The sequence below is a fragment of the Homo sapiens genome, chromosome X (assembly GCF_000001405.40).
Source record: "Homo sapiens chromosome X, GRCh38.p14 Primary Assembly".
NCBI classification, from domain to species: domain Eukaryota; kingdom Metazoa; phylum Chordata; class Mammalia; order Primates; family Hominidae; genus Homo; species Homo sapiens.
This window is the reverse complement of record NC_000023.11, coordinates 44826199-45402914: the sequence shown is the minus strand read 5'-3', so window position 1 is coordinate 45402914 and position 576716 is coordinate 44826199. Positions and strand designations below refer to the sequence as shown.

At 39.4% G+C, this 576716-nt stretch overlaps 3 protein-coding genes, 2 long non-coding RNA genes and 1 pseudogene across 33 annotated transcripts, besides 12 other annotated features; 2 read left to right on the top strand and 4 right to left on the bottom strand.

Annotated features, from left to right (window-relative positions):
* On the top strand, window positions 20728-21589 carry PLLPP1 (PLLP pseudogene 1; annotated as a pseudogene).
* Window positions 21590-68997: 47408 nt separating this feature from the next.
* On the bottom strand, window positions 68998-77962 carry LOC105373191 (uncharacterized). 2 transcript variants are annotated; one of them, XR_002958824.2, is made up of 3 exons: window positions 77697-77962; window positions 77314-77422; window positions 68998-69641 (listed from the first exon to the last, which is right to left on the bottom strand). It is a non-coding gene; the product is annotated as an uncharacterized LOC105373191 (long non-coding RNA). The 2 variants fall into 2 exon arrangements; XR_002958825.1 differs by lacking the exon at window positions 68998-69641 and adding an exon at window positions 75950-75997.
* Window positions 202039-254542, top strand: DIPK2B (divergent protein kinase domain 2B). 4 transcript variants are annotated; one of them, NM_176819.4, is made up of 5 exons: window positions 202039-202321; window positions 210900-211164; window positions 245027-245200; window positions 248717-249005; window positions 250923-254542. In NM_176819.4, the coding sequence occupies exons 1-5, from the start codon at window positions 202089-202091 to the stop codon at window positions 251261-251263; spliced, it is 1302 nt and encodes a 433-aa protein (NP_789789.2). In that variant the 5' UTR covers window positions 202039-202088; the 3' UTR covers window positions 251264-254542. The 4 variants fall into 4 exon arrangements, with proteins under 4 accessions (NP_789789.2, XP_006724622.1, XP_005272727.1 ...); XM_006724559.1 differs by lacking the exon at window positions 245027-245200 and having other exon boundaries at window positions 248717-248927; XM_005272670.1 differs by lacking the exon at window positions 245027-245200.
* Window positions 290136-529727, bottom strand: KDM6A (lysine demethylase 6A). Of its 25 annotated transcripts, NM_001419809.1 has the most exons (31): window positions 529203-529727; window positions 528928-528991; window positions 441523-441631; window positions 428200-428249; window positions 391896-391954; window positions 382185-382305; window positions 367930-367984; window positions 365226-365260; window positions 351113-351206; window positions 348960-349086; window positions 343811-343909; window positions 343449-343668; window positions 342759-342893; window positions 342151-342306; window positions 341496-341591; window positions 340167-340268; window positions 339098-339493; window positions 332558-333336; window positions 326089-326218; window positions 324410-324515; window positions 323564-323769; window positions 320275-320339; window positions 320126-320200; window positions 319307-319455; window positions 316936-317050; window positions 312985-313172; window positions 312051-312192; window positions 296266-296373; window positions 295379-295505; window positions 292666-292836; window positions 290136-291533 (listed from the first exon to the last, which is right to left on the bottom strand). In NM_001419809.1, the coding sequence occupies exons 1-31, from the start codon at window positions 529361-529363 to the stop codon at window positions 291504-291506; spliced, it is 4470 nt and encodes a 1489-aa protein (NP_001406738.1). In that variant the 5' UTR covers window positions 529364-529727; the 3' UTR covers window positions 290136-291503. The 25 variants fall into 25 exon arrangements, 23 of the variants coding, with proteins under 23 accessions (NP_001406738.1, NP_001278344.1, NP_001406739.1 ...); NM_001291415.2 differs by lacking the exon at window positions 296266-296373; NM_001419810.1 differs by lacking the exon at window positions 340167-340268.
* Window positions 360491-361235: an enhancer, noted in NCBI's record as "H3K27ac hESC enhancer chrX:44900925-44901669 (GRCh37/hg19 assembly coordinates)". NCBI's record gives its function as "activates a minimal SCP1, AML or CMV promoter by ChIP-STARR-seq in naive H9 embryonic stem cells {active_cell/tissue: H9 hESC(naive)}" and the evidence as "EXISTENCE:reporter gene assay evidence [ECO:0000049][PMID:30033119]".
* Window positions 389398-389517: an enhancer, noted in NCBI's record as "active region_29568". NCBI's record gives its function as "activates an Ori minimal core promoter by ATAC-STARR-seq in GM12878 lymphoblastoid cells {active_cell/tissue: GM12878}" and the evidence as "EXISTENCE:reporter gene assay evidence [ECO:0000049][PMID:35858748]".
* Window positions 406521-406570: a silencer, noted in NCBI's record as "silent region_20788". NCBI's record gives its function as "represses an Ori minimal core promoter by ATAC-STARR-seq in GM12878 lymphoblastoid cells {active_cell/tissue: GM12878}" and the evidence as "EXISTENCE:reporter gene assay evidence [ECO:0000049][PMID:35858748]".
* Window positions 426464-427663: an enhancer, noted in NCBI's record as "MED14-independent group 3 enhancer chrX:44834497-44835696 (GRCh37/hg19 assembly coordinates)". NCBI's record gives its function as "activates an origin of replication core promoter dependent on BRD2, BRD4, P300/CBP and CDK7 cofactors, and independent of MED14, by STARR-seq in HCT116 cells {active_cell/tissue: HCT116}" and the evidence as "EXISTENCE:reporter gene assay evidence [ECO:0000049][PMID:35650434]".
* Window positions 430917-431211: an enhancer, noted in NCBI's record as "tiled region #12888; K562 Activating DNase matched - State 8:EnhW". NCBI's record gives its function as "activates a minimal TATA promoter and a strong SV40 promoter by Sharpr-MPRA in K562 cells {active_cell/tissue: K562}" and the evidence as "EXISTENCE:reporter gene assay evidence [ECO:0000049][PMID:27701403]".
* Window positions 449904-450429: an enhancer, noted in NCBI's record as "H3K27ac hESC enhancer chrX:44811731-44812256 (GRCh37/hg19 assembly coordinates)". NCBI's record gives its function as "activates a minimal SCP1, AML or CMV promoter by ChIP-STARR-seq in naive H9 embryonic stem cells {active_cell/tissue: H9 hESC(naive)}" and the evidence as "EXISTENCE:reporter gene assay evidence [ECO:0000049][PMID:30033119]".
* Window positions 523804-523945: a silencer, noted in NCBI's record as "fragment chrX:44738216-44738357 (GRCh37/hg19 assembly coordinates)". NCBI's record gives its function as "represses an EF-1alpha promoter that drives an FKBP-Casp9 reporter gene in an ReSE screen in K562 erythroleukemia cells {active_cell/tissue: K562}" and the evidence as "EXISTENCE:reporter gene assay evidence [ECO:0000049][PMID:32094911]".
* Window positions 528728-528827: a silencer, noted in NCBI's record as "silent region_20787". NCBI's record gives its function as "represses an Ori minimal core promoter by ATAC-STARR-seq in GM12878 lymphoblastoid cells {active_cell/tissue: GM12878}" and the evidence as "EXISTENCE:reporter gene assay evidence [ECO:0000049][PMID:35858748]".
* Window positions 528838-528917: a silencer, noted in NCBI's record as "silent region_20786". NCBI's record gives its function as "represses an Ori minimal core promoter by ATAC-STARR-seq in GM12878 lymphoblastoid cells {active_cell/tissue: GM12878}" and the evidence as "EXISTENCE:reporter gene assay evidence [ECO:0000049][PMID:35858748]".
* Window positions 528958-529217: a silencer, noted in NCBI's record as "silent region_20785". NCBI's record gives its function as "represses an Ori minimal core promoter by ATAC-STARR-seq in GM12878 lymphoblastoid cells {active_cell/tissue: GM12878}" and the evidence as "EXISTENCE:reporter gene assay evidence [ECO:0000049][PMID:35858748]".
* Window positions 529558-529787: a silencer, noted in NCBI's record as "silent region_20784". NCBI's record gives its function as "represses an Ori minimal core promoter by ATAC-STARR-seq in GM12878 lymphoblastoid cells {active_cell/tissue: GM12878}" and the evidence as "EXISTENCE:reporter gene assay evidence [ECO:0000049][PMID:35858748]".
* Window positions 530038-530537: a silencer, noted in NCBI's record as "silent region_20783". NCBI's record gives its function as "represses an Ori minimal core promoter by ATAC-STARR-seq in GM12878 lymphoblastoid cells {active_cell/tissue: GM12878}" and the evidence as "EXISTENCE:reporter gene assay evidence [ECO:0000049][PMID:35858748]".
* Window positions 532612-536052, bottom strand: LOC105373190 (uncharacterized). Its single transcript, XR_949040.2, has 3 exons — window positions 536034-536052; window positions 535398-535518; window positions 532612-532701 (listed from the first exon to the last, which is right to left on the bottom strand). It is a non-coding gene; the product is annotated as an uncharacterized LOC105373190 (long non-coding RNA).
* Window positions 558027-558894, bottom strand: DUSP21 (dual specificity phosphatase 21). The gene has a single exon (NM_022076.4). The coding sequence runs from the start codon at window positions 558780-558782 to the stop codon at window positions 558210-558212; it is 573 nt and encodes a 190-aa protein (NP_071359.3). The 5' UTR covers window positions 558783-558894; the 3' UTR covers window positions 558027-558209.

The window sequence follows — 576716 nt, the reverse complement described above, 5'->3', positions numbered from 1 at the left end:
CATATGAAAAGAAGCTCAACATCACTGACCATTAAAGAAATGCAAATCAAAACCTCAGTGAGACACCATCTCATGCCAGTCAGCATGGCGATTATTAAAAAGTCAGAAAACAACAGAGGCTGGTGAGGTTGTGGAGAAAAAGGAAAACTTTTACACTATTGTTGGGAGTATAAATTAGTTCAACCATTGTGGAAGACAGTGTGGTGATTCCTCAAAGATTTAGAGGCAGAAATAGCATTTGACTCAGCAATCCCATTACTGGGTATATACTCAAAGGAATATAAATCATTCTATTATAAAGATACATGCACACGTATGTTCATTGCAGCACTATTCACAATATTAATGACATGGAATCAACCCAAATGCCCAACAATGATAGACTGGATAAAGTAAATGTGATACATAAGTAGCCATGGAATACTATATAGCCATAAAACAAACAAACAAACAAGCAAAACACTAGATCATGTCCTTTGCAGTGACATGGGTGGAACCGGAAGCCGTTACCTTCAGCAAACTAATGTAGGAACAGAAAATCAAACATGGCATGTTCTCACTTATAAGTGGGAGCTGAACGATGAGAACACATGGACACATGGGGGAGATCAACACACACTTTGGCCTGTCAGAGGATGAGGGTGAGGGGAATGAGAGCATCAGGAAGAATAGCTAATTGATGCTGGGCTTAATACCTAGATGATGGGCTCATCTGTGTAGCAAGCCACCGTGGCACACGTCTACCTGTGTGACAGACCTGCACAGCCTGCACATATACCCTGGAACTTAAAATAAAACTTGAAGGAAGACAAAACTGAAACTGTCAACAGAAACCTCAGCTTCCTTAGAAGAACAAAGCCTTGAGAAGAACACAATTCACTGCTTTGTATTTAAAAGCTCATATATGTGTTCTTCTAAAACTCTTTGCATTTGTACAATGAAAAAAAAAAGAATCTCAGAAGCAATGAGGTATTGATATAAGATGGAGGGATTCGTCTTCCAATGTGTTAGGATAATGACACTGCCCATACTCAGGCTTCAAACTTTATCTAAGAAATTTTTGTCAACCTTTAGAGATATGTGTCAAAACTTAATCATTTGACTTCTCAAATAAAAAGTTACCAACAAATAAACTAAGTTTAAAAATATGAAAAACAAAAATAAAAATATGCCAAATAAATATATTTTGGGGTAAAATACTTCAATTTCTTTCAGGGCCTGCTATCTGTCATGTGATACTATACTAGAGTCAGGTTGGAATTTGGTGTCTTATTGCTACAAAGTTTCTTTTGTCACTTTTAAGATCTCTGTTTTAATGTTAATGCTGGTCAGTTACGCTTGAATTCCAGAAGGAGGAGAGTATAATGAGTCTTGCCTGACCCCTCCTTCCCATCATGATCTGAACTCGTTTTTTCTAGTTAAATGGTTAAAAGGAGGGATTAATTCAGTCAGTTGGGGAGCTTAGAATTTTATTTTTGCTTAATGTCAGGCCTCTGAGCCCAAGCTAAGCCATCATATCCCCTGTGACCTGCACTTATATATCCAGATGGCCTGAAGCAAGAGAAAAATCACAAAAGAAGTGAAAATGGCCAGTTCCTGCCTTAACTGATGACATTCCACCATTGTGATTTGTCTCTGCCCCACCTTAACTGAGCGATTAACCTTGTGACATTCCTTCTCCTGGCTCAGAAGCTCCCCCACTGAGCACCTTGTGACCCCCGCCCCTGCCCACAAGAGAACAACCTCCTTCTTTGACTGCAATTTTCCACTACCCACCCAAATCCTATAAAACTGCCCCACCTCTATCTTCCTTGTTGACTCTCTTTTCGGACTCAGCCCGCCTGCATCCAGGTGAAATAAACAGCCTTGTTGCTCACACAAAGCCTGTTTGGTGCTCTCTTCACACGGACACCCGTGACACTTACAGCACACAACAATCTTCTATGCAGATGGACTGAGTGAAGCCACTAGTGTCAGTCTGTATATTAACTGCGGATTATGCTTCATTTATTTCTTATATGCTAAAGAAAACTCCTAATATTTTCTTCCCACAACACAGTGGATCATTCCACATACTCCAACTCAGAAACTTCTAAGCTAAAAATTTAAGTGTCAAAAGGACCTGGTTATAAAGGAATTTCACCTCTCAGATGCTCCCATGGAGTTCACCCACAACAGACAAAACACACTGAGCCTGAAGTGAAACTTTGTAAAAAGTAGGTATGTATAAGGTTAAAATAATCCTTTGGAGAACACACTGCATTTTTGTTAAGTTGTCAAGCAGTAGGTCTCTATGCCTCCTTGTGTGTTGTGCTGTGACTATCTTCTAAATACCACATTCCACTGTCAGCTTGATATTTAAAACCAGCTGGCCTCACTCCACCACCATCCATTATGTAGCATTGTTTTACAAGAAATGTAACTTCTCTGGCAGCAGACATGTTGATCCCAAAGAAACTGTTTTTCACATTTTACTGTATGTATTTTTGAAATATATTTATACTAGACACAGAAGAAGTAACCTTGAAACAACTGAACTTATTCAAACAGTTCATAGATTTATACATACTGCTCCATTCTCTCAGGATAATTTTATTTTAAATTTTTTTAAAATAAAGCTTAAAACCCCATCTTTGTTGGCTCAGATGCTTACATGGGAGTTGGCTCATAATGCTTTCTCATTTGGAATAATCTTCTGTTGCTAAGAGATTTGCATATGCTTACGGATGACTTAAGACCATTGGTAGAAAATGTACTCAGAAACTAATCTATGAGAAGCCATTTTTATACAAAGAATTTTGGTCGGGTAGACTTTCAAAGAGAAAGTATTTTCCTTTTCTTTTAACAACAGTGGGAGCTCGAATCTGAAATATAAGCATAATGCATCCCTATCAAGGTCAATTTGATTCAGTATTCAAGGTGGCAGTGACCCTGTTAAAGTCAAATTTTCCTTCTAAATCCCAAATATTTGTTCTAAACAGAATGAATAGGAAAGTGGAAATACTTAATTGCACACATTTATTGTCTCATATTTTCTGTGGACCAGGAATCCAAGCATAGCTTAACTGTGTCTTCTGCTTCAGGGTGTTCTCCAAGGCTTCAAGCAAGGTGTCAGCCAGAACTGAGTCTCATCTAAAAACTCAACCAGTGTAAGATCCACTTATAAGCTCACTACATGATTGCAGAGAGGATTCTGTTCTTTTTCTTTTCTTTTCTTTTCTTTTAAAGACAGGGTCTCACTCTGAAGGGTAAAGTGCAGTGGCTTGACCACAGCTCATTGCAGCCTCGACATCAGGGTTCAAGTGATCCTACCACCCCAGCTTCTGAGTAACTTGCACTGCAGGCATGGACCACTATGCCTGGCTAATTTTTAAAATTGTTTATAGATACAAGGTCTTGCTATGCTGCCCAGGTTGTTCTTGAACTCCTGGCCTCAAGTGATTTTTCCTGCCTCGGCCTCCTGAAATGCTGGGATTACAGGCATGAGCCACTGCACCCAGCCAGGATTCAGTTCTTTTTGGATTACTGGACTGAGGATCTCAGTTAACTACTGGCTATTAGCCAGAGGTCCACCTCAGTTCTGTGCCACGTGTGTCTCCTAAATAAGACACTTTGCCTCACAAAGCTAGCAAAGGAGAAAGTCTGATAGCAAGACAAAGGCTACAATCTCTTATAAGCTAATGACAAAATTACATCTCTACAAAGTTGAGATAGTCTATTGTCTAGAAGCATGTTACTCAAGGTCATACGTATTAAGAGATAGGAGTATTTGAGGGCCATCTTAGAAGCTACCTATCACACTGAAACACAATATCCCTCTCCCTTTCCTTATGGCTACTTTTAGCTTTCTCATTTTTAATGACATATACAGGGAATGCAACAATTAAAAAATCTATTTTACTTACTAGCAATAATGTACCAGTGAATTTAGCCAGATTCAAGTTAAAAGAAAAAAGGCAGATGGAAATTTAGATCATGTGTTTTTCTTTTTTGACTCCTAATGTCAGTATACATTTTTCTTTCTGGATTTGTAATCTCTACCACTAGTAGGGTCTGAATATATTTTTTCTTAAAGTTAAAGAAATTGCCTGGCACAATGGCTTATGCCTATAATCCAACACTTTGGGAGGCTGAGGCAGGCGGATTATTTGAGGTCGGGAGTTCTAGACCAGCCTGGCTAACATGGTGAAACCCCGTCTCTACTAAAAATAGAAAAATTAGCTGGGCGTGGTGGCACATGCCTGTAGTCCCAGCTACTTGGGAGGCTGAGGCAGGAGAATCGCTTGAACCTGAAAGGTGAAGGTTGCAATGAGCCGAGATCTTGCCACTGTACTCCAGCCTGGGCAACAGAGCAGGACTTCGTCTCAAAAAAAAAAAAAAAAAACAACAGTTAAAGAAATTAAAAATGGAACAAAACATTTTGCAGCATGATAGTTGCAAGTCAAGAAAATGTCACTAGCTCCCATTCAGCAAACTTAATGACCAAATGTATTAGAATCACTGGCTTGATTTTGGGTTTCTCTGATAAGCAGCCCAAGTATTTGAGTGTAGGTTTTGGTTTCCTAAAATGGTTTTGTTTGATTGTTTGTTTTACTGAGAGGCAATACCAGGAAACACTGATAAGGTGTAAGGAAATGAGAATGAAAGTGAATGCAAAGAGTGTTTTTTTGTTTGTTTGCTTGTGTTTTTTTGTTTTTGTTTTTGTTTTTCTTTTTGTTTTTTGCTCACTGCAAGCTCCACCTCCCGGGTTCATGCCATTCTCCTGCCTCAGCCTCCCGAGTAGCTGGGACTACAGGTGCCTGCCACCATGCCCAGCTAATTTTTCGTATTTTTTTAGTAGAGATGGGGTTTCACTGTGTTAACCAGGATGATCTCGATCTCTTGACCTTGTGATCCGCCTGCCTCGGCCTCCCAAAGTGCTAGGATTACAGGTGTGAGCCACCGCGCCCGGCCAAGAGTGTGTTTTTAAGTTAGTTGTCGTTGTGGTTAACTGAAGTTCAGTTCCAGAGGGGAACAGTGAAAGACAATAAAGAACATACCTCAGCAATCTGGCAGAATAGGAGATCTCAGGCTTCACTAACCTCCACAAAAGTTCAACTGACAAATATCCACAACTAAGAACACCTTTGTGAAAACCTCAAAACTTGGAAATAAGCCTGATATACCTGTGTGGACCACAGAACCAAATAAAAACCACAAGAGAGGGTAAAAGAAATGATCTCACTGGTTGTGTCACCCCTCTTCCTTCCACAGTGTCACACAGAGAGAATTCTTCAGGAGTCATAGTTTCTACAGTGGGGAAAGAAAACCAGAGGTGGACATCCAGCTTCCCTAGCATTTTGAGATGCTTCCCAGGAAGCCCACTTTACTCTCACCTCACAGGGAACACAAGAGGTATTGGCATGACTAGACTACCTAGGGTCAGGTAGAAACAAAGCAAGAACACAGTGACCAGTATACAGATATTTGTGTTAGTTCTTTGTAATTGCCAGTAATGGCACATGATCAGAGACAACAGTCAACAGCATAGCTCATCTTCAAAGCTGAGCTGGCTGTTCCCAGAATTGGTGGGAAGTTCTGCCTGGCTTGAATCTCCAAACAGCCAGCCTCCAGGCCCAGCCTTAGACCCTACCCCAGGGCCCCATCAAGGGACAGCACAATTTGGCAAAAAGCAGGGGCTAGTTCTGCCACACACAGGAGTTTAAACAGTGTTTGGCATGGCTTCAAAGCCCACTTGAAGACCTTGTCCTGGAAAGGTATGATGGACTGCCACAGTGAATGTTGGCAAACAGCAGTGGCTAGTTCTGCCACAACCAAGAGTTTAAACAGCACCCAACTCAGCCTCAAACTCAGCCTGCCTAGGCACTGCCCAGGGAGAGAGATGCCCACCACAGTGCATTTTGGCAAAGTGCAGAGGCTACTTCTGCCACACCTAGGAGTTTAAACAGTGCTTGGCCCATCCTCAAAGCCCACCACAAGGCCCCATCTAGGCAGGGAGGCAAACCTCAACAGTGCATTTCTACTTAGCATAGCAGCTGGTCCCATCCATCCCAAGCAGTGATTCTGCCTAACCTGAAGACCCAGCCTACAGCCCTGTCCAAATACAAACTTCAAACAGTGGTGCTACCTGGCCATGGAATACACCTTGTGGTCAAGCCCAATAAAAGGCAATTGCAGTAACCTGCCAGCAGCTCTGACTTATTAAAGAGCTCAGCCAGTGGTCTTACCTGACAGTGGAGCTGAGTCAGCAGCCCCATCCCAAATCAGAGCTAAGGCAGTAGCCCAGCTATCTAGAGAATCCAAAAGCAAGCTCTTCCTGCCCAGGGTCATTATGAGTTGGCCCACAAAGAATCATAGGCCAGGCTAAATAGTGAAGGTTTATCCCTGACAAAGAACACTTGTAAAAGTCAGAAGAGGTGGCTGTCTCTCCAAATGCACAGACACAAATGCAAGGACACAAGGTTTACAAAGAATCACGAAATCATGACACCTCTAAAAGAAACTAACAAAGTTTCAACAGTGAACCCTTAAAAATGGAAGTCTATAAAATGACAAAGAATTCAGAATAATCATCTTGAGGAAGTTTAGTGAGCTACAAGAATGTATGAAGTAAAAAATTAAATGCAGTTTGGAAAACAGTGCATGAACAAAATGAAAAAGAGTAACAAAGAAATAGAAAAAATAAAAAGTAAAACTCCTAGAGATGAAAAATACAATGACTGAAATGGAAATGCAATAAAAAGCTTTAATAGTAGGCTCAATCAAGCAGAAGAAAGTATAAGAGAGCTTGAAGATGATTCTATACATAGAAATCCCTAATGACTCTGAAAAAGGATCCTAGAACTGATAAACAAATTCAGTAAAGTTTCAGGATACAAAATCAATGTACAAAAATCAGTAGCATTTTTACACACTAATAATGTCTAGCTAAGAACCAAATCAAGAACACAAACTCATTTATAATAGCAACAAAAAAAAATGAAATACATAAGAATTTATCTAACCAAGGAGGTGAAAGATCTCTACAAGGAGAACTACAAAACACTACTGAAAAAAATTAGATATGATACAAATAAATGGAAAAATATTCTATGCTCATGGACTAGAAGAAAATACATAGTTGAAATGGCCATATTGCCCAAAGCAATTTACAGGTTCAATGCTACTCCTATCAAAATACCAATATCATTTTTCACAGATTTAGAAAAATCTATTATAAAATTTATTTGGAACCAAAAAATAACCCGAATGGCCAAAGCAATCCCAAGCAAAAAGAACAAAGCCAGAGGCATCGCATTGCCCTGCTTCAAACATCTGAAATTGTCCAACGAACAAAGCAAAAATAAGAAGCAAACTAAAAAGAATGAAGAAAGCCTATGAGAACTCTGGGACACTATCAAGAGACCTAATTACCACATAACAGTAATTCCAGAAGGAAAAGTGAGAACAAAGGGACCAGAAGCATATTTTAAAAAATAATGGCTGAAAACCTCTCAAATCTTAGGAAAGATGCCAACATCCAGGTAGAGGTAGCAGAGAGGTCACCAACAATATTCAACCCAGAGTTCACCAATGCACAAAATAATGAAACTATCAAAAATTAAAGACAAAGAAAAAATTCTGAAAGCATCAAGAAATAAGAAATACATTATCTACAAGGGAGTTCCAATATGACTATCAGCATATTTCTCAGCAGAAACACTGCAGGACAGTGATATGGTTGGATATTTGTACCTGCCCAAATCTCATGTTGAAATGTAATCTCCAATCTTGGAGGTGGGGCCTGCTGGGAGTTGTTTGGATCATTGGGGCAGATCCCTCATGAGTGGCTTCAGTCATCCCTTTGGTGATAAGCGAACTCTTTGTTGAGTTCACATGAGATCAGATTGTTTAAAAGTGTGTGGCATCTCCCCCTGACTCTCTCTCTCACCTCTGCTTTCACCATATGACAAGCCTGCTCTCCCTTTACCTTCTGCCATGACTGTAAGCTTCCTGAGTCTTCTCCAGAAGCCAAGCAGATGTGGTCACATGCATCCTATAAAGCTTGCAAAACTATAAGCCAATTAAACATCTTTTCCTTATAAATTATGCAGGCTCAGGTATTTCTTTATAGCAATGCAAGAATAGACTAATGCAGAAAATTGGTAAAGAGTAGAGGATTGCTATAAAGATACCTTAAAATGTGGGAGCAGCTTTGTAACTGGGTAGCAGACAGAGGCTGGAAGAGTTTGGAGGACCCAGAAGAAGACAGGAAGATGAATGAGTGATTGGAACTTCTTAGAGACTGACTAAGTGGTTGTGACCAAAATGCCAATAGTGATATGGACAGTGAAGTCCAGGCTGCTGAGGTCTCAGAGGGAAATGAGGAACTTATTGGGAACTGGAGCAAAGGTCATGCATGTTATGCCTTAGCAAAGAGACTGGATGCATTCTGTTCATTTTCTAGGGAATCTGTGGATGTTTGAACTTAAGAGTCATGACCTATGGTATTGGCAGAAGAAATTTCTAAGGAGCAAAGCATTGAAGATTTGACCTGGCTGCTTCTAACAACCTATGCTCAGATGCAGGAGCAAAGAAATGATTTAAAGTGGGAACTTATATTTAGAAAGAAAGCAGAGCATAAAAGCTTGAAAAAATTGCAGGTGATGTGGCAGAGAAAGAAGAAACTTTTTCAGGAGAGGAATTCAAGTGGGCTGTGGAGCAATCATTTATTAGAGATATTTGCATAACGAAAAGGGAGCCATGTGCTAATAGCCACAATAGGGAGAACACCTTGAAGGCATTTCGGAGACTTTTGTGGCAGCTCCTCCCATCACAGGCCGAGGCCTAGGAATGAAGAATGGCTTTGTGGGCCAGGCCCAGGGCCCTGCTGCCCTGTGCAGCCTCAGAACACTTCTCCCCACATCCCAGTTGCTCTGTCTCCAGCCTTGGCTGAAAGGGCCCCAGATACAGTTCAGGCTACTGCTTCAGAAGATGCAAGCCATAAGCCTTGGTGGCTTCCATATGGTGTTAAGCCTGCAGGCATACAGGGCACAAGAGTGGAGAGTGGTGGATTCTTAGCAGCCTCTCCCTAGGTTTCAGAGGATGTATGGAGAAGCCTCAGTGTCCAGGCAGAAGCCTGCTGCAGAGGTGGAGGCCTCACAGAGAACCTCTACTAGGACAGTGCAGAGGGGAAATGTGGGGTTGGAGGCTCCATACAGAGTCCCCACTGGAGCACTGCCTAGTGGAGCTGTGGGAAGAGACCCATCATCCTCCAGACCCCAGAATGGTAGAACAAATGGCAGCTTGCATCCTTAGCTTGGAAAAGCCACAAATATTCAATGCCAACCTGTGAGATCAGCCCTGAGGCCTTAACCCTGCAAAGCCACAGAGGAAGAGCTTCCCAAGACCTTGGGAACCCACTTTTGCACCAGTGTGCTCTGGATGTGGAACATGGAATCAAAGAAGATTATTTTAGAGCTTTAAGATTTAATGACTGCCCTGCTGGGTTTTGAGCCTGTGTGGGGCCCATTGCCCCTTTCTTTTGGCCAATTTCTCCCTTTTGGAGTGGGAATGTTTATCCAATGGCTATACCCCTATTGTATCTGGGAAGTAACTAACTTGTTTTTTATTTTACAGGCTTCTAGGTGGAAGGGACTTGCCTTTTCTCAGATGAGACTTTGGACTTGGACCTGGGACTTTTGAGTTAATGGCGGAATTAGTTAAGAATTTGGGGGATGATTGGGAAGCATGACTGTATTTTGCAATGTGAGAAGGACAAGAGGTTTGGGGAGGAGTAGGGGGAGAATAATATAGTTGGATATTTGTTTCTGCCCAAATCTCATGTTGAAATGTAATCCCCAATCTTGGAGGTGGTACCTGGTGGGAGGCATTTGGATCATGGTGGTGAATCCCTCATGAATGGCTTCAGCCATCCCCTTGATGATAAGTGAGCACCATGCTTCCTATAAAACTTGCAGAACTATGAGCCAGTCAAAGCTCTTTTCTTTATAAATTTTCTTTATAAATACCCAGTCTCAGATATTCTTTATAGCAATGCAAGAACAAACTAATAGAGACAGGAAGGAGTAGAATGATATATTCAAAGTGCTCATAGAAAATAATTGCCAACAAAGAACACTTTACCTGACAAACCTGACTTTCAGAAGTGAGAAAGAAATGAAAACCTTCCCAAACGAACAAAAGCTGAGGGAGTTCATCCCCACTAGGCCTGCCTTACAGAAATTACTAAAGAGAGTTCTTTAAGCTTTACCTAAAGGCCAAGGCCTCTAATTAATAACATAAAACATACAAAAGTACAAAACTCAATAGTATAACTAATACAAAATCACATTCAGAATACTCTGGATTGGTGGTTTGTAAAGCAATTTTATCTCTAGTATAATAATTAATAGACAACTCTACTACAATAACTATAGCAAAAATTAATTGTCTTGGGATACCAATTACAAAATTGTGTATTTTTTGACATCAAAAACTTAAAATGTTGGGGGGAAGTAAAAGTATACAGCTATTTTGTGCTCTCAAAGTTAAGTTGTTATTAGCTTGGAATAACCTGTTATAAGTATAAGATATTTCATGTAAGCCTCTTGATAACCACAAAACAAGAATCTACAGTAGATGTACAAAACATAAATAGAAAGGATTCAAAGCATAACATTACAGAAAATTATCAAATCAGAAAGCAAGACAGCAAAAGAGAAAGAAACAAAGTATATACAAAACAACCAGAAAACAAATTACAAAATGGTAGTAGTAAATCCTTACCAACAAAGAATTACTTTTAATGTAAATGAATTAAATTTTTCAATAAGAAGACATGGAATGGCCAGAAAACCCAACTATATACTACCTATAAGAGACTCACCTTGCCTTGAAGAGCACATATAGACTAAAAGTAAGGGGATAGGAAATGATATTCCATGTAAATGAAAAACCAAAGGATAACAGGTGTAGTTATACTCGTATCAGACAAAATATACTTTAAGTGAAAAAGAGACAAAGATGGTCATTATATAATGATTAAGGGATCAATTCATCAAGAGGATATAACAATTGTAAATATATGCACACCCAACATTGGAGCACCTTAACATAGAAAAGAAATGTTAAAGGATCTGAAAGGAGAGATAATTGCAATACAGTAATAGTAGGGGGCTTCAGTACCCCACTGTCAACAATGGACAGATCATCTAGACAAAAGTTAATAAGGAGCCTGGGCGCAGTGGCTCACACACCTGTAATCCCAGCACTTTGGGAGGCCAAGGAGGGTGGATGACTTGAATTCAGGAGTTTGAGACCAGCCTGGCCAACATGGTGAAACCCCATCTCTACTAAAAATACAAAAAGTTAGCCAGGCGTGGTGGCATGCACCTGTAATACCAGCTACTTGGGAGGCTGAGGCAGGAGAATCACTTGAAGCCAGGAGGCAGAGGTTGCAGTTAGCCAAGATCACGCCATGGCACTCCAGCCTGGCTAATGAAAAAAAACTCTGTTTCAAGAAAAATTCATAAGGAAACATTTGACTTGAACTACACTTTAGACCAAATGAACCTAACAGATATATACAGAACATTCCATACAAAAGTAATAGAATGCCCATTTTTCTCAAGCACACACAGAACATTCTCCAGGATGGGTCATATGTTAGGCCACAAAACATGTCTGAACAAATTTAAGAGGATCAAAATCATATTAACTACCTTTTCTGACCACAACGGTATTAACCTAGAAACCAATAAGAGGAGAAATTTTGAAAATCCATAAGTATGTGGAAATTGAACAACATGCTCTTGAATAACCAATGGGTCAAAGAAGAAATCAAAATGCTTATACACTTCTGGTGGGAATATAAATTAGTTCAGCCATTGTGGAAAGCAGTTTCACAATTTCTGAAAGAAGTTAAAACAGTATTGCCATTTGTCCCAGAAATCCCATAATTGGGTATTTACCCTAAGGAACATAAACCATTGTACCATAAATGCACATGCACCCATATATTTATCACAGCACTATTCACAATAGCAAAGACATGGAATCAACCTGAATGCCCACCAGTGGTAGACTGGATTTTTTTTTTAAATTTGGTACATAGACACCATGGAATACTACACAGCCACAAAACAGAAGGAGATCATGTCCTTTGCAACAACATGGATAAAATTGGAAGCCATTACTCTAAGTGAACTAACACTAGAACAGAAAACCAAATACCACATGCTCTCACTTATAAGTGGGAGCTAAACACTGAGTACATATGGACACTAAGAAGGGAACAACAGACATCAGGGCCTACTTGAGGGTGGAAAATGGGAGGAGGGTGAGGATTGAAAACTACTTATTGGGTGCTATGCTTATTACCTGGTTGATGAAATAATCTGTACACCAAACTCCCATGACATGCAATTTACCTATATAACACACCTGCACATATATCCCTGAACCTAAAATAAAAGTTTACAAATAAAAATTAAAATTAAGAAAGGGAAATAAAAAAAATATCCTGAGACAAAAACAATAATGGAAACACAACATACAAAAACTTGTGGGATGCATCAAAAGCAGTTCTAAGAGGAAAATTTATAGCAATAAATGCCTAACAACATAATATTACACCTCAAGAAACTAAAAAAAGAACAAAAAACTAAGCCCAAAGTTAGCAGAAGGAAGGAAATAACAAAGATCAGAGTAGAAATAAATAAAATAGAGACTAGAAAAACAGCAGAGAATATCAATAAAGCTGAGTTGGTTTTTAGGAAAGATAAACAAAGTTGATAAACCTTTAGCTTAACTAAGAAAAAAAGAGAGAAGACACAATAAAATCAGAAGTAAAAGAAGGGAAATTACAACTGATACCACAAAAATATGAATGCCCATAAGAGATTACTATGAATACTTATGTGTCAACAAATTGAATAATGTAGAAATAATGGATAAATTCCTAGATACATACAATTTGCCAAGACTGAATTATACAGACATAAAAAATATGAAGAGACCAACATAAGTAAAGGATTGAATCAGTAATCAAATGCCTCCCATCAAAGAAAAGCCCAGGACCTCATAACTTCACTGCTGAATTCTACCAAACATTTAGGAAAGCTAATACCAATCATTCTCAAACTCTTCCAAAAAATACTAGAGGAGGGAATACTTCAAAACTCTTTTTATGAGGCCAAATTCAGACAAGGACATTATAAGAGAAGAAAATTACAGGACAATATCCCTGATGAACATAGATGCAAAAATCCTCAAAAATACTAGCAAACAAAATTCTACAGCATATAAAAAGAATTATTCACTATAATCAAATGGGATTTATTTCAGGGGTGCAATGATGTTTCAACATACCAAATCAATAAATGTGATACAACATATTAACAGAACAAAGAACAAAACCATACAATCATCTCATCAAATAAAAAAAAATCATTTGGCAAAATTCAACATTCTTTCATAGTAACAACTCTAAACAGATTAAGTATAGAAGGAATATTTTTCCACATAATAAAAGCTAACATGACAATCTGATAGCTGACATTATACTCAATAGTGAAAAGTTGAAAGCTTTTCCTCTAAGATCAAGAACAAAGATATCCATTCACATCACTTCTATTCAACATAGTACTGAAAATTCTTGCCAGAGCAATTAGGCAAGAGAAAGAAATAAAAGGCATACGAACAGGAAACGAAGAAGTGAAATTGTTGCTGATTGCTAATGACATGATCTCATGTATAGAAAGTCCTAAAGACTATAAAAAAAAACTGTTAGAACTAATAAACAAATACAGTAAAGCTGTAGGATATAACATCGAAAGTCAATAGCATTTCTATACTCCAACAGCACACTAGCTGAAAAAGAAATTAAGAAAGCAATCCCATTTATACTTGCTACAAAAATATAAAATATTTAGGAATAAATTTAAACAAGGAAGTGAAAGATCTGTACACTGAAAATTACTAAACTGAAATTGAAGAAGACATAAATAAATGAAAAGATATTCGATGCTCATGAATTGAAATAATTAATATTGTTAACATTTCCTTACCACCCATAGCTATCTACAGAGTCAATGCAATCTATTAAAATTCCAATGTAATTTTTCACAAAAATAGAAAAACAATTCTAAAATTCATATAGTACCACAAAAAAACACAAATAGTAAAGCTAATCTTGCACAGGAAAAAGCTAGAGGCATCCCACTGCCTGACTTCTAAGTATATTACAAAACAATAGTAATTAAAACAGCATGGTACTGGCATAAAAGTAGACACATCAATAAAGGGAACAGAATAAAAAGCCCAAAAGTGAACCCAGGCATTTACAGCAAATTGATTTTTCAACAAAAATGGCAAAAATACACAATGGCAGATGGACAGTCTCTTCAATGAAGGGTATTGGAAAAACTGGATATCTGCATGCAGAAGAATGAGATTGGACTCTTACCTCACACTATATGCAAAAATCAACAAAAAATGGATTAAATACTTAAACATATACCTGAAACTATAAAACTACTAAGAGAAAGCAGTGTGGGGGGGAGGAATTATATGATATTGGTCTGGACAATGATTTTTTGGATTTGACCCCCGAAGCTCAAACAACAAAAACAAAAATAGACAAATGGTATTACATCAAACCAAAAAGCTTCTGCACAGCAAAGGAAACAGTTAACAGACTGAGGAGACAACCTATGGAATGAGAGAATATATTTACAAGCCACTCATCTGATAAGACATTAATATCCAAAGTATATTTTTAAAAAGTTTAAAAAACTCAAACAACTCAATAGTAAGAAAACAAACAACCTGCTTAAAAGATGGGCAAAGGGTCCAAATATAAATTTCTCAAAAGAAGACATACAAATGGCCAACAGGTATTATGGAAAAAAAAAATGCTCAACATCACTAGGCATTAGGGAAATGCAAATTAAAATCACAATGAAATATCATTTGACACTTGTCAGAATGGCTACCATTAAAAAGACAAAAGATGACAACTGTTGGAAATATTGTGGAGAAAAGGGACTTCTAGTACACTGTTGGTGGGAATGTATATTAATACAGCCATTATGCAAAACAATGAAGTTTCCTCAAAAAACTAAAAAATGGAGTTACCATGTGAACCAACAATACCACTTCTAGGTACATATGCAAAGGATTTGAAATCAGTATGTCAGAGAGATATCTGCACTCACGTGTTTATTACAACATTATTCACAATGGCCAAGTCATGAAATCAACCTAAGTGTTCATCAACTGATGAATGAATAAAGAAAATGTGGTATATATAGACAATGGAATACTATTCAGCCTTAAAAACAGGGAAATTAGGTCATTTGTGATGACATGGATGAACCTGAAGCACCTTATGCTAAGTTAAATAACCCAGTCACAGAAAAACAAATACTGCATATTCTCACTTATATGTGGAAGCTAAAAAAAATTGAACACATAGAAGCAGAGAGGAGAATTGTAATTTCCATAGGCTGGGGCATGGGAGCAAAGGTCCAAGGGGACAATGTTTTAGTTAGGCAGGAGGAAAAAATAAGTATTTTAGGTAATTGCTATTTTATTTAGCTTGATTCAATTAATCCACAATATGTACATATATCACAGCATCACTGTACCCCATAAATATGTATAATTATAATTCATCAATATCCAATAAAAATAGATAAGTATATAAATAAAAGAACATTCTTTATAGTTATCCTAAGAATGAGAACTCACTGTCATTGGTTGAAGGCTGCTTCCAGAAGCATTAACTCTCTGGCATTTTATGCTTACTGTGTGTAAGGGCTGAGTATACCCTGTTAGCCAAAGGGGTAAGAAAGCCCTCTGACAGTGTCACAGGTGTTCCCTGTAACAACTTTCAGCAGGTAGAGATGAATGTGGAGAAAATACAGATGGAGTACCAATAGCATCTGCTAGTCATTGTAACTGAAGAGATGCCAAGAGGCCACTCAGTCATCTCTCTGCTTTTTAAAATGGCTGTACCTAAAACCACCCCTATGGAGACAAGCAACTCTTATTTCATGCCAACTTACCTCACACATTCCTGATTGCGGTAAACAAGTGGTGAGATACAACTAGAATGTGAAATGTACAGTGAGCTCTGAAACCCTCCCAAAAGAGCTTGTGCTTCAAAACAAAAGCAATGGTTCCAAGTAGCAACAACTCTAATGCTTCATCAATCCTTACATTGTACAGGCCCTGGAAGATAAATGACAGGCTACAAAGTAACCTGAGAAGTAATGATAGGCCACAGCAGCCCTAAGGTACCTTGGGAAGTTGGGACAAATCACAATAGCCCCCAAATATTCTGGGAAGTAGTAATGGGCCACATTAGCACCCCCAACACACCCTGGGAGGGAGTACTGGATTACATCAGCCCCAAGGTACCCTGGGTGTTTGGGATGGCCCACATCAGACCCAAGATAAAAGGAATCTCTGATTTTCTAATCCAAAGGTGTATTTCACATACAAAGCACACTGGAAAATATAATCAGCAATAGGCACTCTCTGACAGGCAAGCATTTCTCCAGGCATCTAAATAGCAGCTGACCTCAAGTTATAACTGAACTAAGATTCCTAAACAAAACTAAGCTTTTCCCTAACTTAAATGGAATAAACATACGAAGACACTGGTAAAATGATTAACAGCTCCCCAAAGCAGAGTCTTATTTTGTTTACCTTCGTATTTCTAGTCCAGTCACTGGTATAATAAATAGGTATCAAATGAATGGATGAAAGCCTTAGTCTAATTTTTTAAGACAGAAACTACCAATAATTATTTCTTTGGCATAAAAGGTGTGGAGTCTATTTTCAAATACATGCAGGAATCAATGAGTTAAGTAAAGTGAAACAGATTTCTTTACTTCACAAATTCTCAGAGCCTTTAATATGTTAAGCTATATTTTAAGTCACCAGGCCAGGGAGATGACACATGCATAATTCCCTGAACTTATTTAACCACTAAACTCATTTTTCCCTTATGAAGCATTTCAAAATCCCAAAGAATTTTGAGACTTTTTAACTCCAAAGACTGATTAAAAATTGCAAAGCATAAATAATAGCAAAATCGAATTGCTATGGGAGATTCCGGCAGTAGGGTGGGTGTAGGTAATATAAGAGAGGAGAAATGGGAGCATAATGATTTGGGATTCCACATTAACTGATTGTGGCTACTGGTAAAAATTAGACGTCTAAACACAAGACAAAGAGTACTGTAAGGGATCTGGTGTAGTTCCCACAATCATGACACGCCCTTGCTGACAAAATAATCTTCTCCATCTTTGGATTCCATAACCAGTATTACCCTTAGACCTGGGCAACCAGGGTCCTCACCTAGGCCCCTCATCTATGGAGAAGTCTACACTTATTTCATGCCATGTTACATCACACATTCCTGATCGTGGCAAACAAGTCAGACTCTAAAGTTTAGAAGGCCCTGCACTATATCTCCTCCAGTGTGCCCTTCACATGAGGCAAGAAATCCATAGGACCAAGGGCCACATCCACTCAAAGCCCACACCTCCCCTTCGAGGTCCAGCTCTGGATCTCAGGATCCTGCGATTCCCTGCCCAATGTTTCCAAGTCACTTCCAGTACCTATGCAGTTCTGTCTTTTGGGTCCATTATTCTGAGAGCAAACTGTGTGCTACGGGGTGACTGGTGGGTGAGGTGATAGGGGTGATGGAATTTAGTCACATGGTCTAGAATAGCCACCAAAGGCTCCTAGTGGTTCAGGATAGAGCCAGAGGTGGAAAGAAAAGGAGATAGGGGCTGCATGGCTTGGGGAGTGGGGCTCCACTGATCTTCTTGCCTCAGGCTCTGCAAATATTAAGGGCAGGCCTGCCCTTAGGAGTACAATCTTCCTGTTCAATGAGCACATGTGGGAAGTAAATGGCAATGCTGCAAAAACTGCTACTTATTCCAGTACAGTTACTTGTGAGTTCCTCATCCTTTGCACAATTATGAATTGTCAGATAACAGTGGCATTTCCAAGATTTATCTCTAGCATCTCATTGCACTTCTGAACTTCATACTTTGCAAGTATGTACAATAGATGCACCCATGTTCATGGCTATTTTAATTATATGTAACATAACCAAGAAGAAATTTTCAAAGGCTTCTAAATAGTCAATCTGTCACAGCCATGCACTTGCATTAATTCACAAAAAAATCATTAAAAAATTAAGCAGACTGCCTCATCCAATAGGCTACATTGTGATAATAGGAAATGCCATGGGTCTACCCAATGGATGACCTTCTTCTAGCTCATATTCAATCTGAAAACTGAAAAATGATGGTGTTGAGAGGACATGAAGCCAGGAAGTATTGGCAGCATTGAGAAGCAGTAGACAGAGATTCCTCAGAAAGGGAGACAGCTACTAAGCCAGGCAAACAGAGAAGCCATTCCTAAGCAATAGCTGGCTCAAATCGGCAAAGAACATTAGAGGAAATATCTTAATATAAGTCGGAGCTGGGAGCCTTAACTGCAGATTCAGTAATAGCAGCTCAGTGCTGGGTAAGGACTACAAAGAATGCAAAAAAGGATCAACAAATCCTAAATAGAGAGATTTGGACAGAATCTGAACAGAAGCAAGGTTTTCAGACATATCTGGCCAAGACAAACCACTTTTTGTTAAAAAAAATATATATAGACAGATTAATTTCAGAACTCTGCTGAATATCATTTAAACTTGATATGTGTAAGTTAACTGTAAAGTAAACTATATGTAATTCTTATTCCATGCCATGGGCTCAATTATTTTCAACAATTTGCTGTTTTTGTAGATTCCTCCACTAAAGACTTGCCCTAAGATGCCTTTAGCAATAAACTGTCGCATTCTGTGAACTTCAACTGACCATTTCAATAAGGAGGTTGAGCCCTGAATTTTCTGTCACCTGCAGTAGTGTTTGAAAAACTCATCCAATCATAAGACTCAGCTGAATCATCTGTTAAACTGGTGGTTCTCAAATTGTAGTGAGCATCAAAGTCAACTAGAGGGCTTGTTCAAACAGATTCTTAGAGAATCTTACACAGTGGGAATTAGGAGATTCCAATAATTTGCATTTCTAGTAAGTTTCCAGGTGATGCTGATGCTGCTGGTCCATGGACCACCCTTTGAGAACCACTGTATTAAACACTCTGGATTCCCAGAATTCCACCTCCAATCCACAGAATCAGAATCACAGACTCAGGATCCTATTTTTAACAAACATTCATGATGATTTTTCCGGTCTAAATATACCACATCTTTTATACGCACTAAATTTCATGTTCTTTCTCTGTTTAGGAGTTCCTCAAACTGTGATCAGAGTCCATTACCCTTATTCTACATAGTATTCTCAAACTCTTGATTATCTAATTCCCCAACTCAGAGCAGGTTCAAAGCTATCTACTATGTGGTGTGGAACTGGCTCTTTTTTGTTTGTTTGTTTGGTTGGTTGGTTTTTTATCTATAACATGAGATTTTTTGTTTGTTTGCAGAAAATGTTTTGCTCTCAGGTGAGGGGGTTTATAATAAGTGACTTATTTATTACAGATACAAATTCCAAACATAGTTTATTCTAAGCTTTTAAGTTCAACCTACAAATCGTATTATTCTATTTATAAATCTAGTAAAGTTTAATAATCACACAAATATTTTTTACTGATATTTGGTCCCATTTAATTAAGTACCCTTCTGCATTTTCAACTGCCCATAAGGGGATAGAATAATTCAATTTACTTTTTTTAGTTTACTTTTTTGAGATGGGATTTTGTTATGTTGCCCAGGCTGGTCTCAAACTCCCAGACTCAAGCAATCCTCCTACCTCAGCCTTCTTAATAGCTGGGATTACAGGCATAAACTCTCAATGTGCTTTTTAAGCCCCTTATATATCTGACTAACAAATAAAACCTCCCAAGCACTTAATTCCTACGCACATAACAAATTAAAAGTACAGTGAATCTTAAAGTTTTCTTACATGTCCAAGCATATTAATGGCCTTAAAATTATGGGCAAGCAGTCAGACAGGTTATGAGAAATTTATCCAGATATCATTTTAAAATTTGTAAGAATTGTGTTAAAAAGGATGGAAGATGGAAAATTGTGTCAAGTTTAAAGTATTTGAACCAAAACATGAAGACTTTCAAGAGTCTCAAGATATAAAAATTAAAACTTCCATTCTGGTAAAGGAACCAAGAACCTACATTGGGTAAAGGACGCCCTCTTCACTAAATAGTATTGGAAAAATTGGATATCCACATACAGAAGAATGAAACTCAATCCCCATCTCTCACCATATACAAAAATCAACTCAAGAGAAATTAAAGGCTTAAATATAAGACTGAAACTTTAAAAAATACTAGAAGAAAACAGGGAAAATACTTTAGGACATAGATCTAGGCAAAGATTTCACAGTTAAGACCTCAAAAGCACAGACAACAAAAATAATAACAGACAAATGTAACTATATTAAACTAAAAAGCTTCTGCACAGCAAAGGAAACAACAGAATGAAGAGACAACCTGTTAATGGGAGAAAATATTTGCGAACTATTCATCTGACAAGGGACCAATATCCAGAATATACAAGGAACTCAAACAACAGTTTACACAGACACACACACACACACACACACACACACACACACACACACACAATCCCATTAAAAAGTGGGCAAAGAACATAAATAGACATTTCTCAAAAGAAGACATACGGCCTCCTGGAGTGCTCTGGGCCGCAGCGGGATAGGGAGCCTCGGGGAAGAGCGGCGCGGGAGCTGGCACCCACCACTGGAGGGGCGGCGACGGCGGCCCGAGCGACCTAGGGAGGCGAGCGGATCCGCCATGGCCGAGTTCCCGTCAAAAGTGAGCACGCGGACCAGCAGTCCCGCGCAGGACGCTGGAGCCTTGGTGTAGGCGCTGCGCACGGACCTGGGCTTCGTGCGCTCCCGCCTCGGGCGTTCATGCTGCTGCAGCTGGTGCTGGGGCTGCTGGTGTGGGCCCTGATTGCAGACACCCCGTACCACCTGTACCCGGCCTATGGCTGGGTGATGTTCGTATCTGTCTTCCTCTGGCTGGTGACAATCGTCTTCTTCACCCTCTACCTGTTTCAGCTGCACATGAAGTTGTACATGGTGCCCTGGCCACTAGTGTTAATGATGTTTAACGTCAGTGCCACCGTTCTTTACGTCACCGCCTTCATCGCCCGCTCTGCGGCAGTTGACCTGACGTCCCTGAAGGGCACGCAGCCGTATAACCAGCGTGCGGCTACCTCGTTCTTTGCGTGTTTGGTGATGATCGCCTACGGAGTGAGCGACTTCTTCAGCTACCATGCCTGGCGAGGAGTAGGCAGCAATGCGCCACCAGTCAGATGGCTGGCGGCTATGCCTAAACCACCTGTGCCACGGCTCCCCCTGGGGCTGAAGCCGCCACTGGGTAGCAGAGCAGGGTCACCCCGCAAGCCCAAAGCTGGGGAGCCTTGAGCAGACTCAGCCCTGCAGGGACTACACTTGGTCCTCTCTGCCCACCAGACACAAGCTCTCACAGCGCTAAGGAAGCAGGCCCAGGCTGGCAGGCATCTGGGCTTGCAGGAGGCCAACCGCTGAGACCTCCTCCCCATCTCCCTTATTCAGTGGAAGTTGACGGGGATCTGAGGCTGTGTCTCTGCCTTCTCTTTAGAGGACTTCAGCGTCCAAGGCTGGGGCCCACCCTTCTCACCAGCACTAAATGCATTAACAAGGACTTCAGACCTGCAGCCCCAAACCCACTCTAGTATCAGCCTAACAAACAACATGTAGCACCTTCGTCTTTGTTCCAGGAGAGCTGAGCAAGCTCATGAAACCATTCTCCTTCCTTAAGACACAATTCCGACCCAACCCTCCCTGGAGCCAACCTGTAAAAAGCGGGTTATGATTGTTGACAGCATGGTCTTCCATCCCTGCATTTCAGACATACCAGTTATTGAAAGCAAATCCGTTTTAAGTGACTTCTCAATGCTGAAAAGCCTGTCCAGGTTTCCTTCCGTTTCCCAAGCCTCTCTTGTAATACTCCCTTTGGGCAAAGCTAACATCACTGCCGACTGCCTCCCTGACCCTGCTGACTAGGCACAGGGGACGCAAAGGAGGGAGGGAAGCAAGGCCTTTTCTGGCCAGTTGTCATGTGGTTGGTGGTGACTTTGTTTTTGTTTGTTTGTTTTTTAATAAAAATAAAGATGAGAGAAATTAAAAAAAGAAGACATACAAATGGCCAAGCCATATATGAAAAAATGCTCAACATCACTAATCAGCAGGAAAGTGCAAATCAAAACTACAGTGAGATATCACCTTACTCCAACTATAATGGCTATTACTAAAAAGACAAAAAAAAACATGCTGGTGAGGATGTGGAGAAAAGGGGAATTCTTATACATTATGCAGGAACGTAAATTAGTACAGTCACTGTGGAAAACAGTATGGAGATTTCTCAAAAAACTTAAAATAGAACTACCATATGATCCAGCAATCCCACTCCTGGGTATTTATCCAAAGGGAAAAAGATCAGTATATCAAAGGGATATCTGCACCCCAGTGTTTATTGCAGCACTATTCACAATCACAAAGATATGGAATCAACTTAAGTATCCATCAACAGCCAAATGGATAAAGAAAATGTGGAATACTATACAGCCATAAGAAAGAATGAAATCATGTTATTCACAGCAACATGAATGGAACTGGAGGTCACTACGTTAAGTGAAATAAGCCAGGCACAGAAAGACCAATGTTCTCACTCATATGTGGGAGCTAAAAAAGTTGATCTCATGGAGACAGAGAGTAGAATGATAGATACCAGAAGCTGGGAAGGGTGGTGTGGGGATAGGAGGGATGAAGAGAGGCTGGTTAATGGGTACAAATGTACAGTTAAATAGAAGGAATAAGTTCCAATGTTTGATAGCAAATTAGGGTTACTATACTTAGCAACAATGTATCGTGTATTTCAAAATAGCTAAAAGACTTGAAATATTACCAGCACATAGAAATGATAAATATTTGAGGTGATAGATACCCCAAATACTGATTTGATCATTACACATTCTATGTATGTAACAGAATATCACATGTGCCCCATAAATGTGTACACAAAAATTTAGAAAACAACTTTTGTCCCAGGAAGGAGCAGCCTGAAGTTGCAGGATTCCATGAGTAGATAGAAGAATTTGGTAATAATTAGGCTGATTTGGTAATTAGACACAAATCGGGGACATGGTCTACATGGTCATCCCGTCCTTAAGTTATGTAGTACAAGACATTATGAGTGTAAAAAGAGAGCTGGCTGGGCAGTCAAGATCAAGAGAAAAATTGCCATGTCTGTCTGAAGGTCTAGACTTCACATCCCAGCTGATATCTCTGGACACTATGTAGTATCAGCAGTCAAAACTTATTTGGGATGAGGTAATGGGGTGATTCAAAAACCTCCAAATCTCAGTGGCTTAGCACAATATGAATTTATTTCTCTCTCATAAGAAGTCCAATGCAGATTTTCCTGGCCTGTGGTTTTCCTCTGAGCAAAGACTTGGAGATCCAAGCTCATTTAGTCTTTTGGGGCTGTCATCATCAACACATGGCCTCTGAGGTTGCTATGGAATGAGAAGAGACAGAGGCTAGACAAAGCACACCAGCTTTTAATTACCAGATTTTGCTTTTTTACTGTTTTACTAATATTATTTTTATTTAATATTTTATAACTATTATATTTATGGGATACAATATGATGGTTTGATATATGTATGTAATGTGGAATGATTAAATCAACCTAATATATCCATCATTTCACTTATTTAACATTTTTTGTGGTGATACATTTGACATTTATTCTCAGTTATTTTGAAACATACATCATTATTGACTATAGTCACCCTGCTGTGCAATAGATATCAAAACTTATTCCTCCTGTCTAACTGAAACATTGTATCCTTTGACCCTCAACTGCCCATTCTCTCTGTCCCCCTTCCTCAGCCTCTGGTAGTCATCATTCTATCATCTACTTCTATGAATTTAACTATTTTTAGATTCCACACATGAATGAGATAATGCAGTATTTATCTTTCTAGACATCTAGGTTGATTCTATAACTTGGTTATTATGAATAATGCTGAAATGAACATGAAAGTGCAGATATCCCTTTGACATATTGATTTCAATTCCTTTGAATACATTCTCAGAAGTGGAATTGCTGGATCATATGGTAGTTGTGTTTTAAGTTTTTTGAGGAACCTCCACGTCATTTTCTATAACTGCTGTATTAATCTACATTCCCACCAAGAGTGTGTTAGGGTTCCCTTAACTTCACATTGTTGTCAACACTTATCTTTCATCTTTTTGATAAAAGCCATTATAAAAGGTGTGAGATGATATCTTATTGTGGTATTAATTTGAAAATGATTAGTGACATTGAACATTTTTTCATGAACCCGTTGGTCATTTATATGTCTTCTTTTGATAAATGTATATTCAGGTCCATGCCCATTTAAAAAATTGGTTACTTGTTTTCTTGCTATTGAGGTGTTATATACTTTGTTTGTTTTGTTTTTAATTTTAATGCTTAATTTTTGCGGGTACATAGTAGTTGTATATATTTATGGGTTACATGAGATATTTTAATACAGGCATGCAATGTGTAATAATCACATCAGGGTAAATGGAGTATCCATCACCTCAAGCATTTATCCTTTGTGTTACAAACAATCCAATTATACTCTTTTAGTTATTTCAAGATGTATAATTAAATTATTTTTGACTATAGTAACTCTGTTGAGCTAGAAAATACTAGGTCTTGTTCATTCTTTCTATTTTTTGTACCCATTAACTCTCCCCAATCCCTGTCCCTCAAACCCACAACTCTTGCTAACATCTGGTAACCATGTTTCTACTCTGTATCTCCATGAATTCAATTGTTTTAATTTTTAGCTAGCAAAAATAAGTAAGAACGGGTGAAGTTTGTCTTTCTGTGCCTGGCTTATTTTCACTTTACATAATGACCTCCAGTTTCATCCACGTTGTTGCAAATGACAGGATCTTGTTCTTTTTATGGATGAGTAGTATTCTGTTGTGTATGTGTACCAAATTTTCTGTACCCATTCATCTATTGATGGATGCTTAGATTGCTTCCAACTCTTGGTTATTGTGAATAGTGCTGCAATAAACATGGGAGTGCGGAAATCTCTTCAATATACTGATTTCCTTTCTTTCGGGTATATACCTAGGATTGGGATTGTATGGTATCTCTATTTTTAGATTTTTGAGGAACTTCCAAACAGGTTTCCATGCTAGTTATACTAATTAACATTCCCACTAACAATATATGAGGGCTCTCTTTTCTCCACATCCTTGCCAGCATTCGTTATTGCCTAACTTTTGGATTAAGGCCATTTTAACTGAGGTGAGATGATACCTCATAGTAGTTTTTGATATACAATTCTGTGATGTTCAATAATGTCGAGCACCTTTTCATATACCTGTTTGCCATTTCTATGTTTTCTTTTGAAAAACATCTATTCAGATCTGTTCCCCATTGTTAAATTGTATTATTAGCTTTTTCCTATAAAGTTGTTTGAGCTCCTTATGTATTCTGGTTATTAATCTCTTCTCAGATGGGTAGTTTGAAAATATTTTGTCTCATTCTGTGCGTTGTCTCTTAACTTTGTTGATTGTGTCTTTTCCCTTTGCCATGCAGAAACTTTTTAACTTAATGTGATCTCATTTCTCCATTTTTACTTTGGCTGCCTGTGCTTGTGGTGTATTACTGAAGAAATTTTCACACTGACCAATGTCCTGGAGATTTTCCTCAATGTTTTCTTGCAAGAGTTTCACAGTTTGAGATCTTGGATTTAAGTCTTTAATCTATTTTGATTTGATTTTTGTATATGGAGAGAGAGAGAGAGGTCTAGTTTCATTCTTTTGCATATGGATATCCAGTTTTCTCAGCACCATTTATTGAAGAGACTATCCTTTCCCCAGTGTATGTTCTTCGCGCCTTTATCAAAAATGAGTTCATTTTGAACTGTAGATTAATGGATTTCTGTCTGGGTTCTCTACTCTGTCCCACAGATTTATGTGTCTGTTTTTATACCCACGTCATGACATTTTAGTTCTATAGTTCTGTAGTGTAAATTAAAGTCAGATAATGTGATTTCTCCAATTTTTTCTTTGTGCTTAGGATACTTTTGACTATTCTGCATCTTTTGTGGTTCCGTATAAATTTTAGGACTGCTTTTTATATTTCTGGGAAGAATGTCATGGGTGTTTTGATAGGTATTGCATTAAATCTGTAGATTGCCTTGGATAGTATAGACATTTTTACAGTATTGATTTTTCCAATCCATGAAAGTAGAATATATTTCCATTTTATTGTGTCCTCTTCAATTTCTTGCATCAATTTTTTATAGTTTTTATTATAGAGATCTTTCACTTCTTTAGTTAATTCCTAGGTATTTTATTTGTAGATACTAAAAATGGGATTACTTTTTTATTACTATTTCAGATTGTTTAGTGTTGGCATATACGTATGCTACTGATTTTTGTATGTTGATTTTGTACCCTGCAACTGTCCTTATTTGTTTTTCAGTTCCAATAGGTTTGTTTTTTTTTTTTTTTTTTTTTTGGTAGAGTCTTCAGTTTTTCTCCACATCTAAGATTATACTGTCTGCAAACAAGGATAATTTGACCTCTTCCTTTCCGATTTGGATGCCCTTTCTTTCTTTCTCTTGTCTGCTCTAACTTGGACTTCCAATACTATGTTGAATAACAGTGGTGACAGTGGGGATCCTTCTCATGTTCCAGATTTCAGAGGAAAGGCTTTCAGTTTTTTTCCCATTCAGTATGATACTGGCTGTTGGTCTGTCATATTTGGCTTTTATTATGTTGACATATGTTCCTTCTATCCTCAGTGTTTTTTTAACGTTTTTATCTCATAAAGGGATGTTTAATTTTATCAAATACTTTTTTCAGCATCAACTGAAATGATCATGCGACTTTGATCATTCATTCCATTCATATGAGGTACCACATTGATGGATTTGTATATTTTGAACCATCCTTGCATAGGTGGGATAAATCTCACTTGGTCGTGATGAGTGATCTTTTTAATGTGTTCAACAACATTAAAGTACTCCATTTGCTAGTACTTTGCTAAGGATTCTTGCATCAATATTTATACATGATATTGGCCTGTAGTTTTCTTTCTTTCTTTTTTTTTTTTTTTTTTCTGATGTGTCTTTGTCTGGTTTTGATATCAGGCTAACAATGATCTCATAGAATCAGTTTGGAAGTATTCCCTCTTCTTTTATTTTTTTGGTTAGTCAGACTAGGATTGCTTTTTATTTTTCTTTAAATGTTTGGCAGAATTTAGCACTGAAGCCATTGGGTCCCAGACATTTCTTTGCTGGGAGACTTTTTATTACAGCTTTGATCTTGTTACTTATTATTGGTCTGTTTGGGTTTTGGATTTCTTCATGGTTCAATCTTGGTAGGTTGCATGTGTCTAGGAGTTTATCCATTTCCTCTAGATTTTCCAACTTATTGGCTTATAGTTGCTCATAGTATCCACTAGTGATCCTTTCTATTTCTGTGGTATCAGTTGTAATATCTCCTTTTTCACCTCTGATTTTATTTATTTGGATTTTTTCTCTTTTTTTCTTATTTGGTCTCATGAAGGGTGTGTCAATTTTGTTTTCTTTTCAAAAAAACCCAACTTTTTGTTTCCTTGACCTTTCGCATTATTTTCTTCATTTCAAATTCATTTATTTCTGCTCTGGTCTTTATTGTTTCTTTTCCTCTACTAATTTGGGGTTTGATTTACTCTCCTTTCCTAGTTTGTTATGATAGATTGTTACATTATTTGAGTTTTTCTTCTTTTTTTGATGTAGGTGCTTATAGCTATTAACTTCTCACTTAGTACTGTTTTTGCTATATCCCATAGATTTTGGTATGTTGTGTTTTCATAATAATTTGTTTCAAGAAATTTTTTTAGTTTTTTCTTAACTTTTTTATTGACCCACTGGTCATTCAGCAGCATATTGGTTGATTTCCATGTATTTGTATAGTTTCCAAAATTCCTCTTGTTATTGATTTCTAGTTTTATTCCATTGTAGTCAGAGAAGATGCTTGATAGTGTTTCAATTTTTTGGAATGTTTTTATACTTGTTTTGAGAGCTAACATATGGTCTCCCCATGAGAATGTTCCATGTGCTGAGGAAAAGAATGTGTATTCTGCAGCTCTTGGATGAAATGTTATGTAAATACCATTAGATTAATTTGGCCTATAGTGCAGATTAAGCCCATTGTTTCTTTGTTCATTTTGTGTCTGGAAGATATGTCCAATGCTGAAAGTGGGGTGTTGACATCTCCAGCTGTTATTGTATAGAGGCCTCTCTCTTTAACTCTGATAATATTTTCTTTGTATATCTGGGTGCTCCAGTGTTGAGTGCATGTATATTTACAATGTTATATCTCTTGCTGAATTTACCCCTTTATCATTAGTGACCTCCTCTGTCTCTTCTTATAGTTTTTGTCTTGAAATCTCTTTTGTCTAATATAAGTATAGGTACTCATGCTCTGTTTTTATTACCATTGGCATGAAATATTTTTTGAATCCCTTTATTTTCAATCTATGTGAGTCTTCAGAGTTGAAGTGTGTTTCTTGTAGGCAATAGATCATTGGGTTCCCTTTTTTTTTTATCACCCATTCAGCCATGGTATGTCTTGATTAGAAATTTTAGTCCATTTACATTTAATGTTATTATTGATAAGTAAGGACTTACTCCTGCCATTTTGTTATTTGTTTTCTGGTTGCTTTGTGATCTTCTTCTCCTTTCATTCTTTCCTGCCTTCCCTTTAGTGAAGGTGATTTCATCTGGTGGTATGCCATAATTTCTTGATTTCTTTGGTTCCTGTATCTGTTGTATATATTTTTTTTCATTTAAGGTTACCATGCGGCTTGCAAATACTATCTTATAACTCATTATTTTAAGCTGATAACAACTTAATACTGTTTCCATAAACAAACAAGCAAAAAGAAAACAAATAAATACTCTATGCCTTAACTTCATCCCCCTACTTTTTAACTTATGTTGTGACTATTTACATCTTATTGTACTATTTATGTCTTGAAAAGTTGTTGTAGTTATTATTTTTGATTGGTTCATCATTTAGTCTTTCTACTTAAGAGTACTTTACACAGCATAGTTACAGAGTTATAATACTGTGTTTTTCTGTGTACTTAATATTAGCAGAGTGTTCTCTACTTTCATATGATTTCTTATGCCCGTTAATGTGTTTTTCTTTCTGACTAAAGTATTCCCTTTAGCATTTCTTATAGGACAAGTCTGGTATTGATGATATCCCTCAGCTTTTGGTTCTCTGGGAAAGACTATTTCTCCTTCATGTTTGAAGGATATTTTCACTGGATATACTATTCTAGGGTAAAAGGTTTTTTTTTTTCCTTCAGCACTTTAAATATGTCATGTCACCCTCTCTTGGCCTGTAAGATTTCCACTGAACAGGCTGCTGCCAGACATGTTGGAAGTCCTCCATTGTATGTGATTTGTTTCTTTTGTCTTGCTGCTTTTAGGATCCTTTCTTTATCCTTGACCTTTGGCAGCTTAATAATTAAATGCCTTGAGGTAGTCTTCTTTGGGTTAATATGCTTAGTGTTCTGTAACCTCCTTGTACACAGATATTGATATATTTCTCTAGGTTTGGGAAATTATCTGTTATCATCCCTTTGAATAAACATTCTACCCCTATCTCTTTCTCTACCTCCTCTTTAAGGTCAATAACTCTTAGATTTGTCCTTTTGAGGCTATTTTCTAGATCCTGTAGGAATGCTTCATTATTTTTATTCTTTTTTCTTTTATCATCTCTGATTGTATATTTTCAAATAGGCTATCTTCAAGCACATTATTTTTTTCCTCTGCTTGATCAGTTCTGCTATTAAAAGAGTCTAATGCATTCTTCAGTATGTCATTTGCATTTTTCAGCCCCAGAATTGCTGCTTGATTCATTTTAATTATTTCCATCTCTTTGTTAAAGTCATCTCATGGAATTCTGAATTCTTTCTCTGTGTTGTCTTGAATATCTTTGAGTTTCCTTAAAACAGCCATCTTGAATTCTGTCTGAAAGGTCACATATCTGTTTCTTCATGACTGGTCCCTTCTACCTTGTTTAGTTGATTTGGTGATGTCATGGTTTCCAAGATAGTCTTGGTGCTGAGGGATATTTGTCTGTGTAAAGGCATTGAAGAGTTAGGTATTTATTGTAGTCTTCACAGGCTAAGCTTGTTTTACCTGCCCTTCTCAGGAAGACTTTCAAGGATTTGAAAGGACTTTGGTATTGTGTTCTAAGCCATATCTGCATTAGGGACACCCCAAGCCCAGTAACACTGTGGTTCTTGCAGACTCATAGAGGTACCATCTTGGTGGTCTTGGATAAGATCCAGAGGCATTCTCTGGATTACTAGGCAGGCACTTGTTCTCTGCCCTTACTTCCTCCCAAAAAAACAGTTTCTGTTTCTGTTCTGAGCCATCCAGAGCTGGTAATGTGGTTATACAAGCACCCCTGTGGCCACCATCACTGGGACTGTGCTGGGTGAGACCTAAGGCCAGCACAGCACTGGGTCTCACCCAAGTTCCACTGTAAACACTACCTGACTACCACCTATTTTCATTCAAGGCACAGGTACTCTATAATCAGAAGGTGTTGAAGCTTATCAGGCTTGTGTCCTTCCACTCAGGAAGGCAAGTTCCCTCAGGCCCCAGGGAGGTCCAGAGATGCCATCCAGGAGCCAGGAACTGGAGTCAACACCTTAGAAGTCTACCTGGTGTTCTATTATACTATAACTAAGCTGGCACTCATATCATGTGATGCAGTTCTTCCCAATCTTTTCTCCCCTTTTCATAGGCAGAGGAGCCTCATGCCATGGCTAGTACCACCACAAGCCTTCAGAGAGTACTGTCAGGCTACTGCCAATGTTCCCTTAAGACCCAAAGGCCCTTCAGTCAGCTTGTGGCATATGTTGCCTGGCCTGGAACTCATCCTTCATGACAAAGGGCTCCCCTCTGGCCCAGGGCAGTTCCAGAAATGCTGTCCAAGAGCCAAGTCCTGGAATTGGGGTTCCCAAGAACCCACTTTTTGCTCTAAACCCCTGAGGTTGAGCTGGCATGTAAAGTGCAAGAAAAAGTCTCCTTTACTTTTTCCTCTCCTTTTCTCAAGCAGAAGGAGTCTTGCCCCATAGACACCACAGCTGGGAATATGCTAAGTCTCACCTGAATCCAAGAAGTCTCAGAGTCTCACCCACGACACATGACATACTATCTGGGTATTACTCCTTGTTATTCAGGGCCCAAGGGCTCTTTAGTCAGCAGGTGAAGGGTCCTGCCAGGACTGGGTCTCTTCCTTCAAGGTAGTGGATTCCCTTTTGGCCCAGTATGTGTCTACAAATGTTGTCTGGGAGTTAGGTCCTGGAAAGGAAGCCTTACATCTTTGACTGGCTCTCTATCCTACTGTGGCTGAGCTGGTATCCCAGATGCAAGACAAAATCTTCTTTACTCTTCCCTCTCCTCTCCTCAAACAGAAGGAAGGGGTCCCTTTTGAATCCATAAGCTGTGCAGCTTGTGGCTGGGGGAAGGTTGTCACAAGCACTCCCTTAGCTGCCCCACCTGGTGTCTCAGTAGGTCTTGTGCCCCACCAGTCCACTGGCACTGAGTTGAGTTCAGCACTAGGACTTGCCTACAAATTTCAGTCCTTGTGGCCTAGACTGCTGTTCATTTAGGGACCCAGAGAACTTTAGCCTAGTGTGGCAAGGCTTGCCAGAACTCAAGTTCCAACTGCTGAGTTGGGTGATTTCCCTCTGGCTAGGGCTGGTCTAAATGCTCCCTCTGTGGGCAGCCGTTAGCTGAGTTAAGCCCAGTTTGCTTTCTGCTACCACATGGCAATTCTGAGTTCAATGCAATGTCTCACAATTGCTGTGCTGTCCCTCTCCCACCTTCACAGATTCTCTCTCTGTGCCACACGGCTACTGCCAGGGGATGGAGGATGGGTAGTGTCTGTGACTCAAGACTTTTTTTCTCCTCTTCATTGCCTCTTTCAGTGATATGAAGTTAAAGCCAGGTACTGTGAGTGCTCACCTAATTTTTGATTCTTATGAAGGTGCTTTTTTTTGTGTAGATAGCTGTTAAATTGGTGTCCTTCTTGGGGGGACAATTGGTGGAGACTTCTATTGAGACATCTTGCTCCCTTTACATATTTTGGATATTAACCAGCTATCAGATGTATGGTTTTCAAATAACTTTTCCCAATCTGTGGGTTGTCTCTTTACTTTGTTAATTGGAGTTTTTGTTGTTGTTCTTTTTTTTCTTTCTGTGCAGACACTGTTTAGTTTGATACTATCCCCATTTGTCTATTTTGGCTTTCATTGCCTGAGCTTTTGGGGTCATATCCAAAAAGTCCTTGTCCTGACCTATGTCATGAACCTCTCCCTCTCTGTTTTCTTCTGGTTCTTTTACAGTTTTAGGTCTTATGTTTAAGTCTTTAATCTTTTTTGAGTTGATTTCAGTATGTGATGCAAGGTTAGGGTCCAATTTCATTCTTCTGTATGTGGATAACCAGTTTTCCCCACACTATTTATTAATTAGGCTGTCCTCCCCGCATTGTATGCCTTTGGCATCTTTGTCAAAAAATCAATTTATCATAAATGCATGATGTATTATTTTGTTCTCACACTGCTATAAACAATGACAAGAGACTGGGTAATTTATGAAGAAAAGAGGTTTAATTTACTCACAGTTCTACAGGCTTAACAGGAAGCATGACTGGGAGGGCTCAGAAAACTTACAATCATGGCAGAAGGTGAAGGGGAAGCAGGCACATATTATCATGGCAAAGCAGGAGAGAGAGAGTAAGTAGGGAAGTGCCACACACTTTTAAAGAATCATATCTCATGAGAACTCACTCACTATCATGAGAAGAGCATGCAGGAAATCTGCTCCATGATCCAGTGACCTCCCACCAGGTACCTCCCCCAACATTGGGAATTACAATTTAACATGAGATTTGGGTGGGGACGCAGAGCTAAAACATATCATTCTGCCCCAGCCCCTCCCAAATCTCATGTCCTTCCCACATTCAAAACATAATTATGCCTTCCCTACATTCCCCCAAAGTCTTAATTCTTTCCAGCATTAACCCAATAATCCAAGTCTAAAGTCTCATCTGAGACTAGGAAAGTACCTTTCACCTAAGAGCCTGCAAAATCAAAAACAAGTAGTTACTTCCAAGATACAATGGGGGTACAGACATTGGGTGAATGCTCCCACCCTAAATGGGAGAAATCAGCCAAAACAAAGGGGCGACGGGTCCCATGCAAGTCCCAAACCCCCAGGGCAGTCATTAAATCTTAAAGCTCCAGAATAATATTCTTTGACTCTATTTCTCACATCCAGGCCACACTAATGCAAGGAGTGGGCTCCCAAGGCCTTGGGCAGCTCTGCCTCTGTGGATCTGCAGGGTACGGCCCCAACAGCTGGTTTCATGGGCTGGCATTGAGTACCTGCACTTTTCCAGGTGCATTGTGCAAGATGTCTGCAAGAATCTACCATTCTGGGGTCTGGAGGATGTTGGCCCTCTTCTCACAGCTCCACTAGGCAGTGCCCCATTGGGGACTCTGTATGGAGGCTCCAACCCCATATTTCCCCTCCACACTGCTCTAGTAGAAGTTCTCCATAAGGATTCTGCCCTTGCAACAAACTTCTGCCTGGACATCTAGGCATTTCCATACATCCTCTGAAATCTAGGCAGAAGTTCCCCAAATTCAAGTCTTGTCTTTTGTGCACCCACAGGCCCAAAACCACATGTAAGCCACCAAGGCTTGGGGCTTGTACCCTCTAAAGCCAAAGCCCAAGCTGTACCTGGGCCCCTTTTAGTCATAGCTGGAGCTGGAGCAGCCCGTATGCAGGGCACCATCTCCTGAGGCTGCACAGAGTAGCTGGGCAATGGGTATGGCCCATGGAACCATTTTTTCCTCCTAGGCCTCTGGGCCTGTGATGGGAGGGGCTGATGTGAAGATCTCTGAAATGCCCTGGAAACATTTTCCCCATTGTCTTGGCTATTAACATTCATCTCCTCTTTACTTATGCAAATTTTTGCAGCAGGCTTGAATTTCTCCCCGAAAATGGGCTTTCTTTTCTACTACATGGTCAGGCTACAAATTTTCCAAACTTTAACACTCTGCTTCCCTTTTAAATATAAGTTCCAATTTCAGACCATCTCTTTGTGAATGCATATGATCATATGCTTTTAGAAACAGCCAGTTCACATCTTGAATGCTTTGCTGCTTAGAAATTTCTTCTGCCGGATACCCTAAATTATCTCTCTCAAGTTAAATTTCCACAGATCTCTAGAGCAGGGGCAAAATGCTGCCAGTTTCTTTGCTAAAGCATAGAAAAAATGACCTTTACTCTAGTTCTGACTCTAGTTCTCAGCCTAGACTTCATTGTCCATATCACTATCAGCATTTTGGTCAAAACCATTTAACAAGTCTCTAGGAAGTTCCAAACTTTCCCACATCTTCCTCTCTTCTTCTGAGCCCTCCAAACTGTTCTAACCTCTGCCTGTTACCCAGTTCCAAAGTCACTTCCACATTTTCAGGTATCTTTATAGCAATGCCCCACTCCCAGTACCAATTTTCTGTTTTAGTCCATTCTCACACTGCTATAAAGAACTATCTGAGACTGGTTAATTTATGAAGAAAAGAGGTTTAATTGACTCACAGATCCACAGGCTTAACAGGAGGCTTGACTGGGAGGTCTCAGGAAACTTACAATCATAGTGGAAGGTGAAGGGGAAGCAGGTATGACTTACAATGGCAGAGCAGGAGAGAGAGAGAGAGCAAGTGTTGAAGTGCCATGCACATTTAAACCATCAGATCTTGTGGGAACTCACTCACTATCATGAGAACAGCATGGGGGAAATCTGTCCCCATGATCCAATGACCTCCCACCAGGTACCTCCCCAAAAATTGGAAATTACAATTCAACAGGAGATTTGGCTGGGGAAACAGAGTGAAATCATATCACATGGCTTTACTTCCAGGCTTTCTATCCTATTTCATTGGTTGATGAGTCTCTTTTTATGCCAGTACCATGTTGTTTTTATTACAATCTTTATATCTTGGAGTTGAGTAGGGTGATATCTCCAGTTTGTTATTTTACCTCAAGATTATTTTGGCTATTTGGGGTGTTTTGTTGTTCCATTGGAATTTAATGATTATTTTTGCCTATTTCCATGAAAAATGACATTGTAATTTTGATAGGGATTGCTTTGAATCTGTAAATTTCTTTTAATTCAGCCATTGAAGTGTTACAGCCCCTCTGTTTACAATCTATCAGCAGGAACTAGTCACATGGTCCTGCCACATAAAAGGTGGCTGGGAAATGTAGTCTAGCCATGTGCCTGGGAAGAGGATATGGGTTTGGTGAGAATCTAGCCAGTCTGTCAGGAGTACCATAGCATCTCTTCAGGGGGTGTATTAGTTTCCTAAAGCTTCTGTAACTGCAACTGGTTGGTGATAGGGTTTGGATCTCTGTCTCACCCAAACTTCATGTTGAAATGTAATCCACCATGCTGAAAGTAGGAGACAGTGGTGGGAGGTTATTGGATCATGGGGACAGTTTCTCATGGTTTAACACCATCCCCCCTTGGTGTTGCTGTCATTATAGTGAGTTCTTGTGAGATCTGATTGTTTAAAAGTGTGTGGCACATACCCCCTCTCTCCCACTCTCTCTCTTTCTTCTGCTCTGGCCATGTAAAGTGTTGGCTCTCCCTTTGCCTTCCACCATGATTGTAAGTTCCCTGAGGCCTCCCCAGAAGAAGATGCCACTATGCTTCCAGTACAGCCTGTACAGGAATTTATAACCTCTTTTCATTATAAATTATGCAGTTTCAGGTATTTCTTTATAGCAGTATGACAATAAACTAATACAGTTGTTTTACGACAGGAATTAATTCTCAAAGTTTTGGAGGGCAAAAGTCTGAAATCAAGGTGTTGCCAGGGCCATGCTTTCTATGAAGTCTCTAGAGGAGAAGAATCCTTCCTTGCCTCTTCCAGCTTTTGGTGGTTACTAGCAGCAATTCTTGTCATTTCTTGACTTGTAGCTACATCACTCCCATTTCTGCCTTCATCTTCACATGGCCATCTTGCTTCTATGTATATTTTGTGCCTTCAAATCTTCCTCACCTTATAAGGGCACCAGTAATTGGATTTAGGGTCCTTTCTAATCCAGTATAATTTTATGTTAACAGGATCACATCTGTAAGGTCTCTACTTCCAAATAATATCACATTCACAGGTACAAGGGGTTAGAACTTCAACATATATTTTGGGGAGACACAATTCAACCCACTATAAGGAGAATATTGGTTTCCTATTACACAGTACCTGTGGATCAGGAGTGTAGGCACAAGTTAACTGGTCCTCTGTTCAGGCTCTCCCAGGCTGAAATGAAGGTATCTGCCAGGGCTATGGTTCTCATGTGAACATCAAGCCCCTCTTCCAAGCTCACATAATTTAATTCTTTTAGGTTATAGAACTGAAGTCCCTGGTTTTTGCTGTTTGTTGATCAAGGGTCAGCTGCATCTTCAAAGTCAGCAGGAGCACATCTCTCTGACGCTTTGCCTTCTTTTAAAGGCTCACCTGATTAAGTCAGGCCCACCCAGGATAATATCTGTTTTGATTAGCTCAAAGTCAAGGGATGAGTCATATAATCCAGGAGTAATATCTCATCATAATCCCAGGTTCTAACCACACTGAAGAGGAAGGTATTATACAAGAGTGTGGGTCACTGTGGGTCATCTTAGAATTCTGCCTACCACAGGGGGTATATTTATTATAAACTCAAGTAGATTTAGAATTAAAATAATAAATCTGTAAAAGAATCCATTTTGTGGCCAGGTGTGGTGGCTTACACCTGTAATCCCAGCACTTTGGGAGGCCAAGGTAGGTGGATCACCTGAGGTCAGGAATTCGAGACCAGCCTGGCCAACATGGTGAAACCCTGTCTCTCCTAAAAATACAAAAATTAGCCATGCGTGGTGGCATATGCCTGTAATCCCAGCTACTCTGGAGGTTGAAGCAGGAGAATCTCTTGAACCCAGGAGGCAGAGGTTGCAGTGAGCTGAGATCATGCCATTGTGCTCCAGCCCAGGCAAAAAGAGAGAAACTCCATCTCAAAAAAACAAAAAGAAGAATCCATTTTGTGTTTAGATATATTTGCAGTAAGGAATCTTTGCATATTTGGTATTTATGTATTTATAATGTTTCAGAACATTTGTTTAATTAAACTAAGAAGTCAGCCTTATAACAGCATCTAAAATTATACTTGTACAATGAGTACAAGCAGGTTCACTATGTTGAAATCATTCTAGTATCTTCAAGTTTATGAGAGCTTAAGGCTGAGCCCTTTTCACAGTTACTATTATAGAATCCCGTGTCTGAGCTCTTCATACAGGTTGATCTTTTCTGAGTTCAAGGGGTGCCATTTTTTATTTCTTTCATCTGCTTGCAGTAATCTGTAATCCTCACTGATGTTCAAGCTAACTTCCTCAGTCTTGATTAAGTTCTGAATTTTTTAAGCTGTCTTCTTCCTAATGTCTGGTATCTATTTCCTGGCTCTATAAGATAAATGAGTCTCTATAGAGGTAATTTAATAAGACTATAACAAAAAGCCAAGCTGTATAACTGTAAAGTATTTTATTCTATCTTTCCTTGACCAACCCCACAAAGTTCCAACAAACACTTAAAGATGCCAACTGTATTAGTGTGTTTTCACACTGCGATAAAGAACTACCTGAGACTGGGTAATTTATAAAGAAAAAAGTTTTAATTGACTCACAATTCTGCATGGCTGAGGAGGCCTCAGGAAACTTACAATCATGGCGGAAGGTGAAGGGGAAGCAAAGCACATCTTACATGTCAGCAGGAGAGAGAGAGAATAAAAGGGGAAGTGCCACACATTTCCAAACAACCAGATCTCATGAGAACTCACTCACTGTCATGAGAACAGCAAAGGAGAAGTCCACCCCCGTGATTCAATCACCTCCCACCAGGCCCCTCCCCTGACATATGGTGATTACAATTCAAGAGATGAGATTTGGATGGGGACACAGAGCCAAACCATATCACCAACTATTATATAAAAACAAATGAAAAATAATTCTATACTATTGGTAATGAAGTTTAGATTTCCAAAAAGTAGAGAGAAGGATCCACCTCCCCGAGATCCATCCAACTATTGATTGTGGTGACCCGACTTGGCTCATTTCCGTGGGGTCAGTCAGTTAGGAGTTTCTTCTTGGCACCAGGACAGACTAGAGTGAGGCAAGTGAGGTCTCCAGGGTGCAAAGTGTAAGGCAGCACTCACTCTCAGGCATGTGCTGGAAAAGATGCCTGAACTTCTTCATAGGGTCAGTACCTGAGAATGACACCTCCATGCATTTTTCTCTCCAGGCACCTGGCTTGCCTAAGCCTATTCCCAGTCCTATTGAGCACCTGAAAATTCTTTTTAGAGTGATTCTGTTTACAAAGACTTTTCAAAAAATCAAGAAAAGGCTACTCCCATCCCTCATCTTTTGGTGAGAGTTCCTGCTGGAGCTGGCTTTTTTTCCAGGTGAGGCCATACCTGGAGGGTTCACCTTTTAACCTAGTAATTGTCCCATCTTTCAGAGCAGCTCCACCCGTTCAAACTCTCTTAGAAGTCTCACGTCTCCCATATTGAATCCATTACAAAGTCACTTAAGAATAACCTTTGCAGCATATTTACTTTTTAAGAAATCAGAAAATTCAGATCTGCAAAAAATAATAACACAAAACATCACTGTTAGTCCCTCCACCCACAAATAACTACCCTTCACATTTTGAAGGATGATTGTTTAGCTTTTTTATGCATAGACACACTTTAGTTTTAAATTTTTAGCTGCAAATTGTGTGTTATGATTGGCAGATTAAAAAGCTAGAATACCAATCTATTTCAGGAAATGAGGCTCCAGCTTTCGGTTTCACGCAAGAGGTGCTGACTGCCGCTTTTGGGATTCAAACTGCAGCTCAACTCTGCATCCATTCAACTCTGTGATGTGGGTGCTCATCTGGCAGGATGATCTGGGACTCATACACAAGGGCGAATATGTAAGACTCCATATGGAAAGGAAAGTCACCAAAACTGCTTCAACTTGAGCTTTCCCTATGTGAAGGTGATGCAACTGTACACAACCTAAAGATTCAAATGTCCCCACACAGCCCAAGACCTGAAAAGATGACCCCTTCAGATTCAAGAAACCTTTCATTGTTCTATTGAATGGGAGTCCCCATAACTCTGGCATGCCCTTAATTCTGCCTCCATCAAATAGACAGACTTAGTTTGCTTAAAGAGAAAATGAACACAGAACAGAAATTCCAACCACAGAAATAATAACAGCCAACGTTAACTAAGAGCTTACTATAAGTAGTCTACTAAGTGTTTTTTGTTTATAATTAACATTTCTCAAAAACTCAATGAGTAGCTGTGATTCTTGTCCCTATCTTACAAATGAGAAAACATGTTTAGAAAGGTCTGTGACTTGCTCAGGGTCTTGCTAGTAAGTGAAGAATAAAGAACCCTATGCCTTCTCTCTTAATACCTGCATTAAACTGCCACTCACATTTGCTTGTAGCAATTATAACTCACATCATTATTTACAACAAGAACATATAAAATACAACAAAAATTATACATAACAACCATAAAAGGTAATGTTGTATCTTTTAAAACCAAATCACATGCAGAAAGTACTAGAAGTTATACAAATGAAAAAAAAAATTGTGAAATACGATTCGGAAAGTTTCTAAGAACTCAAAGGGAAAATTCAAATATTCGATTCAAATCTGCTGAGGTGAGGTTTTTGCTTCCTTGAGTTGCCCATTGAGAAAACTGCATAATTCTTATTTTGGCAAGGTTTATGGGTTAAGGGACTGGTATTGTAACAAATTCTTACTGAGAGCCTCTTGCATGCCAGGAAGTTTACATGCACTCACTCTATATTTGCAGACTTTATAAATATGAGACAAAGTATTATTGTTTCAGTTTTACAGAAGAAGTCACTGAGGCTCAGAGAGGCTGATCTTGGATCTGGCACCAGTACTAGAAAAGAAGGCAGGCTTCAGACCACTTCTGTTTACTTCCAAAGTCTATAGAAGCTGTGCTCTACTCCCTTGGCCAAGGAAAGCAATTTTGAGGGTCATGACCTAGAAGCATTGGTGATGCCTATGTCTGTAGTTTTTTTTTTTCCTCCATGAGAAAAAGCTTCATTTATGGATGTATTTGCCATCAACTTCCTACCCTTTCTCCTATATTTCAAGGATTTTCACAGTCTTCTTCTTGTCCTCTCTCATTTTGTGTATTCCATATATCCATATTCTTTTTCTGAAGTATAAACCATACATCAGCTCTCTCTGAGATAAGGACCTCTGTTTTATTGTTAAATGTGGAAGCATGATATAAAAGCAAAGCAGAGAATCTCAGTAATCAAGATTTGGGAAATTGTGGAGGGAAGGATAGTGTTTCCTGATGAGTACTTTAAGGCTGAGACAGGCTTTAAGAAAGGACATAGAGACTCAAAGTATCAACTCAAAGACCACTTATTTATTACAAAGTGAAAGAGGAACTTTTACAATGGAAAGATCCAGAAAGTACCACTTTATCCAATGATCAAACCTTGGCCCTACCCATGATGGGGGAAACTGACATAAATTGCTTCCCAAGTGGAAGAAGCACTGATGTCACATATGTGGAAATCTTGCCCAGAATATTTTATCTAAATCAAATTAAGCAGAAACAATCATACAAATCTAGATTGTAGGACATTCTATAAGACAATTGTCCTGTAATATTTTAAAAAATTAATATTGGAGAAGAACTCTTCTATATTAAAGGAAGATAAAGAGACATGACAACTATATGCAAGGTGAGATTCTTAATTAGACCCTCCATCCAAAAAATAGCTATGCAAATATTAAATAAAGGTCATTATCTAAAATAGAAATTTGAACATTGTGTTAGTACATTTTGTGTTGCTATAAAGGAACACCTAAGGCTAGGTAATTTATAAGGAAAAAAGATTTATTTGGCTCATGACGCTGGATAGCTGGAAAGCTCAAGATTGAGCATCTGCATCTGGTGAGGGTCTCATACTGCTTCCACTCATAGAGAAAGTTGAAGGGAAGCCAACATGTGCCAAGATCACATGCCAAGAAAGGAAGCAGGAGACAGAGCAAGATGATGGCGTTGAAGGCTTTACCAATTATACCCCTGCAAAGACACCAATTTAACAACTATGTACATGATAAAAGCACCTTCATAAGAATGAAAAATCAGGAGAGCACGCATTGTACCTTGTTTTAACTTCATAGCACTGACAGAGGCGCTGAAGAGATCACAAAAAGAGTCTGGAATCACCACCAACACCCCTTCCCCATTCCTGAGCAGTGGTGGCATAGAGAAGAGAGTGATTCCATGTGCTGGGGAGAGGGAGAGTGCAGCAATTGTGTGGCAATGAGCTCAGTGCTGTTCTGTTATTGCAGAAAGTAAAACCAGCAGAAACTCAGCTGACACCTGTCCATGGAGGGAGCATTTAAACCAGTCCTAGCCAGAGGAAAATCACTGATGCCAGCTGTCAGAACTTGAGGTCCTACAGGTCTTGCCACCATGGGCTAAAGTGCTCTGGGGACCTAAACTTGAAAAGCTGTCTAGGCCACAAGGACTGCAAATCTTAGATGAGTCCTAGTACTGACCTGGGCCCAGAGCCAGTGGACTGAGGGGGCATGTGACCTCCTAAGACACAAATTGGAGCAGCTAAAGGAGTGCTGGACTCAACCCTCCCCTAACCCCGGGCTTCAAAGCTTGTGACTCCAAAAGAGACCCCTTCCTTCTGTGTGAGGATAGGAGAGGGAAGAGTTGGGAGGCCTTTGTCTTGTACCTTGAATACCAGTTCAGCCACAATAGGATAGGGCACCAATTGAGATCCATGTCATCTTTCTAGGCCCTAGTTCCTGGATGACACATCTAGACACACCCTTTGCCTTAAGGGAACCCACTAACTTGAAGGGAAGGACTCAGTCTTGAAGAATTCACCACCTGCTAACTGAAGAGCCCTTGGACCCTGAACAATCAGCAGTGATACCCAGGTAGTACAACACGGGCCTTGAGTGACACTCTGAGACTTGCTGGCATCAGGTGAAACTCAGCATATTCCCAGTTCTGGTGGCTATGGGGTAAGACTCCCTCTGCTTGAGAAAAGAGGAGGGAAAGATAAAGGGGACATTGTCTTGCACCTTAAGTACCAACTCAGCCACAGTGGGTAGACCATCAAGCAGGTACTTGGGGTCTCTGATTCTAGGACTTGGCTCTTGGATGGCATTTCTGAACCTGACCTGGGCCTGAGCAGAGCCCAATGCACTGAAGGGTGATTCCTAGGCCAGGCAGTATTCATCATGAGCTGGCTGAAGAGCCCTTGAGCCTTAAGAGAACATTAAAGGTAGTCTGGCAGTACTCTTCACAGGCCTGTGGTGGCATTGGCTGATGGGTGCAGCTCCTCTGCCTTTGGAAATGGGAAGGAAGAGTGGGAAAGACTGCATCTTGTAGTTTAAGCATCAGCTCAGCTGCCGTACAATAGAACACCAGATAGACGTTTTAGATTTTTGACTCTGGTCCCTGGTTACCAGATGGCACCTCTGGACCCATCCAGGATCTGATGAAACTTGCTTCCCTGAAAGGAAAAACACATGCCTGGCTGGCTTTAACACCAGCTAATTATAGAGCACCAAGGCCTTGAGAAAACATAGACAGTAGCCAGGGAGTGGTTACAGTGGGCCATGGGTGAGACCCAGTGCTATGCTGGCATCAGGTCTGACCCAGCACAGTACTAGTGATGGCGGCCACAAGTTTACCTGTGTCACTCCACCTCAGCTCCCAGTGGCTCAGAACAGAGAGACAGAATCCATTTGTTTTGTTTGGGAAAATGTAAAGGAAGAGAACAAGAGTCTTTGCCTGGTAATTCAGAGAATTGTTTTGAAATATTTTCAAGACTATCAAGGCAGTACCTCTACAAGTCTGCAAGAACCACAATGTTATTGGGCTTGGGGTGTGCCCTAAAGCAGGTAAGGCTTAGATCACAACACTGAAGTCCTTTAGAATATCTAGAAAGCTTTCCCAGGAATACTGGGGACAAAGAAGCCCAGAGGGCAAAGACTACAATAAATGCCTAACTCTTCAATGCAAAGACACAGATAAACATCTACAAATATCAAGACCATCCAGGAAAACATGACCTCAATAAATGAACTAAATAAGGTACCAGGGACCAATCCTGGAGAAACAGAGATATGTGGCATTTGAGACAGAGAATTTAAAATAGCTATTTTGAGGAAACTAAAAAAAAAAAAAATCAAGAAATCACACAGAAGGAATTCAGAATTCTGTTAGATAAATTCAACAAAGAGATCGAAACAAAAAGTATCAAGTAGAAATTATGGGGCTGAAAAATGCAATTGACAGAAAGGAGATGCATTGGAGTCTTTTAATAGCAAAATTGACCAAGTAGAAGAAAGAATTAGTGAGCTTGAAGTCAAGCTATTTGAAAATACAGAGAAGGAAGAGAAAAAAGAAGAAAAAAGAATGAAGTATGCCTATAAGATCTAGAAAACAGCCTCAAAAGAACAAATCTAAGAGTTATTTGCCTTAAAGAGGAGGTAGAGAAAGAGATAAGTGTAGAAAGTTTATTCAAAGGGATAATAACAGAATGTCAGAAACCTAGAGAAAGATATCAATATCCAAGTAAAAGAAGGTTATAGAATACCAAGCATATTTAACCCAAACAAGACTACTTCCAGGAATTTAATAATCAAACTGTCAAAAGTCAAGCATAAAGGAAGGATCCTAAAAGGAGGAAGAGAAAAGAAATAAATCACATACAATGGAGCTCCAATACATCTGGCAGCAGGCTTTTCAGTGGAAACCTTACAGGGCAGGAGAGAGTAGCAAGACACATTTAAAGTGCTGCAAGGGGGAAAAAAATTATCCTACTATTGTCCTACAATTGTATGTCCAGCAAAAATATCCTTCAAACATGAAGGAGAAATTAAAACTTTCCCAGACCAGAAAAAAAAATAGCTGAAGGATTTTAACACACCCAGTCCTGCAAGAAATGCTAAAAGGAGTACTTCAGTCAGGCAGATAAGAACGTTAATGAGCAATAAGAAATTATCTGAAGGTACAGAGTTCACTGGTAATAGTAAGTGCATGGAAAAACATAGAATATTATAATACTGTAACTGTCATGTGTAAACTATTCTTAAATAGAAAGACTAAATGATGACCCAACCAAACATATGACTATAACAACTTTTCAAGACATAAAGAGTACAACAAGATATAAATAGAAACAACAAAAAGTTGAAAAAAATCAGGGGGACAAAGCTAAGGTATAGAGTTTATATTAGTTTTCTTTTTCCTTTCTCATCTGTTGGTTTATGGAGACAGTGTTAAGCTGTTAAAACAATGGGTTATAAAATAGTATTTGCAAGCCTCATGTTAACCTCAAACCAAAAAACATACAGCAGGCACACAAAAAATAAAAAGGAAGAAACTAAATTAATCACCAGAGAAAATCACCTTCACTAAAAGTAAGACAGGGAGAAACAAAAGAGGAAGAAAAAGATCGCAAAGCAAACACAAAACAAATAACAAAATGGCAGGAATAAGTCTTTACTTATCAATTATAACAGTGAATGTAAATGGACTAAACTCTCCAATCAAAAGACATACTGTGGGTGAATGGGTGAAAAAAAAGGTATCCAGTGATCTGATCAGTTGCCTAAAAGGAACACTTATAAAGATACACAAAGACTGAAAATAAAGAGATGGAAAAAGATATGTCACGCCAATGAAAATCGAAACAGAGCATGAATACCTATACTTACATCAGACAAAATAGATTTCAAGGCAAAAACTGTAAGAAGAGGTAAAAAAGGTCACTATATGATGATAAAGGTGTCAATTCAGCAAAAAGATATAACAATTGTAAATATATATGCATCCAGACCTGGAGCACCCAGATATATAAAGCACATATTATTAGAGTGAAAAAGACAGATAGATACCAATATTATAACAGCTGGAGACCTCAACACCGGACTTTTTGAATTGGGCAGATCTTCCAGAGAGAAAATCAACAAATAAATATTAGATGTAATCTGCACTATAGGCCAAATGAATCTAATAGATATTTACAGACCATTTCATCCAACAGCTGCAGAATACATATTCTTTTCCTCATTCTTAAGGACATATCTATGTTAGCTCACAAAACAAGTCTTAACACATTCAACAAAATTGAAATAATATCAAGCATCTTCTCTGACTACAATGGAATAAAACTAGAACTCAGTAACAAGAGGAATTTTGCAAATTATACAAACACATGGAAATTAAGCAATATGCTCCTGAATGACAAGTGGGTCAATGAAGAAATTAAGAAGAAAACTGAAAAATTTCTTGAAGGAAATTATAATGGAAACACAATATACCCTATGGGACACAGGCAAAAGCAATACTATCAAGGAAGCCTATTGCTATAACTGTCTCCATCAAAAAAGGAGAAAAACATCAAATAAACAACCTAATAATGCATCTTAATGAACTAGATAAGCAATAGTAAACCAAATCCAACATTAATAGAAGAAAATAAGTAATAAAGATTGGAGCAGAAATAAGTAAAATTGAAATGAAGAAAACAACATAAAAAAATCAACGAAACAAAAAATTGGTTTTTTGAAAAATTAAACAAAATTCACAAACCTTTACCAGACTAAGAAAAAAAAAACAAGAAAATTCAAGTAAATAAAATCAGAGATGAAAAAGGAGATATTACAACCAATACTGCAGAAATTCAAAGGATTGTTAGTGGCTACCATGAACAACTATATGCCAATAAATTGGAAAATCTAGAGGAAATAGAAAAATTCCTAGACACATTCAACCTACCATGATTGAACCATGAGGAAATCCAAGGCCTGAATAGATCATAATCAAAAGACATAATCAAAAGGCTTCCAGCAAAGAAAAGCCTAGGTCCTGATGACTTTTCACTGAAAATATTTAAAGAACTAATAACAATTCTACTCAAACTATTCCAAAAAATAGAAGAGAAGGGAATGCTTTCAAACTCATTCTGTGAGGCCAGTGTTACCATGATACCCAAACCAGACAAAGATGCATAAAAAAATAAAATTACAGGCCAATATTACTTATGAGTATTGATGTGAAAATCCTCAGCAAAATACTAGCAAGCTGAATTCAACAACACATTAAAAAGGTTATTCATCGTGACCGAGTGGGATTTATCTCAGGAGTGCAAGGATGGTTCAACATACACAAATCAATCAGTGTGATATATCAACAGAATGAAAGACAAAGATCATATGATCATTTCAATTTATGCTGAAAAACACTTGATAAAGTTCAATATCCCTTCATGATAAAAACCCTCAAAAAAACTGGATATAGAAGGAACATATCTCAACATAATAAAAGCTATATATGAAAGACCCAAAGCTATTATCATACTGAATGGGGAAAAACTGAAAGCCTTTCCTGTAAGATCAGGAACATGACAAGGATGTCCACTTTCACCACTGTTGTGCAACATAGTACTGGAAGTCCTAGCTAGAGTGATCAAACAAGAGAAGGAAATAAAGGGCATTCAAATTGGAAAGGAGAAAGTCAAATTATCCTTGTTTGTAGAAGATATGATCTTATATTTGGAAAAACCTAGACTCCACAAGAAAACTATTAGAAATGATAAATTTGGTAAAGTTTCAGGATACAAAATCAACATACAAAAATCAGTGGCATTTTTACATGCCAACAGCAAACAATTTGAAAAAGATATTTTAAAAAGTGATCCTTTTTACTATAACTATAAATAACATAAAATACCTAGAAATTAAATTAATCAAAGAAGTGAAAGATTCCTACATTAAAAAGTATAAAACATTGATGCAAAAAATCAAAGAGGACACAAGAAAACTGGAATGATATTCCATGCTCATGTATTGGAAGACTCAATATTGTTAGACTGTCCATACTACCCAAAGGAATCTTGATTTAATGCAGTCCCTATCAAAATACCAATGACTTTCTTCACAAACAGAAAAAAAGTCCTAAAATTTATGTGGAACTACAAAAGACCTAGAATAGTCAAAGTTATCCTAAGCACAAAGAAAAAACTGGAAGAATCACGTTACCTGATTTCAAATTATAGTACAGAGCTATGGTAACCAAAGACAATCTCTTCAATAAATGGTGCTGGAAAAATTGGATATCCTTATGCAGATTAATGAAACTAGACCACTGTCTCTAACCATATACAAAAATCAAGTCAAGATAGATTAAAGACTTAAATCTAAGATGTCAAACTATGAAACTACTACAAGAAAACATTGGGGAAACCCTCCAGGACTTTGGACTGGGCAAAGATATGTTGAGCAATAACCCACAGGCATAGAAAACCAAAGCAAAAATGGACAAATTGGGATCACATCAAGCCAAAAGCCTTCTGCACAGCAAAGGATATAATCAACAAAGTGAAGGAACAACCCACAGAATGGTAGAAAATATTTGCAAACTACCCATCTGACAAGGGATTGATAATCAGAATATTTATGGAGTTCAAACAACTCTATAGGTAAAAAACTAATAATACAATTTAAAGGTGGGCCAAAGATTTGAATAGACATTTCTCAAAGGAAGACATACAGATGGCAATCAGGCATATGAAAAGGCACTCAACATCACTGATCATCAGAGAAATGCAGATTAAAACTACAATGAGATACCGTCTCACCCCAGTTAAAATGGCTTTTATCCAAAACACAGGCAAAAAAAATGGTGAGAACGCAGCAAAAAGGGAACCCTTGTACACTGTTGGTGGGAATGTAAATTAGTTCAACCACTATGGAGAGCAGTTTGGAGGTTCCTTAAAAAGCTAAGTATAGAGCTACCATATAATCCAGCACTCCTAGATATATATCCAAAAGAAAGGAAACCAGTATGTTGGAGAAATATCCGCACTGCCATGCTTATTGCAGCACTCTTCACAATAGACAAGATTTGGGAGCAAACTTAATGCCCATCAATAGATGAATGGATAATGCAAATGTGGCGGATATACACAATGTAGATTATTGAGCCATAAAAAGAATGAGATCCTGTCATTGGCAACAATATGGGTGGGACTGGAGTTCATTACGTTAAGTGAAATGAGCCAGGCACAGAAAGACAATCATTGCAGTTTCTCACTAATCTGTGGGAGCCAAAAATTAAAGCAATTGAACCCCTGGAGATAGAGAGTAGAAGGATGGCTACCAGAGGCTGAGAAGGATAGATGGGGGATGGGGGAGGGATGAAGGGTAGTTAATGGGTACAGAAAAATAGAAAAATAAATAAATCTAGTATTTGCTAAGACAATAGGGTGACTATAGTAAAAAATAATTTAATTGTATGTTTTAAAATATCTGAAAGTATATAATGGGATTGTTTCAAACACAAAAGATAAATGCTTCAGGTGATGGGTATCTTATTTGCCCTGATTTGATTATTATGCTTCGCATGCCTGTATCTAAATATCTCATATAACCCATAAATATATACACCTACTATGTACCCACAAAAATTTAAAAAAGTTTTAAAAAGGAGGGAGGGAGGAAGCAAGAGAGAGTGAGAGGATGTGTCAGGTTCTTGTTAACAACCAGCTCTCATTAGAACTAATAAAAGTGAGAACTCTCATTCCTCCAACCAAGTGCATTAATCCGTTCATGAGGATCCACCTCCATGACTCAAACAACTCCCATTAGGCCCCACTGCCAATATTGGTCATCAAATTTTACTCTGAGGTTTGCAGGGACAAACATACAAACTATGGCAATCATGGACTGTATTAGTTTCCTAGGACTGCTGTAAAAAAAAAAAATACTGTACCACAAACTGAGTGACTTAAAATGGCAAAAATTTCTCGTCTCCCAGTTCTGGTTGGAAGAAGTCCAAAATCAAGATGTTGGCAGGGCCATGTTCTCTTCTTTGAATTCTTCCTTACCTCTTCCTAGCCTCTGGTAGTTGGCCAGCAATCCTTGACATTCCTTGGCTTGCAGCTACATCACTCCAGTCTCTGCCTCCTTGGTCAGATGGCGTTCTCCCTGTGTGTCTCTGTCTTTATGTGGCTGTCTTCTTATAAGAAAACTAGTCATATTGGATTAGGGGCCCAGTATGACCTCATCCTAACTAATTCCATCTGCAGTGATCCCGTTTCCAAATAAGGTCTCATTCTGAGGGTTAGAACTCCAACATATCTTCTTTTGGGTGGGAGTAGGAGATGCAATTCAACCCATAGCATCAACTATGTATCTATATATATAACAGAATTGTATTAATGCTAATTTTTTTGAGTCTGATAATTGTGTACAGAGCATGTACGAAAATGTCCTTGTTCTTAGGTAATGCCATCTGAAGTATTTGCAAGAAAAGTGATACAATATCTCCAACTAACTTTCAGCAAATGTCACAAAATACTAACAATTGGTAAATCTAATTGAAGATGCCTATCTAATTGTTCATTATACTGCTTTTGTAACTTTTCTATTGATTTGTCGATCTTCCAGACAAAGTCTTGGGGATAAAGAGATACTTAAAAACCAAAGGAGGAGAAGGAGAAGACATTTGGGAAGGCTGTGGGTTCTCTCCCGTAGAAACTGTAACCCCAACTATAGCATGAGGGCCTTTGGAAAAGTGACTTTCCTCTGCACTCAGCTGCACCAGCTGCAGGAACTACTCATGTAGAATCTCCTCTATGCATTCTTCTCACAGGGCCCTTTCTGTATGTCTCTCTTATGATTTCATTTTCTGCAAGAAATCAACACCACACAGCCCCTCATCCTCTCTCCCTCACCAACATTGTCTGAGGCTTTTGGAATGTTAGCAAAGTGTCTTCTACTCCTCCCAAGCTCAAGTGCAAATGACAGAAACTATTGCTGCAACTGGGACTTTGCTCAGTGAAAACAAGAAAAGGGTTTCGAAAATTCTGTCCTCAGCCAACTCTATTCCTGCTGAATTTTCTCAAGTGAATTCCTTGATGTAACAATAAAGATCACACAGTTACTGTTTATCTTCCCTGAGTGCTTTTGAAACACGAGGACCCCCATAGCCAGGCCTTTCACATAGGCCCCAAGGCACACACTACCCACCCCAAGAGCGCAGCCTTAGGTGCTACCCTGCAAACTGTGGCAATCATCCAGATGCTACATTCCCTGGGCATCTGACCGGGGAATCCTTTTCAAGAATGTCGCTTGAGATCTTTGACTCTTAAACTACAGAGGAGCAAAAGAAACTTGTTTTTCACTGCATTCTGTGCAGGTCCATGCTGAGACCTAAACGACTGTCTCTAGATATAGGAGAGGGACAGACCAAGAGTCCCTGAGCCTCGAGGTCTGAACCGGGAAAATCCTACCTCCTGTTTCTACTCCAGCTATGTAAGGCCATATACAGTCTAAATCAGTGTCAAAGAGCAGTGACAAATTCAGCAGATCCATCTCTCTGGACCAAGCTTGAAGGGAGGAGAGAGGAAAAAAAGGAAGGTTTCTTTAAAATGGTGAGGACTACCTTGTGCAAAATCTTTAACAGCAAGGGAGGCCAGCACCTGAACACAAGCCAGCAGAGCTATCCACCAAGCAATGGAAAAGTCTTATCTCATGACAAGCTGGTAAGGGGACCTGTTGGAATGTGCTTTGAGGAAATGTTGCCACCAGCCTAGCACCAAGGAACCATGCTGACTGAGCAGCTGTCAAGCCTGCCCCACTGGTACCTGGGAGCCCAGTAACCAAACCGTGGGGCACACCATGGAACCAGAGTGACGTCCCCTCAGTGCAGAGGATTACCCTGCATTTATGGTGAAGTAGTGGCCCTGTTGCCAATTTGCATCACATTGATGCAGCCTAGGTCTTTGGAGACACTTAGGAGCAAAAAGCTAGTTTTTCAGCTGTTTCAGGGTGGCTATAGGCCCCTCTCCATCTGCTCATTTTAAAAGAGATATGCAGAGTGTTTTCCAAGCGCCTGGCATAGATGAGGCACTGCTCCTTTGAAACCACTTGGACAAATGCCTAATAGTTTACATTCCATCTGAGTGAGAGCCTTAGTATGCTGAAATTGGTCTATTTCCCCATGATAATTCTAATCATGTCCCCGTACTCAACATCAGTGATACTGGCTTTGGAGGCCAAGCAATAAAAAAAGAGAAGATGGTGGAATGAGGAGATAGGCAATGTTCTGAGAAGGAATGCTCAGCAACAATAACCATGAAGAGTAGAAACAGCAGGGACAGATAGAGGCAGACAACCTAAAATGGGAAAGAAGAATGTCCACAACTTCTTCATCTGGAGAAAATCAGCCACCTATAACCTCTAGCCCTTCAAATCATAGGCATTAAACCCCTCCATTATGTGCTTGATGGTGGAGGGAATAACTAACAACCAGCAGTAACTGAAAAAACTCTAAAGGAATACACATACAATTTAAAGAATATGTTAACTGATCATAGTCTATATGTAAATTAATTTATTTAAATAGCTTAAAGCTCCCATCTTAGGAAGCAGAGCCAGAAAGAAGAAGGAGTTGTTGTGTAAATGATTTGTTGGGGGAGTGCTCCTGGAAGAAGGGGAAGGAGGAAAGTAGAATTGAGCAGGAAGTCAGAGGAGTTAAACAAGGATGTGGTCTCAGCTAGAGACTAGTTTTGATCTGGTCACAAGGGGAAGCTCTGGAACAAGGTGGTACCACAGAATTAGTCCCACCTTGACTTATGGGGGCTGCCTTTTGTATCCCCTTGTTGGTCATTCATTGGCAGAGGTTTTCAGGGACAAATCTCCAGAGAAGGTGGCACCAGTGATTTGTCAACAGCTAAGGGGATAAGTTTGGAAGGAGTTCAAAGGAGATTTAGGTAGGGTACCAACTGCATCCACTACAGTTCTCCTCTACTTAATGTGATTAAAAAGGCAAAAGATAACATGGCATAGCCACCAAGAGGGCTATAAGTTTTTTAAAATAAAATGAAATAAAATAAAAATGGCAAATATTGTTAAGGATATGGGGAAATTGAAACCCTCATTCATGCTGATGGGAATGTAAAGTGGTGCACTCCCTTTGGAAAACAGTTTGGCAGTTATTCAAAAGGTTAAACACAGAGATAACATTTGATCCAGTAATTCCACTCCCAAGTATATACCTGAGAGAAATAAAAACATAAGTCCACACAGAAACACATACACAATTGTTCATAGCAGCATTATTCACAATAGCCAAAAGATGGAAACAATCTAAATGTCCATCCAGTGACGTATGGATAAACAAAATGTGGTATATCCATTCAATGAAATATTATTCAGCCATAAAAAGGAATGAAGTATTGATACATATTGATACATGCTACAACATTGGATGAACCATGAAAACATCATGGTAACTTAAAGAAACCAGACATAACAGGCACACATTGTAGGATTTCATTTATATAAAATGTCCACAGCAAGTTAATCCATAGACAGAAAGTAGATTAGTGGTTGCCAGGGCGTGGGGAAAGGGAGAATGGGGAGTGACTGCTAGTGGATACCAAGTTCTTTTGGGGGGTTGATGAAAATGCTCTAAAATTAGACAGTGGTGATGATTACACAACCCTGTGAACATAATAAAAACCACTGAATTATACAATTCAAAAGTGTGAATTTCATGGTATAGGAATTATGCCTAAGTAAATTACTTGTTTTTAAAAGATGGCACTGCCAATTTCCTGAGCTCTGCATTCCTCAGGTATATGGTGTTGATGTTTCACATATAGATGTCCTTAGAAAGCTATTTCAGCCTGTAGAAAGGTCTTCAAATTATTATTACAGAATATTTTTTGTGAATGCTACAGAATATCTGTTTCTGAGCATATTTTATCTTCTGGAGAGTTTTATAATGATGCTCAAAGTGGTTCTTTTTGGTTGTATCGGTCTACTTCTACCCTAGCTGGGTCCAGTGAATCCATGGTGCCAAGCTGTCAAAGACGAAAAGATATGTAGATTTAATGCTTCTGGTAAAACTGAAAGTTCTCATAAAATTGGAAGATTTTAATACCCTGGAACCCCAGTCATTGCACACTTACTTTGAGCCCTCAAAGTTTTTTAAGAGATAGGTAGGCTGCTTTTACAGCTATTTTGATCATTTTGGGGCACCTCAAAAACGTTTTCAGAAGTAGATTATTTCAGAATTATACATTTAAATGAGGTGCAAAGCTGCTTTGTTATCAGATGACAAGCTGTCTCACTGAGCTAACAAAACATGGGATACCAAGAACATGGGACTACAGGAAAAAGCTACCAAAAGAACTCTGAGATTTTGACAGATGAAATTAATACATCATGCTTTTTCAAAGGTTAATTTCCAAACAGGAAAAAAAATCTCAGTTATACTAGGGTTGGCAATAGCCAAAGGGGGTTGATTATGGAAACACAGAATCAAAAAGGAGGGTCAGGATCAAAATTGGCAGTGTCTACTCAGCATTGTCAAGGGAGAAAAGGGACCCTTGCACATGAACATAGCTTACCAGACCTTGCAGCAGGTAGTCTCTGGGCTGGAGGTTGCTGCATTTAGCTATAGAAACTGAAGCTAGTTGATATTAAAATCATTCAGCCACCTCCTCTCTGTTTCCTTGCCCATGAGCAGCCTTCTGGTCACACCAGGGCTTCTGCTGGAACTTCTCACCCAGATAGAATTTATTAACTAGTGAAAAAAGCAAAACCTAAGTTTCTCATTATAGATTTACATATTAGTGTTCTAGTTTGTGTACCAGCCTCCTGCAACTTGGGTTAATGGTAGTCAGTCTCATGGGGTTTGTTCAACTCTAGATCCAGCCATATACTCCTCTTCTCTAAGGATATCAAGTTAGAGACATGCTAAATAGGGGATTTCAGGAACATAAGCCAATTTATACATCCCTGGGCCTAAAGGCACAGAGTCTTGACTTGGAATGAGTTGACTCAACTGAGCCCAGCTCCCATCATATTCCCTCCAAAAGCCATTCAGTTGGCCCACCCAAGGTGACCCTTTAACCACAAAGAAAAAAAGAAAAGTCTCTTTAGCCTTGTGAGAATACTTTGAGAAAAGTTGCTTCAGTCTTTGGTATATTTCTTTAATTTGTAGACAAACTGTCATGTCACATTGCCTAGATGGTCATATAACTGGACATATTTTATTGAGTCATTCATTATGTGTAGAGAGCAAATGATCAAAACAAAAGCTGACTTCATTGACTTTCTTATGCAAGGCCATTGTGAGCCAAGTTAGAATCAACTCCCTCTTAGTCTCACCCAACAGTATATCTATCTACAGCCATATCTACTATGTTCAAAGTGCAGGAGAAGACAGGGGCTACATCTTCTGTATCTTTATATCCCCAGGGCTGAGCACAGTGCTTGGCATACAGGAGATGCCAAATTAATATTTGCTGGATAGATGAAAAAATGAATGAATGAATAAGTTTCATGGGTAAGAGAAAGTTTGGAAATGAGTATCATTGGCCCAAGAAAGTAGAGACAGGCATGTCATGTTTTGGAAAGATTTCCATTTCTCAAGTGATTCAAATACCAAAGTGCTTATGTTTAAAGGTTAAATATTTACTTATTCACCTCTCCACCCAAAATATGATTGATGAATCAGTTCTCTCTCTCTTTCTCTCTCATACACCATACACTCTCTCTTTCACTCTCAATCTCTTTCCCCTGGGATCTAAAATTTGCAGTTACACTTCAGTTATGCAGCACATTTCTTAGATTGTTCATGTATTAGTTTGCCTGGAAAAGAGGTAGTATTGAAGAAGCCAGAGAGAAATTGAGAATCAAGAGGCCATAATCTCAGAAGCAGAAATTTCTCACTGTTTATACCCTAGAGTGGTGATGGCATATTAACCGAATGGGAGTACCCAGCCCAATTCAATACCAGCATCTTTTCCTTCTTTTTAGAAATAGATAAGTCACTCAAAAAAGGGGTTGCTCCCTTTTTCTCTTCTACTTAGATATCCAGCTCCCTATTGAATAATAGATCAATGTAAAGTAAAAGATAAATTCAATCCCTATTCTAGGAGAATTTACAGTTCAAACACAAGCTAGAAAAGATTAATCTTTTCAGGAAGGGCCACATTTTTATTCACTCTTTCTAGAATATCCTGGATAAAGCTGTAATCATGAGTTGAAGCTTCATCTAAGATTAATATGGATGTAGATATTCTTGCCTCCTTCTATTTGCCTTTTGTCTTTTAATTCATGATCTATATTATAGACTCATAAGTTCTTTTAATAATATGTTCATTTATCTAAAGTTATAGACTCTTTGAAGAAATTTTTCTGTGCTAAGCAGACTTTGAAGGATTTCGAATGATTGAATAAACCGATGGACTTATAAAGGCTCTGGAAGTCCCAAGATTCAAATGGCTTCCCAGGACAGTGAAAATACATTTCTATTACTAAAAATATGGCAATGTAAAGATTAGCCCATCTCTCTTTATGCTTCTTTGTGCAGTGGAATCCATGTAGGTAAATTACTTCAAACCATCTAAGCCTCTAAAAGTGGCCTCCAATATGACTAGCCCTAGAAAAGATACACTTTAGCTCACAAACTTGAGGTAACCTATCAGCATTCTCAATCAACAGGTCCTTCTAGGCCAGTGCATCCCACTCTTGGCTGCACATGAGATTCACTCAGAGCTCTGGTGGATGTCCATTCAACAAATCAGAATGCAGAGGATGGGACCAAGGCATCAGTAATTTTTACCATTGTTTGGAGCAATGTAATATGCAGGCGAAGGTGAGAATCACTGCTTCAATATAATATTTCTCAAATTGTTCCCATGGACTACCAAAATAAAACTATCCGGGAGAACTGGTTAAAAGTGCATGTCTCTGGCTTCTACCATAGACCTAGTCAATGGGTGTTTTGGAAAATCTGTTAGTGTAACAAACCCTACACCGGTGATTCTTATGCATGTTTTAACATACTTTGCAGATTAGCTTTCTCAAATCTATTCCAAGTCCCTTAGATCAGTGGTTCTCAAAGTATGGTCTCTGACTAGCAACATCATCGTCACCTGGGAACTTGATAGAAATGCAAATTCTCTGGGGGCCCCCATCCAAGACCTACTGAATCACAAACTCTAAATGTGGGGCCCCAAAATTTATGTCTTAACATACCCCCAGGTGCTTCTGATGCAGGTTCAAGTTTGAGAACCAATGCCTTATAACATGACTTACTCAGAGCTAGAGGGTAGAAAGCTAAAGACTACCTTTCCTATTCTGTCTTAGAGCTCATGTTCTTCTTGTGACCTGCCTTCTGCCAACTAGATGAACCTCTGTGGGGTATGGAAGGTAGAAATAAAAGGGTGATTACACTTCTCTTGGAAAGTACAGCAGTAGAGGAAGTTGATCTTTCTGTGGTAGTGGTAGCAGAGGTTCCAGTGACTGACTCCTATTCTGGGGGTAGAGGCAGGGTACAGACCCTCCTTTTGTTGGCATGAATCACATATGAGGCACTGTGCCCTAAAGCCAAGAGTTATGGCAGTGGCTTTCTCATCCCCAGGAGGCAGCTGAGGTGGTGTGGTCCTGCAGTCAAGAGATAGGCCAATAGCGTCCTGATTCCCCAGCTTCTGATCATTCTCCAGTAAAGGCAGCACCTCCCTTGGTGGGCCAGTTATGTGGTATGCTGAGCATCATTCCTGGAAGTTCAGCTTAGAGTCTGCTCCTCCAACCCTTGCAAGTATTTTTTAAATTTCCTAAGTCCTTTTATTCTTAAACTAACTAGAATACTTTTCATGATCTGTAACTGGACCCAGACCAATGCTGCACTTTTATTTGAGGTCTGTTATTGTAATTGTTGATGCCAATATCTTTCCCAGAAGGCAGCAAGATCCTGGAAGGCATGTTTGTAGAATAGCTCCAAAGTGGTATTACTGAAATAGAGACCATCTCAATTATTTGCTTATTTTACTGGCTCCACTAAGGGGTAGTTTTGGCCAGGTGATGGGATCTGCCCTATCATTTCTATCAGTACCCACCAAAATCATCCCAAATTAACATAAAGCTTAAGTAAAATCTGTTACTAAGCAAACACAAATTCAAGGCAAGTTTCCTAACCTCCTCTCACCCCACTTCAGCTGCAACTAAACCTCCCTTCTATGCAAAAATTCTGAAATTGCCTTTAGCCAACTATGTATCTCATTCTTGCTTAGCTCTTAAAATTCGCAGATGATTAAGAAGAGAATTCTACCCTCCAACATTTTACACACCAGTGTAGGGAGTAGAAAAGGTTACTTAAATATATTTGCATTTATAGAAATACAAGCAAATGCCCACCAAATACTCCACTTCATTCAATTCAAGACATAAAGAAATGACTTCAATTGCCATTACTAAACTTTGATGCTTTCTTTAATTCAATAACTTTTCTTCTGGCCCAGAAATATTTTTACTTCTTTGCAGCTCAACAATGATACACACACGCGCGCACACACACACACACACACACACACACACACACAAACAGGTGTGGAGCACCTAGAATAGAGCAGATGTTTAAGAAGCAAAGAGCTAATGGATAAATCAGGTGGCTTGACCCCTTTGGACTGGGCTACTAAAACCTTCCCACACCACTTTCTTGGCGTTTGTATCCAAAAGTGATCATGATTCTGTCACAGCTCTTCATTGCATGAAGGACTAGCATGGCTTAAACTGGAAGAGAGTTGATATCAATAAGTCAGACCAATTACATCTATCAGAGACCAGCATGTGTGCAATAAACAGGCAAATCTGATCCCAGGAGAGTGGAGATGGTCATCAGTCAACTCTGTAATACGGTTTAAGAGTGAAGACCAGAAATGAGTCTTGACATCTCTGGCGCAGTCTGTAGCATTCCTAATTCCAACATTAAAGCTTTATCCCTTAGGATCAAGGTTTTGCTTCCCAGCCAGAATATGTGGAGCCCTGGAAGTAAGCCACAGCTGATGCAAAACCACAGAATAAGGTGACACATCTCCCTTGAGAATCTGTTTTACTTGAAGATTTGAGGAGAAACATATTCTCTGCATACTTAAACAAATCTGCATACATTTCAGAGTGGAATTCAACCTTGACATTCATTTTTAAGTCTCTACTGAGATATAGCATGCACACAGAAATGTACAGATATAAGAATACAGTTTGATGGATTTTTAAAAATACTTCGTACATCCATGTGTTACTGGCAAAAATCTGCAGTTGCTTCTGTGTTTAGGCGCTGCCCACCAAGGATCCCGAGTTGAAAAGGAAAAGAGAGAGAGAGTCCCCTGTATGGAGCAGAAAGGAAAAGGAGAAAGATGAAAAATAAATCCCAAGCTTTGGGCCTATCTTCTCCTAGAATTTCTCCTGGCTGGCTCTCCAAAATATGTTACTGATGGAGGGTGTCCAGGTTCTTGGCATCTTGAACAAAGAATTGGACAAAATGCACAAACAAAGCAAGGAAGGAATGAAGGGATTTATTGAAAATGAAAGTACACTCCACAGTGTGGGAGTGGGCCCAAGCATAGGGGCTCAAGGGCCCCATTACAGAATTTTGGGGAGTTTAAATACCCTCTAGAGAATTCCATTGTTTACTTGGTGTACACCCTATGTAAATAGAGAGCATTAAGTAAAGTTACAAAGTCATTTACTCAATGTACACCCTATATAGAGGATATTTCATGTCATAGCTGAAGTGTGAATTGGCCTTAGGTTCCCTGTCTCCAAAACCTATTTTCCTGCTTCACATGGAACCAACTCCCAGATCAAAAAGTACAGCATCACCAACATCCCAGAACCCACTCTTGTGCCTCTTCCAGATGCTACTCCTCTAGGGGTAACCATTCTCTCTTCATTTAACTTTATGTAAATGGAGCTATACAATGTGTTTAGTATTTGGCTTTTTCAGCTCAGTATTATCCTTGTAAAATCCACTTATTTGTTTATCCATTTATTGCTGTGTTCAGTTGAAGGTCATTCATTTTTGCTGCTGTCTAGTATTCCATTGTGAAAATATACCACAATTTATTCTGCTGTTGATAGCCATTTAAGCAGTTTCCAGTTTAAAGTTATTAATAATAGTGCTGTTGTAAATATTCTTTTACGTGCCTTTTGATAGAAGTAAGCAGTCATTTTTTTCAGAATGTATAACCAAGAATGGAATTGTAAGATCATAGGGTAGGCATATGTTCAGCTTCAGTAGACATCAAAACAACCTTCTTGGGCACTTATACCAAGTTCCATTTCTTTTTCATTTTAAATTTTTTTACTTTTTAAATATGTTTAGAGATGGGGGGGGAGTCTCAGTATGTTGGTAAGGCTGGTCTCGAACTCCTGGCCTCAAGCGATTTTCTTGCCTCAGTCTCCCAAAATGCTGGGATTACAGGTGTGAGCCACTGCACCCAACCATCAAGTTCCATGTATTTTTTAAAAAATTTTAAGTGGAGACTCCAGATAAATTTCATCATTGGGTTGATGTTTTCACTATGTCTTTGAAAGGTATCCATACTCTGACTTTTTTTCAAGATTTTGTACTGGGTGGCTGGGAAGGTGGTATTTATTTTTAGTCAAGTACCCTATAGTTACTAGGGCTAATATTCACAATTATTTCTTTAAGAAATTGTAATAAAAATTGTTGCAACCAGTATTAGTTCTCTATTGCTGCATAACAAATTACCACAAACTTAACAGCTTAAAGAACACACATTCTTTACCTCAAGTTTTCATAGATAAAAAGTCTAGGCACAGTTTAGCTGAGCACACTGCTTCATGTCTCTCACTGGCTGCATAAAGGTCTTGGCCAGGTATGAGTTCTCATCAGAGGCTCCACTGGAGAAAAATCCACTTCCAAAGTCCCTCAGATTTTGGGCAGAATTTATTTCCTTCTGGCTATAGGATTGAGGGCCTCTGCTTTTTAATGACTACTGGCTAGAGGCTGCCCTTGGGTCCTAGAGGCACACCCCTCTCCAAATTCCTGGCTACCTGTACTTCTCGTATGACCATTTACGTTATCAAACCAGCAAGGAAAATCCTACATAACATAATGTACTCATGGGAGTGACATTCCACCATCTTTGCCATAATCTATAGATTAGAAGCAAGTAATAGGTTCTGTTGGCACTCAAAAAAAGGTGACTACAAAAAGGCATGAATCCCAGGAGGTGGAAATCATTGGGGGTCACCATGAGGTCTGCCCACCACATTACTTAATGAGCTACTATTGAGATCTAGGCTTTATATAAGTACTTTATTCCCATTAGCTCACATAATCCTATTGGAAATCTTGCAGATAAGTATTTGGGCTTGTCAGGGCTCTTGGCCACAGATTATCAACAACAGTTGTGAGTAATCTTAGTAGAAACATTTTAAACTTTTAAAAAATTATACATATTTATGGGGTGCAATGTTATGTTTTGACATATGTATACACTGTGTAATGATCAAATCAGGGTAATTAACATATCCATCACCTAAAGCATTTATCACTTCTTTGTAATAAGAACATTCAAAAACTTCCTTCTAGCTATTTTGAAATATACATTTTTGTTAACTCTAACCATCCTGCTCTACAATAGAACACCAGAACTTATTCCTCCCCATTGACCAGCCTCACACCCTCCCCTTATTTTCCCCACCCTCTCCATTTTCTTGTAACTACTATTCTATTCTCTATTTCTATGAGAACAACTTTCTGGCTCCATATATGAGTGAGATTATTTTATCATTTTCTATGGCTGATTAGTATTCCATTCTATACATATACCACATTTTCTTTATCCATTTATTTACTGATGGACATTTAGTTTGATTCTACATCTTGGCTACTGACAATACTGCTACAATAAACATAGGAGCGAAGATATTTTTTGACATATTGATTTCATTTCCTTTGTATATATACACAGCAGTGGGATTACTAGATTATATGATAGTTGTATTTTTTAAAATTTTATTTTAAGTTCAAGGTTATAGGTGCACGTTTGTTATATAGGTAAACTTCTACCATGGAAGTTTGTTGTACAGATTATTTCATCACCTAAGTATTAAGCATATGAGGATTTTTCCTGATCCTCTCCCTCTTCCCATCCTCCACTTTCTGATAGGTTCCAATGTCTATTGTTCCTCTCTAGGTTTCTATGTGTTTTCATCATTCAGCTCCCACTTATAAGCAAGAGCATGCAATATTTGATTTTCTGTTTCTGTGTTAGTTTGCTGAGGATAGTGGTCTCCAGCTCCATTCATGTTCGTGTGAAGAACATGATCTCATTCTTTATGGCTGCATAGTATTCCATGGTGCATATGTGCCACATTTTCTTTACTCAGTCTACCATGGATGGGTGTTTAGGTTGATTCCATGTCTCTGCTATTGTGAATAGTGCTGCAATAAACATGTGAGCCTGTGTCTTTATGAGAGAGCAATTTGTATGCCTTTGGGTGCATACCCAGTAATGGGATTGCTGAGTTGAATGGTAGTTCTGTTTTTAGGCCTTCAAGGAATCACTACACTGTTTTCCACAATGGTTGAACTAATTTACACTTCCACCAACAGTGTTTAAGCACTCCCTTTTCTCCAAGATCTTGCCAGCATCTGTTATTTTTTGACTATTTAATAATAGCCATTCTGACTGGTGTGAGATGCTGTCTCATTGTGGTCTTGATTTGCATTTCTCTAATGATCAGTAATGTTGAGCTTTTTTCCATATGCTTGTTTTGGCCACATGTATGTCTTTTCAAAATTGTCTGTTCATCTCCTTTGCCCACTTTTTAATGGGGTTGTTTGTTTTCTTCTTGTAAATTTAAGTTCCTTATAGATGCTGGATATCAGACCTTTGTCAGATGCATAGCTTGCAAAAATTTTCTCCCATTCTGTAGGTTGTCTGTTTACTCTGTTAATTGTTTCTTTTGCTGTGCAGAAGCTCTTAAGTTTAATTAGATCCTATTTCTCAATTTTTCCTTTTGTTGCAATTGCTTTTGGCATCTTTGTCATGAAATCTTTGCCTGTTCCTATGTCCACAATGGTATTGCCTAGGTTGTCTTCTGGGGTTTTTATACTTTTGGGTGTTACGTGTAAGTTGTTAATCCATCTTGAGTTGATTTTTGCATATGGTGTAAGGAAGGGGTCCAGTTTCAATCTTTTGCATATGGCTAGGCACTTACACCAGCACCATTTATTGAATAGGGAATCCTTTCCCCATTACTTGTTTTTGTCCACTTTGTCAAAGGTCAGATGGTTGTAGATGTTGCGCAGCCTTATTTCTGGGCTCTCTATTCTGTTTCACTGCTCTGTCTGTTTTTGTACCAGTACCATACTCTTTCAGTTACTGTAACCCTGTGGTATTTGATGTTGGGTAGCGTAACACCTCCAGCTTTGTGTTTTTTTTTTCTTTTGCTTAGGATTGCCTTGGCTATTTGGGCTCTTTTTTGTTGTCATTCCATATATTTTTTCTAGTTCAGTGAAGAATGTTATTGGTAGTTTGATAGAAATAGCATTGAATCTATAAATTGCTTTGGGCAGTATGGCCATTTTAACAACATTGATTTTTGTGTGTTTTTTTGTTGTTGTTTGTTTGTTTTGTTTTGAGATGGAGTCTCACTCTCTCCCAGGTTGGAGTTCAATGGCGCAATCTCAGCTCACTGCAACCTCCGCCTCCCAGGTTCAAGCAATTCTCGTGCCTCAGCCTCCCAAGTAGCTGAGATTACAGACGTGTGCTACCATGCCCGGCTAATTTTTGTATTTTTAGTAGTGACGGGGTTTCACCATGTTGGCCAGGCTGGTATCGAACTCCCGACCTCAGGTGATCCACCCACCTTGGCCTCCCAAAGTGCTGGGATTACAGGCATGAGCCACTATGCCCAGCCCAATGTTGATGTTTCCTATCCATGAGCATGGAATGTTTTTTCATTTGTTTGTGTCATCTCTGATTTATTTCAGCAGTATTTTATTGTTCTCCTTGTAGAGATCTTTCGCTTCCCTGGTTAGCTGTATTCTTAGGCATTTTATTCTGTTTTCGGCAATTGAGAATTTTGTGAATGAGATTTCATTCCTGATTTGGCTCTCAGCTTGACTGCTGTTGGTGTATAGAAATGCTAGTGATTTTTGCACATTGATTTTGTATCCTAAGACTTTGCTGAAGTTATCAGTTTAAGGAACTTTGGAGCCAAAACAATGGGATTTCTTAGATACAGGATCATGTTGTCTGGAAACAGGGATAGTTTGACTTCCTCTCTTCCTATTTGGATGCCCTTTATTTCTTTCTCTTGGCTGATTGCTCTGGCCAGGACTTCCAATACTGTGTTGAATAGAGGTGGTGAGAGAGGGCATCCTTGTCTTGTGCAGGTTTCCAAAAGGAATGCTTCCAGCCTTCGCCCATTCAGTATGATGTTGGCTGTGGGTTTGTCATATGTGGGCTCTTATTATGTTGAGGTATGTTTCTTCAATACCTTGTTTATTGAGAGTTTTTCACATGAGGGGGCGTTGAACTTTTTCAAAAGCATTTTCTGTATCTATTGAGATAATCATGTGGTTTTTGTCTTTAATTGTGTTTATGTGATGAATTACATTTATTGATTTGTGTACATTAAACTAACCTTGCATCCCAAGGATAAAGCCTAATTGTTCATGGTGGATAAGCTTTTTGATGTGCTGCTGAATTCAGTTTGCCAGTATTTTGTTGAGGATTTTTGCATTGATGTTCATCAAGGAAATTGGCCTGATGTTTTCTTTTTCCATTGTGTCTCTGCCAGATTTTTGTAGTCAAATGATCCTGGCCTCAAAGAATGAATTAGAAAGGAGTCCCTCCTTCTCAGTCTTTTGGAATAGTTTCAGTAGAAATGGTACCAACTCTTCTTTGTACCTCTGGTAAAATTCAGCTGTCCTGGGCTGAATTGTCTGGCCCTGGGCTTTGATAGGCTATTTATTACTGATTCAATTTTGCAGCTTGTTATTGGTCTGTTCAGGGATTCAATTTCTTCCTGATTCAATCTTGGGAGGGTATATGTATTCAGGAATTTATTTATTTTTATTTATTTTTTATGTCTCATGGTTTTTGATGTGAGCCTTTAGTGCTATAAATTTCCCTCTTAACACTGACTTGGCTGTGTCCCAGAGATTCTGGTATGTTGTATCTTAGTTTTCATTAGTTTCAAATGACTTCTTGATTTCCACCTTGATTTCATTATTTACCCCAAAGTCATTCAGGAGCAGGTTATTCAATTTCCATGCAATTGTCTGGTTTTGAGCAATTCTTTATATTTAATTTCTAATTTTATTGTGTCGTGGTCCAAGTGGTTGGTATGATTTCAGTTCTTCTGCATGTGCTAAGGGTTGTTTTATGCCCAATTGTGTGGTCAATTTTAGAGTTACATGCCATGTGGATTGAGCAGAATGTATATTCTGTTGTTTCGGGGTGGAGGGTTCTGTAGATGTGTATCAGGTCCATTTGATCCAGTGCTGAGTTCAGGTCCTGAATACCTTTGTTAATTTTCTGCCTCAATGATCTGTCTTTCAGTGGGGTGTTGAAGACTCCCACTATTATTGTGTAGGAGTCTAAGTCTCTTTGAAGGTCTTTGAGAACTTGCTTTATGTATCTGGGTGCCCCTGTGTTGAGTGCATATATATTTATGATAGTTATATCTCCATGTTGCATTGAACCCTTTACCTTTATGTAATAACTTTCTTTGTCTTTTTTTAAAATCTTTGTTGATTTAAAGTCTTTTTTTGTCTGAAATTAGGATTGCAACCCCTGCTTCTGTTTTCCACTTGCTTGGTAGATTATTCTCCATCCCTTTATTTGGAGCCCATGGGTGTCATTGTATGTGAGATGGGTGTCTTGAAGGCAGCATACCAGTGGGTATTGGTTCTTTATCCAGCTTTCCACTCTGCCTTTTTATTGGGGCATTTAGCCCATTTACATTCAAGGTTAGTATTATTGATATGTGTGGATTTGACCCTGTCATCATGATGTTTGCTGGTTATTATGCAGACTTGTTTGTGTGGTTGATTTATAGTGTCACTGGTCTGGGTACTTCAGTGTGTTTTTTTAGTGGCTGGTAATGATCTTTCCTTTCCATATTTAGTGCTCCATCCAAATAGGAAAGAAAGAAGTCAAATTGTTCCTGATTGCAAATGACTTGATTTTGTATATAGAAAACCACCAAAAAACTGTTAGAACTAATAACTGAGTTCAGTAAAGTTAAAGGATGCAAAGTCAAAGTATAAAATTCAGTAGCATTTTTATACACCAATAACAAAGTATCTAAAAATGATATCAAGAAAGTAATTCCATTTATAATAGTTACAAAAAATAAAATATCTAGAAATAAATTTAACCAAGGAAGTGAAAGATCTCTACAATGAAAACTGTAAAACATTGATGGAAGGAACTGAAGAAGACACACACAAAATGGAAAGATATCTTGCTCATAGATTGGAAGAATTAATATTGTTAAAATGTGCATAGTAGTAAAGATATTTTTATTGGAAAGATATTGAGTAGTTCACAGAATCCACAAAAAAAGGCTGGAGAGCCCAGTTTGAAGAGTGAACAAAATCAAGTGGGGTGAGGGATTCAGCAGCCAGAAAGTGCCAAGTGAATGGCAGGAAAGATCTGGTTAATATGCCTCTCCTACTGCTCTGCTGCTGAGCATCATATTCCTACCACTATCTTCCTCCAAGAATGAAGTATAAACAACTGCCACTCACAGGTGGTATCTGAAATGTTACTATGTAACCAGCACAGAAATTGAAAATAAACATTTAGAAATTTTATAGTACTTTGACAGAGTAATTTTCTCTCTTGAGAACCCAATTGTATAAAATTGGGGTTTTTAGTTTTAGGACATTTTAATGTGTTATTTTTCTAATGATTTGTTTTTTATTGCCTATTATAAAAGTATATGTCTTCAGAAGATTGGAAATTTTTTAATCCTAGTCCTTCAGCACAGACAGTTTGTGAAACCCTGTCTAAGCTGTCATGGCTTCCACTTGTTACTGACTTCAGAGGTGAAGTCCCAGTTAGGAACACTTGAGTCTTGGGCCTGTATGGTATCTGCCACATAGAGTTTGAAAATCTATTGTTTTCTATGTCTGTGCATCTATGCTGGAGCAGATATCTACCTCTCTCAGAAGCTTCTCAAAGGTGGGCTCCCCAGATGTAGAAAGGGGTGTAGATGTGAACCAGCCAAAATTGTGACAGAGACCAAGATGAGGATTTCAAATTGTCCATAGTTTTTAGGAATATGATGGTTACTGGCAACTTTAACAAGAGAAGTTTCACTGGAATAGTTTTAAATGTGGATAGGAAGTATTCAGGAATGAATTTGAACATAAAGGACTGTACAATCGGCCCTCCATATCCATGGTTTCCACATCCATGGATTTAGCCAACTGTGGGTCAGAAAATACTTGAAAAAAAAGGATGGTTGCATCTGTAATGAACATGTACAATCTTTTCTTCTTGTCATTACTCTCTAAACAATACAGTATAACAATTATTATATAGAATTTATATTGTATTAGGTATAATATATAATCTAGAGATGATTTGGGGTATACTGGAGGATGTGCATAGATTATATGCAAATAGTATATCATTTTATATAAGGGACTTGAGCCTCCATGAATTTTAGCATTCTCCCATAGATACTGAGGGACAAGTGTTTTCAAGATGGTGACACATCTTGAACTGTGTTCAAGATGGTGTCATGAAACATATGGCACACTTAAATTAGGTAAATGAGAAGAGTTTAATAAACAGAATATTTACAAAGTTGTCGGCAAGGGATAGGAAAATCAACAAAGGATGTTGATGCAGCCCATGCTTAGCAACAACAAGAGAAACATTACTACCATTAGGCTCTAGGGGGTAAGGGGGGAACAGTTATCATTAATTACAGAGACTAGCTATAGGAAAGGGCTGCCTAATAGGTGATGTCAACTTCAGTTGAGAAAGTCAGCCAAAACACGAAAGACCATAAGATCCCCCTTAATATCTTGTTAGGGCCTCCCCTTGGTCTAATCCAACTCAAAGGCAGAGGGCCAGAAGGACCATTGACATAGTCTATTAAGATCAGCCCTTCCTGGGTATGGAGCACAGTGGAGAAGGATAGAGAATTGCTTTGGGACAAAGAGAAGATATCCAGCATGGAGAGAGATATCTTTGGATCATATTAAGTTTCTGGGAAAGTGAGAAGGGAGCTGATGCAGAAAGAAGTGGAGAGATTGTCCTTTCATTGAAAGAGAACTACCCTTCCCGCAACCATGGTAATAAGTGAGAAGGGGGAGGATTTAATGTGTTGCCGGTGAGCTTGTAAATATGACAGGAAGTTGATGGGATGGCTTCTATTTTCTCTGCAAAGTGCAAACTGTCATCTGTTAAAATAAAGGAGGTGAAGAACAGCAGAGATCTGAGAAGAGAGTTGAGAATGCATGAATTATTGAAAAGAACTGGAGGACAAATTGACCAGAGAAATAAAGTCAGTTGGCCAGTCACCCTCAAAGCCCAGATGAGCTTAGTCAACTTTAATTTAAAGTGAACACACATCCAATTAGTTGTATGATTTTAATGTATAAAAATATTATATTTTCCTAAAATATAATATTTTAAGAAATATTATATTTTAAAATTTAATATATTTATATTATATTTTGAAATATTATATTTTAAAACATAATATATTTATATTTTATTATATTTTGAAATATAATATATTTATATTTTATTATATTTTGAAATATATATTAAAATATAATATATTTATATTATATTATATTTTAAAATATTATATTTTAAAATATAATATATTTATATTATCTTATATTTTAAAATATATTTATATTATATTATATTTTGAAATATATTTTAAAATATAATATATTTATATTATATTATATTTTAAAATATAATATATTTATATTATATTATATTTTAAAATATAATATATTTATATTATATTTTAAAATATAATATATTTATATTATATTTATATATTAATATATATAAATATATATATTATAATATAATATAATTATATTATATTATATATAATATATAATATATATAATATAATATAATTATATATAATATAATATAAATATATTATATTATAAATATAAATATATTTATAATATATTTATATTATATTTTAAAATATAATATATTTATATTAATTATATTATATTTTAAAATATAATATTTTTAAATGCTTACAAATATCATTTTTAAAATACTTGCAACAATGTACATGGCAGATATTATCATCCATGTCTCACAAATAAGAACATCGCATTTAGAGACATTAAGTGATTTACCAAAGTTTACCCAGTTAATCAATGGTATGGTAGGATTTGATTCAACTGTTTCTACATGATGTTAGAATCACCTCACTCAGTAAATACTAGTATGAATGACTGCAAATTAGTTTTCTGACAAAGTACAAGCAAGAAAAGAAAACAGATAGAACCTTATAGTCAGAGAAGTTCAGAAAAACAGAAAGCAAGTATGCAAGAAGGAATGACAGACAAGGTAGATTCTGATCAAATAGCATACCCAGGGCAATGCTATTTCTTGCTCAATAGTACTCTGGGTCATCAAGTCAAATATAAAGCCATTCACGTGAATTTTTGATATCACACACACTTAAGTACACACAGAAGGAAACCTAGTTAGAAGATAGCACAGTGTCGCTGAGGGCATACGTATTTTTATGTGATTTGTGTTGCCTGGTTATGTAGGATGATTGTATAATTTCCAAACTGAAACATTTTGAAATGAAAACAATAAAGTTACATACTTTTAAAAGATATTTATTGATCAGAAAATTGGACTAATTGCATTGAAAATACTTAAAAATTATATATTCAAACTATTTTCAAATATGAAATTCTTTTAAAAATAACATTTCATGTAACAAACTTTTCAAAATGGTTTTCCAAAATTAAAATTACATAAGCAGAATAATTATTCTTGGTATATATTCATAAACTTTAATCTGTTTATCAGCTATATTTATTTCTAATACCATGTTACTGACATTTCTCTGTAGAACTTAATAAAATTGCCTGCAATATTTTTCAAAGTTGCAGTTTGTAGTTAATATATTTGAAATTTCTCATCACTTTAATTGATTCTTTTCTGAAGACTATAGTATTTTTAATTGAGAAAATATTCTCTTTAGGCTGGGTGCAGTGGCTCACACCTGTAATCCCAGCACTTCGGGAGGCCGAGGTGGGCAGATCACCTGAGGTCAGGAGTTTGAGACGAGCCTGGCCAACATGGAGAAACCCCGTCTCTATTAAAAATACAAAAATTAGCCAGGCATGATGGTGCGCACTTGTAATCCCAGCTGCTCAGGAGAAGGCTGAAGCAGAAGAATCGCTTGAACCCGGGAGGTGGAGGTTGTAGTGAGCCGAGATCACGCCGCTGCACTCCAGCCTGGGCAACAAAAAAAAAAAAAAAAAAAAAAAAGAAAATATTCTTTTTAGGTGGGCACAAACATTACAATAAGATAGAAAAGATAAATTCCATTCCATGTTTGATAGCAGAGTAGGATGACTATATTCAAAAAAAATGTATTGTGCTCAGGCAATGGATACCCTAAATATCCTGACTTGATCACTACACATTATATACTTGTAAAAAATTTTCATGTACCCCGTAAATGTGTACAAATACCAAAAAAGATTTAATTTGGGAACAAAAAGAAAAATATTCTCTTTACAGATGCTAAGGTATCTGGTCAATTTCAAGCAAATTCTGCTAATTAGAGAATATTCTCAATTCTAATTATTTAAATATTTTGGAATAAACATTTTGAAGGGTACTGTCTTTTTGCTTCCATTTTGGGTCCTTCAACAAATATTTTTACATGATAAAACTCATTAGCTGGGCATGGTGGTGCATGCCTGTAGTTTCAGCTACTAGGGAAGCTGGAGTTGGAGGATCATTAGAGGTTAGGAGTTCGAGGTTGTAGTGTGCTACTTGTGCACCGGTGAATAGCCACTGCACTCCAGCCTGGGCAACATAGCAAGACCCTGTCTCTAAAAGTAATTCCCTGTGTTTATGTTTTTTCTGAATGGTTCACCATATTTAAATGCTACAAAATCAAAGCCTTCTTAAGCTTATTCCATTCCAGTACAAACTATAAACTCTCTAGTTAAAAATAAGATGCATCGAGTTAAGATATCACAAAGTGCAGTTATAAAATGTCAAAATTAAACCTTGTACACAGTTTGGGCTCTCATCATGTAATCTGTTAAATGATACATTTCAATGTCTTCTTATATACAAGCTTTGTTTCCATAATTACAATTTGCTAAGAGCTTCAAAAGCTGAAAATTTTGGTACTTCATTCCTTGAGTACTTTAATTAAAGATTTCCAAATGATTTTAAACAAAATGCAACCTAAATTTAAAGGACCTGTTTACAATAATATTCAATACTCTCTAGAACACTTGAGTTAATTAACAAAGTACTTCTGTAAAGGCTCAAACATTTTAAAAATCTGAGTGATGACTGGAAACAAAAAGAGGATCACGTACTGCCATGCTAAAATTTTCTGTTCTATGCTCCACATCACATTTATCATAAAACTTTGCAATTCAATTATTCTAAATGTATATATGTATATACATTTGTAAATGTTGAAAACTATTGCTTCTATTTCAATTCATAGATTGTCACAGTGTAGATGAAATGATGAATTATATGTGCCCCACAACCAATTCCAAATACAGTTTTGCCTTATAGGTTTCTTAATTTAGTAAGAACATTGCTTTTACTAAGATAATTATATTCCATCTCAATTTGTATTTGGATTATCACAAAAAAATTATCTTCAATATTAGATTTTTAACTGAATTTACAAATCAGTATTACCATTAAATCCATATGTTTCACCTCTAACAAAATGAACTTCCCAAAATCATACTTTGCATAAATTGGATGAAAAAATTAAGTCATTACTGAAATTAACCAATTTTCTGTTTGAAGCATCTGATGTCGCTAATATCAGACTGGCATCATTTAACTGTTTGCAAAGATCTTTTTCTGCTAATGGAGTCAACCCTTTACCACCTATCACTTCACTCTTTGTGTATGCACAGGAAAACATGGAATTGAAAATGAATAGAATTAATTTGGAGGACCCATCATTTGATCTAATTGAAAAGCCATGCTTCACAGAATGCTATGTAAATCACCTTCTGCAGCTAACTTTTGAAATAGATGCTCCTGTTTTGTAAGCAGGTTTGAGTCTTCTGGTTTTCACATGGTCAGTGATATTACTAAGGCTTCCAGTTGGATGGTAAATGTTAACAAACATTTTGTTCAGTTTACACAATCACCATCTTTACTTTTGAGAAATAGAAATTTAGTACTTAATTATTTACAGAACATGTGTTCTTTTACCCATTGCTATTGAAATTCATTGCTATGGAGAGGGTACATTTGCAAAACACCGAGGTATAACCAAACAAAACAAGTAGATAGTTGTAGACTTATGCCTTAACATAAATAATAAAACAAATGCAGCAGGAGTGTTTACTTGGTTTTCTCTGTGCTCTGCAGTAGGACTATTAAGCTTCCATTTGTCACGTGCATCTCTCTTATAGCTAACCCAAAGTTTCTCACATTTCCTGATTCTTTAAACTATTAACCTGGCAGCTTTATGCATCTTGCTGGCTATGGCATGTGCCACAGCAGAAGTAACTGGTACACTAACTGACCAGCAGATGCAAAAGCGTCAAATATACCACGCAAGGCCAGGAGTTAGCAATCTCTAACTAATGGAGTCCAAGAGAACTTTGTTCTTCAAACAAGATCCTTGCAGGCTGTCCTTGTAACAGAAATGTTCATTACATTGCATCTGGATAGCGTTGTCATATTTCACATTTAACCATGTGTTATAGAGAGAACTCTGTACCCTGCCCATACATCTTACACACTACTACATGAAAATTACATTCTTTGAAATCTACTTTACCTGATATTAATATAGCCACTCCTGCTTTTGTTGTTTTTGTCATTTTTGTTAATATTTGCATGGTACATCTTCTTCCATCCTTTTACTTTCAACCTATGCTATTGTATTTAAAATGAGGTTCTTGTAGAGAGCATATAGCTGGATCATGGCTTTTTAAAATCCATTCTGCCAGTCTCTGTTTTTAATTGGGGTATTTAGACTATTTTCATGTAAGGTTAACTATTGATATGTTAGGGCTTTTACTGACATTTTATTATTTCTTTTTTAATTCTTTCTTATATATCTTATTCTTCCGTTTCTCTTTTCTAGCCTTCCAGTGGGTTGCTTGAACATTTTTTAGGTTTTTATCTTGATTTATTTATAGTCTTTTTGAATATTTCACTGTTTATAGCTTAGCAACAGCCAAGGACGTCCACTCTCACCACTCTTATTCAACATAGTGCTAGAAGGTCCAAGTTCTGTCCAATAAGGCAGGAAAAAGAAATGAAATGCACACAGATTGAAAAGGAAAAAATAAAACTGTCCCTATTTGCAGATGACATGTTTTCTATGTAGAAAATTCCAAAGAATCAACAAAATACAAAAGCTTAGAGATAGTAAGTGCACTTTTCAAAGCCCCAGGATTCAAAATCAACACACAAAAATTAATCTCAATTCTATATACTAGCAACAGACATGTGGAAACTGAAATTAAAAATTGAATACAATGTACAATTACTCCAAAGAAAATTAAATATGTAGATATAAATCTAACAGAACATGAACAGTATTTGTGTCCCGAAAATTACAAAATGCTAATAAAAGCAGTCAAAGGAAAACTAAATAAAAGAAGCACCATACCGTGTTCATGGACCAGAAGACTCAAAAAAGTAAAAATGTAAACTCTCCCTCAATTGACTTACAGACTAATGCAATATTTATCAAAGTCCCAGCAGGGATTTCTGTAGACATAAAGAAGTGTATTCAAAAATTGACATGGAACTACACAGAACCTAGAATAATTAAAATAACCTTTAAAGGGAAAATAAAGTGGATAGAACCACTCTACCATGTGCTAAGACTGACTACATGGCTATAGTGGTCAAGATAGTATAGTATTGGCAGAGGAATAGACACATGGATCAATGGAACAAAATAGAGAACCCAGGAATAGAACTACCCAAATATGCTTAACTGATCTTTGGCAAAGGTGCAAAAGCAACTTGTAATAAAGTGTCTATTTTTGATGTTTGACCACTAACAGCTTTCAGCCCCTACCTCTCTCCCTTCCGTTTTTCTTTGATATCTAGGTGAGCTGATAAGAAAGCCTGAGCACTCCTTCCCTTGGCACCACCAGGAAATGCCAAACCACAAAAATTTCTGCTCACACACAGGAATCCTCATCCCAGCCCCATCCCTGGACCATAATAAAATCCAAAGTTACTGGCCCTTTCCCTTACTCAAGCCATTTCAGACTGGTTTGGGTGTCTGCCCTGCTCTCCCCCAAAAGTCCAATTATGTGAATAATAAAACTTTTTAGACCCTCTTAATGTGTGTGTGTGTGAGATAGAGAGAGATCAGTCTCAATCAACATCTGAACCAATTTTGAGTAGGGGGTTGGTCCTGCTCTCCATGGGGCAACCACTAAACAATTGGTACTGGAAGTAGGATTGTGCATCATATCACTACGCACTTATCAGAATGTCTAAAATAAAAAAAAAAATAGTGATAACACCAAATGCTGGCAATGATGCCAAGAAATTAGAGCACTCATACATTGCCAGTGGGAATGTAAAATGGTACAACCAATGGAAAACAGTATGGTAGTTTCTTCTAAAAAAATAAACATGTGCTTACTGTGCAACCTAGCTATTGCATTCTTGGGCATTTAACCCAGAAAAAAGAAAACTTATATCCACACAAAGACTTGTAATAAAATAGCCATAGCACCTTTATTGATAATAGCCTCAAACTCGAAACAACCCAAATGTCCATCAACTGATGAATGGATAAACAAAATATGGTGTATCTATACCATGGAATGGTGTAAAAAGAACGAACTATCAATACCATGCAACAAGTTAAATGGATCTCAAGAAAATTATGCTGAGCTAAAATAAATAAATAAGGTAAACAAAAAGGTTACATCCTGTATGATTTTATTTATATAACATTTTTGAAATGACTCAATTATAGAGATGGAGAACAGATTACTGGTTGCCAAGGTTTGGGGTTGGGGTGGAGATGGGGCATGGAAGGGAGGTGAGTGTGGTTATAAAAGAGCAGTACAAGGGATCCTTGTTACAGAACTCTTCTGTATCTTGACTGTGGTGGTGGTCACACTATTCTACACATAATGATAAAATTGCAAAGAACAAAATACACACACACAACGACTGCCTGTAAAACTGGAGAAATATGAATAAGGTTAAATGGATTGTATAAATGTCAATTCGCTGGCTGTGATATTCTACTATAGTTATGCAAGATGTTACCACTGAGGGAAACTGGGTGATGGGTGTAAGGAATTTATCTGTATTATTTCTTAAAACTGCATGTGAATATACAGTTATCTCAAAATAAAAAGTAAAAACAAAATCTCTCCCAATGTCTAGGTTAAAGAGGAAAGAATGTGCTCCAGTTTCGAAAATAAATTACCCTATCATTTCCAGTACAAAACAGTTGTTAAAACTGCTGTTGCCAGGATCTACACACTGCTGTCAATGGGAGGAAGGAAGGATGGCACACTGCTCATGAGGAAAAATTTTGAAAGTTAGCACCAATCTTGAGTGACTGGTAAAGTGACTTGCTGAGAGCTGTCATCTGGTGCCTCTGGTAGGTTTTCTTGTTTCCTGGGGCAGAGTAGCAGAGAGAAACTGACTGGGGAAGAGAGCTTTCTATTTCATTGTTGTTTCTAGTTAACTTGAATTGTCTTGATATTCAGAAGAAGTGGAGACACTTGGTCTTTTGGTATGCTTCCCATTCAGTAGATAGAATGACGCATTTATATGAGAAAACGTAGTAGAATTTGAAGAAGAGAATAGGCAGGAAGGCTCAGACACCCTGGTAGAATTTCAGCCAGAATCCTTCACTGCAATCTGACCCTATGTTCCTAGGGGAGGAAGGTCCTGGAAAAGATATTTACACTGGGATGTCTGATCACTTTAGGCAGATCTAAGCGATTTTGAGTCCTGCTTTCCCATTTCTCCTTCCTTGTCAATTGTCTTTGGTTCCCACAAAAGAATGTTGCCCTGATACTGACAATAAGCAAATGATCCACTTCAAGCACAGACAATGGATGTGGAGCACGGATTTGAGCAAGATATCCTGGAACCTAGAGCTGTACCCACTCCAGGTCCTGCTAGTCATCATTCAAAGGTCAGTCCATACCAGCAGCCACATACCAGAGAGTTATGGAACCAACATGATGATCAAACTAATATATGCAAGTAATACTAACTCACACCTGTCCTTACATAAGATTGTAAAATCTTTGTGATCCAATAAAACCATTTGCTCAAAGAAAAAAAAGTATGGGAAACATGTCCATTTTTCTTGAGAGTATTTAACATTGTACAGATATTTGGGTAGGTACTCTTCTTATATACCTTACCACAGGCCTAATAGCATCTTTGTTTTACAGGAGTGACTGCTAAGTGGCAGAAGGCTGGGGAAGTATTTGCTACATAGAATTTCTTATGCAAACAAAATTGAAGATATCCACATTGATTCTTCAACACACATACAGGTTACTTACCCAGGTGTAGACATGGGATTCCACCCCACCCTGCCACTGTTCTTCCAAACTGAAATCTGAAAAATGGCAAGTCTAAAAGGGATAAAAGAGGTTCTTGCACTTCCATGAAAAAGTTCTATTGGAGGAGGTATTTATGAAGGTGAGTAAGATTCTCAACAATAGTTTACTCTAAAGTCTTTTAGAAATAACTTTCTCCAAAAGTCTCAGACCCTAAAGTTCCACTGTTAGCTGAGGAAGGGTTTCTCCATGCTGCTTTTTCTTTTCTTTTTTTAATTTATTTTTTATTTTTTTTTTAGACGGAGTTTCTCTCTGTCGCTGGGCTGGAGTGCAGTGGCGTGATCTCAGCTCACTGCAATCTCCACCTCCCGGGTTCAAGCGATTCTCCTGCCTCAGCCTCCCAAGTAACTGGGACTATAGGTGCACACCACCACGCCTGGCTAATTTTTTTCTATTTTAGTAGAGACGGGGTTTCACCATGTTGGCCAGGATGGTCTCGATCTCCTGACCTTGTGATCCGCCCGCCTCGGCCTCCCAAAGTGCTGGGATTACAGGCATGAGCCACCGTGCCCAGCCCACACTGCTATCTATACTCAGAAGGATTCACATGACACTGGCGTTTGCAATCATGATTAAACATACCTGATTCACTTAGACAACATGCCATGTTAGTAGACAGTTAAAAGGAGAAAACTGTAATTGTGTTGATAACAATAACTGAAGACAATTGTGAAAAGTCCTAAGATACAGCATTCTTCTTGGTGAAGCATGAATAATTCATCACTTGTAAATTTTAAGAAAATGTGCTCTATGGAACTTATAATTTTCCCTCATACCTGCTCCTCCCACTCCACTGTTCTCCAAGTCTCTTAACATCATTAGCCAGTCATCTTCTGCCTTCCTCAGCACTGTACAGTGTGAGCCCAGGATACCTTCACCCAGTCCTGACACACTGTCAGCTAGAGAGAAATGGGAATCTCTGCCACCAACAAGTGAGTCGAGAGTTACTGATGCAGCCATCAACCTAACATTCTGGGTGTCTCCAGCTGTAAAATTGAGCTCTCCCAGCACCTTCTGTTTTCACCCAACCCTTTTGGACTGGGTACATCAGATTTTTAACTGCCAGCCTAGGGACTAGTCTCTCAACCTGGTGAATTTCCACCTGCCCTTGCCTCTCCTACTCCTTGCTTTCTTCTCTTCTCAATAATTCCCCATCCCCATACACACACATGACTCACATGACACATATGCATCATCTGCATCACACACATACACACACACACACACACACACACACACACACACACCCTGGGTACAGCAAGGGTCGTGTGTTGTTCTCTTCAGCTCCTGTTTCCTTGGAACAGGATGTTACACAGAAATGCTCATAATACCTGTTAATTGAATTCATCGAAGAAAAGCCATTCCAAATAATGCCTAACAGAATGAAGAAAGGGGTAAATTGCTCTTGGAAATCTGATTCTTCTTATAAACTTGGAAGACCTAATTAGCAGAGAGAAGAAGAAAACAAATTAATTAGAAAACACTAAATTTGCACCAAGGGTACAAACAAAGCATAAGCACCATGACTAAAATTAAACCATAATATACTTCACAGGGCCATACTGATTCAATAAAATGGGCCCAGAGTTCAGACTTCTCAAATAAATTATTCCCCAAAATGGATAAATGGGATTATTTCCTCCCACGTTTATTTTTCACATGGAAAAAACCACCTTGAATCAAAAAGTTTGGACAAAGAAAATGACCTCCTTACCCTACTCTTCACAATAATAGATGTTAAGCTGAAGCTGACGAAAGCAGGAAGCTGTGGAAATCTACGGCTGTCCTGATAGACATTCCATTCTGCTCACTGCTCAGGCCCCAGCTGTAAGTTTGTACAGTCAAAACAGTCAGGTTTCCAAATGGCCAGAAAAGGACAAACTATGAAATGTGAAGGCTCCTGTCTTCACTTTGAGCAGGAAATTCATAGAGCAGGCAAAACCTGACCAATATCTATCTCCTCAATCTAGAAAACTCTTACCAGAGTCTTTAGCTCTAGTATTGAAACGCAACATTTTGCCTCAGTTCTCCACCTTACAATTTATCACACCAATTGCCGGCCCAAGCAGACAAGTCATCCTTTGGAGTTTGAATTTATATGGTCCAACCTCCAGCCAAAGGGCTTCTGGAGAACCCATGAATGGACTTCAGGATGTCTGTGGACTCCTTAACTTTGTAAGCAAAATCTTAAGCTCATGTGCATTCTTCTGAGAAGAGGATTCAAAAGTTTCAGCACACTCTCAAAGGAGACCCTGACATTCAAAAAAGGTCAAGACCATCAGGCTAGTCCTAAAGAGACTCTATGACTTCTCTGTAATTTCAAGCGGAAAAGAGCCATGAACTTTGATTTGAACCTGGGCTAGGTCTAAATTCTCAGCTCCAGTGCTACAGGGAATTTACACATTTTCTATAGACTAGATCCATGATGGCCACTTCTCTGGATTCCATTAGTCTTTGTTTTAAGGATTTGAAGTGAAATGGACATTTGCAGGACCTGGCTTGGACCAAATGGGCACCTAGCGCCCCCACCTTTGTGACTTTCCATCTACCAGAACTCTTTAACGCCAGTATCCCTGGGAGAAACTAAGCTATTGAATAAGGGAGGGAAAAATCGAGAAGGTGCTTGTGAGGGTGGAGGAGGAAATAAAACTGAATGAAAGAAAAAACTGAGTGGGAAGGAAAGCATAGAGAGAGGGGAAGGAATTGAACAAGAAAGAAGAAGAAACATGGAGAAGAGAAGAGCTATGGACTGAGAAGAGAAAACTGACATGAGGAATGAAGAGAAGATGGGGAAGGACAAAGTTATAAGAAAGACATAACCTCAGTAAGAAAGAAAAAAGGCAAAGAGGATTATTAGGGGAAAAAAGGAAAAAATGAAAGAAGATGAGAAGTAGAAAGAACACAAGGATAACAATATCTAAAAATTGTACAAAGCACTACTAAGTGTAATTAATTAATAGGATATCAGCAAACAAAAGTCTGTGCTATCGATAATGTGATAGACCCTGATGTCACTTAGCAGTAGCTAAGGTGGACAAGCTTACACAGCTGGGCCAGAAAAAGTGTGGCATATGGCCCTTTATGTGGCCGATGGTCCACTTGTAGAAGAGTGGGAAGGGTGGGGATGGGGTTAATGCTGGGAAGATTGCTACCATCCAGCTGAAAACTCCCCAAAGGCAGTTCCATGGATCATTCCTAAGCCATTGGCTAGAGCATGAAAGGCTTGTGAGGAACCAGGCAAAGACGCTGCACAGCCTGAGCTGTTATCCAAGAACCCCTGCTTACCTGCTTGCTTGAGTCATGCAGGCTCCTGGTAATAACAGCCTATTTACTGAACCTTCCCTGCCAAAGTGGGAGGGGTGACTGTATCAGATTTCTATTTGGGTCTGCAGGTGGGAGGGGCGAAAGAATAGGTATAGTCAGGGCAGGTAACAGCTTTGCAAACATGTGCAATAGTTCATGCCTGTCCACATGCTTGCCCCATAAGCACATGGCTGCATGGACCAGTGTGGGTCGATGTAAAGGGTGTTGCTCTGGGGCTCACCTGCATTGATATACATCATATGTCTAAAGTGTGAATGGCACCTCCATACATGTGATGTCTTGTTCAGTGCACAGCTTGAACATGTAGACATGGCTGCTCCAACAGTAACCAGTAGTAGGCACTTTATTCATAGGCACAAGCCTCAGGCACTTTAATGCATTATCTTCAATCCTTAAGATCTGGAAGTGTTATCATTAGGTTGAGAAGCCAGCCTGAGAGTACATAGCTAGGAAAGGACAGAGACAGACTCTAGCCTAGACATGGCAGATGCTGAGGCCCTAGCTCTTCTTCCTGCATTGAGCCACCTTCCTCTCTAGGCAGCAGGGAAACTGCCCTGCTGTGAGGAGCATCCCATTTACTTGGGTATTGCAGTAGCCTCCTACTTGATGCTTCCTTTGTGTGTCATTCCCTCATGTCTAAGGAAAGTACTTATATACCAGTAAGAACCTACTAGGGATCACAGAGGATTATTAAAATTTCAAGTAGTGATTTTACCATTTGAGATGGGCTTAAGAAGAGGGAAATATGTACTTTGTTAGAGAAATAAGTATATTTATTAATACAAGTAAAATTATTTATCCTGTTGATTTAACTTTATAACCCTGTGAGCTGTTGGAGCCCAAGTCTGAAAACTGCCATACCAGCCTGCCCCTCAGGTTTGCCTGGCCCTCGTGAAAGCTTTAGGGGATAGGGGATACCGCTTTCCCACACCTTCTGATTTCTACATGAGAAATGCCACCAGCTTTGACCAGCAGCTGCAACTTTGCCTGTGCCTGGCAAGTTTACAAAGTCACTGAATTTGCTTCTAAACTTTGTGGTTCAAGGGCTCCATCTTGAGGCACATTCTGTTTCTCTCAGTGCCTCTGAGTTGGGGAAGAGATGCAAAGCATTATTAGAATTTTTGCTGCATTGCATGGTTGACTTCAATTTGCTAAATGTTTTCTTTAGTGTTCACAGCAAAAATTCAGACTATAGGACAGTGACATGGGTTTGAGCAGATACAATGAACTCCTTTTTACATATGATGGTTCCTCCTAACAAAAAAATATTAAAAATCTTTTAACCATAACCACAGCATGGAAGTCATTGATTTGTTCGTGTTTACCATAAGCTATTTTCTCCCATTTTGGGAACAATTCTCAGAAGCCACATTATCTGAATTACTGGGTTCCACCAGAAAGCGCAGAGATCTGAGACCCTGCTTAAAGTCCTCTGAGTGTCCCTTAGCAATATTCTACTTCCAGTGGATCAACCAGAAATGTAAGCCATGATTCAGCTCCCCAGATGGATGTGGGCAAGCTTCGTGGCATCAAACCCCTGGACCAACTAAGCACTCTACTGCACCCCAGACCCCCCAACCCCACTAACAAAGCCCTTGTCCTACCAGCCAAATGCTCTGCCTGTCTGACTCATGAAAAAGAAAGTGGAAATTCAATACCAGAAACCTTCTCACCCAAGAAATATCCCAAGTCTTTCCAGTTGTGCCAGGGTTTTAGGAGACCCCGGTTTTACTCTCCTCTGAACAGACCCTGCATCTTCACATTTCCATACCTTTATCCATGATGTTTCTTCTGTGAGAATCCCACAACCCTACCCGTCCCACTTCCATCAACATTACAATTGGTTGATTAATCTGACTAATTTTGCAAGGCATATAGTTTAAGAAACCTTCTACCCACCCACCCAGCCACTCAGCAGGAATAACTACAAGCTTCTCCCTGTGTCTTTTCATAGAATTATGGTCAAACCTCCATTGTTACCTCCTTCACATGACATCATGGGACAATTTTTAATGTAGTTTTTCCCACACTAGAGTGTGGGCACTCTTGGGTACCACCATATCCATCTGTGTATCTCCAGGTACTGTGTCAGTGTTCAGCAGACTGTGGACACATAATATATGTCAGAAGACAATGCTGTCTTACCAACAAGAGAAAATAATAGTATTAGCACAATAACTAAATGATGTACATATGAAGCATCTGGTATAAGAATAGAAGGAGAAACAAAAAGGCAGGAAAAAAAAGTCAAAATATAAGGTACTGGGTTTTCTTAAGAGTCAACCTTCTTCTCCTCCCTGCCCCTGTCCCCCCACCCCCAAAAAAACTTCTAATAGCTATCCCACAGGAAGATAACCATTTTGTAATGAAGTTTGGTTTTGAGCTTTTGTAGCTACTTTTTTTAACAGGGTGGAAGATGAGGCCAAGAGAGGAGTAGGAGGACTCCCTCCCATGCCTAGAGTCTACTCAACATCTCTACCTGGATGTCTTCTATCCCCTTAAATGCAAGGAAACTCACTTCTTAACCAGGAAACTCACTTAAAATACAATAGGAAACTCACTTCTTAACCAGGGGTAGGCAAACTATGGCGCCTGGCCCACCAACTGTTTTTGAAAAGTTTTATTTGGACACAGCCATACCCACTTGTTTACATATTGTCTACATCTGTTTTCACACTAAAATGGCAGAGCTGAGTAGTTGCAACAGAGGCTCTTTGGCCCACCATGCTCAAAATATTTGCTATCTGACCCTTTACAGAAAATGTTTGCCCAGCCCTTGATTCGTAACCATCCAGATTGCCTCACTGACTGTGTTCTTCATTTTAACAGCCAGCACTGTTATCTATCCGGGACCCAAACGTAATCCTTCTCTCCTATTAACCCTACCCATATAGCCAATCAATCACCAATTAAAGCATTGCTGTTTCAACCTTCCAAGTATCTCTAGAACTTTTCTTCACCCTCATTCACTATACTGGTCCAGGGTAGCATCCTCTTTCACCTAGATAATGTCCTACCTGCTCTCCCAACCACCAGTCTGGAACGACCTTTCTAAACCATAAATCTGATTGTTATTTCCCTAGTTCAAACCTTTCAGCAACATCCTATCTCCTTTAGCATAAGGTCTAAACTCCAACACAGCCCACAAAGCCCTTTGTGACATCATCTAGCCTTCCTCCCCAGTTCCAATTCCAGCAACATCCCCTGCTTCTCCCCACAGCCATTGTTCTGTCTCAGCATTTCCTCTCTTCCCACTTCAAGCCACAATGTGCATGCTGTTCCTTGGTCTGAATTCATCTCCTCCCTTTCTTGTACTTTTCATTTTCTGCTTCCATCTCCCACTCATTCTTAATTATTTCCTCCAGGAAACCTTCTGATTGTCCCAGGAGATTAGGTCTCCCAACTATATGTTCCCATAGTGCCTTATCTATTATAAATACATAATAAATATTTTATATTATACATTACTATACCTATATAGTAGTCTAATATAAGTAATATATAATATACATTATTTTGTGTATATATATATAAGTTTATTATAGATTTTAATGGCCTGACTCTCCTGCTAGGCTATTAGCTTTCTAAGTGCAAGGGTTGTTCATTCTGTTTCCTGTCCCATCCATAGTGAACAGCATGTAAGTACTTGATTCTACAAAGAATGCAGCTCTCCTACCCAAGACATCTCTTATCTGTCAAACACCCACTTCTTCACCTTTGCTAATAACCTCTATGGCTGGAGTAGGCTCAACAAAGTGATTACCATTACTGTGTATTTGTTTTTCCAATCCACTCCCCATTTTTCCCTTGCTTTGCTCTGTATCATGGTGGTTTGAAGGGTGCAAATTATACTGCCCAGGCTTCTGGTTAGATTCAATTAGTGGGAGGCCCTGGTAAAAGACTAGAGATAAAAGAGGGGGAAACCAATGTATTTCTCCCATGCTCATTCATGCTTGCCAGCTCAATCTCCCGCCTATCCCCCAATCCTTCTTTAGGTGGTATCCCTCGCAATAATTGGTGATTGTGTCCCTCCATGGCCCCAGCTTTTGCTGGGAGGCTCCTGTCATGATTCTGTCCCCTCGAGGTGGCCTTGGCTCCTGTGTTCTGTTAACATTATCTTTTTCATAGTGCCTTCAGCCCTAGGGGTGCTTCTTTAATTTGCTCTTCAGGCTCTTCTAACACTTTTGCCATTTAATCACCACTATTAAATGCCTTCAATTAAACTACTTGGTGGAATTTCTTTTTCTTGACTAGATTTTGACTGATATAGTTACTGAAGCTATATTTTCTTACATTTAGGATTTTACCTGACATTCATATTATATTGATGAACAGCTATATTAAGCACATAACTTTGGTATAATCTCATTTAACAAAGACTAAAATAAAAGGGTATTCCCGAGAGGGAGTGTAAAATCCTAGCTTTATGGAAAGGCAGAAGAACCTTAAACATGTAATCAAAAGAACACCAAATTGTGATACAAAGTTTAAACTCCAAAGTCTGTTGTAACTGTCAGGCTCTAATCCACAAAGTAGAAATGCAGAAAGGGGACCTGGGTGAAAAGAGGAAGGAGAGAGTGGGTATTGGGAATGGTTTTTCTGGAAATATCAAATTCTTAAACCGATGACTTTAAGTTGAGAGGTAATTTTCAGCTTGGTACTGTGAAGCAAGACCCAGGCAGAAGTGAAAATGTCATCAACTAAACAGCAATTCTCAGCAAACTGCAGGAAACTGTTCCCACAGAGAATAATGCAGGAGAAATAACCTGTTCTTAGAACAGTGAGGAAACCATTTATAAGAGCCTGTAATAAAATAGAGCCTGACAGTCAAATGAACCTTTAAAAGCTAAAATTTAAGAAAAAGCAGATGTATAATAAAGAGGAAGAAAAAAATGCATGCACTTGGATCTAGGAAATTAGCCTATTTGCATTTTGATTTGAAAATACTATTTTGAAAATTTCATTCATTTGGGCCCCGGTAATGTGACTGTTATTTATTTTTATTTTTTAAAAAACCTCTTATTTTTAATGTTTCTGGGTACATAGTAGGTATATTTATTTAAGGGGTACATGAGCTGTTTTGATACAGGCATGCAATGCGTAATAATCATATCACGGGAAATATGATATCCATCCCTCAATATTTATCCTTTGTATTACAAACAATCCAATTATACTCTTTTAGTTATTTTAAAATGTACAGCTAAATTATTATTGACTATATTTACCCTGTTGTGATACCAAATACTAGATCTTATTCATTCTTTTGAACTAATTTTTTTGTTACCTATTAACCATCCCCACCTCCCCAACTCACCCACTATCCTTCCCAGCCTCTGGTAACCATCATTCTACTCTCTGTCTCCATTAGTTCAATTGCTTTGATTTATAGCTCCCACAAATAAGTGAGAACATGTGATGTTTGTCTTTCTGTGCCTGGCTCAATTCACTTAGCATAGTGACCTCCAGTCCCATCCATGTTGTCGCAAATTACAGGATCTCATTCTTTTTATGGCTGAATAGTACTCCATTCTGTGTAAGTATCATATTTTCTTTATTTATTCATCTCTTGATGAACACTTAGGTTGCTTCCAAATCTTGGCTATTGTGAATAGGGCTGCAATAAACATGGAGGTGCAGATACCTCTTCAATATCCTGATTTCCTTTCTTTGGGTATATACTAGGAATGGGATTGCTAAACTGTATGGTAGCTCAATTTACAGTTTTTCGAGAAACCTCCAAACTGTTTTCCACAGTGGTTGTACTAATTTACATTCCTACCAACGGTGTATGAGGGTTTCCTTTTTTCCACGTCCTTGCCAGCATTTGCTGTTGCCTATCTTTTGGATATAAGCTATTTTAACTGGGGTGAGATGACATCTCATTGCAGTTTTGATTTGCATTTCTGTGATGATCAATGATGTTGAGCACTGTTTCATATGCCTGTTTGTCATTTGTGTATCTTCTTTTGAGAAATGTCTGTTCAAATCTTCTGCCCATTTTTAACTGGATTATTAGTTTTTTCTTATAGAGTTGTTTGAGTTCCTTAAATATTCTGGTTATTAATACCTTGTCAGATGAGTAGTTTGCAAATATTTTCTCCTATTCTGTGGGTTATCTTTTCACTTTGTTGTTTCCTTTGCTGCACAGAAGCTTTTTAAATTTATGTGATTCCATTTGTCCATTTTTGCTTTGGTTGCCTGTTCTTATGTGATATTACTCGATAAATTGTTGCCCAGACAAATGTCCTAGAGAGTTTCTCCAATGTTTTCTTACAGTTGTTTCATAGTATGAGGTCTTATATTTAAATCTTTAATTCATTTTGATTTGATTTTTGTATATGGAAAGAGATAAGGGTCTAGTTACATTCTTCCACATATGTATATTCAGGTTTCCCAGTACCATTTATTGACGAGACTGTATTTCCCCAGTGTAGGTTCTTGGCACATTCGTTGAAAATGAGTTCACTCTAGATGTCTTGGTTTGTTTCTGGGTTCTCTATTCTGTTCCATTGGTCTATGTGTTTGTTATGCCAGTACCATGTTGTTTAGGTTACTATAGTTCTGTAGTATAATTTGAAGTCAGGTAATGTGATACCTCCAGTTTTGTTCCTTTTGCTTAGGACAGCTTTAGCTATTCTGGTTCTTTTGTGGTTCTACATAAATTTTAGGATTGTTTTTTCCATTTCTGTGAAGAATGACATTGGTATTTTGATAGGGATTACATTGAATCTGTAGATTGCTTTGGGTAGTACGAACATTTTAACAATATTGAATCTTCTAATCCATGAACATGGAATATTTTTCCATGTTTGGTGTCCTCCTCAATTTCTTTCATCAGTTTTTTATAGATTTCATTATAGAAAGATCTTTCACTTCTTTGGTTAAGTTTATTTCCAAGGTATTTAGTTTTATTCATGGTTATTATAAATGGGATTACCCTTTTATTTTTTTTTCAGATTATTCACTGTTGGCATATAGAAATGCTACTGATTTTTGGTATGATCCAAATAAGACTACCTCAAAAGATATAATCAAACTCTCAAAGGACAACGATAAAGAGAAGATCCTAAAAGCAGCAAGAGAAAATTAGCAAATAACCTAAAGGAGCTCCAATTCATTTGGTATTCTCAATGGAAACCATACAGGTCAGGAGGGAGTAGGTTGACATTTTCAAAGTCCTGAAAGAAAAAAAAAAGAACATCCAATAATACTGCATCCAGCAAAGCTAATCTGCAAATATTAAGGAAAGATAAATTATTTCCCAAACAAACAAAAACTGAAAAAATTTATCGCCACCAGACCCATCTTAGAAAAAATGCTAAAGGGAGTTCTTCAATTTGAAAGAAAAAAACACTAACATGCAAAAAAAAAAAAAAAAAAAAAAGGAAAGAAAATTTAAGGTATAAGAACCACTAACCACTAGTAAAATTTGGTACATGGACATACGCATAATTCTCTAACTCTGTAATTGTGATGTGCAATCCACAAATAACTCTAATATGGGCCCCAAATGATAAATCTATAGAAACCTGTTAAGAGATAGGCAAACTAAAAATATGAAAATTGAGAAAACATAAAGCCAAACTGTGTGTGGGTGGAGTTAAAGAGTAGAGCTAGTTTTTGCATTTTTTTTGTTCTATTCTTTGTGATCTAAGATAAGGTTTCATCTCTTTAAAATAACGTGTTATATCTATAAGATGTTTTCGTAAGCTTTTAAATATGAGTCAAATAGGAAGTCACAATGGAAATAAGGAAATATTTTGAATTAACACATCAAACTTGTAGGGTACAGCTAAAGCAATTCTTAGATGAAAATTTAGAATATTAAATGTTTATCTTTAAAAAGAAGAAAGGTCTCATATCAATAATCTACTCAAATCAAATAGCTAGGACATGTGGAGTCATTTTAAGAAGAGGAGAGAAAGAAGTGGATGTTAAAGAGGCACCCAATGAAAGTTAATTCCCTACATTTACAGGTATAGAGAGCTCACTACATCTCTAGAAATATCAATCTTGGTCATTCTGTTTTTCATTGTAAGGGGAAAGGAAATTGTACAAACACCCAGACATGAAAAACAAATTACAAAAGAAAAAAGAACAAAAACGAAGCTGGGTTTAGAATCCTTTTCTGCAATGTAAAATACTAGAAGACATATTTGAAGGAAAAAGAATATGATCTTTATTTTATATGATGCATAGTTGTTATATATGGATGCATAGGCAACAGAAAGTCAGCTCACATATGCAAAGGTTCAAAAGCTATATTCACTATATATGCACTTCTGAAAAATTTGGTTGAAAATAAACTCTATCCAATTGAGAAGTAAAGAAAATGAGTATGACAAGAATAGGCAAGTTGTATAACAAAAGGACTATTAGGAAACATCAAACCTATTAAACCAAAAACTAATGTAAATGATTCTTATGAATTTGGTTGCAAAACTATATGCAATAGTCAAAAGTCATTCTTAAAAGACAAAATATATAATATAAAATAATACTTCCATAGCAACCATTGAGGTATAAAGACTTCAGACTAAGAAGTAATTGGATCAAAGAAGAAGGTGGTAAATGCCTTTTGAAAAGTTTCTTATTTTTAAATGGAGGGAAACATTTAAAATGTCATCTTAGTCCCACCTGTTTGTTTTTGCCTTTGCTGCCTGTGCTTTCAATGTCATGTCCAAAAAAATTATTGTCAAGACTAATGTCTTGGAGCATTTCCCCTGTTTTCTTCTAGGAGTTTTACAATTTCAGGCCTTACATTTAAGGCTTTCACTCATTTTGAGTTGATTTTTGTGTATGGTTTGATGATACAATTTCATTTTTTTTAACATGTGGATATCTAGTTTGCCCAAAACCACTTATTGAAGAGACTATCTTTTCTCCACTGTGTATTCCTGGTGCCTTTGTGAAACATTAGTTGACCGTATGTGCATGGGTTTATTTCTGGGCTTTCTATGTTCCACTGTTCTCTGTGTCCGTTTTTATGCCAGTACCATGCTGTTTTGATTACTCTAGCTTTGTAATATAATTTTAATTTAGGAAGTGTGATTCCTCCATCTTTGTTCTTTTTGCTTAAAATTGGTTTAGCTACTTGGGGTCTTTTGCGATTTCATACAAATTTTAGATTTTTTTTCTATTTTTGTGAAAAATGTAATTACAGTTTTTATATGGATCACATTGAACTACTCGAAACTAAAATGTTTCTGCACAACAAAAGAAAAAAAATCAACAAAATTAAAAGGCAACACATGGAATGGGAAAAATATTTGCAAACCATATATTCAATAAGGGGTCAGTTAAAAATATGTAAGGAACTCATACAACTCAATAGTGAAAATAACAAATAACCTGATTACAAATGGGCAAAGGACCTGAGTAAACATTTTTTCAAAGAAGACATAAAATGGCCAAGAATTATATGACAAGATGCTCAATATCACTAATCATCAGAGAAATGAAAATTAAAACCACAATGAGATATAATCTCATACCCATTAGGGTGGCAATTATCCAAAAAGTTAAAAGGTAACAAGTGTCTAGTCTAACATATAGTTCAAGTCCAATATTTTCTTATTGATTTGCTGTCTAGATGATCTGTCCAGTGTAGAAAGGTGATTACTAGGGGCTTAGCGAGGAGGAGAAGGGATGGGGATAGGAAAGATGTTGATAAAAGGGTATAAAGTTTCAGTTAGACTTAAGGAAAAGGTTTTAGTGATCTAGTGCACTGCATGATGACAATACAATTAATGTATTGTATATTTCAAAATTGCTAACATAGATTTTTTAACATTCTCACCACAAAAAGATGATAAATCAGTGAGGTGATGGATATATTAATTAGGTTGACTGAATCTTTCCATAACATACATATAGATTAAAATATCACATTGTATCCCATAAATATACACAATTATTGTCAATTAAAAAGTAATTATAAAAAATAAAAATCAATAATAAAAATGTCAAATAAAAAAAGAAATGATGGTCGGGGGCGGAAAAAGGGAAATTTGTTCTCACTATTGTTGGGAATATAATTGGTACAGCCATAATGGAAAATAGTGTAGAACTTTCTCAAAAAATTTAAAATAGAACTACCATATGATTCAGCAATCTCTCTTCTGGGTGTATGTCCGAAGGATATAAAATCAGCATCTCGGAGAAATATCTGCACTCAAGTGTTCACTGCAGCATTATTCACAATAGCCAAGATATGGTAACAACCTAAATGTTTGCCAACATATGAATGAATAAAGAAAATGTGCTATGTATGTATGTATATACACACACAATGGAATATTATTTGCTTATTATAAAGAAGGAAATCCTATCATTTGTGACAACATGGATGAACCTGGAGGACATTATGTTAATGAAATAAGCCATTAAAATGAATAAATTGTGGAGAATGAATGCACAGTGTGGTAACTATAGTTAATAATATTGTATACCTGAAATTTGCTAATAGAGTAGATCTTAAATGTTCTCACCACACACATAAAAAGAAAGGTAACCATATGAGGTGAAGAATATATTAATTAGCTTGATAGTCATAATCATTTCACAATATATACATATATAAAAACATCATATTGTACACTTTGAATGTATACAATTTTTATTTGTCAATTATACCTTAAGAAAGCTAGAAAAATTAATTAAATAAAATGTCATTTTGTTTTTGACTCAATTAGAAAAATATGTTTTCCAAATCCTTTGAAAAAAATAAGGTAAAGACAAATAAAAATGGGACATACTGTATGTCATCTAACCTAAGGGTGACACCATTTTTGAGAAACATCTTTTTTCTGTACCGTTAAGAAAGAAAAACTGTTGCAAATTAAACTATGGCATATCCTAAATTATAAGATGTATTTTAATTCTAGAAATATTGAAATGTGAAAAATAAGAAGAATTTATAAAATATTCTGTGTTCCAAATTCCTGGAAAGGAAAAAGCAAAGAAACAAGTCTATGTAACAAAAGAAAAGTAAATTAAATAAAACAAAGGAACCATAAGAAAAAAATAGCAAAGGTAAGAGCAAACCCAGCAGACATAACAACAAATATTTACGAGTTAAGCACCTATATTTTAAAAGTAAAGATTCTTTCTAAAATTGGCCAGTAAGTATTGTATATATTTATGGTGTACAACATGTTTTGAAATATGCATACACTGTCAAATGGCCAAATTGAGCTAATTAACATATGAATTACCTCACATAGTCATTATTTAAACAAAAACAAAGATTCTTATATTGAAATAATATACGCCAAAAATCATACACTGTTGGCCGGGCGCAGTGGCTTACACCTGTAATCCCAGCACTTTGGGAGGCCAAGGTGGGCGGATCACCTGAGGTCAGGCTGGGAGATCAGCCTGACCAACATGATGAAACCCCATCTCCACTAAAAATACAAAATTAGCCGGGCTTGGTGGCACATGCCTGTAGTCCCAGCTACCCGAGAGGCTGAGGCAGGAGACTCGCTTGAACCTGGTAGACAGAGGTTGCAGTGAGCCGAGATTGCGCCATTGCACTCCAGCCCGGGCAACAAGAGTGAAACTCCGTCTCAGAAAACAACAACAACAACAACAAAACATACGCTATTTAAAAGAGATAAGCCTAAAACAAAATGATTAAAGCTATCAAAGTTTAAAAAAAAAGAACAGGCCCGGTGCAGTGGCTCATGCCTGTAATCCCAGTACTTTGGGAGGCCGAGGCGGGTGGATCACCTGAGGTCAGGAGATCGAGACCAGCCTGACCAACATGACGAAACCCCGTCTCTACTAAAAATACAAAAATTAGCTGGGCGTGGTGGTGGGTGTCTATAATCCCAACTACTCAGGAGGCTGAGGCAGGAGACTCACTTGAACCCAGGAGGCAGAGGTTGCAGTGAGCAGACATCGTGCCATTGCACTCCAGCCTAGGTGACAGAGTGGGACTCCATCTCAAAAGAAAAGAATAAACAAACAAACAAAAAAAACAAATGAAGGTAGAAAAATAGAAGATAAACAGGGTATTTTACAATAAATATGCAACTTCAAATGAAGATACAGTAGTTATAAAATATTTGTGCTAAATAACATTACATTAAAAAGCTGTACTTTTGAATGTAATGCATTTAAAATAGTTGTGCTATTTAATGTAATGTATTGTAAGCAAAAACTGTTTAAATATATAAGGATACAGTTACAAAACCAAATAACAGCAGGAGACTAACTGACCTATCTTGTATTTAGGAAAAAAAAATCTGATAATGTAAAGGTTCTGCATTTATAAGAAATATGATTGATTTGGTAGATGTGTACTACATAATTCACAAAAGAAAATACACCTTCTATCAATATCCATGGAAATATTTTTTAATTGATTATACATTAGACCACGAAGTAAACCTCAATAAATTCCAAAAAGTAGTTACTATACAGGTTACATTTCTAACCTCAGTGCAATAAAATTGAAAAGAAATAGCAACATTTCAAACAAAAAAATATCCCCAACTGCTTGGAAATATAGAACCACTCTCCTCAATAATTCTTGGGTCAAGTGGGATATCAAATGTTATTTATCAACCACTCAGAAAATAATGAGAGCTAGTCAAACAAAACAGAAAAAGATAAACAACCTAACAGAAAATTGAGCAAAGGCCAGGCGTGGTGGCTCACGCCTGTAATCCCAGCAGTTTGGGAGGCCAAGGTGGGTGGATCACGAGGTCAGCAGTTTGAGACCAGCCTGACCAACATGGTGAAACCCTGTCTTTACTAAAAATACAAAAAAATTAGCTGGGCGTGGTGGCAGGCGCCTGTAATCCCAGTGGCTTGGGAGGCTGAGGCAGGAGAATAGTTTGAAACTGGAAGGCGGAGGTTGCAGTGAGCCGAGATTTTGCCACTGCACTCCAGCCTGGGGAATAAGAGCAAAACTCTGTCTCAAAAAAAAAAGAAAAGAAAACTGAGCAAAGACTATGGAAAGCAATTTATAGAAGATATATTAGTGGCTAATAGGCAAATTAAATTACGTTAATCTCACTGGTAATCAAAGAAGTGTACATTAATATAAAAATAATAATATACCTTGTTACCTATCAATTTTGCCAAAATTAGAAAAGACCAATTCCCTGCAGTATTGGATAGCATATTGGAAAGCAAACCTCTTACAGCTAGTGTAAACTGGTAAAATATTATTAGAGGGCAACTGGAAATTAATATATATCTATGACATATTAAAAGAAATCAATTTATAGAATTACCTGTATAATGTGAACAATACTTATAATATGTAAGCTATATATGTGTATATACATGTGTAATGTATATAAATGTAAATGAACACATACACATACATTGATAAATGCATAAAAATGGATCTGGGAGGATAGACAAAGCAATAACAGTATCTCTGGATAAGGAAAGAAGTATTACGGAGAAGGAATGCAAAAAGAGATTAGAATATCACTTTTATCCTCCATATATGTGTGTGTGTGTTTACATTTTTATAGTGAACATGTTTTCACTTAAGGGAAAAATAATTACAATAAGTACACTACTTTAAAAATTAATGGCTGATTCCAATGTTCAGAGACAAATTTATAGCTTTAAATACCTTACTAAGCAAAAACAGGATAAAAATGAATTAAGCTAAGATTTAACACAAGTAGTCATGAAAATCACAAATAAATAACATATGAAAGGGAAAGGAATTAAGATTAAACAAAAACAGAAATCAGTGCATTGAATGAAGAAAACATAATTACTAAGTCAATCAAAGAACTGCTAAGTCAATTTAAAAAATGCTAATAAGGTAGACAAACTTCTGACCGGTTTTATCAGGGAAAAGACTTGAGAACACAAAAACATACAATTAAATATGGATGAAAATATAAAAACTGGCATAACATAAAATGGCAGATCTTAGAGTAGTTGATAAAAATACTAATGCATTTTTACTAATATTTTAAACCTACATATAGCATTTCATCTACAGTTTCTTAAGATTCTTGTACTCAATTTGCCATTTTTAGCCTCCTTAATACTTTAAAAGCTTTGATTGCAATATAGACTTTTTTAAAGCATAAAGTTATTTTATTAAATAAATGCTCAGAAATGCCTGTTATTCTTATCAACACTACTTTGCACAAATGGATATATTAATTACTCATTGTAGACACTGTAAGCTTAATTTCAGAGATGAAGTAAATAAATGTTCAAGAATACAGGCTTCTTAGAAGAGTCTAAGCAGTTTCTACCTTCCTGCCACTTACAAAGTTATGTTTATAAACTAGCAAGCCTGCTCATGAGTCACTAAAGCCATCATGGAAAAACCAAAGCCAGCTGTTTGTTGGGTAAAACACTTTACACAAAAAACTTATAAAATGATACACATTTTGATGCTAATGAGTTTGAAAACCACGATGACAGAGGTAATTTTCTATTTATATATATCGACTTAATGATCATACAGCACGCTGTTTAGGGAGCAAGTGACGTTCTCCCCATTTCTGGACCACATAGGGCTGCAGCATGGTTAGGACTGAAGAGCATCTACCTTCACTCCAGGGTGTGAGTCCCTAAGAACATCAGGAGGCAGTACCAGAGTAAGGTACGCAGCAGAGGTCATGCCTGGTGAAGTGGCACCCTCAGAAGTTTGAGAGATACAAATACCCTTCTCAACAAGGAGGCTGCGGAGCACAGGGAGTCCCAAAAATAACTTGGGGGACATGGGAGTGTGCAAAAACAAGGTAGAGACTGAGGTCCTCCAATTCAGTAGGTGGGAGCTACAAATAAAAAAACTGGAAGTGTTACGGTGATTGTGTTTGTACTCACAAACTAAAGAGGTCTGAGGACATTTGAGTTACTTAAGCATAAGCGAAAACTAAGAAATTATGAAGGAAATGATTGATAGAATTGATTACATAAAAATAAATTAAGCACTTTTCTATGCCAGGAAAATGACAAATGAAAAGATATTTGCAACATAAATGACAAAAAGTTAATATTCTTGGCTTTTATGTCAAAGATAAAAAGGCAAATATCCTCATATAAAAATTAGTAAAAACATAAATAAATAATGTGAAAAAGAAAACAGTGCAAAGTGCCAATAAACATATGAAAAAATGTTCCATCTCTGTAAAAATCAAAGAAATGCAAATGGAAGCAATGATAGCATATGACTTGTGGTCTATCACATACATTTAAAAATAGCCTTTTATTGAAGTATATACTATACATACAGAAAAGAGTACATATCAAAAGTATATAGCTAGATGGATTTTCACAAGCTAAAGCTATCCTTATAACTACTTAATAGTACTCAGATCAAGAAACAAAACATTACCTGCATCTGTGTGCTATGCAATGGACTGTAAGAATTTGAAGTTTGAGGAAAAAAGACTGACAATGTCAATTTGGAAATCATTCGCATATAAGCAGTTAAAACCATGAGAATGTATGAGCTCACTCAGTGAGTATCTAGAAAAGAGCACAGAACTGAGCACTGAAGTGGAGTAAATAACTACATTTGAGTAGTTCAGGGAGAAAGAAAAGTCTATAAATTTAACCAATAAATATCGGATTTGCCTTAGATGACAACACAATATTTGCACATATATAATTCTCTACCACCCTCTAAATTCTATAACCCACTGTAATCTGGCTTCGCTACTCAATAAACTGTTTTCTGTTTAAAAAAAAAAAAATTTACCTACATCCCAGAAGTCCCCTCATTTTCCCTGCCAGTCACAGCTTTCCACTCCTGACCAAGGGTAACCACTACTCTTAACTTCTAACAGCATGTTTTGCCCCTTTTAATCCTACATAAAAATGGAATCATATACTACGTACTCTTTTTCCTAGCTTCTTTCACCCAGATTACTTTTGTGAGATTCACTTATGTTATAGAGTGTAGTCAAGGATCATTTATTCTCATTGCTGTGTTAAATAATCCATTGTGGATATAATAAAATTTATTCATTTTACTGTTTATGATTATTGGATAGTTTCCACTTTGAGACTATTATGAAGAGTCTACCTTTGAATATTTAGTACATGTTGTAAACCAAAAAATACCTGAGATGGGTCTCAATCAATTTGGAAGTTTATTTTGCCAAGGTTAAGGACATGTCTGGGATGGAGGTCTGTGTCTTTCTCCAAAGATAATTTTGAGGGCTTCAGTATTTAAAGGGGAAGAGCAGGCTGGAGGGGAAAGAAGGAAGGTATGGTGGCATTACTGAATCCACAGGTTGCAAGACAAAAGGAGCAAATAGAGGAATAGTCAATTACGTATTAATCTCATACTCAGTAAATCGGCACTTTCCATAAGATAAGGTGAACATAGAGTAGCTACCTGTGGAGGTATTTAACCTTTTATTTGTAGCTATTGGCTTAGGAACAAAAGGAAAGGCCATTTCTTGCACGACTCAGCTTTCAGCTTAACTTTTTCCTTTTGGCATAGTGAATTGGAGATTTTATTTTCCTTTCTTGTTTCTCTCCCCTTATCTTTTAAAACATCTTTGGAGAAAACATTTTAGAAGGAAATTAGTCTCCGGTCTTGAGTTTTGTTTGATCTCACTTGGCTAGGATGGTTTATCCTAGACAGATATAGCCCACATTGTTAGGAGTAATCATTTTTAACAGGTTGTGAAGTCTCACATCCCACAAAGAAAAAATAAGGGGAGGAAGAGAGAATGAAAACAACACACAAAAAAAATGTGAAAACATTCCTGGAAAACCACACAGGCCATATTACTCTGAAGTCCATACATGGGTAGGCAGGTATGAAAGTGGTTTCTATATATAAATAGGTTGCTGTTATTTCTTCCAAAGTTTCAGTTGTCTAGCTTCAGTTTGCAGGGCTTTAAGAAAAGCACAGCTTAATTTTTAGTGATTTCAAATTAGGAAAAATGAATTAAAAAAGGAAAAGAAGGAAAAAATTTGAAAACATTATTTTGGAGACTTGTAGCCAAGAAAAATTTTAGAATTCAGCCCAAATTGTAGAAAATAACACAAATTGAAAAACATTAGGCAAGTCTAGAATCTAATAACAGATGTACGATAGTTTATTTTGAAACATAATTTTTCTCTCTCCAGTTCCTCAATTGTATTCAAGACAAAATAGTAGGACCAATTTATTTGTAAAACAAGTTTTAGTCCTATTATTCTCGGCTTGATTATTTGCATAATCAAATAATAAGTGAGAATAATCATTTGCTATTATAGGCTCTCTTTAAAAAAATTGGCTTTGCTAGAATCTTTTCCATAAGGAATCTAAGATTAGACCTTTTAAAAGCCTCAAACCTAGCCAAGAATTTATCTGTGTCTGCAGATACCTTTATGAATTGGGTGAATTCCCCTCTTTCAAGGTCCCAAGAAAACTTGGGGTCCCTGGGCCTGTCAGAAAGTGGCATTCTATACTTACCACAGGTCAGGACCCTGTAAAGGACAAAGTATGAGGCCAGTTTTTCCAAGGGGCTTTTATCGGCTCTATAGGTCACACTCATTTTTTTCAAGGAAATCTGAAAATGTTATTCCAGTCAAAGCCTTAGTAAAATAACTAGTGTCTCCAATTATGCCCTGTTATAAAAGGAAACAGGTTCTTATTGAACTTATGCAAATAACCATATTGCCACACATTAAGAATACTCACAAATAGCTTCCAAATTTTGGAGAAATTAGGTAGAGAGAAAGGAATTATGTCTTAAATTTTTCTCTCTAGAGTACACTTTACTCAATTATTAAAAGCTGTAAATAGCTTAAAAGAACAGAAAGTTGACCAGGCGTGGTGGCTTATGCCTATAATCTCAGCACTTTGAGAGGCCAAGGCAGGCAGATCACCTGAAGTCAGGAGTTCAAGACCAGCCTGGCCAACATGGTGAAATCTCATCTCTACTAAAAATACAAAAAATTAGCCAGGCATGGTAGTGGGTGCCTGTAGTCCCAGCTACTTGGGAGGCTGAGGTACCAGAATTGCTTGAACCCAGGAGGTAGAGGTTGCAGTGAACCAAGATCATGCCACTGCACTCCAGCCTGGGTGACAGAGTGACTCTGTCTCAAAAAAAAGAAAAAGAACAGAAAGTTTTCTTGACCCTGAAAAGCAAAACAAAAAGAATCAGCAAATGTTTTAAACAAAAGGTCATAAAAGATTATTTCAGTCTTCTGTCAGTTTTGTCCTTGCAACTAACTCCTGTTCTGTTTGATATTGGATCAACAATCCTCATTAATACATCACCTCTTCATGAGAGTCCTGGAAGTTATTATCTCTCTTCCAATGGCACAATTTCTAAAGTTATCAGAAACCTATATTTAAGAGTACTCCTCAGAGTTCTATAGCTGATTATATATCACCATATAAAAAGATCAAAGTAAAGCAACAATTGTGGATGACAAAGTTCTTAAAAGAGCCATGGTTAAAGACATGATTGACAAGGAAATTTTGTTATTTCTGTGGCGTACAACAATTCTACATAATAATCACAATAACTACTAATAACATATACTAAGACATATCAGAATCATAGAACTCTCGTATAATTTTGGAATACATACTAATAACACATTTATATAAATAAAATCCAAAGAAGGTTAAATATCATTTCACATTTGACAATGTTTACTGTCTGATTTTATTATACCAAATAAGTTAAATATGTCTCTTTTGGACTTCAGAGGACCTAATACCAAAACACAATTAATGAGGTCAAAAGGACTGGGAATTTGATTTTGGAAAGTTTGTCAAATATCAAAAGTTTCAAATATTTGATATCACAAAATAGAATCATAGATCATTATAAAATAAGTCATTCATTTAGCCAAAGTGATAACTCAAATATTTTTTAAAAGCAAAACCTTTATTCTTTGAGGGGGGAGACTTAATTTCTCAAATAATAAACTCTAATAAAGACAGCATGAAGCCAATTAAATTTGTCTCTCAAATTTTATAAATGAATCTATTAAATTTTAATCATCTTGACCATAAGATATAATTTCATAAAACTTTTTTAAACTTTTTTATTAAAGAATGGCTTAATGCTCCATGAAAATCTTGTTATTCTGACACAGGGGCCCACATGCTGGTCTCGCATCAGTGTGCCTTTGATATTGACGTCTAATTTATAGAAACTCTGAACTAATTTTCTGTCTCAAAGTCAGCCCTCACAATCTCATGTACCCATCTGTTCTGCAATAGTCCCTGGGCCGAGAGGGGTTGAATGATTTAATTTCTGGCCCTCTGTTTCATGAACACAGTTTCTTTTGCTTGTTATCCTCTCCTGTGTCTGAAAATGAGGTTTTAACTGCTGTTAGTGTTGAAGATTTAGCAGGACTTGGTGTCCTTTTTAGACCCAGGAGTCAAAGCCCTATAACTTAACGGTGCAAAAACATTAAAGGCAATACAGAAAGTTACACAAATGTAATAATCTTAGTCTTAAAAAAAATTTAATCTGTTTTCCTAAGTAAATCAAAACTTAATAACAATGACATAGGAATTATTTTGATAAAACATAAAATCTGTTTGCTAGGCCAGTTACCAAAAGGCAACAAAAAAAGACCTTCTGCAGTGTGATTGTTGTTCCCTGTGGGGAGTCCACTTAGATAAACTGCAAGTCAAAATTAATGAAAAGGGTATTTGAATTAATTAGACATAGGAAGGGTGTATCCTGGATCATAAGAGAAGGTTTTCCATTTCATAAAACAATCTAGACATATTAAGGAAAGCCAAGAGAACAGAATGTCATATTGGAAGAAAAACATTTCCTTTAGACCTTTAAGATAAAACATTTTTAGCATCAGGCCACGACAGCAGTTAGAATCTGAGGAAAAAAAACCTTAGAGGAGCTGATGAAAAAGTTGGAGTGAGTTATTATCTCAGGCTTTCTCAAAGGGGAGAGAAAGCTGAAAACAGTAAGATGCAATAAAAGATAAACTTCTAGGTTAAGAAAAATCAAAATCTCTTGCAATTTTATTAAGAGTAAATCAATACCATAAGAACATTTTGTCGTTCTAACCAATTCTTTAGTGTATTAGTGTATTTTTAATATCAAAGACCAATGTCTGGGAAGACTATTATAAATAATTTCCTTTTAATTATAGCCAACTTTATCACATAAAGTTTTTTTATAAATTCTCTTTTTACAAAGCTTATTATGATTTACACAAAACATTTATATAATTTCCTTTTAATTATAGCCAACTGGATCACATAAAGTTTTATTCATAAGTTTTCTTTTTACAAAGCTTATTATGATTTATGCAAAACATTTATGATATGCTTGGATTTCCTGCTTTATCTTAAACATCCTTGTTTCTTAAATAACCAGTCATTTTATCTTAGGATGGAAAACTTACCATATAAGATTCTATCGCATATAAAATTACTTTCTTTTAAACCTTTCTTACCAAAAATACATCTTTATTTCTATAACTTCCTTTACATCTCTCTTATTTACTGGTGCTTTTTATCTTGTTTCATAAATAACCTTTGAATTAGACAAAAATTATTTCCTTTTAATAAGAACACATTTTTTAGAAAAATGTTTTCCTGTAATATAATTAAAAAAAATGGAAGTGATCCAGACATTTAATGAATATCTATTTTTAATTTAATATAGCCTTAGATTCTAAATTATATGATGAATTTATATATAAGCATTTATTTCATTACATTTACTTAATTATTTTTTAAGAGTTTACCTAGATTACTTATGAAAACTGATAGTCATCATTTAAAGTTACTTTCCTGTTAACCATTTTTATAGCCTGTGAATTCCAAGTGTTCAACTAAGTAAGAATATAAGGTTAAATAAATGGTTCTTTTTGTTGGCTGATAATTCAGGATTTAGCTGTTTTTATTAAACCAACAATATTAAGTGCCTTATTTATGAAAAATTACACAAACAAAAATAATTCTCTTTTGGACTGCATTTATAGCTTTATAACCCTCATGCCAAATTTTGACACCTTATAATCTCCAGCAGAGATAAATATAAAACTGCTTGACCAGTAAATCCAAAAAGAGATATCATGGGACCAGGCCATGTAATGCTTTTACAGTGCACTTTGTTACAAAAACATTTCTCTCCCTTTAAACTGTGCCCATTCTTATCTTAAACACAGAATGGCCCCTGTAGTAACTATTTTAGTAAAAAAAAAATCAAGTAATACAATACAAAAAGCAAGCAGTTTCAGATATGAGAGGACCTTGTCTGTTTACACTCTTGGGGGTCCATAATGAAAAACAGAGGTTTCTCCCAAAAAGGAGTTTGGCACCTTCTCTGTTTTCTTTAAGCAATCCCAGGCTGTTAGAAATTGTCTTAGATTCCCTCATGCAGGAGAGGGTGGTAAGAGGAAGGAAAGACAGGCAGAAGTACATTGAGAAAACAGAATTCGGTCAACTGAGTAGAAAAAGAAACTTTTTATCAAAACACAAGATCCTAGGAAAGAAAAAAAAAAGCATAAAGACTCTCTCTCTCTCCCTCTCTCTCTCTCTCTCTCTCTATATATATATATACACATACCATTGAGCTCTTTACAAAAAATCCTTTTAAATCTCTTATTACCATATTTTAGCTGGGACAACCTGCTGATATTTCAAAAGTAACACAAATATCAAATCAGAAAGGACTTGATTTAGGATCAAAATCCATGCTGTCATGGTGAAAAAAATGGCAGAATCTTAGCTAATGAACAATAGCATAGGGAGGCTGCCATTGCTCTTTCAGTTTGTGCTTGGCTAGCAAATGGGGGTCTTGTTGTGTAAATAAAGCCCCTCAGGTAATCAGGATCTTTTTTTTCTTTTGCTTGCCAGGTTTTCCCCCCTTTTACTTTTTAGCTGCAGGAAATTTAGCCAATTCAGAGGCCTTCTTCCCCATAATTTGGAACTTTCCTTCGAATTTGACCAAGTCAGGTAGAGTTGGGAAAAAGACTGAAACCACAAAACAACAAAAACAGAAGAAAATAAAACTAAAGAAAAAAGTTAAGCAAAACAAACAAATGATCACACAATGTATATGATTACTTAGCGTCCTAATGGTAAGGAGGAATTAAGATCAGCTGGTTGTTTATCTTAACTTTTAGTCATTAAAGATAATTTCCCAGACAAAACTCCAATTCAACTACTTACCTAGGAATGGGGCCCAGGCAGAAAACTGCTCTCTATTATCTCAGAAGCTGGAAAAACTCAGACTTGCCTTCCATGTTGGAAGCAAGCTGAAAGTGAGCTGAAGCTCCAGATGGAGCAGCTCTCAATCGTCAGGGAAGCAGGAAAACTCACCTTCCTTGTTGGAAGTGAATAAAACTCCAGAAAGGGAGTTACACAGCAAAATAAGCCTTAGATCTCAACCAAATTTTGGGACATCAAGGATTCTCTGGAGAGGGGCACTCCCAGGCCTCAGCAAATTGTCTTGTTGGTTTGAACAACAGAGATAGCTCAAGCTGGTGATATAGGAGCTAAGAAGAAATTATTTAGGCAGATAGTGAGGGTAAGGAAGTCCTCAGTAATGCTTTCCTTTTAATGAAAAGAAGCCCCCAAATCATACTTTTCTAACAAAGTCCAGCCTGTAAAATCAAGCTGCAGACATAGACAAGCAAGCTGGAAGCTTGTACTGGTGAATGCCAGCAGCTGTGCCAATAGAAAAAGGCTACCTGGGACTAGGCATGTTCAAAATGGTGGTTCCATCTTCCCTTTTCCTTTTCAATCACATGCGCAGTCAGGAGCAGACAACATGGTATCAGCCAAGCAAAGACTCCTTTTGCATAATCAGATTAGGGTGGGGCAGCCAGCTTCCCTGCAGGCTATGTAAATGTCACACATGGTCCAACCAATCTTTGGGCCCTACATAAATCAGACACCACTTCCTCAAGCCTGTCTATAAAACCCTGTGCACTCCACCATGGGCCAGAAGTCCCATTTGGGTGCCCCTCTCTCTCGCAGGAGAGCTGTTCTCCTTTCTCTTTCTTTTGCCTATTAAACCACTGCTCCCAAACTCACTTACTGTGTGTGTCCATGTCCTCAATTCCCTTGGTGTGAGACAACAAACCTTGGGTATTTACCCCAGACAATGACACCACTTCACTGGTATCAAGCACTGATAAAAGATTCATCAGAGATCATGGCCACCTCCACTCAGAATCCCTTCTGTTGGTCACCAATTTGTAAACCAAAAATATCTGAGACAGGTCTTAATCAATTTAGAATTTTAGTTTGCCAAGTTTAAGAACATGCTTGGGAGGGAGATCTGTCCATTTCTCCAAAGGTGATTTTGAGGGCTTCAATATTTAAAGGGGAAGAGCAGACTGGAGGGGAAAGAGCGACAGTATGGTCATATTACTGAATTCACATGTTGGAAGAGAAAAGAAGCGGATAGGGGAATAGTCAATTATGTATTCATCTGGCACTCAGTAAATCCACACTTTACCTAGGATAAAGTGAACCAACCTCTGGAGATAGATAGACTTTTACCTGCAGCTATCTGCTTAGAAACAAAAGGAAAGGCAGTTTCTTGCATGACTCAGTTCTCAGCTTAACTTTTTCCTTTTGGCATAGTGATTTGGGGCCCTGACTTTTTATTTTCTTTTCACAATGTCTTTTGGTGCTCCAGCATACACCTAGAAATAATATTGCTCGGTCATAGGTGTGTACTTTTTCAGGGTTGTAGACACTGTCAAATAGTTGACCAAAATATTTGTTTCAACTTACACCACCAACAAAAATGTATGAGAGTTTCAAGTGCTCTAAATAGCCATTCTAGTGGGTTTGTAGTGCTGTTTCAGTTTGGATTTTATTTGCATTTCCTTGAAGATAATGAAAATAAGCACTTTTTCTTATGTTTATTGGCCATGGGTATACTTATTTATACAGCATCCATCCAAGTCTTTTGTCCATTTTCCTCTTAGGTTGTATGCCTTTTTCTTACTGATTAGTCAGAGTTCTTTATATATTCTGGATATGGGTCTATTGTCAGATATGTGTATTATAAGTATCGTCTCCTACTCTTTGGATTGCCTTTTCCCTTTTGCTAATGAACAGAAGTCTTTAATTTTAATATACAGCACTTTTAAAATATTTATTTTATGGTCAGCCCTTTATTAGCCTTGTTTAAACAATACAAGGTAATAAACATATTTGCCAATGTTTTTCTCTAAAAGTTTTATGGTCATATTATTGACAAAGATTTTTTAAATACAATTCAGTGTTGGCAACTGCCTAGACTAATGGACATATATAATGCTAATGGTCATATAAACTATTAGAAATTTTCTGAAGGTTAATTTAGCAAACAACAAATTTTTTAAAGTTCATATATTCAATCAAATAATTCAACAGCCAAGAATTCATCCAAGGAAGCAGTGAGGGTGACAAAAAAGGATTTATATAAAAATATGTTAAGTATTACATTTTTTAAGAACAGCAAAAAGTAAATAAAACTAAAAACAATCTAAATGACCTTCAATGAAGAAATGATTAAATTAACTGTGGAATAGTCACAATTTAGAACACTATACACTAGTTCAGAATGATACATAATTTTATATGTATTAACAAGAATGGATAACATATTGATGAGTTAAAAAATCAAATTGCAAAATGATAGAAATATGATATGATGTATAAGTAAAAGCACATGACCAAGTAATAAAAAACACTAATCATAAAGAAAAACATTCATAAATTTGATTATATTAAAATTAAAAAGTTATGTTTCTCAAAAGACACCACAGAGTGAAAATTTTAAGGTATATATACTTGCAACTCATATAAACTGATAAAGGACTGTATTCAAAATATGTAAAGAACTCCTACAAATCAGTAGGAAAAAGATGGGCAATCTAATAGAAAAAAATGATGTAAACAAGTACCTCTATAAAGTAGTAAATCCAAATGGCCAATACACATATTAAAAAACACTCAGCCTCATTAGTAATCAGAAAAATGTAAATTAAAATTACAAAAACTACTGCTACACACCCACCATATTGGCAAAACTCAAAAAATATGACAACGCCAAATGTTGGAGAGGATGTGGAACAACGGAACCTCTCACACGTTAGTGATGGGAGAGTAGATTGGCACAAACCTTTTGAAAAACACTTCAGCATTTTCTAATAGAGCTGGAGATATGCATACCCAATGATCCGGGAATTCTACTCCTATATTTATAACCTACAGAAACTTATTCACATATGTACCAAGCCACATGTAAAAAAAATAAAAATAAAGAAAAAGTTTATACCAGCATCATTTGTAATTGTCCAAAGCTGGAAACAATCCAAATACCCATCAATGGTAGAAGGGATAAACAAATGGTGCTGTATTCATGTAATGGAATACTACACTGTGAGGAAAATGAGCAAAGAATGCCTACAGGCAAAAATATAGATTAATCTCACAAAGAAGAAAGTGAAAGAATCATGGCGCAAAAAAAATATATATTATGCACAGCATAATTCTACCCGCATAAGGTTTAAAAACAGAAAAAAAAAACCTATAATGTTTAGGGATGTAAACCTAAATAATAAAATTACTTTTTAAAAAAGGCCAGACAGTGAGTATCATAACATTCAGGAAGAATTAGAAGAATGGTGTGATTGGTGAGGGACCCCAAGGAGGTTGGAGTGCTGGAAATATTCTATTCTTTGACCTGGGTGTGGTAATGTAGGTTCTCACTTCATAATAATTCATCATGTTGAACATTTACATTCCACAACTTTTCTTTGAGCTTATATAACAATAAAAATTGTAAAAGGATACACACATATAGACTTACACACAAAATTCCAATTGTGACATAAATGTACGCCATCTGTTTGAAAGGATGCCAGTCAAATTGACAATAGTGGTGACTTTGGTGGCTCCTGGGGAGGGAAGGCAGAGGACAGGGGCCAGGATTCGGAGAGGGAGTGGTCAAAGGGGATTTTGATCTTATCTATAATGTTTTTAATTTTAAAAGTATATTATTCCTGTATCCATGAGTAATCAATAGCAAATTTTGATGGAAGTATGAAAACAAAGAAAGATAAAAACAAAATGTATATTATATTCTAAAGTTGTAAAATTATTTATATATATAATATTAAAAAGTGCATATACATCTAAAAGGAAAACAAATCAAAATATTGACTTTTTTATCTCTGGTCATGGGATTGGGGATGGCTCAGTTTCTGAGCCTCCAAAGTATGGTGTTTTGATATGCTGAGCTAAAGAAACCTCAAGGGCTCTCTGATGTTCCTTCCCCTCCTGTCTTTCAATCCTTTGTCTTTCCCAAAACATAGGATGAAATTGTTCTCTGAAGTTTCCTTATCTGCTTAAAGAACAAACTCATCAAAGGAAAAACAATTACCTCTGCTCCCTTCCTGGAGTTTTCATTAACTAAGCTCATATCACAGGAAGAAAGACTGATGTCTGTCAATGCACCTGGAGAGACTTTTGTCACAAATCATTATCTGCTCTGCAGGCCAAACAAACTTTGTCGTGGGCCACTGTATGTTTTTCAAGCCCATTGAATTCCCCTAAAAATCATTTACTATCCCGCTAAAATCATCCACACTTTCCCATCTCCCTTTCCTCTAAGAAGGATATATAAGCATCTGTACCCCATTGTGTGGTGGAGTAATCACTCTGTGATTCTCCCGTGTTCACATTAATAAATTTGTGTGCCTTTTCTCCTATTAAATTACCTTTTGTCAGTTGATTTTCAGTAAGCCTTCAGAGAATGAAGAAGTTTTCCCTTATCCCCTACAGTATTTTTCTTTGTGTTTGTCCTGTAGTTTCTGAATATTTTATAATAAATACATATATACTTAAGTTAGGAAAAACTTACAAGAATCTATAAGAAAAATATATATTCCTCCAAAGAAAATGGCGAAAGGACAAAAACAGACATTGTACAGAAGAATAAATTCAAACGACCCATCAAAATGTGAAAAAAAAATCCACTCTGTAAGTGGAAATTTAAATTAGAATAAAAATGTCATTTTTTAACCCAGACAGGCAAAGATACAAATACTGAGAATTTCCAGTGTTATCTATGGTATTGAAACAATTTGATACACTTTTTAGTGGAAGTACAAATGGAAGCAGCCATTCAGGGGGTCGTATGACAATGGGCATAAACAGCCTTTTAAGTACCTACATTCTTTAACCCAGTAATTCCACTTCTAGAGAATCATCCTTAAAAAATATTCAAAGATGTACAAAATGGTGTACATACAAGAATGATCATAGCAATATTATTTAATACCAAATATTTGAGAACAGCATAAATGTATAAATAGAGGACTCGTAAAAAGGAATACACAGGTGCGCACATGCTACCCCTTTTCATGCTATTTGAATTAGAAATCATGTTCACAGACATTTAATAATATGGGAATATGCTAAAGAGAAAATGTTAAAAGTAAATAAGGCAGGACATGCAGTAGTATCCACAGTTTGATTGCAGCTTTAGGGAAAACGAAAAGACATATTTGTATAAGTATTAAAGTCCAAGTGAATGGGTACGTAGAAAAAAATCTAGAAGGAAATATAGTAGAATATTAACAGGAGTTTTCAATGGGTGATTTTTATTTTCCTCTATGATTTTCTATATCTCTAGATTTTCTTCAATGAACCCATCAGCAATATTTGAACACATATTTCTAAATGTTTAAAAAACTTCATAATAAAATAAAAAACTTCATAATAAAACTGACAGTGATGCAGTGGTCTGATGATTCCCTTTATAAAAATTACCTCTGACATGCTAACCACTTTCATGCCTCTCTCCAGCTGACCCTATAATTCACACTGGTCTCCCCTGGAGCCTCTTTCTTGCTCTGTAAATCTTGCACTGGCCTTTAGCCAAGAGCAATAAAACCTGACCTGACATGACCTGCAAGTGCAGTCAGTGGTAACAAAAGGAATTTATATCTTTGCTCTGCTAAACGCTCTCTTTCCTTCCTATCACAATCCCTGCTATTGTTGAACTGCTGTCTACATTACCAAATTATGTTGACCATCAGGGGTTAATGGGCCAATCGTTAAGATATCTATTGATCTTAATATGCCATTCCTGTTAGCATTAGCATACTATGAAAAAATATATATGTTGTACATAATAACTTCATATAAACAAAATGCCAGTCTTCATACATATTAGACACACACTCGGTATGGGTCAGCAGACTTCTACATGTCATTACTCATCTTTCCCTTGGGGTCCCAAAGCTGAGTTAATCAAGTATAGGTCAGAAACAGGTCACCAAATACCAGAGGCTTGTGAATAGCTGTAGAAAATAGAAATAATTATTAGAAATAATCAACACCTCTTGGTATCTCTCTTCTTTGGGATAGCAGTGAACATCAGAAACTAAAGACAAAGTTCATCTATTTTCAGCACTGACTTCTGACCATGTTTCATACTGCATTGATTATTAGCTAGAATTCACCAAACATCATTCATTTGCAAATATCAATTAACTGTCCACTAGTGCCAGGCACAGTTCTAGGCAGTCGTTATATGCTCATGAACAAATGATAGAAATATCTGCCCTCATGGACCCTACATTATCATCAAGAGAGATGGACTATAAACACAAAAGAGAGTAAATAAATGACATGGTTTGTTAAATCATGTTTAGTACTATCGAAAAACAGAATGAGGTAAGAGAGATCTAGAGGTGCAGGAAGTAGGATGCAGCTTGCAAGCAGACATAGAGTGGTCAAGATAAGACTTATTGAGAAGTTGACAATGATGGACACATTATGTCCAGATTCTCTTTTAAGGAGGAGTTGTGGCCCAGCTTCTGGAAATGCTGACTACCCTTCAGGGCTTGCCACAGCAGCAGAAAGCCACCTCACCTAGGGTCAGTCCCGATAGAAGGTTACATAAAGGGGTGGCACTTTTCAGCCCAATGGGGGACAACTCTGACAGGCAATTTTAGCTCTAGAGCTCCGTGTAGGATTGGGCAAGGCTGTTATTAAGCCTTGGTCACAGCTTGACTTCTCCTTCTGCCCACTCCTGCTTCCTTCTCTTCCCTTCCATACATGTTGATTCCAAGAGCTTTCTTAATAATATCTTGCATGCCAAACATCATCTCAGAGTCTGATTTCCATAGAACTCAACCCATAACAGTGACATTTGAGCAATGCTTGAAACAAAGGAGGGAATGGAGTGAGCCGCACATCTATCTGAAGGAAAAGTATCCCAGACAGGCACAGCCAATGCAAATGCCAAGTATGCCTGAAGTGGTGAAAGAATAGGAAGAAGGCCAGTGAGGCTGGGGTGGAGTGAGTTCAAAAGAATTAGTACGAAACAAGGTCTTTGGCTTTTACTCAACATGAGATGAAAAATCACAGGAGGGTTTTGACCAGAAGTATGACATGATCTGTCACACTTCTGAAAAATCACCACAGCTGTGTGGAGAATACAGTGTAGAGGGCAATATGGAAGCAAGAGTCTAGGTAAGAGACTATTATAATCCCGGGGGGAGTGATGATGGTGGCTTGGTCCAGGGAAGTAGCAATGGAGTTAGAGAGAAATGATCAGATTTTAGAGACATTCCAAGGGTAAAGCAAGCTTTCTAGGATTTCCTGGCGGATTAGATGAAGAATCTGTGGAAAAGAGAAGATTCGTGTTTGAGCATGTTAAAATTGGGATGTCTCTATTTATTTAAGTGGAGATATCTAATATATGGTTGATAATAGAGCCTAGCATTTAGGAAAGAAATTAGGAGACAACATGGTATTTAAACCTTTCAGACTGAATGAAATCACCAATGGAGTGAGTAAAGACACATAAGAGAAGATGCCCAAGGACCAGCCCATTCCAATGTTGAGACTTCTCACAGAAGGGGAAAAACTATCAAAGAACACTGAGAAGGAGCAACCATTAAGGATGGAGGAAAGTGAAGAGAGTGCCATGTATTGGAAACCAAGTGAAAAACATGTAATCAAATATGCTGCTGGTAGGTCAAGGAAGATTAAGACTGAGACCAGCAATGGAAACAGCCATGTAGAGAGCTTGGGTGGCATTGACAGGAGCAGTTGGAGAGGAGAATGAAAATCATTGAAATAAAAGAGAAGAAATATTAAAATTTCATGTTTTGCTTCCTATCTCTTCATCAGAAATACATCTATCAGACAAAAAAAAGAAAAAATATATATATACATCTATCAAAATAAGGATCCTTTCTTGAAAACTTACTCCCCCAGAAAATTTTTCAAACCCAGAAGACAACACAACTTAAGCAAAAAAAAAAAATTCACTATAGAAATAATAGCATTTACTTCCTTATCCTTGAGGAGCTGATGATAAATTAGCATTCCATTCAGCTCATTTTTCAGACACTTCCATTCCAAGGATATCTTTCAGTGCTGGCAGACTGGGGAGACATCAATGAAGTACTTAAACGTATGCTGTAAAGAACTAAGCTCTGTAAAGTAGACCCAGTTCCTTCCAATCTACAGCCATAAACACAGACCAACCATGGAATCAGCCTCAAGTAACCCATGAAATAAATAATTCGCATTTTCTGCTACTTATTCTCAGTCATTGAGCTACATGTGTTGGAGGAAATTGCTATATCCAATTGATGATCCTCCAGCATTTTAGATTCCAATGGCCTCACCCACCACTCTCCCACTCTTCACCTTCCTCTGTTGTCCCATCCCACACACTGATGACCTGCATACCCTCCAGCTACACCAGGCAATCATCACTCTCCTCCCATACTCTGAATTTTTAACTTCATTGCCATTGTGCACAGAAAACACATATATGCACATGTGCTTACTCAAACACTATACCAATTGAAATTTTATCCAAACTTAAAAGCCCAACTCAAATGCCCCCTCTTCTGAAAAGCCTGTCCTGACCCTTGCCTCCTTCATGTTTTCATAACATTGTGTATGTCTGTTATATACAAATGCTTTGTACAGACACTCTCTTCATTCAACTAGGAATGATGTATTTTTCAGCATTTCCTATTCATCTGTAAGCAGGTAACCATGCATCCTGGTTTGCTGAGTACAATCCTAGTTTACATCTATTGTCCCAGGGCATATATTATCAACGCTTCCTTTGGCTTTCAAAAGGTGTCCTGGTTTGGATGATAAATGAAATGGTCACCCTAGTAATAAACATTTTTATGATACAATCTGAGCCTCATTCATCCATGTAACTCCCAAAGCACCTAGCACAGTGCCAGGCACATTTAGCAGGTGATCAATAAATGTGTAATGACAAGTTGTAGAAATAAGTACTTTAGTGTGTATGATTTCTCTTTGCTGAGGAGGGGGAACTTGTTATAAAAGCAAGGGAAAGCTCAGAACATAAGCATGGCAAAACCACGCTTTTCCCATCCTCCCCCTCCATCAGCCCATGGATGTGCCACAAACAATGTGGAATGAAGAAGATACTTGAAATTTCTAAAACACCTATATTTATCAACTGGAAGATGGGTTCCCTCTAATGGGGAAGGGAGGCCTTGGACCAGGAGTCAAGAGACAAGGATTTCCATTGTAACTCAGCCCTAATAAGACTTTTCTGCACTGGTACCAGGATACATCCTTTTACACTCACAGGTGACCACAGGCAAAAACACTTTGCTTCTCTGAATTCTCATCTGAAGGTGGGGAGGCTGGAACAAGGTCATCTCCAGGCCCCTTCCAGCTCTCACATTCAGGGCTGATCCAGACACGAGTTTAAACGAATACAGATCACATCAGCATCTATTCCTGTTTTCAGCTTTCTGGGCCACGACCCCATGGACAGGGCTGGAATAACTAAAGCACTATTTCAAGGGGCCTGAAATTCTTTGAAACTGTTCTAATATAAATGTTCAGTCGGGGGGAAACAGCTGCCCCCAGAAAAGACCTACTTCTTTAGTGCCTGGCATGAGTTCTTATTACAGAGATTCTGCAACTTGAGATCACCTGTTGGGCTTGTTAAAACAGTTAAAATGCAGTTTCTAATTTGCTAGGTCTGGGTTGGACTCGAGAATATACATTTCAAACAATTCCCCAGGTGATGCTGATGCTGCTGGTCCAGGGATCATTCTTGGAGAACCACTACCTTATTATATTGTAGCCTACTAAAAGATAATTTTTAAGGAAAAATAAAGAAATTTTTTTTACAAAAACTAACAGAGATATTCAAGATGAAAGATCCCTAGAAGCAGGCTTTTATTCATTCCAGACTTTGTCGAATACCATGGTTCCTGGTTCCTTTCTGGCACTGTCCTCTTAGTGAGGATCTGTATTCACTGGGTACAATGCTTCCAGCTGGGAAAGGATGCTTTCTTCAAAGGAATCTTGTTTTCTTCCTCCCTCAGCTCTTGTGTGTTACTCCAAGGTCTCATTAGCCCTTGAAATGTATTCCAATTTAAAATCAGCTGCAAACTTAATTAATGTCCTATAACCCTTCTTCACAGCACTAAAGAAGATGCTAATTAAAGGCAGAGGCAAACCTAATCTCCCTATCCCTCCTGCTCCTACCTGCTATTAGGATCCTAGCAGTTCTTAGTTGACTCTCAGCTCCAATCGAAATTGAATTTCATTTGTAGAGGATACAATTTTTCATTCTTTACATCAGCTGGACATCCGTGATTCGAGAGACTCTGATTTGAAATGGGAGGTTCCACCCTGGTTTACTCCCAAGGTATACAAGCTGATTATTCTCCACTGTTTACTTAGGCTACACAAGAAGCCCCTGATGTAAACATCTGACTATCAAACAAGCCAGCCACAGAAACATCTGTGGCTTTGCCTGCCACTGCAATGTGCCTCCCACCTCCATACACCCACACATACTCACGCTATCCATCAAAACTCCAGAGCCCCAGAATCTCCTAAAAGCTGATCTAGGGAATTAGTGGGTTCAGAAATAGAGGTGGAGGGAAAGTCATGCAATGTAGGGATATATTAAGAGCACTGCTCCAAGGATAAGTGGCCCCAAAGGCCCATTAACTCACCCATGTGGAATTCTCATTGACAAAAAGTACCCTGTCTACCCCGTCCCCAAGGCACTTTCCATCTCAAGACTACCAATATCATGTTTACTTTGTCACACAGTTTAACTTTTCAGCCTGTTCAGATCCCTCAGGGCTAATGATAACTGATATGGTTTGTCTCTGTGTCCCCACTCAAATTTCATCTTAAATTTTACTCCCATAATTCCCACGTGTTGTAGGATGGACCCAGTGGGAGATCATTGAATCATAGGGGCGGTATTCCCCATACTGTTTTCGTGGTAGTGAATAAATCTCACCCCTGATGGTTTTATCAGGGGTTTCCACTTTTACATCTTCCTCATTTTCTCTTTGCCTGCTGCCATTCATGTAAGACGGGACTTGCTCCTCCATGCCTTCTGCCATGGTTGTGAGGCTTCCCCAGCAACGTGGAACTGTAAGTCCAGTTACACCTCTTTCTTTTATAAATTGCCCAGTCTCGGGTTTGTCTTTATCAACAGTGTGAAAACGGACTAATACAATAACTTTCATTTGAGGCTTTCACATTAGAGCAATGATTGCAACTCTGGCCGCTCCTTATAATCACTTGAGGAGCTTTACAAATCGTGAAGCCCAAGCCACACTTCACACCAATTAAATTAAAATCTCTTTAAGTGAAACCGAAGCATCAGTAATTTTTAAATGTAGAGCCAAGGTTGAGAATACTACATTCAAGTGGATTTGCCCAACTTTATTGATCCAAATCCCCATCTGAAGAGTTGCTTTTTACTGAGGATTTGGAAAATTTAATTGGGGAGGATGGCAATTTCCATTTAAGGAACAATCTTAGAAGAAGGGCAAGACCAGTGGGAACACATGCTAAGCTGAAGAAAAAGGGAGGGGGACTAGGAGATAGTAGGGGGTGCAGAGAAGATGTTAAAGATATTATTTTTAATGTTATTTTTAATGAAAAGGCCACTATTTTTAATGTCTGGGCCATCTCCATACCCAGCCAAATAACAGAAACCTTGTACTCTGCCTTTAGCTCCTATTCCTCATAGTTTACTGCTCAGAATCAGATTTACTGTATTTACTTTGGTGCCATTATTTGGTTAACAGGTGAACTAACAGTGCAAGTGGGATGTTATGATTTGAATATTTACGTCCACTCCAAAACTTATGTTGAAACTTAATCCCCAATGCAGCAGTATTAAGAGGTGGAGTCTTTAGGAGGGTTGATGGATCAACCCTCATGGATGGGATTAGTGCTCTCATAAACAGGCTGCAATTGGACTTACAGTTCCACGTTGCCCCTTCTGTCCCTTCTGTCCTGTGAGGACACAACATTCATTTCCTCCAGAGGATGCTGCAACAAAGCACCATCTTGAAAGCAGAGAGCAGCTCTCACCAGACACCAGTCCTGCTGGCACCTTGATCTTGGACTTCCCAGCCTCCAGAACAGTGAGGAATAAATTTCTATTGTTTACAAATTACCTAGTCTTGGTTATTTTGTTATAACAGCACCAATGGACTAAGACAAAGGGCTGACAGTGGTCTCACAATCATGTGAGACACTGTTTTTTGTGGAAAATTTCAGTGTTCCAACCACAGCCTTACCCACAAACTTCTAGGTTTAGACTGCTTTCTTCCATTCCATCTGCCTAAGCTGATGGAGCCAGAGGCTCATGAGCACCAAGCTAAGTGTTTGATCCCTGGGGGTCAGTCACCCCTCAGCCTACCCCTTAAGCCCTGGTCACTACTCTCATGAGTGCTGACTGTTCCTTACAAAGAGAACTAAGGAAGGAAATGTGACTGAGGCTTCACATTTAAAGGCCAACTGAAACAACATCCCAAGTGCAGGCCCCTGGTAAGTCCATCATGTCAACTTCTAACACAAAGGTAATTTGCTTATTCCTTCATTCAGCGGTGGACTTTCTCTTCAAAGATAACTCTGCCTTTCAGCTTATTTCCCTTAGGAGATCCTACCAGCAGCAAGACTTTTAAAATAACTATCTCTAAGGCACCATCAGGGTACCATTTTCTGTGGGTTCCTACTATGGACTGAATTATGTACCTCAAAAATTCATATCTCGAAGTCCTAACCCCCCAGAATGTGACTTTATTTGGAAATAAATTTGTTGCAGATGTAATTAGCTGAGGTCATACTGGAGAAGGGTGGCCCTTAATCCAGTATGACTGGTGTCCTTGTAAAATGGGGGAATTTAGTGACAGACACACACAGGGAGAACATGTGAAGATGAAGGCATAGATGGGAGTGATGCTTCTACAAGCCAAGGAATGCCAAAGATTGCCAGCAAACCACCAGAAGCTAGGGCAGAGGCATGGAACGGTATCTCAAAAGGAACCAACCCTAGCAATACCTTGATCTCAGACTTCTCATCTCCAGAACTCTGAGGCAATAAACATGTTTGTGATACTTTGCTATGGCAGCACTAACAAACTGCTTTAGTTCCTTTTATTCTAAAATATACCCCCAAGACATTTGCTTAAATAATTACCACTGGTCAAAACATACTGGTTATTCTTTTGAAGAACACTTCCTTTTTTCTATTTTCTTCAGAGTACTTCCATGTATCTTTAGTCATCTTACTATTTCCCTGTTTATGTGTTTATGATCTGTCTTCCCCTACATCTCAAGGATAAGCTCCCTGAGAAGTGGTGCGGTCTGGCAATTGGAAGACCAACCTTGGGAGCCACACTGGGTTTAGTACCAGCCCAACACTAGCTCTGTGACCTTGGAATAAAGTTATCTAATCTCTCTGTGCCTCAGTTTTCTCACCTATAAAGTGGGGATTATAATAGCACCTCTCCCACAGGGTTTTCATGAGGATTAAGTGACTTAATATGTGTAAAGCATTTATAAAACTAGCACATTATAAACACTATGCAAATGTTACCTATCATTATTGACAGCAGGGGCATTGTCAACTTTATTCAATCCTGAATGTCTAATGCCATTAACAGTGCCTGCCATATGTTAGGGGACTTCATGTATGACTCCAATGGATTAGTACTTTCTTCTAGTGAAGTCCTTAACTAGAAAGTCCACCATGACTTTGTCATCATCCAGAGACTTAGAAAACACTAATACCTTAATCCACAGGCATCAAGAATCATTCAAAGACACATACTCAGAAGTTCTACTTCTCAGAACATTCGATCTGCAGTATGTGCCATCCAGCCTTGCAAAGGATTTCTTACTCACATGCCCATGAAGACTCACAATTTAGGTTGAGCAAGTAACAAAGACCACAAATACATATTTGCAGGTTCTCTTAGAAGGGCTAGAAAAATGTTAGGGTTTTTCTGACTGCTTCATTTTTTCATATATTTATAAAGTTTTTATGGCTGTCTTTTTGAGATTTCCATTGCTACTCAAATATTCATTCAAACCAGCCTAAATATGATTGAATATCTTTTCTCCAAAATTCCTATTTATTCGATTGATTATTTCACATGACAGTGGTTGCCAGCATATGTAACTTGATTGGTGAATAAAAACATACATATTATTTGCTAAGAGAAAAAATTAAAAAGATAAAGAAAAATGTCTAGTTTCATCAAAGCTCCCAATTTCCTTTCTTGTAGAACGGGCTGTGCAGAATCATGCTGGAGCATCCCAGCTGGTGCACTTATGAAGAGAGAAGCCTTTTTCAGATACATAACCTAAAAATCCTGCTTTAGAGCAAACTGCTGATTGATTCATTAATTGAAGTTAAATTAAAAATGTTCATCAGACCTTCCCTCCTTCCCAAACACAGTCATACACAATCACAGATTGATGAAGAAAGCATTTGCTAACATGCACACACACACACACACACACACACACAAAGGCATATCAGCCCCTTTGAATTATCTTAACAAAAAGAGATGGTTGACTGCAAAAAAAATAGGTTTTTTGAAAGATACATATATTAAAATGGAAGTCTCAACTGATGTCTATTGAATTTTCCAAATCCTGGATGTTCAGGATGTTCTTTGTAATACTGCTACCCATGCTGGCCATTAATTCCTCCTCAGACCTCATCTTCGATCTCAGCAGCCCTTTCTCATGCTAATAATCCACCAGGACCCTGAACTGCTGAAGCAAGTCCCTTGACAGATTCAGAGCATTATCCAGCTGACTGCACAATTTGTTCGGCACCTGGGGCAAAGAACTGGGAGATGCAGAGAGCAGGAACACAGTGGTAAATTGAAGAATGACACATGTCAGGAATGTTAGGGAGACTTGTTGAACCCACTACCTGCTTCAGAATAAAGGAATTAAATGAAGAGGGATGGGGAAATAACCAGGGAGGTTAGGATAGGACCATGGAGTTATGGAAACTAACTGAAACCCTGAAAACAGGGTTTGGTTTGGACTTACTTGCAGGGCTGCAAAGCAGGTCCACCATTATTATCCTATAAGTCCAGCATTTCTGAGGGGTGTCACACAGTTGTGTACATGATGTTACCTTTGACTGCATTTTGGTCTCTTGGGTCATAGAACCACTACATGACAAACCCACACAAATGCCCCTGAAAGAGCTTCCCAGATGCTGGGGATAAGGAGATTACAGGGAAAGTTATGGTAACATTCTGTGTGAGTAAAGCCACTGGGATAGGGGCTCAGGGTATGAGAATGGAACTAATATTTATGGAGCATCTAAGAAATGTCAAACAGTCTCCTAAGCATGCCACCTAATCACTTGATTCCATATCTACAAAACAGTATAAGGTATCATTGTATCCCATCTTACAGAGAAGAGAATTGAGATCCTTCCAGAACAGAACAGGCTCAGGCTCAAATATTAGGAAAGAACTAGAAACATCTTGCTGTCTTGTGCAGTTCCAAGAATGTGGTGCATACATGTGGAAAACTGTATAGACAAAATCAAAAACATATGAATGGACCCTTTAAAATGATATCTGGCCATTGATCTGAGCAGTAATTTCTACAAATGTTTTTCTATTATATTTTAATACTATACCTTCTCATATTTTGTGTGTTTATTTAAAACCTAATTTGTCAACAAGGGTGCCAAGACAATTCAATTGGGCAAAAAATATCTTTTCTACAAATGGCACTGGGACAAATGAATATCCACATGCAAAAGAATGAAGTTGAATCCCTACCTCACACCATATACAAAAATTAACTCAAATCATAGATCTAAATGTAATAGTTAAAACTCTAAAACTTTTATAAGAAAACAGGGGTAAATCTTCATTACCTTGGGTTAGGTAATGTTTTCTTAGATATGACAACAAAAGCATATGTGAGAAAAGAAAAATAGATAAATTGGACTTCGTCAAAATTAAAAACTTTTGCACTCCAAAGAACACCATCAAAAAGATGAAAAGAAAATCCACAGAATTGGAGAATATTTATAAATCATATGTCTGTTAAGAGACTGGTATTCAGAATATATAAAGAACTCTTACAATGAAACAGTTCAGGAACAAATAACTCAATTAATAAAATAGGCAAAGGATTTCAGGTGAATAGACATTTCACCAAAGAAGATACACAAATCACTAAAGATCACATGAAAAGATGCTCACATTAGGGAAATCAAAACTCCAATGACATACCACTTCACAACAACTAGGATGGCTAAAATAAAAAAGACCGACTATAGCAAGTGTCAGACAAGATACACAGAAATTGGATCCTCATTTATTGTTAGTAAGATTGTGAAGCAGTGCAACCACTTTGGAAAACAGTGTGGTACTTCCTCAAATTATTAGACATAGAGTTACCATATGACCCAGCAATTCCACTTGGCTATATACCCAAGAGAAATGAAAACATACATTCCCACCAAAACTTGTATACAAATGTTCATAGCATCATTATTCATAATAGCCAACAAGTAGAAAGAACTCAAATGTCTATCAACTGATGACTGGATAAACAAAATGTGGTCTATTCCTGCAAACATGTATATTTTGATATTCCTTTTATTCAACCATAAAAAGAAATGAGGTACCGATACATGGTACAAAATGAATGAACCTTGAAAACATTATGCTAAATGAAATATGTCAGTCATAAAAAAACACATATTGTATGATTCCAGTTATATGAAATATATATATATATCAGAATAGACAAATTCATACAGACAGAAAGTAAATTAGAGGTTTCCAGGGGCTGGGGGGAAGAGGCAATAGGAAATGACAATAGATATAGGTTTCTTTTTGGGGTGTTGAAAATGTTCTGGAATTAGATACTGGTGATGGTTGCACAACTCTAAATATGCTGCAGAGAAATTGGACACTTTAAAAGGGTAACATTTAAGATATGTAAAGTATAACTCAAAGAAATTATGATTTTTAAAAAATCTAACTTGTTCCAAAAAGAATTTAAGGCCAAAAAAAGAGATTCACAATTATTAATGGACCAAAGTTTTCTTTCTCTAATATTTGCATGCACAATTAGTCCAAGGCTTTTATACTTCATTGACCCCAGATGAAGACTTAAGACCTACTATAAATATCTGAAAATAAACAAAAATGGTAAAAATTTAGGAAGCTGAGGCTGTGACCAAAACACAACTTAGATTTTTCAGTACATGAATTCTAACAACTTTATTTTTAGAATTATCTGTCTCTTTCTTTCTGTGTCTTTGTCTCTCTCTCTCCTTCCCTCTTCATACAGTTTTTAAAGTTTTATTTTGTTTTTAATTGACACATAATAATTATACATATCTATGGGCTACACTGTAATATTTTAATACATGAATACATTGTGTAACGATCAATCAGGATAATTAGTATAACCATCACCTCAAACATTTATTATTTCTTTGTAGTTAGAACATTCAAAATCCTCTCTTCTAGCTATTTTGAAATATACTGTGAAAGGAAAATAAATCTCAGAACTCCAAAATCACTAAGTCAAAGGGAAAAGTCAAGCTGGGAACGGCATCAGGCAAACCTGCCTCCATTTTATTCCTAAATAAGATAGCTACAAAGATTTTTCTTTTGAAGCTACATACCTCCCTCACAATTTGCACACAAGGAAATTCCTTGTGGGTTTCAAGACCTTTACCCTAAAATCTGTTGAATTTCAACCTGGCAATGTAAATTGATAGCTTATTCACAGGTGTGGGACAAAGGACAGACAAAACTCAAAATCGTCCTTCTGTGCTCACCTGAGAAAATGCTACCTGATTACTTCCTCTGCCCTATTGTTAATGTAAAAATACAGATTCACTGAGTCAGACTAAGGCATAAGTAATGATTCCTCTACCCCCTACCCTGCCTCACATGTAAATTGTGTATCCAGCGAAAGGCTCATCAGAGACCCAAAATAATTCAACCTTTGGTCTCTTATCTACTGATGAACCTGGAAGACCCCACTTTGAGTTGTCCTGCCTTTCTGGACTGAACCAATGTACATTTTACACATATTGATTGATGTCTCATGTATCCCTAAAATGTATAAAACCAAGCTGTGCCCCAACCACCTTGGGCACATATCATCAAAACCTCCTGAGGCTGCGTCATGGGTACATCCTTAACCTTGGCAAAGCAAATTTTCTAAATTGATTGAGACTTGTCTTAGATACTTTTGGTTTCACAAATAATACATTATTGTTAACTATAGTCTCCTTACTGTGAAACAGAACAACAGAACTTATTTTTCCTATCTAACTATAGTTTTGTACCCATTAACCAACCTCTCCCTATTCTCTGCTCCTACATACCATTCCCAGCCTCTGGTAACCACTATTCTAGTTTTCACTTCATGAGTTTTTAAAAAACAAATAGCAATTAATAGATTTATTGCCAAGAAATAAATATAAACTAAAAAGTATCTGAGACAGGCCTCAATGAATTTAGAAGTTTATTTTGCCAAGGTTGAGAACATGCCAGAGAAGGAGGTCTGTGCCTTTCTCCAAAGATGATTTTGAGGCTTCAATACTTAAAGGGGAAAAGTGGGTTAGAAGAGAAACAGGGAAGTTATGGCCTAATATCCAGAATTTACAAGGAACTTAAACAAATTTACAAGAAAACAAACAAACAAACAACCCCATCAAAAAGTGGGCAAAGCATATGAACAGACACTTCTCAAAATAAGACACTTACATGGCCAACAAACATGAAAAAAAGCTCAACATCACTGATCATTAGAGAAATGCAAATCAAAACCACAATGAGATACCATCTCAGGCCAGTCAGAATGGCAATTATTAAAAAGTCAAAAAACAATAGATGCTGGTAAGGCTGTGGAGAAATAGAAATGCTTTTACACTGTTGGTGGGAATGTAAATTAGTTCAACCATTGTGGAACACAGTATGGCAATTCCTCAAGGATCTGGAACCAAAAATACCATTTGACCCAGCAATCCCATTACTGGGTGTATACCCAAAGGAATATAAGTCATTCTACTATAAAGGCACATGCACAATGTATGCTTATTGCAGCACTATTTACAATAGCAAAGTCACGGAATCAACCCAAATGCCCATCAATGATAGACTGGATAAAGAAAATGTGGTACACAATGGAATACTATGCAGCCATAAAAGGGAATGAGATCAAGTCCTTTGCAGAGACATGGATGAAGCTGGAAGCCATTATCCTCAGTAAACTAACACAGGAACAGAAAACCAAACACCACATGTTCTCACTTATAAGTGGGAGTTGAACAATGAGAACACATGGACACAGGGAGGGGAACAACACACACCAGGGCCTGTTGGGGGTGAGGGGTGAGGGGAGGGAACTTAGAGGAAGGGTCAATAGGTGTAGCAAACCACCATGGCACATGTATACCTATGTAACAAACATGCATGTTCTGCACATGTATCCCAGAACTTAAAGTAAAAAATTTTTTTAAGTGGGCAAAAGACATCAATAGTCAATTTTCAAGAGAAACATCAACAGTCAATTTTCAAGAGAAAACATATATAGGCCAAGAAGCATATGAAAAAAAAATCAATATCACCAATCATTGGAGAAGTGCAAATCAAAACCACAATGAAATACCATCTCACACCAGTCAGAATGGCTACTATTAAAAAGTAAAAAAAAAAGTAATAACAGATGTTTACAAGGTTGTGGAGAAAAGGGAATGTTTATACACTGCTGGTGGAAATGCAAATTAGTTCGACCGCTGTGAAAAGCAGTGTGGCAATTTTTCAAAGAATGCAAAACATAATTACCATTAGACTCAGCAATCCCATTATTAGGCATATACCCAAAGGAATATAAATCATTCTACTACCATGAAGACATATGCATTTATATGTTCATCACAACACTATTCACAATAGCAAAGACCTGGAATCAACTTAAATGCCCATCAACAGTAGGTTGGATAAAGAAAATGTGGTACATATATACCACAGAATACTACACAGCCATAAAAAGAATGAGATCATGTCCTTTACACAACGTGGATGTGACTGGAGGCCATTATCCTAAGCAAACCAATGCAAGAACAGAAAACCAAATACCATATGTTCTCACTTATAAGAGGGAGCTAAACATTAAGTACACACGGACACATGAGTCCTTGAGGGTGGAGGGTGGGAAGAAGAAGAGAATGAAAAAACTATCTATCAGGTACTATGCTTATTACCTGGGTGATGAAATAATCTGTACAGCAAACCCCCATGACATGCAATTTACCTACATAACAAACCTGCACATGTAACCCTGAACCTAAAATAAAATTTTTTTAAAAGAGTGAATAAAACTTCCAAGAAATGTGTGATTATGTAAGGAGACCAAATCTACATCTCATTGGCATCCCTGAAAAAGAGGGAGGGGAAGCAATCAACTTGAAAAACATATTTCAGGATATCATCCCTTCTGGTTTGTAGGGTAAATTTTCCCAATTTCACTAGAGGGGCCAACATTCAACTTCAGAAAATACACAGGATTCCTGCAAGGTACTATACAAGACAACCATCCCCAAGACACATAGCCATCAGATTCTTCAATGTCAGTGTGAAAGAAAAAATATTAAAGGCAGCTAGAGAGAAGAGGCAGGTTACCTACAAAGGGAACCCCATCAGGCTAACAGCAGACCTGTTAGGAGAAACCCTACAAACCAGAAGAGACTAGGGGCCTATATTCAGCATTCTCAAAGAAAAGAAATTCTGACAGAGAATTTCATATCCAGCCAAAATAAGCTTCATAAGCAAAGAAAAAATATGAGATCCTTTTCAAACAAGAAAATGCTAAGGGAAATTATTACCACCAGATCAGCCTTACAGGAGGTATTTAAGGGAGTGCTAAATAAGGAAATGAAAAGCCATTACTGGCCACCACAAAAACACACTTAAGTACATAGACCACTGATGCTCTAAAGCAACTACACAATGAAGTCTACCTAACAACCAGCTAACAACACAATGACAAGATGAAATCCACACATATTAATATTAAGCTTGAATGTAAATGGGCTAAATGCCCCAATTAAAAGACAGAGTGGAAAGTTAAGTAAAGAAACAAGACCCAATGGTATGCTGTTTTCTTCAAGAGACCCAACTCACATGGAATGACACCTATTGGTTCAAAGTAAAGGGATGGAGAAAGATGAATCCAGTAAGCAGAAAACAAACAAGTAAAAAAGAGCATGGGTTGTTATTCTTATTTCAGACAAAACAGACTTTAAACCAACAATGATCAAAAGGACAAAGAAGGACATTACATAATGATAAAGAGTTAAATTCAATAAAAAGACTTAAGTATCCTAAATGTATTTGCACCCAACACTGGAGCACCAAGATTTATAAAACAAGTTCTTAGAGACCTATGAAGAGACTAAGATAACCACAAAATAATAGTGGGAGACTTCAACACCACACTGGCATCAATGCAGAAAACTAACAAAGATATTTGGGACCTACGCTCAACACTTGATCAAATTGACCTAAAAGACATCTACAGAACATTCCACCCAATAACAACAGAATATACATTCTTCTCATCTGCACATGGCACATATTCTAAAGGTGACCAAATACTTGGCCATAAAGCAATTCTCAACAAACTTAAAAAAAACAGAAATCATAACAACCACACTAGCAGACCACAGCACAATAAAAATAGATATCAATACCAAGAAAATTGCTCAAAATCATACAATTGCATGGAAGTTAAACAATCTTTTCCTAAATGACTTTTGGGTAAACAATAAATTAAGACAGAAATCAAGAAATTGTTTGACTCTATTGAAAATTTAAAAAAAGTACCAGAATTTCTGGGAAACGGCTAAAGCAGTGTTAAGAGGAAAGTTTATAGCGCTAAAGGCCCACACCAAAAAGTTAGAACGATCTCAAATTAACAGCCAGGCATGGTGGCTCATGCCTGTAATCCCAGCACTTTGGGAGGCTGAGGTGGGTGGATCACGAGGTCAGGAGATCGAGACCATCCTGTCCAACATGGTGAAACCCCATCTCTACTAAAAATCCAAAATTAGCTGGGCATGGTGGTGCGTGCCTGTAATCCCAGCTACTAGGGAGGCTGAGGCAGGAGAATCGCTTGAAACAGGGAGTCGGAAGTTGTAGTGAGCCGAGATCATGCCACTGCACTCCAGCCTGGCAACAGAGCAAGACTCTGTCTCAAAAAAAAAAAAAAAAAAAAGAAAGATCTCAAATGAACAACCTAACATCACACCTAGAGGAACTAGAAGAGCAAGAACAAACCAATCTCAAAGCTAGCAGAATGAAAGAAATAATCGAAATCTGAACTGAACAAAATTGAGACACATAAAACTATACAAAAGTTCAACAAAACCAAAAGTTGTTTCTTTGAAAGAATAAATAAGATTGATAGACCATTACCTAGATTAATAAATAAAAAAGAGAAAATTGAAATAAACACAATCAGAAATGACAAAGGGAACATTACCACTGACCCCACAGAAATAAAAAAAAAAAAAACCTGAGAGATTACTACAAATACTTCTATGCACAAAACTAGAAATTTTAGAAGGGATAAATTCCTATAAATGTACAATCTCCCAAGACTGAACCAGGAAGAAATTGAATCTCTGAATAGACCAATAATGAGCTCCAAAATTGAATCAGCAATAAATAGCCTAAAACCAGTAAAAGTCCTAGACCAGGTTCACAGCCAAATTTTACCAGACATAAAGAATACCTGGAACTAATCCTATCAAAATTATTCCAAAAAATTGAAGAGGAGGGAATTCTTCCTAACTCATTTTATGGGCCAACATCATTCTGATACCAAAACCTGGCAGAGATATAATGAAAACAGAAAACTTCCTGATGGACATAGATGCAAAGTCCTCAACAACATACTAGCAAACTGAATCCAGCAGTACATCAAGAAGTGAATCCACCACAATCAAGTAGGCTTTGTCCCTGGGATGCAAGGTTGGTTTAACATATGCAAATCAATAAATGTCATTCATCACATTAACAGAACTAAAACCAAAAACAATATGATCATCTCAATAAACATAGAAAAGGCTTCTGATAAAAGTCAACATCCCTTCATGTTAAAAACCCTCAAGAAACTATGTGTCAGAGGAACATACTTCATAATAATAAGAGCCACCTATGACAAACCCACAGCCAACATCATACTGAACAGGCAAAAGCTGAAAGCATTCCCCTTGAGAAACAAAACAAGACAAGGATGCTCACTCTTACCACTCCTTCAACAGTACTGGAAGTCTCTGCCAGAGCAATCAGGCAAAAGAAAGAAATAAAAGGGATCCAAATAGAAAGAGAGAAAGTAAAAGTATCTCTCTTTGCAGATGATATGATTCTGCATCTAGAACACACCCAGAGTCTCTGCCCACAGGCTCCTATATCTGATAAACAACTCAGCAAAGTTTCAGGATACAAAATCATTGTACAAAAATTAGTAGCATTTATATTCACCAACAATGTCCAAGCTGAGGGCCAAATCAAGAACACAATCCCATTCACAACAGCCCCCAAAAGAATAAAATACCTAGAAATATAACTAACCAGGGAGGTGAGAGATCTCTACAATGAGAATTATAAAACACTACTCAGAGACATCAGAGATGACACAAATAGAAAAACATTCCATATTCATGGATAGGAAGACTCAATGGTGTTAAATTGGCCAAACTACCTAAAGCAATTTACAGAATCAATGTTATTCCTATCAAATTACCAATGACATTTTCCACAGAATTAGAAAGAACTATTCTAAAATTCATATGGGACCAAAAAAGAGCCTGAATAACCAAAGCAATCCTAAGTAAAAAGAACAAAGCCAGAGGCATCACACTACCTGATTTCAAACTATACTACAAGGCTACAATAACCAAAACAGCATGGTACTGGTACAAAAACTGATGCATAGACCAATAGAACAAGTCAGAAAACCCAGAAACAAAGGTGCACACCTACCACCAACTAATCTTTGAAAAAGTTGAAAACAACAAGCACTGGGGAAAGGACTCCCTATTCAATAAATCGTGCTGGGATAACTGGCTAGCCACAAGTAGAATATTGAGACTGGATCCCTACCTTTCACCATATACACAAATCAACTCGACATGGATTAAAGACTTAAATGTAAAATCTAAAAGTATAAAAACCCTAGATGAAAATCTAGGAAATACTATTCTGGACATAGGCCTTGGCAAAGGTTTGATGATAAAGACACCAAAAGCAATTACAACAAAAACAAAAATTCACAAGTGGGATCTAATTAAACTTAAGAGCTTCTGCACAGCAAAAGAAACTATTGATCAATCCAAGATGGCCGATTAGAAGCAGCTGCAGTCCACAGCACTCAGAGAGAGGAATGAAAAGGGGCAAGTGAATTCAGCACCTTCAACTGAAAAATCCTTGTTCTTACATTGGGACTGACTAAGCAAACAACCTGACCCACTGAGAATGAAGCAGTGGGGAGTGACAGCCCACCTGGGAGTGGCACAAAGCCAAAGGAACTCCCACCCTCAGCCAAGGGAAGTGGCAAGTGATTGTACAACCCCGCCCAGGAAACCACACTTCTTCCATGGATCAGGAGATCTCCTCATGAGCCCATGCCACCAGGGTCTTGGGTCTGATATACACAGCTGTGTGGAGTCCAGGCAGAGCAGCCACTCAGGCACACATACTCAGCGGTTTCACATACTCTGGCCCCAGGATCCCTGGCAAGGCAGGAAATCCATCTGTACATATCCCTAGGAAGGGGTTTGAATCCAGGGAGCCAAGCAGTGTTATTCTGTGGGCCCCACTTCCATGGCACCTCACAAGTTAAGACCCGCTGGCTTGGAATCCCAGCCAGCCAAAGCAGCAGGTTGGAATCCACCTGAAATGGGTCCGAGTTTCCAGTGGGAGAAGTGGCTGCCATCTCTTTGGTTTGGTCAACTCAGCCACTCCAGCCTGCCAACTGTGGAGAATACAGACAGTCCAGAAGAGGAAGAATCCCCCACAATACAGCACAGCTGCCTTGACAAATCATGGCCAGACTGCTTCTTTAAGCGAGACCCCGATCCATTCCTTCTCACTGGGTGGGACCTCCCTGCAGGGGCTTCAGCCACTCCAGCGAGGGTTCTAGAGATAGAGCTCTGATCTCTCCCTGGGAAGGAGCTCTGGATGGGAGGTGTGGCTGCCATCTCTGTAGTTCAGTTGACTCAGCCGCTCCAGCCTACTGGCTGTGGAAAACACAGGCAGTTCAGAGAAGGAAGAGTCTCCCCAGCCCCAGTGCAGCACACCTGGCCTACCAAAAAGCAGCCAGACTGCTAATTTGGGTGGGTCCCTGATCCCATTCCTCTTGACTAGGTGAGATATCCCAAAAGGTGCATGCCGGCCAGCAACAGGTCAGCACTCCCCTGGGATGGAGCTTCCAGAGGAAGGAGCTGGCTGCCAACTTTGCTGTTTCATGCCCTTCACTGGTGCTACCTCCGGGTACAGGAAAAACTGAGGCAACTGAGGTCTGGAGTGGGACCCCAGCAAACCGCAGCAGCCCTAGGTAGAGTGGCCTGACTGTTAAAAACAAACAAACAAAAAAACAAAACAGAAAACAACAACAGCATCAACAAAAAAGGCCCCACAAAAATCCCATTCAAAGGTCAGCAACCTCAAAGATCAAAGGTAGATAAGCCCACAAAGATTAGAAAAAATCAACACAAAAATGCTGAAAACTCAAAAAACTAGAGTGCCTCTTCTCCTCCAAATGACCACAATACCTCTCCAGCAAGGGCACAGAATTGGGCTGAGACTGACATGGCTGAATTGAGAGAAGTAGGCTTCAGAAGGTGGGTAATAATGAACTTCACTGAGCTAAAGGAGCCTGTTGTAACCCAATTCAAAGAAGCTAAGAATCATGATAAAACAATACAGGAGCTGATAACCAGAATAGCCAGGTTAGAGAGGAGCATAACTGACCTGATGGAGCTGAAAAACACAACACAAGAAATTCACAATGCAATCACAAGTATCAATAGCAGAATAAATCAAGCCGAGCAAAGAATCTCAGAGCTTGAAGACTGTCTTCCTGAAATAAGACAGGCAGACAAGAATAGAGGAAAAAAGAATAAAAAGGAATGAACAAAACCCCCAAGAAATATGGGACTATGTAAAAAGACCAAACCCACGACTGATTGGGGTACCTGAAAGAGACAGGGAGAATGGAACCAAGTTGGAAAACACACTTCAGGATATTATCCAGGAGAACTTCCCCAACCTAGCAAGACAGGCCAACATTCAAATTCAGGAAATGCAGGGAACCCCAGTAAGATACTCCATTAGAAGATCAACCCCAAAACACATAATCATCAGATTCTCCAAGGTTGAAATGAAAGAAAAAAATGTTAAGGGCATCCAGAGAAAAGCCAGGTCACCTACAAAGGGAAAGCCATCAGACTAACAGCAGACAAATATTGCAATAGAGGAAAAGAGATATCAGTGTAGAAGTGGGCTCTATTCCAAATACAGCATGAGCAAGTGGGAATTTACAGCCATGGAGCAGTGTAGTGAGTCAACGAATGAAAAATTACTGAGAAGAAACATCAGAGGTAAGGGGTATTCTGGCTAAACCACTTGACAGAATTCTTGCTGAAGCCAGGCCATGGTGATCAAATATCACCTGGAAGATAGTGAGGAGTGAAGAATTTGATCAGAAATCAAGGGGGATCTGATATTGAAGGTAGAAGATTCTCACTAAACTGACTTAATGGATCCCTGCTAAAATTGTGCTACACAAAGATGAAAAAGGAAGTCCAAAGGTCAAGACCTGGTTGGGAAGAGAATTCAGAAGAGCCTGACTAAAATTTAGTCAAAGAGAAATTCTGTGTCAACCCAATCCTATCCTTTGAAATACCTGGGACAGCCCTTGTCCATGGGGCTGTGAGACATTCCTTCTTTGTTGAGGACAAGAGCTTTGGCCCTGTGCTAATTGGAAAGCCTTCAGTGGAGTATCAGAATAAAATAACAACAACAATAAAACTATCTGTAGGTGACAGAGACTTAAAATAGCTGTGTTTAATTGGCTGCTAATAACTTTTAAAAGTGAAAGATCTGACAAGAATTCATAACAAGAATGACACAAACGACAAATAAATTTGTTTATTTCTGTGGCATGAAAAACAAGATAATAAAGCCAATCCAAAAAGTTTTAGATAAAGTGTCTGTAAGCATAATAATTAAAACTACTTTCAAAGAAAAGAAGAAACATCACATCTGATTTATAAAAATAGATAAACATATTTTTGCAGAGAAAAAAATCTTCAGCCATAATATAACACTGGGGCTTAGAACACAATACCCCAAAATACGGCACCTTAGTATGCTGAGTAGTTCGAACTGACAGATTAGAAGTCCTCAGAAGTAATGTCTCTCTCTGACCTCCTCCTGCCCTCCTGTCTCATCCTTCTTTCTCTCCCAAAGCAAGTCATAGAAACCAGAATTCCTCTTCCTCATGGCGAGTCATAGAAACTAAGACTCCACTTCCGCAAAGCAAGCTATAAAACTTGGAAAGATCACTCTCTAGTCTTCTCCCTTCTCCCTTGAAGACCCTCATTCCAGAAAGATCCTGCCCCATACCTAGGAGGAAGGAATGCTACACAGAGATGCCAAGGAGAATCTGAACAGACAGCACTTGTTGGGTTTCTCCCTCAGTTTATTACCAACAGATCACACCCTTTTGTCCAATCCCATTTCCATATACCTGCCCATTCTTCATCAAACCTAAGCACAAAAATAATCATTTGACCTGGGCCTTTGGGTCTTCATTTCTGAAGGCTCCCGTGTCACATAAAACTTTGATCAAATAAATTTGTTATGCTTTTCTCTTGCTAACCTTTCCCTTGTTATAGGGGTGTCGGCCATGACCCTAATGCTGGGTAAGGAAAGGCACCACACCTTTCTATCCATAGAATAATATAATACAATATTAATATAATACAATGATAATATAATGTAATATAATAAAACACAATATATCATTAATATACCAAGCATATATTAAGAATATACCGAGAATAACAAGTAAAGAGACTTCATGGAGTAGGTCCTAGACATCTGTATTTTTATTAAATTCCATAAGTAAATCAATTGAAAATCACTGGACTAGATTCAAAAGGGCTGTGGCAAAGTAAGCATTTTTAAATTACAAGCTAAATTGTATCTGACAATACTATGCTGTTTTTGTTGTTATTGTTGCCTAATATCATCACACAAAGCAACATCAGGGCTCTGGTAAATAGAATCATATTCTAAAGAGCAAGGGCATTGAAAAATTTCTAGGAACTTCCCAAGCAGCAATCAATTTCTGAAATATTTTTATTGAACACATTTTACCTATGAAAATTTAATCTAGGCAAAGCTAAGCATCTTTTCTGATTTGACAGCTCTTCCAATCCAACTCATCAGTTGTAACTTATCAAATAAACCTAATTACTTTGAACATATCTTTTTTGTAGGGTGAAAGAGCAAATCTTTGTAATTTTCCTAGAGCTCTCTAGGAAATCTCAAAGATCATTTTATGTGTAGAAAGATATTCTGAAAGTTTTATTTTATTTTATTAGATTTGGTTTAGAGAAGGCAAAAATCAAAAAAGTTTTTTTAGAGATTTGGACACGATTCGGATGGGATAATGGGTAACTGAGAAACCATACCTCATTACCCATTTAACCAAAGTGAGAACAAAACATTTTCTAAATATATAGATTTTAGCAAGGCTGTAAAAAATTTTGGCTCTTTAATACGTGAGGAAGATTTTGTTCATTTTCTTAAGTGCTCAAAAGCACAAAATGTCAACATCCAACATAGAAAACTGTCATTTAGGCAAATTACAGAGGAAAGGAACAGTTCACACTATAGGCAAACAGTAAACTAAAGCCATAAGCCCATCATAACTGAGCAAACTTTGCTAAGATTTTAACAAATATCATAGCTTTTCAGACTCAAGTACTATAAATTAAACCAAAGTAATTAAAATTCACTTTCCAAGTTTTGTCCTTTGTTAGGATTGCTTATATTCTGGAATAAGCTGACACTTCAGGGCAAATCTCTTGCAAGGTTAGAACTAATTTAAAAACAATACTGGCCAGGCACGGTGGCTCATGCCTGTAATCCCAGCACTTTGGGAGGCCGAGGCGGGCGGATCACGAGGTCAGGAGATCGAGACCTTCCTGGCTAACACGGTGAAACCCCATCTCTACTAAGAACACAAAAAATTAGCTGGTCGTGGTGGCGCGCGCCTGTAGTCTCAGCTACTCAGGAGGCTGAGGCAGGAGAATGGCGTGAACCCGGGAGGCAGAGGTTGCAGTGAGCCAAGATCGCGCCACTGCACTCCAGCCTGGGTGACAGAGCAAGACTCCATCTCAAAAAAAAAAAACAAAAACAAACAAAAAAAAAAAAACTAAGATATCGTTAACATGCAACATGTTCATCAATGCTGTCTTCAAATGAATCTGTAAGTATTTACATATTTAAACAATTTCAAACTTTCGATTTCCAACATGATAAGTATCAATAGTTATGACACTCAGGAAAATAACAGCAAACAACCTCTTTGGGGTCCTCAATAATCACATGAACCAATTCCTTATTTTATATATATATATATATATATATATATATATATATCTTTCTCTCTCTCTCCTTTTCCCTTTCCCTCTCTGTCTGTCACTTTCTTTATATATCCTATTGGTTCTGTTTCTCTGGAGAACCCTGACTAATATAAGGTCTTAATCCATCACAGTCAAAATATCTTACTTTTTCAAATTTTACAAAAATGTAAAGCCATATGAGTACATTACTAGGACCTTAGAAAGTGTCCATGCATATGAGGGTCCCTGGAGCTTAAGATTCATTAGCTTCATAGTAAATCTACCTCTACTTCTATTCATCTTTCAAACTCTGACCTTCAAAGAAGCTTTCCTGACTCCCCGACGTCCCTTTCCTACTCCCAGATAAAAATGATTATTCACTCCTGTGTTACTTCTATACATGTACATTTGTAATATTGTGTTTGCTACCCTGGTTTACCTTAATAGTTTGTAAGCTTCTTAAGAGGAGGTGCAGTGTCTTGTCTATTTCTATATTCCCAGTGCCTTACAAAGTAGGGCCTCAATAAACATGAATGAATGAAGAATGAATGATGAATGAATACCAAACATGGCTTATTTTGCTAGCCATTCAGAGCTCTCCAGCTGCAAAATCTCTCAGCGCACTACATCCCATCACACCTCCACTACCCGAACATAGTCCATTCATTTTCCTTCCTTTTCCACTGCCCCAGTCACCACAAAAATACACTCATCTGTTGCAGTTATCTATTGCTGCATAACAAACTATCTCAAATTTAATGGTGCAGAACAGTAACAATCATTTGTTTTGATCTCTCCCTGTCTGGTGGTTAGCTTAGCTTAGTTTGGTGGTTCCTCAGTTAGGGTCTTCAACATAGTTGCAGTCAGCAGCTGGAGGTGAGGCCATTCCCAAAGCCTCCTGACTAACAGATCTGTACCTGGACTGGAAAGACTCAAACAGCTGGAGCCCAGAACAGTTGGGGTTCCTCAAATATCTCTGTCTCTAAGTGGCAAATCCAACATGGTGGCTTCAGGGTAGCTGAACTTCTTACATGATGGCTCAGAGATCCAAAGGTGTATGCCCTAAAGGAGAAAGAATCAAACAGGAACTGTATACAATTTTGTGACTTAGACTGAAAAGTAATACTGCAACCTATTCCTTAGAAGCAAGTCATTAACACCAACCTAAATTCTAGGGGAAGGCAGTTAGACTTTACCTCTTGATGGGAGGAAGATTAAAGAATTTGTAGGTATATTTTCTAACTACCACATTATCCCGTTGCACAGTCTTATGCAGACCTCACTCCCTCATAGGTGGCAGCAAGCTAATCAAATCTGACTGCTGAGAACATCTTGGAATTTCTTTTCTTTGAAAATGCTGAATATAGGACCCCAGTCTCTTCTGGTTTGTAGGGTTTCTCCTAACAGATCTGCTGCTAGTCTGATGGACAATAATTTTTTGGATATGACCCGGAAAGCACGGGCAACAAAAGCAAAAATAGATAAATGGGATTGCCTCAAACTAAAAAACTTCTACACAGCCAATGAAACCATTAACAGAGTAAAGAGGCAACCTATGGTATGGGAGAATATATTTGCAAACCATACATCTGATAAGGGGTAATATCCAAAATTATAAGGAACTCAAAAAACTCGATAGCAAGAAACAAATAACCCATTAACAAGTGGGCAAAAGACCTGAACAGATATTTCCCAAAAGAAGACATAGGAATGGCCAACAAATGTACAAAAAAAAAAAAAAAAAGCTCAACATCACTAGTCATCAGGGAAATACAAATTAAAATCACAATGAGATATCACTTCATACCTGTGTGAATGGCTATTATCAAAAACATGAAACATAAATGTTTGTGAGGATGTGAAGAAAATGAAACCCTGGTCCACTGTGGGTTGCAATATAGATTAGTACAGCCAATTGGAAAACACTATAGAGGTTTCTTAAAAATCAAAAAAGACAATTACCATATGATCCAGCAATCCCATTTCTAGGCATATATCAAGAGGAAAAAAAATTAGTATGTCAAAGAGATATCTGCGCTCTCACGTTTATTGCAACATTATTCACAATAGCCATGATATGGAATCAACCTAGGTGTTGATCAATGGATCAATGAATAGAGAAAATGTGGCATACACAATGGAATACTATACAGCTTTTAAAAAGAAGGCAATTCTCTAATTTGCATCAACGTGAATGAAACCAGAGCACATTATGCTAAGTTAAATAAGCCAGGCACAGAAACAAATTACTGTATGATCTCACTTATATGTGGACTGCAAAAAAGTTAAACTCATAGAAGCAGAGAGTAAAATGATGGTTACCAGGGTGGGAGTTAGGTGCTTGGGAAGATGATGGTCAAAAGCTACAAAATTCTAGCTTACACAGGAGGAATAAGTTCAAGAGATCTTTTGTACAACATGGGGAATATAATTGACAATGTATTGCATTCTTAAAAATTGCTAAGAGAGTATACACACACCTAGACAATGAAAAATTATTCAGCTTTTCAACAAGAAGAAAATTCTGCCATTAACAAAAACATGAATGAACTTAGAAGACATTATGCTAAGTGAAATAAACCAGGCCTGGAATGTCAAATTACTGCATGATCTCATTTATATGTAGAATCTAAAAATGTCAAACTTGTGAAAGCAGAGAGTAAAATGGTGGTTGCCAAGGGCTGGAGAGTCAGGGAAAAGGGATGTTGGTCAAAGGGTATAATTTTTAGTTCTGCAGGATGAATAAGTTCTGGAGATCTAATGTAGCCTGGGGACTATAGTTCATAACACTGTAATGTACACCTGAAATTTGCTTAGACAGTAGATCTTAAATGTTCTCACCACACACAAAAAATGGTAACTATGTGAGGTGATGGATATGTTAATTAGCTTAAGAGTGGTAATCATTTCACAATGTCCATGTATGTCAAAACATTACATTAAAAAACAATCCTAAAATTTATATGGAGCAACAAGAGACCCAGTATACCCAAAGCTATCCGAAGAAAAAAGAACAACACTGAGGGAATCACATTACCTAACTTCAAATTATACTACACAGCTATTGTAACCAAAATAGCATGGTACTTACATAAAAATACACACACAGACCAATAAAACAGAAGAGACAATCCAGAAGCAAATCCAGACACCTACAGAAAATCCATTTTCTACAAAGGTGCCAAGAACATACAATGGGGAAAAGACAATCTCTGATAAATGCTGGGAAACCTGGATATCCATATGCAGAGGAATGAAACTAGATCCCCATCTCTCACCATATACAAAAATCAAATCAAAATGGATTAAAGACTTCCCACATTATAAAGCTACTACAAGAAAACTTTTGGGAAACTCTCCAGCACAGCACAGGCAACCAAAGCACAACTGGATACATGGGATCACATCAAGTTAAAAAGCTTCTGCACAGCAAGGGAAACAATCAACAAAGTGAAGAGCCAACCCACAGAATGGGAGAGAAAATGTTTGCAAACTACCCCTCTGACAAAAGGTTAATAACCAGAGTTTTAAGGAGCTCAAACAACTCTACAGAAAAAAAAATCTAATAATCCAATCAAAAACTGGGCAAAAGATATGAACAGACATTTTTCAAAAGGAGACATACAAATGGCAAACAGGCATATGAAAAGGTGCTCAACATCATTGATCATCAGAGAAATGCAGGTCAAAGCTACAATGAGATGTCATCTCACCTCAATTAGAATGCCTTATTGGCTTGTATCCAAAAGACAGGCAATTGCAAATACTGGTGAGGATGTGGCGAAAAGGGATCCTTTGTTCACTGTCAGTGGAAATATAAATTAGTACAACCACTATAGAAAACAATCTGGAGGTTCCTGAAAAAAACTAAAAGTAGAAGTAACGTATGGTCCAGCAATCCCACTGCTCAGTATACACCCAAAAGAAAGGAAATCAGTATATTGAAGAGATATCTGCACTCACATGTTTGTTGCAGCACTGCTCAAAACAGCCAAGATTTAGAAGCAACATAAGTGTCCATGAACAGATGTATGAATAAAGAAAATGTGGTACTTTTACACAATGGAGTACTATTCAGCCACACAAAAAGAATGAGATCCTGTCATTTGCAACAACATAGATGGGACTGGAGGTCACTATGCTAAGTGAAATGAGCCAGGCACAGAAAGACAAACATCACATGTTCTCACTTATTTGTGGGAGCTATAAATCAAAGCAATTGAACTCATGGAGACAGAGGGTAGAATGATGGTTACCAGAGGCTAGAAAAAGTAGTGGGGTGGTGGGGAGAGGTGGTTATGGTTAATGGGTGTGAAATACAGAAAGAATGAATAAGACCTAGTATTTGATAGCATAGCAGGGTGACTATTGTCAATAATAATTTAATTGTAGATTTAAAAAAAACTGAAAGAGTATAATTGGATTGTTTGTAACACAAAGGATAAATGCATGACGTAATGGATACTCCAATTACTCTCATGTGATGATTATACATTGTATGTCTGTATCAAAATATCTCATATACCCCATAAATATATACACCTACTATGTACCCACAAAAATAGAATTAAAACTTTTTTTAAAAAGGGCATTACATTGGACACCTTAAATATATATATATTTTTTTATCCATCAATTATATCTCAATATAGCTGGAAAATAATCAAAATTTTGTAAAAGATGGCAGGATTCATTCAGAGAATTATCAAGGAAGGATTATAATTATTTTATTGTACTTTGTATCCTCCCATTCCTAATCCACAGAACCCCAAATTTAACAAATATAAACCCAAAAGTAACCATAATATTCCTCTCCATCACTGACCACCTTTTAAGCAAAACTTTTAAAAGAAGGGTCTCTCTCTGTAGCCAGCTGTCTTAGACCAGTTTATCCTAAAAGCAGACACTGAGAAGAGAATTTGTGTGCAAGTGACTCACCAAGGAAGTGCTCCCAGAAGAAACCATTAAGGGAATAGAGGAAACAGGGTGAGAAAAGGGAGGAAATCAGTCAAGGGTATAATTTCATGTGATATTCCAGACTCAGCCTGAGGTCTGGTGGGTAAATTACATGTCAGAATTTGTTTTGCCTGGAGACAGGGAAGCTGGGTCTTGTATTCCCACCCCAGTCTGTCATCGGCTACTGAGCAAGGGGCAGGAGTGGGGATGTAAGTTCCAGGCATTTCCAAACAATAGTGTGCTAGAGCCAGTTTGTACTGGCTTTCCAGAGGTAATTATTCCCAATTCTGAATTCAATAAAGTCTCATTGGTAGGTTGAAATCAGTCATAGTACGCATATTTATGCCATAAAAAATTATTAATACTACAAACCAGGATGTCAGGGGTTTTTTTAGAGAGAGAGAAATAGTTGTTAAACATTTACCAACACACCACTGCTTCCAATTCTGTACAGCTGAGGTGATATTTGTGCCTAGGGACAATCCTTTGAAGGTCACAGGTGCCAGCCATTAGCTGCAAAGCCTGCAGAAGCTGGAAGATGGACACACAGCATTAGTAAAAGGAATAGAGGTGGTCTGGGTGGGGTGCCAGTAGTGTCTACTACACCAGCACAAATCTACTCTGCTTAAATATGGACCCACCATAAAGAACTCAAAGATGAGTTCTTTCATCTTTGAGGAAAAAAACAGCTGAACATGCAAGACTTGATGTGAACCTGGGGAGTACCTCCATCACTTACTTGGAAGATAGGAGAACTGGATAAATTATACCTGCCACTCAGGTCTGTGCCCGCAGATGCATTTACTCACAGGCTGGGTGGCAATGAGGAAGAAGAAGGTCCTTCTTCTGAAAGCCAGTGCATTCTTCCCTACTTGGCCCCATTCATAACTCAGTGTCTGACCAGGGAGTCTTCACAATGACAGCACCTTGTTATTAACAAAGGGGACAAATAGGAATCAAGGTGTTTCTTCCATGGAGAAGAGAACAAAGAACAATATCCAGCCATTACAGCCATTGACCTACTGGCTGGTGACTAGCTCCATTTCCATGGAAACAGAAAGCAGAACAGGAAAAAGAAAGGCCTTTCAGAATTATTTTTTGTGTTTTGAGTTGCTTTTTATAAAATAAAGCCAGCAAGGCGCCTCCGTTTTCTCAGCCCTGACCCCTACATTGCTCTCCAGAGCAACCAGTAGGCAGTAGAACAGAATGGCAAGAGGGTACCTGCCCACCCACTAAGCCTCCCCACCAGCCAAGGCAGCCTGACCTGGCGGGGCACCACACAATGGCAGCCACCCTGAAGAGGGGGTGACTTCGGAAGAAAACAAGAACAGTTACTTCCAAGGAGAACAAAGCCTTATGCAAAGAGCTAGCTGCTTTTTACATGTCTTTTTGACTTAAAAAAAAAAAAAAGTATGTATGTGCCTTAGAGAAAAAACTGCATCCTTCAGTGAAGCAACATTTTGAAATTATGGTAAAGCTTCACAGGTTGAAGTGCCGCAAATGTACTAGCCTTCCATCACCCCCTATCCTGGGCACTTTGGGAGAGATGGTCAGAGCAAACTGACCCTTGGGGCACTGAGTTCTGTTTTACATCTTGGCCGCACTCCGGAAATCAAAAGCGTCTGTGGGCGCTCTGCCCCTTGGCATCTAGCCTGGGAACACGGAGCTCAGCCTCTTGACCAAGCCAAGGGGAAGCCGAGAAACAGTATCTCTGACAACATGCCTGATTTGCCTTGTGCAAGCTTCATGGAAAGCAACCATTTTAAGAGAAGCAAAGAACCCTATAGCCCACACACAACTGCCATAGAGAGAAAAAGTAGAATTGAGGGGAAAAAAAGACACCAAAAGAAGCGACCAGTGCCAATCTCTCTTTTCAGAAAGTCGAGTTTGCCTTGGTAACCATAACTCATAGTTGCCATAGTGATGAGTACGGTTGCATAGGAAATCTGATTTTATAGACAGAGACTAAAAAACAAAAAAAGTTCTGCGGGGCTCTTAAGTTTGGGGCCTTAAGTTCTACTGAGTAGTGGGTTTTTTCCAGGAGCAGCCTCTGGAATGAAGATTTGGGTACAAGTGATTTATGAAGGAAGTGCTCCCAGAGAAAGTGGTAAGGGAATGGGGAAAAAAACCACGCAGGTTTAGGTGATATCCCAGCATCAGCTGATCCTGCAGGGAGCTCTAAGGAAAAAAATTGCTCTTCAGAGTTTGGTAGGTCTGAAGGCAAGCGAACTCGAATTGTATAATTCTGTAGCTGTTGGCTAAGGGTCACCCCAGGAATGTAAACCTTCAGCCACTTCTGGCACCAGTAGTCCCAGGGGAAACCGCTGCAGAGGAACTACAGGTGCAGGCCATTAGCAACAAAGCCCACAGGAGGTGGGAAGAGACATAATGCACTAATAAAGGAGGTCCAAGGGAATTCAAGGGGGCATCACAGTGTCCTCTTTAAATATGGCCAAGCTACTTGCTAAACAACATGAAAACTACCATTTGACCATCCACCCTCTCAAAGACATCAATTTCCTTAAGGTCTTTCTCAGGTAGCAGGGCCAGGACCAGAGTGAGACAAGGAAGACACTCACCTCTTGCACAAAATTTAAGGGAGCACCAAAAATCTCAAGAATTAAGACAAATAATATTTTAATTAATTACTTTTTAAAATAAAATTACAGAAAAAATTCATGATGAAAAAATATCAATATTTTAAATAAAGAATCGGCCCTCCCCTGCCCCATTCAGCTCACCCTAATCCTAGCCCAGCCTGGTCCTTTAGTGACAAAAACAGGAGGCTGGCCTGTGGGCTGTAGTTTGCCACTTTGATTTTTTTAATAGTGCTTTAAAATATTATGTGTCTTAATTGCTAAGAATTTTGGTGCTCCCATAAATTTTTCACTAGAGGCAAGTTCCTCACTCACTTCACCTTAGTCCCAGCCCTGCTCAGGGGAGTAACAACTTCCTGAGAAGTGGGCAGCATGCAAGGATTTCTTTCCTGTGACAACTACCCCCTCAACATACACACAGATACATCCTTAAATCCCTTTCCTTTCCCAATCTCCAACCCCAATTGTCAATCATTAGAGATTAAGATTTTTTTTTTTTTTTTTGAGACGGAGTCTTGCTCTGTCGCCCAGGCTGGAGTGCAGTGGCAAGATCCTGGCTCACTACAACCTCAGCTTCCCGGGTTCCAGCAATTCTCTTGCCTCAGCCTCCCGAGTAGCTTGGATTACAGGTGCACGCCATCATGCCTGGCTAATTTTTGTATTTTTTAGTAGTGATGGGGTTTCACCATGTTGGCCAGGCTGGTCTTGAACTACTGACCTCAGGTGATCCACCCGCCTCAGCCTCCCAAAGTGCTGGGATTACAGGCATGAGCCACCACGCCCAGCCAAGATGTTTTTAAAAGTTGTTTTCCATTAACCAAATAAATACATTTTTGTACATCTTAAAATCTTCCAGCTCCCAGGAAGACCCGCCTGCTACGCTGATCATGCCTTCAATTAAAGTGACCAAATCATCTCTGCTTGCCTCAAACTTTCCTGATTTTAGCACTGAAAGCCACACATCCCCGGAAACCTCTCAGTTCCAGCCAACCAGGATAGTTGGTCAACCTACTTGTAATGCTGCTTCTCTAGAAGAGGACTGTGCCATTTCTTTGGATTCTGGACCCCAGGGCAGTGTCCCTATTCCAGTTACTATGGCTACATAGCAAACCTCTCCAAAATGGTGACGTAAAACAACCACCATTTAATATGTCTTTGGAATTCATGGGTCAGGAATTTATGCAGAAGATATCTGGACTCTCAGCTGGGAAGACTCAAAGGCTAGGGTGACTTGGCTGTTGGTTGGAACCTCAGCTGGGCTGTCAGCCAGAATACCTCTCCATGGTCTTTCTATGTGATCTGTCTGCATGAGCTAGTTAGGGTTTCCTAAGAGCATGACAGCTGGTTCCAAAAGCGAGCATCTCAAGAGACTAAGATGGAAGTGTGGAGCATCTATGATCTAGCCTCAGAAGTCACTGATATGGTTTGGATGCTTTGTCCCCTTCAAATCTCATGTTGAAATGTGACCTCCAGTGTTGGAGATGGAGTCTAGTGGGAGGTGTTTGGGTCACAGGGGCAGATCCCTCATGAATAGCTTGATGCTGTCCTCAAGGTAACGAATGAGTTCTCACTCTATGAGTTCACATGAGAGCTGATTGTTTAAAAGATCTTGGTACCTCCTCCCCTCTCTCTTGCTCTCTTCTCTCTCTTGCTCCCTCTTGCCATGTGACCTGCTGGCTCCCACTTTGCCTTCCACTATGATTGTAAGCTTCCTGAGGCCTAATCAAAAGCCGAGCAGATGCTGGTGCCATGCTTGTACAGCCTGCAGAACTGTGAGCCAAATAAATCTCTTTTCTTTAAAAATTGTCCAGCCTCAGGTATTCCATTATAGCAATGCAAACAGACTAATACAAGCATACGCCATCACTTTGACCATATTCTGTTGGTTGAGGCAGTCAGAAAGGCCCACCAGGTTCAAGGCAAAGGGACTGAGACTCCACCTCTTAATGGTGACTAACACAGGTGTAGAAGAGCATGTAGAATGAAGACCTTGTTTCAGGCATCTTTGGAAAATATGGTCTGCCACAGTCACACAAGCAACAGGATGTCTCCAGAGGAGGTGAGAAGAAATTTGGAGAACCTCCCACGCCTCAGCATGATCTCCAGCCCCCTCAAGATTCCTAGGTGCTTGCCCTGTGATGCTGTGAAGAGGCACGGGGATAGAAATTCTGGGCAAGAAGAGAGACCCAAAGTCCTGAGGGCCCTTAGGATGATCTTGGGCACCCGAACAACGACTGGACAATGGGGACCAGAAACAAGCTGTTTTTCTATGGAGTGAGGATTTTCATCCCCCAGGAGCTCTGATTCCTCCCTACCTCCTTCCCCTGATCAACACTTCTGTTATAGACTGAATGTTTATGTCCTCCCAAAATTTACATATTGAAGCCCTAACCCCAGTGGGATGGTATTTAGAGGCGGGGCCTTTGGGAGATGACTAGATTTAGATGAGGTCATGAGGGTGGGGCCCTCATGATGGGAATAGCCTCCTTTTAAGAAAAGGAAGAGGTTTGCCCTCCTCTCACCATGTGAAGACACAGTGAGAAGGTGGTCACCTACAAGCCAGGAAGAGGGCCCTCACCAGAATCCAACTACACTGGCACTTTGATCTTGAACCTCCAGCCTCCAGAAGTATGAGAAAATAAGTGTCTGTTATTTAAAGCCATCCAGTCTGTGTAGTATTTTGTTATGGCAGCCTGAACAGACTAAGACAACTTCTCCCATAGAGATCATGCCCAAAGGAAAGAAGTAAAAGTATTTGTGAATCCCCTCACGTGCCCACAGTAGTGCATGCACTGGGAGGGGGTGCCTTCCCTCTGATCACTATCTAAGGTGGCCACCAATCCCTGGGAAGGACTCCAGAGCCTCCAGTTACTGGCCACAGAAACTTCAGGCTTGTTTGCTCAGATCCCTGGTGAAGCATTCCCTCCTAGGGTGCTTTTGTCTTGGAAGGGGCAGAGGCCAAGAGCTCTTTAGGTCAAGGCCCTAAATGCACCTGACTTCCAAATGTGTGTGAGAGCTAGCCCACATGCCATTGTACAAACATAATTTGCAAGAAGAAAAGCAATCAGAGGCTTTAAATACAAAATTGGAAGATATATTTTTAAAGTTCAGTGACAGTAAAAGCATCAAAATCCCTTTGTGTGGGGGTTTTCAAGGCCAAATTAAGATCCCTGAGGGAAATTTAGAGATATGAAGCTCTGTCTCTTTTAAAACTTAAATACTCAGGGGACAGCACACACCTGTGTGACTTTGATTCTTTTGTTAAAGCTGTGGAAAAAAAAAAAAAAAAAAGAAGAAAGCCACCTTTTAGCTCTGTATTTCAAGCCTGAGTAGTGAGCGGAGAGAACAACCCACAATATAGTATAAGAATAGCAACTAAAAGAGAAGGATACGAAACTGACAAATAGGCCTTATTAATGGTTTCCACAAAGTAGGCAAGTCAGAAAAAGTTAAAAGAGTTCCAGGGTGGTTTGCGGGTACATCTGCCGGTCAATTTTCAAGCAAAATTTTTATTTTCATGTTTTTTCCTATATTCAAAACTAAATCAATGGTGGTGTGCATGCATTTTGTTATTGTTGTTGTCATCATCAGGCTATCTGTTTAGGCCTCCTGATAATGAGCTGTTTGCTCTTCTTATATTTGATTCAGACTTCCTTAAAATGACTAAGTTTTCATAAAGAAATAAATGAACACCCAACCCTACAATGGATTAGAATCTAATTTAAAGGTTACACCAGTTGCTATTGATTTTTGTTTCCTATAATGGGGTCCAGTGAGTCAATAACATATTGTGCAGATTAGAAAGAGGACTACAAATTTTTCCCCTCTCAGTATCCATGCCACTGAAAGGTGCATTGCAGATTTTGTATCCAGAAGTGGGGTTTATTTTTTCATCTGTTGAGTCTGAGTTAGCCATGTAACTTCTTTTGGCCAATGAGATGTTAGTATTATGACACAAGGAGAGATTTCCAAAATATTTGCACACTGGAGCTTCTCTTAAAAACTTACTTGCAATTGTGTTGAACAATCCCAGGCCTGAGAGACATGTGACTCAATCACGCCTGTCACCACAGCCACCAACAGCACCAGCCAACCCTTGGAAGCAGAGCCACTAACTGATGGGAAGCCAACTGCAGATGAGTGAGTGACCCAAGCTGAGACCAACAGAAGAACTATTCAACTGAGCCCAGCCAAAGTTCCCAACCCACAGGCTGGTGAACTAAGTAAATGGTCGATATGTTAAGCCATTATATTTTGGAGTGGTTTGTTATGCAGCAGTGGTTAACTAACACACGTGGACTCACAGGTGTTTATTTCCCTGATGAATTTCTTAATAAAAGAGGTAACAAAGGGCACATGTATCAAATAATATCAGTGTCCATTTAATCTCATGATACTTGGAATTGTTATCATTTTTGATTTTTTTTCTTTATTTTTTTCCCTCTGGAAAGAGAATTTTTGATTTTTAAAACATATTTCCTCTTGCATCTCCCCATGGCAACAGTGTCAGTTGGTAGGGTTTAGGTTAAATCAAGGGTGTGGCCAGCAGTTGAAGGGCAGAACGTGAAGCTGGGTACTTTCAGCCTCTGTTTTTGACCCAACACTGGAGGGCACAGCAGCCAAGTGGCCAAAGCTCCCTGCCCTCAGCCATTGACCTTGAAGACTTCAAGGCTCCTTTCTGTGTCCTCAGTCCTCGGGGTGCAATTTGCACTCCCTGCCCCCATGGGCCTCTTTCCATAAGGGTTTGTTACAGGAACAGAAGTACAACAGCCAATTGCCATGCAATCAGTGCAGTTGTACAGGGCCTCACATTTAGACAGAAAGGCCCCTGTGGTGGAAAGAGTTAACAAAGCAGGCCTGACTGCTTAGCCTTGAAAAGATCTGCTTACAAGGTTGGCCGTTGGCTGATGTCTGGGAAGTTGGATTTTAGGAGGGTTCCCACCCTTCCCTAACTGATAAGATGGTTCATTGCCCCTATATTGTTCATACAAATAATGAGGTTTATGCTGAACAGCAGCTTTTCTCCTGGGAATCTGGAATTTGGGTACATGCCAAGCAAGGGGTGCCTATGTGACCAGCCCCCAATCAAAACCCCAGGCACTGAATCTGTAATGAGTATTCCACAGTTGGCAACATTTCACGTGTTGTCACAACTTGATTGTGACTTCACGGGGAGAGGACTCTTAGAAAACTGCACCTGGCCTGCCCCGGACTTTGTCCCATGAGCCTTTTGCCTCTGCTGACTTTGTTTTGTATCCTTTCGTTGTAATAGCCATGAGTGTGACTATATGCTGAGTCCTGTGAGCCCTCGTAGTGAATCATTGAACCCACAGATGGTCTTGGGGATCCCAGACCCAGACCCAGACCCAGACCCACATTTGGAGTTTAATGCTCTGCAGTCACCATTTTTACATTCTTCATTTTTATCTTTGAATTTGTGCTTACTAAGTGAAGTCATCTGTTGAATCTGGGTTGGCCATGTAACTTCCTTTGGCCAATGGTACATTAGTATTATGAACAACAGAGCTTGCTCCAGAGACTTTAAATCTTTCACCCTCACCTCTCCCCATCTCCCAGGAATGATTCCCACCTCCATACCACCTCACCACCCAGGATTGCTGCTGCATTCTGCCACCAGCATGTCCCTAGGCAAAAAAATGGGGTTGAGCACGTTTGCCCTGAGGGTCTCTGGGTGGGGCATGGTGGCCACGGCCCTTGCCAAGGCTAGCAACTCCATTGTGCGTTCTTATATTCAATTCAGTCTTCCTTAAAATGACGAAGTTGGGTTGGCCGCGGTGGCTCACGCCTGTAATCCCAGCACTTTGGGAAGCCGTGGCGGGCCGATTGCCTGAGCTCAGGAGTTTGCGACCAGCCTGGGCAACACGGTGAAAACCTGTCTCTACTAAAATACAAAAAATTAGCTGGCCGTGGCAGCGTGTGCCTGTAGTCCCAGCTACTCAGGAGGCTGAGGCAGGAGAATTGCTTGAACCTGGGAGGCGAAGGTTGCAATGAGCCAAGATCATGCCACTGCACTCCAGCCTGGGCGACAGAGCGAGACTCCGTCTCAAAAAAAAAAAAAAATGACTAAGTTTTCCTAAAGGAATAAATGAACACCCAACCCTACAATGGATTAGAATCCAATTTAAAAGTTATACCAGTTGCTATTGATTTTTGTTTCTTATAACGGAGTCCAGTGAGTCAATAGCATATTGTGGAGATTAGAAAGATTAGACACTGGGGTGACTTGGCAGAGGCCAAGGCTCTTGTCCACCTCCATCCATGTACTCAGCAGGTCCAGGTACAGAGGTTGCAGTGCCTTTTGCAGGTGGGGGCCCTTTTTCATGGTTTGAGGCAGTGGGCCCACTGGAAGGAGAGATGCCTGAAGGCTTCCCTGTTCCTGTCACATTGCATATCAGTCTGGCAGCTGGTAGCATCCCAGTGTCAGGACAGAGCCCCCCGGTGCCTGTGAGAGTCTGCGTTTAACACACAGGATATATGCCCAACGAAGCACAGCATTAAACAGCAGGTAAAAATAACATGACAGACAGGTGGAGAGAGAGATTATCTGTGAAAGAAAAGAACAAGCTTTATATTTTGGTACCTTTAATGGCACATTTTTCCTGCTTTTTGAACAAGGGGCTCCCACATTTTCTGTTTGAACTGAGCCTCGAAAATTCTGTAGCCAACCCTGACAACAGCTGAATATGTTGAGCTCTTGGCATGTTCCCTGCATCATCTCATTTCATCCTCACAACTATTTCCCATGCTTTTGGACTGATATCCTTGAATTGCGTTTTTCAACTTTTTCAACCATGACTTTGAGTAACAAATCTATTTTACGTCATGGCTCCTACATATAAATTAAACAACTGTTTCACTAAATAATACCGCTGTAACATATGATAAAGTAAAGACATAAAGTTAATAGCACGTGTGATTTTATGAAAACTTAAATACAATATTAAAAACTCCCCAATAAATAGTATAAAAAACAAAACTTGGAAGAAAATGTTTTTGATGAAGCTCGACAGCCTAGATCATAAAGGAGCAAGGATACATGTATAACTAGAACACTGTTGAGCCTGTTTTTAGACTAGTTTTTTCTTTTAAGCTGATCACAGCCTAAACTGATTTCACAATACTCAATTAATGGGTCACTTTCTATTATTTGAAATACAGTCTTCTGGAGTAATGCTCCCCTACCTCTGCCCCTAATATCATGCAAAATGTGATTAAGTGTTCCACAGAGAAAGGGTTCCACAGGGAATAAATATAGCAAATGCTGCATATGCATTACCGTCGTAGATATTCACAATGCACATTACCATATTACTATCTCTGAGAAACCCTATAGTGGAAAGAAATAGATTATCCAATCTTTATCAACCATTAGCATATAATCCTTCCTAGGTATTTATTGGGTCAAGAGAAAATACACCCCTGATATGTGGATATTTTAAAAGAGTAAAAACAACAAAACTGTATCTTTGATTTTACAAAATGGGGTCAAAATTACTCTCAGATAAAAAGCCATAACTTTAATAGATTTTATTGTTTTAAAACATAAATTTTAAAATATTAATTAAAGAGTCTATTCAAGACACGTATCAGAAGATAATAAAACAACTCAAGGAAAATCAGGATGATAGAAATAATTGAAAATCATAAATTTAAAAAAGGAAAATAAAATTTTTCTTTAAAAATTGAATTTTGTCAAATACAATTTTAAAGAGAGAAAAAAACACAAATAAATAGACACAATGGGTAAAAGAGAGCAAACAGATGTGTGGGTTTGACCATCTTGATAACATAAAGAATTTTCTGGAAAATATAATGAAGAAGGAGAAAACTCAAACAGATCAATAACAATAAAAAAAGAAAAGCATTTGCAAGGAAGTACCTTCAAAGGAAGGCTGGGGGACCAAATAATCTTACCAGTGAGTCTTTTCAAACTTTCAGTAAGCTAATTTGTAATGTTCCATAAATTGCTCCAGAAAAAAAAAAAACCCAGAAACCTACTAAGTTTGTCATATTTAACTAAAATAAGTTTGACACTAAATCTGAAAAGTACAGCTAAAATTCTACAGACATAGACCATTAGTGCTTATAAAATAAAATAGCTAGAATGCATTAAAAACACATAAAATCAAATGCAACAGAATAGTACAATAATAACCTACCACATCCACACCTAATCGGAGTTGATTCCAAGTCTTGCAAGACTTAATTTATAGTAGGAAATCTATAAATAGCATATGTCACGTCAATAGATTAAATAAAAAACTCATCACCACTAAGAATGCTTTAAGAGCATTTTAATTAAATTCAAACCTAACTCATGATTTAAAATATCAAAACTCTTTTAAATTAAGAATAAAAGGATATTTCCTTGATATTAAAAGTTATTAACTAAGGGTTTTAGGAGTCCATGGATAATAGTTAGGGGGGCTGTGATCCCATGAAATTGTATGAAAAATTGAGTATGTGTGTCAGCAAGTGTTTTCTAGAAATAAAATGAATAAAACTATCATCAGATTCTCAAAGGAGTCTATCATCCAAAAAATCTAATAGCCTTTACTCTATAGGATAAATGCTTTTTACCTTAACCTAATTAACTTTATACTCAACTGAAAAAATAGGAAGCATTCCTATAAATAGGAGAAATAAGACAATGATAGTCCCTGTCTATTGTTAACTTTAACATGACTCTAGAAGTTCTGACCAAGGCAATAATATGTAAAACAGAAATAAGAGCTATAGCCAGGTGTGGTGGCTCATGCCTATAATCCTGGCAACTTGAAGGCTGAGGCAGGAGGATTGCTTGAGGCCAGGAGTTCAAGACCAGCCTGGGCAACATAGCAAGATCTTGTCTCTACAAAAATAAATAAGTAAATAATTTTTAAAAAGAAAAAAGCTTTTGTAGTCCCAGCTACTTGAGAGGCTAAGGCAGGAGCATCACTTGAGCCCAGGGGTTCAAGGTTATGGTGAGCTAGGATTGCACCACTGCACTCCAGCCTGGGCAACAGAGTGAGACCCTGTCTCAATTAAAAAAAAAAAAGAGCTATAACTACTAGAAAGCAGTAGATCAATTTATCACAATATGGTGGTATAGCTGGAAATTCTAAGAAATCAATAAAATATACTGTTCAAACTAATCAACAAATTATGCAGCATAGCCCATTACAAAAAAATATATATACAGTTATAAATTTCATAGTACAATGGGAAATCCAAAAATAATCATTAAAACTTAAAATAATTAGGAATAAACAACATAAATCCATAAAATTCTATGAAAAATTTCAAAACATTGCTGAAATAGTATTTTCATGGCCAGAAAAACATACCATTTTCTTTTTTTTTTAGAAAAAAATTTGATTGGATATTTTGAAACATAATACAAATTTATTACTCCATTTTACTCCTTCAATATGTTCCTATCTCCAAAATTCTTTTTTTTTTAATTTTACTTTAAATTCTGGGATACATGTGCAGAATGTGCAGGTTCATTACATGGGTATACATGTGCCATGGTGGTTTGCTGCACCTATTAACCCATCATCTAGGTTTTAAGCCCCACATGCATTAGGTATTTGTCCTAATGCTCTCCCTCCCCTTGCCCCCCACCCCACAACAGGCCCCGGTGTTTGATGTTCCCCTCCCTGTGTCCATGTGTTCTCATTGTTCAACTCCCACTTATGAGTGAGAACATGTGGTGTTTGAAAACATACTATTTTCTTATACAACAATACTTTTGTAGAATATACATAACAATTTTATCCCAATTATTTCAAAGGTCAAAAAATATTCCAGTTAAAGTCCCAATGGGATTTACTTTCAAATTTTTCCAAAAGATTATTAAAGAATATCTAAGAGAATAAACACCAAGAAAAATATATAAAAACCATTGGGGAAAATGTAAAAAAGACTTTAAAAAGCTAATAAAAAACATAGAGAAAAGTAATGATGGGTTACTTACACTTCCAGATATTAAAACATATTATAAAACTCTAATAATTAGAACAGTGTTATAGTGATGCAAGTATAGACATGCTTATCACCAAAAATATATAGCTGATCCAAAAACTTCCTAGTATAAAATCCATGATGCAGCTGGGCACAGTGGTTCACGCCTGTAATCCTAGCACTTTGCAGGGGGCAAGGCAGGTGGATCACTTGAGATCAGGAGTTCGAGACCAGCCTGGGCAACATGGTGAAACCTCATCTCTACTAAAAATACAAAAATTAGCCAGGCATGGTAGTGAGTGACTGTCATCCCAGCTACTCAGGAGGCTGAGGCAGGAGAATCGCTTGAACCATGGAGGCATAGGTTGCATGAGCTGAGATTGTGCCACTGCACTCCAGCCTAAATAACAGGGCCAGATTCTGTCTCAAGAAAAAAAAAAAAAGATCCATGACGAGGGTAGGATCACATATCAGTGAGGAAGGGACTATTTATTGAAGAACGCAACAAATTATCTAGTTATTTTGAAATAATCACAATTTTGTTACCACTTATGGGATGCTTACACTGTGCTAGGCCCTGTGATAAGTATTTTACATACATTTATGACTTAACCCTTACAAAATTCTTATCAAGTAGATACTGTTATTCTCATTTTATTGTTTATGAAATTGAGGCACATAGAGGTTAAGATATTAGACTAAGTTACACCTCTAGTCAATGGTCAAGTGAAGTTTCAAATCCATGTTGGTCTAACTCCAATGCAAGTCCAAATACATTTTATATACATTAAAGACTTTTATTATTACCTTTAAAACCAGAGGCACTTCCATGTTCAGGACAATGAAGTGGACACCCTTTTCCCTATTTTCCTGCTATGTAAACTGAAAACCCCTGGACATGACATACATTTTAGAAAGAAGTTCAAGATGGCTGAATAGATGCATTTCATACTCACCTCCTCCACTAAGAAGAACCAAAATAGTGACTAGATCATCACACTTTGAATAGATCACCCAAGAAAGAACATGAGAATGCAACAGAAAAGTGACAGGAAACACCTAAAGCAAAGGAGAGGGAAGTGAAGCAGCCTGCTCAGCCAGGATTGGCTGAGATCCAAGAGAGACTTCCCAATGTGGAGAAAATGGAAGTGAGAGACCCCCAATGGTCCACATTTCCACTGTGGCCTCTTGTAATCCTAATGACAGGAGAGCTTCTCGACCCTTGCAGGGCCAGAGACTAACAAACGGAGGTGCCACAAGAGACTGGGTACCAGCACTACTCTGTCACACAAGGAGGGAGCTCATGCTTGGTCCCACATGCTCCCTGAGAACTAAACAGGTTCAGAAAGGTACCATTTTAGAGACCCACCCCCAAAAGAAAATGCACTGTCCTGGGGCCCAGCAGCACTGAGGCTGAAGCACAAGAGAAGCACTGGCTGCTGCTTATGGGGCCAAGGCCTGAGAAATGCACACCTCTGGGGCTGAGGTGTAAGTAGTTCATGCAGTCTCCACCCACTGGCACTGCCCTCCCCCTTGGTATCCCATGGCAAAGAACTTGGCTGCATAGTGTCCATGCCCTAGGGTTTTGTGGAAGGCCAAACTTAACAACCTATGGTATCTGGCAGAAGAAATTTCTAGACAACAAAGCATTTGATAAGAGAAGTTTGATCATCTTGGCTGTTTTTAACAGCTTACAATCAGATACAGTGGCAAAGGAATGATATAAAGCTGGAATTTATAATCAAAAGGGAAGCAGAGCATAAAAATTCAGAAAATTTGCAGGCTGACCATGTGGCAGAGGAGGAAAGGGCATTTTCAGGAGAGGAATCTAGGAGTGCTATAGAGAAACCACTTGCTAAAGAGATTAGCAAGACTAAAAGGAAGCCAGGTGCTAATAGCCAAGCCAATGGGAAAATGTCCCCAAAGGCATTTTAGATATCTTTGAGGGCATCCCTCCCATCACGGGCTCAGAGGCCTAGGATTACAGAATGACTTGAGGGACTGGCCCAGGGCACCACTATCTTGAGACTCCTGGAGATGCTGCTCCTCACATTCTGGTTGTTCAGTCTCCATTCATGGCTCAAACAGCCTCAGGTACTGGTCAGGCCCCCACTCCAGAGACTTCAAGAAATAAGCCTTGGTGACTTCCATGTGGTGTTAAGTCTGTAGGCATTGAGAACTCAAAAATAGTGGAAGTTTGGCAGCTTCCATTTAAATTTCAGAGAGTATGGGAAAGTTTGCATGCCCAGGCAGAAGCTTGCTACAAGAGTTGAGTACCACAGACAACCTCTACTAGGGAAGTATCCAGTGGAGCTGTGGGAGCAGGACCACTTCCCTCCAGATCCCAGAATCATAGAGCCACTGGCAGCATGCATCTCATAAAAGAAAAAAAGTTGATGTTAGATTTCATTAAAATTAAAAATGTTTGCTCTTTGAAAGACCTTGTTAAGAAGATTAAAAGACAAGATACAGCCTCTAAGTCTGGAAAAGCTGCAGGCATCAGATTCCAACTCGTGAGAGCAGTCACATGGGCTTCACCCAGCCACACCTGAGGGCAGGGTTGCCTGAGACCTCAAGAGCCTATCCCTTGCACCACTGTGCCCAGGATGTTGGACATGGAGTCAAGGGAAATTACTTTGGAGCTTTAAGATTTAATGTCATTCCTGCTGTGTTTTAGGCTTGCATGGGGCCTCTTACCCCTTTCTTTGGGCCAATTTCTCCCTTTTGGAATGGAAATGTTTACCAAATGCCCATACAACCATTGTGTCTTGAAAGTAAATAACTTGTTTTTTATTTTACAGAATCATTGCTGCAAGGAACTTGCTTTGAGTCTCAGATGAGACTTTGGACTTTGGACATTTGAATTGATGCTAGAACAAGTTAAGACTTTTAGGGACTATTGAGAAGGGATGATTGTATTTTGCAATGTGGGAAAAACACAAGATTCAGGGGCCATGGACAGAACGTTATAGCTTGGATGCTTGTCCACTCCAAATTTCATGTTGTAATTTTATCCCCAATGTTGGAGGTGGAGCCTAATGGGAGGTGTTTGGGACATCAGGGGCAGATCCCTCATAAATAGATTAATGCTTGGGTGGGGAGGGAGTGAGTGAATTATCACTTTATCAGTTCCCATGAAACCTGGTTGTTAAAAACAGCCTGGCACCTCTCCCCTCTCTCTGGATTTCTCTCTTTCTCTCTCTGTCTTTCTTTTGCTTCCTCTCTCTCTCTCGCTTCCTCTATCACCATGTTATCTCTGCAGACAAGCTCCCTTTCACCTTCTACCATGAGTGGAAGCAGCCTGAAGCCCTCATCAGAAGCAGATGCTGGCAGCATACTTCTTGTACAGCCTGCAGAACCATGAACCAAATAAACCTCTTTTTTTTTTATAAACTACTCAGCTTCAGGTATTCCTTTATAGCAGCATTAAACACACTAAGACAGTATAAATCTAACAGAACATGTACAGGACTTGGTTGCTGAAAACTACAAAATGCTTTTGAAATAAATCAAAGATAAAATAAATGGAAAGACATACTGTGTTTATGGATTGGAAGACATTACATAATAAAAAGGTCAATTCTCCCCCAAATTAATATGCAGATCTAATGTAATTTCTGTCAAAATCCCAACAAGGTTTTATAGATATAGATAATAGTCTAAAATTTATATGGAAATACAAAGGATATAGAATAGCTTAAGACAACTTAGAAAAAGAAGAATAAAATGGAAGGAATTACTCTACCTAATTGTCATACATATTATAGAGCTACAATAAAGGCTTGTGTGGTATTGGCAGAGGGATCGACATATAGATCAATGGAACAAAAGAGAGAACTCAGCCAAATACAAGTACAGACAACTGATTTTTGACAGAGATGCAAAAGCAATTCAATGAAGGAAGGATAGTCCTGTCAACAAATAATGCTGGAGCAATTGGATATTCACAGGCAAAAACACATACATTTCCTAAACCTCACGTTTTATACAAAAGTAAACTCATTAAATGTAAACCATAAATTATAAAATTTTTAAAAGACAACATAAGAGAAAATCTTCAGAACCTGAAACTTGATGAAGAATTTTTAGACATAACACCAAGAGTATGATTCATAAAAGAAAAAAAATTGATGTTAGATTTCATTAAAATTAAAAATGTTTGCTCTTTGAAAGACCTCGTTAAGAAGATTAAAAGACAAGATACAGCCTCTAAGGAAATATTTGCAAACCACATATCTGACAAAGAACTCACGTCTAGAATATATAAAGAATTCTCAAAGCTCTCAAAAAGAAAAACAAATCTTATTTAAAATGGGCAGAAGGCATGAAGGGAAAGTTCACTGAAGAGCATATACAGATGGCAAATAGGCACGTGAAAAGATGTTCAACATTACTATCCATTTGCTAAATGCAAATTTATACCAAAATGAGATGTTACTACATACCAATTAGAACATCTAAAATAAAAAATAATGAAAATACCAAATAATGGCAAGAATATAGAGAAACTGAATCTCTCACACATTACTAATGGGAATGCAAAATGGTACAGCCTCTCTGGAAAACAGTTTCGCAATTTCTTAAAACAAACAAAAATCCTGATATGCAATTACAGTATAACCCAGGAACTGCACTCGAGGGCATTTATCCTAGAGATGAATGAAATGAAAATTGTATTCACACGAAAACCTGTACACAAAGGTTTACAGCCATTTTATTCACAAAGCCAAAAACTGTAAATAACCCAAATATCCTTCAACAGGGAGTGGTTAAACAAACTGTAGTACATCTACACCATGGAACACTACTCAGCAATAAAAAGGAACAAACTATTGATACACACAACAACTTGGCTAGATATCAGAGCTTTGTGCTGAGTGTGAAAAAAGTCAGTCTCAAAAAGTCCCATACTGTATGATTTCATTTATGTTACATTCTCAAAATGAAAGACTTCTAGAGAAACAAATAAGTAGTTACTAGGGTTTAAGGATGGTGGTGTAACTATAAAAGGGTAGGAAGAGGGAGATCTTTTTGGTGATGGGATAGTTCTGTATCTTGATTATGATGGTAGTAACAAATCTACGCATATAATGAAATCACATAGATTTCTACACATAGCTTGTGCCATGCCAATTTCCTGGTTTTGATATTGTACTGTAGTTATGTAAAATGTAATTATTGTGGGAAACTGGGTGAAGGGTACACAGGACCTCTCTATACCCCCTTTGTAACTTCTTGTGAACCTATAATTAATTTAAAATGTGTAAAAATGTTCTAAATAGAGCAGGTAGAGCAAGATGGTGGGGAAAAAAAAGCTCCACCAATCATCCCCTCGCCCCAATAAAGACACCAAGTTAACAACTTCCTATAAACACACACACACAAAAATACTTCCATAAGAACCAAAAATCGGATGAGCCCTCATAGTACCTGTTTTAACTTCATATTGCTGAAAGAGGCACTGAAGAGATAGAAAAAACAGTCATGAATCACTGATGCCATCCCTTTCCCGTCCCTGGCAGTGGTGGCGTGGTGGAGAGAGTATCTCTGGGTGCTAGGGGAGGCAGAACACAGCAATTGTGAGGCACTGAACTCAGTGCTGTCCTGTTAGAGCAGAAAGGAAAAACAGACCAAACTCAGCTGATGCCTGTCCGCAGAGGGAGAATTTAAAGCAGCCCTAGCCAGAGGGGAATCTCCAATCCCAGTAGTCCAAACTCGAGTGTCTAAAAAACTCGTCACTGAGGGCCAAAGTGCCCTGGGTCTTTAAGTAAGCTTGAAAGGCAGTCTAGGCCACAAGGACTGCAACTCTTAGGAGAGTCTTAGGGCTGAACTAGGCCCAGAGATAGTGGACTGGGTTGGGGGGGGCGCCACATGACATACTGAGACACCAGCTGGGGAAACCAGGGGATTGCTGGCATCTCCCCTCCTGTAACCCCAGGCTGCACAGCTCATGGCTCCAAAAGAGACCCTTTTTTTCTGCTTGAGGAAAGGAGAGGGAAGAGTGGGGAGGACGTTGTCTTGGATCTTGGACACCAGCTCAGCCACAGCAGGATAGGGCACCAGTCAGAATAGTGAGGCTGCCATTCCAGGCCCTAGCTCCTAGATGACATTTCTAGACACAACCTGGGCCAGGAGGGAACCTGCTGCCTTGAAGGAAAGGACCCAGGCCTGCCAGCATTCATCACCTGTTAATTGAAGAGTCCTACCAGCAGCAATACCCAGGTACTATGTCAAGGGCCTTGGTGAGCCTCTGAGACTTGCTGGCTTCAGGTGAGACTCAGCACATTACCAGCTGAGGTGGCTATGGGGCAACACTCCTTCTATAATAATTGAGAAAAGCAGAGGGAAAAGTAAAGGGGACGTTGTCTTGCACCTTAGGTACCAACACTGTCACAAAAGGGTAGAGCACCCAGTGGGCTCTTAGGGTCCTGATCCCAGGACTTGACTCTTGAATGGCATTTCTGGACCTGCCCTAGGCCAAAGAGGAGCCCACTGCCCTGAAGGGTTAGTCCCAGGCCAGAGAGCATTCACCATAAGTTGACTTAAGAGACCTTGTCCCTTAAGGGAACATCAGTGGTACTCTGGCAGTACTACTCATGGCCAGGGGTGGTGGTGGCTATGAGATGAGGCTTCTCTGCCTTTGGAAAGGGGAAGGAAGAGTGGGAAGGAATGCATCTTGTGGTTTGAGTGCCAGCTCAGTCACAATACAATAGAATACAAGGTAGACTTTCTAAGGTTTTTGACTCTAGTTCCTGATTCCCAGATGGCACTTCTGGAACCACTCAGGACCTAGAGAACCTCACTGCCCTGATAGGAAGGACATTGGCCTGGCTAACTTTGCCACCTTCTGATTGCAGAGCCCCAGAAGGTTGAGCGAACACAGCAGTAGCCAGGGAGTGGTTACATCAAGCCTTAGGCGAGACTCACTACTGTGCTGGCTCCAGGTCGGACACAGTGCAGTCATAATGGTGGTGGCCACAGGAGTGCTTTTGTCACTCCAGCCTCAGCTTTAGGTGGCTCAGAATAGAGAGAGAGTCTCTGTATGTTTGAAAGAAAGTAAGGGAAGAGAACAACAGTCTCTGCCTGGTAATCCAAAGAATTCTTCTGTATCTTCTCCAAGACCATCAAGGTGGTACCTCTAAGAGTCTACAAGAGCCACAGCATTACTGGGCTTGGAGTGCCCTCTAAAGCAGAAATAGCTTAGAATACAACACCCGAATCCTTTAAAATATCTGAAAAGTCTTCCCAAGAAGGATGGCTACAAATAAGCCCGGACAGTGAAGACTACAATAAATACCCGACTCTTCAATGCCCAGACACTGAAGAACATCTACTAATATCAGCACCATCTGGGAAAACATGACTTCACCAAATGATCTAAATAAGGCAGCAAAGGTAGTACTAATAGGGAAGTTTATAGCTATAAGTGCCTACAACAAAAAAGAAGAACAATTTCAAATGAACAATCTAATGATGCATCTTAAAGAACTAGGAAAGCAAGAGCAAACCAAATCCAATATTAGTAAAATAAAATAAATAATAAAGATCAGAGCAGAAATAAATGAAATTTAAATACAAAATTACAAAATATCAATGAAACAAAAAGTTGGTTTTTTGAAAAGTTAAATGAAACAAACAAACCTTCAGCCAGACTAAGACAAAAGGAAAGAAGATCCAAATTTTAAAAATCAGAAATAAAGGAGACATTACAACTGATACTGCAGAAATTAAAAGGATCAGTAGTGGCTACTATGAGCAACAATATGCCAATAAATTGGAAAATCTAGAAGAAATGGACAAATTCCTAGATACATCCAACCTACCAAGATTGAACCAAGAAGGGATCCAAAACCTGAACAGACCAATAATAAGTAACAAGATCAAAGCTGTAATAAAAAGTCTCCCAGTAAAGAAAAGCCCAGGACTTGACGGCTTCACTGCTGAATTCTACCAAATGGTTAAAACGAACTAACACCAATTTTACTCAAACTATTCCAAAAAATAGAGGAAAAGGAAATACTTCCAAATTCTTTCTACGAGGCCAGTATTACCCTGATACCAAAACCAGAAAAAGGCACATCAAAAAAAGAAAACTACAGACCAACGTCTCTAATGAATACTGATGCAAAAACCCTTAACAAAATACTAGCAAACCGCATTCAATAATACATTAGAAAGACCATTCATCGTGGCCAAGTCAGATTTATCCCTGGGATGCAAGGATGGTTCAAGATATTCAAATCAATCAGTGTGATTCATCATGTCAACAGGCCAGAAACCATATGGTCATTTCAATTGGTGCTGAAAAAGCATTTGATAAAATTCAACATCACTTCATGATAAAAACCCCCAAAAAACTGGATATTGAAGGAACATACCTCAACATAATAAAAGCCGTATATGACAGACCCATGGCTAGTATCATACTGAGTGGGGAAAAACTGAAAGATTTCTCTCTAAGATCTGGAAGATGACAAGGATGCCCACTGTCACCACAGTTATTCCACATAGTAATGGAAGTTCTAGCTAAAGCAATCAGATAAGAGAAAGATATAAAGGGCATCCAAATGAAAAGAAATAAGTCAAATTATCCTTGTTTGTAGATTATATGATCTTATATTTGGAAAAACCTAAAGTATTCACCAGAAAACTATCAGAACTGATCAACAAATTCAGTAATGTCATAGGACAAAATCAACATACAAAATCAGTAGCATTTCTATATGCCAATAGTGAAAAATGTGAAAAAATAATAAAAAAGTAAGCCCATTTACAACAGCCACACATAAAATTAAATACCTAGGAATTAACCAGAGAAGCGAAAGAGCTCTGTAGTGAAAACTATAAAACACTGATGAACAAAATTGAAGAGGATATCAGAAAATGGAAGAATATTCTGTGTTCGTGCATTGGAAGAATCAATATTGTGAAAATGTCCATACTGCTCAAAGCAATCTACAGATTCATTATAATCCCTACCAAAATACCAATGACATTCTTCACAGAAATAAAAAAAATCATAAGATTTATATGGAACCAGAAAAGACCCAGAATAGCGAAAGCTATCCCAAGCAAAAGGAACAAAACTAGAGGAATCACATTACCTGACTGAAAATAATGCCACACAGCTATCGTAACCAAAACAGCATGGTACTGGCATAAAAACAGACACATAGACCAATGGAACAAAATAGACAATCCAGAAACAAATCCACACATCTACAGTGAACTCATTTTAGACAAAGGTGCCAAGAACATACACTGGGGAAAAGACAGTCTCTTCAGTAGATGCTGGGAAAACTGGATATCCATATGCAGAAGAATGGAACTAGACCTCTATCTCTCATCACATACAAAAACCAAATCAAAATGGATTAAATACTTAAATCTAAGACCTCAAACCATGAAACTATGACAAGAAAACGTTGGAGAAAATCTCCAGGACATTGGTCTGAGAGAAAATTTCTTGAGTAATACCCTACAAGCACAGGCAAAGCAGAAATGGATAAAGGGGATCACATCAGGTTAAAAAGCTTCTGCACAGCAAAGGATACAATCAACAAAGTAAAATGACAACCCACAGAATGGGATAAATATTTGCAAGCTACTTATCTGACAAGGGATTAATAACCAGAATATATAAGGAGCTCAAACAACTCTATAGGAAAAAATCTAATAATCCAATAAAAAGATGGGCAAAAGATTTGAATAGACATTTCTCAAAAGAAGACACACAAATTGCAAACAAGCATATGAAAAGGTGCTCAACATCATTGATCATCAGAGAACTGCAGAAATGCAAAAACTACAATGAGATATCATCTGACCCCAGTTAAAATGGCTTATATCCAAAAGACAGACAATAAATCCTGGCGAGGATGTGGAGAAAAGGGAACACTTGTACACTGTTGGTAGGAAAGTAAATTAGTACGATCACTACGGAGAACAGTTTGAAGATTCCTCAAAAATTAAAAATAGAGCTACCTATTATCCAGCAATCCCATTGCAGGGTATATACCCAATAGAAAGGAAATCAGTATATGAAATAGATATCTGCACTCCTTTGTTTGTTGCAGCACTGTTTACAATAGCTAAGATTTGGAAGCAAACTACGTGTCTAACAACACATGAATGGATAAAGAAAATGTGGTACATGCACACAATGGAGTACTATTCAGCCATTAAAAAGAAAGAGATCCAGTCATTTGCAGCAACATGAATGGAAATGGAGATCATTATGTTAAGTGAAATAAGCCAGGCACACAAAGACAAACATTGCATTTTCTCACTTATTTGTGGGATCTAAAAATTAAAACAATTGAACTCATGGAGATAGAAAGTAGAATGATGTTTACCAGAAGCTGGGAAGGGTGGTGGGGGGCTGGGAGGAAGTGGGGATGGTTAATGGGTACAAAAATAATAGAAAGAATAAATAAGACCTACTATTTGATATCACAATAGGGAGACTATAGTCAATAGTAATTTAACTGTACATTTTAAAATAACTTAACGAAGGTAATTGGATTGTTCACAACTCAAAGGATAAATGCTTGATGGAATGGATACTCCATTTTCATGATGTGATTATTATTCGTTGCATGCCTGTATCAAAACATTACATGTACCCCATAAATATATACATCTACTATGTACCCACAAAATTTTTTTTAAAAAACGGTTCTAACATGGACACAGGGAGGAGAACAACACACACCAGGGACTGTTGGGGGTGGTGTGGGGCAAGGGGTGGAAGAGCATTAGGACAAATACCTAATGCATGCGGGGCTTAAAATCTACATGATGGGTTGATAGGTGCAGCAAACCACCATGGCACATATATACCTATGTAACAAACCTGCACGTTCTGTACATGTATACCAGAACTTAAAGTAAAATTAAATTAAATTAAAACATTAAAAGGTTCTAAAAAACACTTGGAAATCATTTAAAAAAACCGTGGTATATCCATATAATGGAATACTACTCAGTAATAAAACAGAATGAACTGATGCACACAATGATATGGATGAATCTCAAAAACATCATGCTAGCCATAAAAAATAGAGCATATCCTTTACAGGAGCATGGATGGAACTGGAGGCTATTATCCTTAGCAAGATAATACAGGAACAGAAAACCAAATACCGCCTCTTCACACACGTGGCAGCTAAATAATGAGAACTCATGGACACATAGAGGGAAACAACACACACTGAGGCCTACTGGAGGATGGAGGATGGGAGGAAGGAGAGGATCAGAAAAAATAACTGATGGGTACGAGGCTTAATATAAGGGTGATGAAATAAGTTGTACAACAAACCCCCATGACACGAGTTTACCTATAAAACAAACCTGCACAAGTCCCCCTGAACTTAAAATAAAAGTTAAGTTTAATAAAGAATATGTATTAACAATTAAACTAAACAAATAACAATATGCAAAACCCGAAGTGTATATCTTAATTTCATTAATCTTGGCCCAGAAATTTTTGTTAATAATTTTATATCTCTCCTCTTGCTATCTTCTTATGCTTTTTTAATTTACAAAAGATGATAAACAGTTAAAGTAATTGTATTAAAAACATCATGCTAAATAAAATTAATTTTACACGAAAGAATATATACTGCTTGATTCCATGTAAATGAAGTCTAAAATAGAAAAAACTAATTCATAAAGAAAACAATCAGAAGAGGTTTTGGAGAGTGGGGATTAACTGGGAAGAGACATGAGAAAGCTTTCTGGAGTTATAATATTCTGTATTTTGATAGGGGTTAGGGTGATATAGGTGTATGGAGTAAGGATTCAATAAATGATACTGGGATAATCTGTTATTCTTATAAAAGACAGAAATAGATGCCAATACAAACATTAATTCCTAATAGATTAAATACCTAAATATGAAAAATGAATCTTTTAACTTTTAGAAGAGAATATATTTATAACTTTGGAGCAAGGAAGGCATTCTTAATAATAATGTAAAAAGGAGAAACCAGAAAGAAAAAAAATTATAAAAGTCACCATAAATACAGCGAAAATATAAGCCCCAGTTTGGTAGAAGATATTTGCAGCTCACATATCTAACAAAGGATTGGTACCCAGAATATATATAAAGAACTCCTAAACCAACCAACCAGTCAAATAGAAAAATGGGCGCAGGCTATAAATACAGAACTCTAAGAAGAGGAAGGTCAAATGGCCAAAAAACATTTTAAAAGATTCCCAAGACAATAGTCTTGAAGACAATGAAAGTTAAAAAGAATAAGGAGACAGCGTTTTGCACTCATCAGATTGGAAAAATCAGTCCCTGATAACTCCAAGGGTTGTGAGGATTTCAAGGAAGGGAGAACACAGTACTGGTGGTAGGGTAAATTGGACCAATCACTTTGGAAAACAGTCTGGCATTGCCTATTAAAACTGAAGATGCTCCTACCCCATCACCAATAATTTCTCTTCCAGATATCTACACTAGAGAAACTGTCACACATGTGCATGAAAACAGAGAAATGAGAATGTTCACTGCACCAATGTTTGAAATAGTGAAAAATGAAAACCATCTGTTGCAGCATTTGACACAACCAATCACTCCCTCTTTCTGGAAACATTTTCCCCATTTAACTCTAGATAGCCCACCTCCTGTCCTTCCTCTTACCTCACTAGCTGCTCCTCTTAATTGCTGGATTCTCCTCCTCTTCCTGGTCTTTACATTTTGGAGTGTCCTAGCAGTCATTCTACATCTGTTCCCTAGTTGATCTCATAAATAATTAAATAATCTTGGCTTTAAATACTATCACCAGTCACCATCCTGGACTCCCTTCCTGACCTTGACTAGGATATCCAACTGCTTATTTGACATAACCAATTGGATATCAAATTGATAGTGCAATGTGTTAACACGTCCAGAGCCAAAGCCTTAATTTCCCTCCAAAGCCCAGTCCTCCCCAGGGCTTTCCCTTCTTAGTACATGGCATCGCCATTCACCCAGCTGCTCAGGATAACCTGAGTCCTCTCTTTTGCACACATTCTTGCTATATTTCTCTCCTTTGAATTCTCCATTGCATCCTGATCCAGGCCATGATCACTTCTTATCTGGACTGCTATGATTGTCTTCTTTCTATCTCCCAATTTCTACTCTAGCCCTCCTACAGTCTTCCCTCCTCCAGCAAACAGAGTGATCTCAGAAACATGTATGTACTCTGAGGCCAGAGTAGACCTATGACTTCCTACATTTCTTACAAAACCCAAACTCCTCTGACCCCTGATAACTCTCTGAGTTCATCTTCTATATAACTCCCTACCCAGGGTCACTATGCTCCAACCACACTGGCTTTCTTGCTGTTTCTTGAATGCATCAAGATTATTGCTCCCTCAGGGTCTTTGCATTGGATATTCCTTTTGCCACAGGTATGTGTAAATGTGACTGACTCCATAGTATCCTTCCGGATGACCTGGAAGAATCCTTACTGTGTGTCTCATACAAACTGGGAGGTCCCAATGGAAATAGGATTTGGAGCACCCCGCAATGTTCCAAATTGTTGTGTCGAGAATACTTCTTGACTTAAAGAAACGTACCATTGCATACTACCATGTCCTAGAGAGCACATGATGGCGCCAGAGGATGAATCTAAAGACCAGATCAACTTCTGGCAGGGCCTCTGTGAAGGAGATGAAGATTCATAGTGTACTTCTGAAAAAAAGCTTTCCTTTCAGAAGGGCAGATCTAAGAATAGGGAAGCATGGTCAGGAAGTGGAATATGCCCCTGAGGGTACAAGGCCAGGAATCAGGGTATCTCCCTACTTGAAAGGTATATTAATCTGCTAAAGCTGCCATAACAAAATACCACAGACTGAGCAGCTTCAACACAGAAATATAATTTCTCACAGTTCTGAAGGCCAGAAATTTGAGATCCAGGTGTCAACAGGGTTTTGTCTGAGGCCTCTCTCCTTGGTTTGCAGATGGCCATATTCTCCCTGTGTGCTCATGTGGTCTTCCCTCTGTGCCTGTCTGTGTCCTCACCTCTTCTTCTTCTATGGACACTAGTCATACTGAATTAGGACTCCTCAATAATGACCTCATTTTACCTTAATAGCCTCTGTAAAGGCCCTATCTCCAAATACAGTCACATTCTCAGATACTGAGGGTTACGGCTTCAATATATGAATTTTGAAGGGACAAAATTCAGCCCGTAACGAAAGAGTTAATGTATTTTTCTTTGAAGCACAAGGACAGATACTTGAAATATTTATGTTCTTATTTTTCTTCTTTACCCCTGAGCCTTCAGAAAAGTGTAATTAACATTGGTATTGTTGAAAAAGAACTGTGGCCTGGGAGCGGTGGTTCACGCCTGTAATCCCAGCATCTTGGAAGGCTGAGGTGGGCGGATCACCTGAGGTCAGGAGTTCGAGACCAGCCTGACTAACATGATGAAACCTCATCTCTACTAAAAATACAATTAATTAGCCAGGTGTAGTGGTGCACGCCTGTAATCCCAGCCATGCAGGAGGCTGAGGCAGGAGAATCGCTTGAACTCAGGAGGCAGAGGTTGCAGTGAGCCAAGATCATGTCACTGCACTTCAGACTCAGTGACAGAGTGAGATTCTGTCTCAAAAAAAAAAGAAGGAAAGAAAAGCAAAAAAAGTGTGATTTTTACCACATTCACCCTTTTGCTGACTCTGAGTAGCGGAAAAGTAGCAGATTATAAAGGAGACCATGTTGAAGAGCCAGTGCTTGGACCAGCGCAGTTGGACAAAGAGATCCTCTCTTGGAAGAGCTGACAGCCATAGTAGGCAGAGGCAGGACTGCCAGAGCAGCACACTCAACCACATAACCCAAGCCCCCTCCCCACTATGTGCCACAGCAAGGAAATGAGAAAGGAAGGGGTTCAAGTGATCCAGATTCATGTATTTGTTTTGTCAAAAATATTTATTGAACACCTGTCATGTGTAACACAGTGTACTCGGTTATCGGGTTATTTAAGAAACAAAATAGACAAGGTCCCTGCCCTACATTGCAGTAGAAGGGAGAGACAATGATGAAATTAATATATAGTATAATTGTAAGTCATCAAATGCCAATGTAAAAAAAAAACAAATAAAGGGGAAATAGAGTAAGGAAGGGGTAATATTTAAAACAGAATGGTGAGAGGAAGCTTCTCTGAGGAGATGACTTTGAGAGAAATCTGAATGAAGTGAGGGAGGGAGCCATGTAAGGGTCATAGGAAAGCATCCTAGCACATGGAGAGAGAGAGAGAGAGAAAGCCAAAAGATCACTATTCATTCTTAGAGTAAATATATTGGGTTATGTGTCAGATACAGGAATGTGACTCTCAGACCCTCCCTCTAGAAAGAACTTGCTATCCAACTATGAGGAGTATGGTTAAGTGGCAGCTTCCACCTATTAGCTTTGTCAGGGTTCACTCAGCTTTCAAGCTGAGGTCATATCTTTCTCAAGGTATGACAGTCATTGTGCCTGGCCAATGACTGAGTAAGGAGGTGATAGCTGAGGACACACTCTTCTTGGGGCAGCTTTCAGAAACAGACTGAGCAAAGCAGTGCTAAAAGGGCTTGGCCATCTCCACACAATGCAGGACTCCTTGAGTGTGCAATCTCTGCCCCAGAGTTCCCCCCTGAACTGGTAGAGGTCTCGTCACAATCTGATGGCTCCCCCTGCCCCGTTCTGTTTCCTCTCTTTTCCTGGCACAGCTGCTACTCCTCAATGGAACCTCTTGACTCCTACCTCTGTCTCAGCATCTGCTTCCTGGAGAAAGCAAATTGCAACAGTTTTAGAGAAGAAAATATTTCCCCCAAGTTCAAAATAATCTACCAGAGCAGGATGTTAAATGGAAATGTCTTCCAAGACCATAAGGTGATAGATATCACACTCAAAGTGAATTGTGAGATTTCAAGATAGATTCTGAAAACCAATTAGATGACTCACCTTCATTGAGTGAGTGCATAAAACAGTTGGGTTGTTGAAGACTAAGAGAAGAAGTAATTTATACAGAATTATTCTAGAGATAACTGTGTTCTGCATAGCCCCTCCCCGAACCTTGCCCCCAAAAGAGATGGTAAGGTTTCCTGTTTCTCACGTCAAGCCTATGAAAGGCTTGTAATATGTCCACTTGGAGTATGTTCCCTGGAACCTGGGGGAGAAAACAATGGTCCAGTGTCCAATTCATTCCAAAGAATTTTCATAGAGAGAAATTTGCTAGCTGGAAGAGCTTGCTGTGTTGGGGTAGTCCACACTCCCAGAGTTTGTGGGAAGAGAGGATGGTGTTGGAGATACAATTGACCTGGAATCATTTAAATCCTGTCCAAGAGGATCCCCAAGAGAGGGAATAAAACCTCCTCAGGGAGAATCTGAGCTGACTGGATTGGGAGTGGAGGAGAACACAAGAACTTAGGAAAATGTATTGCCCGCTTATTAAATGTTCTCATAGGGCCTCTGAAGACCCCTATTCCCCCACCCCTCTGCACCCAGAAGGAGTCTGCTTAAAACTCACCAGCTGAGTTTGGAGAATTTTGGTTAAAAGTTCCAATAATTTCCAGAGGGACAAGACAGAAGGGATTTTTACTTGCTTTTCTCATTTGCTGCCAATCCCACACTCTGTTTTAGTTGGTATGCTTTTCATTAGGTTCTCACCAGCATAAAACATTTGCATTTAATCCACTTATTAGAAAAAAACACACTTTCAAAGGACTATTGGAGGTTGTCTGGGACTCATCCTGTTTTATAAACGCCTTTAAAAGGTAGGTAGAGGAGTCAGAGAGACAAAAAACACAGACCATCTCCAGGTGCCATTGAAATCACTGCTGTTTATCCTCCAAAGCCTCATCGGTCAAGTCAATGAGTCTCTAGACAATTCTAAATCTGAAAAATTACTACTCCTTGATGAAATCTACCTGCATTTTAATTCTGCAGGTGTGTGAAGTGTATCTTATTTCTTCCTAAAGACACACATATTCCCCTCTCATTGACCACAGTTGCTTTGGGGAAAACTTTAAGAGCCTGTTCATTCCTGGCCCCCAAAGTATTTCCTTTTCAAAAAACCATTTGGTTCTCCTTCTTCATCCTGCATTGATTTAATGTGAGCCAAGGATGTCTGAACTTGGGCTTGTTACCAATGGGATCTGATGTTTTACGTCAAAAAGTAATGGCTGCCTTGTGAAATGCTGCATTTCTTTCTCTCACACAGTAGAATCTTTGCCAAGTTCATGGACCATGACTAATGGAAATGCCATAAGGTGTAAAAGTTTTTCCAATTACAATATTGGTCAAATTTACAGGTGATAATAGGCCATATTGGGAATGTGTACTTGTGACCATTTGCCAGGAGACCCTCACGTTGTTTGTGTATCTCATAGTTTGGGCCTGTGAGGAGCTGGCTGAGACAGCCTAATTCACTCAACTCTTCCTCTTCCAACAAAGGGTCAAGGCACAGAAGCCAGCTTTGCTCCTCCACAATAAAAAGGTGCCTCCCTTGATACTTCACAAGCAAGGAAAGGAAACTGCAGTTTAAAAAATGCTTTGGGAATGAGAAGACTTCTAAAGAAAGCACTGAGGGTGTTCATCTGAGTCTGACAACCTGCCACGAAGGACCACATTTCAACCATCCTTGGCAACTCTGCAGGGAGTGTGCCTGTTGGCTCTCATCTATGGCCAGCAAAGAGCCTTGCAAATAGAAGGGATTAATTGATCGATCTCACGTAGACCACAGAAGCCTTTTCTAAGGGAAGACACTTAGGAAACATAACTAAGAAGAAGCCAGAAGAGTCGTCCCCAGTATTCAGATCTCAGGGGCTATTGACATTTATTTTACTGGTTCAAACACAACCTCTGTAGCTCATCTGATTGCACATTTTGCCTGGTTCAAGTCAACTGGTTTTGATCACAAGGTAAGAAGAATAAGTGAGTATAACTGGATTGACACATACCCTCAACCATTCCTGGAAAACTAAGCAAAAACATTCTCTATGATAGCATCAATAATATTATGCCCCTATGGGAAAGATGGCATAACCCAAGCCTCAATTCCTTATTCAGGGCTTTTTCTATTACAAGATGAAATCAGGCAACCTAAAATGTTCACAGGAAGACTGTTGTCTTAGTCCATTGTGCTGCTATAACAAAATACTCAAGACTGGGTAATTTATAAACAACAGAAATGTATTATAGTTCTTGAGGGTGAGAAGTCCACTATGAAGGGGCTGGCAGGTACAGTGTCTGGTGAGGGCTGCTGTCTGCTTCAAGATGGTACCCTACTGCTGCATCCTATGGAGGGGATGAATGCTGTGTCCTCACATGACCGAAGTACAGAAGAGAGAAAATCCAATCCCTTGAGCCCTTTTATAAGAGTCCTAATCCCATCCATGAGGGCAAAGCCCTCCTGATAACATAATCACCTCTTAAAGTCCCTGCCTCTTAATACTGTCATACTGGGCATTAAGTTTTGGCATATGAGTTTTGGAGGACATATTCAGACCGTGAGAACTGGTCAGGTAAAGACCACATTAACATTTGTAACGGGTGAGGTGGTATGAGGAATACTAGCCTGTGGGAGTTTCTGCTAGAAAGTGTTCCTTGTTCAAAAAATTGTGGAAAATACTGCATACTACTCCCCTTCTTGGAATTTGGTAGAACATTTTGACATTCCAAGGATTCTAAAAAGCTCATCAGTTACACACAATAACAAAAACCGTACTTATGCAACCATGAAAGGCTTTATTGTAAGACCTATGCACATTCTTACAGATTTGTTTTTCCATAGAACACACTTTAAGAAATACTGAAACTCCTCTACATGTATCTTCCCACTAAATAGCGCAGATCTAGATGCTGAGTCAATCTGGAGGGCAATACTCCCAAAAGAGCAAGGTCGCTCCAGGCCCACTCATACGAGCCTAGTGTTGACACCAGCCATGAGGAGAGTAATGGAAGTTCTTCCCTGGGAAGAGTCAGCCTGATGTCATGCAGTGCTCACTAGGTCCAGATCAGGAATTTCACAAGAAGCCCAAAGCCCTAAAAACATTAAAAGTTCCACCATATATACACACACACACACACACACACACACATATACATATACATATATATACTCATATACTCACATATATACACATATACATATATATATAAAATAATTCCAAATAAATTCAACTCTAATTTGTAAGATAAATATAAGCAAGCTTAACAGAATTCTGAATGGTTCCATAATGACAGCTTCAACATTTAAATATCAAATTATTTTCAAAACATTAATACACCTGCTTTGCTGGTGCCCTAAGCACATGTTTAGTCTGTGTTGGGTTACTAATATTGCCATTATTTCTATCCCAGCATCTGCTATTCATTGACCCCAAGCTTATCAATTCACTTTTTTTGGCCTCAGTTAAAATGGCATAGATTAAACTAGGCTAGATAATTATTGATATGATTTCCAGCTCTAAAGTTCTGTGATTCCTCCTGTTGCATTAACTAGTCCTTGGTATTCAACATGACATTGGAGGACTTCCCAGGAGCCGACTGTAGTACACACTGTCGGCTTCTCACCTAAGTAGGCACTGTGGATGCCCACCCACATACCCCTGGCACTTCCTTCATTCCCATACTTTCCACCTAACAGATGGCTTCCAACTTCAGACACTGCAACACTTTGTCTGAAGTCTTCTTCTGACCATCAGAGTTCACTCAGCCTAGGTGGAGCAGCCTGGAACTGCCCCAGAGTTCATATTCTTTAGTACTGCCCTCAACCAATGACTGGTGAGAGTTGGTCTTTAAATACCCCAGCTCTTTACCCCTCAATCAGGATAACTCTGAGGTGTGTGCTCCACACTGTCTCCAAAAATCCCCAGAAGGATAGAACCCTAGTTGTCTGCAGTGGTAGTTGGCTGGATAATCATCTTTATTGGTTTATTTTACTACCCTATCTCAGCTGTCCTCTCCCCTACCAGTATTTCTGGGATCATTGCCCAAATAATCTACTTGCACTCAAATTCTTGTTTCAGATTTTGTTTCTAGGGAACCCAAACCAACATCCTAGCCAGTATTCATTCCTCCACCTGACCCTCCTCACTTTCTTCCTCTGCATCCACACCTTGTTCTGGTTTAGCTACCCACCCTGCAAAAAATATATAATTATATCCCTAACTCTAAGGACAGAGCCAAACCAACCACACTAATCTTAGTCCTCTTCCCAGTGATTGGGTAGGATTTGATCCAATTCTAGCCAATGAAACCTGAAGGGAGAATTCTGGGAAATAGTTCCTTGCTCCAAAATAAGAAACAGAAAGACAGAGACACCCCCTATTCTTCCACTGGAAGTTGACATGTCTCAATATAATGCCCAGAACTGCAGCTACTAACTTGTGCCTAGGGAAGCCGTCTTAGAGGAAAAAGTGACTCATTGTGTTAGGCCATTCTTGCATTGCCATAAAGAAATAACTGAGAGTGGGTAGTTTATAAGAAACGTGGTTTAAATGGCTCATGGTTCTGCAGGCTGTACAGGAAGTGTAACACCTGCATCTGCTTCTGGGGAGGCCTCAGAAAGCTTACAATCATGGTGGAAGGCAAAGGAGGGGCAAGTGTCCCACATGGTAGAAACAGGAACAAAAGGTGGTCAGCGGGTAGGGGTATCACACCACTTTTAAATGACCAGATCTTGTGAGAACTCACTCACTATCAGGAAGACAGCACCAAGTGATGACAGATCCACTCCCATGACCCAGTCACCTCCCAGCAGTTCCCACCTCTAACACTGGGGATTACAATTCAACATGAGATTTGAGTGGGACAAATATTCAGGGCAGAATTATTAAGATAGCCATTTATCTTGCTACTCAAGAGTTATGGACAATGTGAGAAGGTTTCCAACAACCTAACGTACATATCTATGTTTGTCTTCCTGCCCAAGACACTCACCATTGGGGATGCTGTAGATACAAGCTGGTCTCCTGGCATCAGGAGAGGTGGCAGGGGTTGAGGAATCTTGCGTGAGCTAACTTACTGGAAAGAAAGTAGGGATTTTTTTGTAGGATGGAAGAAAAATATCCAAAAGTAAAGCCAGAATCAGGGAGTAGAGAGCAATTAAAACCAAGGTCGTGAGGGTTGAATGGAAAAAAAAAAATCCACAGTTAAAAAGAAGAAGGAGAAATAGTACCAAGAAGCCAGATCTCTGGCTGCCTCTGAAGGGTGAGACTGGACATTTGAAGTTTCTGACACACGGCAATATGGAACTCTTTGTAGGCACCAGTAGCTCATACAGTGATCTCTGCTAGGTAGAGTAGAGAGGCCACAGGTCAGCCTTATGTGGCCAATTCAGAAGTATGCTGTCTTCTTGGATGTGTTGCCAGAATATGTGGAAAGCCTTCTGAGAGCCCAATGTCACTTCTGCACATCTGGGAATTCAAATTCCACCAGAACCCCTTGGAGTAGATGGTGCTGGCAGGGAGAAAGTTGAATCCTATTGGATTGCCATCTTTTACATCAAGGAGAATAATTTTCAAATATTAAAGAGTAGGACCAATATTGTTGGGAAAGAATTAAAGCCCAAGCAATCTGAGAGAGCTATATGAGACCTCTGCCTTGGGATTCCATGCTTAACAAATTATTTTTGAGTCCCTGAAAAAACTTAGACATTTGATCCCGAGACCAATGTCAGGAGAGCATAAAAGAATAATGCTTGTGTTTGTTGGGTCTTCCAGGAAGCAGACACTGTGATGCAGTTAAAAGTGCAAGAGGTTTATTGGTAGGAGATGCTTATGAAAGATAAAGGGGAAGGAAGCAGTCTGGGGCAGGGACAGCGTCAAACCACATGCAGATCTGACAAAGCCTCAGCCAACCCAGGCAGCTCAGAAGCAAAGATTACCCATTAAAGGAATCTCATGTTGGGGAGAGATGGCCAAACCTTAACACCGCCATCATGCTCAGTCATTGGCTGGGAAATGCCCAGGAAGAGTGTGTTCTCAGCTCAAAAGCCAAGATGGATTCTGAAGTGCTAACAGTTGGAGACCATCAGCTAACCGTACTTCTCATGGTTGACCTGCGGTTCTTTCTTGACCTGCATAGAGTGCACCTCCATGACTGCCACAATGTGGAATAAGGGAGGTGCCAAGAGTCTGAAGATGTTCAGACATACTGTGGATTTTTTCAAGTGGCCTCTAGAAAGTCTAGACTGGATTATTGAATGGACTGCTTGTGAGCTCTTATAACAGGCACTGAAGATCACCAGGGACCAGGAAGGGTTCACCAAGAAAATGCCATGATGGCTCATCTCACTTCCTGTTTTTAGCATTACCAATTGGCACACCAAAAAAAGGCAGATGATACAGTATAATTGGATTTCAGTAAGATATTTATCAAAATCGTTATCATCAAGATGAAAACATTGGAGCCGGGTAACAGTTAATTGGGAAAAGTTTTATATTCTTGGGCAATCATATTTATGAAGACTAATTAATAAGATCTATATTAGTAGCTAAAGTCTTCTCCCCCTACAAGCTCCTCTTCCTCATTTTAGCTTCAGGCAATGGTACTATATTTTCCTAGACATCTAGATTTGAAAGCTCTAAGGTTCATGGATTCTTGTTTCTCCTTTATTCCCTTTGTTGACTTGAGTCAGGCATAGTAGGCTTCTTATTAACTTCTCATGTTCATTCCTTCACTTTTATTCCCACTGCCATGTCTCTGGCCCTAGGCACCATTCTTCCAAACTGACCCCATGCATGGTCTGTCAAATGCTCTTAATACATTAGTCTATCCCACACTCTGTTCACATTGGTCTTCTCTGCCTCTCCAAATAATCAGCATGCTAGCCAATGGTCCCACAATGGGGCCCTCCATTTATGCACCCCGACCACCACTTGCCCAGATGCTCCACCCCTGGGATCAGACAAATCAAACTGCTGCCCTCACTGTGCCTCTTCCTGGCTGTTGGCTGCACTGCAGATTTCCTCCATGCTGAGACACATATTTTTAGAATCTTCCAATGTTTCTGAAATTAGGAAGTACTTTATGATCAAGGTCAGAAGAAAACTGTTAGTCTCAGGACTGAAGAAGAAGTTATAAAAGGGTCCTTGCTATCTGTGACTATAAAAATTTTGTAATGTTTGGAAGGAATCAGTTCATCTAATTGCCGTTAAAGCTGTATATTAACTTTGGATCCTTAATTTTTACTTAAAATGAGGCAGCATATGCTAGAAACTGCTCTGGATGCTTGAAGCAAAGCAGACATAAATCCTTGCCCTGGTGGAGTATATATCATGAAGAACCGTTGCCAGGTTCTGAAAAATCTATCTGTCACAGGATCTGGTTGACTGTTAAGAGAAACTCTTTAACTTCTAGTGACAAGTAATTCAATAAGGGGGAAAAAATGAAACTCTGGTTCCAACCATATAGACATGCAGATAAAACCTGTTATACTTTGTGTGGCAGAAAAACATTTGGAGACAATAACCTGTGCATTAGTTACTTCTGTACTTCTTCTTTCTGCCACCCCATACCCCACCACCAATTCAAGCAAAGAGTTGTTCCCTTTCTCACTTCCTCCAGGGAAGAATGTGGCAAGTCAGAAAACAGCTATAACCTTAGAGAGAGGGGATCTAGGCCCTATGTCTTGGCCATAAGAGGAACACAGGGGGAAGGAAGTGGCAGGACCCCCCCAGAAAAGAAAAGGTACTTAGGTACATCTAAAGACATGGAAAGCCAAAGCCCGTGTCCCAAGTGGAGCTCAAAGGGATTTAGGAGTAACTTGAAACTGGACATGACAGGGCACTTGGAAGGGGCACAGTAGGGTTTCCTCCCTGAGCACCTTTATGCAGCAAGGACTCAGATATCAAACAGCCCTACCCAGTGGCTGCACCTTGAGTAAATCCCCCCAGAACCTCAATAAAATTCCTTCAGAGAAGGAACTCAAGAAAAAGCCATGCTAGTATTGCAGACCAATCCAAAATAGGAGGCTTAAAATGGAAATTAAGTTATAAACTGTAAAGTTATATGTCTTACACATCTGAACTTGTACACTGAAAATCTGCTATATTTGCCATGTCATGAAATTAAAGTCGTCAAAGAGGTCAAGAATCATGATTATGGCAGCAGCAGGCCATCTGGAGTGGCTTCTGCCATCACACCGGCTGCAGCAGGAAGGCCCTTCCAGGGCCGCATGCTCCATGGAGCTGGTGGGAGCTAGGGACAACCTGCCCCTTCCAAGTTGAGGTGGGAGCTCCCAGAGTGCCACTGCAGCCACCCAAACCACAGCTGTGGACCTGGGCATCCCTGTGCTCGTGGGCTGGGAGTGGGTGGGAGCCTGGCCCTCCCAGGCACAGCTGCAGCCACCCAAGTCACAGCTGAGAACCTGGGCCCCTGCTCCACTAAGGATCCTTGCCCTCCTGCACAGAGTTGCAGCCACCCAAGTCGTGGCTGCAGATCTGTGCCTCCCACTCCACAGAGCAGGCAGGAGCCCTGCCCTACCAGGTGCAGTTACAGCTGCCCAAAGTCATGGCTGGGACCCAGGCCTCCCTGTGCTTTTGGGGTAGTGGGAGCAGGCAGGATCCCCACACTCCTGAGTGCAGCTGCAACCACCCAAGTCACGGCTGCAGACGTGGGCCTCCTGCTCCATGGAGCAGGCAGGAGCCCAGCCCTCCTGTGTGCAGCTACAGCCACCCAAGCCACAGCTGCAGAGCCAGGCATCTCTGCACTCTCGGGGACCCGGGGTGGCTCTCTCTGACCCCACAAGCTCAGAGGTGTCCACTCCCACTGCCTGGCCCCTTCCCGCTCCTGGCAGCCACTCTAATCTTGGTTGGAGTGATCCCAGGTGCTGCCACAGCCTGGCCAGGTGTGTGCAGGCTCAAGGCAGTGCTGACATGCCAGGTCCCTGCCACCTTGGCCCCTTCTGGACTTTGGGCACCAATGAGCATGGGAGGGAAGCCAAGAGGGTGTTGAGGGCAGCTTGGTGCTGACCTGAAGGCACCCCTTGGCACAAACATCCTGGGTGCCATGAATGGCAGTGGAAGGCAGACAGGCTTCTGGGTGGAAGTGGGTGGGTCCCCAGTGAGGCCCCACCCTCAAGTCAGAGACGGCCTGAAGGCTGCGGGTTGGAGCTGCTAGTCCCATGGACAAAGTGGGAACTTGTGGAGCCTTTTTCAGGTCCCCCAGTGGCTGCCCATGAGCCAATTGGCACACATGCTTCCTCTCCTTTAAGGCCCCATAAAAGCCCCGGGCTCAGCCGGAGCTGAACAGATGATGGGGCAACCAGCTGCAGAGAGGAGCTACCCTCTGGCTGAGAGCTGGAACAGATGATGGGGTGACAAGCTGTAGAGAGGAGCTACCCTCTCTGCTAGGAGCTGAACACTCAGTGGGACACCCTGGTTGCAGAAATGAGCTGCCCCCTGTGGGAGACTGAGCTGTTCTATCACTCAATAAAGCTCCACTTCATCTGGCTCATCCTTCACTTCTCTGCATACCTCATTCTTCACGGTCACAGGACAAGAACTCAGGACCTGCCAAATGATGAAGCTAGAAGAACTGTAACACAAACAGGGCTGAAACATGCCCCTTGCTTGACATGTTGCAGGTAAAGAGAAGGAGAGAAGAGCTGTGGCCCTTCGGGGAGCCCAGACCTGGGAGCTCCCCGAGCCAGGGCTGTGACTTCCTCTTTGGGGCCCTGCAGTTTCCAGTGTCTCCAAGCTTCCAGGCACCACTGCATTCCCTGGTGCCAGCCAGAGAAGCTGCTTGCAGTGCGCCTGGTCCACCCACACAGCCTTGCAGAGAGCTGGCACCCATGCCGGTATTTGGAGCTGCCCACCCTGCTGCAACAGCTGTTGTGTCTGACTGCACAGTGGCCAGACCCCATGCTCACTCACACACCCCTTGCCACTCCACGCCTGAATCACAGTCTCTTGTGGAGGCATGGGATCTATGCCAATAGCATGAGCTGAGTGCAAGCTGCCAGGCTGAGTGGGCAGAACAAGCCCAGTGGGCCCAAGCAAAACTTGGGCAAAGGTGCCACTGCCACAGGTTTCCAGCCAGAAAAGTGACACCCCAAAGATCCTGTAACAATGAGAACATTATGGAAAGCAGCAAGTCACTTGGAATGTTTGAGGAGAAAAGCAATTCAGGAAAATATTAAGAGTCTATGAAAAAAATTCAAAATTTGGTCATGATTCTAAAAGGGAAAGCAGTCTATTTAAAATCATATGAATAAATTTATGCTGTCACTTTTAAATGTATATTTGATACAGAGTTTCTTATACTTTCTCCTTAAAAGCTTTTATTTAAATTAATGGTGCATCTTACAATTGGTAACATTTTAGAACTGAGTAAAAATGCTGGTTTTCATCATTTTCAGGACTTTCAGCTGTCAAAATCTTACCCATCAGCAACCAAAATGTTCAGCAATAAGGGATCTATTAAATAAATTGTGCTACATCTATATAATGGAGTATAGTACTTATAAATGGACCTATAGAACAATGTTTAATGACATAAGAAAATGCTAAAGTTAACTTAATTTAAAAGAAAACGTGTGTGTGTTGTGTGTGTGTGTATGTGTAAACGTGCATGTGTGTAATCTACAGATCTGCCTCCAAGGTGTCTCCCAAGCTGTCTAACCTCAAAGATTGTTCGTTCATCTAATCGCCAAATGGCACACCTGAGGTCCCATCTCATACACTTCATACAGAAGGTCCACCAATGCTAGAGTGATCAACCATTCAGGTTTTTCTGGGATGCAAGATCTTCAAGGCTAAAACATGAATAGTCCTGGGCAAATTGGGACGGTTATTCATCCTAGCTGGTGCCCTGTCCAATGTATCATATACTGAGTCAGTCCTTGCTGCTTTCCCTGAGCCCTTGGCTCCTCTGCTGCAGAGTCGAACTTCAGGGCCTAAAACAAAGCCTTAAAGTCATAGTAAGTACCAATACATATTTTATTACACCACATTGAACCTGGAGCACCATTTCCAGCACTTTGCCTGGGGCTCTGAACTTGGGCCTGTACCTTTTCAGTACTTTTGTTCTTTTTATCAATGACTCAAAAAAAAGACATGCCTGTAAGAGTCACAGATGCCAGAAATTAGAATTAACAGACTCAAAAGTCCAAAATATCTCCAACAGTTGAAACTAAAGCCAAACACAAGATATTATTAAACAGGGGAAAATATCAAGATCACAAGTTAAGGCTTTCTTAAAAAAATCAATAGTACATGTATAGGCTAAGGACACCTGATGAAGCCATTCATATGGAAAATAACCTGGGATTTTAATTGCTGAAAGCTCATATGAAACAAGATGATCTGCAGCTGTCCAGAAAAGGAAATACAATCTTTCAATACATCAATAGAAATATAGTGCCTGAATTAGGAGTAAAATCCACATTTACTCCCTAAGATAGGAATCAATGAGTTATGTCTTTGGTTCTCATTATGCATCATAATCATCCAGAAGACTTGTTAAATCGCAGATTGCTGGGCCCCACCAGTTTCTGATTCAGTAGATCGGGGTGAGGCCCAGGAATGTGTATTTCTAACAAGTTCTCAGATGAAAATAGCCCGGGGACCACACTTTGAGAACTACTAAGAATGTTGTCAGAAAAAACACCATACAATGGTGAATGTTCTAGAAGCTGTGACAGGAGGAAATTTTAAAAGATCTGTATATATTTATCTTGAATAGGAATTACATGGTAACTTCACACTCATATTTGAAGACTTTTGTGGCAAAACAAATGGGTTTTGTAGTGCTAGAGGCAAAATTAAAGCCAATGATTGGAAATTACAAAGAGGCAAAATTGAACTCAGTATAAGGACACACTTTCTGTTAAAACCACTCAAAAACAGAATAGGTTATGTAAAAAAATCAATTATAAACTTGTATTTATGGTGCAATCCCTTTTTTAAAAGGATATGTTGGCCGGGTATGGTGGTTCACACCTGTAATCTCAGCACTTTGGGAGGCTGAGGCAGGAGGATTGCTTGAAGCCAGGAGTCTGAAACCAGCCTGAGCAACATAAGGAGATCCCATCCCTACAAAAAAAAAATTATTTTAATTAACCAGGTGTGATGGTGTGTGCCTGTAGTCCTAGATACTCAGGAGGTTGAAGCAGAAGGATCACTTGAGCCTAGGAGTTTGAGGCTGCAGTGAGCCATGATCACACCACTACACTCCAGCCTGGGTGACAGAGAGAGACTCAACTCTTAAAAAAAAAAAAAAGAAAAGGCTATATTTTTTAAAAATCTAGAATCATAATATATACCAGAAGTTCAGTGGTGGTTATCTTTTGGTGGTAATGGTAAGGCAGATTTTTTCTATACTATCTGATTTTACTAAAATAAATATAGATTATTTATACAATAAAATACTGAGAGCAAAAAAATGAAACGGGCTGCCTTGCAGGATAGGTGGGTTTTTCCTGTCACCTGAAGTAATCAAACACAAGCTAGAAAAAAAGGCTTAGTAAATTGCTTAGAGGTGTGATTCTCAAACTTTAGTGTGCATTTGAATTCCCTGGAGGGCTTGTTAAAAATACATAGTGTCGGTCCTAGCCCCAGAGTTTCTGATTCCGTGGGTCTCAAGTGAGACCCAAGAATTTGCATTTCTAACAAGTTTCAAGTGATGCTGATGCTGCTGAACCAGGGGTCACAATTTGAGTAGCTCTGGTGTGGTAGGTATATTTCTAAAATGGCTCCTAGTGATTCTCACCTCCTGGTATTCATGCCCTTATATAACCCTGTTCTCTTGTGTGTGAGTTGGACCTATTGACTTGCTTCTAGCAAATAAAATGCAACAAAAGTGATGGGATGTTGCTACTAAGATTGGGCTGTAAAAGACTGTGAGGGACTTCTGCTTGCAGAAAGATGAAGTAGAAGTACTTTAAAGATGAAGTAGAAGTACTTTTTCCGATTCTTTCTGCTAAGTACAACTAAAAATCCTGGACATTACAGTCAACCCTCAGTATCTACTAGGACCCCCACAGGTAGCAAAATATGCAGATGCTAAAGTTCCCTAAATAAAATGTCATAGTATTTGCATGAAACCTACAGACATCCTGCAGTATGTCTTAAATTATCTCTAGATTATTTATAATACCTAATATAATGTAAATGCTATGTAAATGGTTATTATACTGTATTTTTTATTTGTATTATTTATTTTGTATTGTTCTTAGTTTATTTCCTTTGTTTAATTTTTTAATTTTTTTATTCCTCTTACTCATCCCTAATTTTTTTTCCAAATGTTTTTTATCTGAGGTTGGTTGAATCCAAGGATACAGAACTCATGGATATGGAGGGATGACTGTATATGTAAACCAAACATAAGAAGATACTGGAGGTTGATTAGTGGGTACAAATATACAGTTAAATAGAAGGAATGAGTTCTAACGTTCAATAGTAGAGTGGGGTGACTACAGTTAACAATATATTGCATATGTCAAAATAGTTAGAAGAAAGGACTTGAAGGCTAGGCATGGTGGCTCATGCCTATAATCCCATCCCTTTAGGAGGCTGAGGCAGGCAGATTGCTTGAGTCCAGGAGTTCAAGACCAGCCTGGGCAACATGGTGAGACCCCCATCTCTACAAAAATTAAAAAATTAGCCAGAAGTGGTGGAGCATGCCTATAGTCCCAGTTACTCAGGAGGCTGAGGTGAGAGGATCACATAAGCCCAGGAATTCGAGGCTGCAGTGAGCTATAATCACGCCATTGCACTTTAGCCTGGGCAATAGAGTGACACTCTGTCTCAAATTTTAAAAAGGGGGGACTTAAAATGGTCCCAACACATAAAAATGATAAATACTCAAGGCAATGGACACCCTGAATACCCTGATTTGATCATTGTAATAAAATATCACATGTTCCCCATAAATATGTACAAATATGTATCAATAATTTTTTTTAAAAAAAGGAAGACACTGAAAAGTGAAAATAGGACAGATGGGCTAGGGACCTTGGGATCCAAGGAATGACATGATTGTGAGTTCCTTGTTTTCTTTTTGTTTCATATATCCAAGACTTGGAGAGTCTTGAATAAGTGCTGGAGAAGCTGGCAATTTGGAAATGCCAATGGATGGAGATTTTTTTTAAACCACAACAAAGGCCATATCTCTCTTGCCAAAGGACTAGGAAAGGGGATAGCCTAGAAGGACAGAAAAAACTGTGGCCTTACTCACACCAGCAAGGCCAAGAGGAGGGCCCAGATTTCCATTTTTGCCAGGCCATAACGAGGCACCCCAACCTCCCCGCAACCCCCCACCCACCGGGGTGGTGTCAGAGAGGTTACTGGGAAGCTAAGATCTTCTTTGCCCCAAAGGCAGTAGCAAGGAATACCATTCTTCCCGCATCATTAGTGGAGTCCATGTAGGGAGCCTGGACTTTAGCCTCCACCCAGTGGTAATGGAGTGCTCACTCTATCTCCCTGCTAGGGTTGTATCAGAGTAGGCTTAGTGAAGAGTCAGAACTTACATTACTGCCCAGTAGTAACAAGATCACCATCCCCTTGCAGTGTCGGTGACCTCCACTGATACTGCAGGGGAATGGGAGAAAAGGATACCCTTCACCTGGAAAAAAGGAGAGGGAAGTGAGCACTGGACTTTGCCTTGGACCCCAACACTGGGTCTGCCTCAATAAACCCCAGGGCTGGGCAGGCCCCAATAGTCCCACACTCTATGCCAGTACCCACAGACTGAGCCACCAGCTCACTCCACCACCAAGCTAACACCAATGGCCCTGACACTTCAGGCCAACCCCAGAACTAGGCTGGTCCCCACAGCTCTAGTCATTAGGCCACCACTCATGGACTCAGCCTCCAAACTGGCCCTTGTTATACAGACTTCAGCCCTCCTGGCATAAAAACAGATACATAGATCAGTGGGACTCAATAGAGAGTCCTGAAATAAATTAACACATTTATGGTCAATTGATTTTTGACAAAGGTGCTAAGAGCACACAATCAAGAAAGGACAGTGTCTTCAATAAATGGTATTGAGGCAACAATGGTGTTGATATCCACATGCAGAAGAATGAGACTTAAATGTAAGACCCGAAACTATAAAACTACTGGAGGAAAACATTGGGAAAAACTCTATGACATTGGTCTGGTCAATATTTTTTTTAATATGACCCCAAAAGCACAGGCAACGAGCACAAAAATAGACAAATGGGATTGCATCAAACTAAAAAGCCTCTGCACAGCAAAGTAAAGAGACAATCTATGGTATGGGAGAATATATTTGCAACCATACGTCTGATAAGGGGTAATATCCAAAATACATAAGGAACTCAAACAACAAGAGCAAGAAATCAAATAACTCAATTAACAAGTGGGCAAAGGACCTGAAAAAACATTTCTTAAAAGAAGGCATATGAGTAGCCAACAGGTATATGTTAAAATGTTCAACATCTCTAATCATTGGGGGAAATGTAAATTAAACTATGATGAAGATTTGGGGCAGAGCAAGATGGAGCAATAGAAGACTCCTCTAATCATCCCCCTCAAAAGGACTCCAATTTAACAAGTATCTACACAAAAAAGCACCTTTATAAGAACCAAAAATCAGATGAACACTCATAATACATGGTAGTAACTTCAAGCAAACACACCTTAGATCACAACATCCAAGTCCTTTTGGATATCTGGAAAGCCTTCACAAGAAGAACAGGTACAGACAAGCCCAGACTGAGAAGACTACAATAAATACTTAAATTTTCACTGCCCAGACACCGAAGAACATCTACAAGCACCAACGCCATCCAGGAAAACACGACTTCAACAAACTAAATAAATAAAGCACCAGAGACCCATCCTGGAGAAAGAGAGATATGTGACCTTTCAGGCAGCGATTTCAAAATAGCTGTGTTGAGGAAACTCAAAGAAGTTCAAGAGAACACAGAAAAGGAAGTCAGAATTCTATCAGATAAATTCAACAAAAAGACTGAAATAATTTTTTAAAATCAAGCAGAAATTCTGGAGCTGAAAAATGCAATTGGCATTTTGAAGAATGCATCAGAGTCTCTCAACAGCATAAGTGATCTAGCAGAACAAAGAACTAGTGATCTTGAAGACAGGTTATTTGAAAATACACAGTCAGAGGAGACAACAGAAAAAAAAGATTTTTTTAAGCCTACAAATCTAGAAAATAGCCTCCAAAGGGCAAATCTAAGAGATATTGTCCTTAAAGAGAAAGTACAGAGAGAGATGGGGATAGAAAAATTATTCAAAGAGATAATAACGGAGAACTTCCCAAGCCTAGAGAAATATATCAATATTAAAATACCAAAAAAATTACAGAATACCAAGCAGATTTAGCACTAAAAAGACTACCTCAAGGCATTCAATAATCAATCTCCCAAAAGTCATGGATAAAGAAAGGATCCTAAAAGCAGTAAGAAAAAAAACAAATAACATTTAGTGCAACTCCAATACATCTTATGTAAACCATAAATATATACACCTACTATGTACCCAGAAAAAGTAAAAATTAAAATTAAAAAAAAACCTATGATGAGATAATAGCTTGCACCTGTTAGAATGGCTATTATCAAAAAAACTAAAGACAACAAGTATTGGTGAGAATGTAGACAAAATGGAACCCTGGTACACTGCTGGTGGGAATGTAGATTGGAATGGCCATTTCAAAAACCATATAGTGGTTCTTCAAAAATCTAAAAGGAGAATTACTGTTTGAGGCAGTAATCCCACTTCTGGGTATATGTGCAAAGGAAATGAAATCAATATGTCAAAAAGATATCTGCCCTCCCATGTGGCAATCTAATTGTCCATCAACGGATGCATGGATAAAGAAAAGTTAGTATATATACACAAGGAAATACTACATAGCCTTTAAAAAGAAGGAAATTCTGTCATTTGCATCAACATGGATGAAACTTGATGTCACTGCTAACTTAAACCAGGCACAGAAAGACAAATACTACATTATCTCACTTATATGTGGAATCTAAAAAAGTTGAACTCATAAAAGCAGAGTAAAATGGTAGTTACCAGGGGTTGTGGGTGGTGGTGAAGGTATTGGAGAGATAAAGAATAAAAAATTTCAGTTAAATAAAAGGAATAAGTTCAAGGAATCTATTGCACAACACAGTAACTATTGTTAATAACAACGTATTCTTGAAAATTGCTAAGAGATTTTAAGTGTTCTCACCACAAAAATGATAAGTATATGAGATAATGCATATAACAATTAGCTTTATTTAGCCATTTCACAATGTATACATATTTCAAAACATCATGTTTTAAGTGATAAATATGTATAATTTTGTCAATTTAAATAGTTAAATAGTTTTTTTAACTTTTATTTTAAGTTTAGGGGTACAAGTGCAGGTTTGTTACACAGGTAAGCTTGTGTCATGGAGCTTTGTTGTACAGATCATTTCGTCACTCAGGTATTAAGCCTAGTACCCATTAGATGTTTTTCCTGATCCTCTCCCTCCTCCCACACTCCACCCTCTGAAAGGCACCAGTGTGTCTTGTTCCCCTCTTTGCATCCGTGTGTTCTCATCATCTAGCTCCCACATATAAGTGAGAACATGTGGTATTTGGTTTTCTGTTCTTCTGTTAGTTTGCTAAGGAAAATGGCCTCTAGCTCCATCCATGTTCCTGCAAAGGACATGATCTCATTCTTTCTTATGGTTGCATAGTATTCTGTGGTGTACATATATATCACATTTTCTTTATCCGATCTATCATTGATGGACATTTAGGTTAATTCTATGTCTTTGCTATTGTGAATAGTGCTGCAACGAACATACACGTGCATGTGTCTTTATAACAGAATGATTTCTATTCCTCCCAGTAATGGAATTGCTGGGTCAAATCATATTTCTGTCTTTAGGTCTTTGAGGAATCATCACACTGTCCTCCCACAATGGCTGAACTAATTTACACTCCCACCAACAGTGTATAAAACATTTCTTTTTTTCCACAATCTTGCCAGCATCTGTTTTTTTTTTTTTTTTTTTTTACTTCTTAATAGTAGCCATTCCTGACTGGTGTTAGATGGTATCTCATTGTGGTTTTGATTTGCATTTCTCTAGTAATCAATGATGTTAAGCTTTTTTTTCATATGCTTGTTGGCCACATGTGTCTGCTTTTGAAAAGTGTTCATGTCTTTTGCCTACTTTTTAATGGGGATCTTTTTTCTTGTAAATTTGTTTAAGTTCCTTATAGATGCTGAATATTAGACCTTTGTTGGATGCATAATTTGTAAAAATGTTCTCACATTCTATAGGTTGTCTGTTTATTCTGTTGATAGTTTCTTTTGTTGTGCAGAAGCTCTTAAGTTTAATTAGATCCCATTTGTCAATTTTTGCTTTTGTTGCAATTGCTTTCAGCATCTTCATCATGAAATCTTTGCCTGTGCCAGAATCCTGAATGGTATTGCCTAGGTTGTCTTCCAGAGTTTTATACTTTTGGGTTTCACATTTAAGTCTTTAATCCATCGTAAGTTAATTTTTGTATATGGTATAAGGAAAGGGTCCAGTTTCAATCATATGGCTAGCCAGTTATCCCAGCACCATTTATTGAATAGGGGATCCTTTCCCCATTACTTGTTTTTATCAGGTTTGTTGAAGATCAGATTGTTGTAGGTGTGCAGTCTTATTTCTGGGTTCCCTATTCTATTCCATTAGTCTATATGTCTGTTCTTGTACCAATACCATGCTTTGGTTACTGCAGCCTTGTAGTACAGCTTGAAGTCGAATAGGGTGATGCCTCCAGCTTTGTTCTTTTTGCTTAGGATTGCCTTGGCTATTCAGGCTCTTTTTGCTTCCATATGAATTTTAAAATAATTTTTTCTAATTCTGTGAAGAATGTCAATGGTAGTTTAGTGAGAATAGCATTGAATCTATAAATTGCTTTGGGCTGTATGGCCATTTTAATGATGTTGATTCTTCGTGTCCATGAGCATGGAATGTTTTTCCATTTACTCGTGTCCTCTCTGATTTCTTTAAGCAGTGTTTTGCAGTTCTCCTTGTAGAAATCTTTCACCTCCCTAGTTAGTTGTATTTCTAGGTATTTTATTCTTTTTGTGACAATTGTGAATGGGAGTTCATTCACGATTTGGCTCTTGGCTTGACTGTTATTGATGTATAGGAATGCTAGTGATTTTTGCACATTGATTTCGTATCCTGAGACTTTGCTGAAGGTGCTTATCAGCTTAAAAAGTTTTTGGGCTGAGACTATGGGTTTTCCTAGATACAGTATTATGTCATGTGCATAGTTTGACTTCCTCTCTTCCTATTTGAATGCACTTTGTTTCTTTCTCTTGCCTGATTGTCCTGGCCAGAACTTCCAATACTATGTTGAATAGCAGTGGTGAGACAGAACACACTTCTCTTGTGCCAGTATTTCAAGGAAAATGCTTCCAGCTTTTGCCCATTCAGTATGATGTTGGCTGTGGGTTTGTCATATTTGGTTTCTATTATTTTGGGGTATGTTCCTTTAATACCTAGTTTATTGAAAGTTTTTAACATAAAACGGTGTTGAATTTTATTGAAAGCCTTTTCTGCATCTATTGAGATAATCATGTGATTTTTGTCTTTAGTTCTGTTTATGTGATGAATCACATTTATTGATTTGCATATGTTGAACCAAACTTGCATCCTGAGGATGAAGCCTACTTGATGGTAGTGGATAAGCTTTTGGATGTGCTACTGGATTCGGTTTGCCCCTATTTCCTTGAGGATTTTTGTATCCATGTTCATCAAGGTTATTGGTCTGAAGTTTTCTTTATTTGTTGTATCTCTACCAGGTTTTGGTATCAGGATGATGCTGGCCTCATAGAATGAGTTAGGGAGGAGTCTCTCCCTTTCAATTTTTTGGAGTAGTTTCGGTAGGAATGGTACCAACTCTTCTTTGTCCATCTGGTAGAATTCAGCTGTGAATCTGTCTGGTCCTGAACTTTTTTTGCTTTGTAGGCTATTTGTTACTGCCTCAATTTCAGGACTCATTATTGGTCTGTTCAGGGATTTAATTTCTTCCTGGTTCAGTCTTGGGAGGGCGTATGTGTCCAGGAATCTTTCCATTTCTTCTAGATTTTCTAGTTTATGTGCATAGAGATGTTTATAGTATTCTCTGATGGTTGTTTATATTTCTGTGGGGTCCGTGGTAAACTCTCCCATATTGTTTCTGATTGCGTTTACTTGAATCTTCTCTTTTTTCTTCCTTATTAGTCTAGCTCGTGGTCTATTTTATTGGTTTTATTTTTCAAAAAAAAAAAACTGCTTCTGGATTTGTTGATCTTTTGAATGTTTTTTTGTGTCTCTATCTCCTTCATTTCAGCTCTGATTTTGGTTATTTTTTGTCTTCTGCTAGCTTTGGGATTTGTTTGTTCTTGGTTCTCTAGTTCTTTTAGTTGTGATGTTAAGTTGTAAACTTGAGGTCTTTCTAAGTTTTTGATGTGGGCATTTAGTGCTATAAATTTCCCTCTTAACAATACCTTAGCTGTGTTCCAGAGATTCTGGTATATTGTATGTTTGTTCTCATTAGTTTCAAAGAACTTCTTGATTTCTGCCTTAATTTCATTATTTACCCAAAAGTCATTCAGGAGAAGGTTATTCAATTTTCATGTAATTGTATGGTTTTGAGTGAATTTTTTAGTCTTGATTTCTAATTTGATCGTGCTGTGGTCCAAGAGACTATTTGTTATGATTTCAGTTCTTTTGCATTTTCTGAGGAGTGTTTTACTTCCAATTATGTGATCAATTTTAGAATAAGTGCCATGTGGTGATGAGAAGAATGTATATTCTGATGTTTTGGAGTGGAGAGTTTTGTAGCTATCAATCAGATCCATTTGATACAGTGCTGAGTTCAAATCCTGAATATCTTTGTTAATTTTCTGTCTCAATGATCTGTCTAATATTATCAGTGGGGTTTTAAAGTCTCCAGCTACTATTGTGTGGGGTCTAAGTCTTTTTGAAGGTCTCTAAGAACTTGCTTTAAGAATCTGGGTGCTCCTGTGTTGAGTGCATATATATTTAGGATAGTTAGATCTTCTTGTTGAATTGAACCCCTTTACCATTATGTAAAAATGTCCTTGTCTTTTTTGACCTTTGTTGATTTAAAGTCTATTTTTTCAGAGCCTATAATTGCAACCCCTGTTTTTTTTTTTTTTTTTTCTGTTTTCTAGTGCTTGGTAGATTTTCCTCCACCCCTTTATTTCTAGCTTATATGTGTCATTGCGTGTGAGATGGGTCTCTTAAGACAGCATACCAATAGGTCTTGGTTCTTTTTTTTTTTTTTTTTTTTTTTTTTGAGACGGAGTCTCGCTGTCGCCCAGGTTGGAGTGCAGTGGCGCGATCTCGGCTCACTGCAGGCTCCGCCTCCCGGGTTCACGCCATTCTCCTGCCTCAGCCTTTTGAGTAGCTGGGACTACAGGTGCCCGCCACCTCGCCCGGCTAATTTTTTGTATTTTTAGTAGAGATGGGGTTTCACCGTGTTAGCCAGGATGGTCTCGATCTCCTGACCTCGTGATCCGCCCACCTCGGCCTCCCAAAGTGCTGGGATTACAGGCGTGAGCCACCGCGCCCAGCCAGGTCTTGGTTCTTTATCCAGCTTTCCACTCTGTGTCTTTTAATTGGGGCCTTTAGCCCATTTACATTTAAGGTTAGTATTGATATGTGTGGATTTGATCCTGTCATCATGATGTTAGCTGGCTATTTTGCAGACTTCTACATGTGGTTGCTTTATAGTGTCACTTATCTGTGTACTTCAGTGTGTTTTTGTAGTGGCTGGTAACAGTCTTTCCTTTCCATATTTAGTGCTTCTTTCAGGAGCTATTGCAAGGCAGGTCTGATGGTAATGAATTCCCTCAGCATTTGCTTGTCTAAAAAGGATCTTATTTCTCCTTCACTTATGAAGCTTAGTTTGGCCAGATATGAAATTCTGGGTTGGAATTTCTTCTCTTTAAGAATGTTGAATATTGGCCCTCAATCTCTTCTGGCTTTTAGGGTTTCCACTGAGAGGTCTACTGTTAGTCTAATGGGTTTCCCTTTGTAGGTGACCTGGCCTTTCTCTCTAGCTACCCTTAAAATTTTTTCTTTCATTTCAACCTTGGTGAAACTGATGATTATGTGTCTTGGGAATGATATTCTCATGGAGTATCTTACTGAGGTTCTCTGCATTTCCTGAATATGAATGTTGGCCTGTCTAGCTATGTTGGGGAAGTTCTCATGGATGATATCCTGAAATATGTTTTTAAAATTGGTTCCATTCTCCCCATCTCTTTCAGGTACACCAATCAGTCATAGACAGTCTCTTTACCTAATCGCACATTTCTCAGAGGTTTTGTTCATTCCTTTTCAATATTTCTTCTCTATTCTTGTCTGCTTGTCTTCAAGATCTCAGATTCTTTCCTCCACTTGGTCTATTCTGCTATTAATACTTGTGATTGCATTATGTAATACTTGTAGTGTGTTTTTCAGCTCTATCAGGTTGGTTACATTCTTCTCTATACTGGCTATTTTGTCTGTCAGCTCTTGTAATGTTTTATCAAGATTTTTAGCTTCCTTGCATTGGGTTATAATGTACTCCTTTAGCTCAGTGAAGTTTGTTTTTATCTATATGCTAAACTCTACTTCTGTCATTTCAGCCATCTCAGCTTCAGCCCAGTTCCAAATCCTTGCTGGAGAGGTGATGTGGTCATTTGGAGGAAAGAGTCCACTCTAGCTTTTTGAGTTTTCAGTGTTCTTATGCTGATTCTTTCTCATCTTTGTGGTCTTATCTACCTTCAATCTTCAAGGTTGCTTTGGATGGTTTTTTTTTTTTAAGTCTCATCACTTTTCCACAGGGCTGCTGTAGTTTGCTGGGGGTCCACTCCAGTCCCTAGTCACCTCAGATTTTCCAGTACCTGGAGGTACCACCAGTAAAGACTTCAAAACAGCAAAGATGGTAGCCTACCCCTTCCTCTGGGAGCTCTGTCCCAGGAAGGTAAGGAACTGTTGCTGGCCTGAATGCACCTGTAGGAGGTGGCTGGAGACTCCAATTGAGAGTTCTCATCCAGCAGGAGGAACAGGATCAGGCATCTGCTTAAAGAACCAATCTGGGCTGGGTGCGGTGGCTCATGCCCACACTTTGGGAGGCCAGGGCAGGTGGATCACCTGAGGTCAGGAGTTTGAGACCAGCCCGGCCAATATGGTGAAACCCCATTTCTACTAACACAAAAATTAGCCAGGCATGGTGGGACATGCCTCTAATCCCAGCTACTTGGGAGGCTGAGGCAGGAGAATCACTTGAACCCGGGAGGTGGAGTTTGCAGTAAGCCAAGATCACACCATTGCACTCCAGCCTGGGTGACAAGAGTGAAACTCTGCCTCCAAAATAAATAAATGAATAAGCAATCTGGCCACACTTTTGTTGAGCAGCTCTGCTGTGCTGGGGCACCACTTCCACCCCAAGTTGGCTTGGGCTTTCTAAAGCCTGGAGGTTGAAACAGCTAAGTCACTCAAATAGCAAAGATGGTGGGCTGCCCCTTCCTCTGGGAGCTCTGTCCCAGGAAGTTTTCAAATCTCTGTCAGCCAAAAAACACCAGTGGGGGTGACTGGAGGCCACAGATGGGAGGAACAGATTGGGCACCCACTTACCAAAGCAGTCTGGCCATATTTTGGTAGAGCAACCGTGCTATGCTGGGAGACCCCTTCTGCCTTCCGTCTGTTTGGACTCTCCAAAGCCCACAGGCTGGAATGGCTGAGTCATCCAAGCAGCAAAGATGGTGGCCTGCCCCTCCCCTCTGGAAACTCCATCCCAGGTAGGCACAACACTGTTGCTGGTAGCTGGCTGGAATTGCAAGCCAGTGGGTCTTATCCTGTGAGGTGCCATGGAAGTGAGGCCCATAGACCATCGCTGCTCAGCCCTTTGGATTCACCTTATTTCCTAGGGGGTATGTGTGGAGGTCTAACCTTCTGCTCCATTAGAGTTGCAGTTACTTTTGCTGGGAAGCCCAGAGCTGGAGTATGAAAAGCTCCTGGGTCTCTGTGTGTGCCTGAGTGGCTGCTCTGCCAAGACTCTATGTAGCTCTGTGTGTCAGACTGACGGCCCTGGTGGAGTGGGTTTACAAGGGGATCTCTTGACCTAAGGATTACAAAGATCCATGGGAAAAGTGTGGTTTCCCAAGGTTGCACATTCACTCACTGCTTCCCTGGGTGGGAGGGGTTCCCTTGGCTCCATGTTGCTCCTGAGTGGGTTGTTGTATTGCGTGACTTTCCTCCATTCTCTATGGGTCAAGTTTTTCCTTTATTAGTCCCAGTGTGAGTACCTGGACGTTTCAGTCAAAGGTGTTGTATTTACTCACCCCTTTCACTCCTCTCCATGACAGCCAGGCACCCTAGCTATTTCTAGTCAGCCATCTCGGCCAGTCCCACCAAATAATTTTTTTCAGTACAATTATTTATAGGATTTGGATGCTGAAAGCTACAAATAACTGATGGAAAAAAAATAAAAGAAGATATAAGATGAGAGACAAAAGGTGTTCATGGATTTGAAGACTCAACATAATAAAGATGTCAATTCTCTCCAAACTGATACACAGATTTATCTAAATTCCTGTAAAAATTCCAGAAGATTTTCTACAGATATATACAAGATTAGTCTAAAATGTATATATGGAAAGTCAAATAAACTAGAAGAGCTAATATAATCTTGAAAAAGAAGAATAAAGTGAAAGAAATCACTCTACCCAATTTTAAGATTTCATATAGCTACTGTAATCAAGATTGTGTGGTATTGACAGAGGAGTAGACACATAGATCAATGGAATAGAGTAGAGAACCTAGAGAACCCAGACATAGCAACATACAAGTACAGATAAGTAATTTTTGACAAAGATGCAAAAGCATTTCAATGGATGAATACCCTTTTCAAAAAATGGTGCTGGAACAATTAGACATCTATCAGCAAATATATAAACCTTGACTTAACCTTATACCTGATACAAAAATTGACTCAAAATGGATCATAGATTTAAATATAAAACTTTAAACTATAAAAATTTCATAAGAAATCATAGGAGAAAATCTTTGGGATCTAGGGTTAGGTGAAGAGTTCTTACACTTGTTAAATATTTCTAATTGGGAGACCATTAGACTGGGTCTAATTAGGAGACCATTAGACTACGGCTTTGACACTTTAAATTTTTACATGAACAAACCAAGGCCCAAGGTACACAGTAAATTAAAACTAGAAATTGTACCAATCAGAAATCACCAACTAACCTCTAACTAGGGATTTTCACTCTAACCAATCAAAATTGTTTATTAGTCTTGCTTCTGCAAACAAGCAGGTAAAAAAGTCAGAGAATCAGAGTATACAGAGGGGAATAGAAAGATCTATCTTTCTGTTCTCAAACTGTATAACCTATGTGCCAATAGAGGCTTCTAAGGTATCTATCTTCCTCTCTATTCTCAAACTTTATAGACGTTTCCCCTCTTGCCCCTCCTGGCAGAGTGCTAGCTGTTTGCAGTCTGATGCTGCTCCAATTCATGAATCACTGAATGCTCAAATAAACTCTTTAAAATGGAAATGTACCAAAGTTTTTCTTTTATTAGATCTGGTGTCAGAAGTTGGATCCCAGGGAGACTGCCTGATGATGATCTCTAGGAGGAACAAGCAAACAGATATAGGTACCCCACTGAACTCCTGGTGCTCATTGCCTCTTGCTTTGTAGTTGGAGGTCATCACCAGTAAGACCTCTCAGATGCACTAGCTCTACAACTTGTGTCAAGTTCACAGAGTTTATTTGAGCATTTTTTTAATCCAGATTGGTTTCAGAAGTCATGATAGAAACTAGACTGTGTCCTGTAGAGAGGCTTCAGGTGTCTGATTGGGTCAAACAGAAACTGAATTGGGTTTAGTAAAGGACTCTGGTAGGAAAGGTTCCAAGAAGACAGAAAATAATGAATTTATTTAAATACGGAGAGTCTGAGACTTCATGTCAGAACCTGTGCCTTTCTAGAGAAATGGGTGACTATTATCAAAAATAATTTAGAATTTTGATGGCTGCAGTGTGGAAGTTTTAACCTAAACAAAATTGCTTATCTACTGGGCACAAAAAAAGGGGGAGAGATCCTGAATACTTCAGAAACAACTGGATGTATTTTGAATTGGCACATAGAGGCTTCTAAGGTGTCTTTCTCTCTGTTCTCCTCTGTGTACTCTGAATCCTCTGACTTTTTTACTTGGTTACCTACACATCCTTCATAAAAAAAAAAAAAAGAAACCTAGATAAGCACTTACAAAAGTTAGAACAACCAGATACGCTTTTTAACCACTCTTATGCCTTGGACAGAATCTTAAGCTCAGAACAATAATGAAACGTATCCCTGTTCAACATAGAAAATGCTTTGCCTAAAAAAACAACAACGACAAATAATAGAGAAGGAAGCTACAGGTTTAGCTAAATTAGCTGAACATTTCAAAGGAAAAGATATTAAACAAAAGGCTTTCAAATTAATTGCCTTGCAATAACAATAACAACTCCAGGTCAACCAGCAGCCTAGAATGACCTTTGGACTTCTCCTAATAAGCGACTTTTAAATTGGCTGCTTATCTGCTTCTGTTCATATGTTTATATATGTCTTTGTATGAATGTATGTACGTCTGAACATTACATATATGTTCTATTTTATGGTATTACTAAACCATTTTATAAAATCTTTTAAGGGTGTTCCATTCAAATTGGCTGGGGCATAAATGAGGGCTCATGTAAGTTAACTATTTCAAAAATCTCAGAAATATAAAACTAACCCAAAAGTATTTTTTCTAAGTTCACATGATTTAGGTAGATCATTGGTAAATAAAGCTTGTTTTAAAATTGTTGATAAAATAAAAATAGGAATGTTTTCAAAATTGTTTGTTTTTCCTGGGTTGCTGGTCAGACAGGTTTGTGTCTGCTAGATGTTTAAGACCGCAAAACCATAAATCCAAACTAAGAGCAAAACATGCAGTAAAAATGAATGCACATCAATCACAGACATAAAAAATTTTAAAAAGGGAACAGTGATGTTTAACTTTTTAAGTTTCTTCACTTCTGTGATATTTTTCATACTTGCCTGATTTGTCGACAAAAATATAATAAATAAGATGATAGTGTAGAGGAGAGAAGACTTTTTCCTCTGAGGCTTTGATAACTGACAGCAGGCAAATTAACAGAAGAAAAGGTATACAGATTTATTGGGATGGGGGTGGCAGTTATCACAGGAAAGAAAACAAATTCACCCACCCCGCACCAAAAAGCAGTGAGATTTAGGAGCTTGTATGTCCTCTTCATAGGGAAGAGAGGAGGGAGAATGTAGACAATTTAGGGGAGATTAAATGATTTGAGGGAAAGATAAATAGGCCCCAAGAGGAATAGATGACAGTTTGTGATAGTTTGTCTGGATATAGTGTCAACTTCTAGTTTTCTCTCCTTTGATAGGAGTTGATCTTCTCTGGGTGTTGGATCTCTATTTAGGCAGATAAGGGGAATCCAGAGAAAAGCTCTCCCTGCATTTGCTATTTTTTAAGTACCTTCAGCCTGAAGTGATTATATACCAAAGTGGCATATTTCGCGGTGGCCTTCCTTGAAGTCCTTCAGTGGCTAGCTTTGTTTAATGTCTCATGAAATTTTTCATGACCAATTCAAGCATAATTGTTAAGAACAAGTGATAAGGAGGAGGTGGAGCAAGGTGGCCAAATAGAAGCCTCCATCAATCATCCTCCCCACAGTAACACCAAATCTGACAACTATGTACACAAAAAAGTACCTTCATAAGAGCAAAAAATCAGGTGTATGATCAAAGTACTTGGTTTTAACTTCATATTGCTGAAAGAGGCACTGAAGGGGGTAGGAAAACCCGTCTTGAATTGCTGACACCACCATCCCCATCCCCATGGCAGCAGCCACATGATGTGGAGAGAGAATCTGTGTGCTTAGGGGAGGGAAAATCAGTGACTGTGGGACTTTGCATTGGAACTCAGTCCTGCCAACATCAGGCAGAACTCAGCCAATGCCCACAGAGGAAACATTTAGATCAGCTCTATGCAGAGGGGAACCACCCATCCTAGTGCTCAAAATATGAATTTTGGCAAGCCTCACCACCGTGGGCTAAAGTGCTATGGGATCCTAAATAAACCTGAAATGCTATCTAGGCCACAAGAACTGCGACTCCTAGGCGAATCCTAGTGCTGTGCTGGGCTCGAAGCCAGTGAATGTGGGGGGCATGCAACCTGATGAGACACAGGTTGAGGTGGCTAAGGGAGTGCTTTCGTCACCCCTCCTCCACCTCAAGGCAGTGCAGCTTGTAGTTCCAAAAGAGACCCCTTCCTTCCACTTGAGGAGAGAATAGGGAAGAGTAAATGAGACTTTGCTTTGCAACTTGGATACCACCTCAGCCACAGTAGAATAGAGCACCAAGCAGAGCTGTGAGATTCATTCCAGACCCTAGCTCCCAGATATTTCTGTACACACCCTGGGCCAGAAAGGAACCCACTGCCTTGAAAGGAAGAACCCAGTCCAGGCAAGATTCATCACCATATGACTAAAGAGCCCTTGGGTTCGGAATAACCGAGTGGTAGTGGTAGTAGTGGTAACCAGGTAGTATACGCCGTGGCCCTTGGGTGAGACTCAGACGTGCTGGCTTCAGGTGAGACTTAGCACATTCTCATCTGAGGTGGTTAAGGGGCAAAACTCCTTCTATTTGAGAGAAGTGGAGAGAAGAGTAAGGAGACTTTGTCTTGCATCTTAGGAACCAGCTCAGCCACAGAGAAGTAGAGCACCAAGCAGGCTTTTTAGGGTCACTAATCCAGGTCTTGGCTCTTAGATGGTATGTCTGGACTGACCCTGGACAAGAGAGAAGCCCACTGCCCTGAAGAGTGAGTCCCAGGCCAGGCAGCATTCAGCACAAGCTGATTGAAGAGCCCTTGGCCTTAACTGAATATCAGTGGTACCCTGGCAGTACTTTCTGTGGGCCTGTGATAGTGGTGGACATAGGGATAGACTCCTCTACCTTAGGAAAGGGGAAGAAAGAGTAGGAAGGACTTCATCTTGTGGTTTTTGGTGCCAGTTTAGCTGCAGTATAGTAGAGCACCAGGTAGATTTTTAAGGTTTCTGACTCTGACTCCAGCATCTCTAGATCTTCCTAGGGCCCTGGGAAACTTGCCACCATGAAGGAAAGGACACAAGACTGAATGGCTTCACAAACTGCTGATTGTAGAGACCTAGGACCTTGAGCAAATATAGATGGTAACCAGGTAGTGGTTATAGCGGGCCTTGGGCAAGACCCAGTGCTGAGCTGGCTTCAGGTCTGACCCGGCACAGTCCCAGTGGTATAGTCACAGGAGTGCTTGTGTTACACATCCCTCAGCTCCAGGCAGCTCAGCACAGAGAGAGAAACTCTGTTTGGGAGAAAGTAAGGAAAAAGGACAAGAGTCTCTGGTAATCTAGAGAATTCATCCAGATCTTATCCAAGACCACCAAGGCAGTAACTCTATGAGTCCACAAGAACTACAGCATTACTGGGCTTGGGGTGCCCCCTAATGCAGATATGGCTGCAGTGACCAAAAACTTAGATCACAACACCCAAGTCCCTTCAAAAACCTGGAAAACCTTCCCAAGAACTTCAGGTAAAAATAAGCCCAGACTGTGAAGACTACAATAAATACCTAACTCTTCAATTCCCAGATGCCAAAGAACATCTATAAGCACCAGTACCATTCAGGAAAACATTACTTCATCAAGTGAACTAAATTAGGTGCCAGGGGCCAATTTGGCAGAGACAGAGATATGTGACCTTTTAGACAAAGAATTCAAAATAGCTGTGTTGAGGAAACTCAAAGAAATTCAAGATAACATTCTTGAACATTTCTTTTCAAAGTACCTGGTTTTAACTTCACATTGCTGAAAGAGGCACTGAAGGGGGTAGGAAAATCAGCCTTGAATGGCTTACACCACCACCCCTATCCCCATGGCAGCAGCCACATCATGTGGAGAGAGAATCTGTGTCCTTGGGGGAGGGAACATTTATTTTTAGGGAAGGAAATCAGAATCCTATCAGATAAACTCAACAAAAAAACTGAAATAATTAAAAAAGAATCACGCAGATATTCTAGAGTTGAAAAGTGAAATTGACATGCTGAAGAATGCATCAGAGTCTCTCAACAGCAGACTTGATCAAGCAGAACAAAGAATTAGTGAGCCTGAAGTCAGGCTATTTGAAGATACGCAGTCAGAGGAGACAACAGAAAAAAAGAATTTAAAAAAAGCATGACTACAAATATAGAAATTAGCCTTAAAAGAGCACATCCAAGAGATACTGCCCTTAAAGAGGAAGTAGAGAGAAAGATGGAAATAGAAAGTTTATTCAAACAGATAATAACAGAGAACTTCCCAAACCTAGAGAAATACATCAATATTCAAATACAAGAAGCTTATAGAACACCAAGAAATTTTAATACAAAGAAGACTACCTCAAGTCATTCAATAATTAAACTCTCAAAGGTCAAGGATAAAGAAAGGATCCTAAAAGCAGCAAGGGAAAAGCAACAAATGACATACAATGGAACTCCAATACATCTGGAAGCAGACTTTTCAGTGGAAACCTTGCAGGCCAGAAGGGAGTGGCATGACATATTTAAAGTGCTGAAGGAAAAAACTTTTATCCTAGAATAGTAATATCCGGTGAAAATGTCCTTCAAACATAAAGGAGAAATAAAGATTTTCCCAGACAAACAAAAGCTAAAAGATTTCATCAACACCAAGCCTGTCCTACAAGAAATGCTAAAGGGAGCTCTTCAAGCAAAAGAAAAGAACATTAATGAGCAATAAGAAATCATCTGAAGGTATGAAACTCACTGGTAATAATAAGTACATAGAAAAACACAGAATATTATAACACTGTAATTGTGGTGTGTAAACTCATATTTTAAGTAGAAAGGCAAAAACATAAACTGATCAAAAATAATAACTACAACAATTTTTCAAGATGTAGTACAATAAGATATAAATTGAAACAACAAAAAGTTAAAAAGCAGGGAGACAGAGTTGTGTAGAGTTTTTATTAGTTTTGTTTTTGTTTGTTTGTTTATGCTATCAGTGTTAAGTTGTCATTGGTTTAAAATAACGGGTTATAAGATGTTCTTTGCAACCCTCATGGTAACCCCAAACCAAAAAACATACAACAAATACACAAAAAATAAAAAGCAAGAAATTAAAACATACCACCAGAGAAAATTACCTTCACTAAAAGGAAGACAGGGAGGAAAGAAAGAAGAGAAGACCACAAAACAATCAGAAAAAAATTAATAAAATGACAGGAGTAAGTCCTTACTTATCAATAATAACACTGAATGTAAATAGTGTAAATTCTCCAATCAAAAGTTATAGAGCAGGTGAATGAATAGAAAAACAAGACCCAATGATCTATTGCCCACAAGAAACACACTTCACCTATAAAGACACACATAGACTGAAAATAAAGGGATGGAAACAGATATTCCATGCAAATGGAAAACAAACAAGAGCAAGAGTACCTATACTTATATCAGACAAAATAGATTTCAGGTCAAACACAATAAGAAAAGACAAAGAAGGTCATTATATAATGATAAAGGGGTCAATTTAGCAATTTTAAATATATGTGCACCCAACACTAGAGCACCCAGATATAGAAAGCAAATAATAGCCAAAACTATCCTGGGCAAAAAGAATAAAACCGGAGGAATCATATTACCTGACTTCAAATTATACTACAGAGCTATAGTAACCAAAACAGCATGGTACCGGCAGAAAAACAGACACATAGAACAATGGAACACAACAGAGAATGCAGAAACAAATCCACACATCTACAGTAAACTCACTTTAGACAAAGGTGCCAAAAACATACATTGGAGAAAGGACAATCTCTTCAATAAATGGTGCTGTGAAAATTGGATATCCATATGCAGAAGAATGAAACTAGACCCCTATCTCTCGTTGTATGTCAAAATCAAATCAAAATGGATTAAAGACTTAAATCTAAGACCTCAAACCATGAAGCTACTACAAGAAAACATTGGGGAAAATCTCCAGGACATTGGACTGGGCAAAGATTTCTTGTATAATACCCCACAAGCACAGGCAACCAAAGCAAAAAATGGGCAAATGGGATCACATCAAGTTAAAAAACTTTTGCACAGCAAAGGAAACTATTAACAAAGTGAAGAGACAACCCACAGAATGGGAGAAAATATTTGCAAACTATTTATCTGACAAAGAATTAATAATCAGAATATATAAGGAGTTCAAACAACTCTATAGAAAAAAATTCTAATAATCTGATTATTTAAATGGGCAAAAGATTTGAGCAGACATTTCTCAAAAAAAAAAATGTAGAGATGGAAAACAGGTTTATGAAAAGGTGCTCAACTACAGTGAGATATTTTCTCACCCCAGTTAAAATGGCTTTTATCCAAAAGTCAGGCAATAACAAATGCTAGAGAAAATGTGGAGAAAAGGGAACCCACATACACTGTTAGTGGGAAGGTAAATTAGTACAACCACTATGGAGAACAGTTTGGAGGTTCCTCAAAAAACTAAAAATTGAGTTACCATGTGGTTCAGCAATTGCACTATATACCCTAACAGGGTATATACTCAAAAGAAAGGAAATCAGTATATCAGAGCGGTATCTGTACTCTCAGGTTTACTGTAGCACTATTCACAATAGCCAAGATTTGGAAGCAACCTAAGTGTCCATCAACAGACAAATGGATAAAGAAAATGTGGTACATGCACACAGTGGAATACTATTCAGCCATTAAAAATAATGAGATCCTGTCATTTGCATCAACACAGATGGAACTGGAGATCATTATGTTAAGTGAAATAAGCCAGGCATAGAAAGACAAAATTCACTTGTTCTCACTTATTTGTGGGAATCTAAAAATAAAATCAGTTGAATTCATGGAGATAGAGAGTAGAAGGATGGTTACCAGATAGAAAGGGTAGAAGTATGGAAAGGAAGGATGGAAAGTAGAAGGACGGAAAGTAGAAGGACGGAAAGGGTAGTGAGGGTGTCGGGGGAGGGGAAGTGGGGATGGTTAATGGGTACAAAAAATAGTTACAAAGAATGAATAAGATCTAGTATTTGGTAGCACAACAGGGTGACTACAGTCAATAATAATGTAATTGAACATTTTTAAATAACTGAAAAAGTATAATTAGATTGTAACACAAAGAATACATGCTTGAAGGGATGGATACCCCATTCACCCTTATATGATTATTACACATTATATGCCTGTATCAAAATATCCCATATACCCCATAAATATATATACCTACTATGTGCCCACAAAAATTAAAAATTAAAAAAAACAATGAATTGGGTAAATGTAAATGAAATAAAAGTCTATAAACTTCAAAAATAATTATGTTTTATGAAATATGTCTACTAAAAATTGTTCCAAAAATCTTTTTTTGTAACTTGAAATCTTTTTTTCTAATTTTTTTTTTTTTATTTTGAGATGGAGTCTTGCTCTGTCTCCCAGGCTGGAGTGCAGTGGCGTGACCTCAGCTCACTGCAACCTCCACCGCCTCTGGGGTTCAAGCAATTCTCCCGTCTCAGCCTCCTAAGTAGATGGGACTACAGGTGCATGCCACCATGCCTGGCTACTTTTTGTATTTTTAGTAGAGACGGGGTTTCACCATAATGGGCTGGTCTCAAACTCCTGACCTCAGGTGATCCACCTGCCTCCGCTTCCCAAAGTGCTGAGATTACAGGCATGAGCCACCACACCCGGCCGGTAACTTGAAATCTTAAAGTTATGCTATGTTCAATTAAGTAATAAATATTCAATAAATATTGAAGCCATTTCTGAGTAAGTTAAAACATTAAAACATTAACTGCTGAACATAAGATTAAAGTATATATACTTTGGCGTCTTGTTTTTATACAGTATAGAGAAGCTAAATATATTTGGGTCTGCTAATAAACATGAAAGATTATATATGACATGATGTTTATTTACAAAATGCTGATATGAAACTGTTTATAATGCTTACTAGTTTTCACTAGAAATTAAGGTTACTAAGAATTTAAAATTCTAATTAATATATGTAATTAAAACTTCTAGAAATAATAAGGGCAACAACTGTATATGTGAAGGAAGTAAGGCATGTTTTGTCAAGGAAGTTTAAGTATAAGGGTGTATTTTTGTTAAGAGAAAAAAAAGAATAATTTTTGTCCTAAATTAGAGTGATTAATTGTTCTACAATGGGAGAGAGGAAGAGTATAGGACAAACTAAATTGATATAAGAAAGTATAGACAGTTTAAAATTTGAAAAAGGAACTTCATGTGTTGTCAAGCTCGCTAAAACTGAATGAAATTTATTAGAAGGGTTTTTAAAAATTAGCTTTAATATCAAAAGTACATTGATACAAAGCTAGACACTGGCTTTTTTTCTGTTGAAAGAACAAAGTTTTCTTGGTGAAAGGTTTTTCTTATCTTTTAAGTGATCTACCTTACAAAGATTTGTGTTTTATCAGGATAATTTCTTGTGCTTCGTGTTGTCTTTTACTAGGTCTTTGTTTATATACATATATATAAAAATGAGTATTCTCAACATTAAAAGAGCTAAGTTTTTTTACAGCTATATAACCTTTCTGTATTTGCCTCTCATTGTTTCATAATGACTAATGATCCTATTTAATCAAGTGTTTTAGACTTTTTGATATTTTTTACAAACTTCCCAAAATAAGCTTCTAAATTAAGTCTTTTTGACCTAGAACTAACTTTGGGACATTCCAGAGGACCCCTGTAATGTCTGAAAAGATCTGTGCATAATTTTTGATAGTAGATTGTAGCCATATTTGTTGTTTTTGAGTTTTATTGTCTATTTGTAGACTGGACTGAATTCTGAATTCATCTTTATTCCTCCAATCCAATTTTTTCCCATTTTTCAGACTTGAAATCACTCAGAACAAGATGTGCTCTGTTCCTGAAACCCTGCCAGGCAGTTATAGACAACTTGATGTGACTTCTGAGGACAACCCTTATGCCTGATATGTGGACCACTCAGGAAGATCATTGAAACCCTCAGTACCATAACCAGAGACATTCAAACTGCAAACCAGAAAAATATGTTTCAAGCTCAAATCTAGCAATCTTGTTAACTAAATTTCCTCTGGACTCAGACTGAATTTATAGTTTGCTCTAGTCATTGACCTTTGGTTTTCTTTTGTTTCTCTAGAAATGTTAGTTGAGTTGGTTTGTGAGGACCTTGGCTAAGGAACATACTGCAGTCTTTCAGTATTATCCTCCTGGTAGTCATCATAATCTCCCTGGTGAACTACATTCACTTGAGGGTCTTAAATGTGTGTTCACAGTCATCAACGGTATGCCAGATGATCTCACTGTAATTAGAGCAACAAAAATGAGATGAACAACAAAAGGAATCTTTCCTCAATGAGCTTGATGTTGTGACTTATGAGTTTCACACTGAGACAAGGACAACTTAGCCATGATGGTCACAGAGAGTGGAGCTTATGCCCAAGTTTTAGTCAATATCTCTTAAATGAGAGGCTGATCAAAAAGGATGAATTATGTTTTAAAATTCTAATTGGAAGGCCATTAGACTGAGGTGGCTCTGGCACTTTAAATTCCTGTGTGAACAAACCAAAGCCTAATGTAAATAGTAAATTTAAACTAGAAATTGTACCAATCAAAAAAATCACCAATTAATCTCTAACTAGGGACTTTCCACTCTAACCAATAAAAATTGTTTTCTTTGTCCTGCTTCTGCAAACACTATAAAAGTTTCCTTTCTTGCCCCTCCCAGCAGAATGTTTGCAGTCTGATACTGCCCTGATTCATGAATCGCTGAATATTCAAATAAACTCTTTAAAATTTAAATGTGCTTAAGTTTTTCTTTTATCACACCTGACACCAAAAGCATGATTCAAAAAGAAAAAATTAACAAATTGGACTTCAAAATCAAAACTTTCACTCTGCAGAAGACTCTGTTAAAAGAATAAAAGACAAGTTAGCCCTGGGGAGAAAATATTTGCAAGCCACATATCCAACAGAGGACTCGGATCTAGAATATATAAACAAGCGTCAAAACTCACCAATAAAAAGCAAACATGACCAGACATTTTACTGAGGAAGCTATACAAATGCTAATAAGCACGTGCTTCATCATCAGAAAATTGCCTTTACCTGCTCTTCCCACCAATCTTTAGCAAAACTTGTCAATTGTCCAGAGGCAATCCCCACTCCCTCTTACCTCCCTTTTCCTCACCCCCAGCCCCATCTTCCTATGCACTTTCTCATATTTTCAAACCGTGCCCCGCTCCCCACCTCCACCCTCTCACAGAATGTGAGGCAGCCTGACTTCCCTGATTTGGTTCTCAGAGGTTCTCTCTACTCCCAAATTAGCACTTCCATCTACTCCATGCTGCGGACCTTATCTTGGTATCCTGAGGAAGGCAATCCTGGGGCAGTTAAATCCTACCAAATCCGGCCAAGCCACCCCGAGAAGTGAAGCAAGTTGGTAAAGGAAGAGAAGCTTTCAGGTCTGTGGGAGAGGGATAGACACAGCTGTGTGCTGTCAGAGGGCTCTTTCTGGTGCTCCCCTCATCATGCCACAGAGGCCACCGGGTTCTTTCTGGTCTCTTGTTCTCAGACCAGCAAGAGAAGATGGACTAACCTGAGGTTTTCTCTTCCCTAAGCAGCAAAAAGCTTTCAAATCAGTGCTAAATGTGCCAGTTAATGGCAAGCAAGCTAACCTCTAGTTATTTCACAGGCAAATATGGTAAAAGTGGGGGAAGGAGGGCTGATTAAGGGGCAGGACAAATGACCTAGCACAGAGGGGTCAAAAATTGGGGTGCACGTGTAATCCATAGGGACAGATAAACCTGGAATTAAAACAGTGGAGGGTGGAGGCTTTCAGGATCCTTTGAAACTCCCAGGTGGAACGCAGGTTGGACACACATCCTGCATGGACCTTTCCTGCCCTGCCGGGATATCCTGTGTTTGTCAAAAGGACCACACAGGGAAGCCCTGACAATTGTCCTTCCCGAAATCTGCCAGCGAGCCCCTCCCCAGCCTGAAGCAGCCACCCCCGGCAAAGGAAGAGTAACTCTGGAAACAGCGTTATCAGCATCCTCCACTGACTTCCTCACCTCCTCCCCAGCCTCATTAGCCCCAAGCTCCTCAGCATCCTCAAAGAGAAACCTGGGAGGCTGGGATGGGGTCAGCACCCAGAAGCCAGCCCCCTCTGACAGCTTCCTCTTTGGCCAAGCCCTGCCTCTGTACAGCCTCGAGTGGACAGCCAGAGGCTGCAGCTGGAGCCCAGAGCCCAAGATGGAGCCCCAGCTGGGGCCTGAGGCTGCCGCCCTCCGCCCTGGCTGGCTGGCCCTGCTGCTGTGGGTCTCAGCCCTGAGCTGTTCTTTCTCCTTGCCAGCTTCTTCCCTTTCTTCTCTGGTGCCCCAAGTCAGAACCAGCTACAATTTTGGAAGGACTTTCCTCGGTCTTGATAAATGCAATGCCTGCATCGGGACATCTATTTGCAAGAAGTTCTTTAAAGAAGAAATAAGGTCAGAATATCAATCAAATAACTCTGAATCACAAAATTCTGTTCCCTTCTTGTGAAGATGTCCAGGAATTTGTTGAAAAGGAATCAGGATGTAATATGGGTGGGAGCTGAAACAAATCCATTTAATCAGAGTGGTAATGGTCTGAAGTTGGGGTGGGTAAGAGGGCAAGATGTGAAGCCAAATTCCAGCCCTAAATGCTAAATCCAACATTTCCTTTTGAACTGAAAGCTTGAAGTTTTCTTTCCTATGAATGGAGTAGCCTGGGACTGTTGAGTTTATCAAGTTCATTTCTCACAGTGGGCGGGAAATAAAATTTATAGAAAGCCTACAATGTGACACCTATTTTAAATCATTGTGAGAGTTAATGGTGTTCCCCCATTATTGAGGTGGTAAGCTGAGACATAGCCAGATAAAGTGACTTCAGTGGGGGGAAATGGGTAACTCTGTGAGATGATGGGACCCATTTCACTATATATATGTATCTTACAACATCGTGTTGTATACTTTAAATATACACAATAAAATTTATTTTTTAAAAAAGATTAAGTAACTTGCACAAGGTCACCACCGAATAAGTAGCAGCTGTGGAATTCAAACCAGGACGGTTTGCTCCAAAGTTTCTGAGCCAGCTTTCTGTTGTGAGAGATTGCCTTGATCAGAGGAAAACTGGAGCTTAGTAAATTGCAATGCACATGGCTCTCAGCAAAGAATGGCATCACACTTGGAATTTAAGCCTATCAACACACAGTCCATGAGCCTTTACCACAGCCAAACTCTAGCAGGTACTGGGGTGACAGCAACTATAACTCTGGTCATTGCCTTCCTGGAGGTCAGGACAAGGGGGTCATGTTATAAATAATAATAATAAGGCTTTGTCTGATGCAGGGCAGTGTAAAGGACCTCCAGGAGCTCCATTAATTCCAAATGGGAACTGGGGAAGGGCTTCCCCAGGAGAAGGTATTCTGAGCAAAGCCTTTTAAAGGATGAGCTGAAAAGTAACGGGAAGTGAAGGGCTTAAGGTGGAAGTAACATCTTAAGCAAAGGTGTGGGAAGAAGTGAGAGGTGCTTAGCTAGAGCATGGGGTGTATGTGGAGGCATGACAGAGGAGGAGGTTGAAGGGATATATGGGGCAGGGGGTCTTTAATTGCCATGCCAAGGAATTGGGGCCTTAATCTTGTGGACCAGTGGTTTCCAGTCTTTTTAGTACCAAAGACCCTTTGTCATATATATGCCCTTTCTCCTCCATCTTCCTCAAAGGACCTAACTTACGCTTTTAAGATTTGGTGACCAAACAAAAGGCATTAATTAACAATGATTTTATTTGCAATCTGTATTAATCAAAGACATCTTTGCTTACTCAACCAAATTACTAAATAGAAATAATAGATAGAAATACCAATCAAAAATGTTAAACTTCTTTTGTGAGGTATTTTATGGAGTTGGTGTGGACTTTTCCTATTAAGCCTTTTTAAAGGCATATTAAGCGTTTTTAAAGGCATTTTTGAAAGACCACTGATTGAGGAATCTCTACTGCAGGCCATGCTGAGAGTGTTAGGCTGGGGAGGGGCAACATGAGACCTGTGATTTGGGAAGAGCTCGTGCAAAGTGGACAGGACGGACTGGTGGTGTTGGCAGGGGCTGTGAGACCAGTTGCCATAGTCCAGGACACAAGTCACTGGGAACAAAGTAGAACAGGAAGGATACAGGTCAGTTCAGCTATAGAGTCATCCTGTTGACCAACACTATGCGAGAGGAAATAAATATGCAGATGTTGGATGTGAACTCAAGGTTTTCCGCCTAGGAAAAGAGATAAAGAGGACCAAGAACACAGGTGAAGCAATGCTGATTCCTTGGAGAGAGGCAATAAGAAGGCAGACATATTTTTTAAAAGGAGGGAGAGAAATTTAAGGATTCAACTGAGGAAGAGCTCTAGGATGACTGCATATTCACCAAAGGGCAATAAATGAAGTTTTTCTTACTAGCATTTGGCAGATGCTAGCCAAAATCAGAAAGCATTTCCCTAAATAGGTTTGCATTCCGTTAGAGTCCAGGATATTACTTCATCTCCCTTAGAATTCATGTTCCATGTGCCCGTGAAAGGGAAGTGTGCAGATACAAGCAGGAAAACACCAGGCAGGGCAGATTGGGGTTTATAGCTCTGCACATTGAGAATGGTCATCCTCAGCACAAAGAGGCAGAGAGAGGCAGTCAGTGGGTCTGGGGAGGTGGTCCTGTTTAGAGTCCTTTTCTCTACAATATAAATACCTTTTTTCTTATTATCAAAGTCGTGCCTGTTTATTTTAGTATTTTCAGGAAAGGTTGATTAAAGAAAGCACAAAATAAAATCACATATAATTCTTCCACCAAGAGATCACCCCTTAGTCAACATTTTGTTGCATTTCCTTGCCACCCTTTTTCTAAGTGTGAATTAAGAAATTTTTTAACAAAAATGTGAACATGCTGTGTATACTTTTTGGAAACTACTATTTAACAGTATATCAGGAACATCTTTCCACATTATTAAATGATCTTCCACACACTTTGATTTTTAACAGGTTCATGGTATTCAATTGCATCAATCAACCATAATTTATTTAACTATTTAAGCATAACTTATTTAATTATTTAACTATAATTTATTAAAACCACCACTGTGAAACTAGAGTTTTTTTATTTCATTTTTTGGTATTATAAACAGTTCTATGTCAAACATCCCTGTAGCTATGTTTTGTGCACATGAGTGACGAATTCCTTATGACAAACTCCTAAAAGTGAAATTTCTGGGTCAAAAAGACAAAATTGAAGGAGATATATATATCTAAATGGAGGCTTCTACTTATAAAGCTCACTTCTTGCACACTTACAAATATTTAGTACTTTTTTTTAGTTTGAATTTCTTCTGAGTTGAACCCTTTTTCAGATTTATTGACCATTTGTATTTCTTCTTTGCTAAACTGTCTACAGGTTCACATCCTTTGCCTCTCTTTCTAATGGTGTATTTGTTCGTTGTCTTCTTTTGGATCTCCAAACATTTTCCCACTTTAAAAAAGTGATTACCAGCCAGGCGAGGTGGCTCACACCTGTAATCCCAGCACTTTGGGAGGCCGAGGCGGGCAAATCACGAGGTCAGGAGATCAAGACCATCCTGGCCAACAATGTGAAAACCCGTCTCTACTAAAAATACAAAAATTAGCCGGACATGGCGGCGCACGCCTATAGTCCCAGCTACTCGGGAAGCTGAGGCAGGAGAATTGCTTGAACCCGGGAGGCGGAGGCTGCAGTGAGTTGAGATCACACCACTGTACTCCAGCCTGGGTGAAAGAGCAAGATTCTGTCTCAAAAAAAAAAAAAGTGATTACCATGACACCTTAGGAGAAAGACTCTCTCTCAAAAAAAAAAAAAGGTGATTACTATGACATCTTAGGGGAAAGCCCATCCAAAACTCTCAGTTGTTTGGTTGAAATGCTACAGCCAGGTCCTAGTCCTCACTAAGGACTGGACAATGCTTGCATCTGTTCAGCAACAAATCGTAGATGGGTATCCCAGGCTGGCTGGATATGCTGAACACACATGATTAGCAGATGGACATCACCTCTCCTTTTTTCCTTTATCTTTCCTTTGGCAAGAATGCTAAGGATGAATCACATACTGCCCATACTCAACCATTGACCTTTAAAATTATGAATGTTTTCATTACTAATTTTCCCATGCATTCCATGTTGACTTTTAAATCCTGAATGAAAAGTTAAGGGAAGCTAGGGAAATGAGTAAGTCTGATTGCCATACTCTTCTTACTGACAATATACCTATATATGAAACCCTGAGAAGTCACATCAATTGGTAAGATTCTCCCATGATCTGGTTGGTCAGTATTGTGCGTGCAGGGTGTGGGGGTGGAGAGTAAATAGTGGCAGTACCTCTAATCACAATAATTCCTAGGAGTTCCTAGGCTCTTACCAGGGCTAATGCTTTAATCTCACCTTCCTTACTAGACACACTTGGTCTTATGTACCACCTCCACTATCAAAGTCTAAAAAAAATGTTTAAACACTTCCAACTGAGCAGTGGAGGGCTCACAGTAAAATAACTAAATCGTCAGGCCTGATTTTGCCTTCCCTTCTCCCTTGTCTCTTGTCTGTCTCCTTGCCCTCAGAAGTTGACAATAATTACTGTCTTAACTCACTTCTTCACATCAACTCAGGGGCCTTGGGAAATACAGGGCTCAAGAGCTTATGACAAAAGCATCCATCTACACGTTCAGTCAGCCTTATATGAATCCATGCACCCATCCATCCACCATCCATCCACCCATTCATTCAGGTGACCCTCCATGCATTCTTCTACCCAACCATCACACTGTGCATCCCACCATCCAGCCCTCCATGCATCTCTCTACTCCCTTATCTATCTATACATCTAAATACCCATCCATCCATCCACCTGTAAAGTGTTGAGCACTAACTTGGTACTCTGCTGAACACTGAGTTACAAAGTTAAAAGAGGTCAAATCTTTGCTCTGAAGGAGTTTACTTTCTATTAGGAAGACAAAGAAGTAAATCAGTGGTTAAAATAGAGTATAGGAAATATTTTTAAATGTCTTACACAGGGTATCATGGGAGTGTGTGGGAAGGTCCCAACTGGGGGATGAGGGAGTGAGTTCCAAAGAGGTGCTATCCATCTGGATTTTAAAGGGCTACATTGGGATTTTCCAGACAAGAAAGAGGAAGAAACTGTCTCAGACAAAGGTGTCAGCATATGACAGGTGATTGGAACCTCAGAGGCCTGAAAGAATGTGGTTTATCCAAGGATAGTCAGTGGTTTGGTGAGACCAAAGCAAACTTGTAAGAAGAGCAGCAGGCAATGCAGCAGGCAATGCAGCAGGCAATGCAGCAGGCAGAGCATTGTGAACCAAGCTCTAAGCTTAACTAAGGAGCTCTAAGCTTAACTAAGTTTAAGCTCTAAGTTAAATTAAGGAGCATGAACTGTAGCCTGAGAGCTTTGGAAAGGTACTAAATGGGTTAAAGGTTCAGTGCAGAGCTATGGGATGAAGAAGAGGGAAGGGAGGAAAAACTATTTAGAAAGGCATATCTACAGGCTTTATGTTTGACCAGATGCAAGCATGAGAAGAATGCACGAGAAGAGGGCATTTTATTCTAATTCCAAAGCTGTTGCTCTCCTCTACACCCCCACCCTATGTTGAGGGACTTGGGGGGATTGGACCACATGGCCTTGTTGCTTTTTTCCAGCTCTGAGAAACTGTAATTCTGCTTGTCCATCTTTCAACACAATCAGGAACTTGGCCAGCCTCACTTCAGTCAGGCCCATGATCTCAATTTAGAAGGAAGATGAGAATGCTGTCTCTGTTTTGTGGTTGTCCAAATTCCAGGATAGTAACATTTTAGTGAATAAAAAGCACTGACATTTTCTCACTGACATTCTTCTATTTAATAAAGTAGGTAGTCAACACTGTAAGAGTATACATTTTTCCCATTCAATGCAATAAATTTATTACCATTTTGAATAAGGGGAGAAGTGCATCCTGCAATCTTGTTTGTCTCAATTAGTCCTTATGGAATGCCTCAAGCCATCACTGAACCTGCCCAGGCACTCATTACAAGTCATCTGCCAAGGCAGTGCTGTCGTCTCAGCGGAGCCTCCTTAGGAGGTGGGGACAGAAAAAAAGGACAATGAACTTGTCTCACAGGGCAAGAAATCTCTTCCCACACCACCCCCACCAACTGGGAGAACAGGAGCCCTGAGACCTGCCCTCCTCTACCACTAATTGTCTGTGAGTCTTCAGAAAGGTCACATATATATTCTGCTTTCAATTTTATCTTTTCAATTTTCTCATCCTTTTCAATTCTCTTTTCAATTTTCTCATCCTCAAAACAAGATGGGGAAGGGACAAAATAATCTTCAAGGATCCTGCCACCTATAACCCCTAATAATGTTACCAATCTGTTTCTATGAGCTAATTCATAAAATGGGTGATAAAGGAATAAGCAACCACAAAGTGGTGAAGGAAACAAAATGAAGATTAATGGGACCAAGTGCGGTGGCTCACTCCTGTAATCCCAGCACTTTGGGAGGCTGAGGCGGGTGGATCACTTGAAGACAGGAGTTTGAGTCCAGCCTGGCCAACATGGTGAAACCCCGTCTCTACTAAAAATACAAAAATTAGCCATCCATGGTGGCGTGTGCCTGTAATCCCAGCTACTCAGGAGGCTGAGGCAGAAGAATCGCTTAAACCCAGGAGGTGGAGGTTGCAGTGAACCAAGACTGCGCCACTGCACTCTAGTCTGGGTGACAGAGCAAGACTCTCTCTCAAAAAAAAAAAATTAATGGGTTCCTTGGGGTTGGGTATGGAGGTCCAGTGGTGTCCCCACTGCAAGCCCTGGAGCCTTGAATGCCACTTCCTCCAATTCTTGGTCATGTGACCTTGGGCAAATGACATAATCACTCTGTGCCTCAGTTTCCTCATCTGTATGTTAACAATAGTATCAGCCTCATAGGTTTATTGAAACAATTAAATGAATCTGTACATATAAAGTGTTTAGTAAAGTGACTGGCACACTTAAGTGTTTCACAAATGCGTGTTACTCTTATCGTTATCTAAAAGAGCCACCTAGTGATAACTTTCCAGCTCCAGTCCCTTTAGTGGCCGGGGAGTGGGGGTGGGGAGTAGGGGTGGGTTTGAAACTCCATGAGCAGGAGCAGCTGCAGGATACAGGCAGACAGGCCAGTCTCTGGGTCCTGGGCCCTTCCTTATCCACCTAGAGGGGAGGATCTTTTCCCATAGTTGTCCTGAAACTTCCAGTAAAATGGACTCATTACAATGTTACACTGTTTCATCTTTTTAAATACATTGATGCCAGTGTTCTTGTACAGAATCCTTTGTGCCTACTTCCATTGCAATTTGCATTGTCCTGCATTGCAGAAGTTGCTCTCTGACAGTTTCCACTGGCGCACCTTCCCAGATGTGAGAGGCTGGAGCTCTAGTGCATAACTCAAGGATTCAGAGGCCTGGGCTGTCCAGTTTCCTGGACAGGTCCCTTGACCTCTTTGCCCTTGTAATTTTTTTGTGTGACTTTCTTTGCCATCAAAACAGTAGGAAAAGCTTGCAGTCTCTTAGGGTAAAGTTGTGTCAGGTAAGAGAAAAAAACAACACAGTCTAGGGTTTGGGTCTAATCAAAATGCTAATTCTTCCAAAACGCATTATCCAAAACTCATTATCATGGGGTGGCCCAATAATGCCCAATAATAAGAATTTAAATATTCTTATTTAAATTAAATATATAACATGTCACATGCTGCCTGATTTTCATTTGCAGTATGACCTTCAATTGTTAATAATAATGAAGGTAAACTTTTTCTGAGTAGTTTTTCATACACAAATCAAAAAGAGATTTAACATTCTTCCCTAACGGAAATATCAGCACACAGCTGGATAAATGACTATGGAGAAAACATAACTGTGGGGCCTAGGAAATTGGCAGGTGATAATAGGCCAATGCCTGCCAGGCACAGTGGCTCACGCCTGTAATCCCAACACTTTGGGAGGTAGAGGCGGGCGGATCACCTGAGGCCAGCAGTTCAAGACCAGCCTGGCCAACATGGTAAAACGTTGTCTCTACTAAAAATACAAAAATTAGCTGGGCGTGGTGGCGCACTCCTCTAATCCCAGCTACTGGGGAGGCTGAGGCAGGAGAATCGCTTGAATCCAGGAGACAGAGATTCCAGTGAGCTGAGATTGAGCCATAGCACTCCAGCCTGGGCAACAGAGTGAGTCTCCATCTCAAAAATAAATAAATAAATAAGCCAATGCCTCTCCCCCAGGAGGATTAAGGACTGGCCAGGCCATCATGTAGAATCACACACCTCCTGGAGCCCAGGTAGCTTCCAAGTTGATGACCATTTAGTAGTCACTCTTGCCTGAGACTTTGTTGGTGCTGAAGACTTAAATTTTTAGACTAATGGGGCTGCTTGGGGTTGGGTATGGAGGTAGAGTGGTCTCCCTAGTGCAGGCCCAAGAGCCTCTTCAAGAACCTCTGTGGTTCCAAGACCCAGCCATTGGTCAGAGGGTAAGCAGTTTGGGGAATCAGTGTAGGGAAAGGGAGAGATACTGGGGTTTGCTGACTGACAGCCCGGGGTCCGCACCTCTGATTGGCAACATATTGTCTGACCTTGGCCAAGGTACTTAAGCTCTATAAGCCTGAGTTTCCACCCTTGTAAAGTGGAAATTGGGGATTAGGGGAATCAAAAATGTCAGTGTATGTAAAGCTGCTATCTTTACAGGGAGTAAAAGTTCAGAGAGCTATGGCTAGTCTTTCTGTGCCAGTTGTATGAAGAGGATAATGTTTGTGCGTGACTCACACCTCCCTCACCTTTTCTGATATGACATATACACTACCGTAAGTTTGAAGAAGCAAAAATAGTCCTCTCACAGAAAGAATTTCGAACACCTCAGTCTAAGTAGGAGAAATGGATCAGTTGGGCTATTGTCCCCTGTCTTCCTGTCCCTGGGCTCTGTGAGCCTCCAGCTCACAGGCCAATCCTCAAAGGGCTATTCTTCCAACAGATCTGACAACTGGCTGGCTTCCCACCTTGGACTGCCTCCCGATTCCTTGCTTTCTTATCCTGCAAATTACTCAGATGATTCCAAAATCTGGCGCCCTGTGGAGATCTTTAGACTGGTCAGCAAATATCAAAACGAGATCTCAGACAGGAGAATCTGTGCCTCTGCATCAGCCCCAAAGACCTGCAGCATTGAGCGTGTCCTGCGGAAAACAGAGAGGTTCCAGAAATGGCTGCAGGCCAAGCGCCTCACGCCGGACCTGGTGCAGGTGAGTGTGAAGGCCATGGGAAGGGGGTGTGAAGGGGATGATGAGAAAGAGAGAGAGAGATTCATTCCCATCTCATATCTCAGTTTGAGAAAAAGGAGAAGCTGTGGTCTGTCTGAAGTGTGACAAAACACTGTCATAAAACAGTGGCTTACGGTAAGACAGGAACTAAACAAGGTTTACTTATAAGGTTCCATCCCACTGTCATTTCTCATTCTCTCTGATGTGATCCTCAGTGACGATTCGAGAAAGTTCCTAGCTGCGACCTCTGGCCTGAAGATCTGACAGGATGACCCTTGCCAGTCCACCCCTCTGCCAGGGCTCAACTCACCTGCATCATTCTCTGACAGCTCTTTGCCAGCCGCCAGGCTAGCTGAGTATTCTCTCTTAGAAGCTCCCATATATATCCTGTTTCAAAATACAGAGAGACAACTTTGAAAGCCAAGTTCCTCTTCTATCTCCCACTGTAAAGAATAACCAAACCTCAGCCATTACAGAAGCCAACTTTGACAATACAGCATCCTCTTCCCACCTGACAGCCTCCCACCCACTCCCATGGGCATGCTGTGCTGGGAACTTCAGCACCTTGCTGGTGCCATCATCATATTCTGCATTGGTTCCCTCCTGTACTATCATCTCAAGTACAATCCTTCTTCATTCCAACCAGCACAGCCATGGCCCTCCACACATATCTAGCTGAGCCCCTTTGCGCAGAAGATGCCACCTCAGAGGACTGAGGCGTGAGCCACCACGCCCGGCCAGGAAGGAATTTTCTGGTGTGCAAGATACACTTGAGATTCTACCTAAGGTAGCTAGATTGGCATTGGGCTTTGAACTAAGGAAAATGTCCTCTTTCTCTCACCTTCTAGATACTTCCGTAATAACAGTACAGTAGAGATTATCCCAGGGGGCCTAACAAGTCCAAAGCAACCTGCCAGGTACATCTTTTGCAGTCTGCACTCTATGAGTACATCTTGTGTCACCTACTTTGATGAATGTAGACACTAGGGTATAGGGAAAAGATTCCTGGAGCCTGGAAATTATGGTTGAGTTTTGTATCTGCCACTAAAAGCTATGGCAAAGTGAGAAGAAGGAGCAGAGACACAGTAATAACACAGAGCTTCCATTCCTGTTCATCCATACAAGTTTCATCAACTGTGCTGCAACATCCTGGGTATTCGAAGATGAATCAGACACAAGCTCTGGCCCCAGAAGCGTGTGGCTCAGTGGTAGAGACAGACAAGAGCACAAATCACCACCCGGCATTATAGTTGATATGCTGACACTCTGTACTGAGACAAAGGACACACTACTGACTTGTGTCCTTCACTCCCTGACCAATTGACCTTGGATTTAAGCCCAAAATTTCCCCAATCTGCTCTGACATTCCTTCTCCAAAACTGAGGTGGGAAGAGGGCTTCTGGATGATCTCAAAGACCCTCCAAGCTCTGATATTCTTTAACTTGATATGACTCTGCTTCATTTATTTAGCAAATACTGACTGAATACCTACTACTCATCAGGAGCGGTGCTGGGTGCCTTCATTTTCTTATTTCTCAAATGACAGAAAATAATACCTGCTCTATCTGATTCATTTATCCTAATGAGCTTATAGACAAGAATATGCTTTAGAAGTCCATCACTATAGAAATGCACAGCAGTATTCTCATAATAAGTGAATCCCTTTCTTTAATTTGTTATGCTAAAATTTTCTCTAGCAATTTTGTCATCTTGCATTACATGCAGCTAAACAAGCTTTTCTTCTTTCTGCCAAAACAGCATCTATTAACAACATGCTGGTAAGACACAGCCAAAACCAGAAAAATTTTTACTTTACTTTGGCCCTCCCCTAACCCACCTTTTCATCTCCACCATAGATTTTTCCCTTCCTTATAAAAAAGGAAATATTAGCAGCCATTTTGTAAATTCTGCACCAACCCATTCTCCTAGCCATTAAGCTCAAGGTCATTACTATCTTATTTTGGCACCATCTTCTCTATCTCTCCTCACCTCCTTTCCAGAGACCCTTTGCCCTTAGGATTCCACAGCGGGCCCAGGGTGTTCTGCCACACTCTTTCTCACTTTCATGCCTCATCCAGGCTGCACCCAAGCACCTGCTTTGTTTGTTTGTTTGTTTGTTGAGACAGAGTTTCACTCTTGTCACCCCGGCTGGAGTGCAGTGGCGCCATCTCGGCTCAGTGCAACCTCTGCCTCCCAGGTTCAAGTGACTCTTCTGTCTCAGCCTCCTGAGTAGCTGGGATTACAGGTGCCGCCACCACACCCGGGTAATTTTTGTATTTTTAGTAGAGACAGAGTTTCACCATATTGGCCAGGCTGGTCTCAAACTCCTGACCTCAGGTGATCCGCCCACCTCGGCCTCCCAAAGTGCTGGGATTACAGGCATGAGCCACCATGCCCAGCCACACCTGCTCTTTTCTTTGTAGCAAAACTCACCTATCAGTTTCAAATGGATCTGTCTTCACCAAAGGTGGCCAAAAAATACCCTCGCCTATTCACCCAAGAGAATTGAAAACAAGTGTTCAAACAAAAACTTCTATGTGGGATGGACATAGTGGCTCACGCCCATAATCCAAGCACTTTGGGAGGCTGAGGCAGGAGGATTGCTTGAGGCCAGGGGTTCAAGATGAGCCTGGGGACCATGGTGAGACAAAATCTATTTTTTTAAAAAAACTTGTATATGAATGCTCATAGCAGCACTATTCATAATAGCCAAAAGGTAGAAACAACCCAAATGTTGTTCGTCAACCAATGAATGGATAAACAAAATATATTCTATCCATACAGTGGAATATTATTCAGCCATAAAAAGGAATTAAGTGCTGATACATACTACAACATAGGTAAACCTTGAAAACATTGTGCTCAGTGAAAAAAAAAGCCAAACACAAAAAGACACATATGATTCAATTTATAGGCAATGTCCAGAATAGGCAAATCCATAGAGACAGAGAGGAAATCAGTGGTTGCCAAGGGCTGAGGGGAGGGGAGAATTGGGAGTGACTGTTTAATGGGTACAGGATTTCTTTCTGGAGTGATGAAATGATTCTGGAATTAGATAGTGGTGATGGTTGCACAGTCTTCTGAATGTATGAAAAGCCACTGAATTGTATAATTTAAAATGGTTTAAATGGTTAATTTTATGTTATATGAATTTTACTTCAATTTTAAAAAGAATAAGCCATAGAAACAACTTCCCCTATTCTGTGACCCATTCACTTAGAGCCTTGTGATGGGCAGCTAATGTCATAATTTAATTTGTGCCGGGAAGTTAACAGCTAATGGCATTTCACTGTTAGCCCTCTAAGAAGCCATTTGCATGTAAAGCCAATATTGCGATGCTTTCACTAGTTCATGCATGACTATCTCAGCTCTTCCTAATATATTCTTGCATTCTTCCCCTACTAAACCCAGATGTGGCCCCAGAATTCTTCTCAATAGTGTTCTAAGTTAGCAGCCTCTGTCTTTGATCTCAGCTGGAATAAGAGATGAAACCTCTGAGTGATCATTCATCCCAGATTTGGCCAAACAGCTCCACCCCGTTTTTCTGATAACCCATCAGACATGAGTCCTAATTTCTTGTTTGGAAATCATGATCTTTCTGTATTTATATGGGAGTTTCAAGAGCCAACTGGGGAGCTATTATAGGATGCGTGGTTGGGAGATTTGCCTCATTCTTCAACTCACACCAAATGGCCCAGTGTCGGCTCAGCCTACCTGTCAGGCCAGTATCCTGGGATTCTCTCTGTGTGTGACTGAAGTGGCTTTTCTCTGATTTCCTCAAGAGCCGTTTTCCAACTGGGATCTAAGCCAGAGCCTTCAATTGTGCATATCTGCTTGTGTGTGTTGCTGTGTGTTTAGGGGAAGAAAAAGATGCCACAAGGAGCTCACGGGCTCTTTTCAGAGAACTGACAAGGCAGAGATGAGAGGAGAAAAAAAATCAAAGAAATAAAAGTAAACGAAAGGGAGGAGGGATCTGGCCGGTTCAGGGGCCTCAGAACTTTGACTGTCAGCCCTGCTTATGAATAAATAAAGTCAAGTTGGATGAAAAGCCCCAGCAGTCATCATCAGAGGCTGAGCCAGGGAGTCCCGGGCTCCCCTCCTGCAGGGCCAAATGCAGCTTTGTATTTAAGGACACTGCATCTTGAGCCACAGTGCAGTACAGCTACGGCAGGGCTGCTAAGGAAGACGACAGGACCAAGAATTAGGAAGAAAGTGAAACGATGCAGTGTGTGTGTGTGTGTGTGTGTGTGTGTGTGTGTGTGTGCGCGCGCGCGCCCTCGAGCATGTGTAGCACTTATGCTAATAACATCGTGACTTTTCTCCTCTAAAAGCTGCATTGTTCTGATGGGAATATCCCACAGCCTAAATTACTAGCCCACAAACAGAAACACAGCCAAGAACACTGCTCAGAGTTTATGATAAGGTGCTTGTTCACAAAACCACAAAGAAGGCTTCCTCTGCTTTTATGCCAAGGGCAAAGAGGCAACCACCCTAGGCAGCTGGAGGCTAATCAGGGGAAAACACATATCCTCCACTGTGTCCCGCTCCCATCCCCTCAACTACGATCCGATCTGACATTGTTCTAAGCAGTGTGTTCCTCCAAACGGGAATACACTAGATGGCCGCAGAGCCTTTCCCCCCACTAGATGGCAGTACAGAGTGTTCAGTCAGCTTTGTTTAAACGAGGATGATTGGCTATTTTACTTCCTATGTTTCCATTATTTTTTAAAATGCATAGAATAAGGGAAATCAGCAAATTAACCAAAATGCATGTTCATTATATAATCTAAATGTGGGTTCCGATGAACTAGTAAACAAGTGAAATTCACTTTTGTTTAAATGTAACTCAAAAATATGTAAGGGATGGTTATAGGACCTGTGCTAGGCGCTAGGAGGGCATAAGGGTATCAAGACAAGGTCTTTGCACTCTGGGAGATGACACCCCAGTGAGGGAGATAGACCATATTCGATTCGTTCTGATACAAGACACCCTGTGATAAAGTGTTTTAATGAAAATGAAAATTTTATGTTGGATTCACAGCTGGTTTTCAGACTGTAAATATTTTAATGCCTCACAGGCTACTAGGTCAAGGATGCTTCAAAAAATTTCCATTTGCTTGTTTGTTTGTTTGTTTTAACAAAGAACATGACTATATTGGTGCTGAAAAAGAAAAAATAGGCTGACTGGTGGCTGTATTATTTTCACACACATCTAACATTGGAGTCAAAGATGAAATGACTATTAGTGGAAAAGGAAATTTAAGCAGCTAAGAATGCCTCCACAGTATCACACAAGGCAATATTCCCTGGATATCAGCGCACATCCTCTGGCTGAATGGTCTTGGAGGAACAGAGCCCCTTCAGAGGTACATCAACACTGAAATCATGAGACCCCGTTCCTGTGACCCTTGGGAGGTATTCAGAGTGCTGTGTTTGTTGCCCGTGGGAGTTTGGGGAACCAACTGGACAGACATTATGGAATAGATAAGTCCCCTCTCAGCCCATTTTCTCCTTCCAGTCATGGAATTGGAAATGTTCAGAGTTGAAACAACTAAGATTTTGAATCATCTAATTTATTTAAGATTACAACCATGAAAACTTTGCTATCTCAACATTTGTGGCAAAGAGGTTACTTGGAATGGGTCAGAGACTAACCTGCTCATTTCCAAATTCCATTGTGTCACAGTCTCATAGAAAAGGGACTAATAATCACCCACTGTGCCCACTCAAATTACCCCTAAATTATTCTTGATGGAGCTCACGAATGAAAATGAGACAGTCGGCCGGGCGCGGTGGCTCACGCCTGTAATCCCAGCACTTTGGGAGGCCGAGGCGGGCGGATCACGAGGTCAGGAGATCGAGACCATCCTGGCTAACATGGTGAAACTCTGTCTCTACTAAAAATACAAAAAATTAGCCAGGCGTGGTGGCAGGCACCTGTAGTCTCAGCTACTCGGGAGGCTGAGGCAGGAGAATGGTGTGAACCCAGGAGGCGGAGGTTGCAGTGAGCCGAGACTGCGCCACTGCACTCCAGCCTGGGCAACAGAGCGAGACTCCATCTCAAAAAAAAAAAAAAAAAGAAAAGAAAAGAAAGAAAATGAGACAGTGAAAGGCTTCCCCAGTCCTGACACAGACAAGTTGAGAAAGAAAAAGGAGGCAAGAGAAGACTAGGGGAAAGATAGACATGAGACAAGTCACCAGTGGCTCCTTCCAGATGATGCTCAAATACAGAATACAGGCCGCCCCCAGCCAAAACGTAACCGAAGCCTGAATAATCATCAGAACAAACAATACAAAGCAAGCTTTGCTTTTACAGGGCTTTAAGCTTTCCCTAAACTTAGATGTTACCAATCAAGCCCCTTTTTTAAAAAATCAAGGCATCCTTTGTTCTATACAATTCTTCCTTTGATATCTCATTACCTCTATCCTGATGTACTCAGAAAAAAATGCTTTTGCCGTTAAGTGTGACTTGGCCCAGAGGCCTCTGGATTGGCTGTCCCTCTATGCATGTCCACATGCTATGAAGGAATCAAAGGTTAAACTATATAATATATAGTATTTATCTATAAAGAAAGTCACTTGGAAGACATCAGTTAATATAGTGATTGTGTTCTAACACAATATTTGTGGCCTAATAAGCAGAACTTAACCACTATATCAATTGATTGTGCTACCGTGATTGTGTTCTGTGTATTAAGCCACAAAACCCCTCAATACATTTTTTAAAGTAGAAATATTAAAGATCATTTTATCTAATCAAAAGAGAATCACATCAGACATTAACTATAATAGGAAAAAAAAATACCAAAGCAGAAATGTAAAAACATTATCTTTTGAGCCACAGAGCAAATAATTGAAATTGTAATAATATCAGGATAATAACAATGATGAAAACTCTATATTTCCCCAAACTATGATTTAGCCTTTGCCAAATCACTGCTCAGAGGAAAATTGAAAATCAATCCAGGGTTCTGTTAGGCTGCTGTTGACACAAGTTCGGTCATTAATGTGGAGAAATAATACAAAAAGATATTAAAAACGCATATTAATTTGTTCCTAACTCAAGGCCACTTATGGCAGTAATAATTTTTACAATTGTGTTAGCGCTTCTCTCTTAGGATTATCAAGAGGTCTGTGGAAGGCATAATTTATAAACCTTTTGTGTGGGTTAAGCAGGGAATAAATATATTTATTCCTGGTTTATATATGAGAGCAAACCACAGAGCAATATATCAATTTGTTAAAGATCAAAATCTATTTCTACTTACTGAATTACACATATGTCATAGATTCTTGGGGTTGAAATAAATTTGAAAGCTCAGCAATTTGAACTCTAACATATTTGCATCCTTTCTGTAAGGCAAAGGGTCATCTACCGTATCATACAGTGACAGGAAACTCACTACCTTCAGCTTATGCCTTCTTTGGACAGAACAGATACTTGGAAAGTTCATCCCAAATCTGTCTTCTTGTAGCTCTCACTTATGTAAAGTATTTCTACGCCCTGGAATCATACAGATTATACATGACATATGCCCTCCCATACACGCAGCTCCTAAATCCTGGCTTCCCCATTGTAAACATCCCCAGTTCTCTTTTTCATCTCGGCATTCCTCTCATATTGAAGCTTCTTAAATGTTATGTCAACTGAAACCCCTTCTGTAGCTAGATTTTAGTTCACAAGGACAGAACCTTTTGTTTATCCTGTTATATATGATCTTCTTATATTAAATCCATTATTCTAGCCTGTCAACTTGTTTCTGATACTTATCATACCCCGTATCACCCCAAGTACATATTATTCTCAGTTTTGATGAACACAATTTTTATCTATGTCTTAGTCCTCTATAAAAATGTTAACCAGAACAGGGCCAAATAAAAAGCTTTCTTTCTCTATAGGGGTTAATCCGTTAGTTGTTAGGTAAACTCAGTTAACCAATTACTAATCATCTTAATTTTTCTATGCAGCCCAAATCTTGTTTCCCCTTTTGTTTTATAGGGGTCTCATGAGAATCACTGTTGAATGCTTCACTAAAGTTCATATATTCTGTCTATTGAATTTCTCTGATTAAAAATCAAACTACCAGGTCAAAGAAAAAAAAGTTGTTAGTCTGGAATGATTTGATTAAAAGAATCCTCAGTGACTCCTTAAGATCATCATTTCCCCATCTGGAGGCTCACAAATTATCCTATGAATAACCTGTTTTAGAATATTTCCTGTGATCCAGGATCAGCCCACTAATCACTAATTTGTGAAATCTACCCTCTTGCTCTTTTTAAATATCAGAAATGGATTTTCATGCCTTTTCTGTTCTCTGCATTCACTGCCCATGGTTCAGCAATATCATTTGCCAGGTCTCTGTGAATCTCTCAGGCTGGGGAACTCACTCAGAACAATGAAGGCTTCCTTTATTCATTCTGGCTTTTCATTCCTGTTTACCACATTTTGCTTCACCTTTTTCCCATCAAAGTCCCAACACCTGAAAGAGAAAACAAGCAAACATTAGAAATGAAAATCGGGCCTTCATTTTGTTATCCACCAAAATTCTAATGGCCCTATTGTCTTTGCTTTCTTCATACTCTGTGCTTTGTAACATATAGCTATTTTTAAAGATTTTCAATTAAAGTATAAACTGCATACATAAACACATATATCTTAAGTGCATAGCTGGATAAATTTTCACTCGTGTATTTACTCGTGGCCACCATCCATATCAAGATACTGAACATTTCTGGCCCCTCAAAAGGCTCCTTCATGTGCCTTCCCAAAAAAGACCACATTCTAGGGTGACCAACCATCCCAGTTTGCTTAGGACTCTCCCAGCTTTCACACTGAAACCTCTCAGCTGCAGGACAACCTGAACAGTTGGTTACCCTGACCCTTCCCAAAGGTAGCTGCTATTCTGACTTAACTCACCATGGATTAGTTTTACCTGTTTTTGAACTTCATTTAAATGGAATCGTACAATATGTACACAACACATCATGCTATTTATCCATGTTGTTGCGTGAATCCGTGGTTGGTGTTCTTTTTCACTGCAGTGTGTGAAACAACACCGCTCTGTGATGGTTTCACACTGTATGCATTCTGCTGTTGATGAACATTTGGGCTGTATTTAGTTTGCACTATTGTGAATTAAAGTTGCTACAGACATTATTGTACATATCTATTGGTGAACATAAGCACACAAAAGTGGAATTGTTGAGTCATAGCATGTACATATGGAAAGATTTAGTTGATTCTGCTAAGTAGTTTTCCAAAGTAGTTGTGCTGATTTCCTCCTATTAGCAATGGGAGAAAGAGTTCCATTGTTTCATATCTTCATCAACACTTACTATTGTTAGTTTTTAATTTTAGTCATTTTGGTGGGAGTTTGGCAGTATATCATTGTATGGTTTGAATTTGCATTTTTCTAATAACTAATGATATAGAATTCTTTTTCATATATTTACTGGCTTTTTTGATCTCATCTTTGGTAAAGTACTGGGTTTAGTTTGTCCATTTTTACTGGATTGTCTTTCTTATTAATTAGTACAAGTTATACAAGTTATATTTATATTCTGGATACAAGCTCTTTGTGAGCTGTGTATTACAAATATCTTCATCCAGGCTGGGGCTTGCCTTTTCACCCTCTTAATGGTATTTTTTTTTTTTTTTGAGACAGGGTGTCTCTGTCACCAAGCTGGAGTGCAGTGGCATGATCATAGCTCACTATAACCTCAGACTCCTGGGGTCAAGCAGTCCTCCTGCCTTCAGCCTCCCAAGTAGCTGGGACTACAGGTGTACACCGTGCTCAGCTACTTTTATTTTTTTGTAGAGACAGGGTCTCACTGTATTGTCCAGGCTGCCATAATTGTTTCTTTTGATGAATTGGAATTCTTTATTTTAATGAAGCCCAGTTTTTAAATATTTTATTTTATGGTTAGCACTTTTAATGTTCTGTTTATCGTGTGGTCAAGAAGATATTCTCTCGTTTACTTCTAGAAGCTTTAATATTTTATCTCTCATATAGAGATCTATAATACATCCCAAATTATTTTTTATGAGTGATGTACAGTAGGTGTTAAGGGTTTTTTCCCCATATGAATATCCAATTGACCAAGCATATTTTAGAAAAACCATTCTTTCCTCACTGAATTTCAGTAGAGTGTTTGTGAGAAATCAGATGACTATACATGAGTGAATCTGTTTCTGGAATCTCTGTTGTATTCCATTGGTGTATTATCTAGCTTTGTGCCAATATGAAACTGTATTAATTACTGTAGGTGTATAGTGAGCCTTGATGTCCTGTAGTGTACGCCTCTCAGATTTATCCTTCTTCAATATTGCATTAGAATTCTAGCATTTCCAAATAAATTTTAGTGCCATTTAGTCAGTTTCCACAAAACCTGCTGTAATTTTGATTCATTAAATATATAGAGCAATTTGAAGAAAAGTGACACCTTAACATTATTGAGACTCCCAATCCATGAACATGGACTAGGTCTTTATTTCCTTAGGTCTTCTTTAATTTATCTCACTGTTTCATGGTTTTCAGCATAGCTATTTTGCACACGTTTTGCTAGCTATCTTGGATATTTGATGTTTTTTGATGTTACTGTAAATGATATTGTTAGGTACACTGGATATTTGATATTTTTGCTGTTACTATAATTTGCATGGCTTCAAATTTTATTCTCCTAGTCTCTGTTGCTAACATATAGAAATATAGTAGTCCCTCTATCCCTGGTTTTGCTTTCCACAGTTTCAGTCACCCATGGTCAACTGTAGTCTGAAAACAGGTGAGTATAATACAATAAGACATTTTGAGAGAAAGAGACCACATTCACATAACTTTTATTACAGTATATTGTTATAATTGTTTTGTTTCATTATTAGTTACTATTGTTAATCACCTACTGTGCTTAATTTTTAAATTAAACTTTATCATAAGTATGTATGAATAGGAAAAAAACATAGTATATATAGGGCCTGGTACTTATCTGTGGCTTCAGGCATCCACTGGAGGTCTTGCAACGTATGCCCCATGGATAAGAGGGAACTACTGTACAAATGATTTTTGTGTATTTATCCTATATCCAACAATCTTGTTAAATTTACCTATTATTTCTAATAGCTTGCTATAGATTTTTTTTGAATTTTTCCATGTATACCATTATATCATTCCATCTTCAAATAATTGTAGTTTTCTTTTTTTCTCACGTTAAGATATGTTCTATTTCTTGCCTTATTGTACTGGCTAGGGCTTCCAATACATTGACAAATAAGAGTGGTGATAGTAGCATAATCATTTTGTTCCAAACTTTAGAGAAAAAGAATTCTGTATGTGAGACTCATCAAGAAAGAATCCACTGGTGACCTATCTCATGTCTAGTATTCCCCTAGTCCTCTTTTGCCTTCATCTTTTATTCTCAACTTATCTGCTTCAAGGCTGGGTGAGCCTTTTCTGGAATCCTTTTCATTAATGAGATCTATGAATTATAATTAGGTATCTATTTTAGCAGACAAACCAAATGATTTGTTGTTCCCCCCTTTTTAAATAATCTTATAATATGATGAAGACCTGGAAATTGATAGGTTATTCTTTGTCCCATTCAAACAACCCCCTTAACACAAATGCTGATGAGGTGATGTTCCAGTGGTTCCAACACTGAGTTATTCCATCATTTAAAGGAAAAAGATGAGCTGTGGGGGGACTTGCTCACACACTCTTTCTGGGCAATGAACAAGCATTGTGATTAAATTCACAGGTATCACAGGAATGTTAGCTATAAGTTTTTTAATATACCCTCAGTATGATTAAAGATGTTTCCTTCTACTCTAGTTTATTGAGAATTTTTTTCGTAAATTTTATAAAATGCTTTTTCTGCATGTATTAAGATGATCATGTATTTTCTCTCCTTTATTCTATTAATGTGGTAAATTGCATTGATTTATTTCCAAATATTAAACCAACCTTGAATTCTAGTATTTTTTTCAATTATTTTTTTCTCTATGTTCTTAGTTTGGACATTCTCTGTTGTTAGATTTATTTTGTTTTGCCTTGTTTTAGCTCACTAATAAGTTCTGCTGCGCCCAGTTTTCTGTTAAACCCAGTAAAGAAGTTCTTAATTTCAGATATTGCATTTTGCATTTCTAGAATGTCTATTTAATGTTTTATAGATTCCAACTTTCTTGAAATTCTCCCTTTTTCATTCATTTTGTCTCTTTTCCTCTATTTTCTTAAAATCTTAACCAGACTTACTTTTAATTCCTTGTTTCTACTATAATATCTGGATTATCTCTGCTTCCACTTCTGTTTGTGTTGATAGTTTTCCGTTTTTTTGCTTCTTCACACTTTAGGGGTAATTTTTAATTGGGTAATTTTTTATTGTATGCCAAATTTTAACTGTAATGCCTTATAAAGTTTCTGAATTATGTCATCTTCCTTTAAAAATTGTTGAGTTTTGTTCTAGTAGCCAACTAAATTGCTCTCAAATCACTTAAAGCCTGGATTTTGCAATCTCAAGACTATTGACATTTTGAGCTGGATCATTCTTTGTTGGGGGAAGGAGGCTGGCTTATACCTTGTAGAATGTTTAGCAGCCTCCCTGGCCTCTACCCACAACCCCCCAGTTGTGACAACTAAAAATGTTTCCAGGTGTTGTCAAAAATATCCCCTGGGGAGAAAAATTTCTTCCAGTTGAGAGCCACTGCCTTAATTCTGTTGAGAATGGATTTTAGGCTTTGTTTGTGTAGTTTTCTTGGTCTCACCCTTACTCCTAAGACATGGTCCCTGCTGATAAGGCATGATCCTTACTACTAGAATGTGGACTTTCTGAGGTCCGATTGAAAGCCCAGGATATTCACTAAGATGTCTAGCCAAACTTCAGCTTTCATCTCTCCAGCACCATGCAGCCTCTGAAATATCTGCTTGGCAATACATTCTTTTAATGTGGTTCTCTGATAGGTCTCTAGAGGCCTACCCTACTCACATGCTGCTTAGGAGCTGGTCAAGGACCTGAGGGAAATTTTTACAAAGTTATGGGGGCTCCTTCTTTGTGAATTTCCCTTTTACAGGACTATGTCTCCCAAATCCCAGCCATTTTGGCAGCCCCAAATGCTGATCTGTGTTTCCTTTACCTAGCACAAACCTGCACTGCAGCTTGGAAAATGCTCTCAGGGAAAAAGATAGTGTGAATATGGGGCTTACCTCGTGTGTATCCTTTCTCACAAGGATAATTGTGCTATGTTGGTTATGGTTCAATACCTGCAAAGAGTTGTTTTGTATTTTGCCCAGATTTTAGAGCTATTTACAGCAGAAGGGTAAGTCTGATACCAGGTATATTCTGTCATGGCCAGAACCAAAAATCCCAGAATTATCTACTCTCCAGGAAAGAAAGAAAAAAAAATGCTACTGCATGCACATATCAAAATCCTAAATATAGCTATTAAAGCCATCTTTCTTAATTTTGAGAATCCGGCTTTATTCTAAAATGCTTTGGCATTTTGGATACTATTTCAAGGCTGAAGAATGTGTGAGGAACTCCTGTGGTTTTTCAGCCCAGCATATACCAAGGGAACTGAGGCCTTCCTTGCTTTGGCCAGGACCCAGCTGGGCATGGGATCCAGAGGAGAGTCTGACTTAAATAACACACTTACAGCAGATAAGAAAAGCACTTTATATAGAGTACATGATGGCTTTCTTTCTGTTTTTGCCTTTCCAATCATATAGGCAGCTCCTTGAGGGTAGGGATTGGATCTTTTATCAGTGTCTTTTCTCACACATGTCTGACATAAAGTAAACACTTCATAAATGTTTGGGAAATAAAGAAAAGAATAAATGAATGGATATGACATCATTCACTATTCACTATTCATAACTTAAAGGTGACCCTTGATCCATACCTGTTCTAACTCCTGATAGAGCCAACTCTATACAGTTTCACTGGAGACCTTCTGATTTTAGAGTCCCTGAAATTTTTGTCTTTCCCCAAGTGAGAATTTTTACTGGCTTATCTTAGGCATTAACAAGCAGAAAACCCCTGTATTAGTCCATCTTGCATTGCTACGAAGGAATGCCTGAGGCTGGGTACTTTATAAAGAAAAGAGGTTTATTTTGGATCACAGTTCTGCAAGCTGTAGAAGCATGGTGCCAGCATCTGCTTCTGGTGGGGCCTCAGGAAGCTTCCACTCATGGTGGAAGGGGAGGCAGTAGCAGGGATCACATGGAGAGAGAGGGAGCAAGAGAGAGGGAGGGAGGAGGTGGCAGGCTCTTTTTAATAACCAGCTCTCGTGGGAACTAATAGAGTGAGAATTCACTCACTGCTGAGGGAGAGCATTAATCTATTCATGAAGGATCCACCTCCATGACCCAAACACCTCCCATGAGGCCCCACCTCCAACAGGGGAAACTGCATTTCTTTTCCTTTTTTCTTTTTTTTTTGAGACAGAGTTTTGCTCTGTCACCCAAGATGAAGTGCAGTGGCATAATCACAGCTCACTGCAGCCTCGACCTCCTAGACTCAAGAGATACTCCCACCTCAGCACCTCAGCCTCCCAAGTAGCTGGGACTACAGGTGTGCATCACCATGCCTGGCAAATTTTTGTACTTTTTTGTAGAGACAGGGTCTTGCCATGTTGCCCAGGCTCATCTCGAACTCCTGAGATCAAGCAATCCTCCCACCTCGGCCTCCCAAAATGCTGGAATTACTGCACCTGGCAGGGATCACATTTCAACATGAGATTTGGAGGGACAGATATCCAAACCATATCAGTCCCACAGTTCATACTCCGTGGAATATGACTCTTGATACCAGAAATGTCTACCCAATTTGGGCAAGAAGGGTTGGTGGCACAATGATCCATTAGCATTCTTCAGAGATTGATCTCTCCATAGTTATCTTGGAGAAGAGACAACTGAGGTATTTTGACCAAGGGCAGGAGATGAAGTTGATGGGGAGCCTCTTGCTCAGGAGAACAAAGGGTGATTTCTCCAGGGGGTTGCCTAGTAAGCTGGCCCAAGTGCTTCTAAGGATTGTGCTTCAAACGCAAGGTAAGACACCAAAAAGAAAGGCAAGGGGCAAATACTGATTTCCCTTCCAACATTGTTTCTCTAGGATCAAAACTGTCTCCCCACCAATAACCTTCTCGGAAGGCTTACCCTGCATCTAGAGCCCCAACATGTGCTAACTGTGGTGGAGACTTTCTTCATACCATCATGTTTTTAGATCCAGCAGGTAGTCATTTACCTGTGGCACTTGCCAATTCTAGGGACAAGACAGTGGACACTATGTATGCCAGGGTTGGGGAAGGGACTGTAGAATATAAATGACTCTCTAATTAACCAACAAATATAACTACCTTATAGCATATTGAGATTGATGCTTTCTTTTCATCCTAAAACTATAGTCCTTTCCTCAGGGTTCTGGATCTAAAGAATTCTCTATATGGCCAGGAGGGCTGCAGTAATGTGTGGAAACTCATGAGGCTCACTTCATTCTTGACGTTCATTGTTCTTTGATCCATCTGATCTCTCTGGCTTCCTGAGGTCCTGTCCATAGCCCAGTGGTGAAAAAATTATGCCCCCTACCTTTTTGTTGTCTGTTTTACCTTAATACTTCAACCTCTCACAGCTCAGGGGGCCGTCAGATTATCTAAGCATATTTTCCTGCAAGAGGTCCCCATTACAGACCCCCTTCCTTCTGCATAGACCTCCTGGCTACGTACAGAGAATTCTTCCAACAAAGTGCTCCTCCCCTACAGCACCCTCAGAATCACCCCATTCATTGTGAGGTGGAAAAGCACCACTTCAGGCCTGCTTCAAAGAGCAATGTGACCCATTTCCTTGCTTCTCACCTTTCATTTCTCAAATGCATGCTTAACCTGGCCACCTGCTACCCTCCCAAAAAATGGATCGTTTCCCTTTCCAGTTCAAAAACTTTCTTTTCTTCAATTTTTTTTACTTTTATTTGTTATTATTAAAGTGATATGGACTCATTGTAAAAATGTATAAAGTATACATACATATATGTACATATACACACATATATGTATGTATACTTTATACATTTTTACAATGAGTCCATATCACTTTAAGTATATATGTGTATATATACACACATATATATATATACACATATATGTGTGTATATATATATTTAAACATATACGTATATATATTTAAACACAAAAAATAGGTGGGAAAAATCACATATAACTCACCACTGGGTTGCCACAGAGGCAACCACTGTTAACACATTGGTGTTTTTTCTTCTAGTCTTTTTTCTAGTCATATTTAACATGGTTAAAAGTAAATTGTATATGTAATATTACATATTCTTCTATGGCTTAATATTATATCTCATAATAGCCTCCATATCATTAAAACTCTTCACATACATCATTTCCTCACATGTATGGACCATAGTTTTATTCACTGTTGTTGACTGTTTACATTTTTTATTTTTATTATCATAAATAATGCTTTGATGAACATCTTTTTGCAGAGTCTTTGTCTGAATTTCATGTTAGGTCTTTGAGACAAATTTCCTTTAAAAAACTACCACATACCTGCTACTTTCTATGGACCCGGCATGCTTCACATACATTTGTCACAGTTAATCTTCAAACCCTCTAAGATATTCTTGTTCCCATTTTACAGATGGGGAATCTGAGGCTTAGAGAGATTTATATACGTTGCCCAAGGTTACCCAGCTAGTAAATTTTGGAATTGAGATTTGAACACAGGCCTGTCTCCTGAATGCAGAAGTCACGCCCTTAAATACTATGCTTTGTGGCTTCTCTACTTCCCTGTAGTGAAACCACTGGGTCAAGGGGTATAAATGTTTTTACACTTTTGAATACATATTGCCATATTGAATTTAACTCCCTCCAAAGAGATTTTTGGGGGGATACACATGGCATCTTCATGAACAATCATCTTTGCCTACAACATTATGCGTATTATCTATAGAATAAAATCTAAATTCCTACATGTGATGTTCAAGAGCCCCACAGTTTTCTCCCAACCTACTTTTCCAATCTTCTCCCCTGAGGAACCCATGTCTGTATCCCATAGACCAGACATGGCCTTTAACTCTGCTCCTTGCCTTTGCTCAATTCTGATCCTTCAGTTAAAATGCATTGATACTAGATCTCCACCTGCCAAAATCCTACTCATTCTTCAAGGCCATGCTCATACCACCTCTTCTGTGAAGCCTACCTGGATTTCCCTACTGCTTTCTCTTCTGTATTCCCATAGCACCTTGTTTACATCTCTTATAGCATTTGTCATATTCTGCCCCGCATTGAACTTTGTGGTATATATGTCACTGTGCCCCACAAGGGTACCAGTTTCTTTGGTGTAGGGGCCTTCTCTTATTTATCTCTCTGACCTCAGAAGGTCCTACTTTATATAAGGTCCAACACCTTATACAAAGTAGAGCACTAATAAACTTTTGTTGAATAAATCACTTACAACAACCTCAGACAGGAGCTGTTACAAGTTTCCTAACACACACGCATGGTTACAGCAGTATATTTGGTTTGACGGAAGAGTCCCCAAATTCTTTTTGTGTCTCCCTGCAATGGTCCCGAAGGACCATTGAGCCTAGTGACAGACCTGGGTTGGAACTGCCAGCACCTCCTTCTCAGCTCAGGCCTTTCCGGGCTTTGCGGCCTCTCTCTCTAGGGCCTCTGTGGCTACTTTCTCACACCCAGCCTCTAGGAAGTTGCCTGCTTTTCTTTCTCCCCAGACCCTTCCTTCTACCGCAGAAAGGACCTGGTAGACAGTACCTCATGAAGGCACCCAGGGTGCAGAGGAATGAGGGCAGTGAAGAGGGGGAAATAGGGGTTGGGATGGGAGATAGAAAGGAGGTTCAGGCCCAGCACAGTGGCTCACACCTGTTATCCCAGCACTTTGGGAGGCCAAGGCGGGAGGATCGCTTGAGCTCAGGAGTTCGAGACCAGCCTGGGCAACATAGCAAGACCCTGTCTCTACAAAAATTCAAAAATTTAGCTGGGTGTGGTAGTGTATGCCTGTAGTCCCAGCTACTTAGAGAAGGCTGAGGGAGAGGATCATTTGAGCCCACACCACTGCACTCCAGCCCACGTGACAAGATGATGAGACCCTGTCTCCCCTCCACCAAAAAAAAAAAGAAAGAAAGAGAAAAAGAAAGAAAGAATGAAAGAAGAAAGAAAAAAGAAAGAAGAAAGAAAGGAAGAAAGAAAGAAAGAAAAAGAAAGAAAGAAAGAAGGAAAGAAAGAAAAAGGATGTTCAGTGTACCAGGAGCTTCTCTCAGGTACCCAGAGAATGCATCACCGGCTCCTCCATGAACTCTGTCTGCACTATGTCCATCTGCTGGAGAGCTCCTCACCCAATACCTGGCCCAGAAGCTGCCTACCCAAGCCTGCTCCTCTATCCAGCCTTTTCTCAGGACAGTAAACCTCCATACCCCAAATATAGACTCAGGGCAGTTAGGCTCCAGTGAGCTAGCTCAGTCTAGTTGAAGAAAAAGTCACCAAGGGATATGCAAAGAAAGCCAAAGGTGATGTGACAGCTTTGTAATGTGTCAAGCAGCCCTACAGAGACTGCTTAGCTAGCTCCCATGACTGTATAAAGTCAAAACCCTATAAAACAGAAACAATCTCCTGATGCTTCTGCCTCTGATTGAACCCTGACTCATACAGGTGATGCAATCTCAACAGAAGGGCTAGGGGGAACTAGAAGCCTGGCAGCGCCTGCTCTCAGGCAAGTGTGAGGGTTTTCCTGACAATCAGAATTCTGCCTGAGCCTCCTGGGCCAACAGGAGCTTTGCACAGCAGAAGCCACTGACCTCCTATGGATATTTCTGCAAGCTTGGATGCACGAATGAGTTGTCAGAAGCACTTGGTTTCCTGTCTTTTGATTTAAGAAAGAAGAAGAAAAAAGAAAACCAACAGCCCATATAAAAAGAAATGACCCAGTGGAGAATTATGACAAGCTTTAGCACACCTGAATCGAAATGACAGACCATGAAATAATGTGTTTTACTCTGCGTCAGCTTCCCTGCTAGCCCCAACTATTAGCTGAATCGCCTGCCAGAATGATTATTTCATCTGCCACAGTGAAAATCTTTGAGCAACCCACAAATGCTTCAGTGACAAGGTTCCAGGGGCCCTGGAATGGAGGAAGATGGTGGACAAAGTGGGAGGCGAGAGGAAAGAAAGAGTCTTTAATAGGAAGGGAAAGTTAGCTACCACCTCCACCAGAGGGGTCATCCAAGGTGTGGGCTACCCAATGGAAGAGGAGGCCATAATCACTACTAAGTGAGCCTCTGGCTGCCAAACGTTTGACAGCAAGGGGCACAGGTAGGCAAGGGAAGTAGCCTTGACCTGGGCTACTGCTACGTAGATACCATGCATGACACTGTGTGGTATTCAGCTAAGATGGTCACTTACTTAACCAAGACAACACAAGTCCCCCAAAGCAACCATTTGCTTGTATCTTAATCAGGGAGCAGTAGTTGCAAGGATCAGAAACCTCCTCAGAAATTAAAGTGAAAAAGGGGTTTATTGTGCCAGAAGTACATCCATCCAGCCCTCCTGGTAAGAAAGAAATTGTAAGTTCCTATCTGGCTCCAGTCCTGCCTTGCTTCTCATCTCTGCTCCCTTTTGGGTGTCTGCTCCATTATCTCTCAGCAGACTGGATCTCTCTGTTAGTCATGGTCCCTGCTCCTCCAACATTACCTCATGTACTGTTCCTGGACTGACCACCAGCTGCCTAAGTCAGCCTCTCAGGAATTGTGGGTTGGGGTACACACCCCAAGTAAGTCCACTGCAGCACACCAATCAGTGTGTGGACAAGATTTGCTTATTAAAGATCTCTTAGGTACCCACCCACTATTATTTGCCGAGGCAGAGGTATGATTACCAAGGCATGATTATTCAAAGTTCCTGTGCACCGAACAGCTAAGGAGAGACCCGATGTGCATAGCACAAGGCCTATATAGCACAGAATGCAAAAGAAGGAAGAAAATGGGAGCTGGAAGGGCCAGGAAAGCTGCCTGGAGGGGGTGTGGCCTAAACTGGGAGAGGAAGGATGGGACAGGGAAATGTCAATGACAGATTTTCCACAGGCAGGGCAAAGACGTGGAAGTGAGAATAAGGCATGACTGTGGGAAGTAGAGCAAGTGTCACGGCCCTCCATTAGAGTGTCAGAGAGCAGTGGGTAGGGTGAGGGCTGGGGGTGGGGAGCTAAACTTCATTCTGTAGGACAGTGGTTCTCACACTTGAGCAGGCACCAGAATCCCCAGTAAGGCTTATTGGCACACCTGCCCTAGAGGTTCTAATTCAGCAGGTCTGGGGCAGAGTCTGAGAATTTGCATTTCTAAAGAAAAATGACTCGAAGACAGTGGATCTTTTCAGAAATGGGTCTAAACATGGTTTGCAGGGACCGGCAAGGGTTCAGAGTGGGGTCAGGGAAATGGTGTTGAATCTTCATGGCAAAAGTAGGGCAGGGTCACGCTCACACAGGCTACCGGAGAAAGAGGGAAAGGGAGGGCACATCCAAGACTCGTTACACCTGCCATAAGCCCGATGATGTCCAGGGTTCCTGGAAAGGTGACAGCACGTGAGATCTGCTTCCTGCACTTGAGGCACAGACCACCTGACAGTGCCAGAGAGAGAAGACCCAACAAGGAGGCTGCAGGTTCAACGCCCCAGAAGACAGTATGGCCTGGGCTGGGACTCAAGCAGACCTGGGTTCAAATCCTGGCTCCACCCCTATGTACAAAGACCTGGATGTGTTGCTCAACTTCCAGGCACAGAGAATTCTCATTGCAGGCGAGCACAGCACCTGCTCTCATGGAAGTGTGAGAACTAAGCAAGGTACCACATGCAAGGCACAGAGCACTGGGCCTGAAACAGAGCAGGCAAGCATGCAATAATGTTAGCAACTGGTTTTCAATTGCCATCATTTCAAAGGTTGTACTATGCAATAACACATGGGTGTGTCACTAGAAAAGCCATCCTTTCTTTTGGCTCCCAAAGGGTGTCTCAGGCTGGCATTTACCCTGGTAAATTCACCACAGTCCAGAGTTGGGGTTTCAATAGTTCCTCCTCTGATTTAACAACACTGTATTGAGTATGAACTTTCTACAAGGTGCTAGGGACACAGAGGTGAGCAAGACAGACAAAGTTCCTGCTCTCTTGGAGTTCACATTTGGTGGTCTTAACAGCACACTCTAAAAGAAGCCAATTCACACTGGCCAAGTCACAGAACCAGCAATTGAAATGGTATTTACAAAGCATCACCCTCCCATAGAGTGGAATGCACCTCTCTCTGCACGAAGGCAAGCTTCTGAGTAGTCAGAAGGCTGGTGAGTGGGTGCTGATCTAAGACAGGAGTCGGTGGGTGAGTGCCAGTGGCCTGGCCACCTGTCCCTGGGCCACAGTGCTGGAGGCCATGGGCTGGGGCATCCTCTTTCCGGATCCCAAGGCCAACTTCCTTTTTTTTTTTTTTTTTTTTTGAGACGGAGTCTTGCTCTGTTGCCCAGGCTGGAGTGCAGTGGTGCAATCTTGGCTCACTGCAACCTCTGCCTCCAAGGTTCAAGTGATTCTCCTGCCTCAGCCTCCTGAGTAGCTAGGATTACAGGCGCCTGCCACCACGCCTGGCTGATTTTTGTATTTTTAGTAGAGACAGGGTTTCGCCATGTTGACCAGGCTGGTTTCAAACTCCTGACCTCAAGTGATCTGCCCGCCTCAGCCTCCCAAAATTCTGGGATTACAGACGTGAGCCACCGCGCCGGCCTCCCAAGGCCAACTTCTGACCCTTGGGTTTTCCTGTCTGAATGTCCAGTCTGATTAATGCTTTGTGTTCATTAAGCCTCTTCAAATGGCTGAAAAGTTGATAACACTCACTCCCCAACCCTTCTGCCTGAAATGATTTCCTGACTAGGGTTTCCCAAATATTTTTCACACATTTCAAGACTGTCCTGTGTCAGTTATAGTCATGGTGTGGATGTTGTTTGTTTGGCCCTCCACACTACCTTTTGTGTTTACAAAGCACGCCACAGCCTGTAAAGCACAGTGACATGTTTATCATGCATTCAGAAAGGAAGTAACAGTGTCTATGATGTCCAGAGACCATGCCAGAGCCTGGCAATTGGGGTGTCCTTGGTGGCAAATACCATCGTCCCCACCTGAGAGATGAGGGAACAGGGGCTCAGGAAGGGAAGGAACCAGCCTGGGCCAGCTGGAGGAGAGGTGACTAAGGTCACAAGTGAACATGACACAATGCATATGTTACAGGTCACAATGATGACACTGCAAACTGATACGGGGGACCAAAGATCCAAGAGATCAGCCAATAAGATAAGGAAGTCAAAAATAGCTTCAGATATTCTAACCTGGAAGACTGGGAGAATGGTGGGGTCACTTACAGAAATGGAAAAATTAGAAAAAGGTGTTGCGTTTGGGACAAATGATAATAGAAAATGCTTCTAGAGCCTTCCCATGTACCAGACACTGTTCTCACAACCTTGACCCTCTCAACGCCCTCATGAGGTGGGTACCGTAATTATGAGGATAACCATCTTTTTAGGTTTGCCTGAGACAGTCCCACAGGATGCCTGTTGTCCTGATTTAATTCTTAAAACCAGCCCCATTCACTCTCAAAAATATCCTGGCTCAGAACATGAGTCCTATGGGTCCCCTTAATGGGTCCCCTGGCTCAGAACATGAATCCTATCCATCAGTTATAGGTGAGGAAACTGAGGCATAGCTAAATTAAAGAACTTGCCTCAGGTCATGCCATCGTTAAGTGACAGAACTGGGATTTGAACCCAGGCAGCTTGACTTTCAGTGACATGGTTGTTAACTACTTGATTGGACTGCCTCCCAAAGGGGATGTTGAATCTCATTTTTCACCTTTGAAGTTTGGGGTGAAGGCTGTCCATCCATCCAGCAGAGACCGCTCCGCAGGCCGATGGGAATACAAGATAGAATGAAGGGACGCAGGCAGTTGGCCTGAAGAGGGGAGACACGGAGAAGACATGCGGGAGGCGCTGGGAAACAGGAGAGTGGATAAAGCCACATATGGGACTCCTCTCCTGAAAACCCTCCCCAGGGAATGAAACAGAACTTCTCTCAAGCCTTCTGCTCCTGAGAGAACATTCCATCAGGGCTCAACCCAGAACCTCTGCAGAATACCAAGAATCTAAGCAAAAAGAAGCTCCGCCCAAGGAAAGGATGTCACCCGGAGTTAGGAGACCTGTCTTCCATAGAAACTGTAGGCCTACGAGACAGGCTTTCTGTTGCAAGGAAAACATTTCATATCCCTGACCCCACCCCACCAACTCTGTTTTATGTGGTTTTAACATCTGTTCAACCCTCCTGGATATGTTATTCACTCTTTGATGATCCAAGGAAAACTCCAAATTCTATGCCCACTCTTAGCTCATTCCTGTCTCTGCTTCTACCCTTTGCACCTGACTTTCTTCCTTTAGTGATTGAGTTTCAGGGAACCTGAACTGATCAGCCTAAGCCAACGGTAACAGAGAGAAACTTCCCAAAAAGGAGGAAGTGACCTATCATAAACCTGCCATATCTTAGGGATTTCAAAGCAACATTGAAACGATTTGGGAGCTATCTACTTAGATTTTCCTCCCTCCTTCAGTACCTGGGACAGTGAGCTAAGAGGGTAAGCTTTGCCTTATAAACATGACTGAGAGTTATGAGGTGTCAACTTTTTAAATCATCCAAGTGGTTTCTCAAAAATAATCACTCTGGGCCGGGCACAGTGGCTCACGCCTATAATCCCAGCAGTTTGGGAGGCCAAGGCAGGCGGATCACCTGAGGTCAGGAGTTCAAGACCAGCCTGGCCAAAGTGGCAAAACCCTGACTCTACTAAAAATACAAAACTTAGCCAGGCGTGGTGGCACACGCCTGTAATCCTAGCTAGTCGGGAGGCTGAGGCAGGAGAATCACTTGAACCCAGGAGGCGGAGGTTGCAGTGAACTGGGATCACACCACTGCACTCCAGCCTGGGTGACTGAGTGAGACTCCATCTCAAAAACAAGAAAAAAAAAAGAATCACTCTGGCGGCCAGACACTTGTAGAATCCAAAGTTAACACACCAAAAAGCTTTGTGCTGTGTCTGGGTTTCAGTGGAAAAAATAATCAGAAAGACCTTTAGTAAAAGAAAAAAAATTCATGTACTGTAGTAGGAAAACAATTGTGAGATGTTTCTCCTCTTTTTTTTTTTTTTTTTTTTTTTTGAGACAGTCTTGTTTTGTTGCCCAGGCTGGAGTGCCATGCATATGGCATAATCACAGCTCAGCGCAGCCTCAACCTCCCAGGCTCAAGCGATCCTCTCACCTCAGCCTCCCAAGTAGCTGGGACTACAGGTGTGGCACCACGATGCCCAGCTAATTTTTCATTTTTTTGTAGACACATGGTCTCCCTATGTTGCCCAGACTTGTCTGGAACTCCTAGGCTCATGCAATCCTCCCACCTCGGCCTCCCAAAGTGCTGGGAATATAGGCATGAGCCACTGCACCCAGCCAAGATGTTTCTCTTAATGACACAAACCAAAAAAGAGTTTTCATTATTTTGAATACAATACAGCTTGGAGAAATGTTCAGTAACTTTTGGTTTAATTATCCACAGCTGAGACAGTTATTGAATCAACATTGTTTTAATTATAAAGCATTGATTAACTTATGATGCATGATTAACCTAAGTCCCATTTCACATGCATATTTAACAACTAAATCATGTGAAAGTTGTTCAGGTGTGTAACCAGAAAGGAAACTCATAGGTTTATTAGCATTAGCACGTTCTCTTCTTCTCCCTGGGTGAGCTTGAGAACAATAAGTCCACTCAAAGTAAAAATTCATTTGTTCAAGATTTCCCTCAGCCTTCCAAATGTAGCTGGCAAGGAAAACCTTCTTACTGAGACGGGCTGACTTTTAATCTTGGAAAAGCCACATTTCTGGTCTTAGATTTTCTTTCTAAGAGGAGTTCATGTTCTTTTTTTCACACACTTGTTTCCATCTGAGCAAATATTCGAATATGTTCAGTAGTGGCAAATCTTTGTCTTTTGAGAAACATTTGCTTTTGGAAACTGCCAGAAGTCAGGCAGAAGCAAGTTGGACAATTAAGATGGAAGATGGGCTTGAGGATAATGTGGTTATACCGGGGCACAGGATGGTGAATGCTATGACAAGGTTCGCGCACATTATCTTCCATGCCATTCCCATGAGGTTTCAGAAAAGACACTGTCATCCCCCCTCTTACAGAGGCGGAAATTGAGTCTCAGTAGGCCCAGGACATCCAATCCTAACCCGCTGCCCTTCCCTCATGCCTCAATAAAACCCCATTTCTCTGGGTTGGTGGGCTGCCTGGCTCTCCTGGAGACAAAGAACAAAGACTCCATGAGCCCACTCTCTGGAAAAGGTGTTTGTGGTAAGGCCATCCCTGGCCCAGTACTTGGCACGGAAGCTTTTAAGACCCGAAGCAGCCCTGGCATCCAGCGACCATGCATCTGGTGCTTCGGTCACTGTTTCATGGGCCCCCAATCACCCTCACTCATGGCATCTCTGCTTCTTTCCATAGCATTGCCCCATCCTCTCTTTCTCAGATAGATCCCAAATCAAAATCCCAAAAGGGAATCAGAATAATTGGCTTAACTCTTTACCAACAGCTCATTAGGTAGAGCCTTTCACACCAGGTACCCCCTATCCATCAAAGATGGCCTTGCCCTGCTGCCCTAAGCAAGTGGCCATGGAAGGGGAAGCTTCAGCTATAAGGGGACATAGGGCATGGAGAGTACCATGGCTCTTTATGGAAGGCACGTCTAGCACATGGCAGTGACAATGATACGTACTAATGTACTGAATGCAGAGGACGTGCCTCTCACCAGGCCAAGGCTTTTGCATGCGTGTTCTGTGAGGCTTGTAAACCGAGTTTGTGCCGAAATTCCAAAGAGAGAGCTGGAGAAGCAGCAGTAGAGAACTCCAGCAGTGTCTCTGGTTCTTTTTACCATGCTAAAACGGACTATTTTAGCATGGTAAATAGCTATGTATTGTCACACAATGGATAGCTTGACAGTATCTTCACTGACCCAATATAGGACGTCTAAAAATGGAGGTGTCTAGGATGCCAGCTCTCCTTTGGTTCTTGTCACCCCATGTTGCAGCATGGGGCTAGTGGCCAGTGGGAGTCAGTACATGGCCCTTGGACAGTCAATTACTTTCCAACTGCCACCTGCCACTCCTGATTCTTCTTTCTGCTCAATCCCTCCTTGGAGTGGGCTCCGAGATGTGATGTGATGTGAGGAGTCAGCAACTCCATCTCTCCTTCAAGCAGCTATGATTTCCTCCTGAGAGATTCATTAGAGTGGTTTTGAAGATTGTCTGGTTTTCTGGAGCACCCCTATTACAGTGTGCACATCCCCTTTTTAAAGGTTAACTTTGGGCTTTTACCAGCCAAACCTTCTGGGGAAAGATGATAGCCATCTGAGGAGTGATGGGGAAGCCATTACCAACTGTCTTTACCATCAAGAATGCACAATCAGTCCCTTGCTCCCCTTCTGTTCCCTAGGCTTGGCTGATAACAAGAACAGCCCATGTTATCTGTCTAAATCCAGAGTTCTAAGCCTCCATCAGACCTACCTTTCCAGAATTTCTAGGTGGGGACCTAGGAATCTGTATGTTTATAGCATTCTGAAGGCCAGGACTGTCAGCCAAGTTTGGGACACACTGTGCGATTCTGAAATCACAGGCTTGTCCCCCCATCTTTCTCCTGATTAAATCAATATAATACCCTACTGGAATCTGGGTATGAAAGCAAGCTTGGACACCAATAAGGAGCATTGGAATGACCGTGGCTCACTGCAGTCTTGAACTCCTGGGCTCAAGTGACCCTTCTGCCCCAGTCTCCTGAGTAGCTGGGACTACAGGCATGTGCCACTACACCCAGCTAACTTTTAATTTTTTTTTCTGTTATTATTATACTTTAAGTTCTGGGGTACATGTGCAGAAAGTGCAGTTTTGTTACATAGGTATACGCGTGCCATGTTGGTTTGCTGCACCCATCAACCTGTCACCTACATTAGGTATTTCTCCTAATGCTATCTCTCCCCTAGCCTCCCAACCCCCAACAGGCCCCTGGCCCATGTGTGTGATGTTCCCCTCCCTGTGTCCATGTATTCTCATTGTTCAACTCCCACTTATGAGTGAGAACATGTGTTGTTTGGTTTTTTTGTTCTTGTGTTAGTTTGCTGAGAATTATGGTTTCCAGCTTCATCCATGTGAGCCACCACACCTGGCCAGGAGCATGATCTTTAATAAGCCACTTCCTTCCTGGTCCTTATTCCCAACTGGAACATGGGAGTATTTTACTAGATCACTGGATAATGCTATCTGCCATTTGCATTTAACAGCCAGAGCTGCGAAAATTAATGTCACATTTTCCACAAATCTTTTGAAGCCTTTTTTTAATCAATCATTTTAAATTTTCAGGACTGTCACCAGGGCCAGAGAGAACTAAAGTTCCTGTGTATGCTGAGATAACACCAGTGAAAAAGCCTGGCATGGAGCCCAGCACTGAGAACTTCCAGAAAGTGTTAGCCTTCTCCCAACTGTGTTATACCAACCACATTTTCAAATAGTAATCATTAAAGAGGCTTCTGCATCAAACCTTCACATGCAGCTCCCATGCCACCCTCCAGAATTCACCAACACACAGGCCCACCAGCAACAGGCTACCTTTGCACAATATTCTCTGATGACAACTCCAAAGCCCCGGCTCTTTCCACCACACTGTGGTCCCCTAGATGGGGCTGTTGCTGAGCCCACCCCAATCCAGATGTGATCCCCCTGTGATCTACTTCTGGCAAGATTCTCAGTCTGGACAGGTCTTCCCTATGAGATAGAACCTGATAAGGAGCTAGGGCAATTCTGACAACATTACCAAAGGCCCACATAACTTCTAAATTTTGGTCTGGTCTGAAGGAAAACCTGTTCTTGCCCTAGTGATGGATGAACTCTCTTATCTCTGGCTTCTAGAGGGAAAAAAAAGCATACCTCTTTTACTTTTTAAGTACCTCCATCAGAGTCATGAAATCACCTGTCAAGACTATCTATCTTTTATGTTTCCATTCTGGTAAGAACTCTTTAAATGAGGACACTGCTGATTGCTGGTGATGTTTTTTGAGCAAACACTCGGGGGTATGGATGAAAGCCAATCGCAGGTCAAATGACTCCTTGGGGAAGCTACTTCTCCTCTATTCAGATTTCACTAAAATCTTCCAAGATGAAAGCAAATCTAGATTTCGGTCTTCATTGCTGTCCATTTTTGTAATGAACGAGTGTTTTTCCTTTAGCTAGTGTATCAGGCAGGGTTCTACCAGAGAAACAGAACCAGTAGGAGATACATATACATGTCCAGATTTATTTCAAAGAATTGATTTACATGATTGTGGGGATTGGCAAGTCCAAAATCCATATGGTAGGCCTGCAATCTGTAAACCTTTGGGCAGGAGCTGATGCTGTAGTTTGCAGATAGAATTCCTTGTTCCTTAAAAAAATCTGTTTTTGTTCTTAAGGGCTTTGAATGATTGGATCAGGCCCACCCAGATTACCTAGATAATCTCTTTTACTTAAAGTAAACTGATTGTAGGTGCTAATCACATCTATGAAATGCCTTCACAGCAACACCTAGATTAGCATTCAATTGAATAACTGGGGAATACAGCCTAGCCAAGTTGACACATAAAATTAACCATCACAGCAACATGCCTGCTAAATTTTATCGACCGTCTTCAGACTGTTAAGGATTGTGGTAGAGAACTGTGACAGCCACTCTCAGCATCACCCTGAACCAAAGGCCCCTATCAAGTAACAATATAGCCAAGCAAAATTCCAGTCAATAGAGACATTGACTGGTTGGCTGGCTTCCCAAGGGATAGCACCAGACAAGAAATGCAAGGATGAGGAAACCAGGCACGGGAGAGAGAGGGGCAACAGAGGTCCAGGGTTTGGTTATCTTTTTATTTTTCACTGGGAGGTGGTAAGTTAGCCCTGTTGCCCATGTATGCAGATGGGAGAAGTGATTTAGAAACTCCAAAGCAATTGGTAATCCCCAAAATGGGTGTATCTGGTTTGAAATGAAACCTTATTTTATTGGAAATGGTTGGTTTCCCAATTCTGTTTGCCATTGGCCAATATAATTGTGGGTTTGCACATGGCCAGCACATGCCAAACAGAAGTAGACAAAGGTCTCACTCTGTAAGTGGGACCTTGGGGAGGAGCTGCCTCCATCATAAAGGGAGGGGTTAGTAAAAATGGTCTCTTAAGCCTGTTCCTGCTACAGTTATAGAGGTTGCTCAGAACCTTCTCAGCAAATATAGCAGTTATCTATTGTTGTGTATTAAACCATTTCAACACATAGTGGCTTAAAACAACAATCATTTATTTTGCTTATGAATATGCAACTTGAGCAGGGCTTGGTGGGAAAGGCTCACCAAGCTCCACATGGCATCAGCTGGGGTGGTTCTATAGGGCATAGAGGTTCCACTTCCGAGATGGCTCAATCACATGGCTGGCAAATTGGGGCTGGCTGTCAGGAACCCAGCTGTGGTGAGTGGGGGATCTTGGTTTTTTTCTCCACATATGGCTCTCCATGTGGCCTGGGCTTCCTTACAGCATGGTGGTTAGGTACAAAAGCAAGCATCCAAAGACAGAATTAAGTAGAAGCTGTATCACCTTTTAAGACCTAGGCTTAATGTTTTTGCATCTTCACTCCTGTACCGTCCTATCCACCAAAAGTGAGTCACCAAAGCCAGTCTATATTCCACAGGAGGGAAATGAGACTCTATCCCTTGATGGGAGAAGTGACAAAAAGTTTACAAACGTGTTTTAAAATCACCTCAGCAAACAATATTCCTGTTGTCCACTCTCACATTGAGTACTATCTCTGACACCTCCTTTCTTCTCACCAACAGCCCCCAACCATTCAGCTTATCACCAAGACTTGTATATTCTGCTACCAACAAATATCTTCAAATCTTTGCATTCTCTCATCTCACAGTCAATCACTGCGTCTTCCTAACTGGCCTTCCTGCCTCCACTCTTTCTTCCTGTGATATTTAGGATTAAGTTCAGTTGCATGTGACAACAAATCCAAGTAACAGTGGCTTAAACAAGATCAAAATACACTTTTATTCTTTGCAACAGGTTCTCACTCTGTTGCCCAGGCCGCAGTACAGTATCACGATCATGGCTCACTGCAACCTCCACCTCCTGTTCTCAAGTGATCCTCCTACCTCAGCCTCCTAAGTAGCTGGGACTACAGGCATGCACTGCCATGTCTGGCTAGTTTTTGTATTTTCTGTAGAGGTGGGCTTTTGCCATGTCACCCAGGCTGGTCTCGAACTCCTGTACTCAAGGGATCTGCCTACCTCGACCTCCTGAAGTGCTGGGATAACAGGCATGGGCAACCGTGCCTGGCCAAAATACACTTTTTAAAAAACATAAAAGAAACTGATACATAGCTGTCGAAGGCCAATATAGTGGCTCCATGATTGTCAGGGATCCAGGCTACTTTTATTCTGCTGCTTCACAGCCCTTAGTGTGCCCTGGTCCAAGATGGCTGCCTGAGCACCACCCATCACATCCATATTCCAGCCAGGAAGAAAAGAGTGAAGAAAGCTACATCCTCTCCCTTTAAGGACTCTTCCCAGAAATTTTTACTTATATCTCATTGACTGGTACCTAGTCGCATTATCACACCTAGCTGCAAAGGAAGCTGGGAATGAAATCTTTATTTGGGGTGGCCATATGCCTACCTAAAATGCAGGGGCTAATAACTAGCAGTATTGGCCACACTCCTCTGAATCTATTGTCCACATAACAACCCAGAATCACTTTCCTAAAATGTATAGCTGAGCATAAAATGCGTATCTGCTTAAAGCCTTCAGTTGTCCCCTATCCCTTCTAGATAAAATCAAAATTCCTTAAAATGACTTCATCTGTCTTCCATTCTGGGATTCCTCCTGTTTACTCTCACTTCTAGCTTCAAAAAGCCCTAACCCCCTGTAGTTTCTAGCACATTCTCTCTCCTCTCAAGATTTTTGCATATACTGTTCCCTCTGCATAAAATACTCTTCCACCCTCTTTGCAGGTTCAGGCTTCAGCTTAAACCTCACTATCTTTCAAGAAATCTTTTAGGGTCTGTATTAGTCTATTCTCACACTGCTGTAAAGAACTACCTGAGGCTCATGCCTGTAATCCCAGCACTTTGGGAGGCTGAGGTGGGTGGTTCACCTGAGGTCAGGAGTTCAAAACCAGTCTGGCCAAGATGGTGAAATCCAGTCTCTACTAAAAATATAAAAAAATTAGCCAGGCATGGCAGTGCATGCCTGTAATCCCAGCTACTTGGGAGGCTGAACCAAGAGAATGGCTTGAACCTGGGAGCCGGAGGTTGCAGTGAGCTGATATTGCACCATTACATTCCAGCCTGGGGGACAAGAGTGAAACTTTGTCTCATTAAAAAAAAAAAAAGATCTACCTGAGACTGGGTAATTTATGAAGAAAAGAGGTTTAATTGGCTCACAGTTCTTCAGGTTGTACAGGAAGCATGGCTGGGGAGGCCTCAAGAAACTTACAATCATGGCAGAAGGCGAAGAGGAAGGATGAAAACTCACTCCTTATCACAAGAACAATAAGGGGGAAATCTGCTCCCATGATCCAATCACCTCCCACCAGGCCCCACCTCCAACACTGGGGATTATAATTCCACATGAGATTTGGGCAGGGACACAGATCCAAACCATATCAGGGTCCCACAAAAATGTTTTGATTTCTTTCAAAATCAGAAGAAAAAAGCAAACTTTTAATTCCAAGAAAATGTTTGAATGTATAATTTTAATATATTTGTCTTCATATCAATGCAGTTGTAAAATATAATTTGTAATATTTTTCATGGAGGAAGGGGCCTGTGAAAGCAAGGGTACTAAGGGCCCATGAAAGTTGTAATGTGGCCCTCCTCCTGTTGGCTCCAATAGCTCATTGCAGTCATAGCCCTTCCTGTGCCACATCTTAACTGCTGGGCACCTGATGGTCTCTCCCAGCTGAGAGACACCCCGGAGGGCAGGTCCTGTTTTGTTCCCTTTGTGTCCACAAATACAGTCTGAATACAGTCTGGTGCTAACTGCAGGGTTATATGATGTGATCCTCTCATTCCCAGTAAAGATAAGGGTGCAGGTCCTGCCTGGCTCCCTTATCTTTATTTACCTTTATCTATCCTTACCTACCTCTCACCCGGTGTACTGTCTTGGTTCTAATGCTAGGTATATGTGACTTGGAGCAACTGACTTAATCTCTCTACATCTCAGTATTACCATCTGAAAAGTGGAGCAATAATAAGTTCTTGTGAAGTAAATGAAAGAATACACTACCTATGAAGGGCTTAGAGCAGCTCCTGTTGTGTAGTAAGCACTCAATAATTATTACGTATTATTGTTGTTGTTGCTCTGGTCAATTAGTGTCCTATCTCTCCCAGAGATACCTTCATTTAAGAACTGGCTCTTGGAGAAGAGAAAAAATTACTTATCCCCACCCCCGCCCCCTGCTCCCCAATGATCATCTCTAATGGTGGAATTTCAGGCTGTGTAGGAGAAGATGATCAGAAGCAGAGGCCTTCTCATAGCCTCAAATCATTTTCTATGGCCTCCACCTGGGTAGTTTATGGAGAGGGGGGCAGGGCAGGGCCTATTACGGGGAAAAGGCACAGATATTAGAGTCTAACCCATTGGGTTCAAATCCTGAATCCAATTTTTCCAACCATTACCTACACTCTGCATTCCAATTCCTTGGCTGCACAATGAGGTTCATAATAGCACCTACTTCGTGGAGGGCCTGAGAGGATTCAATGAGGTACCAAATGTGAATTAACATCTATTAATTTACTTGATCCTCATGATCTCTTAGTGTCCTCCTCACTTCAAACTGGAACCGGAGGTACAGAGAGACTAAGTAACTTGTCCAAGGTCACACAGTTGGTAGTTGTGGAAGCGGGTAAAATTCTGGCAGGCTGGCCTCAGGGCCTTGTTCTTAACTCTATTTTTTTTTATCAGGAGGTTCATGCTCTTCTTTGTTCAGCATGGGGAAAAAGGTGTAGGGGCTGGCTAGAAAGTCATGAGAGAAAAAAAAAAGCCTAGGTTCGTATCTCCAAGTCTTATCCCAAGAACACAGTGGTGCATATAAAAACGCTCAAGTGTAGCCTCATAGTTGTGATATCCAAGTCAGATGGCAGAAGGAATCGAAAGAGCCCATGGCAGGGAATGAATTCAGCCTGGGATCAGCCTTCTTTCCAAGGGCAGGGTGGGGGTGCAATGGTGGGTAGAGACACAGGTAATGCAAAACTCAGATGGCCAGCTGAGGGGTGGAGAAAGGTGGAGTCCGCCTTCTCTCCCCTTCTTCCTCTCCCCTGCCCTGCCCTCAGCCTGCCCAGTGCCCTCCTGCCGTGCTGCCCAAGAGAGCTCATTCCCTTCTCTGTTCCCGGGGTCTCTGTGGCCCCGCCCCGAGTGTAGCCTGTGGTGGGGGAGGGGGCCTCCCACCCCACCCCCGAAAAGTGCTCTGGCCCCTCTTCCCAGCCACAGGGGTCTGCCCCCTGCTCCGCCTGGGCAGAGCTACCCAACCCCTCCCACCCCACAATCCCCACTCCTGCAGGTCTTTTCCCCACGCCCCACCTGGCCCCCCAGCCTCAAGATCTCCCTCACCCCCAACAGCAGGATCTGCCCATTCCCCCTCCTGCTAACCCCCCACAAGAGCTTAGCGCCCCGCCCCCTTCTTCTCCCGCCTCTCTCCCACCTGCGCGTAGGGCCTGGCCAGCCCGCTCCTGCGCTGCCCTTCGCAGCGACTCCTGGATCGCGTGGTCAGGCGCTATGCAGAGGTGGCCGACGCCGGCAGCATCTTCATGGACCACTTCACCGACCGTGACAAGCTGCGCCTGCTCTACACGCTGGCTGTCAACTCGCACCCCATCCTCCTACAGGTATGCAGCGACCTGGCAAGCCCTCTAGGTTGGGGGTCAATCTTGGACTCCCAGAAGCCTCCCTGGATTGAGCTCTCTCCCTCCTTTTACTGCATGTCTTGGGCCACTAGCCCGTGTTAGGACCTTTCTGGCATGTGTTGGCTTCTGCAGTGTGAAAGTGCTGTGGCTGCTGTAGAGGAAACAGGTGTGGGAGCCCAGAGCTGGGAGCGGGATGGGGATAGGAGGGAACAGTAGCCACCTTCACTGCCTGAGTGGCCCTGAAGGGCTTTGTGAAGGAGGCCGACTTTGACCTGTGCCTCAAAGATTAGTCAGATGGGGCCGAGCTCAGGAAGTGGAGAAATAGCCAAAGAATGACCCACCCAGAGAGGTACCTTGCATCTATGCTTGGAAGGAGAGGAAAACAAAGGAAGTAACTCCTAAATGTCCATACACAGGGGAATGGTCAAATAAATGAAGATGCATTAAGGGCCTGGAGATACACTGGTCAACAAGACAAGTATGGTGTCTCCTGCCTTCATGCAGCTTCCAGTCCAGTGGTAGAGACAGACACTTATCATGGAAACAAACACCCATAAAATATGTGGAGCCCAATCACTCCGACTGACCCCTGACCTCAAGGGTAAGGACACAGGGGTCACATAAAGGACACAAAGGGAACTAGAAATTGGGAGAGAGGAGCTGGAAAAGGAGGGGGAGTAGAGTGAGAAAGAGGGAAGAAGAGAAAGGTGAGGAGGAGAAGGAGGAAGAAGAGGACTAAGAAAAGGAAGAGGAAGGAAGGCGGGAGAGGAGGAGAGGGAAAGGAAGGAGGAGAAGAGAAGGAATAGGAGGGGGAAAAGGTGCAGGTAGAGGAGGAAGAAGCCACAGCAAAGACAGTTAATAAACACCGGCCAAAGGCATGATGATTGAATACATAATAACAGCTCTCATTCACTGAGCACCTGCTATGTGCCAGGCATTTGGCTGAAGGTTTGACATTATCTCATTTAATGCTCACAGCCACCCCCTGAGAATATTATTATTGTCCCCTTTTCCAGATGAGATTCAGTGGAGTTCTGAGATGTGAAGTGACTTGGCCCAAGTCACTTTTAGCCAACGTCAGCAATAGAACCCAAATGCAGAGCCATCTGCCTGCCCTCAAAGGCCACACTCTTCCCACTAAAACCTGCCTGGCGACATTGGCCTTTGAAATACTAGAAGAGGAAAAGGAATTGCGGGTTGTCCTGCACTCTCACAGATCTTTTCTCCCAGAAAAGACCTTGGCTACTTTTAGGCCTGGCTCTTGAGAGGCGTGGGATGAGAGCATGGGGCTGGGACTCAGCCCTGGGCTCTGCCCAGGAAGGGCAAGTCATGGAACCCGGGAATGGCTGTGTGGCCGCACCTGTAGACAACGACAGTAGGCCCAGGACTTCCCTCCGCGGTACACAGTAAGAAAGGTCCCCTCTGGGCCGGGTGCTGTGGCTCACACCTGTAATCCCAACACTTTGGGAGGCTGAGGTGGGCGGGTCACCTGAGGTCAGGAGTTCGAGACCAGCCTGGCCAACATGATGAAGCCCAGTCTCTACTAAAAAATACAAAAAAAAAATAGCCAGGCACAGTGGGATGCACCTGCAATCTCAGCTACTCAGGAGGCTGAGGCAGGAGAATCGCTTGAACCCGGGAGGTGGAGGTTGCAGTGAGCCAAGATCACACCACTGCACTCCAGCCTGGGCAAGAGAGCAAGACTCTGTCTAAAAAAAAAAAAAAAAAAAAAAAAGAGGTCCCCTTTAGGCAGGGGAAACTCAAATGGGCACGGGTTCTTCACAATGCAGTATGTGCGTTAAAATGGGCAGAGGACTGCAAAAAACCATCAGAGATGGGGATGACTTTATTTTTTAAAGAAGGAAAACAAGCAATAAAGTGCTGATATAGCCATTCTAGATATAGCTGCTTTAAGAAATAGTCAAGAAAAGGTTAGCCAGGATTCCTCCCCACTTTTCATCTACAAATCCACAGGTTTGGACCTCTTACAAGGAGGCAGAGGAGACAGGTCGGGGCTTCATGCTTCCCTAGGCCAGTTTTAGGCTGTCTGGAAGGTTCCAGTTAGTTGGGGAACATCTGTACGATGTATATAGCTACCCCAGCCAGACAGATTCACCCACGGCTGGCAGAAGAGGGGCTTAAGGCCAGTACAGTAGTTCCCAAAACTTCAGTCACCCACAGACCACCCTTATGATTTTTGCCCTGTCCGAGAACAAGGTACCTGTACTGTTTTATTTTTATATAAATATATATATATATATATATTTTTTTTTTGAGACAGAGTCACGCTCTGTCGCCCAGGCTGGAATGCAGTGGCACGATCTCGGCTCACTGCAGCCTCCACCACCTGGGTTCAAGTGATTCTCCTGCCTCAGCCTCCAGAGTAGCTGGGATTACAGACATGCGCCATCACTCCTGGCTGATCTTTGCACTTTTAGTAGAGACAAGGCTATGCCATGTTGGCCAGGCTGGCTTCAAACTGCTGTCCTCAAGTGATCCACCTGCGTCGGCCTCCCAAAGTGCTGGGATTACAGACATGTGCCATCACTCCTGGCCGATCTTTGCACTTTTAGTAGAGACAAGGTTATGCCATGTTGGCCAGGCTGGCTTCAAACTGCTGTCCTCAAGTGATCCACCTGCGTCGGCCTCCCAAAGTGCTGGGATTACAGGCGTGAGCCACTGTACCCAGCCACTGTTATTTTTTAAAATATTTTTCTTTAGTAGCCAGGCATGGTGGCACGTGCCTGAAGTCCTAGCTACTCAGGAGACTGAGGTGAGAGAATTGCTTGAGCATAGGAGTTTGAGGCTGCAGTGAACTCTGATCATGCCACTGCACTCCAGCTTGGGCAGCAGAGCAAAACCTTGTCTCTTAAAAAAAAAAAAAAGTTTTGCTTTAAATCAGACTTAAGTTGATCCTCTATTATTTTTCCCATAGCCTCTTCCTAAGCAGTGATATCTGTGAAATCTCAAATAATCCTATTTGTTTCAACTATGCAACTCTTAAACATATTTCCCTGAATCCCTGATGCTATCTAAAATTGTGGCAAGTCCATTAACATTCTCATACCCTGCTTGGAGGAACTCTGTTGAAATGCACTCTACTACAAAGAAATGAGAGCAGCCTCCTTTTCTGAATCTTCCCATCAGTAATATAATTAAAAAATGGGGAAGGGGAGGGATGGGGCATTGCCATGTTCCAAGAGGTATAAAAAAGGTTGAGAGACACTTCACTGATGTGTTTTGAGATGCTGATCTTTCTGTACTTGCAGTGAGGGACAGAGATAGAGAGATGATAGATGATAGATAGATATAGGTAGATAGAGATAGATAGATGATAGAGATAGATGATAGATATAGATGATTGATATAGATAGACAGATAGATAGATAGATAGATAGATAGATAGATAGATAGATAGGGAGATAGATAGAGATAATAGACAGATAGAGAGCTGTCACCAGATTTTTCTCTCTAATCCTCCTCCTTCTGGCTTGGCAGATCTTCCCTGGGGCTGAGGGATGGCCGCTGCCCAAGTACCTGGGCTCCTGTGGCAGATTCCTCGTCAGCACCAGCACCAGACCGCTGCAGGAATTCTATGATGCACCCCCAGATCAGGCAGCCGACCTTGCCTACCAGCTCCTGGGTGTCCTGGAGTCTTTGAGGAGCAACGATTTGAACTATTTCTTCTACTTCACCCACATTGATGCAGGCATGTTCGGCGTCTTTAACAACGGGCATCTGTTCATCCGGGATGCCAGTGCAGTGGGCGTCATCGACAAGCAGGAAGGTACTCAGCATGGGCCTGGCTGAGCAGCTGTCAGAGGGAAAGTCAGGGTGACAGGAGCTAGGGAGGGGTGGCCAGGGGTCATGCTATTGGGCCTTTCCCATCTCTGCATGTCATAGTGAGAGCCACTCAAGTTCGGAGAATATTAGATTTCATGTAAAATGTCCCTCACTCCTATTTGAATTTCTACTCTAACTCCATCTCCAAAGGGGAAGTGGATTTGGCCTTGTCCATGAGAAGCATTGTGCATAGTGGCACAGCCCCAGCTGCACCCTCCCAGGGCAGTGCTGTTGTGCAATTGGGTCTATGTGGCCCAGGGACCTGCCTTGACCCTCCTTTCTCTCTCTCTCTCTCTCTTTCTCACTCTCTCTCTCTCTCCTCTCTCTCTGTCACACACACACACACACACACACACACACACACACACACACACACACAAAACTTTTGGGTCCATCTCCCACTCAGAGTCTTTCTCATCAGATGCTTTTACCCTTTATCTAAAACTTAAATATCAGGCTGATTCACTGGTATATTTTGCAATCCATTTTGGCACAATTGCTCTTTATAAAGTTTTCAAAGTAAAAAAGCATGGAACCAAATGAGGTGGATGACTGAATCGTGTTTCTCACTATGTGTAAAGTTTCATTCAGTGATCTAGAACCCTTCGAACACCCTAATCTCTAATGCTAACCAAATTTTCTGAGCCCAATAAGAGGACAAAGGATTTTATTTTCTAATTTCTGATTTTGTTTGTATGCAAAAGCCTACAAAAATAGACAAATTAAACCACACATTTATTTCCTGATTTGCCTTTATTAAAAAGAATCAAATTAGAAGAAATGAGGCTGATTCCAGAATATTCCGGATATGTAAATCATGAAACGTCAGTCACACTACAACTCATTGAATACATATTTGGGATTACTTGTTTTTTCTCCTAACTTTGCATTTTATTTTGTTTTTCATTTTTATTTTTGTTTTTGAGACAGAGTCTCACTCTGTCGCCCAGGCTGGAGTGCAGTGGTACATTCTTGGCTCACTGCAACCTCTGCCTCCCGGGTTCAAGCGATTCTCCTGCCTCAGCCCCCTGAGTAGCTGGAATTACAGACGACTGTCACCACACCCAGCTAATTTTTGTATTTTTAGTAGAGACGGGGTTTCGCCATGTTGGCCAGGCTGGTCTCGAACTCCTGACCTCAGGTGATCCACCCATCTCAGCCTCCCAAAGGGCTGGGATTACAGGTGTGAGCTGCCATGTCCGGCCCTCACTTTGCATTTTAAAGGCGCAAATGAAACCAGTCCCAATAATTTCCTGAGTTCACTAATTTAGTAATAATGAGAGTCTAACAATATGAATGTGATCTCTACAATTATCAGCCTAACTTCTGGTAGGGGTAAGTGGGTTTTCCATGCCCAGGCCTCACTCTATTGTAGCAGAGTGGATTCTTTCCACGTGGTTCTCAAAAGGAGCCACTGTGTCCCTGAGTCCTAAATCTCCTGGTGACAGGGAAATGCTAGGAGACTATACTAGTTCACCCAGTAATTTTTTTTTTTTGAGATGGCTTTTCGCTCTGTCACCCAGGCTGGAGTGCAGTGGTGCAATCTTGGCTCCCTGCAACCTCCGCCTCCCAGGTTCAAGCGATTCTCCAGCCTCAGCCTCCTGAGTAGCTGGGACTACAGATGCATGCCACCACACCCAGCTAATTTTTGTATTTTTAGTAGAGACGGGGTTTCACCATATTGGCCAGGCTGGCCTCGGACTCCTGACCTCAAGTGATCTGCCCGCCTCAGCCTCCCAAAGTGCTGGGATTACAGGCATGAGCCACCGCGCCCGGCCCCACCCAGGAATTCTAATTAGTGGTGCCCTCCCTCAAGGAGCACTGGTGGCAGGGTGTGTAATACTTCCCATTTCTTTTCTAGGCAGCCAAGAAGCCAACAGGGCAGGAGAGAATAAAGACATTTTTAGCTGCCTGGTTTCCGGCTGCCAGGCCCAGCTGCCCTCCTGCGAAAGCATCTCTGAGAAGCAGAGCCTGGTGCTGGTGTGTCAGAAGTTGCTGCCTCGACTTCTCCAGGGGAGGTTCCCCTCCCCAGTGCAAGACGACATAGACTCCATCCTTGTTCAGTGTGGGGACAGCATCCGCCCAGACCCAGAAGTCCTTGGGGCCGCCAGCCAGCTGAAAGACATCTTGAGGCCCCTGAGAACGTGTGACTCCAGATTTGCCTATCGTTACCCAGATTGCAAATATAACGATAAGTTCTGAAGGGCTGGTGTCTAGCTGGCCTTGGGGACAACACGCTTGGCTCTCCATTCTCCCAGTCGGGTTGCTGCAAGGTAGAAAGAAGCAGCTCTTTTTTAAAGATGAGAAGAAAGGCACACTCATTTCTTAGGGACTGAGAGGGGAGTTGTGAGATACCACGTGGCTGTCTCTGCTGGCTGGGACGTCCTGGCAAAGCCCGCGGTGGGCATCAGAAGACCTGGGTGTGGACGCTCACTCAATGTCTTTGAGCCTCAGTTTCCTCTGTTCTCCACCAGACTCTCCTGAGGGTGAAAGAAGACACAGATGGAGCCACCACTGAGCATATATCCCAAGCATGGGTCTTGGGACACATGCTCACCACCTCCATCCCAGGTGGTTACAAAGTGTGTTCTGGAAAAGCACAGAGGCGGGGAGCATGAGAAAGAGCTGCTCAGGTCAGGAGGCTGGAGTGGAGGGAAGGCAGGGGAAGGACAGGCTCCCTGCCACTACCACTTTAGACTCGGACAAGAGGGGCCCCCTTCCTGCTCCCTATGGCCCTGCGTCACTCCCCACACCATCGCGGGATGAGGAGACTGCAGGCCAAGGGGACATGCCTGCCACCACCTAGAGCCTGGTACCTGAGGCTCCATACACCTGCGCATGGGGCTTCTCGTGGTGTGGGAAGAAGCCAGGGGTAAGAAGATAAAGGGGGGCCGGCGGGGGACCAATGTGTTAGCCCAAGTCTTCCAAGAATATGTGTCAAGATAGAGTGAATGGAACAAAGATTTGTTAGGGGAAATGATTGTGTGTAAGGAAAGAAGGAGGGAGCCGGAGAAGATTGGGAGGACCAGTAAGTCGAGCTGCAAGCTGAGCCCCGGTGAAGGAGAGAATGTCTGGCAGGAGCTTGCTAAGCTCAAAATCAAAGAAAGGTTCAGCAAGGCTGTCAGGGTGTCCTCAAGACAAAGGCAGCCATCAGAAGAGCCCCGTGTCTCCCACAAATAGACCCCGTTAGCATCCCTGCTGCACTCAGTGGTTGGCGGAAACAGCAAAGATAGATTTCAGAGCACAGCAGCAGGGGTCCCTGGTCAGCCCCGCTCCCTAGAGCAGGAGATCTTGAGTGGGAGAACATTCTTGTTGTAGCCACAGCTGAGGCCCTGGACCAGCTCTCTCCACACCGCATGCTCCGAGTTGGGACTCTAAGGAGTCTAGGAATTTTCATTCAAACTTGGCCTTACAGGTCACTCATCAGAAAAATACTTTTTTCAAGGTCAACCAATAGAACATACTTTATTCAACAGTTTGTTAGTTTGCTTTTTAAATATTTAGCCACATGGTATGTAGGCTTCCATGTACACTCTTGCCCTGGCCCCTGAAACATAAGCAGGGGGCTCTTCTGTACATTTGCCCAGCTTCCCTGCCAGCCTTTAACCCCAGGAACCTCTCAGTCTACCTCCTCTTTTCTGCCTCTGAATCCCTACCTTTAAAGTCAGAACAGGCCAGGCCCGGTGGCTCACGCCTGTAATCCCAGCACTTTGGGAGGCTGAGGTGGGTGGATCACTTGACATCAGTAGTTCAAGACCAGCCTGGCCAACATGGTGAAACCCCATCCTTACTAAAAATACAAAAATTAGCCAGGTGTGGTGGCGGGCACCTGTAATCCCAGCTACTCAGGAGGCTGAGGCAGGAGAATCACTTGAACCCAGGAGGCAGAGTTTGCAGTCAGCCAAGATCACGCCACTGTACTCCAGCCTGGATGACACAGCGAGACTCCGTCTCAAAATAAATAAATAAAAATAAAGTCAGAACACCTGGCTTAATAGGCCTCACTGTGCAGATGAGGAAACTGAGGCCCAGGGAGGAAGAGCGATCTGTGGAGATATTTCTAGAACCCCTGCAAGCTGAGCCCCAGTGAAGGAGAGAAGGTCCAGTAGGAGCTTGCTAAGCTCAAAATCGAAGAAAGGTTCAGCAAGACTGTCAGGGTGACCTCAAAGCAATGGCAGCCATCAGAGGAGCCCCATTGCTATTAGGAGGCTCCTATTGCCCTCCCCTTCAGCCTCTGACTTTCACCTGTGCTACCCAATTCTGGTTCCTTCACTCCCATTCAAAAATGGACCCCAGAAAAGCCTTATTTTGTGGAGTACCTAGTTCCCTTTTGGGTTTGTCTCTTGACTGCTACGGGCATTGCCCCAGGGCAACCATGACAGTGAAGATGACTGGCCAAGCTTGTGGACTGGCCAGCAAGCTTGGGCTGCCTGAGACGCTTTGAAATGGCTGCCTTCTGAGTTGGTCTTGAGGGTGAAGACTGACCACCCTTCTCACCTGCACAGTCACAGTCCCTCTCCTGCTGGCCTGACTGCAGCTGTCCTCCCAGCTGGCCACCTGACCAGAGACCAGGAGAGAGGCCACAGCCTCCAGACCCTCCAGAGTCCCACGGAGGAAGAAGGCTTACCAGAGAGACCCTCTGATGCATGAGCCAGGCCCCAGCCCTTCTCCCTGCATCCAGGTGTGTTTCCACCGCAAAATGCCTCCACACAATGAGCGACTTTGGCCCTGCGTGGGTCAGCATGTGGTCTGAGGTAACCCTCAAATGCCTCCACCACACATCTGTCCACCTGCACGGGTTCAAGGTAAGCACTTGCCCCCTTCTCTCCTCCAGACCAGTCGCCTGAAATTCTGAGCAACATTCCTTCAAGACTATCATGTAACCCTTGGTGATGCTGAGTCCAGACAGGAAATGCAGACTTGGGACCCACCTGTATCAGCAGAAAGAGGCCTTGTGCCCCGTTTGTCCGAGTCCCAGAACGGAGCAAATGAGAAAACCGGCGAGCTGTCCCCCGAGGAGCTGTAGGGAGATTGGTTTTTAGTATAAATTACAATAAAATTTTGTGTATGTGTACAGCTGTGTTCACATCCACAGTGTAAGCTGTGATATGGTTTGGATGTTTGTCCCCTCCAAATCTCATGTTGAAATGTGATCCCCAGCATTGGAGGTGGGGCCTGATGGGAGGTGATTGGGTGATGGGGGAAGTTGCCTCATGAATGACTTGGTGCCCTCCTGGAAGTGATGAGTGAGTTCTCGCTGAGCTCACTCAAGATGTGGTTGTTTAAAAGAGTGTGGCACGTCCCTCCCCCAACTCTCCCTCTCACTCCCGCTCTCACCATGTGACACACCTGCTCCCCCTTCGCCTTCCACCATGATTGGAAGCTTCCTGAAGCCCTTACCAGAAGCAGATGCCAGCCCCACACTTCCTGTACCACCTGCAGAACCATAAACCAAAATAAAGCTCTTTTCTTTATCAATTACCCAGCCTCAAGTATTTCTTTATAATAATACAAAATGGGCTAATACAAGCTGAGTGCTAAGGAGCAGGGCAGATGTCAGGCAGGCCCTACATATGCTTAGGAGTGGCCTAGAAATAGTTCCCCAGCTAGTGGCTTTTCCTAGGTTCAGGAGATCACAGAGTCCTTTTCTCATACACCTTCACGACAGAGCAGATGTTCTTGTCAACATGCCTGAAGACCACAGGCCCCACTCAGCTGCCTTCAGGGAACATTTTCCTGCCTCCCGCCAGCCACCTGCTAACCCTCCCCCACCCACCCTGTGGTGGACACAGAGCTGAGCCACCCAGCTCTCCCTTCAAGAAACAATGCTCTTCCCAGCATGGCATGGTTGGCACACAGCATTAAGCCATCAGGTCCTTCGGGTTCTGCCTCAGCCACCTTCACTCGAGGTCACACCCTTCCTAGGGCATATCTAGACCCAGTGACTAGGCATGCAGAGGTGTGAAGGCCCCGCAATTTTGGCCCATTGAGCAACAACTCTAATAGGCAATCCTCCTTCCAGAACTCCCCACCCAGCTGATCAAGACTCATGAGCCTGCCTCACAGTTTAATGTCCCTCTGCCCATCCTGCTTCCTCTGCATTCTTTTTTTCTTTCTTTCTTTCTTTTCTCTTTTTCTTTCTTCTTCTTTTTTTTTTTTTTTTTTGTGAGACAGGGTCTCACTCTGTTGCTAAGGCTGGAGTGCAGTGGCACGATCTCGGCTCATAGTAGCCTCTGCCTCCTAGGTTCAAGCGATTCTCATGCCTCAGCCTCCTGAGTAGCTGGGGTTACAGGTATGTGCCACCACTCCCGGCTAATTTTTGTTTTTGTGTTTTTTGTTTTAAGTAGAGATGGGGTTTCAACATGTTGGCCAGGCTGGTCTCAAACTCCTGGCCTCAAGTGTTCCCCATAGCAACCAGAGCAGATGCTGGGAAATTTCTTGCTGAGGATAATGATTGAGTTCTTTAGCCGTTTTCACTTGGAGTACTTCATACACCGTACTGGCCTTACATGGGATAGAACCACTTCCTCAGGAACTGTGCCTTCCCTTCAATAGCCAGGAGACAGGAGAATCAACACTCCAGTGACTTCAGGTAGAACGAAATTATGTGTTGTGTATTCTCAGTCCCCTGGAATTTGATTCGAGGCGTTAGGGTATTTTTCTGAATTATGTCAGCCATTGTCTTTAAGCCTGCAGGACAGGCTACGTAATTTGTGGCACCTGGTGCAAAATGAAAGCGTGAGGTCCCTTGTCCAACAATTATTAAGAATCGCAAGACAAGACAGCAGAACATTAAACCAAGCTCAAGCCGCCTGTGATTGCATTGGTTGCAGGTCCACAAAGCTGACCCTGGGTGCCTGTAAATACTAATTCTCCCTACTCTTGGCATAGAGTGTTCTCAGCATTTGCTGGGGTCTCATTTGACCTCCACATCCCAGGGGAGTAGGTGTGGGACTAGCAGCAATATATAAAATATTTAGGCCGGGCATGGTGGCTCACGCCTGTAATCCCAGCATTTTGGGAGGCTGAGGCAGGAGGATCACCTGAGGTCCGGAGTTCATGACCAGGCTGGCCAACATGGTGAAGCCCTGCCTCTACTAAAAATACAAAAATTAGCCAGGCGTGGTGGCACCTGCCTGTAATCCCAGCTACTCAGGAGGCTGAGACATGAGAATCGCTTGAACCCGGGAGGCAGAGGCTACGGTGAGATTGCGCCACTGCACTCCAGCCTGGGCGACAGAGTGAGACTTCATCTCAAAAAAAAAAAAATTAAAATTAAATAAAAATAACAACCACCATGGGGCAAAGGAACTGACCTTTGAAAACAGACTTCACCAGCTGCAGCCATCAGGAGAGCCAAACCACAGCCCTGCAGGCAAGATCTTTTCAAACAAGGAAAGTGATTTCAGTGATTTGCACGAAATGACAATTTTTAGGTCTCCTGCTTTCCCAGTCCTCCCCTGTAGCATCTGACTTCTGCCTATAAGTGATTCCATGAGCCTGAACATTTCTTCTGGAGTTAAAATAAATACTTTGTTAGATGTGTGGTCTTTTTTGGAAAGATCTAGAGCTCTGGAATCAGACAGACCTAGTATCAAATCATGACTTTGCTGGTTACTGTGTAATTTTGGGCAGGTTACTTAGTCTTTCTGAGCCTCCATTTACCCATCCATAAAACGTGGAGAAAAAGATTTATCCTTTCTGAGTCATTATCCTGTGTAAATAACATAATGTCCCTCAAGAGCCCGGCACACACGGGAGGTCGATATTTGAAGGCAAATGTAGGGAAAGAGCAGAGGGTCTCCCGCGGCAGAAAGGGTTCCTGGCCCAGCCAAGGCAAGCGCAGCAGCATCTTGGGAGGGACTCTTGTCCCCACCCCAAGCCTCTACTTCCGCTCAGAGGAGCCACCAGGAAGCCTCAGGCTGCTAGACAGTCTGACTGGGGCCATTTTTCTTCCCTCCCTCAGCTAAATTCTGGGTGGATCATGAATGGCAGCAGAGCAGCCACTAACCTTAGCTCCCCAGCCCAGCCCTCAGCCAGGCTCAGAAGGGGATCCTCTTTAAGCAGGTAATGTTGGGGGCCTGAAGAAGTCCATCCATGCTCAGTACGTGAAGAGAAACGAGGAATGCAGTTTGGCCTGTTGAAAACCACAGCCTCACTGCCAGTTCATGATGATGTGACTTTTCTGCCCACCTTGGGGCCTGTTGCTCACATATATTGGCACAGATGAGCTCACATGCTCACATGCACACAAGTATACTCTCTGCCCTGTCCACACTCTTTTTTTTTTTTTTTTTTTTTGAGACAGGGCTTTGTCCAGGCTGGAGTGCAGTGGTAGCACCACGCCTGGCTAATTTTTTAAAATTTTTTTGTAGAGGCAACAGGGTCTCACTCTATTGCCCAGACTGGTCTCAAATTCTTTGGCTGAAGCAATCTTCTTGCCTTGGCCTCCCTAAGTATTGGAATTACAGATGTGAGCCATAGCACCCGCCCATGTCTGCCTCTCTTTATGACATTGTTGAAAGACGGTCGTGGGCTGTGTGGAAGGGTCAACACACAGGAAGGGGCCATGGCATTTACAGATATAATGACCCTTCAAAAAGGCAACTTAGGTGCAGCAAACCACCACGGCACATGTATACCTATGTAACAAACCTGCACATTCTGCACATGTATCCCAGAACTTAAAGTATAATTTGAAAAAAAAAAAAAAGGCAGCTTAGGCCAGGCATGGTGGCTCACACCCATAATCCTAGCACTTTGGGAGGCCACGGCGGGGGAATCACTTGAGCCCAGAGTTCGAGACCAGCCTGGGTACTATAGTGAGACCCTATCTCTACCAAAAAAAAAAAAAAAAAAAATTAGCAAGGTGTGGTGGTGCATGTGCCTGAAATTCCAGCTCCTCGGGAGGCTGAAGTAGGAGGATCCCTTGAGCCTGGGAGGCTGACACTGCAATGAGCTGTGACTGCACCACTGCACTCTAGCCTGGAGCCTGGGTGACAGAACAAGACCTTGTCTCTAAAAATAAAAAATGAAAAAAAGGTAACAAAGTAATCGACCAGCAAAGGTAGGCTAGGCAGCCTGTGCAAGTGGCCCACCCATTACAGCTCTTTTAGAATCAAATAAGGAGACAGGAACACTCCTGTCCCAGTCAAGGGACCAGGGAATAGTGTCAGTCCTGGACAATGACTCTAGAGGGAGTGTGCCATTGCAGAGGGAGCATTGGCTCTGGAAGCAGACACGTGTGCCTTCAGATCCCGCACCAGTCCCTCTTCAAAAGTCAGTGCTTCAAAGTTGTTTATTGCCATGGTGTTCATTGCAATTGAGTAATGAATTAGCAAATATTTGCAATGAATAAGCAAAGTTATTCATTGTAACTGCAAAATATTGGGACCAACCTATATGGCTGTACATAGGAGAGTGGTTGAAAAAACTACAGTTCATCTACACAATGGAGGGCTGTGCAGCCGTACAAATGAATGAGGAAAAGCTCTATGACCTGATAGGGAATGAATTGCAGGATACAGTGCTAAGTGAGGGGGAGAAAAGCAAAACGCGAAAGCATATTTACAGGATGTTACCTCTCATATAAAAAAGAAGGGGATATAATAAATCATTTAGGCCAGGTACAGTGGCTCACACCTGTAATCCCAGCACTTTGGGAGGCCGAGGCAGGTGGATCACTTGAGGTTAGGAGTTCAAGACCAGGCTGCCCAATAAGACGAAACCCCATCTCTACTAAAAATGCAAAAAGTACCCGGGCATGGTGGCGCCAGCCTGTAATCCCAGCTACTCAGGAGGCTAAGGCAGGAGAATTGTTTGAACCCAGGAGGCAGAGGTTGCAGTGAGCCAAGATCATGCCACTGCACTCCAGCCTGGGTGACAGTGAGACCCCGTCTCAAAAAATAAATAAATAAATAAATAATTTATATATCTGCTCATTTGTAATGCTCTGGATTGGATGCTGTCAGGGAGTGTGGGTAATTCTATGCTTGAATATATCAATAAATCTTATCTATAGGACAGGGGAAATGAAGCATGGCTAAAGCTCTAATTAGTAAAGTCACAGCAGTCACTCCTATTCTCATACTAACCAGGATAAGGGGATGTTTCGGTAATTTCTGTTTGAACAATGTTCACATTGTTGTTTGTGTTCAGACAAGAGTACAGAGTGGCCTTGTTTTGTCTTGATCTATCTTGGTCACAGAACAGCTTTGTTTGATGGCGTTCTGAGAAATTGTTTATGTTCAAAGAGACCACAAAGGCCAAGCTACAAGGGCCAAGCCAGCTCTGAGTGACACCGAGGGTAAGGCCTAACTGATAATGCCAAGTCAGTTCCCAGCTGGCATGAGCTGCTTTTCTCTTTCTCAGTGGGACAACTGGTGAAATTTGAATAAAGTCTATAGATTAGTAAATAGCATTTTATCAGTGTTAATTTCTTAGTTTCAATCATTGTACTATGATTATGTAAGGTGTTAAGATGAAGGGAAGTTGGCCGGGAGCAGTGGCTCATGCCTGTAATCCCAACATTTTGAGAGGCCGAGGCAGGAGGATCCCCTGAGCCCAGAAATTCAAGACCAGCCTGGACAGCATAACAAAACCCCATCTCTATTTGAATCAAAAAAAAAAAAAAAAAAAAGAGAAGAAGTTGGGTGAAGGGTATAAAGGAACTCTGTATACTATTCTGGAACTTTTTTGTAAGTCTAAAATTATTCCAAAATAAAAATTAAAAAAAAATCAGTGTATGAAGTGGAAGAGGTTGACTTGTATATCTGGGCCATGCTGTATAAAAGCAAATGCATATCTCAAAACACTAAAGCATTACCTGTGTGACAAGATGGTCCCGACAACACATAGAAATTGAGTAGGATTAAACGGAAGATTCCAGGCTCCCATTTAGGTCTTATTCTAGGGTAATGCTCCTTGAGTAGATTCATCACTGCCTCATTTTCACTGTTATTGCTCTTTCTCTCCCTTTCTTTTATTTAATTTGCCCAAGTGAATATGCCCATGCTAGAACCAGGACTACCCCTACCACCCTGGAAAGCAACAGAGACCTGGGCCTTCCACATGCTCATTTCCAATTCCTTCCCTTCTACACACAGACCACAGTGCCTCTTGTAGACAGGACACCGAGAATGAGTTGAAACTCACCCCACACCCCACCTCGGCCCATTTAGCAGAATCCGACTTTCTGCCTCCTGCCCATACCTGGAGCTTCTCTCTTAAAAAGTCATCCTTTAAAGAGGCTTGTGCCAAGCTGAGTTCATATTCCTCTTGTCAAAATAACAAATATTTTAATATTTCATTTGTGTAAGGGATCCTATGCAAGGCAGGCAAAAATTCAGGAAAAGAGGCAAGTCATGGAAACTTGGTGAGAATATAATCCTATTGAAAAGCAATTTGGCAAAGTTCATCAAGAGCCTCAAAAAGGATGGCACACTCTACCCAGTAATTCCACTTCTGGGATGCTATCCAAAGGAAGTCATCAAGAATGCAGAGAGATTTATGCACAGACTGGCTGTTAAAAATCATGGATTGAACACTTGTAACCCCTACTAAAATGAAAGTAAGTGGAATTTTTAATAGGCATAAACTACAAGACAGGAGAAAATGAGAGAGGAGAAAAATAGAAACACAATTTTGAAAGCTGGAAAGCAAATAACTTAGCAGGACCAAAAAAACTAAATCCTAAACTGGCAGCAAAGAATGCTGAGAACCAACCTGATTTATACCACAAAATCCCTCAAAAGGTTAAGGAATTAATGGCACTAGATCCCTCAGGAAATGAGGGGGAAGAGGTAGCTGAAATATGGATGAAATTCAAAAGGCTGTTCTAAGCAGTTGGATCCGGTTCGGTCTCCCTACTCCTCCTAGCCAGGTAATGGTCCTCCAAGACCAACAAAAGATTGGAGTCTCCTTTCCTAGAGAGAGTCAATCAAAGGTCTTCAGGGATAATAAGGAGATATCGGGGTGGCAAGTCACACTGAAAACTAGGGGATCAAGGACTTGTGTGCACATTGGCTGTGGGCTCCCCATCTTCACCTGCACTGGCAGCCGGGCCTTCACCTCCAGGCAGGAGAACGGAAGAGAGAGCCCCCAGGGTAAAGAGCAAAAGACCTGTCATCAGAAGCCCCTCAACCACCCCTCCTACCCAGCCAGGTCCTCACGGGGAAGGTCACAGCTAGCAAACCCCACTGGCTGTCCAGAGCACCCAGTCATCTTTTTAATTTCCCACTCCTTTTATTTTCTGGGGTTTTCCCCCCCTCTAACATTATTTCGAAATAATTTCAGGCCTTTAGAAAAGTTGAAGGAAAAATACAAATCCATATTCCCAATTGTTTGCTTCTTTCTTGTGTTTGCTTTATCATTCCCTCCCCTCCTCCATCTCGCTCTCCCTCCATGTATGTTCCTCCTCATGCTCTCCCCCGACCACCCTGCCCAACTCCCACCCATTTTTTTCTGAGCCATTTTAGAGAAGTGACAGATGTGCGCCTAAATACTTCAGAGTATATATCCTAAAAACCAAATATAGTCTTACCTAACCAGTATGATTGTCAGAATCAGGAGATGAATATCGATACAATGCTATTATCTAACTACAGCCTGTTGAAAGATAAATTTTAGACAAATTAAATTTCATAGAGTTTAACTGAGCAAACAACAATTTGAGAATCAGGCAGCACCAGAACCAGAATAGGTTCAGAGCAGCTCCAGGGTTGCCATATGGTTGGATAACATTTATGGACAGAAAAAGGAAAGTGTGGTAGAGAAAACGGAAGTGAGATACAGAAACAACTGGATTGGTTACAGCTCAGTGTTTCCCTTATTTGCATAGGCTTAAACAGTTGGCCACCTGTGATTGGCTGAAACTCAGCTGCTGTGACTGGTTGAAACGCGGGCTACTTGTTACAAGAGTACTTTACAGTCTGTTTACACATCCAGTTAGGTTACAGTTCACTGTGTAGAGAGAAACCTTTAGGCAAAACCTAAATTGCTGGGTGTGGTGGCTCGTGCCTGTAATCCCAGTACTTTGGGAGGCCGAGGCAGGCAGATCACTTGAGGCCAGGAGTTCGAGACCAGCTTGGCCAGCAGGGCAAAACCCCATCTCTACTAAAAATACAAAAATTAGCCGGGTGTGGTGGCACATGCCTGTAGTCCCAGCTACTTGGGAGGCTGAGGCAGGAGGATGGCTTCATCCCTAGAGGTGGAAGTTGCAGTGAGCCGAGATTGTGCCACTGCACTCCAGCCTGGGCGACAGAGCGAACATAAACTATGTAAGGAGGCAGCTTTAGACTAAACTTAATTTAACAAGCCCTTATTTAAATTTTGGCAATTTCACCAATAATGTCCTTCATAGAAATTGTTTTTTCCTGGCCCAGGATCCAATCCAGGATCACATATTGCATTTAATTATTGTGTCTCTCTAGTCTCTCTCTCTTTAATCTAGAATAGTTTCTCAGTCCTAACAGAAGATATTTGAGGTCAGTTTGTCCCATTTTTGGTGATGTTCACTTGGTTAAGCTGAGGTCTGCTAGGTTTCTCCACTTAAAGTTAATACATAACTGAAGAGAAAATACTTTGAGACTCTGTAAATATCCTGTATTCATCAAACTTCTACCCATTCATTTTAACATCATTGATGATTCTTGCCTGAATCAATTATTACTATGATGTTGCAAAATGGTGTTTTTCTAATTCTATTACTCCTTCTACATTTATTAGTCGACATTCTTTTTTAAAAAAAAAAACTTTTCCTTTCCCCTACTTAGTTATTTATTAATACATTTATATAAGTATGGAGTAGCAGATTCTTATTTTACTTGATGGATTATAATATATTCTTACCATTTATTTCGATGCTCCAAATTTTCCCATGTTTGACCAGTGGGAAAACTCCCAGAAAGTAGAGCAAAAAGTCAGTCTAAAAGCAAGAGGAAAAAAAAAATTACAGAATTAGTCCAAATAGTAGGAGCTCCAAACACACTCGCACAGTGACAAACACAAACACAGTGACGCACACAGACACAGATGTGTACATGAACACAGACACCACAAAGTGACAGAGGCACACACACAAAGACACATAAACATCAAAGACATGCACAGACACACATAAACACAGAGATACAAACGTACAGACACACACACAGAAGGAAATAATCAACAAGAAAATTTGATTTCCCATAATTAAAGGCCATTAGTGTTTCCATTGGAAGGACTTTTGGAATGCCCATCACAATAGATATGGCAGGGACTGGAGGGGTGTCAAAAACACCAGAAGCCAGAAGACAATGACTTCAAAATTCTGAAGGAAAATTATTTTCAACCTTGAATTTACTTTTCCAAGCAAACTATCAATCAATTTTATATCTATGCTAACTATCAATTTCAGACATCTAAGTTCACAAATATTTTTGTTTTCAAGCCTCCTGTCTTAGGAAGGATTGCTAAGGATATTGGAAGATATGCTTTATCAAAAGAGTGCAGTAGGCCAGGTGCGGTGACTCATGCCTGTAATCCCAACACTTTGGGAGGCCGAGGCAGGCGGATCACTTGAGGTTGGGAGTTCGACACCAACCTGACCAACATGGAGAAAACCCCATCTCTACGAAAAATACAAAATTAGCTGGGCGTGGTGGTTCATGCCTGTAATCCCACCTACTCAGGAGGCTGAGGCAAGGCAATCACTTGAACTTGGGATGGGGAGGTTGCAGTGAGCCGAGATCACGCCATTAGACCCCAGCATAGGCAACAAGAGTGAAACTCTGTCTCAAAATAAAAAAAAATTTTTTTAAAAAGTGTGCAGTAGACCAAGATAAAGGAGACCTGAGTTGTAGGAAACAAGGGCTCCAACACAGGAGAGAGGGGAATGGGATCCTAGGAGACAGCTGTGTACCAGGCATGGGACCACCCCATCCACAGGGGAGCAGGTCAGAAGGCTTCAAGAGCCATTCCTTCAGAAAGATGAAACCGTTAAAAACCCAATATATCTGAAGGCTTTGTTTATTTGTTTCTTTGTTTGCTATAGAGACAGGGTCTAGTCTAGCTCTACCTCCCATGCTAAAGTACAGTGGTGTGATCATAGCTCACTGTAACCTCAAACTCTTAGGCTCAAAGGATCCTCCCGCCTCAGCCTCCTGAGTAGCTGGGACCACAGGTACACACCATCAGGCCCAACTAATTTTTTAATTTTTCGTAGAGATGCGGTCTTGCTCTGTTGCCCAGGCTGGCCCCAAGCAATCCTCCCACATCAGCCTTCCAAAGAGCTGTGATTATAGGCATGAACTATGCCTGACCTATGTCTGACTTTTTTGAGAGAAGATTTAGACAACTAGTGAAGAATTTGGATTTGAACTCATGATAAATACATAGAAAACCAAGTAAGGCACTAACAACACAATTAAGAACTTCTGAGAAACAAAAATATATGCAGGAAAGAAAAAGTGGGCCTTGTAGACCTCATGGCCCAGCTTTGGATGGTGTTGACATAACCGTAGTTATTTAAACACAAAATACTGATTTAACCAAATAATGATATATTGATATTGGGAGTATGGGAAGGATGTGCATGGGAAGAGGGGGCCAGGAAGAAGAAAAATAAAGCAAAACAAATCATCTTCCATGGGGAGATTCAATAGACAATGCCTACAATGGAAAAAAATTGAGAAGTTTCCGTTCAAACCCGTTATTTAGAAAAGTGGCAAGTAAGTATGCAACGTAATTAGCTAAAAGATGCCGTGTGGCAAGGCAAATGGTGAAGGAGAGATGAGAGATTGCTGGGTTTTGTAACAAACACTGCAGATCTGTATGTCTCTCCAGACTATATACTATCTATAACTTTGCTAAAAAAGTTTGTAAATGCAACACTAAAAATTTTTCAAATAAAATAAACAGGAGATCTATGCATTGAAACTATAATTACATCATTATTTTAGATAACAAAGAGTTGTATATAATTTACATACCCAAGAGTGGAGAAATGGCTAAGTAATTATAGTGGTATCCACACAATTACATATACAACTAAATTAAAATACTTCTTATACAGAAGTTATAATGCAATAAGAAAATGCTTATGACCAAATGCTAAATGAAACCCACAAGTCACAAAATGTTCTACAGATGTCAAGCTCTTTTTGTTTTTGTTTCTTGTGTTTGGCTTCTTTTTTTTCAATAAATATTTTTGCACAGAAATAAGACTGGAAGTAAAGATATCAAAATATTAACAGTGGTTGGATTTAGATCATGTGGCTTTTGATTCTTTAAAAATTATTTTTACTCTTCTGTCTTTAACAAGTATTCTTTTGGAGCATATTATGTGTGTGTGTGTGTGTGTGTGTGTGTGCATGTATATATATATAAAAATATATATATAAATATATATAAAAATATAAATATACATAAATATATATAAATATATATAAACATATATAAATATATATAAATATACATAAATATATAAACATATATAAATATATATAAATATACGTAAATATATAAATATATATAAATATATATAAATATATGTAAATATATAAATATATATATAAATATATATAAATATATGTAAATATATAAATATATATAAATATATACAAATATATAAATATATATAAATATATATAAATATATATATAAATATATAAATATATATAAATATATATAAATATATATAAATATATATAAATAAATATATATATAAATATATATAAATATATAAATAAATATATATAAATATATATTAATAAATATATATAAATATGTACATATATGTAAATATATATAAATATATATAAATATATATATAAATATATAAATATATATAAATATATATAAATATATAAATATATATAAATATATATATAAATATATATAAATATATATAAATATATACATATATATAAATATATATATAAATATATAAATATATATAAATATATACATATATATAAATAAATATATATATACATATATATAAATAAATATATTAATAAATATATAAATATATATATTAATAAATATATATATAAATATGTACATATATGTAAATATATATAAATATATATAAATATATAAATATATAAATATATATAAATATATATAAATATATAAATATATATAAATATATATAAATATATATAAATATATATAAATATATAAATAAATATATAAATATATAAATATATATAAAAATATATAAATATATATATAAATATATATAAATATATAAATATATATAAATATATATATCAATATATATATAAATATATATAAATATATATAAAAATATATATATAAATATATGTAAATATATATATAAATATATATAAAATATATATATAAATATATATAAATATATATAAAAATATATATATATAAATATATGTAAATATATATAAATATATATAAAAATATATATATAAATATATATATATATAGAGAGAGAGAGAGAAAGAGAACAGACAAGGTATTGCTTTGTTGACTGGTCTGGTCTCGTACTTCTGGACTCACATGATCCTCCCGCTGCAACCTCCCAAAGTTCTGGGATTACAGACATGAGCCACCGCACCCAGCCAAAAAATATTTTTTGTTTATTATATATTAATAATATTAATGTGTTTATTATATAAAAATGTCAACATGGTCTAAGAAAACAATGAAAATCATCCAGGTGTATTGCTTTTATTACGAAAAAAATAAAGACATTTTTGAAGCATGGGAATTTCTCCATGGTGAGAAAAAAGCAGCCATACCCGCGACAGTTTGGCCAATGAAGACTTGACCAAGGCCTTAGCCTTGACATTGAGACAGACTTCATCTAAGGCAGCAACATTACTATTTTTTCAAACTGAGATAAAACCTGATAGAATTGTTGTGCATGCCTTCATAATGGCCAAATATGAAAAAAAAAGTCTGAACCAGTTTTGACATTTATTTTCAAGTCCCAGGAACTAAAAAAAAACTCAACAACACAAAGTTTCAGAAAAATTTCAGAAACTGGGTAACTAACAATGAAAGCTGGAAAAAATGATTTTCACATTGATCATTCGTTTTGTTTTACTTGCTTCAGTCTTAAATCTGCAGCTTGCTTTTCCTGGATTTCCATTTGATAGTATGCTGCTTCTTAGAGTCATGACTTATGTATTATTAGTCCATTTTCACTCTGCTGATAAAGACATACCTGAGACTGGGTAATTTATAAAGAAAAAGAGGTTTAATGGACTTACAGTTCCACGTGGCTGGAGAGGCCTCACAATCACGGCTGAAGGCAAAAGGCATGTCTTACATGGTGGCAGACAAGAGAATGAGAGCCAAATGAAAGGGGAAACGCCTTATAAAATCATCAGATCTCATGAGATTTATTCACTACCATGAGAACAGTATGGGGGAAACTGCCCCCATGATTCAATTATCTCCCACCAGGTCCCTCCCACAACACTTGGAAATTATGGGAGCTACAATTCAAGATGAAATTTGAGTGGAGACACAGCCTAACCATATCAACTTGTATGGGGAACTAGAGTTTATATCACCTTCGCGTATTCATAGAAAGGGAGGAGGGGGCAAGACTGATATATATAAAGTAATTTTTGTTTAGGTTGCATATGGACAATTTTTGCTTACTGTTCTATTAAGAGTAATTGTCCACACAGATGTCCACAATAGAGCTTTTCATGGATAGATGCATGAAAAATACATGTTGAATGCATGAAATGGGAGAGAAGGAGGAAAAAACAGAGGGAGAGAGAAATCCGACTTGCCATCACACCATCAGGACCAACAGGAGGAATCAAACAGAAGCAGGGACAACTCTAGGCTGAATGAAAGGGAACAAATGATGTCTGCTCATTGAACATGTAGCTCACTGTAGACGGAGCAACCAAGCAACATAACAGTGTTAGTGGGAGCTAGGAATGTGGCAGGATAGAGGAAAGGGGAGGGGAGAAAAATCGAGAGCTGTGTTCACAATAATTTCTTCCTCATCTATGGTTTAGAAAATCAGAAGAGCCAAGTCCTCTGAGAATAGGACACTGCACCCAATACAGAACTCAGCTGTGGTTTTGGGAGATATTCTGGCCCTTCATTAAAGCAATCTCAGCCTCCGACTAATTTCTTTGTCTTTTTTTAAGTTGCCATTTTTCCTCCCTGTTTGGCAGCAAATCTGTGGGATTAATGCCCACTCTGTTGTGCTCTGGAAACTGTTTCAGCCAGCTCTGTGATGCTCCTGAAGCAGCTGCCAGAAAGTTAAGAGGCCGAAATGCGGTTGGCAAAAGCTCCTGTAATTTTTACAAAATTATCTGTCTTCCCAGAAAGACTGTCTGATAACCGTTTCTGGTGGCTGAGGAGCCTGTGGCCTGTTAGAGCCAATCCTGCCACAAGATCAAGTCAAGCCGACCTCCCACCAACCTTGGGTGAACTCTGCAACAGGCCCCAGCAGGAAGCGGCCAAGCAAGGCCTCTGAGCCCAGAACACTGGCTCCATTCACAGGAGCGCCACGCTACAGCTGCCTGTCTCCCCACTGCAGAGGATAAGCCTGCATGGCAGATCCTGCTAGCCTTGTTTTGTGCTTTGTTGGGTTTATTGATGGCTTAATTTCCCACTTCCTACTCCTGTTCTTTCTTTTCTTCTCCTTTTAATTGAGGTATAAATTAGACACCATAACAGGTGTACTTCTTCAGTATATAGTCTGATGAATTTTTCATACACACACACGTACATATACATATATATACACACACACATATATACACACATGCACACACACATAATTAAGATATAGAACATTTCCATTCCTCAAGAAATGTCTTCCATGCAACTTCCCAATCAATACTGTGTCCCCTCTCATCTCCAACAGAGGTAACAGTAATTCTGGATTCTCGTGCTACGGATTAGTTTTGCCTGTTCTTGAACTTCACATAAATGGAATCATACAGTATGTACTCGTTTGGATCTAGCTTCTTTCACTTAGCATGTTTTTGAGGTTTATCCTCAAAACAAAGTATCTGTACTTTGTTCCTTTTTCTTGCTGAGTAGAATTCTGTCGTATGGAGATATCAGATATTGCTTATCTATTCAGCCATTCCAGAACATTTGGGTTGTTCCCAGTTTAGACCTATTATTGATCAATCAACAGACAAATGGATAAAGAAAATGTGGTACATATATACACAACAGAGTACTATTCAGCCATCAAAAAGAATGAGATCCTGTCATCTGCAACAACATGGGAGGAACTGGAGGTCATTATGCTAGGTCAAATAAGCCAGGCACAGAAAGACAAACATCGCATGTTCTCACTTAGTTGTGGGATCTAAAAATTAAAACAATTGAACTCGTGGAGACAGAGAGTAGAAGGATGGTTACCAGAGGTGGAGAAGGGTAGTGGTTTGGGGAGGGGAAGTGAGGATGTTTAATGGGTACAAAATACAGTTAGAATGAGAAAGACCTACTATTGATAACACAGCAGGGTAGCTATAGTCAACAATAATTTACTGTACATTTTAAAATAACTAAAAGCAAACTTGGATTGTTTGTAACACAAAGAAAAGATAAATGCTTGAGGTGATGGGTACCCCATTTACCCTGATGTGATTATTATGCATTGTATGCCTGTATCAAAATATCTCATGAACTCCACAAATATATACATCTACCCACGAAAATTAAAAATAAAAAAATGTTTAAAGAATTTAAAAAATGAGCTGTTACAAATGTTCTTGTAAAGGTCTTTGTGTGACTTATGCACACCGCTGTTTTACTGACGAATCCATTTCTCCAGGGGGAAAACCATGGCAGTTAAGTCTGAGTCCATCAAGAGCAACAGAACACTGGGGGCATGGTCTCATGTCCAGAGGTCCAGCTCATAGATAAATTTAGAGTGTCAAAGAAGCTGTCCTGATTTGTCCCAATCAAGTAAGCTGTCCAGTTCTTCTAACAGTCGAAAGGCATCTGGGTCTTGTGGCGGTAAAACGCGATGGCAATGGGAGCTGTGATTGGGCTCAAATTTTTAATTTTTAATTAAAATTTTGTGCTTGGCTGAGTTTCTTCAGCCTGTAGCCTGACAAGTCTAGTGTCAATGACTTGGACACCATGGGTGGAGTTTCAACCAACCTAATATAGTTTGGATATTTGTCCCCTCCAAATCTCGAAATTTGATGACTAGTGTTAGGGGTAGGGCCTGGTGGGAGGTGTTTGGGTCATAGGGGTGGATCCCTCAGGAAAGCCTTGGTACCATCCTTGTGGTAATGAATGAATTCTCACTCTATTAGTTCTCATAAGAGCTGGTTGTTAAAAAGAGCCTGGCACCTCCTCCCTTCTTCTCTCACTTCTTCCTCCCTCTCTTTTGCCATGTGATTCTCGTTCCCCTTAACCTTCCACCATGAGTGGAAGCTTCCTGAGGCCCTCACCAGATACAGATGCTGGTGCCATGCTTCTTGTACAGCCTACGGAACTGTGAGCCAAATAGACCTCTTTCCTTTCTAAATTACCCAGCCTCAGGCATTCCTTTATAACAACACAAAGGGACTAAGACAGAACGTCTTCATGGATGACCCTGTCTTATCCATTTGTCTCTTAGCTGTCCTATGGCACTCAAGAAGGGATCATTAATGATGGGTATGGAATAAAAACTACCGATTACTCCCCATGCCATGGAGACCAAGGAGATTGATTTAGTCTCCTTTGCAGAATTTCTGATGCTAAAGAGGGTACCCTGCATTCACTATAATTCCTGGATATTCAGCCTGCCCCCTATTTCTAGTCCCTAACAGTAATTTCACCTAACCTCTCATAGCAGATTTGTTGAGTATTTACTGTGTGCCAGGAACCATTCTGACTTTTGTTTATTTGCTTGTTTGTTTTTTGCCTGTATTTACTCCCCACATAAGCCCTTGAAGGTAAATATTATATTTTTTTCATGGGTGAGGAAACTGAGGCTTAGAGAAGGTATATATCTTAGTCTGCTCAGGCTGCTATAACAAAATATCATAGACTGGCTGACTTACACAACAGAAATTTATTTTCTCATAGACCTGGAGACTGGAAGTCCAAGATCAGGATACCAACATGGTTGGGTTCTGGTGAGGGCCATCTCCCTGGGTTGCAGAGGGCTGCCTTCTCACTGTGTCCTTACATGGAAAAGACAGAGAGAAAGGAAGCAAGATCTCTGGTGTCTCTTCATATATGCGCACTAATCTCAATTATGAGGGCCCCACACTTGTGACTTCATCCAAACTTAATTGTCTCCCAAAGGCCCCATCTCCAAATATCATCACATTAGGGGATAGGGCCTCATCATATGAATTTTGGGGTGACACAATTTAGTCCATAGCAGTAAGTAACTTGCCTGTGGACACAGCTAGGCAGCAGTAGACCTGGAATTTGAGCTTAGGTCTGACTCTAGAGTCCATGTGCCTAACCACCATGCTATACTGCTTTAATGATATCAGGACCTTTGTTCATGCTCATGTCACACCATCAACTCCCAGGATGGGCTCCATCCTAGAACAGTCCAGAAAATCTTCATGTGCCAAGCCACAAGGTCAGATTGCAGGGGCCATGGCCACTAACCTGAATGTCCCACCAGATCCCATGCCAAAGCCCACTCCTACATTTGCTCTTTTCCCTGTTCAGGATTCCTTAGGCCTCATCATCCTTCAAAATTCAGCTGAAACCTACCTCCTTTTGGAGGCCTTTTCTATAGCCACTGCCTCTCAGTACTCTCTCTTTTTAAGCACTTCTTATATTTACTATTCATATTATACAATCAGCCCCATGTTTGCTATCTTGCTTGCTGTCTCTACAAAACATTTTGCTGTGTTATCTATGACTGTCGGTAACTTATTGTTTCATTGCCCCAAGGACTTGATCTCACAAATACATATGTAAATTATAGGAAAGGACACTTTATTTTGGTATGTTAGTAAGCAAAATAAGTGATATAGATACTAAGTGCAGAGATGGTCTTTCATTCATTCAACAAGCAAACATTTATTAAGCATTTATGATGTGCCACTAACCAGAACATATGCTTTGTGTAGGTTGGACTCAATTGTTATTTTAACAGAAATATATTGAATGCCTACTCAATGCTAAGCACCAATACTTCAAAAATAAATATGAGAGAAGAAAGGTCAAAGCCATTGGATAAAATAGAAAGGCCAGAGCACTGTGTTTATAAAGGGACAGAGGAGGATATAAGGCAAGAAATGTGGAAAGACCACAGCCTTCCTAGAAGTTGATGACAAACTAGTATGCTAAAATTCTATCCTTAAGGCCATGGGAAACATAGGTAAGGTTGGCAAGAGGGATAATACAATGAATTCTGAATTTTAGAAAGTGATGAATATTATATTATGTGTAGGTATTATGTATGATGGGTGTTTGAGTGAGGCAGAGAAATCTCCATCCCAAGTGAGAAAAAGATAAGATCTGAACTATGTTGATTTAATGAGAATATAGAAGTGGGGAGAAGTGCAAGAGAGTGCGCAGTTGAGGTCCTTGATTAGATGTAAGGGGAAATAATAAAAGATCACTGCTTATGTGAGATTTGTCTGCTTGAAAGAGGCTAACAACCTGATCCCTACCTCACACCTTACATAAACACTCTGGTGGGTTATAAAACTAAATGTGGGCAACACATTAAAGCTTTTTAGAATACAATAGAGAAAAGTATCTTCATGATGTGGGACCAGGAAGAGTTTACTCATGACACAAAAAGTAGTAACTATAAAGCAAAAGATTGATCCATTTGACTACATTAAAATTAAGAAATTTTATTCATCAAAAGACTCATTCATCAAGAGACACACCACACTGTAGTGAGCCATGATCACACTACTGCAATCCAGCCTGAGCATCAGAGTGAGACTGCATCTCAACAAAATTTTTTTAATTTAAAAATTTAAAAATAAAATAAAAATTAAGAAAAAGACAGACATGTCACAGAGAGAATATATTTGCCACACACTTATTGACCAAGTACTCATATCCAGAATATATAAAGAATTACCCTCACATTGATATGTAGGTAAAGATAACTCAATAGAAAAACAGGCAAAACACTAAAATATGCATTTCAAAAAAACAAGGAAATCTAAGTAGATGATAAACATATGAAAAACTGTTCAACCTCATTGTTAAAGAAGGAATACAAATTAATACCATGGTATACCACTAGACACGTATCATATTGGCAAATACTTAAAAGACTGATAATGCCCAATGTTGGAGATGTTGTGTAGCAAAGGTAACTCTTGTACACTGCTGATGGGTGTGCAAACTGGCACCATCTCTCTGGAGAATGGTTTAGGATATTAGGCAAAGTTGAAGACACACACACCCTAAGACCCAGTAGTTCTACTCTTGGGTATCCACTACAGAAACTCATACATACATTTACCCCAATACTATGTACATGCTCCTCATGGTTTTCATCTTTGTCTTTTTGCTCTTTTAAATACTTTAAAGCTTATGCTTTAAAGTATTTCTTTCATATGAGTTTGCAGGCCACCAAGTTGTGTCCTAGTAATGACCACATTTTTCTTCTAACCAGCTACTGCATTGGATAGTTGGAAGGTTATGCTGACTCAGAAAATACTTTGTACCCTAGTACATATTTCTAAGTGTTCATATCTTTTTACTCAAGTGCTTATCTTGAACAAGCTTTATTGGACATGTGTTATACTTGTTTCGATTGACCTTCTTTCTCTAGCTTCTGGGACCCATTAGATGAGTCAGTTCTACTTGGGACTACTGAGGTCCAGTTATTAAAGAACGGGGGAAGTGGGCCCCAAAGTGGTGGAAGACATGGTGGCCTCACCCGTCATGAGCTCACCATAGCAGCAGGCAGGATACCAGTACCCCACTAAGGCCTCAGGAGAAAATGTCCTGCCGTCAGCTCTCCTCACAGTTCCTTATACCCAGAGGTATAAGGTATATACAGAGAGGACACAGTCCACCCTTTCAGCTCCCTTTTGCCTCTTGGAAGCCCAGACAATCAAACCCACCTGAAGGGATCTAATGTCATTCACCTCTCTCTCACTTAAGATTCATGTCTTGGTAGCCTGAGCTTTTTTCAGTATCTATCTCATTCTAATTCTCTCCCTGGGGTTCTGCAACTCTGGTTTCCAAGGTTTGTCCAGTCTATCCATGAGAAAGCTCCACCCAAGTTCTCCCTGCTAGGATTCCCATGAAAGTCAAAGCCTCATTTGCCCCCAACTATCAGTCCCAGAAGTGGATCAGATTTTAATTGCTACTCATATCCAGTTTGTCATCTTTACAGAATTCTAACTAATACATTTTTTTTCCTTCTTCTTCTGATATGGAGTTTCATTCTTGTTGCCCAGGCTGGAGTGCAATGGTGCAATCTCTGCTCACGGCAACTTCTGCCTCCCAGGTTCAAGCAATTCTCCTACCTCAGCCTCCCGAGCAGCTGGGATTTCAGGCACGTGCCACCACGCCCAGCTAATTTTTGTATTTTTAGTAGAGACAGGGCTTTGCCATGTTGGCCAGGCAGGTCTCAAACTCCTGACCTCGGGTGATCCACCCGCCTCGGCCTCCCAAAGTGCTGAAATTTCAGACGTGAGCCACCACGCCTGGTTAATGCATTTTTCAAAAGGAGCAAGATCCTTATACCAAAGTCTGCCAATAATAGCAAAAAAAGAAAGAAACCTATAAACCAATCTCACTAATAGCTTAGAGATGCAAAAATACCAAATGAAATGTTTTCGGTTGAATTTAGTGTCATATAAGAAAAAATGCTTCACGTACTTCATTAATTGCCAATTGCAAGGTCTCTATTCATAGGCATAGGTCTCCTCACTGGTCTCCCACAGGGCTGCTTCAAGATTAGGTCATGAGGTCATGTTCTTAATATTGAGAGATTTCTTCCCCACCAGACTATATGAATAGCCTTTTCATCTTTATGGTTTCCCAGAAGGAAGACGTACAATCCCAACCATTTGCCACTTAAACAAGTGAAATACAGTATATAACAAAGATAAGCATCCAGCTGAAGATTTGAGAGACTACCCAGGTCTCCTAGATTCACTGTCTCTTCTGCTTCTTCAGGGAATCATTGCAGGTTTCTCATTCAGCCTCTAGAAAGCAGCCAGAAAGAAGAAATTACATTCTTCTATTGTGTTGTTTCCCAGCTGTCTCTGATCTCAGCAGTTTCAGTAGGTCAGGGTTATGGTTTCTACATACTTGTAAACCAGTCTTTCAAAATGGCCCTTGGGGCCAAGCCTGGTGGCTCATGCCTGTAATCCCAGTACTTTGGGAGGCCGAGGCAGGCAGATCACCTGAGGTCAGGAGTTCAAGTTCAGCCTGGCCAATGTGGTGAAACCCTATCTCAACTAAAAATACAAAAAAAATTAGCCAGGCGTGGTGTCACATGCCTGTAATCCCAGCTACTCGGGAGGCTGAGGCAGGAGAATCGCTTGAACCCAGGAGGCAGAGGTTGCAGTGAGTCAAGATCGCACCACTGCATTCCAGCCTGGCAACAAGAGTGAAACTCCATCTTGAAAAAAAAAAATAGCCCTTGGGGTGGGACAAAGGGAAATTTTTAGGGTGATTGAACTGTCCTATATGGTACTAGGATGGTGGATACATGACTCTACCCATACAGAGTACACTTTGTGTACATTTTAAAAAATCAATAAAGGTGTCAGGAGATCCCAGAATGGAATGCAGACTGTGACAAATGAATCTAACTGTATTACAAATGTATGACATAACTTCATTCAAGAGGGTGAGGAAAAAAGGAGCTGACCAAAGTAATTTGGAAAAACAGTGCTTTAATTAGCTATTCCAAGATGAAAGACAAAAAGAATCATGAATTAATACTATAATTTGTGAAGTTTTTCTTTCTCACGGAGCTACAGGATAGCAATTCTGAAATTATTTTACATGTATTCTAGGATTGAACAAATAAGTAAATAAATTGTAGATTATAAGAGTCATGGTACCAGAGTAAGTAGTTACAAATAAACAAAGTGGTGAGGCAGAAGGCTAGAATAAATTCTACAGTTCTGGATTCAAGTTAGAAATATTAGTATGAACTTATATTTATTTTATTCGTTTTTTAATAATGACATTTGTTTTTGTTATAAATAAAACAATTATAGAAGATTGGGAAGATAAGGCATGATTTTAATTTTTTACATCAATATCCTCATACATTTTTAATGTCAGTGAACTAATGTTTAGTTTAATATATATGCATATAGGAACATAATTATGGATATGTATATACATGTGGTAGTACACATACATATATTTCCTAGTTCTGTTCATTTAGAATGTGTAGAAGCAGTGTCATCACAGTAGCAATGAGCACACCCATCACCAAGATCTTGGTTTCTAAGGCCATTCATCAAAAAAAAAAAAAAAAAAAAAAGAACCAGGGCTCCTAGGAGAAATGACTAAGTCTAGGGCCAATGCAGAGAAGAAAACACAAGATGAGCCTGGAGCATCCTGTGGTGCCAGAAAGAGGAAGTGCTCCAAACAAAGTGGATGAGGGCATGCCAAAAGTACACAAGAGCCAATGTGAAAGAGCTCCCAATGGCCAAAGCTTGAACAGTTTGAGCAACAACAATAGATAACAAAATAAATAGCTAAGCACCATATATGAGGTTTAGTTTTGCTGGATACAAAATTCTTGGCTGATAATTGTTTTGTTTACGGAGGCTGAAGATAGGGCTCCAATCCCTTCTGGCATGTAGGGTTTCTGCTGAGAAATCTGCTGTTAATATGATAGGTTTTCCTTTATAGGTTACGTGGTGCTTCTGTCTCACAGCTCTTAAGATTCTTTCCTTCATCTTAACTTTGGATAACCTGACGACGATGTGCCTAGGTGATGATCTTTTTGCGATGAATTTCCCAGGTGTTCTTTCAAAAAACTTGAAGTAATATCAAGCATCTTCTCTTATCACAGTGAAGTAAAACTAGAAAACAATAATGAGTAGAAATTTGGAAATTATACAAACACATAGAAATTAAACAATATGCTACTGAATGACCAGTGAGTCAACGAAGAAATTAAAAAGGAAATTGCAAAATTTTTTGAGACAAATAATAATACAAACACAACATACTAAAGTCTAAGGGATACAGCAAAAGCAATATTAGTAGAGCTATAAGTGCCTACATCAAAAAGAAAAAAAACTTCAAATAAGCAACCTAATACTGAATCTTAAAAAACTAGAAAGGCAAGAGCAAAGCAAACCCAAAATGAGTAGAAGGTAAGAAATAATAAAGATCAGAGCAGAAATAAATTAAAATGAACAAGACAATACAAAAGATCAATGAAACAAAAAGTTGTTTTTTTGAAAAAAATAAAAGTGACAAAATTTAGCCAGGCTAACTAAGACAACAAAAAGAGATGACCCAAATAAATAAAATTAAAGATGGAAAAGGAGACATTACAACTGATACCATAGAAATTTAAAGGATCATTAGTGGATACTATGAGCAACTATATGACAATAAATTGAAAAATCTAGAATAATTGGATAAATTTCATAGACCATACAACCTACGAAAATTGAACCATGAAGAAATCCAAAACTTGAAGAGACCAATAGCAAGTAATAAGATTGAAGCCATAATGAAAAGCCTTCCAGCAAGGAAAAGCTCAGACCCAATGGCCTAACTGCTGAATTCTACCAAATATCTAAAAAGGAACTAATACCAATCCTACTCAGACTGTTCTGACAAATAGAGGAGGAGGGAATATTTCCAAATTCATTGTACAAGGCCGGTGTCACCCTGATACCAAAACCAGACAAAGACACATCAAACAAAAGAAAACTACAGGCCAATATCACTGATGAATATTGATACAAAAATCCTGAAGAAAATACCAGCAAACCAAATTCAACAACACATTAGAAAGATCATTCATCATGGCCAAGTGGGATTTAGCCCATTTGGTTCAAAGATGCAAAGATGGTTCAAGATAAGCAAATTCGTCAATGAGATACATCATATCAACAGAATGAAAGTCAAAAACCACATGATCATTTCAATTGAGGCTGAAAAAGCATTTGATAAAATTCAACATCTGTTCATCATAAAAACTCTCAAAAACTGGGTATAGAAAGAACATACCTCAACATAATAAAAGCCACATATGACAGACCCACAGCCAGTATCATATTGAATGGAGAAAAACTGAAAGCTTTTCCTCTAAGATCTGAAACACAACAAGGTTGCCCACTTTCACCACTGTAATTCAACACATTACTGGAAGTCCTAACTAGAACAATCAGACAAGAGAAAGAAGTAAAGGGCATCCAAATTGGAAAGGAAAGAGTCGAATTATCTTTGTTTACAGATGATATGATATTATATTTATGAAAACCTAAAGACTCCACCAAAAAACTATTAGAACTGATAAATTCAGTAAAGTTGCAGAATACAAAAATCAACATACAAAAATCAGTAGCATTTTTTTTATTACACTTTAAGTTCTGGGGTACATGTGCACAACATGCAGCTTTGTTACACAGGTATACATGTGCCATGTTGGTTTACTGCACCCATCAACTCATCATTTACATTAGGTATTTCTCCTAATGCTATCTCTCCCCCAGCCCCCCACCCCCCGACAGGCCCCAGTGTGTGATGTTCCCCTCCCTGTGTCCATGTGTTCTCATTGTTCAACTCCCACTTTTGAGTGAGAACATGTGGTGTTTGGTTTTCTCTTCTTGTGTTACTTTGCTGAGAATGATGGTTTCCAGTTTCATCCATGTCTCTGCAAAGGACATGAACTCATCCTGTTTTATGGCTGCATAGTATTCCATGGTGTATATGTGCCACATTTTCTTTATCCAGTCTATCATTGATGGACATTTGGGTTGGTTCCAAGACTTCGCTATTGTGAGCAGTGCTGCAATAAACCTACGTGTGCATGTGTCTTTATAGAATGAAAAATCTGTAGCATTTTTATATGCTGACAGCAGACAATCTGAAAAAGTAATCCCATTTACAATAGCTACAAATAAAACAAAATACCCAGAAATTAATCAAAGAAGTCGAAGATCTCTAAAATGAAAACTATAAAACACTGATGAAAGAAATTGAAGAGGACACCAAAAAATGAAAAGATATTCCATATTCATGGATTAGAAGAATCAATATTGTTAAAATGTTCATACTACCTAAACCAATCTACAGATTCATTGTAATCCCTATCAAAATACCAGTAGTATTCTTCACAGAAGTAGAAAAAAAATCCTTAAATTTATATAGAACCACAAAAGACCCAGAACAGCCAAAGCTATTCTAAAGAAAAAGAACAAAACTGAAGGAATCACATTATCTGACTTCAAATTTTACTACAGAGCTATAGCAACCAAAACAGCATGATATTGGCATAAAAACAGTCACACAGACTAATGAAACAGAATAGAGAACACATAAATCAATCATACATCTACAGTGAACTCATTTTTTGACAAAGGTTCCAAGAATATATATTGGGAAAAGGATTTAATAAATGGTGGTGGGAAAACAGGATATCCATATGCAGAAGAATGAAACTAGACCCCTGCCTCTTGCTATATGCAAAAATCAAATCAAAATGGATTAAAGTCTGAAATCTAAGACCTCAAACTCTGGAACTATTACAAGAAAACATTGGAGAAACTCTCCACGACATTAGACTGAGCAAAGATTTCTTGCATAATACCCCGCAAGCACAGACAATCAAAGCAAAAATGGACAAATGGGATCACATGAAATTAAAAAGCTTCTGCATACTGGGGCTAGGCGTGGTGGCTCACGCCTGTAATTCCAGCAATTTGGGAGGCTGAGATGGAAGGATCGCTCGAGGCCAGGATTTCAAGACAAGCCTGGGCAACATAGAAAGACCCTATCTGTATAAAAAAAACTTCTGCATAGCAAAGGGTATAATCAACGAGGTGAAGAGACAACTCACAGAATGGGAGAAAATGTTTGCAAACTATCCATCTGACAAGGGATTAATAACTGGAATACATAAGGAGCTCAAACAACTCTATACAAAAAAAGTATAATAATCAGATTAAAAAGCGGGCAAAAGATCTGAACAGACATTTCTCAAAAGAAGACATACAAATGGAAAACAGGTATGTAAAAAGGTGCTCAACATCATTGATCATCAGAGAAAAGCAAATCAAAAGTAGAAAGAGGTATCATCTCACCTCAGTTAAAATGGCTTATATCCAAAAGACAAGCAATAACAAATGCTGGTGAGGATGTGCAGAAAGATGAACCCTTGTACACTGTAGGTGGTAATGTAAACTTGTACAACCACTATGGAGAACAGTTTGGAGGTTCCTCAAAAAGCTAAAAATAGAGCTACCACACGATCCAGCAATTCCACTGCTTGGTATATACTCAAAAGAAAGGAAATCAGTATATCAAAGAGATATCTGCATTCCCATGTTTATTGCAGCACTGTTTACAATAGCTAAGATTTGGAAGCAACCTAAGTATCTGTCAACAGATGAATGGATAAAGAAAATTTGGAACATATACACCCTGAAGTACTATTCAGCCATAAAAAGAATCAGATCCTGTCATTTGCAACAACATGGATGGAACTGGAGGTTATTATGTTAAGTGAAATAAGCCAGGCACAGAAAGACAAACATTGCATGTTCTCACTTATTTGTGGGATATAAAAATCAAAACAATTGAACTCTTGGAGATAGAGAATAGAAGGCTGATTCCAAATCTTGGCTATTGTGAAGATGTTTTGATATATGTGTACATCGTGAAATGATTATCACTATCAAGCTAATTAACATATCTACAACCTCACATTGTGTGTGTGTGAGTGAAAGGGAGATGAGAACATTTAAGATCTACTATTAGCAAATTTCAAATATACAATATAGTTACCATGCTGTACACTAGACCTGCAGAACTTATTCATCCTACCTAACTGAAACTTTGTACCTTTTGTGCAACATCTCCCCATGACTGCCCTCTAAGGAAACATCAGTCTGAAGTCTAAAAAATAAACCTAGCTGATGCAAGTTGAGGTTAGTTGTTAACAGTATGTTTGAAATATAAGAGTGTGAATATTTAGCATTGTATGGAGCTCTGACTACAATGGAATTAAATTAGAAACCAGTAAGAAAAATATCTTGAAAGTCCTTAAACATTTGTAAGCTAAAAAACACACTTTTAAATAATTTACGTGTAAAAAAAGAAATCAAAGAAGAAATTACAAAGTATTATGAAATAAATGAAGATGAAAAGATATCATATCCAAATTTGTGGCAGGCGGCATGTGCAAGAAAAGGTTAACTCAATAGGCACACATCATCATAGATGATGAATTTCAAAAACATTATGCTTGGTGAAAGAAGTCAAACACAAAAAAGTACATTTTCCATGCTGCCATTTTAATGCTTTAAGAATAGCAAAATTAATCCATAGGTATAGAAATCAAAAAGCGATTTCCTCCAGGGGCAGGGGAGGAAGGAGATAGAATAAAAAAGACACAAGGGAACTTTCTAGGGTGATGGCAATGCATTGTTTTTGATTGGGATATAGATTACACAAATGTATTCATTTGTCAAAACTCATCAAACTGTACACTTAAGATCTGTTCAGTTGCCGGGCACAGTGGCTCACGCCTGTAATCCCAGCACTTTGGGAGGCCGAGGCGGGCAGATCACGAGGTCAGGAGATCCAGATCAGCCAGACCAACATGGTGAAACCCCGTATCTACTAAAAAATACCACAAAAATTAGCCAGGCGTGGTGTCGGGCGCCTGTAGTCTACACCAGCTACTCGGGAAGCTGAGGCAGGAGAATGGCGTGAACCAGGGAGGCGGAGCTTGCAGTGAGCCGAGATCGCGCCACTGCACTCCAGCCAGGGCGACAGAGCGAGACTCCGTCTCAAAAATAAAAATAAATAAAAATAAAAATAAAAATAAAAAAGATCTGTTCAGTTTACTGTATGTAACCACCACACCTCATTAAAAAAAGATGAAGTTTAAAAAACAGATCTTTAAATATATGGAAAGATGTTCAACCTTAGTAATAAGAGAAATGCAAATTAAAACTATCCTAAGATTCCATTTTCACCTATCACATTTGCAAAAATCCAAATGTTTCATAATACAGTCTGTTGTCAAGGCTGTGGGAAAAATAGTCATGTTCACACATTGCTGCAGTGAGTGCAACATCATACATCTACGAAGGGCAATATTGAGCTAAACTATATCTGCACTTACCTTTTGGCCTACCAATCAAACTTCTAGGACTCTACCTGGAAGATATAGCTCCACAAATACAAAACAATGTAGGTATACGGTCACTGCAACATTATTTGAAATAGCAAAAGATTGCAAACACCTCAAATGTCCATCATTAGGAAATGGTACATGCACACAACAAAGAAGCACCAATGAATTGTCATGTGGCTTTTTAGGATAAAGTCAATGAAAAAAATCAAGGTGTCAACATATATAGCATGCTACGTCTTATGTAAAAAAAGGAGAAATAAGATTATATGTACAAATTTACTTTTGGAAAAGAAAATGGAAAGGAATTTTCCTAATGAGTTGGAAATGGTTACCTCTAGATGGGAGGTGGAGGCAATTTGAAGGTGAAAGGGCAAGTCTTCTCTAAAAGTACTTTTAAATATAATTTTGCATTTTGAACCATGCAAATGTTACACATTTTGAAAATAAAGTTAAAAGAAAAAAACAAAACATAAGGTAGAAAAAAATTTAAAACTTAATTGTATATCAAATTGGTAACATAACCATAGACGAAAGAAAATTATAAGTAACTTTTGAACACAGTGTTTCATCCTTAGTGGTATATATTCTAACAACCAAACAGTTGCAGAGAAATCTCAAGTATCAGTAGGTTTATGGTTGGTAATAATATTAGGCATTGTAATTTCAAAATTTATATTATAGAATGTTTGCACATAAGAGGGAAAAATACAAAAGAAAAATCCTGTAATATTAAATGTGAATTTAAAATACCAACATAAACTCGATTAATTTTATTTTTTATTTTTTTGAGATAGGGTCTCACTCTGTCACCCAGGCTGGAGTGCAGTGACACCATTTCGGCTCACTGCAACCTCTGCCTCCTGGGCTCAAGCAATCCCCCTGCCTCAGCCTCCTGAGTAGCTGGGACTACAGGCACATACCACCACGCCCAGCTAATTTTCTATTTTTTAAATTTTTTGTAAAGATGAGGTTTCACCATGTTTCTCAGGCTGGTCTTGAACTCCTGGGCTCAAGCGATCCGTCTGCCTAGGCTTCCCAAAGTGCTGGGATTACAGGCATGAGCCACTGTGCCCAGCCTCAATTTTTAAAAATAAAAGCTGTCTAGAAAAAAAAAAGGATTAGAAACAATGATGAACCCAGACCTTGGTTTCTAAATATCTTTTACACTGAAAAAAAAAAAAAAGAAAAAAAAAGAGAAGCCAAATCAAGATTCTTTGAAAAATGATCCCAGGGCTGAGGCAGGGAAAATAAAAGGTGAGAAAGCCTGGGACACCTTGTTTTGCTTTCCAGCAAAACTAGCTGATAGACTTATGAGGGGTATGTCAGAATTGTTGACACAGAAACCAGCTTGAGACAATTTGAGCATCAAAAAAAGTGTAATGACTGTAACTGATGGTAAAACTTTGAAAAATCAATGAGTTTATGGTAATAGAGAATAAGTCAGGGAAGAAAAATAATACTCTTCTTTAGAGAAGAGTACTAGCTAACATAGCTAGAACAATGTAATTAGAAAATAAGCATTTTCAATCCCCAATTCAGCCAAAAATGATCAATGGGTTAAAATACTAAGTAAAATCTTGTTGAGGACAGGATATTTGCCTGGTGCCAAAGTATCACCCTCATAATTACCTATTCAGAAAATGAAAAATGTACCTGTATGGTGGAAATACCTGATAGTCAGTACCTTAACCAAATGATCAAACAGCATCACAAAGAGTAAGACAATCTGACATAATGTGCCTCCTGATGGGACATAAATATCAGGTATACAACATCATCTATATGAAACCTCACCTAAGTTAAATGATACCATGAGGAAACAATAAGACAAATACAGAATGCAGGACAGTCTCTAAAAGACAACGTCCTGGACTTTTAAGTCAATGTCTTAAAAAAAAAAAAAAAAAGGGTCAGTGGATTAAGAGAGACTAAACAGAAATAAAAACAAAATACAATGCATCTATCTTGATTGGATCTTAGCTCTAAATAAACAAAAAAGCCAAACAGAAAGACATTTTTGGGGACAATTGAGATTTTTTTCATTTGAACTGAATATTTGACACTGGAATTACTCTTATATATGTAATTACATTTTTAGCTTCTGCGTTTTTACAAAATGCATGTTGAATATTTAGGGGCAAGCAACATGAAGTCTGCAACCAATTTTTAAATTGTTAAGCAAAAATAATAATAAAAATGTGTTTATCTATAAAATGTGAAGATAAAGCAAATATAAAAGAAGCCAGAAACAAATGAATACGTATCGTATGTAAAGTTCAAAAACAGTGAAAATAATTTATGGTGTTAGAAGCCAGGCTGGCATTACCTTTGTAGAAGGCATAGTAATAGGAAGGTTAAATAAGGGGGCCCGTGGGGCACTGGTAATGTTCTATTTCTTTATATGGCTGGTTACATGGGTGTTGGCTTTGCAATAACTCAAGCTGTGCTCTTATGATTTGTGCACTTTATGCATGTCATATTTCAATACAGTTTATAAAAATTAAGATAAAAAGCTCAAATAAAAATTTAAATATTGTCATGATTATTTAATAGGAATAACTGGAGAGTTGAATTGGGAGGGAAGAGGGGATAAAAAGGTAAGATGAAAGTAGTGAGAAGAAGGGAGCCAGAGAGAAGTGGAAGTAAGCCTAAAAGGCAAGTTTCAGAATGCTAGCATCTTGTGGCCTTTCCAGGTTAGCTAGATTACCTACTGTTAGACACACAGCTCTTCGATCGGCTCTTATTCATGAGACTTTCAGCAGACTGATCTTTTCTGAAGGAGATGGAGACAGTTTTAGAGAAATTCTAACGCATGGACTACAAACTCCATCTGATCTAGAATGTTATATAACTTGCAGGTTGACCAATATTTTTACACTATACAGGTTTTGTACACAGCAGTTGTATTTATAAATCTTTGGTAGTTTTTTTTTTTCCTGAAACATTTGATGCAACAGTATCTCATGTAGTTTTGAAATTGCCCTCCCCCACCCAAATGTTTTAAGTACCTTAGCACAGAAAATCTTGCTGATCATAGATTTGGGTACTGATTCCCATTTATTAAACAGATTCCTCTCTACGTGCAGTCATCTCAAAAGTTGCATCCAACGACCACATTTCATAGGATAATGGCATTTGAATCACTTGTATCTAGTTTTCTAAAGATAACATTCTTATCTAGTTTCACCCTGCCAAATGTATTATTCTACCACAAAGTAGTGAGCTGAAGTTAATGCTTAACTACAATAAACTATACAAGCCTCCAAAAATCAGCGTATTCACTTATTCCTCTTTTCTCCATTCTTTAGTTGATGTTGTATCTGTGCATTTTTGAAAGAGGGTGTGGTTCAGAGTACTGCTTTGTGTTAATCATACCTTGAATCTATTTGAAGTCATCTTTCTCTCACACACAGTTATAATTTAAATCCATTAGCATAGTCCTTATGTTCATTAGAAATCTTTGTTCTTTCATATTAAAACACGTTTAATCACTTGGAAGTAAACTACATGGCACTGAAAGGTTTTAAAATCCTGAGAAAACAGTGACTACATTTTTTTCAAATTGACACATTTAAAAATCTTATTTTGCATATGTTAAATCAGATTCCCATCTTAGATTGGTAAATTGCCGTTGGACCAAGAGTTTAGAAAAATGCATATTAATAAAATCTTTACACTGAGAATATCCTATTCTTGCTCACTTTTTTGTTACATTTTTTTTCACCTGCCATTACTTGTTTTAGGGTGGGAAAAACTCAACAAACATCGCTAAGACTTAAAAACAGAAATTTCCCCTTCTCTATCATTTCCATTTTCTAATTCATTGTATACAGCTTTACCTTGATAATTCACCACCTGTTTCAACCACTATTGTGGGTCCTAATGCACGTCAACTCATCTGTCCTTTCCATTCAAAGAGTGTAAAAATCTAGGATAATGATGTTGGGAGGAGGTAAATGTGACTCCCAAAATACTGCTTCTGAAGATAACTTAAACACTATGCTACACATATGATGTGCCCAGGACAGCCCCGTTTTATAGCTGTTGCCCAGGCCAATTATTAATAATGCCTCCTTTCAATCTCAAAGGGGTCCTGGTTTGGACTCTAAAAGATATGGTCAGCTTAATTATACAAGTTTAAAGATTATCTTAATTTTGCTAAAGAAAGACTCAAAATGAAAAGGTTCTTCCAAACATGACTGTGGAGTAAGCACTCAGAAATTCCTATTTCTCTACAGAGGTAGAATAGTACTTGCTCTGGAGTTGGATTGCTGGAGTTAGAATCCTGGCTTCACCACTTAATAACCATGAAACCTTGAGCAATTTACACAATCTCTCTTTGCCTCAATTTACTTAATCTGTAATGATGGGAATAAAACAGTACTTAAGACATTGTAAGGATTAAACAGAATGTAATAAAATACTTAGCACTGTGCTTTGCACAAATTCTCAGTAAATGGTAGGTATCTTTAGGCCACACTAAAAAATGCCATTCTCATTTTCCTGTTCAACCGTAAGTAAAACATCACATGGGTTGCTTCAAGGTGTATTTAGAAAGCTATTACTCTGTAAAGCATTTTAGGATAATGCTACACAATGTTTAAAATGGGTGAGATCACCAAAGGCCAACATAATTTCATATCTTGGGCTCCTGGGAAGACCAAATTGACCCATCACTCTCAAATTCAATACCTTTTCCCATCCATGACAATCAGGTTGTCGCTCCACTGAAGGAACTCTGGCAAATGTCACCAACTGTTGGAAACTCAATGGAATCCCTTTAATCCTCATTGCAGCATGCTGTGGTTATTTTTTCAAAAGATCTAGATTGTCTACCACCACCATGGCTTGTTTAAGCTTCCTTCTTTGCAGTCTGTCTGCCCTCTATGTGCTGTTTCTTAGCAGGTATTTGGTTCACTTTTCTCTTCACTTGATCCTGTATGATCTTACTGGCTTTAAGCACAACCTCAACGAACAGCCAGATACATACTTCTGGTCCAGGCCAATCCCAATTCCAGGCTAGCATATCCAACTGCTAATCTCTAAGCAAATTAGATGTCCTACAGGAAGTTCATTATCTTCTGCCTCCAGAACTCCACTTCTCTATTTCCTATTCCAGTTAGAAGCACCCTCACACATGTGAAAAACATCTAATGAGTTTGTGGACTTTACTTCTTTCAAATTTGTGCTCTTAATCTTCACCATATCCGAAGTTCAAGCCTAAATCATCTGTTCCCCTGAATTTCTATGCTTTAGAACTATCCTGGCAGCAATGTAGAGGATAGATGGAATCTGTTAAAACAGGTAGGAAGACTACTGCAAATTCAATGGTCTTCTTTGGCTTAAATCCAGTGGCTGGTTCCATATTAACTACAGGGTGAAGTCTAAACATCTCTCAGCCAAGGAAACTTAGAAATTTTGGGTCCTTCCTACCTTTCCAGTTTCTTTTAACACACCACCCTTTGGGCCAAACTACTAGAAGTTCCCAGATCTTGCTCTGTAAGGTGTGATGATGTAACCCCTGCTGCAATGCAAACCCCCAAAATACCCATCTTTTACCTCTTCCAGGTTCTGCATAACATACTTACACAAATCTTCCATCTTAGATGTGTGTACGGAGAGAAGGCAGGGATAATATCTTATTCATATTTGGTTTCCAGGGGATGCTAAATTAATATTGGCTAAATAAAAATCCATACGGCCAGGCACGGTGGTTCACGCCTGTAATCCTAGGACTTTGGGAGGCCAAGGCGGGCGGATCAGGAGGTCAAGAGATTGAGACCATCCTGGGCAACATGGTGAAACCCCATCTCTACTAAAAACACAAAAATTAGCTGAGCATGGTGGCATCCGCCTGTAGCCCCAGCTACTCAGGAGGCTGGGGCAGGATAATTACTTAAACCTGGGTGGTGGAGGTTGCAGTGAGCCGAGATTGCGCCACTGCACTCCAGCCTGGTGACAGAGTGAGACTATTTATATATATATAAATCCATACAACAACTTAAAATTCATAACCAGGTTCTCTTTGAGAAGCAGACACTTCATTTGAGTTAAACTCGTAATATTATATGACCTTAAATTTCACTTGACCAATTACTAGTATTTTGAAGAACCTGTCAATTTACTACTTTGGGAAAGTTACTTAGACCTTATTTCAAAATACAAAAGCCTCTGTAATCCCAGCGCTTTGGGAGGTCGAGAGGAACACTTGAGCTCAGGAGTTCAAGACCAGGATTGGGCAACGTAACGAAACCCCATCACTACGAAAAATACAAAAATTAGCCAGGTGTGGCGGCGTGTATCTGTGGTCCCAGCTACTCTGGAGGCTGAGGTAGGAGAATGGCTTGAGCCAAGGAGGTCGAGGCTGCAGTGAGTTGTGTTTGTGCCAGTGCACTCCAGCCTGGGGGAGACCCTGCCCAACCCTCTCCCCTCTCCCCTCCCCCCACAAAAGACAAAATACAAAAGCCAAACGTTTTAAACTGGTTTAACATATTAAGTTCAATTGCTACACTGATTATTAAGTTCAATTGCTATACTGATGGTAAGTTCTTGAGTTCCTATTTAACTGGTGGCAATGGGAAAAGAGTATGATTTAGCTCCCACTTTCTGGATCACATCTACTTTTTCTATGCACTGTGTGATTAGCTTTTTTCTCTAAAAATGTGTGTGTTAGGATGTAAACTTGTTTCATTATTAAGGCACCTAGATAGAGTGCGCCTTAATGGGACTTGCCTATACAAATAGTAAAAAGAAAAAAAAATTATTCTATGTCTTCTAAAACCTTAAAAATGCAATTATAAAGGATGTTCAACTGAAGATAAAAAAAGCAGTTTACATAGGATTTCAATTATCTAATTATATTTCAGAGTAATGTTGATGTCTTTGATTTCTACTCCCTATCCTCTACCCATTCAAAGACTAGGTTCCTGAATAATTATTATTCTTGACATAGAATCCAAATATGAATTATACTAAATTTCTCTTAAATGTCAGATAATTTATCTAAATGCCAGATAACTTATTCTCTTAAATGTCAGATAAATTAATCTTGGCAATAAACTATCTTAAAATCATAGAAAATAAGACATTGTGTCAGTAAGATAAACTAGAACAGGTTAAGAAACATTTAGGTGGTGCTTCAGCATTCTTATAATCTTTGCTTCTTGATGGTTGGCTTGCAATTTTTGTTTGCAAAAATGTTTGTCTTGAGTTCTCAATAACCTTTGGATAGGAGATTTTACAAGAAAACCACTTAAAAATATTAGTGATTAAATGTCCTGAATAGCATTTAGACAAGCATTCTTGCTCCATAATTAAAATAGATTTGGCATTTTTCCCTTAAATTATAAATAAGAGATGATTACTTCTAGTAGATAGCCAATATTTACCAAATTATTAACTAATCGAAAAAAGTATCTCCATGCTTTCAACCTTCAAACTGTTTCTAAGAGGATAACATACTCTAAATCTGAAAGAGTATGTGATTAATGCAATCAGCAGGGCATTTCACTAGATAGAATAAGCTCTCTTTAGCCATATATATATATAATCTTGATTTACAGCATTCTCTATGCTTCTTCACTAATGCTTCCTGGAAAATTCATACAAAGAACAATATGATTAAATGAGAGTATGTGTCAAATGCGTCAGAAAATGGAGGTACAAATGCAAGGTGCTGTTATTACAAAATGAAATACTATCATTAATTAGCAGTGACTTGTGAATGCTAATATAGATTGCTATATTTTACTAGTGATAGGGAATTTGCAGCACTCCTCCCCCAAATCATGTCATGCAAGCAAAAAAGCATGAGATTTCAAAACTGCCTAACATTAAAAAATAAGTCTCTTAATTTATTTGCATTCTAAAATAGAGCCCTTCATCCTGAATCCCCTTTTCCATATAAAATGGTACTAAGTATTGTACAGGATTTGTCAAGCCCATATAACAGTCCCTTTAAAATCTTAAGTTCAATCACTATTTGTTTTCTACTATTATACTACATTTTGGCAGCAATTGTTTATTGGTCTGTCATTGCAGTAATTGCAACTTAACAATAAACCAGTCTGACATTTTAGGTCTTGAGGATACATACCATATATATTTCTTTAAAAATAATCATACTTTTTGTAAGCAATACTTTACAGTAGACACCTCAAAAATCTACCATAGATGTGAAACTTAAAACGAGAAAAATTTAAGTTCTAAAGATTTATACATATATATCCAGATTTCTATATATATTATATATACATACATAAGTATATATAAAATATATATAATCAGATTTCAAAAATGAACAAAAACTGGGCACTGTACATAAAGTCTTTTTTAAAACTCAAACAATAGAAAACTCTTTAAACATTAAACAATTTTAATAAAAGTTTCTGTACAATGCTAAGCAGTTTTATTTACACATAGAAAATGTAATAGGAGTAGTGTTTGAAATTACAGAACTCCTTAAAATTTCAATGGCAGGTAAATCTGGAAAAAATAACAGCATTCCATTCACAAATATTTTCAAGCAATAAATATGTATTTATAAATAGTGTAAATTTACATCAAGATTAGAAACAAAAATCACAAATCTGAAGTTTATTCCTTAGTCTATGTGCAATCCATTACCTTTGTGACTTGGCTGTTAATTTTTTAAATTTTATTTAGGAACCAAAAGTGTAACCATCATGGTCTCAAAACAAGACAGAAAAACATAAAAGCAGTAAAAAAGTGTCTTACCTAACTTTTCACATTAAAAAAAAGTTGACCAAAGAAAGACTTAAAATTGCTAACTACCTTACAAAGAAATGACCAGCTAGGCTAGTATTTTTTTTCCAAGGAAAATTCTGAAGGGGGAAAAGACAGATGAAAACAAATTCATCAGCCCAGAAATAGAGAAATATAAAAGAGGTTGTCTTCAAGTCAGTAGTCTGTAAGATGTTGCCAGTTTTGTCAGATATATACAAAACATGGAAATTATTATTTTTTTCTGAAGTACAGCTCATCAGCTTTGTGAGAGTCCTGGAGTAGGAGCAGTACTCTCTCCCGTCCAGTTGGTTGACACTCCGCACTTGGAAGGTTGCATAGACACAGTTTTCAGCCAGCAGCCTTACGAGATAGCTACAAAAACCAGTGGTGCAGAACTGGGTTATTTCCTGAATAGCAGAAAAGGTCTCATTTAATGTCCATGGAACAATATCAAGATGAGGCGGATGGTAATGGAGGAGCCTGAAAATAAAAGTAAGGTAGGTTATTTTGATATACAAATTGTTAATAGCTCATGGCTACAAACATATAGTCTGCTTGTGAAGTTAGGGGAAATAACTCTCAAAAAGTTCAACAGCCTGCTATGCAACATAAAAGTACAGCCTACCTTACTATCTCCCATTCAGCCAATCTTCCTAAGAATCTAAGACCATTATCCTACTCAGTGTACTTGCAATTTTCTATACTTCTTCACCAATTAGTCAAAAACTCTTGGAATGTTATTACGTTTACCATTTTTTAAGATTGCTTAAAAAAAGGGGGCTTCTTGCAAAATAATTTAACAAATTACAATTTCACTAGTGACTGCCTTCAGAATCTATCTCAGCTAGGTAATATATTTTCTTCAACATATTTCAGATAATTTTCTTCTTCAAGCAATCTTGAAGACCATTCAAGTGAAAATATCAGAAAGTAAATTTCAAAAAGTTAGTTTCTGATCACATATGTGTGGGAGACAAGTACTGGAGAAAATCAACAATTCATAAATTATCTCTGTGTTTCTATTCATAAAGCTATTGATCTGCGAAAGTAAAATGCTTCCCCCAAGCATCTGCTGTCTGAAATTAAAAACTGTGCAATTTATAAGTATACTTGAATTTCATAAGGTTACATAATATACCAGGAAGTTAAGCTCCATTAAATACTCCCATGAGGTTAATACTTCTGGCAAGGACAAAATTTTAAACAAATACAATTAGCTCTAAAAGCAGAAGTATATTTAAAAGCACACTTACTGATTCATTTTGTGGGCTCTAATAACCTACGTACACAAACATTTTATCAACTGAGATAAAATGACATAAAGGATATGATAGTGTTCTATCTAAAGCACGCAAAGATTTTTAAATGTAATTGTTGTAAAATTATTTAGGCTGGTCTCACCCAGGAAAACTGAAAATGATATATGCCAATTTTATAGGAATAAATACTTGGAAATGGAGGGGGGAATGATATGAATATACCCTCATGCAATATATAATGAGCCAAAGGAAAATTTAAAATATTTCATTACCTCCTACTTATCAGGTGGCAGAGCAAACACTGCTGCTTCATAACCCAGCTAACTATGTACTCACATGTTGATTTGACTTACTAATGTAAATTGGTCATAGACTTGCATCAGGTCCTCCATTTTGTACTGTTCTAGCACCACAAAGTTTTCCAAGTTTCCGCTTGTTTTTCGTGCACAATCTTGGCAATGTACTATGTAGGTCTTTCGTGAATTACTCTCATTAGTGACAAAAAGCAGATCAAAAACCTCCACCTGTTTTATACAAGAGAAAAACGTATTCAATAGAGATAGTGGTATTTACTGTACTGCTTTAGTATAATCATGGAATTCTACTTGAATGAAATTGTGGACAGTGATCTCTGGTTAAGAGTAGGTGGTAAGAAAAACATGGCTGTGTTTGAGAATCTTTAACAGACCAGGTTTATTTTGCACCAAATCCAAAGACATGGGTAGTAATGCATATTTAGGGGAATAATCAAAGGGAATGACATACTCATGACAACCACTGGCAAAGCCCAGTTCAAAAGTTTGATAAAGGTCAACCTATTTTTAAATCTAAAACATTAGTATACAATCAGACATAAGTGATCATTTTTATGTATTCATGAGTACAGCATGATTTTAGAAATAATACCTCTATCTTATACAGAAAGATTGATGAGTTGCTAGGGTTCAGGTAGGATAAGGAACAACACACCTAACTGGAATCTATCTGATCTCCTAATGACTCACTTTGGTCAGGCCATATGACATTTAAAAAAAAAATCAATGGATTCTATCATTTCAAATAAAGGTTGATGCTAGAATTACAGAATTTCAAGGTTTGAAATGGACCATCAACATCCTGTCTTTGGCTTATCCTTAAATTTCTTCAATGACAGAAAACTCTTATGATCCCATGTCTTCTTTTAACAGTTAACTACAATCCTAGAGTTCACCATGTTATCCATTACTGTCAACAAGCAGCAATACAAACCTAGTGACCTGAGCTAGAAAATTGGTGAGCATTCTTCAACTTGTCCTTCCACTTCTGCCATTTAATGAGGTGTCTCGCTGATTTTACCCTCTAAATATTTTTGAATTCTTTCCCTTCTTTAATATTCCCATTGCCAGGTTCTAGTCTAGGCCTTAAAATAACTTTTTTTTTTTTACAGGTACTTTATTTATTTATTTATTTATTTATTTATTTATTATTATTATTATTTTTTTAAATTATACTTTAAGTTTTAGGGTACATGTGCACATTGTGCAGGTTAGTTACATATGTATACATGTGCCATGGTGGTGCGCTGCACCCACTAACTCATCATCTAGCATTAGGTATATCTCCCAGTGCTATCCCTCCCCCCTCCCCCCATCCCACAACAGTCCCCAGAGTGTGATGTTCCCCTTCCTGTGTCCATGTGATCTCACTGTTCAATTCCCACCTATGAGTGAGAATGTGCGGTGTTTGGTTTTTTGTTCTTGCGATAGTTTACTGAGAATGATGGTTTCCAATTTCATCCATGTCCCTACAAAGGACATGAACTCATCATTTTTTATGGCTGCATAGTATTCCATGGTGTATATGTGCCACATTTTCTTAATCCAGTCTATCATTGTTGGACATTTGGGTTGGTTCCAAGTCTTTGCTATTGTGAATAATGCTGCAATAAACATACGTGTGCATGTGTCTTTATAGCAGCATGATTTATAGTCATTTGGGTATATACCCAGTAATGGGATGGCTGGGTCAAATGGTATTTCTAGTTCTAGATCCCTGAGGAATCGCCACACTGACTTCCACAATGGTTGAACTAGTTTACAGTCCCATAACTCTTAAGACCACTGCAATAGCTTATATATCGCTGTCCTTTCCAACCACTTTTCTCCCTGAAACACATATCTTACTTACCCTTAGTTGCCTGCTCAAAACCTTTTAATGGCTTCAATAACCTTGGAATATCAAATTCCTTAAAACCATTCAAGATGTGCTATAAATTAAATGCCACCTAGACTTATGAGCGGAATTTGCACAGTCTGTGTTCCAGCCAAATCGGAACACATTCAACCTTTTCTAAAACCATTTCATTTCCCTGTTCTCTTCTTGTGCCTATAGCCCATGACAGTCTACCTCCGATTCTCATCACTTTTTTAGTCTACTTGATATCATACTCTTTTTTCCAAGGATGGACTCAAATGCTAATACGTTTGTGAGTTCTTATGCCAATACTAGAAGAAAAAATTAGGTCATTTTCCCCCTCAGTGTTATCATTAACAGGAAGTCCAACTTCACATTCATCATAGTCTCATGTACATTACAATTAGTTGTTTATAATCTGTCTGCTCCAAGTAGAATTTAAGCTCCTTCATAGGAGGCACCACATCTTTGTTCCTGCACCTCTTGCAAGCCTTGGCCACACAAGATTGACAAATGTATTGTTAATTGCACCAGAGAGGACTGATAATCGATCTGCCTAGAGTTACACCAAACATCCAGTTTATTGGCATCTGTGTACATCTAGATTGTTCTTAGTTTAAAATCTCAGACTAAATTTGCTGATTATTGTCTGTTGAAGATCTACCACAAAAATGACTCTGCAGTAGATACTTTTAAGGTTAATTCACAGTGAAATATCATTATTATCACACTGAATTTTAATATAATGGCTAAGCAACAAAATTGAATCCAATGTTAATTACTATAAACTGGATTACATAAAAGTATAAAAAAGTTTTTTAAAAATAAAGAGAAACCAACAGTGGAGAGGGAAGAGGCTTTATAAAACAACTGTGGATAAAAACAATTACTTACTTCACAAATGCTACAGTAATGAGCTGGTTCTTCTTTTGTCCGCCCATGCCATATAATCTCTTTTCCTGCAGCAATGAGAGCTTCCCTCAATGTCTGACATTGCTTCAGAGTTCTTAGAAGACAATACCTATTGTGGGGGAGAAATTATTTGTGACCAGCAACTGAATATTGAATATTTTTAGCATAAAAGATATACCAACTAGAAATAATGCCAAGAGACTTGATTCTAATGTCTATGACTTCATAATTTTTCTTTCATCAATTTATCAAATATTCTCAGATTTTAAAATGACAATGCTCAGCAGGCCTGATGAAGACAATATTAAAACATTTAAAGTTGAGAAAAGTAATATCTGGATATCAAAATATAATGGTCTTAGTACATAAAAACTGACTCCCTGCTTAAATGTGAGTTGCTAATTTTGGCTCTTAATTTGGGCAAGTCAGTTAACCTCTCTGGGAGTCAATTTCCTCATCCGTGAAATAAGGGGTATGAATTCCAGATATGAACTTCTATGATTCTAGTAAGGCAGGAAGGCACATTATTTTTTTTTTAATCAACACTACCTAAACACTCATTAACAGCATCATCTGTACAGCTGCTTTTGAAACTCAAGTCTATAAGCAGAAAAAATATTTATGAATTTAGTCACTACAGGATACAATATTCGTTTAACTATAATACTAAAGAAAAAAGTATGTCTTCATTTTATCTTGAAGGTAACAGTGGAATCCATTCATATTAAAACAATTTAACTTTTCTTATAACTTCTACCTTTTCTAAACTCATACTTAGGATGCTAACAACATAGTAAATTCTCACAATTTGTACTGATTCTCCTATAATTTTCTGTCATTACTTGGAGTTGTTTGCTCAATTATCTTACTCTCCTGTGAATCTTAGTGGCTCAGGTTCTCCATTTGAACGGAGAGGTTGAACTAGATGATCTCTAAGGCACTTTTCAGCTCTAAAATTCGGAGACAATGAAAATATCCTAAAGAAAAGGAAATGGGTTTAGCAACTGAGTGTTGTCTTGAAAGCAAAGGTCTTATCTATTTTATTCCTGCTATCTACTTATCTACTCACCACCTAGGGCAGTGCCTAGCATATAGTAGCTTAATCAATACACAACTAAAATTCAAATAAGTACTAAAATATTTAATATACCTTATTTTATATTTCTTTGCTATTTTATACGTTACTATGTTAAAGTATTGTTATGTATCAGAACCCGTGTATATTAACCTGGTGGTGGGTGGGGAGGTGGGGAATGACTAAAAACATTTGTAAAACCTGTTAGCTTACTTAACAAATATAAAACAATATCAATTTTATAGTTGTAGGTCAATTCCTTAAGTGCAATATTCAAAGATTGCACTCTCAGCTTGGCTTCAACAATTCTTGCATATTTAACTTATTTAGAAACAAAAACATTGCTTTAGACCAGCGGTCCCCAACCTTTTTAGCACCAGAGATCAGTTTCGTGGAAGATGAGTTTTTCCACAGACCTAGGGGAAGGGGCGGGGGGGAATGGTTTTGGGATGAAATTGTTCCACCTCAGATCATCAGGCATTAGCTTCGCATAAGGAGCAAGGAACCCAGATGCCTTGCATGTGCAGTTCACAGTAGTGTTCCTGCTCCTATGAGAATCTAATAACACTACTGATCTGAAAGGAGCTGGAGCTCAAGCAGTAATGCCAGCTTGCCTGCTGCTCACCTCCTGCTGTGCAGCTCGGTTCCTAACAGGCGAAGGACTGATACTGGTCTGCAGCCCAGGGGTTGGGGACCCCTGCTTTAGCCTGTGGCTGTGTGTCAAGGTTAGGACAGCTATTGATGTGTGCATGCGTGCCTGTATAGGGCACCAGGGAAGGTAGCAAGTAAAAATTTAGATCATAGCAAAGAGAGAATATAATTCAGACTCTGTCTCTAGCTCTTGAATAGCACCTGCTCCTCTTTGTCCCTCCTCATGTCCCATACAATTCACTTCTAAAGATACAGATCTTACTGAACAAGTTTTCCAAGTAGGGCTTCAAAATAAGGTCTCTTACAGGAAAATAATGCCTAAAACTCTGTAGATACCATTGGAAGACTTCAAACTCAACTGTCCTTCCACATGGCCAAACAAAAATAATATAATAAAAGCAAATAAAAAATAAGAACCAGACAGGGGCCATGTATTTGCTATTTCATATACATTATGCCAAGTAAGCCTCCTAACAACCCTGGGAGAAAGGTTATCTCTATCTTGCAAATGGGGAAAAAGGAGCGCAGAGAAGTTAAGTTTGTCTAATGTCATAAAGCTATTTAAGTGGTTGAGCTATGAGTTTTTAAAAGAAAATCTCAAGCTTCCCCCTTACTATCTCACACTGTAACCCTTCTTTTTGGTCTCCTCACATCTTATTATCACCCACTCCCCCTCGAAGATGAGATTCTTGGGCTCAGGAAGCACAGTTTTTCCAAACACAGAGCCTTGGTTCTATGGAGTATCAGGCTACTTGTTACTCAGCAGATAAATTTTCATCTTCAATGCCACTGACTACACTGGCACTTAGACTGTAAATTTACAATGTATTGTTAGTTTGGTAGTTTCATCTTAAAAAAGGCAGTATACTGATTTCCTGCAAATAACAAGGGGTCTGAGATAAGGTTGCTAAGAATAAATATTAAGCCATAAGTAGTCAGTCTGCTTCTGGAATAAATTCTGCTCCAGAATTTATATTTTATATTTTGTGTGATACCAAAATCTTAGAAAACTGACAGTTCTATTAATCTTATCTGATGATGAATAACAAAACTGTGATTTCTGCTTGCCTTTACTTTTTTAACATTGGAAATTTTTGTTCCTTCGCCTTTTCAAAAGGCAGCACTTGGAACAGAAGAATTTAGAGAGAGAGAGGCTCTTATGGAGTCCACAGTAATGAGCAAGTCCTAAAAAAGAAAGAATGTGATTCAATTGAAGGATAGGGAAAAATAGAAAGCAAAGTGATTTAGGGAAAGGATCGTAGTAAAGAAACATATAATATTTAAGACTTAAATGATAACCTGTTCTGCTTTGATTAGCCCCAGACTGATTTTATACAAAGACAACATTTAAGTACATTAAAGAGCTAAAAAATAAAAGCTAAACAAAATCAGGATTCTCATTTCCTCTTAATTTTAGTTTTGCTGAATTTCTGTAAGTTTACCTTATGGTAATTAAGAATTCAATTTGAGGGCTGGGCGCGGTGGCTCGCGCCTGTAATCCCAGCACTTTGGCAGGCCGAGACGGGTGATCACCTGAGGTTGGGAGTTTGAGACCAGCCTGACCAACATGGAGAAACCCCGTCTCTACTAAACATACAAAATTAGCCAGGTGTGGTGGCATATGCCTGTAATCCCAGCTACTGGGGAGGCTGAGGCAGAAGAATTGCTTGAATCCGGGAGGTGGAGGTTGTGGTGAGACGAGATCGCACCATTGCACTCCAGCCTGGGCAACAAGAGCGAAACTCCGTCTCAAAAAAAAAAAAAAAAAGAATTCAATTTGCTAAAAACAGAAGAATAAATCATTTGCAAAAGGTGTAAACACATAGAAGATGGAAAATGCTATTTTGCATACGTGTACTTTAGAAACAAGGTCAAAAATGATTTCAACAGCTAGAAAAGCAGGAAATTCTTTGACGTTTAAGGATCAGTATTGGTTTCAGGACCCAATCCCTGTTTTTAGTTGTTTCGATGAAAGACTACACAAAAAGGCAGGGGACAAAGGAAGTTCCAGAATGGAAGAAAACCATGAGGAAGAAGCTGATTGAGAGCTTGGCATATTTGAGGTTATATACTAGAATCTAATCCAACCAAAAAGTGATCTGCAAAGATGAAGCTTAAAGAGCGATAGAATTTTAGAGAACAACTTCACACAGGGAATAGAATGAAAATACACTTGCAATATTAGAACAAGAGAACTGAATAAAATAATATGTAGACAAATTATCAAAAGCCTTATATTTATGGGCAATTAATGCACAATATATTCATAAATCAATACATGAGGACATTAGGCAAAAAATAAACATAGTATGCTATGGATACTAAAAGGAGAGCGAGAGATCATCTTCAGGTGAGGGGAGGTAGAGAATCACATAAGTTTTCAAACAGAAGTTGAAATTTCTGAATCAATTTACTTAATTGATTATGAACAGGAAAAAGAGTTGGGGGAAGGCACACTCGGTACAGAAAGAATGCCACAAGAAGGTAGTATGGGGGCTTCTTTGGGGAACAAACAACTGTTCTTACAAGATTTTAATCTTCGCATGACGTTTCTGGGGCAGGAAGTAACAGGAATGAAGCCATAATAATATTATATTACATCAAAGTTAAGACAACACTGGGGGTTACTCTGACATTCTAATGGCAATGTGACTCAGTTTCCAAAGTAAGTTACCAAATATCAATGTGAAGATAGATGAAATATGGGTTAACTTGGTACTGCACTTTTAAATGCTTTATGGTAACAGTCTCAGCCACTGAGAAGTAGATAACTTAACGAACACCAAGAGGTGCCTTGCTCTGCCTAGTCTCCCTTACTGAAAGAGCCATGCAGGAAAAGCAAGCCAACATATGAGCTCTGAAAACTCTCTTGCCACCTGTCACTCCAGGGTTGTGTTCTCCTAGGACAATAGTGGGTATATGAATGTCAATAAGGCATCTAACAGTTTTATTTACACCAACCACATGGCTGAAAATCAAGGTCTCAGTCAATGAAAAAACGCATATCTTAAGAACTTTAAGCTCCTAGATGGGGGGAAAAAAGCATGAAAGCAAATACATATATATTAACCATGAGAATGCAGTTTTAGAATTTTTAGATTTTGTTTGGTCATTGTTATCAAAAAGCATTATATATCAAACCCAACAGAGTATTAGAAGACCACCAGGACTACAGCACTACATCACTAGGATCAATGCTAACTATGGACTGGTCTTTATGGCTATACCATTATCTACGCATAGTGTTGGAAAAATCTTGGTCCATTATTAGGTCAAATGGGTGTGGACTAAAGAGTTGTATAACACCATATTTATCCATTTAAATAAGGGAATCAAAGAGAAAAGGGAGTTAATACTTATGAGTTCGCTTTAATTTACATTTTGAAATTCTGTGTTTGTGATAAAGTATATTTTATGTAGGTAGGTAAGGTAATAACCTATAATGTATGTGAAAGAAAAGGGAGCAAAGAAATTCTTAGTTCTAAAAAAGACCTAATTTGTCTGATAAGATTCACTAGGCCACCATGAAAAAGGTTCCCAGAGTTCTTTGCATAGAGCTCTGAAAACCTATTTTAATAAGAGTTCCAGGTGATTCTTGTGATCAGCAAGTGAGAGAACCAGTGCAAACCTCTTACTTCGTAAGTGTCAAAATTAAAACCAATGTCTCAGATTTGTAGTGTATTTTTCAATAGACTGGTAAAATATCAACTTCACGAATCACTGTGTTTTTAGGATTAGAGCCTTTAAGAGACCATAGAAAGAGCTGTAGAGTGGGCAAGAGCAGATTCTATACCTAGACTGTCTGGGTTCAAATTCCAGCTGCACACCTCTGTGCCTCAGTTTCCTCAGCTGAAAAAAGGGGATATTTAACTTACAGTGCTGTTATGAGGATTACATATGTTATATAAAATGCTTAGACTTGTGCCTGGCAGTTAATGCTCAATAAATGTTAATTATTTGAACTTGACATGTCAAATTCCTAAACTGTATTAAAATAATCATATAATTACTAAATTAAAGTTATTTAATTTGAAAAAATTGTATGATGAATGCCAACTCAAAGTATAATAGTTAACACACCAAAAAGAAAATGAAATAAAGTTATTCAAAAGGTGTTTAGTCTGGATTCCATTAGATTAGATAAGGGTTTTTCAATCTCAGCACTATTGGTATGGTAATTCTTTGTTATGGGGAGCTGTCTTGTGCCCTGCAGGATATTTAATAGCAGCATTCCTAATCTCTACTCAAAAAAGCTAGTAGCATCTCTCCCACTCAAGTCATGATATTGGCATATGTCCCCTGGGAAAGGAAAGTGGGGGGAGGAAAAATTGTCCACATTTGAGAAGCACTACACTAGGTCCAAGAATATTAATTAAAAAAATAGAAGGTAATTGGGGTTTCTATAAAATAATAATAATTACAACAACTACCATTTACTGAATGCTTATCGTATGCTAAGACTCACATAACAGTCATAAAAGTTATTTTAGAAAGACAGTATTATCCCCATTTTTCAGAAGAGGAAATAAAGACTAATAGGTTTAGCAATCTGTCCGCAGTTCCCCAGCCAATAAATGAAGAAGCTAAGATATGAAGGCAGATTGGATTCCAGAAACTACACAATGCTGCCCTTCCTGTAATATCTTACTGGGATATTAAATAGCATAGACTCTAAGACTTAGGAAAATAAAAATGGATGGGCAAACATCGAACACATAGTGATCACATATACACAAAAGGCACAGAGAAAGCACATAAAACATTAACATTGTGCATATAAGATGGCACATTTAAAAACTGAAATATTGGCCAGGCATGGTGGCTCATGCCTGTTAATCCTAGCACTTTGGGAGGCCGAGGCAGGGGGATCCCTTGAGCCCAGGAGTTTGAGACCAGCCTGGGCAACATGGGGAGATCCTGTCTTTATTTTTTTAATTAAAAAAAAAAAGAAGAAAGAAAAAGAAAAAATATAAAACAGTGCTTTATAAGATGGTCAAAAGAATAACAAAATAATATGACAAGAAATTAAGTTTGTGCAAGAGTGGTTTTCAATGAGCTTGGCACTGTTGAAATTGAAGAGAATTTATTTTCAAACATTGGCTTATATGTTATTAGCATTTTTAGAATGTGTTAGTGTCTGGCAGATTACAGGGGCGTAAGACAAATGAATGTGTATCCTCAAAATTAACTTTCTACTCCTCAGCATACTATTTGATATGCTCCTCCTAAATCTGAGACTTCCTAACATTAAACTTTTCAGAGGAAAATGCACTCCTTGGCATTCTGTTTTTGACATATTTTAAAATTTACTAAATTACTTATCGTGGTGATTTAAGTGAACTCACAAAGTTGCTGGTGAATAAACCAAAGTTTCCAATGTATTGAAAACATACTACCATTGCACTAACTTGACAACAGTCCAACATGACTGTAACAACTTATGGCATATTTGCTGGGGGTCGGCTTTATCAACTGCACCTGTAAGTCTATTTATTCTGAAAGCCTGTTATCTACAGGGAACTCTCATCAGTACCAACAGTCTGCAGAGCTCATCTCCTGCACTAACACTTGATTCCTTTCAAATGTCCTGTTAAAAAAAATACTTCAGAGGCAAAACAAGGAATGTATGAGTCTTATGAAAATGACGTAAAGCGTCTTAGTATTGTACAAAGAGAAAAATAAAATATAACCCAAAGTACTGTATCTCAAATACCTTAAAATGGGAATCATGAATTTGCAGAGGGGTTTTTTTTTTTTTTGAGACAGAGTCTTGCTCCGTCGCCCAGACTAGAGTGCAGTGGCACAATCTCGGCTCACTGCAACCTCCACTTCCCGAGTTCAAGTGATTCTCCTGCCTAAGCCTCCCAAGTAGCTGGGACTACAGGCGTGTGCCACCACACCCAGCTAATTTTTTGTAGTTTTAGTAGAGACGGGGTTTCACCATGTCAGCCAGGATGGTCTCGATCTCCTGACCTTGTGATCTGCCCGACTTGGCCTCCCAAAGTGTTGGGATTATAGGCGTGAGCCACCGCACCCAGTGAGGGTTTCTTTTAAATCTTAATCTACCAGTCGTAAAATTAAAGCCACAGGATAAAAACCATATACTATGAAAAAGATGGACTAGAAAGTAACAATAATCTCCTCACCCCTAATTTTAAGTTTTAAAATTGCCTTTTTAAAGTAAAACTTAATTTACTCAGGACCCACTAAGGAAGATATCTCTGACATAGTTTATACTGGAGTGAGGCAGGAGTTTAACAAAAGTAAACATCATTAGTAGTTTTTGTCAAAAATTTACCCTAAATACAATTATGAGAAAACAAATCCAGAATGTAGAACTCTGCACAACACAAAGGTCTGCTGTCTTCAAGAAGAAAATGTCATTAAAAAAAGACTTTCGTAGGTTTAAGAGACTAAAGAAGACACAATGACTACATATTCAATTAAATGTGAACCTTAATTCAATAGGGAGAGGCAAGTGCTTAAAAAAAAAAAAAGACATTTTTGGATAGTTGGGGAAATCTAAATGTGGACTGTGTATTAACTCATACTATGGAATTTCTTATTTCCTAGATATGGTAAATCGTATTACAGGTATGTAGGAGAATAACCTTATTCTTAAGATGCAGGATGAAGTATCTGAAGTGATATGTCATGATGTCTGCAAATTACTTTTTCATAGAGCTCATATGAAAAAGCACGTGCAAGCATGTATGTGTATACAGAGACCGCTAAATAAATGTGGCAAAAACTTAACTGATGAATCCAGATGAGGTTACACAGGTATTCGCTGTACTACTCTTTCAACTTTTTTTGTAGGTTTAAGAAATTTCAAAGTAAAAGTTGGAGGAAAAAGTATAAACAAGTTGGGGAGGAGGGCAGTGATGTGTTATACATGTAAATTTTATATATTTTAAAGGAGACTAGATATATTAACCTAGAAAAACCATCATAGTTGAATGAATTAAAGGAGATCAGTACCCTTGATCTTAAAGTTTTCCTTTATTCATTTCTTTGTATGGGCACTGCTCTACCTTAAAAATAACTAATGGTTCGGAAAACTCAACAGCTAATACCTTAGCAGTGATTGCCTATCAGCCAGCTGAGGGCTACAAATGTATTATCTCAGACTCCTTTTCTAAGCAATAGAACCATACATCCATCTAGCTGTTATTTAATAGAAATTTCAACTTAAATCTTGTAGGAGCAATTCAAGTTCTGCATGTCTAAAGCTAGTCAAGTTGATAACCATCATTCTCTACACCCAACTCATTTCTTCTTTATCTCCAGTTTCAACAACAAGCACAAATGTTCCACTGTCTGGCCCAAGCCAAAGTCCAGCGATACAGATTTCTCGCTCAACTCTACCACCAATCAATTACCAAGTGTAGTCTATTTTACCCTCTAATCTTTGTCTCTCCTTTTGTCTGAACTGGAGCAATTACCTTCTAATTTATGTCTCTAAATCTTCTGCCTTCCATTTAATGCTTCATCTTGCTACCAAGTGATCCAACATGCAAATTTGACCATTATTTAAAATATTAAAAATGATAAAGACTTCTCATTGGCAGTCATTGCCAATGTGAAGTCTACCTGAAATTTTTAGCAACAAAAGTTTAAATCTATCTTCAGCTAATATGAACACACAAGTATGGCATAAACCAGGGAAAGACACTTAAAGTTTGGTCTAAAGGAGAAATTAAGTTCATTTGCAGAGAAAAGTTATTTCATTTAAATAGTTAAATGAAGTCAAAAGAGAAAGTTATCCACTGAGCTGCCACTTAAATTTTCCTAAGTAGTTAGGTTGTGAACTTTTAAGTCAAGTTCACTGCATTATCAAATGAAAGAAGTAATCAAGATAATATATATTCTTTTGACTTATGCCAACATAGGAAATATCTGGAAGAATGTGAAGCAGAATATGATTAATGTATTTTAGCAAAATGGCTAGGTTGTAGAAATTTGAAGAGATTTACTAAATGACTTACTCAGATAAACAGAACTTTATGGAATCACAGGGTCCTTAAAGACCAGACTTGAACTTGAAAGTGCAGAGAAAAAGCAAGAGTGATACTGATTTGCTTAAGGAAGTACAGGCGATTTATTCTCAAAATGATAATGAGGAATCAGGAGGTGACAACAGAAGAAAACACCATTTCCCATTATTAAATAACCCAGTGCAAATACAGGTTCATAATCCCTTATTATAATCCCACAAATTTTTCATAAATCTTGCATAAACTCATGTGGTGCTGAAATTTGACCTGGGGCTACTTACGGTATTCACTTAGCTCATTAGAGTGACTATTTCTATGTTTTAGTGCTGAAATACTAATATGTTCGTTCCCAGGATACTGCAACAGACCCTGCTGGGAAGGTACGATATATTATAAATGTACTCAATTACCTTTCTAAATCTAAAAAACATTATCTTTTTTTTAACTTTTAAGTTCAGGGGTACATGTGGTCTGTTATAGGTAAGCTTGTGTCATGGGGGTTTGTTGTACAGATTATTTTGTCACCCAGGTATTAAGTCTAGTATCCATTAGTTATTTTTCCTCTCTCTCCTCCCACCCTCCATACTCCAATCGGTCCCAGTGTCTGTTGTTCCCCTCTATGCGTCCATGTGGTCTCATAATTTAGCTCCCACTTATAAGTGAGAACATGTGGCACTTGGTTTTCTGTTTCTGCATTCATTTGCTGAGGATATGGCCTCCAGCTCCATCCATGTTCCTGGAAAAAAGATGATCTCATTCTTATTTTATAGCTGTATAGTAATCCATGGTGTATATATACATTTTCTTTATGCAGTCTACCACTGATGAGCATTTAGGTTGATTCCATGTCTTTGCTATTGTGAATAGTGCTGCAATTAATATATGTGTGCATGTGTCTTTATGATAGAATAATTTATATTCCTTTGGTTATATACTCAGTAATGGGATTGCTGAGTTGAATGGTAGTTCTGCTTTTGGCTCTTTGAGGAATCACTGCACTGCTTTCCACAATGGTTGGACTAATTTACAGTCCCGCCAACAGTGTGTAACTGTTCCTTTTTCTCCACATCCTTGCCAGCACCTGTTATTTTTTAACTTTTTAATAATAGTAATTCTGACTGGTGTGAGATGGTATCTCACTGTGGTTTTTGCTAAATCTAAAAATTCTTAGCTCCAAAACACATTTAGTCTAAAGGGTTTACAATAAGAGACTGCGAAGCTGTAGTACTTCTGGTGAAGCCTTTACTGAACCTTCCACTCTTTCGGAAGAACCTTCCTCTATGCTGCCCCACCATGGTTTCTTACCAATATCTCTATCATTAAAGATCACATGTTTTAATGGTTTGACGGTTTCTCAATTCACTTTGAGCAGTCTGAGAAGTGATCAAATCCTTTTCACCTAGCACAAACCTGGGTACCAATGCAGTACACAATAAACATTCACTGAATAAAAAGAACTGGGTAGAGCTGAGGGAGGGAGGGAGCGGATGAGAAGGCACAAGGTAAATTTTGCTTACATTCTTTTTGGTTGAGCGGGCTTACCACTTAACTATGAAAGCCTAAAAATTACACACTGTAGATTCACAGTATTTAAGAATTAAAAATAACAATTCAGGGGAGAATTAAGGAAGAAGACTATGTTTGTATATCTTCTCTATTTCATTTCATTTAGCTGTTATTTTTTCTTTTAATATAGCCTATAATTCGTATGCTCAACATATACAGAATTAATGCTTTATTAAAAGATGATTCAAAGGAAAAAAAGGGGGAGATGTAAAAACTGCAGTTCATATTAAAGATGGTTTAAAATAGCAAATGGAGTGGTAAAAATATTAATAAATAGAAAACAATTCAAGCACACATTTAAAAGCAGCAGTGGGAGAAATGGCTGACAAGGCAAGTGGGAATCAGATTTGAGGCATTCACATGCTAGGCTTAAAAAAGGTAGATTTCTGAAGAAAGTGTACATTAGTGCCTTTGCAGATGTACAACAGTTGGTCACTGGTGACCTCAACAAGAGAAGTGTTGGGCTTACCAAGGGTAGAAAGCCAAACTGCTGTGGGTGGCAGAGTGAACAGGAGATGAAGAAAATAACTCAAAGCAGAGGGAAGGAATGGCAAGGGAAAACCATTTATTAAGAACTGGCACAGCTCACAAACCAGAAAAAACCAACAGCACTTCATTTTTTGGCAGGAACTACTAGACTTGAAGACCAGAGCAATGATATGGATATAACAATTATACGGCAAAACTGTGCTTGTGGAAAAAGACCTCCTTCTCTATTTCTGCAACAATACAGTCTCCATGCTCTCCTGTTATATAGCTCACGTATTTCTTTTTCTTAAACAGGCATATCCCCCACAAAGTGCTATCCCCAACTTTTTCTTCCCTTTTCCTCTCAAGACAGTCAGCAACTCCTAGGTAGAAGACTCCCTAGTCAGCTTCTTCTAAATAGCTCTATCTAACTCTTTTAATGGCTCCCCAAACTTGCCCCCAAATGAAGTCATGTGCCATAGATTCACTCAAGCACTTTCACAGACAGATATGGGTTTAAATCTTGGCTCTACCTCTAGTCAATTGAATGACCTTGGGATGCTGTGAGAAATAATACAGTCTGGGAAGCACTTTGCTCAGTGCTTGGCTAAGTACTGAGCCCGATTTATTAACTAGCATTATTATTAAACCATCTAAGTATCCAGACTTAAAAGCCAAAGAATCTTTCATTCACTCCTTCCTCTTACTATCCAAAAGTTTGCTCTATTTAATAGCTAGAAACACCTTTACGAAACCTAAATTAGATCATATTAATTAAAAACCCACCAAGAGCTCTCTGACAGAAGAAAGTCTTAAGTTTGGTACACAAAGCATAATTGGCTTCTAACCAACTTTTACAACTGTATCTTATTTTACTACTCATCACACATTGCACTCAAGCCAAAACATACCACCAATTATGGACAATAAACATATAGCAGTTGTATCGTATATACATTTAAGCTCACGCAAATGCACAGCAGGGAGGGTAATCAGGAGGGAGGGCAAAAAAGAGAGGTATAGTGGAGAGAATGACAGCAGGAGGAAGAGAACATTACTTGGAGTATACATTTGCTATTCCTCTACAGAGTTCCTCCGAGCCTTTCAAAATTACCATGTTGAGTATGACTTTAGCGGTTGAAGACTGAAGTTATTCATACAACATGGCCTCTCTACACAAGCCAACTATTTTGCCTGGTGCTCAAGTGAAGAAAAGGGATTTATTCTTTCACTGGATGAAAACGTAACTGTGCTGGACTTAAGGAGATATGGTATGTATGCTATTTTATGGATGAACTGGGGCATCTTTCTCATGGTGCAAGAGTTTGGTTTTAAGCTGGCTTAAGTGCTATTCCTTTCTCTTCTCCCTGCCTCCTCATTTTCACCCATCACACAAAATACATTCTTCCCCAGAATGCACAGTTTTTTAAAAAGACCTGACTCCTTGGGCTGGAAACATCAGTGGATCTATCACCGAATTTCTTTCAATCTATTTTATTTATATGCACTAACTGTTACTTGAAGAAAGGACCTATACCATGTATTTATAAACCCTCAGGGCCTAGCCTAGAGCCTTGCATACAATAAGCAAAGACTCATTAAATCAAAGAAAGGGAGCCATGTTGGCTGCTGAAAAGTACATTTTTAGCAATGGCTCAATGACAATTATTTCAAAAAGGGAGGCTTATAAAGCAAGGCCTAGGGGTCTAGACTTGTGGTTAACATTTTCAATTGGTGTGTCAATAGGTACTCAAGCTGGGAGAAGAATTGTTAATATCACAGGAATGCAATCAAGATTTAAATGATGAGACATTTTGTAGCGTAGGGCAAAATGGAGTATAGATAAGAATGTAAGTGCATCTAGGTTAAAAAAAAGAAATGTATAAGAAACAACAGTATCACTATAAATTATAAGTAGAAAAACACACAAATTTTGTGTGTCCAACCTCAACACAAGACAACTTTATAACAACATAAATGTCGATACCTCAACATTTTAATGATAAACTGGAAGGAGTCTCAAAGGGTATCAAGAATATTGAGGGTGGGGTAGGGAATGGAAAAGATGATAGAGGTGATTAATGTTTACATTAATGACAATCAGGCAACAAGAAGAAAAGACTATAAGTTTTCCTTGGTTCCTTTTTCCCTCTCACTCAACCACCTAATCTATGAGCAAGTTCTACAAGCTTTAGTTCCATAAGACTCCCTAGTTTGACCCCCTCTCTCTATTTTTACAGGGAAATCTCTGTCCAGGTTGGTCTGTACTGTTACAATTGCCTCCTAATTTGTCCTCCCTACTTCTAAGCTTACCCCTTGGAACTCATTCCACACACAGCAATTAGATCCGTTTTTTTTTTGTTTGTTTGTTTGTTTGTTTTTTTTTTGAGAGAGAGTCTCACTCTTTCACCCAGGCTGGAGTGAAGTGGCACCATCTTGGCTCACTGCAACCCCCCGCCCCACCACCCCTGCCGCCTCAGCCTCCAGAGTAGCTGGGATTACAGGTGCCCATCACCATGCCCGGCTAATTTTTGTATTTTTAGTAGAGATGGGGTTTCGCCATGTTGGCCAGCCTGGTCTCAAACTCCTGACCTCAAGTGATCCGGCTCGCCTCGGCCTCCCAAAGTGCAAGGATTATAGGGATGAGCCACTGCACCCACTAGATCCATTTTCTAAATTTAAAGTGAAACCTATTCCTTTCCTGCTTAAAATCCTCTATGGCAAGCTGTAACACCTAGAATTAATATATAAACTTCTTACCATGTCCAGAAAGCCCATGTATGATCTCATTCCTGCTTGCTTAAGTTTATCACCATCACTCTTCCTTTCTCTCATTCAGCTATAGTCACCCTGGCCTTTTTGTCCCATAAACATGCCAAAGTTATTCCCAATTTAGCCTTCATCTGTTCTCTGTATATGAAAGGTTCTACCCATAGATCTTTGTGTAGTTGATTTCATCTCATTATTCAGGGCTAAGCAGAAAACTCACACTCTCAGACCAGTTAAGCAAAAGGAGCACTCCGACCTTCCCTCCTCCCAAATATTATTGTATTTTATCTTATTCATATAAATAAATTATACTGGGGGTTTCTGTCTTGTTCTACTAGAATTGAAGTCTCCAGAGGACAGGAATTTCATCTTAAACATTGGTATGTCCATCATCAGTGCCTAGAACAGTGTCTGGCATAGAGTGAGTTTTCAAACATTTGTTGAATGGGATTTATTCTGCAGAAATCCTAAATATATTTAGGAAATTGGGACCAAATGACAGGTAGACTTTAGGCCATTTTGTAAAGAACTTGCAAGAATTATAGTGAGGTGAAAAGAATGTTTAAGAAGTCACTGGATGACCACAAATTATGAATACAGATGAGATTACTATATTAAGTAGGAGCTGATTAAGTGACCTTAAAATCCTTTCCAATTATAAAATCCTAATCTACTCATAATGTAATGAGTTACTTTCAGTCTATATAGCTGTTAGATAAATGGCTTGTACCTTGAACTACCTTTAAGTGATCTACTAAACACCTTCAGTGACTTTAGGTCATTTTTGTTTCAAAAAATAACACTGAACTTGCTATTCAGGGTAAAGTACCATTCTGACATATAACAGGATAAATGGACAGACAATTCCCCACCCCACTATAAATTATATTTATCGAGAGTATGGTACCTAAGATCCAATGTTCTAAAGAATTTGTAGTACATTACTCGCTATAATTTGGCTTTTGGTCCTTTTTGTCTCCCCTACCCTTCTACCTATAACTAGGTAAAATGGTGCAACTGAGAAAAGACTGTCATAAAATAATTTATAGGCATGTTACCTTGGCCACACAACTTTTGTTTAAATAAAAGTTTCGATCTAGATTTGAAATCATTTTAACAAACCAGGATTACTTTCAAAATACAGTATTTTGAAAACAACACATGCTGACCAAATTAATATATCTGCAGGAGAAATACTTAATGTAAACTCTATTTTAACAAAGACTAAGACAAACTTATTTTTATCAATTAATATAAAGCAGTGTATCCCAAAATGAGCTTTTGAGAAAACTAATTCTTCAAAAGATACTGGTCAAATAAGTTTGGGAAATACCATACACTATAACTCTTCTCCCTCATTCACAAATTACATTAACATATACAGTATCTGAAATATTTTACAAAAAATAAAGGACTTGTCCACTTGCTGAACTTTAATCTATCATTTCCCATATTTCCATAGCCAGAATTCCCCATCTTTTGGGGACAGAGCTAGTAGTGGAAAACACAGTTTAGGGAAACACTGCTATATAGCACTATTTGAAAATAGTACCTCTAAATAGATTTACAAAATGGCTAAGATAGAAACTGTGAAAACAAATGTGAAGCTTACTGGTATATATGTATTCAAACTAGGTCCCTAGGTAAGAATTTATATAACTTATACTAAATTTTTTTAAGTAGCTCAGAAAAGAGATACTTAAAAAATAGATGATTTAATTAAAAATTAAAAAATCAGCATTTTAGTCAAATCCCTATATTAACTGCTAATTTGTCTGTGACAACAAATATTCTGTGATGCCATTTTCCCCTCAAGTTATTAATGGTAGATTTTCATATTAAAACTAAAGTTATCCTGGGATATCAGGTGGTTCAGAGGGAAATGGGAAAGAAGCACAGGTCTGTGACTCTACTGGTTTATAATCATAGGTCTTTTTTTCCTTTCTGTACCATAGTGGGCTATTTGAAAGGGAAAAATATTTTTAACATGTGGATTCTCATAATACATTCTGCTAGACTTTTGCACCATTTTGCTTTGATGTCAACGTAATTCTAAGGGAGAAAAAAAACTTAATAGTTAACACTCCCCAAAAAGAGAGGGACTACAGCAGTTTTAGAAAAGACTTACTTAATCATTTCAAAAAGCTTTGGATCTGAGACCTTGATATTTCGTGCCATATTCCAGGAAAGATGAACCATGGGTACTATTGACTTCACACTTTGCAATTTGTTCCATTCGTACCGTTCCACTGCCAATTTATACTGGCAGGCTAGGAAAAAAAAAAACAGTTATAAAGCAACCCAAAGTACCAAAAGATATGAAGATAACCATTATCACCTGCTCAGGTGATATCTTCAACATCAATTCTGAAAACCTCAAAACACTATAAAAATAATTTTTATGCTTTATGATAATTACAGTAGTAATAATATTAGCAATCATATAAAGAGCACTTCCTATGACTATGTGCCAAGCACTGTGTTTTTATTTTTACCCATTATCTCATTTACTCTTCACCATCACCTTATTAATTTCATTACTTCCATTATACAGATGAAAAAATCGAGGACCAGAGAGGTTAAATAACTTGCCCAAAGTTACAAGAGCCAGATCCTGGTCCTAATCCAGGTCTTTCTGGCTCTAAACTCCACATTCTTAACCTTAAGTGAGTACTGCCTGAAGGCAGGCATAATTCAAACAGATTTTGACATTACAGAGCTATTCATATGAAACACTAGATTTTTTTAAATGTGAAAGAATAATTTTTCTACTTTGTTTTCTCTCATAAGGGTTTTTTTAAAATAAAACCAAGCACTCTAAAATTTATTATTATAACCTTCATGTATATTAAAGCCATAAACTTGTTATTTGCTAACATCTATGCTCTTAGATTTCTATTTGTTAACTTGAATTTAATTTGTTGTACTACGAATTACAATTCTATGCAAGGAGTCATTCTTCTTACAACTTTTAGTGAGTTATATTTCAAGAAAAAAGGAACAGTCCTATTGGATATAATCCTTTATAAATTAACTTTTTTAAAGCATATTCTTTATAATACCTGTAAGTGGACCAACATTCCAAGCAATGTTGTTGCACCAGCCAATAGCCTGAACCCAATGAACAGTGCCTGCATTTATCCAGACCAAATCTCCAGGTCGCTGAATAAACCTATACACTGGAACATTTGCTTCATAAAGATCTTCAAGATTGGGCCACCAAGAACCCATTAGGAAATTCAAATTATTTCTGAAATAAGAAAAAAATAATGCAAATGGATCAACTACATTAAGAAGCTCCTAGTAAGACTGGAAGAAAATGTCACAAATTTTTTAAATAAACACTTGTTCATTTTATTGAAACATAATTGCTTGTGCAAAAAGATCTGCTGTATGTATATAGAGTGTGTAATTATGGTTGAGTACTAAATTACTAAAGATCAGTGTTACTTTTTTTTTTTTTTTTTGAGACAAAGTCTTGCTCTGTTGCCTGGGCGGGAGTGCAGTGGCTCCATCTAGGCTCACTGCAACCTCCGCCTCCTGGGCTCAAGCAATTCTCCTGCCTCAGCCTCTGGAGTAACTGGGATTACAGGCACCTGCCACCACGCCTGGCTAATTTTGTATTTTCAGTACAGACGGGGTTTCACCAGGTTGGCCAAGCTGGTCTCGAACTCCTGACCTCAGGAGATCCGCCTGCTTCGGCCTCCCAAAGTGCTGGGATTACAGGAATTATAATACCTGTAGTAAGTGGACCGGCCCAGCATTACCATCTTAAATTGATTTTTCAAAGATCCAAATGAAATCCAAAGCTACTTTCAAGTAACACATAAATTCACTTTCAATTTCATTTCAACAAAGACTATTTTTGACTGAAGCCTTCTCCCTGGAGCACCTAGAAATCCCTAAAAGGTAAATGGAAGGTGGAGTTGACATCAAGTCATTTAAATCCATAAACAGGAACACTGTGGCAATACAAGTACCAGGAACTTCCCTTAATTTCTGAGGAAAAGGAGACTGGATGTCAGACTCCATATAGTTTGATGATTAGCTGATTAAAACTATGCAGTTCAAAACAACTTCAGCAAAAACAAACAATCACGCACATGCACAAATAATCATGACCACTACTACCAATATACTTTGGAAACATTCCTTAGATATTATTAAGCTTTTATTTTAATATCTGGCTTCTTATTCTCCATCATGATATGAAGTACTTTTTAAACAACATAGCAACCTTTCCCATAAAAGAACTTTATAAAATTGAATTAACCACTTCAAATTTCATATTTTGGGGAAGGAAGAACTTACACAGTAAAAATGTTCCTTTCCTTAAGATCTAAGAAATAATCTTACTTTATTTGTCTTGTGCTATAGCACATGATAAAGTATACTTTACAATTGTTTTTACTGGTTTAAATTTAATTTTTTATCTAGATCAAGGGTTGGCAAACTATGGCCCACGGGCCAAATTCAGCCCACTGCCTGTTTCTGTAAAAAAAACTCATTAGAATACAGCTATGTCCATTCACTTACGTACTATCTCTGTGTCTGTGCTATAATGACACAGTTGTGACAGACAGCGCATGACCAGGAAAGGTGAAAATATTTATTATCTGGCCCTTCATGGAAAAGAAATCGCCAAACTATGATCTAGAAAGAACCTTAGTCTCTCTTTTTCTCTCTTGAAAAATGCAAGGCTACTCTTGAAAGTTTAGACTAGAGTGCAAATGGTAGCCTAACTGCAAAGGGATAAGGATTGGCTTATTGTGTGTGACAAGGCCAAGTAGATACAGTCCAGAAAAAGTTGCCTATAAAGCAAAAAATGGCTATAGACACAAATCCTAGCCTTATTTCACCCATGTATTGCCATTACAAAATTAGAGAAAACTTTTTATCCAAAAGCAAGCAAGTAATCCCAAACAGACACCCCCCGCCCCAAAAATCAAACTTACCAAAAAGCATGCATCATTTTAATCATATATTCAAAAGAATGGTTATTTCAAGACAGGTATTATTTAAAGCCATAAAATAAACTACAGATACAGTATACAGTCACTATCAAAAGCAACAATCTTTATGTGAAACAAAATTACAGTGAAATGCTGAAGAAGCAAGTACTACTTTCACAACTGAGTTATTAGATTTACCTAACCCTTCCTTCTAACTTGATATTTTTATTATCCCTACGCTCAAGCTTTTTGGACATCATCTGCTTATTCTAATTATCTTTTTTCCCAAGACACCTCTCCATTTAGATAGGAAACAAAACTACACCCTAAAAATAGCCAGTCCCTACTCAGAAACAATGAACAAGGATTCCTGTACTATAGCTGCAACAATATAGTATTAACTCAAAGTTTAAGAAATAAAAATCTTTCTATAGCACAATGGAGATTTCCCATATAACAATGTTCTTTCTCTGCTGCTACTGGTCCATAAAAAAAGTACAGATTAAAGTAATCAGGTTATTTCATCAGTACATTAGAAGCTTTAAAACTCTGTATCTTTGGCTTTCTTACATTGAAGGAAACCAATATATGAATAGAGAAGACAACATAAGGTAATTATCTCTTGCTTTTATATAAGGAAACTGTGGATTAATATATTTTTTTGTTTTTCAACTACGATGCACTTCTTACTAAATCCAAATATTTACAGCAAAGATTCTTAAACCAAAGTAAGAAATTAGAAGTTAGTATGGGGCTGGGCGTGGTGGCTCACGCCTGTAATCCCAGCACTTTGGGAAGCCAAGGTGGGTGGATCACGAGGTCAGGAGTTCGAGACCAGCCTGGCCAACATGGTGAAACCCTGTCTCTACTAAAAATACACAAATTAGCAGGGCATGGTGGCACACCCCTGTAATCCCAGCTACTCAGGAGGCTGAGGCAGGAGAATTGCTTGAACCTGGGAGGCGGAGGCTGCAGTAAGCTGAGATTGTGCCACTGCACTACAGCCTGGGCAACAGAGCAAGACTCCGTCTTAAAAAAGGAAAAAATAAAAATAAAGTAGTATGTGGAATATGTGTATAATTAGTTTTCAAAGTAATCTCATGTAAATGTTTTCTGTGGGTGTTTTCCCCCTTTAATTGGGGTGGGGGCATAACACCAAATGTGTATATAATGTATATTTTCATCCTATACTAATTTGCTAATGTTATTACTAAATGAAAATACCAGGTCCTTATATAATGAAGTACTTTCTAGAAAAGAAGAGAATAAGGTTCTAGAAAAGAAGAGAGTAAGGTTCTATCTAGACAAATGATCAAATTGAAACCAACTAAAAAAAAATTCCAAAGTACTTTTTAACACAAGACACAGAAGTAAATAAAAGCTATTTCTGGGATCTTAAGGAAAGGAACTATCCAAGTTCTTTCAACTAGAGAAAACAAAATCTGGGCTGGATGTGGTGGATCATGCCTGTAATCCAGCACTGTAGGAGGCCCAGGCAGGTGGATCGCCTGAGCTCAGGAGTTCAAGAGCAGCCTAGGCAACATGGTGAAACCCCATCTCTATTTAAAAATAAAAAATAAATAATACATTTTATAAAATTTCTTCATAGAAAAAGTTGTCAGTTTAAAAAGAATTTATATCATGATATGGCAAAAGGTATTATGGTCAAGCTTGAGTTATTCACAGCCTATACGGGTGCTCAATAAAGAATTCCTTCTACTTCCTAAAACCATTTATAACAAAACAATTTTTCTTGGAATACACACATTTCAAATGAATAAGTATGCATCATTTTAAAAATTAAACTAATAACTCAACTTTTCTATCTTCTTAATTCATGGGTACTACTACTGCATGAAGTTGTTTCATGGCATCTTTCTTAAAGTATTTCCAATAACACAAAATATGAGGTTTGGAATCAAATAATTTAAAATGAATTCTTCGCTGAATGGTAAGTGAATACTGGCAATGTATCCATTAGGAGATCCAGCTTGGTAAGTTGTCGTTTACAATTACTGCTTTCTAATATATGTTTTAAGAAAATTTACTTTGGAAACCTACTTTTCACAGAAGTCATTCAGAACACCCCAGTAACCTTCAGGAACAACAAACCATTCACAGTCACCTGGGCCAATATTTATGTTAACTGAACAGAAGTTGTTATTTTCCTGATGACCTGAAATGTGAAAAGAAAAAAAATTGGAGCTCCAGTGGTGCAATTGGTTAGCACACGGTACTTATACAGAAAAAAATTAATCATCACACTATAATTCTATAGAAAAATGGGTCTTTGGAAACAAAACCTTACAAATGCTCAACAGAGAACACTCTAGTAGTATTTAGTTCTTCATCACTGTAGCATTTTTGTGTCAACTCCTAACATACTCAGTAAGAGCTTCTATGATAGGCAGTATAATCATGGTTAAGAGATTAGGCTCTGGAGCCAGACTCCTTGGCTTAGTCATTAATTGAACCTGGGCAAGTTGGTAAACCATTCTGACTCAGTTTCCCTATATGTAAGAACAGATAATAATAATCTCTATAAATTGTTGGGTTGTTTTGAAGATGGATAAACTAATGAATGCATATAACAGTGCTTAATACAGATGCTCCTTAACTTACAGATGGGACTACATCCTGATAAACCCATAGTAAGTTGAAAAATACCTTAAGTTGAAAATGCATTTAATACTCTGATAAACCCACCATAAAGTCCAAAAGTGGTAAGTTGAACCATTTCAACTCAGGGACCATCTGTACACAGTAAGCAATAAATATTAGCTATTATAGATATCATTACCATTTTTTTCCTTATGAACTAATCTCCAGGAACAGTGTTTACCCCATAACAAGGTACTCAAAATAATGTTTTTTGCCCAACATTTATATCAGTGTCCAATGACAGAGTACAGAGCAGAACATAGTTCTTCTATCATTTATTCCAGAACTCTTTGCACTTTACCTGACTATGGATAAAATATCACAGAATTGGGCTTCTAATGGTCTGAGGATAACAATTATAACCAATAGTTCTAATCCTGGCTGTATATTAGAATCCTCTGGGGACCTCAGTTAAAAACCAACCAACCCACCCACCTACCCTCATGCCTGGATCTGAATCCTAGAGATTAATTAATTACATACTTTTAAAAAGCTACCAGGTGTGGTGGCTCAAGCCTATAATCCCAGCACTTTGGGAGGTCCAGAGGGAAGAATAACTTGAAGTCATTATGTGAACCTCAAAACAATTAGCCAGGCATGGTGGCATGTACTTGTAGTCCTAGCTACTTGGGAGGTTGAGGCAGGAGAATTGCTTGAGCCCAGGAGTTAAACAAGGTTACAGAGAGCTATGATCACATCACTGCACTCCAGCCTGAGTGACATAGCAAGACCCTGTCTCTTAAAAAAGAAAAAAGAAAAAAGGACAAGAGAATCAAATCAGCAGCCAGGATGGGGAACCACTGACCCATTTTACCCAGAAGCAAGCATAGCCCTATTCTGAAAAAATTCTTAAGCACGACTCAGTAAGAATGTGAACAAAGAAGGAAGCAGTCTGGTTTTCAAACCATGGCTGCATCAAGTAGCAAAGAGAAGCACCTGAGGGAGACCTGCAGCCCCAAGTACATTGGTACAGCTGAACTGGTCATCAACAGTATCTCTTCTAATTGATCAGTGCTGCGATTGTGGCAATTGTTAAATATTTTGAATATCACCCTGTGAAATTTCATGTCAATGCAAAAGAGCACAAAGAAGATGGTACTTCAGTACTGGATGGAAAATTTAAGTCTAAAAACAATGTAATTCACTTTATAAATGAAGAAAAAGACCTAAAGAAGAAATGTAACTTGCCAAAAGTGACAAGCCTAATTAGTGGCAAAGTCTAGACTAGTTATTAGAATGAGTCTAGTAATGTCTCCACATGATGAAGTTTTTTTAAAACCGTGAGTTGTGATCCACTTAGAAAACTGCAACCTACACTTTATTTTTTAAATGAAACAGAATAGAATAGATTGGAAAACGTATTGTTCAATAAAACTGCTGCTGTATACATACATGTGCATTCGGTTACATATAAAACATACTTTTTATTGTTACTTGGGTTAAAAGAAAAATTCAAAAACACTGCACCCCATCACTCTCTGCAACAGATGGGATTGACAACAGAGTCTTCAGGCCAAAAGAACTTATTTCCCAGTGGTGCTCCAATGACCCCTTTCCAGATTAAATTGTTATAATGTTTCTGGGCTATTACACTAAAAAAAGATAATGAAAAGGGGAAAAATCTTAATCTGAGCCCAGTTAAAAAGTCTTATAACAGGAACAACTCTCAGTTTTATTCATTATAAATGACAAGATTCTGGCTGTCTTTGCATGTTTCATATTTTGATTTTGTTTTCCATTTTAACAAGATATGTTAGTTCATACAAATTACCTGGTGTTCTGCTCCCTGGAACTTTCATGTATAGTTGAACTGTGTTCATGCCCAATATGGTATGACCAACATGGCTTAGAAGATTTCCTGCTGATACGACACGCACAAAAGCAGGAAGTTTAGTCAGCTCATGTAGCTGCAACTTCCACCTGCAATAAAATAACACATCAAAAGTGAAACTCTGCTACAAATACCTGTGGAAGTTTACCATTTCTTCAAAACCCTTGTGTTCCAATCAGAAAAAACAATTAAGTCTATAAATATTTTACTTTTCCATAAGAAAATGCTTAAATTTTTAATTTTTTCCAAAGAAAACTTCCCAACAAAAAATAGGCATAAAAATTATTCACCAATAAAAGAAAAAAACTATTTTAATAGTTGTACAATTATATTTTATAAATACATTTTCACGTAACTATTTCATATAATTAAAAATATAATTTGTGATTATGTAATTAGCATATAGTCAGAGTCTTGATGAAAAACTGCAGAAAAGTTTTAAGTAAAAAAAAAAATTTGGCAGGGTGCAGTGGCTCACAACTGTAACCCCAACACTTTGGAAGGCTGAGGTGGGAGGATCCCTTGAGCCCAGGAGTTCAAGACAAGCCTGGGCAACACAGTGAGACCCCATCTCTATTTTTAAAAAAAAATTTTAAAATTTTAATTGTAAAATGTAGCAAAAAAAGTTTAGCTTAAATTCATGTCAACTTAAAAAAAATGACAATAAATGAAACAGAAGAGGAAATTGTAGAGAATTCCCAATCTAGCACAGGATAACTCTTTGCATCAGTTCACAGAAATATTACTACAAGGACTTACTTTTTGTCATCAGATAGGTCAATATTGGTCCCAAACTTTATGGTTTTAAAGGGTCCTTTCCTCCTCCTCCCAGAACTTAAAAAAGAGACACAGTATTAGAAACATGCCTTTTAAAAAGAAATACTAAGTGGACATTAAAAATGACTTACTTATCTGACGATGTAGATTCACTATCTGAGTGGTCTTTATGATGACTTCTTTTTTCATTTTCTTCCTATAGATTAAGCAAAAAGCAGTCTAGTTTAGTGTTCTACAACTGGCAATCCTTTCCACCATACAACTGAAAAAAAGTTCATATCTAGATTGAATAGTATTATTTGTGTTTTGAAACTAAGTTTCATGTTTTTAATTTTTTGAGACAAGGTTTGACTCCTGTTGACCAGGCTGGAGTGCAGTGGTGCGACCCCGGCTCACTGCAACCTCTGCCTCCTGGGCTCAAACGATTCTCCTGCCTCAGCCTCCTCAGTAGCTGGGACTATTAGGTGCGCATGACCACGCCCAGCTAATTTTTGTATTTTTGGTAGAGATGGGGTTTTGCCATGTTGCCCAGGCTAGTCTCCTGTGCTCAAGCTGTCTACCGGCCTCAGCCTCCCAAAGTGCTGGGATTACAGGCGTGAATCACCATGCCTGGCCTTGAAACTAAGTTTCTATAGGCCTCTTACACATGAAAATTTCTTCAAACACCACATTAAATAAATAAATACCCAAGAAAGCCAGGCACAGTGGCTCATGCCTGTAATCCCAGCACTTTGGGAGGCCGAGGCAGAGGGATCACGAGGTCAGGAGATCAAGACCATCCTGGCTGACACAGTGAAACCGTGTCTCTACTAAAAATACAAAAAAATTAGCCGGGCATGGGGGCAGGCGCCTGTGGTCCCAGCTTCTTGGGAGGCTGAGGCAGGAGAATGGCGTGAACCCGGGAGGTGGAGGTTGCAGTGAGCTGAGATCACGCCACTGCACTCCAGCCTGGGCGACAGAGTGAGACTCGTCTAAAAAAAATAAAAAATAAAAAATAAATAAATACCCAAGAAAAGTTGAATCTCACCGGCATGGTATCCAACTTCCTCCACTAGCCACAAAGTTATAATACAGATTCTCATACCTGCCCCATTTTCAAGAGGAGAGAAAACTTGAGGAAAGCTGAAAGGCCTAGGGCATCCCAATCTTGATTATAAATGATATAAGCTAGCAGAGGTGTATGTATGTGTACATAGCTATATATGTGTAATAGTGGAAGATAAGATACTTTTTATTCTTGATTATGAACAAAGGAAAAGTTCTTCCAGGGGATATTTATTCCACAATGAATTACACACAAATGACAAAATGTTTAGAACATTGCTGGATACATATAGGTATTTTTCAATGCAAATATTACTTTTATTTACAACTCTTGAGTCACAGACATGATATCTGTTAACACTGTTTTATGATTTCTGAGTTAGCAATACTTCTGACCTTTGGCTTCCATTCCTTTAAATGTATAGTGTCTGAACATTTGTCAAACTTTTCACATGTAATGGTCCATGTCTTAAAGCATACTAAAAGACCCCATGCTGGCAGGGCACGGTAGCTCATGCCTATAATCTCAGCACTTTGGGAAGCCGAGATGGGCAGATCACCTGAGGTTGGGAGTTCGAGACCACCCTGACCAACATGGAGAAACCCCGTCTCTACTACAAATACAAAATTAGCTGGGTGTGGTGGCACATGCCTGTAATCCCGGCTACTCGGGAGGCTGAGGCAGGAGAACTGCTTGAACCTGGGAGGCGGAGGTTGCAGTGAGCCGAGATCATGCCGTTGCACTCCAGCCTGGGCAACAAGAGCGAAACTCCGTCTCAAAAAAACAACAACAAAACCCCAAGCTTTCTTTGGCTATGGAACCCTCCCCATTTAAATAGACTGCCTCTTACTATCTTTGCTTTTCAACTCTTCCTCCAAATTTTTCTTTGATGATCTTTGACTCCTTCTTACTATTTATTCTCTTCTGACTATAATATTACCAGGTACTTGAAGTATCTTGAAAGTCTGAACTACAGAGTTATATGGACAATGAATTCACTGCAACTCAGTAAAGTCACAGGATAGTTTTTATTAGAAGAATTTCTTTGTAATATATAGGGAGCGGCAGGGGGAAAGGAAGACAAATATACAATTTACAGGCAGAAATGCTATCTTGATTGAAAATATGAGTTGGCAGAATTTTAAACAAAGACAACAAGCAAATCTAATGAATCACAAATTAAAGACTTTCAGCCACATACTGTCAGTGGTAGGACATTTGAAGAAAAAACAACTTAGTGCAGACAAGTATTTGAGTAATACGTTTAATAAACTCATTTGTTTGGATGTATTATGTTCACTTTGTAAGAGAATTCACAAAGTTCTCATTATAGTGCTAGAGGATTTTTGTAATGCTTCAGTGCTGAAAGGGCTATATGGGTCTTTTAATAATAATAATCCTGATTATTTTTACATTTTTGTTTTTTAATTTCCTCCTTCAGATTTCTCTTACAGCCTAAGATTGGTAAGAAGAACACTAATGTTTCCTGCAGGAGTTGTCTATGAGATAGCACTAAAGAAAAAAATGAGAAGACCAAACCGGATTTTACAAGCATAAAATAAACTTGAGACTTAGTTTATCCTCTAAATCAGTAGTTCTCAACCAGGAGTGAATGTGCCCTTCAGGGGGTATATGACATGTCTGGAGATATTTTTGAGAAGCCAGAGATGCTAATAAATACCCTGCAAGGTGCAGGACAGTCCCCCCACAACAAAGAATTATCCAGTCCAAAATGTCAATAGTATCGAAGTTAAGAAACCCTGCTCTAAAAAAAGTATCCCAGAAATGAGACATTTCACTAGACAGTAATTCTATTTCCCCATGATGCTATTTACTTCATGAATCCATCAATTTGTTTAGATTTTACTAAAAGCAAACTGAGGGTGGGTGCGGTGGCTCACGCCTGTAATCCCAGCACTTTGGGAGGCCGAGGTAGGCGGATCACTTGAGGTCAGGAGTTCGAGACCAGCCTGGCCAACATGGTGAAACCCAGTTTCTACTAAAAATGCAAAAAAGTTAGCTGGGCGTGGTAGCACATGCCTGTAATCCCAGCTACTCAGGAGTCTGAGACAGGAGAATCGCTTGAACCTGGGAGGCAGAGGGTGCAGTGAGCCAAGATCGTGCCACTGCGCTCTAGCCTAGGCGACAGATGGAGACTCCGTCTCAAAATACACATACGTACGTACATACATACATACATACATACATACATACATACATACATATATACATACGAGACAACTGGAGAACACTTACAAAGTATTTTATGTAACATAAAATGATGAGATGCATATAAAAGTAATGTGTCCTTTCAAAACTCCAAAGTAAAATCATCTTTAAAATCCTAAAATAATCTTTAGGATACAAATACTTACTCTCAATGATTCCTGGAATGAGGAGGCCTGGTACTGTGCATATTTAGCAATTGTAGTATGAGATCTATTACTTTCACAATGCCAGATTTTCTTTGTTCCAGTGGGATCCCAGTTTTCATCTGCTGGCTGCAACAACTGTGTCCTCACTTCTACCATATGTTCATTGTTAGCTTCCACCAAAGTTTTAGTAGAGAAAAGTCCCAGGTCTTCATGAATACATAAATGTAGTTAAAAAATGAAAATTATATTTGGGATAATATTTTAAGTGCTTTTTTTTTTTAAAGGAAGAAGGTAAAGCATTTTACGGCACTGTATCCAGTTCCCATAAAAAACTAGGGCCTCTGCACAACCTGAGCTATGTGCCAAGTTTGCAGAACCATACGCTGAAGCCCTGAATCTAACTGCTATGTCATCCCATCCGAGAAAGAATTAAGTGTGAAAGGACTGAAATTTCACTTATTTATTTAATTTCTGCAGATGCCAGGAAATACTTATGGGGCTATAGTATTTATTAGTAGCATCAAATTTCACCTACATTTTATAATCAAATTTTTTCTATTAACCTAAATCACAATTATGTAAACGGACCAAAGTAATAGCTAAATTTAAAAACCTCCACCAAATTGTCAGTAACCAGTATCACCAACAATATATTCACATCATGGATTAAAGAAGTGATACACACACTCTCTCTCATTCTTAGTACTAAAAAAAAGTAAAATTAAAATACAAAAAAAGAAAAAAAAAGAAAAAAGAAAAAAAAGAAAAGTATCTGCCAGTGCTGGAAAAGTTAAAAGATAGCAAAACAAAGAGACAAACGTTTTCCTTTTTTAATTTAAGGCTTACCTAACTTAAGAGCTCCAGCAAGGCCACGTATTACTGTAACAGGGTTGTTCGGATTTGTACAAAATTGATGTAATGGAGGAAAGAAAGCATCACGTTTATTTTCCAACTGTAAAATTAAAATATGTGGTTAGATCTCAGGAAAACAGAGCTTTTATTTAAATATTATGCTCCAAATTAATATTCATTATTTTTCACAATTTAAATAACGCATTTTATGGGGTGATATTTCTATTTGACAGTATCTTATCACTGTGACTTTTGATTCTAGTTTTAATCAGATAGTAACCACATACATTTCTCCTTTCCATTTTATCATGACAAAAATATGTAGGAGAAATGAAACTGAAATTAAACTTCAAAATCAAAGTGTTTTAAATATTATTCAGTCTTAAAATGAAAAGACAATCTTGACACATGCTGCAACATGGATGAATCTTGAGGACATTATGTTAAGTGAAATAAGCCAGTCACAAAAAGACAAATATTGTATGGTTCCACTTACATGAGGTATCTAGAATAGTCAAATTTATAGAAACAGAAAGTAGAATGGTAGTTGCCAGGGGCTGGCAGGAGGGAGAAATGGGTAGTTGTTCAGTGTGTAGTTTCAGTTTGTCAAGATGAGAAAGTTCTGGAGATTGGTTGGACACCAATGTGAATATGCTTAACAGTACTGAACTGCACACTCAGAAATGGGTAAGATGGTAAATTTTATGCTATGTGTTTTTAAAAAATCACAATATAAGAGAGGAAAAGAAAAAAAATTATGCCTAAACAAATATTATCAAAGAAAGCAGACTGAAGAGGACCCATAAAAGATAAAAACTTAATTTTGCATTTTTTTTTCTCCTCAGAGCTCACTTTACAAGTTTTTTTACATGTCTATCCCAGTGCTTCCCTTACATAGTAAGGGATAAACAACAACTGGTTGGAGGAAGAATTAATATGATAATATTTGGCCTCTAGAGGGCAAGGGGGTTAAATCTATAAAACAAACTCTAGTACCATTTTATAGATGCAAGATCATTATACATATACTACCCTAACTTTATACTTACAAAATTTTAATTTGGGATAGAAGCAGGAAAATGAAAGGAAATAGGATAGGAAGATCTATTTGGAAGAAACAGAAATAGGAATTGTTTTGATTGAACTGCTAATGACTTCCTATATCAGATTCCTATATTTCTATAAAGTAAAACTAGTATCTAGTTTTAAATGTTTTAAATAACCTATTAAGTTTTTTTAGTCACATATATCTACTATCACACTTATGTTCTCAAACACTTATTTTGAAGGTAGTATCTTTTTTGGGGGGGTAGATGTATAAAACAGAATGAATGTTAAGGTCCACATAACTAAGTAGAATGTGGATTTAAAACCCAGTTTACTAAAAAAAGTTACACTTTTAGGTAGCTTTTTCCTAACGCTGCTCAAAATTAGGGCAATAAAAAATGTTTCTCATGATTCTAATATCATCACAGTTAATAGCTGAGAAGGTCCTTTAAAAATGCTATTACAAAATCTTCTTGAATATATCTTCCCCCCCGCCCCCAAACTATTTAATCTGCTGCCAATAATTGTAATGTTTCCTAAAGGGCATCCATGTAAATTTAAAGATTTTATGAAAGACAGGTAGTTGCAAACACTGTTTTATTTCTAGTCAGTCAATTCAGACTCACGTAAATACTAGGTGTAGGTGGATTCAACTTGTCCTTTGGCAAGGGAGGGTATGGTGAAGATGGTGGTCTTGGAGGTGGACATTTATCCAACAAAATGCTACTGTTAGATAAGCCATTTTTACCTAGATTCCTGGAAAAAAAAAAAAAGGGATAATCAGTTGTACATTTATTTGGAAAACAGAAAAAAAAAAAAAGAATCCTGAATTAAGTCCTAATTAAATTACTAGGCATTTGCACAAGTCCATGAGATGTGGGATGTGGATCCATCAGGAAAAACACTAAGAATGATTATTAATTTCAGCAAAGACTTGATTCCTATATATCCTCCACTGAAGGAAAATAAAAGATATCACAACATATAAATTATTGATGACATTCCTTATTTTGCTCGTAATTTTCCAATTTATTTTCACCTAAACAACAAACATGAGCTTACAATTTCCTCTCTACCATCACATTCTTTTCCATCAATGTTAAAATATTAACTTGACCAAAAAAAGTTCTAGGTAATAGTAAAAAACAGAATGTCTCTTTTCCTGTGTCTCATCTTAGCAATTATAATCAGAATATCTTTGTAACAACTCTCAAACCTGAGATTTTTTCCTTTTTCTCAAATCAGAAAAAAATTTCCTATGCAACTCCTTGACTATACAGCAAATTATGCTACTTCTTTTTAAACAATGCATATAACTGCTATCTACTCTCTGACACTGTATATAATTATTACTTACTGGTATTTAGGTTGATGAAGGTATCACTCTGTTAAAATTATAAATTCTTAAGATAGTGTAGAATTATTCCCTAACAATAATTCTTTCAGTACAAGCAAGATATTTCCAATGTTTCTACTAAACTTAGAAAATCAACAAGAAATAATTTTGAGCTTTCAAACCACTCCAGTTTAACTAACTTACCCCACCGAATTATTACAAGTTCAAAAGCAATCAATGCATTAAAATATTAAGTACTCTTAATATATTAAATTTCAAGTAATAATTTGAAATTTTCAATTATTCTGGGAACTCAAAAACTCAGTAACTTAAGAAGGAATTAGCTATTTTCATCACAAAGAATAAAACAGGTTGAAACAAAATTAATTTTCCTTATCTTGCTACACTGAACAAAGTGTTACAAATTAGCCTGTTTTGGTTGATACTAATGAAAACTAGGGCTTAAACCTTCACTGCCATAGACTTTTAAGATGTTATACTAAATAGCATCATGGGTGTTACTTTCTTAATTTTTTCAACTACAACTCCAAGTAAAAACAACAAAGTTCATGGCAGGTCTCAAAGGAATGATTTACATTTAAAATAATTGACTTTTAAATAAAAATACATGAAAATATTATTAAACTGAAATTTTACATTCAGCTAACAAGTAAGGTTAAAGGTTGAATAAATTTTCTGTCCAAAACTAGTTTTCAATCTCTTTCCACAAAGCACATGTGCCTTGTACATTTAAAGACAGATATACACTTAAGCTTTTAGATTTGGGTATAAAGTTGGTACCAATTTATAAACTCCATCAAATTTTTGCTTTTAACATGTAGAAAATTTTTGGCGAGACTGGGAAAGAAACAACTCAAGTATTATCATTAAACCAATGCAAGATAAAACAGTTACAATATCTACATAAATAATAGTTTTCATGCTGAATTGTGTATCTGCCACTCTATCGAATATAAGCAAAATATGACTCAGAATACAGAAACTGTCTTTTAGGAAAGGAGATGGATATACTACTGTAGAGTAAATGGTTACTATTTTGAAGAAATTGAAGTATATGAACCATGTATTAAAACTGTGCTATACAAGAGCATCTCAAACTAATTAAATGTGGCACCTAAATTTAAGCTTCTACAACATACTGGACATTGAGAGATGAGACTAGAAAACAAGGTTTGACAGATTAGTAGAATTCTGTCTCTGTCATTTACACAGATCTGTAACAATTAAAAAAGAGACAAATGACAAAGTAAAACAATGGAAAATGTTGTTGCCAATATTTTAAAATAGAAAAGAAAAAGGTGGGGCATGACTAAGGGAGCTGACAACAATTCAATCACTTGAATGTTGCAATTACAATTTTAGACATGAAAGAAGCAAAAGTATTATAACTGCCTTTTAATGTATACCACTGACCACTGCAACAATAAGATAAACTAAACAAGAATCAGATTTAAAAATAACCAGCACTTTAACTACATATATGGAAATAAAGGGGTATCCAATAGTGCATTCAAGTCATACCTAGCAGTTTCTTATTGTGTTTGAAATGCTGACTACCTGCCTATTAAGGTCAATTTTCAAACACATAGGAATTTCCCTGAAGGAACTGATGGTATCTATAGTGCTCTGCATAGCAAATATAAGCTATTTCCACTTAAAATATATTGACCAATCCTAATGCAAAGGGCAGGGCTGTGATAACAGGAATAGACTTTATCTTCTATGTAAATGCCCAACACTGTTTAGAACACCTCAAGCCAAATAATAAAACTTTCATATAAAAATCCAAAGTGGAGAAAGGAGTTGAAGAAAGAAGCAGATTTTGGACCAAAACAGCATGGTACTGGTACCAAAAGAGAGATATAGACCAATGGAACAGAACAGAGGCCTCAGAAATAACACCACACATCTACAATCATCTGATCTTTGACAAACCTGACAAAAACAAGAAATGAGGAAAGGATTCCCTATTTAATAAATGGTGCTGGGAAAACTGGCTGGTCATATGTAGAAAGCTGAAACGGGATCCCTTCCTTACATCTTTTACAAAAATTAATTCAAGATGGATTAAAGACTTAAACGTTAGACCTAAAACCATAAAAACCCTAGAAGAAAACCTAGGCAATACCATTCACGACATAGGCATGGGCAAGGACTTCATGACTAAAACACCAAAAGCAATGGCAACAAAAGCCAAAATAGACAAATGGGATCTAATTAAACTAAAGAGCTTCTGCACAGCAAAAGAAACTACCATCAGAGTGAACAGGCAACCTACAGAACGGGAGAAAACTTTTGCAATCTATCCATTCTGACAAAGGGCTAATATCCAGAATCTACAAAGAACTTAAACAAATTTACAAGAAAAAAACAAACAACCCCATCCAAAAGTGGGCAAAGGATATAACAGACACTTCTCAAAAGAAGACATTTATGCAGCCAAAAGACGCATGAAAAAATGCTCATCATCACAGGTGATCAGAGAAATGCAAATCAAAACCACAATGAGATAACCATCTCACACCAGTTAGAATGGCAATCATTAAAAAGTCAGGAAACAACAGATGCTGGAGAGGATGTGGAGAAATAGGAACACTTTTACACTGCTGGGAGTGTAAACTAGCTCAACCATTGTGGAAGACAGTGTGGAGATTCCTCAAGGATCAAGAGCTAGAATACCATTTGACCCAGCAATCCCATTCATTACTGGGTATATACCCAGAGGATTATAAATCATGCTACTATAAAGACACACGCACACGTATGTTTATTGTGGCACTATTCACAATAGCAAAGACTTGGAACCAACCCAAATGTCCATCAATGATAGACTGGATTAAGAAAATGCAGCACACATACACCATGGAATACTATGCAGCCATAAAAAAGGATGAGTTCATGTCCTTTGCAGGGACATGGATGAAGCTGGAAACCATCATTCTGAGCAAATTATCACAAGGACGGAAAACCAAATACTGCATGTTCTCACTCATAGCTAGGAACTGAACAATGAGAACACATGGACACAGGGTGAGGAACATCACACACCGGGGCCTGCTGTGGGGTGGAAGGCAGGGGGAGGGATAGCATTGGGAGAAATATCTAATGTAAATGACAGGTTGATGGGTGCAGCTGGCCAGCATGGCACATGTATACCTATGAAACGAGCCTGCACATTGTGCACATGTACCCTAGAACTTAAAGTATATATATGTATATATATATATATTATTATATTTTTTTAAATAATATACAATTTATTAATACAAACTTATGAAAACTGCTACTATACACAGTTTGTAACTTGGGGAACAGAACATAGCTCCATGGAACTCTTTCTGACAATATTCCTCCTTAGGTCCCATGCAGTTCATGATGTTAGTTTTGAACCTCCAAATCTTCCCCATTTTCTAGCAACTGTCCTGAGTCTACAGAGAGTGGATGAGAGAGAAAGCCCCTGCTCCAGCAGTTAGAGCAGCAGTACCTAGGAAACAGGACAGAGGCCCCAGCAGATGAGTGAGGAGCAGGTAGAAGACAGTCAAACTGGCAGTGAATCAAGGCACTGTCTAAGGAGAGCCAAGTGTAGCATTTAATCTGAACACTCCCTATTTTCTGTAGGCCCAGAGTTGAACTGAATGATAGCCTAACTTCAAAAAAAAAACTAATATAAAAACCTATAATATAAAAATTTCTAAAGAAACAAATTTTAGGAACTCAAGAACCTCACTATATGCTTTAGAAGAATTTCATTTAGAGATCATCCAATGTCCTCTTAAGTTACTGACCTTAAAAAATCTTGTAAGACAGTTAAGATTAATTACAGCAATCACCATGTTGTAGGTCACTAAGGAAAATGCTGCCAACAACGTGGACCCAATAAAGAAAAAAATAAAATATAAAAAAGGATGTAATTTCTGCCCTAGTCTATGTCAGAATAACAACTAAATAGTTAAAATTTGACAGGAAATAATGAAATAGAAACTAACAGAAATAGAAACTAATAGAAAATGAAACAAAGACCAGCTGGGCACAGTGGCTCACGCCTGTAATCCCAGCACTTTGGGAGGCAGAGGCAGGTGGAACACTTGAGGTTGGGAGTTCAAGACCAGCCTGACCAACATGGAGAAACCCCGTCTCTACTAAAAAATACAAAATTAGCCAGGTGTGGTGCTGCATGCCTGTAATCCCACCCAGCTACTTGGGAGGCTTGAGGCAGGAGAATCGCTTGAACCTGGGAGGCAGAGCGTGCGGTAAGTTGAAATCGCGCCATTGCACTCCAGCCTGGGCAACAAGAGCGAAACTGTCTTAAAAAAAGACAAGAAAAGACAAGAAAAGACAAGAAAAGACAAGAAAAGAAAAGAAAACACAGACCAAAAGGTATTTTTAACACTCAAACTCTTTAAAGAAAAATGACTATAGTGTAATTTATAGTAAAGTTCTAGTGTCACAATTAAAGCGATAAATTTAAATTAATTGAAATTTCTTCTCCATACTCCATTGCTCCTACCCCACATCCCTCCCAAGCAGCAAACTTATATATAAATAAAATTTAATTTCACCTCAATCATTCGTCAGTGACAAACATTTAACGGTAGACCCAGGATACCTTCTAATAAAATAATCTGAACAACAGAAAAGATAATCACACTTTTACATAACAATAAATAAGACATATAAGTACTAGCAACTGCAGGAAGAGGTTTATATGGCTATAAATAAGAATTGTTTTGAACTTTAAAATGTAAAAGCTATATTAAATGGTCAATGTAGCCAAACTAGAACTAATGTTTATAATTTCTATTTATAGAATGGTTATTTTCTATATATCATGACAATCTACAACCAAAAAAAGATCTTTTTAAAATCTACTATATGTCTGCTCAAACTTAACATTTAATGTATCAGAAAATATTACAGAATTATTTGTTTGTTCCAGTTATGTTAACTAAATTTCATTCAAGATTTAGTCACTTATAGAGGACAACAACTACAAGTAAATGAGAAAAATTATATATGTGTCATATACAATGAAAAGGCCAGTAAGAATCTATATGTCCTCCAAATATCAGAGAAAGATGATGCTGCCTGATCCTTTGATTCTTCTTTTGTGGGACAGAGGAGGTTCATTTCTTCATAAATTTCTGAGGCCCTGCCCTTCCTAGACTAGCAGAATATGTCTGGCTCCTTCCAGAATGGCTGACAGTCTGTCATGTCTCTCCACTGCCCATTGCCCCTGACCTCTTCCTTCCTCTTCTGCCTGCTTTATAACCTCTTCTAGATTCAAACAGTCCAGTTTTCTCAATTGTAAGCAAAGACTAGCCTTGATAAGTGATGGGGTCCATTCCTAGCCTAACATTTAATAGGCTCTGATAAAAAAAAAAAAAAAACCCATAGGGTTTTCCAGCCTTGCTGTATTTGGCCAAATATGATTTAACCCATTCTCTTGTTTAAATCCCCAGAGCGAAGTCAATCACACTGAAGCTGACAACCTAGTAACCAGTAGAGGGCAGTAACAGCACAATCAGACACACCCACTCAAAATAAGCAATTTACAGGAATACTTCTCACATCTGATTTGACTACAACATCTAAGCAAAATAAAGCTTCTGTCAAACTCTTAGATGAATGACTACACCATCTTTTGCTTACTTCCCATATCTTAAACGGTCCAAATTTCAGCATTCTGATCATGCCAGTAAGTCAAACATTTTCACTTTGATGAACTTTCCCACACTAACCTGCATGCCTTCAGAACTTCTGCTGAGCTGGGGTATATGGACACAGACATTGATGGTATGATCTGTGGACTAGGTTTGTGGTTAACCAGAAGCAGATCTGTTTTCATGGGGCTCTGAGATTCTTCCATCCCTTCTCCATTAATTGTGTGTAGCCCACTGTGAGGGCTGTTAAGGCTGGTAACACTGTTTGTGGTTGTCTGCTCAGTGGATTTTGGAGAAGGTGTTGCTGTTGAAATGGCTGAAGATGGTGAAGAGGCAACAGAGTTATCAGTCTTTGTATGAACAGCTGGGTGGATGTTATTGACTTTGTCACAGGTTCCAGTACCCACATTGTTATTGGCTTTTCCCATCAACAAGGCAGAGAGCTGAGGATTGTCTGAACTTAGTAAACCTGGTGACTTAGAATCTCCATGGCTAGGACTGCAAACAGCATCTGCCGTCATCTGATGGACATGATTAGGAAGTCCCTCGACACTGGCAGTGCTGTTAGGTGTCTCTCCAGTGTGCCTGCTTGTTTCAGGCACCGTCAATATGTTTCCTGAAGGCTTGCTCTCTTTGGTTAAGGTAATGCCTTGTTGTCCACCTGAGGTAGCAGTGTGAGAGGAGAGGTGATTGAGAGCAGCCCCCTGTGTTACTGAATTGCTAGGCAGGGTGGGATGTCCGTTCTGATTCTGAATACCAGAGCCAGCTGCCTGGAGATGCTGGGAAGGCCCAGTGGAAGAGAGAGGTCGTTCACCATTAGGACCTGCCGAATGTGAACTCTGACCTTTGTGAAGCCCCTAAAAAGAAAGAAAAATAGTTTAAATCTAATATTAAGCAAACTCAGAATATACAGAATTTAAAATATTAAAGAGAAAAGCCACTAAAAATAAATATCTAACTGTATAAGATAATTTGACCCAAGTCCTAAAGTTATCAAAAAGTACCTGCAACTTAGCTAATCAGTATTTAACATCTTTAGAGAAATTTTTCTTCCTTGCTATCTAAAATGACTCCATTATTAGTGTAGAATAAACTACTTCAGATGAAGCATTACAAATTTTAAGTTCCAATATACATATTTTCATCTCTAAAATCAGACATGGATAGACATATATCATCATTAATAATTAAAAGCTATGACCATGGATCAACATAAACCAACTCTCACTGGTCTGTGATCTGTTAAAAGATTAATATAGAAAGTGAGTTCATTAAGCCTTTAAAATTATCATTAAAATATAATCTTCTGTAATTCAAATCCTATTGTTAAAGTAGCTATCCTCAAAATTAAGGGCAGAACTATTAAATCTATGAAAATATTTCAAAAAATACCTAAAGTTTCCCCATCTATCCATCCACACATATTTAGAAGACTAGATAGGCTTGGTGCAGTGGCTTATGTCTGTAATCCCAGCACTCTGGAAGGCCGAGGCAGGAGGATCGTTTGAGGCCAGGAGTTCGAGACCAGGCTGGGCAACACAATGAGACTCCGTCTCCACAAAAGAAAAAGAGAGAGAGAAAGGGAAAGGGAAAGGGAAAGGGAAAGGGAAAGAGAAAGAGAAAGAGAAAGAGAAAGAGAAAGAGAAAGAAGAGAGAGGAGAGAGGAGGGAGAGAGGGGAGAGAGGGAAGGAAAGCAGGCAGACAAGCTAGGTGTGTTGACAAGTGTGCCTGTAGTCCAGCTACACAGGAGGCCAAGGTGGGAGGATCTCTTGAGCCCAGGAGTTTGAGCCAGCAGTGAGCTAAGATGGTGCCACTGTACTCCAGCCTGGGTGACAGAGCAGAACCTTGTGTCTCTCTTTTTTTTTTTTTTTTTTAAAAAAAAAGGGGAGAAAAAGACATTTTAAGTCTCCACTAATGACTTTGAGATAAACTTTATTTTTCATCACCTGAATTTGAAAACTTAGAAAAATACACTGCTACTGTTAAAGCAATCTGAGGGGGCAGTATACTAACAGTTAATAGAAGTTTTAAGACTAGAGGAAGATCACTTAGGGCATTTAATAGAATGAAAATATGATAACTGGAACTAATTTTTACCTGAAATTTGCCTCTGGTGTCACAGAGAAACTTCTTTAAGAAGAATATTTTCATTTCATTTTACTTACAAAATAATTAAATAGGACAGCCAATTTTTCAGCAACACTGATTAAAGTAACATTGGAATCATAAAACGAGTTTACATTTGGAGTTGAGATTACTTCAGCAACAAGGTTAGAGCATTTTGTCAGTAATAAGCTATAAAAGAATAAAACTATAGCTGATAACAAGATATTTATATACTAAAAGGTGCATTTAATCATCTAGTTAAAGTCAGCTAGCATGCCCCTAAAATCAGTTTCTGAAGCTGAAAATTTTAAACTAATGTTTTTACTCAATAGGCTTATCTACCTAAAACACTAGATATATTAAAAGTTGATACACATTGGCCAGGCGCAGTGGCTCACACCTGGAATCCCAGCACATTGGGAGGCCAAGGCAGGCAGATCACCTAAGGTCAGAAGTTCAAGACCAGCCTGGTCAACATGGTGAAGCCCTGTCTCTATTAAAATACAAAAATTAGCCGGGCATGGTGGTGGGCACCTGTAATCCCAGCTACTCGGGAGGCTGAGGCAGGAGAATCACTTGAACCTAGGAGGCGGAGGTTGCAGTGAGCCAAGATCGCACCACTGCACTCCAGGCTTGGCGACAGAGCCAGGCTCCATCTCAAAAAAAAAAAAAAAAACAAAAAAAAGATACACACCAGTGAGTGTGTAAAGGAGTGCAATTAGTTGTAAATGATTTAATAAGTAACAAAGTTCAATCATAATAAAGGAAGGTTGAAATTTGTAAGTTACATGAAAATTTCTCATAAAGCAAAAACACTGCATATTATAATCATATCAATATTTAAAATATTATCCAAGAAAGTCTGGGTAGGTGAGTTAAAATTTCATCAAATGTAAAATATTTAATTCAGAGGCCAATTATTTAACAAATACACTGATTACAATATGCAGAAATGTGACAAAGTAACTATTTTATTACATCTTCTCTATCTGCAAATCAAGGTATTTTAAGCTACAAATTCTTTAGAGTACTTGCTGAATAATCACCTACAATTAATATAATTTTACTTTCATATCTTAAATTATACCCTTGCTACCAAAAGCAATCTGAATAAACCCATTCCACACTGTAATGTAAATTCCTCCCTTGATCAAAAACTAAAAGGTAGATATACCATATAGGTCTACCAGTTGTCTAGTTTTCATTACAATTTCAAAAATTATTCAAATAGGTTTGTATAAGACAAGTTACCAAAAAGGCCTCTTTAGAGTCTATGATATTAATACCATATATCAACAGCAGAGACAGAGGCTTCCCAGCTGTAGTGATATGCAGAAACTTCATTTGGGAAACTTTTGACCTGGAATCAGTTCAACATCATTTTCTAAACAACTCTCTCAACCTCATTACTTAAATTGTAAAGTTCCTACAGATAATGGCTTTGAAGGGCGTGTGAAGCAAAGGCTGGGGGCTCCCTGCTACTTAGTATGGTAAATTACAGAAGCCTCGTGGCCTGCCAACTGAGGAGTTCCTTTTTATTAGAATTACGAATTACGTTTTTAAAGAATCCCACATTTCCAAAACAGGGTTAAGAGAGTATTGAAAACTTCAGCAACTAAGTGAGCCAAAGAAGTAGATGTGAGAGAAAAGAAAATAGAACTATGCTTTACAATCATAACAAAGGCTTTCACTTATTAACTGCCAGTTATACCTTAGAACTATGATAGGCATTTTAACAAAAATCTCGTGTTATCCTTTTAACAACTGTTTAATGCTTAAAGACAATGAACCCCCAAAATCCCATCCTCTCACCCATTCTAACAATTCCCCTTTCTCCTTTGCCATTTTCTCCCTCTCTACTGAATCTTTCCCATTGACTTTTACTGTTATTTCTCTCATTTTAAATTTAAAACAACAACAAGACAACAACTCCTAATCCCATTTTCCCTGTCAGCTACACCCGGTTGTTGTTCTCTTTTATGCCACGGTATATGGAAATGGAAGCCTTGGCACTGTGCAGTGTGTAGCCCAAACAACTGTAAGCATGTGTGCTGGAACTGTCTATACTTGCTACTTCAGTTTTTCTCTGCCGATTTTATATTATCTTGAAGCGAACTACAATTAGGCTTTTGCACCCCAACAATCCACTGAAATTGCCCTTATCCAATGGTCAGCATATCTTTTCTGTAAAGGATCAGATAGCAAATATTTTAGGCTTTGTGGGTCACCCAGTATCATATATTATTCTTTTTTTACAACCCTTCAAAAATATAAAAATCATTCTTAGCTCACGGGTTATAAAAAACACAGGTCGTGGGGTAAATTTTGCCTGTAACCTGTAGTTTCCTTACTCCAATAATGTCAGCAAATATCTCAGATGGTCAGTTTTCAGTCCTCACTTTATATGACCTATGAGCATTATTTGATCATGTCCTCCTCCTTGAAACTTTCTTCATTTGGCTTCCAGGGCATCACTCACATTGTCTTTGATCTCCTACTATGTCACAGGTCAATCTCTTCTATTCTTCTCTGCTAGTTCTTCAATTTCCTAGCCTAATACACTGGAATGCCCTAAGGCTCAATCTTGAGTTCTTTTCTCAATCTGTTCTCACTGATTGGTGATACCATCCAGTTTCATCCATCCTTCTAGTTGGTCAGGCCAGCTGGGACTCCTTTCTCACACATCACTCTATATCAACTAATCCTGTTGGCTGTACCTTCCAAATATACCCAGAAGCTGACCACCATCTACTACTACCACTCTGGGAGCCATCATCAACTTTTAACCTGGATTACAGGTATAATCTCTAAAATGGTCATACCATTTCTACTTTTGCCTCTTTCAGTCTATCCACAGAGTACCAAAGAGGACCTAGTCAAAAACAAAGTTAGATCACATCACTCCTCTGTTCAAAATCCCCCTACGGTTTCCTGGATACTCAGAATAAAATCCAGTATCCTTATAAGGCTGATCATGATTTAGCCATCCTGTTTCCAGCTGGAGCACATTTCTCTCTCTTCTCACTCCTTGCCTGTCCTGTTCTGCCATGCTTGCCACCTTGATTCTCCTCAAATGTGCACAGCACAATCCTACCTTAGGGTCCATTGCTCCGTGCTGCTCCCTAGACCTGGAACAATCTTATCACAAATAGCTTCAAGGCTCACTCCTGTAACTCTCATCCAAATGCTATCTTTCAGAGAAGCCTTCCCTGCCCTTCTGATTTATAACTGCAACTCTCCTACCACCAATCTCTAGTATTCTGCTGTTCCCTTTCTATTAGTGCTTTTTTCCATAGCACTAATCACAACCATCATCTAATGTTATATATGTATTGCTTATTTGTTTACTATCTATTTACCTACACCAAGTAGAGACATCTCAGTATATTTTCTTTATTGATGTATTCCCAGAGCCTTGAGTAGGAAATGAACCTAGTAGGTACTCAGTATTTCTCTAAGAATGAATAAAGTACTAATCACTTTAGATCAGGGTCCCACCAAGGATATTAATTCAAGAATAAACTTAAAAATCTTAGAAAAAGAACTTATTTCAGTTTTATCAATAATATAAGACTAACCGACAATCAGCCAAATATTTCTCTTTTTAAGTCAAATATTTCTCATAGTAAATTAATAAAAGTACAAGCAATTTGGCTATACATATTGAGAGCATTTTCTTAAAACTTACTCTTTGGCCCTTCAGTTTCACCTCAGCGAGTACCCATATCATGGAAACAATCCAAAATATGGGAAATACTATGCACATAAACATTCAGAAGTAAAAACTTAGAAATTAAATGTCTAACGAATGTGCTAACGTTGAATACATTATGACCCATTTCCTTGACAAAAATAATGTGCATGCAATTCATTACTCTGTTTCAAAAACTTTAGTGGATCAACTTTGCCTTCAAGATAAATTTGGCCTCTCCCTCAGCCTCTTATTTCACCCTCCCCTCTTCATAACCTATCTTCTAGGCACACTTCACCAGCCCTCTCCTCCCCTAAACTCTAGCTTCTGGAAGACTCTGACATCTTGGTTATGTGCTCTCGTAGGTACTCTGATAGAACTTTCCCACCAAAGTCACACTTCACAGTCATTATGGTAAATACTTATTCACTGGTCTTTTTCTCCCACTAAAGCAAATACCTAACACCTAGTTTAGTGCCTGATCTTAAGTAGGCAGTTTATGCAGAAATGAACTAAGTAATATTACATAAATGTGCTTATGATGCCACTGTAAATTAATGGTGCATTTTGGGTGATTTATATGATCTATTTTCTTCCTTTGTAAATTTGCTAAGTTATCTATGTCGGTAGAGACTGTACAAAGGGAACAAAGATATACTCATGTATGTACATAATGAATCACAATGTAGTAACATTGTAGTGCCACAAAATTCTTATAAAACCAGTTCCCCAAACACTTCTCTCTTCTTCTCTCAAAGTGTATAAAACCCAGTAAAAACATTTATGTGAAAAGCCAACAAGGAAGCTAGTCCTCCTATTACCTGAGTGGAGTTAGATAGTTGGTTTTTCCACGGCTCCTCTGCGCTGCTGGTCAGGTTTGTGCGGTTATGAGGTAGAGTGAGTGCGTTTCGCTGCAGGTAAGGCACGTTTCCATTACTTCCACTTCCTGTTATATGATTATTGCCTATCAAAATAGTGTCTGTACTTCCCAGCGTTCTTGATGTGCTACAGGGAACATGGCCTGCAGAAAAGGGTCCATTGGCCAAAGGCTGCCCAGGGCAGGCAGGACGGACTCCAGGCTGAGAGACGCTAGGCACTCTGGTCAGAGCAAGCTGTGGCTGCTGGCCAGAGACTGAGTTTGTAGGCAGTGATGAGTCAGCTGTTGGCCCATTAGGAATTCCAGTAGATCGTACCTGTGCAACTCCTGTTGGTCTCATCTGTCAAAAAAACAAAGGAAAAGTAAATGCTGGTTGTGTAATCTATAGGGAAGAGAATCTATAGGGGATTCTCTATGAATCCCCAGATGAATATGAAGATGTATAATTAGGGAATGTGTGATTTTACCCAAATGCTTAATTTCTCTAAGTTGAGAAATACATACTTTAAAAACAAGAAATTGTATTTGTTCATTTTAAAATAAACTTCCTTGAAAAAGCAAAAGTCGGTTTCAAAAAAAAAAAATCCCATTAGTAATGACAAAAGGAAGCAGCTGAAAATTATAGAAAACGACCCCGAACTTATAGGTCCTTCTCTCAATCACAAAAGAGGGGACATCTCAAAATTTCATTCTGTTACATATATGCCAGATCCTGTAAACTAAATAAGCCCTAAAAACCTTGCCTCAGTACTAAATAATGTAAACAAACCCTTAGAATACATGTGAAATATCATGTAAATAAATAAAATACAAAGTATCTTCTTCAAAATTATAGTTGCTTTTGTCTAAAAATCTCCGTCAATTACCAGTATTTTAAAATACAGAGATTACTAAATTCTGTCAAATACCAGTAGAAAGTAAAAATGAACATAAACATGCTCTAAAATGACATTAGAGTCAATAAAAATACTCAAAATGCTAACAAATTTCAGGGAAAAATATGCTATACACACTTGGTGTTGTTGCATTAAGACAAACTGACTTTCCAGCTGTTCCAGCATCAGTTTCTGTGCTGGATTTAAATTATTTCTATTTGCGCGGAGCTGTTCCAAATGCTAGAAGAAGAACAAAAAGAGAATATAGTCAAAGATATATTTAGGAAATAAGATCATTATTCTAAGCAACCTTTCCCTGAAATGACTAAACTCAGAACCACTATCTGGTCAAACACACTGTCTTCTGACCAACAGTCACACACTCCAAGATGAAGTCCTTTAATAAGCTTGAGAAATATAAGAATGAACTAAGCATTCATCTGAACAAGATTTACTATGAGTTCTTTGTAATAGATGGGCATGAAATTTTACTCATCCATACAGTATTCTTAGGTATTCACAGAGAAAACTCTTGAAGCTTAAAAATATATTGACAAGTATGCTAAAAGCAGCACTGTCTGGAATAAGCAAAGTCTGAAGACAACCTGAATGTCCAAAATTACTGATCTGCTTAAATAAAGGTGTTACATCTATATAAAGAAATATGATGTAACCATAAAAGAACAAGGAAGCTCTTCACATATTGACATGCAGAAGTCTGTAAAATATGTTGTTAACAGCAAATAAGAATCCTATCATTTGTGTAAAAAAGAAGAAAAATAATAATACATGTGAGAAAGGGGGGGATGTATATTTGCTTGTACATACATAACATACCTCTGGAATGATAGATAGGAAATTAGTAATACCAGCCACATTTTGAGTGGGTAGGGGCCAGAGTTAGAAGAAAACTTTACCCTATATACCCTATATTTATACTTTATGTAGTGTAAACCATGTCCTGTTTAAAAAAAAAAAAAGAAATTAAAAACAAGAATGAATGCTCTTCATTATTCTGGTAAATGCAGGCTCATTTTACTTTTGTGCATTTTAATTGAATGTACTGCCATTTAACTTATAAGAATTAATACTTAGGGCTGGGTGCAGTGGCTCACACCTGTAATCTCAGCACTTTGGGAGGCTGAGGTAGGTGGATCACTTGAGGTCAGGAGTGCAAGACCAGTCTGGCCAACATGGCGAAACCCAGTCTCTACCAAAAATATAAAAATTAGCGGGGTGTGATGGTGCGTGCCTGTAATCCCAGCTACTCTGGAGGCTGAGGCACAAGAATAACTTTAACACAGGACGCGGAGGTTGCAGTGAGCCAAGAGCGTGCCACTATACTCCAGCCTGGGTGACAGAGCAAGACTCTATCTCAAAAAAAAAAAAAAAAAAAAAAAAAATTAATACTTGTTTGCTACCTCTACTCCTTTTTAATAAACAATTTGTCAAAAACATCTTACATACCTGTAATTTCTGTGGTGTCAAACACCATGAATGAGCTTGTTGCTGTACTGGAGGATGTGACACAGCATGTCCACCACTCCAATTGTCAGAAGTATTCTGAGGAAAATCGATTTAAAAAAAAAATTAAAGAATATTTGGTTAAATCCACAGTTAATAATAATGGTTAGAGGAGGCCAAATGACTATGAATTGGAATATTTACATGTTAAAAAGATGTTATAACATTAAATTCTTTAAAAAATAATTTTACATGCATATTAAACTTAGAAATCATACATTTAAAAATTACTGACTATTTAATAAGCCACCCAAAAAGGCCCACCCTCAAACTATGGCCCAAACGGCTAGCCTAAACACCACACTGTCCACTAGATCCAACATTAAATTTATTTCAATGTCAGTAAAAAGTGATGATGAAAAGTGTGCTGGGATCTTAACGGCAGGGAGATGAATAAAATGATTTGATGAATGCAAATTTATCCCTACTTTCTATATTTAATATGATACTAAGGGTTTGGGATGGAAAAACTCAAACCTTTCACTCTTTGATGTCCACAAATTTAAAATAAAGGACAGGAAATGTTCAAACTGCACAATTTCAGGGCAGCTGAAACTTCTTTTTTGACTGGGATTTTCTATTTCTCTAAAACATATACCTTTGTTGGACTAGATGTTCTTTTCCTCTTGGCAGGACTGGACAGGTCATCTACTTGGCTAGAAGGAATCATGTGTAGTGGCAAGGATTGCTGTGAAATTGGTGTTTGACTGAGGCCTAATACAGGTTCAGTATTTGGATGATGAGGTTTACATGCCTAAGAATCACAGAAGGAAGACAAAAATAGGGTTCTATATATTCTTAATTCATTCCTTCAAATTATAAAACTTTACAAGCTGCATACTTTTCAAAGCTATGTGGACATCGCTGATTGCAATGATTGAAAATCAAAATTAAATGATTCATCAATGGAATAATGTGTACCTTCCTTTGAAAAACTTGCCTTAAAAATTAAACAAACCACTGTAGCATTATTTTAAGAAATCTCCTTCAAAATCATGAAAATGCACAAAGGTTCTAAGTTGGTACCCCAAAATCTCTTCCCATATTAGAGGGAATTTTATTTTGATCTAGATTCCCTTTGCAATTAAATCAAAAGGCTTTTCATTACTAAAAGCCTCCTGTGCTTAGTAAATTAAGCTTGACCACTAGAGAATTGAAAAGAACCCTTAAAGCTGGGCACCTGCAGAACATAACCCAACTTCTCACCTGCTGTGCTGTGTTCATGGCACCCTGCCTGGAGGTAAGCTCTGCGGGAATTGGTAGGCTCCACGCCTCCTCAATACTAGGAAGTAATTTAGTTTTATTCTGTAGACTACCTTGTGGAAGGTTACACAACTGAGCCTAGGAAAAATTATGTAAAAAGCAAATTTAACACAAGCCTACTTGAGTAAGAGCAAGTCCACTAAATCTTCCTAAATGCTATAGCTAATTGTTTTTAAAAGAAAATAGATTCTAAATTTGGGGCTTTAGAAGACACTAAGTATAAACAGGGTAACCGGAATATAAACCTTTGTGAGAATCAAAACAAAGCTGAGCTCTGTTTTCAGAGTTCTCATAGCTGTCTTCTCAAGAAACTCCAAGCAAGAGTGAAAGACTGTTTGTGTTTTCTATAAAATGCTATGACAACTTAAAAATGTAGACAGTACATAGAAAAAAATTATGTAAATTAATATGCATCAACAGAGTAAATGTGCAAAAGAGCATCTTTAAAAATACTGCATATCTTACTTAAAATGAAAAGTAAAATAATATTACAAGCTATGGTATGTTTACAAAATATGGAAACAGATTATAGACATCAAAACACAACTAGACAAACTTTCCAGCCACCCTCCTTCTGCCTGAGTGTTCTGGGGAAATATGTGGCTTTAAAAAACTGCCATTTAAAAATTTTACCTGTAAATACTTAATTCGTGCTGCAAGTGCAGAGGTATTACTACAACTTTTGCTTCTAGTTGCATTTAAGTAGCATTTAATGGCATCCTGAGGCTGGTTGCAGGATTCATAGAGAGTGCCTAGGTCCATCCAGGCTGCAGCATGGCCATGGTCCAATTGTACAGCACAAATATAGGCCTGTAAAGCATCCATGGGCTGATTTTGCTGCTGATATAGCACACTGGAAAGAGAAATTAAGAAAAAATAAGTCAACTCAGAAGAACTGCTTGGTTTTATAATGATTTAAACTATGAAGTACTATATGTGATGCAACCATCTTTGTATATCAATTAAATTACTACTATTTTTATACAAAGGCTTACCCTATTGAACACCATGTATCTGCACTTGCTTCTGATTTATCAATAGACTGCCTGTAAGATATAAAGGCATCCTGAACTTTCCCAATACTTGAATAGCACCTGAGAAGGGAAGGGAAAAAAAAAAAAAATCAAGAGAATTCCATTAATACTGAAACAAATTAATCGGCTGAAAGGATGGACTATATATCACAGCAAATTTTTTTAAAACCCTAATAAGTTAATATATTTATGTGTATGTATGTATATACTTGTTAACTATAATGAATATTATAATTTGCCCTCCAACAAACCATATTATAGTCTGTCTTATAGGTGCTAAAAAGCATGCTGCATTAATGAACTCTATTAAAATGATTAGGGGACATATCACTTCAATATTATAATACTGAGAGCTGCATGCACATGTGCACACACACACACACGGCACTCTTCCACTCTTCTTATACAGCTTGACCTCTAGTTTCCTATATGGTCAAAATACAGAGTTAAAAACAAAAACACTATATACGTTGGTAAGATTTGCTGTATCAGATTTCAATTTTCCTTTCCCAAGTAACAACACTGAGGGCAATAATTCTTTAATTCATAAAAAAAATGCACATGTAAGACATAGTTAATCTCAAACTAAGTATCAAAAATAGTATAAAGTAAAAAGTAAAAATAATATAAAGTATAATATTTTATGACTAGTAAAGTTAGCAAGGTAAGATTAACGATTCAAGGACTGTAATTTTCTTAATGTGAATATACACGATGGACATGATGGATACACAGATAACAGTTGAAATTATAAATACTGAAATTATCTTCTTATTCTTGGCACTAAAGGAAAAAGAAAAAAAACAAAAACCCAGTCCCTATTTTCATGAAGCTTACAATTTAGTTGAGGACTGAAGATACATTAAAAATGTCATGATGTCATATCAAATGGCCAGTATAGACAATAATTGGCCTGAGAATTTAGGATAAGAAGAGACCATCATATTCTGCAAGATTTAGGAAAGGCAAAAAAAAAAAGGGGGGGGGGGGAGAGTAAGAGTAAGGGATTTGAATATGTAAAGATGCATATTATTTAGTGATTCCTAATTGCCAGCCAGTATATGGCACGTTTGCCAAGCAAACAAATTGGAAAGACAACACACACATATACATACATAAAGTTTTTCCAATAAATGAATTAATATTTATGCTGTAATTCTCTTATTTTGGATATTATTGGCTGACAGTAAATTGCAAAAAAAGTTAATGTTTTTACTTGCCCAAACACCATATTTCTATCCTCATAATTATTCTTTGAAATTTTACTGATTTATGTAACCTAAAATTCTAGGAACCACTGATTCGGGCAGAGAAGATGAGAAAAGGCGTTTTAAATGGGTTTGAACAGCATGAGCAAAACCTAATGTATATACAAGAAAGCACAGACACAAAACAGTAGAGAATTTTAAATCCAGCCAAAGATTACCCTAAAGTTTGCTTTTCTAACAAGCAGAATAGCACACTGAAAGCACTTTATAGGAATATTAATTTTCTAACAATATGTAGGGCAGACTGAAAGGAAAATAGTTATGGACAGTGAAAAAAGAGGGTGGCTACATTCACTGGTTTAGAACAGGCCAAAATTGGAGTGAAAGTACTGGAAGCGGCAAGAAAAAAAAGATAAGAGAAACAAGAAACCAAAAGATTGATAAAGGCTTTGTGATTAATTGATTAGATGTTCACAGGGTGGGGGCTGTAACTTAGTATTTAACCTTGATAAAAAGAAAATGGTGATCTTTTGGCAAAAGTAAAAGGAGAAAAGAGCTGGTCTGGGGAAGAATATGGTGAACATGGTTTGAAATATGCTGACTTTGACATGATGTGAGGACATTAAAATGGGAAATGTTAAGTAAAGAATAGGAGATGTTGTCCTGGTGTTTAAGATACCTTTAAATGTTGAAATCTAGATTTGGAATTCATCCATATGGAAGAGAGGCTGTAAAAACACAGGACATCTAAAGGGAGAAGTAAAAGCCTAAGGAATCACTAATCCTGTGGTTTGAAAGATGTAAGAAATGTCCGTGATTGAGACAGAGAAGGCAGTTTCAGAGAGCATCTACAAACTGTTTTATGAAGGAAAAATTCATAAGAAGAGATCAGCTACAATGCCAAACAGAAACAGACACCAGCGTGAAAGGGAATGCTTAACAGATAGTAGAAAACATGCTCTTCTGTAGTTGTTGTGAAATCAAAGCCATTTCAGATTTATAGACAAATTTGCCTAACTGCTGGGAGAAATAAGCAGTTCTTCCCAAAACCAATGTTTTAACATTCCATTCCTACAAAGTCAAAGTAGGAAACCAATGTGCCCAGATACAGATGTCCCACTCCAACCATCAACCACTTTTCCTCTAATGAAAGTAGGTTCCTCTGAGACAGTCTCATGTAACTAAAAAAGTCCTGGGTGAATCTAGGGTCTAATCCCTGCTCTCATACTAATTATCTGTGATTATGAACCCACTTTCTAAATCTTTGAAGTGACAGGATTTACAAGGTTAACTAGATGACCTCCCTGGTCCCTCCCAGTTGTAATATTCTATAGTTCTGTGATAACACAGTCAATGATTGGTGCTAGCAAAACAGAATATCACATTACAATTTTACTTTGAAATACAAGTGCCAAATGACAAGCAAAGTCCATCTTCAACACAGACCTGAATGCAGAGGTTAATAGAAATCCTAACAAATATGAGGGTCATCAAACCCCAAAATTTCTTACTGACAATTGAGGTCTTCATTTGGAGCTTTAAAAACTTCTAAAACATAATTCATTCATAAAATGTTTCTTACAAGAAACAGATTAGAAGCAACACATTAGAAGGCAGTGAAAGAGAATATGAAAAGTCTAAAAGATTTAGAATTTTATTATTACAGATGGAAAATAATATGTCTAAAATGATAACCTTGAACCCGAAACCAAGTTAAATTGTGATAAGTATCCTTTATTTAGTCAGGAAAAGTATATTGTATATTTGGAAAAATTTACCCAAAAAGATTAAATTAAAAGCATCATAATGTTTTACAATGTAAAATTAGTTAACTGGAAAAAAATGATAAAATACTGCTCACTGAAATACTGATGATTAAATACTGCTCATCGAAGCTGAAAATTACAGCATGACTATGATAGTTAATTCTACACATGGTTCATTATAATTTTACGTAACTAGAATTTAAATTTAAAAACCTATACTAAAAAGACATCTACACACTACTGTATTAAACTATCTTAGGTCAGAAGGAACATACTTTCTAGTATACATTCGTTTTAATCTATGCTAAAAGAAATTTTCATATATAAACCTGAAAACAAGAGACAGGCACCTACTGTTTCCCAGTTCCAGACCTCCTTTACAGTCACTATATAAAGCCTCACACTCCACAACACTAACAGTAATAGTGCTAGCTCCAAAAGCAAATGGAGTTTAGTTAGTTCATGTCATCCATTTATCGAATAGCCACTTTGTCAGGCAAAAAGATACAAAAATAATAAAATCCAGTTTCTGCTACTGTAGAAGAGAAACACAAAAGTTTGGACCCTCCAGCTTTATTTAGAAGCAATCCAAATTAGGCTCTTTTATAAGCCTGGGGAGGGATTAGGAAATCCTCACCAAAAATTAGATACCTTTTCAGTCAACTCTTATTGTATGTTAATAATGAGTTAATCAAATGTTTTTAAAAATTTTTTTCCTTAACCTTCTAAGCATACTATGAGTAATCAAATATTTTTAGGGAAGGAACCATATTAATATTACTTTAATTAAAGTAATATTACATTAATTAAAATTACATTAATTAAAATTAATGTCTCATACAAACATACTTTCCTTAAAGGAAAAATGAAGCCATATAATTAAAATTTAATGTGATTATATGGCAAATTTACTTACAATCAAGTATTCTATGTAAACAATAATAGAACAAAACTTAAAATTAAAACAGGATAATTTCTAAAGAAGTCATAAAATTGGAACCTTTAGAGCAGGAAGATACGTAACAGATCATCTAACTCAGGGTTTCTCAACTACAGCATAATTGACATTTGGAGCCAGCCAGTTCTTTGCTATAGAGGACTGTCCTGCGCATTGTAGGATGTTTAGCAGCATCCCTAGTCTCTACCCACTATATGAAAGTAGCACACTTTACAGCTGTGATGAAAGAAATAAATGTCTCTAAACATTGTGAATTGTCCTTGGCCGGGGCAAGAGTGGCAAAATAGCCTGCCCCTGAGGACCACTGATCTAATACAATTCTCTAAATACGTTAAACAAAATTTGAGGCTTTAAAAGGTTTAACTAAACCATCCACAATTCCACAAACAGTAGCTGAATCAGGACTTGAATCTAAGTGTCCTGGCTCCTAGTACATTGATCTTTTCACCATATCATGAAAGCGAAAAGTGATTAGGAATCAAAATACAACCTGATGATAGTCTAAAACTATAATCTATCAGATACTTATGCATGAGGTATAGTTCAGATCATCACTAAGCATAATTCAGACATTCAATGGATAAATAGTATGGAGAAATGGTTACAGACTTGCAGAAAATGATTTTTGTTACATGACACTTCTCCATTCCAACAAATCTAATAATGTATTCACTTTCTCACTGTAAGATTTCAAGTATAACTGTGATTTGAGATTTACTATTATGTCAATTCTAAGGTAAATATCATGAATCAAAATTATAAATTATAAAGGTTCCATTGACTACCAGTAGTCATCAGGCAGATGAGAAATTAATCCTCTGTTTTATAAAACAGACATATAGAAAAAAATACTGGAAGTCTGAAGGAAAGGCATTTAAATACTTCATTAAAAGTTACTATTGGATAAGACTTTTTTAAAACTAGCAGTAACTCAAATCAAATAAAAATCCAATAACCAAAATAAGAAACGTCCTGCTAGACCAGATTATGCTATAAAAAAACCACCATATTTGGAAACTTTATCTTGTTGTTTAACTTTCAGGAATCTTGGTTAATAATGTATTTAGAAGAGAAAATACACTGATCAGGTTACATATGTAAACTAACATTTTAAATTGTAATTCAAATCTCTTAGCTGGAATAGACAAAATCAAACATAAATGTCTGGTAAGTCTCACCTTCCGAGGAAATACCAGGACTGGCCAGAATTAGGATCTGCTTCCAAGGACTTTTGGAGATACTGAATAGCATAGCTTTCCTTGGTGGCTTTATCTCCCAGGAGATCTACAGTGTGATGCATCCAACCTACAGTAAATGATTTAAAAAAATTTACATAAATGACTTAATTGTTCTTCTATGTTTAAGAATACGAAGCAGAAAACAAACCAAAAAAGTACTCTTTTCTGTCAATTTATTAATTTAGTTTGGAGTACATATTTCCAAAATTTAGAACTGCCAATTCTGGCCATTAAGAAAGTCAGTTTCTCACAGTAAGGTACTGTAAAAGCTACAAAGGGCTTTCATTCAAGAGAAATTAAAACAATTTTTAGTACTGATATAACAGATTATAAATCAGACTTTTCTAATTTTGATATCTGAAAAAATTCCAAGTTACGAAACAAAAAATATAAAGATGTTACGTCTTATTTACTATTCCATGTAAAACTAAATTAATGTGTGTTTTTTGTTTTTTGTTTTTTCCTGAGACAGAGTCTCGCTCTTTTGCCAGGCTGGAGTACAGTGGCATGATCTCAGCTCACTGCAACCTCCGCCTCCCAGATTCAAGCAATTCTCCTGCCTCAGCCTCCTGAGTAGCTGGGACTACAGGCGCGCACCACCACACCCAGCTAATTTTTGTATTTTTAGTAGAGACAGGGTTTCACCATGTTGGCCCAGATGGTCTTGATCTTCTGATCATGTGATTCACCCACCACGACCTCCCAAAGTGCTGGGATTACAGGCGTGAGCCACCACACCGAGCCAATTAAGAATCTCCAAGATATCCCATTAACAAAATGTTTATTTCCAAGGAATAAATATAAGGCTATAGAATCAACGATAATTCAGATTAAAAAATATACACACAATCCTACCTCACTGGCCCTGACTACATATATTCGCACCCTATATAAAACTATAGGCCAGGCACAGTGGCTCACACCTGTAATCCTAGAATTTGGGGAGGCTGAGGCAGAAGGATCGCTTGATGCCAGGAGTTTGAGACCACCCTGGGCAACACAGAGAGAGACCTTGTCTCTACAAAAGAAATTTTTTAAATCAGCCAGGCGTGGTGGCATGCGCCTGCAGCCCTAGCTACTCGGGGGGCTGAGGTGGGATCACCTGACCCGAGGAGTTTGAGGCTGCAGTTATGATCACGACACTGTATTCCAGCCTAGGGGACAGAGCGAGACTCTGTCTAAAATAAATAAGCAAACAAACTATAAAGTATTTGATGACTGAAAAAACAAACATTGCCTTCATAATAAAGCCTTAGTTTTGTTTATAATTTTTTCCATTAGGATTTTACTCAAGTTGTCTATACTTTTAAGAGTTATAAAAGTGTCAAAATATTTGTTTTTATTCAGTGATTTATAATTATTAAATTTGTATGTATATTATCTAAAGATAATGATAAAATCTAAGCTTAAGTGACTTTAAAACTATGTAAAAATAGTTACATTATGAAAACATTCATACTGCTACAATGCTGGCTAAAAATTAAGAATAAATGATTTGCCCAGACCAAAAACAAAACTGAAAAAACAACCCAAATATCAAATACAAACAAGAAACATGACTCAATAATTAAGCAACAAAATTAAAGGCTGGGGAGTTCTTTCACTATCTTTTTGGTGATAGTTACACATGACATCCAAATGAATAGATTCCCTCATGTCCCACATTAGAATAGAACTGCATGCTCACAGTGTTAGACGTTCTACAGTTTTTAGATAAATTGTTTTGTAGTCATTATAACTAATAAAGCTATGAAAGCAAGCTCCCCAACCATTAAGTGACATTAGGTAAATCACAACTTCATTAAGTGCTTAAGCATATATCTGGCACAAACGAAGTATTCAATCCTCCTTGGGTTAAATACTAGGGAGTAATTTTGATAATTTAAAAGGACCAGCTGTACTAAAGAATTACACTGAGACAGACTGTGGGAAGGACAATGCTGGGCAGAGGATACAAATATGCTGGGTTCAGAATAATTTTATCAACTCTGAGCAAAGGAATAGAATATATGAGCCACATATTTGCCACACTCGACATGGAAAAAACATAAAGAGAAGCACTTATAATACACTAAATGTATACTATTACATACCTAACTGTTGTAAGACAGTTGCTTTTACTTGTGCAGAAAGATTCTCTGTCTGCAAAAGTTGTTCATAAGCTTCTTTTGCAGAATGATATTTCCTCTAAAGAACAGAAAAAGAGATTTGGAGAAAAATTAACATAATCTTTAAGGAACTACTTCATATATTAAGAATTATACAATACTGATGTTTTAGCATATTTTTTAAAACTAAAAGAAAAAAGTGCTGATTCCATTATTGAATGTTTCTTTAACATCAGACAGTTGAGTAATAAGCCTTGTTCCAGAGTACCTAACACCAGTAAAACTGACATTCACTATAACGAAGTATCATTAAAGTATGACTTTTAAGAATTTTCCAAATGCCAATATCATCTGAAATTTAATAACATAAGTGGTCTCAATTTTATTTAATAACATTAGACGTATTCTACCTCCAAGTGCATATCTGTCTGCCTAGAAACACTGAGCTCCCAAGCAACTCAATAAATAGAGCACATGTCAGGCTGGGTGTGGTGGCTCACACCTGTAATCCCAACTCTTTGGGAGGCCGAGGCAGGCAAATCACCAGGTCAAGAGTTCGAGACCAGCCTGGCCAACATAGTGAAACCACGTCTCTACTAAAAATACAAAAATTAGCCAGGCATGGTGGCGCGCACATGTAGTCCCAGCTACTCGGGAGGCTGAGGCAGGAGAATCGCTTGAAACCGGGAGGCGGAGGTTGCGGTGAGCCGAGATTGCACCACTGCACTCCAGCCTGGGCAACAGAGCAACACTCTGTCTCTAAATAAATAAATAAAGCACATGTCAAAAATGCTGTAGACAAAATCTAAATAAGTACAAAAGTAGTTAAAAATCTAAATTTTAAAGATACAGTTTCTAGTATATATAAAATATCTTATAAAAATATTTATAATACATATGATTTTAAAGACATCAAAACTCTGTTACAGCCTAACAATGTCTGTAAGACTTAGGATTTCACAGGCAAATGTCTAAATGAAACCATTTAGCCACAGTTCTCAAGAGTACTAATATAACTGAAACTCTTTATTGCTATGGTTACAAACCTTAAGACAACTCCCCCAAAACAAAAGGAAAAAACTAACAAAAGAAAGGCTCATAAATATTACCTGTAAAACATACTTGGCAGAACAATGGATTGAAGTGGCTTTTATTCATATCATTACCAGTATATAACTGCCTGAGCAAACAAATATTTTCAAAAAAAAGTAGGTAGAAATACAAAACTAGGCTGTATGAACCTCAGGCAATTCACTTAAACTAGGATTCAACATCAATAAAAAACTGATGCAATAAAACAAGAGCTAATATCCAATCTTGCTACCTACAGGGTTGTCCTAATGATGGAAACAATTAAGGAGCTACACACACACACACCGCTAACATAAGGAAGATTTGAAAGAACTGTCTATTGAGATGATCAGTTTTTTCGTTTGTTTGTTTTTTTGAGACGGAGTGTCGCCCTTGTTGCCCAGGCTGGAGTGCAATGGCACGATCTCAGTTCACTGCAACCTCCGCCTCCCGGGTTCAAGTGAATTCTCCTGCCTCAGCCTCCCGAGTAGCTGGGATTATAGGCATGTGCCACCACGCCCGCCTACTTTTGTATTTTTAGTAGAAATGGGGTTTCTCCATGTTGGTCAGGCTGGTCTCGAATTCCCAACCTCAGGTGATCCGCCCGCCTTGGCTTCCCAAAGTGTTGGGATTACAGGCGTGAGCCACCGCGTCCAGCGATCCAGAGTTATTAAATCAACTTTTACTTATCAGCTAAACTAGTTCCCCCAAAACACTCATCTGGTCTAAAAAAAGTTAATTAGATAGTTAGGCCAAGGATAAGGGCCAAGTTATTCAATTCCTTCAATTGATAAATATTTGTTAAACACCTAATACATAACAGGAACTGCTAAGACTACACAGTAGTGAAAAATATATACAAGAAAAACAAATTAAGCATATTGTGCTGTGTATGATAACATTATAATACTTCTCAGAGGAAGAACGAGCGCATATTAAGTTTAGAGTACTAGCAGGCTGGACAGAAAATGCAAAGACTACTTCACAAAGACCTCCCTAATCCATTTAAAGACTACTGACTGTATCCTAAAACAATGGAGAACCACTGAATGATTTCAAGTAATGTAATCAGATTTAAATTTTAGGAAAACCACCTTCATGAATTATCTTAACAAATGTTAAAATATACCTCCCAACACTGTAATAAAAACAATGATCTACTTGAAAAAATGGTAGCATCATATTTGGAAATATGAAATTAGATTTCTACCTCATACCATATACAACAAAACCAGCAACTGCATTAAAGACCTGAATATGAAAGGTAAAAGTATAAAGTTAAGAGAAGAAAATGTAGAAGAATGTTTCCTTGAGATGGGAGAGAATTTATTGGACATGACCAAAAAAACACAAATCATAAGGAAGAGTAAAGATCTGACTCAAAAAGCATAGGCAGAGAAACAGGCAATGGACATAAGTAATCCAACACATAAAAGGTGAAAAACAATGTGAGTAACTATACTCCTCTAGAAATCAGAACATACAAGTTTAAATGACACAACAGCTTCTACCTTTAAGACTGGCAAACATAAATTTGAGTAATTCCAAGTATTGTAGAGATGTGAGTAAAGGAGAACACTCACGTCCTGGTGGAAGGGGATTTACTCAAAAAATTAGGAATACAAATATGCTACAATCTAGCAATCTTACTCTTGGAATATGTATGCCAAGGAAACCTTTCCACAGGTAATGTTCTGAACAGTACTGCTTGTAGTATGGAGAAGTTGGGGGGCAACCTAAGTGTCTGTCACTAGACAAGTAGAAGCAAAATACAATGGATGCTTATAGTAGTACATTAATTAGCAATTATAAACGATGTGTAAAAAAGTAACTTGAGTTTATCTTTAATAGTGTTGAGTAGAAGTTTTGCCTCTGACAATATTTGGAGTGACATTCCACACACAGCTTCACATTCTGGATAAAATATAAAAGTCAACTACCAGATGGCACTGGAGAGAGACCAAAATCAGGCAAAACCAAAGGAAAAGTTCACACTTAAAGGAAGGAAACGGCACTAGATGAGTAACTCCCTTTTTCTTGGATTTTCACCTGAAGGCAGGCTTCAACTGGTACTTTGGCTGGCTAGAACTCAAATAGAAATGGCAGTCTTACTAGGCTGAAGAATCATAGGACAGCTTTTGAGGCTACCATAAAGAGTTGGAAGTGAGGGGAGAAATCCCAGTCAGGAGACAGAGAGTGGAAACACCAAATTCCACACATAAACTCTGCCCAAAGCTCTGACTGCCGAATTATGCATGAACAGAACAGATAATGAGCAGCCTAAAAGAACTAGAGAGAGATTTCAGTTGCTGCCATTACAAGGGTGACAAAGTTTAGAGTGTGAGTTAACTGGCTAATAAAGCAAAAATATATCAATCTTCAGAAAAATATAGTCAATCTCCACAATGTATTACTCATGATATGCAGGATAAAAATTATTAAACTTATGAAGATCAGGAAAATTTCACCTATATTCAAAAGAAAAGAAAATTAATGAAAACCAGCTGTGAAATTACTCAGATGTTGAAATTTGTAGTTTTTTTTTTTTTTTTTTTTTGAGACGCACTTTCACTGTGTCGCCCAGGCTGGAGTGCAGTGGCACAATCTTGGCTCACCGCAACCTCTGCCTCCTGAGTTCAAGCGATTCTCCTGCCTCAGTCTCCCGAACAGCTAGGATTACAGGCACGCCATCACACTTGGCTAATCTTTTGTATTTTTAGTAGAGATGGGGGTCTCGCCATTTTGGCCAGGCTGGTCTTGAACTCCTGACCTTAGGTGATCTGCCCACCTTGGTCTCTCACAAGTGCTGGGATTACAGGCATGAGCTACTGCGCCTAGCCCTGTAGATAATTTTAAAGCAGATATTCAGGCTGAGTGTGATGGCACGCGCCTGTAGTCTCAGCTACTTGGAAGGCTGAGGCACGAGAATCGCTTGAACCTGGGAGGCAGGGGTTGTGGTGAGCCAAAATTATGCCATTGCACTCCAGCCTGGGCAAGAGAGCCAGATCCTGTCAAAAAAAAAAAAAAAAAAAAAAAAAAAAAGAAAAAAAAAGCAAGCAGATATTTGAAGAATGTGGACAAAAGAAAAACATAATCCTAATGAATTAATGTATAAAAAATCATACTCCAGAAAGAGAAACAAAAGGAAATTCCAGAATTGAAAAAATGTTAATCTGAAATTTAAAAAAGAAAATCACTATATGGATTGAATAGCAGATTGGAAAGTATATTTAAAAAAAAAAAGAAATCAATGCATTTGAAAACAAGTCACTAGAAAGCATACAGATTGAAGCAGAAACACACACATACAAACACACAAAAGTTAAAAGTTAAAAAAAAAAAAAGAAAGCATCTAAGATGTTTGAGGCAATAGCATATAGTCTACCATACATGTAATTGGAGTCCGAGAAGAAGAGAAAAACGGTGGAGCAGAAAAAATATTTGACAAATCAATGGCTGAGAATTTTCCAAAACTGATAAAAAAAAAATCAAACCCCAGACTTAAAATACTATTAGTATAATTATAAAGAAAAAAAATATCTGAGCACATTGAAGTCAAATTTTTGAAAACCAAATATAAAGAGAAAAACCTTTTAAAAGCAACCAGAGAAAAACAATACAATACAAAGAATACAACAGGAATGACAGCTAACTTTATCCAACCATATCAATAATCAAATTAAGTATAAATGAACTAGACACTCCAAACCACCACCACCACCACCACCACCACCATCATCACCACCAATAAAAGAGACTGCCAGAATAGAGCTACAAAAGTAAGAGCCAAGAACATTATACTTATGGGATGGACATTACAGGCCCCAAGAATTTAAGAACAATACCTTTATGATATACTCAGCTTCTACATGTACTTGGGTCTATTCCTGGGCTTTCTAGGATATTTCACTAATTTGTCTATTCACATGCCAGTACCACATTTTTAATTATACAAGTTTTATTGGGTTAGTATATCCTACACAATCCTCCCACCCGTTTTATCATGTTTTACCATATCAACTTAGCTAACTCCTAACAAAAGTTTGTTGGTATTTTTGTATTACATTTCTGTTACACTAAGGAGAATCAACATCTTTATACTGCTGAGTCACAGTATCTCTCTAAAGTTTATTCCTAAGTATTTAATATACTTTGCTGAACACTCTAAATAGAATTTTTTCCTGTTATGTTCTGACTATTGTTGTTGAAGCTTATTAATTCTGTATGTTAATTTGTGCCTGTAACTGACTTCTCTCTCTTATCTAACTACACTGGCTAATACCTATAGTATAATACCAAGGACTAATGGAAATAGTAGGCATCTTCACCTTGCTCCTGATTCTAGTGAAAAGGTCTCTAGAATTTGGCCTTAAGTAAAATTCTGACTTTGAAACTAAAGCATATGCATTTTATCACGATAAGAAAGTAACCTGCAATTCCTATGTATAAGAGTGTTTTTATTAGAAATGGGTATTGAATTTAAAGATTTTTTCAGAATCTATGGTGATAATAATTTGACTTTACCTTTAGCTCTATTATTACAATATTAATAGATTTCCGAAGATTCAGTCAACCTTGCATTCCTGAAATGAATAACACTTGGTCATAGTATATTGCTGTGTTTAATGAGATAAGGTATTCTGTTTGTTAATATTTTATTAGCATTTTTACACCAATATTCATCATGATATCAGTCTGTATATTGACTCTCTTATTATACTGTCTTTTATTAGGTTCGGATGTAATACTTGCTTCAAAACAAAAAGGAAAAACAGTATGACTGTTTCTCAAAAAATTAAACATAGAATTACCATATGATCCAGCAATTCCACTTCTGGATATATTGCAAAAAGAACTGAAAGCAGGAACTCTAACAACTTATATACACATCCATGGTCAAGCAGCACTATTCACAACAGACAAAAACTGGAAGCAAACCAAGTGTCCATCAACAGATGAAATGGATAAACAAAATGTGGTGTATCCATACAATGGAATATTATTCGGTCTTAAAAAGGAATGGAATTCTGACACATGCTAAACCATATAGACATTATGCTAAGTGAAATAAGTCAGATGCAAAAGCACAAATATTGTATGATTTCACTTTTTTTTTTTTTTTTTTTTTCTTGAGACAGAGTCTTGCTCTGTCACCCAGGCTGGAGTACAGTGGTGGGATCTTGGCTCACTGCAACCTCCACCTCCTGGATTCAAGCGATTCTCCTGCCTCAGTCTCCCGAGTAGCTGGGACTACAGGCACCTGCCACCATGCCTGGCTGATTTTTGTATTTTTAGTAAAAGCGGGGTTTCACCATGTTGGCCAGGCTGGTCTCGAACTCGTGACCTCAAATGATCCATCCCTCAGCCTCACAAAGTGTTGGGATTACAGGCATGAGCCACCACGCCTGGCAGATTCCACTTTTATGAGATACCTAGAGTGGTCAACTCACAGAGACAGAAAGTAGAATAGTGGCTGCTAGGAGCCCAGTGAAGGGAGTAATGGGGAATTATTACCTAATGGATACTTTGAGATGATGAAATAGTTTTAGTGATGAATGGTGGTGACAGATTCACAACAATACAAATTTACTTAATGTCAGTGAGTTGTACACTTAAAACTGGTCAAAATGGTAAAATCCTATGTATTCATGAAATAAACCCTACATATTTATCACAAACTTATGTATCAGCTGGAATTTTTTTCTTTATTTAGAGTTCTTGGATTCGTGTAAAATACTTATATTATAGATGTCTAATATAGATAAGTATTATAGCACTTATCTATATTATTTTGCTATAGTATAATAACATACACAAGTCTATAGTGTTTTGGTAATATATTAATGCTTGACAGAAAAGTGTTAAAAATGAAACAATTCTTATAAACAGTGTTATTCAAAATATTATTATTTGTAATTATTCCTCAAAGGGGAGTAGTTAAATTAGTTAACTGTACATCTATATGTAAAGGGATATGATGCAGCTCTACACGTACTGATACAGAATGATTTCCAAGATACAAGATTAAGTTAAAATTTAAAGCAAGGTCAGAAGAGAACATACATTATTGGCTATCATTTGAATAAAATTAAATACTAGAAATAAACATGCAAACATATGTGGACTTGCTTATATATACACTGAGTTTCTCTGGAAGGATTTAAAAACCACTGGTAACATTGATGGCTTTAGGGAGGGGAGTAGATGCCTGAGGAAGTGGAAGGAAGAGGATACTTCACTGTGTATTCTTTCAAAACTTTTCATTTTGGATTATCTATTCAAAAATAACTAACATTTCAGTAACAGAATGAAAAGGGAGAAATCCTCTATCTTGAAACCTTAAAGGCTATAAGAATCAAGATAGTGAACTGCTCAAATTATTTCACTAAATTCAAGAAAAAGAAAAGAAGCCCCGTTAATACTATTATTACTGTAGAAAAAATGAGCTGGAGGTCCCAGCTAATAAAACAGGGAAGGTAAATTAATTCATCAATATAAATGTTCAAGAATAATTGACAATATATTTGGAGATATGACATTATACAGTCATGTGTCACTTAACAATTTCATCGTTGTGCAAACATCAGAGTATACTTACACAAACCTAGATGGTATTGCCTACTACACATCTAAGCTATATGGTATAGCCTCTTGCTTCTGACTACAAACCTGTACAGCATGTTACTATACAGAATACTACAATTACAATACAATGGTAAATATCTAAACATAGAAAAGGTTCAGTTAAAACAAAAAACACACACCGAAAAAGTACAGTAAAAATATGCTATTATAATCCTATGGGACCACCATCATATATGTGATCCTTTGTTAATCAAAACATCATTGTGCGGCACATGTACAGAGAAGCAAAGTTATCTTTATTTATAGATGGTATGACAATATACATAGAAACCTATGAGAATCATTTTTTTTTTCTTTAAACAGTCTCACTCTGTCATCCAGGCTGGCGTGCAGTGGCGCCATCTTGGCTCACTGCAACCTCCGCCTCCCCGGGTTCAAGCGATTCTCCTGCCTCAGCCACCCAAGTAGCTGGGATTACAGACACATGCTACCACACTCAGCTAATTTTTTAATTTTTAGTAGAAACAGGGTTTCATCATGTTCCCCAGGCTAGTCTTGAACTCTGGGCTTCAAGTGATCCACCTGCCTCGGCCTCCCAAAGTGCTGGGATTACAGGTGTGAGTCACCACACCCGGCCAATCTACTAAAATATTTTTTAATCTACTAAAGTATTAACAGCTTTGTCTATAAGATCATAAAAGATAAAAATACAGGGTTAGGGGATGAGCTCTCATTAAAATTAAACAAACCCAAATGCCTATTATTAAATTCAACAAAAAAATTTTTTTAATCCTTTACTCATATCTCTACAAAAGACCTTTTTTTTCGTTTCCTTTTTGTTTGAGACGGGGTCTCGCTTTGTCACCCAGGCTGGAGCGCAGTGGCGAGATCTCAGATCCCTGCAACTTCCACCTCCCAGGCTCAAGAGATCCTTCCACCTCAGCCTCCCAAGCAGCTGGGACTACAGGCATGCACCACCATATCCCGCTAATTTTTGTATTTTTGGTAGAGATGGGGTTTCACCATGTTGCCCAGGCTGGTCTGGAACTCTTGAGCTCAAGTGATCCACCCACCTTGGCCTCCCAAAGTGCTGGGATTACAGGCATGAACCACTGCGCTCGGCCACGACCTTTTTGCCTTTCAAACATTATAAGCTCAATACCACAAAGCCATTGTACTTGCTAACATTTCTTTAACACCATTCTAGGTAAAGTGGTATTCCATAACTTTAGTTTTAATTATGATCTTAGTATTTAAACCTGTGAAGGTAATGTCGGGACAGGGCCCTCGGGGATTATGAAATGATCCTTCTTCATTTATTAGTGGGGAAGACTTCTTCCCATGTAGAGAAGTGGGGAAACTTCTTCCTATGTAGAGAAGTGGGGAAACTTCTTCCTATGTAGAGAAGTGGGGAAACTTCTTCCTATGTAGAGAAGTGGGGAAACTTCTTCCTATGTAGAGAAGTGGGGAAACTTCTTCCTATGTAGAGAAGTAGAGAAACTTCCCTTGAACTATTGTTTACCTAGCAGTAGCCATTAAATACATCTCACTTAAATTTCCTAAATCCATATTCATAAATAGGGTCCATTGGTAAAAATTGGTGGAACTATAAAAACTAACTTTTAATAGGTAGGTAAGCAGGCCATCTTGCTTCTCTTAATTTTTCACTTGAAAATGAAAATCCATATTATAATCACTGGTGTAGAGTTTTTTTTTAATCCTTTCATATACTTACAGTGTCACCTAATAATTATATACTGTTTGCCATGAGTTTATTCTGTTTTGTTTAATCTGAATCAGTATTAAAATTTATCAAATGACTCTCCCTCTCCCCTCTCCCCTCTCCCCTCTCCCCTCTCCCCTCTCCCCTCTCCCTCCACGGTCTCCTTCCACGGTCTCCCTCTGATGCCGAGCCGAAGCTGGACGGTACTGCTGCCATCTCGGCTCACTGCAACCTCCCTGCCTGATTCTCCTGCCTCAGCCTGCCGAGTGCCTGCGATTGCAGGCGCATGCCGCCACGCCTGACTGGTTTTCGTTTTTTTTTGGTGGAGAGGGGGTTTTGCTGTGTTGACCGGGCTGGTCTCCAGCTCCTAACCGCGAGTGATCCGCCAGCCTCGGCCTCCCGAGGTGCCGGGATTGCAGACGGAGTCTCGTTCACTCAGTGCTCAATGGTGCCCAGGCTGGAGTGCAGTGGCGTGATCTCGGCTCGCTACAACCTCCACCTCCCAGCCGCCTGCCTTGGCCCCCCAAAGTGCCGAGATTGCAGCCTCTGCCCAGCCGCCACCCCGTCTGGGAAGTGAGGAGCGTCTCTGCCTGGCCCCCCATCGTCTGGGATATGAGGAGCCTCTCTGCCTGGCTGCCCAGTCTGGAAAGTGAGGAGCGTCTCTGCCCGGCCGCCATCCCATCTAGGAAGCGAGGAGCGCCTCTTCCCCGCCGCCATCCCATCTAGGAAGTGAGGAGCGTCTCTGCCCGGCCGCCCATCGTCTGAGAGGTGGGGAGCACCTCTGCCCCGCCGCCCTGTCTGGGAGGTGAGGAGCGTCTCTGCCCAGCCGCCCCGTCTGAGAAGTGAGGAAACCCTCTGCCTGGCAACCGCCCTGTCTGAGAAGTGAGGAGCCCCTCCGTCCGGCAGCCACCCCGTCTGGGAAGTGAGGAGCGTCTCCGCCCGGCAGCCACCCCGTCCGGGAGGGAGGTGGGGGGGGGTCAGTCCCCGCCCGGCCAGCTGCCCCGTCCGGGAGGTGAGGGGCTCCTCTGCCCGGCCGCCCCTACTGGGAAGTGAGGAGCCCCTCTGCCCGGCCAGTCGCCCCGTCCAGGAGGGAGGTGGGGGGGTCAGCCCCCCGCCCGGCCAGCTGCCCAGTCCGGGAGGTGAGGGGCGCCTCTGCCCGGCCGCCCCTACTGGGAAGTGAGGAGCCCCTCTGCCCGGCCAGCCGCCCCGTCCGGGAGGGGGGAGGGGGGGGTCAGCCCCCTGCCCGGCCAGCCGCCCCGTCCGGGAGGGAGGTGGTGGGGGTCAGCCCCCCGCCCGGCCAGCCACCCCGTCCGGGAGGTGAGGGGTGCCTCTGCCCGGCCGCCCCTACTGGGAAGTGAGGAGCCCCTCTGCCCGGCCAGCCGCCCCGTCCGGGAGGGAGGTGGGGGGGTCAGCCCCCCGCCCGGCCGGCCGCCCCGTCCGGGAGGTGAGGGGCGCCTCTGCCCGGCCGCCCCTACTGGGAAGTGAGGACCCCTCTGCCCGGCCAGCCGCCCCGTCCGGGAGGGAGGTGGGGGGGTCAGCCCCCCGCCCGGCCAGCCGCCCAGTCCGGGAGGGAGGTGGGGGGATCAGCCCCCCGCCCGGCCAGCCGCCCCGTCCGGGAGGGAGGTTGGGGGGGTCAGCCCCCCGCCCGGCCAGCCGCCCCATCCAGGAGGGAGGTGGGGGGGTCAGCCCCCCGCCCGTCCAGCCGCCCCGTCCGGGAGGGAGGTGGGGGGGGTCAGCCCCCCGCCCGGCCAGCCGCCCCGTCCGGGAGGGAAGTGGTGTGATCAGCCCCCCGCCTGGCCAGCCGCCCCGTCCGGGAGGTGAGGGGCGCCTCTGCCCGGCCGCCCCTACTGGGAAGTGAGGAGCCCCTCTGCCCGGCCAGCCGCCCCGTCCGGGAGGGAGGTGGGGGGGTCAGCCCCCCGCCTGGCCAGCCGCCCCATCCGGGAGGGAGGTGGGGGGGGTCAGCCCCCCGCCCGGCCAGCCGCCCCGTCTGGGAGGGAGGTGGGGGGATCAGCCCCCCGCCTGGCCAGCCGCCCTGTCCGGGAGGTGAGGGGGGCCTCTGCCCGGCCGCCCCTACTGGGAAGTGAGGACCCCTCTGCCCGGCCAGCCGCCCCGTCCGGGAGGGAGGTGGGGGGGTCAGCACCCCCACCCCCCGGGCCAGCCGCCCTATCCAGGAGGTGAGGGGCGCCTCTGCCCGGCCGCCCCTACTGGGAAGTAAGGAGCCCCTCTGCCTGGCCAGCCGCCCCGTCCGGGAGGATGGTGGGGGGGTCAGCCCCCCGCCCGGCCAGCCGCCCCATCCGGGAGGTGAGGGGCGCTTCTGCCCGGCCGCCCCTACTGGGAAGTGAGGAGCCCCTCTGCCCGGCCACGACCCCGTCTGGGAGGTGTGCCCAGCGGCTCATTGGGGATGGGCCATGATGACAATGGCGGTTTTGTGGAATAGAAAGGCGGGAAGGGTGGGGAAAAAATTGAGAAATCAGATGGTTGCCGGGTCTGTGTGGATAGAAGTAGACATGGGAGACTTTTCATTTTGTTCTGTACTAAGAAAAATTCTTCTGCCTTGGGATCCTGTTGATCTGTGACCTTATCCCCAACCCTGTGCTCTCTGAAACATGTGCTGTGTCCACTCAGGGTTAAATGGATTAAGGGCGGTGCAAGATGTGCTTTGTTAAACAGATGCTTGAAGGCAGCATGCTCCTTAAGAGTCATCACCACTCCCTAATCTTAAGTACCCAGGGACACAAACACTGCGGAAGGCCGCAGGGTCCTCTGCCTAGGAAAACCAGAGACCTTTGTTCACTTGTTTATCTGCTGACCTTCCCTCCACTATTGTCCTATGACCCTGCCAAATCCCCCTCTGCGAGAAACACCCAAGAATGATCAATAAAAAAAAAAAAAAAAAAAAAAAAAATTATCAAATGAATCAATGGGAGGAGGGCCCTGTGCCCACATTACCTTCACAGGATTAAACAGTAAGACCAACAGACAACTCCACATCAGAAACAATGAAAGCCAAAAGACAATGTATTGTGAATTTCAAAGCAGTCAGATAAACAGAATTCCATCTCCGGCAAAAATACTCATTAAAAATAAAGGTTAAAAAAACTTCTGCTTCTTTAGCTAATGACAGACCAGTGATCTCATAGAGAACTAGAAAAACTAGAGTATGGGGTAGAGGAGGGATGGGGAGGCAGAGGGGGGATGGGGAGGCAAAGTGCAGATGGGGAGGGTTGAGGTACCCAGAAATCTGATGTTAATTTTTTAAAACTCCCCATGACAGCTGATTTATAAAGCTTCCCAAATAATTCTGCCATAGAGCTGGGTTTGGGAACCACCAGCATAAATGATCTCAAACTGTCTGATTACATCCTATAACAATATAAATAACGGGATGTAGCAGGATCTTGTATCTGGTGGGTATGAACTCTGCATGGCACATATATGCCTTATTGTAACACTTGGGCCAAAACATCAAAACAGACCTTATAAATTATGTAGGCATAAAAAAAAAACCAACAGTATTTGTTTCCTAAAAAGCTGTTAAAAATTTATGTAAACTATGATGACCTAATTTTGAGTCTCATACAAATTTATTCCTGATTTTCCATACCACTGCCTAAAATGAACGTGTTATACTTTTTTTTCATTTTACTTTAAGTTCTGGGATACATGTGCAGAATGTGCAGGTTTGTTACATAGGTATACATGTGCCATGGTGGTTTGCTGCACCTATCAACCCCATCATCTAGGTTTTAAGCCCCACGTGCATTAGGTGTTTGTCCTAATGCTCTCCCTCCCCTTGCCTCCAACCACCCCCCCCCAAATGTGTTATACTTTTATCATACAACTAAGCAAAATCAAGATGTATCAATCTTGACCGTGTATTAATCAACACACACAAAACCAAGATGTTCTAAAATTTAAAAGTTTTTTAAAGTGAAGGAGCCATGAAATTAATGGCAAGGACATCAAGAGGTGACTCTTGATGCCTTTCCAATAATGACACATAGAAGAGTTATTTCAGTCTTAAGAAAAAGCAAAAGAATTCTTTAAAAAACGCATTACAACAACCATCTATAAACATTCTGAAAAGAAAGGAAGGCATCTGGCATCAAGAATAAGATAAATCTTAAATATAGCCATTTGAGCTTGCAAATGATCTACATCAAGTTCAGTTGTTTCTTTTTTTCTTGAGACAGAGTCTCACTCTGTTGCCCAGGCTAGAGTGCAGTGGCGAGATCTCAGCTCACTGCAACCTCCACCTCCCAGGTTCAAGCAATTCTTGTGCCTCAGCCTCCCGAGTAGCTGGGATTACAGGTGCTTGCCACCATGCCCAGCTAATTTTTTGTATTTTTAGTAAAGATGGGGTTTCGTCATGTTGGCCAGGCTGGTCTTGAACTCCTGGCCTCAAGTGATCTACCCGCCTTGGCCTCCCAAACCAGTGGGATTACAGGTGTGAGCTACCGCGCCCAGCCGCAAATGGATCAAGTTTAAAGGAAAATATTAAATGGAATTAATTTGTACACAGCAAGCACTCCTTGGAATAATTGTTTTACTAAGCAGCATCTTGATCACATTTAATGAGTATAAAATACAAAATTTACCTAAGAAGTAACGCCCAGAACTCCATTAAATTATCTGTACACTTCTGATTTCAGTAAAGCATGATAGGAGTAATGATTTTTGTTTGCTTTTGTTTTAAATAGAATAAGTTAAAATACTTACCTGGGTTTCATATAAGTGGGCAATGTGAAATTGAACTGCAAAGGATGAGGAAAGACAAAAAAATCAGTAACAATACAGCAGAATTTGGGGCAAATTAAGTAAGAATAACAAAGCATCAAACATTATCACAGTCTACACTATATAGATTTAAGTAATAGAAAAACATAACTTTTATTTGCTTTTACTAAAATAGAATATACAAACAAACACACTAAAGAACACAATCATGATAAGAAACCACATGTATTCATTGTTGGTCATTATCAAATGAAATTTCTGTCAATGCAATTATTAAAATTAGCATTAAATCTATAGCAAGTGAATATATGTTTTACAAAGTTCAAAATGGCAACATTAAGCAAAGAGAGAAAACCTTTATAATCTATACATTTCAAAACACAGTATTTAAAAACTGAATCCCAAGTCAAAAAAGAGTAAAATCAATATTTAATTAAAAAATATTAAAACCAAAGTACAAATCAGTGATGATGTAAAAATTCAAAGAAAAATAAGTTTTACAAAGACAATAAGGAGCCTGGTGTTGAAAAGAGTAATACTGGCTCAAAGTAGGTACTCTACATTTGTTGTGACATCAGGCATTATTATAGCTATCAAGTAATCAAGTAGACTGTCTAAAGTAAACTATCCAAATCTACTAAACTGTAATAGCCTAAAGTCTCTAAATAGAAAATATGCTCTCCCGTTTGAGTGACCAACCACCTTGTAGCACTCATGATGGTTCAAACTGTTTCAAATTCAACAGTTTTATGCCATGTGGCACTCATCCTACCTATGCAGACATTTTTCTCTCAAGAGTAATGATCTACAACTGAGATTTAAACAGAGTAGAATAAAATGAGGATTTACCAAAATATTTAGTTTGATATTTATGAGACATCCATAAAAGTTATCATTCAACTGACTTACCAAAGTTACCTTTTAGGTACTAGACCATAATGAATTAAAAGATAATCGGTTGTTTTCTTATTCTCGTAAACTAATTTGAAAAGAATTTTAAGCATCTATATATTCTAGATGGTTTATAACCTGGATATATAATTAAGAAAAAGGTATAAATTAAAACTTTATAAATTACTAAACCAATGAGTCAATTTTTTCAAATCTAACCTTATATTAGAAACTATAAAATACTGCTGCATTTGTTATTATTCTACCGTTTATTCTACAAACACCCTAATCAGTACTGGATCCTGAATTTCATTTAAGAAAGTAAAAATCCTTTAGATTTTCACAGGAAATTACCTTTAGTAAAAGTATGACATAATTCATCTGGCTTAAATGATGATTTAATCCATACTATTTCTTAATCCACGTTATACTGAAAATTCTACAGAGTTTTCGCTGATTCAACAATTTCCTAGGGCATTTCTAAAGACTAAGACTACTTTTCACTAATATCTCTCTATACTCTTTCAAGTGATTTACAGGAGGCTAAGGCAGGAAGATCGCTTGAGTGCAGGAGTTGGAGGCTGTAGCTGAGCTACTCTGACACCACTGCACTCCAGCCTAAGTGGCAGAGAAAGACCCCATCTCAAAATGAAACAAAAAACAAAAACAAAAAAGTAACTTACAGCAAAACACTGACTTTCTAAAACCCGGAATCCTTTGTATGACTGAAACTGTCATTAATTGCTCGATTTTTCTTATACCAATTAAAAATTTCATTTTTCGGACGGGCGCGGTGGCTCCCGCCTATAATCCCAGAACTTTGGGAGGCCGAGGTGGGAGGATCACGAGGTCAGGAGATCGAGACCATCCTGGCTAACACGGTGAAACCCCATGTCTACTAAAAATACAAAAAATTAGCTGGGCATGGTGGCAGGCACCTGTAGTCCCAGCTACTTGGGAGGCTGAGGCAGGAGAATGGCGTCAACCCGGTAGGCGGAGCTTGCAGTGAGCCAAAATCGCGCCACTGCACTCCAGCCTGGGCAACAGAGTGAGACTCCATCTCAAAAAAAAGAAAATAATAATAATAATAATAATTTATTTTTCAAGTAAGAAGGTTTTTAAGAAATTTAGCATCAACGAATATTCTTAAACCTTTTTACTGGATACTTTAGTGTATATTAAATAAATATACCTAAATACATATCGATAAACATATAATCAACCCAATCTGCTTTTGAAAAGACACCTACATAGAAGCAGAAAATAATTGTTTGGAAAAAAATACTTTGTTAGAACATGCTTCGTAAATGTATTCCTTTCTAATTAATTGAAAAATGTCAACTCAAGCTTTCTAAATGATATATAAAACTATCATAAAAGTCACAAATGTCTTCATAATTACCAATAATTTTTATCCCACGCAGTAGGAATCAGTAAGCTATCAGATAAGAATCTTTATATACTCATGTTTCCTAAAAGACCAGCAAAACCTGTTTTTAATCCTACCAAGTCATCTACAATATAATACACGACAGAGAAAAATCAATCTTGTTTATTAGTGAAGATACTTTTAATTCAACAACTCACTTCACTGGCCTATCTATTTTAGACACAGGCTGTTCACAATATCTGGTCTTGCAGGTTCCATTTATGTAAGTAGCCATGGCAACCAATACAGTTACATTAAACAATTCTAAAAGAAAAAATTGCACAGAATTTATCACTAACATTATTGTTATTTGCCATGAAGTGATCGGAATACATGTAGAAAACTACAGTACTTAATAATACTTACTTTCAGCATTGGACAAAGTGCAGGGATTACAGTCAACCAAAGCTAACTGAAAATGCTGCAAGACGAGAGTGAGAAAATTAATGCAGTCAATTTAGAGTCACACAAAAGCATCTTAAGATACTTTTCAGGTATGTAAGGTCTAAAATAATAATAAATACATGCTATGCAAATAAAATACACTAGCCTACCAACTAGAAATACTTTGAACATTTACTGCTGACAACTGACATGCTGTGGGGGTTATTTTCTTGAGACAGCTGAGAATGGAGAATTTGAAAAAGAATTAATTTTATCAAGTTATCCTATGTATATTTTTATTTATGTGAAAAAGGTGAAGATTTTTAAGTCAAGTAAACAGGAAGTGTTATACAACAGTTTAAATATTTAGAGAACATATCATTATTTTTGAAAATCCAAGTAGAAGTCTAATGGTATTGTCAGAACACCACTGCTTATCTCAAAATGAGACATGGACTTCTGAAACAAAAAAAATCACTATGAGTATTGTCATAGAGGGTAAAACTTTCTGTCTTTATTGATCTTTCAATAATCACTGTACTTAAGTGCCTTTTAAAATAGCCTGTGTCCAAGTTCATCTACCAAATATAACTGTCCTTTTACAATGTGACATTATATGCATAGAATTTGTATAATTTTCCAGTCAACAATAAACCACTAATACAGAATCCACTTGTAATAATATCATATAAGCACGTTAACATCAATGCATAACACTAATTTTTAGGAGCGCATATTATCATCAAGAACACTGGGTGACATTTAATATCTAGTTTATCAACATTAAACAAGGTATATAAATTAAGATAAGTAATAGAGTTGGTATAAAATCTAAGTTAAAAAAGATGAGTAAATCTCTTTAAACTCTTCTAAATAATATTCCTACAAATATATATTCAAATTTTCTGAGCCTCCACAAATTTTTAGCATTAAAAGTAATTAAAGTGGAAAGCATTAAAAAAAATGACCATAATAAATTCATTCCTATCCACAATCCAAAAATCTAAAGAGTTATTGATGTTGGCTACCCAAAAGTCACAAAGAAGGAAAATTAGAAAACATCACTTGGTATGAACACTGGCTATTATTAATGTATTCACTCAAGAATGTCTCTTGGCAAGGTGCGGTGGCTCACGACTGTAATCCCAGCACTTTGGGAGTTCTAGGTGGGTGGATCACCTGAGGTCAGGAGTTTAAGACCAGCCTGACCAATATACTGAAACCCCATCTCTACTAAAAATAAAAAATTAGCCGTTCATAGTGGTGAGAGCCTGTAGTCTCAGCTACTCCGGAGGCTGAGACGGGAGAATTCCTTGAACCCGGGAGGCAGAGATTGCAGTGAGCCAAGAGTGTGCCACTCCACTCCAACCTAGGCGACAGAGACTCCACCTCAAAAAAAATAAAATAAAATAAAAGTCTCTGATGTGCATGCATAATTAGGCTGACCAACACTTGTAATATTCTTAAACTTAAAGCTGATTACATCTTCTCAATGGGTCAAGAGTCTATAATGCCCTAAGGACAATGCAGACACTAGGGATGCAATGGTCAACAAAATAAAACTGAAAAATCATTTGCCATAGTTGACTGAATGAAAAAAATCTAACATTTGAACACTTTGAAAACTGCTTTTATTTTCCCTTGGCCTACTAAGCAGACTGTGTCTTCAAACATCCCTTTAGTGTGCTACCATAGCAATAGAGAACAGACTATTTTAAAACGTTTGAGTACTATGAAAGCAAAGCATGCTTTATAATCAATTGCTTTCCTCTAGACAAAAAGAGCACAAGAGTAGTCACACATTCAGACTGTACTATATTTCTAAGTCTAATTTGTCCTGTAAGCATAAATATTTAGATAGAAGAACACAGACCACCATTCCTAACTGAGCCATCAAAGGGTACAAACTGAAATGAGAAGAAACGGCCTTCAATATGGCAATATTTTAGTTTTACTATTTCACTGAAACCCCACAAGGAAGAATAGAGATGTAGAATTCAAACAGCCTAGCCTACATTTCATCTATCAGTAATTTAAGATTCTGCAGTGAAACCTGGCAGGAGTATTTCTTGACCATGTTTTGTGTAATTATAAAACAATCTTAAACGCAGCAATCAAGTTACTGATGCACCATTTCAAACCCACAACACTATGAAATACCAAACATTTCCAAACAGTGAAGACATAGGAAAATTACTCAGCAAAAGAATACACATTGGTTGGGTACAGTAGCTCACGCCTATAATCCCAGTACTTTGGGAGGCCGAGGCGGGCAGATCACCTAAGGTTAGGAGTTCGAGACCAGCCTGGCCAACATCATGAAACCCCATCTCTACTAAAAATACAAAAATTAGCCGGCATGGTGGCGGGTGCCTGTGGCAGAAAAAATGAGAATGCGTTTCAAAAAACAAAAACAAAAAAAACACGAATACACATTCAAAAACATCCACTATGACAATGAAAGAACTTACAGAATAATTACTAAGTGTTTATAAGAAACTAACAACACCGTTCCACATAAAGAAAAACACTGATATGCCGTTCAGCACTCTCAAGAGAGATGAAGAACCGGGGTAGGGATAACATGACCACAAAGCCTCATTTCCAGGACCTAAACCAGATGCAAAATAGATATACCTATTAACATATACACCAGTAGAAAGGACTATCAATTATGATAACCAGCCCACAAACCTGAAAATACCATGGTAAAATATCCAGCACCTTTCCCTGCAACCAACAGAGGCAGCTAGGAAACATCTGTGCCTCACACTGAAATACTGCAGTGCTGAAACTGGCTACTGCTGTGTGAAATAATTATTATGCAGAAGAGGCCTCTGCAGTTCAAAGACTATATACAAACCTGAAGGCGGAAAGCAGTCTACAGAAAATTAGTTTCCAAGCAAGAAGATTTACTTATGACTTTTTTTTTTTAATGTTATAGAGATTTTCTTTTTATGGAGCACTTCTGGCCCAATTTAACGCAAAGTTTGATTCATTACTATTTCTGTTGACATCTTTATCACCAAAGTCACCTTTTGTTTTAAAAGCCTTCAACGTGTTCAATATTTCAAAATAATGTTATAGTATTTTGCCTAATACAGCCAATGGAACTTGATTTCTATGGGGAGGGGGGAGAAATCTATATTCATGTAATTAACACATAAAACTTGAGTTTCAAGACTTTATTTCCCTTTAAATTGTTTTATTTCTAGCTGTATATAGTCTGATTACCTCATGAATCTTTTTACTTGTAGAACCCTTCAACTATATTCCCAATCCCGAAAACAAGCAATGGGATAACTTTTTGCAATTGACAAATTATGTATTTGGTTATAAGTTATTAATTTGGAGCAATGTTTAGATTCCAGTACCAATCTAGAATGTTCTGATTCAGTGGGTTGTAGGCAACAACCTGCAAACCAGAAAAAAAACTTATGCAAGCTATTCTAATATACAGAGTTAAACCACACTATTCTATTTTGAAGTTTTTAAATTATGTGCTTGCCCCAGAAACCTTTATTTCAGACTATATAAACAAGGTATGTATAGTTGATACTGCTGTCTATATCCAATTAAGGTAGAAACATGGCATTTTAGGACTGACATGCTGGCAACCAGCTTTTATCTATGCCAGGCACGCTTCTATGGCTATACATCTACAGAATACAATGTTCACTGAAATTAATGCCTTAATAGGATTTTTAAAATTTTAACCTGCTCTGAGAATACACAGGAAAGACAACTCCATAACAGAATCCAAAAAGATATAGATGAGGAAAGTAAGAAAAGAGTTACTTCAGGCTGAGGAAACCACTGAAGTTATTTTTACAGAGCCTTATAAAACAGGGTTATAATGACCATTTAAGTGAGAAAAGGAAAGGTGTGCCAGGTACTGTTGCATGTCAAAGATAAATCATTTTTTTCTTATTCATTGTTACAGACTGCCACATTTCTAAAATTATGAATTTAGGGCAGGGCATGGTGGCTCACACCTATAATCTCAGCACTTCGGGAGGCCAAGGCGGGCAGATCACTTGAGGCCAAAAGTTTGAGACAAGCCAGGCCAACATGGCAAAACCCAGTCTCCTCTAAAAATACAAAAATTAGCAGGGTATGGTGGCACATGCCTCAGGTGGCTGAGGCATGAGAATCGCTTGAACCCAGGAAGCGAAGGTTGCAGTGACCCAAGATCGCACCACTGCACTCCAGCATGGGCGACAGAGTGAGATTTTGTCTCAAAAAAATAAAATTAATATTAAAAAATAAAATAAAAGTATAAATTAAAACCAACAAACTTGATTCCTAAAATGAATAGTCTATGGGTAAGAATAGGGAAATGCCCTAGGATGCCATGGTACTTACTTTAAAAATGTGGTCTCTAAAATAAGATACAGAACTGAAAACGGCTAAGTTTTGGTAGGGCTTGTGAGCCACGTTCCTGGTCAAGATGATCTGACTGAGGTTCTCCCAAAGCCCTCAAAACTCAGTTCTGATACTCTTTGTAATACAAGGTTATTACAACTGTTTCCAGGAGGGAATCTACTGCATACCAATGACATGCTAATAGCTAACAAATCCTGACAATCTTCGCTCAAAAAAGAGGCTTCTTTTTTGAAGTTTACCAGCCGGTCTTTTCTAAAAATTTCTTTAACAAAAAAAAGGGGTGGGGGGTGGGGGACAAAACGCACTGTATACTGAAGATGTTCAAAATCTTAGTTCTAGCTCTTCTTTTTGGCTCCAGATTTATGTCTGTGTGCATGAATATCTGATATCCCTCAGGTACCTCCAAATCAATTTACTCCCAAATGACTTATCGCCATTCAGAGCCTTTTCACCTCCTAAACCCAAAACCGGCTGCTACTTTCTTTATCCCCTACTTTATTTAACATAGTAAAGTGGTCTGAGCCCGTAAATGGGAATCTCTTCCCACATCAAGTCAGTTAATAAATCTCTTTAAGATCTCTAGGATACATTCATTACCTTGCCCCCATCCATCCTATGAGCAACCATTTATCTTACAGCTCTTGCTCATCTTTCTTCCTGTAGCTGTATCCTACCTAGTCTTCCAACTCTTCATTTCTATCATACTTTACAAAAGTATAGGTATGCAACTGACTAGAAATTTTTAAAAACTGGTCCTAGTTTGCATCTAACCTATGTACACAAAATGATCAGAATATGAGCCAACTTAATTTCCAAGGTATTTCTATCTAGTGAGCAATTTGTATTCATATTTGAGACTGATATGTACACAAATAACTAATACAAGGTGAATATGATGTTTTATAAAGGGGGATACTGCAAAAATTTGCACTGTAGAATATCCTTTTAAAATATAACTTTTTTTTTTTTTTTGAGACAATCTCACTCTGTCACCCAGGCTGGAGTGCAGTGGTGCAATCTCGGCTCACTGCAACCTCCACCTCCCCAGTTCAAGCGATTCTTGGGCCTCCGCCTCTGGAGTAGCTGGGATTACTGGCACACACCAGCACCCTCGACTAAATTTTGTATGTATGTATGTATTTATTTATTAGATGGGGTTTCGCTCTTGTTGCCCAGGCTGAGGGCAATGGCTTGATCTCTGCTCACTTCAACCTCCGCCTCCCAGGTCAAGCGATTCTCCTGCCTCAGCCTCCCGAGTAGCTGGGATTACAGACACCTGCCACCATGCCGGCTTATTTTTTGTATTTTTAGTAGGGATAGGGTTTCATCATGTTGGCCAAGCAACTCTCAAACTCCTGACCTCAGGCAATCCACCCGCCTCAGCCTCCCAAAGTGCTGGGATTACAGGTGTGAGCCACTGCGCCCAGCCACACAACCTTTTTCTAAATGTGACAATACAGTGACTGCTTTATAAAGCTGCCTTTGAAGACCAAATATCTATAACGCCCTTAAGTTGTTGTAAGTTAGCACCAGAAATCACTTTAGAAATGACTTCTGTAGTTAAAATATACTAGAAGAGAGAAACTGTAACACAGGGAACCTAGAATCACCCTAACTCCTCAGTTTCAAAGAGAAAGAATGGTGTTACTGCACATATATGAGCAGCCATGTACTTTTCAAACATGCATTTTGCAGGTATTGAAGTATTTCGGCCACTTTTACTAATTCACACTTGAAGGCACGTTATAGAACTCAGGGCAGAAATAATATCAAACAGAAAACCAAAGTTGGGCAGGCAGAGTGAAATAGAGAAAGCATTATTAAGTGGCCAGATAAATTAATTAGGAGGTTGCCTCGTATCAGAAACTATTATCTAGGAAATTGGTAAAGTACAAGCTGACGAGTAGTACAAAGAGAAAAGAACAGAGAAAGGATGATTATTTTCTACAAGTGAGAAAAAGTAGAAAACAAAATAAACAGCAATGACCATCCTCTGCCAAAAGGAACAGTGATGTTACACTCAGGTGAAACTGAGTTCTACTGTCAATGACTGAAAGGAAAAGGAAGATTTAAATCAAAGAAAATAAACTGGGTTGCAGTTTCCTCAATCATAATCCAATCTACTGCTAACCATAAAAAGCCAAGCAAAATCTGACTATATGAATTTTATGTATAAAGAACCAACAGTTATACCAAAGGAAGAAATACACAGTGTAACTAATACTAAAAAAGAATGTTCTTCTTTTCTTAAGATGACCAGAATAGTGTGCTAATATTTTTTGGTATCTGCCTGGTGGTTTATCCAAAAATAGTATGTATTAAGAACTGCCTCAGTGAAGCATTTTAAATGTTAAACATGGTAGCAATGAAAAATGATGTTAATTTGTGGTTCTGGCCCCAAACTTAGTTTGCTGTTGCTGTGTGGTGTTGCTGTTACTCCAGGAGGAAATCCATTAAATAAAAAGTACAGGCCGGGCGTGGTGGCTCACGCCTGTAATCCCAGCACTTTGAGGGACCAACCAGCACTTTGGGAGGCCAAGGCAGGCGGATCGCCTAAGATCAGGAGTTTGAGAGCAGCCTGACCATACGATGAAACCCCATCTCTACTAAAAATACAAAAATTAGCCGGGCGTGGTGGCATGCACCTGTAATCCCAGCTACTCGGGAGGCTGAGACAGGAGAATCACCTGAACCTGGCAGGCAGAGGTTGCAGTGAGCCGAGATCGCGCCATTGCACTCTAGCCTGGGCAACAAGAGTGAAACTCCGTCTCAAAAAAAAAAAAAAGTACCAAAAAACAACGATTAGGCCTCACCATTTTTACATCCCAACCAATTCCTATGAAGATTCTACAAATGCAGCTTCCATGATATGCCAATACTCTGTAGATCCTTTCTTGAAGAATTTCTTTCCCTTCCCGGTCCCATGTTCTAAGCCAAATCTCAGGATAAACACCAAATCTTATAGTTTTATAACTACCACCAATTATTCCAAGCTGTTGGGGGTGGCAAGGGGATAGGACTTTTCTAATCCCCTAAGAAAATTGAGTCATATGAGTGAGATGCCTTCCTCCATTCTTTCTCTCAAATCAAACCACTCAAGATTAAAATTTTCAAAATGCCAGCTGAAAGAGGTGAGAGCTATTGAGCATCATAAAGGAAATAGGGCAGAGCAAGTATGGAGAAATAATAACTTTTTCTTTAAGAGACGGGCGGGTGTGTGTGTGTGTGTGTGTGTGTGTGTGTGTTTCACACTATGTTGCGTGTGTGTGTGTGTATGTGTGTCTCACTATGTTGCCCAGGTTGCTCTCAAACTTCTAACTTCAGGTGATCCACCTGCCTCAGCTTCCCAAAGTGCTGGGATTACAGGCATAAGCTACTGAGCCCAGCCCTAAACTTTCATTATCTTCAGACTACTGAACTAACAAACGTGTGTGTGTGTGTGTCTCTCTCTCACTATGTTGCCCAAGATGCTCTCAAACTTCTGACCTCAGGTGATCCACCCGCCTCAGCCTCCGAAAGTGCTGGGTGCTGGGTTTACAGGCATGAGCCATGGTGCCCAGCCCTAAACTTTCATTATCTTCAGACTACTGAACTAACAAAAATATACTATTAAAATGTCAATAAAGAAACATTACAAATATTCTAGAAACATAAGGCATGGATAAAATTAATTTAATAGCTAGCATTCAAACTCAGCAAGTTATTTCTAAAATACAGAAAGTTCACAGTATCTTTTTTTTTTTTTTTTTTGAGATGGAGTTTCGCTATTGTTGCCCAGGCTGGAGTGCAATGGTGCGATCTCAGCTCACTGCAATCTCCACCTCCCAGGTTCAAGCAGTTCTCCTGTCTCAGCCTCCGGAGTAGCTGGGACTACAGGCGCGCCACCATGCCCAGCTAAATTTTTTTTTTTTTTTTTTAGTAGAGACGGGATTTCTCCATATTGGCCAGGCTGTTCACGAACTCCTGACCTCAGGGGACCCACCCGCTTGGCCTCCCAAAGTGCTGGGATTACAGGCGTGAGCCACTGCGCCCGGCCCACAATATTTTAATTATATGAAACAAATGATCTGTGCATTCTACATGAATAAAATAATAAAAGACAGGAGGCATTTCAGATTTCAAAAGCGGTTTCTAAAAGGAGGTACACATACATGATCATGTCTTCATGTATTCCTTCTGCCTAAATATCTTGGCATCAAAAATATTACAATAAAATTCCTGAGTTTATACAGGGTAGAAGATCAAATGAGACACCTCGTAATGAAGTAGTTCCTAAAGAAGAGTATGGTACAAAGACAGTGGAGCTGCCACTTCACTCAGAAGTTTCATGTCGAGTATAATAAGATGGCAAGCATACTGCATGAATTGGTGAACTGAGCCATCTGGAAAAAACAACTGCAGTGTCAGTTTGTATAGAAAAAAATTCTGTTAAGTGATGATGAATAAAACCAGCTTTTTTTCTTTTCTTCAAATTTTCCAGCCTGTTCTATAAGTAGGCATTTTCTCATTTTATAGCCTCTTCCATTTTATTTATCTACCCATTCAAGAAACACCAACACCCAGTAAAATGGCAAGCTAACACACAAGTCTCATTTGAGTTCAATCCATTTCCTTTGAAACATTTACTGTCTCCATAATTCTCATCTTCCTATCCCTTTCACATTAACCCCTTCAATCAGCACTTATCATATTCAAATACCAAATTATAAAAGGGGACTTAAATTGGCATCTCAGCCAATGATCTACAGGTTTCCATAAAAAAGGCACCCTTTTTGGTTACCTAACTTTAAAATCCCAAAAGAGTTCTAAGTTGACATAGTTTAGGAATATTTAAATATGTAAACATTAGGGAAAATTCCTATATAAGCTTCCTCTAAATAGATGCACAGGCATTAACTGACTGAAGAATAAGGGTGTCATTGTATCTTATTCTTCACATGAAGGAAATAATTTTAATAGTCTGCCAGGATGTGAAAATTAGGGACATTATATAAAACTATCTGTCAACAGTAATATCCTTTTATTAAAGTAATGGTAGCACACTGCTTCAAATATATACTGAAAATAAGTAACTGTCATTAATATCATTAAAGGATAATGAAATAAAAGTCCTGAATTAGGCTGGGCATGGTGGCTTGCACCTGTAATTCCAGCACTTTGGGAGGCTGAGGCAGGTGGATCACCTGAGGTCAGAAGTTCGAGACCAGCCTGACCAATATGGTGAAACCCCGTCTCTACTAAAAATACAAAAATTAGCCAGGTGTGGTGGCACATGCCGGTAGTCCCAGCTACTCGGGAGGCTGAGACAGGAGAATTGTTCGAAACTGGGAGGCGGAGGTTGCAGTGAGCCGAGTTCACACCACAGTATTCCAGCCTGGGCAACAGAGTGAGACTCCGTCTCAAAAAAAAAAAAATCCTGAATTAACTGTATGGCATTAACTAGGCAACCAAACCCACCTTAGGGGATATTAGCTGAAGCAGAGAAGAAAAACAACAAAATACCTGTCACCCTGAAATGGACTCTGGTTCAGATAATATTAAACTAGTTCACGAATTAAGAATTGGTATCTCCACTGCTCACTAAACACATACAATCTTTATTGGTCAATTTAATGTAAAAATAACACCATAGGATCATAAAGTTTGCTGAGCATTAGCTTCACATTTCTGAGGATGGGCAGAGGGACAAAAATACAAGGATTAAGTTCTAAGACAGGAACATTTATTTCTCCAACAGTATCTATGCTGGCCCCCAATTATGGTTGTTTTACATGATAGATAACTGAGACTAAAGAAGGGCTGAAACTATTTATTTGTAAGATATAAATTCTAGAAGATAACATCAGAAAAACTCTTCTAGACATTAGGCAAAGAGTTCATGACCAAGAATCCAAAAGCAAATGCAACAAAAACAAAGATAAGTAGATGGGACCTAATTAAACCAAAGAGCTTCTGCACAGCAAAATAAATAATCAGCAGAGTAATCAGATAACCAATAGAGTGGGAGAAAATGTTCGCAAACTAGGCATCCAACAAAGGACTAATATCCAGAATCTACAAGGAACTCAAACAAATCAGCAAGAAAAAAAAACAAATAATCCCATCAAAAAGTGGGCAAAGGACATGAATTGAAAATTCTCAAAAGAAGATATACAAATGGCCAACGAACATAGGGAAAAAATGCTCAACAGCCCTAATGATCAGGGAAATGCAAATCAAATCCACAATGCGATACCACCTTACTCCTGCAAGAATGGCCATGATTTAAAAATCAAAAAATAACAGATGTTGGCATGGATGTGGTGAAAAGGGAACACTTTTACACTGCTGGTGGGAATGTAAACTAGTACAGCCACTATGGAAAACAGTGTGGCGGTTCCTTAAAGAACTAAAAGCAGAACTACCATTTGACCCAGCAATCCCACTACTGGATATCTATCCAGAGGAAAAGAAGTCATTATATAAAGAAGACACTTGCACACACATGTTTATAGCAGCACAATTTGCAATTGCAAAAATATGGAACCAGCCTGAATACCCATCAACCAATGAGTGGATAAAGAAAATGTGGTATATACATCATGGAATACTACTTAGCCAAAAAGGAAGGAAAGAATGGCATTTGCAGCAACCTGAATGGAGTTGGAGACCATTATTCTAAGTGAAGTAACTCAGGAATGGAAAACCAAACATCACATGTTCTCACTTAGAAGTGGGAGCTAAACTATGAGGATGCAAAGGTATAAGAATGAGATAATGGACTTTGGGGACTCGGGGAAGAGAGGCAAGGGGGTGCGGGATAAAAGACTACACATTGGGTACAGTATACACTGCTCAGGTGATGGGTGCACCAAAATCACAGAAATCACCACTAAAGAACTTTTCCATGCAACCAAACACCACCTGTTCCCCCAAAACTAGTGATATAAAACTACACACATATAAAAACAAACACACACATATATTCACCTTTATATCAATCATGTGGGTGGCTATAATTATTCTAGTTCTTCAGACACAGAGAAAATCAAGAGTCAGAAATCTTACTCAAGGTCACGAAGATATGCGGCAGGGTCAAAGTTTTGAAAACCAAGTTGGTTTGCTCTGAGAGCTGTTTACACAGCACCAACACAGAATTTCAGAGACACATTTTGTGAGAAAGTTATCACCAGTGACAGAAACACAACAGGAGGCCCTACAATTCATTTCATATTGGGAGGAAAAAAAAGGAATCTATTATGAAAATACGCTGTATTTTATTTAAATAGTTTACCATCCAAAAAGTATTATACACACTTGGGCAGAGGGAAAGGAAATGGGATAGAGAAGATCTGATCTGTAACGGACAGACTGTTCACACCACTCCCCATACCAAAATATCCTTTTTACCCACCCTATCCCTCCACTGGATAACAACTACTTACAGATTTGAACAATTCTCAAAGACTGGGCATAACTAGTCTAAGAGCAACCACATTTCCTTTGATAAGAAATCAATTAGGAATGGCCATGTGGCCTATTTCTGGCCAATAAGATGCAAGGTGAAGTATTTTTGAAGAGATCAACAGGCAACCAGGATCTTTCTCCTACATGAAATGATCATCATCATTTACTATGCACTTATATGCCAGCATTACACTAAGCAGAGCAACCAGCCTTTAGAAAAAGCCAATACAGAACTGAGAAGAAAATGAATCCTTGATGAAACCTTAGATCAGCTGAATCAACCAATCCTGAAGGCTAGACTTCACATAGGAGCATATTTTTTATTATTTTAACCAATTTGAGTTGGAGTCCCTGAGGTTACAGCCTAAAAAGCATCTATACCAACACACTGTGCTACAAAACAGCTTAATGTTGTGGAAAAGCCATCAGAGGTTCCACATTTATCCAGATGAAGGTGAAGTATTAGAAAAATGGAAAACCACCTAAAGGGGGATATCATTCCTTCTATTCCTACCTTCACTCATTCTGAATGCTAAGCACTTTAGTAATAAACTAAAATACCTCCTCCTCTTTGACTAAAAATGTTCATGCCCAAATTCTTCTTAAAATAGATAAGGAATACTAGAGAGAGGGCTGAAAAAGCCAAAGTCAGGATGAGATAAAAATCAAATGAAACCTTCACACTCTAGGGACGAGAAATATCATGGACTCGTTAAAGGTAAAAGTCCCCCAAAAGAAGGCTGCCCTCACTTAAGGCAATTTTGCTAAGATCACCATGACTTGACTTTTTAGACTTTCTACCTGAACAAATAAAAGTGGTATGCAGGAATGTTCCCACCAAGCTTAAGTTAAGTAGAACACTTTCAATCGGCCATGAAACACTGTTTCCCTTGATTAAAGGAGATTTTAAATATCGCCACTTTCATTTAAATGGAATTTTGCATCTTTAGAATTACTTAAGGTATCACTGTACTGATACACGCATAGTCACATTCCATAATGTGGGACACATCTGATTGCTTTTCCCTTCAAATGTATTTCCTAAGCAACATTTACCAAACTGCTACCAAAAACACTTCTGCAACATAATAAGCATGTGAAATGCTTAAATGTTTATTCTGTATTATAAGACATTTTAAAGAGTCTTTGATAGCTAATAGAAACTGCAAAAAAAATGTGAGGCAGCTTTATAAACTTATTTTCCAGTTCATATCCGCTGACGTCCCACAGTATGGTGTCAGAAATGCTACTACTCTAAGCTTGAGGAAAAGTGGTAACTTCCAGGCATCCCTCATTCTCCACACTACCTGCACCCTGCACTTACCCTGGAACTTATTCCTCGACTGCACTTACCTTCAACCACTGTGTGATCTAAATTCTTCGCAATCTACTGTTTTTAGTGTTTTTGGTTGTACCTCCCTCTCTCTTTAACATCATCAGTATTGTTCTTTTAACTCATGTAAGGTAGAAACAGTACTTGCATAGTTTTCTACTTTAAAAATCTAGAACAATTAGACACTCTTGAGTACAGTTTTTTTTATTTTTAACCTTCAGTAGTTCCTTATTAGTGAGCTCAAATTACAATCTACTTGAATGTCATTCTTTATCTCCCCAACCACCCTTCCTTTAGAATCAAGATAGTCTGCAATGGAGATTCAGAATACAACAACCATTATAAACAATAAACATAAATTCACAAAAACTTAAACTTTTTCCTACAACTGCTACTCCTTTCAAAACATAATTCCTCTGTTGGGCAGGAAAGCACTATTTTCAGAAAAAGCCCAGCAAGACCTAAATTGATGGTTCAGATAGCATAAAAAACTCAATGAAAAATTAAAAACTGGAGAAATATCACATTTCCATGGATACGAAGTTAATCAACAACATATCATCTTTTCCCACAACGTTTATGCTCACAAACCAACAGTCCAAATGCCTTGCAGAGAACACTCTTTTTTCTAATTTAAATATAAGATGTGCTTCTGCTGGTAGAAGTACTGAGACCCATGGAAACAGGGTCAATGATTGGGTCACAGAAAAACATCCTTTCAGAACCATTCAGCTGGTTCTGAACTCTACAGTGGCAAATCATTTCTAGAGGAGTTATTTACATATCCAAACAGACTGAAACCTTCACCCTTTCCTGATGACAGATCTTAGTTAAAACTATTTTTTTAAAGTGTAATTGTATAATGTTACCATGGAAGTCTTAGCATAACTACTTTGTACCTTGAAACTCTACTTCACAGTTGATAAACAGTTCTGTCACCTGAATTTTCAAATTTTCTTTTAAAGTGCCAATATAAATTCCAACATTTCTCAATGCTCTAATATTTAAGAAAAACAAAAACAAAAAAACCACAAAATTAAACATTGTATCTTGAAAAAACCCAACAACCTACCTTTAAACTAGACTCATAGTCTGTGTTCACTTTGAACATAAGCCCAAGTCGTAAATGAATTTCCTTGGCTCGACAAAAGCTGGGATCAACATAAAGCACCTCCTGAAATGCTTTAATTGCCCTGAAAGAATATAGACATAAGATATCTTAACTTTTTAACACGTGCATGAATTCTTGCTTGGTAGTACATTGAAACTTCTGTTTTATGCAATATTGTTTTAAAGGAAATGTTGGTTTTATAAAAATGATGTTAATAAATACTAAAAAAGTAAAATTGAAAAGGGGCATATGGACCTTTTATATAATTAAACGTATATAATCTAATTTGATATAAAGGGGAAGGAAGATAGGTTGAATTTATTCTAAATTATTCAAACAGACAGTATTTCATGGTTTAATCAAATTATCAGTAGAAATAACTGATTTCATTGTTTCTGAAATTTCCTAGAGGAAAACAGGGTGGGGCAAACAGGAAAGTTTTTAAGGATATGGGATTAATCTTGTTTCTGGTCTACTCTATAAAAATAAGTCTTCTTTCTAAAAGTTTACATTTTTGTCTTTCATATTTAGGCTTACAAACCATCTGTACCTTATCTTTTATACTATGTGCGGTTAAGAGACGGTCTTCATATTTTCCAAACTGATATCCAATAGTACCTGCACCATTTGTAGAAATGACCATCCTTACTCCAAAACTCTATGTTGCTACTGTGTCCTAAATCAAATACCCATATTTGTGTAGGTCTACTTCTCTATTCCATTCCGCTTTTCTTCGTCTATCAGTTCATCTTTGCCCCAAATTCACATTGTATCTTTTATAAAAGGTTTTGATCACCAATAGAACAAGTTCAGGGGTTGGGGAAAGAAACACTTTTCATTGAATACATTATTATATTGTTTAATTTGATCATATGACTGTATTGCCTACTCAAAAATAAATATTAAAATAATGACAAAGAAAAATGTCTACTTTGAATTTTGAAGGTTATATCAGATATAACAGTATATTCAGTATCATTTTAGGTTCCTCTACATGATTTAAAGCTTCTTCCAAGCACAAGCTAATATATTATTTGCAAAACTTTTAATCAATTATCTCTACCCCTACAGACCTTAAAGTGGCTATTTAGAATCTTAGATGCTTTCAAAACAAAAACAATCTTTTGTATAAAATAGTTCGAAACATCATAGCCACAAAATAGAGCAAAATAATACTTCATGTATTTAGTAACTTTACTTTCATCAATTCATACATTATTTACTTCCCAAAAAAGTGTGAATGGTTATGTACACTTTTGCTATAAAATTAAGAGTCCTAAAAGGTAGTGTTTATTGCAGATGGCAGTGAGGGGTGGAACACAGGTCTGGCATCAGACACCTTTACCCTGATTATGACAGTACTTTCTTCTGAAGGGGAGCTGGGTATCCATCTGTTAGGTGGATTTTTAAGTAGGTGGGGTATGTGTGTTATTATCTGATGTATATAGGCTTTGAGGCAGGAGAGGAGAGTTAAAGCACTGACAGGCAAAAACTGTGGTAAATTACCATTCTCATTTAAAGGCAGCTTCCTACTTAATCAATGTACACTTAGGGGTTGGGGCAAGTCACATGTTTGGAAAAGGCATCAAAAGGGTTAGGACGAGGACAACTGCAGCAATAAATGCTGCCAATTAAAACATATGGTGTGACTGGGAAAGGGTATACAAAGACTTTTAGAAGCTTCTGGGGTGATAGCAGTATTTTATTTCTTGATGGAGGTGGTGATTACATGAATGTTTATTTTATAACAACATGTTAAGATATACAATGACGATTTATGCATTTTTCTGTAGGTATGTTATATTTTATAATAATAAAATTATGGATAATGCTTCTTAACCTTACCTTATAGGACCAGAAAACTCTCTAATGGAATGGGTCAGAACTAAGCAATGTCCACACATGCCAATAAAAAACCCAGGCAGGCCTGAGTCAAAGATATGAAAGAAAAAGAATGAAAGTGGAAAAGAATAAAGAAATAACAAAGAATTCAGGAAAGGAAAAAGGTATAACAAAGGGTATGTCAGGAAGAGAAGGAGAAGGAACACAGTACAATAACAGCCCCTCAGGTGCAATATTTCCTACTCTCAGTTTCTATTTCTAGCCTTTTCCCTAAACACAGTATTTGTGGATATGTTTTACTCCATGGGTGCCTTTAGCACAGACATCTTTTCCACTTAGTTCACAATGTCACACGGGCGCAAAGAAACATGGGTTTAACATGTTCTCTATGTCTGTTAACAAACTGAGGTTAAAAAAACACACTGTTAATCTATAAGCAAAAAACACATGTTCCAAATAACAGCAGTTGTCTACGTTTACTCTTTAGGGACTATTAAGTGCCCAGGACAAGGTGCAACCTATATATATATAATCAAAGTTCTCCTCGTTGTTCTTTCTAAGTTTATCTCTAATCGAAAACCTTATAGACCCAATCTTCTGCTTCTGTATCTCATTACTAGATTACTGAAATAGTCTCCTTAAGGACTTTCCTTGCTCTGCTCTGGCTTGTACATATTCCCTCAAACGTGTGGCTCCTGTGATTGCCTAACAATTATGATACTATAAATAAAATCTCCATGTTGCACTTAAGATGGGTGAGCAGTACTTATTCAACTCCATTTCTTCTTCTACCCCTATTATTGCTCCTCCTCAGCTATAAACTGGCTTATCTCAGGAATTCTTAAATACTGGTTCTCCTGACTTCACTGCTTTTCCTTACTAATTCTCCTGATCTCTAATATTTTGATTCATCTGCTGCCCTCTAAATCCACTATTATCGTCAAGACACACCACCCAAACTGGTCAACGACAATTTTTGCTTAGTGTAAACCAGCAGTTAGGTCTACTTTACGATCAAATCATTTCATTCACTACCTATCAGTGTGCTGTCTCCAGTTTTTCCAAGTGTATTCCTTGAGGCCTATATTTCTCTTCTATGTTTAATATCCTAAAATAATACAGCAAAGGGTTTAAATTTAATAGATGTTTACTGGTGCCATCACATTTACAGTTAATTGATGGGACTTCTTTACTGATCAGTTCTTCTAACACAAAACACATTATTCGAACATGTAAGTTCATTTCCTTTTCTAAACTTTTCCATGTTCTTCTCCTGTGTGCGTCTTCAGGTTTATCCATCCCAAGAAAAACAAGTAAATAAATAAGAAATAAAAACACTGGGGGAGGGGGAGAAGGAAGTACAAGGGAAGGTGGATTTGGAGTTAAGAGTTTAGAGTTAAGAGTTGAGGGAGTGGGAGGGTAGAGAAAATAGGTAACACTCAGACTACATTCTAATTTTGGTCATCAGCTTACTGCATTCATATTTCACCAAAATGCAGGTGGCCACAACATGATCTCTATGGCACAAACTAGACTAAATCATTAACACATTCAATTTCTGTAACCTCAGAATTCTGACTGATGGAATTTTAGAACATGAGAAATAGCTACCAGAAACCATAAATACTTTTATGATACAATTCCCTGGAAAGGTTTACAGTTTTCAAATACTTAAAGCATATTCTCTAACGAAACAAAAGAAATGCACATTGCTCTGCATGGTATCATTGGCATTTTTCTTAAAATCTGAAAAATATAGTTTTTATATCATCAAAATAGTTTCTATAGATTTTCAGTTTAAAGGATTTTTCATTTAATGTTTGCCACTGTTAACCATTTTAAAAAGAAAATGATATAAAGCTAAAACCTCAATAACACTACCTACAAAAAACATATACATGTGCTGAATATATTTCACAATGGTCATTTTTAATAAGACTTCCACAAAGTCATTTTTAAAGCCTCCTCTAAAACTATAGTAAAAATAATAGTATTAATATTCTTAGCACAGTTCCAGTACATTTGGAAAGACACATAATAAAACTTTAAGTTGGCTGGGCATGGTGGCTCATACCTGTAATCCCAGCACTTTGAGAGGCCAAGGTGGGTGGATCATGAGGTCAAGAAATAGAGACCATCCTGGCCAACATGGTAAAACCCCATCTCTACTAAAAATACAAAAATTAGCTGGGCGTGGTGGCACGCGCCTGTAGTCCCAGCTACTCAGGAGGCTGAGGCGGAAGAATAGCTTGAATCCAGGAGGCAGAGGTTGCAGTGAGCCTTGATTGTGCCACTGCACTCCAGCCTGGCGACAGAGTGAGACTCTGTCTCAAATAAATAAATAAACAAATACATACATACATACATACATACATACATACATACATACATACATAAAATAAAATCAATAAAACTTTAAGTTCTCTGAGGCTAACAGGCTGAACAAGAGATTTCTCACAGAGATATATGAAGGGATAAATCAACTAATTCCACAAATTTTCATACTAATAAAAGAATATTTTAGCTCTAATTTAGTTATAACACATACATACACAACACAGATATACATATATATTAGGAAATTTAGAAGTTGTTTCTAAATAATTAGAAACATTTGATGAAGTAAGGGACAGGTAGGTAAGATTTTAAAAGGTTGAGATGGAAGAAGGCAAAAGTCACATAGGTTAAAAAAAATGCTTAAGATGTTTTCAGGGAAATGTTAATACACTGTGACTGGCACAAAGAATATATTAATATTTAGGGGAGCAGTAGGCTAGAAGGATCATTTGAGGTTGAATCAGAAATGACCTTAAATGTGAGGCTAAATTAGAAATGTCATACCCTGGATTATTCACACTGACAGTTGCTAATATATCACCTGTCCTGGTTCTTTTCTCCTCTCTAGCCACTCTTCATTTCATCACTTCAGGAGTGGGATTATTTTCTTTCCCCTACCCTATTGCAAGATTTATGTTTTTATTCACAATTTCCCTGAAGCCTAATTAATCAAAGCCCTTCCAAAATTTATCTGGCAATCTATGTATCACTGTTTAAGTGTAACTTTATCAGAACTGCCTTAAATCTGCTATTTTCCAAAATAAAAGTATATATAATAAACTCAAAACATGTTAACATTAACTGCTTAATTTCAATGGAAATGTAAGAGTATGTTTGTATCATGATAGCTCAAAAATACAACGTTTGCCAGGCTCCATGCTAGACAAGCCTCAGAATCAATGGTACCACCATGCATTAGGTCTATGTTGCATTATTCTTTCGTTCCATCAAAAAGCTGTAAGAACATCATTAAAACCACTATTCTTTTTCTTTACTGAACCCAAAGCAGTGACTATACAGGAGAGTAGAAATTCCTACACCCCTAAGAACACTTGTGACTAGTACAGTGCTATGAAAATGAATCCTACAGAAACTTTACACCAGGCTCCGTGGCTCACATCTATAATCCCAGCACTTTGGAAGGCCAAGGCAGGAGGACTGCTTGAGCCCAGGGGTTCAAGACCAGCCTGGGCAACACAGTGAGACCTCATCTCTACAAAAAAAAATACAAAAAATTAGCCAGGCATAGTGGTTCAAGCCTTCAAGCCTGTAGTCCAAGCTATTCGGGAGGCTGAGGTAGAAGGATCACTAGAGCCCCGGGAGGTTGAGACTTCAGTGGGCCGTGATTGTGCCACTACACTCCAGCCTGGGTGACAGACTGAGATCCTGTCTCAGAAAAAAAAGAAAAGAAAAGAAAAGAAAGAAAAAAGAAGAGAAAAGAAAAAAGAAAACTTTAGTAGTAATTTGTTAATATTTCTGTCTTTCTGAATTCATTTCTACCTCATTCTCCTAATCCTTTTTTATGTCAAAGTAATAATTATCACATTTCCTTATTAAGCCTGTCAATTATATTTGGGGGCTTAATTTCCAAAATCCTATGCTTCTAGCACAGTATCTCTTACATTTGCTGCCATAAGACCATTCTGATATTGATCAATGGAATGGAAAGAAGGAAAAAGGTTACAGGACAGAGATAGTTAATAAGGATTCTTAGGAAGATATATTTAGAGAGATGGCTATAAGCTATACAAGGAAGAATGATTTCTATTGTACTGACTTTATCTTTTCCCCCAACTATCTTTTTTTAGTCTAACTTTTCCTTGCTTTGTATTTCACTTACTCTCACCCTAGGATATAGGTTTCCTTCCAAAGGCAAGGAGCTCAGTTCAAGGTATCCCCTAGCAAAGAGCCACCTTAATGAATAAGAACAAGTGAATGCAGGGGCTTGCATGCATGCACATGTAAAGCAATGGCTTTTTAGAGACTGGTTTCTAGCACTCTGCTGCATATATTTTACACTCTGCTTCTATGTCTTCCTTTATCCTTCTGGGCATCTTTTAAGTTTGGTCCCAGATTACTGAGTAAAATAACAGCATAGCTGTTACCGTAAGTCCAATGAGGATGGAACAGTTGACTGGGCTCCTCTGTCTAAGAAGAGGCTGCAACTGATACTGGAAAAACTGACCAAATAATTGAACTATCTAGAGGCTGACCAATAAAATCAACTCTGAAATAAAAAATAGGTAGCATAAGATGACAATAGGTTAAGAGTAACACTATAACTAATAAAATTGCTCTCAATATTTTAAGTCACCAACTCAGACACACGTTGGTCACACACATTATCATAAAATGCTTAACCTCAACAAATGCCAACAGACACAATTAGCAAATACCAAATTTTACTTAAATTATAAATGTACCAGAGATACAACACTCTGAAACATCATAGGCAGATTCTTCATGCTGACAATACAAAACAAGAACCCATACTCATCCCCAGAAACATTTCTCAATAGATCCCAAAGAACCTGACATGTAACTAAAACATTCCTGATCCCAGTAATCAGCAAGTATCTACAAATAAAACACAAAAGTAGTTTTAACCTAAATAAGCTCCAATCAATTAAGGCTGTACTCTAAAACTATCACCAAGCACCTACCCCATACTTTCTAATTTTATAGCTGTTAAAGAAATATCAAGTTAAAGCAAAAATGTGAGGCAAATTTGTGAAAGAACATTTGATTAGCAAGAGAAAAACACAGCCAGAGTGAATTCATAAGATAGGGTGTGAGATGTATCATTTTAGGAAGCAGCTATAAGAATTGAAACTCAAGACATGAGAAAATGATGGTAACCAGAACAGGATCAACAGAGCAGGGGGCACTTATTAATGTAGACATTGCATTGTCCTTATATCATTCAGTTTCATTTCTTAGGTCAACTGAAAAATATAGAAATCATATGTAGATAAGGAATCACAGCTACAAGCCTGCTAACTTAACATGGCCACATGCTTATTAAAGCAATCAACATTTGAACTATTGACAGGTTCACCTCATTACTAATTTTATGTTCTTAACCCCAGTACACAGAGAGGCTTACAAATTGCCATAGGTATGCGAAAACTGGCTGGTATGAGGTAGAACAGAAGAGTTCCTCCCCTCAGGTGTCACCTAAATTATTTCTAGTTGGCCATAAAGATTATATCAATGTGCTCAAGTGAACAATGACAAATACTGATTAAATAATAACCACCTCTCAATCTTAAAACCTGGGGACAGAGTACAATAAAATATTTGATTGGAGACTATGAGCATAAGCTTGCTTCTGCCACTCAACAGTTATGTAATACTGACTAACACACACACACACCCCCTTGCTTTCTCCATCTACAAAATTAAGGGGGAAAAACTAAATTATCTCTAAGACTACTTCTAATTCTAGAAGTTTAGAATTTGAATTCTATAAGTAGGCTATTAAAGAAACTGAAAGATTTTAAAACAGTCCTAATCTATCTTTGGTTTTAAATACAATACACTGAACATGAAGTTAGGAGGCTTTATTTAGGATAATTTAATAGAGAATAAAATTACAAAGCTTCTTCATAAAAATCAATTATACCTTCCTAAGATTTACAAAGAAAACCAGTGATCTGAATCATTATAATACACTATATACACACAGGTATTCTCTAACAAAGCAGTGCTTCCACACATGATCAAAAGCCAACAAGACCAAAAGCTAAGAGGGAAGAAAAAGGATACTAGGAAAAACCATCCATGTATAAAGCCTCCTCTTTAGGGAAACCATATAAAATCACTGTCAATGCATATGTAAATGCTCTGTAATAAGTATTCAGGGTGCCCAATAGGTATATGACAGAGTTGTAACATTTTGCCACTCAATCACCTTCCTTTGGACTCCCACAGAACTCACCCGTGAGCTTAAAATTCTGGAGCACAGAAGGGACTCTGAAAAGGTCAGATACACTAAAAATAAAAAATGTCACCAGGTGTGGTGGCTCACACCTGTAATCCTAGCATTTTGGGAGGCTGAGGTGGGCGGATCACTTGAGGTCAGGAGTTCGACACCAGCCTGGCCAACATGGTAAAACTCCGTCTCTACTAAAAATACAAAAACATTAGCCAGGCATGGTGGCGGGCGCCTGTAATCCCAGCTACTTGGGAGGCTGAGGCAGGAGAATCGCTTGAACCCGGGAGGCGGAGGTTGCAGTGAGCCAAGATCGTGCCACTGCTCTCCAGCCTGGGCGACAGAGTGAGACTCTGACCAAAAAAAAAAAAAAAAAAAAAATCTACATTGGGTTGACATTTTATAAAATGTACTGTATCTCACTTGATCATCAAAACTCTATAGGAAAGGCAAGTGACTGCTATGTAGTTTTGTTTTTTAAACAAATGATGATGCCAGCGTGGGGGCTCATGCCTGTAAATCTCAGCACTTTGGGAGGCTGAGGTGGGAGCATGCCCTGAGGCCAGGAGTTCAAGACCAGACTGGGCAACATAGGGGGAGGCCCCATCTCTACAAATAAAAACAAACTCTCTGGGCATGGTGGCATGTGCCTGTGGTCCCAGCTACTTGGGAGGCTAAGGTGGAAGGACTGCTTGAACACAATAGATTGAGACTGCAGTAAGCTGCAATCTCGCCACTGCACTCCAGCCTGGGCAACAGAGTGAGACCCTGTCTCAAAAAATAAATAAATAAATAAAATAAATAAATAAATAAATAAACAAACTAAAGAGGAAACAGACCTAGAGAAGTTATTTAATTCAAGATCAAACTAAGTGGCAATGCTGTGACAACAATACCAATCTTTCAACTAAAACTATATGCCTTTTTACCCCATTAGTGCATACTATTGTCTGGTAAACAGAAAAACAACAATGGGGCAAAGGCCATAATATTACAGGGTACTTCACTTTACAGTTTAGAAAATCTTATATATTACTATTATTATATTTAATCTCCAACTCTGAAGTGGTACTATTCTACAGAGAACTGAGAGTTTATGAGTTGGTGCCTAGTTACTGGATATTGGAAAGTGCTAGCTGGTATGTGGAAGGGAGAAGTGGTCAATCTTGTCTAGAAGTCTGAAAACTAGCCATCATAGACCATTTACCCACATATCTTGACTTCTGAGATCACAGTGATTCACCAGTTCAAATAACTTGGGGAACACCAGTCCATAATGAATGACTAAGAAATTCCAAAAAGCTTTCTAATCTAAGCCTTCTTCAACAGAATCTTATACTAGATTCTTTCAGGAAAACATACAACTCTAAAAATCTAAGGTGAGCCAACACCCTTCAAGGAACAATCTAATCATTTCAAAAGATTACTGAAAAGTGTAGGTTTAATGACACTAAATTTTCTATTTATTACACACACACACAAAAAATCAAGCACAAACAAAACAAGCAAACAAGCCATTTACTGAAAATGACTGAATTACTGGTTTTATGTCAACTTACCACTGAAATGCATTATAATGGAAGTAGACCAAACCAAGACCATATAAAAAGGCAGCATTCTGTAAAGGAAGGGAAAAAGATTTTTAGGAAAAATACTTGTATCTAACATATATGATGTTATTATTGTAAAATACGGTATCCAAGATGTTTTAAGTCCTAAAATTCTATCATGCATTACAATATATTTTTAAAACACCAAAATAACAGTGATCAGATGGCACAGATTCCAATCAACTTAGAGAGGTATTCCAGCCCTGAAATAAAAATATTTACTAGCAGAAATTCTATGGTCAAATCTAAAATTAAAAATCTATTCTTCAGGAATAAGAGAATGCTCAGCCTATGTTATCCTATTCTCTCTTGCTTGTATCTACATTCTTCCTCTGGTTCTTTTTGTTTCTTGAATTGGATTTAATTTTATATTTAGTACTGCCAGGAAGGTAGTTAGAATTCAAAGGAAATGCACAGTATAAACCTAAAACAAATTTTAGTATTTAAGAAAAATAGCATCATGCCAATCATCACCTAGGCATTAACATCTTGTGCTTTAAATATCATTGACTCCTTTTGCAGTATGAAACAAGACATGTGTCAACACTTATCCTGACTAACTTTGACCTCTGGACTCCTAATAGGATCCAGCTATTTATATAATTTATATTTATATAACTCCATGATTTTTTTTCTTTTTTTTTTAAAGAGACAAGGTCTCGCTCTGTCACCCCAACGCGATCACAGCTCACTGCAGCCTCAAACTCCTGGGCTCAAGCAATCCTCCCACCTCAGTCTCCCAAGTAGCTGGGACTAAAGGCATGTGACACCATGCCCAGATCCTACTCCTTATTTTCAAAAACAGCAAATGTTTGAGTACCCAGTATATGTTTTATCAATAACCAAGCAAATCTATTTTAGTAAATCTTCCCTATTAAAAAAGAAGGTAAAGCTTTCATACTGATCTGTGTGAACAAATTTCTTCTTCGAAATTATAAGCTTCAAATTACAAATGTCTCTGATTTCTAAAACTTCAAAATTTTAACTATTATTACAATGCTTGTCATGCTGCCTGCGTTGCATCTCCCAAGAAAGACTGTGAGATAAAGGTTTTTGTACAAGTAGTTTATTTGAGAAGTATCTGAGGAAATACCTTTAATGAAGTAAAGAAGTGAGTCAGGAAAGGAAAGTATGCCAATAAAGGATGCATTATGGAGCTGATTATGACTCTAGGCAACTGGGACTCAAGCCTGCTGGAGATCTCTGGGAGACAGTATGGAACATTTCTCAGAGTCATCTTGCCCTAAGTATGAAGGAACTAGGGTAATTATACTACAACTTCTGTAATTCATTAGTTGAGAAAAAGAACCAATGATGTTTAAAGCCCAAAATGTAAACAGCTTGTCAGAGGCATTTGAACCAGAAGAACTCCATCTTGAATAGGGGCTGGGTAACGTAAGACTGTGACCTACTGAGCTGCATTCCCAGGAGGTTAGGCATTCTTAGTCACAGGATGAGACTGGAGGTTGGCACAAGATACAGGTCACAAAGACCTTGCTGATAAAAACAGGTTGCAGTAAAGAAGCCAGCCAAAAGCCACCAAAACCAAGATGGCAACAAAAGTGACCTCTGGTCGTCCTCACTGCTCATTATACACTAATTATAATGCATTAGTATGCTAAAAGACACTCCTAGCAGCACTATCACAACGTCAGAACTCTGTAAGGTCTAAAAAGGTGAGGAACCCTCAGTTCTGGGAATTGCCCACTGCTTTCCTGGAAAACTAATGAATAATTCACCCCTTGTTTAGCATATAATCAAGAAATAACTGTAAGTATTGTCAGATGAGCAGATATTCCTTTACTTTCTTAATAAACTTGCTTTCACTTTACTCTGGATTATCCTCGAATTCTTTCTTGCGTGAGATCCAACCTGGGGTTTGGATCAGGACCCCTTTCCAGTAACAAGCTGAGTGACTTTTCTTGCTTTTTAAAAATGCTAAAGTTTGTCCTAAAATTATATTGTGCATTTCCTTTGAATTCTAAGTATCTTTCTAGAAACACTAAGTTTCTTAAATACATTGTCAAATGTAAAAATATGGTAATTTCATTTTATTAAGTCCTCATTACCCCCAATTTTCCGAATGAGGAAATTATATTACAGAAGTATTCACAAATTCCAGGAGTCACAAAGGTCTCAGACAACATCCATTTTTAAATTTCCTGTTTAAATTTTTTTTAATTTTAAATTTAGTTGAAACTGTTTTTAATCAGGATCATTCATCTACTATCCCATCCCCTGAAATAATCTGAGCATTTACTTGGTGCCAGGGACAATTCTCAAGGGTTAAACAAACCAATCTGAATAAAATATACTTCCCCTGCTCTCAAGAAGTATGCAATCTAGAGGGTGGGGGAGAGGAGGCATGGATATTCAGAATGTGGTAAAAGTGGTAATAGTTAATCCAGAGTCATTTAGTGTTCTACCTAAAAAGTCAAGATTTGAAAGACAATGGGGGTGTGGGGGTGAGGGTGGTTGTGAAAGGAAAGGGAGCAACATCTTAACATCTATTTAGGCAACTGCCTGGACAGGGTGGAGTGAGCGTACTATAGAAATATGAGTTTATTTTTATTTTTTTTATTTTTTATTTTCTTTGAGATGGAGTTTCGCTCTGTCGCCCAGGCTGGAGTGCAGTGGTGCGATCTCGGCTCACTGCAAGCTCCACCTCCCGGGTTCACGCCATTCTCCTGCCTCAGCCTCCTGAACAGCTGGGACTACAGGCGCCCGCCACCACGCCCAGCTAATTTTTTGTATTTTTAGTAGAGACGGGCATTTCTGATTTCAGGACACACTGTACATTCTCCCAACTTCATTCTTCTCCCTCTAGGAAATCTTATTCAATCCCCACCACCCTATAAATTCTATTAATCATTCAAGATCCATTTAAATGCCACCTTCCCCATGAAAGCTTTGCTTCTTGTCCCACCTCAAACTAGAGGTGATTTTTCCAACCTCTAAATTTGGTCTTACTGCAACGTCTCTATCATCTGACATTATTATGTAACAGTAAAAACTTAGTTTTATGCAATATCTAACATCAACTCTTTCAAAAGGTTCTAAAAAACCTTATGTGGTGGTAGAGGGCTTCATTTATAGAATGAAGAAACTGCATCAGAGAATAAGCAATTTACTCAAGGAAACAGGTACTAACTAGCAGACATAGGAACTGAAACTAGGTCAGTCTCCAGAGCTCACTCTTAACTATTACACCATATATTTGTTACTTGTGTGTTGACTAAACTCCATCCGATCAAATAAAAATGCCATAAAGGCAGGAGTGATCACTGCCTGTATTCCTTGTTATCACCTAGCACAGGGCGCACTTCCATAGAGTAGATGCCCAAAGATTTACTAATCCAATCACCCAGTACAAGGGGACTTCAAAAAGTTCATGGAAAAAAACAGAATTAAAAGATAAAAATATAAACATTATTTCTCAACATAAGCTCCATCAAGTTCAAGACACGTTTGTAAGCAATGACACCAGCCATTTAGTCCAGCCCTAAACAACTGAGGGGTCCTGGGGGATGTAGCCATGTCAATGCAGTCTTTTTTACATTATTTACTGAAGAAAAAAGTGGGTGCCCTTTAAAGATTTTACTTTAAAGATTTTTTAAAATAGGAAATAAAAAGAAGCTGGAAGGAGCCAAATCAAGACTGTATCATTTCCCATGAAAACTCTCAAAACATTGCCCTTGTTTGATGAGAGGACTGAGTAGAGGCACTGCCATGGTGAGGCTTTTCTGGGCATTTTTCTGCTAAAGCTTTGGCGTTCTTAAAACATACTCGTAATAAGCAGAGGTTATTGTCATTCTTTGGCTCTCCGGAAAGTCAACAAGCAAAATGCCTTGAGAATCCCAAAAAACTGTTGTCTTGATCTGTGCTCTTGACCGGTCCACTTTCACTATGACTGGATCAATTTCTACCTCTTGGTAGCCATTGCTTTGATTGTGCTTTGTCATTAAGATCATACTGGTAAAGCCAAGTTTCACCTCCTGTTACAATCCTTTGAAGAAATGCTCAGGATCTTTTTTTTTTTGAGATAGAGTCTTGCTTTGTCCCCAGGCTGGAGTGCAATGGTGTGATCTCGGCTCACTGTAACCTCCACCTCCGGGGTTCAAGCAATTCTCCTGACTCAGCCTCCCAAGTAGCTGGGACCACAGGTGTGTGCCACCATGCTGTTAGATATGAGTTCTAAATTTCTTTTCAAAGAATCAATATGTCAGTATGTTCAATCCTTTACCTTCTACTTTTAAACTTCCTCACAAAGCAACCTTTTTCGATTACCTGCTCCACCCTGACTCATTCTGATTACTGATTGCACCCTGACTCATTACCTGCTCTGTCATAACCATTTTTCCCACCAAACCACTCACCCCGTCACTCTCTTTAAATCAGCCAATTGGAATTAGTTTAGCCTGGGCGGTCTAACCCTAGCCAAGAGGGGAATGACACAGCAGTAGGGGCTACGTGTGTCAGGGATAAGAACCCCCTCCCCTCCCTTGTCCAAGTGTGCGCTCACCATTGCTTCTATAGAAGGCACACCCTTCTATAGAAGTATCTTGTCTTGCTGAGAATTAAAAAGAAAATTTTATATTCGAGTGCTATTTCTTTTGCAGCACTGAAACTTTATGTATAACAATTTGGGGGCTCACCCATGATTACATTCCCCTCCCGACAGTCTCTGGTTCTCCCTCATGAGGAGGCATGCCCTGCCCCTTGTGGTCACCTCAGGGGTGAGAAATCAGAACTCACCCAGTGCGAGGAATAACCCAAGCTCTTGGCAACATGGCGGCGGGGGGGGGCGCAGGGCTGGGGGGGACTGGCCAGTAACCTAGCTTAAAGGATTCTCACATACCACACTGATGACTGTACACAGACCAAGGAAGGAGAAGCCACAGGAGCCGGTAAAGTATTTCCTTGGTGGTAGGGACCAAGGTAAGAAAGCCGGGTGGTGGGTGGTGGGTGGTGGGTGGTGGGTGGTGGGGGGTGGGGGGGGTGGGGGGGTGGGGGGGTGAGGTGAAGTACTCCTTGGTTGGGGTGGCTTACAGGTTAAAAAGAGGTGAGACATGCCCATTGGAGGGGACTGAACTTCACACGAACCTCCAGTAGTAGAAAAGGTGAGAAATTTCCAGTGGGGGAAATTGAGCCTCCCCACAAAAGGTGACAAATTTTCAGTAAGGGAAATTGAACCTTGAAACTTACCCCAAAACCATCAAGATGGGAAATAACCCAAGCAAGACAGGGAGCAAGAGGGATAAAGATGGTAACAAAGATATCCCCCCAGATAGCCCCCTAGGTCTCAAGCTAAAACACTGGAAGGATAACGAAAGGACTAAACATAGGAAAAAGCAACAAATGATAAAATATTGCTGTTTAATTTAGACTCAAAGACCCATCCTCAAACCCTCAATCTTCTGGCCAAAGTTTAGATCGAATGAGGATGTAATGTGTCAGCTTCTAATCCGACATGTTAATGATAAAAGTCGAGTGTCTCAGAAGAACTAGGCTATGCCCTCTGTTGGAGGCATGGACCTGCCCTCCTTTTTCCCTTAAAAACAAATAGGGAAGAACCCAATCTGGCACCTCAAAATGAAAAGTCAGAGGAGCCAGCTCTCATGCCTAAAGACTCCAGCGCATGGGATCCCCTAGACTATCTTCCCCCACTCAGTGTCCCCAATCTTTCCCCTCAGACAGCCACTGCCTCCTCAGATCCCATTCCAAATTCCACCTCCACTCACGTTATCCCTCCTCCTTATAACTCTGACTCTTGGGAATTACCGTCCCACCAGCCCATTCCCTCCCAACCTAAAGACCCCTCTCTAAAAGGACTCCAGCGTGAGGTAGAACAATGTAAAAAAGATATTCAGAATTTCCCATTTCCCTCCATACCTAAGAGGCCCAACCCTCTTCCCTTTGAAAGAGGTACCATAAGGAGGGGGGGGCCACTGGCTTTGTAAATGCTCCCTTAACCAAAGTCTAGAATTTTAAAAAGGAGCTTAAACCACTACTAGATAACCCTTATGGAGTGGCAGACCAAATTGCCCAATTCTTAGGACCTCAGTTATACACTTGGGTCGAGTTAATGTCCATCTTGGGCATCCTCTTTTCAGGAGAAGAAAGGAGTATGATTTGTAGGGCTGCTATGGTAGTTTGGGAATGTGAGCATCCTCCTGGTGAAAACGTTCCTACCGCGGACCAGAAATTCCCCGCCTGAGACCCCTGGTGGGACAATAACAAAGCAGATCAACAGGAAAATATGCAGGATCTAAGAGAGACAATAATAAAAGGAATTCGGGAGTCAGTACCCCGAACCCGAAATCTTTCTAAAGCATTTGACATACAACAGGAAAAGGATGAAGGGCCTATGAGATTCCTAGACAGACTGAGGGAGCAAATGAGGCAATATGCAGGCCTCAATTTGGATGATCCCCTTGGGCTAGGAATGTTGAAACTCCAATTTGTCACTAAAAGTTGGCCAGACATTTCAAAAAAGTTACAAAACATAGACAGTTGAGAAGACCGTCCCCTAAGTGAGCTTCTCAGGGAAGCTCAGAAAGTATATGTGAAAAGGGATGAAGAAAAACAGAAACAAAAGACAAAACTTACGTTTTCTACCTTCCAACAGATGGCTCCAAACCCAGGTACTTCTAGACAGTTTCCAGGGAGCTAGAAACTATAAAGGGTCCAAACCCTCTTTTAAAGGACCCCAGTCTCCATCTGGAGGACCAAGGTCCTCATCTACCAGGCCCCCTAAAGAGTATGGTGGAGCAGGGTTAAAGAATCCCAGAACTAAGGAGGAAGGACAAGATAGGTGCTATTGATGTCGAAGAACAGGCCACTTCAAGAGAGGATGTCCTGAACTAAGAAAGGACAAAAGAAGCCCTTCCGCTCATGACTTTCAACGAAGAATAGGGAGGTCAGGGGCTCTGTCTCTTTTATCTTGAGTCCCTCTCCGGGGTAAAAGGGGAAAGAGAGGGGAGAACAGCAGCATAAGCGTCTGGCAGAGGCAGGGAAAAACCAGCAGAAAGGAAAGAGAGAGAGAGAAGCGGGGGTGGAAGAGGGGGTGGAAGGGGGAGAAGGGGGAGAAGAGAGAGAGAGGGGAGAGAGAGGAGAAGGCAGGGGAGAGAGGAAAAAAAGGCAGAGAGAGAGAGGAAGAGACAGAGAGACAAAGAGGGAGTCAAAGAGAGACAGAGAGAGGAAGAGACAGAGACAAAGAGGGAGTCAAAGAGAGAGACAGTCAAAGAGAGAAAGAAAGAGAGAGAGAGAGATAAGTAGTAAAGGAAAAAACAGTGTACCCTATTCCTTTAAAAGCCAGGGTAAATTTAAAACCTATAATTGATAATTGAAGGTCTTCTCCGTGACACTGTAACACTCCAATACCACCTTGTCAGTGTAAACAAGGGCATAGCCCAAAAGCACTGAGGCCACTGACAACTCGTAGCCTTCCTATCAAAAATCCTTAACCCAGTAACCCGCAGATGGCCCTAATACATTCAATCTGTAGCGACAACTGTTTTGCTAACACAAGAAAGTATGAGGCTATTCTGTTAAAAAAAAAAAAAAAAAAAAAAGAAGGATAATTCAACATTAACCACTAAAAATTCCCTTAACCCAGCAGGTTTCCTAACAGGATCTAAATCTTAATTACTGTACAAAGGTCCGACCAGACCTAGGAGGAACTCCCTTCAGGACAGGACGATAGACAGTTCCTCCCTCCTCCTGGGTGATTGACGGAAAAAGACACAATGGGTATTCAGTAATTGATAGGGCAACTCTTGTACAAGCAGAATTAGGAAAATTGCCTAATAATTAGTCTGCTCAAATATGGGAGCTGTTTGCACTCAGCCAAGCCTTAAAGTACTTACAGAACCAGGAAGGAACCATCTATACCAATTCTAAGTTAATTTGGACTAAACAAGGTCTTATTAATAGCAAAGGATAACTGAAATCCCAAACTTACAAGGTTTTCAACAAAAGTAAAGTTTGCTAAAAATTAACAGTGTAACATGTATTATCCTAACTTCTAATCTTGTGGCCTTAGGCAGTCTAGTCCACAGACATAAAGGAAGTTCACTTTGGAGAAGAATGAAAAGGGGGGGGGGGGCGGGGAGGGGAAGAATTTATATAAAAAGAATGTTATATGGTAAATTCTTGTCCTAAAATAAATTAACTGGTTGTTTAAAGAAAGGGATGTTTGCAACAAGTCAGAAAGTTGAGGTATGTCAAAGAATTGTCTGTGAAAGTCGTGAAAAAAAATGTTATAAAAGGGAATTTATGCAAGAAATGTTATATAATTTAAAAGTAATTAGGCCTCCTGAATGTAAAACTATTGAAGAAACAGTTTATGTGCAAGGTTTGTAAGGAAAGTAAAATATACCTTTGGTAAAAGGATTAAAAGGAGGCATAAGAATGTGCATTTTTACCTACATTAAAAGGTTAAAGAAATATATTTTGTTTTAAAGGTTTGAGCAATTTTTAAAATGTTAATTGTAAAGGAAATTCTGTGTGTAAACATACTGGCTAAAGTTAAAGAGGTATCATCCAGTCTTTCTGTGAACTGGACATTAAAATAAAAGCACAAAAGGTTTTTCTTAAAGCACTAACCTGCTCTTTAACAAAAATTATAAAAGGTTAAACAGAGTCTATAAAAATTTTACCTTATGGTCAGACATTAAAATTGGATAAATATGTCTACAAGGTTTTATTAAAACTGAGTTTAACATTAATAACACACTAATATAAAGGTGAAATTTAGCTTATCTAGTATAAAAATCATACAGGAAGCACTGTCAAATATAAAACGGTGTTTGGCTTTCTTCGGTCTAAAAACTAACAAAAATAGGTGCTAAGGGAAATTTCTCAGTAAGAAGGCACCAAGGGCTATAAAGACCACTGCTGATGTCCCCACATTTAAAACAAAAGATCAGTTTCTTAGAATTTATATACTTGGTTTATCTTCCACTTTCCTTTCCTTCAAAACTAAAAGTCTTTTAGCACAGGCACCACCCCTAGAATTTCCGGTAAACCAGCACCAGCCTGAGGATCACGTTCTCATCAAAGGGTGGAAAGAAGGAAAACTCAAGCAAGCCTGGGAAGGACCCTACCTTGTGCTGCTAACTACGGAGACTGCTGTTCCTACAGCGGAAGGGGGATAGACTCATCACACCCGAGGCAAGAAAGCACCGCTCCCTCAAGAGTCGTGGGCCATAGTCTCAGGGGAAAACACTATCAAACTAAAGTTAAGAAAAATTTAACTCTCTTTCATCTATTCTATTACTTTCTTCTTTCCCCGTTCTATTGCTGACCATCTAGTTATAACATAACCAAGTCAATTTTGCCTCAAACTATTGCATTTGATGCTTGCCTTGTTATACCCGTGGGTGCTTGCCAAGTCAAAGACAGCTCTCTACTTCAGAAAAGTACCTCTGTCCCTCCTGACTCTCCTCAGACTGGGCCTTAGTAAATTGGGACCACTTAATCCAGAAAGATTTCGATAAAGACCCCGGTGTCAACCAGGAGTCTTGCTCCCCAATGCAGAGCTTTTATGCTGTAGTTAGTCCAACATTCTGTGGAGCACTAAAGAACAAGAATGGACTGCCCCAACCGGTTTTTGTAATTTCCTAAAACCATACATTTTACTAGAAGGACAGCCCTCCCCACTGTCAGCTAAACCAGTGTAATTCTATACAGGTTATTATCTCAAACGCTCAAAGTTCTTCCCCTTTTCTAAGCCAGTTCCCTTCTTTAAGCCGGTTTTATGGTATGGGGGCTGAGGTTTCAGCAAACCCTATTAAATTCTTTAAAATGAGTTTCTTTGATCCCCTACTGCCTGCACCTTCCTCTAAGCCTCCTTCCAAAACCTCTCACAACAGAACAATTGCTCCTCCTCCATCTAACGACAAGACCAAGATAGCTATAGTAAAAGTTAAAGACTTAAAACAAACTTTGGCAATTAAGACAGGATATCAAGATGCAAATGCCTGGTTGGAATGGATCAAATATTCCGTCCACAGGTTGAACAAAAGCAATTGCTATGCTTGTGCGCATAGCAGGCCAGAGGCCCAGATTGTCCCCTTTCCACTAAGGTGGTCCTCCAGTTGACCTGGTGTGGGCTGCATGGTAGCTCTTTTCCAGGATTCTACAGCCTGGAGTAGTAAGTCATGCCAAGCTCTCTCTGCTATATCCCGAAGTCCGGCACCCTGCGGGTCAGCCCCCGAGGGCCATCCAGCTTCCATCTCCCAGCCCCCGAGGGCCATCCAACTTCCGTCTCCCAACACTAAGTTCACTTCGTGTCTCTCACGACAGGGAAGAAACGGCGTTCCTTGGAGACCTGAAGGGATGCAGTGAGCTTAAGAATTTTCAAGAGCTTATCAGTCAGTCAGCCCTTGTTCATCCCCGAGCAGATGTGTGGTGGTATTGTGGTGGACCTTTACTGGACACTCTGCCAAATAACTGGAGTGGCACTTATGCTTTAGTCCAACTGGCTATCCCTTTCACCCTGGCACTTCATCAACCCCTTTCACCCTGGCACTTCATCAACCAGAGGAAGGAAAAATAAGACATCGTACAGTGAGAGAAGCCCCTTATGGGTCTTTCGATTCTCATGTCTATTTAGACGCAACTGGAGTCCCACGGGGAATACCAGATCAATTTAAAACCTGAAATCAAATAGCTGCAGGATTTAAGTCAATATTTTGGTAGGTGACAATTAATAAAAATGTAGATTGGATAAACCACATCTACTACAACCAACAATAATTTATTAACTACACTAGAGATGCTGTTAAAGGAATAGCTGAACAACTAGGGGCAACTAGCCAGATGGCTGGGGAAAACAGGATAGCCTTAGACATGATATTAGCAGAAAGAGGAGGAGTTTGCGTCATGATGAAAACTCAATGTTGTACTTTCATCCCAAACACCACCACCACTGATGGAAGTATAACAAGGGCATTGCAAGGTCTGACTGCTCTGTCCAATGAGTTAGCCAACAACTCAGGGGTAAATGACCCCTTTACAGGATGGCTAGAAAAGTAGTTCAGTAAATGGAAAGGAATAATAGCCTCAATTCTTACTTCCCTCGCAGCCGTAATGGGTGTACTTATTCTTGTCAGGTGCTGTGTCATACCATGCCTCCAAAGGTTGATGCAGAGGCTCATAAAAATGGCACTTACTCAAACCTCCCTTAACTATCCTCCACCTTATCCAGAGAAGCATCTTCTTTTGGAAAATCAAGCCAAACAACTAAGCCAAGACATGTTTAAAAAAAGTTTGAAAAGAAAGCTGTGAGGAAATACAAGGGGAGGGGTTGTTAGATATGAGTTCTAAATTTCTTTTCAAAGAATCAATATGTCAGTATGTTCAATTCTTTACCTTCTACTTTTAAACTTAACTTCCTCATAAAGCAACCTTTTTCAATTACCTGCTCCACCCTTATTCAATCACCTACTCTACCCTGACTCATTTTGATTACCTACTCCACCCTGACTCATTGCCTGCTCTGTCATAACCATTTTTCCCGCCAAACCACTCACCCCATCACTCTCTTTAGCCAATCAGAATTAATTTAGCCTGTGCGGTCTAACCCTCGCCAATAGGGGAACTACACAGCAGCAGCGGCGGCCACGTGTGTCAAGGGTAAGAACCCCTTCCCCTCCCTTGTCCAAGTGTGCGCTCACCATTGCTCTATCTGTAAGGGCGCACCCTTCTATAGAAGTACTTTGCTTTGCTGAGAATTAAAAAGAAAATTTTATATTCAAGTGCTATTTCTTTTGCGGCACCGAAACTTTACATATAACAATGGCCGGCTAATTTTTGTATTTTTAGTAGAGATGGGGTTTCACCATGTTGGCCAGACTGGCTTCATGTGATCCACCCGCCTCGGCCTCCCAAAGTACTGGAATTAGAGGCATGAGCCACAACTCCCAGCTAAAATGTTTTACAGAGTTTGACTCTTTTTGTTGACAAAAACGTATATAATAAGGTTCAGTTCTACCTGAAGTTTCAGGCATCCACTGCGGGTCTTGGAACATATCCCTCATGGGTAAGGGGAACAACAGTAATTAGGTTCTAAATAATAAGATTCTATGTTGTTATAACGTTGCCAATTTGGGGTTGGAATAAGAATTTGACTGTAGCCACCACCAAGCACCCCATACCCCAGTAATCATCTTTGAAGACTATTATATTTTTATGCTAGGATATTAACAAATAAAACCATGCCAAAATATTACAAAAACATCAAATGTCTTAATTTTACTGTATCATGACTCTAATTCACAAACCTAGTGATACACAGTTGGGGAAAAAAATCTGCTATTAACCCTCTGAGTACCTTTGTCTACCAGATCTGGGAAAGAAAAACACAATATGATAAAATAAAATAAAACAAAACAAAACCTACTGGGGAATAAAAAAAGGGGGAAGGTGGGTATAGAAATGAAGGTTATAAAGGTATGAATTTCCAAATACTTTCTTTATAATTACCCCCATCTGTTACATATACCATGAATATCTGAAATTACATGAATCTTAACACTGAACAAGAAAGTCTAATGGTACTGCAGATTTTAGATAGTGGTAACAATCTTACCAGTTGACCAAGCCAAACAGTAGTCCTACTTTTCCTCTCTCACCTCTTCTCCACCAATAAACCATGTTCCTTCTATTCACAGAGTTCATTTTACAATCTAAAAGCCTTTGAATCCACCCCTTCTCCATTCCTACTATGTTTCTCCAGGTTAGTTAGGACCTCAACTTTACATACTTGGCCTATTTCAACAGTTTTCTAACTTGTCTCCCAAACTGTAGGCTCTCTCTCCATTTCCTCCTCTTTCAATCTGCCCTCCAAACCACTGCCAGTGAGCTTTCGAAAACTCAAACATGAAGTGCAAAACATGCACTTTCTATTTTAAACTCCTCTGAAAAGTCCCCACAATCTAGCTTGATTTATAAGGGCCTTCATTTTATGACTCTTGCTGAAATGTTCCCAATCTCATAACCACCACTTCAGTCAGGACAAATAACATGCAGATCTGTGAATAAAATACAACCTTATACATTTCTATGATTTTAACCATGTTTGCTTCCTCTGCCTTAAAAAAGCCATTGCCATCTTTCCCTCAACTCACTCCTTAATCGGGCAAATTCCTGTCTATCCTTTAAAAAGCAACATTCACCTCTTCCTTCCAGAAGTATTATTTGACATATTCCCAAAAACCCAGAGTGAGTTATAGTTTCTAATACATGCTTCTGATACGGGACTGCTGGGAAGGGAAGAGTGTGGTCCCTTTAAATGATACAGAATGGGAGAAGGGAAGTGCTGGGTAGAGGAGGGTGTGGTCCCTGGCTAGGGCTCTACCCCCTCAGACCTAAGTGAAGACAGGCACTTCTGCCTACCTGCCACGCCCCCAACCTGGGCCTATAAAAACCCAAGACCCTAGCAAGGCAGAGACAGAAACTGCTAGATGGCGAGAGGAACACATCGGTGGAAGAAGACAAGTGGCTGGACATCGAGAGGATGTTGAGGGGAGCATGCAGGCGGAAGAGCACACCCACAAACGCTGGCACACCGGCAGGCCACTGACCAGTGGGACTAGGCAGAGTTTGGCCAGCGCAGTCGGAGGAGAGCTGGGGCTGCCAAGCAGCCATCTCCCTCTGGCTACCCCATAGGCTGAAAGCTACTTTCCACTCAATAAAACTTTACACTAATTCTCCAAGCCCACATGTGATCCGATTCTTCCAGTACACCAAGGCAAGAACCCGGGATACAGGAAACCCTCTGTCCTTGCGACAAGGTATAGGGTCTAACTGAGCTGGTGAACACAAGCCGCCTACAGACAGCAAACTAAAAGAGCACCCTCTAACACATGCCCACTGGGGATTCAGCTGTAACATTCACCCCTAGACAGACATTGCCGTGGGGTGGGAGCCCCACAGCCTGCCAGTCTGTATGCTCCCCTAGAGGTTTGAGCAGTGGGGCACTGAAGAAGCGAGCCACACCCCCATCACATGCCCTGCGAGGGGGGCAAGGGAATCTCTCCCATTTCACTTCCAAATGAATACTCACATCTTTTGTAAGTATGTCATTTATCTCCTCCACTAGAATATGACCCTATAAATGGTAGAAAACGAACCCAAGTCATGCTTTGATCCCTATAGCAAAGTAACCAGCATATGTAAGTTAATTAGGAAAGTCTTGCCGCTGAGTAAATCAGTATCTTACAGTCTTTAATAACCTGTTACATATTTTTCATAGAAGAATGATACTTTGCTGATTCAATTTATACAGAATCATTTCCTTATTATAGTCTGAATTACCTTCTGGACAATTAAAAGAACATTTACAGTTAAGATAATCTAGCAGAAGAGGTTGGCAAAACTTTATTATATGCATCATGCCCAAATCACAACACTGAAGCAGAAGTTCTGCTTCCAAAGTGTATGTGTAGTATTGTACAGCAATAATGCAATCAGACTGTAGAAGTCATCTCATAACTAGTAAGTGACAAGGCTGTGATTCTGACCCAAGACTGTAGAGACCTGAGTCAGAATCAAAGCCTTGTCACTTACTAGTTATGAGAATCATGAAAGGCCAAGCACAGTGGCTCACACCTGTAATCCCACCGCTTTGGGAGGCCAATGTGAGAGGATTGTTTGAGACCAGGAGTTCGAGACCAGCCTGGGCAACATAGTGAGACTCTCATTCTCTACAAAAAACTTAAAACTTAGTTGAGCATGGTGGGGCAGGCCTGTAGTCCTAGCTACTTGAGAGGCTAAAAAGGACTGTTTGAGTCCAGGAGTTCAAGGCTGCAGTGCGCTACAATTGTACCACTGGATTCCTGCCTGGGCTACAGAGGAAGACCCTATCTCTTAAATTAAAACAAATAAACAAATATAAATAAATAAATAAATAATTTCAGAAAGACTCATGAAACAAGTTAGCTGATCTCAATGTCTTCATCTTTGTAAAATGGAGAAAGCAGTACCTATTTCAAAGGGTTGTCTGAGGAATTAAATGAGATGATACATGTAAAATACTTAAAAATACTACCTGGCATTTAGAATTTTTGTGACAACGGGGCAATGCATCTAATAACATCAACAACTTCCTTCCCCGTGCTGCTGAACCACAAACTGGTTCAAAAACAGAAATGATTATAATTAAAGCACAAAGGATTTTTTAAAAGTATCCCAACAGGCCAGGCCTGGTGGCTCACACCTGTAATCCCAACACTTTGGGAGACTGAGGCAGGTGGATCACCTGAGGTCAGGAGTTCAAGACCACCCTGGCAACATGGGGAAACTCAGTCGCTATTAAAAAATAAATACAAAATTAGCCTGGTGTGGTAGCCTTAGTCCCAGCTACTCGGGAGGCTGAGACAGGAGACTTGCTTGAACAGGGGAGGCAGAGGCTGCAGTGAGCCAAGATCGCACCACTGCACTCCAGCCTGGGGGAGACAGAGCAAGACTCCGTCTCAAATAAATAAATAAAAATAAATAAATAGTATCCCAACAATTTCATTTATATTTCCTTAAATTATAGTATAATTTCCAAAAATAAGGCCAATGGCAAGCAGTATACATACTGAAAAACCTTCCTAATACAAAATTATTTAAAATATTAGATGACATATTTTAAAAGGATCTTTATAAATGAATGGCTGAGCTGGCCGCAAAAGGAAAAAGGCTGAAAAAAAAGGAGAATACAGAAAGGTAAGCCAACACTGAAAGCCAATAAAATGCCCTGAGACTTAGGAAACAAATTAGGTACCACACAGAGTTGTACCCAAGATTTCCCACATAAATCTGAACCCCTGGGGATTCTTTCTTAGTAAAATGTTGGAATTTCCTCGAAAAACTAACAATAGAACCACCATTTGATCCAGCAGTCCCACTACTAGCTATAAATCATAGAAATTGAAATCAAAATTTCAAAGAGATATCTATGTTATATATGAGTTCTAAATTTCTTTCCAAGGAATCAGTATGTTCATTTCTTTGCCTTCTACTTTTAAACTTCACTTCCTCGTAAAGCAACGTTTTTCGACTACCTGCTCCACCCTGACTCATTCCAATTACCTGCCCTGTCATAACCATTTTTCCTGCCAAACCACTCACCCCGTCACTCTCTTTAAATTAGCCAATCAGAATTAGTTTAGCCTGTGCAGTCTAACCCTAGCCAATAGGGGAACGACACAGCAGCAGGGGCCAGGTGTGTCAGGGAAAGAACCCTTTCCCCTCCCTTGCCCAAGTGTGCGCTCACCATTGCTCCATCTGTAAGGGTGCACCCTTCTATAGAAGTACCTTGCCTTGTTGAGAATTAAAAAGGAAACTTTATATTCGAGTGCTATTTCTTTTGCGGCACTAAAACTTTATTTATAACATCTATACTCCCATATTCATTTCAGCCTTATTCACAATAGACAAGATACAGAATCAACCAAAGTATCCATTGAAGGATAAATGGATTAAGAAAACGTGGTATATATACACCTTGAAATACTATTCAGCCTTTAAAAGAAGGAAATTCTGTCATTTGTGACAACATGGATGAATCTGGAGGACCTTGTGTTAAGCAAAATAAGCCAGAGACAGAAAGACAAAACGGCATGATCTCACTTACATGTGGAATCTAAAAAAGTCAAACTCAAAGAATATCTATCTCATAGGAGTAAAGAGAACAGCAGTGGTTACCAGAGGCTCAGGGAGGGTGGGGAAAGGGAATTGGGGAGATGCTATTCAAAGGGTACGAAGTTTCACTTAGACAAGAATAAATTCTAGTGATCAATTGCAGAGCATGGTAACTATAGTTAATAATCATGTATATTTCAAATTGATGAGAGTATATTTCAAATATTCACCAAGAAAAACAAGTAAGTGAGGTTATGGGTATGTGGGAAAATCTATCATATCTCTAAAACCAAATGTAGATGGAGTCAAAAAATAAAATGGAACACAGGCAATATTTGAAGATGTAGTGGCTGAAAATTTTCTAGTGCTGAAGGCAATACTCCCCAGATGCAGAAAGATGAATAAAGGAAGACAAATCCTATGCACAAAGGGAAGGTGCAGAAGAAAAAGACGAGAGCTTTTTTTTCTTGAGACGGAGTCTCACTCTGTCTCCAGGCTGGAGTGCGGTGGCGTGATCTCAGCTCACTGAAACCTCTGCCTCCTGGGTTCAAGTTATTCTCCTGCCTCAGTCTCCTAAGTAGCTGAGACTACAGGCACGCGCCACCATGCCCAGCTAATTTTTGAATTTTTAGTAGAGACGGGGTTTCACCATGTTGGCCAGGATGGTCTCGATCTCTTGACCTCGTGATCCGCGAGGAGAGCTTTTAAAAGACATTAAAAGAGCTATAAAACAGCTTCAAAACAGCATCAAAAGAGCTAAAACAACACTAACAACTTTTTAAAACTATCCAGGAAAACTAGGAGTCAGTGAAAATTCAGTAAGAAGCTGGGTGCAGTGGCTCACACCTGTAATCCCAGCACTTTGGCAGGCAGAAGTGGGCAGACCACTTGAGCCCAGGAGTTTGAGACCAGCCTGGGCAATATAGTAAGACCTCATCTCAAATAAAAAAAAAGCAATTAAAATTATTTTCAGTTATTTTTAATGGTAAAGATAAATTTTTATCACATTCTTTTTTTCACACATAAAGGAAAATTTAAGTGAAAAAATTTCATTAAGATATCCTTAGTGTCCAATTCTGAATAATTTTTTAATCCTGTTAACCATACTCTCGTCCATGTTTTTCCACACAATATCAACTACTGGGACATCAAAAAAGGTGGTGATATAGCATTTCTTAGAAGATTCTTCCACTGTTGTCTACAAACCCCATTTCTGCAAGTTTTGACATCACTTTTTTGACCTTACCAGAAGCTGACAATGAAAAGTTTTTAGTCAGCAATCAAAACTCATATTCTTTCCTCAGATGCTCCATAAGTGACTTATCTACTGAAACAATAGGCTACAGCTATCTAATCATGACAGGAGGAAAAACAACAAAGATGAGTATGCATAGGCATTGACAACTATATATCATGACTACCACCCAGCCAATGAAGACTTAAAATATTATTAGATACCTTGCTCCAAAGATTTAAACAAAAAGGGTAGGCCGGGCATGGTGGCTCATGACTGTAATCCCAGCACTTTGGAAGGCCGAGGTGGGTGGATCACATGGTCAGGAGATTGAGACCATTCTGGCCAACATGGTGAAACCCCATCTCTACAAAAAAAAAAATGAGCCGGGCATGGTAGCATGCGCCTGTAGTCCCAGCTACTCAGGAGGTTGAAGCAGGAGAATCGCTTGAACCCAGGAGGTGGAGGTTACAGTGAGCCAAGATCAAGCCACTGCACTCCAGCCTGGGAAACAGAGTGAGATTCCATCTCAAAAAAAAAAAAGTGCATCTTTGAAGGAATAAAAAGCAGTATTGCTGGCCAGGCACGTTGGCTCACGCCTATAACCTCAGCACTTTGGGGGCCAAGGTGGGCAGATCACGTGAGGCTGGGAGTTCGGGACCAGCCTGACCAACATGGAGAAACCCCATCTCTACTAAAAATACAAAATTAGCCAGAAGTGGTGGCGCATGCCTGTAATCCCAGCTACTCGGGAGGCTGAGGCAGGAGAATTGCTTGAACCCGGGAGGCAGAGGTTGCAGTGAGCCGAGATCGCACCATTGCACTCCAGCCTGGGCAACAAGAGCAAAACTCCGTCTCAAAAAAAAAAAAAAAAAAAAAAAAAAAAAAAAAAAGAAGAAGACAGTATTGCTAAATTTCGTTAGGTGGTAAAGATCTGACAGTTATTTAAGGAATCATTCTTATTTTGTAGAAAGGTATTTAGAATATTAAGGATTGAAATGTCATGTTATCTGTAATTTACTCTAAAGTATACCCAGGAAGGAATATACATATATATGGAGGGAAAATATTTTTTTATAAGCCCTGATGGGGCATTAAAAACCACTAACCAGGCCAGGTGCAGTGGCTCACGCCTGTAATCCCAACACTCTGAGAGGCTGAGGCGGGCGGATCACCTGAGGTCAGGAGTTCAAGACCAGCCTGGCCATGGTGAAACCCCGTCTCTACTAAAAATACAAAAAAAAAATTAGTCAGGCGTAGTGGTGCACAGCTGTAATCCCAGCTACTCAGGAGGCTGAGGCAGGAGAATCGCTTGAACCCAGGAGGCAGAGATTGCAGTAAACTGAGATTGTGCCACTGCACTCCAGCCTGAGCAACAAGAGTGAAACTCTGTCTCAAAACAACAACAACAACAACAACAAAAACACCCACTAAGCAAACAGTTGTTGGTTAACTATCAACTTAATTAAAAGAAATACAGAAGATAGTGAAATGAGCTAAACAATACCAAAAGAAAGCAATAAAACAAAGTCAGAAAATGGCACACTATAAGACAACTGTGCTGGTCTCTTTAAGCCAGAGACCAAAACAAAAACACAAAAGGGATGAGAGTGGAGGGAAGACAATGCTTAAAAAGACACCTAAGGGACATACTCAGTTCTAACCTATGGTCCTGAACTAGATAGTGGTCTGGACAAAAAGACTGTAGGAGGCATTATGGAGTAAATTAGGTGAGAAAAAGAGAGAAAGAGAAAGAGAGAAAGAGAGAGAGAGAGAGAAGAGAAAAAGAAAAAAAGAGAATAAGTCCAAAGAAAGAAGGAAATAAACTAGAGATGATCAACAATGTCAAAACTGTATTATTTGAAATCAGTATTAAAATTTACAAACCTTTGATTGAAGCAAGGAAGAAAACAGAAGGCACAACTAAGAATCAGAAATTAATTAAGGACCTAACTATAGGTATATGTGACCATAAACAAATGTAGCAGAGATTTACAACCTAAAAAAGTAACTGGTAACTAATAAAACCAGTAGTATAAAATCTTCCCAAAAAGACATATTACCAATCCCAGAGAGTTTAACAGGTTGGTTTTATCAAACATGCAAGAAACCACTTTTACAAGATTATATCTTGGTCCACAAAACCTAAAATATTTACTATTTCAGAAAATACAAGATGAGAACATTCCAAACACTTTTAATGAAATGTTTACAATACTGATAACAGAAGAAACAAAATTGTCACTAATTACAAAGGTAGGATAGTCTACAGAGAAAATCCAAAGTTACATAGTCAAATAACCCAAATTAGTGAAAGTTAGTGAAGTTGCTTGATAAATTTAACACATAAAAGTCAACTGCAGTTCTATATACCAGCAGAGATAAAAAATAAAATTAAAATGGCATGTATAATAGCAATAGAAGTGTAAGATGTAAAATACATTATTTATAAGAAGCACGAGAACTTTGTGAGGAAGTTACAAAACTTTACTGACAAAAGATGACAGCTTTTATTTATTTATTTATTTATTTATTTATTTATTTATGTTTTGAGACACAGTTTCGCTCGTTGCCCAAGCTGGAGTGCAACGGCGCAATCTCGGCCCACTGCATCCTCCACCTCCAGGGTTCAAGCGATTCTCCTGCCTCAGCCTCCCTCAGCCTCCTGAGTAGCTGGGATTACAAGCGCGTGCCACCACATTGGGCTAATTTTTTGTATTGTTAGTAGAAACGGGGTTTCACCACGTTAACCAGGCTGGTCTTGAACTCCTGACTTCAGGTGATCCGCCCACCTTGGCATCCCAAAGTGCTGGGATTACAGGCATGAGACACTGTGCCCAGCGACAGTTTGTTTTTAAAATACAAAGTCAATGCAATCCCAATCCAACCCCTAAAAAATAACTGTGTTTTATTTAACTTTATCTGATCTCCAGCACTATCGTATTTCACAAGATATGGACAAATCTAAGATTGCAAAACAGTGCTAACTGTTGCAAACGCATTTATGATCTGGCCTTTGCCTTCCTTTTCCCCAGTTTGAGTCCTATAACGCCCAACAATCATGACAGGCTCTAAGACAGTGGTCTATAAACTATTGCCAGCCAAATCCTTTTTTTAAGGCCTGGGAGCTAAAAATGATTTTTATATAAAAGATTATCTAAGCACCTATATATTACCTGATCTTGCCTCTTGGTACACAAAACCTAAAATATTTACTATTTTGCCCTGTAAGAAAAAGTCTGTGGACCTCTGCTCTAGACCGAGAACGTGGGAGTTTCCAAAACACCTACTGTACTGCTATGCACTGCTCTCTCACTTCTCTTCTTGGAAAACTTGACCAGGTCTTGTATCTTGAAAACTCCCACTAATCCTTCCCTGAAGTTTCACCTTTTCTGTAAAGTCTTTCCTAATCCCCACTGAGACTTTCCCAAACCCCTCAAACAAAGCATGTGCACTTCTGCCTCCGGCACAGCCCTCAACACTTCCAATGTATTACTTACCAAAAACTAATTATGTTTACGTGTTTCCTCCTCATAGAAATATGGGAGAGCGGGTGGAGCCAAGATGGCTGAATAGGAACAGCTCCAGTCTGCAGCTCCCAGTGTGAGCGACACAGAAGACAGGTGATTTCTGCATTTCCAACTGAGGTACTGGGTTCATCTCACTGGGGAGTGTCAGAAAGTGGGTGCAGGACAGTGGGTGCAGCCCACTGAGCGTGAGCCGAAGCAGGGCGAGGCATCACCTCACCCGGGAAGTGCAAGGAGTCAGGGAATTCCCTTTCCTAGTCAAAGAAAGGGGTGACAGACGGCACCCGGAAAATCAGGTCACTCCCACCCTAATACTGCGCTTTTCCAACAGTCTTAGCAAACGGCATACCAGATTATATCCCGTGTCTGGCTCGGAGGGTCCTAAGCCCAGGGACCCTCACTTGATGCTAGCACAGCAGTCTGAGATCAAACTGCAAGGCAGCAGTGAGGCTGGGGAGGGGCGCCCCCATTGCCGAGGCTTGAGTAGGTAAACAAAGCCACCTGGAAGCTCAAACTGAGTGGAACCCACCACAGGTCAAGGAGGCCTGCCTGCCTCTGTAGACTCCACCTCTGGGGGCAGGGCATAGCCAAACAAAAGGCAGCAGAATCCTCTGCAGACTTAGATGTCCCTGTCTGACAGCTTTGAAGACAGCAGTGGTTCTCCCAGTGCAGTTGGAGATCTGAGAACGGACAGACTGCCTCCTCAAGTGGGTCCCTGACCCCCGAGTAGCCTAACTGGGAGGCACCACCCAGTAGGGGCAGACTGACACCTCACATGACCGGGTACTCCTGTGAGACAAAACTTCCAGAGGAACGATCAGGCAGCAACATTTGCTGTTCACCAATATCCGCTGTTCTGCAGCCACCACTGCTGATACCCAGGCAAACAGGGTCTGGAGTGGACCTCCAGCAAACTCCAACAGACCTGCAGCTGAGGGTCCTGACTGTTAGAAGGAAAACTAACAAACAGAAAGGACATCCACATCAAAACCCCATCTGTACGTCACCATCATCAAAAACAAAGGTAGATAAAACCACAAAGATGGGGAAAAAACAGAGCAGAAAAACCGGAAACTCTAAAAATCAGAGCGCCTCACCTCCTCCAAAGGAACGCAGCTCCTCACCAGCAACGGAACAAAGCTGGATGGAGAATGACTTCAACGAGTTGAGAGAAGAAGGCTTCAGATGATCAAACTACTCTGAGCTAAAGGAGGAAGTTCGAACCCCTGGCAAAGAAGTTAAAAACCTTCAAAAAAAAAATCAGATGAATGGCTAACTAGAATAACCAATGCAGAGCAGTCCTTAAAGGACCTGATGGAGCTGAAAACCAAGGCACGAGAACTATGTGACGAATGCACAAGCCTCAGTAGCCGATTTGATCAACTGGAAGAAAGGGTATCAACGATGGAAGATCAAACGAATGAAATGAAGTGAGAAGAGAAGTTTAGAGAAAAAAGAATAAAAAGAAACGAACAAAGCCTGCAAGAAATACGGGACTACGTGAAAAGACCAAATCTACGTCTGATTGGTGTACCTGAAAGTGACGGGGAGAATGGAACCAAGTTGGAAAACATTCTGCAGGATATTATCCAGGAGAATTTCCACAATCTAGCAAGGCAGGCCAACATTCAAATTCAGGAAATACAGAGAACACCACAAAGATACTCCTCGAGAAGAGCAACTCCAAGACACATAATGGTCAGATTCACCAAAGTTGAAATGAAGGAAAAAATGTTAAGGGCAGCCAGAGAGAAAGGTCGGGTTACCCACAAAGGGAAGCCCATCAGACTAACAGCTGATCTCTCAGCAGAAACTATACAAGCCAGAAGAGAGTGGAGGCCAATATTCAACATTCTTAAAGAAAAGAATTTTCAACCCAGAATTTCATATCCAGCCAAACTAAGCTTCATAAGTGAAGGAGAAATAAAATACTTTACAGACAAGCAAATGCTAAGAGATTTTATCACCACCAGGCCTGCCCTAAAAGAGCTCCTGAAGGAAGCACTGAACATGGAAAGGAACAACCAGTACCAGCCACTGCAAAAACATGACAAATTGTAAAGACCATCAAGGCTAGGAAGAAACTGCATCAACTAATGAGCAAAATAACCAGCTAACATCATAATGACAGGATCAGATTCACACATAATAATATTAACCTTAATTGGAAATGGGCTAAATGCTCCAATTAAAAGACACAGACTGGCAAACTGGATAAAGAGTCAAGACCCATCAGTGTGCTGTATTCAGGAAACCCATCTCATGTGCAGAGACACACATAGGCTCAAAATAAAGGAATAGAGGAAGATCTACCAAGCAAATGGAAAACAAAAAAAGGCAGGGGTTGCAATCCTAGTCTCTGATAAAACAGACTTTAAACCAACAAAGATCAAAAGAGACAAGGCCATTACATAATGGTAAAGCGATCAATTCAACAAGAAGAGCTAACTATCCTAAATATATATGCACCCAATACAGGAGCACCCAGATTCATAAAGCAAGTCCTTAGAGACCTACAAAGAGACTTAGACTCCCACACAATGATAATGGGAGACTTTAACACCCCACTGTCAATATTAGCCAGATCAACAAGACAGAAAGCTAACAAGGATATCCAGGAATTGAACTCAGCTCTGCACCAAGCAGACCTAATAGACATCTACAGGACTCTCCACCCCAAATCAACAGAATATACATTCTTCTCAGCACCACACCCCACTTCTTCCAAAACTGACCACATACTTGGAAGTAAAGCAATCCTCAGCAAATGTAAAAGAACAGAAATTATAACAAACTCTCTCTCAGACCACAGTGCAATCAAACTAGAACTCAGGATTAAGAAACTCAATCAAAACTGCTCAACTACATGGAAACTGAACAACCTGCTCCTGAATGACTACTGGGTACATAATGAAATGAAGGCAGAAATAAAGATGTTCTTTGAAACCAACAAGAACAAAGACACAACATACCAGAATCTCTGGGACACATTCAAAGCAGTGTGTAGAGGGAAATTTATAGCACTAAATGCCCACAAGAGAAAGCAGGAAAGATCTAAACTTGACACCCTAACATCACAATTAAAAGAACTAGAGAAGCAAGAGCAAACACATTCAAAAGCTAGCAGAAGGCAAGAAATAACTAAGATCAGAGCAGAACTGAAGGAAATAGAGACACCAAAAACCCTTCAAAAAAATCAATGAATCCAGGAGCTGGTTTTTTGAAAAAATCAACAAAATTGATAGACCTCTAGCAAGACTAATAAAGAAGAAAAGAGAGAAGAATCAAATAGACGCAATAAAAAATGATAAAGGGAATATCACCACCGATCCCACAGAAATACAAACTACCATCAGAGAATACTATAAACACCTCTACACAAATAAACTAGAAAATCTAGAAGAAATGGATAAATTCCTTGACACATACACCCTCCCAAGACTAAACCAGGAAGAAGTTGAATCTCTGAATAGACCAATAACAGGATCTGAAATTGAGGCAATAATTAATAGCTTACCAACCAAAAAAAGTCCAGGACCAGATGGATTCACAGCCGAATTCTACCAGAGGTACAAGGACGAGCTGGTACCATTCCTTCTGAAACTATTCCAATCAAGAGAAAAAGAGGGAATCCTCCCTAACTCGTTTTATGAGGCCAGCATCATCCTGATACCAAAGCCTGGCAGAGATACAACCAAAAAAGAGACTTTTAGACCAATATCCCTGATGAACATCGATGCAAAAATCCTCAATAAAATACGGACAAACCGAATCCAGCAGCACATCAAAAAGCTTATCCACCATGATCAAGTGGGCTTCATCCCTGGGATGCAAGGCTGGTTCAACATACGCAAATGAGTAAACGTAACCCAGCATATAACAGAACCAACGACAAAAACCATATGATTATCTCAATAGATGCAGAAAAGGCCTTTGACAAAATTCAACAACACTTCATGCTAAAAACTCTCAATAAATTAGGTATTGATGGGATGTATCTCAAAATAATAAGAGCAATCTATGACAAACCCACAGCCAATATCATACTGAATGGGCAAAAACTGGAAACACTCCCTTTGAATACTGGCACAAGACAGGGATGCCCTCTCTCATCACTCCTATTCAACATAGTGTTGGAAGTTCTGGCCATGGCAATCAGGCAGGAGAAGGAAATAAAGGGTATTCAAACTAGGAAAAGAGGAAGTAAAATTGTCCCTGTTTGCAGATGACATGATTGTATATCTAGAAAACCCCATCGTTTCAGCCCAAAATCTCCTTAAGCTGATAGGCAACTTCAGCAAAGTCTCAGGATACAAAATCCATGTGCAAAAATCATAAGCATTCTTATACACCAATAACAGACAGAGAGTCAAATCATGAGTGAACTCCCATTCACAATTGCTTCAAAGAGAATAAAATACCTAGGAATCCACCTTACAAGGGACGTGAAGGACCTCTTCAAGGAGAACTACAAACCACTGCTCAATGAAATAAAAGAGGATACAAACAAATGGAAGAACATTCCATGCTCATGGGTAGGAAGAATCAATATCGTGAAAATGGCCATACTGCCCAAGGTAATTTATAGATTCAATGCCATCCCCATCAAGCTACCAATGACTTTCTTCACAGAATTGGAAAAAACTACTTTAAACTTCATATGGAACCAAAAAAGAGCCCGCGTTGCCAAGTCAATCCTAAGCCAAAAGAACAAAGCTGGAGGCATCACACTATCTGGCTTCAAACTATACTACAAGGCTACAGTAACCAAAACAGCATGGTACTGGTACCAAAACAGAGATACAGACCAATGGAAAAGAACAGAGCCCTCAGAAATAATGCTGCATATCTACAACTATCTGATCTTTGACAAACCTGAGAAAAACAAGCAACGGGGAAAGGATTCCCTATTTAATAAATGGTGCTGGGAAAACTGGCTAGCCATATGTAGAAAGCTGAAACTGGATCCCTTCCTTACACCTTATACAAAAATTAATTCAAGATGGATTAAAGATCTAAATGTTAGACCTAAAACCATAAAAACCCTAGAAGAAAACCTAGGCAATACCATTCAGGACACAGGCCTGGGCAAGGACTTCATGTCTAAAACACCAAAAGCAATGGCAACAAAAGCCAAAATTGACAAATGGGATCTAATTAAACTAAAGAGCTTCTGCACAGCAAAAGAAACTACCATCAGAGTGAACAGGCAACCCACAAAATGGGAGAAAATTTTTACAATCTACTCATCTGACAAAGGGCTAATATCCAGAATCTACGATGAACTCAAACAAATTTACAAGAGAAAAACAAACAACCCCATCAACAAGTGGGTGAAGGATATGAACAGACCCTTCTCAAAAGAAGACATTTATGCAGCCAAAAGACACATGAAAAAATGCTCATCATCACTGGCCATCAGAGAAATGCAAATCAAAACCACAATGAGATACCATCTCACACCAGTTAGAATGGCAATCATTAAAAAGTCAGGAAACAACAGGTGCTGGAGAGGATGTAGAGAAATAGGAACACTTTTACACTGTTAGTGGGACTGTAAACTAGTTCAACCATTGTGGAAGTCAGTGTGGCGATTCCTCAGGGATCTAGAACTAGAAATACCATTTGACCCAGCCATCCCATTACTGGGTATATACCCAAAGGATTATAAATCATGCTGCTATAAAGACACATGCACATGTATGTTTATTGCGGCACTATTCACAATAGCAAAGACTTGGAACCAACCCAAATGTCCAACAATGATAGACTGGATTAAGAAAATGTGGCACATACACACCATGGAATACTATGCAGCCATAAAAAATGAGTTCATGTCCTTTGTAGGAACATGGATGATGCTGGAAACCATCATTCTCAGCAAACTATCTTAAGGACAAAAAACCAAACACCACATGTTCTCACTCATAGGTGGGAATTGAACAATGAGAATACATGGACACAGGAAGGGGAACATCACACACCGGGGCCTGTCGTGGGGTGGGGGGAGGGGGAAGGGATAGCATTAGGAGATATACCTAATGTTAAATGACGAGTTAATGGGTGCAGCACACCAACATGGCACATGTATACATATGTAACTAACCTGCACGTTGTGCACATGTACCCTAAAACTTAAAGTATAATAAATAAATAAATAAATAAGGGAGAGCAGGAACTATCTTATTCATTTCTGCATTGTCAAAAGAGACCCTGTCAACAAATGTGAAAGCCAGACTAGCCTAAACTGTATAACTGAAAAAGCCACCGGAAAGTCAGAAAATGAGCACAGATTCCACTAGTTTATCCACTACCTATTTGTGCTGACTTGGGGGGCTTCCTTAATCACCGGGATGCACCATGTCTAGTCCATAAAGTAAAGGAATTAGATAATAATTTCTAAGATGTGTTCTGCTTCTAAACTTGTAAAATTTCCAAAGAATCTAATCCTTATTCCAAAATATACTGCTTTTTAACTTTTCTTTAAAAGAGCTCACTCTCTTGGTCTCTTCTAAGCAAAAAAGTTAGGCTTTTAAAAAAAATTCAGGTTAAGCAATAAACTTGTTGAAATATTAATTATAGTTCTGTCTTCCTTACAGGTTCTAAATATTTTCATATTATGAAGCATTTCCAGACTGATACATTTAAATACTGAATATATTTCTGAATTCAAAAAACAAATCTGAATTAGAAGAACCTTGAGTTCTCCTGTTACAAAAATTCTCTCTTCAACATTTCTCTCCTACCTGACATTAACCCATAATCCCACACCAGTACAATACTGATGAAAAAATAAGACCATACAGAAGAAAACCTTACCAATCAGGCCCAATTAGGAAAATACGGCCAGCACAAATTCAGGGCTGGTAAGAAGTACAGTATAATTTTCAAGCATATGCTGAATCAGGCAGTAAAACAGTATTATTTAGAACTTTTTAGTGAAACTGTTTTAAGGATAAGAATTATCTATAATTAGCATACCCAAAAAATGTGAATTAATCTCTTCAACAAACTGAATCTTAGGTGCAAAAGTAACTGCAGTAATGGCAAAAACCATAATCACTTTTGCGCCAACCTAATACTATGTGATATTCTTCAGCAGTAATATTATAAAGCTGATATTTACATTCATATAGATAGTATGTATGTTAAATTTAATAATCAATTTTTTTCGGTGTCCCAAACTAAATTTTAGCACAACTCTATCAAACCCTTTATAAAATTAGGGTTATAAAAAAATAATGAATTGATCACTATTTTAAGAAACTGTACCCACAAATACTTTAATCAATCAATGTACAAAAAAATACATATCCTGCATATCTTGTAACAGACCAACTAGTTTTTCAAACTGAAACACTGTTCTCCATCCTTCCATGTTACCATAACGTTTAATCAATGGTTCTATTCAGATAGGCATTGCTTCCAGAATTCAAAACCTTTTCTTTCTTTTCTTAAAGTGGAAAAAAAAAATAAGAAAAAGGTCGGTTTTGTTTACTTTAGACTCTGTTGCCCAGGCTGGAGTGCAGTGGCATGATCTCGGCTCACTGCAACCTCTGCCTCCCGGGTTCAAGCGATTCTCTGCCTCAGCCTCCCCAGTAGCTGGGATTACAAGGAAGCACTACCACACCCAGCTAATTTTTGTATTTTTAGCGGAGATGAGGTTTCACCATGTTGGCCAGGCTGGTCTCAAACTCCTGACCTCAGGTGATGTGCCCACCTCGGCCTCCCAAAGTGCTGGGATTATTACTGGGTGAGCTACTGCGCCCAGCCCTGAGTGTCTCTTTTATGCTAACGAGATAACTCAGGGCAGGCAGCCACCTATGTAGCTTCAGGTTGGGGGCTGTAATGAGATAACTCAGGGCAGGCAGCCCCCTATGTAGCTTCAGGATGGGGGCTGGTCACAGCAAAGAGCAAAGCATGATTAGAACGTTGGGACTTTTCAGCCCCATTCTCCAACCTCTGGGTAGAGGAAAGGGACTGAAGGTTAAGCTGATCACCAGTGGCCAATCATTTAATCAGTCATGCCTACATAATAATGCCTCCATAAAAACCCAAAAGGACAGGGTTTGGAGAGCTTCTGGATAGCTGCACAAGCGGAAGTCCCTAGAGGGTGACATGCCCAGAGAGGGCATGGAGGCTCCATGCCACTTCCCACATGACCTCATCCTATGCATCTCTTCATCTGTACCCATTATAATAAAACAGTAAACCCTAACTGTTTGCTGAGGTCTGTGCCACTCTGGCAGATTAATGGAACCAAGGAGAGGGTCATGGGAACCCCGATTTATATAGCCAGTCATTCAAAAGTTCCGGAGGCCTGCAATGGCATCTGAAGTGGGGGTAGTCTTGTGGGACTTAGCTCTCACTCTGTGGGATCTGAAACTATCTCCAGGTAGATAATGTCAGAATTGAACTGAATTAGAGGACACCAGCAGCCACTGCAGAACTGATTGCTTGCCAGGTATGCAGGGGGAAAACCCACACACATTTTGTTACAGAAATGTTCTGTGTTGTGAGAGTATAGGAGGAACTGAGTTTTTTCCTATATCCTCACACTATTCATTATAAAAACATGAAGTAGGGGGAAGAGGGAAGAGCCCTCGAAGTAAACTAGCAACAGAAGGGAACATCTTCAATATTAGTCTACAAAAACCCTACAGGTAGTATCACATTCAACAGTAAAAATGTAATGTTTTCCCCAGAGAAACAAAACAAGGATGTCCCCTTCCATTCAACATTGTATGGGAGGTCCTAGCCAGTTGAACAAGGCAAGAAAAAAACTAACGGGCATCCACAAATAAGAAAACAAAAAATAAAATTTTCTTTATTTGCAGACCGCATAATGTATGTAGAAAATCCTATCTAGAGTAACATGACTAGAACAATATAATTTAGTAAGACAGTAGGATACTAGATCAGCATGCAATAATAAATGTTCCTATATAATAGCAATAAAACAATTGGAAATAAAATTTTACAACCACTCCAATCACAATAGCATAAAAAAAAACAAACGTAAAACATATGTGATAAGAACTATGAAGTATTGCTGTAGAGTCTTAAAGAAGGCTAAATACAGGGTGAAATACGCCATGTTCACGAACAAGCAAATGCAATATTACCGATGACAAATTCTTCCTAACTTAGCACATGTAGTTCCAATATAATCCTAGCAGAATTATACTGAATTATACCGTTTCTGCACTTTATATGCAAAGGCAAAAGACCTAGAAAAACCAAAGCAATTTTGAAAAAGAATACAGGGAACTTGGGGCCAGATGCGGGCGGTGGCTCATGCCTATAATCCCAGCACTTTGGGAGGCCGAGGCAGGCGGATCACGAGGCCAGGAGATCGAGACCATCCTGGCCAACATGGTGAAACCTGTCTCTACTAAAATACAAAATATTAGCCAGGCGTGGTGGCGTGGGCCTATAGTTCCAGCTACTGGGGAGGCTGAGGCAGGAGAATCACTTGAACCCGGGAGGCGAAGGTTGCAGTGAGCCAAGATCGTGCCACTGCACTCCAGCCTAGGCGACAGAGAGAGACTCCATCTCAAAAAAAAAAAAAAAAGGAAAGAAAGAAAGAAAAAAATAATACAGGGAACTTACATTGCTTGATTTCAAGAACATAGTAAACAAAACTATGATATTGGCTTAAAAACAGACACACAGATCACTGGAACGTAACAGAGAATCTAGAAACAGAAAACTAAATTGTACGTTGATATTTTTCAAAGAAGAAATGCTAGATTTTCAAAGTGTAGTCTTTTCAACAAATAATGCTGGAAAAACTAGGTAGCTATTGGGGTAGGGGGTGGGGGGACCACTGATGCTATCTCACATCATAAACAACTTGAAATGTATCACAGGCCAAAACAGAATTTAAAAGGTGAGGAAATATTTTATGATCTTGGGATACACAAAGATTTCCTAGCACAAAAAGCACAAACTGTAAAAGAAAAAAAAAGTAATTAAATGGACCTCATTGAAACAATAAACATTTGCTCTTCAAAAGACACTAGTAAGAAAATGAAAAGATGAACCAGAGACTAATAATTCCAAAACAAGTATCTGACAAAGGGCATTTATCCAGAGTATATAAAGAACCCATAAAACTCAATGAAGAAGAGGAAGAAGATAAGGAAGAACAACAGGAAGGAAAGGAAGAAGAGAAGGAAAGAAAAGAAAGAAGAAGGGAAGAGGGAGGGAGGGAGAGGAGGAAGGGAAGGAGAATAGGTAGACGGGCTAAAGTTAAAAAGACTGAGGAGGAAAGAAAGAAAGAAAACAAGAAAGAAGAAAAAACAAGAATGGGCAGATGGGCTAAAGTTAAAAAGACTGACAATACCAAGTGCTAACGAAGATATGGAACATCTGAAATCTCATTCACTGCTGGTTGGAATATAAAATGGTATAACCACCTTGAAAAAGTCTGACGGTTAAACCTAAAACTGCAAAGCAATTCAGCATTCCCAAATCATAGGTATATATACCAAGACAAATGAAAATCCATGTCCACACAAAGACAAATAATATTCACAGCACTTTATTCATAACCAAAAGCTGAAAACAACCCAAATACTTATCAACTGAGAAAAACTGTGGCATATCCATTCTATGAAATCCTACTTAACAATGAAAAAGAACATACTACTGATACACACAACATGGATGAATCTCAGTAAAAGCATGCCAAATGAAAGCTATCAAAAACAAAAGAATATATGCTGTTTAAACCCCATTACATGATATTCCAGAACAGACAAAACTAAAGGGATGAAAGCAGAGAAGTGGTTGCCTGGGACCAGAGATCAAGAGTAGGAAAATGGCACAAGGGAACACTTTGGGTGATGGAAAATGTTCTATATCTTCATTATGGTAATGGTTATACAACTATTTAAGTTGTCAAATCTCAAATAATGTAAATCATATCTCAAAAAATGCTTAAAATAATGCTAAATATATCTCAAAAAAGCTACAGAAAATAAATTATCAGGTATTTTTTGTGAAGCTAGACAAGTTAATTAGAAAGTTTATTTGGAAAAACAAGCCACCAACGACAGCCAGGAAAATCCTAGAAGCAAGAACAGTGGGGAAAGGGTGCCCTAGCACTACCATACATTAAAACATATTATAAAATCTCTGTTAGTAAAATACTTTTGTATTAGTTCATGAACAAAGCATGCCACAAAATGCACAGACAAAACTGCATATGAATATTTAGTATACAATTAAGGCAACATCTCAAATCAGCAGAGGAAAAAATGAATTTTTAAAAAATATATCTTTGGGATAACCAGTCATAAGAAAAAAGATAATCTTAAATATTGTTCACACTGTAAGTCAAGAATAAAACCCAAACGGATCAGAAATTTAAATGTAAAATATTAAACCATTCAAGTACTGAAAGAAAATGTGGGTGAATTTCTCTAACACCTGGGAATGAGGAAAAAACCCATCCTATGATTCAAAATACAAGGGCAATGTAGAAGACTGATCAATCTGACTACACAGAAATAGAAAACTTCTGCACAGGCAAACACAAACACACAAAAACAAAGCAAAACAACAAATCTCAAACTGGGCAACAGTAGCTTCAACTAATGTCACAGATAAAGGATAAATATGCCTAATACATGTTATATAGCTACATAAAACAGTAAAACAATGACCTAATAAAAAAAATGGGCAAGAGACATGAACAAATATTTCAAAGAAAAAGAAATTCAAATAGTCTTTACACTTCAATTTTTAAAAAGTTCAATCTCACTAACAACTAAGAAAATGTAAATTTAAATTATAATAAAATACCATTTCTCACCTATCAAACTGGCAAGTCTGCTGACAAAAAGGTTCTTGATTAAGACCAAGAAGAAACAAGCACTTGCATACATTGTTGAAATAAATGCAAATGGTTCAATCCCAAAGGAGCAAATACCCTTCAACACAATGATCCCACTTTTAAAGGAATCTATACTAAAGAATCACTAACAAAAGTATTAAAAGACAGGCCAAGTGCGGTGGCTCACACCTGTAATCCCAGCACTTTGGGAGGCCGAGGTGGGAGAATTACTTGAGGCCAGTGATTGAGTTTGAGACCAGCCTGAGTAATATAGTGAGATTCTATTTCTGCAAAAAAAAAACTTAAAAATTAGCCGAGCATGGTGGTGTGCATCTGCAGTCCCAGCTCCTCGAGAGGCTGAGGCAGGAGGATTCACTTGAGCCCAGGAATTCAAGGCTGCAGTGAGCTCTGATTGCACCACTGCACTCCACCCTGTGCAAGAGAGCAAGACCTTGTCTCTAAAAAACTATATATATAGAGAGAGAGACACTTTTACTAGACTATTTACTGCAGCACTCTGTAAAAGCAAAGCACTGAAGCACCTGATTAAATAAACTATGGAGTAAGTCTTCATGACCTTGAGTTAGGCAAAGATTTCTTAGGTACAACAACAAAAACACAAGCAATAAAAAGTTGTGTTACAAAGCTGATAAACTGGACTTTATCAAAGTTTAAAACTTTATTTTCTACCCCACTAGGCACACTAAAAAACTAGTACACTCAAAAATTAGATAATTAAAAGTGCTGAGTAGGATACAGAGAAACTGGAACCCTCACACATTACTGGCAGGGATGTAAAATGGTACAGACATAGGGAAAAAAAGTTTTGGCAGTTTCCCAAAATGCTAAACACAGATTTACCCTATAATCCAACAATTCCATTTCTCAGTACCTACCCAAGAAAACTGAAAATATTATGTCACACAAAAACCTGTACACAAATGTTCACAGCAGTATTATTCACAATAGCCAAAAAATGAAACAACCCAAATGCCCATCAACTGATGAAAGGATAAACAAACTGTGGTATATTGATCCAATGGAATACAGTGAGCCCTTTGTATCCATGGGTTCCGCATCTGCAGATCAAAAATATTCAGGAAAAAAATAACAATAATAAAAAATAATACAAACTAAAAAGCAATACAGTATAGCAATCAATTACATGGCATTCACATTTTATTAGGTATTATAAGTAATCTAGAAATGATTTAAAGTATATGGGAGGATGTGTAGAGGTGATATACAAATACTTTATCATTTAATATAAAGAACTTGAGTATCCATGGATTTTGGTATCCATGAGGGGTCCTGAAACCAATGCCCCACGGATACTGAGGGGTGACTATATTATCAGGAAATAAAGAATAAAATATTCATGCTATAACATATATGAACCTTGAAAACATATGCTAAGTTAAAGAAGCCAGCCACAAAAGACCATATATTATATGATTCCATTTATATGAAATATCCAGAAAAGACAAATATATAAAGGCAGAAAGTAGACTGGTGGTTGCCAGGGCTGGGGATATATGTGAGGTTTCATTCCAGGGAGATAAATAAGACTGTGATGATGGCTGTGATGCAGGATTTTTTGCCCCTTAGCTCAGCTAATCTGGATTTTTGTCTCACAACTAGGAAGAATTAGGCATGCAGCCACATTGAAGGGTGAGGAAGACAAAATTTATTAAGCAAAAGGAAAGCTATCAGCAAAGAAAGGGGGTCCTGCCAGCAGGTTTCCACCTCACAAACTGAATACCAGGGCCCCAGCACACAGTTGAAGAGGCCAGGATCCTCCCCTGTATAAGGCTCAAATTATTGGTGGCTCCACCCCATTCCCCCAGTGCATGTGTACCTCCAGTCCACTGCAGGCATGCCCAGGCAAGCCCCCTGTGCAGGTTCCCTTATCTGCACAAAACATCTGGTGTAAACACCTGTGGGCTGGGTGGATCAGTGATTCTCCAGGGACCCTTCCCTATCTGTCTAGACCTTTGTCTGCCTCCTGCCTCTATCAGCTGCACAGCTCTGAAAATTTACTAAAAATCACTGATTTGTATAGTTAAAACAGCTGAATTTTATAGCATGTGAATTACAGCATGTGAATAAAGCTATAATTTTATAGCATGTGAATTAAGCTATAATTTTATAGCATGTGATAAAGCTTTTAAAAAAAAGCCAGAGATTAGAGAAGATATTTTCAAAAGACTTAAAAAAGAAAAAATATATATACATATATGTCTAAAACCTCTACACGGTGTTCTCAAAATCTCTGCATAGGCTGACTGTTGAAGGGCTTTTCCAGACAAAGCCAGTCTATATAAGACTGGAATAAGTACCTACTTCAAAAAGAAAGACAAATTAACCAATAGAAAAATAAAATCCACAAAAAATCTGAAACAGCAATTCAGATTTAAAAAAAAAAACTCACTGCTCAATAAACTTAAAAGTAAACATGATGTAAAAGATCATGCTTAATCACTGCTTAAATTAAGATAAGAAAGTGGATGATTAATTGTTTCACTGCTATGCACAGTCTTTCATTTAGGTAGGTCTTCTAAAAAATAGGTTCAGCTCTCCTCAAAGCTCCAATTATAAACAGAGTACACCAAGAAAGAGTTTATCATAACTTTCCCATTACACCTTCCCATTTTAGCCTGATATACACGTCTTCAGCCTTCTTTTACTCCCAGGTACCAACTTTAGAAAAGAAAACCAAGGAATCATTTTGTTATTGTTATTTGTTTAGTTTTGCTTGATTTTTACTTATCACACTTCTATTACATTTGACCAGTAAAATGTGTCAGAGGACTCTAATTCTTAATAAAATACAAGGAGAGTCATACAAGACAGCACAAACATAAATACTCTCAACCCTTTTCCAATACCTTTCCCCTAGAAGCAATATTTTAAGTAATTAACAAAAAAAAGCAAGAGCTCAATTAATTTTGAGTATAATTGGCAATAATCTGCCCAAAACACAAACATGAAATCAGCATGCAAATGTACACTAACCTTCCAGTAGTCAGACTGTAAACTGTAGTACCTCTGGTATGCAGATAATGCTGAAAGGAAAATAATTATGAGTCATAATTATGTCTCACTTTAAAGTCAATAATACACTTAACAAACACGGTAACAAGATTCCCACCACACCCACCTCCCAGTAGATAGTGATATTTCAGACCAAACAACTTAAAATTCTGGGCCCCCCTCAGTTCAGAAACGTAAAACCATGGTCAAATCTCAGATCTGCACTTGAACAGCATCTAGGCTAACCCCTTAGATCAACTCGACCTTCCTCAAAGATCAAAACTCGTGGAGGATTAAGAGAGTTAGATATAAAAAGAAGCCCATAAGACTACTAGATGAAAACATGGGGGCATAATATTTTTCTGATCAGCTAGAAAAGGATTTTTTTAATTTGTGGTTTACAATTCACAAGCTAAGATATGGAAGACCAGGATAAAAACTATTTGAGAAGCAATTGGCTCCCTCAACTCTCTCACTCAACACTTGATGTTGTTCAGGCAATCTGACCAAAAAATGCAGAGATTCTCCAACAAAAGGCCATGGATATCATATTCAGAGATCCGCAATCCCATGTTCAGAGCCTCCAGTTCTCAATTATTCCAATTATGAAATATGGACAGCTAAGAATTATCAGACATCTAAAGAAAGCCTCTAACCAAGAAGAAACTAACACAAAAGAAAAAAAGACAACCTAAAAGAAAAAATAATGACTACTATGCAGGGGAAAATATACTTCAAAAAATTCTTACTAGTCTTAGGTAAGGGAAAATATTGTTTTCATTGAGGGGGATGAAAAGGGGGTGTGTGCAGGAGAACAAACAGGATGCTCTAAAAAAAATTAAATTCGGTAGATTAAAGTACGATAGCAGAAATAAATAATTCAATAAAAAGATTAAAATTAAATTTGAAGAAATCTCTCAAAAAATAAACAAAAAGGACAAAAACAGAAAATTAGAAAAACTGTGCCCCGGAGGTCTAACATATCAATAATAGAGCCCCAAAAAGAAAGAATAAAAGGAAAAAAGAAAATTCAGGAAATAATTCCAAAAATATTCCCAGAAAAGAAGGCTATGACTTGGTAGTTTGAAGGGTCCTACAACAGATATGTAATTCTAGAAATAAGGCAACAGAACAATGTTTTCAAAATTCTGAAGGAAAATTATTTCCAACCTAAAATTATATATCCAGTCAAGCGATCTATTAGGAGGCTAGAATAAAGGTATTTTCTGATACGCAAAGTCTCCAAAGAAAATTATCTCCCAAATAACTTTCCTGAAGAAAAATCTGACAAATATGCTCCCCTTAAAGGAGAGTATATACAAGAAAGAAGAAGATATGGTTTATTGAAAGCAGGAGACACAACAGAGACAAGAGGCCATGGGAATACCCAAGATGAAGAAAAAGGGTGATCCCAGGACAGCAGCTATGCCCCAGATCCAAGTCACTGAGGCTTATCATTAAAATTCTGCTGCTCTTGTAACCTCTTCTCAACCTGAGGACCAAATACCCAGATAAACCTGGCCCAGATTCTTAACTGGGCTTGGCTTTTTTTTGACCATGTTCTGATAAAGTTTCTATTCTCCCCTCTATATTCTACAAAATAGATGATGTGAAGGCTCCCAGAAGTGTTAAGTGTTCTGCTTTGATTTACTTTTTTTTTTTTGAGATGGGGTCTCACTCTGTTGCCCAGGCTGGAATGCAGTGGGGTGATCTTGGCTCACTGCAATCTCCGCCTCCCAGGTTCAAGTGATTCTCCTGCCTCAGCCTCCTGAGTAGCTGGGATTACAGGCGCGTGCCACCATGCCCAGCTAATTTTTGTATTTTTAGTAGAGGCGGGGTTTCACCATTTTGGCCAGGCTGGTCTCGAACTCCCGACCTCAAGTGATCCACCTGCCTTGGCATCCCAAAGTGTGGGATTACAGGTGTGAGCCACCATGACCGGCCTGATTTGATTTACTTCTGAATAACCCACTCTCTCTGTTCATATTCCTGACCAGATTTTCCTGGTTCATATTGGTCATGTCATATGTCCTAATTATGGGTATTATGTTTGCCAAGAGTCACACATGCCCCAGCACACTGCCTTCCCCAAAAGTGGCTCTTGTAAACTATTGAGGAACCAGAAGCCACATTATAACGCTAAAATCTCTTCTTTAGTTTTACTTCTCCCAAGAGCCTCCTCTAAATAGTGACAATATGGCCCCTTCCTTACATAGCTATGTTCGTGCCTGCTATTCAGCTTTCCAAAGATAAACGGTATCTTGTTCAGGGATACTTTTATCAGTGGATTAAAAAAAAAAGAAAGAAAGGCAAGAGAACACTGAACATCACAGCCAGGCATGGGTTACACCTACAGAGGAAGGGAGGAGGATGCAACTGGAGAGAACACAGGCTTGTGGTAGCAGTATCATTCTATTTCTTAACTTGTAGAGTAGGTAGACAGGTGTCAATTTTAATAGTCTTTAAACCATATATAGGTTTTTAGACATTCTACTTAAGTATAATATGCTGCTCAATTTAAGGATCAGAAACTAGCAAAAAACATTTTACAACACACTGCATGTTACCCTTCACTAGTGACCAAGTTGTTTCTTCAACAAAGCAGTAAATAAAACATTATCTTCTGACTATATGTTAGGGACAAACCGCCCCAAAAAAGCTTCTTGGTATTGCCAACACTCCCCCCAAACCCCTGCGTACTGCCCACCCCTTGCCTTAACGCCCTGCAACCCTTCTCTGTGCCGTTCACCCTTCCCCCAGCCTCTTTACTTTTCTAAGCTCTTATCCAGGCGCCCCAGTGGAGCCAGCAGACTTCACTTATCAGACCTTGCTGCGATAAGCAAACCCCAATTACAAACCATCCAGACTGCACAGGGGAGGTCGTGGGAAGCATAAACAAACTTTACCTAAACCCTCCTGTAAGTTCCTTCATCTGGCTGCTACCATAAATGTCACAAGGTTATATATGGCAAAGTTAACCAACAAACGACCCCAGGGTCTCTCTCCCCCATATAAACCCCTCATTTTGTAAGCTCAGGGCTGCCTCCTCTGTCTGTGGTGGAGCAGCCAGCAGGTTCAATAAACTTACTCGCCTGACTTTGGGTCTATTTTTCCTTTCTCTCGGCTGACCTTACAATATATGAGATGCTGAATAAAAGAAGATTTACCAAAAATGGAAGTTAATGTTTTCTGAAACTCTATATGAAATGTTTTCATTTTACTGTAAATTGCCAAAATATATATAAAATCATATAAAGAACATTCTGAATATGTTCAAATTACAGAAACATTACCCAAAAACATCATCACATATCTGAAAAAATAACTTTTACATATGAATAATGCTCATCTTTTTTGCATAAAGATGATGCCAACCAACCTATCACTGGAAGGACGTTAGACTATGAGAAATTTTTCCAGTTGTGGTGAAGAACTGGTTTTAAGCCATCTCCCATTTCCTAGTTCTTCATGCATGAGGGTAGCTAGTTTATAAAGGTCATTAATTAATGGTCTTCTAAAAAGAAAAGCAAACCAAATTTATCAAACCAGCTGTAGAAAAAAAATAGTCAAGCAAGAGTTTGTGTAGTCAATGGTGTGGCTGATTTTCTCACATTCATTTCTAACCACACTCTCAATCCCCGTTATTGATTTGAAAAGGTTATCAGTTTCCTGGCAATCTCGGTGATTGTTTTAGTCCAGAAATGGGCACATGAGCTCAGGTGGCCCAATCACCACTGATTTATAGATGACAGACATGAAAAAGGTTCTCTGTCTACTAATGGATGTGAACAAGGAAGCATATATTACCAACTGCCACCACGAGGGAACTATCTTGGGATGAAGCCCACAGCACAGAAGAAACAGACTGAAAAGTAACTGGATCCTTCTAGACTTCAAACCATGCCTGGAGAAAAATCCACCTATGAACTTCCTATTATGTGAGGTAATAAATGTCCTTATTGTTTAAGCTAGAATCAGGTATTTAATACTTGTACCTAAAAACATGCTGAAAACAGAAGACTTGGTCCCTGACAATTTTGTGCAGTCACCATATCAAACCTGGAGATTGCCCTTGTAATGATATTACAGAATTTCCACAAATTTGGAGGGCATACTTTCAATAATTTGATTAATTATATATATCATCTGGCTTCATAAAATTCTCTTTTAGGATTGGGGAACCTTTAAAAAGACAGTATGATGTCTTCTAAAGCAAATAAAACTGAAGTATAAGAAGTCCATGTGATGTGAAAAGATGTTACAAAAAAACCCCCAAAGAAATAAAAAATTAAAGAGAAAAAATAAAATATTTTAAAAAAGAAGTCCATGTAATTATCAGTTGGGAGAAACATGGCATCCATACAAAAATATGGTGAACTGAGAAATAAATATGAATGCTCAAATTCAAAGTCACAAAGTTAATACTCTAAATGGCAGGAACAGATTTGTAATTGAGCCATTTCTTCCATGAGCATTTGTTCCATTTCTTCCATAGTGATCTTTCTACTCGTTTACACATTTTATAAACAATTATACTCTACCCTCATTATGCTTAGCATCTTATTTTAAGAAGGATCTTAACGTGCTGTTTCTTAATCAGAAAAAAAATCATTAAAACTCTAAAGGTGCAGTATGCAAGTACCCATCACCTCACCAAAGTCTCTCTAGTAAAATCCTTTTGACCAAAGCACAGTCCTTATTTCTAATCTTTAAGGTAGTTATCCATAAAAAAATTCCTAGTCTACTGTAACTAGAATTTTCTAAAGTCCTTAATACAGAATGAGGGAAATCATTTATTTGGACATCCTCATACAATGCTTAAAACCTGTTTTAGAATGATTACAGAAAATGGATTAAAAAATTGACAATTTTGGAGAAGCCAAACAAAATCTATGATTGGAAAACACACATTTCATGTTCTTATACTATAAATATTCCAGGATAGAGTACTGTCATTCAACCCACAAAAGACAAAAAGAGAGGGCCGGGCGCAGTGGCTCACGCCTGTAATCCCAGCACTTTGGGAGGCCGAGGCAGGCGGATCACAAGGTCAGGAGATCGAGACCATCCTGGCTAACACGGTGAAACCCTGTCTCTACTAAAAATAGAAAAATTAGCCGGGCGTGGTGGCGGGCACCTGTAGTACCAGCTACTCAGGAGGCTGAGGCAGGAGAATGGCGTGAACCCGGGAGGCAGAGCTTGCAGTGAGCCGAGATCGCGCCACTGGACTCCAGCCTGGGCAACAGAGCAAGACTCCATCTCAAAAAAAAAAAAAAAAAAAAAAAAGATAAAAAGAGAAAGAAAACCCTCCAAGCTCTAACTTAAGGCTTCTCCACATTGGCAGCTCTTGGCATGTAACTTGCCCTGGCCATTTGTAACTGCTTAAGAATTGAAACAACCAAAGCATATTTTGCCCAAAAGTGACAGAAATGCAACAAACGACCAATTACTTGAGGGAAGGAAGAATGCAAGAAAAATCTATCACTGGCTAGAATTTCAGGGAACTTATAATTGGGAAAACTTCCAGCTCAAAAATATGAAGAAACAATTTTTAAGAGTTTCAAGGTTTTCATATTAATGTCAGGAATGATTATTACACTCCTCTAATTTTTTACTTCTGAAGTTCTTACTGTCTATCCTTTAAGTCTCCTGCCTCGTAATTTCTGTTTATAATTTTGCTATGTACTTTGAAATAATCTGCTACCTAATTTTTTTTTTTTTTTTTTTGAGATGGAGTTTCATTCTTACTGTCCAGGCTGGAGTGCAATGGCGTGATCTCAGCTCACCGCAACCTCCACCTCCTGGGTTCAAGCAATTCTCCTGCCTTAGCCGCTCAAGTAGCTGAGATTACAGGCATGCGCCACCACGCCCTGCTAATTTTTTATTTCTAGTAGAGACGGTGTTTCTCCATGTTGGTCAGGCTGGTCTAGAGTTCCTGACCTCAGGTGATCCGCCCGCCTCGGCCTCCCAAAGTGCTGGGATTAAAGGAGTGAGCCACTGTGCCCAGCTGCTACCTGATTTTCTAATCAACTAATTTAACCTCCGTGACTCTCTTTACCTATATTTTACCACATATTTATAGATATTTACACTTATTTTCTATTAACTGCTCCTAAGATCCATCACATATATTCATCTAAATACATATGCTTGGGCTTCAGCCCAGGGTTATGTATCTCTCAGGGTGTCCTCCAACCCAAAGAAGTGAAATCACTGCATAATCTCCATGGTTTAAGGCTTATAAGCTATCTGAGAGCCCCATCAGCAATTTGGCTTCGGAGGTTCATGGGTTAGCTTTAGAGTTAGGAGTAAAAAGGAGGTATAGTAGACACTGTAAAGAAGCACTCATATCCCACTTCAAGAAAGAACTGCTGGGAATCCTGCTTGCTGAAAGCCTCTATCTGTGAGATTCTACAGAAGCTGCCTCAGTTGCAGAGAGCCAACTTGTCCCTGGTCACAGTTCTTCTCAGGCTGGCCCATGTTCAATATGGAATAATTGGAGTATAAAGGCCTGGCTATCTTGGCCCAACTTGGTATAGCTCTCAAGGGCCATTCTGGCTCCAGAGCATCCCATGAAGTTAGTAAAGGCTGTCACAGCTTAACTTCTCCTTCTGTCCAATACTGGTTCTACCCTCCACCTTCCAAAGCTGTTGAACATAAAGGAAACTCCTTACTGAGGAACATAACCTACAACAATAGACTGACTGCAGTGAGCCTCCATTTTCCCACAATCCCCTATCCAATTACTATTTTAAGACTTAAAATAAATTCCTACAAGTAAAATGACCAAATAAAGTGACATGACATTTTTTTAAACTCTTCATTCATATCACCAGCCAGAAAAGCTAAGAAAATATTTTACAAAGCCTTTTTTCCTTCTGCATCAAATTCATCTGGAATCACAGAAAAGATAAATGATTACCAAATTATACCATCTTCAGACCAAAATTGTTTCTTGGAATTCTTGTAAGACAGAAAGTAGATGAGAGCAAAATGACAATTAAGGGTAAGAAAAACCACAGCCCAAAACACACACAAAACAGGTTCTACCATTTTCTACTATAGAAATAGAAGCCTTTTTTTGTTTGTTTTTTTTAAAGGAACTAAACTCAAGAGAAATGCCAAGCTCAGAAAACTTTACACAGAAAAGATGACTATGAATCAGGGCAAATAATTACAGGGCTGTCTTCAGAAGAACAAGGCCAGTAAGTCGCCTATGTACATATACCTGAGCAGTTCACTCACAGAATTACACATTTACTACATGGTTTACTCCCAGGAAGTTATGGTTTATAATGTGTTCTCTAAAAATAAATGTCTATTTGCCCAGGGTTAGTAGTTCTCTTATCCTGTACTAGATCCAAAGAGAGGAGAAGGAGGTAGCCAAAGGTAACAAATGTCTCTATAAACTGGTAATCTTGAGGGTATGAGTATGTGTTGGAGAGGAAGGGAGAGGGCTATTAGAGACAGATTCTAGTTTTGGACTTGGAGAAAGACAATGAAGAGAACAGATAGAGAATTTTATTTTAGCCAGGTGCGGTGGCTCACGCCTGTAATCCCAGCACTTTGGGAGGCCAAAGCAGGCGGATCACAAGGTCAGGAGATCAAGACCATCCTGGCTAACACAGTGAAACCCCGTCTCTACTAAAAAGTACAAAAAATTAGCCGGGCGTGGTGGCGGGCGCCTGTAGTCCCAGCTACTCGGGAGGCTAAGGCAGGAGAATGGCGTGAACCCGGGAGGCGGAGCTTGCAGTGAGCCGAGATTGCACCATTGCACTCCAGCCTGGGCGACAGAGCGAGACTCTGTCTCAAAAAAAAAAAAAAAAAAGAGAGAGAGAGAGAATTTATTTTAAGTGGCAACATGCCTTAAAAAGCCTCAAAGAGGATTTCAAAAAATAAATAACAAAACACATCTAGGAAATAGAAACCACCAGCTTGAAATATTAAAATATACTGAATACATTTGCATACCCCTGCATCCATTTTCTCCTTCCTCTTCCCCCTATTACACATTAATCAAGCTGCTAACTACCTATCAATGCCCAGGTCATCTACACAACACTAAATGAAGCACATGTTTTCAAGGACTTAAATCCTTAGATTATCCTTCTCTTCTCTCACCTTACTAGATTACTCTCACCAGCTAGTTTGCTAACACAGTCTAGTTGCCACATGCCCTCCCTTCCAAAAAAGAAAACACATATCCAAGATCAATCTCCTTGGATTCATTACCTTCATAACCAAAATTTTTAAGTGGCCAGGCATGGTGGCTCACACCTGTAATCTCAACACTTTGGGAGGCTGAGGCGGGAGGATCGCTGGAGCCCAGGGGTTCAAGACTAGCCTGGGAAACAAAGCAAGACCTCTGTCTCTAAAAAAAGTACAAAAAATAGTTAGGCGTGGTGGCGCGCACCTCTAGTTCCAGCTACTCAGGAGGCTGAGGTAGGAGAATCACTTGAGCCCAGGAGTTTGGGGCTGCAGTGAACCATGTTTCTGCCACTGCACTCCAGCCTGGGTGACAAAGCAAGACCCTGTCTCAAAAAATAAAATTAAAAAAAAAATATATATATATATGTGAAAAATAAAGCTATAGTCACAGTCTAACATAGTGTTAAAAGTTAAAAGATTTATTGTTTAACAACCACTAAGTAGCAAGTACACGTAGCCTCATATGTAAACCTAATTTTCAAGTCTAGGTCTCTCTTTACATGCTCTCAAAATAGCATGTCCTCCAACTACATAAAGGTGCAGCAATAAAAAAGTAGCAGATTGCATAGAATTCTACAGGCATACCCTGTTTTATTGCACTTTGCTTTATTGTGCTTCACAGATATTTGCGTTCTTTACAAATTGAAGGCTCACAGCAACCCTGTGTAGAGCAAGTCTATCGGTGTCATTTTTCCAACAGCCATGTGCTCACTTAATGGCTCTGTGTCACATTTTGGTAAACCAATATTCCATACATTTTCATTATTATTGTTATCTGTTATGATGACCTGTGATCACCGATCTTTGGTGTTACTACTGTAATTGTTTTGGGGAATCACTAACTGTGCCCACATAAGACAGTAAACAATCGATAACTGTTGCATGTGTTCTGACTACTCCACCAACAGGCCATTCCCTAGTCTCTCTCCCTCTCCTTGGGCTTCTGTATTCCCTAATACATGACAACATTGAAATTATGCATATTAATAACCCTACGATGACCTCTTAGTGTACAAGTGAAAGAAAGAGTTACGCATCTCTCACTTTAAATCCAAAGCTAGAAATCATTAAGCTTAGTGAGGAAGGCACTTTGAAAGCTGAGACAGACCAAAAGCTAGGCCTCTTGTGCCAAACAGCCAAGTTACGAATGCAAAGGAAACATTCTTGGAGGAAATTTGAAGTGCTATTCCAGTGAATGCACAAAAGACAAGGAAGCAAAAACAGCCTTACTGCTGATATGGACATGGTCTGAGTGGTCTGGATAAAACATCAAACCAGCCACAACATTCCCTTAAGCCAAAGCCTACTCCAGTGAAAGGCCCTAACTCTCTCCTTAGTTCTATGAAGGCCAAGAGAAGTGAAGAAGCTGCAGAAGAAAAGTGTAAAGCTAGCAGAGGTTGGTTCGTGAAGTTTAAGGAAAGAAGCCATCTCCATAACACAAAAGCGCAAGATGAGGCAGCAAGTGCTGATGGAGAAGTGTAGCAAATTATCCAGAAGATCTAGCTAAGATCACTGATAAAGGTAGCTACACTAAACAACAGATTTTCAATCTCCGTGAAACAGCCTTCTATTGAGGAAGATGCCATGTAGGACTTTCAGATGTAGGACTTTCATCAACATCTGGCTTCAAAGTTTCAAAGGACAGACTGACACTCTTGTTAGGAACTAATGCTGGTGGTGCCTTTAAGTGGAAGCAATTGCTCATTTACCATTCAGAAAATCCTAGGGACCTCAAGAAATATGCTAAATCTACTGTCTATGCTCTATAAATAGAACAACAAAGTCTGAATGACAGCACATCTGTTCACAGCACAGTCGACTGAATATTTTCAGCCCACTGTTGAGAACTATTGTTCAGAAAAAAAGACTCCTTTCAAAATATTATTGCTCACCGACAATGCACCTGGTTACCCAAGAGCTCTGATGGAGATGTACAAGCAGATTAATGTTGTTTTCATGCCTGCTAACACAACATCCATTCTGCAGCCTATGCATCAAGGAGTAATTTTGACTTCCAAGTCTTTTTTTTTTTTTTTTTTCTGAGACAGAGTCTCACTCTGTCACCCAGGCTGGAGTGCAATGGTGCGATCTCAGCTCACTGCAACCTCCCCCTTCTGGGTTCAAGTGATTCTCCTTCCTCAACCTCCTGAGTAGCTGGGAATACAGGCACACACCACCGCACCCAGCCAATTTTTGTATTTTTAGTAGAGACGGGGTTTCACCAGGTTAGCCAGGTGGGTCTCGACTCTTGACCTCAGGTAATCCACCTACCGAGGCCTCCCAAAGAGCTGGGATTACAGGCGTGAGCCACCGCACCCGGCCTCAAATCTTATTAAAGTAATACATTTTGTAAGACTATATAGCTGCCATAAATAGTGATTCCTCTCATGGATCTCGGGAAAGTAAATTGAAAGCCTTCTGGAAAAGATTCATCATTCTTGATGCCATTAAGAACATTTGAGGTCAAAAGGCCGGGCGCAGTGGCTCATGCCTGTGTAACCCCAGCACTTTGGGAGGCTGAAGTAGGCAGATCACCTGAGGTCAGGAGTTCGCGACCAGCCTGACCAACTTGGTGAAACCCTGTCTCTACTAAAAATATAAAATTACCCAGGCATGGTGTCGCATGCCTGTAATCCCAGCTACTCAGGAGGCTGAGGCAGGAGACTCGCTTGAACCCAGGAGGCGGAGGTTGCAGTGAGCTGAGATCACGCCACTGCACTCCAGCCTAGGCAACAAGAACATTTGAGGTCTAAATACCGACATTAGCAGGAGTCTGGAAGAAGTTGATTCCCATCCCTCCCCATAGATGACTTTGATGGGTTCAAGATTTCAATGGAGGAAGTAACTGTAGATGTGCTGGAAACAGCAAAAGAAACAGAATTAGAAGTGGAGCCTGAATGGATAAGGAACTGCTTCTTATAGATGAGCAAAGAAAGTAGTTTCTTTAAAAAAGAGACACAGAGAGAGACAGAGACAGACAGACAGACAGAGACAGACAGACAGACACACACACACACACACACACACACACACACACACACACACACACTCTGTCACCCTGGCTGGAGTGCAGTGATATGATCCCAGCTCACCATAGCCTCAACCTCCTCAACCTCCCAGGTTCAAGTGTTCCTCCCACTTCAGCCTCCAGGGTAGGTGCATGCCACCATACTCAGCTAAATTTTTTTTTTTAAGATAGGGGGTCTCGCTATGTTGTCCAGGCTGGTCTTGAACTCCTGGGCTCAAGTAATCCTCCTGCCTTGGCCTCCCAAAATGCTGGAATCACAGGCGTGAGCCACCGTGCCTGGCCAAAAGGAGTTTCTTGAAATAGAATCTACTCCTGATAAAGGTGCTGTGAACACTGTGGAAATGATAACAACAAATTTAGAATATTACGTAAACTTAGTTAACAGAGTAGTGGCAGGGTTGAGAGGACTGACTCCATTTCTGAAAGAAGCTCTACTGTGAGTAAAATGCTTTCAAACAGCATCATATGCTACAGAGAAACCTTTCATGAAAGGAAGAGTCCACTGATGCGACAAAGTTCAATGTTTTCTTATTTTAACAAACTGCCACAGCCACCCCAACCTGCAGCAACCACCACCCTGATCACTCAGCACATATCAACAACGATGCCAAGACCCTCCATCAGCAAAAAGATTAGAACTTGATGAAAGCTCAGTTGATTGTTAGCACTTTTTAGCAAGAAAGTTTTTTTTAACTAAAGTATGTACATTTTTTAGACATAATGCTACTGCACACTTACAGTGCAAACATAACTTTTATATGTAATAGGAAACAAAAAAATTTTGTTTGATTGGTTTTATTACAATATTCGCAATAAATTGCAGGGGTCTGAAATCAAACCTGCAATATCTCCCAGGTATGCCTCTATCTATTTTTTGGTACAATAGTTTCCTTTAAATAAGTTTCCAGTTTTAATTAAAAATAAAATATCTAACGGAGTATTAAGTAACTATTAACACCCATTACCCTGTTGGACTGAAACCATTTTGCTAAGTACTAACCAGTGTCACACAATCTGAAAATCCATGAGGCGTCATCCCTCACCTCCTCCCCTTTTACAGATCAGACAACAGATACTCAGCGATGTTTATATATAATCTGTTAAAGGTAGTGCAGCTGTATATAACAGAGCTAAGCTGAGAAATAAGCCTAATTTCAAACCTCACAGAATATGCCTGTCTCAGACTAAAATTGCATTTTCATTAGGAAAACATTCACTTGACCTAACATAAAAGTCGCATAATAAAACATCAATATGAAATACTAACAATCCTTCACTTTAGCCCTGAAACTATCTGCCAGGTGTTTTGCCCTCTAAACACACTTGTTGAAAACAAGCATAACACATCCATCCACTCCACATCAAAATGTTTACTATCATCAAAAGGTTAAAATGTTCTTGGTCATAATAATAATTTTCTTTTAATGTGGATTTTTTCTTTGGTATTGGAAGGGCGGGGTTTCCGGGTGCTTTTAACTTCCTGAGTAATGGTCTGAGTTGGCAGCTTGGTACCATAAAAAGGGCAAATCTTAGGGGGCTGACTACTTTCAGTTATTTAACTCACTTATTTCTTAAAGGAAAAACATTTCAAGTAAATTTTAAAAACTGGTTTTATCCAAGGCTCATCTGTGATCATCTCTCTGTATTACTTGTTTACAATAACATGGCTACTTAACGATCAGATTTTCATTCAAATATTTTTGAGCTAAAATGGAAACGTTTTAAATAGGATAAAGAAAAATGGTGAGTTTTTGTTACCTTTCCAAAGTATCCATCAATGTACAAATATCTATATCAAACTGGGTCACTTTCTACTATGGGAAGGCCTTTCAAGAGCAAGGATTTTCACAAGGCAGAACAAAACTGCACTGAACATGCAGGTGGTTTTCACTTTTACTGAATAGCCAACTTATTGATGATTTCCATTTCCATCTACTCTACTTTTCTTCCTCATTGTTTAGTTTGCTCATGCACTTACAATTTCTTAGGAAAATCCTCTTGATAAAGCACAAATAATTACAATCCAACACATGTATAAATCAAACAATAATGAACAAGAAAAAAATTACCTTTTGGATAATCTTCCAATAAGAGGTTGAAGTGACCTAATTGACAAAAGAAATCAGACTCCACTTTTCCTTCAGCTTTTAAGATTAGAGATTCATAGCAGCGAACAGCCTAGAAATAAAAAAATACAAATATGTAAGCAAAAAATAAAGCCCTAAAATACATTTCCTCCCCAAGATAATGCATATAGCCTCCATTCGATCACCTAAGAAGTCAATATTGAAAATTTCACTTCTATCTTAGACATATTCAATACAACATTCTATAGAAGGAACAGCTTCCCTATGTATTTATTAAAAGAGCCACTAGTTATGGCATAAGTGCTTTTCCCATCTATACATGGAAACAATACTTGCCAAATAAGATAATATAGGAGCACTTTGATAATTTTATTCATAAGTTGAAAGTCTAAATTATTACTGTGGTCCCTGTTGATATAAACAAAACTGCTCTCAAATATAAATAATATGCATCTTTCCCACAGGTGAGAAGAACTTTATTGAATTATGTGAGATCTCACAGAATCTCTAGAGTAATAAAAATACCTACAATTTACACTGAACTGCTTTTACTGACTTTTTGCCAGACCTCTACCAGTTTTAAACTACCATATACTGCCTTTCCATTGTCTTCTCCACATGATATACTTCACACACCAACTGCTTCTGATCTTACTTCCTAACTCCAATTCATGCACATGCTCTCACTCTCACATTTCCTCTCCCAAAGAAAAAAATAACACTATTTTAACAATATAAATTCGTTTTTATAACACAGGACAACTGCAGGAGAAAATGAACAACGGAAAGAACCCAGTTCTAGGGCTTGATGACAAATTCCAGTTGTCATTTGCTACAGGAGATCCTGGGGAATTTATCCTTTCTATTTTAGTAACACTCAAAGAGCTGATAAAAGGATTAAAACTAGAAAACTTCTCTAAGGCTTTATCTCAGTGTTCAGGACACAATAGGTACTTAATTGTTTCTTTATCTTCACGGGTAATAACAAAGCTCTAATTCTCTCAAGGTTCCCAATAATTTTGTCAAAATTTCTCCCATTAACAATTAAGTGCTCCGTAACATTGCTCTGTTAATAATGTGTCCCAGAGTCATTAAAGTAAGAAATGTGTGTGAATTCTCAAATCTCTGATATACTCCCAGGAACACTTGCAAGTTTGGTATCCACAAAGAAAGAAACTTGGTTAGTTTCTATCACAATAAAAAACTTTCACTACCATTTCAAGAACTTTGTTGAGATAAGAAAATGTGATGTGGGACAGAGTACTCACTTCGAATGCCTTCATTTTTCCTCTCCTGTGAAATACAGAGCCTTTAATATAGAGTTTAAAAATTTATATCCTAACATTTACCTATCCTAAGCACATAAATATTCAACAAGTTTGGATAATCCATTCTAAACAAGGCGAATTCTAGGCTGAGTCTATTATCCTTAAAGCCTAAGGGTTTACAAAAGAACTTGTCTTCAATTCCTGTTCTACTCTTAGCTATATGTACCAAATCACAATCACTGAAAATTAATCTTTCTGCTTCCCTATAATTAAAAAAGTCTGAATGCTACACTGAAGTCTCAGAAATTACTATAATCTGAAGGTATGAAATTTCAAAATCCTTTTTATTTAAGTCATATATAATTCTTATCTGGCAGATGGCTAGAGTATAAAAATACAATTTATTACAGTGCTTTATAATATCAGAGAAATTCATAACATTATTGGGATACATTACAATTCTTAATTTTACATTAATGAATAAGAATATTGTAAATAAAGTTCTCATAATAGTGAGCGTATTTTTTTTAAAACTCTTAGGTTATTTATAAACCTTTCCTACTCCTCTGAGAGCTTCATATGGCTGATTAACATTAAATTTATAAGCAACTATGTTTTCATGGTAAAAAGGATTCAAGACATAAACACAAATTTACTTTAATGATATAAACAAAAAAGATGCCAACATTCTCTACTTCCTCTTATCACCCTTCATGCCACTGCCTTGATCATCAATTGCCTATCTTCTACTTGTCATAAAACTAAGGAACACACCAAAATTAATATTATACATAATGCTGATCATCATGAAATATAAAATCAGGTAAAAACCAGAATGGTTGATTTTAAATTCAGGTACCCATACACTCAGGCCTGATTAACAAATTCTTAATAATTTCCCCATAAAGCTGCCATGCACCTACCAAACAACGTTGGTGGTCAATGATGCTGACAGAGCCAAACATCAAATGAGATGAAAATGAGCAAAAAGGCAGAAGAAAGTTGCCAAGCACTCTGTATTACTACTTCATAGTGAAACTTCATGAATTTATTTGAAGTATCTCAGGTAATTCTAATATCAGATACAGCCAAATATCTAACACACTTTTTAAAGAACATTTAAAGGAAAATAAATAACTTGAGATAATTTCCAATATTCCTAACTCATACAATAATCTACAATAAAACACAGAATTTTTATATTTTTACTCAAAAGGCTAATGATAACAGAAGATACATACTGTTTAGATTCAGAACAACATTCAGATAAACTTCCATAAAGCAAAAATATCTCCAGTCAATAGGATTATTTTTATTTCTTGCTTTTAAAATTTTAAATGTACACAAGTAAAATTATCCCTGTACAGTAGCTTTGTACACAACTGCAGAGAAGAAGGACTGGAATATAAAACAGGTACTAAAAAAAGAAAGTCTACGGGCACATGTTCTCAGGATCTCCTGAGGGCTGTGTCACAGCAAAAAAAAAAAAAAAAAAAAAAAAAGGTCTATATAGTTGTCCCACACAGAATCTTCCTTGTATTTTGTTCATTTTACTTTTCTATATTTTTTAGATTTTTTTCATAATTAACCTCTATCATTTCCATTCTTATAAAAATCATTAAAAGGGCCGGGCGTGGTGGCTCATGCCTGTAATCCCAGCACTTTGGGAGGCTGAGGCAGGCGGATCACAAGGTCAGGAGATGGAGACCATCCTGGCTATCACAGTGAAACTGTGTCTCTACTAAAAACACAAAAAATGAGCCAAGCGTAGTGGTGGGCGCCTGTAGTCCCAGCTACTCAGGAGGCTGGGGCAAGAGAATTGCTTGAACCCAGGAGGCGGAGGTTGCAGTGAGCCGAGATTGCGCCACTGCACTCCAGCCATGGGCGACAGAGCTAGACTCAGCCTCAAAAAAAAAAAAAAAAAATTCATTAAAGAATTATTATGCTTTCCCCTGAGGACTCATCCTATACCTTTAGTGTAAGGATTGTCAGAAATTTGAAAGAAAATCATTTGTGGTTGCATCAGCAATCAACAGAGCAATTTCTGCAATGATACAAATACCCTATGATCTGTGCTGTCCAATACAGTAGCCATTTAGACACATGTGGTTATTGAGCACTTTGAAACATGGTTAGTGCAAGTGGACAAGTGAATTTTTAAATTATTTCATTTTAATATTTAAACAAACATGTGGCTAATGGCTACCATACTGGACAGTACAGACCTAGATAATTCTTAAAGCCTAAAAACAACTTAATATTCAATCCGTATACTAAATATTAGGAAAGCAAAATTTCTTATGTTTATAAATGAAAAGCCTAATAAAATATCTTGCAGCAAGGAGGATAAAAGCAATACCCTCCACAAAAATTGTTACATCCTCTAATTGTTTATAGCTGGTGGATTGCACATCCATAATCCTTACTACCTACTAGGGAAAAAAACACTGAAAAGGGAAATAAATGAACTAAGATCCTCCCAGCTACGTAGAAAGCTTAGGTGTGTTTTTTATTTCCATCATAGTGCCATATTCCACAACATTCAATATAACTTGTGCTTGGTATCTGCTGCACTGTTATTATTTTAAAAATCAGCTATCCCAGAAAAGTAACGTTACCATTACCCCGTATTTCTAAACTCTGACAGGTGAAGTTTTGAGCTTGTGAACACAGACATGTAACTAATTTAATTTTTTTCATGTGCAGTATTAATCTTTTATGATGAACTTGGTCAGTGCCTTGCTAAAACAGGACGCTGTCAATATTTTAGAATTGTTAAATATATGCAACATTTAAACTTTTTTCTTTTCAACTTAAAAGATTAACTGCAGTAGCTGGGTGACTACAAATGGTAGAGAAAATACAGATTTTAATACCCCAATGGTTTTAAATGAGTGAAACTTTTAGGCTGAATATAATAAAAACAAATATGCAGTCCTGCCTATAATTTTTATTTTTATTTATTTATTTTTTTTTGAGATGGGGTTTCACTCTTGTTGCCCAGGCTGGAGTGCAACGGTGTGGTCTCAGCTCATTGCAACCTCGGCCTCCTGCGTGCAAGCGATTCTCCTGCCTCAGCCTCCCAGGTAGCTGGAATTATAGGCACCCACCACCATGCCCGGCTAATTTTTGTATTTTTAGTAGAGACTGGGTTTCACCATGTTGGCCAGGCTGGTCTCGAACTCCTGACCTCAAGTGATCCGCCCGCCTCAGCCTCCTAAAGTAGTGGGATTACAGGTGTGAGCCACCAATTATGAGCCCTACCCGTAATTTTTAAAAAGCCAACCATACGCATACACAATGGTTGAGCATCCAGCAACCAGCAGACTCCTTAAAATAGATTAAGGGATTTAAGCAGACAACAGGTCAATGTATCATCCATGAAATATGGCTATTTGGCCAGGCACGATGGCTCACGCCTATAATCCCAGCACGCCTATAATCCCAGCAAAAGGCAGGAGGATTCCTTGAGCCCAGGAGTTCGAGACCAGCCCAGGCAACATAGCGAGGCCTCGTCTCTACAAAAATTAAAAAAAATTACCCAGGCATGGTGTGGTGCATGCCTGTGATCCCAGCTACGTGGGAAGCTTGAAGCGGGAGGATGGCTTGGGTCTGGGAAGATGAGGCTACAATGAGCCATGATTGCACCACTGCACTCCAGCCTGGGCGACAGAGCAAGACCCTGTCAAAGGAAAAGGGAAAGGAAGAGGAAGAGGAAGAGGAAAAAGAAAAGGAAACGGAAGGAAATTTAAAAAATATTCATGGCCCAAATTAATAAATTATATTATACATATCAACAGCAATAATCAGCTCACCAAGGTCTAGTCTGATCAGATCTCTAGCATTATCAGTTCTGAATAGCACATTTCAACAGGTGATAACACAAAGAGGGCTACAAGTTTGGTAAAGGATGTGGAAACTGTCATATGAAAACTACCTTAACTAAGTTTAACTGAGGAAAATCAACAGGATTGAAGCTTTACTTAAATATTTAAAAAGCAGTCACTTAGATGAGAAGATTAATTGCACTTTGGATAGTGCCAATGAATGAGTATAACTTAATTCAGCTCATTCAGAAGGTAGGAAAAATTAAACACACCAAAAATTAAATGGGCCATCACTGGTTCATATAAATACAAAGAATTAAAGCATATATTACTAAGCTATTTTAGTGGGAGTTACAAAGGAGATACCTTATTTTGGATACAATTCTAATTTGCATTTTTAAAAAAATATCCTTGGACTCTATGATTCTAAGTACAACCCTGTAAAATTTATACAATAAAAAATAAGATAAAATTAAAAATTAAAAAAGAATTATGGTTTTTAGAAGCTTACAACTTTCTCAATAAAAGACTACTCAAGACAACGCAGTTTTAAAATAAGACTATTTTAGGGAAAAAGAAAAACCCCTATATTAACCTAATGGGGATAAATATTGCAAACATTTTTATTAAAATCACTGAAATATTAGCAGTTGTTTAATGGGTATAAAGTTTCAGTTTTACAAGATGAAAAGAGTTCTGGAGACTAACACTACTGAACAGTACATCTGAAAAGGTTACAATGGTAAATTGCATGTTATGTATATTTTGCACTAGTTTTTTTTTAAGGTACTAAACTAGATAATACCTGTGGATAATTAAAAATACTTAGTATTATACCAGTCACTCATCAATGAGCACCTACTCCATCCTGGTCACTTTTATTGGCTGCTAGGTATCCAAAGTGAAGACAAACTGGTTCCTGTCTCCTTTATTCTCCTGTATATCTTTTTTTTCTCCTGGATCCTCTTTTCTAACCCATCTGCCTTCCTCACTCCTCTTTCTTCCTTGGTTCTACCTTACTATCTTGATCCTTAACTAAAGATACTTTCCCAAGAGTCACTTTTGTGCACTATAAACTTCTGTTTACACAAGAGAAGCAGGGGTGGGGAGGGAATAAGAAGAAAGACAAAGAAGGAAGAAGAAATCTTTTAACTCTAAACAACTTATCAGACTTTTTCCACTTGGACATCCCAACATCATCTTAAATTCACCAAGTAAAAATTAAGTTTCTGGCACTGTTCAAAAATTCTCTCTTTAACTTTCCTTTTCATTAACAGCACCTAGTCAAATCATTTCTTTATGCCTACACATCTAATTGATTACTGCTAAGTCTTCCCTAACACTTCTCCCATAACCATTCCCCTTTTTCTTTTTACCTATTATTTCCGCAAATTCCAATGAATGCCCGTACTACACCGTTACTGCCACTTGTTGCTCCTTGACTGGTCTGTTTCTACAGCCCAACTCATACCCTAAACAAACAAAACCCACTCTTCCAGCAATGCTATTTATTGTCATGCTTCCCAGCTCTTAAACTTCCAATTATTTCCTACTGCCTATAACAGTGAGTACTTGGCTCCAGTCCCAGCCTACACATCCATATTTTTTCTTTCCCTGTTCCCCAACACAAAGCCCACTCTACTCCAACCCCACATCAAACTCTCATCCCACTAACTTCCTACATTTTTAACAGCTTGTTATTCAGACATCCTAAAGAGGTGGCAAACTATGTAACTATAGCAGATCACCCCTGGTACTTCTGACACAGATCAGTAAAAGAATTTGTTGCAGTAATCCAGACAATATCAAGAAAAGATGTTTCTCTACTGCACCACTACCATCACCACCACCGACTTAGTTATTAGAGTGTTTTCTTACTTTACATTATGTATAAAGAGACATAGTATCTAATGTATAATATTACTATTCTTCTGACCTGTTCCCAACAAATCCCTAAAAGTGTATGCATCATTAAACTTGATATCCTTTCCAGAAAGATGTGTCGTAAATCAGAAGGAAATTCTTCCTGTTTGCGGGTATTCGGCAATGCCTTTGCCTGGCTGCTTTTAAAACACCATAAATACACTTAAGAATTTAAAAGGATTGAAACTACCTGAATCTAAACCATTTTTGAAACGTCAACACATTATACTTTTTTTTTTTAATGAGGAAAGAGTTACAATTAAAATAATCTTAAGTATTATTATTATTTTTTTTTTTTTAAGGCAAGGTCTCACTCTGTCACCCAGGCTGGAGTGTAGTGGCACAATCACAGCTCACTGCAGCCTTGACCTCCCAGGCTTAGGTGCTCCTCCCACTTCAACCCCCTCAAGTGGCTGGGACTACAGGCACACGCCACCACGCCTGGCTAATTTTTGTACTCTTTGTAGAGACGGGGTTTCACCATGCTGGCCAGGCGGGTCTCAAACGATCCACCCGCCTTGGCCTCCCAAAGTGCTGGGATTACAGGCATAAAGTATTGCTGATTCTTAATGACATATCTACTCCTGAACTTATATATCAAACTTGCAGACTTTTTCCTTTTAATTTCATTTACTATTTTTGAAAGTCTATTTATCACCACTTCAAAAAGGCATATATACTAAAAAGTCTCTCTCCTAGTCCTGACCCCAGCCGCCCAGTTCCATTTCCCAGGAGCAACAAATATTTAAAATTTCTAACATATTCAAGATTATATTGTAAAGAAAAAGAAAAAAGAGATTATATCATGCAGATGTAAGCACATATACTTTTCCTACCTGATTAATATTTCTATAAATACTGTTTTGTGACTTGCTTCAGATTCTAGGTGTCTCAGATACCCTTTCTCCTCTTTGTTAATAGAACCCGTAAATTTAATTAGGCACATTTTTACACAGACTGAAGGCTGAGATTCCCAGCCATTCTTGTAGGTGTGGCTTGGTGATTAAATTCTGCCCAATGGAATATAAGGGAAAGACAGGCTCCACTTCATCCCCTCCTCTGCCTACTTGGGTAGAATCATCCAGATGGCAAGAACTTCAGTAACTCTCCTGGACTAAGAGGTAGATGCCATAGCTGAGATCCGCAGAGTAGGAAATGGAAGCCCATGTTCCTGGAACAGTAGAGTTCCAGTGCAGCCCAGAACTGACTGTTTTTGAGAATTCTTTAAGAGACAGATGTGTGTGTAACCCTCTTTCCTCGCTTAAGAACAAAAACAAAAAAAAAAACAAAGTTCGGTGCAATGGCTCATACCTGTAATCCCAGCACTTTGGGAGGCTGAGGTGGGGGGATTACTGGAGACCAGCCTGGGCAACATAGGGAGACTCCCATCTCTACAAAAACATTTTTAAAATTATGCTGGCATGATGGCACACACCTGTGGTCCCAGCTACTCAGGAGGCTGAGAGGTGGTAGGATCACTTAAGCCCAGGAGGTGGTGGCTGCGGTGAGCTGTGATCACGCCACTGCAGCCTGGGCAATGCAGTGAGACTCTGTCTCAAAACAAAACCAACAACAACAACAACAAAACAACTGCCTAATGAAATAATCATTAACACACACAAAAAGGATGGAGGGAAGAAAAAAGGAAACCCAGTTAATCGTCACCCATATCTAACATTTTCGAGATGATAAAGGAACTTAAACATTTGTCACTCTACCCTGTCTGTCTCTCTATTTCCTACTTTCAATTAATACACATCTTTTGTCAAAAGAGTCAGCAGAGGGGTTGAACGCGGTGGCTCGCGCCTATAATCACAGCACGGTGGGAGGCCGAGGCGGGTTGATCACCTGAGGTCAGGAGTTTGAGACCAACCAGGCCAACATGATGAAAACCTGCCTCTACTAAAAATACAAAAAATTAGCTGGGCGTGGTGGTGGGCGCCTGTAATTCCAGCTACTCAGGAGGCTGAGGCAGGAGAATCGCTCGAACCTAGGAAGCGGAGGTTCCAGTGAGCCGAGATCGCGCCACTGCATTCCAGCCTGGGCAATGACAGCAAAACTACGTCTCAAAAAAAAAAAAAAAAAGGTCAGTAGAATGAAAGTTAGATGCCAGTCTGAATCCCAGATTTTTCAGTCTCTTTGGGCCTACTACTCTGCATTCATGGGATGTGTTGAATGCTAATGAGTAAACAAGCATCATTCAACATTCAAGAAACCATCACTGGCACTTTAAGAACCATTCTTTTCAAATAAACTATTTAAAACACTTTGCTATTGCAAAATACTCTCAAAGAATTACACTATTGAAATCAAACTAGACAACTTAGTAAAGTGTTGATAGCTAATACTTGAGCTCTTGATATGTACCAAGCACTATTCTAAGCAACTTACATATACTTATTCTTTAATCCTCACAATTACTATGAAATGGGGTCTATTACAGTAATTAACCCTACTTCACTGACAGGAAAACTGAGGCCTAAATAAATCCTGTGCTCATGGTCACAAAGCTACAAACTAGCAAAGATTCAAACAGTATGGCTTCACAGCCTCTGAGCAGTAAGGTAGTTGACTCAGGTCATGCCCAGGGACCTAAAGTCATGTGCAAGAACGACCCTCTCCATAATCAGCTTTTTCTCCTACACACTAGCTCCTCCTCCCCAACTCCACACCAAGCAGAAAAGCAACACATAAAATTTCAACTCCCAGCTCTCACAAACCATTCCCAGACTTAGCCTCAGTTCTCTACCATATTTTTTCGCCCCTCTTTATTTTAAATCATTATAAAAAGCAATCATCACTATAACAAAAAATAAAAAATAAACAGACATAAACATATCCAAAACAAAAGTAACCCAACCAAAAAAAACTAAGTTCCCATATTCAAAAGACAACTGTGACAGAAAAATAAAACACTACTACATATATACATATGTATATGTATAAAATAATACACCAGTTCAGACTAAGTGTGGTATGTATCTGGAAAATGTTAAACAGCTTTATCCCACTTTTTGCAGCTTCAGAATGACAACTCCTTAGTTTACCTTGTGTTGCTGATTTTTCTCTCTTTAGTATTTTTGGCAAATGTTAGGAATAACGCTCAAAATCCTAAGGAAATTGAACACTCGAACAAAGGATTCTTAGCAAAGCAATTTTACCTCTGCACAGAGGGGTGCCTCCTTGGCCAGTCACCATGAGAGCACACCTGAACAAAGGGGCACGAGAGCCTTTATTCCTGATGCAAGTCCTGCCCCTGTACCCTTTCCTCATTGGCCGGGGTCGGGTCATACAATCTAAACTAATCCCGGTTGGCTGAACATTTGAATTTTTTTAGGTAAGATGGGCACGTAAAAGAAAGTGGAGAGGAAAGGGGAAGAGGTATCTGTAATGAGGTAGAAAGTTAGTCCTCTTTCCAAATAAGGAAAGGAATGTGAGCTGGTACTGATAACGCCTGATACTGTTGCGTGCCTGGGCATCTATAACAAAGGCAAAAAGGAAAAAAAAAAGGAGAAAAAGGAAAAAGGGGGAAGGGAGGGTACTATGAATTAAAGAATAAAAGATTGATCAGATTATTTGAAGAGAAACCTCATCATATCCCACAGCAAAGAAATGACAAATACAGCTGCAACAAAGCAAACTAAGCTGTACTGTCTCAATAGTCAACAAGTTGCTAGTTTACTACTAACTCCAAAACTTATCTCAGATGCATGCAACCACATGAATTAATGGATTCTATATTCACACACACAGACACACACACACACACACACTCACACCCAGGGTATACATTAAATAAAAAGAAGCTGTATTGACACAACAGCTGAGTTATTTTCCAAATTTTTTTGTAGCATCCTAAATGTAACATTGTAAAGATGGAATACATTCAAGTACATTATAAAGTCTCCTTACTCAAATTAAGCAACGAATTAAGCCTTAAATGATCTTTTAAAAACTGTATTTTGGGGCCAAGGACAGTATGAGAGATAATTTCACTTCAGAATGATCCTGTGATTTTCCATATGAAAAAGTTGGCAAGGCCGGGCGCAGGGGCTCACGCCTGTAAAGTAATCCCAGCACTTTGGGAGGCCGAGGCGGGTGGATCACGATGTCAGGAGTTCGAGACCAGGCTGGCCAATATGGTGAAACCCCATCTCTACTAAAAATACAAAAATCAGCCAGGCATGGTGGCACGCGCCTGTAGTCCCAGCTACTCGAAGGCAGAGGCAAAAGAATCGCTTGAACCCGGGAGGCGGAGCTTGCAGTGAGCAGAGATCGCGCCACTGCATTCCAGCCTAGGTGACAGAGCGAGACTCCATCTCAAAAAAAAAAAAAAGTTGGCATTATAACCCTTTATTTTTTAATTTAATTTGCTTGTGCTACTCCACAGGGTCTATTATTTACCTAGAGGTTGACAGAAACAGTCTTACAGCAATCATTATGCCTGTCATTTAAGCTGCACACATTTAACTCAGAATTCCAAAAAGATACATGTATAAAGAAAGCCCGCCTGCAGCAAAATTATGTAGACCATATCTTTATGAAGGTAAAAGACTACATTATTCTGCATGCTGTACCCTGGTTAAATATGTAGTTCAAATTAATATCTTTGGTAGCAAAGTATGCATTCCTTTGCCTTACACACATTTTTAAATAAATGCACATAAAAAGGAAAAAGCAAGCACTTCAGGTTGCATGAAAAGGTGGAAGAGATAGGGTTTATGAGCATGAGCTCCACTGAAAATATGCCTTGAATTCTACAACTTCTAAAATGTAGGCACTTAGATTTATTTCTTGAACATATGAAAAACCTTAAATCTAGAGAAACTGCAACATGATAAAGGACCCTCCCCCAAAATAAGTGCTTTAAAAAAAAAAAACTTTTTAATAGGCCCGAATATACCCTTTCAGACTTTTCTCTATGCATATATGCAAACAGTAAAAATCTTTTTGTTTTTTTCTTTTGAAAGGTCTCACTTTGTCACCGAGGCTAGGGTGCAGAGGCACACCATCATGTTCACTGCAGCCTGGACCTCCCAGGCTCAAGCGATCCACTGCCTCAGCCACCCAAGTAGCTGGAACTACAGGAACGCACCAACACGCCCAGCTAATTTTTGTATTTTTTTTGTAGAGACAAGGTTTCGCCACGTACACCAGGCTGGTCTCTCAAACTCCTGAACTCAAGTGATCTACCTGCCTCGGCCTCCCAAAGTGCTAGGATTACAGAACTGAGCCACCGCACCCGGCCTAGTACAAATCTTTATATGCAATTTTATAAAATTTTTATTTGATTTAATATATTATCATGTCAAAACATATAGATCTCAAAATTAACATCTGCATAGCATTTTATTGAACAGTTAAACTATAATTTGTTTCTACTGAAGAGTATCTGTTAACCAAGTTTTTGCTATTATTAGGATAAGTTCCTCACAGTCAAATTAAAAGCACAATTTAAGCTTCTGATAAGCCAACCAGCAAAGCTGAACCAATATAACCTTCCACCAGCGGTGCTGGTTTCAAGTTTTTTCATTACTTTTTCCCTAATATTTACTAGACCTGTCCATACATTGTGCACAGTTCTCAGTATACTACATCATAAATAGTTCTTTTCCTAAATGATGTCAGGTGCTATTTATACATAAAGGATTTCTATATATAATGTTACAGAATATTTTTTCCCAGATTACATTTATCTTTGACTTCTTTACAGAGTTTTTGATGTAAAAGTTTCCCTATTTTCTGAAAACCACCCACCATTTCCTTCACAGTACATAAGTTCGGCTCAGAATTAGAAAATCCCCAGAATCTGACCCGATGTAAAACACTTACCAATATTTTCTTCTACTGTAAAGCAAGCACCTAATTGCATTTTTCTTCCCTGTGCAATGTTGTACTGGCCAGGTATGAGTCAAGATCTTTAATTTCCCCCTTCTCTCATGAACTAAAAAACTTAACCATGCACACACAGCTCTGTTTCTGGGATTTATATTCTACAACCAAAGTTCTCCAACAAATGTACTGGTAATGGGTAATAGGAGTGGCAAGACAGAGAGAGCTTTTAACCGCTAGAGCTACCAGGCATAAAACAGCCAGGACGCCAGGGCAGCCAAAGTCTTTCAAACAGAGCCCTTGTATATGTACCAATCTTAAGAGCCCTCAAGAAATTCTCTCAGTAATTGCTACTATCAATCTTCCATGTAAGCCATAAAATGAAGAGTTGGGAAGGGCTTCCACTTCAGGACAACCACTGAAACCTTGTGCTGAAAACTAAAGATGTCAGATTAAACACAATGGCAGGCGACCAACACAAAGTTCTTAAGTTCTTAAGCTCTACAAAGAATGGACTTTGGGGGCGGTCAGGGGAACCAGAACTAAGAGAAGTGGAGACAGACAGAATATCAAAGTGACTTTTTGTATGACATTCTGAAAGCCTGTGTTGGGTTCTGGGGTCTTATTTGGGGGACAGAACACAAGGCCTGAAAGCCACCTAAGAAGAAGAGTCAAATAAGATAACCGCTCAGAACACTGAGCCTCAATGAGCGAACACCTTCAATCTAAGTAAAAACTAAAATGTAATAATAAACCAATTTTTTAAATGTTATTTTAAAACTGTTCTTGAAGGACAAAGAAAACTGCCAATCCATGATGGCAATGAGTGGAAAAGAAAATCTGAGTATTGGCTGGGCGCGGTAGCTCACACCTGTAATCCCAGCACTTTGGGAGGCCAAGGTGGGCAGATCATGAGGTCAGGAGATCGAGACCATCCTGGCTAACACGGTGAAACCCTGTCTCTACTAAAAATATAAAACAATTAGTCGGGCGTGGTGGCGGGCGCCTGTAGTCCCAGCTACTCTGGAGGCTGAGGCAGGAAAATGGCATGGACCCGGGAGGCGGAGCTTGCAGTGAGCCAAGATCACGCCACTGCACTCCAGCCTGGGAGACACTCAAAAAAAAAAAAAAAATTCTGATTATTTACACAACCATAAGCCTGAATTCATCTGACCTGGGTAGAACACAAACTTCAGACGAGAATTTAACTATAGATGGTCTTCAACTAATAACAATCCAAAGTACAGGCCAAAATCAAACACAGTACTATCACATTCCTGGCCTAAAAGAAATCCTACAGATCTCCCCCGCAAAAGTCTTTATATTCAAAAACTCAGTATATCTGGTGGGGAGATGGGGGGTAGGGCAGAGCAAAGAAGGTAATCAATATGTAGATATATTTAAATGAATATTTATTTAATGCAATATTTTAATCACAACAAATGTAAATGGAATAAATATGCTACGAAAATGGCTTTCAACAAAATTTTTAAATCCAGATTTATGCAATTTAGACACACGTAAAATATAACATAGAAAGACTTAAAAAAGACAGAAAAATACTACAAACATAATCAAAAGAAAGTTGGCATTGTGCCAGATACCATGAGTCACAATAAAGATACAGAAATCAAGAGAGCTGGTGCATGAATACATATATTTAGCAATAAAGAGCTCAGAAACAGAACTTGTACGTGTGGAAACCTGGTAACGCAACTGGCAAACAATAACCTAACAAAAAAGTGGTGGCAAGCCTGCAAGTTATTTCTAACGGGAGAAAAAAAATAAAGTGGACTCCTATATCTACATATAAAAAAACCTATTAAAGGCCCTAATGTGAAACTATATAAATCCTTAAGAAGAAAACACGGAAAAATGGCTTTGACATTAGGATAGCGTGGGATTTCTTTAAAATTAGACAAAAAGTACAAGTCATTAAAAAAGGCTGATACATTAATTCAACTACCTCAATGCTCAGAACTTATGTTTATAAAAAAAAAATTAGTATAAAGGCAAGCCACAACTGAGAAAATATACTTTCAACACATGTAGTGACAAAGGATTCATATTTAGAATATATAAGGAACTCCTAAAAATCAAATTTGTTTTTAAAAATACTAATGAGGAAAATCTGGGCCAGGTGCAGTGGTTCACACCTGTAATCCCAACACTCTAGGAGGCTGAGGCAGGCAGATCACTTGAGGTCAGCAGTTCGAGACCAGCCTGGCCAACATGGTGAAACCCTATCTCTACTAAAAATACAAAAATGAGCCAGGAATGGTGGTGTGCACCTGTAATCCCAGCTACTCAGGAGACTGAGGCAGGATAATCACTTGGGAGGCAGAGGTTGCAGTGAGCCAAGATCGTGCCACTGCACTCCAGTCTGGGCGACAAAGCAAGACTTCATCTCGAAAGAAAAGAAAATCTGATCTGCCACTGTGATCCACAAATGGCAAGAATGAATAACAAAGCAAAACACAAATTCTTCATAATAAAAGATCAAAGGACAAATAGTTGCATTACGCATTCAGATGCTCCATAAGGGCCCGTGTCTGTTTAAACCACTAGGTGGTAGCCCTGCTCCAGTCTATCACAGCTATAAATTTTTCCAATATGACTAGGAAGGTTGTTCATTTAGGAAGTGAAAGGGTAAAGGTAATACGGTATTGGGCAAATTTAAGTATCTCTCATTATTAGTGGCTGTTTTAACAATGTGCTCCACTAATTTGAAAAAGCTCATCTGAAAAACCAGTCCTAAAATCACATTTTGCCAAAAATCTGAATTTAAAGGAAAACTGTCATAACTACTCATAATTTATCACACTAAATACTCAAATACTTTCATATAAAATATGAAATTTGACCATCCAAAATACCATTTCAACTTAGCTTGAATGTCTAAGCTCGTATTCAAATTTTTTATTTTAAACCAGTGAAATAAATACCAACCCACTAGTGTCAGAAGAAACCTTAAACCCAACATTTTCCATACAAGGCATACATTTGAATTACTGAAGTGATATTCTTGGCATCTCAATCATCCACTCTATAAGGCATTACGAGATTAAAACTTCTTAAGTCTTCGGACTTCTGCTTCAGGCCAAGGTGCAGTAAAAGGGACCAAATTTACTCCTGAATATAACAATTAAATAACTAAAGAAACGTGAAACAAAGAATTTTAGACATTGAATATCAGAACACATGACAATAAACAGAAAATAATGAATGTGAGCTCTAATTACCCCAAGCTTACTGCCTAAAGAAACTTTTCAGGCTACAGCACATGTATGGGAAAACTTCTTGGAGGAATCAATACAAGCTGAAATACAATGGAACAATACCCTTATAGTTAATAAATGGGAGGGGAAGGCGACTCTGTCAACCTACAGTCCTATTTTTTTCTTTCTAAATGCCAACTGACACCATATAACCTACAATTCTATACCCAGCAAAAATATCTTCCATAAATGAAGATGAAAGTATACTTTTTCAGATATACAAAGGCTGAAAGAATTCATCACCAGAAGACCTACAGTCTAAGAAATGTTAAAGGAAATTCTCAGGCAGAAGGAAAATTATACCAAATGGAAATACTGATCTACACAACAAAATAAAGAGTACCTGAAATGGTAGCTCATGGGTAATTATAAGACATTTTTCTCAATTTTGAAAGTCTCCTTAAAACACAACTGACCCAAGAAATCTATCCCCAAATACCCTCCTGTAACTAGTAACTGAGTTTAGCAAGGACATATGCTACAAAGTCAGCATACAAAAATAAATTACATTTCTATAAACTAACAATGAACAATTGGAAGAAAATTTTTTTATCGCATACAACAGCTCCAAAAATATGAAATATATAACAAAATATGTGCAACAGAATCTGTATATGCTAGAAGACCTACAAAACCCTGGTGAAAAGAGTCAAAGAAGTCCTAAATAGTCCTAAATAAGCGCAGAGAAGATACTGTGTTCATGAAATTGGGAGACTCAATAGCATTAAGATGAGAAGTCTCCCAAGTGATGTACAGATTTAATGAAATTTCAATCAAAATTCCAGCAGGATTTTTTTGTAGCTACAGATGACTGTAAAATGTATATGGAAAGGCAAATAAACTAGAATAAGCAAAACAATTTTGAAAAATAGTAAGGCTAGAGAATTCACATGTCCTAACAGAGTTTCACTCTGTTGCCCAGGCTGGAGTGCAATGGGGCAACTTCGGCTCACTGCAACCTCCACCTCTGGGGTTCAACCAATTCTCCAGCCTCGGCCTCCCAAGTAGCTGGAATTACAGGCGCCCAACACCACGCCCGGCTAATTTTTGTACTTTTAGTAGAAATGGGGTTTTACCATGTTGTCCAGGCTGGTCTCGAACTCCTGACCTCAAGTGATCCACCAGTCTCTGCCTCTCAAAGCGCTGGGATTACAGGTGTGAGCCACCATGCCCGGCCCACATGTCCTAAATTTAAGACCTATTATAAAGCTACAGAAATCAATTAAAACCATAATGAGGTACCACTATATTATCTATATGAATAGTTAAAATTTTCAAAAAGTGACAATACCAAGTGTTAATGAGGATGCAGAACAAGTGGAACTCTCATACATTGCTGGTGAGAATGCAAAATATTACAGTCACTCCAGAACACAGATTGGCAGTTAAATATAAAGTTAAACATACATTTACCACATGACTCAGCAATCCCACTCCTAAATATATAACCCAGAGAAGTTTAAAGTTATGCTCATACCAAAACCTATACATGAATGTTTATAGCAGCTTTATTCATAATCAGTGAAAATTGGAAATAACCCAAATAATCCCTCAATGAATAAATGGATAAACAAACTGTGATACATCTATACAATGGAATACTATTTAGCAATAAAAAGGAATGAACTACTGACGTAACACATGGGTCAATCTCGAACACATGCTGAGTGAATGAAGCCAGTCTCAAAAGATCACATAGTATATGCATGTGTCTAAACATATCAAATACATAAAATGAGTGAAATTACAAACAGGCATCCCTCATTTTATTGCACTTCACTTTATTGCAAATTTTTGCAAATTGAAGGTTTGTGGCAAGTCTATCAGCACCAGTTTTCCAACAGCATGTGCTTAGCAATATTTTATTGCTAAAAAATGCTGACACTTTTTTTAGCAATAAAATATTGCTTTTCAATTAAGGTATACACTTCTTTTAGATGTAATGTTATTACACACTTAAGAGACAACAGTATAGTGTAAACAGAACTTTTATATGGACCAGGAGACCAAAAAAATTGTGTGACTCACTGTACTGCAATATTTGCTTTCTTACGGTGGTATGGAACCAAACCAAACTCCCAATATCTCCAAGGTATGCCGGTATATGTAAATTATACATCAAAAAGAGTTTATTTTTTAAAATGAGACTGTTTAAAGCAAAAAATAGTAACAATGTGCTGTGAGGTTTACAACATATACGGATATAAAATGTATGACAATACAAAAGACCACAATGAGAGAAATGAAGTATATACTCTTGTAAAGTCCATTCTACACATGACATAGTGTAAATATTATTTGAAGGTAGACTGTGGCAAGTTAAAAGTTGAAATTAAATACTAGAACCGATAAGTGTAATATTCAAGGTGAATATACAATAGTCAATTATATTCCAATATACTAGTAATGAACAATTGGAATTTGAAATTTTAAAAAAACATTTACAGTAACACCTGCCCCAACCCCCGGAAGAAAGGAGTACTTAGGTATAAATCTAGCAAAATATGTGCAGGATCTACATGTGGAAAACTCATTGTTAATATCAATCCCCCCTAATTTTTATTTATATATATTTATATAGAGATATAAAGGCCATCATAATCAAAATCTCAGTGAGCCTTTTTTGTATGTATCAGCAAGCAGAAAGGCAAAGGAACTAGAATAGCCGAAACAATTATGAAAAAGAACAAAGTCAGAGGATATATATTACCTAATTTCAAGACTTAATACAGTAAGCTACAACAATCAAGGCGGTATGGTATTCGTGAAAAGACAAACACACAGATCAACAGAAGATACAGATCAACAGAAGATACAGATCAACAGAAGACAGAGAACCCAGAAACTGACCCTCAGAAATATAGCCAACTGGTTCTTGACAATGTGCAAAGACAATTTCTTAAAAAAACAGAAAAGCCAGGCATGGTGGCTCATACCTGTAATCCCAGCACTTTGGGAAGCAAACACGGGTGCATCACGAGGTCAAGAGATCAAGACCATCCTGGCCAACATGGTGAAACCCCGTCTCTACTAAAAATACAAAAATTAGCTGGGCGTGGTGGCGCGCACCTGTAATCCCAGCTACTCAGGAGGCTGAGGCAGGAGAATCGCTTGAACCCAGGAGGCAGAGGTTGCAGTGAGCCGAGATTGCAGGCACTGCACTCCAGCCTGGGCGACAGAGTGAGACTCTGTCTCAAAAAAAAAAAAAGTCTTTCAACAAATGGTGGTAGAACTGGAAGTTCATATGCTCGAATTCCACCCCCTCAAAAAAAGAACCTCTCAATGCATACCTCATGAAGGTGTGATAATAATATTTTCAGATATATAAATATAGCAGACTCACATGCAGAAAAATATCTCAAAAGGAAGGTCAGTGATGCAGTAAGAAATGGCAAGCAAAAAAGGGGGGGTGTTAAATACATGGGTAACAACATTAAAGATAACTTGTGTTTAAAACTGGTACAGAATTGCCAGTCGCGGTGGCTCACGCCTGTAATCCCAGCACTTGAGGCCGAGGCAGGTGGATCACCAGGTCAGGAGATGGAGATCATCCTGGCTAACATGGTGAAACCCCATCTCTACTAAAAATACAAGAAAAATTAGCCGGGTGTGGCGGCGGGTACCTGTAGTCCCAGCTACTCGGGAGGCTGGGGCAGGAGAATGGTGTGAACCCGGGAGGCGGAGCTTGCAGTGAGCCGAGATCGTGCCACTGCACTCCAGCCTGGGCAACACAGCGAGACTCTATTTTAAAAAAAAAAAAAAAAACTGGTACAGAATTCATATATACAACGATGGAAGAGGGGAGGGGTAAAGGCTCTAAGAATCTTGCATTGCCTAAGAAAAGGGCAGAAGTACCAACTAGACTTTGATAAGCCAAAAATACATGCTGTAATCCCTAAGTCAGCTGTTCTCAAAGTATGATTCACAGACAACTGGAGTCTCTAAAACCCTTTCAAGAGGTCTGCTAGGTCAAAATTATTTTCATTAATATTAAGATGTTATTTGAACTGATACAAAAGCAATGGTGAGCAAAACTGCTGGCATCAGCAAAAATCAAACAGAGCTAAACACTACAGTAATCATACCACCTTGTTTTTTTTATTAAAAGAAAATGCCAGTTTCATTTAATAATATCCTCAATAAAACAGTTAAAAAGTTATGTTATTAAATGTCAACCCTTGAGTACATGTTGTTTTATTTTTTTTTTATTTGAGACAGAGTTTCGGTCTTATTGCCCAGGCTGGAGTGCAGTGGCATGATCTCAGCTCACCGCAACCTCCGCCTCCTGGATTCAAGCGATTCTCCTCCCTCGGCCTCCCGAGTAGCTGGGATTACAGGCATACGCCACCATGCCTGGCTAATTTTGCATTTTTAGTAGAGACGGGGTTTCTCCATGTTGGTCAGGCTGGTCTCCAACTCCCGACCGCAGGTGATCCGCCCACCTCGGCCTCCCAAAGTGCTGGAATTACAGGCGTGAGTCACCGTACCTTGCCGAGTACATGTTGTATTAATAAGCTGTGTAACAGAATGGGAACTTTAAAGCATTTTTGTACAATGATTAATTAAGTGAACTGGCCTCTTTTTTCATGGAGCATCACTTTGACTCGAAAGAATGAATGACAAAATATGTCTATCCAGATTTGGGTAGTTAGAAGACATCTTCTCAAAAATGGGAGTGATGAGCCCATCATTTAAAGAAAAGCAAATAACAATATTTACTGCCAATGATCAAATTTGAGATTTGAAGCAAAAATCAGAATTTTGGAAAACTTCAACCCACCACTACTGTGAGCTTGACAGCTTCGCAAAACTTAAAAGTTTTTTCTGATGAGATTGGTGGTGATATCAATGAATGTAACTTTTTGATAATGTATAATTAAGTGTGTTGACATCAGCCAGGCATGGTGGCTCATGGCTGTAATCCCAGCACTTTGGGAGGCTGAGGCGGACGGATCACTTGAGGTCAGGAGTTCAAGACCAGCCTGGCCAACATGGTGAAAACCTCGTCTCTACTAAAGATATAAAAATTGGCCGGGCATGGTAGTGCACACCTGTAATCCCAGCTACTAGAGAGGCTGAGGCACTAGAATTGCTTGAACCCAGGAAGCAGAGCTTGCAGTGAGCTGAGATCATGCCATTGCCCTCCAGCCTGGGCAACAGGGTGAGACTCCACCTCAAAAAAAAGTTTGTTGACATCAGTAATAACTGATAGTACAAGCATACTTTGGGGATAATTGGAGACCGCCACAATAGAATTATCACAACAAAGTGAGTCACATGAATTTTTTGGTTTCCCAGTGCATATAAAAATTATGTTAACAATATTCAATAGTCTATTACACATGCAGTAGCATTTAGTCAAAGAAAATGTACATACCTAATTTAAAAATCTGAGCCTTCAGCAAGTTGTAATCTTTTTGCTGGTGGAGGGTCCTGACTCAATGTTCATAGCTGCTGACTGATCAGGGTGGTGGTTGCTGAAGTTTAGGGTGGCTGTGGCAGTTTCTTAGGACAACAATGAAGTTTGCCACATGGATTGACTCTTCCTTTCATGAAAGGTTTCTCAGTAGCATGTGATGCTGTTTGAAAGCATTTTACTCATGGTAGAACTTCTTTCAAAACTAGAGTCAGTTCTCTCAAACCCTGCCACTACTCTGTTAACTAAGTTTACAAAATATCCTAAATCCTTTGTTGTCATTTCCACAATATTCACAGCATCTTCACCAGGAGTGAGTTCCATCTCAAGAAACCACCTTCTTTGCTCATCCATAAGAAGCAACTCCTCCATTCAAGTTTTATCACGAGATAGCAGCAATTCAATCACATCTTCAGGCTTCACTTCTAATTTTGATTCTTTTGCTATTTCTACCACATCTGCATTTACTACTTCTACTCAAGTCTAGAACCCTTCAGAGTCATCCATGAGGGTTGAAATCAACTTCTCCCAAACTCCTGCTAATGTGGATATTTTAACCTCATCCCATGAATCACAAGTGTTCTCAATGGCATCAAGAATGGTGAATCCTTCCCAGAAGGTTTTTTATTTACTTTGCCCAGATCCATGAGTGGAATCACTAACTACGGCAGCCATATAGCCTTACAAAATGTATCACTTAAATAATAAGACTTGAAAGTCAAAATTAGTTCTTGATCTATGGGCTGCACAATGGATGTTGTGTTAGCAGGCATGAACACATTTGTCTCCTTATGTATCTCCACCAGAGCTCTTGGGTAAACAAGTGCATCGTCAATAAGCAGTAATATTTTGAAAAGAAATTTTCTGAGCAGTAGGTATCAACAGTGGACTTACAATATTCAGTAGACTATGCTGTAAACAGATGTGCTGTAATCCAGGCTTTGTTGTTTCACTTATAAAGTATAGGTAGAGCAGATTCAGCATAATTCAAAAAGGTCCCTAGGATTTTCTGAATGGTAAATGAGCAATTGCTTCAACCTAAAATCACCAGCTGCATTAGCCCCTAACAAATGAGTCAGGCTGTCCCTTGAAGTTTTGAAGCTAAGCCTTGACTTTTCCTCTAGCTATCAAAGTCCTACATGGCATCTTCTTCCAACAGAAGGCTGTTTCATATAGATGGAAAATCTGTTTAGTGCAGTGCAGATCACTGATGAATGATCTTAGGTAGATCTTCTGGATAACTTGCTACACTTCTCCATTAGCACTTGCTACCTCACCTTGCACTTTTATGTTATGGAGATAGATTCTTTCGTTAAACCTCATGAACCAACCTCTGCTAGCTTCAATCTTTCCTTCTGCAGCTTCCTCACCTCTCTCAGACTTCACAGAATTAAAGAGAATCAAAGCCTTGCTCTGGGTTTGGCTTTGGCTTAAGGCAATGCTGTGGGGCTGGTTCGATTTTCCACCTAGACCACTCAAAGTTTGCTATGTCAGCAGTGAGGCTGTTCTGCTTCCTTATCTTTCATGTGTTCACTGGAGTAGCACTTTTAATTCCCTTCAAGAATGTTTTCGGTCAGGTGCGGTGGCTCATGCCTGTAATGCCAACACTTTGTGAGGCCAAGGCAAGGGGATGGCTTGAGGTCAGGAGTTCAAAACCAGCCTAGACAACATAGCAAGACCCCATCTCTACGAAAATGAAAATAGCTGGGTACCTGTCATCCCAGCTACTTGAGAGGCTGAGGTAGGAAGATGGCTTGAGCCCAGGAGCTTGAGGCTGCAGTAAGCTAAGATCATGCCCCTGCACTCCAGCCTGGGCAACAAAGTGAGACCCTGTGTCTTTAAAAACAAAGTTTCCTCTGCATTCACAACTTGGCTGTTTGGTGTAAGAGGCCTAGCTTACACCATATCATGCCGCTGCACTCCAGCCTGGGCAACAAAGTGAGACTCTGTCTCTTTAAAAACAAAGTTTCCTCTGTATTCACAACTTGGCTGTTTGGTCTAAGAGGCCTAGCTTTCAGTCTATCTTGGCTTCTATCTTGACCTTCCTCACTAAGCTTAATCATTTCTAGCTTTGATCTTAAAGTGAGAATGTCCAACTCTGTCTTTCACTTGAATACTCAGAGGTTACCACAGGGTTATTCATTGGCCTAATTTCAATACTGTGTCTCAGGGAATAGGAGAGGAGAGGGAGAGAGACCAGGGAATGGCCAGTCGGTAGAGCAGTCAGAACACATACATGTTTATTAATTAAGTTTACTATTGCACATGCGCACAGTTCATGGTGCCCCAAAACAATTACAACAGTAACATCAAAGGTCACTGATCAATGATAATCATAATAGATACAATAATAATGAAAAAGTTTGAAATAGTGTGAGAATTACCAAAATGTGACTCAGTCACTGAGTGAGCACATGCTGTTGGAAAAATGGTTCCAATAGATTTGTGATACACAGGACTGCCACAAACCTTCCGTTTGTTTACATATATACATATATGCAAAGCACAATAAAGCAAGGTGTGCCTATAACTCTCCTGTTCCTTCTTTCATGTTAATCCATTTGCCCCTAACCAAAAATATTACAATTTATGTTTCTCTAATCCATTGAAAACATCTCCTCCCTACTATTCAGGGTTATAGTATCATTTCAGTATCTACAAAATCTAAAACATAAATTTTATAATGCCACATCCTCACTTTAAAAAAAAAAAGGGTCAATGTATCATCAAACTCACTGCTACTCCCAGGGCCTAGGATAGTATCAGTAAATCATGAAAAGTTCTAATGCAATCTATAGTAATCATGGTGTATCCTAAATAATTTGCGAAGGGTCAACAAAACCTTTCTCTTCTATGAACAAATTTGACCTTGGCATCCTTTACTTCTAAAGCCTGATAAAGGTTGTATGTCAGTTGTATTACAGGCTAAGCATCCCTAATCCTAAATCCAAAATGCTGCTAAGTCCAAAATGTTTTGAGCAATGACATGATGCCACAAGTGGAAAATTCCACACCTGGCCTCTTGATGGGTCACTGCCAAAATTTCGTTTAACAAAATTATTTAAAATCTTATATAAAATTACCTGTAGGCTATGTATATAAAGTGCGTGTAAAACATAAATGAATTTCATGTTTAGACTTAACGTTCCATCCCCAAGATCTCTCTTTGTGCATATGCAAATACTCCAAAATCCGAAACACTTCTGGTCCCAAGCATTTCAGATAAGGGATACTCAACCTGTAGTAGTAACAATGATTATGGTGAAAATTATCCCTGATTAATGAAATAAATCTAGAGTCAGAGAACTGCAAATGAACTATAAATATCTGCTAGGATGCCACAGCTTTGGGATTTCCTCAGAATACTATTTAACTGAGCATATCTCTATAGAGAAAACATGGAAAGTATGACCACAAAACTGTTAAAAAAGATATTGGTTCCTATTTGGGGGTGATGGGGCAAGGGAGGGTGTTTCTAAATCAAGTATGGTAGGCTGAAAAAAAAAATATTACCTTATCTGGTAAAAAGATGGGATTAAGATAAGGATCCTGAAAGGAGGCGCTTGTCCTGCATTATCTGGGTGGGCCCCAAATACAATCGTATGTGTCCTTTTATAAGATAGCAGGAGTTTTCAGGCACACAAAGTAGGCAGTGATGTTAAGACCAGCCACTAGAAGGTGGAAAAAGGCAAGGAACTGATTCTCCACTGGAGCCTCCAGGAATATGGCCCTGCCAACACATTTATTTCAAACTTTTAGCCTTTACAACTGTGAAAGAATAAATTTCTGTGTTTTCAATCACCCAGTTTATAGTTATCTGTTACAGAAGCCACAGGAGGAAACTAATACACCAGAGTAGCTCTGCAACCACCTTTGTGATTCTCATTCTCACATACCTGAGCTGTCACTCATGGACCAAACATAAGCCCCAGGAATCCTGCAAGAGCAAGGCATTGCTCTGCTGGCATGCTGTTTCCTGCGCAATATCCTTCTATGTCAATATGATGCCAAGCGCGACCTGATCAGGTCTTACTTGTCTGAATGACTATTTAGCCTAGAGTTCCCTAGCGGACAACTGCAGTTACTAATGATATTTATAGTGCCAAAGTATCCAAATGCTTTGCCTTTTTTAATGCCATGAGAGCTAAGTGTAGTAGATAGACTCTGAAACCTGACGGGCTAGGTTTTGAATTTTAGCTTCGTACTGTTTGGCCTTGGGCAAGTCACTTAATCTCTTTGTGCTTTATAAAACAGGAAGATTTTATAGCAACTACCCCAAAGGATTATTGTAAGAATTAAAGGAATACATACCATAATTTAAGATTTTAAGGAAAAATCAGAATTTTTGAAAACTTGTACCCATCGCCACCGTGAACTTTATGAATCACAATTCACAATTTGTATTGTTGTCACCACCCACCTATTTCATCAAGACTCTGAAGTTAATTACAGTTTGGCTGTACATCATATTCTATTTATAACTGTGTATATATCCCTTTCTCATTCTTGATATTTTATATTTATGCTCCCCTTTTGCCCTCTCCCTAAGCCTTACTAGAAGTATGTGTATTTAGCTCTTTCCAAAACCAATTTTCGGATTTCTTTAAGAACACATTTTAAATGCTGTACCACAAATCACTTCGACTAAGGTGTACATATGTATGCATTCACTATAACATCACCCTCTTGAATGTTTCATTAAATGAAAGACCTGGCTTTCTAGGATTGTGCATAATCCCAGAAAAGGCCAAGTAAGTACTGCATGTATCCTAATAGAGGGGGGTAAAAACAATGGAGAACTACTGGCCTGCACCACAATAAGAGAAAATGCCAAGGACCTCCGTGATATAACACTACCGAACACCCTTACAAAATCCTTGCTTTCCCTTTAACAGTTCCCTAGACATATCATTTTTTTCTTAGCTCCATGCATTGGTTTATAAAGCCTAATATGCCAAAATGATTCTTTTTTCCTGACTCATCTATATAGGATCTACTCCTATCTAGAATTCTAACATTTACATAATCACTTGCTTCATATCATACCACCACCCCTAACATGTATGCCTCTATCACCTCCCCTTCTCTCTAATTCTCATTCATAGATCTATCCCCAAGTCACATGGAGGGTTGCCATTCTAAATCATCAGAAATTCCTCTAATGGGCGTAGGCTATCTACTGGTAATTTCACCAAACAGATATAGGTAATAAAGAGTAGAACCTAATTTTTTCCCATGAAGTTAACACCAAATAATGAAAAGCTTAATCCAACATACATTTCCCAGACCGGAGGAACGAAAGTTTCCAGACAGACCAAGGCACATTACCATGATTTTTCAGAATACCAGGTATAGATACAATCCTAAAACTGGAGGAGGAAGAAAGTTAAAATAAAAATCATATTACATACAAAATGGCCCACCCCAAACACAGAAGACAAAGAACAGTAATTTCAAAATTTTGAAGGAAAATTATTTCCAACTTAATACCAGACAAACTCTCAATCAAGAGGGTAGAAGAACACAGAAAAACAAAGCATCCAAGAAACAGAGCTCGACACTAGTCAATAGTGAAGCCCCATTCCCCTAAAGATGATGGCATGCCAAATATAAAGCAAAGAGGGAACCTGGAAGGATTATGAGGAAGTTCACCAGAACTGATAGATTATATATTTCAAAAGTAAGGAAAAATATCCAGAAGCACTCTTACAGTTGTTGGGCAAGAATTTGTGATAGGAACCTATAGAAAACAATAAAATGATAAAAGGCGATTAGCATTAGGGAAATTATTTAAAGTAAACAGACATCTTAATATTTCTTGGCTTATTAACTAGAAACATCAATAACATAGTAAACATTGTTTATTTAACTAAAGCTGTTATACTGAAAAGATACAGAAATGGGAAAATATGATTTTAAAATATCGACATTATCCTTTATAATAGAAAGCAAAGGCCAGGCACGGTGGCTCACGCCTGTAATCCCAGCACTTTGGAAGGCAGAGGTAGGCGGATCACTTGAAGCCAGGAGCTCAAGACCAGCCTGGCAAACATGGTGAAACCCCATCTCTACTAAAACTACCAGAATTAGCCAGGCATGGTGGTGGGCACCTATAGTCCCAACTACTTGGGAGGCTGAGGCACGAGAATCACTTGAATCCAGAAGGCAGAGGTTGCAGTGAGCCGAGATTGCATCACTAGACTCCAGCCTGGGCGACAGAGCAATACTTCGTCTCAAAAACAAACAAACAAAAACATCGGCCAGGCGCAGTAGCTCACGCCTGTAAATCCAGCACTTTGGGAGGCTGAGACTAGCGGATCATGAGGTCAGGAGTTCAAGACCAGCCTGGCCAACATAGCGTAACCCTGTCTTCACTAAAAACACACAAAAAATTAGCCGGGCGTGGTGGCAGGCGCCTGTAGTCAGTCCCAGCTACTTGCGAGGCTGAGGCAGGACAATCGCTTGAACCCAGGAGGCGGAGGTTGCAGTGAGCCGAGATCACGCCACTGCACTCCAGCCTGGGCGACAGAGTGAGACTCCGTCTCAAAAAAAAAAAAAAAAAAAAAAAAATCAACATAAACTGTGAGGGAAGAGAAGGACACAGAAACAGCATTATAAGCACATTATCTAGAAATATGGAGGGAAGGCAGGGAGCAATGGCTCACGCCTGTAATCCCAGCACTTTGGGAGGCAGAGGTGGGCAGATCACGAGGTCAGGATTTCGAGACCAGCCTGGCCAACATGGTGAAGCCCCGTCTCTACTAAAAATAAAAAAATTAGCCGGACGTGGTGGTGCATGTCTGTAATCCCAGCTACTCGGGAGGCTGAGACAGGAGAATCCCTTGAACCCGGGAGGCAGAGGTTGCAGTGAGCCGAGATCACACCATTACACTCCAGCCTGGGCAACAAGAGCGAAACTCCATCTCAAAAAAAAAAAAAGAAAGAAAAAAGAAATACAGAAGCAAATACCAAAGTAACAGCTATGCATTGAAGGTAGCACCTCTGAGACTACGAAAAACTGCTGTTTTTCACGATAAGTCTCATAGAACCACTCCAGGTTTGTTTTTTAAATTCTGTACCAGCATTTTCTTAATTTAAAAAAATTAGGAAAAACAATACATAGATAAGACATGTGAATAAGGGGCTTAATAAATATTTACAATTAAATGGGGAGAAAGCTGTGGGACTAAGTGAAATAAGTAGGTAGAAAAAGAAAGGGCAGTTAAGTGAAAAATCAAGAGACCTTGGTATGTCAAAGAAACTGAAAGGAGAAAAAAGTTTTTAAAGAATGCAAGCATAGTCTATCATGAATTATGTTGCTTTTTAAAAGTCAACTAAGATATAAGAAAAATATAAGCAACCTGCCACATGCCTAAATATCATTGGAACACAAATAATAATAGCAAAAGGCTACGTAGATGGCCAGGCGTGGTGGCTCAAACCTGTAATCCCAGCACTCTGGGAGGCCCAGGCAGGCGGACCACCTGAGGTCAGGAGTTGAAGACCGGCCTGGCCAACATGGTGAGACCACCCCCCACCCCACCACCATCTCTACTAAAAATACAAAAATTATCCAGGTGTGGTGGGACACTCCTGTAGTCTTAGCTACTTGGGAGGCTGAGGCAGGAGGATTGCTTAAACCTGGGAGGTGGAGGTTGCAGTAAGCCGAGATCACACCCCTGCACTCTAGCCTGGAAGACAGAGCGAGACTCCATCTTAAAAAAAAAAAAAAAAAAAAAAAAAAAAGGCTACCTAGAGCAATCAGGACCAGCAATCTAGCTAAAACAGCAATGATCTAAAAGATATCACAGGAATATTCAAGCAAGCTCTTCAGTTCAAGACAAATCAGCAGGTTCAAGCAGGCATCCATTTCTCGATTCCAAGGTTCCCCAACTAAAAGAACACCAAATAAGATGATATTTTTAAAATAGGATTCTCAGACACACTGTATCATTTAATTGTGATTTTTAAAAACCTGTTAATATTAAATTTACAATCTTAACCATTTTTAAGTGTGCAATTCAGCAGTGTAAGTATATTCATTGTTACGCAACAGATCTCTAGAACTTTAACTTGAAAAAGTAAAATTCTATACACATCAAACACTAATCCTCTCTTACAACTCCCCCCAGCCCTTGACACCTACCTTTCTACTTCCTGTTTCTATGATTTTGACTACTTTAGATGCTTCATATGAGTAGAACCATACAGTATTTGTCCTTTTATGACTGGCATATTTCATCTAGGATAACGTCCTCAAGGTTCATCCATGCTGTAGCATGTGACAGGATTTCCTTATAAGGGCTGCATAATATTTCACTGTATGTATATGCCACGTTTTCCTTATCCATTCACATCTGCTGATGCTCATTTGGGATGTTTCCATCTCTTGGCTGTTTTGAATAATGTCACAATGAACATAGGTACATTAATACCTCTTTGAGATCCTGCTTTGGAGGCCGGGTGTGTAGTTCACGCCGGTATTCCCAGCACTTCACTTTGGGAGGCCGAGGCAGGCAGATCACCTGAAGTCAGGAGTTCGAGACCAGCCTGGCCAACATGGTGAAACCCCGTCTCTACTAAAAAAAGATACAAAAAATTGGCCAGGCATGGTGGTGCGTGCCTGTAGTCCCACCTACTCAGGAGGCTGAGGCAGGAGAATCTCTTCAACCCGGGAGGCGGAGGTTGCAGTGAGCCTTGCACTCCAGCCTGGGTGACGGAGTGAATGAGACTCTGTCTCCAAAAAAAGAAAAAAAAAGTAGAATAGAGATCTTGCTTTGAACTCTTTTGAACATATACACAGAAGTGGGGTTGTTGGATAAGATCAATTTTTTAAATGTCTTCTGCTTATAAGGCAGAGGGTCAAAACATGAAGGAGGGGAGGGATGGTCCTCAGATAAGAAAATAAAGTATTAAAAATTCAAATGTAAAGGTGGCATATATTATTCAGACTGGAGGTATGGGGATAGAAACTTTTCTGTTTAGTATTACATTTGTTATACATGCTTGTGGCATTTGTTTTAATTCCAGGTACATAAGAGATTATCCATAATTTTTCAGATTGCTTCAAAAGATGAACACCTACAGTCATATGTATTTTTAAAAGTGCGTATCTTTCAACTTAACCAAAATACTTTAAAAATAGCTTTAATTAACACTATTTCATACCCCTGAAAATCATTTTGTATAATTCCAAATAAGAGTAAATTATAAGATACCATGTAGTAAACTGCACTGTGGCAAATACAGAACCAATACATTTTAATAAGAGTATATCTTGAATAGAACAACCCTTTTCAGACAATGAACCAAAATTTACAGAACATGTAAAAAGGTAGAGTTCCTATAGTGAAATCCTGAATATAGCTACTTAGAGAAGCCTATTACCTGTCTCACTTGTGAAATGGTACTTTTCATCTACAGGAGGTTTAGAACAAAATATCAAATTTATAAAAATAGAATTCTAAACAAAAACTAATATTCTGTTTCAACACAAAAGCACAATACATCAGAGAAAAAATGATAAATTAGACTTTATCAAAATTTAAAAATTATACTGTTAAGAGAATGACAGCAAAGCCACAAACTGAAGAAAATATTTGCAAAGCATCTATCTGATCAAGCACTTATATCTAGAATATATAAAGAACTCTCAAAATAGGGGGAAAAAGGAAAAAAAATAATTTTTATAAAGTAAGCAGAATATTTGAATAGGTACTCACCAAAGAAGATATACAAATGACAGATAAGCACATGAAAAACCACTCATCATCAAGGGGTAATGCAAATTAAAACCAAAATGAGGATGAGATACTACTACACCACACATTAGAATGTCTAAAATTGGAGGGACGGAAGCAGAAAAAATAACTAATCGATACTAGGTGTAACACCTGGGTAATGAAATAATCTGTACAACCAGCCCCAATGACACGTTTACCTATGTAACAAACCTACACATCCTGTACATGTACCCCTGAGCTTAAAAGGTTAAAAAAAAAAAGTGTCTAAAAAAGAGTAATCATACCAAATGTTGGCAAGAATGTAGAAGAATTGGAACTCTCATACACTGCTGGTAGAAATGCATTTAAAATGGTACAACCACTTTAGAAAGTAGTTTGGGAGTTTATTCAGTTAAACATATACCCACCATACAATCCAACCACTCCACTCCTAGGTATTTACCCAAAGAAAAACAAATACGTGTCCATACAAAGACTTATACAAGAATGTTCATAGCAGCTTTCTTTTAATAGCCAAAAACTGGAAACAACCTATCAATAACTGAATAATCTGTGGTATATCCATATGCTCAATTACTACTTAGCAATAAAGGGGAATAAATTATTGATGCACACAACATGCCTGAATCTCATAAATTATGCTGAAAGAAGCCAGACAAAAAGAATACATACTGTATGATTCCATTTAAATAAAACTTTAGAAAATGCAAACTAATCTAACGTGGTAGAAAGCCAATCAGTGGTTGCTTGAGAATGGCAGAGAGAAGCAAATTCCAAAACAGAGGAACTTAAAACAATGACAATATCTCCCCAACCCCTTTCAAAGAAAAAAAAAAAAAAAAAAGTCCCTTAGACATTTCTTTTTAAAACATAGTAAAATGACTTATCCCAGCACTTTGGGAGGCCAAGGCGGGTGGATCACAAGGTCAAGAGATTGAGACCATCCCGGCCAAGATGGTAAAACCCTGTCTCTACTAAAAATACAAAAAATTAGCTGGGTGTGGTGGCGCGCACCTGTAGTCTCAGCTACTCGGGAGGCTGAGGTAGGAGAATCACTCGAACCCAGGAGGCAGACGTTGTAGTGAGCCAAGTTCGCGCCACTGCACTCCAGCCTGGTGACAGAGCGACACTCCGTCTCAAAAAAATATATAGTAAAATGACTTTGAAGGTTATAGTACTGAAAGCATAGAACAAGTATTTGAAAGTATTCACTAAGAAGTGCATTTGAGGTTTGCTGAATTCCCTTTATCCACTCTTCCTTTTTCTTTTCTCTTTTATTCCCGTAAGTATAAAGTAAACAAAAAATGCCCCCCAACTACCACCCAGATAACTGCTGCTGACATAAAAAGGTAGGTAGCACATGTGTAGAAAATTCAAATAGTGAAGAAAGCTATAATGTGAAACAAAAAAACAAAAGCTTTTCCCCGTCTCCTTATTATTATCAATTTCTGTTAAAGTTTGTCCCAGTGCTTCTGCATGTGTTTGCGGTTGTATCTGCTTTTACAAAATGTAAACAATGTTCAATAGCTTGCCTTTTTAATACATTGCTTGAAGGTCTCTCCGATATCAAAAATATTACTATTTTATTATTTTCAGCCATTCTAGAATATTTTACATACTGGAATCTCATTAAACCCCCATCGTCGGATGTTTGTTTCTGATATTTTTAATTTTGAAAAATATCAAGCCATCAGAAAAGTTGAAAAGATAGTACAAGGAACTGTAATACACTAGATTCACCAATTGTTAACATTTTGCCACATGTGTGCACACACTCCCTCTCTATTTTACTAATTCACTTGAAAGTTACCTACGTACTCCAGCATGCATTTCCTAAGAACAAGGGCATTGTCCAAAATAACCACAATGTAGTTATCACTTTTCAGAAATTTAACATTGACTATACTGTTATCTACTATGTAGCCTATATTAAAATTTCTTCACTCTCCCATAGTGTTCTTTATAGCTGTTGTATTTTAAATACAGAATCATTTTAGGAATTATGTTTTGCATTGTATTGTCTTGTCATTTTAGTCTCCTTTATAGTCCCCTAGGCTTTTTTTCAGTCTGTTTCTTTGCATGGCTCGAAAACTTTTGTTGAAATTGTACATTTTCCATAATATAACAACTCGAGATTCTGACTCCTGACACCTCCCAGATTATTGTGGTTGCTGTTTGTTTACAGACTTGCCTGGACTATTTCTATAGTCTTCTCAATAGTGTATGACCACTGATGTCTCTGGTTAGTTGTCTTCTGTTTTTTACTTTTTCCTCAATTTTTATTTTTAAGCTTGGCTTTCTAGAAGTCACTCCTAGGTCAGTATAGTTTGGTGACCGGCTAATGATAAATAAGAGGTTATGTTTAAACATATTGTGCCAGTAAGGCTTCTGTCCTTTACCAAAGCATCTCCCTCTGTGTTGGTTTGGACCCCACTCAAAGTTCAGGTGGCTTATGAATCAGTTCTGACTTCTACTTTCTGCTTGAGCAAAGCTGCACATTGAGCCAGGTGAGTAGACAGCTGGAGGCCTCTCTGCTCTCTCCTGAGCATGTGCAGCTCTCCAGACACCCATGAATATGTGGGAGCTTATCAAGGTCTACTATGGCTGTTCCATTCCCCAGATTACCAAGTAAAATCTCCAGCTAGTCTTATGATTGCCCCTGCCAACACTGCAGCTTCAGGCAGCTATAATGTTATCCTTTAGTCATTTGATGTTCAGATTGCTATTGTTTTATATATAGTTTTCCCTCCGTATCAATGGGTTTTGCATCCATGGACTCAACCAACTGCATATTGAAAATATTCAGGAAATAAAAAAGGAAGGTTGCGTCTCTACTGAAGGGAGATAAGGGCTCCCTTTTTGTAAACTTTATAGGATTTTTTTGACTCTAAACTATATGCATGTACTACTTTGCTAACATTTAAAGAAAAGACTAACTGCAACTCACAGAAAAAGAAACATTACTGGCCAGTAAATATGACGGGGGTGGGAGGCAGCCCTGTAAGTGAAATTTTAAAATGCAATGATAATAGACAATACTTACATGGCATCTATTATAAGCTAGACACTAAGTGCTACATATGTATTAATTCATTTAATTACAACAGCCCTTGCGCAAGGTAACTATTTATTCTCTCATTTTACAGACTGGGAAACCGAGACACAATTACTGGCCAAGTAAGGATTGGAAAAAGACAACTCCAGAGTCCACATGTTTCATTACTATTCTAAACTGCCTCAAAACTTATTAGGTAGAAATGGAAATAAACAGTTTGGTAGGAACGGTAAGCAGACACTCAAACACAGGTGGTAGGAGAACAAATGAATAATACTAGAGGGCAACTAGAGAATATTTATCAAATGTCTCTAAACAGAGGCTTTCAAAGGGGTGTAACAACAAAATGACATAATTTCAATGGAGAAAAAGTGTCAATATCTATCAAAAATACAAATGCATGCATATATATGTATGGTCCTATTATACGTATCATCCTCCTTTAATCAAGCAATTCTAAGAATTCATCCTATATATAAATGTATGCATTTCATAAAATAACATGTAAGATTATACTAACAGAAGACTGAAAGGAGCCTGAACAGCCATCAAGAGGAATCAGTAGGCTTACTAAATATATGAACTCTTGAATCTGCTTAGGTAAGTAACCCATGATAATTAAATACATCTTATTTAAACAGTATTAAAACATCCTTGGCCGGGAGTGGTGGTTCACACCCGCAATCAACCCCAGCACTTCGGGAGGCCGAGGCGAACATATCACTTGAGGCCAGGAGTTCAAGACCAGCTTGGCGAACATGACCAAACCCTGTCTCTAGTAAAAATACAAAAATTAGCCAGGCATGGTAGCACGTGAGCCTGTAGTCCCAGCTACTTGGGAGACTGAGGCACGAGAATCGCTTGAACCCAGGAGATGGAGGCTGCAGTGAGCTGGGATCATGTCACTGCACTCCAGCCTGGGCAACAGAGTGAGACTCTGCTGCAAAACAAGGAAGGGAGGGAGGGAGGGAGGGAAAGATCCTTAAACACTTAATAACAACCTACCTCTAAAGAATTTCCAGAAAAGGATCACTGAAGTCCAGTGATTGGATAACTCTACACTGTTTCACTGGTGATTCACAGAATTCATTAGTGTATTACTAATTTTGAAAAGCACTGCAATCGAAATTTAATTTTCGTTACTCTGAAATGTCCTAAATACATGTGGTCCATGAAACCCTGTTTGTTGTAAAAACCAATTAAAATCTAGTGGGACAACAGTGTTCCATGGAATGTAGGTGGAAAGCCAGAATGGAAGCATGCATTAACCACAATTAAATCTATGGCCTCAAAACTAGAAATACGTGTGTTTGCATTAGGACACTTATTCTATGTGGCACTTGATCCTTTCACTCCTATACCATTCCTTACTCCCTTTCATGGTGTATTACACTTTATGTCACATACTATTCAAATTTAAGCAAATAGGACATTCTTACAGTAAAGATAAATTACGAATTGTTCTTTTGTAAAAAGTACTCTGCATAAGCAGATTTTAAATAAACACAAAATCAAAACTAAAAATTTATCAAGGCTTTCTGCTTCTGGCCAAAAGGGAACCAGATTTACCCAGCCACATTAACCAATAAACCAAGCAGAATATGTGAAACAACATTTTCAGACAGTAGACACAATACAAGGCATTGATCTCTGAGAGAGGAGAGACAAACGAGGTGACCCCTACTACTATTCCAGCTTACTCCATGGAGAGAGTTCCGACACAAAGGCAAAGGTAGGGGAATGCAGGCAGAAGTGCTGTTTCCCAGAGGCAAAAATGGACTGGGAATCTGGGTACGCCAAGGCAGTTTAGAGTTCACAAGGTAGGAAGTGAGAGAGAAGGGGGCTGCAGAGAGAGGACTCTGGAGATTCTACACAGGCTCCCTCTTGAATCATCAAATAAATGAGTACATGGAGGTAAAGAAATTACCCTAGAACCCGGATACGATTACACATTGTAGGCCTGTATCAAAATATCTAATGTATCTCATATATACACCTACTATGTACCCATAAAAATTTAAAAATTTTCTTAAAATAAACTATTGGCTGGACACAGTGGCTCACGCCTGTAATCCTAACACTTTGGGAGGCCAAGGCAGGAGGATCGCTTGAGGTCAAGAGTTCAAGATCAGCCTGGACAACATAGGGAGACTCCATAGCTACAAAAAATTTAAAAATTAGCCAGGCGTGGTGGTACACACCTGTGGTCCCAGCTATTTGGGAGGCCAAAGTGGGAGCACAGCTTGAGCTTGGAAGGTAAAGGCTATAATGAGACATGATCGTGCCACTGCACTCCAGCCAACAGGGCAAGACCCTGTTTCAATAAATAAATAAATACATAGACACACACACACACACACACACACACACACACACACACACACCCAGGACCACCTAAAACAAACACTGGAAATATCCACATGGCTCAAACAGTACCAAACACAGTTGTGCTCCCACAAGTCAAAGTGGAAAAACTTGTAATACAAGTGGCATCCCAAAGAATCCTAACAAGGATATTGCCTCCACACTGGGCAACATTAGCCCAAGACTAAAGGTTGCTCTATTCCCAGAGGCTTGTATAATTAAAAGCAAGCCTCAAAAGCATCAAACTATTTCCAAGTGATTTAACTGCATCCCAGAACAGAGTTCAAAAATACTTAAAATGAAATGATAGTATACAGAAAGCAATGAGATAAAATTCACTGTCTAGCATGCGGCCGGAATATTGAACGTAGATGCGAACAATAGGAGTGTGTACCAGGAATCAAAGACAAAAGTTACCAGGCATGAGAACAATCAAGAAACTATAACCCACAATGAGAAAAATCAACCAATAGAAAATTAATCACAAATGATACAAATAGCAGCATTAGTCAAACTGTATTTCATATGCTCAAGAAAATAAAGAAAAACATAAACATGTTAAAGACAGGGAAAATATAAAACAGCCTAAACAAAAATTACAATGTCTTGAGGTAAAAAACATACTGATGAAATAAAGAGGAGATTAGGCCGGGCACAGTGGCTCATGCCTGTAATCCCAGCACTTTGGGAGGCCGTGGCAGATGGATCACCTGAGGCCAGGAGTTTGAGACCAGCCTGTCCAACATGGCAAATCCCTGTCTCCACTAAAAATACAAAAATTAGCCAGGCGAGGTGGCAGATGCCTGTAATCCCAGCTACCTGGGAGGCTGAGGCATTAGAATTGCTTGAACCCAGGAGGCACAGGTTGCAGTGAGCCGAGATTGCATCACTGCACTCCAGCATGGGCCACAGAGGGAGACTGACTGTCTTAAATCAATCAATCAATCAATCAGCCAGGCATGATAGCATGATGGCGCATGCCTGTAATCCCAGCTACTCAGGAGGCTGAGGCAGGAGAATCGCTCAAACCCGGGAAGTGTAGGCTGCAGTAAGCCAAGATCACACCACTGCACTGTAGCCTGGACGACAGAGCGAGACTCTGTCTCAAAAAAAAAAAAAAAAAAAAAAAAGCAGAGAAGATTAGACACTGCAAAAGAAAAAAATTATTAGTGAACTTGAAGACATCGCAATACAAATAATCCACAACGAGATACAGCAAAGAAAAAGACTGAAAAAAAAATGAACAGAGCACAGTAAGTGATAGAATAATTTCAGATATCCTGATAAACATATAATTAGAATGGGGGTAGGAGTGGAAAGTATAGAGGACACAGAAAAATATCTAAAGATACAAGAGCAAAAAATTTTCCGAATTTGGTGAAAATTTAAAACCCACATGCCCAAGGAGCTCAACGGATCTCAAGCACAATAAACATCAAAAAGAAAAAGAAACTACAACACATAACACATAACGTAACCAAATCACTTAACACCAGCAATAAAGAGAAAACCTCAAAAGCAGTCAAAGGCAGGAGACGTCTTACAGAGGAACAAAAATAAGGATGACAGAAAACTTCACCTCAAAAACAATGCAAAGGAGAAAACAGTAGAGTGCCATCTTTATGAATACAGGAGAGAAAAAAGTCAGTCTAGAATTCTATATAACAAGCCAAAATATTTTTTTAAATAAAGAAGAAAATTAAACTTTTGCAGACAAAAGACAGAAAAATTAATTACTAGCTAATCTTCACTTAAGAACTTAAAGTCGTTCAGGCAAATTTAAATCTACATAAAGGCATAAAAAGCAATAGAAATAGTAAACATGTGAGCAAATATAAAATAGTATATAAAATACATTTTAAAACATTCAAAACTCAACATTTTAAGAATATTCAAATTAGGCCGGGCGCAGTGGCTCACGCCTGTAATCCCAGCACTTTGGGAGGCTGAGGCGGGAGGATCACCTGAGGTCAGGAATTCAAGACCAGCCTGGCCAACATGGCGAAACTCTGTCTCTACTAAAAACACAAAACTTAGCTGGGCCTGGTGGCAGGCACCTGTAATCCCAGCTACTCGGAAGGCTGAAGCATAAGAATCACTTGAACGCGGGATGCGGAGGTTGCAGTGAGCCGAGATCACGCCACTGCACTCCAGCCTGGATGACAGAGCAAGACTCTGTTTCAAACAAACAAAAAAAAATTCAAATTAGAAAATGGACAAAAGACATCAACAGACATTTTACTGAATAAAATATACAGATGGCGAATAAGCACAAGAATAAGCACAAGAAAAGGTGTCCAACTTCATCCACTATTAGAGAAGCACAATTAAAATCACAATGAGGCCCAGTACTTTGGGAGGCTGAGGCAAGTAGATCGCCTGAGGTCAGGAGTTCAAGACCAGCCTGGACCAGCCTGGGCAACACGGCGAAACCCCACCTCTACTAAAAACACAAAAATTAGCCGGGCATGGTGGTGCACACTTGTAATCCCAGCTACTAGGGGAGGCTGAGGCAGGAGAATTGCTTAAACCCGGGAGGCAGAGGCTGCAGTGAGCCAAGACTGTGCCACTGAACTCCAGCCTGGGCAACAGGCTCTGTCTCTTAAAAAAAAAAAAAAAAAAAAAAAAAAAAAAAAAAAAGGCACACACAATGAATTTTATCAGCATACACTTATCAGAATGACTAAAATTAAAAAAACGGTGATAATAACAAATGCTAGTAAGTATACAAGGAAACTGGGTCACTCATACATTGTTAGTAGGAATATAAAATGGGGAAGATCATTTTGTAGTTCCTTCTGAAACTGAAAACGGACTCACCATACAACCCAGCAATTACATTCTGGGTTAACCTTCATTCCAGGGAAATAAAAATTTTCAAGCAGAAACTTCCATGTGAATATTCAGAGCAGTTTATTTATAAGAGCCAAATATTGGCAGCTATCCAATGTCCTTCATTGGATGAGTAGTTAAACAAAATGTGGTATATCCATAACCATAGAATATAACTCAGCAATAAGAGCAGACTACTAATATACACAGTAATTTGGATGAACAACAAGGAGACTATGCCACCATCAGAAAATACATGCTACATGATTCCATCAGATTGGTGGTTCCCAGAGGTTAGGTATGGGGTGGGGAGATGATTGTGGGGATTGGTGTGGCTATAAAGGGACAGCACAAAGGAATCTTGTGATGGTACAGCTAAATATCTTGACTGTAGTTGTGGTTACACGAAACTACACCTAATAAAATTGCATAGAGCCATACAAACACGCACAAATAAGTACATACATACCTGGTGAAATCTAAATAAGCTTTACCAATGTCAATCTCCTTATCTTGATATTGTACGGTAGTTAAGCAAGATGCTAACATTGGGGAAAGTTGGGTAAAGAGTGCACAAGACCTCCCCGTCCATTTCTTCACAACTTCCTATGAAGCTACAACTATTTCAAAATAAAAGAGTTTTTGAAAAAATTAAAAAGCAGCTGGGCACAGTGGCTCACGCCTGTAAGTAATCCTAGCATTTTGGGAGGCCGAGGCAGGCAGATCACAAGGTTAGGAGTTTGAGAACAGCCTGGCCAACATGGTGAAACCCTGTCTCTACTAAAAATACAAAAATTAGCTGAGCATGGTGGTGCACGCCTGTAGTCCCAGCTACTGGGGAGGCTGAGGCAAGAGAATTGCTTGAACCCGAGAGGCGGAGGTTGCAGCGAGCCGAAATCACACCACTGCACTCCAGCCTGGCGACAGAGCGAGACTCTGTCTTAAAAAAAAAAAAAAAAGAAAAAGAAAAGAAAAAAAAGAAAAAATTAAAAAGCAAAAGACAGAGTTCATCAGTTTTGACATGAAAGCAAGACCTAACTATATGCTTGCTCCCTACAAGAAATTCTCTTTAAATATAAAGACACAAAAATGTTAAAAGTAGGCCAGGCACAGTGGCTCATGCCTCTAATCCCAGCACTTTAGGAGGCCGAGGTGGGCGGATCACAAGGTCAGGAGATCAAGACCATCCTCTAACATGGTGAAACCCTGTCTCTACCAAAACTACAAAAAATTAGCCAGGCGTGGTGACGGGCGCCTGTAGTCCCAGCTACTCGGGAGGCTGAGGCAGGAGAATGGCGTGAACCCGGGAGGCGGAGCTTGCAGTGAGCGGAGACTGCGCCACTGCACTCCAGCCTGGGCGACAGAGCGAGACTCCGTCTCAAAAAAAAAAAAATAAAATAAAAGTAAAAAGATATATTATGCTAACATTAATGAAAACTAGAGAAGCTGTATTAATATCACAGTGAATTTCAGAGCAAAAAATATAACCAGAGATAAAGAGGGCCATTTTTTTAACTATAAACGAATCAATCCATCAAGAGGCTATAATAAATCCTAAACACTCATCTACCTAATAAATGAGTTTGAAAATACATTAAGCAAAAACTGACAGCACAGAAAGACTAGAAGTAGATATACAATCAGTAGGATAGAGAAGACTTGAGAAATACAATCAACCAAAGTTGAACTAACTGCTATTTTTGCAGGAGAATATACATTCTTTTCAGGTGCACAGAAAATACTCACCAACATAGACCATATGCTAGACCATAAAGTAACTTTTAAAGTTTTTGAAAAGATTCAAATCATACAAAGTATGTTTCCTGAACAATAGTATTTTGGAAATCCCCCCAAATATCTGGATACTAATCCCCTAACGTACTGCTAAAAAACCCACCAGTCAAAACAGAAATCAAAAGGCAAATTGGGCCAGGCGTGGTGGCTCACGCCTGTAATCCCAGCACTTTGGGAGGCCCAGGCGGGTGGATCACTTGAGGTCAGGAGTTCAAGACCAGCCTGGTCAACATGGTAAAACCCCGTCTCTACTGAAAATACATAAATTAGCTGGGCATGGTGGTGCACACAGGAGAATTGCTTGAACCTGGGAAGTGGAGGTTGCAATGAGCCAAGATCGTGCCACTGCACTCCAGCCTGGGCAACAGAGCGGGACCCCATCTCAAAAAAAAAAAAAAAAAGATATATATTGAAATGAATGTAAATGAAAACACAATATAGCAAAATCTGTGAATGAAGCTAAAGGAGTGCTTTAATAAATGGAAAAAAGACAAATCTCCTGTTCAGAAAACTCCCAAATAATGTATGTATTATTCTAGCCCTGAAGGAGGGAGAGTATAATTTTTGATGACATGAAACTGTTACCTGACTTCTGTGATCTTCCTCCAAAAAACTCGCAACCCCAGTCTAATCATCATCAGAACATCAGACCTATACCAGTAGAGGAGCATCTAATACACCTGACCAGTATTCCTCAAAACTAAGGTCATCAAAAACAAGGAAAGTCTGAGAAAATGTCAGCCAAGAAGAGCCTAGAGACATGACAACTCAATGTAATGTAGTATCCTGGATGAGATCCTGGAACAGTAAAAACTAAGGAAACCTAAATAAACTATGGACTTTAAGCTAATAATAAAGTATCAATATTGGTTCATTAATAGTAACAAATAGATCATACTAAGATACTGATAACAAGGTAAACTGAGTGCAGGAATGCTCTGTCTTTAATTTTTCTATAAATCTGAAACTGTTGCAAAAGTAAAGTCTATTTTAAAAATTATACTACACCTAGGAAAACTTCAATCCTCCCTCCCTTTTTATGATCTGTCAGAATATTTATTTCTACTGTTTATGACGTACCTCTTTGACATTTTTAAGAGTTACATCATGGCAAAGATCATGAATCACACATGCAAACTGTAAACTTGTAAACATGTAAAACTTGTAAACATGAAAAATGTAAGCATGTAAACTGCCATTTCCTCTCCCACTTTCACCTAAATATACAGCCTGTTTCCTAATATGCAAATAACATTTAATGGCTAAATCAGGAATCTGAGATACCTTTCAACTGTATTTCCTTACAAATTATTCTAGTTTATTAGTTCAAACTGATAATTCTTCAACCACACAAAAACTGTATTGTTATACTAATAGAATCAAAATGAGATTTCACTTATATAAAGCAGTGTCTTTCAAACTGGAGTCCACATGTATTCTCCTAGAATTTTCACTATGGAAAAATTTTTAATTTTTAAATTTCTATCATTTAGAAATGCCTGATAAAGCATTCTTATTCTTCTCATATTTTGATAACCCTATATCAAAATACTGACAAGCAATGCTAACACCCATATTTACCTTCACAACCATACTGATGCCAAGCAAAGCCACTTTTAGTAGCAAATTGTTCATTCCCCAAAAGAGATAATATGCAAAATAGAAGAGTTTCATACAAGTTATAATGGAAAAAAATCTATAGGTGAATGAAGTAGCACACAGTAGTAAAGGCATGCCAAAAGAAACTTGAGCTGTCATAATTCTAACATTAATCAAGTGATTTATTATGACAAAATATCATCCCCATCATATTAATGTTACTTTCAATTTTTGTACTGGGTTTAGTTCAGTTTATATTTAATTTATAAATTACATTTATAAATCTGTTTTCTAGTAGTAGAAAAAATACACATAAGGAATTTATTCAGAGATGTTTGAACAAGCCAACACAGTTTCTGGAAGAAATCTTTTTACCATTACCTTTCCCTTGGTATAAGACACTGTAAAGTCACAAAGAAAAGCCATTACATTCACTCAAGAATATGTCCAGTTGTGCTTTAGGTTTCACACTTTAATATCTTTAACTTTAAATGTAACTTTACATGTAATTTTAAAGACAAACTTAATTTTAAGAATTGCAAGAATGCGATACTTTTGCTTAACTAGACATTATTAACTAAACTAAAAGCTTTAAAACTCAGATTAAAAATAAAACCCCAATAACAGCCTTAAAACTCAGATTAAAAATAAAACTTAACAAACCTTGGTTTAAGTTCCAGCTCCACCATCTGGTAACTGTGAGATCTTAGTAAAGCCACTTAAAACACTCTGAACCTTTGTTTCCTCATATGTAAAATAAGAATACTATACTATTTCTTCTGCCTATCTCATATAAGGAAGCGCAGGAGGAATAAAACCTACCCACATTGCCAGTATGTTTTCTATTCCTTCTGGACAGAAAAGGTCAACTCATATAAACAGCTCACATCAGAAAAAGACCAAAATGTAACAATCTTGTCATCATTTTTAAATGAAAAAGAATTTAACCTACGTTTGAACATTTACTACACAGATATAACACATCTGTTATTACAACAAACTGAGGAAATAAAGGGATAAAAGATTCATGCTCTCTCAAGGTATGTGTGTGTTGAGGGGTGGGGACACTTAAAGAGACAATTCTACTGTGCTATCACAAATATGATCAAGAAAATATGGCTGGGCTCCGTGGCTCACCCTTGTAATCCCAGCACTTTGGGAGGCCAAGGCAGGCAGATCACTTGAGGTCAAGAGTTCGAGACCAGCCTGGCAAACATGGTGAAACCCTATCTCTACTAAAAATACAAATATTAGCCGGGGATGGTGGCACGTGCCTGTTAATTCCAGCTACTAGGGAGGCTGAGGCAGGAGAATCGCTTGAACCTGGGAGGTGGAGGTTGCAGTGAGCCAAGATCGGGCCACAGCACTCTAGCCTGGCAACAGAGCGCAACTCTACTTAAATTAAAAAAAAAAAAAAAGTGAGTATATAGACAGACCGTGTCATCACAGAAATAGCAATCATGCAGGAAAGACAAAATTTTAAAATGGTAAGATGGGCTGGGCACCATAGCTCATGAGCCTGTAATCCCAACACTTTGGGGAGGCTGAGGCAGGAGGATCGCTTGTGCCCAAGAGTTCAAGATCAGCCTGGGCAACACAGTGGGACCCTGTCCCTACAAAAAATTTTAAAATTAGTCAGGTGTTGTAGTGTGCACCTGTAGTCTCAGCTACTAGGAAGGCTGAGGTGGGAGGATTGCTTGAGCCTAGGAGGTCGAGCCTGCAGTGAGCCATGATCACGCCACTGCACTCCAGCCTAGGTGACAGTGAGACCCGGTCTCTAAATAAAAAAAATAATTTTTTAAAAAATAGAAAAATGCATGACACTACAGAGAAAATATGGTATACTACTAAAGTATATAGCAGTGAGGGATGGGCAGTCTAAGGAAACACACATTAGCAAGAAAAAAGTTGCATTTTTCTTTAACTTTCTCATTCTTTCCTCTTTTAAACAGTAAAGGCAGCCAAAGCATAGGGGGAAAATTTAATTCAAAAAGTTCAGTGTTGATAAGTAAATTGCTACAGATCCTTCTTTCCTTCCTTCCTTTCTTTCTTCCCTCAAACATTACTATGAAATCTATCCTTTTGACAGAATATAGTCATAAGGGCACAAGTATTCCTCCCCACAGAAGACTACTTACTATTTCTAGCCTGCTTGGTCAACAATGAACATTAAGTATATGTTTATGAAAGATGCCCCAGTCCTTTATGGGAAAAAGGGCATCAAAAAATACAGTAGTCCCCCTTATTCACAGAGGAAATGTTCCAAGACCCCAGTGAATGCCTAAAGCCTTAGATAGTACAGAACCCTATATATATTATGTTTTTTCCTATACATACATGCCTATAACATTTAACTTATAAACTAGGCACAATAGATTAACAATAACTAATAAAATAGAACGATTATAACAATAAATTACGATAAAAGTTATGTCAATGTGGTCTTTCTCTCTAAATATTGTATTGCACTGTACTCACCGTTCTTCTTGTGATGAACTTCAGTATATGATTTTTTTCTTTCCTTATTAAGTACTTTCTCCTGTTCATTAAAAGGAAGCACTTCATGGCTTATCTTTGTCATATCCAAATTGACAGCATCACTTCTCTTGTGTTTTGGGGTCATTATCAAGTCAAATAAGGGTTACTTGAACACAAGCACTTTGATACCACCACGGTCAATCTGATAACTCAGACGGCTACTAAGTGGACTAACAGTGGGCAGTGTAAACAGTGTAGATAAGCTGGACAAAGGGATAATTCACCTCCTAGGCAGGACAGTGCGAGATTTCATCATGCTACTCGGAAAAGGGTGCAATCTAAAACTTAGGAGTTTCTGGAACTTTCCATTTAATATTTTCTGACTGCAGTTAACCACAGGTCAACTGAAACCACACAAAGTGAAACCGTGGATAAGAGCGTACACTACTCTATTACAAAGCAGATTAGCTATACCGCTCTTCTACGATAAAAGGTTTTTTCATGACAGCAGATATTTCTTATCTCCAACAGGGAGAATACAGATCCAAGGCCAGCCACTGGTGTACAATACCAGAGGGTGATGAACACAAGCAATAAATTGGGCTAGGTCTCAGAAAAGGAGAAATGTCACTTTTTCCAGCATTGGAACAGAGGGATGTCATTTTTAGCTACAATACCTACATTTTCCAAAACTAAAGTTTGTGCCCTTTCTGTTCTTGTTCATTTAAAAAGAAGTAGCAACATAAACTTATGACCAGCAACATTAAAAAAGGTTAAAATAAATAGCCATTTTTCTACATATTCACCGTATTATCACCGCTCACAGAATTTTCATACTAAGCAGATGACTAATGGCAAGAAAAAAACCTTGGAGCTAGGGTCAATGCTTAGGAAACATCCACAATGTACAACTGACTAAAGCAGTTGTCTAGATTCTAGAAAAGCCTAGCCAGCTCCAAATGTTTCTATCAACACAGAATGTAAATGTAGCAGGACAGACTCATAACTAGGTTTACCACTATGGGTCAAAAATTAACCCAAGAAAATAGTGTAAGACAGTGGCTGTATGACTTTTTGGCCACAGAATGCTCTCACTTCAGACATACTCTCACAAGAGTATCCAGTATTATGCTCAGTTCCAAGCTAGCTTTGCTAATGCCACCCACTTTGTCCAACCACTCAAGAAAGTATACTAGATGTAAATAAGAAGGGTGGTATTACAGAGAAAACTTTGAATTACATCTGGTTCTTTTCCAAAAGTAAATAACTTACAAAAACTGGTACTTTGATGAGTAGTTTAGCCTATCCACAGTCTCACAGCTGGTAAGTGGCAAAGTCTAGGGATAGGGTCAGGGAACATATGAAAAAGAAACATCCCAAAGAATACCTAGAATCCACAACCTAATAGTAACATCTTTCTTATGATTCACTCCTGACACAGTGCTCTTCCTGGAATCATTTCCTTCATTTCCTTTATCTACCTAAAAAACTTATCTGAGACATAAAAAACTTCTGCATTAACATATATGAGACATCATTCTAACATATCCTATTCTTGTTCACCAAGTAGATTATCAGAATTGTTAATTATTAACAACATTTACTCACTGCTAAGTACGGTGCACTTTACATGCCTTAGCTCATTTAATTCACAGAAACCTATGAGGTAAGTACAAATGACCCTTAAATAACGAGGCAGATAGGCGTGCTGACCCCCCCAGCACAGCTGAAAATTCACATGTAACTTTTGACTCCCCCAAAACATAACTAGTGTTGGGAATAAAGTTTTTGGTGTCACAAAAAAAGAATTAATGCGGGAACAAATGATCTCTCAGAAAGGCGAGCTTTACTTTCTGCAGAAAGGGTGCTACTAAATAAGCTGTCCAGCCAGGAGAGCACACCAAACAAAGGAGACAGGGTTATTTATAACCTGACACATCGATCCTACTGCTGTGTCCAGTTTCCATTGGCTGAAATAGGATCTCACATTTTACACTTTACCCAATTGGCTACTGGTTTAAAACTTTTTTAATTGGGTAAGGGGAACAGAAGAAAGAAAGAAAAGGAAGTTGTCCAGGGATAGTTAAGGACGCATCTTCAAATAAGGAATGGCATGCACTATGGGCTGGGACTTGTCTAGTTCTGCCCAGGCATGCTGGAGCAAGCTAGGACAGCTGATATGGAATATATGTGTGTGTGCGTATACATATATATATATATACGCACACACACAAATAGTGGATAGCAATCTTATAGTAAGAAATTGTGACTTTTTATAGTCTTTGAAGAACTTTCCCATTTCTCACACTACTAATAGCCTACTGTTGACCAGAAGTCTTACCAATAATATAAACAGTTAACACAGCCGGGCATGGTGGCTCATGTCTGTAATCCCAGCACTTTGGGAGGCCAAGACGGGCAGATCACCTGAGGTCAGGAGTTCGAGACCAGCCTGGCCAACATGGTGAAACCCAGTCTCTACAAAAAAAAATACAAAAAATTAGCCAGACGTGGTGGCGAGTGCCTGTAATCTCATTTACTCGGGAGGCTGAGACAGGAGAATCGCTCGAACCCAGGAGGCGGAGGTCGCAGTGAGCCAAGATCACACCACTGCACTCCAGCCTGGGCAACAAACAGCAAAACTCCGTCTCAAAAAAAAAAAAAAAACAGTTAACACATATTTGGTATATGTATTATATACTGTATTCTTACAATAAGCTAGAGAAAAGAAAATATTATTAAGAAAATCATAAGCAACATAAAATACATTTTCTATTCTTAAGTGGAAGTGGATCACCATAAAGGTCTTCATCATCGTCATCTCCATTTTGAAGAGGAGGAGGAGCAGAAAGAGAAGTTACTCTTCCTGTTTACAGGGGTAGCATGTGTGGAAGAAAATCCGTATGTAAGTGGGCCCACGCAGTTCAAACCCTTGTTATCCAAAGATCAACTGTACTATTATCCTTATTTTACAGATGAGGAAAGTAAGGCCTAGAGCATTAAAAGGCTTACTTAAAAGCAATGAGGGCAGATAACATTGCAAACTTTGAGTATAACACATGGTATATTTATTCTTAGCACAATCATGTATTAATTCACCTCCAGGTAGATGGTAAAAATGTTACAATATAATAATCAATATGCAGGAGTGCAGAGAGAGTGTGTGACAATCAGAAGTAGACGAAGCTATTAGGAAAGACAACTGCTCTGAAATTTTAGTACCTATTTTAAAAGGAAAATAAGCTGATTCTCTCTCAGGTTCACTGAGGGCCTTTGGACCTAATATAAATATTCTTCTCAACAGTCCTTTCCACAAATGTCTTGCTCAACCCTCTCTGTTCAGTAGGTCATTAATTTAGATTCCAATGATATGCAATTCATGATAATCCAAATGAACAGAGATTACCTTGGCACTCTGAAGCACTGTTTTTCCCAAGTAGTGTTTTATGGAAAAAGGATTTCCAACTATAAAACATACGTGTGTTGTGTAGTGGATCATGATGTAAAATGCATTTCTTCCCACTGTCATGATTGGAAAAGAAAATTCTAATAAACACTGTTTAAAAGTTTATGAAAAGGCCAGGAACAGTGGCTCATGCCTGTAGTTCCAGCACTTTGGGAGGCCGAGGTGGGCAGATCACCTGAGGTCGAGAGTTCGAGACCAGCCTGACCAACATGGAGAAACCCGTCTCTACTAAAAATACAAAAAAACTGACTGGGCATGGTGGCATGGCCTGTAGTCCCAGCTACTCGGGAGGCTGAGGCAGCAGAATCACTTCAACCTGGGAGGCGAAGGTTGCAGTGAGCCAAGATCTCGCCATTGCACTCCAGCCTGGGCAACGAGAGCAAGGCTTCGTCTCAAAAAACAAACAAACAAAAAAAAAGTTTATAACCTCTCCCTCTCCCTCCCCCTCTCCCCCTCTCCCCCTCTCTCCCTCTCCCTCCTTTCCACGATCTCCCTCTGATGCTGAGCCAAAGCTGGACTGTATTGCCACCATCTCTACTCACTGCAACCTCCCTGCCTGATTCTCCTGCCTCAACCTGCCAAGCGCCTGCGATTGCAGGCGCGCGCCGCCACGCCTGACTGGTTTTCATATTTTTTTGGTAGAGACGGGGTTTCGCTGTGTTGGCCGGGCTGGTCTCCAGCTCCTAACCCGGAGTGACCTGCCAGCCTCGGCCTCCCGAGGTGCCGGTATTGCAGACGGAGTCTCGTTCACTCAGTGCTCAATGTTGCCCAGGCTGGAGTGCAGTGGCGTGATCTCGGCTCGCTACAACCTCCACCTCCCAGCCGCCTGCCTTGGCCTCCCAAAGTGCCGAGATTGCAGCCTCTGCCCAGCCGCCACCCCATCTGGGAAGTGAGGAGCGTCTCTCCCTGGCCGCCCATCGTCTGGGATGTGAAGAGCCCCTCTGCCCGGCTGCCCAGTCTGGGAAGTCAGGAGCGCCTCTTCCCGGCCGCCATCCCGTCCAGGAAGTGAGGAGCGTCTCTGCCTGGCCGCCCATCGTCTGAGATGTGGGGAGCGTCTCTGCCCTGCCGCCCCGTCTGGGATGTGAGGAGCGCCTCTGCCCGGCCGCGACCCTGTCTGGGAGGTGAGGAGCGTCTCTGCCCGGCCACCCCGTCTGAGAAGTGAGGAGTCCCTCCGCCCGGCAGCCGCCCCGTCTGAGAAGTGAGGAGCCCCTCCGCCCAGCAGCCACCCCATCTGAGAAGTGAGGAGCCCCTCCGCCCGGCAGCCGCCCCGTCCGGGAAGTGAGGAGTGTCTCCGCCCGGCAGCCACCCCGTCCGGGAGGTGGGGGGCAGCCCCCGCCCGGCCAGCCGCCCCGTCCGGGAGGGAGGTGGGGGCCAGCCCCCGCCCGGCCAGCCGCCCCGTCCGGGAGGTGGGGGCGCCTCTGCCCAGCTGCCCCTTCTGGGAAGTGAGGAGCCCCTCTGCCCGGCCGCCACCCCGTCTGGGAGGTGTACCCAACAGCTCATTGAGAACGGGCCATGATGACGATGGCGGTTTTGTCGAATAGAAAAGGGGTAAATGTGGGGAAAGGATGGAAAAATCAGATTGTTGCTGTGTCTGTGTACAAAGAAGTAGACATAGGAGACTCCATTTTGTTCTGTACTAAGAAAAATTCTTCTGCCTTGGGATGCTGTTGATCTATGACCTTACCCCCAACCCGGTGCTCTCTGAAACATGTGCTGTGTCCACTCAGGGTTAAATGGATTAAGGTCGGTGCAAGATGTGCTTTGTTAAACAGATGCTTGAAGGCAGCATGCTCGTTAAGAGTCATCACCACTCCCTAATCTCAAATACCCAGGGACACAAACACTGTGGAAGGCCCCAGGGTCCTCTGCCTAGGAAAACCAGAGACCTTTGCTCACTTGTTTATCTGCTGACCTTCCCTCCACTACTGTCCTATGACCCTGCCAAATCCCCCTCTGCGAGAAACACCCAAGAATGAACAATTAAAAAAAAAAAAAATGAAGCTACTTGCAAAAATAAATAAGCTAAAGAAAAAAAAAAGTTTATTAAAAAAATGAGGCCAAATCGGGCAGATCATTTGAGGTCAGGAGTTCCAGACCAGCCTGGCCAACATGACAAAACTCCGCCTCTACTAAAAATACAAAAAAATTAGCCGGGCATGGTGTCATACGGCTGTGAGTCCCAGCTACTCGGAGGCTGAGGCAGGAGAATTGCTTGAACCCGGGAGGCGCAGGTTGCAGTGAACCAAGATCACGCCACTGCACTCCAGCCTGGGTAACAGGAGCGAGACTTCGTCTCAAAAAAAGTTTATGAAAAAAATAAGAGTAACCTTCATTCCTATATTAGAGAATGAGACATTCTAATTAGGAAGACAAAGATGACTGAAAGCTTCCATTATAGCTACTTCAAGCCATCACAAATATGACCTCCTGAAGATTTCCTCGTCTTCTTAAACAGAGTATAGAAAACACAACTGAACCATTTCTTCAGTTAAATTAAGTGTAATTTAACGAAATAATCATTAAGAAAAAAAGGTTATTATACTGTGTTATTTTAATAAAAACAAGACCATTAAGAATTGATCCTAAACAGCCACAAAGTGCTATGCTTTTATCTCCTTTATTCTTTTCACACAGTCACCTAATTTTTTTCACTACTACACTACTTGACATCAGTATACTAGCATGCAACAACTTCTCTCCTAATCCACATGTTCTAATCTTCTACGGGAAAGGAAACCAAATAAGCAGCCATCTTTATTAGACTAGCATCTGAAATAAAAATAAACTCAGTAACTGGACTGTGAGATACATTTTGACTTAAAGACCTTTCCTTTTTGTCCTACTTCTTATTTCACAGTACATTACAGAAATGTATAGATGACTAATACTCTACGGTATTAGTATTTTGAAATGTATAGTTATCTATAGGTGACTATACATTTCAAAACAGAGAATGGTAAATAAAGGTCCTCCATATAGTATAGAAGACATGATCAAAATATAATCATTTGGGTGGGGGGGTGAAGGGTGGCAGCAAAGTCAAAGATAAGCTATTAAATGAAAGTTATTAAAGTGCCCACCATGCAAGTAAACAATACAAATAAGAGTGAAGATCCAGAGACCTTTAACCACTATAGGAGACATCAACAGCAAAAGGGATAAATTCATGTATTTGAACGCCGGAATACTATTCAGCAATAAAAACAAATGATGTTTCTGTTTTTGCAAACTCAAGGATGAATAAGAAGGATGAATCTCAAATGTGTTGTTGAGCAAATGCAGCCAAACACAAGGGTACCTATTATACGGTTCCATTATATAAAATTCTAAAATAAACAAAATTAATCTATGATGATAGAAGTCGGTGTAATGGTTACCCTTGAGGAGGAAGATAAAGGTATTAACTATGAAGGGGCAAGAGATGCTTCAAATTGCTACTACTGTTCCACTTCCTGATTTGAGGTAGCATTTACCAAATGTGTTTACTATGTGATAATTCACTGAATGGCACACTTGTGATATGTGAACTCAAATGGGTTCATGTTACACTTCAACAAGTTTCCTTAAAAACAAAAATCATCACGCAAAGGACTTCTGGTTAAACATGACAATTTGAAAATGGAGTTATCTCTGTTCCCTTCCAACATCTCTGAAAAGAAAGTGAAGGAATTAAAAGACAGCAACCCTAGAAGTACAGCCAATACTTCCTAAAAATGGCCACAATATCCCCCATGTCACATCCTTATCTGCAGTGTGGCCTTGCCTCTTCCACATCAAGAGATGGGGTTTCTGTCCCCTCTCCTAAAATCTGGGTAGGCTTTGACCAACAGGTTAGGGCAAAAATGACACTGTGTGACTTCTGACGACAGGTCACTTAAAAGGACATGCAGCTTTCTACTTGGTCCTCTTACACACTCACTCTTGGATCCCTGAGCTTCTATATAACTACCTTAAACGAGCCACGCTGGGAAGGCCATATACAGGCCCTTGGGTTGACAACACAGCTGAGCCCACCCTTCTACACATCCTTGCCAAGGTGCCACACATGTGATGAAGCCATCCTTCAGTCTCTCTCTGCCATGAGTCATCACAACTGAGGCCCCAAACACGTACAGCAAAAAGAAGATATCCCTGCTGTACCCTTTCCAAATTCCTGACCCACAAATCCTGTGAACATCATAAAATGGTGGCATTGGTGGTGGTTTGTTATGCAACAAGATAACCAGACCAGAAAGGGAGAGAAGACAACAACAGACAAAGCAGGTCCATAAATTATGAAACACAAAAAGTACATGAAATGCCAAGTGTCTTAGATTTCAGCTACCAAGACAAAAGCCCTTTCAAGCAGCAGAATCCTGGAAAGAAATGATGGCAGGAACTGAAGACTAATGAAAAAAACTGAATAAGAACTAATTAGTCCTCTAGACCTACTCCTCCAGAAAACACTACCAGGGAACTGTCCCTCCTCTATTACTTTTTCCCCTACCCCAATAAAAAATTAAACATTTAACTCAACAGAGATGTTAAATTAAAACAGACACACTGAGCACAGGTCAGGGTGCAGAATGGCCCAAGTCCACTTCCACAGTTTGGCTATCAAAACACTAGCTGCCAGGCTTATGCTTCTTGCAGCCCCAGGATGAGTGAAAGTCCCAGAATGCCAGCTGTCCAACAGGCCCAGTGACCTATACAACAACAGTCACCTTTGAAGGATACAGGTAATTTAAAAAAAAAAAAAAAAAAAAAAATGGAGGCCAGAAGCAGTGGCTCACACCTGTAATCCCAGCACTTTGGGAGGCCAAGACGGGTGGATCACTTGAGGTCAGGAGTTCGAGACCAGCCTGATCAACATGGTGAAACCCCATCTCTACTAAAAAAAATACATGCTACTCTAGAAGCTGAGACAGGAGAATCACTTGAGAACACGGGAAGTGAAGGTTGCAGTGAGCCAGGATCGCGCCACTGCACTCCAGCCTGGGCGACAGAACAAGACGCTGTCTCAGAAAAAAAAAAAAAAAGAAAAAAAAAACCACACACACACACACACACACACAATTAGCCGGGCGTGGTGGCACACGCCTGTAATCCCAGCTACTTGAGAGGCTGAGGCAGGGGAACTACTTGAACCCGGGAGGCAGAGGTTGCAGTCAGCCGAGATGGCACCACTGCACTCCAGCCTGGGCAATAAGAGCGAAGCTCCATCTCAACAACAACAACAAAAAAAGGAACTGATAAATTACCTGATGTGTCTGACCATATTGGGGCTTACATACATATGAGAGAAAACACAGAAAATTAAAACAGTAACAAAAAGCCAACTAATGCCTCAAAAAAAGTACACGGAAAGGAAAAGTAACCATAGTGAACAGCACTTATTTATGTAGTTTTAATAATCTAAATGTTGACTTAACACAAAGATACAACACTATGGACAAGAAGGGAAATGCAGGGGCAAATGGAGAAGAGAGTGGGGGGGAAAGGTTACCTTCCATAGTAGGAAAATGTCTAAAATAGAAAAATGAAGAAATGTCAGCACTGGCAATGTGAAATGTGATGATAAATAAGAGAAGAAAGCGCTAAAGAATGGGAAGTGGAAAGAGAAGTTAAAAAGTAAAACTAGAACTGTACACTTTATGCAAATTATGTATCAATAATGCTGCTCCTAACAAGAAAAGATGGGCCCAGCACCACAGTGGCTCACGCCGATAATCCCAACACTGGGAGGCCGAGGTGGGCTCACTTGAGGACAGGAGTTGAAGACCAGCCTGAGCAACATGGCGAAACCCCATCTCTCTCTCTCTCGCTCTCTCTCTCTATATACACACACATACACACACATACACATACAGTCTCTCTCTCTACATATATATATACACACACAATATTTAAAAATAAAATTAAAAAAGAAAAGATGAATGAATTTTTTTTTTTATTCTGGAAGCACAAAGAGGAATTGGTTCTACCTCTAAACGATTAAGGGAAAGCTTCATAAAAAGAGAAAGGAAGCCATTTAAGGGTCTTGAAATAAAAATAAGAAGAAAAGATGGAGGGCCATACACGGTATCTCACACCTGTAATCTCAGCAATTTGGGAGGCTGAGGTGGGAGCATCACTTGAGCTCAGGAGTTCAAGACCACCTTGGGCAACACACTGAGACCTCATTTTTACTAAACATTTAAAAAAAATTAGCCAGGCGTGGTACATGCCTGTAGTCTCAGCTACTCAGGAGGCTGAGGCAGGAAGATAGCTTAATCCGGGGAGAGTGTGGCTGCAGTCAGCCATGACCGCACCACTGCACTCCAGCCTGAGCTACAGAGAAAGACTGTGTCCAAAAAGAAAAAGAAAAGATGGAGGAGAAGTATTGAGGATGGGGTTTAAAAGTTATATGGAGGCCCAAATGTTGAGGGACATCAAATTTTACTTTTCTTTGAGAAGATTTTTGAGTAAAAATCTATCACTGAGAGGAGTACAAAGAATGATTGTCTGTAGAGACCAAACCCAAGAAGCATTAGCTACTGTACTACCTGAGCAAAGTAAAAGAGAATGGAAAAAAAATTATAGCCACATATACAGGCACAAGTGTGCATATATATATTTGCCTTTAATTTTTAAAACAAAAAGTCATAAACTTGTTTTTAAATGGTTGAGGAGGGAATATGATGGTAGATTTGGTTCTGGAACAATGTAAATATTTCACAATCATATATGTATTTTAAATGTTACACTATAAATAAAGCAATCTTTATGAAGTTAAAAAAGCAATCTTTATAAAGCCAAAAGCAAAATGAAACAAACAAACCTTACTATGTAGCCAGCTGATAACGTAACCAGACATAGAACAATTATTTCAAAGAACTTTAAAACAGCAATTTAACCAAATACTCCCAGTGGAAAATACCTTAGGGACAAAAATAAAAGAACTACAAAAAAATCCTCAAGCTACAATTCGAAACCACGTACAGTCATGCATCCCTTAAGACCAGGATATATCCTGATAAATGCAACATTAGGCAATTTCATCCCTCTGCAAACACAATAGAGTATACTTACACAAACCTAGATGGTATATCCTACTACACACCTAGGCTACAAATCTGGCACAGCATGTTACTGTACTGAATACAACAGACCAATGTAACACAGTGGTAAATATTTGTGTCTAAACATATCTAAACATAGAAAAGGTACAGTAAAAATATGGTATTATAATCTTACGGAACCAACCTTACCATCATTGACCAAAATATTGTTACATGGCAGATGACTGTAGCTCATGGTAGTGCTGGTACTGTTATTCCAACACTGTTAATGTATGTAGTATGTGATAAAGAAACTGAGTCATTATGTTGTCTTTGAGAACCAAAATTTTCAACATAGAAGAAAAGACATATTTAAAATTGATAACAAAACATTGTAGTCCTGAATTTGAACTGAAAGATCTGTGTGAAATCATAATTTTAAAACCTTCAGAAAGAAATGAAGCGTGACATCAGCAAAAATGGTGGCTTAAGAACCTCTAACAATTCCTCTCCCATGAGAAAACGAGCAAATAGTTTCAGAATTAACTTTATAATAACTCTGGAAACGAATCAAAGGCTTGCAGGAATCTTGGAAGCGTTTAGTGAAGAAAAATGGCCAAATCTTAGTAAAAACAGAAAGCTTTGTGGCTTTTTAATTTGCCCTAGTCCCATTTTCTCCATACAGCTCTGCAGTAGACTTGAAAACAAACAGCATAATAGATTTCTGGTAAAATCCAGCAGCCTGAAAAGCCAGCAGAGGGAGTACAATGAGGCTGAAGCTCCATCAAAGCCTCATTCCCAGAAAATTCACCTGTATAAATGTTCCCTGGAAGATCCCTCTTGCAAAGCTAGGTATTTCACATAAATAGAGTTCACCAGTGTGAAATCCCTTTACTTGAAGGCCATTTGTTGAAAAGAATTCCAGGGAATTGTTTAGCTTAGAGGCTGGCTAAAGCAGTGGATAACAACAGAGACAAACAAAAGACCAACCAAAAACTTCAGAAGGAAAAGCAGGAGACTGAGATGTCTGTAAGAGTTTTAAAAGCTCCAACAAAAATATGAAAAACCTAATAATCAAGAAAGCCAAGCACAGATAAGGGGCTGTGTGCACGCCCAGAAAAATCTGAGAAGTCCCCAGGTGCTCACCTCCGCTTTACCATGAGGCTCTGCACAATCAAAATAATGGCTATGGCAATGTTGTCAACTGACTGCACAGAACACCCTTCAGCAAAGACTGGGAGACTTAGTGGTCCCAGACAGTTGAGGAAGTCACTCACTAAAATAAACAAGGAGAGAATTCAGTGGTAATACATAACAAAGAACACAGACTTTTAAAAATTAATTCAGAGAAGTCACTAAACAAAGAAACAACTACAAGAAACAAAAGCCAATACTGCAAAGGGGGAACCTTCTGCTTTCAGTTTCTACATTACAATAAAACGTCCAGTTTTCAACCAAAAATTGTGAGACATAAAACGATCCAGCCATAGAACAAAAAGCAATCAACAGAAACCATCCCAGGGAAAGCCCAGATGAGCTTACTAGACAAAACTTTAAAAGTCAGCTATTATAAACATGACCTCAAGTAAACAAAAATATGAAAAACATCTTTTACATAAAGTAAAATATGTCTCAAGAACTAAAGTATAAGGTCAATATATCAAAGAATAAAGAATATCAACAAAGAGAAATTATATTTTAATAGGACAAAATAGAAAATATAACTGAAATAAAGAATTCACTAAAGAGGCTCGACAGCCTCAAATATTCTAGTGAATATTTGAACAGGCAGGAAGTATCCAGGAACTTGAAGAGAGGTAACTGGGATTATCTAGTCCAGTAACAGAAAGAAAATAAGAAAGAAAAATTAACAGAGTCTCAGAAACCTGAGCAACACCATGAAGTTTACCAAAACATGCAAAATTGAAGTCACAGAAGAAGGAGAGGGGAAAAACATTTAAAGAAATAATGGCTGAAAGTTTTCCAAATGTAATAAAAAAAATTAATCTCACGTCCAAAAAGCTCAATGAATTCCAAACAGATTAAACTCACAGTTCTACACTGAGACACATTATAGTCAAACTGTCAAAAGACAATGACAGAATCTTGAAAACACGAAAGAAGTGACTCATCACATACAAGCGATCCTCATCAAACACTGTGGAGGCCAGAAGGCAATGGGATGACGTGGTAAAAGTGTTGAAAGGAAAAAACAGTCAACCAAGAATTCTAGATTCAGCAAAACTATCCTTAATTACAAAGGGGAAATTAAGACATTACTATATAAACAAAAACTGAATTTGTCACTAGGAAAATACAAAAGGCAGTCATCCAGGTTGAAAGGGTGCTAGACAATAACTAAAATTCACAAGAAAAAACAAGAGTACCAGTAAAAGTAATTCTCAGGTGCAATGATCTTAATGTGTCCCTACAAGATTAATATATTGAAACTTAATCGCCAATGTGATAGCATTAAGAGGTAAGGCCTTTATGAGGTGATTAACTTATGAAAGCAAAGCCCTCATGAATGGGATTAATAACCTAAAAGAGGTCTGAGAAAGCTATTCATCCCTTTGCCCTACTGCTTTTTGTCACATAAAGATGCAGCAATCTTGGAGACAGAAAGCTAGCCTTCACTAGATGCTAAATCTGGGAGTGCCTTGATCTTGGACTTCCCAATCCCCAGAACTGTGAGAAATAAAGTTCTATTATTTATAAATTATCCAGTCTGTAGTATTCTGTCATAGCAGAACAAATTGATACACCAGGTAAATATAAAAGATAATGTAAATAGGCCGGGCACTGTGGCTCACGCCTATAATCCCAGCACTTTGGGAGGCCGACAGGTGGATCACCTGAGGTCAGGAGTTCAAGACCAGCCTGGCCAACATGGTGAAATCCCATCTGCATTAAAAATACAAAAATTAACCAGGTGTGGTGGCATACGCCTGTAATCCCAGCTACTCCGGAGGCTGAGGCAGGAGAATCGCTTGAACCCAGGAGGCGGAGGTTGCAGTGAGCTGAGATCATGCCACTGCACTCCAGCCTGGGCGACAGAGCAAGACTTCATCTCAAAAAAAAAAAGGTAGAAATGGAAGAATACAGAACAAAAACAACAGATGATGATATGATGAAAACAAACAGTAAAATGGCAGATGTAAATCCTACTTTATCAATCATCACATAAAATGCAAATAAACACTTACAATTAAAAGACAAAGATCGACAGAATGAAATCATTTTTGTTTTTTTGAGATGGAGTCTCACTCCACTGCCCAGGCTGGAGTGCAGTGGCACAATTTTGGCCACTGCAACCTCCGCCTCCCAGGTTCAAGTGATTCTCCTGCCTCAGCCTCCCAAGTAGTAGCTGGGACTACAGGCGTGCGCCACCATACCCAACTAATTTTTGTATTTTTAGCAGAGAAGGGGTATTGCCATGTTGGCCAGGCTGGTCTCAAACTCCTGACCTCAGGTGATCCGCCTGCCTCGGCCTCCCAAAGTGCTGGGATTACAGGCATGAGCCACCACACCCAGTCTGAATTTTTTTAAAGGCATAACACAACTATATGCTTTCTAAAAAGGACATACTTTAGATTCAAGGACAAAAATAGGTTGAAACTAAAAGGATGTAAAACATATGTACCATGCAAACAATAACCAAAATAGAGCTGGGTGGCTATACTAATATCATACAAAATGAACTTTGAATATACACATACTATGTAGTCACAAAAATTATTAATTTTTAAAATACACTTTGAGACAAAAATTGTTACTAGGGACACAGAATATTCTATAATGATGAAAGGATCAATTTATCAAGAATATATAACAGGTAAAAACAAACAACTCAAAATACAAGCAAAAGCTGAATTGAGGAAAAACAGACAATTCAACATTAGTTGGAGGCTTCAATACTTAACTTTCAATAATCAGACAGCAGATCACAAGAAAATAGAAGACTCCAAGAGCTCTACAAAACAAGACTTAATAGCCACCTATAGAATACTCCCTGCAACAACAGCAGAATACACATTCTACTCAAGTGTATATGGAACACTATCCGTGACAAACCACGTTAGGCCACTAAAACAAGTCCCCGTATATATATATATATATTTTTTTGAGATGGAGTCTCACTCTGTCACCTCGGCTCACTGCAACCTCTGCCTCTCAGGTTCAAGCAATTCTCCTGCCTCAGCCTCCCGAGCAGCTGAGATTACAGGTGCCTGCCACTACGCCTGGCTAATTTTTGTATTTTAGTAGAAATGGGGTTTCACCATGTTGGCCAAGCTGGTCTCAAACTCCTGACCCTCAAGTGATCTGCCCGCCATGGCCTCCCAAAGTGCTGGGATAACAGGCGTGAGCCACTGCACCTGGCCGTCCTCATAATTTTAAAAGAATTAAAATTTTAAAAGCTATGCTCTCTGACCAAAATGTAGTGAAATTAGAAATCAGTAACAGGAACAAATTGGAGAAATTCACAAATATATGAAAAACTTTAAACACTCCAAAATAACTAATGGATCAAAGAAAAATGCAGAATATTATTATTAAACATATTACACAGAAAATAAACAAACCATTTCTTTCTTTTTTTGAGACGAAGTCTAGCTCTGTCACCCAGGCTGGAGTGCAGTGACACGATCTCCACCTCCCAGGTTCCGGTGATTCTCCTGCCTCAGCCGCCCGAGTAGCTGGGATTACCGGCTCCTGCCACCACGCCCAGCTAATTTTTGTATTTTTAGTAGAGATGGGGTTTCACTGTGTTGGCCAGGCTGGTCTCAAACTCCTGACCTCATGATCCGCCCGCCTCGGATTCCCAAAGTGCTGCAATTACAAGCGTGAGCCACCACGCCCGGCCAAATCATTTCTTAAATAACAAAACGGCTAAACTTATTTTAAGAGAAACTCCCTATTATTGAAGGGCCTAACAATCTTTTCTCCAGGAAGATTTTTCTCAGAAAAAAAGTCTATAAATTGTACAGGAACAAGTTTAAAAGAACAGAAAAAAGGATAAAATCATAGAATTTTTAGAGCTAGAATGAATTAAAATTGTAGAACTTTACTACATGTACATTGCTGAAATAATAATTATTCCCTGCCTAAGGAAGACTAATGCCTCCTACCTATTAAGTTTTCCCTTGCTTATTCATTTGAAATTCATACAGAAACATATCTGTACGTACCGCCTCTCCTTCCTACTCCTAAAAACTTCTGAATCACTTTGCCTATTTTAAGCATTTTAAGAATTTTGGGGAAAAAATTTTGTTTGGCTGGCCTTAATATGTTGAAAGGAGCAGAATGTTATGTTATACTGGTATATTTGGCATAGGAAACTAAAGAGTAACTGCTGTTTGATGGCAAACCATAACAGTGACATTCTGCTATAATCCAGTTTATCTTTCAGTTTCTTTCTTTGCATGTAAATATCTACTTCCTTTAAAGAATATGACAGAAAGCATTTGATATTCAAAAGTAAGCCTTCTAGTTATTTAAACCATATCCCCGAAATAACAGTTATGGGTCACGCCCTAATAGAAACAGCTTTAAAATGAGGATATGTTGTGATTTTGTCACAAGATTCTCCTAAATTTGACTTATTTTGTTCACGACATAATATCTTTAGACAAAACTTTCATAATTCAAAATTGAATTACTATAAGCCTTCCAGTTCCACCAAAATGGAGTACCATAGCTTCATTCTTCCCAGGTCCTCCCTCTTAACAACTAAAAAACCCTGAACATAATACAACAAACAAGCATAGAAAGTATCTGAAAAGTGGAAAGAAAGCAGCAGATTTCCTAAAGACTTCATAATTTGAGGAGTAATAAGGCAATGAGATCCCTGGGTTTTCGTATTGCCACCCATATTTCCAAGACAGGATGCTGCTTCAGAAGACCCCAATACAGTATCACCAACTGTCACAGAGAAAAAAAAAATTCCAAGAAAAGCCTGTTCCTCCTAGTCAAAAGGCTGGGAAAAGGGTAAGCTTAACAAAGGAAACCCTTCTGGCAAAACCCATCCTACTCCAGCTAAGTACCAAAAGAAAACATATACACACACACCCTCCTCCAGTTTCAGTGGAGCCGGGCATATAGCTAATCTAACACATACACCCCCCACCACAAAGCAGAAGCAGGTAAAAGAGTAAGCTTACCAAAAGAAACCTTTCTGGCAAAACCCATCTTACTTGAGCTAAATACCAATGGAAAACACACACACACACACACACACACACACACACACACACACGCATACACACACACCCTCCCTTCCTCCCCCTCCCTCCACAGTTTCAGTGGAGCCAAGCATACAACTAATCTAAACACACACACACCCCACCACAAAGCAGAAGCAGATAAAAGGGTAAGCTTACCAAAGAAACCTTTCTGGCAAAACCCATCTTACTCAAGCTAAATACCAATGGAAAACAAACAAACACACACACACACACACACACACACACACACACCCTCCCTCTCCCTCCCTCCGCAGTTTCAGTGGAGCCAAGCATACAGCTAATCTAACACCCCCCCACCACCACCACCAAGCAGAAGAAGCAGGTGGTGCTTTGCACCAGGTGGTACTGGAAGGGCAGAGTGGATAAGTGCTCCTACACCCTCCACCCAGCAAAAGCAGGCTGTGGGACTGGAGCCCCTACCAGGGTTGTGTTGGCAAGACAAAACAGGGAATTGATCTTCCATCCCCCACACAGGGGTGCTCCAGTTCCCCTGTTGGGTTAGTGGCAAGCCTAAAAGAGGAGCTGATCTTCCATACTCCACCCAGTAAGAGCAAGCGGTGTTCAGACTCACCCATTTAAGATAGTGTCAGTGGGGTCTAGGGGCAAGCTAGGCTTCCACCACCACCCATTAGCAAGGAGGCTTAATAAAGCTGCGTGAAGCAGTTAGTCACCACTACCTTTCACCACCACTCCACTCCCACCTCCCTCCTGCACACACAGGCCTGGTGTCAACAGGACCCAGCAAGAACCTGAACCTGCACCCCTACCCAGCCATCAACAAGACTGAACAAGGAGATGTGAGTTAGAGTCAGTCAGCTTTCTACTCCCTGCCCCAACCCCTGGTATCAGTGGTAACCAGTGAAGAGCTGAACCTCCACATTCACCCAGTATCAAGGCTAAATGAAGCAGTGTAAGACAGAGTAGCTGACAACCATTTCAGCCATTCTCAAATGCCAGTGGTACCCAGAGGGGGCTGAGCTTCCATTCCCCACCTGGCATCAACTCAGGGGAAGTGGTATGAGGTAAGGAGCTTTTTCTTCACCCTGCAGCATCAGTGCAGTGTGAGATAGCCTCCCTACTTCTCTCTTGCTGAGGCAGCATGGCCCGTCAGAAAGTTCATCTTATACCCCTACTCAGAGGCAACAAGGTGGCATAAAATGGTGCCCAACTTTTGTTAGGAAGATGTGAGGGTAAGGGAGGAATTGAACTTCCATCCCACCAGTCTGCATTAAGGCCATATGACTTAGTGCCCCACTTTTTCCACAGTAATTATCAGCAGGACCCAGCAAGAAGCTGAATGAACACACCCACCTAACCCTTGCACTACACTTCAACAAGGGAACTGCCTAGTATAAAAAAGAATAGGCCAGGTGCTGTGGTGCACACCTGTGACTCCTGCTACTCAAGAGGCTGAAGCAGCGGATTACTTAAGTCCTAGAGTTCAAGACCAACCTGGGCAACAGAGCAAGACCCTATCTCAAAAAAAACAAAAAAACAAAATTAGCCAGGCATGGTGGCACACACCTGTTGTCCTAGTTACTCAGCAGGCCAAGGTAGGAGAATCACTTGAGCCCAGGAGTTTGAGGTTACAGCAAGCTATGATCACATCACTGCACTCCAGTCTGGATGACTGATCACGACCCTGTCTCTTAAAAGAAAAAAGGAACAAGATGCACAGTTCTCAAAATATGTATGATATCCAAAATGTCCAGAGTACAAATGAAAATCTCATGCCATACCAGAAACCAGGAAAGTATATTATGAATGAGGAGAAACAATCAACAGACACAATACTGAGGTAAATCAGATTTTTTAATTACCTGACAAAAATAAAGATTTTAAAGCAGTCAACAAAACGCTTCAACAAGCAATTGCAACTGCTCTTAAAACAAATAAACAGAAATCTCAGCAAATGTTATTTTAGAAGAACCAAATGGAAATTATAAAACCAAAAAAAAAAAAAAAACCTAAAATAAAAACTCTTTGAATGAGCTCAATAAAAGAGTGGAAATGATAGACGACAGAGTCAGTGAACCAATCAGTAGAATTATGTCAATCTAAACAAGAGAGAAAACAGACTAAAAAAAAAAAAAAAAAGAACAAAGCCTCAGGGACCTATGGACAAAAATCGAAAAAGCTAAGACTCTTCTCAGAGTCCCAGAAGATGAGAGAGAATAGGACTGAAAAAGTATTCAAAGATATAATGGCTGAAAACTTCCCAAATTTGGTGAAATACGCTAAAGATACAAAAAGGTGAGTAAACCCCAAATAAAAAAGACACCCACACCAATACATCACAATTAAACTTCTGAAAACTAAAGACAAAAAAATCTTGAAAACAGCCAGAGAGAAATGATACATTACTTTATAGGGGAACACCAATTCAAATGACAGCAAATTTCTCATCTAAACCAGACAGGAAAAAAAAAAATAGCACAACACTTGTCAAGTACTTAAAGAAAATAACTGTCCACTGTGAATTCTATACACAGCAAAATATTCTTCAGAAATGAAGGCAAATAAGACAGTCTCAGAAAAACTAAGAATTTCTTGCTAGCAAACCTACCCTGAAAGAACAGCTAAAGAAGCTGTCTGAAAAAAAAAAAAAAAAAGGAAATGATAATGGAAGAATGCTGAAACTTCAGGGAAAAAAAAAAGAACTTTGGAATAGGTAAAATAGAGGTAAATATAACAGACTATCATACTACGCATGAGTTTCTTTTTATCTTTTTTTAGTTCTGCTTACTAAGGAAGAGTTCTTAAATCATATTTGCTGGTTGAAGCAAAATTTATCACACCATCTGATGTGTTGTTCAATGTATGTAGAGAATGTAAGTACACTTAAGAAAATTTATTTTTGGCCGGGCGCGGTGACTCACGCCTGTAATCCCAGCACTTTGGGAGGCCGAGGCGGGCGGATCACGAGGTCAGGAGATCGTGACCATCCTGGTTAACACAGTGAAACCCCGTCTCTACTAAAAAAAATACAAAAAAATTAGCTGGGCGTGGTGGCAGGTGCCAGTAGTCCCAGCTACTCGGGAGGCTGAAGCAGGAGAATGGCATGAACCCAGGAGGCGGAGCTTGCAGTGAGCGGAAATCCAGCCACTGCACTCTAGCCTGGGTGACTGAGCCAGACTCTGTCTCAAAAAAAAAAAAAAAATTTATTTTTAAAGTAAAGAGGGCAAAAGGACCTAAGTGGAAGAAAAGTTTCTGTGCTTAACTGAAAGTGGTAAAACACCAATACCAGTAGACAGTGGTAAGTTACATATGAATACTGCAATATCCAGAGCAACCACTAAGAAATCTATACAAAGAAATATATTCAAAAACATTAAAAATCAAGATGGAATCCTAAAATATATTAAGATAACCCATAAGAAGGTAAAAAAAAAAAGCAGATGAATGAGAAACACACAAAAAATGCAAGTAATAATAGAAAGAAAACAGAAAACCCTCCAAATACTTAGAAACTTAACACACTACTAAATACTCCATGGATCAAAGAAATTTTAAAATGCACAGAACTGAATCAAAATGAAAATACAAATACAAAAGTATGTGAGACACAGCTAAAGTAGTGCTGAAATGTAAATTTATAGCACCAAATTGTTACATCAGAGAAAAGGAAATGATTCAAATTAATAATCCAACTTCCAAGCTCAAGAACCTAGAAAATATAAAGAGCAAATAAACCCAAAGCAAGCAGAAAGAAGGAAATAGAGAAGAAATCAATAAAATTGAAGCCAGGAGAACAGCAGAATAAAAAAAAAAAAAAAAAGCAATCAATAAAAAGTTGGTTCTTAAAAAAATAAAAGTTGGCCCAGAGCGGTGGCTCATGGTCTGTAATCCCAGCACTTTGGGAGGCCGAGGCGGGCAGATCACGAGGTCAGGAGATTGAGATGAGACCATCCCGGCTAACGCGGTGAAACCCCATCTCTACTAAAAATGCAAAAATAAAAAAAATTAGCCAGGCGTGGTGGCAGGCACCTGTAGTCCCAGCTACTTGGGAGGTTGAGGCAGGAGAATGGCGCAAACCCAGGAGGCGGAGTTTGCAATGAGCCGAGATCGTGCCACTGCACTCCAGCCTGGGCGACAGAGCGAGACTCTGTCTCTAAAATAAATAAATAAATAAATAAATAAATAAATAAATAAATAAATAAAATAAAAGTTGCTGGGCGTGGTGGCTCACACCTGTAATCCCAGCACTTCGGGAAGCCAAGGTGGGTGGATCACCAGAGGTCAGGAGTTCGAGACCAGCTTGGCCAACATGGTGAAACCCCGTCTAAACTAAAAATACAAAAACTAGCCAGGCATGATGGCGGGTGCCTGTAATCCCAGCTACTCGGGGGCTGAGGCGGGAGAATCACTTGAACCCGGGAGCCGGAGGTTGCAGTGAGCCGAGATCGCGCCACTGCACTCCAGCCTGAGCCCCGTCTCAACTAAAAATACAAAAACTAGCCGGGCATGAAGACGGGTGCCTGTAATCCCAGCTACTCGGGGGCTGAGGCAGGAGAATCACTTGAACCCAGGAGCCGGAGGTTGCAGTGAGCCGAGATCACGCCACTGCACTCCAGCCTGGGGGACAAAACAAGACTGTCTCAAAAAAAAAAAAAATTAATTAATTAATTAATTAAGTTGACAAACCTAAGACTCACAGACATGAAAACACAAATCATCGTGTCAGGAATGAAAACAAAGAGAACACTACAGATTTTGCTAACATTAAAAGAATAACATGGGAATAATACTATGAACAATTCTGAGTTCATAAATTCAACTTAAAAGAAACAGATCAACTCCTCAAAACTACAAACTACCAAAACTCAGTCAAAAAGACAATCTGAAGAGTCCTATAACTACTACCAAAATTGATTTTCTAATCAAAAGCTCCAAAAAGATAAAGCTCAAATGGTTTTACCAAACAATTCTAATGAACATTTAAAGATGAATTTAAACCTATTTTACACATTCTCATCCAGAAATAGAAGGGAACTCATTTTATGGAGGCTGGTATTATCCTGACACCAAAACCAGATACTGTACAAAAAATGTTACCTACAAACCAGTATCTCTCATGATACTTAGAGGCAGAAATCCTCAACAAAATACTAGCATACTCATACTCTATTATTACATATGAGATACACTCATCCATATTCTTGTCATGATCTTATACACAAAAATTCTCAACAAAATATTAGCAAATGTAATCCAACAATGTACACAAAGAAGTATATGCCATGACCAATTGGGTTTTACTCTAGGTATGCAAAGCTGGTTTAGCATTCAGAAATCAATGTTATATTAACAGGCTGAAGCAAAAAAATCATATAATCACATCAGTTGATCCAGAAAAAAGCATTTAACAAAACCCAACCTCTATTCAAGATTAAAAATCTCAGCATCTTAGGAAGGAGTGGGGTGGAGATGGACTTCCTCAACTGAATAAATAGCATCTACAAAAAAATCTACAACTTTAGGACAAAATATTGAATGCTTTCCCAGGAGACCATACTGGCTAATGCAGTGAAACCCCGTCTCTACTAAAAATACAAAAAATTAGCCAGGCATGGTGGCGGGCACCTGTAGTCCCAGCTACTCAGGAGGCTGAGGCAGGAGAATGGCGTGAACCCAGGAGGCGGAGGTTGTGGTGAGCCCAGATTGCACCACTGCACTCCAGCCTGGGCAACAGAGCAAGACTTCATATCAAAAAAAAAAAAAAAAAACCTCCCACAACAAATGAATTCACTAAGGTTGCAGGATACAAAAATCAACACACAAAAATTTACATACTAACAATAAAGACCTGGAAATTTACATTTAAAATGCATCATCATTTGCAATTGCTCAAAAGAAAATGAGATTCATAGGTATAAACTTAACAAATGTTCATGGAACAAATCAAAGAAGACCTAAGTAAACAAAGAGACAACTCATGTTCATGAATTGGAAAGCTCAGTATAGCAAAAAATATATATGTATCAATTATGCCCAGGTTGATTTGATGCAATTCCTATCAAAATCCCAGCAAGGTTTTTTTTGTTTTTGTTTTTGATTTTTGAGACAGTCTCGCTCTGTCGCCCAGGCTGAAGGAGTGTAGTGGTGCGATCTCGGCTCTCTGCAACCTCTGCTTCCCAGGTTCAACCAATTCTCCTGCCTCAGCCTACCAAGTAGCTGGGACTTACAGGCGTGTACCACAACATCTGGCTATTTTTTTTTTTTTTTTTTTTTTTTAGATGGAGTCTCACTCTGTCACCCAGGCTGGAGTGCTGTGGCACGATCTCAGCTCACTGCAACCTCTGCCTCCCAGATCCAAGCGATTCTCCTGCCTCAGCCTCCCAAGTAGCTGCGACTACAGGTGTGTGCCACCACGCCTGGCTAACTTTTGTATTTTTAGTAGAGACGGGGTTTCACCATATTGTCCAGGCTGCTCTCAAACTCCTGACCTCAGCTGATCCACCCACTCGGCCTCCCAAAGTGCTGGGATTACAGGCATGAGCCACCATGCCCAGACAACTTTTGTTTTTTGTTTTTGTTTTTGTTTGAGACAGAGTCTCGCTCAGTCGCCCAGGCTAGAGTGCAGTGGCACGATCTCGGCTCACTGCAAGCTCCACCTCCCGGGTTCACGCCATTCTCCTGCCTCAGCCTCCTGAGTAGCTGGGACTACAAGCGCCGGCAACCAAGCCCAGCTAATTTTTTTTGTATTTTTTAGTGGAGACGGGGTTTCACCATGTTTTGCCAGGATGGTCTCGATCTCCTGACCTCGTGATCCACCCACCTCGGCCTCCCAAAGTACTGGGATTACAGGCGTGAGCCACCACGCCCAGCTTTGTATTTTTTTGGTAGAGACAGGGTTCCACTGTTAGCCAGGCTGGTCTCAAACTCCTGACCCTAAGTAATCCACCTGCCTCAGCCTCCCAAAGTGTTGTGATTAAAGGCGTGAGCCACCGTACCCGGCCTCGAAATCCCAGCAAGCTTTTATGTAGACATAGACAAACTTACTCTAAAATCTATATGAAAAGGCAAAGATCTCAGAATAGCTAAATCAACCTTGACAAAGAAGAATAAAGTGGTGAGACTCACTACACCTGATATTAAGGCTGTAAAACGTAGAGGTTCCTCTTCAAAGACTTTCCTCCCCATCTAATTAGGAATAAATAGTAACTTCTCTTAGAAGCAAAATTTATTGAAAGACCTGTGCGAACATTCTTAAATATCTGCTAGCCATAATAAACAAATCAATGTACTTTATGTTCTTAGCTCCCACAATTAAGCCTATTTGCCCTGGCATGCTTATACTGGTCTAAGCAAGCATTAGGACATAGCCTGTTCCTCTTCCTTATTTAAAGGTGTTTTTACCTTTCTCAACATTCCACAGGTTACTTCCTCCTTCCTTTGTTCTCCTCTGCCTTTGCCTCCTTAAAAAAGTTCTAAGTTGCTAGCCAATCGGGCCAAATAAAAAATGTGAAGTCCCGTTCCAGCCAATGGAAACTGGACACGGCAGTAGGGTGGACGCGTCAGGTTATAAATGACCCTGCCTCCTTTGTTCTGTGGGTGTAGTCTCATAGCAAAACTGCTGGCAAGTGTACCCTTTCTGCAGAAAGTATAAAAATGGCCTTGCTAAGGAATTTAAATTTACATTCAAGTGCTATTTCTTTACAGCACCGGAAAACAAGCATTTCAAACAAGACCTACTATACAATGACAGTAATTAAGATAATGTGATACTGGTGGAGGAATAAGCACGTAGACAAATCGAACATAATAGAGAACCCAGAAATAAACCCCTACAAATATATACGCAACTATTTTTTAACAAAGATTCAAAAGCAATTCAGTGGAGAAAAAATGACCTTTTCAACAAATAATGGTGGAGCAGTTGAACATCTACAGCAAAAACAAAGCTCAACTTCAACCTCACACCTGATATAAAACATGAATAAAAAACTATGAAACTTTTAGAAAAATAAATAAATAAACCTTAGGGATCTAGGGCCAGGCAACATGTTTTTATACTTCACATCAAGATCCATAAAATAAAAATTAATACATTGGACAATAAATTAAAAACCTTTGCACTGCAAAAGACTGTTAAAATCATTCAAAGTTATAGAGCGAGCGGGAGAAAATCCAACCACGTACCTAACAAGGACTACACTCTAGAAAATATAAAGAAATCTCAAAACTGAACAGTTAAAAAAAAAATCCAACTAGAAAATGTGCAAAAGACACGAACAGACATTTTACCAAAGATAATATACAGATGGAAAATAAGAACATGAAAGATGTTCAGGCCAGGTGCAGTGGCTCACGCCTGTAATCCCAGCACTTTGGAAAGCAGATCACCTGAGGTCAGGAGTTCGAGCCAGCCTGGCCAACATGGTGAAACCTCCTCTCTACTAAAAATACAAATATTAGATGTGCGTAGTGGCGGGCGCCTGTAATCCCAGCTACTCAGGAGGCAGAGGCAGGAAAATCACTTAACCCCAGGAGTCGGAGGTTGCAGTGAGCCGAGATCGCGCCACTGCAATCCAGCCTGGGCAACAAGAGCGAAACTCTATCTCGCAAAAAAAAAAAAAAAAAAAAAAAAAAAGTTCAACATCACTAGCCATTAGGGAAATACACATTAAAACCATAATGACCTATCAATACATCCTAACAAGAATGTCAAAAATAAAAACAGCATGAACACCAAATGCTGGCAAGGATGCAGTGAAACTGGAACACTGATACATTGCTGGTAGAAATGTAGGTAGAGCAGCTCCGGGAAACAGTTTGATGGTTTTTATAAAACTAAATATGCAACTACCAGCAATTGTACTCTTGGGCACGTAGCCCAGAGAAAACTTATGTTCACACAAAAACCTGTACACAAATGTTCATAGCAGTTTTATTCACAACAGCCAAAAACCGGAAATAACTCAGATGTCTTTCAAAGGGTAAATGATTAAAGAAACTGTGATGCATCAAAAAGGAACAAACTGTTGATACACAATACAACTTAGATAACTCTCCAAGGATATCTGCTCAATGATCAAAGGGAATTCCAAAAGGATATATACTGTATGATCCCACTTATATAACATTCCTGAAATGACAGAATTATACAAATGGATTTGTGGATAAATGGGTTAGTGGTTGCCAGCGGGTGGGAAGAGATGAAGGAAGGAAGTAGATATGGCTATAAAAGGGGAACAAGACATATATTTTGGTGTGGAACTTCTCTGTCCCTTGACTATATTTCAATATCAGCATCCTGGTTGTAATACTGTACCACAGTTTTGCAAGATGCTACAGTTGGGGGAAACTGGGTAAAGCACACACTAGCTCTATTATTTCTTAAAAATGCATATAAATCTACAATTCTCTCAAAATAAAAAGTCAGATTTTTAAAGTAAGTCAATACATAAGTGTTGCCATTTACAGAAATATATGCATGATATCCAATCTGTCATGTGATGTCCATTTCTGTAAGTAAGGACAACCAAGTCCAACAAGACAAAGAGCCAAAAAACTTACGTTAGATTGTTAAGGACTCCAACTTTCCTTCAGATAGGACTCACCTCTTTTCATAGAATCATGACTATTTAAGGATTAGATAACCTATATAGCCTATTAAAAGTTATCCTCTGAATGTCTGAATGCTGTTTACAACATCCTGGCCAATAGGGTCAATGCACAAACCTGGGCAACCTCAAGGACAGAAGACTTGCTTAATTTTTTCTATCCATTTGTCATCTTTGAAAAGCCGATTTTAAAAAAAAATTTTTTTTAAGTGTTTCCTTAAGAGTTATGAGTTATACTCTGAATCTAACTTACAAACTCCAAATCTATCTTTTTAACTGATAGATTTATAATAAAAGTATAATCATATGCACACAGACACACTCACACAGCAAAATCCAACAAAAGCTTACTTTTGGCAGGGTGCGGTAGCTCACACCTGCAATTCCAGTACTTTGGGAGGCCAAGGTAAGTGGATCACCTGAGGTCAGGAGTTCAAGACCAGCCTGGCCAACGTGGCGAAACCCTGTCTCTACTAAAATTACAAAAATTAGCCAGGCATGTGTCCAGCACCTGGAATTCCAGCTACCTGGGAGGCTGAAGTGAGAGAATCGCTTGAATCCGGGAGGCAGAGGTTGTAGTGAGCCAAGATTGTGCCACTGCACTCCAGCCTGGGCAACAGAGCAAGACTCCATCATAAATAAATAAATAAATAAATGCTTACTTTCAATAGATCAGAAAGTGTCTCAGCTGATGCCAAGCGACTCTTGCTACTCTTAGGCAAACTAAGGATCCTTACTCATCTTTGTAATATCTACATGCCCAGTACCTAATATATATTTATTCAATGTGATATTTCTTATCAATTCATACCTGAGAATTCACTTAACTTTGCCATCACATGAGTTCTAGCAAGCAGGAATATACAGTGATTATGCCTAGAATTTTAAACATCAGATCTGACCTAAGAAATAACAATCCCAACTGTAAGAAAGAAGTGGTTTGGGGAAGTCAAAACACTAAAGAAATACTTTCAAACCAGTCTAAAACTAACTAAATGGTTAATCTTATATTAACAAAAACATGCAACCTAGATTAACAAAAGCATACAAATCTCAATTTCATTATGTGCATTCATTCAGTTTCTGGTCTTAAAAGCTTGAGGCTAAAATCAAAGAAAATTATAATCTAAAACAAAGTTTAATTGTGCCCTCCTTCTAGGTCAAAATCTTCAAGAACTGAGTCAACCCTAAAAATACAAATGAAAAACTAGCTACAAAATTGTGGTGCTATACAGTCATTTTGGAAATTCCTAATTCCTAGCCCTTCATTTTAAGAAACGGCAAAACTGGTGAAACATAAAAATTAAGTGATTGAAATACACAGCAGGTCCTAAAACTCAGGTCTCCAGTTCTCTTTTCTTTTTTGAGAGGGAGTCTCGCTCTGTCGCCTAGGCTGGAGTGCAGTGGCAGGATCTCGGCTCACCGCCAACCTCCACCTCCCGGGTTCAAGCAATTCTCTGCCTCAGCCTCCCGAGTAGCTGGGATTACAGGTGCCCGCCACCACGCCCGGTTAATTTTTGTATTTTTAGTAGAGACGAGGTTTCACCATCTTGGCCAGGCTGGTCTTGAACTCCCAACCTCATGATCCACCCGCCTCAGCCTCCCAAAGTGCTGGGATTACAGGGGTGAGCCACTGCCCTCTGCCAGTTTTTTGTTTGTTTGTTTGTTTTTTAAAGAGACGGAGTCTCACTGTGTTGCCCAGGCTGGAGTGCACTGGCACAATCACAGCTCACCACAGCCTTAAATTCCTGGGCTCGAGCGGTTTTCCCATGTAGCTGGAACTACAAACGAATGCCACCATGCCCAGCTAATCTAAATTTAAAAATTTCTAGAGACCAGGGGTCACTCTATATTGCTCAGTCTGGTCCTGAACTCTTGGCCTCAGGTCTTCAGTTTTCCAATCTATTGTTCTTCCTAGGTATAACACTTACCCTCCCAAGCAAACCAGCATTTTGAGCACTCAGGCTGAAGAAACAATACTAAAGCCTATTAACTATGTTAATGGCGACTGTGCTTAGGATATTTTTCCAGTTAAAGCCATAGGTTCTCCAGGATCAATCCAAATTGTCTTCCCCTAGCATCCTTATTATTAATAGAGATTTTGAGAGAATATGTGATGTGGCCACGGAACACCACAAAACTATGTGGCAAAATCCATGCCATTTTAGTCTAACCAAGCCAGTAGTTCTAAAGCTTTTCTTTCTCCCTGACATACTCACATCATTTACACCTCTACCCAAGAATTAGTAAACTAAACTAGCTGAAAATATTGAACTAATATCCATAGTTGAGCTTCAAGGAAGATTCCCTATACTCTCTGAAATCATATATAAAATGTTTGTAGCTAAAGGGTTACTGACACTCAAGGGGTAAATGACTCCAAAAAAGCACTACTGTCCTAGCTCTATCACCAAATTTTTCATCTTTATAACAAAAATAAACATATTCTGGGCTGGGCATGGTGACTCTTGTCTGCAATCCCAGAACTTTCAGAGGCCGAGGCAGGTGGATCACTTGAGGTTAGGAGTTTGAGACCAGCCTGGCCGACATGATAAAACCCCATCTCTACCAAAAAATACAAAAACCAGGAGTGGTGGCATGCACCTGTAGTCCCAGCTACTCGGGAGGCTGAGGCTGAACCTGGGAGGCGGAGGCTGCAGTGAGCCAAGGTTGCACTACTACACTGCAGCCTGGAGGACAGTGAGACCCTGCCTACAAAAAAAAAAAAAAAAGATATTCATCTATAAGTTAACAAACTAAAGGCTATACTTTTTTGAACTAATCAAGAACCCAAATTTACCTATTTTCTCTTTTCTATAATAAAAACCAAGAAGAAATAATGAAAATAAATGAATCTTACAAATACAAGATAGTAAGTAGGCCGGGCGCGGTGTCTCATGCCTGTAATCTCAGCACTTTGGGAGGCAGAGGCGGGTGGATCAACTGAGGTCAGGAGTTCAAGACCAGCCTGGCCAACATGGTGAAACCCTGTCTCTACTAAAAATACACAAAATCAGCAGGGCGTGGTGGTAGGTGCCTGTAATCCCAGCTACTTGGGAGGCTGAGGCAAGAGAATCGCTTGAACCCGGGAGGCAGAATTTGCAGTGAGCCGAGATCCTGCCACTGCACTCCAGTCTAGGCAACAGAGCAAGACTCTGTCTCAAAAAAAAAAAAAAAAGATAGTAAGTAGTATAACTATGGCTACTTCTATACACATTCACGGAATGAATTAATATTCATGGGGCCTGGTAATCAGTCAGAGCAATAAAACCAAAATATGAAGGCAAAATTTGCCAATTCTTCCAATCAAGAGCTCACAGTAGGTCAGGTGCAGTGGCTCACGCCTGTAATCCCAGCACTTTGGGGGGCCAAGGCGGGCGGATCACAAGGTCAGGGGTTCGAGACCAGCCTGACCAATACAGTGAAACCGTCTCTACTAAAAAAATTAGCCGGGCAGGGTGGCGCATTCCTGTAATCTCAGCTACTCGGGAGGCTGAGGCAGAAGAATCGCTTGAACCCGGGAGATGAAGGCTGCAGTGAGCCAAGATTGCACCACTGCACTCCACCCTGGGCAACAGAGCAAGACTCCATCTAAAAAAAAAAACTACCAGTATTTTCATATAGCAAGAGGTAAAATTAACAAAGCATTTTAACAATATACAATATGATCTCATTTGTGTGATAAAAATATCTAACAGAATATGCTTAAAAGTGAAAAGCTACCCAATAAACTTTTATCAGTGGCTGCCTCTGAAAAAAAGAACTAAGTAAGTGAGAGATGACGTAGGAATTTTTTTTTTGAGACAGAGTCTGACTCTGTCACCCAGGCTGGAATGCAGTGGTGTGATCTCAGCTCACTGCAACTCTGCCTCTGGGTTCAAGCGATTCTCCTGCCTCAGCCTCCCAAGTAGCCAGGACTACAGGCGCCCGCCACCATGCCCGGCTAATTTTTTTTGTATTTTTAGTAGAGACGGGGTTTCACTATGTTGGCCAGGCTGGTCTCGAACTCCTGACCATGTGATCTGCCCGCCTTGGCCCCTGAAAGTGCTGGGATCACAGGCGTGAGCCACCACGCCCAGCCAGAATTTTTTTTTTTTAATATTTGGCTATACTACTCTTCTCTGTATTGTTCCAATTTTAGTATATGTACTGCCAAAGCAAGCACAGAGGGTGATTTTCACTGTACCATCCTTTCTGTCACTTTTCAATTTTGTACTATGTGCAAGTATACCTATATTCAAAAAATTGCATGAAGGTATTTCAAAAGTCAAAGACAATATCATGGCTGCAATTAGGATGGGGGCAGTGGGGATGGAGGGAAACGGATTTGAGATTTGAAATGTAGGCCAGGCACAACGGCTCATGCCTGTAATCCCAGCACTTTGGAGGCCAAGGCCAGAAGATCACTTGTGTTCCAGAGTTCAAGACCAGCCTGGGCAACAAAGAAGGACCTCATCTCTACAAAAAAAAAAAAAAATTAGCTGCACGTGCTGGCACATGCCTATAGTCCCACGTAGCTGGAGTGGGAGGATCCACTTGAGCCTGGGAGGTCAGGCTGTAGTGAGCAGTGATCATGCCAATGCACTCAGCATGGGTAACAAAGTGAGACTTTGTCTCAAAAAAAAAAAAAAAATAGAAATGATGAGGTCGGGTGATTAGGAATTGAGAAAAAGAGATGTCAACAACTATTCCAAGGTTTCTGGCATGGGTAGTGGTAAGTGACATTTACTAAGACAAGGAATATTAAAGACAATTATAAATTCAGTTTGCATATGTTCAGTTTGAGATACCTTCAAGATACCAAGGTAGTCAAGTAGGCAGTCAAACATGTATGTAAATTGGGAACAGGGTGAGTAAAGAGGACCTAAAACACAGCATCCTTGCAAAGACTGAGATGTTGTCAGATACAAAGTCAAAGTAGCAAGGATGTTATGAAAGCCAAGAAAAGGCCTTTTTCAAGAGCTCTTAAGTCTGCCTCCATCTCACCCCATTCCTAAACCACAGCCTTAGTTTAAACTCGTCTCTTCCAAGACGTTACCATTATCCAAGATATTATCTTATACTGAGCACCTTTCATGCACCAAGCCCAATGCCACACACTTTACATTTTTTCCCCTAACACAAAATGCAATAGTCTGCGGGAAATGTATTACTACTTCTACTTTACAGATAAGAAAACTGAGGCTCTGAAAGATGCTTGCTTGCCCAAGGATCACACATCTAGTAAGTGGTAGGAACAGAATTCTATCCTAAAATTCATGCATTGCTATCTACCCATCGGTACTGAAGTTCCTTTCCCTTACACCATATCCTTCTCACAGTGGCCAGTAATATTCCCATAAAACCTACTTCTGGTCATGTCACTTCACCTGATTAGAGAGTTCAGTTTAACAATGCCCCAAAACATCCTACGGCCTATAGTGATGGGGCTTCTCACATGTTCAGTTATCTTTTCCCAATCCCACTGAAACATGCTACCCTCTACCCATACCTGACTATTCACAATTCCTCAAACACCATTTAACTTTATACCTCTAACTCTTTTTTTTTTTTTTTTTTTTTTTTTTGAGATAGAGTTTCACTCTTGTTGCCCAAGCTGGAGTGCAGTGGTGCAATCTCGGCTCACCACAACCTCCACCTCCCGGGTTCAAGCTATTCTCCTGCCTCAGCCTCCCAAGTAGCTGGAATTACAGGCATGCGCCACCACACCCGGTTAATTTTGTATTTTTAGTAGAGATGGGGTTTATCCATGTTGGTCAGGCTGGTCTCGAACTCCCGACCTCAGGTGATCCACCAGCCTCGGCCTCCCAAAGTGCTGGGATTACAACAGGCGTGAGCCTCCACGCTCAGTTTATACTTCTAACTCTTTACCCTCTTTTTCCTCTTGCTACATCTACATGTCTGGTAAATTTCTACATGTTTCATAACCAAGGCTAAATGCTGAATCTTTGTGCAGTTTCCCTCAGTCACTTCTCCAGTCAAAACTAACTGCTCCAGGCCAGGCGGGGTGGCTCACGCTTGTAATCCCAGAACTTTGGGAGACAAAGACGGGAGGATCACTTGAGGCCAAGAGTTCAAGACCAGCCTGGCCAACATGGTGAAACCCCATCTCTACTAAAAATCAAAAAAATTAGCTAGGCATGGTGGCGCACGCTTGTAATCCTAGCTATTCGGGAGGCTGAAGCAGGAGGATCACTTGAACCTGGGAGGTGGAGGTTGCAGTGAGCCAAGATCACACCACTGCACTCCAGCCTGGACGACAGAGCGAGACTCTGTCTCAAAAAACAAACTAACTGCTCCAGCCAGCACAGTGGCTCACACCTGTAATCCCAGGACCTATGGAGGCTGACACGGGCAGATACCTTGAGCCCAGGAGTTAGAGACCAGTCTGGGCAACATAATGAAACCCTGTCTCTACAAAAAAATACAAAAAAGTAGCCAGGCTTGGTGGTTCACGCTTATAGTCCCAGCTACTCAAGAGGCTGAGACAGGAGAATTGCTTGAGCCTGGGAGGCAGAGGTTGCAGTGAGCCGAGATAGCATCGCTGCACTCAGCCTGGGTGACAGCTGACATAGTGAGACCCTGCCTCAAAAAAAAAAAAAAACTTAACTGCTCCAAAATGTGGAGAACCGTTGAAAACAGGAGTTCATTAAACTACCTTCAATACCTGTACATACTTTAAATGATGCATAATAAAAAGTTTTAAATGTTTTAATTACTCCATCATTTCAGAGCTCACAGCACTTTGCATGTATCTTTATTATTACACTTAATACATCATATGATCACTCAGTCTGTCAGCCTCTCCCAACAGACTGACTGCAGGACAGAGGCCAGGTCTTATTGGTTGCCCCAGAACCTGACACAATCCCTCACCCACAGCAGCTCAACAAATGTTTCACCAATCAATCAAGCAAAGCAAAAGCTTTTGTAGTTCTCATTCTGATATTTGAAATTCAGAAACCTAAAATATTTATTTAACTACTGTATCTTGAAAACAAATTTTCCCTAAAAATAAAAACTATCCAGACTCAAGCAACTATGATTCATAAAGTTCTCAGGAAAAATTACCTCTTGTGTCACATATTATGTAATATTCTATCACAGAACACTATAGCAGTATCAAAATACAAACAAAATTCACATCACATACTCAGCTAAACATGTTTTCTACTCATTTTCCAAGCAATTATTTCTTAACTTCCATACAGCAAAAAACAAGGTCCACAGATATTTGAGATTAAGAAATTATTTTACATGTAATAAGGGCATCACGGTTATGTTTCAGAAACAAACATCTATGGATTAAATGCTGTGACTGATTGCTGAGATGTGCTTCAAAATAACATGAGTGAGGGGCAAAATATATATAGATGAAACAGGACTGGTCATGAGTTGCAAACTATTAAAGCTGGGTGATGGTTGATTTGCAATACTTTCTGAAAACACTGAAAATTTTTCCTAATAAACTTTTTTTTCAAAAAGAGAGAAAAATCTAATGAACACGTAATAAATTTGTAGTTTAAAAATAACCCTTTGTCTAAAACAATTTCTTCCACTGTTCTAAACTAAAATGAATTAGATGACCTTATATAATACCCTTAAGTATAACCCCAACTTTCTTCCTGAGAATAAACTTAGCAGCAGCATCTTCTATTTATTCTAACAAAGGCAAAATACTCAGCCAGGCATGGTGGCTCACGCTTGTAATCCCAGCACTTCAGGAGGCCGACGCGGGGGGATCAACTGAGGTCAGGAGTTGGAGACCAGCCTGGCGAACACAGTGAAACCCCATCTCTACTAATAATACAAAAATTAGCTAGGCGTGGTGGTGCACACCTGTAATGTCAGCTACTCAGGAGGCTGAGGAAGGAGAATCGCTCGAACCCTGGAGACGGAGGTTGCAGTGAGTCGAGATTGCGACATTGCACTGCAGCCTGGGCAACAAAAGTGAAATGCCATCTCAAAAAAAAAAAAAAGACAAAATAGTACCACAGAGAAAATTACAAAAAGCATACAAGAATACATTCACAATGGAACACCACCAACAGTTTTAATAATATACAGAAGTAAACAAATGATGGAATATAAGGAAGAAATAGGTAAGAGAAAAAATAATAAAAGCTTATAGAAGAAAGTTGCAAGCAGTCTACAAATTAGCTCAGAAACCTAAAACTGTCTAACAAGGGATTACTCCCACCCTTCCAGGTGACAGTTTTTTTGTTGTTTTTTGTTTTTGAGATGGTGTCTTGCTCTGTCGCCAGGCTGGAGTTCAGTGGCACGATCTCGGCTCACTGCAATCTCCATCTCCTGGGTTCAAGCAATATTCTCCTGCCTCAGCCTCTCGAGTAGCTGGGATTACAGGTACGCGCCATCACACCCAGATAATTTTTGTATTTTTAGTAGAGACGGGGTTTCACCATGTTAGCCAGGCTGGTCTCGAGCTCCTGACCTCGTGATGCCCGCCTCGGCCTCCCAAAGTGCTGGGATTACAGGCATGCGCCACCGCGCCCGGCCCAGGTTACAGTTCTTAATCAGGTCCCAAGTATCAGCCTGTGCCAAATCAGACTCAAAATAAAGTCAGCAATGAAATGCTAAAGATCAAAATGAAGAATGAGCGCAGTGACTGTCACAAAGCCATCTAAAACACAAAGAAATAGGACCTAATTGGGTACATCTCTACTCCATTCACTCCTACCCTCACTGAAGGAACATCAAGTTCAAAAGTATCCCAACTTCAGACTGTAATTAAAATGCAAGAAAGGCCTTTACAAGTATCTCTTCTAACTATAGACATGGTAGTTTAAACCCATTTTTAGTCAACCAAAATATAACATTCTGGTGTACTATCAGAGTACTTTTTTTTGTTTGTTTGTTTGAGATGGAGACATGCTCTGTTGCCCAGGCTGGAGTGCAGTGGCGCGATCTCGGCTCACTGCAACCTCCGCCTCCTTGGTTCAAACAATTCTCCTGCCTCAGCCTCCCAAGTAGCTGGGATTACAGGCGCCCACCACCACGCCTGGCTAATTTTTTGTGTTTTTAGTGGAGATGAGGTTTTGCCACTTTGGCCAGGCTGGTCTCGAACTCCTGACCTCAGTTGATCCATCCGCCTCAGTCTCCCAAAGTGCTGGGATTACAGGCACGAGCCACCACGCCTGGCCTTATTGTATTATTTTTAAGGTAATATATGTCTACGGTGTTAAAAAAAAAAAAAAAAGCAGTACAGAAATCTATAAAACAGTTTAAAATCTCCCCTCCTTCTCACCCCAAAAGTGTCTTGTACTCCAAGATGACCATTAAGTCATCCTGAGTGTCCTTCCAAACTCTGTCAGAGAATTTAAATTGACCCATGAACACTCATTTAAGAATCTCAAGTTAAGAACTCATAACAAGGTAAATATTACTACAAAATGAAATCAAAGAAGGACAGAACACACAGCAGATCATCCTTTGAACATCTGCTAAAAGCTAAAATGTGATTTTTTTTTTTTTTTTTTGAGATGAAGTCTCGCTCTGTCGCCCAGGCTGGAGTGCAGTGGCACCATCTCAGCTCACTGCAACCTCTGCCTCCCAGGTTCAAGCAATTCTCCTGTCTCAGCCTCCCAAGTAGCTGGGACTACAGGTGCACGCCACCACGCCCGGCTAATTTTTATATTTTTAGTAGAGACGTGGTTTCACCATATTGGTCAGGCTGGTCTCAAACTCCTGACCTCAAGTGATCCGCCCACCTCAGCCTCCCAAAGTGCTGGGACTACAGGTGTGAGCCACCACACCCAGCCTTAAAATGTGATTTTTAAATCATGTTTTCCTAAACAAAATTATAAGATGCCTTGCTAACATCTAAATCAAGAAATACCATCTCCAAGAAACACAATCAACAAACAATCCCCATCTTTAAGAGCCATTCTAACTTGTGAATTGTTAAATTTACCTTTCTCATAAACTTTCAGAATATTTCACATTTTTCTTCTCCCAAAGATGGTCCTGTGTTAGTCACCCTTAAACTTATCTCACCCCTCTTAAAGAATTTAAGTTCAACACGGGCAAGAAATATCTATGCTATCTTCATACTATCTACATAGAAGGCTTGCACATAGTGTACATTAATATACTGTTTTAATTTACTGTCACGATAATTTACAAACCAATGTGGAAAACTGATAAAATTATATGTGAAGTTTCAATATGAGTACTTAAGACTGTCAATTATGCATTCATTAAATAAACTTTATTAATTAACTAATCTACAAATAATACATGTGAGTCCTAAACAGCCTAACCACCATTTCAATTCTTAGACAAGCTGGTAGTGTTTTCTTAACATAAATTAGCTCTCTAGATAACACATTTCAAAAATATTATTAATAATGCAGTGTTAGCAGTCATTAACATCAATTTCAAAGAGTTCAACGCATCACAATGAATTTCAAAGTAAAAATAAACTTAACAGAAATCCTTTCAAAGATGCAGAATATTGGTACTATGTAAACAAAAACTAAATGTTACATAATTTAAGTCAGAAAAAGACTTACTCTGCAGCTAGCCAAGCAATGAACTTTCATTTTGGTTTAAAGTGCATGACCTATCACTTCACCTAAGTCACAAAAATTCATCTCTCAGGCAGTTTTTCTTAACAGCTTAAGATATTGGCCAGGTGCGGCGGCTCACACCTGCAAAGCCAGCACTTTAGGAGGCCATGGTGGGCTGATCACGTGAGGTCAGGAGTTTGAGACCAGTCTGGCCAACACGGTGAAACCCCACCTCTAATAAAAACACAAAAATTAGCCGGGTGTGGTGGCAGGCACCTGTAATCCCAGCTACGCAAGAGGCTGAGGCATAAGAATCACTTGAACCTGGAAGACCGAGGTTGCAGTGAGCCGAGATCACTCTACTGCACTCCAGCCTGGGGGATAGTGTGAGACTGTCTCAAATTAAAAAAAAAAACAAAAAGTATCTAGAGGTGGCAGTCAAATGCTCTCTAGTTATTTCAATTTGTAATTGATTCGACAGAAAGAACTATTTACTGAAAAAGAAAACCAGAACTTTAAAAGTGCCTGTTTATGTATTGCTGCAGTTCTAATTTGTGACCAAATATGCAAATATGTTCTATAATCTTAGTATATCTTTATTACCAGGCACAAATCAAAACTTTAGGAAATACCAAGTATATAAGACTTTGTCCACGTAAAAAATTAAGACTGCAAGTGTTCAGAAGACAATCTTCCAAACTAGAAAACTCTTTAAAACACAAAGCATGACATTATTTCCATGGCTACTTTCTTTTTTTGTTTGTTTTTGTTTTTTGAGACAGGCTCTCATGACTTTTCTAACCAAAACACTAGCCATCTTTAGCACTGGAAATGAATTTACAGGTTGAGCATCCCTAATCTGAAAATCCAAAATCTAAAACTTTTTGGGTACCAACATGACACTCAAAGGAAATGCTCATTGGAGCATTTTGGAATTCAGATTTTCAGATTAGGGATGCTCAACTGGTATGTATTCTGCAAATATTCTGAAACCCAAAAAAATCCCAAATCCAAAACACATCTGGTTCCAAGCATTTTGGATAAAGGATACTCAACCTGTATGCCTTTAAGTGCCAGCAAACAAAAAACACACATAAATGAGAATGTTTTTAATCAACATCCAAATATTACAATTTAAAAAAGCCACCTCTAGAACTGACCTAATAATTTCCCCTACCAAACACGCCAGCAAACCAAATTTAAGAAAATATGTTTCAATGGATCTTAAACTACTTCTATTATCAAAAAAATTTAAAACACCAACTGTTTTAATGCTAATATGTCCTACGGAAAAAAGCACATACATTTTTAAGTGATATACAATCTATAACTTCTAAGTATTTTGTATAATCTTTCTACTAATAGAATTACCAAAAAAATTTCCAATAAGAGTATTTAAGAAAAACTTAAAAATAAGATACTTTGTTCAAAACTGTGTATTTTAGCAATAGTTCCCTGACGCAGATAAGATTCCCCAGTCCCCTAGCATTATTACTATAACTATACTTGGTAGTACTACTATATTTAAACTTACTACATTTATGGTATATATTCGTATATATTCTACTTTAACTCAAATCCTTACCCTACTTAAAAAAAAAAAAACCCAAAAGGTTTTCAAAAATGTACTAAAAAAGTCACAAGTTAATTTCTGTTAAAATATTTTGCTTAGTTTTCGATAACTCCACTGAAATTTTAAAAATAAGAATCTTGAATTATTACATTACCAGAAGATTAAGGGTCAGCATTCAAGAGCACTGTTCAAGATCACCCTATATCACAAGAACTCTAATTACGCAGGCTCTAGCTGTTTACAACCTTAAAGACATTACCAAAAAATAATACATTGTATTAACTACCTTATTTTTTTAATCCAAAACCCCAGGCATTGTATATCAAATGGCCATCCTACAAACAAAAAATTCTTTCAATGACTCTAATATAACTGAATCTGACAAAAACATTCGGGAGACGATGAGAAATCAGTGGTTTGAATAAACTGCACACCTGGAAAAGGAATACACATATAGATATGTACATACGTATACATACGCATATGCATATATATACATATATGTGTATACGCATATACATACGTATGTATATACATGTATATATGTATACACGTATACGTGTGTATATACGTATGCGTATACGTGTATATACGTATTCATATACGTGCGTATATACGTATACGTGTGTATATGCGTATATGTATATGTGTGTATACGTATATGTATACGTGTGTATATATGTATATGTACACGTGTGTATATATGTATACGTACATATGTTAAGGGACAAGTAAGAGACATATTTAATGCTTTCAACTTTCTAAAGCTTTTAGGTCAAGAGTTTTTTTTAACATACAAATGTGAATTTTAAAAACTTGAAAGAAAATCCAATAATATACATAGGAATAAGAATTTTTGAAAACAAGTAGTAATAGCTAAATTTCTGCCAGAAAGGAAAACGTTATACAAAGTGCAGACTAAATTGGGGCCGGGGGGTTGGGGGTGGGGGGGCATGGCAGGACAAAAATCAAAGCTAAAAAGGGAATTCTGGGAGTTATTCAATTCCATTATCTGCCCTCAGGTAAGTAGCCTAAACCTGCCCAGTAAAGGAAAGCCAACTCTTAAGACTTTCAGGGAATAAGAATTCTGAAACCAACATAGCTCAACATTCCACAAAAAATAAAAATAAAAAACAAAAAAATACTGCTTCGAGGACTGTTAAAAGAAGGATGAAACTAAATAATTCAAGACTTCCTACAGCAGGACTCCAGCTCATTCACTTCATTCAGAACCCAATTCAAACAGAGGGTGCGAAGTTATATAATGTCAGGCTTTACATTACACACCCCACTGGTATGTTCAGGCTCACAAAGATGCAACCAAGAACTATATGCGGTTGCAAGCACATATTACAGAAGGTTTTATTTTAATGTTAAGGCTGATGAATCTTGTCCTAAGCAGGTAGGACACCTCACAAGCACTGAGTCTGAAGCAGTGAAGATTTTTTTTTCTTTAGTTTAACAAACTGCTTAATCGTTCATCAAATTACCCCATATATCATGAAGGCCCCAAACATAGTGAAGCTTCACTAGTTTTTCATTTTTAAGATGTATTCAAACATCAAGTAATGCACAACTTGCCAAGAATATTTGAAAATGGTTACTTTTTTAAAATTTAAACTCGTTAGTGCATAACTGCAGGGTTTAATATTACAATCCGAAATCCAATGTTAAGCACTATTCGCAGTGAATCTATATGAATATGAGCATTCTAAGACATAAAATCAACTAGCATTTTACACATTCTCAACATAAAACATCAGATTCCATTTATTTTTTCATCACCATAACCAAAAGCAATCGATTTGGCCAAACTTTTCCACGTGAATTATCTTTGCAAGCAATTTTATTAACCCATGTTAGACCAACAATAATCCCTCCAAAACAAAATAATGCTCTTTTAATTTAAATCATGTTTAATCTTTTATAATGACAACTTTGACAGCAGTCAAATATTTTTAAATAAAATACTTTAAATACTCAAATTGGAAAAAAAAAAAAAAACTTTAAGGCAGGAGACCAACAATTACTGACGCTTAAATCTTTCCAGAGCTAGTCACTGTTCATTTTTACAGCAATAATTGTAATGAAGCCAATTAATACCTACGTAGTCAAAGTTTAATTCAAGTTTTCTGTATCGGTCAAAGGGGCCGGGCTTACTGAAAAGCATTATTTCCATTTAGTTTTCTGATTATATGCAATATAACACCTTATAATTACTTTGAAATAAAAACAAATGTGTAATTACAGATAAAAAGGAATTGATGACTCTGCGAAACCAAGCTACAGACAAAAATTCAGAACAACAAAAAAATCAACTTAAGAATAAAATGTTAGACTTATTTCAAACTTGCGTCTCAACTGCAACAATAAAGCTAGGTGTCAAATGCAAAGCTATGATTTCAGCTAGAAAAGAAAATGTCTAACGGATACAACACCCATAGCACACACTCCAACTTTCACGGTCCCAATTACGAAGAAAGTATTCAAATACCATTGCAATCAGATTTTGGTCAGGAAATATAAACTGATGCATACAGATTGAGACTCCAGCCTTTGTTCAATAGCTTACAGATGGATAACTAAATGTGCTACAGGTTGATAAGCATTTACCAGGCTTATGCATGCTGCTTCCAAGCTTATGAAAGGTATAAGAATTCTATATGCAAATAATCTTGGGTAATTTTTTTTAAACACCACTGAGCTACACACTCCGAAGGAAAGGCTTATTCACGGCTACTATTTATTTCCATGTTTACCTCTACACCCTCCCCCTAACCCCCCCCTTCACTTTCTCCTCCCACCCTGTCCCGCCATCTTGGGCCGATAGGAGCAGCCATTACTTAACTAAATGACAGTGCCAACAACTTTCCACACAAATAAAAAAAGACTACACCCCGAATCCTCCCCAGCCTCCCCTGTCAGACACACAGGAAATGAGGCTCCAGGAAGAGAACACGTTTACAAATAACTACGGTATTTCTATGCCAAAAAGACCCAAAAAGTAAACAAGTCACCTAACTTCAGGTAACACACACTGCAATCGAGATACATGTCAACAGCCCAATGCAAACTCTTCACCGACCTAAACTCCGTGAAACTTCCCCCTTCTGGGAGCGGGGACACAAGAAAGCCTAAAACATTTGGTTAGCAGTAGGCATCACGAACAGCCTGCTTGAAGGAAAAGAATTTTTTTAAACCCGTAGAGGCAAGTTAAGTCCGAAATTTGGGAAAATCTGAACACACTCACGATCCCTTGACCCTAAACAGGCACCTCGAAGATCATCGGCCTACCCTCAAAAAGCTGTAAAATAGCAGGCAGTTGTGTCGACCCAGTTGAGCCCGGCCCCAAAGCGATCCCGTCTCTGTTCCTCCAGCTACAAGAGGAAAAGAGCGATTTCGCAAGGGAGCAAGCAGGGTACCCGGGGGTGGGGGGAGAGCAGAGGCAGGAAATAGTTTCCGGAAGCCCCTCGACCATCGTCCGTGGCCACAATGAGCACAGACCCGGCCGCGGGGCCCGGGGCGAGCGCGGCGCCGGCCAGGGAGACGGTGTCCGCGCTCCGACTCGCAGCTGCCTTACCTTGCCCAGTAGGGCCTTCGTCCTGGCGCCATCTTCATGAAATCTCACGAACCCAAAGAGGCGGCTGTGGAGACAGACACAGTTTACTCGTTAACGCTCAGGGAACGCCACCGACCCGTCCCTGCCCGAGCCCGAGGCCCCAGCGGAGGCGGCGCGAAGAGCGCCAAACCGAGGTGCCCGCCCCGCCGCCGCCAGAGACAAGCCGCGCTCGGTCCTCCCGGGAGAGCGGCTACTGCCCGTCCGGAGCCGACCGGGCGAGTGACGGCGGCCCGTACCTGTCCAGTCCGCCGAGCGCCTCCCTCTCCTCGGCTGTCAGGCTGGGGGACGCCTCCTCGCTCTCGCCGCTCGCTTTTCCCGCCGCCATTTTCTTTTCCTCATCACCGAAAGCGGCGGCGGCAGCGGCGGCGGTAGCGAGCGACACTCCGCAGGATTTCATGGAAACGCAGCGAATTCACAACTCCAACGCCGACACCCCCCCTCGGACCGGGGCCCGCAGTGACGCCCCCAATCTGCGCGCGGGACCAGCACACCAACTTTATCGCCGCCTCCTCCTCCGCCGCGGGCGGCGGCGACGAAAAATCCCAACGCGGCGGCGGTGAAGGCGGCGGCGGCGGCGGCAGGGGCTGCGGAGCCCCCGGGTCGGCAGCGGCGGCTTTCGGCTGTAGGGTCACATCGCGGGGTTGGGCAGGGGGCAGCCACAGGCGGGGACGGCGGGAACGGCCGGAGCGCGCGGGGCTGGGGAGCACTGAGGGGATTCGTTGGAGACACAAACTTCCCCGGCACCAGCACAAAGTTGTTGTAATTGTGTCACACAGCGAACCCCACGCCGCCGCCGTGACCCCCCCTCCCCGCCCGGCTGGCGCCACCAATCGGCGCGGCCCGCACGCCTCACGTGACCTTTGTTGACTCACGTCAGCCGTGGCTCCACTTAACTTGCTAGCTGCCCGAGCCCCGCCCACCGAGGCCGCCACCGAGATGGGAGCGGGACGCAGGCCAATTCTAGCCGGTGGTTGGCTGCTGGGCGCGTCTGTCGGGGGAAGGGTTGTCACCGAGAGGGAGCTTCCTGTTAGGTTGTGCTGGTTAAATACACTGGGGCAGAGAATGGAGGGTCCGGGCCGTGTCACCTCGGGAACCGCGGCGGGCTCTGGAGGGGGAGGGGAGTGGTGGGGAAGGGCGAGGTCCGGCACCGCCCGCGGCGGGCGCGAGCGGCGGGCGAAGACGCCAAGGACGGCATTTGCCTGCCCGCGAGCTCTGGGATGTGCCCAGACCGCGGCTCCGGCCGTCCCGCGCGCGCTCCAGGGGTCCCGGGACCCCACAGGGCCTGGTACAGGTCGCGTAGCCGGGAGGCGGCGCACGGCCCTCGACCTCTGCCCTCCGAAGAAGGCTCAGACTTTTGGCACTGCTGGAAATAATGGCCTCCGCGAGGAGGGCGCTCGGGGAGCGGCTGCCGGTCCCGTGCCCCGCGGTCCGGGTGCCGCCCTAGGCCAGACCTGCGCTGGCAGCCCCGATCACCTCACCCGCGCCGAAAGTGAAGGGGGAAGGGCTCCCCTGACCCCCGCCCATACGCCCCAGGCCGGAGGGAATGAAGAGTCGCCCGCGGGGCCTGGCTTGCCGACCATGGCTCCCCACCGCCAAAGGTCTGTCTGTTGGCGGCACTTTGGGGCCAGATTTTCGTGCTGTGTTTACCCTGTGTCTTATCAGTAGTTCATTACAGTCTTACAAGAAAAAGCAATGAGAAATTGTGAAGCGGGATCTGCAGAATGTTGGGTTCTATTGCCATGATTTCAGTGGAGCCTTCTTACAAAAGTAGGGGCTGCTTGTGGACAGACCTGAGAGAAGACATAATTAAATCATCACAGCTGGTGGCCCAAGAAATCCTTTCTATCCCCCAAAACCTGCAGGTTTGTAACCCCTAGACAACAGTAACATTTTGTTGTTCTGTCTCTCAGGTGCAGGGGAAAGGCTTTAGTCTGACTTTTAATCTTTACTATAGGTGAAAAAAAAATAGGCCTTTCGACTACTCTTCTCAAAAGGCAAATTTATTTACTAAGCTGTATGTCTTATAACAGGGATAGGAAAAAATTGATAGACATATAAGGACAAGATTCTGTTTATAAACGGAGTTTTTTATATTTTCAATAGGTTTTCCACCTGTAACCAATAAAAATTATATATTTAAACTTGGATTTCAAAATATGACGAAGACAATTCAGTGCTGACCCAGTAATTCCTACCAGTATTCAGCGGGAAGCTATGGGAATCCCAACTGATTTTGCACACAGTTTTAAATTGTTCCCCTGAGACTAGTAACTAGACGAACAAACTGTAGTTTTGTATAGATTATAGTTCATGTTTAATTACTTCCTCTGAAACACCTTTCCCTTTATGATACTCCATTTTGCTTGAATGAGTGTGTACAAAGGGCCAAATCTTTTCTACGGCTAAATTAATACATTGTTAACTTTGTCACAAATGGTGACATTTAAAGCCAAGGAAATTTTGACCCCAGTAACTCGCTCGCACACTCTCTCATACACACACACACACACACACACATACACACACACTTGCACAAGCACAGATAGACATTTTGCTGGTATTTGACTATCTCCCTGAAGTTAGCAGTTCCTGACTCAGGTCCTTTTCAAGGATTATAAGGCTACTCAATCCCGGCCGGGCTCTGTGGCTCACGCCTGCAAAGGGAGGCCGAGGCGGGCGGATCACGAGGTCAGGAGTTGGAGAGCAGCCTGGCCAATGTGGTGAAACCCCACCTCTACTAAAAATACAAAAAACAAAATTAGTCGAGCATGTGGCGCTCGCCTGTAGTCCCAGCTACTCGGGAGACTGAGGCAGAAGAATCGCTTGAACCCGGGAGGTGGAGGTTGCAGTGAGCCATGATTGCACCTCTGCACTCCAACCTGGGGACAGAGTGAGGCTCTGTCTCAAAAAAAAAAAAAAAAAAAAAGGCAGCCAGGCGCTTTGGCTCACGCCTGTAATCCCAGCACTTTGGGAGGCCGAGGCAGGTGGATCACGAGGTCGGGAGATGGAGACCACGGTGAAACCCCGTCTCTACTAAAAATACAAAAAATTAGCCGGGCGTGGTAGTGGGCGCCTGTAGTCCCAGCTACTCGGGAGGCTGAGGCAGGAGAATGGCGCGGAGCTTGCAGTGAGCCGAGATCGCGCCACTGCACTCCAGCCTGGGTGACAGAGCGAGACTCCGTCTCAGAAAAAAAAGGCTACCCACTCTCCACACCTCAACACTTTTCTTCCCGCTATTACTATGTAATAGCAGAACAGCAAGGAGTGGATGCAATGGGTGGGAGTTGGAGTGAGGCAGACCTGGATTCGAATCCTTGCTCTACACAGGCTGTGCGACCTTGAGAACATTACCTATCCTCTAGGCCAGTGCTCTATGTCTATTACAACTACAAGGATCTATCATCAAGCATGGGACAAATTTCATATGGTAACATAAGTCCTTACATCATACACATGTTACATAGTGTGTTATCTGTCAAATGTATGTAAAATAGATATAGAGCCTATAAGGTTTACATATTTCACTGGAGAGAGAAATAGGGACATACAATAAATGATTTTATAATAAATTTCCATGAAAAGTGAATCTGAAAACCCCACCGGAAGGCAGAGTAGTGCAGCCAAAGGAGCATGAATTGTGGAATCATACAGCTCTAGGTTCAGATCCTACCTTTACCACTTGATAGCTAGGCAGACTTCAACAAGTTAGTCTAATTTGAGCTTCAGTTCTCTCATCTGTGAAAAAGAGAAAATACAGCCACTTTATAACATTATTTTAGATGCCATAAGGTAGGTAAAGTGCCAGACACATAGATTCAAAAATCTCAATAAAATAGGAAGGCTGGAATTTCCAAAATTTTTTCTTGCTTTCACAATCTGGGTTCTAAATTTATTATTACTCTACCCATCACTTCCTCCTTCTCCCTCCACAACCTCACTATAAGCCCAACACATAAGCAGTCCTAAGTACTTTATACTTGAGGCATATAACCCCAGTATTGCTACATCTCTCATTTATTCTAAACTTCGGCCTTATAAGCCGGGTGCGGTGGCTCACGCCTGTAATATCAGCACTTTGGGAGGCTGAGGTGGGCAGATCACCTGAGGTCAGTAGCTCCAGACCAGCCTGGCCAACATGGTGAAACCCTATCTCTACTAAAAAAATGCAAAACTTAGCCAAGCATGGTGGCACATGCCTGTAATCCCAGCTACTTGGGAGGCTCACGCAGGAGAATCGCTTGAACCTGGGAAGCAGAGGTTGCAGTGAGCCAAGATCATGCCATTGTACTCCAGCCTCGGCAACAGAGCAAGACTCCATCTCAGAAAAAAAAAGAAAATAGAACATTCATCCTTATATCACTTAGTACTGATTCTTTTTCATAATTCTAAATACACCAGGAGCTGGGGAAAGTTTAATCTGAATTTAGCAAATTAATACGACTAATATATGTATAGATAAATCAATATTATAAAATTATATAAAATCTAGCTAAGTCAGATTACAGACTAAGTACATAATTTGTAGCAATATTATGTTAATATTTATGTAAGTACCATCAACTAATTAGAGAAGGAACCCATTTAAGTATAGGAAAATAATGTGACTTTCTTTTAAACAACGAAATATTTAACCTGAAGCACTTAGGAATATTTAGTGTGTTTATAATGTTAGTGCCATATAACCTTTACAGATAATAAAAAGTCACATAACAGAGTCATAGTTTATCTAGTCTTATCAATAGAACTATACGTAAATGTTACGATCAAACATAGGTTCAAAAAAATTTACCAGTTCTTCCCATACTTACCACTGTCATAGAGACTATCCAGCTGATGCCAGAACACAAAAATGACAGAAATAGATATATGGTTAGGTTTGAGCAGAGACAGGGAGCCAAGGATAAATGGACTTTCAGTTGTTATGAAAACTTCAGTTGTGAGAATAGAGTTAGGACTGCTAGAAGATGCCTGGACTCCTACCTTCACCAGGCTGTAATGAGGCACCTCACATCCCACCCCCGCCAACACACACACACAACTGCACTAGGCAGCCTGGACTTCCACCCAGCAGTTGTGAGGGGTCAGTACCCATCCCTGCTGAATTAATGTCAGAGTCGTCAAAACTTTCATCACTGCCCAGTGGTATACTACCACCCCCCCCATTGTATCAGTGGAGGGGGAGCAATGTAGGGAACAATAATGAGGGACTCCTATACTGCCCAGCTAGGGTGAATGGAGGCCTCAATCTAGGCCTGGTAGGGAGCGAGAACTCCCATCCCCACAAAGCAGTAACAAGGAGACATTGCACTCATTGTCAACCAAGATTGAGGGGGAAAGCTGGACTTCCACCCACACCTGGCAGTAACAAGAGAATGCCCCCTTTGCCCCCACTAGAGCAATGTCAGAGGAGGCCTGCTAAAATACAAGATTTAAATAAGATCTAGAGTCTTGGCCGGGCGCAGTGGCTCATGCCTGTAATCCCAGCACTTTGGGAGGCGAAGGCGGGTGGATCAGCTGAGGTCAGGAGGTGGAGTCCAGCCTGACCAACATGACAAAACCTCATCTCTACTGAATACAAAAAAAATTAGCTGGGCATGGTGGCACATGCCTATAATCCCAGCTACTTGGGAGGCTGAGGCAGGAGAATTGCTTGAACCCCGGAGGCGGAGGTTGCAGTGAGCCAAGACTGTGCCATTGCACTCCAGCCTGGGCAACAGAGTGAAGCTCTGTCTCAAAAAAAAAAAAAAAAAAAAAAAATCTAGAGTCTCAGAACACTGCCCAAAATATCCAGGTTTCAATAAAAAAATTACTCATCATAGCAAGACCCAGGATAATTTCAAATGAGAAAAGGTCAACAGATGCAAACACTAAAGTGAATCACATGTTTAAATTATCTAACAAGGGCTAGGCATGGAGGCTCACGCCTGTAATCCCAGCAATTTGGGAGGCCAGGCAGAAGGATCACCCGAGGTCAGGAGATTGAGACCAGCCTGGCCAACATGGTAAATCCCTGTCTCTACTAAAAATACAAAAATTAGCTGCGCATGATAGCGCACTCCTGTAATCCCAGCTACTACTTGGGAGGCTGAGGCAGGAGAATTGCTTAAATCTGGGAGGCGGAGGTTGCAGTGAGCCAAGATCGCGCCATTGCACTCCAGCCTAGACTACAGATTGAGATTCTGTCTCAAAAAAAAAATAAAATAAAATAAAAATAATAGCAAACAAACAACTAAAAAACTAGAAGGCCTCAGAAGAGCAAGAAGAAGTTTCAGAAAAAAAAAAAAAGACACAAAGTATTGTTGAGCAAGTGGCATCTGTGGCCCTATTGTCAGGAGGAGATGTCCAAGCACTTCTGCCCACTGCATCTTGGTACCAGGATCTCCAAGGAAAATACAATTCAGTCAAGCCCCGGGTAGAATAACTTTACTCACATAGAGAAGACACACAGCAAGATCGGCTTCAGTAGTGGACATTAGTTCTCCCTGGCCAACAGGTCCCTCCAACAGCCAACACACTCCTCTTGTGCTGCAGCAGAAAGATCTCATCCTCTCCCTGCAGTGGACAGATATACTAGTGGTGTGGCCCAGATGCCACGTGACACATATATTTAAGCAGAACAAAGGAGCACACATTGAGTCTGAAACAAAGACAGATATTCCCACACAAGGTAACAAGTCTAGTACAGGCTGTGAGAACTCTCCATCCCTTGGTAAGGAAGTGTTCCAGGCTCAAGGCCTATTCTCATGTGGCTGATAGGGGAGCAAAAGACTGCACCCATGGAATCAAACGAAAATTTTAGAACAAAAAAACAGAATGATCAAAATAAACTTCACATATGGGCTCAATAGCAGAATGGTGGGAACAGAGGAAAGAATCCATGAACCTCAAGACAGAACAATAGGAAATACCTGGCTGGGCAGGGTGGCTCACACCTATAAACCCAGCACTCTGGGAGGCCAAGGCGGGTAGATCACCTGAGGTCAGGAGTTCAAGACTAGCCTGGCCAACATAGTGAAACCCCATCTCTACTAAAAATACAAAAATTAGCCGGGCATGGTGGCACCTACCTGTAATCCCAGCTACTCAGGAGACTGCCGCAGGAGAATCGCTTGAACCCGGGAGGCAGAGGTTGCAGTGAGTTGAGATTGGGCCATTGCACTCCAGCCTGGGTGACAGTGAGAACCTGTCTCAAAAAAAAAGAAAAAAAAAAAAAAAGGACATACCCAATCTGAACAACAGAGAGAGAATAGACTGAAAAATAAATAAATAAATAGAGCCTCAAGGATCTGTGGCACTGTAACAAAAGACACAACACTTATGTCATCAAGTCACAGAAGGAGAGGAGAAATGGAGAAATTAGGCATAGCCAAAAAAAGTACGTCAAGAAATAATAGCTGAAAATGTCCAAAATTCACATCATCCTTGTAATTAAGCTACTCTTTCTTGGAGAGTTGTATAAACAAATTCTATACTATAATCCAGAGTGATGAGTGCCATGACCTATGCCCAAATTTCTGTGGGAGCACACAGAAGAGGCATCTTTGTCAGCCTAGAGGGACCAGGGAAGTATCCTAGAGATTAGAAGATAGGCCAGGCGCAGTGGCTCACGCCTATAATCCCAGCACTTTGGAAGGCTGAGGCTGGTGGGTCACCTGAGGTCAGGAGTTTGAGACTGGCCTGGCCAACATGGTGAAACCCCGTTTCTACTAAAAATACAAAAAAATTACAAAATAAAAAAAAATAAATAAAAATACAAAAAAATACAAAAATTAGCCAGGCATGGTGGCGGGCGCCAGCTGCTCGGGAGGTGGAGGCAGGAGAATCGCTTGAACCCGGGAGGCAGAGGTTGCAGTGAGCCGAGATCACGTCATTGCACTCCAGCCTGGTTGACGAGAGCGAGACTCCGTCTCAAAAAAATAAAAAATAAAAAAAAAGATAGATTGGTAGGAGCTGGAAAGTGAGTATAGGGAGGTTTATATTCCAGGCAGAGGCAGCAACATACCTGCAAGCACACAGAAGGCTAAGAATATGGGAGTTCTGATAAATTCAAGAAGTTGAGTGTGGTTGCGGCCAAGAGGATAAGGGAAAAATCAGGAGTTGAGGCTGAAAAATTAGGCAGCACCATGAAGAGTCTAGAATGGAATGCTAAAGAATCATGCGAAAGTTTACAGTGGACTATTAAAAGATTTTAGAGAGAGAAATAATAATTGTAGGGTTGCTCTTGGTGTTAGTGCTGTTGCTGTAAACAGATTTGCTTTCACCTGGGCTCTGCACTTGGCACCAAGTTTAGTGAATACTGGCTAACTGGCTGGCAGCCTGACCCTTTTGCTAGACCAAGCGTCAGAAAACTATACTCTATAGGTCAAATCCAGCCCACTACCTGTTTTCATATAGCCATTTTATCTCAGATGAAAACTACATGAAATTCAGTTTTTGGTCTCCATATAAAAAAGGTTTCATTGAAACACAGTCATGCTTATTCAACTATTATCTATGGCTGCTTTCGTGCAACAGTATAGAATGGAATAGTTGCAACAGAAAATGTACATGGCACTCACATCATTTTGCCCTGCCGCTGGGTTCCCTACAAATCACAACGATACTGTTACAACTTGGCAGTGTTTCCAGTGCCTTACATACAACACTGAGACTTTTTAAAATTACCAGTGCAGGCCAGGCACAGTGGCTCATGCCTGTAACCCCAGCACTTTGGGAGGCCGAGGCAGGCGGATCACAAGGTCAGGAGATGGACAACATCTTGGCCAATATGGTGAAACCCTGTCTCTACTAAAAATACAAAAATTAGCCAGGTGTAGTGGCACGCTCCTGTAGTGCCAGCTACTCTGGAGGCTGAGGCAGGAGAATCACTTGAACCCGGGAGGCAGAGGTTGCAGTCAGCCGAGATTGTGCCACTGCACTCCAGCCTGGGCAACAAGAGCAAAACTCTGTCTCAATAAATAAATAAATAAATAAATAAATAATTGGTGCATACTTATCATGTTAAAACAAGAAAAGAGAGAAATATGGACTTCAGATGTCATGCCTTTAACGATTATTTTGTTATTAAATTTCATGGCAAAGCATTTATTATGCCATAACACTATAGCTTTGCTAAAAGAATACAATATATGTCAACATTATTAAACTAAGCACTCATCATAATATTCCCAACTGACAGAACAGCAACAGTGAGAACAATTAGAGAATTTAAAACAGAATATTTCATCACAGCAGAATTTCTTCACAAAAATAAAAAATGAAAATGAGGGCTGGGCATGGTGGCTCATGCCTGTAATCCCAGCACTTTGGGAGGCCAAGGTGGGCGGATCACGAGGTCAAGAGATTGAGACCATCCTGGCCAACATGGTGAAACCCCGTCTCTACTAAAAATAAAAAAGTTAGCTGGGCATGGCGGCGCGTGCCTGTGGTCCCAGCTACTCAGGAGGCTGAGGCAGGAGAATCGCTTTAACCTGGGAGGCGGAGGTTGCAGTGAGCCGAGATCACACCACTGCACTCTAGCCTGGGCCACAGAGTGAGACTCCGCCTCCAAAAAAAAAAAAACAAACAAACAAACAGGAAAAGCTGTTCAATTGAACTGTGTTTGATTACAATGGCCAAACAAATATGTCCAGAGAAAATAAACTGAAGGCTTTTAGCTAATAGCTAAAGGCTATTAGCCTTTCAGGGAGAACAATTGCTTGAAGAGTGAGGACATTGGGAGCAACATCAATAGTCCAAGGCAATTAGCTTTGAGTGGTTTTCCTTGGCTCTTTATGAGTTAACAGATATTACTGATACAATTCGGTTGTTGTTTATTAGAGGAATCAATGCTGTGTTTGAAGTAACTGAAGAATTAGCCTCTGTTGGCCCTGCACGGTGGCTCACACCTATAATCCCAGCAGTTTGGGAGGCCGAGGCAGGTGGATCACGAGGTCAAGAGTTCAAGACCAGCCTGGCCAAGATGGTGAAACCCCATCTCCATTAAAAATACAAAAATTAGCCGGGTGTGGTGGTGGGTGCCTGTAATCCCAGCTACTTGGGAGGCTGAAGCAGAGAATTGCTTGAACCTGGGAGGTGGAGGTTGCAGTGAGCCAAGATCGTGCCACTGCACTCCAGCCTGGGCGACAGAACAAGACACCAGCTCAAAAAAAAAAAAAAAAAAAGAATTAACCTCTGTGAATAGTCTGCAGGGAACAACTAAGGGGGAAAATATTTTCAAAAAAGCTGAGAATGCACTGGTTCAGTACAACATGAAGTGGAATCTTCTAAGATGTGTTACAACTGATGGTAGTAAAAATATATATGGAGAAGAAAAATGCTTAGTTGAACAAATTCACAAAGGTTGTGAGAATGTAATGTGTTTAAACCCTGTAGCTATTCATAGTCTCATTCATCAGTAGTCACTTTGCAGTAATATTTGAATCTATCATGTGTTATTGAACCAGTAGTGTCAGTGATAACTTCATTGAGTCTCATGGATTTAACCATCATCAGTTTGGTGAATTTTTGTCAGAAGTAGAAATGAATATCCAGATTTGCCCTATCACATAGCAGTTTGATGTCTTAGCAGTGGCAAATTTCTATTGTGATTCTTTTGAGCTTAAGACCAAGATTGAAAATGTTTTAATTATAAGAGCTGCCCTGTACAGCTATTATCAAAAGGAAATTACTTTTTGCTGCAGACTTGATAATGTGTCTTCATGAATTTTACCAATTATAAGGCAAAACAGCACTTATGTGTGAAATTTATACCATAGTAAAGTCATTTTGATGACAACTAACATTGCTTGAATTACAAGTAATGTCAAGCCACTTTATACACTTTCATGCTGTCAGAATTTAAAACAAGAAGTGAATTGTCAAAAAAAATTTTCAAGTGAATTATTCATTCTTATATAAATTTGCAGCAGATATATTTTCCAAGCTCAAACTATGGTTCCAAGCAGCATTTTTCAGACCTCAATGTAAATCTAAAGGAAATTTCCATATTTCAAAATTCATTTAACTGTGCGGTTGAGGAGTTTCTGCCTAATCATCAATTGGAAATGATGAATCTGCAGTGTAATGACATACTAAAAGGCAAATATCAAGAGAAGAATCTACTAGAATTCTATAAATTCCTTTCATGTGATGAATATGCTTAGTTAAAATCACATGAACATAGATCAATTCAATGTTTGGCAGTGTCCTTCTGTGTGAAAAGACATTTTCTGTTTTTTAGGGTTTTTCTTTTTCTGCTCTGTCTCCCAGGCTGGAGTGCAGTGGCACAATCTCAGTTTACTGCAATCTCTGCCTCCTGGGTTTAAGCTATTCTCCTGCCTCAGCCTCCCGAGTAGCTGGGATTACAGGCATCCACCACCATGCCCGGCCAATTTTTGTATTTTAAGTAGAGATGGGGTTTCACCATGTTGGCCAGACTGGCCTCAAACCCCTGACCTCAGGTGATCCACCCACCTCGGCCTCCCAAAGTGGTCGGGATTACAAGCGTGAGCCACCGTGCCCGGCCATGTGAGAAGACATTTTCAAAAGTGAAATACATAAAATCTTATTACAGATTAGCATTAACAAATGAACATTTGCAATGTAATCTGATGATAGGGAACATTAACTTTGAACCTCCGTCAAGTAAAATGTATTCCAAAAGCATAGAATTTTATTCTTCTCACTAGTAGACCTGTATTACCAAAAATTATACCCAATTAACTACTATTAGATTTTGAATTTCATCAATAAAGTATTTGTGGACATTTGTTTTCTCTATTGTTATATAAGTACTTACATCATATCTTCGATTCTGCCTCTTGGCCTGCCAGCAAAACTTGAAATATTTACCATCTGTCCCTATACAGAAAAAGTTTGCCAATCCCTCACCCGACTAATTGGTTCCCTGGGGGCTTCCAGTTCAAAATAATGTATTGCTATTTGCCCCCAAATGCATCCGGGCCTAACTTTTCACAAAAATTCCCTCAAATACAGAAAAAGAAAAAAAAAAGACAAGATTTCACAATATTAAGGACTAAAACTAACAGGTAACCCAAGGCTTGGATCTGGGTGAAATAGGTGTTAATTAAGAGGCGGATGGCCCTAAAGGGCTGGATTGAGAAAACCCCAGTCATGCTTTAGTTTGGCTTTATTTCCTCAAACAGACACTGACTGAAAAAGGTAGAAAGCCTCTTATTTAAAGCTCATACCGCCATTCCATAATGACCTACAATCTGTCTCCCATCTCAAAGACTTGGTGCCTAAACCAACAAGAAACATCAGTTTCTCTACCCTTCAAAGCTGCTCACCAGAATACTGATCCCCACCTCTGCCTCCACTCCACATCCCCTGAATCCCTCTATTTCCTATTGCTTATCTAGGAAGATAGATAAGTTGGCAAGAAGTAAGGGAGAATTTGGGAGAAAAAAGGAGGAGATACATTTAGAGAGGTACAGTCCCCATACATGGCTGGTTTCACGAGCGTTTGCACTGTGCAGTCACCCAGGACCCCATGAAAGAAGGCCCCATTCTTGGTTTAATGCTTTGCTGTCACTGTCTGGAAATTCTTAATTTTTTAACAAGAGGCCCCACATTCTCATTTTACATGTAATTTTCTTGCAAATTATGTAGTGGGTTCTGCCCAAAACTTTAGGAAGAGGTCAACTACTTGAAGGTCTTAAAGAAGTCTGTGCTGGGAACTATATTTTGTTGTGTATCACATTAGTAAATAAGAGGTACAAAAAGTGAAATCAAACTATGTGTACATTAATCTGTCCTCCAGCTACAGACTTGAGATGGTGATTCTGCCTCGATTTCCCTGGGCACATGATGGATCCAAGCGTAACCAGCTCACTTACCTGTGGACAGAGAAAAGAGAAACCTTGTTTTATTTGAGGGTAAAGAGAATAAAAAATACAGAGCTAGGGGAAGAACGTAGCATTCAGAAACATTAGAGGAAATGAGAACTCTTCTTCACCAGGGCCCAGAAAAAAATTTTGGAAACCCGTTAGCAGTCCTAAGGTTTCCTTCTGTAAATGGAAGGAAGAGGTGGGGACTGAGATGAAAATTCAACAGAATGAAATGAGAAACAGACAGGGTAAGGAAAATTAGCAGTACTCCCCAACAGTAGGAACAAAATTAAAGTACACATTGGAGATAGTAAAGAGCAATATTCATACAGCAAAAAAAAAATTTGAATTTGATGTCAAGAGCAAAGCTGATGCTAAGAAATTGAATGGAATGTGAAGGACAAAGACAAACAAAGAGAGAGAAGATGATAGCTGTGGAAAAAGAAGAATGGAGAATCTGGAGAACCGACATATGGATAATTTGTGTTCCTAAAAAAGGAACGAAGGCAAATGGAAGAGAAGTAATGAAAGTAACTGAAACAGAAAAGTTTTCCCTTTTTTTTTTTTTTTTATGAGATGGAGTCTCGCTCTATTTTGCAGGCTGGAGTGCAGTGTCGCAATCTTGGCTCACTGCAACCTCTGCCTCCTGGGTTCAAGCGATTCTTCTGCCTCAGCCTCCCAAGTAGCTGGGAATACAGGTGCCCGCCACCATGCCAGGCTAATTTTTTTTTGTATTTTTAGTAGAGACGGGGTTTCACTATGTTGGCCAGGCTGGTCTTGAACTCCTGACCTCATTATCTGCCTGCTTCGGCCTCCCAAAGTGTTGGGATTACAGCTGTGAGCCACCGCACCCAGCCTAAAAGTTTTCGTTTATTGAAGAACATCATATATTGATTGAAAGAGCCCACCATGTTTTAGGCAAAGTCAATACAAAGGGACACACAGCTGGAAACATCATGGCAAAAGTTTTAAGCTACAATATTAAAGTTTCTATGATTGTTCAGGGAAAAAAATTAAATCTGATTACCCAGATAGAAACAAAAGTCAGTGTTTCCAATTTCTCTTATGTAGAGCTTTAGAGAGAAAAATGTATGACCCCAAAATATATATCTGAGTTGTTTTTTCAAGTGTAAAAATGTCAGAAAACACTGCTATTTAAAGGATCATAAAATATATCACCTTATTGAAAAAAAATAATGGTTTACAATCTATTCCAACTATGAGAGAAAGTAAAAATAAAAGCTCAAGAATGGAGAAGTCGGCTGGGTGCGGTGGCTCAAGCCTGTAATTCCAGCACTTTGGGAAGCCGAGGCAGGCAGATCACCTGAGGTCAGGAGTTCGAGACCAGCCTGAACAATATGGAGAAACCCCGTCTCTACTAAAAATACAAAATAAGCTGGACGTCGTGGCGCATGCCTGTAATCCCAGCTACTTGGGAGGCTGAGGCAGGAGAATCGCTTGAACCCGGGAGGCGGAGGTTGCGGTGAGCCGAGATGGCGCCATTGCACTCCAGACTGGGCGACAATAGCAAAACTCTGTCTCAATAAATAAATAAATAAATAAAAATGCCATTGGTCGGGCACGATGGCTCACGCCTGTAATCCCAGCACTTTGAGAGGCCAACGCAGGAGGATTACTTGAGCCCAGGAGTGAAACCTCATCTCTATCGAACATGAAAACATTAGCCAGATGTGGTGTGTGTTCCATTAGTACCAGCTACTCCGGAGGCTGAGGTGGGAGGATCTTTTGAGCCTAGGAGGTCAAGGCTGCAGTGAGCCATGTTCACACTACTGCCCTCCAGCCTGAGTGACAGTGAGACTATGTCTCAAAAAAAAAGAAAAAAAGGTCATTTCACTCTGGACTTATCAATTACATAAAGATTAAGTTAAAGTAAACTTCTGACCGGTTTCGGTGGCTCACGCCTATAATCGCAGCACTTTGGGAGGCCAAGGCGGGCAGATCACGAGGTCAAGAGATCGACATCATCCTGGCCAACATGGTGAAACCCCGTCTCTACTAAAACTACAAAAATTAGCGGGGCTTGGTAGCCCGCGCCTGTAATCCCAGCTACTCGGGAGGCTGAGGCAGGAGAATCACTTGAACTCAGAAGGCAGAGGTTGCAGTGAGCCAAGATCTGGCCACTGCACTCCAGCCTGGCAACAGAGCGAGACTCTGTCTCAAAATAAATAAATTTTAAAAATAAAATAAAATAAAGAAAGCTTTTGAAAAACCTAAAGGTACTTACTAGGTAATATATTTACTGTATCAATGCAGGAAATAGAAAGATACATGAAGAAAAAAGCACTAGTTTCCCCTTCCTCCAGGTAGTCACTTTCAATTAATAGAAAGAAATACTTTCTAAAACAATAGAGAAGATAAAAACAGGAACCTGGGGCCAGGCGCGATGGCTCACGCCTGTAATCCCAACACTTTGGGAGGCTGAGGCCGGTGGATTATTGGAGGTCAGGAGTTCAAGACCAGCCTGGCCAACATGATGAAACCCCATCTCTACTAAAAATACAAAATTAGCCAGGCATGGTTTTTGGTTTTGTTGTCATTTTGTTCTGTGACTTTCTCTGCCATTTCCTTTATTTCCAGGTTCTTTTTTTTTTTTTTTTTTTGAGACAGAATCTCGCTCTGTCGCCCATGCTGGAGTGCAGTGGTGTGATCTCGGCTCACTGCAAGCTCTGCCTCCCGGGTTCACGCCATTCTCCTGCCTCAGCCTCCCGAGCAGCTGGGACTACAGGCACCCGCCACCACGCCTGGCTAATTTTTTGTATTTTTAGTAGAGATAGGGTTTCACCGTGTTAGCCAGGATGGTCTCGATCTCCTGACCTCATGATCCGTCGCCTCGGCCTCCCAAAGTGCTGGGATTACAGGCGTGAGCCACCTCGCCTGGCCTTGTTTTTTCATTTTTGAGACAGAGTTTCGCTCTTTTTGCCCAGGCTGGAGTGCAATAGCACGATCTCAGCTCACCGCAACCTCCGCCTCCCGAGTTCAAGGGATTCTCCTGCCTCAGCCTCCTGAGTAGCTGGGATTACAGGCACAAGCCACCATGCCTGGCTAATTTTGTATTTTTAGTAGAGATGGGGTTTCATCATGTTGGCCAGGCTGGTCTTGAACTCCTGACCTCCAGTAATCCACCGGCCTCAGCCTCCCAATGTGTTGGGATTACAGGCGTGAGCCATTGCACCCGGCCCCAGGTTCCTGTTTTTATCTTCTCTATTGTTTTAGAAAGTATTTCTTTCTATTAATTGAAAGTGACTACCTGGTGGAAGGGGAAACTAGTGCTTTTTTCTTCATGTATCTTTCTATTTCCTGCATTGATACGGTAAATATACTACCTAGTAAGTACCTTTAGGTTTTTCAAAAGCTTTCTTTATTTTATTTTTAAATTTTATTTTATTTTATTTTATTTTATTTTTTGAGAGGACAGAGTCTCTCTCTGTCTCCCAGGCTGGAGTGCAGTGGCGCAATCTCGACCCACTGCAACCTCCACCTCCCGGGTTCAAGCGATTCTCCTGTCTCAGCCTCCCGAGTAGCTGGGTTTACAGGCACGCACCACTATGCCTGGCTAATTTTTTGTATTTTTAGTAGAGATGGGGTTTCACCATGTTGGCCAGACTGGTCTCAAACTCCTGACCACAGGTGATCCACCCACCCGTGTCGGCCTCCCAAAGTGCTGGGATTACAGGCATGAGCCGCCGTGCCTGGTCATAAACCAAAGATTTTAGAACTACAAAAATGTAACTCCCCTGTTAAAAGACTTGGTTGAGTAAAAGAAATTTAAGTATCTAGTTACAAGAGGCATACCATTAAAAAAATGACATAATAAGTTACAAACTACAAAAAAAGACATATTAGACAAACACAGAGCAGGAAAAAACAATATTAGAACATCAAGACAAAAAGTATTAATCAGACAAAGAGAGTTAATTTTATATTAGTAAAAAGGGTACAACTAAAATTCTCTTTGTCTTAAAGTTCAATGCCAGACTCTTATACCACCAAAATACATACAGAAAAACTATTAGAAATTGTATTAGGGTTCTTGGCGGGGCGGGGTGGCTCACGCCTGTAATCTCAGCACTTTGGAAGGTCGAGGTGGGCAGATCACCTGAAGGTGGGGAGTTCGAGACCAGCCTGACCAACATGGAGAAATCCCGTACCTACTAAAAATACAAAAGTAGCCGGGCGTGGTGGCGCATGCCTGTAATCCCAGCTACTCAGGAGGCTGCGGCAGGAGAATCGCTTGAACCTGGGAGGCGCAGGTTGCGGTGAGCCAAGATCGTGCCATTGCACTCCAGCCTAGGCAATAAGAGCGAAACTCCGTCTCAAAAAAAAAAAAAGAAAATAAATTGAGATTTTATTTAATTGGCTTATGCTATCGTGGGGACTGGCAAGTTTGAAATTTATAGGGTGGGCCAACATGCTGGGAACTCAGGTGAGAGTAGATGTTGCAGTCTTGGGTCCAAAATCTGCAGGGCAGGGCAGCAGAAACTCAGGTAAAGTTTCTATGTTTCAGTCTTAAGGCAGAATTGTATCTTCTTTGGGAAGACAGTCTTCAACTTGTTGGATGGGCCCCACTCCGATTAGGGAGGGCAGTCCACTTTATTTGAAATCAATTTATAGTAAATGTTAATCACCTCTACAAAATACCTTCACAGCAACTTCTAGACTAGTGTTTGACCAAGCAACTGGGGGCACCATAGCCTAGCTAAATTGACACATAAAATTAACCATCACAGAAATATAAGGAGGAATTGACAGAGAAACAAAGCAATGTAAGACTAACATAACTCAGCCGGGCACAGTGGCTCACGCCTGTAATCCCAGCACTTGCGGAGGCCGAGGCAGGCAGATCACCTGAGGTCAGGAGTTCAAGACCAGCCTGGTTAACATGGTGAAACCCTGTTTCTACTAAAAATACAAAAAAATAGCCGGGTGTGGTGGCAGGCGCCTGTAATTCCAGCTACTTGGGAGGCTGAGGCAGGAAAACCGCTTGAACCTGGGAAGTGGAGGTTGCAATGAGCAGAGACAAACTTGCAGTGAGCAAAACTCTGTCTCATAAAAAAAAAAAAAAAAAAAGAGTAACATAACTTTTAGTCTTGGACATACCAAGCCAACCAAAAAATAAATATGAATACAGAGAATTTCAACACTAATAAGACTATATACAATATACTATGGATTATACATAAACTACATATTAATATAACATATTTTAACTTAAATTATAAGCTACATAAATAGATGAGAATGGTGGTAGCAATCTGAAAGAGAAATTCCAGGATATATTCCAAATGGATCAAACATTTATTTATTTAGTTATTTAGTTCTTTTGAGATGGAGTATCACTCTGTCGCCCAGGCTGGAGTGCAGTGGCGCGACCTCAGCTCACTGCAACCTCTGCCTCCTGGGTTCAAGCAACTCTCCCGCCTCAGCCTCCCGAGTAGCTGGGACTACAGGCGCACGCCAACAACCCCAGCTAATTTTTGTAGTTTTAGTAGAGACGGGGTTTCACCATGTTGGCCAGGCTGGTCTCGAACTCTTGACCTCATGATCCACCCACGTTGGCCTCCCAAAGTGCTGTGATTACAGGTGTGAGCCACCGCACCCGGCCCTGGATCAAACATTTAAATGTTAAAATTGAAATATAAAAGTACATGAGGCCAGGCGCAGTGGCTCACGCCTGTAATCTCAGCAATTTGGGAGGCCGAGGCAGGCAGATCACGAGGTCAGGAGTTTGAGACTAGCCTGGCCAACATAGTGAAACCCCATCTCTACTGAAAATACAAAAATTAGCTGGGCATGGTGGCAGGTGCCTGTAATCCCAGATACTCTGGAGGCTGAGGCAGGAGAATTGATTGAAACAAGAAGGCAGAGGTTGCAGTGAGCCTACATCGCACCATTGCACTCCAGCCTAGGCAACAGAGGGAGACTCCGTCTCAAAAAAAAAAAAGTACTTGAAGAGGCAGGGTGCAGTGGCTCTGGCCTGTAATTACGGCAGCTTGGGAGGCCGAGGCAGGCGGATCCCTTGAGCCCAGGAGTTCAAGACCAGCCTGAGCAACATGGTGAAACCCCAGTCTCTACACAAACAATAATAATAATAAAAGAAAGAAAAGTACTTGAACAGCTGTGGGATACTTTTAAAGTATAATTTTAGAGTGCATAAAGCCTTTCGAGAATGACACAAAATCCTAAAGCTGTAAAAATAAACAATAAATTTGACTAAATAAAAATAATCTGCCTGGCAAAGCCACTCTAAGCAAAGTCAAAAGATAAATGAAAATTTGTGGAAAATATTTGAAATTTTTATCATAAATGAATGCCTCATTTCCCTAATAGACTTCTTACAAACCAATTTTTTAAAAAAGACTGACAACCTAATAAAATATTGATATAAGCAGCCAATTCATAGAGAGAAAAATATAAATTATTCTTAGAGGAATGAAAAGAAGCTAGAACTTACTCATAATAAAAGACATACAAATTAAAAGTAAACTGAGACACCATTTTTCACTGGTCAGAATGGCAAAGATATAAAAGTGCAATATTATACAGTGTTGTTGACTCTGTGGGGAGACAGGCACTTTAACATATTGCTGACAGGTTTTGATGACATCCGTAGGAATTAATCTGCCAATGTTTATGAAAATTTGAAATTATGAAATTAGACCCACTAATTTTATTTCTAATAATGTCCTATAGATATGTTTGCATATGTATAAAATAATTTTTTTTTTTGAGACAGGGTCTCACAGTGTCACCTGGGCTAGAGTGCAGTGACGCGATCTCAGCTCACTGCAACTTCTGCCTCCCTGGTTTAAGCGATTCTCCTGCCTCAGCCTCCAAGTAGCTGGGATTACAGGCACCCGCCACCTCGCCCAGCTAATTTTTTGTATTTTTAGTAGAGACGGGATTTCACTATTTTGGCCAAGCTGGTCTCAAACTCCTGACCTCGAGATCCGCCTGCCTCGGCCTCCCAAAGTGCTGTGATTACAGGCATGAGCCACCGAGTCCAGCCTAAAATAATTTATATACCTAAACTTAACTACAAGTTTATTTACTGGGGTATTATTTGTAGTAGCAAAATTTTGGCAACAAACCTAAAAGTCCACCAATAGGAACAGATTAAATGAATTATGATACTTCCATACAATGGAATACTATGCAGTTGTAAAAAAAAATGAAGATATTCTCTTGTACTGGCTTAGCATGATCTGTGACATGTATTAGTAAACAAAGAGAAACAAGGTAGAGAACAGCATGAAGTATGCTACCATTTGTTGAAAAATGAAAAAGGGCTGGACTGCACTGCAGCCTGGGTGACAGAACGAGCCTCCGTCTCAAAAAAAAAAAAAAGAAAAAAGAAAGAAAGAAAAATGTAAAATATATGTATACAAATGTGATTTCTTATATATGCATAAAATAATATCGTGGAAACATACAGGAAGAACTGATAATATTGACTGCCTTTGGGGAGGGGAACTGGTTTGGTAGAGAACAGATGTGAGGAGCCTTTCACTCTATATATCCTTATGTGCCCTTTGACTGTTGAATCATGATTGTGTTACTTATTCAACATTTACGTTTTTTAAATAATAAAATATTGTAAAACTTGGCTGGGCGTGGTGGATCAAGCCTGTAATCCCAGCACTTTGGGAGGCCAAGGCGGGCGGATCACCTGGAGTTGGGAGTTTGAGACCAGCCTGACCAACATGGAGAAATCCCTTCTCTAATAAAAATACAAAAAGTTAGCCAGGCGTGGTGGTGCATGCCTGTAATCCCAGCTACTCAGGAGGCTGAGGCAGGAGAATCGCTTGAATCTGGAAGGCGGAGGTTGCAGTGAGCCAAGATCGCGCCATTGCACTTCAATCTGGGCAACAAGAGCAAAACTCTGTTTCAAAAAAAAAAAAATTGTAAGACTTATATATAAACTTAGAATCCTACCAATAGATAATACATCTGTTTTACTGCTCAAGAGACAGTTAACAAGAAAATCTCAATTCTGTGAAGCAAAATTTATGCAGGCCACGTTCTTGGACCACTGTGCAATAAAGCTACAAATGAATGCAACCTCTCTCTGTGTCTAGCACAGGCCCCAGTCCTGCCTCAACTTGGAGCCTCCAGAATTCAACCAAATCGATCACAGAGGCCTTCTTAACTTGGTCAGGTCCCATGCTCTTTTTTTTCCCTCACTTTAAAGTCTGTTGAGGCGAGAAGCTAATTCCAAGTTCAGATTCCAATACTTTTAAGAGCCCTGTTTCAGAAAATCTTACTACAATACACTTTTCAAACACAACTATGTGACTGAGGCCTTGATCCATCTTTCCAGATGGAGAGAACTCAGCAAGGAGCCCAAGTACCAAAAGATTGCCCCAAGATTCGTTTTCACTGCCTTCTCCCTGCTTATCAGGCAGTTCCCAAAAGGTGATCAAAAGGTCACTTCCCCACCTCCCTGTATCTCATTATTAGGGGAATGGTGAGTGTGTGGGAAAGAGACACCAAGGTAGCTGGAAATGGGCTCTCAAGCATCCACAGATAAATGCAACGCTCTTATTGGATATATTGGATATCTTTACCTCTTTACCTTAACAGCTTAGATAAGAATGAGTAGTCATGGATGTCATGGGTGTCTCATTGGTAACATAACAGATATGTTGTAAATGTTTTAGCAGACAAAATGTTCTTAAGAATTGAAGTGAGGCCGGGCGCAATGGCTCACGCCTGTAATCCCAGCACTTTGGGAGGCCGAGGCGGGCAGATCACCTGAGGTCATGAGTCTGAGATCAGCCTGGCCAACATGGTGAAACCCTGTCTCTATTAAAATTACAAAAAAAAAAAAAAATTTAGCCGGGCACGATGGTGGGCACCTGTAATCCCAGCTATTTGGGGGGCTGAGGCAGGAGAATCTCTTGAACCCAGGCTGCAGAGGTTGCAGTGAGCCGAGATCATGTCACTGCACTCCAGCCTGGGTGACAGAGCAAGACTCCGTCTCGGAAAAAAAAAAAAAAGAATTGAAGTGCAAGGAAGTGAATGAGTATGTGTATGTGTGTATAAGCATGTCTGTGCTTTAGTATACTAACTTACAATTTTCTAACATTATGAGCTTTTGGAATTAAGATATGCACACTCCAGAAATATAGTTAATGCTTAACTAATCAAGTTGCAGGCATTCAGGGTAGATGATCTTTTATTTAAGTGTTTATATATGTATAAATATATACTATGTGTGTCCTAATTTTGCCTCTTCACTTCGCCAATACCTGGTAAACAGTTCTTAATAGTAAATATTTTCTGATTAAATGACTAGCGTGGTTTCTGTTTTCCTTATTTGACCTTGACTGCTACACCAAAAAAAGTAATTTCAATCAAAATCCTAATGGGAATTTTTTGTAAACCTACAACTATTAAGATCCATTTAGAAGAGAAATAAAAGAATCTAAGAAAAAACAAACAAAAGAAACACCCCAGCCTCTGAAAAAGAAACATAACAGTGGGAATGTCATTGCTCTACCAAATATAATAGTCTATTATGAAGCTGCACCAATCTTAAGGAATGTGATACTGGCACAGGAAAAGATTGACAATGTAGCAAACTGGAAGGAACAAAAGGAGACACAAATATTTCTGATGGTGTTGGACATCTCAAAATTATTTCAAAAAATTAAATATCTTCCAACTTACACGATATACCCAAATTAAGTTGAGATAGATTTAAGAGTTAGATGTCCCCTAATGTAATAATTGATTGAGGCAAGGATCATTAATGGATGCTAATAACACTGGCTAAAAGAAACAGGATATTCACACTGTGCTAAAGTATCACCCCACAGAATTCTGTACTTATTAATATTAAAGGCAGGTATCTGGTGGTCACCACCTTAATTAAATGATCAAACTTAGCATCACTGCTAATGGGACAAAGAGACATCTGTGCCTCCTGACACATGCAACATGGCAATGCTTCTGAAATATTCTAGCAAAAATTCTTAACCCATATCTGGCTGGGCACAGTGACTCACACCTGTAATCCTAGCACTTTGGGAGCCCGAATCAGGCGAGTCACCTGAGGTCAGGAGTTCAAGACCAGCCTGAGCAACATGGTGAAACCCCCATCTCTACTAAAACTACAAAAATTAGCCAGGCGTAGTGGCACACGCCTGTAATTCCAGCTACTCAGGAGGCTGAGACATGACAATTGCTCGAACCCGGGAAGCAGAGGTTGCAGTGAGCTGATATCATGTCCTTGCACTCCAGCTGGGTGACAGAGTGAGACTGTCTCAAAAAAAAAAAATTTTTTTTAACCCAAATCTAATCAAACCTCTAGACCTAGCTTCCAGTTTAAAGAAAATACAGGGAATACAGGAACAAGATAAACAATAGCATGAAGAAATAATTGGACAAATCCAGCGTACTGGATGTTATACCTCAAAATTATTCTGGACTCATCAAAAAGACAATGTCGGGGGAAGTAAGAGTAGAGGCACTGTTCTAGATTAAAGTAAATACAGTTTAAGACTCATAGATTTAACTACATACAAATTTAAACTTTTGAATCACAAACAAGCACCATGGACAAATGACACACAATAAACTGGGAAAAATAAATGAAATATATCTGAACAGAAAAACTAAATATCCTTATTCTATTTTTCAGTTTTTACAATTGAAAAGAAATAAAAGATTTATACTCTAAAAGAAAAATGTCTAGGTTCTGCAGAAGAATGAGCTCAGTGAAAAAAAATGTCTAAGGATATGAATAAATAATTCAAAAAAGAAGGGCAAAGGTGAGAAGTTATGAAATACTTTTAGTATTAACAACTGCTTGGTTGAAGTTTCTCAGCCTTCATCAGAATCGTCTGAGATGCTTGTGGAAAATGCAGCTTCAGCCAGGTGCGGTAGCTTATGCCTGTAATCCTAGCACTTTGGGAGGCCAAGGCAGTCAGAACACCTGAGGTCGGGAGTTCGAGACCAGCCTGACCAACATGGAGAAACCCTGTCTCTACTAAAAATACAAAAGTAGCCAGGAGTGGTGGCGCATGCTTGTAATCCCAGCTACTGTGGAGGCTGAGGCAGGAGAATCGCTTGAACCCGGGAGGCAGAGGTTGCGGTGAGCAGAGATCACGCCATTGCACTCCAGCCTGGGCAACAAGAGCGAATCTCCATCTAAAAAATAAAATAATAAAATAAAATAAAAATAAAAATTAAAATTACAATGCGGCTTCCTGGACCTACCGTATTTAAATTGAGGCCCAGGAGTCAGTATAATAAACATTCCCCTATAATTATTTTGGGAAGCCGAGGCAGGCAGATCGTTTGAGCTCAGGAGTTCGAGACCAGCCTGGGCAACATGGTGAAACCCTGTGTCTATTAAAAATACAAAAATTAGGCTGGGCACAGTGGCTCACGCCTGTAATTCCAACACTTCGGGAGGATGAGGCCGGCAGATCACGAGGTCAGGAGATCAGGACCACCCTGGCTAATACGGTGAAACCCCATCTCTACTAAAAATACAAAAATTTACAAAAAATTAGCCAGGCGTGGTGACACACGCCTGTAGTCCCAGCTACTCGGGAGGCTGAGGCAGGAGAATCGCTTGAACCCAGGAGGCGGAGGTTGTAGTGGGTCGAGATTGCGCCACTGCACTCCAGCCTGGGCGACAGAGCGAGACTCCGTCTCAAAACAAAACAAAACAAAAATTAGCTGGGCGTGGTGGCGGGCGCCTGTAATCCCAGCTACTCGGAAGCTGAGGCAGAAGAATCGCTTGAATCCAGAAGGTGGAGGTTGCAGTGAGCCGAGATCGCGCCACTGCACTCCAGCCTGTGCGACAGAGAGAGACTCCGTCTCAAAAAAAAAAAAAAAAAAAAAAAAAAAAAAGAAAGAAAAGAAAATAAAAAAAAAAATTGAAAAGAAAGAAAAAGAAATAAAGAAATAAAACTCCCCTGGCCCGGCGTGGTGGCTCACGCCTGTAATCCCAGCACTTTGGGAGGCCGAGGCGGGCAGATCACGAGGTCAGGAGATGGAGACCATCCTGGCTAACACGGTGAAACCCCGTCTCTACTAAAAATAAAAAAAAATTAGCCGGGCGTGGTGGCGGGCGCCTGTAGTCCCAGCTACTCAGGAGGCTGAGGCAGGAGAATGGCGTGAACCCGGGAGGCGGAGCTTGCAGTGAGCCGAGATCGCGCCACTGCACTCCAGCATGGGCGACAGAGCGAGACTCTGTCTCAAAAATAAAATAAAATAAAATGAAACTCCCCTAATGACTTGTAATCACACTATTTGGAAAGCAAGGGTATGACTAGAAACTCTCCTTCTGGCCGGGCGCGGTGGCTGACGCCTGTAATCCCAGCACTTTGAGAGGCCAAAGCAGGTGAATCACCTGAGGTCAGGAGTTTGAGAGCAGCCTGAACAACATGGAGAAACCCTGTCTCTACTAAACATACAAAAATTAGCCGGCTGTGGTGGCGCATGCCTGCAATCCCAGCTACTCGGGAGGCTGAGGCAGGAGAATCCCTTGAACTCGGAAGGCGGAGGTTGCCGTGAGCAGAGATCACGCCATCGCACTCCAGCCTAGGCAACAAGAGCGGAACTCCGTCCCAAAGAAAAAAAAAAATCTCCTTCTTTCAATCTACTTACCTTTGTTTCAAAAGAAATGCAGGAAAATGGAGTCTAGTCTGTATGTCACTGGCCTATGTGTTGCCTTAGGCAAATTCCTTAAACGCATTAGTACAGTGGGAACAATATCTACCTTGAAGGGCTGTTGGAAGGGGTAGAGACACTGTAAAGTGCCTAGTACTGTGTTAGGCATTTAATAGCTTCTTAATAAATAGTGGTTATTATTATTTTTCACTCTAACTCATTTTGCACTTTTAAACTGCTACCGTTGTTTTTTCAGGTGACATGATTCTTTTCTTCTGTATCGTGCTTTATGCATAATTGCTCAAAACTGGAAATAACCTTGTTATGGGTTGAGTTGTATCCCCTCAAAATATGTGGAAGTCCTAACCCCCACAACCTCAGAATATATAACCTTATTTGGACATAGGGTCATTCGATGTATTAATAATTACTCATACTGGAGTAGAGTGGGTCCCTAATCTAACATGATTGGTGTCCTCATAAGAAGAGGAAGATTTGGACGTAGATTCTCACAGAGGGAAGACAGATGTGAAGACACACTAAGGGAGATAGCTCTGTGACTCCAGAGGCAGAGATTAGAGTGATGCATCTACAAAGTAAGGAATGCCAAGGAGTGTCAGCAAACACTAGATGCTAGAAAGAGTCAAGGAGGGCCGGGCGCGGTGGCTCATGCCTGTAATCCCAGCACTTTGGAAGGCTGAGGCAGGTGAATCACCTGAGGTCAGGAATTTGAGACCAACCTGGCCAACATGGTGAAACCCCGTCTCTACTAAAAATACAAAAATTAGCCGGGCATGGTGGCACGTGCCTATAATCCCAGCTACTGGGGAGGCTGAGGCAGGAGAATCACTTGAACCCGGGAGGTGGAGGTTGCAGTGAGCGGAGATCACGCCACTGCACTCCAGCCTGGGTGACAGAGCAAAACTCTGTATCAAAAAAAAAAAAAAAAAAAAAGACTCAAGGAGGATTCTCCTCTGCAGGTTTCAGAGGGAGCACAACCCTGCTGACATCTTGATTTAGGACTTCTGGCCTCCATAACTATGAGAAAATACATTTCTATTGTTTTAAACCACTCAGTTTTTGGTATTTCTTACAGCATGTCCTAGGAAGCTAATACGAACCCTAGTATTCTTCAACAGGTGGATGGAAAACAAACTGTGGTACATGCATACAATGAACTGTATAACATGGGTGAATCTTAAAGACATTACGCTAAGTGAAAGAAGCCAGTCTCCAGAGGTTACATCCTGTATGATTCCATTTATGTGACATTCAGTTAAAGGCATATCTGGCCAGGCACGGTGGCTCAACCCTTTAATCACAGCACTTTAGGAGGCCAAGGCAGGCAAATCACCAGGTCGGGAGTTCGAGACCAGCCTGGCCAACATGGTGAAACCCCGTCTCTACTAAAAATAGAAAAAGTTAGCTGGGCGTGGTGGCAGGTGCCTGTAATCCCAGCTACTCCAGAGGCTGAGGCAGGAGAATCGCTTGAACCCGGGAGGCGGAGGTTGCAGTGAGCCGAGATTGCGCCACTGCACTCCAGCCCAGGCGACAGTGCGAGACTCTGTCTCAAAAAAAAAAAAAAAAAAAAAGGCAAACCTATAGGGAAGGAAAACACATCAGTGTTTGCCAGAGGTTGGGGTGGTTTGATGGTTTAATTAGAAAGGGGAAGCATGAGGGAAATTTTGGGATTATGGTGATGGTTACCTAAATCTATGCATGTGTTAAAACTCGTGGAACTGTTTATCCACAAAGAGTAATTTCATGGTATGTTAATTTAGATATTTTTAAAAATGAACACACATGCACACACACACACACACACCCAAATAATTTTCTTCTAAAAAATACTTTAAAAGAAAGTTTCCATCTGGGTCGCTGCCAGAAAGGCTGCTTTGTCGGGGCTCTGCCACACCAACTCTTGCATTCTGTGGGCCTGTTTTTCCATCTGTAAAAGTAGTGGATCTGCCTGGAGCAGTGATTTTATCCCCCTTGCCCCCATACTGCACCCTAGGCACTCCCTTTGTGGCAGTGGTGGTGTCTCGATGTGTTTGGAGAGAGAAAACATTTGGACGTCACTGGGCTGTGGACACACAGGTCTTCTTCAAATGGAGCAGTTGTACTTTTGTCTCTCTCTCTCTCTCTCTTTTTTTTTTTTTTTTTGGTCTAAAAACCTCTGGATTAGAATAACTGAACACAAGCCAGAGCCCAGGTATCCAGGGAGTTAGAATGATCCTGGATTCCAGGGCCTATATGTTGGGGGTCACTTGTTCATCCCTTCGGTGAATGCCCCCATGCATCCTGGTAATGAGCAAAACCAGGGTGCTGGCTCTCACGGTTAGTGACTCTAAACAAGTGTTTCAGGGAAGCAGAAATTGTGCTTCTACACGACCCCTTGGATGCACATGGATTAAACACAATGGGACCTCTATAAAGGCTCTAAATCTAGGCCCCCTCCGCTTTGTTTTTTCTTTTTTGAGACGGAGTCTCGCTCTGTCACCCAAGGCTGGAGTGCAATGGCGTGCTCTTGGCTCACTGCAACCTCCACCTTCCGGGTTCAAGTGCTTCTCTTGCCTCAGCCTCCCGAGTAGCTGGGACTACAGGTGCCAGCCACCATGCCCGAATCTAGGCCCATTCTAAGGTAAGGTCCAAAAGGACCTTAAGCCATTTGTTTTTAGATTTTTTGGAAGAACATTTTGTAAATAACAAAGGACTGTGCACAGATGGGGGAAATGCCATTATGAGGATGAGTGTGCTGACCTCAAACCAGGGTCAAAGAGTATCATTGCCTTTTACTCCAAGCATGAAACCATTCATGTGCCAGGTACTATGCTAAGGAACCCAGTCCTCACAACAACTCTATGGGAGACAGTTGCTTTGACAGGTGAGGAAAGTGAAGCTCTGAGAGGACCAAGGTCACAATGAAAGGAGATGTTAGAGGTGACAGGGCTGGGTCATGGCCAGCAGCTCCAGCCTCTTAAGCCAAGGCTCATGAGAGGAACCCCTGAGGCCTGGTGTCAGGCCTGTTCTCTCTCAGTATATGCCCTGGGAAAAGGACTATGTCCCTTTTCACAAAGGCCGGTGGGAGATCACCAAAGACACCTTGAGAACTTGCCATCAAGTACAGCAGTCAAAAAAATACAATATTTTTAAACTTTATGGAGTGGAATGGTCTTTTAAAAAACTAGTTTTTTTTTTTTTAACTAATGTATAAATCCGATCTAGAAAACCAGAGATGGGCCACTGTGATTGAAGGTGGGCAAGGGTAGCCTGAGACTCCTCCAGAGCTCCTGGAGCACAGCTTGAATGAAAGCCACTTATCCACTAGGTTGGCACTTACTGGGAGAAGTGCAAGGGATGCCAAGATGTCTAAGGCTTTGACTTTGGGTTGGAAAGAACCGGGTGAGATTCTAGGGGATTCACTCCTGGGTTAGTCAGCCTCTGGCAGGGCTCAGGATTCCAGGTCTGCCACATGTATTGGGTGCTGCTGGCAGGTCTATGTGAGCTGAGCATTACTTGCCCCACCCTGGTTCCAGCCAGGCCCCAATAGCTTGACCTCACAATATAAAAAATATTTTCACTATCTTATGTTTCATGAATTTAATTCTATTAAGGTAAGGCTTACTACGTTCAAAACTCCAACCCCCTCCCTTTTTTCTTGCCCTTTAACAAGGCACCATCCGGTTTTCTTTACTAACAAAATGTCAGTGTTCAAGTTCAGTCTTGGTGCAAGATCGATGGCAGATGTCAGGGGCTGGCCGGGATGGCTTACATTGATATCATCATACGTAGGTCCTTCTCATAGATGTCAGGGATGTTACCTACCGGCGAGTTGATCATGCGCACGGTGTTGTTATTAAACAGCTTGAATTCGTAATTGATGAGCTGTTCCCAAAAGCCGTTGTTGGGCCGGATGATGGGGCGGCGCGACTTGGTCCATGTATGGGCGTCCAGCAGCGACATGGAGTGGTATTTCATGAGGTACGCAAGGCACAGTGAGGCGGAACGGCTCACTCCAGCCATGCAGTGCAGCAGCGTACGGCCCTGCCTCATATCGATGGTGTGGATAAGATCAGCAATGGGGTCAAAAAAGTCGTAGAGACGCGAGTCACGAGCATCGGTAACAGGCACCTTTATGTACTGAATGCCCTCGAAGAATACGTTGACCACTTCCACCGAGGCATTGACAATGGCGGTGATGCGATTGCTGGACAGAAGGAGTTTGTCGTTGGCGGCCACACCATTGCTGAGAAACAAGCTTCTGGTTATTTGGGAGAAGCTGTAGATGGAGGGCTGCTGGACACCCTGAGATGATGAAAAGGAGGACGCGGATGCTGTCATCAAGGCGGCTGGTCCGAGGTCTCTCTACGCTGGTTCGGGACACAACACTTACCAAGCTAGTTCAGGATAGCAGCCGCGCCGCCAAGTCTCAGGCTAGGTGTTGGAGAAAGAGGACCAGCTATCGGCCACCACCCTCTTTCTGTCTCCTCTCACCACTCCCATCTGGGCGTCACAATCCCGGACAGATAGCCCTGCGGCTCCGGTTTCCATGGCAATGGCCGCTTGCCGCAAGGAGGACAGGGCCTCTAAGCAGGGTCTTCAGAGACACCCCAGTCTCTTTTCTTTTTATCTTTCTTCATAGTCATTTATTTTCCAAGGCCTAATTCTTATCTTTCTTGACTTTTAAAAATGTTCTGTTACAAGATATCTATTTTATGTTTCAATTATTGGACCACGTTAAACAAGATCTATGAATACTTCTATTTCATCAGTGTTGCAGAACAGGGCTTACACTTTCCCTGCAAAATAGCAATATCACATTCTAAGTTGGGGAACAGCATTTGGCTCATGTGATATGCTAATCTCTATAAAACTGGAGCGAGATATGGGATTTGGCTGGGCTTGGTGGACTGGCCTGATACTTCTTTGTTGATTGTAACCATAAAATTATTTTCCTGCTTACAAACACATCAGGGCTGGTTGTAAGAGAGCATTGCTAACTGATATATAGCCCTTTATCTTGAAGTTGGCCTGTGGTGGACAGTTGTGACTAATTTAGCTGTGTCATAGTCCATTTGTACATACAGCTCAAATGACTTACCGCATGAGTCTATTTTATTACCTGAAACAACAGTTCAAATTATTTTGTTTACTTTCTTCAAAAAAAAATGCCTACATGCTTTGTGAACTACAAATCACTTTGACCACTACCGATGCTGTCTTCCCAGTAATATTAAACATTCTGAAACAAGTTAATGCTACATGGTAATTGGGCCAAAAATTGAGACAGTTTTGCTCTGTCACCCAGGCTGGAGAGTCCCAGGCCTCTGCTTCCTGGGTTCAAGTGATTCTTGTGCCTTAGCCTACCGAGTAGCTGGGATTACAGGAACGCACCACCACACCTGGCGAATTCTTGTATTTTTAGTAGAGACAGGATTTCACCATGTTGGCCAGGCTGGTCTCAAACTCCTGACCTCAGGTGATCCACCGGCCTCGGCCTCCCAAAGTGCTGGGATTACATGCACGAGCCACAGCACTCAGCCCAAAAATTAATTTCTAAAATGTAACCTGACATTTGCATTTCCTTCCAGCTAAGATTTTTATAGAATTTGGCTGAAAATTGAAAAGAACTATAGCCTAAAACTAACAAATTGTTTCACAGAGTAGCCAATTGACTCACATACTTTGCTCTCATTCCATCATCATTTTGGTATGTGTTCAAAGGTGTGCTGTGATTACGAACAAAGATGAAATAGATACCAGGCTGCTTATGATGGTCAAGGAAATGATAACCTCAAAACACAACACACGTTTCTTTTCTCAGTTGTCATAATCAAATTATTTTGCATTACTTAAATTGTCAGTCCCCACAAAGCTATCTGGAAGAAAATAGAACACGAATACTAAATAAATATGAAAACTGTTTGTTGGGGGCAGCTCAGCTGGGCTAACGGAGAAGCTTTGTAATCTATGTAGTAATGTGGAGGCCCTAAACTAGTATTGGAGTCTACTTATTTCATAAGTATACACTTCTTAAACTTTAAAACTAAGTACAATTAACAAAATAATTTCAGACACTATTTTCTTTTCTTTTTTTTATTTTTATTTTTTTTGAGACGGAGTTTTGCTCTTGTTGCCCAGGCTGGAGTGCAGTGGCGCGATCTTGGTTCACCACAACCTCCGCCTCCCAGGTTCAAGCCATTCTCCTGCCTCAGTCTCATGAGTAGCTGGGATTACAGGCTCGCGCCACCATGCCCAGCTAATTTTTTGTATTTTTAGTAGAGACGAGGTTTCACCATGTTGGCCAGGCTGGTCTCAAACTCTCGACCTCAGGTGACCCACCCACCTCGGCCTCCCAAAGTGCAGGGATAACAGGCATGAGCCACCGCGCCCGGCCTCAGACACTATTTTCAAAGACAAGCATGACCCGTGTTAAATAGATTCATTTATTTATTCTTCATATTCTGTGACACCTGTTAGTCTGAGGGATGTTGGATGTTTTAAAATTCCGCTATGGAGCTTTTCCTGGATAGATAACGTTTTCTCCCCTTGAGTTTGGAAGCAGGTCACTTTCAGATCCCACTTGTCTCTACTTTTCCTTTTTTTTTTTTTTTTTTTTAACACACTGATGGAGGCAATTTTCCTTGTTATTTAGTGAAGAAAATGTGCAATGGACTTGCCCAATAACACACTCTCTTTCCACCGCTGGGAAAACACCCTGGATGTTAAGAACTAGTTAATGTTCAAATTTCTCAATTCAGTAGTCAAAGCCCTTTCTAATCTAAGCCTGCCTTTCAAATCTCATTCATTCATTTATTCATCAGATTTTTATTAAGAATCTATAGTGTGTTAGGCATTTTCACCTATATAAACCCTCAGTTCTGACCAAACAAAGCAAACGCTTTTGGTAAATACAAAATGTACATTCCTGTTTCCTTACCTTTGCTCATGCCATTCCTCTCTCTTGAGAAGCCTGACTCCTCTCTGCTTCCTGAATTCTATCCGAGCTTCAAGACTCAGCTTGATTAATTTAAAAACGGGATCAACTGAGCATCCAATCTGTGTCAGGTATGGTCCTAGCAGTGTAGATCCATCACAATACAGGGCCTGATTTCCAAGAGCTTATACTTTGGTCAGAGAGATAGATAACCTTGGAAGAGTCCAGAAGAGAGGGTATGATTCATTGTTTTAGGTGAGTGTTTGGGGGCCAGGGGCAGTAGGTGTATGTCATGGAAGGCTTAATAGAAAACGTGACTGGGAAAAGTCTTTTTGTTTTTATTACTTATTATTTATAGTGTCCAAGTTTGTGTTTTGAAAAATATCAAACCTACATAAAAGCTGCAAGAACAGAACAATGAGCATCTGTTTACCCTTCACCTATAGTTCTATTGTTAACACTTCACCACATTTGCTTTATCTATTTTGATATACAGACACACATATTTATTTATTTGCTTGTTTCTTTTTGCTGAAACATTGAGAGTTTCTTGTAGATATAGCAACAATTTAGCCCTTCAGCACATATCTCCAAAGAACAAGTACATGCTCTTCCATAACCACAGTACAATGACCATACTCAGGAAATTTAACATTGGCCCCATATTATCATCTAACACGTAATCCATATTCAAATTTCACCAAGTCTTTTAATAATATTATTTATAGCTGTTTTTTTCTTTTGATCCAAGATTGAATCAAGGATCACACATTGCATTTAGCCGTCATGCTTCTTTAGCATCTTTAAATTTGGAGCTGTTGCTGAGTCTTTTATTTTGTTTCGGTCTTGCTGGACATTGGCATTTTTAAGAGTTCAGGCTAGTTTTGGCCGGGTGCGGTGGCTCACGCCTGTAATCCCAGCACTTTGGGAGGCCGAAGTGGGCAGAACACAAGGTCAGGAGATTGAGACCATCCTGGCTAACACGGTGAAACCCCGTCTCTACTAAAAATACAAAAAAATTAGCCGGGCGTGGTGGCGGGCGCTTATAGTCCCAGCTACTCGGGAGGCTGAGGCAGGAGAATGGTGTGAACCCAGGAGGCGGAGCTTGCAGTGAGCCGAGATTGCACCACTGCACTCCAGCCTGTGCGACTGAGCAAGGCTCCGTCTCCAAAAAAAAAAAAAAAAAAAAAAAAAAGAGTTCAGGCCAGTTTTGCAGAACATCTTTCAAGATGTATTTGTTTGACTGTTCCCTCGGGATTAGATTCAGGTGAAATTTTTTTTGCAAGAAGACCACCAGAGTGTGTGATTCTCAGTACATCGTACCAGGGGCATATGTTATTTGTCTGTTCCATTAATGGTGATGAGAATTTTTTTCTTTTCTCTTTCAATAGCTTTAGGAGTACTAGCGGTTTGGGGTTACATGGATGAATTGTATAATGGCAAAGTCTGAAATTTTAGTGCACCCATCACCTGAGTAGTGTACATTCTTCCCAATATGTAGTTTTTAAATCTCTCCCCACTCTCATCCTCGCCCATTATGAGTCTCCAATGTCCATTATACTAGTCTACATGCCTTTGTGTACCCATAGCTTAGCTCCGACTTATGAGAACATGCGACCAGGCATGGTGGCTCACGCCTGTAATCCCAGCATTTTGGGAGGCCAAGGCAGGTGGATCACCTGAGGTCAGGAGTTCGAGACCAGCTTGGCCAACATGGCGAAACCCCGTCTCTACTAAAAATACAAAACTTAGCTGGGCATGGTGGCGCACGCTTGTACTCCCAGCTACTTGGGAGACTGAGGTGGAGGATTGCTTGAACATGGGAGGATCGCTTGAACCCAGGAGGCGGAGGTTGCAGTGAGCCAAGATCGTGCCACTGCACTCCACCCTGGGCAAGAGAGTGAGACTCTGTCTCAGAAAAAAAAAAAAAAAAAAGTGAGAACATGTGATATTTGGTTTTCCATTCCTGAGTTACTTCACTTAGAATAATGTTCTCCAGTTCCATCCAAGTTGCTGCAAAAGACATTATTTTGTTCTTTTTTATAGCTGAGTAGTATTCCATGGTGTATATATATCACATTTTCTTTATCCACTTATCAGTTGATGAGCACTTAGTTTTGTTGCGTATCTTTGCATTTGTGAATTGTGCGGTAATAAATATATGCGTGTAGGTGTCTTTTTGATATAATGACTTCTTTTCCTTTGGGTAGATACCTAGTAGTGGGATTACTGGATCAAATGGTAGATCTACTTTTAGTTCTTTAAGGAATCTCCATACTGCTTTCTGTAAAGATTGTACTAATTTACATTCCCCTAGCAGTGTTACCTTTTTACCACATCCACGCCAACATCTATTGCTTTTTCAATTTTATTTATTTTATTTTATTCATTTATTTATTTTTGAGACGGAGTTTCGCTCTTGCCGCCCAGGCTGGAGTGCAGTGGTGCATCTCAGCTCACTGCAACCTCCACCTCCTTGGTTCAAGCGATTCTCATGCCTCAGCCTCCCATGTAGCTGGGATTACAGGCGCGCACCACCAAGCCTGGCTAATTATTTATTTATTTATTTATTTATTTATTTATTTATTTATTTTTGAGACTGAGTCTCACTCTGTCGCCCAGGCTGGAGTGCAGTGGCGCCATCTCGGCTCACTGCAAGCTCCGCCTCCCGGGTTCACGCCATTCTCCTGCCTCAGCCTCCCGAGTAAGCTTGGCTAATTTTCGTATTTCTAGTAGAGATGGGGTTTCACCATGTTGGCCAGGCTGGTCTCCAACTCCCAACCTCAGGTGATCTGCCCATCTCGGCCTCCCAAAGTGCTGGGCTTACAAGCATGAGCCACCGTGCCCGGCCTTTACTTTTTAATAATGGCCATTTTGCCTGGGGTAAGATGGCATTTTATTGTGGTTTTGATTTGCATTTCCCTGATGATTAGTGATGTTGAGCATTTTTTCATGTTTGTTGAGCATTTGTATATCTTCTTTTGAGAAATATCTATTCATGTCATTTGCCCACTTTTTAATGAGATTATGTTTTTTTCCTGCTGATTTGTTTGAGTTCCTTGTAGATTCTGGATATTAGTCCTTTGTTGAATGCATAGTTTGCAAATATTTTCTCCCATTCTGTGAGTTGTCTGTTTACTCTGGCGATTGTTTCTTTTGCTGTGCAGAAGCTTATAAATTTAATTATATCCTATTTGTTTATTTTTGTTTTGTTGCAATTGCTTTTGGGGTCTTAGTCATGAATTCTTTGCCTAGACCAATGTCCAGAAGAGCTTTCCTAGGTTTTCTTCTAGAATTTTTATGGCTTCAGGTCTTACATTTAAGTCTTTAATCGATCTTGAATTGATTTTTATACATGGTGAGAGAAATGAATCCAGTTTCATTCTTCTACATGTGGGATCCAGTTTTCCCAACACCATTTATTGAATAGGGTGTCCTTTCCTCAGTTTATGTTTTTATATGCTTTGTCAAAGATTAGTTGGTTGTAAGTATTTTGCCTTATTTCTTGCTTCGCCATTCTATTCCATTGGTCTATGTATCTACTTTCATACCAGTACCACGATAGCCTTGCAGTATAATTCAAAGTGTGGTAATGTGATGCCTCCAGATTTTTTCTTTTTGCTTCGGATTGCTTTGGCTATTTGCTCTTTTTTGGTTCTACATGAATTTTAGGATCATTTTTCTAATTCTGTGAAAAAATGATGTCGGTATTTTCATAGGAATTGTATTGAATTTATAGATTGCTTTGGGCAGTATGGTCATTTTCATGATACTGATTCTTCTAATTCATGAGCATGGGATATATTTGCATTTGTTTGTGTTATCTACAATTTCTTTCAGCAGTATTTTGCAGTTCTCCTTGTAGAGATATTTCACCTCCTTGGTTAAGTATATTCCTAAGTTGTTCGGTTTTTTGCAGCTAGTGTAACAGCAATTGAGGGTTTTTTTTTTTTTTTTTTTTTTTTTGAGACGGAGTCTCGCTCTGTCGCCCGGGCTGGAGTGCAATGGCATGATCTCAACTCAATGCAACATCCGCCTCCCGGGTTCAAGTGATTCTCCTGCCTCAGCCTCCTGAGTAGCTGAGATTACAGGTGCCTGCCACCACGCCCTGCTAAGTTTTTGTATTTTTAGTAGAGACGGAGTTTCACTGTGTTGGCCAGGCTGCTCTCGAACTCCCGACCTCGTGTTCTGCCTGCCTTGGCCTCTCTAAATGCTGGGATAACAGGCGTGAGCCACTGCGCCCAGCTGCAATTGAGTTCTTGATTTGATTCTCAGCTTGGACATTGTTGGTGTATAGCAGTGATTACCAATTTGTATACATTGATTTTGCAACCTGAGACTTTACTGAATTCATTTATCAAATCTACAAGTCTTTTGGAAGAGTCTTTAGGATTTTCTAGATATACTACCTATCATATCATTGGCAAACAGAGAGTTTGACTTCCTCTTTTCCAATTTCTTTTTTTTTTTAGACAGAATCGCACTCTGTCGCCCAGGCTGGAGTGCAGTGGCGCAATCTCAACTCACTGCAACCTCCACCTCCTGGGCTCAAGCAATTCTCTAGCCTTGCCTCCTGAGTAGCTGGGATTACAGGCATGTGCCACCACACCTTTTGTATTTTTAGTAGAAACAGGGTTTCACCATATTGGCCAGGCTGGTCTCAAACTCCTGACCTCAGGTGATCCACCCGCCTGGGCCTCCCAAAGTGTTGGGATTACAAGCATGTGCCACCACACCTTTTGTATTTTTAGTAGAAACAGGGTTTCACCATATTGGCCAGGCTGGTCTCAAACTCCTGACCTCAGGTGATCCACCCGCCTCAGCCTCCCAAAGTGTTGGGATTACAGGCGTGAGCTAGCGTGCCCAGCTCTCTTTTCCAATTTGGATGCCCTTTATTTCTTTCTCTTGCCTGATTGCTCTGGCTAGGACTTCCAGTAGTATGCCAAATAACAGTGGTGGAAGTGGACATCCTTGTCTTGTTCCTATTCTCAGAGGGAATGCTTTCAACTTTTCCTCATTCAGTATGATGTTGGCTGTCAGTTTGTCATATATGGCTTTTATTATTTTGAGGTATGTTCTTTCTATGCCTAGTTTGTTGAGGGTTTTTATCAAAAAGGGATGCTGGATTTTATCAAATGCTTTTTTGCATCTATTGAGACGATCATGTGGATTTTGTTTTTAATTCTGTTTATGTGATGAATCACATTTATTGACTTGCATATGTTGAACTATCTGTGTGAATGATGATAATTTTGACCACTTGGCTATGGTGGCATTAGCTAAGCTTCTCCAGTGTGAATGCGATTTTTCCCCTTTGTATGAATTATTTTATTATTATTATTATTACTTTTTATTGAGACGGAGTCTCACTCTGTCGCCCAGGCTGGAGTGCAGTGGCGTGATCTCAGCTCACTGCAGCCTCTGTCTCCCAGGTTCGAGCAGTTCTCCCACCTTAGCCTCCCGAGTAGCTGGGATTACAGGTGCCTGCCACCACACCCGGCTAATTTTTTTTATTTTTAGTAGAGACGGGATTTGGCCATGTTGACCAGGCTGGTTTTGAACTCCTGACCTCGAGTGATGTGCCCACCTCGGCCTCCCAAAGTGCTAGGATTACAGGAGTGAGCCACCGCACCTAGCCCTCTTTGTATTAATAATTAATAAGGAGTATGTGAGGTGGTGCTTTGAGTTTGTAGGACTATCTTTGGAATAGAACTTTGAAGAATGAAAAGGAGTTTTCCAGTCAAAGAGGAAAGGATATCCTAGACAGAAAGGGAAGCATATGCAAAGGTATATAGGTATGAAATACTGTCAGAAGGACAAAGAACAACTCAGAATTGCTAGTGTATACAGAGTGAAGCTGTAGAAGTCATAGGAAGGTTGGCTAGAGATCCCAGAGGGCCTTTAAGCAGGGACTTGGGCTTGATCCTGTAGGTCAGGTGACACATGAGTTTTTGTTTTTTTTTGTTTTGTTTTGTTTTGTTTTGTTTTGAGACGGAATCTCGCTCTGTCACCCAGCCTGGAGTGCAGTGGCGTGATCTTGGCTCACTGCAACTTCCGCCTGCCGGGTTCAAACAATTCTCTGCTTCAGCCTCCTGAGTAGCTGGGATTACAGGCACGCACCACCACGCCCAGCTAATTTTTTGTATTTTTAGTAGAGACGGGGTTTCACCGTGTTAGCCAGGATGGTCTCGATCTCCTGACCTTGTGATCCGCCCGCCTCAGCCTCCCAAAGTGCTGGGATTACAGGCGTGAGCCACCGTGCCCAGCCCTAATTTTTGTATTTTTAGTAGAGACAGGGTTTCACCATCTTGGCCAGGCTGGTCTTGAACTCCTGACCTCGTGATCCACCCACCTCGGCCTCCCAAAGTGCTGGGATTACACACATGAGCCACTGCAGCTGGCAACACACAAGTATTTTATGCAGGGAAATGGCATCATCAGAATAGAATTTTAGGAAGCTCACTGACAGCTATGTGGATGAATTTGTAGAGAGAAGGGGCGAAGTGAGAAGAATGGCAATACTAGAGGGAGTGAGAACTATTGCAGTAGTCTAGGTGAGCAATGAGATACATCTGTTACAGACTCTTTCCTGACATGGAAGCTGGATCAAATCCAAATATATTTCACCTAATCAAATGTATACATGGGCTAGGCCACATAAGAGGATGGAATACCAAACTTCCTATGGATCAGGCTCTGGAGAGTTTGATGTCCTGAAAGGAGAGTTAAGGCAAGAGGTTGAGGTTGCAGGTAATACATTTAAATTGGAGGGTGGCGGTAAGGAGAAAACCTGAAGGTGTATAGGGTGAGGGCACAGGAGAGCCATGTAACTAAAGGGAGCTGCATGTTATGCTGTCCAACAGACAGGTAAGATGGGAGTTGCCCAGCAGAAGGCCCTAAGGCAGAGGTGGCAGTTGGCCTCCCTGAGTAATGATCAAGGGAGGGTTATGTGTGAATTTCAGAGGAGGGGCTGGGTCAGTTGCAACAACATATAGAGCCGGCAGGAAGCCAGCTCCACTAGGACTTGTTGCTGGGCTCAGCCTGGTCCTTGGTTTATGGACGGTGAGTGGGGAGACAGATGGATATGAATATGGAAGTCTTTAAATAACACCCTCTAGTCCTGAATACAAATAACATGAGAAAATGATTGTTGCTTATTTGTTAGGTGAAAAAAAAAAACAGTTTATAACAGACTAGATACATTTTTGTAAAGGCAAAATATATATGTGTGGGTATTTGTCATTACATGTACATATCGTATATATTAAACACCTAGCTATGAATCCTATTTATGGAAATATTAGGTATCTGAAGCAGCTCTAGTTATGGAGTAAGAATTCAATTTGTTAAAGTTTTTTTCATTGTCGGTTTTAACCGCAATCTGTATGATTAATTCAAATTAAGACAGAATTTTATTTATTTAAATTGACAAATGACAAATTGAGCTGGGCATGGTAGGTAACACAGGGAGACCCCGTCTCTATAAAAAACTTTTAAAAAAATTTTAAAAAGGCCGGATGCGGTGGCTCACGCCTGTAATTCCAGCACTTTGGGAGGCCGAGGCTGGCGGATCACCTGAGGTCGGGAGTTGGAGACCAGCCTGACCAACATGGCGAAACCCCGTCTCTACTAAAAATACAAAAATTAGCCAGGCGTGGTGGCGCATGCCTGTAATCCCAGCTAGTCGGGTGGCTCAGGCAGGAGAATCGCTTGAACTCCAAAGACGTAGGTTGCGGTGAGCTGAAATCTCACCATCGCAATCCAGCCTGGGCAACAAGAGCGAAACTCCGTCTTAATAAATAAATAAATAAATAAATAATGAAAGAATTAGCTGAGTGTGGTGGCATGTACCTGTGGTCCCAGCTACTTTGGGAGGCTCAGGTGAGAGGATTGCTTGAGCCCAGGAGGTCGAGGCTCCCATGAGCCATGATCGTGCCACCACACTCCAGCCTGGATGAAAGAGGGAGATTGTCTCAAAAAAACCCCCACACCCAGCAATTTGGGAGGCAGAGAGGGGCGGGTCACTTGAGGTCAGGAGTTCCAGACCAGCCTGGCTAACATGGTGAAACCCCGTCTCTACTAAAAATACAAAAATTAGCTGGGCGTGGTGGTGGGCGCCTGTAATCCCAGCTATTTGGGAGGCTGAGGCAGGAGAATCGCTTGAACCTGGGAGGCAGAGGTTGCAGTGAGCCACGATAGCGCCACTACACTCCAGCCTGGGCAACAGAGTCCATCTCAAAAAAAAAAAAACCCCACAAAAAAATGACAACTTGTATATATTTATGCTGTATAACATTGTTGCGATATGTGTAAACATTGTGGAATGATTAAAGCATGCTAATTAACATATCTATCACCTCACGTATCATTTTTGTGAATGCTAGATACTATTTAGTATTATATTTGAGTGGTAGGATTCAAGGGAATCCTCCTTTTTTTTCACTTGTCTATATTTTCAAATTTTCTTTTCTTTCTTTTCTTTTTTTTTTTTTTGAGAAGGAGTTTCACTCTTGTTGCCCAGGCTGGAGTGCAATGCCACGATCTCGGCTCACCACAACCTCCACCTCATAGGTTCAAGTGATTCTCCTGCCTCAGCCTCCCAGGTAGCTGGGATTACAGGCACGCGCCACCACGCCCCGCTAGTTTTGTATTTTAGTAGAGACAGGGTTTCTCCATGTTGGTCAGGCTAGTCTCAAACTCCTGACCTCAAGTGATCCACCTGCCTTGGCCTCCCAAAGTGCTCGGATTACAGGCGTGAGCCACTGCACCCGGCCCTTATATTTTCAAATTTTCTAAAATAATGTGTGCTATTTTGTAATGAGAAAAAAGAAAGAATCCAAGTGTTCTTAAATGTTATCAACAAATACTATTTTCTTTTTTGCCAATAAAATTAACAAAGTTGGGCCGGACGCAGTGGCTCACATCTGTAATCTCAGCACTTTGGGAGGCCAAGGCAGGCTGATCACCTAAGTTCAGGAGTTTGAGACCAGCCTGGGCAACATGGCAAAACCCATCTCTACTAAAAATAAAAATTAGTCAGGCATGGGCACCCCTCCCCCACCATGCTATAATCCCAGCTACTCGGGAGGCTGAGGCAGGAGAAATGCTTGAACCGGGGAGGTGGCAGTTGCAGTGAGCTGAGATCACGCCACTGCACTCCAGCCTGGGCAACAGTGAGACTCTGTCTCAAATAAAATGAAATAAAATTAGCAAAGTTGAAAAACTGATAATACGTGGTGGTGACAAGAATTCAGAGAAATGGGTACTCTTATGCACTGTCAGATTTGAAGGTGGGGTACAGCAACACCGGCCAAACCATGTGATGATCATATAAATCAACAAAAACTCTTATGGCCTTGGTGGGAGAATAAGGAGGGTACTACCAATTTGGCAATATCCAGTAAACTGACAGTGCACATACTCTATCCCCCAGCAGCTCCACCCCAGTTAGAAACTCTTGCTCATATACACAAGAAGACATTTACAAGAATGTTTATAGCAATGTTGCCTATAATAGTGAAAAAGTGGGCCAGGAACAGTGGCTCACGCCTGTAATCCCAACACTTTGGGAGGTCAAGGGGAGGGGGGGTGGATCACAAGGTCAGGAGATCGAGACCATCCTGGCTAACACGGTAAACCTAGTCTCTACTAAAAATACAAAAAAAAAAAAAAATAGCCGGGCGTGGTGGCACGCGCCTGTAATTTCAGCTACTGGGGAGGGTGAGGCAGGAGAATCACTTGAACCCAGGAGGCGGAGGTTGCAGTGAGCCGAGATCGTGCACTGCACTCCAGCCTGGGTGACAGAGCAAGACTCCATCTCAAAAAAAAAAAAAAAAGAAAAAGAAAAAATGGAAACAATATAAATGTTCACGAAGAAGAAAATTAAAATTTGATGGCATAGTCATATAATGAACACCACACAAACAGCTATGAAAATAAATGAACTAGAGCTACATGTGTAAACCTGTAAGCCTCAAAAGTGTAATGCTGTAGAAAAAGAGCAAATCACAGGAGAATATGTGCAGTAAGAAGTTTAAAGACAAGAAGAACAGTACTATATATTGTTTATGCATGCATATGCATATACATGTATAATATATAGCAAAAGTTAAAAACCCTGCATGGGTCTGAGGAACACAAAATTGCGGATATGATTCCTCTAGGGAAAGATGGGCTCTGGGAGGGCTAGATAGGATGTTTCAATATGTCTTAATACTTTATTTCATTAATAAAATAGATCTAAAGCAAATATGGCAAAATGTTAAGGTCTGACAAACTGCATGTTGGGTATATGGGTATTTATTATCATATCCAGTAGACTGTTAGGACTGCTTGAAACATTTCTTAATAAAAATGAATGGGGAAAAATGTACATATGCTTTGAGCTAGCAGTTTCTCTGCTGGTAATTTATTTATTCTAGGGAAACCCTTACAAATGTTTGCAAGAGATTTACCTACCAACACCTTTATTGTAAGTATTATTTATGATATAAAAAATTGGAAAAAACCTAATCTAGCAATAAGGGCTTGTTTAACTATAATACAACACCTCCATAGGGTAAAATATAATGCAGATCTTAAAATGATAACCTAGAAGAATATTTATGGATACAAAGAAAAATTCACAATATTTTGTTAAGAAAAATACTATAAAAGAGTTTAATCTCAATTTATAAAATAAAGTAATATCTATCTATATATGTAGATTCACGAATAGAAGAAAGCGAAGAAGGAAATACACAAAAATGTCCACAATCATTGTCTCTGAGCAGCGTTATTGTAGAAGCTTTGTATTTTCTGGATTTCTCCCACATATATATAATAGATACGTAACAGTTTATAATTAGAAAACTATATGTTTTTAAAAGATACCAATAAGATGGTTTTGGTGGGAGATAATATGGAATTAGACAAAAAAGCAGCAACCGCAGGATGAATAAAAAAAGAGACAAAATCAAGAGTGATGAAGAAGGTATAATCGACAAGAATTTCTAACAGATTAAGAAGGGAGGAGAAAGGAGAAATATCATGATCACTTGCTGGTTTCTGACTTGGGCGCCTGGGCAGCTAATGATACCATTCCCTGAAATAAGAAATGTACGAGGGAGATCAGATCCAGCATGAAAGATGAACGAGGAGTACAATTTGGAACAGGATGAGATTGAGAGGCCCCAGGCCATTGTGGCAAACAGTGTGGAGCTCCTATCCTGTATTCACTCCCTCCTGTCTACCTTTTAACAGGAGCCCCTTGCCAATGACTGGTTTAGGAATGGGCAACTAACCAACATCTGGCAAACGATATGCTAGAGAAAGTCTACTGGAAGTTCCTGGGAAAGGTTTCCTGGCTCCTAAGAAAAAGACAATAGTACTAGATGCCCCTCTTTCTTCCTCTGAACATGTCATTTCTGGGTGTGATATCCAGATCTTGGTAACTATCCTGCAGCCCTGTGGCGAGGTAACCTGAGGGCAAAGCCAGCAGAAGGGAGAGGTGGGAAGCATATGTGTCCTTGACAGTGTTGACAGAATTATTTATTAACTAACCCCAGAACTTGCTTATCTCTAGACTCCTTGTTATGGGGGATAATAAACCCTTATTGCTTATGCGTTTTGAGTCAGGATGTTCTATTGCTTGCAACATTTATCTGAAGTAATATAGGCAATTCTGTGGAGGTGTCCAGAGGTAGAACAAAGGCTTTTGAGAGGAAGACTTGCCTGAAGTCAAAAGTAGCAGAGTCTTAATCCTATTTACAATCTCGGATAAGTTGTTTGGTGGATTTTATTTTATTTTATTTTGAGAAAGGATCACCCAGGCTGGAGTGCAGTGGTGCAATCACAGCTCATTGCAGCCTCGACCTCCCAGGCTCAAGTGATCCTCCCACCTCACCCTCCCCCATAGCTGGGACTACAGGCATGTGCCACCACATCTGGATAATTTTTGTATATTTTGTAGAGATGGGGTTTTGCCATGTTGCCCAGGCTGGTCTTGAACTCCTGGGCTCAAGCGATCTTCCAGCCTCAGCCTCCCAAAGTGCTGGGATAACAGGCATGAGCCACTGTCCCGGCCTGTTTGGTGTTTTTAAATTGTCTTAAAATTGGAAATTTAGTACAATTCTATAATATTGTATGTTATATTTTATTTACATAAGTGTATGCTTATTTTATTTTATTTTATTTTATTTTATTTTATTTTTTGAGACAGAGTTTCAATCTTGTTGCCCAGGCTGCAGTACAATGGCGCAGTCTCGGCTCACTGCAACCTCCACCTCCTGGGTTCAAGTGATTCTCCTGACTCAGCCTCCCAAGTAGCTGGGATTACAGGTGCATGTCATCATGCCCAGCTACTCTTGTATTTTTAGTAGAGACGGAGTTTCACCATGTTGGTCAGGCTGGTCTCGAACTCCTGACCTCAGGTGATCCACCTGACTTGGCCTCCCAAAGTGCTGGGATTACAGGCGTGAGCCACCACGCCTGCCTGCTTATTTTATTATAAATATATTATATTTTATTTTTATGAGTGTATGCTTATTTTTAATCTAATAATACTGAAGTTTAGGCCAGTCAAAGTGGCTCACGCCTGTAATCCCAGCAGTCTAGGAGGCTGAGGCAGGCAGATCACATGAGGCCAGGAGTTCGAGACCAGCCTGGCCAACATGGTGAAACCCCGTCTCTACTGAAAATACAAAAATTAGCTGGGCATGGTGGTGTGTGCCTATAATCTCAGGTACTAGGGAGGCTGAGTCAGGAGAATCACTTGAACCCAGGAGGTGGAGGTTGCAGTGAGCCGAGATTGTGCCATATATATAAGTTTATAAGGTAAAAAGTGAAATTCTCACTTTCATTCTCCCACTAATCCCATTTTTTTACTCAGGAGCAATTACCTGCTGATAATAATATGATGAGTTTTCCTTCAGATATTTTACTGAGCATTTTGCACACACACACACATACACACACACATACATACATACACATTTTTACTAAAATTGGAAGCAATATTTAAGATGGTCTAAAGTTTCGGACTTGGCAGTCCTGTGGAAGGAAAAAGAAAAAAAAGATGATCTAAGGTAAAACATAGGCCATGGAGCATACCTGAAATTCATGGTAGAGAGCACTGGTACCTCAAAAACATAAAGCAGTCATCTTTCAGAAGAGCCGAAGTAATATGTCAGTGGACCTGTGAGAAATGGGCTAGACAAGAAAGACATACATATGTATTAACAGAGTGTGTTCAGAGAAAACAAAGATATTAAAGTCAGAAGTCTCAGAGATAGACCCTTCAATTTTCAGACATTGATTAATGACAGAGCTTCTCATGTGGGCAATTCAATGCAGCATGCTCTGGGATGAGTCATTTTGGATCATGCGCCAAGATTCTCCACGATGTGTAGCAGTAGCAGGGATTCATTTGTGTAAGGATGAGTAATAATTTATTTGTGTAAGGATGGGTAATGCTGAGGAAATTAAGGAGTATCATATTTATAAAATCACACTATATAGGTTAGTCTAAAATTATTTTAATTTAACAATATATCTTGGAGATCTGTTCATGTTGAGCTCGTTTTTTTCACAGGCTGTGTGGTATTTCATAGTATGAATGTACTGTACATTACCATTACCACTTCGACTGATATTTGAGATATTTTCAGTTATTTATTATTACCAACAATGATGTAGTAAACATCCTTGCACATGTACTTTTGTACAAATGTGTGACTGTTCCAGTGTGGTAGATTCCTAGATGTAAAATTGCTGGGTCAAAGGGTATGTATACTTTATATTTTAATTATCATTTAGAATTGCCTACCAAAAAGCCCGTATCAATTATTATTTCTACCAAAAGTATGTAAGAGCATACATCTTCATACCTTCCTCGACCTTGTACACTATCAATCCTTTTCATTTTCACCAATTTACTTTATTCTTTTTCTTATTTTTTGAGACGGAGTCTTGCTTTGTCGCCCAGGCTGGAGTGCAGTGGCACAATTTCGGCTCACTGCAACCTCCGCCTCCCGGGTTCAAGCGATTCTCCTGTCTCAGCCTCCCGAGTAGCGGGATTACAGCGGCACGACGCCACGCCAGGCTCATTTTTTGTATTTTAGTAGAGACGGGTTTCACCGTGTTGCCTAGGCTGGGTTTCACCGTGTTGCCCAGGCTTATCTCGCACTCCTGAGCTCAGGCAATCCACCTGCCTCGGCCTCTCCAAGTGCTGGGATTACAGGCGTGAGCCACCGCGCCCAGCCCATTTTCACCAATTTAGTGGTGAAAAATGATACCTCATTCTTTTAATTTTCATTTTGCTGATTATATATTACTAAATTAGAGCTTATCCTTATTTTTATTTTATTATTATTATTATTATTATTATTTTTTGAGACAGAGTCTTGCTCTGTCGCCCAGGCTGGAGTGCAGCAGCATGATTTCGACTCACTGCAACCTCTGCCTCCCCGGTTCAAGCCATTCTCCTACGTCAATCTCAGCCTCCTGAGTAGCTGGAATTACAGGAGTGTGCCACCACACCTGGCTAATTTTTTGTAGTTTTAGTAGAGATGGGGTTTCATCATGTTGGCCAGGCTGATCTCAAACTCCTGACCTCAAGTGATCTGCCCGCCTCGGCCTCCCAAAGTGCTGGGATTAGAGGCGTGAGCCACTGCGCCTGGCCTAGAGCTTATTTTTATAAATTCATTCCTCAGTATCCTTGAGGAATTGGTTCCAGGTCCCACACAGATACCAAAATCTATGGCTGCTTAAGTCCTTATATAAAATGCTGTATTTGTTGCATATAACCTACATACATCCTCCTGTGTACTTCAAATCATCTTTAGATTACTTATAATAAAATGTAAATACTATGTAAATGGCTTTTATATAGTAGTTTTAAAAAATTGTATTTCTTATTGTATTGTGATTTTTTATTTTTATTTATTTTTATTTATTTATTTTTTTGAGATGGAGTTTCACTCTGTCACCCAGGCTGGAGTGCAGTGGTGTGATCTCAGCTCACTGCAAGCTCCACCTCCCAGGTTCATGCCATTCTCCTGCCTCAGCCTCCCGAGTAGCTGGGACTATGGGAGCCTGCCACCATGCCCGGCTAGTTTTTTTTTTTTTGTATTTTTAGTAGAGACGGGGTTTCACCATGTTAGTTTTTTTCCAAATATTTTAAATTCTCGGTTGGTTGAATCCGTGTATGGATGAAATCTCAGATGTGAAACCCATGGATATGGATATGGATATGGATATGGAGGGCCACCTGTACTGTATATGCATTCATCATTTATATATCCTCTCTTCTGAGTTGCTGGTTAATGTATCTTGTTCATTTTTTTCTAGTTTTTTTAAAT

What these genes read in the sequence shown, in the direction of transcription:
- DIPK2B (NM_176819.4), top strand. Translation starts at nt 202,089, where the DNA reads ATGGAGCCCCAGCTGGGGCCTGAGGCTGCCGCCCTCCGCCCTGGCTGG. An exon ending in TTCTTTAAAGAAGAAATAAG is followed by an intron (nt 202,322 to 210,899) that starts GTCAGAATATCA and finishes TTCTTCCAACAG; the next exon opens with ATCTGACAACTGGCTGGCTT. An exon ending in CGCACCCCATCCTCCTACAG is followed by an intron (nt 245,201 to 248,716) that starts GTATGCAGCGAC and finishes CTGGCTTGGCAG; the next exon opens with ATCTTCCCTGGGGCTGAGGG.
- KDM6A (NM_001419809.1), bottom strand. Translation starts at nt 529,363, where the DNA reads ATGAAATCCTGCGGAGTGTCGCTCGCTACCGCCGCCGCTGCCGCCGCC. An exon ending in CGAAGGCCCTACTGGGCAAG is followed by an intron (nt 441,632 to 528,927) that starts GTAAGGCAGCTG and finishes TTTTATTTCTAG; the next exon opens with GCTGTTCGCTGCTATGAATC. An exon ending in CCATGAACACAGCACAGCAG is followed by an intron (nt 342,307 to 342,758) that starts GTGAGAAGTTGG and finishes TGTGATTCTTAG; the next exon opens with GCATGTAAACCTCATCATCC.
- DUSP21 (NM_022076.4), bottom strand. Translation starts at nt 558,782, where the DNA reads ATGACAGCATCCGCGTCCTCCTTTTCATCATCTCAGGGTGTCCAGCAG.